Source organism: Colius striatus, chromosome 11 (genome assembly GCF_028858725.1).
Source record: "Colius striatus isolate bColStr4 chromosome 11, bColStr4.1.hap1, whole genome shotgun sequence".
Taxonomy (NCBI): Eukaryota; Metazoa; Chordata; class Aves; order Coliiformes; family Coliidae; genus Colius; species Colius striatus.
This window is the reverse complement of record NC_084769.1, coordinates 6,828,861-7,405,576: the sequence shown is the minus strand read 5'-3', so window position 1 is coordinate 7,405,576 and position 576,716 is coordinate 6,828,861. Positions and strand designations below refer to the sequence as shown.

At 41.2% G+C, this 576,716-nt stretch overlaps 3 protein-coding genes across 3 annotated transcripts; all 3 read left to right on the top strand.

The window, feature by feature from the left end:
* The first annotated feature begins 196,221 nt into the window (after positions 1–196,221).
* Positions 196,222–470,098, top strand: THSD7B (thrombospondin type 1 domain containing 7B). The gene is made up of 28 exons (XM_062004863.1): positions 196,222–196,360; positions 253,185–253,977; positions 263,444–263,695; positions 271,013–271,182; positions 282,895–283,050; positions 285,096–285,293; positions 317,507–317,698; positions 321,118–321,352; positions 324,114–324,229; positions 330,650–330,782; positions 331,776–331,879; positions 364,459–364,653; positions 368,785–369,048; positions 386,703–386,881; positions 425,130–425,135; positions 432,836–432,969; positions 433,703–433,856; positions 445,582–445,723; positions 447,063–447,178; positions 448,552–448,669; positions 454,996–455,141; positions 460,049–460,208; positions 461,359–461,532; positions 461,622–461,717; positions 462,784–462,866; positions 464,297–464,489; positions 468,119–468,206; positions 470,017–470,098. Exons 1-28 carry the CDS (start codon positions 196,222–196,224, stop codon positions 470,096–470,098), a joined length of 4,818 nt encoding a protein of 1,605 aa, XP_061860847.1.
* Positions 470,099–494,756: 24,658 nt separating this feature from the next.
* On the top strand, positions 494,757–506,875 carry LOC104551129 (carnosine N-methyltransferase 2). The gene is made up of 8 exons (XM_062005120.1): positions 494,757–495,018; positions 497,292–497,353; positions 498,858–498,996; positions 500,639–500,691; positions 504,097–504,204; positions 504,318–504,448; positions 505,470–505,563; positions 506,520–506,875. Exons 1-8 carry the CDS (start codon positions 494,993–494,995, stop codon positions 506,873–506,875), a joined length of 969 nt encoding a protein of 322 aa, XP_061861104.1. The 5' UTR covers positions 494,757–494,992.
* Positions 506,876–540,858: 33,983 nt separating this feature from the next.
* HNMT (histamine N-methyltransferase) lies at positions 540,859–553,798 on the top strand. Its single transcript, XM_062005036.1, has 6 exons — positions 540,859–540,995; positions 542,267–542,319; positions 545,614–545,721; positions 549,703–549,833; positions 550,414–550,507; positions 553,443–553,798. The coding sequence occupies exons 1-6, from the start codon at positions 540,859–540,861 to the stop codon at positions 553,796–553,798; spliced, it is 879 nt and encodes a 292-aa protein (XP_061861020.1).
* The last annotated feature ends 22,918 nt before the right edge of the window (positions 553,799–576,716 follow it).

Genomic DNA, 576,716 nt, shown 5'->3' with positions numbered 1-576,716 from the left:
CATAGTAATTTTGCATGAAACTAAATGTATATCTATTACATTTATTAAATCTGCCCCAACTTACCATTGGCCTGTCAATAACTATCCAGTACAACTATTGACAGCAGAAAAGAAATTAAATTGATCAACAGGAAACCTCTGTGGTCAGTAAAGCTTAATATTTGATGAAGTTATTGCAATGTTCCTACTGTGATATTTGCTTTCTTGGAAAGCATACTTTATGCTATTTTGATTGAGTTTCTCTTTACCCTCAAAATACCTCTGTGCACTTCATCTTAGGAAAGATTTTGCACAAGACTGATATTTCACACAGATGTCTAGCTTGAATAGTCTGAGATTTCTTTCAGTTGTTAAATGAGGGAAAAGTCTCTGTCTATCACTCATCTTCGAAACAGGAGCAACACATGAGTGAGAGCTTCCCTGTCACCTTCTTGTGTCTCCTTTTGTTTATCTGACACTGTTGTGAGACATTTGGAACCCTCCAGCTCAATATAAAACATTTGCTTGGCAGGTTGGGCCTCCTCTTCCTTTGATGGATACAGCACATGTGAAGCAGGCTTGTTGGACACATCTGATCTTGTCCTGTATTCCTGAGGATCTTAGCTCTTTGCATTTAATAAGTTATACAAATTCTTCTCCCTGTCCTTGAAAAAGAGCAGCTCAGAACTGTGTCTGCTGAAGCATTCCTAGTCTCAAATCAGAGCAAAATAACACACTGCTGCTATTGTCTGAGCATTGCTGTTAAATACTTATAACTTCACATTTCTGCTCATTTTCTCTGTTTTCTGAGTGGTGTTTGCTGGTATTTGAAACCAGTTGTGAAGTGTGCTTTGTGCTGTTCATTTGCCCAAGAATATTCCGTTCCATTTCAGATGCAGCATCAGAAGCAAGCACTTAGATGGTTTCTGTAGTTAACAGAGATTACGTTTTGAATGTTTACACAGTTTCATTATGGGGAAGGATACAGAGAGAAATAAAATAAGGAAGATTATTTGAGGTCAAAAATTTCTAAAAATTCAGTGGTGCATAGATGCACTTGGATGCTTGTTCATGTACAGGCAAAAGTTGAACAGAGCAGCTCAATTTGTTAGAAGTGCCATTTATTTTGACCATTATTTATACAGATGCATACCTGAAACCTGAACTGTTGTTGTTCAGTGCATGGAAAAGTACATATTCCCATTATTTTGGGTATGCAAATCTATAGCTGGCCTCTTGCAAACCACTTTTTTCTATTGTAAAGATTTACATTTTACCTGAGACCATTCTTCAAGCTACATGTAGCAGGACTGTTGTGATCCTAGTTCATGGAGAGCAGCATTTTGAGAGACTGGGGAACATATCGGTAAAGTGCACTAAGAGCTTGTTTGTACATCTGCTAGTTATTGAATTGCTCCATTTGGTCAAGTGATAGACAGGCATGTTTTTATAGTTTGAAGATTCTGGTTTCAAATCATGCTGGCTTGTGGAAAAAAACATTATTTCCCCTAAGAATCTCCAAAAGGACTTTCAACCCTGTTAGCATGGTCCTGCATGGGAAGTGTGCTGTATCACAGAACAACTGCAACAGGACTGAGGTGAGAGCTCACTTACAGGAGTTTGCAGATACTGGGCTGTGGGTATTGAGGTAGAGGGACTGTGTGCAGGTGATGTTTTCTTGTCCCTGAGTGGCCCAAGGCCTATAGCAAGAAGTAACTGCAAGTGGACTGATAGAGTTTTCCACTGCACAGACTGAACTTTCTGTTAAGATGGGATTTGTTTTGATGGTTTGTACATTAGAGATAACAAAATAGTCTTCATTGCTTTTTTTGAAGTACTACAAAAGCTGACAGCCACCAATAGTCTAAAGTAAGTGTATGTAAGTACACATGTATGTGTATAGATAAGTAATAAACCAGGGTAGATAATAGACCATACTGTATGATGTAATTGTATGTGGTGTGTAACTGTCTTACTGTGTATGCATATGTGCAAAAGCCTGCCCTGAACTCTGTAACAATACTGAATTATATTTAAGTCATCATGATAGAGTATGAGAGGAAACCAAATACTTTTATTCACATGGAGTACTGTATGCAATGACCACAAACCTCTAAGACAACTTTGATATTAAACAGATCTGGAATCTACTATCTGTGTACTTACCTGTACTGAGCCAAGACTCTTTGCAGTGTAATGTTCATAGAACATTTACCTTTGAGTAAGTTAGAAAATGCTGAAAATATTAGAATGGAATTAGAATTCTTAATTAATGTAGCAAAACCCTTTTTTTTCCCCCCCTGAAGTCATGTTTAATAACCTATCATCACAATTAAACACAGAACATAATAATTATTTTTCCTTCCTAAACACTTCTAATCTCTTTATGCCAAATCAAGTAAGTTACAGAACATTTTGTATTAATTTTTACCAATCTAATCTAGGGCACAGATAAGGCATATTTGCCTCATTCTGTAAACTATGAAGAGGAAAGATGAGGCTGGGGAGAAAAATGAGCAAATTGAAATTGCAAATGCAGGAAACAGTATTGCAACTAATATTACTTGAGTGAGGAAACAAATTGAAGCTGTGTCACAATTCAGGTTGCAAAATGTAAAAGCACCAAACATAAGTAAAAATAAACCTGTCATTAAATCCATTTGTCCATTTTGACAGTTCTTTTCATTTTTCCCCTCAAAGATTATAGATTTTTTACCTTAATTGGAATTGTGAAGAAGAAAGGTTTAAAGCACCGTTAATATGTCAGGAAAAAATGCAGAAACCATAGAAACTCTACTAATTACATTCTTTTAATAATGCAAGGCTAGCATTTAATTAGGATAAACTAATTCTTCACTGAGATATTTTTCCAGCATATCCATTTACCTTAATATAATGGAACAAATGCAGTGATAACATGGGGGAATAAAGTTTTGTCCCTACATGTTCAATTTGTTTCATTGCTTCAGCTCAACCTGAGCAGTTGGAGTTCTAAAAATGATTGCTAGTTCTTGAATATCCAACTTAAGAACTTTGTGTTTGGCTTTCAGAATTCTGCACATCTGTAGTTTCACCAGAGATCAACGTACATGAAGGTACCAGTTTATCTCACACTTTAAACTGGCTCAGTTTCTGTAGTGCATCACAGAACAACCGGGTTCAGTAGTTGTCCTAGCAAAATGAATAGGAAAAAGTGACAGTAAAATTGCCTTTGATCCATCATTTTAAGGTCAGTATACAAAGTTTCAGAATGCAAAATGCTAGATAATCTTCAAAGTGCAGACCCAATCCTATGGGCCTCTTCATTTTTCATTTACAAAATATTGATGACAAAGGGAACTTCACTCATTATTTTTTGTAGCTTTTGCATTTCCCTGAAGTACTTTGACATCTATTGTGAATAAAATTGTTAATAATGATGGTGGCATGTGATAACGACCTCTGTGTAATCCAGTAATTATTAACAGATAGAAAGCTTTTGGAAAGTTTCTGGATTCATGTGGTTTGCAGTGTTGATAGCTGTCAGGAGGATTAACAGTAGTTTTCTAGGGTTTCAAATGTTTTCAAACTGTTATTTTTTTCACATATAGAAAATACCAAAACTAAGGTGGAAAGACTTATTAAATAAAAAGGATTTTTTTAATATCCTGTATTTGATTCCAATCTTTCTTGTTGAAGTTTTCCTTTTCCTTTATGTTGCAATTTCAAGTAGTTTATCTACATACATAAATAGAAATTAATTCACCAAGACATATTGGGTATGAATGTGCTGAAGCCCCCTTGGGAGACATTGGCTGGGTTCAGAATTTTAGATAGATTGCCACAATTTTAACAGGGTATAATATTTTTTTACATTCATTGCAATAAAGAAGGCAAGAGAATAAACAAGTTGGAAAGCAAAAAGGCAAATAAGATGAAAAAGGAACTTCAGAGAAAAGGTCCTCTGAGCAAGAATTGTGGAAAACACCAATGTTGTTTGTGTGGTTAAATGAAGTATTAGATCAGCTGTGATCTATTGCAGATGCGTGACCTTCTCAGACAAAATTTGTGTCTGCAGAATACAGCACCTTTAGTTCTGCATGGAAAAAGTATTTTATATAGGGTATATGGGTGCACTTGATATTAACCTGTTTTTTTCTAAAGACCTAATGGAAATCATTGTTCTTGGAGAGACAGAGGCAGGAATTACATTTCAGGTTTTTGAACAGAAGGCTATGGGATAGATAATAGCAAATGGAAGTTGGTTACAGAACACAAAGATGCAGAGCAGCCAGAAAATGAAGCTAGAATACATATCTGTAATTTGTCAGGAGCCCAAGGATGAACTGTATTCCCAGAGAAACTAAATATACATGAAATGGAAAACTTCTGTTATTTCCTGCAGAGTGGGATCAGGAAAATTTGAGTGTAGCTGCAACTCAGGTATAGAATCAAACTCCTGCTTTTAGGGATCTATGTAGATCTAGATCATGGCTCTGGCAACTACGGGCTGCTCAGATGTAAATCTCTCAGGACTTTGCTTTGGTGGCATTATACTTGTTTGCAGAGCTAGCACCCATGTTAAATGTTAGCCTTTCTTCTGTATTGGCTTGTTCTGTTTCTAAAAGGAAAACTTCACTCAGCTGTAGGCAAATATACTTGTCTATATACAGTTTGTGTAGAAATGAGGTCCTCAGAGAATAACAGCGATAGAGCAAGTATAGTTGCTGGGGAAATCGTTGAGGAGTTGTGGTGCAAACAGGATGTGATATGAGTCTGGATGTGGGCTGCAAAGGCTTGCTGTGAGCCCGTGGAAGACTCTTACAGATCAAAAGTGCCGAAAAGCAGGTCTCTAGAGAAGTAAAAAGTGCTTTACAAGAGAGTGGCGGAGGACCAGGCAAAAAGTGCCTAACAGAGCAGGGACTTTAGCAGGAGCTGAGAGAGGTCTAAAATCAAGGCTTAGGAAAATGAAGAATGAAGATAATAAAAACCCAGCACTTTTGAATGGACTAGTTAAGCAAACCTCAGGGACTTAGGCATCCTGTTAGTTAGTGTTAATTTATAGTGTACATATAGTGTTTATGGAAATGTATGCAGATGGATTAGCTCTTTGGAATGCTGCTGGTACTTTATCAACAATTCTTTGCTCTATTTTTCTATAAACATTTATATTATCAGCTCTTTTATATTTTATGCCTCACAATGACATTTGGCTTTGCCAAATGTATCTCAGAGGAACTTTATTATTTTTGTATTGTTTGTGGTATGAGCATGAACTTTGACTTCCTGCCTTCCAATTTAGTTTAGTGTCTAGCTTTTTGCTGTCTGGGTCACTCATGTTACAGCTGGAGCTTCCTGTTTTCAACCCCATATCAGCCAACCATATAAACCTGAGGGTCAGCTCGTTCAGAAATGATGCATGATTCCAGTCACTTGTTTGCTGAAATAAATTAGGTTTGCGTAATGAAAGCTGTCAGGTGCTGTATCAATCTTCTGCACTAGTCAAAGTACTTCCTTATTTACAATTCTTGTTTCTTGATGCGCAACTCAGCCACTTCAAAAAACTCACGTTATTTCACTTAGAGGACAACTGAAAACTTCTTTCAGGCAAAACTCCTGATGAAGTTTGTGAGCCTGATACAAAAAATCATCAATAATTAAAGTTTCATTTGGAGGTATTCCTGTGTGTTAAATCTTGAGTGAAATAGTAATAATTTGGGTCTAATTGCATACTCTGTATCTGCAAGTAAGGATGCCCATCTGTGTATCTGTATTATCGCCTCTATCTGAAAGAGGAAGGGAGAATGTGGAGGGACATCCCTGGGTCCACACATTCCTGAAATCTAGGGCTTCCAAGAGAGATTTTATCAGGAAATAGGAAATGCTGTGTCCTGACTTCAAAAAGAAACTCCATAGTTTCGGAAAGAATGGCTCTGGTGGGTTGTTGTGAGCTCCCCAGATCTATTTCTCCAAGAGTGGAAATGTCAGGTCAGATGACATTTAGAGAAAGGGTCCTCACAGTGTGTCATCTGAAGAGTTGTTCACTTTCTGCTTTTCTGGGGTTCTGGAAGGGAAGGCCCTTTGCCTCTGTCAGCTGTGAGTGATAGTTTGCCTCAAAGTAGCTTCTGATGCTATTATTTCTGAAATAACAGCAGCATTACCAACTGCAAGTGTAAGTTTCTCCTTCCTCGCCCATAAGTCAGTCTTCAAAGCATCATGAGATTTGCTTAAATCATGAGAATTTGAAGCTCCCATACTTACGAAGTTCTTTTTACTGGACTTCTTGTTTTTGCGTCTACAGGGTACACCCAAGTCACACTGCAAGCTTTCCTCCAGAAGGGTCACATGCTGGCGCAGAATTACATCATCTGAGGCCTGACCCAAAACACAAGACATATTAGGTGCAATAAAATCCTAAGAGTTAGCAACATTGTAGAGAATGGAGGTCCAATCAAAACTGGCTTGCTCTTCCTTTTCTGATTCAGTACAAATTCAGAATAACTGTTGTTAAATGTGAAGAGTGTTTATTCTGCAGCAAAATAAAGCACATATTTATCTGGTTTGTGTTGCTTGATTAATTAGCTCCCTGGAAGAGGTGATTACTAATTTAAAAAGAAAAAGTATTGGGAACATTTAAGTGTTGCTTTCTTTACGATTAGGGAACCTTTGCAGACCCTTGACAATGTAAAATAGCCCTTAAGTGCGTTGAAATTACGTTATAGTTACAGCATTGTAATAAGAATAGTTTCCACTGAATTTTCTGTCTATTTTGTATTTCTCATCACAGGTAGGGAGCTGTCTATTTTTAGCAAACAGACCAACTGTTTGGCCTGAGCAAAATGTGTCTACCTTCTTCATTTCTGAGATACTCATTACCAATACAAAGTATCTCCTAATCAGTGTCCTCATCTCTCTTGTTTTTAAAAATCACTTTATCTGAAAGATAATAATATGGTGTGAGTTCAGAAAAATTTAGATTGTCAAAGCAAATGAAGCACTGAGAATGTGAGTGGTACTAGTAGAAATAGCTTGAGTCACAGATGATCACACTTCATATTATAAGATTGAGAGCTTTGTTCATCTTTGAGTTGTCCGATATCAGCCTCAAAACTGAGGTTTATATTTTTATAGTCATAACTTTTAATTTCCAACAGCTTTTCTATGAGTTCCTTTTGCTTTTGTGAACTTAGAAGAAATGATAAAGTTGAACTCTATCTTGTAACTTTTAAAAGAGTATATTGTCAGCAGATGTAGAATATTGCCATGTTTCTGCAGGGGAGTTGGACTAGATGATCTCTGGAGGTCCCTTCCAACCCTACCAATCTATGGTTCTATGATTCTATGTTAGAATTCTCCATGAGTGGAAGTGGTGGTGGTTTGTTCTGGAGAGACTCAGATATTATGCTCATCCCTGGAGGCCCTTCCCACCATACCTTAAGCCAGGTACATCGTGTCTGTTACCCAAGGCTCATTCTCTCTCTCTCAATGTGTTCCCTGGAAGAAAGCTTGCACACAATGAATTAATGTGTCAAGCTTTTAATATGCAAACATATACATCCATACACACCCACATACACAAAGACATATGCAGATACACATAAGTATGCACAGTGGTCTTTCTTTGATTTAAAGAAACAGTCAGACAACACAAACATGGAGAAGACAGCACGTTTTCCTTCTTGAGCAAACTCATTTGGGAGGCCTGTGCCAGCAGTTCAGAGTATTCTTACTCTAGTACAGATGAATTAATGTTCTCATTATGAACAATTTCTGAGTTTTCTGAAGCAATGGAATTGTCAACCACAATCTTTACCCTAAAGATGTATAAAATAATTTATATGTCTTTCTAGCAAACTGGGGAACACCATATGATTGAAAACAATGGTCTGGAACTTTATTCATCATTCTATTGGATGTCAAGGTAGGACATGTTTACTACATTCATGACAGTCTGTGTTTCAGAGAAGAGAACATGTGCTGTGATATTTTGAATTGTTAGCATTTCCTGAGGGTCAGCACCTTCAAACTCAATGTACTGCATTGGATGATCTAGTCGGTGGATGACAAAGTAGCCTTTTGGGTCTTATCCTAGAAGAGGGTAACATTAGGATGTATCTATATTTAGTGCACTGAAGGTGCTCTTTTTTAGCTGTGAATTTTGTGTGTCTGTGCTTCAGTGGTGCAGTCTAGAGTGTCTGCATTACCAGTGTGCAGGAAGCAGTTTCACAACCGATGGAAACCAAGGTTAAATTGCACACCAAGCACCATGCAGAGAGCAATACTTACAATGTATGTGCAAGAGGAAAGCCCATCTCCTCTGAGGGAGGAGATCCCCATCAGTTTGCTTTCTGTATTTATGATTTTATTAGTAACAGGAACACCACAGTGGTGATAGGATTGAAGAATTCAGGGACTATTGCTGTCCAGGTTATGGGTAGGTACCAAAGTGTTCCTAGGTCTTTGCCTTTAGACAGCTTTTTAAGGAGAATTTACTAAATGCTTGTCAGATTCAAAGGAGAAGTGTCTGACAGACTTCAGGTGATAAGAGCTAGATTGGCCAAAACATGTCTATTTTTAGTGAGCAGAACTTGGTGAGTCTTTGGTGAGTCATGGGACACATGTAGAAATTGTAACTCTCAGACCTGCATTACTGCCATTTAAGATGTCAAAGAGCAATCAATATGTGACCAGTGTAGCACTCAAATGGTTACCTAGGCTGACATCACTGATGGGCAGATTAGGACTCACTCATCTATTCTGTTGTAACATACATGGGGTTTTTTTCCCAAGGTATTCAGTAGCATTCATACCAGGAATAGTGTTTATTTTAACATTGTAATTGGTTAATGACATAAAGTATACCTTAATTCTCTAGACTGCTGGAGAACTTACGTTGATGGTAAAATAGCATTGCATTCTGCGTCTTCCATTTCTTTCAGTATCATAGTGGTCTCCATGCAAGTTAGGTTTCAGCCTTTACCTAATTAAAGCTCAAATTTATTAACTCAGACAAGATGTTCAAGAAATGGATACCTTCAAGTTTCTAATGCTCCCACTTATTACAGTAAAAATAACACGGACTCTTCAGGAATCCTTAGTAAGCAGTATGAGCTCTCTGACTCTGCTATTAAGTTTCATTTGTGTCTATGGTGATTATTTGAAATAATGAGTTTTGCTTGTAGTTCAGGTAGATCAGGCTTCTCCTGTGTTGGGATTTTGCTTAACAGTGATGCAGCTTCTCTACGTACCAAATGAATAAAACCACGAGCTCCAGTGGCTACAGGAAACATTCTGTGGTTAAATATTTTTATTTGTTTCTGTCTTCAGAGATTGCATATGATAACAAAGATTTTAAAAATCCTTTTCTTTATTTCTCAGATAACCACAAGAAAGAAAAGGGATAGATATTTGAAGGGGATAAGAAATGAACAGAACAGTACTAGGTAGCACCCCGTTGTGGATATTAATTTAATCCCACTTTAAATCCAGCTTTTGGCTACAGAAAGCCTGCTGCTGGCTGAATTTCTACTTAAGACAGATTCTCTACAAACTTCCTCATATTCAGTTCATGTGAGGAGGGAAAACAGCTGGAACTTGTACATTTTACTGACTAGACAAGTCCCGTGTGCTGGAGCTGGGGAGTATCCTGGATTTAATCGGGGCTCAAGATTCTGACTCATGATGTGACCCCAAGCAAATCATTTGACCTGCTTGGTCTTCTGCCAGCTCAGATGGAAAATTAAGTAACAAGCAAAGACTGCAGTGGAAATTTGGTTCTGTAACTCAACTGGATAGTTGAAATGAAATGAGTAAACATGCAGGTGTTTCCCTGCACTTACACTATTGATACCAATGGGAGCCATAGCAGGATTTAAACAAAAGACAGAAACCAGCAAATGTTTGGCCTTTTTTCTGTCCCAGAATAATCTTTCATAAGATGTAGCTTATCACTGGAAATAACCCGTTACAAATATGTTAAAGCAGTTGAAGATGGTGTGATTACTGAAGTGCCCCAACTTTGATAGCCACAATCATTTTTTCTGCTCTTATATTTCTTCTTGGTCCTTGGCTTTGGCATAACTTTTGATAACACCCACTTCCAATTGTCCTGCCTTGAACAGAAGAGTTCTAGAAGTTCATAAATTGCTTTGGAAGATTCTACACAATGGGTAGAAAGGGTTTTCACTGTCAGAATCACAGGGTCCTATTCCTACTTCTACCACTGTGTCACACTAGGCCTGTTTTTATGTTCCCTATATTTAAAAATATTGCAATGAGACTTTCTCTAATATACTGAAATTAGAAGTATTTGGAGATCCTAAGATCAAATACTTAATTAAAAACAAATTCTTTGGAAAAATCACACTTGGAAAAGTGTGATGAAAGCAGTGGATGTGATAATGTTCAGATGGGATTTTTAGTGCCTTCAGGAGAGGAGATCAGAGAAAGACACGGTGCAATTAAAAAGAGAAGGAAATAAAGTACATGGTAGAGCCTGAGGAGGAATTGAAAACAGATAAAAGAAAAGTTTGACGTTATATCCCTTTTCCACCCACGGTCCCAAAGCTCCTTTAAAAACTGACATTCTGGAAAAAATGGATACAGTTCTGGTTACATCACAGGCCACTTGCTCAAGCTGGTTATGATGTCACCACAGCTACCAAATGATTTTAAGTCTCACTACTCACATTGCTTTTATATCTTTTTTCATTATGTTTAACTGTTACATTAAAAACTGTAAACAGCAACTGTAAGTTTGTATGACTTCCACTAAGAATTCAAGTGTGACTTAGTCCTAGTTGTAGTTTTATTGTATGGCTTTATTTTTATTACCATGCCATAGAAAACATGTTCATATTACTGAAATCCATCTGAGACAGATCTTATTACCTGAAAAAGAAGTTTTTGATCTTTATACATCAAAGGTAATCCTTTTCAAGTCTACAATTGGTTTAGGGCCAGGCACGTGAATGCCACTTTTATACTTGTTTTCTAAGAATGGCTGTGACAGAAACCCCCTCTTCCTCAATGCCCTTTAGTTTACAAGATTATTGTTTTTCTCTTTAAAAATGTGTAGCTGTATATTCTATTTTGTTTCCATGGGTGCAAAGCAGAATCCACCATCAATGCCTTAAAGCACTAACTGGGAGTAAGGGAATTTTATTTGCATTGTTATTGAGTCCAGGACATTTTCCCTATTTAGCATTGAAGAATTATTTTCTTGTGTATTTCTCCCAGTTAGTATGTGAGCCTGAAATGATTTTGAGCTTTTTGGCTCTGAACATCTATTGTCTCTGATGGACTTCAGCCTGATGTAAACTACCTACAGTCTAGGCAAGATAAAATCTGAGCCTTGAAGTAAACTCTATCCTACATAAACTCCTGCCTTTGAAATAGAAGAAAAACTTTCATCTGAGCTTCAGAGAGGAGTGTTTGAAAACAGGACTGAGGTCTGAATTTCATGCCTGATCCTGCCTTGCTGATTTGAATTGTCCTATAGTTACACTGAAGTTATTTTGATTAGGGTAGTAAAGGAAACTGTTTCTGATTCAGTCTGATTCATCATGCCCAGACTTCTTTCTCATGACTGATTAAACAAAACACCATTTATTGTGTGTGCCAGTTACTATGGTAACCAGAAACACAGAACATCAATGAAACTGATTAGAAATTGTGATTCTTTATATTCAGAAACAAATCTTTTCTGTGGAGACTTTCTTATAAGTTTGAATTCATGAGTTAGCTTTGGGAAAGCAATCTCTAAATTTGCTCCTATAAATATGTATGGCCATAGGTGAACACTAGCAATTTGTATCTGCAAATTAGCATTTTTAGAAGAAGCAAACAAAGGCAAATCATTTGTTTAAGATGTGGAACTGGGAAGCCTGAGTCCTTTCCCAGGTTCAAACACAAACATCTTGTTTGGCCTTGGACCTTGTCACATAAAGAATTGTTTTTTAAAAGGCCCATACTTTTGGGCACTTCTGTTTTCAGGCATAACAGGAATCTTAAGCCTGGGGTTTTTTTCAGATATTCTGTAAATCTGTGGGTTTAGTTGTTGTCTGTGAAAAACTTTATCTGTTTCCCAATCTAAAAATCATGTCTTAAAGCAAGGCAAAATAGCATAAATACTTTGTTTTCATGTAATAGTCCATTGTGCAGAACATTTTTTCACTTCCTTTTTCTGGATCATTGATGAGATTTTCTTAAAATCAGAAGGAAGCTGTTGTTTTCTTCTATCAGTAAGTTCAAATTACTAGATTTGTTTAGTGCTGTCTTTTTCAAACATGTAGCATATGAATTAATCAGACCATTTTCATTCGTGAATGAAGATTATACATAATAGGTGTCAATTGACACAAAGATTATAGCAGGATGAATCTAACTTCAAAAATTAATCTAGCTTGGCCTGAATTCATTGTTTAGAAAAGAGAAGCAGCTTTGATCTTACCTCATGTAACAGTATTCAGTGAATTTTGCTATTCCTGTAAGTGCATCTCCTTAGGCCTTGGAAGGGTAAATGTACCAAGAAGTTGTCTTTGCATTTACTCTTTTACCTGTGAACGGATATCTTCCTGTTTGTTATCTGTATCTGAAGCGAGATTCTGTTCTTTCTCCCTCTGCTTACATGAATACTTCAGGGACAGGCATTAGCTCCTAATATCTTAGCCCATATAAACTCCTAGTAGACAAATTCAGAGATTTAAACATGCAAGTGGTCTGGCTAGACTGCAATGGAGATAAGTTTAACGTTGCCAAAGTCTGAAACTTCAGTGTGATGGGTTCAATAGAAGGTATCTGAGATGTTTTTCCATTTTTGTTTTCCTCACAAATAGACTCAAAATAAGCTAGCATGAAGAATGGAGTTATGAATCCCCTACAGAATATGATTTGTCCTGGCTATGGGAAGGTCACTGGTAGGGCAGTGTAGGTAGGATTAGAGATACAGACTTGGCTTGATGATTTATTTTTAGTTTGAAACTAATATCACTTTTCTGTTATAGTGCTCAGTTGCAGTCCATGACAGATGAGAAGAATCCACAGCCATTTGAACTGCTTATAATATTTCAGCATTTACCACTGAAACCCTGTAGTTCATTGTGTGTTATTTTAGAGAAATGCTTAAAACAAAGAAAACCCCATAAATAGTTTTTTCTTTCTCTCTTTCTTCTCTCTTTCCCCCTTCTCTCTTTCTCTCTCTCTCTCTCTCTCTCTCTTTTTCTCCTTTGGAAATGCTCCAAGGGATACATTAGGAAATCTGATGCCAAATGCCAACAAAGACTGAACTACTATCAGGATAAGACTTTCAAATATTTTTTGTTAGAACATGAAAAGGGCATACAAAGTAAAGACATTTTTGTTCTCCTGGATTACAGATAAAATGCTGAAGACCCAGTCACCTCGATCAGACATAAAGCTTTTTGAAAGAATTTCCCTTTACTTTAATAATTATGCAACAGCTTTTTATCCAAAGCTTTGTTTAAAATAAAGCTTGAGAGTTTGACACCCAGACATGTTTTTTTCCAATCAAATTATGAGTGTTTAGTATTCCTAAATGCAGGTGCCCATGAACTTTAAAAGGTGCTGAAGGATTGCTTAACACACACATACAGACTCAAGGAAGTTCTTTTTTCCCTCTCCTCTCCTCTCCTCTCCTCTCCTCTCCTCTCCTCTCCTCTCCTCTCCTCTCCTCTCCTCTCCTCTCCTCTCCTCTCCTCTCCTCTCCTCTCCTCTCCTCTCCTCTCCTCTCCTCTCCTCTCCTCTCCTCTCTTCCCTAAAATGTCAGAGATCCTGACAATAGAATTCCAGACACTTGACTGTGTTCAGCACCATAGCTTTGGAAGATACTGCTTCATTATTCCTGTACTCCTGGGAATATTGACTTCAGCAAAAAAACCCTACAAGAGCAAACTTTTATTTGCTATCATTCCATTGCTATTGGTATTTATGATGGAATAAAAGCATTAACAAGTTACACACTATTCTTTATCATTGTCTGTGCAGTTAATCTCTCCCCAAAGATGATGAAAGCTGGAAGGATTGCCAGATAACAGCCCAGCATGTGTTTGACTGTCTAGGAAGTAGTATCTTAAAAAGGACAAATTCCTATATTCCTTTAATAAACATAAACTACAATGTGGTGAATGAGATACTACATGACAGTGCAAAAATATGTAAAGTGTCCAGAGAGATGGGTTCAAGTCTCAGTCATGGAATGGACACTTTTATGGCCTTCTTGGATGTGAATCTACATCATATCCCACACTGTGAAAAGACTAGGTAGAAAAGGTGACATGGGAAAATGACTTAACTTTGGTGTACCAGCAGCAATAATCATACAAGAATGAATTTGGAATGATTTCTTCAGGCACTGCCTAAACTTGTCTCTTTTAGAAAACTGCTTTGCAGACAGGCAGTCTCTCTCCACTATAGTGTACTGAGGACTGAGCTTAGGCTACCATATTCAGTTGCTGGTGTTGGTGGTAATAGACTCAGCTGACTGCACTCACAAGTGTGAGACATTTCTGCCAAAGATACAGGGGAGACATTTATCTTATGAAACAAATTCTGACCATTTCATATAAAAATTTGCCTCTGCCAAAGGGTTCTAAAAAACCCAAAGCTAATCAGTACTGCAAAGCAAGTGGTCTTTAGTAGACAGCAATTAAGGAATTAGGGGATGTCTCTAAAAGGGAAAGTCCTTTGCAATAAAATAGGAGCCATGAAAGTGACAAAGTGATTATATGGCTTCTTTAGTGTGCAAAGGAAATGCTAGTCAAACTGGCTCCAAGACCCAGCAGGTGGGTTCTGTACCTGAATGGTCCCTGCAACATGTGGCTGCACCTCAGAACAAAAGCAACCTAAACAGGTTTGGATGGGCGCACAGACAGTCTGAGCCACGAGATAAAGTCTTGAAAGAAAAAGACAAGACTTGAATTCAGTTTGAAGAAGGAAAAGGTTTTGGACTAGGATGGAAAAAAGGAAAACTGAGAATTGCCAAAACTATAAATAAAAGATTTGTCTTTTGAAAGAAACCACTTCTCAAGTTTCTATGGACCTACTGATTAGTACATGAGAATTAACTAACAGAAACACAACCTTTTATGTTATTAAAACTAAGGCATTTTTTGTTAGCCTGATGTTCCAATGTCCTGTGCTTTGGGGACAGTTACAAGATGTTAAGTCCATCAGTGACAGAGGGGAGAGAACTTTCTAGGAGTGGGACAGGAAGCAGGATGTGATGGACCGTGAAACTACATTCTTCTTGTTATAAATAATCTCATCTAATCTATTTCAGCCTTTTCTGGTCACTTTAATTCTGGCCATTTTGTTGAGATTAATTTAGTTTTCCTCTTGTTTACAGTATTCTAGCTAAGACAGAGAATAGTATCATCTTGAAGATCTGATCTGCTTGCTGTTGGATGTTGGAATTAGGGATGAACAAGAACCCTACTATGTCATAAACTATAATGAATGATTGGTTTATATGCTCTGCTTTTGCTTGCCTCATTTGATTCCCTATATATCTGCTTCTCTATTTCACAGCTCTCTATTCTTTTCCAATTAGTTTTTGTTTCTCCACTTTTTTGCCACTCCTGTTATGGAGGTGATTTCGTACAGTGGACAGCCGTCCACCAAGAGCTAGTTTCACCCTCCAATTTACTTCTCATTTGCCCAGTTGTAGTGACTTTCAATCACTAGTGACCTGGATCTGTTTCTTACCTTTGACCTGAGCTCAGTGCCTTTTTCTGTAATGGACTCTGATTAGCAGCTGACAGGGGCAGGGAGGAGAAACTACAAATCCTTCTATTGTGAAATAAGAGTCTGACCTTCCATTGACTGAAGTCAGTGATTCCCAGAGAATCAGGATTGGGTCCAAAGTCTTGAAAGAAGCTTAAGCTATTTAAATTTTTGTGTGAAGCAATAGAAATGTCATTCTTGGCTCTCTGAATTATAGCTTTCACAAGGCCAAAGCTGCTGTTTATTTTCTCTTGCCATACTATATTGGTTATGGATTCATCATGTTTGAGACTCTAAAATACAGAGTCAAACAATACCACTTACAATGATCCAGAGTCGTCACAGCCTTCCTTCTTTAGCTATGGGCAGCTACATCATCCTAACATGCATACATCATCCTAACAATATTTACCCAAAGCCATGAAAACGGCTGGAATTGTGCTTTGCCTCTTCTATACAAAGTACACTTTTTAATAGGCATAGGTCAAAAGCAAATTGACTTTTTAGAGAGAAACAGGCTGCTTCTCAAAAACTATTAGGGATTCTGTCATCTGGCATATCCCTATCCTGTTGACCTTATTTACAGATTTCATGAAAAATACAGCATCATAACATTGATGTATAGGCCCTCTAGCATTCAATTTCTTTAAAAGAGGCCTCCATATGAAATAAGGATGCTGGTCATGAATCCATGCATGCTGTGGCAATACTAATGAGACTAAGCACTGTGGAATATATTGCACACAAAGGCTTTTAAAAAATGTAGTCATACACTTTGGAAATAAAGCAATTTGGCATCTTACCGTGGCTACAAATGAGGTAGTGTTATTGGAGGGGGAGTCAGGTAATAAAAGTGACAGCTGTGGACTGTTATTGACAGCTTTTTTTTGTAATTGCAGACTGGGACTGCATTTATCCACATTGTCCAAGCTCTGGTCTTCTTTGGGAGTAAAACACAACCATAGGATGGTAACATTTCATTCAGTCTGCTGGAACAGGCAATTAAAACATCTTTTTTAATTCTTTTTATGCTTTTTATTATTGTAATCATACTCACAACCACAATTCATAGAATACAGAATAGTAGGGGTTGGAAGGGAGCTTTAGAGATCATCTAGTCCAACCCCCCTGCAGAAGCAGGTTCACCTAGATCAGGTCACACAGGAACGTTTCCAGGTGGGTTCTGAAGACCTCCAAGGAAGGAGCCTCCACACCCTCCCTGGGCAGCCTGTGCCAGGGCTTCCTCACCTCAACAGTGAAATAGTTTTTCCTTATGTTTAAATGGAACTTTTTGTATTCCAGCTTCATCCCATTACCCCTTATCCTGTCAGTGGATGCAACAGAAAAAAAAGTGATGCCCCAGCCTCCTGACACCCACCATTTAGATATTTGTAAATGTCAATGAGATCTCCCCTCAGTCTCCTCTTCTCCAGACTAAACAGCCCCAGTTCCCACAGTCTTTCCTCATAAGGAAGATGCTCCAGTCCCCTGATCATCTTGCAAAACTGAAGAGATCAGGATTCCTTAAAGATTCAGAGTGAACACTGAGCTTAGAAATGTGAATAATAAAGTGTTATTTTGCCTACAACTATAAATGGCAATTGCTCTTTTGAACCTGTGACAGAGAATAGATTTACTTGAAACAAACAGGCTTGGGATTCCTGAGCCTGTTGATGATAAGGGATGGTAAACTGAGAACCTGTAGTCCAAGAGATCAGCCAAACAATAGACAAGCATCTACTGATGTTTTGGCAAAACTAGGGAAGCCAAGGGAGTGTCTCCAGTTAAAGGAGTCTGCCAGGCTTTTAATTTCTCCATTAGTTTTTAGTGTACCCATCTTCTCTCTTATTTAAACAAACTTAGCCAGAGAGCCTGGAAAGGCTGGAAATATTGATTCTACTAATATTTCCTGTAATTTCAGTGAATTCTGTATTTGTCTGAATGCTCTAATACTATTTGTGATCACAATACACATCACAATACAATGGCAGTCATTGTAAAATGGTAATATTTGTGAACATGAATATAAGCTCATCTTCACCGTGTATGTATGTCCTTAACAAAATGACAGAACAATATTAGAGGCATTATCTGTTTATCTTTCAGAGGATCCCAAAGGATTCTGAGGATTCTCTTTTAACTTGAAACATAGGTACATTTAAACTCAAATTGGTATCAGCCTGTAAAAGCTATGCTATATCTTGCAGAGAAAACAATTTATTGGTATGACACAGTCCATCAAAATTCATCGTTCAGATGTACAAGGGACTGCATATACAAATACATCCCAAAGTGCTTTCTAATTAAAAAAGACCCCCCAAAAGTATCCCAAAACCAAACCTCAAAAAAATCCCACCCAACCATATTCCTGTGATACAAAATTGTCTTTTGCCTGTGAGGATGAAGTTGTCAGGAACAGAGATCTTCAGACTGAAACAAGTGTGCTCATTTAGCTTTCATAACCTCGATGAGCAGCGCATTTGGTATCTGGTGTATAGAAATTTATAGCAAGTGTTGCATACACTTTTAGCCCGTATTTTTTGGTATGATCAATAGATAGGAATTGAATATTAGTAGCTTAGAGTCAGCAATTGAGTTTAATAGACAACTTATGAAATTAGATACAACCTTGTAGGCCTTTAAAACAATGTTAAAAATCAATTTCATGTTTGGCAAACAGTCAGCATAGCTCTGTCAATACAGAGTGACACACTGAGGTTATACAGCAGCAAATGCTGCTCACGGGTGGTCATGTAATTCAAAAATAACACCATTAAAATCAGTGCGGTGACTAACTTTACAACAGTGTGCAATGGGGCAGGTTGTGACTTTTATGGAAAGAGTCCTTTTCCACTGGAGTTGAACAGTTGAGGGGTCAGATGTAGACTGCTGACATGAATGGAGTTTAGATTTTCACTGACTAGTAGAGGCTTACCATTTTTGCTCACAAAAATATCTAACCAGCATATCTGGATATCAAGAAATATATTGATACATTGAATTGGTTTGTAAATAATCATCCTTCTAATAAATGATAAAAATTATGTTTTATATGACATTGCTTAATGAAAATGTGACACCTGCTGATATGTAATGGTTGGTGTAATTCAAGCAGGTAAAATTAACTTCTTTTCCAATCATGAAAGTTCATTTCTGCTGGTAATAATGTATGTGCTTTGCTATACACATCAATAGAGTCAGCCTCTCTAGGTGGTTATGTGTGTACATAGTTAAAATGGGTGTTATTTTCCTGAAACAAGTAAACTTTGGATAGGACTGTCAGCCATTCTTGTGTGAGCAGAAAAGAAAGCAAAGGCCCCCACGTCACAGGAGACATACATTACAGAACTTAATTGTGAATACCTGGGGGTTTTTTTATGATTTTTTTTCAGTGAATTTCTACATCTGATGAAAGTTTTGGGGCTTGAAAATTTCCAGCTCTTTATTGTCATCTGGAGGAGTTTCAACAATTAATGGATGGAAACTTCAAGGCTGTAACTGCCTTGTGTCCTTTTATTTTATTAAAATAAATCAAACTTATGGGTAGATAATTACAGCACATCATAGGAAATTATGGTTTTGGGAGCTAATCTGTCTTAATCACTTGTAACAGAAGGCACTTTGTTGAGAGGATTGAGCAGGACTTCAAAAAAAAATTGATTTCACCTTCAGCTGTGTAAAGGGGAAATCCAAGTAAGTTGCACATGTTTTTGGTTTAATTTTCTCCCAAGTCTGAAAAGTTATTGCTGCTATTGGAGCACATTTTATTTTGTTTTATTTTGCTTTATGTCAAGGAACAGCAAAGGCCTGAGACCACTTGAGAGAAGGTGAGCCTGGTGCTGAGAATCACCCCTGTGGCGGCAGTGCCTTTGCTGAGCCCAGCACAGTCCTACAGTGCCTGACCATGGTGTCAGAGCCAGGAGCTGGTAACAGGGTCCATCAACAGTCACAGACAGGCAATAAACCAGTTCCAGGGTCCATCCAGGGAGCCCAGTCAGGGATGAATGGAGTCCGGGCCAGGGCCAGGACTAGAGACAAGGCTATAGCATGGGCCCAAAGTCCAACCAGCCCAACTAGAGCTAAAGACAGTACTTAAGAAACAACTGAAGCACACATGCAGCCAACAAGCTGCCTGCCTTGTAGGTCCAAGGTCCAGCCAAGAGGCAAGCCTGGAGGCAAACATACCTACAAAGTAATTCAGGCAGGGATTGAAAGCCTGGAGTTAAAAAAATGTCCTGGGCCCAGGGGCAGGGGAGTGAGTCCCAGGTGAAGTAGATCAGGGCCATTAAGGCCTATTAGTGCCCACAGATACCTGGCATTTTAGAAAAGGTGGTCCTTTTCACTGAAGAGCTTTGACTATAAGAGAATTAAAAAACCAAATTGGACACCTCAGTTTCTCAATATGTGTTAGTAAGGCTGGTTATCTTTGTCTTTGCAAAGGGAAAATTAAGTAATCATGTAGCTATTATTTGTTTTTTAATAGAAGGAATCCCAATGTAACAGGGGAGTTGAAAGAGCAGCTGGGAAGATTGTAACAGTGTTGTAAAATTTTGTACCTTCAATAGGTGATCTCTACCAAAGCTCTGAAAATAGCAGGCAGAATTGGAAGCTGCTCTATAGTATGTATGTTATTGGGGTATTGAATGCATTCACCTAGACTGTTTGCCTAAAGGGCAGTGGGGAGAAGAAACAGGGAAAAAAAAACCAACCCAAACAAATTATTGCTGAGAAAGGCCTTATCTGGAGCTCACACTTGAGAGCTATCAAGGGACAATAGTTGGGAGCCATTGGCTGTGAGAACTTTGTCTTAATCTCCTGCTAAGTTTACAGTACTGGTTTTATCTAGGAAGGGCAAACCCTAAGAATACAGAAGAATAACTCCCTTGTGACTCTGGGTACTTAAATGGGAATCTTTCTCAAAGGTGAAGTTAATGTTTGTTGGGAGAGACATTCTGAAGTGCAATGTTTGAAAAAAGCCTGCTCATCCTAAGGGCTTGTGGGGTGAGCATTTACAAAGATAATCCAGAAATATTTCCAGCTTTGATCCTACAGTTAAATAATGAATGTTTTAACTTTTTGGGAGCTGTTTTGTCAATGTATGTGCTTGGCAGTCTGTCATTGACTCCAAGCTGTGACTAAACAGGCTGTTAACTACTGACCTAATGTCTATATCCTTAACTTCTGTTAAACTGAATGTGTCCAACTGAGTAATATTATCGATTGTAAATATCAGTTTTGTATTTATTCTAGTTTAGTATCATTAAAATGATTTGCTTTAGCACAAATTATGAGATTGCAAGGGTCTTGTGCCTCCTAGATCCATTTCCAAATAAATCCTTCTATATAAACTTATTTCTCTTCTTGGGTGTTGTGTTCCAAATTTAATGGCATAATGCATCCTTCAACATTCACTTTCTGGTTTTTTATATTGCATAGATTGGAAGGGAGATGAAATTCACTGCAGCTTTTGATACTAAACACTAAGCAACTGTTCATGGGACCTGATTAAACCTAATTTATAAACTACTATGTGACAAATTTTGCAAAGCTGCAAAATTAAGTGAAACAAATTCAACTGTTTAGTTGGTAATTATTTACCATATAATTTCCCTACTGCTTTGTGGTACTACATTGCAATTGGGTGATCAATGAGTGCCAGGAGCACTCATGTTATATCCATGGCCTACAAGCAAGCTGTTTTCAAGTGAAATGAGCAAAACTGCACAGGAAATACTGAAGGTACCAATGCCACAGGTGGATTATGCAGTCATTGTGCAGCCTGGCTACATGCTTATTTCTCTCTATAAATTCAGAAAGATAAAGCTACTATGTCATCGATCAGACGTGCTAAGAATGCCATAGAATACATGGCATGGATAGATCAGTTCAAAAGACAAACAGACCATAGTACTGAATCATGCTGTTTATATTCCCGGAGAATTTGGCCTTTTAACTCATTAGGAGAAGGAGTTCTTGTTTCCAAAGTTATTCACTGAGAACCAAACAAGCAGAGAGTTTCTTTCTCACAGAAGAGGTATAGGAGTTAGGAGCCTCTTGCATAGGTTTCACATGCCTAGTAGAGAATTCCCCTCTGCCTGGCTCTAGTACATGAGAAGCACTGATATCCCTGCTCTCCTCCTAAGGAGAGGTGGATGAGGGTAGCAAAAGGTATTGCAGCTTTGTAATTGTACAGCCATTGCACAGGAGAGGATAAAAGTGGAATTTCTCATTCAGCATCCCGCTGGTTGTTGGATTCAGTCTTCACCCATTTATCACTGATTTCAGCAGTTCTTACTGTGGAAATGTGGCAAGTATGGTGATAAAACATCTATGGACTTTGCCCAGCATTTCCCCTGAATTAAAACTCGGGAACAGATTCATCTGCAAACTCCTAGAAGGAAAGACAAAGATGGTTAATGTGCCAGCCAAATGAATTGTTGCATGAGAGGTTATACTTGGAGTTTTGCTATTAAACTTCCACTGGAGTAGGACCAGGAGCCTTTTTAAGAGGTCTGCCACTTTGTAGGAGGCCAATGAAATACTTCTCCTGGCTGAAGACTGACTGAATATTTGGAATAAAGGAAATGGTAGCTTAGAAAGAGAGTTTCCATGGCTTTCAAACTATACATCAGTGAGTCTCTTGCGGCTCCTTCTCATTATTTACTTAACTTGTATTTTCAAATGCCTCTCAATTTCTGGCATTGAAATATGAGTCGGGGCATGACAACAGAAAGTGAAAAGGCACATTCCACAGTTTTGGGGTACATTATTCCATGAATATCTTTGTCGTTGCACATGACCAATTGACCTTTGAATCTGTGTCAGAAATAACTCCGCATCTTGATGAATGACACTGACCTTAGTAACAACAACAAAAAGAGAGTAAAAAATGCAGTCCCTTTTCTCTATAATCACCATGGACTGCTGGCTGTCAGGCTCAGACTTTCCTAATTGTTCTTCTCACTTACAAGCCAGACAGCATTACAATGGTTTTTACTTACTGGCTAGTACAAGAGCTCCTGTGAGGATGGGTAGTGCTAGTGCAGCAGTGAGAACTTCATGGTATTAACAGAGAGGGAAAGGAACTTGAGAGCTGATTTTAAATATATGGCAGGGACTTTGCAGGCAGGAGTGTTATAGTCTGTTGTGGTAAACTGAGATTCATTTTTTCCCCCCAATTTTATTTCTCCTAAAAAGAGGCTTTCAAATACACTGCAGTGATACACTGTGTTTACACCAAGCAGCATTCACAGATGAAGATATTTTTGCCTCCTGATAACACACAATACATGTTTTACCATTGTGTGTGTATCCATTAAGAAACAGACCTGGATTAGATTCTTGTGGACAGATTATGGAATGCTTCCTTTGTATTCATGACTGAAACAGAATAATAGGATTTACCTAATTCAGAGATCAGTTCAGGAAAAGAACAGACAAGCCAGGAATGGAAATGGGAACTTCTTGTATCAATCCAAGTAGGGGAAAAAAAAATAGAACTAGCCCCAGCTTCTAGAATACTTCTGTGGTATGATACAAACTGGTGATTATCATGAAAAAAAATCTGTGCAGCCATTCAGTTGAAAATACTGCCATTTTAAAGTGTTGATATAAAAAAGAGGTAGGTTATAATACAATATGTGGGGTTAATGAGAGCAAGTGCCATGTTTATTTGATACGTCTTTTATCTCTCTAAGTTTAGGAAGCACAGAATACTCATGGTACACAACTTAGTAAACTTGTCTAAAGAAGTAAGCTTAATGTGGTGAGCCTGGTGCTTTAACAAAGGCCATTGTGAATCTATCCCAATCGGATATTCTTCCAAATCTCATGCCCATTTAAGCATCAATCACCTCTGACATTTCTATCAGCCTCATATTAGGTTTGCACTTACTAAACTTTCAGAAATCATGAGCAAATTAATCCAGGCATTAATCAGATTGCAGAGGGAATAACTTCAAAAAGGGAGAAAAGGGATCAGTGTAATTTATGAGAATAGATTTTCAAAGAAATTGCTTCCTTTAGTTAATAACTTGTTCTCTTGTGACTCCATACTTGATATTACACTGGAAGCAGTTGTTTTTCTGACTAGATCAATTAGTTAATGTTTACACAGCACTTTGAAGATGTAAAGCCCTATGTAAATGCAGAATTGTTGTTATTATTGCTAGATCAGTTAATCTACCAGGCTCATAGTCTCTGTAAAATGTGTTTAACAACTGTCCAGTTGCCTTTAGCTGTCCTGATTGTTTCTTTTTCATCTTTTTAGAGGACTTTCAGCTGAATTGGTGGATTTTCAGTTGGAGGGCTTTTCTTTTATAATACTGAATAGTCACTTCATTGTACTGAAAAGACCCAGGAGGGAGACAGGCTACAGTTATTATGACTTATTATGACTTATTATTGCCTCATTTAATGGGTTTAAAAGCCCACTGGACCTGGAATCAATAAGATCAGAAATAGAGTAAATTAGTTATATTTACTCTGTCTGTCTTTCTCCCCCTTGTATGACTGAATTACTCTCTCTTAACTCAGGGATAAAGGTATATCTCAATGAATTTCAAACCTAGGTGAATTTTGAAATGATAAGGGTTTAACTGAATTGAAAGAAACAGTATTTTCAAAGGGGCTTGTTTTGAGATTCACAGCAGGCACCATTGCATTGTATGCTGAACTCAAGATAGATATGGAAACGCACAATGGGTGAGTAGTTAAGCTTCAGTTGAATTTAGGGCCTTGAAATACTCAAAGCTGGTGGGAGTTTGGCTGTTTGCAAGGAAGCTCTAAAATACTAATCCAGTTGTTCCAAACAAAGAGATGGAGTGGCTGAAATGCAATGCATATTTTTCTCTCAGAGTTTTTAATTTAAGCTTAGAAATATTTCAGCCTAATGCTGAGCTTTTATATGGCAACATACTCTGGATATCACATCCTTAGTGTTCTTTCAGAGCAAAATGAAAGCTAAGCAAAAACATGGGCAATTGAGAGCAGGGACGTTGCAGACATAGACACCTAAGAAATTGTGATTAATACCACTCACCAGTTTTATAATGCTTTTGTCTAGTGGCACTGGCCTGGAACAAACAATAACAGACCAACCATAATGTAACATCCCCTGAGAGCCATTTGGATCATGCTGGAGCTGGAAAGCCGACAGCATGAGCTAGTGAAAAGTGTTCTAATTACTTCTTAGGATGCACTCTAAAATCTGGCAAAGGAATCCGTAGTGAGAACCACAAATGGTGCAGCAGTGCCACCACCTGAAAGAAAGGAAGACTCTAAGTGTGGGGGAGAAAGCAGTGAGGAAAACGGAAACAAATGAAATCACAGTAAAAGTCTGATTGTAAAATCATTCCTAATGAGGCCAACCTTTGGTCTTTCTTCCAGAAATCAATTTGTTTTCATCTCTAGCACTATATTCAAGATGTACTGGGTAGGATATGCTTATGAAACCTGAGCAGTAGAGAATGGAAACTATAACAGGAAAGAGTTCTCTCCTTGCATGTGGAGTCAGAAGGTGTAATGTAGGATCGTCTTTTCCCTGAGCTCCTCCTGGAGACTGATATTGCTTTTGCATGCCTCCCACTTTCCTGTTGGTCTTTGCACAGGAGGATTCCAGAAGTACTGGATAAAGAAAGGAGGTAAGAAAAGATCTGCAGCCTTTTTGCTTTCCGTATCTTCGCATCAACCTCACATTTGATGACTGCACAAGATAGTTAGAAATGTGCTCACCAAGCAAATATGTTTGCTAAGGATAGCACCCGAGCAACATTGCCTTTAATTTCCTATCTATTAAAAGAGACACTGTTTTTGTGTCAAGTCCCACAGCCTGTGGCATACCTGATAGGTCATCCTCACAACCTTACCTACACCAGGGCCAAATAATTCAAAGAAAAAGAATTGCTGATGGCAGCTTCTCTTTCTCCTGTAGATTAGGGTCTGTTATCACTTTATGTGAAATTAAATGTCCAAAGCTGGAGCATTTCTATAGGAAACTCCAATACTTACTGAGGAATATTGAATACCACGATTATGGCAAGATAAACAACATAGAAAGAGGTGTCTACACAAATTTGTCACTTTTAAGTTCTAAAGGATTTAAGATTGTTGTCCTTGGGTGATTTGAAAGGCCCATATATTGTCACTCCCCAAAACAAAGTACAACTGAGATTTTTAACCAGGAGTCATTGTAAATATTTCCTGTGTGTGAAGTGGTTTTTCCTTCAGGATTTCAGGCTCAGTTGCCACTGTTAATCCTCTGCAATGCTGAGGTATGTGAGCTAGAATCATGCATTTTTAACAATCAAGCTCTGTTTTCATTAGGAGCATTATATTCAATTTAATGTCAGTTATGTGGATTCAAATTATTGATAATGCTTTGTTAGTTATACAGCATTCAGGCAAGCTGACTCAAGCACAAAGAGCTATCATATTATGAAAAGCAACTTGCTGAAGATCAGCTAGTCACAGTCAGTGCTGTCTTAGTTATGTCAGGTTTCCACTGTCTTTTAAAAACAGTTTTCTAACAAACACTGTTCTTAAAAAATAAAGAAAGTAAAAAGTTTCTCAATTGGGAAGTAAGTTGCTAAAATGTTTCTGTCTGTTTATTGGCAGCATGAATGATGAAAAAGCCAAACAGGTGCACAACACAGAGCTAAAATCTGACAGCCTGCAAAAACAAACTTGAACCCCCCTACTCTTTTCTGCTGAGGTGAGGCTAAGAGTGACCCTTCCTGTTTGTTTTTTCCCAAACAAGGAGGAAGCACTGAGCTTTATTTTCCTATATCTTGTTTAGCCACCTTGATTAGAGTCTATATTCAAGTTCCTTAATGGACAGCATATTATATAGGTTGTTTGAGGTTAAGTAACAATGGGTAGCATGGCTAGCACAGTTTCCCATGTCTCTAAATATAAACACAATAAGAATCCTGTTAAGACAATGAAGCAAGATAGAAACAGGCTTGCTGCTTAAGAACGTGGGTTCTTTTTCGTGTTTTCTGGCCATTATGTAAACTGACATTCTGGTTTTCCCATTTGAGAGCAAACCTCTGCCTTATCATCGTCACAGCAGATGTGCCCAGAGAATGTTTACCAATAAGGAAAAGAGACATTGCCGTTGTCTGAGTTGTTATTTCCTACAACAAAGAATAGGGGAGTTGGGATGAAGGAGGAAGACGGAAGGGAGCTGCTGGTGTTGAAACCCTACAACGACAATGTAAGCAGAGACCCTGATGTGTGGTTAAGAGCAGAGCTGTTGCATAACTACTAACTTCATTCAGAAGTGTGGGTGTATGGAAGAAGTGTATATATGCATCCATACCCACAAGCACAATGTTGCAGTAGCCTTTGATGAAAACTATACAAGCTTCCCCCCAACCCTCCCCCCTCCAACGATAGTTACACCAGATCAAACCCTCCCACACAAATTTGTGAAACCTATGTGAACTGGGTTTCAAACTGAGTTTCAAACACATCTACATCAGCTTCATTTTATTCTAGTGCAGGACATTTAGGCCAAGATCAGTTTAACTATTGGTAACCTCCTGTATCAGTAAGGCCAGTAAGTATTTTCTACAGGTGAAAAATTTAGTTCCACTAGAAAACCAAATTTCTCTGCAAAACCAGAGAATGGCTGCTTTGGAGAAAAAAAACCCCAATCTAATTAAAATATAAACAAAGGGAGGATTAAAAAGCTTCTAGGCAGGAAGAATGTTTGTGAGGTAACAGCAAGATTCTAACTGCTAAATATCAATGAATATATCTGAATTGAATAAGACAAGAAAGTTAGAAGATTCAGCTCAACTCTGGGTGTGAACTTCTGTTCTTGCTCACATACAAGATCTTCTTCCCAAAGTAAGTGCTATAAAGCAATTTCTGAGAGTCATGAAGTATTCAGGCTTGGGTTTTTAGGTTGCATCTTTTGAAAGTGTGAACCCCATGTCTAACCAGACCTGACTTTGAGCCCTCACGGCCCTTTTGGGCAAAATCCAAATGATAATGTTCCCTAATTAGGTGTTAGGAGAAGGCTTTAGCAGATACTTGAGGAAGATCTTGGAGCATTGTGAGTTAAAAAGTGTGAAGAGCTGGGAAGTGGTTTTGCAAGTGGCACAGGCTTCATGCTGTTTGTTTGTCAGAGAATCAAAAGGTTCTTTAATTTTTTTTGCAGTAAGAAGGATAGGAACAGAGTTCAGAAAGAGAAATATCAGTTGGAGGTAAAAAGTGAAATGCTGACCCTGTTAACAAGCAAATACAGAGTCTCAGGACTTGAACTCATTCTGATTTCTCCAAGCTAGGAATGTTAAAACCCCAGTAGTGTCTACATTGGAGTGAAAATGCATCAAATTCTGTATTCACTAAAAACAGCTTTATTCTCGCTGCTGTAGCTGATGAAGAGATGCTCAGTTGCAGAGTGGTACAGGTAGAACCCAGAGCAGAATTTGTGTTCTTCAGGCTCTTTGAAAAGGTTCAGGCTCCAAGACAAAGTGTCAACATCTGTGAGTGAAGGTTTTGGCAGCTGTGTTCCAGGCAGTCATTTAACTTGTGTCAATATAACTTCACCCTCTGTATTCATCCCTTTGTGACAGTTTGGAGATGCCATAGATATGGAAAGCAAGGGCACAAGGTTAGTTCTTCACTGGAGCTGACACACATAATATCTTTCGACCTCCTGGGATTTGCTGGAGTGGTTCATTAGTGTAGTGGAACTTATTCAAAGCTATAAGCTTTTCCTTCCAGGTATTTATTTCTCTAATTGTGCTTTTTTCCCCCACCCTTCCTTTTATCAGAAGTACTTATTTCTAGAGAGCTATAGGATTAATAAGCCTGGAATTTTAATAGATGTCTTTGTGTAATTGTTATGGCACATTTTATATGCACTGCAACATCATACTCCTGTAGAGAAGAAAATCTATATTTCTCCATCATACTTTAAAGACTACCTCCCTGGAGTAATCTCCATTCTCTACTAGTTTATTCTAAATAAAATTGATTTTTTTTTTTCTGGGAGATTAAAACCTGCCTTGAAGATTGTGAATGGTTTTGTTACGTGTAGGCCTTTATTAATAGACTCCCTGCAGCTTAATTCTGTTTATATAAGTTGAAAACAATAAAAGGAGATGACAGTTTTGTCAGTTGTGTTTGCTTAAAAAAAAAGGCTAAAATAAAAGGAAACACAGACACCTCCCCCGATGAAGCAAACGACACTGCTGTAAACAAACTTCAAGATCTGACTCATTACTCAGGCTAGAGTGGGCTGTTGGGTTTATCTATGAAATGTTAAATCACGCAGAAAGTGAGCCACAGGACTCAGCGTGTGCTTTGTTAACCAGGAGATGATTGTTTATCACGACCAACAATAACTGACATCTGAGTCTGTTCACAGAGATATATCCTACCGAGCTCTTTTGCAGTGAACATAGCAGGTTTCACTGCGGTGTAGCAGACATCAGACAAGCGCAGGGATGCGCTGTGAGTGGCTTGTGGGCAGTAGCTTCCTGTGTAGAGAGACTGAAACTGGTGTGTTTAATTTGAAAACAAAAAAAAAAAAAGAGAAAGAAGTGTATAATAACTTGCATTTTTCTTTACTACAGCTTGTCTTGTGGAGATGTCTGCCTTTGAAAGTGAAGGTAAACGTTGCGCTAACGGTTAACAAATACGGTATTTAAATAGTAGATAGCAGTGCAAATTTACAGTTCCTAGTCGATTGTCTTCGAAGTAGAGACAGAGGAGCTGAGATCTAGGTGTTAATGCGGAAACATTTAATTCTAAAAGTCGTTATCTTCACGGAACTGACAAATCGCTTTGCAGGTGATCAGAGAAACTTCTCAAGACTCTGTTACTCAGTCACCTTTTTAACCTACCTTACTTTAGGAACAGAACGAACCGTGGCCTTCTCCTATGGCAAAGCCTCATAGTTTTTATCCTTACAAAAGCAGGATGAAACCTTGAAGAAAGAGAGATATGACTTGAGTTTGCTTAAATTTCCCTCAGTGTGGGGCAGGCAAAACACAGCTGATTTCTGCCACCCCCCCAAATTTGTCTCTTAATGTTCTGACATGATGCTTGCATTCATGTGAGATACCCTTCAGTTTTACTCTAGACTTACTCTGTACTTTTGCTCTTCTATGAATCAGTTAAAAAGTTTGAATTGGTACTTAAATTGCTTTTAGCAAACTATTTATCTCAGCTTGGATAAGAATCATGAGAACAATGGTTTTCTACATTAAACACAATGAAATCATCTTGTTTTGTCCATTCACTTCTTCAGCAGGCAAAAGTCTGTACATGTGCTCAGTGTTAAGCACGTGTGTTTTCCTACTGATTTGAGTTTACATTGGTCTTAAATTTCATCAAACAATGCCCTGAAACACATGATGGTCTTTAAATTGTTGTAAAGCAGAAGTAATTTCAGAGCCATCAACACATGGTACACCTTTAAATAGCCCAAATAATGACACTAGCACCTTGTGACTTAAGGTGACAAACACCTTGGAGGGTTCAACCCAAAACTGACATCTGGAAAGCTTCTGGAAAGCTTCCATTTAAACTTCTGTGGCCCTGCCCTTTGCCCCTCAGTATTTTTGAATTGAGAGATTTTGCTTTATGAATATAATTTCCAAGGTGTCATCAGTTTATTTGTTAAAGGGTTTGTCATAAATTTCACTGTGGCATGTTTGAATAGATTTTCTTTATTAAAAAACCAGGAAAGCAGTCCCTGAGTCATGGAGGCAGTATAGCATTTAGAATAGACAGGACCATGTTCCAAATGGGTGTATCAGGAGTGGATAACTTTGTTCAGTCCTTCTCACAGAAATTACCTGGATGAGTTCCTGTGTGACCTACTCTAGCTGGTCCTGCTCTGGCAGGGGGAGTGGACTGGATGATCTTTTGAGGTCCCTTTCAGCCCTTGAGATTCTGTGATTCTGTGAAAGCTGTTATTGATTGGCCAGAAGAATGGTGGGGCACCTTGTGGCTGTTAACCAGGTAAAGGAATCCAAAGCAGAGCTACAAGGTGTATGAAGCAAGAGAAAGGAAATAAGCTAAAGAGCAACATTTTAGAGCGACTTTGAGGTCCCTGTGCTGGGAGCAAAAGGAAGAAGTGAGCTGTCCTATCTTCCCTAAGTCAGGACTTAAGAAGTTTTGAACTTCAGTTATCTTTTGTGCTTTCAGCTTGATGTAGGAATTATCTTCAAAGCATTTATCAAAAGATTTCTATCTGGATAAAAAAACAAACCCATCAACTTAAAAGAAATACTAAATACAACTGAAGGCAGTGGAAATCTACTAACTGCTGAGCAGAAAGTTATCCTTTTATCTATAAATAGATTAATGATTCTGATACAACCACATCACAGTGTGAGTGGAGGAAGAGCTCCGGAAGAATTGATATCTGAGAGAGGGGAAAAAAGACACAACTATTCTTACACTCAGGAATGATATTTAATGTTGTCTGTTCTTTTAAAGCATATTTATATAAGATGAGATTTTTGTTGAGTTCATCACAACCCAAGAAACATATTGTTGGTAATATATGTTCTTTCCATTTAATTTGTCACTCTCTGGAAGTATATTGAACTAACAATGAATGGAGACTCCAAGCCCACAAACAGAAATAATTAGAGTCAGAAAAAACTTAGCTTCCAATCTATATTTTGCAGAACTTGTTCAGTTCCTTGGAGTGTTCTGGTCCAGCTGGTATGTACAATGCCATGGATACCCTTCCAGTGACACTGGTGCTCATTATAGGCAGCCCGATTAATTAGTGTGAGAAAGAGGAGAAAGTTGATGCTGCAGCCTTATGCTTTAGGAAAAGACAAAAGGAGATGAACAGTTGGAGACTTGTTCTCATGATAACTGTAGTCTGATGTAGTCTGATCACTGTAATTTAAGATGTACACATTAGGTTAGAATAAAAGATAGAGTCAACTCATACTGCCCTTCCAGTTTGAGTTATCACCAACACTTAGTATATTTCATGAAACGCTGAACTGAGTTTTGAGTTATACTCCTGCTGCATACTATTTCTTCAGCTGTTAAACAGAACTGAATCCACCTGATGATTTTCTAAGGAAATATCTTGTTTAATTAGAATTATCAGGAATTAATACAATAGTAGTGGACATTTTCAGTAGAAACAAGGATGTAATGGAAGAACAAGGTCACATTTAAAAAGTCAAACCCAAACAATATATCCAATATTTTCTGTGAAAACAAACTGATTCTTCTTGTATATTGAACTATATTAAATATAACATCAATGGAATTAGAGACTGAAGTAAAATGGATTGCAATAGGAGAAAAAAAATCCAAATATTTTAAAGCAAGAATAATCTTTAGGTAAAAATCAATGGCAAGATCCTTAAAGATATTATGCAACTTACTTCTGGCATATTTTTCTGAACTATAATCAATGCTGTTTGAACCTGGGCTGTTCCTTAGAAAAGGAAACCACTGTCAACTTTAGTCAGCTCTGAACTGCTTCATTAGTTTAAATAATACTGTTCCAAAACTCATTCAACAGCAAAATCTCAGTTTTACAATTTCAAGTCTAATTCATCTGCCATTTACCATGTTTCTTGATCACCTCATACTGTCCTTGTGCTATGTAGCATTTGCCTGTGCAGCACTATTTGAGGACTATTTCAAGGCTGTTGCTGAAGTTCATACACTGATCATAGAATTTGGAAAGAAATGGGACTGAATGTGGCAAAAGAGGTTAATTATCACTGCTAACAAATCTTATATACACGTGAGCACGGTGACATGGGACACTGAAGGCCTTTTGGAAATGCTAAACTCCTCCAATTTCTGTCAGCATCAGTCTGCAGGAAACAATCAGCAGTATGTGTGTGTATGTATATATAAGCAAAAATCATAATCAATTTTTTAGAGGTGGCTTGATCCCTAAGATTATTGCCAGGGAACTTTTCTAGCTGCTGAGACAAGGCTGAGAGTGCTTTGAGTGAAAGTGCATATATGCTTCTTAAGTTTTGATGAAAGGGGAGTTAGGTCATTTTGTTATCTGATGAAACATGTTTTGAGAAGATACCTCTATGAGACAACCAAATAACAAAAAATACTTGCTATGTCCTGTTCTTAGTATAAGCTGGGTAAAATGCAATGCAAATTACTGGTGGATAAACTTCATCTTTACAGACCCTTGCAAAGCTACAGAGTAATAATCACTGTTCTTGCTCCATTGTCATTACATTGTTTTTAGTCTTCTAGTGCTGTTTGTACACTGAGGTATCACATTGTCAGAGGCATCATAATTGTCAAATAAATCCTTCAGGCAAATGGTTGATGGAGTGCTGCCATCTCTTGGTTATGCAAATTATATGTTGCAAAGTATCACTTGGATGGAAATGCCCTCCCTAAATAGCTTTCCTTGTTTGTTATGTGAAGAGTGATATTCAGCTCTAATATTCAACATATTTACAGACATTTTCCATTTACTATGTCCAGCAAGGTTATTGGTGATACCTGATAGACATTGAGTTTGTCTTTCCTGTTAAAAATGGAGAGGTTGGCTGCTTTTCAGCAAGTGGTTTGAAGTGGCTGAAGCATTAAAATGTTTAGGGACCTAAGCGTGTGGACCTGTGTTCTGTAGCTAGCAGTGTCAAGGACAGACTGTGCATGTGTAGGCAATAAATCTGGTGTTGTCATTGCATGTAGCATGCCATGGGCTATGTGCTAAGCTAAGGACACCAGCCTCAGGACTTGTCAGGCTGTGCCTAGACTTAAGTTTAGGTTTAGTTTGCTAAGTTGTAACAGCATTATCTAACAAGTAGCTAGTTTTTGCTTAGCTTTGTACAATGTGTGCTAATGTTTATTGTTATATGTGTTTCTGTAACCAAAAGCTAGTAATGATAAATAGTTCTTAGAGTACAATGAATTATCTATGTCCCTATAAAAAACCACAGTGTGGAAAAGTACAGGCAGATGATGGCAGCCTTGGAAGTGTGGGCGCAGGATAGTACCAGAGGCCCCAGGGCTTTGGTCAGTGACTGGCCATGAGATGAAAGTAACTTAACCCCCACTTGAAATGTTATAGTACCTTTTCCACAATGCTGAAAATAATGAGGATTTGATCAGAATCTCAGGCACATTTGTCCCTGGCACTCAACCCACTCATGGTATTTTAACATACAGCTGCTCACTCACTGGCACCTGTTGGCTACTCCAAGCCTCACTCAACCCTGTAAAGCTGTGACACTCTTCTTCACAGTATATTTATCATGCAGATTTCCTTGTGAGAGCAGTATGATAGATAAACATCACTCTATCTGATGATTAAATGATACATGTTGAGCTTTAACAGCCTCAATCCAAAGGAGGAAAACTAGGCATCCCCTTCAATGCCAATTCCTTTTACTTGTGTAATTCTCCTCCTCATTAGTATCTTCTAGAGTACAACTTCATTTTGTGTATTTATCTGTGCATAAACCTGCAGAAAAATGCCATTTATGTGCAGTACTTTTTATTCAGTTTATGATATGTATCTTTAAGTACTCAAGTTAGATATTTCCTGGTCTGTACACCCTCATCTCAGGCCATAGATAACTTGGGTAGATTTTCACTAATCCTGTGGTAGTTTACAGATATTCTGCTTGATAGTCTGTTTTCTTGCCTGCATATCAGCCATTCCATTGTTTCAGTTGTATTCAGATACAATGATTAGATCTCCTATCTTTTAGCCCTCCATAGACTCTCAGTGGCAGCCTAAAAATTGTTCCTGTCTCAGCTCCATCTACTACAGCTTTTCTGGTGTCATATCCAAGGCTCTTGGTGTTGATCTCCCTTGGTTCTAGTTCTGTAAAGGCATGAAGCATCAATTTGATTACAGTGGCTACGTGCAAATAGGCTGTGTTTACATGAACACTTGTTACTTCTAGGTTATAAACATGACTGTCATTCTGTTTTAGAAATGAGTAGTTGAAAACATACCACCAATGCTCTGTTCAGGGAATATGGTGTCTCTAATTAGCAGAGTAAGAAAATGACATGTCTGCTGTATCCTAGGGACAAGATACTTGTATGAGCCTGAGTAAGAAAGAAAAGTACCTTCATAATTTTACTTTTCCCTGTTCATCTTTCTTCACTTGGTTGTTTATAGAAGGTGTCAACAATGGTAGGAGATGAAATAATTAGACAAGACTTTAAAAAATCTCGTGCTCTATGGCAACTGCTGCTGCAGTTTACAAAATACCCTGATGTTCTGCATACTCTACTGTTCTTTCAGTATTCTCAAATCTCCCACAGTACCTAAATAGTCTCACTAATTGTTTCATTCACTTTCAGGTGAAAAGATCCTGACCAAATTCCTTATTAAGAACGTGAGAAAGAGTTAAAGACCGCAAAACTCTTCCAATTTTCTTGGGTTTTTGTGAGTAAGGATCAAGCATGCAGGGAGGAAATGAAACATTTTTATGAGACTTAACATTCAAAATGAGTAAATGGCAGTGTTAGAGCACTGACTAGGCCAGAGAAGCATTTTGGAAGTAGGATAGCTGTGTCTGCGTTATGTTAGTGTTTTGAGACGCCAGCTAAAACAATAGAACAGAAATGAGATTCTGTTCCTCAAGTGAAGATGGATAATTCAGCATGACTGAACTAGAAAGGTTGTTGTAAATCAAGGAGCAAAATTTTGTTTCATGACCTCTTTGGTATTTGCTGAAGTTCATATGATGTGTGCCAATTTTGATGGCTGTCTTATGATGCCTGTAGAATAACAACGCAATTACCTGCCATCCTCATTACGTGACCTCTCGGAACTGGTTTTCCCCAGTCACACCCTGCCAAGTGAGCTGTAGTTTCATGTCTGCTCTAGTGTCTTAGCTGCAGTGAATGAGTTTGTGAATAACTTAATAGTTATTTCTTCTCATGGTCTCTACCTTTACAGTTGAATAGCTCTTGTGCTTCCTTTACTCACACAGGGACATATCATGTGGTCTGGAAAAATGCCTCACTTTAAAAAAAATATTGACTTGTTTAATCAGGGGTCATAATAAATGATTCTTGTTTTCATTTCTCTCACACCAAAATGCTTAGCTTTTGATTCTTCACTTTGCTGGTCATGAAGTGTCTTTTCAGTTAGAAGCACTTAGAGAACTCCATGTATGGGTAGTTAACTGCTATTATGATTGGGATGACAAAAAAACCTCCTTGGATACGACAGCAACAATGTGCACATGCAGAGTATTGTTGGTGACTAAGGATATGCTGCCTTCTTGAAGACGGGACGTTTTGGAGGGTTACAGTGAGAGAGTGAATGAGCCAACTCACCTTCAAGAAGGTAGTCATGAGCTGCAGAGGCTGCAGTTACTGGGAAATGGCTATTTCATTTTTTGTATTTGTGCTAGTAATGGACCCTGTCAGTACACATTCACACACGTAACTCTAAGTGCAACTGTCTTTGATCGATTACACCGCAAGGAGGCTGCTTGTAATTCTTTCTTTGTTCCAGTTTATATACTAGAGCATTTCTTGGTCACCTTATTATTCTGATTCTTGAGTGAATATTTAATAGCCAATCACATATATTTTATAAATTATTATCTTCCCAGTCTCTTATGTTAAATTTAACCAAGATTTATACTTTCTTCAAATAAGGGATGATAATTTTTCTTCTAGATATTTGACCTTGTTTACAATAGCAAGCCCTTCTCTGCTGTAAAACTGGCATGTTTTCAATCACTTCTTTCTTTACTGATCTAGACACTAGCCACAAGTTTTACAAGCTTCTGCTTTATTTCCCACTCCTCTTAGATGCTCATACACAAATGTATTTCAAACGATTGGCAATGAACTATCTATATTATTCTGATCCATATGTCGGTGAAATTATATCAGCAATATTTACTGCACCGAAAAGCTTTAACAGCATCCAGCAGAACATCAGCTTGCCTGGTAATAATTCCCCAACAGAAATAGATTGCTTTTTTCATAGAGTAAGAAAAAAAGGTTAATATTGATTGGAAAAATTCATACACAGCCTTTTTTTTTTTTTAGCATATTCAATAAAAGCAAAGAAGTGTGTGTGGGGGTCAGTTTTAAGAGAATGTGTAAATAATATGACTGAAGCTGATTTGTAAGCTTTTTCTAGCATGTAGGAACATTTGAATCCCAACATCTTTTGATTTCATATTTTTGTGTTGCAGAGAGATTGTTGTGTTACAAGTTTGAAGTATTTTATGACACAATCAACTCATCGAGCTGTTCCAGAGAAACAAACTCTAGCATAAAATTAAAGCACTGTAGAGAGAGTTACATTTCTGCTGTATGTGTGCAACACTTTCAGGTTCAGGAAAGAAACTGGAATTCATCCTGTTTTTACACTATATATCTTAATGGATAGTATCATTTGCAAAGCAGTATGCTGTAGTTATACTATCACTGCTCTTGGCAAGTTTGCTCTTATAAACCATCAGAAATTCAGGAAGAAAAGTGCTTCCAATCACAATCTTATTCTGACACTGGTAGTGAAACTATTTACTGGTTCATTTTTTTGTACACAGGTGAATAAAGATTTCATATTAGTACACATCTATCACCTTGATTCTTTGGTTGTGGGTCACATAGCCTAAAACATGAGATGAGAGCACTGGTGGTAGGCATTTAGAAAGGAAGGCTGCTATCTCCTACCCTTTTCAACAACAGTTACAGAGAGCAAATAACAGCAATTGGGAACCAAACTCTGAAATCCTCTTTTTAATCTGCTGTGGAATATAAGTGCAGTTTGCATGAGACAGGAGAAAAGAAATATCTGAGCTAAAGGGTAAAATAGAACACAAAGTCAACGAGGTTTATTAATAACAACAATTAAAACAATCTTAGCCATTTAAATACATACATATCATCTGTTCCTGGTCCAGTGAAAACACTTTTTATAGCAAAACTTATTTCCAGGCAGAGCACAGAACTTTGCCCATGAGAAAATGTGTAAGAATATGTTTAGAGTGAGTCTTAAAGCAGATGAGATATTTATAACAGAATGACTGGATTTGTGGAACAATCTTTTGCTGAACTGAAAATCCTGCCTTGGCATGGTATTGTGTTTTTTCCTTATGTAACTTACACCGTGAGGAGGAGTTCTACAATGAGGGCTGCAACACCCTACTTTTATTTTAAAAAGCCTCTTACAACTCTTTGTGCATGAAGAATAATTCAGGCAGAATGAGTACACAAGTCCTAATGCAACTTAACACCCACTTGAAATATTAAAGCTCCTTTTCTATGATGCTGAAATTAATGAGAATTTAATCAGAATCTCCTGATAATATAGAGCACAACTGTAAAGCTACAAATGAGAGGTATTCACAAACATGTTCTGCAGAGAGAATCTGCTGGATACTTTGAATATATCCATTTTTTTTTCTATACTAATGAGCAGTTCACCAGGTAACTGTGCTCCTAAAAGCAGAAGTGTTTTGAAGAGCAAGGAAAATATGTCTTCACAATGAAGTGTCTCATTTGAGGAGCTTTCAGAACAAAGTTGTCAAGAAATCCTAAGTGTTACACATTTAAAGTATAATTTAACTAAAACCCAATTGCTCCCGTGTAGGTCACTCAGAGACAATAGCAGAGTGACTAGTAGACCTTTCAAGTGAAGAGTGAATAGCAACTGGTCAGGAGGAATTTCTGTATTTGCAGACAGCAGTGATATTCATTTCACTCTATCAAATGATTCAAAAGTTAAAATATAAAAACTAAAAAGGTGAAACATTGTCAAGAAAAAAAATCATTAATTTGACTGCAGGTAGTTTGTTGCCTGAAGGTCTTTAAGAGTCTAGATAGAGGACACTGTCTCACAGAGGATATGTGTTCTCTTGGGGGTAGAACTTCAGGATTTCAATTCAAGCTGCAAAGCTAATGATGTAGTTCACCTTTCTTGAGGTGAATAGACTGTACAGGGCTTTTAGACTATAATTACACAAAGTAGGAACTGTATGTAAAGATATAAGGCCTTTGGATAAAGTGATTCAAAACACTGTAAACAAGTAGATGACAAACCTAATTAGGCCACTTTGTAATGATAAGTCTCTATATTTCCTACTGCTTTATGGTTCACTGTTTGGGAGACAAAAATGGCTGTTACCAACATGTGATCCAGAACCTCTTAAGCTATAGTCTGCTGTGTGGCCCATTGCTGGTCCATGAAACGTATCAGTGTCACACACTGAGAGCACCAAATTAACACTAGACTCTGCTAAAGCTGACTTCCCAAAAATACTACACAGAGTACACAGAGACATCCAGATGATTACAGCTTGTCATGACATCAGTCTGTAACTTCCACCTTTGTCCAAGCATGGTAACAGTGTGTGTCCTACCTGATTCCCTAGAAACACGGCTCAATTTGTACTCCTTGTTCAGAATATAGGAGCAGAGGCTGACATTTAATGAGTATATATAGTGTAAAAAGGAAAACACAGGACTGCAGTCTTGGTTTGGAGAGAGTGGGAGGAGGAAGTCAGGAAAAATGGTCTCAGAATCCTGACCTGGGAAAACTGAGGTTGTGCCCTATGTGACATGTCACACCATATACCCCATGCACAATGAGCCTCTTGTTTCTGAGAAGGAGCAAATATAGGGCAGATGTGGAATGATCTGCTGTTTTGTAATTTCTTTATTATTTGTAAGCTTAGTTCTTCATGAACCAAATCTATTTTAACTGGAAAGTTAAATGAGGGCAAATTAAAGTACAGAAAAATCCAAACAGCTTTCATGCTTACTCTGACTTTTAGGTGGATTTTTTCAGCACATTTTAAATCTGCCATAATACATTATGACGTAGCACTTTTCTAATGGCTCACTGATGGATAATCTCTTTCTACTGATGATTTACCTCACTGCAAGCTGTACCAGTGCTTGTGTGACAATGTAAGGCAAAAGTAATTCAAATCTCTTTCAGAAGGTGGAATTAAGAAAATCCATGCATATCCCTACAACTCAGACCTTGAGAACTATTAATTGCCTAAAGTATAAGCTTAGCAACAGGGCAGAACACTTAATCTTCTAACAGATCTAAACCTTATTTACCATTCAGCTACAACCTCTTTATTAAAAAAAAATCTCCCACAAGCAGAGGTTTTAATCTTCCAGTTCTAAACCACTAACCAGATTCCCATTTAGACTAAATCTGATCTAATAACCTAATTGTTAAACAGCTGATGATTTGTGTCTAACTCTGTGTGGTAGTTGCTTGTGGCAGAGCTTGTACCATTTGCATCCAGGTTTGTGATGCTGTGTATGAGTGACCTGTGCAGGAGTCTCCTCTATGTGATAGCTATATTGCTCTTCACATCATTTTTGTGAGATGTTTCTTAAACTACAGCAGCACTGTGCAGGGCACACTTTCTCTCCTGCTTCACATAGACATAACTGAGTAAAGTGCCTCCTCATACCATTAGTCTCCTTTGCAAACTGGCTTATCCTTCCCACTTTGGATGTCAAGATTTCTTTGCCTTTTTAATACTGTTGTTACCAGGACCTGGGATGGTTTTCTGTACCAAAATATGTTATAAGCCTATTCTTATGAAACATCTCTGCACTGAGATCTGTAGAGTACACCAGCCTTTTGCAGAGGTTGCAAGATAATTGTATAACACTGGAGCTCCTCAAGCCTCCTCAAGTCCTCTTAAAGATGCTCAGGTGATCTTCCATGTAATTGTGTTGGAGAACGTCCCTAGAATTCTCAGTCTGAAGGAAAATAAGAGCTTTTTACCAAACATAGAAAGCAAGATATGTTGGCCTCATGCCTATTCACAGTTTGCTGATATTCACTGCTGGCTTTGCCTACATCTGTGCTGTCAGCCAGGGTTCTGCCAGCAGCCAGAGCTGTGACTGTGCTGCTTTTTCCATCACTCCCAGTGTTTGCATACACACAGGTGGCAGCTCAAGCAGAAATTCAGTCATTGCTACGAAGGAGAATTCATTGGTTCCAGGTGACTCAACTCCTGTTCCTGCCACCTGAGTGGGTTTGAGCACGGACAAGGACAAGCCTACACCATCGCACTGGCTCCTGCCACTGTCCCAGGTGTGGCTTTTCTGCGCTGCGACTGGTTTTGCTCATTCAATACTTGGTGACAAATTACTAATAGTCCCCTGTGCTTTTGAGGGATATTGAAAAGTAAACAGGAGCAGGTGAGACCACTCCAGTAACTTCTGATAGCAGCACTTTGATTTCTTCTCTGAGCTCTGATAGTTGCAGTTGGCTTGAGACTGATAGCAGCCGTCTTCTTCTAAAAAAAAGTGTGAGATGTTTTCTATCTTGCTGTAATAACTAAAGGAAGCCATTCTTTTTTTCATAGTGTGTAGAAACCGAATGCAATTATTACTTCCTTCCTCGTACCGACCAGGCAGCCTGGAAACGATCCCCTGAGAAATCACACGCAGGTACAAGACATCGGCTGAACATAGTGGAGCCGCAGACACGTGTCACTCACAGGGACACGGGGCTGCAGCCTCCCATAGAAACGATGCAGGCACTTGGGGAGCGAGCAGCCTCGCTGCGGGTCAGGTAGTTACTTCAAAGCGGATGGAAACTGACGATAAGAGATGTTATCCTTTCTGTGATATTTCCCCCCTCCTGAGCTGTGTTTGAACGCACATAAGGAGAGGTAGCTCTGACGTGAGGCTCGGCGCGCCTGCCTCGCTCACTAGCGGTTTTGCCGTCTGATTTCTGGTTCCCCCAGCTGCCGCTGCTCCCAGACAGCCCTGAGCCGGGCCGGCGCTGCAGGCTCCCGGGGCGGGCCGGCTCTCCGCTGCCCGACGGGCTCTGCCTGGAGGAGCGGCGGAGGCGCGACCACCCGGCCGCCGCCAGGGGGCAGCCTGCGCCCCGCACTGAGCCGCGGGCTGGCTCGGCTCAGCTCAACTCGCTCGGCTCGGCTCGGCTCGGCTCGGCTCAGCTCAGCTCAGCTCTCGCGGCTCGGCTCGGCTGGGCTGGTTTAATTTCGGCTCGTTTCAGCCCGGCTCGGCTCGCTCGGCGCGACGTTTCCTTTGGTGTATTTCCTCTCCGTGGTGGCTGTGGCCCAGAGGGAGAGAGAGGGCGGCGCGGGGCTGCTGGGCTGACAGTATTCCCCGCCCCGGGCTGCGTTTGGAAGGAGTTGCTGTAATTGGTTCCACATTCACAGCCTGTACAGTCCGTGTGGCTCCGGGCTGGGCCGGTACGTGGGCAGAAGTTGTTGTGGCACCGGCTCTAGTGGCTGAGGTAGGGGCAAACTGGGGAGGCAAAATGAATAACGTGGTGATGCTCATCCCCAAATCTGTCCCTGTTTGTGTGGTTCGCTGAGCCTGGCCTGCGGGGTGAGCTGTGCCCAGGGCCAGGCAGGCGTGACTGAGGTGAGTCTTCACTGCCTGGAGAATCTGGCCACTGTATCCAACCCCCCAAACTCCTTTTTGTTTTAGAAAAGAGGCCAACCTCCAGCCACCCTGGAAACAAAAAGCTCCATCAGAAATGGTTCCATGAAAGTACTTGCTTCAAACCTTTGAATCTGCCCATGTGTTTGCAGACAAAACTGCAATCAGTGCACGTCATGGCATGGGAACAGGTGTCATTAACTGCCAGTGAGCTGCTCTGGGTCTCACATCATGAAAGATGCGAGTCTTTAATCCTGCTCTTCTTCTCAGAAAGGCAGAGAATTGTGGGTAGGGCTCTGTTGTGCTCTCTGCAGTAACAGCACCTCTGCGAACAACCAGCTTCGTCTCTAGTGCATACAGGTGAAGAGATGAACACTGCTACTCAAAGGCTGTGCTAGAAAATTAGGTGTAATGCTAAAGCTGAAAGGAAAATGGTTAAAGAAAAACTAGCCACTCTCTAGTGTTTGCCATTGCACATTTGGGTGTAATGCCAGGTGTATTCACCCTAGATAATATAGAAATGGCAAACCCCCATGAAAGTCTCTAAAACCACTTATATTTGTTGATACTCTTTTGCCTTTGAACTGTTATCTGAACTGTTATCCTATGTCTGTGTGACTATAGTTTATATATCTAAGGGAGAATTTCACTAAGCAGAGGAAGGTAAAGAAGATCTTTTCAGCGGGGACAAAAATCTGTTCTAAGAAAAAATTACTGTGTTGTAGCAGGGAGAGCACCTATTTACATTTTGGTGTTTTTAGCATTTCTTGTTCTGGCCAGCACCAGAGAAAAAAAACTTGGTTTTTCAACTATATTCTCCCCTCTCTTTGCAGCCAGCGAGATGCCATTGGCACCTGTGGTGTCTGAAGGATGCTGGTGCAGGTCAGAATCAATGCAGGTGCCACTGCTGCAGCTCGTGATGTAGCACAGAATGGAGAGAGAAGAGGTAAATCTGTGCTGCATGAAAACAGCAGCTGATCAAAACACATCCATCTGTGAATTGTTTTAGGAGGAAACTAATCATGTGGTAAGTTTACTGAAAACAGCAAAGGGAAGTTGGTTTCTTTACCATTCAGGAAGATTCCAAAGGTTGATGTTCTATGAAAATGCTTTTTGGTACCCCTTAAGTGTGTTTTGTCAGATCTTTACTGTATTGAGTTAGACTTTGTAGAGGATGCAGCTTTAAAAGTAGCTAGTAAAAGTGCATACATTCATGGTTTCTTTAATTAGAAGACTAAAATAAAACCCTATGAAGTATTCAAAGATACAATATTCAATGGGGATAGAGATGCCTATCCCTTAATATCTTTTGTGAAAACTTTGATCCAGCCTGGGATTAGGAGCAGACCAGTAATATCTGAGGATTAACATAAAGGCTGTGGCTTAACATGAATGAAGAGTAGTGCCAATGTGCTGGTCTCTCAAGATTTTAGTCGTAAATGTTTTTTAGGCTAGGGGGTCCAGGAAAGGGATATACTTTAATTATCTTTCCCTATTTGAGATTCAACCTAGAACTTAAATCCTAGGAATTAATTTGGGTGTAAAATCCTTTAACATTTGTTGTTAGGGTTTCCTAAGTATCTATAATTTATTAGTAGCTGTTTAGATTATAATACCCCATACATTTTCCAGGACATCTCAAAAGCTACATTTCCCAATAGTGTAAATTATTTTCTGTTCCGAGCACAGGTAAAACATTTTTTTCCCTGTTGCCTGTGATTAGCTTCTATACACAGCTACAATAACTAGCAGTCTGTAAGTAAAGTTTGCAATTGATACTTGTGTTGCAAATTCTTTTGGGGCTTGGAAGTGTTGTGTGGAGTTTAAATATTGGCTTAGCCGTAAGATGTTCAATAAGTAAGAAGATGAATTAAAAGAATTTCTGTATAATTCAGTAGCCCCATCAGTATAGGGTGCTGCTAGGATGAACAGCAATTTCTTGTGTTCATGAGACTTGGCAAAGAAACTACATTTCTGACATTCTACAAGCCAACCCAGAAGCCAGATGGAAAGGCAGGGGGGAGGTCGGTAAAGTCCTAGATGACAAAGCTGTCTTGTCACAACCATGCTTACAATGCTTCCTAAAAATGAAAGACTGGATGTGGCTAAATAGCAGCACAGGGTATACAGTCTCAAGCTGGGCTTCTCCTACGTGCTCACTTGCAGCCACAGCAGTTAGTTAGGTAGAAGTCAAAGTAGTTACTAGAAGTCAAAATAGTGCTTAGAGCTGAACTCATGGAAGGAAGGTCCAGATAGCACCTGAATATATTCACTGTAATCACAGAATATAGCTACAACACAAAATTGCATGATTAATCTGGGATAGGCATACCTGTATAAACTGCAGCACTAGCAGATCTTTTTATTTACAGAACAATGAAGAGGTTCTCTCTCACAGACTGGAGGGCAAGGATTTATTTTAGTGATCTGCTCCCTCTCAGTGTTTTTGGCTATTTCTGATTGGTTTTTCCGGATCCAGTGTGAAGATTTTTTTCCAGTTCTCCCAGGGATTATTCTATTTTCTGTAGAAGGGAATTGAGATTTACCAGATACTTGGTTGCTGAGTTTAGATGGAAGACACAGGCAGCTATAGCTCATCTGTGTGAAGGAGTTTTCTTCAGAAGTCTTTGAAAAGGAGCTACCCTGGACAAGGAGTTCCTATCTGTACAAGGTGGGATAATGATGTGTTTCTCTCAGCACCTCTGGCAAATATCACTCTGCATGGGAAAAAAATTGTATAGGTGTTGAGAAATTTGTTTTAGAACTTTGTGCCAGTGGGAGGAATATTCTGAAAAGCAAGTTTCACGAGGAGTGGATGCAGCATACCTTGAGTAACACTGTGCCTCATCCCTGTGTGTTTACAGGCATGTGGCTGGTCAGTCACTATCTCACCTCCTCAGGAGGAGCAAACCTTGCCTGTCACTTAGAGTAAGTCACCCACTGTAGCTCTGTTACACCTACTGTAAGGGCTTGGTAACAACCAGTTACACTTTTGGGGTAAGTTCTCTCTGACAGTGTCAGGTTAGCAATGCCCATGTCTGTATAGTCAGCCTGGCTGACTGGTACTGTGCAGCTTGTGAGCAAATGGGAGTGTAGGACTTGCAGTACTTCCTCTCCATGGCTTTCTTCCCTTCCATCTCTCATATTCCCATTGTTATTGTTGGTCTCTCCAATAGGCTAAGGAAGCAAATATGCAGGCTCCCTCTTGGTGTGCTGCTGAATCAGGTTGTGTATGGATGCTGGGATTTGGGAAGCTGGGAGGTATACACAAGCTAAGTTCTTTCCCAGTCTCTTTGGGTGAGTAGCTGACATGTCCTTAGGCAAGAGAATTTGGAGCTGAAAATAAACAAAATGTGAAGAGCTGCCATATGGTTGGCACTTGTGTGATTCTGGCTTCTTAGTGTCTCTCTGATCCTTTGGACCTAAGTATTTCCTTTGTAGCCATAACATAGGTTTGGGCTGTGATGAACAGAGAGGTCAAGAAGCCTCTGCTTTTGCTTGCATGTAGTGCTAGAGTTGGCATCATACACTCAGTCTCTTTGGAAGAGTCATATTGCTAAGTTTAAATTCAGAAACCATACCCACTTGTGAATCCTTTTTCCTCTCAGTGGAACTGACAAAAACAGCTAAGGACCAACTGAAGTAAAGTTTAATTTGACAAAAATAGGGAAAATATCTATTATTTATTCATTAGCTTAAATGGTGAATTTAGCACAGTGCTAAAAGTGTGAATGATGGAAATAACTCAGTGATTCCCATTTAGAGCCATAAAGTCTTGATGTAGGAAGAAAGACTAGTTTGATGTGACACTGATTGAGACAGGTAATTTCAACCAGTTGGTGTTTATTATCTAAAATGCCATTAAAGTAATCAGTTTTGAAAGTACTGCACACTTAAATTTGCGAATGGATGGCTTGAATATAGTGCTATGGATCTGAAGTGAAACCTTCCTTTAGTGGATTCAAATCCATTGCACAGTGTTTGAAGACTCCAAAAAAAAAATATTCAGCATTTTGGCAGACATAATGGGAGTTCTTTTAGGCTTAGAGGGAAGTGTTAATAATACAGCTGAATGAATGCTTTTACCATTCCATAATTTATATAGAAATCCTGCAATCATCCTGTGTCTTCTGCCTGTATCTTTCATTTGCTAAATAAGAAACATAAGGATAATTCTGAAGACCTTTTCCATTTCTTTTAAGATGTTTTGTCATAAGATGATGCAATGGTTTGGGTTGAAAGGGACCTTTAAAGGTTGTGTAGTCCAACCCTCCTGCAATGAGCAGGGACAATTTGTGCATGGCAAATTATTGTATGTAATTAATTGACTGTAAATATGGGATCTTAATGTCTAAAAAAGGCAATTGAAATAGAAAGGTTAATTGAAAAAAAAATCCTTTTTAAAAAATGTGAGTGATTTCAGAGTGTGAGTTGTTTCAAATGTGAGTATCAGTGGAGCTGATTCAATAATGGGGTGATTTTGGATATCCTGGGTTTGCAGAGTATTACTGGTATTCCATCATTCTCCTCATGCTTTGTTAAGCGCTGCAGACTTGGTAAGACACAGCCTCACTGTAAGTCTAGAGATTCATTTTTAGACCTCCCTATAAGCTCTTTCATTAAAAATACTGTTTTCAGTATTTAAAATGGCTCTTTTCTTGATCCTTGCAGCCCATATCAGACAAACCTTCACTGACAAGTTTTATTAAAAGCAGGCTTCCTGTTTTTTAGAACTGTGCAACTGAAGAGACATGTTCTTGTGTGCATGATTTTGAGATTCACTAATTACCTCAGTAAGCTGGAAAACAAGGCCTGGGAATATTGGTAATAATGTGTGGCAAACATCCATGGATGTTGCACAATGATTTTATAATGGAGGGAGACATATAAATGAAGTAGAAAACAAACACACAAAGAATTACCTTCTGGGATTTCTTGAAAGAAAAGGCAATGATAGGCAACAGAGGGTGTTTCAGCCTGTTAATGAGCAGATGTAGCTGGCAACCTTCCAAAACTTGCTCTTAAATTAAATCATTATATAAGTAAAGCTTAATTTCTGATCCGCCTTCGGTGGGCTGGTAGTGGAATATGCACAAAAGCAAGCAATCCATGCTGCACCATTTATTAAGCTTCTTTAATGGTTATTTATGTGTATGTCAGAAATGTGTGGTGCCAGTGGAAAGAGACTACATGAACAGCTGTAAAAGGCAAAGCAGTATTGTAGAAGTTGTGTTACTTGTTCCTGCTCATTACCTTCAGACATGTATATTGTTTGGATGCCCACTCTTGAGGACTTGCTGTAAGAAATTGCAAGTGACATTTTTTGGCAATGCCTTGACATTATTTTCTTCATATGAATTTTAAAAGGGTTCCTGATTTTGTCACAAATACTTACCAGTAGTATTGGTGTTTCCTCACAGAATCAGTCAAAGATTTCATTATTTAAGTTCAAATTGTGCTGTATTTTGTTTCATTTGTTTTTATAGCTGGAGAGTTCAGAAGATCCAAGTATTGTGAACATACTTGTCCAAATCTTCATCTTTTTATTTGATCCAAAATGCTTCATGTGAAGGGAGCCCATGGCCTTTTGAAAAGAATAAAAAAACCACAACAAACCACTTCAACAGTCAAATCAAACACCATCTGAGTTTGATGTTATGATTCTTTGCAAATCAAGATGCCTGTATATAGCAATTTACTGTTTTATGTCCCTCTGCAATTAGCTATGTTGATATAACTTAAAAACTATTACATATTTGAGACTGCACTTCTGGTTTGATTTCCTACTTTTACATCTTACAAGGACTAGTGTTTGGTGGCTCATCTAGAGCACAGACTGTGTGAGAAGATATTATTTACTCTTGTTAAAATGTGTACCTCCTGGAGGCAGATTCTCTGAAGTGAGGAAGGTAACAACTTTACTCAGAGGTGACTCCTCAGAATGCCTGCAGTAATGGGAAGCAATCCCAGGAGATGCAGATGATGTCTAAGCGAAACTGTCCTGCTGTTTTTCTGCAGCTGGCTCCTGAATAATATTGTTGCATTGGTTTGTTGGTGTTTAAATGGTTTTCCCCCTACGATTTATTAACTTATCTTTTATCATCTAGTAGAAAGAATAGTTTTCCCAGGTTTGGAATAATATTTTGTCTTTATAGAGAAAGCTCCACCCAAAGACCTTTGAACTTCATCAACATTAAACACTGACTCCTCAGCTCACCACTTGGGGAAAGATGTAAGGCAGGTGATGCAAAAGATCACAGAATCTTAAGGGCTGGAAGGGACCTCGAAAGATCAACCAGCACAACCCCACCTGCCAGAGCAGGACCACCTAGAATAGGTCACACAGGAACTCATCCAGGTGGGTTTGGAATGTGTCCAGAGAAGGAGACTCCACAACCCATCTGGGCAGCTCCCTCCAGTGCTCCCTCACACTGAAGAAATTCCTCCTTGTATTTCTTAGGAACCTCTTTTGTTCCAGCTTGTACCCATTGTCCCTTGTCCTATCATTGGACATCAAAAAGATGATGCATTCAGATTTTCAGAGGTTTCAGTGTTGAAGCAGCTGACATGAGATAGACTATAGCAAGCCTGGAGCTCTTAGGGGAGCTTGCCAGGAATGCCAGTTCATCAGTAATGTGAAAAAACAGATACAGGGTGCTTCAAGTTCAGTGTAAAAATTGAAGTGTATATTTACTTGATTGGCTGAAAATGTGGTTGTATGTGGATTGCACAAAGTCACATAAGGACTCTACTACGCAGCTGGCAACAAAACCCTGCTTGGTGTTTTTTTCACTCATGAAACTTACTTACAAAGCCAAGCTCAGCCTTTTAGAATAGGATCTTGATGGGGAGCTATGGTTCTTCAAGGAAATATGTGCAAAAATATTTTAATGTCAGTATGTTTCTCAACTGTCCCTGTGTCTGGTGATAGACATACTTAACAAAGTTCTCAGTGACTTTTAATCCTTAAAACTGTTATAGAAGGGTTTAAAGATTTTCCTTGTATGATTTTTTTTGCTGAAGAAAGGCTGTTTGTAAAATTGCATTGTAGAGGGCCACCAGTTTACAGGAGCTTTCATTCCTTTGTGACCAAAAGCAATTGTAAAACATAGGATATGTGGATGGTCATTAGAAAAATACTCTGTGACACCAAAAAGGAAGTAGTGAGGTGCTTTGCCTACTGCTCATTCATGTGCAAGACGGAAGACAGAGAAATTAAGAAGGTGTGAGATCATATTAATCAGAAAAATATCAATATGCTTAACAAACATCAGAAGAAACAGCATGTTCTCAAGAGCACACTGTGTTTTATACATAGCAGTAATACTTAAATGTTAGTGTTCCTAAATCCCAGTCAGGCTGAGCTTCAGAAAAATGGGATAGGTCAGAAATACCAAATACTCTGAAAACAAATTACTAGTTTTGGCTTCTGATTCCTAAAGAGTGTTTGGAGACCTATGGCTTAGAAAAGCCATTTTCAGAAGCACCTTAAGCTTTTAACAAGTAACAAGAGACACTCACTCTCTCACATAGTGAATCACCAAGGCTTGGCAGTCAGCAGAGCCCCCATACAAGTCCACACGTTAAATGTGCCACGTGCATTAAATGTACTTAGCATCATCAATAAACAATCTCTTGGTTATCTGCACATGGACAGGAGAGAGAGGACAAAGTTCTTATTTCATGTTCCCTATAGGTGATTACAACAAAGCAAAGGCATATTTGTATTTTCAAGCAAGGGGCACAGGATTGTGATAATTCTGAATCATAGATGAATCAGAGTTTTGATCTTGTATTCATACGTGGTGTTAAGGTCTAAAATTCATGTGGTTTTGTCCTGATTAAAGGTCTGTACCACATGCGTACAAGCACACAAGCCTATGTGGGTGACTTACTTTACTCCACCACTGTGGTTGCAATTACAGGATCTTACACCTACATATTGCTTTCCAGCAGTGAAGAAATGCCCAAATGTGAATAAAACTGCTTCTATGCAAGGGCATTACTCTCACACTGAGTTCATTCTACACTGATATAGATCAGTATATGAAATGCACAGGCATGTTCACTGATAGGAGAGTGAGAGGAAATTTCCCACTATGTTTGCATCTAAAATGGATGAATTCTTTGTCAGTCTGTTTTCATCCACAAAATACTCTGACATAAAGGCTAGATGGTTTGTGCATAGCAGCACAAATGCTATTATCGTGTTGGCTGAGGTAAAGGGCAGAAGTTTGGGTCATAGGGATGCAGAAGAGAAGGGAAAACAAAATCTCTTACTGCAAAAACTAAAGCTTAAATAAATTTAAATGAAAAAAGCTAGTACTGTCCAAGAGTGGAAGGGCTCTCACAAAATCTGAGAAGGAACATTGAACTTGCTACTAAAGAGCAGAATAGGGGAAAAAAATGTGATGGGAGAGAGAATAAATTGGTGCAAAAGAGGAAACCACTCTGGAGAAAAACCTAAGTAAAGCAGAAGGGAAACATGAAAAGCAAATCAGATTCCTTTGTTTCACACTTAGCCTCAGTGTGGACTGCAGCATCAGTGTCAGCTTGAAGTTAAAAAACCCCCACAACCTTGAGACACACGGGTCAGAAATCACCTGAGCACAACTTCAACCCTCTTGCTGACACGTGTCATTGGTTTTATCTGCACTGCTACAGCCTCTTCTTTTCTGGCTGTTCAGGACCTTTTATGGTCCGTACCAAAGAGATAATTTTTCCATTTTTCCTCCTCACACTTCTCTTGCCACCCCTTTTTACTAGCTCTGACAATTCCTTTGCATCTACTCATATCTACTGTGCTGCTCATGATCTCCCTGTGAAGATTCCAATATGTGATCCTTGTCTCTACGTTTCCTTTCCCTTTACTCTTTCGGGGTCTTGTGTTTCTTTAGCTCCTCTTTTCCACTAACTACATTTATAGTGTTCAGTCTTCTTCTTCACACTGTCCATATACCAGACCTAATGGACCTTTCCTTCAGTCCCTTGTTTTTTTGGTGACTCTTGACAAAGCACTTGACCTGCATTTACTTCAGATTTCCCAACTGCAACATGGTGATAATATTGTTGACTTCCTTTGTAAAAAGTTTTGCAATCTACCAGTGAAAGTTCTGCATAAATGGTGAATATTCTAGCTCTTTAAATCAATAACTACTAAGAATAAGGTGAACTATGGATATTTCTTTCAGAGCTTTAATATAAGATCCTGTTTGGTCTTCCTCTGTCCAGCTGAGACAAAGTACGTGTGTGCTGGGTATCAAGTGCAGTCTGCAGCCTAACCTCTAGCTCCATTTTATTGATCATACACAGCCTGTACATAATTTCAAGGTTGTGCCACTGCCTTGAAATGTCTTGAGGAGGGATTGTAAATGGCATTTGTGGCTCCCTTCCTGCCTTGGGTATAGGTATAGATGAGAGAGGAAGGGCTGCTGCCGGAACTTTGATCACTGGTCTGATGAATATGCAGAAGTGCATTGTTAAGTGCCTGGTATACTTTTTTTATACTTGCTAACTAAAACATATGGTCTTTCTTGAAATTTTCCCTCAAGAATCATTTATCTCTATGTTGAGAATAAGCAGAGGCAATTTTCCCCAGAAGGTGAAGTTCAAAGCTCCTATTTCTGAAAACAGAGACTTAGAAAGAAAATGCTGCATCAGTTTTGACTCTTAAGCTTTTCCAGATCTCTTTTCATTTACCTTTTTGTGAAGCTAACACAACATGTAAGAACAGAGCTGGCATACACTTTTCCTTCATTTAAAGTGAAGATTGTGTAGAAATGATTTGAGAGAACGTTTTTGTTTTACATGAATTATGAGTTGTAAGCTTTACTTAGTGGAGACATTTACCTTGTTAAGCTGTTATTGCCAATTTCCCCGTAGTTTAATGTGTAGGAGAATAAGATGATGTTTTATCATATATTGAAGTACAAGATATTCTGAAAAATGTGTGAAATACTTGTGTGAAAACCTGTGTTTTCATTAAAAATGACACAGATTTTCCAAACCTGTTCATGCTAAGTGTTACACACCTATTTCATATTGAGTGTAACTAGGCAATCTCTCAAGGTGATTTCCAGAACTGGAGTCTAGTGTTTATAATACGATCATAAATGTTCTATCAATCAGTCATATGTCAGGTAATACAATGATATGTATTTTTATCTTTGTTTTTTGCTTGCTTGGATTAATTTTCTTAATTTAATGGTGACCTTCTTACAAGAAACCATTGTGTTCAAAGCTTTTAGGGATCTTTGGTAGAACTGTTCATCTACAATCCCAGTGTTTCCCTTTATTTCAATCACTTATTCCCACATTGTGTAACAAGCCTGTTGGTAAGAGTGATCTAGAGCTTAAGATTACACTGAAAGTTGTACTCCCTGGAACATCTCACTATCCTGAAATGGTTTCATTTCAATAGATGTTATTTCATTTCTTCTTCAGTGCAATTTTTTTTCTCCCCTTTCCACAGTATTCTGATGTATAAAACTTAAAAGGTCTGCAGACACTAAGAGATGAAAAGTTGAGTGATTCATCTTGGCACTCATCCAGTCTGTGGACTGAACAATAGATTTTGTAACTGTCACTGCTGAGCAGAGTTCCTCGTCTGCTCCTGACGCGATAACACTCAACTGCACTACAAGCTTCCAGTCCTCTATGAGGGAAGCTGACTGCTATCTCTGACTGTGGGTATGTTGTTCATAGCATCATAGAATAGCTTCTAAAGCTGTTTCTATGTTAGGAAACAAAGAATTAAAAACTGATTGAGTTTTATAGAATCATAGAATGGTAGGGGTTGGAAGGGACCCTAAGAGATCATCTAGTCCAACCCCCCTGCAGAAGCAGGGTCACCTAGATCAGGTCATATAGGAGCATGTCCAGGTGGGTCTTGAAGGAGACCCCACAACCCCTCTGGGCAGCCTGTGCCAGGGCTCCCTCACCTCAACAGTGAAACAGTTTTTTCTTATATGACTTTATGACTTCTATTTGCTGTTTCTATTTCCAGTGTAACCTTTATACAACCAGAAAAATATTGCCAGACATTCTCAGTTAGTGCAGAGGGTGTTTATGAAGAGGTAAGCTTGGATGTCTGCTAGCTTAGCCCTTTGCAGGCCTGATCTGCATGGCTCACTCCTTGTTAAGGCTGAGAGGATGTTTAGGCTGCCTTCTGCTGAAGCATTCCTGAGTTTGACAGTGAAGTAAGCATCAGGCTATGTGGATGATGGGCAGTTGTGATTTGGTAAGAGGGCTCAAATCTACATGACAAGGCAGATAGTGTCAAAATGACTATGCTTTCTTATGATAGTTACTAGGTTGTTGAATCCTGTCTCCAATTTACTATTCTCTGAGGTAGCCTCTCTCTGCCATGTCTCTTGAGGAGTAAACATACAGGTTTCACTCTGTAGATGGGCAATCTGTCTGAATCTCAGACCTTGCAGTTCTCTGAGAACAACAGCAGCACAATTTGTTTAGAGCACAGTGTTCACTTAAATGAAAGCATCTTTACAACAAGTGATGACATGTATTGCTTGCTTTAGGCTTTTCCTTTAGTCAAACCATTCCCTGAACCTGAGGAAGGGATCGCTTCTTTGGAAGCTCTCCTGGAATTTCTCCTCTGTCCACAAACTGACCTACATCCTCTCTTCCTATGAGGTGTCCCCCTTAATTTGCTGGTCCTTAATTTCATAATCCCGTCTTTGATAAATCAAGTTGTGGTAGTGCAAATGGGATCCTTGATCGTGACTTACTTGCCTGTCATCTTCTGGGTGTGCTGGAGATTATCTCTGTTGCATTCTGCTTTACTCTTCCTACTACTACAACATAGTCACACAGGGGATTGTAATAATTTACCAGAGTTGGCTACTCACTACTAAATAGCAATTTTGGGAACTAATTGTCCTAATTGTTCCTCATGTACAACAGAATGGTCTGAGGTAGCTTTGTGGCCAGGTGCAATCGCTATCGGTGGTTAGTGTCAATAATTGATCAGCTGAGGTTGTTTGCTAATGCATGTAAGTAGTGTTTTAGTCATTACAATTATTTAAAGCATCGCTTACTTCTGCAAACAAACAGTTCACTTCATTGACGGTAGAGGGGCACATACCAAGATGAGGGAATTTTCTAACTTTTTATATTGAATTACTTCTTAGGAAAAGGAGAAAACTTACACTGAAGTGGAGATAAGAAAAATCATTGTCTGAACTGATACCACGTTAAGTCTAAGGATGGTAACTGCACAGGCAGAGGTCTCCAGATTAATTTCTTGTATATCCAGCCGAGTTAATCTAAGAATAGCATTCTTTTGGATCAGTGCGTTGTTGATATTAGAAAATCACTGGCAAAGAAAAGAATTGTTTTTGTTAGTAGCAGGACTGAGCAGAGAAGTACCTGAGCAGAAGAGATAGAAATGTCTGTTTGCACTCGATAAGCAGGAAATCACTTTATTTGAAACATTTTTTTCCATGCAATAAGTCACTATTGTCTTTTTAAGGTACTCCTTGGATGTGTGGGATCCAGTCCTACTGTGCTAGGTGCTGTCCAAATATAAAGAAGAGTAAAGGCAATCCTCAAATAGTTGAAAATCTAAGTGAGAAACAAACATAAAGATAAAGCAAATAGATGAAGGGAAGATGTAGGGAGTAGAAAGGGCTGAGTGAATGAGTCTCAGCCTTGCGACTAGTACCTTCAAGAAAGGTAGAGATCATGTCGGTGTGGAGCTTTGTGAAACATTTTGATAAAGCTGTTATCAAGGAATGGAATCAAAATAGTTCCTGTTAAGGAAAACATTATCTGTGCAGCCTATTAAAATTCTTTCATTACTTGAAGAGAGGAAATGTTGTGGCTGCAACAGTAAATACAGTTTATGTGGATAAAGCCACTCTAAAAAAAATGATCTCAGCATAGGAAGAAAGTTCTCTTGGGGATTAGGGAGCTCTAAGAAGGTAAGAAATGAGGGCTGGAGAAAAAGATTAATAGTTGAGCAATGTAAGGACATATACTGGAACTTGTGAAAGTTATCTAGAAAGGGAATAAATAATGCTTTAAAAAATTGTTGTTGAGGTGAAATTACGTGGGGCTTTTAGCTCAGAGGAGATACAAAGATTACAGAAGGATCAAACAGTGATCGAGCATTCAGTAATAAATGACAGGTGAGCTTCAGGGTTGACAACTGATGGTAACTGATTCTGAAGGGACAATTGGAACTAATCATACTACCTGATAGATTTTAAATTAGCTGTAACAACTCCAAGAAAAATACTTGGTCATTGCAGTGAACAGCATAGAGAAGGCTGCAGTTCGGTGCAGTCTAGAAAGAAATTGAGATGTTAGGTTGTATTAAGACAAAACGAGTATCATTACAGGAATTGATAGTACACCTTTGTCTGTATTAAAGTGTTCAATCTCAGTCATTCCATCTCAAAAGGCATATGAAATAACGGAAAAGGTCCTAAAGAGAGCAACTAAACTGATGAAAAAAATACAAAAACAGCTCCTGGAGAAGTAAACATGAGGATATTTAAAACAGTACTAAGGAGAAACTAATATGGGATGACATAATAGATGAATGATTGTGAGGTGAGTCTTCCCATTTTGTCTGTCATAAAATGAAGTGAGAAAGATGCTTCAGTTAACTTTACTTAAATGCAGTTAAAAGGCAGCAGACTCAAAATCGTGGCTGAAGCAAACTGAACGCTCTGCTGAACTAATCAACTGGGGTATTTCTTAACATTTTGCTGAGAGAAAGATTCTTAGATAAGATTTCCAGACTTGGCTGCTTCCCAAGCTTTTCAGAGCTCCTGCCACCCCAAGGTGCAACTGGTCACCCAAGAGCCACTCCAGAATTGATTTCTGATCCTGTTTTTCAGGAGCAGACTTACAATTGTTGCCTAGCTGCCAACAGACTGACTGAGCCCCGAGTATTCTTCTGCATGCAACACTCTTTGTACTGGTGATCAAACAGAATGCGATACTGTCCAGCTTTTTGGCATTCTATACCCAAAGAATCCAAACTACCACTCATTTCTACCTTTCTACTTCCATGTCCTTAGATGTTGTCTCATGGATCCCGTCATGAACACTTTAGCAGATTAATTACGTTTCATCATTCAAAGCACTCTACCTACCTTTGTTATCAGTGCCCTCTGTTAATGCTTTATCTGGACAAGCTCTGGTCTAAGTTCTCTCCATAATATCCTTTGGATATTTTATGACTTTTAAAATGGGCAGATAGATGACAATGAAATGATTAGAATGTCTGGAGTCTCTCATTCACTCCCTCAAATGTGTCATTGCTTCAGTTGCACAACTGCAGTAATTAATTTCCTTTTTTAGGTCTGTGTACCATTGTTTAGCATTGATATTTTTGTAATTTCTTTCTTGTATTTTCATAGAATCATAGAATGATTTCAGCTGGAAGAGACCTTTAAGATCATCAAGTCCAGCCTTTGTCCCAGCCCTATCAACCACTAGACCATTTCCTTAAGTGCAGCATCCACCCATCTCTTAAACATCTCCAGGTGTGGTGACTCCAGCACCTCCCTGGGCAGCCCCTTCCAATGCCTCACAACTCTTTCAGGAAAGAAATTCCTCTTCAGATCCAGCCTGAACCTCACCTGGCACAACTTCTTCATGGGCAGAAGCATGGAGGTTTAAAAAATAACATTGAGAAGACAAGGGCAAAAGATTGGAAGGTACTCTGAGAGATCCCTCAGCCCACTCAAGATGGGATTAATTATGTCAAGTCATGCCTGACAAATGTTTGTCTTAATTTGTCCTTAAATACTCCTGTCTGCAATGTAAACATATTAGCAGAGTGGTTAGTAAGAGTAACTTCTTGCAAAACTTCTCTGTGATTTGAATACTGGAAGGGGCTGCCCAAATGGGTTGTGGAGTCTTCTTCCCTGGAGACATTCCAAACCCACCTGGATGAGTTCCTGTGTGACCTACTCTAGGTGGTCCTGCTCTGGCAGGAAGGCTGGACTGGATGAGCTTTCGAGGTCCCTTCCAGCCCTTGAGATTCTGTGATTCTGTTATGTCTTCTTGAGTCTTGGCTAAGTCAAACTCAGTTCTGTCAACTTTTCCTCACAGAACGTGTTTTCACACCTTTGATCACTCTTGCTGCTCTCAGCTGTCCATCTAACTCTGATCTTCCTTAGTATTTGGTGTATTTATGCTCCACCCTCAGGCTGTAGCCTCTTGAAGGCTGTGTCCTGTGTGTGACATCTTCATTGCACGCCCTAGTAGAAAGGTAATGTAATTAGAATAAATACTGACTCGTGTTCTGTTTGTAATCCTTTAGCCCTCACATCTCCTTTCCAATTAATTGTTGTGTAATTAGGTGTTCCCCGTGTCATATTTGTGCAACTGATGATTTCTGCATCAATACAGTATATTGCACTTGTCTTCACTGAATTGTATCTTATTTGTATCTTCCATTTGTTTAGATAAATTTTGAATTTTAGTGCTGTCCTCCACAGTCCTCGTGCATCCTTCCAGCTTGATATTATCTGCAGATTTAATTACTGTGTGTTTTATTCCATCATTCAAGTAGTTAATAAAAATGCTGAATAGCACTGAGCTCGGCTTAGGCTCTTACAGGAGCTTTACTCAATGCATTGTTTCCTTTTGGCAGCAAACCAACTGTTCTGAGTTTTTTGTAGTAGTTGTACGATGACTTCATCGAGATTTTAGCACCTGAGTTCATTTTCTTCAGTGTCAGAAGAGATTGTGTAAAAAGCTTTGGTGAGGTTAATATAAAACTAATCCTGAGCTCAGAAGCCTGTTAGACCTTTTAGGAAGCCTCTTGTTGTATAGATGTTTATCCTTTTCAGTTGATTTCATAATTATAAAGAAGTTCAGGTTGAAATAGCCTGGGATTTCTTCGTACAGCCTTTTAGAGACTGGCACGATGACTGACCTTTGCACTTGTTAGACACTTGCCTGCCACTCTGATTTCAAAGGTAAATCACTTTGGATCTCGGAATTTGGATCTGGGAATTTGGACCTAGGTTTGAACCAAACCAGCACAAAACATTTCTGTTACTTGTTTTATTTCCTCTCTTTCTACTTATTACTGATGTAGTTAGCAAGCATTTTCATGTTACCGTTTTCTTGTATATCTACAGTTGTACTTTGGCTTTTGTATTTTGCTTCTATGTTCCTGCAACTTCATCAAGATATTAAATAGGATGCAACTGGCTTTTATTTCAAAGCCAAGCCATTTTTCATCTTTAATAAGATGACTTAACAGTCACTGCTAGGCAGTGATTTCTAAGCAGGCTGTTCACAGCTTTCTGCATTGTATGTCTGCACATTTTCCAGTCTATATACACTGGATACTGACTCTGTTAAAAAATGGCTGTATAAGCTCTTCTCCTGCTGTGTGACTCCTACACATTCCTTCTCATTCATGCTTAAAGAAATAAACTCAGCTGTTAGAGAGGTAATTTCTGTTGCTTATATTTTTTTTGTTTGTTTCAGATTGTCTGTTTCTTTCTTTTTCTGATGTAGCAAAGAGTTGGTGATAACTAGAGACAAAAGAGCTTTTCTGTATACTCGTTATAAAATACAAGTGTATTTTGTTTCAGCAGCAGTGATTAGACATGAGCTGTCAGCGTATTCCAGTGTTCCACAGTTAACTATGCATTAAAAAATATTACATAGAAATAATAGCTTCTATTCTACAGAACAGAGCTGCTTTACAGTCCCTACCTAATGTACTGTGGAACGTAGCCCCAACCTGGGGAAGGTAACAGTCAGCACAGAGCACACCAGCTGAGTCTGGGAAAATGTCTGCAAAAGCTCACAGAAGAATGAAAAGGGAAGGGGAAATATTCCTACAGCCAAAGATACAACAAACATTTCTGTTAATAAGCTAGCTGGGGATGTGAGAGGCATTCTTTCTTGTCTATGAGTTAGATGGGTGAAGGTTCAGTGGCTGCATTCTGGCCCACAAGCGTAATCTCACATAAGGCAGTCAATGACAGCCAAAGAAAGTATCTGCTCTCTGTAACACAAGTGTAAACTTCTTTTAATAGTCCTCTCTATTGACATTTAACCAGCCTGTCTGAAGCACAGAAATGGTGTGACTTAAAAATCAACTCTTAATGAAGTTCCTTCAGTAATGTGGACTCTTTCAAAGACCTGATTAAGCCAAATTGTGAATCTTTCAGATGAGGCCGTTTATTTGTTTGTGTTCAATTTCTGTTGCACTTTGACAATAATACTCATAAGCAATACTGGCTGATTTTTCTTTATGATCATTTGCATAAGATGAGAAAAATAGTATTGCTCAGTGATCTGTGCATCAGCATCATCTGTGCATCTAATCATCATTAGCCATGGAGCTTACGTTCTGAGTTGTAATACCAAGAAAGGAATGAGAAAATATAGCTGAGCAGTGATTAGCGAATCTGAGAGACGGGGTCTGATTGGGAAATCCCTGCCCATAGAATGATTAAACTCATTCTCCTCCAGGGCAGAAGTTGCTTGCGTTAGTGATATTGATGTCTGTGTGCTATAACTTGGACCAAGGCCATCCTTTCTCTACTGAAAGGTCAGTGAAGAGCCATTAAATAGCAGCACCTTTCAGCTTTGTGTCAGAAGTAGTTTGCCAGGCACAAGGCAGCACTTCACAAAGTTTTAAATTCATCCTGTTACATCAAGAGCAATGTAATAAGCTCTGGTAGTCACACAGGACACGAACTATCCACTTGAACAACACTTAATGTATGCTTTGTCATCCCTCAAACTCCACAGTCTTGTATAGTGCTATTACACTTAAGGAAGAATATGCACCTGGTGAATCGCTTCTACTAAATCTGATTTACTTGCAGCAAAGCCTAAAACAAACAGCCCAACACATTCACTGTAGTAAGATATACAGCTTCCTTTGCTGTTCTACACATGGGATAATGACAATGAAAATAACAGCAAAGAGTAGCGAAACACCTTGAGGAAAATGACTTGTTGTAATAGTGCCTGACCTCTGCCTGTGGTCCATCCTTTACACATAGTCTGTACAATACCAAAACCAGTACATATTATTAAAAGACAAAAATCAATTCTAGAGCTACTGAATGATAGACAGGGTGTATATTTTTCAGATCTATTCTCCTGCCTCCTACCACCTCTCTTTTACTACCAAAAAAAGGGCAAAAGGAAACATTTATTTGTTTAAAAAATGTGTATTGTGCGTTTCTCTTCTGATAAGAAAAAGGAGCATTGGTGTGCTATTATTTATTACTGTGCATTGTTTGCTAAGGCTGTGTTTTCTATCACGGGATTCAAATTGCTTCTCATGCCATCAGCATTTCCCTTTTTCACATTTCTTTCAAGGCAAGATAGAAAATGCATTTCTCTGCTGTAGCGACAGTGATCTGGGAAAACTTTATTTAGGGTGAAAGGGAAAATAATGGAGTCGGAACAAGTATCTACACTAAAAATCCATTTAGAACATTGGAAACCAATGTATTCACAAGACAGCATTGTATCTGCTTTAAATTAAGCTCGGGAAGATGTAGAAGCATAGTGTGTAATGACCACTAACCTGCCCATTTGCATTGTAGATTAAAAAATCCAAAGACATGGTAACGAGGAGTTGAAATGAAAGACAGTGTATTTATGGAAGGCAGTATATTTATTCTGCAGAAAAGCAGTGTGAAGGCACTACCACTCTTGTAACAGTAAAACTTGGAGTGCATTTGAAAATAAAGAAATGCATTTCCATTCAGGTTTATTGCACAGGAGACTACATAAATAAAAACCCAAATACTGCTTTCTTAATTCACACACACGGTTATTTAATGGCAGTAGGACTTCCAACGTGAGTAAAACCAGCGGAGTCTGGCCCATAAAAATGACTCTTGTTTGCAGTCTGCCTATTTTCTAAAGGTTAGCACTAAGATTTCATTTACTGTCTTCTGTGGCAGGAGATTTAAGGAGATGCTGGCTTCCACCCTCCACCATCTCATTCCCCTTCCATTATACCTCTTCAGCTGTACCAACACAAGTGTTACTGGGGCCATCTGGCTAACCAAATGTGAAAGAAAAATATAGCAAGTATTCTGTGCTTATTCCACAGTAACAATGCAGAAGAGAAGTGAAGATCTGGGGAGTTTAACAAGTGTACCTCATCCAGAGATAAATAAAAGCACAATAGATACAGAAGCATCTGGTTTTGAGTACCAGACCTCTAGTCCAGTAAATTTTTTAGTGATAGAGTAGCCAAAAAGAAAGGACTATTAAAGCTGATTATCTAGTTAAAAAACAAGATTAAACTGCACATATTCCATCATCTGAATTTTAGAGTTTGTTTGCATAACTATAACAAGCTTCAGCTATGACAGCAACTCACAGGTTAAGGTCAGACAGCTTAAAGTTTTGAGTTTTCCCATTTCTCCTGGTAGTTGGAAAGATAAGGAATGATCAACAATGCAACAGGAAAGAAGGAACATAAATTGTGGTGCAATTAGCTTCTTTTTCCTTTCTTTGAATACACGTGCTAATGGATAGCATTTAAACTGCTTGAGTCATAGACGAGTACAAGGCTGCTCTGTTCTGAAATCATTTAACTACATGCTTAACTTTAAAGATGTGAACACTTTAAAAGCTGAAAATGCTGAGACCACTTACACTTAATCTTTAGGATATGCTGGATCAGGGCTGGAGTACTGAGCCTTTACAGGAATGAGTGCAACTTCATCTCCTGATTTTCCTTTCATGTAAAATTCTGTCAACAGTATATCCTTCTTGGGCCCTGCAAGAAGAAGGGTATCTGGGTGCTTCATTGTTACTGCAGCAAATGGGCTGTAAAGGAAATGTTCTAATTAGTCTTTGAATGATAAGGTTAGGTGTAGCTAGTCAGATGGAATCGTAAGCTGGTGTGGAGAGATACTTTTATTCAACTGGACACCGTGCTGGAAAGACAACAGGGCCCTTCTGCATGTTTTCATAGTTTCCTTGTATTTCTATGTCTTCTGTGACTTGGAAGTTACTCTTTTGCTGCTTGATATCAAGGGGAGAATCCTTATTTTTCTTTGTTTTGTTGCCTTACTTGTCATTTTTGACCTGAGAAAGTGGGAAAGAAGGCTGATATTCCAGAAAGCACAATTAGCTTTAGTCTTTTCCTTGAGGATTTCAGGTGCAATGTATGTATTCTGCTTCAGGTGGTCCTTTATGCAGTTGATAAATATTATTTTTGCCCCCATCTTTAAATGTGATACACTTCATGGACATGTCTTGGTGACCAGAGAGACTTTTATGTGAGCCCTGAATAAATTAGTGCTGATACTTACAACAATACAGACATGCTGACATGACTGTGTGTTGCCTGTAGGCAACACCACTGAGGTACTGTCTTGCTCTGAGATCTCTAAGATGGTGTTAAAGCTGACAGTGTTGAGGTGGCTTTCAAATAGAGAAGAAAGAAGCAATGAATATATAAAAAACTGAGTCCCTGTGCAAGAGAAAATTACCAATGGAGTTTGGATGTCCAAAGTCCTCGATGTGTGAAATTTCTGAGGCCATTAGAAAGGAAAACACACTGCAGGAAGTCAAGAAAGGATGAAAATAGGGAAGCTTGAGCTGAAGTTCTGGAACTTGATTCTTCCAGGTTGGTTTGGATGTTTGTTTTACAAGGAATTGCATTGTGGCATGAAATCATTTTGAGGCTCAAGTCTGTTCTAGCAGCTCTTCAAATTAAAGACCTTCTTGAAACCAAAGTGAAAACGTACTCTTATCTATCATATTGGCTCTAGACTGGGTTAATTCTCCCCAGAAGACTTCTACAAGCACATGAAACTTCTTAAGCAACAGTCTGGCAAAGGATCTAGCCTTTACTGGCAGCCGTAAGCTTACAGTGTAGTTGAGGAACTCAGACTCACATCTCACTGAGAAACTGCCAAGACATCAAATAAACTGTCAAGGAAAGCATAGCTGCTTTACAGGAGAGCTGCCTTTTGGTACAATAGCACTGCAGGAATTCCTGTGCTGCTGTTTCACCTTATCTATTAACATGCTCACTTGGGTGTTATCTACGCCTTGACAGTTCTCCAACAAAGCTGTGGGCAACCAGTGTTAGTGGAGAGTGACATTAAGAGTGATCTGATCTGATCTAATCTGCCTGAGAAACAGAGTTGGCTGAAATGCAATGCTAATGTAGAATAACACTGAGAGTGATCTGATTTATTGTCACAGACCTACCATGAGGGCTGGCTTAATGGCAAAAAGGGCCCATCTGCAACTGATGCTGCCGAACGCGGCGGAGTTGTGCTAAACCTTAGGAATGGCTGGTGTGTTGTTGCTTTCTCTGTGCACATGACGGGTGTGTGACTACTCTGTTAGCATTTATCATGTAAATATGCTTTTAGGGACCTTATAAAGCTGCCTGCATTGTTGCATCTGTAGACTAACTGCTCCTTAATATTGTTGGTGGCTTAGTTAAAAGGGCTGTCTAAAAAGCATGTCATTAACTTGATGGACTACAATAGCTCCAAAGGTTTATCATACCAGTGCAGGTGTTGAACTTGAGTATGGGAGTATTTCTAGTGGCAAGAAGAGAAGAATAGGAGGTTGGAAATGTCACAGAGTCTCTCACTGGTGTATTTTGAGTCTCTGTTAACCTCACTTCTCACCCTCTCACAGTTGTATTTGAAGAGAAACGTAAGTGTCAGCAAAAGCTTTTAGAATCTTGGGTTTTAGGTGCCTCAGAAAAGCAAAGTATTTTACAAGCATTCAAAATCAAATGTCTCAATTCAGGAAATAACAGTTATTAATTCTTTCAATCAAACTACTCAAAGCTTTTCCTTTTTTGTGTAAACTGGCAGTCTGCAGTCTAAGTAAAAAAAAACCCCACAAAACCCCATCAAACCAGTTTTTTATGATGAATTATGGGAGCACTGCTAATCTTGCCACAAAAAATTGCACTTTTGCAAAAGAAAAATGGCAGCTAAGTTGTCCCAGTAAAGAGATACCAGCTACCTCCATTAAAAAAAAAACCCAAAACCAAACTCAAATGAAAAAAAAAAAGCTTAAGTTTGGAATAAAATCTTGGAGTTTATGGACTCACAGCATCTTCACAGAATCACAGACTGGTAGAGGTTGGGAGGGACCTCCAGAGATCATCCAGCCCAAGTCCTTGCTAAAGCAGATTCCCCTTGATCAGGGAAATGTGTCCAGGCAGGTTGGGAAATGCCCAGAGAAGGAGACTCCACACTCTCCCCGGGCAGCCTGTGCCAGGGCTCCCTCAACCTCACAGCAAAGAAGTTTTTCCTCATGTTCCAGTTCAACTTCCTGTACTCCAGCTTGTGCCCATTACCCTTTGTCAACTGCTTTTCTTTAGCTGGACAAAGGAAAAATAGTTCTTCTAAACACATCTTAGGAAAATATAGTTTGGAAGTGTCCTTTGAGGGCCATCTGATGCAACCTCCTCCTCCAAGCTGGACTAACGTCAGGTTTGCTCAGGATTTTGTTTTGTTTCGTGCTGAAAATCCTCAAGGAGTCCAATCTCATCTCTTTTTTTTTCTTTTTAAAGAAAAGCAAACATGTTTTAGAGGGATCTGAGTGATACCTGTTGAGTCATGTGTTTAAAAGCTTAGATCGGTGAGCAACTGTTGATTGAAGGAAACGAGAAAACAAAGATGGCCTTTCTCTCCAGGAGGGAGGTGTAAGATGTCTCTATACATCTGTAAATATTTCCTGCTGTCTTTTAGTACCTAAATAGTAAAAAAAGGATATTTTTAAACAGCTTTCCCCTCTCTTATGTTTCATTTCCAAGCTAAATTTTAAATGACAGTACAGTTTCATGAGTGCTATATGTAAAATATTCGAAGTTAGGATAAAGAATGGAAAAACAGATTTTATTGTAATGCTGCTAAGGATGTTAATACAGTGAATAAAGTACCTTTAATATTTTAAGAATGGCATCCCTAAAGTCTCTTACATGATGTTCCTTCTCATTCTGACTTTCTTTAGCTGGAAAAGGGAAAAATAGTTCTTCTAAACATGTGTGCTTTTCCCTCATCAATTATGTATGTAACTTTTCAGGATACAATGAAATATAGTTATATTAATTATCTATATATAAATTAAATACTTAGTTTTATAGTAAATATAAAGTAGGAATCTCTGAACAGAGTTAATTTGTATACTTTTGGAATATTTTCTTTTAAGTGGACCTTTACTTCCTTAGAATAATTACTGGCTATGATTATAAAACAATGCTCCCAAGAGGCCCATATGTGCTTAGAATTGTTTATTCCAAACAGAAGGGTTGTATTTCCAAAGCTTGGCTTATGCATATGGGTTCATCATGAAATTATTGATCCAATCATTTCAAATAAGGAATGAGAAATTTGTAAATTGTTCACAAATCATTCTAACAAGAAGCAATTACCTTAATCAATTAAATCATTCATCGAGAACTGTGTGCCCAGTTCAATGCTCACTGAATTCTTACAGTGTCAGGGCAATGAAAGAAAAGGGTATATGAAATAGGCACAGGTCACATTGCTGCAGCGTGAACTCTCCCTCACTGATGAGGGTGAGGGAGCCCTGGCACAGGCTGCCCAGAGGGGTTGTGGAATCTCCTTCCTTGGAGGTCTTCAAGACCCTCCTGGACATGTTCCTATGTGACCTGATCTAGGTGACTCTGCTTCTGCAGGAGGGTTGGACTAGATGATCTCTAAAGGTCCCTTCCAACCCTACCATTCTATGATTCTGTGATGATTCTGTGGTTTCCCCAAATTGCAATGTGTGCAGATGTCATTTGATGGACTGATGGACTTCAGTCATAACGAAAGTCATCTGAGAGTAGAGGCTGGAGGTCACTTGAAAGCCATAAAACAAAAAGTGCCTTAAAATAATTTAATATGAGGAGTAGTAAATATGTGTAGTATGTTATTTTAAAGGGTCTTTGAAGCAGGGAACATTTTAATGAACTATGGAGGCAAATCAATAACTTTTTAAGTAGAAGGAAAGGACAGAGATGAATGAGGGGGGAAAAGAAAGAAATGGAACCGAAGAAACAAAATAGATCAGGTATGAGTAAAATTATTCTGCCATACTGTGAGAGGGAAGAGAGAAAAACTCACAAGTGCCACTTCTTTCAGTGTCTTGAAAAAAGGCACCATTCTTTGCTAGGAAATGCAGGCCATTATCAGGCACTGATATTTCAAACATAACACGGGGAAAAAAAAGTCATAAAGTAAACTCAGACTCTGTTTTCTCTCCCCTCTTCACCTGATAAGTGCAAGGACAAAACCTTCAGACTACTAAAAGATGCATTTATCAATTTACTTATTCACTATGTTAGCTAGCAAAAGTCAATGTACAAGTTATATTTGGTAATTTATTTCACTGTGATGCACGCAGCAATCTGTTTTCTGCCATGGAATATTTAATGTTACATGAATCTCTACTCCCCTCAGAAACTAAGCAAGAGGGATATTAATTATTTCATATTGACTGTGATGCATATGATTTCAGATTACTGAAATGGGCAGTTGAAATATATGTCCCTTTTTACATCCACTCTCTCTACTCATAGGACATTGATCAAACAATTATGAAAACACAGGGGACCCAGATGTAAGCAAGTCATCACCAGGTTTTGTCCACTGCAAGTGATCTTTCACTCTAGCTGCCCACAAAAGAGCTTTTCTCTTTAGTGAAGTATCTCAGTCCAAAGCTGAAAACTTTCATTGTGTACTGTGAAGTCTCCTGGAATTTGTACATTAGCTGTTCACTGCTTCACTTTCCCCGTAAACTACCTCTTTGTATTGAACCCCCTGGTTTGAGGCAGGACTGATCCAGCTTCTGGGTGAGACACTGATGGAGGGACACTTTGGACAAAAGTATCTTAGTTTCCAAGACAAAATGTTTTGCTTTGTTTTGTTTTTATTCCAGGAAATAGTGACTTTTCCCCAGAAAGCAAACAGTACTCATCATTAAAACAAAACAGAGTTGTCATTTTTTGTTCACTTGCTTAAATTGGGACTTTGTGTTCACCATCCTCTCCACCACGTTGCTGGACTATGGCTGAGGTGTGCTGTTTTGCAGAGCTGTGGTCTGTGGTAATCCATTTTTTTGAGCAGTTTTTGTCACAGTCTCTGTGGATTTGCACCAGAGTGAAGGAGATGAGTTTAACTCCTACTGTTGGTTTATACGTTGCTGCTGCAGACGTAGCGTTTCACACAGCAGCGTGACAGAATGCAAGCAACACAGCATATGCATAAGGGGATTACAAATACTTTGAGTTTTCCAAGGATTTTCATTTCAGCTTTATTTATGCTGCAGAGTTTTGTTTCCAAATAATTTCTGCTTGCTGTGTTTAAATTAAAGATGGGGAAGGGGAATGAAGTTTTCATCTGCAGTTCCCTAAATGTTAATTGTGCTGCAGAAGTAGAGATGAGAGAGGGACTTTGTCTTCCCTTGTGAGACCTGTAAAATGTACAGACAACAAATGATTTTAGCAACCAGGTAGTTTAGCTTAAATTTTGGTCTACATAAATAAGCACCAATAAATGTTTTGACTTTAAATACCTTGATTGTTTAGCATGCAGAATTTTAGACATGTCAGCTTTGGTTGTTTGATTTATACCTTTGACCTATCTCTAATTGTTTTAACCTTATCATTTGCATAAATCCAATCTCTGCTGTCAGACTTGTAAGACAACAGAAATCCCCTTATGCATTGTGATTCACTAAAGAAATTAGAGGTGTGATACTGGGTGGGCTTTTTTTCATTTGACCCTTTACAACTTCTAATTTTAAATTACTCTGGTGACTTTTTCTGCTCTGAAAGTAAAAGATGTAGAGAACTGATTACTGCTGAGTTCTGTCTTGTGTTGTGGAAGCTGCTTTTGCCTCCTCCTGACAAAGGGGATTGATGCCTGCCTGCAACATCTATGCTGCCCCTGAGCTGCCCAGACCAGTGGGGAGGTTTGGACTGTGGCTCTCAGGAAATTCAGGTTGGAGGCACTGGTTTGCTTCATTATATCAACTATCAACTTGTAAACTTGGGTTTGAATCCGGATTTAAAATCTAGATGCTGATTCATCATGCCAAAAGGAATTTAGGGTTTTTTTTTTTTTTAGCTCTGGAGTTTTGGTTCAATCCTATTTTTGGGAGGTTCTTCTCCTCCTCTACCCTGGTGAGGCCTCATCTGGAGTCCTGTGTCCAGTTCTGGGCTCCAGCTTAAGAGGGACAGGGAGCTGCTGGAGAGAGGCCAGCACAGGGCCACCAAGATGATCAGGGGACTGGAGCATCTTCCTTATGAGGAAAGGCTGTGGGAATTGGGACTGTTTAGTCTGGAGAAGAGGAGATTGAGGGGAGATCTTTTTAACATTTATAAATATCTAAAGGGTGGGTGTCAGGAGGTTGGGACATCCCTTTTTTCTGCTGTATCTAGTGACAGGACAAGGGGTAATGGGATAAAGCTGGAACACAAAAAGTTCCATTTAAACATAAGGAAAAACTATTTGACTGTGAGGTGAGGGAGCCCTGGCACAGGCTGCCCAGAGGGGTTGTGGAGTCTCCTTCCTTGGAGGTCTTCAAGACCCGCCTGGACATGTTCCTATGCAACCTGACCTGGGTGAACCTGCTTCTGCAGGGGGATTGAACTGGATGATCTCTAAAGGTCCCTTCCAACCCTACCATTCTGTGATTATGTGATTTTAAGCGGTGAGCATGCTGCCAGACTGCTAATGACACTTAGCACTGTATACATGGGGAGATCTCTCTGAGGGGTTAATGATCCTTTCTGGCTTTTCTCAGCTCCCTGGAGCCAAAGGGAATGTCTTTCCCATGCAGCTGGTGAGAACACAGGATATGTTTTGTGGGAGATGGCAGTTTTCAACTTCCACCATTTCCTTCTGCAGAAGTGTCTGTTTTGTAAAGGAGCAGCACATTTCACTCCCTGTGCAGTGAATGAATGAGCAACTCAGCTGAGCAGGATAAAGCCATAAGTAGCTTGCAGAGCTGGGAGAAAGACTGCCTTGCCACAGATCGTGCTAGTGCTGGGGGCACATGCTGGCATGATAGCTGGTATAAACAGTGGGACCTTACCCCTTGGACACATGAAACCATTCTCCAGGGACAGAAAAGTGTCCAGCAGAAATGCTGGCCTTATCAGCCACAGTTTCATACATAAACCTGAAAAGTTTATTTAGTTGGAATTGGCCTGATGCTTCGCCTCTGTGTAAGAGGGTGGTTAGTACTTCCTTACCTCACAAAACTGGTGACTTCATATGTTAAAAGACTAGGAGCTGTTCTGATGTTGCAATAATGAAGGCCATTACTATCTATTAGCTTGGATGGATTAAAAGGTTAAAACACTTTCTGGTGAAAATTAATTATCCTGAGAATTCAGTTAGAAGTGTTCTTTGATGTCTGGCATTTGCATGCCTGTGATGAGGAATAGGTCACCTGCTATGTGCATAAACTCTCAAGGCTTCCAAGAAGAGGAGTAGCAAAGTTCCCTGTTAATCTACTTCTCCTGCTTAAGGATGAGCTGCTTACTGCTGAGGAAGTCACAGCTCACTGATAGGATTATCTGCAGGTTGACTAATAGTGGGCAGGAATTAGAAGTGTCTTTGTGGCTTTGATTAGTGATATTCTCTCTATCCTCCTTAGCTGGATCCAGAACTCTCTGTCTTCTTTCATTCTGCTATTGTGGTAATGCTGGGGTTAAAACTGGTAGTAGAAGGTGGAAATTCAATGTATTTAGTAGTAATGTGACCAATAAGGCATTTATCAGTCTGGCCATGGCCTACATGGCTCTTCCTTATCCTGAAGTTTGCTTACCTATTGACACTGACAGCACTGCTCACCTGGACCCAAGTACTTTTCTGGGTCAGTGCCAGAGAGCTTATCATTTTCTACACCTAGTGCTTTGCATATTTGTCCTTGTCCTTCCCCTATCTTACTCTGCCTTTGTGTTTGTATTTTAAGGGGCAGTGTGACACGCTGCTGGCAGAGTGGCTAGCACAATTTGGGAGTGACCCAAGACCTAGTAGCATCTTTTTGCACACACATTCCTTTAGGGAGAGAAAAAAAGGGACTGGATTATGAAGTCTGTAAAAATAAAAGCTTTGAAAATGAGTTCAGGGAGATATGGTTAAGAAATTACTTGCAGTGAAGATTCATAGCCTTCAGGGTAGTAAATGTTACCAGTCTGTAGCTACTGCCTTCATGATAAAGATGCTGTATGCCCATGAAGTAGCAAGACCCTTCTCTTCACAGCTCCTGACAGTCATGTGCCACACTTCTTTGCTTTCAGGGTAGCCTCCAAGATGTTAAAAATCTCCAGTGCAGACTTCTGCTATCTGCTCACTTTCTCTGTAGCTTCTGCTAGCTTCAGCATGAGAGCTAGTCATAGTGACAGTTCTCAATCTCTCCACAATATAACACCATGGCTAATAGTTTTTCTCTACCTAGTTTTTAATTGTTCAGAAAAGCCTGAATCTTTAATGTTGTATCTGCTCCATGGTCAGGCCTTGTATGGAAGATGATGTCTTAATTTAGTTGGGGAAGAGAATCAGACATCTGTCATATCTTTAAATATTTAACTCTGGAAAATTACTTGCTATATCAGCTCAGCAACTATTGCATTTGGTGCCACTTCATGTCCTTTCAGACCCTGTCCAAGATGTCATCAGAGTTCACTTCACTATCCTATGCAGCCCACTATGTGATTCAAATGATGCACTTAAAAGTAAATAGAAAGATAGAGTCATTTAGATTGGGAAAAGATGTTTAAGATCATTGAGTCCAACTGTCAATCATCAAGTCCACTCATAAATGGATAGATTAGTCTTTTCAGTTTTGAGCAGCAGGATGGACTCAGCAATGGGACTCTGCATTCTCTTACCAGATATAGAAGAGCTGTGTGAATTTTAGCAGTCTTCTATGCCTGAAATGATTTATTTGTAATTCTTTGCTAATGTCTATGCTAGTAGACATATTTAGAGATTAAAAAAGCCCTAGATGAAGAGTGAATCATTGTGCATTATTTAGGTTAGACTGCTTTTCAAGTCTGAGACTAAGCAGAGTGAGCAACATGTTAATTTTACTCTTACTGGTCTGTTTTCATGGACTTATGCACATAAATCTCGAAAAACTCCACAGTTCAAATTGATTGATACAAAGTCAAACACAGCTTCATCATCAAATTTGGTCAAAGGATGTCTTAATGAACTCTCTGCTTTCTTTAGACTTTGGGATATGATGTCTTTCCTGATTGTCTACTTTACTTCTTAGCCCCCTTTCAGACAATCTGAATTGAAAGTTTGAGTGTCATACCTGTTTTGTAAACCTGAGATGTCAAGTGGTTACTCCAGGTAACCTGTGAAGAGTCAAAATCAGCGTTGAGGTAATTCTTGTAATGGCAGAGGGCTTGCAACTGTGTTTAAACTTAGCCTCTTATTGCTGAAGAAATTGTTGATTCCACATAGGGCAATGAAGTGCTCAACATTGCTTCTCTCTGGAAAGAGCCTTTCAAAGAAAAGAGAAGCAGAGAGCCCAGTCATCTCTGTATTTGCAGCACTTTGCACACATCTGCTTTGGACCTTTGTGTAAATGAGATAGCCATTTCACATCATTGAAACCATATGTATAGAGCAGTTTAAAATATGGGATACCTCTCTGACCAGTCATGCCAGAACAATGTGCAAACAGCAAAGAGGAAGGTGATTATGCAAAGCAAGAGCTACCTGCTCAAATGAGCAAGTCACGGACATTTTCCTTTCATGACACTTAGGAGGACTGTCAAGCTTCTGTGAGCAATTTGGATCTGCCAGTGATATGTTTATAGCAATAGCTAAATACAAAACTTCTTTCCACCATCAAATATAGTCCATAATTAACTAATTATCTCCATTCTCTCCATTATCTTCCACTGTACAGGAAACCTGACTGCGAGTGAGGATTTTATTAACTGACCTGGTGATCAAGCCTTGAAGATACAACTTTGAAAAACTTACTGAAGTGCACAGCATCAGAATAAAAACTGTAATTACCTGTGACTCATAACTCAGCTCTTACCACCATCTCCCTTTGGTTAAGGGCTCTGGCTTCTTTGATCTAACTATTTTATTTCTAGTTCCAATCTTTATAGATGTAACATAACCATGTACAGTGCTCCTGTGATGAGCTGTGGCTTGTAAATTGGATATCTTTGAAGCAATGTTGCTCAGCATCTCTACTTACTGTAGAACTAATGAAAAGAGTTTATGCCTAAATTCATCTCTAGTGTAATTTCAGTAAAGAGAATGGAGCCAGGCATGCATATACTGCTGAGTGGTTTTTTCATTCTCTCCATTATTCAAGTCTATGAGGCCACTGCAGAAGAGGGAATTAAAAGAGGCTGACGAGGAAACAAGAAGAAATGGACTTCTGGTGACTTTGTAACTCCACCTGTGCTATGATGGAGCAGTGCCAGTGGGTCAAAAAAAAGAGAGAGCACATTATATTACGAGGATTCTGGCTTTTATCTGAAGAATATCTCTTAACTATAAAGATCATGAAGAGCTTTACACTCGTGGAAGTGTGAATAACACTGTTAAGTCTTTTCAGTCAGAGAGGTGAAAAGGCAGTCATTGGACTGGGAAAGGGTAATTGACTGATGGCTTCTGTGACCCTGTGACTCAGAGAGAGAAGGACCTTGTCAGTCAGATAAAAAATTACTGCTTAGGAACATGCACAGAAGTGTAGTCATATAGCTCCAATTATTAGTTAGGTCTATGTGTTCTAACCCTTCTTGCAGTGCTTCAGAAGTGCAGGAAGAGACAAAGCTATCAGCAGTTTGAAGGCATTTATGCCTTTAATCAGAAACATCCTGGCTGTTAGTGTCCTTCCTTTAAAAGCAGACTAAGAGAGCAGCAAGAGGGAAAGGTGGTGAAACCTGAGGGAGCCTCTGGGAACTCTGCTTCCTGCAGTGCTGATAGCAGGGGCACCTTCACATGGAGGCTATGGTCTGTGGCTGGAGGAGAAGGCTGAAGGTCACTGCTCCAAATTTTGCTTTTACACTGAAATGTAAAGGGAATTGCTCAGGCTTACAGTGGTTGAGAGTAGATTTTGTCACTGTCTTCCATTTGTGGCCCTCCCTATCATAAAATGAAAGCTTTGCAGTCCAGCAGAGTTTGAGTGACCTTTGTGTCTCAAGGTCAGGCAGTTTTTTTTGTCTGAACTTCTAAGGCTTTCCCTGCTGCTAATCTTAGGTATAAAAGTAGAAATTGTTCCTTACATGTAAATGCACCAGCCTCAAATCGAAGTCTGAATTTGACTTCTGGAAGACATCAGGAGAGATTGTGTCTGAATAGACGGCTCTGAATAGACGGGCTTGTGGATTTTGCCCAGGGAAGGTGGTCTCAGAAGAATCCTGTGGAGATCTGTTGTTGTCATCAAGTGAACTTAAAAGAAAGAAAACAATTTGCTGTGTTTTTGGACAAAACTAACACATTTCAGTTTTGCTCCTTGAAGGTTGTTCAGAAGGGGGCATGTACTGTTTCAACTGACTAGAAATTTCCCAATGTGTTTTATCACTTTCTGATTCAACATTTAAGTCTTTGGAAAAGTGGCTTAAAGCATCGAGGTACCACTGGGGTTTTTTTTTTCCCATTTGAAAAGGAATTTCATTTCTTTAAAGTGTCAGCAGGTATTTAGACTACAGGCTTTCCATAAGGAGACGCAGCCTTTGTTGGATTTGATTTATCTGTGGGATGTTCCTTCATTTGTCATTGGCAAGAAAAAAAAGTTGTCAATCTGAAGGGAGGCTGTAATGGTGTGAGGGAAAACAAGCTCTCCTGGTAAAAGGCTTGCAGCTGGACAGCTCAGCAGAAGAACAAGCAGTTGTGGCTAGAGAAAGGCAGAGCTGGGCTACAATACAGTTAAATCAATTTAGGACAAATTGAATCTGAATTCTTTCTGATTATTCAGCTTCAACTACCAATGACTGTGAGTGAGTGTAGATGTAGAAACATGCCCATCTCTGCCCTGGAAGGGAGCATTTACTGTGGCATGGATAAGTGTAGAAAGTGAAACAGTGCCTTTTTTCCTTGCTCTGAGATAGATTTTCATGGTTGTTTCCAGAGATCAGACAAAGAAAGGCTCTGATCTGTGACTGAGCACATCAAGCCAGCTGGCTTCTCTTTTGATTGATCTTTGATATTTACAAATGCAGTATCATTTACAACTGATACTGCAGATGGATGTTACAAACTCTATCCTCTGAGTTTTCTGTCCATATCTGAATACTAGCACTGTATAATGTGGAAGGCATTAACTTAGATAAACAGATTTCTAGTGAAGCAAAAATAAAAAGTTAAGATATAACCAAATAGCTTTCCAGCACTTGTCTTAGTCTCATACTTAGCAGCTCATCATTTCTTGACCTTGTATAGAGTTTGTAGGAGACAGTTCCTGTGGTGCAAATAGGTCAAGACTCAGTCTGGCATCACTGTTATTGATTTTTATAGGCTTGAGATCCCGAGGAGCTGCTGTGTATAGAGACAATACCTTGTGCTGTTCAGTGCATAAAAGATATGTAATTTTTTTCCTGAAGCAAAGCTGAATAAAGACTGTTTATTTTTCACACTCCTTAAATGAGGGACACGGCGATTGGCTGTAGCTTTGAGGTGTCCGTATCTCGTTGAAACAAATGACGGGAAAAGAGTTGTATAATTCATTCACTGATGTGAGCTAAGTTCATATAACACTGTCTCAATGACTGACTGATACTGCTGTTTAGTAGATGTGACATTTAAAAGTTTAATCATGATCCTGCATGATTCACTGGCTCGTTCTTGCGGAATAAGAAATGGGGCATTTGGCGTGCTTTCAGGCACGCTGCTATCAGCTGCAAAGTACTCAGTAATGACTCTAAATGCCTGTATCAACCTTTTCATCTATTGATCTCAAAATGTTTTACTGACTTAAGTAAGAATCATCACCCTTCCCATTTAAAATAAAGGAAAAGAAGAAAGAAGAAAAGAAAGCTATAGGAATGAAGAACTTTACCCAAGCCCTTTGGACAAATGAGACTTACCCAAGCCCTTCACACAACTGAGCCTTACCCAAATCCTTTACACAATCAGACTGCTTCTTCATGTATACAGCAGGACACCTGTGTCCAGCATTTCTGTACATTAGGAGAGCCTTCCAGCATCTGAGCTTTGAGCCTCATGTCTGGTTTCAGTGAGACTTTCATCACTTTCAAAACACCCATTCTGCCTTGACAGCGTTGTAGGTAGTTGCGAGGATGAAGACGTTGTGTGAGATGTATCTCTTTTTCCCTGTTTTCAGGGGTTTTTGTTTGCTTGAGCAGTAAATCACAAGCAAAAAAAGAAAGAAAAAGTAAATTACACGATGATATTGAATTTGGGCTTATTACAGATATCAAACAAAAATACTGAACCGGTGGAGAACAGTTTTAAAGTAGTGAAATGTCACTGGTATTGTGCACATGACTTAAATTACTTTTCCCAAAGAAGGAGAAACGTGGAAATGTGTTCAAATGTTTTCTCTGTCTTCAATGAGCTGACATAAATTTGAATTCACCGTTTCAACTTGGCTTTTTTTACCCATTTATTAATAAGATGCTGCTATATTGGATAACTGAAAATACGCTCACATGCTTTTAACTTAGGTTTACCTGAGACATGGGGACTATTATACATGGGCAAAAGCATGGAGCCTTTAGAATGCCTGCAGAAAGGGATTTCTTTTGCTGAATTATTTGGGAGATCCTGAAAGTTTTGTTGTATATGCTTCAGACTCAATTTCATCTTCTTTTTTAAGGATAAGGCAAAAGAAAAAAACCCTACATACATGGAATAATAAATACAAATACATAAAAGCAAGCCCTATTTTACTCCAGGGAGGAATACTGAGTGAAGACCCTTTGGATCCTGACTTGTTATTCCTCTCTGGAGTGAAATAGGACTTGCTTTTATGTCCTCTTCATATGTCAGCAGTGTTTTGGGGAGTTGAGGAGGAAATACCTTCCTTGCAGGTATGATCTAACCTTTTAAGGAAGTTCAGTGCTGGGGGCTGGGTAACTCTTGGCAGCCAGTACCTTGTACATTTGATGTGGTGGTTAGTGCCAAATTTTGAGTTTACCAGCACAAAACAGCTGATCTCTGGCCTCCTTTCTTCCTGGTGCCTCTGCCTGTTGTTATTACACAGTCTTCATGGTCTCTTTCTACCCCTGTTCTCTTAGGAATCATCAGTTGTACCCACCCTTGCTTTGGGGCTGGATACACAATATCAACATGTATGTTTTCAGCCTGTGGCCTTGGGTGCCAGCCTTAGTACTGTGGTGGGCGTCTTCTAGCTTTGTGAAAAGCACATGAGATCAGCAAGTGGTGAACAGCTCATGCCTCTGATGGAAAACAGCTTTGGGGTTGAGGGTAAAGACTGAGACAATGAAGGGGTGTCAGCATTAAGCATGATGTTGTATTTCTGCAGTTTGGTCTTGAACTTAACCTGTCCCAAGTAGTTATTTTCTGCCCTTATATGGTGAGTACTCTTCCTTTCTGGTGCAGAACTGTGATGTTCACCTAATGGCATTTTTGTTGTGCAGGTTTAGTGGGAGAATACCAAGAAGCAGAAGGACAGGAGACAAAAAAATCATGGTACTGAGAGGCTCCAAACCTGTTTTTAGCATTTGCCATTCACAATCTGTGCTGGTTGTCATTGTATGTGATTATCTATCATGGTCACAGTATGTCACACAAAGTAAGGAAATATTTTATACAGATGAGGAACTAAGAGGAAATGTAGATATCAGAGCCTGCAGTTGAACTAGGAGTTCAACAAGGTTCAGGGAAGAAGAGCCTTTATTCAGTGCTATCTAAAAAGACTTTCCTCCCTGCTTTTACTCACGGCTTTCAGTTCTTTCTAGCTGGATGTTTAACCTGCTTTTCATTTTCTGTATCATTTGCCCTTCTACTATTTTGCAGAAATCAAAAGCTTTGCTAGTAATGGTAGCCCATGAACCTTATCAAAGAGTACCTCTGCAGTGTAGACTGTTTGTCAAGTAGCTGACTCTTTGGAAGAGTGAAAGGTACTTGCTTGAGGTATTGTCAAGCAAGAAGAGTGGAAAAAGATAGTTTACCATTCAGGAGAATTTACCCACTGGGCTCTTGTAAACTAGCATAATAAAACCATATGTAAGGAATGCTTAATCTCATTTATTATGCAGAGATTAAAAGTGGCTTTAGCTTGCAAGTCAGAGAAATGATGGATGAAAACTTCATTTATGCATTTGCTCAGTCAACTCAATTAAGATACAAGTCTGGGTAGAATTTAGTATGCTAATTTCAGAGTAGAGCTAATCCATTGCACTGGTGAATCTAACAAAGCAGGTTTCCTTAGTAGACCCTGCAATGTTTCTTAATGAAAACAGTGTTTTAAACTCCAGTCTGTACAGAACTGATTATCTGAGAAGGATGAATGTTTGCTCATGTTTTCCCTTCTGGACCCAGCAAAATTCCCATGTGCCTAACATTTCATTTCTCTGAGCTCTGTTAACTTGTTCAGCACTCATATTCTAATGCAAGTTACATTCAGGAAAGTTTTTTGTACCCTTTAATACCAAAGTTCCCATCTGCACTTCCTTTTTGCACGCTGTTACCTTGTCTGCTTCTTTCTTGTGTGAAAAGGTGCAATTTCTGGCAACCACTGTGATCTATTGCTTCTGTTATTGGTATAGAGGAGGTTAAACACCACTGGTGCCCCTCCAGCTAGTCAAATCCATGTTATAATCCTGAGTTACACAGCTGTAGCTGTTGAGGGCCTTTCTCCTGCTTCTCTCTGAAGTCCCTTGAGCAGCATTTTGTGACCCTCTGTACTCAACCTCAGCAACACTTCAATACTTCTTGAAATAAGAGGAGGGGAAGAGGTGGTACCCTCAATGCAGAGGTCCATCCAGGCAGCTGGCCAGGACCAGCCAGAGAGATGTCTCCAAGCACTCCTTATTTTACTTGGTGTGGTAGGAGGTTGTCAGAGCTGTTCAGTGCTAGGGAGGGCAACCTAAAGCCTTTGGTACTTCCCCAGTATTTTTCATTTTGTCTTAACCCAGCAGTTCGTGCCTGTTTTATCCTTTGTGTTGATTCAATGGGTGGCACAGACCTCTGCAAGTGAGGAGGTTTCAACCAAGGCATACCAGTTAGCTAAGGAATTGGAAAAGCCCACCTGGCCAGCAGAGCATGAGTCAGGTTAGATGTTCACTCAAAATATATTGTCTCTCATGTGCTTTCTTACCTTATCTCATGTTTTATAGTAATGCTTAATATTTGTTTAGATCAGAGAGAATTCTACTGGTGCAGCCTTTTTGTATAGTGTTAAGGTGATAAACAGGATAAACAAACATGAATCTTCATCTCTTTGCTACTGGGCTGGTCCTGATCCCACTAAAAGCTGGTGCTTCCTTAGAGAGTGTGTCTTTTATTCCAGAAATAAGTCTGTGACAATAAGAATGATAAAAGAAAATATTTCCTTAGACATAGAACACGTGAGTAGATGGAGTGCAGATACAGACACAGCTGGAGAGTGCTGCTGTTGTACCTGGTGCATGGATTGCTCTGAGGTGTGCCTGGGTGTTGACTTAGGTTTAACACAGTCAGTTTCTCCAGGAAGAATATTTTCAAGAGTAAACATGTTGAGATACCCCTTTCCTGTGTCTGATAGAAATCAGCTTGGATTGGATTTTAGGAGATGGCTTCTTTTTCCAATACTTCTATTTTTCATTTCAGACATTGTAGCTTCTGCTGTCCTATGCATCTTCGAGGGACAGATGGAGCAAAAGCCATCAATTTCATATGTTCAGAGATATAATGTATTAAGGAAACTCTGACATGTATACTAGAAATACTGTATACCTGTAGGAAATACAGCCTTGTATTCCTACATAACCTATTTACTTGAAGTTATTGGCACCAAGAATTTCCATACTTCTGTACCAACCCAGCAACCTGCTATAAAGCTTCTGTGGTCAGCCATTCCCTGCTTTGCACCTTATTTATGCATTGCACAGTTGATGTCAAATCAGACCTGGCACTTTGTTTATGCTGCACTTATTTTGCACAGATATGAATGACTGACAGGACTGCAATGCAGAAAGGAACGAGCATGTGTGTGCTCTTCTGGATTTTTTTAAAGCAATGTAAAACTGCACATTCAAGTCTCAAGGTACAGAAATTACTAGAAAAAAATAGTTGGATTTAAGAAAAATTAGTGATGCCACTTGAAGCTGAACTAATGTCACTTGGATTTGCTGATGAAGTGTTACTGGGGCAGATGGTTTCTGAATGGATGGATAATACAACAGAAATGTAAGACTACTCTGAGCTGAGTGTAGGTGAAGTACATTCTTTGAAAGTATGATGAAAATGTGAAAAGAAGGGAAAAATTATTAGACTGAAAATGTAGCAGCCAAAAAAACCTTGGCTATTTTGTCTCTTTACTGCCAAAACTACAGTATATCACTCTCCAATGTTTTTTTCTTCACATTAGTCTGGATTAATTTGTAAAATAGTTACAGATGAATTTAGTAGAAGTATTTTCTTTGTTTGTTTGTTTGAATCAGAGTATTCTGTCCCATGATATCCTATAGGATTCATTCAGGGAGAGCTCATGACATATATGAATAGCCTTTTGAATGAGGACCACATTTATTACCCAATTATAATGCTGAAGTGTAAAGACTAAATAACATACATTCATGATAAATGTTGAAATGTAGCTTTTTCCTACCAAACCCTTGATACCCTTGATACTGGGAAGATAGTGAAAATGGTGCTGCAAGTTAACTCACGTTTCTGTACTCTTCCACCACTGTGGATGAATTCCTGGTTGTAACAGAAGAAAGCTGCCTTTTTATCAATTCTTTCCTGGTCCCACTGAAAACAGAGAAGAAAGCTGCTTTTGGGCCACCAAGATGATCAGGGGACTGGAGCATCTTTCTTATGAGGAAAGGCTGCAGGAACTGGGGCTGTTTGGAGAAGATTGAGGAGGGACTTCATTAACACTTACAAGTATTTAAAAGGTGGACATCAAAAGGCTGGGATGGCACTTTTATTTGTTGTCCCAAGGACAAGGGGAAATGGACAAAAGCTGGAACACAAACAGTTCCACTTAAACATAAGGAAAAACTACTTTAAGGGTGAGGATACCTGGGCACAGGCTGCCCAGGGAGGATGTGGAGTTTCCTCTGGGGATTTCAAACCCCACCTGGACATGTTACTGTGCCCCCTGATCGAGGTGAACCTGCTTTAGTGGGGGTTTGGACTAGATGATCTCTAAAGGTCCCTTCCAACCCCTACCATTCTGTGATTTTTGTTCACCAGGAGACCTTGGGTGAAGAAGGGATGAGCCAAGATGCAAAAGAAAGCCTCTCTCTTCTGTCAGGTCATGGGCTGAGGACAGTATAAATCAGGGGACTGGAAGAAGTGATGTAGTACCAATTCAAAGTGGAGCTCGGTCAGAAATATATGTTTGTATTGTATTACATGGACACATGTTTAAATAACCCAGATGCAGAACACGCTCTCTCCCAGGTGCTTCTCCAGACAGGTAGGGATGTAGGGACAATGAATGCATGTGCTGCTGAGCTGCGGCTGTGCTGAAGCTTCAGAGCCTCAGACTCACGATGTGTTCTCAGGACATTTCTACATCACTTCATCAGCATATGATGGGCAACTGAAACTGATCTGGATCTCAGCATTTAAAGTCTGGAACCTTATGGATGTGACAAAGCAAGGTTTAGGGCTAGGATCAGGCAGAGCAACAGCAGGATGAGGGAAAAAGAAGCGAGATGCATGAGCCCTACCTGTTCTGTAGCACTGTCAGTGCAGAGCTAGTTCATTCAGCAGAGGTCTCAGCTGTACTACATGCAAGGTTTGGAGATGTGGAAAAAAAGAAAAAAGAAAATAGAACACAAATGAAGTGTTAAAGAGAGACAGATCATGGAGCAGTTGGAAGCCATTGGTTAACAATGGGGAGCTGGAGCTGTTGACAGCAGTTGAGAAGAAAATATTCTTTGATCTTATTCATATTTACAAATCTTATTCCTATTTACAGATATCTAAAGGGTGGGTGTCAGGAGGCTGGAGCAGCACTTTTTTCAATGGTATCTAGCAACAAGACAAGGGGTGATGGCATGAAGTTGGAACACAAAAAGTTCCATTTAAACATAGGAAAAAACTCTCACTGTTGAGGTGAGGGAGCCCTGGCACAGGCTGCCCAGGGAGGATGTGGAGGCTCCTTCCTTGGAGATCTTCAAGACCCACCTGGACACATTTCTATGTGACCTGATCTAGGTGGACCTACTTCTGCAGGGAGGTTGGACTAGATGATCTCTAAAGGTCCCTTCCAACCCCTGCCATTCTATGGTTCTATGATTCTATGATTAATTTAACTTTTAACTGTGAACTGGTTTAGTCAAATGGCTGTTTCAAAGCTGATAAATCCACTGGGAGTTGACAGTGGTACATACCACATCCTTCCATTCTATAGGTAAACACTCGACATCCCTGAAATGGGGTCTGCTAGTTTTAAAGCCTGAAAGAGACAGCAAGCATTTGCTTACAGGCTGATTACCTCAGTCAAGTTCAAATGTAGAGCCTGGGTTGTGAAAATAATGGCATTCTATTTTTTTTTCTGGAGTATCATCAAAATCGATGACTTTTCATGCATACAGAGTTGATAGACAAGTCCCAGACAGCACTGGACATAACCTTATTGATTTCCTTGATAATCAAAAAAGAAAAAAAAATCACAGGGGAAAATGAGAGACAAGATGAAGTACAGACCTCTGACTGGCTGATCTCTCGGTTTTACCCGTGCTTACAACTTGTGTGTACATGGAAAAACTCCCATGTACCTGTGCTTTCACAAATGTTGCTTCCCTGAAGCAAAAAGAGAAGCAGTAATAATGGGGGTGAAGCTTCAGAAGTCACTTGGGTTTTGTCAGTAATTTAGGCAGTCAGCTTCAGCCTCCCTTAGGTGAATTGGCATTTTTAGGACAGAGCTTAATTGCTCAGAGATTCATAGAATGGTAGGGGTTGGAAAGGACCTTTAGAGATCACCTAGTCCAACCCCCTTGCAGAAGCAGGGTCACCTAGATCAGGTTGCATAGGAACATGTCCAGGAGGGTCTTGAAGACCTCCAAGGAAGGAGCCTCCACACCCTCCCTGGGCAGCCTGTGCCAGGGCTCCATCACCTCACTGTGAAACAAAATTCCTAGTTATTTTCCTCCCAAATTTGGTTTTATTAACCCAGAAAATGTGAAAGGAACATCCAGATGAATTCTCCTTTACTAGTCTTTCCAGGTTAGTGTGGTACTGTAATCATGGACAAACGGGATACTTCTCTTGGGCATCCAGCCCTGCCATTACACATACAGGTAAGCAAAGGCATCCAAGATGGAAAAAGGCCTTTCTAGTAAGATCTGGCTTCACAGAGATGTTTATTGTCATTTTCTGTGGATTTTGAATTATGTCAGTCTATTCTCTGTGGTTATCGTATCCAATAATGAAAGTAATAAGTCACTGTAAATAACTCTGCATTCCTGGACCATTCCAGGTGAAATAAACACGAGAAAAATGTTAAATAATGTTAATGTTTACTGTGAGGTTTCCAGCTGCCTCTTCCAGCTTGACATTGCTTTTAGATGGGAAACTATAGAACTAGAAGCTAGTGTGTAATAAGAAAGCTTTAAAGGGAGGAGAAGGCAGGGGAGAGAAAACTTCCTGGAGATGTTTTTTCAGTCTAAGGGTAAGGCAGCTCTGTGTTTGCTCACATCAGCCACCTAAAGTGACTGTTACCTTCCTGCAAATGCTGGGAACACACAATTTCATTCTCAGCTGCAGGAATTTCAGTCAGATGCGATTTCCATCCAATCTCCAAGTGGTTCAAGAGAAAAGGAAATGGCAGCAATAATCTTTGCAATGAAAGCACTTCTGTGAACAGAGGTGTTTTCTGGGGTGTGTTTCATAGAATGGTAAGGGTTGGAAGGAAGGGACCTCTAGAGATCATCCAGTCCAGCCCCACTTTCTGAGGTTCCTGGAGCACTGGGACTGTCAGGCTGATGGTTCATGTGCTATGGAAAGGAGGCTGAGAAGGTGGCTAAAGCAGGAGCCTGGATGGATGTCACCTCCAAATGGAGAAGTGTGGATGTTGCAACATGGAGGTAATGCAGTTCAAATGGTAGTTTCATTGTCAAAAATTGCAAGCATGACCTTAGAGTTCTTACAGTACTCCAGACTTCAGCAATGGGGTGCAGGTTAGTTGAAACTGGACCCACTATAGGCTCACTGGGAATTTAATGTTCTAGGGGTGACTGGGGCAATGGGACAAGAAGGACACAATCTGTTTTCACTCTTGGCAAGGAGGATTTGTTCCTGCTTGGTTGGTTCAAGATCTAGGAAGGACTCAAAGCATGTGGTGTCTTACTTTTGCATTGAAGGAATCAGAAACCCTAAAGCCCATCACCAGTAACTGAAATTAGTGTGCTGGTTCCCCCAGAACCACAGATAAAACAAGAACTTTCTGATGAGTTTGATAGTGAGGTGCATTTTGATCTTTTCATTCTTGCTTCAGCTGAAATATGGAGGGCTGTCCTGAGACCATCCTGGGGGTTCCTATGCAGATAACTTGAGTTCTTGTCATAGTTTTCAATACAAGAATATTGAAAGTGATGGAGATTTCTCAGATTAAGTACTCTCTGTTGTGCCTTAAGGTAGTCTTAGCCACTACAGGAAAGATTGATAACGTACAGAATCTCCTCCCAAGAGAGACAGTTTAGACTCTAAGACATAACTGAAGACTTTTCTGGGAAAACTTGTGAAGAAATACTCTGCAGTGTAACACATTTATCACTATCTAAATGTTATGTAATTTGGGTTCCCTATGATTGTACTTCAGTTATAACTTTGCCAGCACAGTTTTCAGTGCTCCTTTCATTGCTTGTCTATTTGTAAGTTCTGTAATTGGAAAGCAGGGCCAACAATGAGAAAATAACTGTTATCAACAATGAGAAAATAACTGTTATATGGGTGCTTTTAGTAGCTTTATATTGAAATGAGAAGTTATCCATTAGAGACTCTGCCAGGACCCTTCCCCCTTCAAAAAAACCCCTGCTCATAGAGTTTGATGGAGGAGAGATGCAGACCTAAATGGTAAAATCCACACTCAAATATTTCTTGCATTGCCTGCTGGAGTGCTGAGAAGAGAATAAAGACCTGGGATGGGCTGAATTTTCTGTGTAGATGCCAAGTAATGCTGAGAGAGAGAGAGAGAGACAGTGGCATACCAGCTGCTGTCAGGGTGGATGGTGTAGGTGAGAAAGGAGGGAGAGACAGACAGTGCAGGGCAGAGAGGGGCTCTGCCTGCCATTTACATCTCATGATGAATATGCTTAATTTGTTCCTATTTTACGGTCTGTGTGAAGACAAGTAAACAGCTTTAAACTCAGCTTTTTCTCATACACTTAAGAAATACCTGTTAAAATCTTTTTATGATCAAAGAGTTTGCCTGAGTGAAAAACCACTGAGAGCTCTGGGTGAGAGGCAGATTGAGGTCAAACTGTGGCTGCACCAGGAAGAGGCAAAGGCAGAGGCTTTTCCAGTGACCGCTGAGGGCTCCTGAGAGAAGGAGCATTGCTGCTCTGGAGAGGGGCATGTGCATCCAGGTGCATGTGCAGGAAACAGCAACATAGAAATATGGGAAGGCAGCAGTGAGAGATGGTAATACCAGTCTGAAAAGGAACTGATGTCCTAGTATGAGCCTGAATAGACACAGATGCCAGGTACTCAGAAGCGACACACAAGGAGAGGCAGATATGAGCAGGTACAGAGCTGTGGCTTACTGCTCTGGATAAAAGAAAGGCAATGAACAGATTTAACAGGAAATGTTAAATGTAAAAGTGTCCATGAGGCAGTGTGGCATGCACTTATGGGGAGGGAAGTGGGGTCTTGGAGAGATAACTGGGCTGTGGAGATTGGCTGTGAAGATTGGATGGGGCTGGATGCAAATGTTGGTGATGGAGAAAGAAACTTAGGAAGCAGCTGTAGACCATGTAGTTGTATTTGGAGGTAAGAGGAAAAAGAGATTAGCATTGGTCTGCAAAGAAATAAAGGACAGTTTATAGAAGGAAGCTAGTTTCTCCTTCCTCTCCATCTCTCTGCATGAACACAGCTGGAAGGAGTGCCTGGGGAGAAGAAGAAAAGGGGGAAGTGATGGCGGTCCCAATAGTGGAAAGATAAAACCAAACAACAAAGAGACCGTTCTGTGGGACCGCCACAGTTGCCTTGGTGGGAGATACAGAAAGAGGGAGACTGCAATTAAGTTTGTAAGAAGGTGCACAAGGGGAAAAAGAGGATGAATTCCTGTGGGGCAAGGACAAAAGTGAACACACAATGCGTCTGCACTTGAATAGATGAAAACCACTCCCAGGACAAACTTCTGCATCCTGTTAACTGTCTGATGGCACTTATTTTTGTGGCAATAATAATAAATGTCTTCTCTGTTCCCCTATATTCCTGTGATTTCTATTGTGGAGCCACAATGCACGTGAAAAGTCTGTTATAAGTGACCAATTTGAGGACAATAGAAACCGGTTTCTTAGTAAGAGTGCGCTTGAACTGCAAGTTGAACAAAATGCTGTGGAAGCTGTAACATAGTCTGTGGAGAGAGGAGCAGGCTGATAGGGGATGGAGCACTGCTGAGCAACCTCTGCAGTGTGGGAAAGGGCATTCAGGCAGTTGCATGTGGCTCTCCCCAGCCATCTAGCTTCACTCATGCCTCACACTTCTTAGTTCCTACAAGCATAATTATTTTTGAATACATTTTTAAGCTAATGGAAAGGTTTTTAAAAGTCTGTTGGGATTCACAGACTTTAAATAGAGGTTTTGAAGAATGTAATTGGCTTTGCCTTCATTCAGACACCAAAGCTCAATTTTCAGTGCAGGAGACCATTAAAAACAGCAAAGAAAAATGGCCTAAGTGCATATAGTTGTAATACATGCTGCATTTGTAGCATCCCCAACAGGATACAAAAACAATATAGCTCGGGCACTTTGCTAGCATGAAAGAGCATCATTCCTTTGGTATTAGTTTATAGCACATGGAGTCATCTCTCACTTGCAGGAAAAGTCACTGAAATAATTTATGTCACTATTAAACAGCTTCACTGCTGATCCATTGCAGCCTCAGCACATTAACTATATTTACCATCTAAGATACAGAAAGGAATCTGTCCTGTCTGACGAGGAAGCAATAAAGTTTTAGTGAAATGGGTGTAAATCAAAGTTTAAGTTTGCCTAGTAAAAATACATAAAGCTGTGTTTCACATCATGTTTTATGCATAGCAGTAGTCTGCATGTATGAATAAAACCTCAATTTGTTGATAAATACTATTCCCATATTGTTGATTGGTTTGATCTGTAAATTAAACACTGTGTCTGTGTGATGGCCAGCTGAAGAAAAATGCATTTTTGGCCCATAATGTCTCCTTTGTTTTTGCAAAAAGAAGTGTGCTGGATGGTAGAAAAGGGAGAAGAAGCAGCCTAAAAAATGTAAAACATTCCCTTCTGGAATCTTCATGGTTTCAAGTGCACACTTTGCTGTATGTACCTGCTTTTCCACTTTTCCTTTTGGAGCTCGTGGTTTTGCATCAAGCCTTCACTTTATTAAAGTCTTGCAGAGTGTCTGTAGATGTGACAGACTGGCCACAGGATGGGGTTTATTGCCCTGGAAGATGATTTGGCTGCCAAGAACCTTTGTACGTGTAAGGTGATGACACTTTACACGGTAACAGGGAAAACCACTGCATGCTTCTTTTGTCCTTGCTTGGTTCTCTTGAGAGTCTCACTCACTGATTGCCTTCACTAAGACATTGACAGGAATACTGTCTTAAAAGCTGGTGGATGGTTGTTGCTGTTACACAACAGCCCAGGTTTTGAATGTAGCTCCTTCCTGTAATGGTGAAGATCAGCAGGATTTTGTGGGGAGTGTTCTTGGTTGCTGGGTGTGCTCCAGTGTGGAGAGATGGTATTTTGAAGATGAATTGTCAGGCTGATGAGAGTGGAGTGCTGAGCAAGTCCACAGAGCTCGAAGGAGGTGGTGTAGGGAAGGCAGCAGTAACAAGTGTTTATCTAAGGTCTCTCAGCAGCTCCTTTGTACTGTATTTGCCAATCTGGACCATGCAATCTGATGTCTTCTGGTCCCCTCAGGCATTACCATCACTGTTTTAAATGTTGTGATGTGCTGAATGTTCTTCCTTCCCATAGACAGAAAAGGAAGGGTCAATGAGTTTCTAGTGACTAGAGACAAAGCCCTGTTGCAATCAAAGGGCTTTTGTGTGAGCTGTTGAAGAGGGAAGATGTTTTGCTTATGTGCTGGCCCTCACATATCAAGGTTAGAAATTGGGAGGGGGCAGGGAGAAATAGGATGTTTAGTTTGGAACACACATGTTATTTTGGTGTCATCTGAGTGTGGCTTGTCTGTTTCACAACTTGTCTAATCTTCCTAAGACCACTAACTGCTGTAATAAAACCACTCACAAATCTTGCCTTGCCTTTGAAGTTGTGAAGGTAACTGTGTTTTTCCAGAAGAATTCCAATCATATCATTGGCATTCAGGAGCTGTCAGTCCCTCACTACCTCCTGAGACAGCTCCATGCCCTCACAGGCCCATGCTGCTGCATTCCTGCTTGGTTTCCAGTGTGGCTTTGGACTGTGTGCTGCACAGGCTACAATACCAAGTAAGCTGGCCTCATCTGGCAGGCAGAACATCACTCTGTGGACTTAATGGTCTTATGTGGTTCACAGAATGAGGTCAGATGATAATCTGAGCCTGCTGTTACATTTTTCCTTCTCCTTCTTATCATCATTATTATTACCATCATCCTTATTATTAACAGAACCATAGCTTATGCATCTCTCCAGCAGAAATAACCCTCAAGGTCTGTTGTACCTAGGCACAAATAGATATTACAAACAAACAAGCTTGTTCTGTTAGTTTAAAACAGACTTTCGTGGTTAATCCTTTTTCTTTATATCTTGAAGGCTTAAAAAATTTCTCAGAGCTACATCAGTAAAAGGGATGGGAGCTCAGCTGTGCGAGTCAGCTATCAGCTATCCATGCAAAAGGATGCTTCAGAGTACATCAGTTTCTGCAGCAACTTTCATATGGACAAAGATACCATGCCCAGCAGGCTATCTCAATGTGCCCAATAGCCTATTTTAACAAACACATCTTTAGGCTTCCAGAAGTAAAGTAAGGTCATTGCTTGGATGAGTAATCTGCCACTTGGAAAGAGATGCAGTGCGATAGGTCTACTGCTCTCCAAACAGTGTGCAGAAAAAATAATAGTAAAACTAAAAGATAACATAGAAGCAATAAAAATAGCAAGTATCTCTTCCTAAGCACATCAATCCTGGCATCATCAGCCCAGCCACGAGTTAGATGGTGAGGGGGAAAACAGAGACAAAATGTGTCTCATTCTAGCACTGAAGATTACATGCCATCAAAAAGATAAAATTACCCAGATCACCTAAAAGTTGGTGTTGTGTATATGCAGCACATTGAGAATCTAACCCAATTTATCATCTTTGCAAGAGAACAAATACTTGGTACATTTTGTGTTTTAAACAGCACTCGGGGTGCATGAAAATAAATAAATAAGGTAACCTTAGAGTCTAAGCCCGGGAGTGAAAATCTGAGCAGGCTTCAGCCTTCATCATCAGCTTAGCTCTTTGGGTGTGACAGGCAATTTTCCTTTTTAATTTTCTTCAGCAGTAAGGAAGCTAATGGTACATCTTAAAAGATATGACCTTATCCTTGTAAACTACCTCAAGCTTGGCAGAAAATAGGATGGCCTCACTTTCTGTGAAAGGCCGGCTCGAAGGGAAAAATTCCCTTCTTGCATCAACGGACTGAGGGAGGGGAGGGAAGATTTCATCCTTGTACACAATTTTTATTCTGCTCCAGATTTGATCCTTACAATAGTTTTTAGTGGTAGCATTTTACAATTATGGATGCTCCATAGAGGTAGATATGACTCTGTTTGGTCAGAATAAATATGGTGAAGGGCCAAATTTCTCAATAGTGTACCTGAGTGCAAACTTTTCTTCCTCCTCACAGTCCTCTTGAAGGCAGTAGAGTGGTCTACATCTGTGAAGTTATGGACTTGCTGGGCTTTAAGGTGGCAAGGGTTTTGATGAAATAGAAAGTATAAATTGCAGACAGAGCTATTTCAGTGAGTAATCTGTCAAAATATCATCACTATTGTGAACTAGTTGTAACCGTGGCAAAACGGTGAATTCTTCTGTATGTGTTTCTGTAGGGTTGCTGATCCCAATACGCCCCCACTTAACTTGGAAATGATACATACAACTGTATTCACTTTATACACATGCAGACACACACCTCCATGTCATGTAACTGTGTCTTTTAGGAGAGCCAGACCTTTCCCTACTATCTTTGGCAGTAGTTACTTCATTAACTGACCATTTCATCTGCTATCAGCAAAATAAATGTTTAAACATCATTAAATTCCTCTTGTAAGATGTCACACAGAAACGCTATCAGACCCCAAGTCACAGGGCTGTGGTGATGGGGTGAATCTCTTTTCCTTTCACTGTTCAGCTCTGTTTTACTCCTTTGAATTTGTTTGTAGGTTTCTGTTACAAATGCAACGTTGCATGTTGTCATAATTCGTGGAGCTGATGAACTCTGAGGCCCTGATCTGTTCAAAGAGTAATTTGCAAATCTTTTTAACTGATTTCCAATCTCAGGGCCAAATGCTGTGATGCTGTGCAAATCTATGTGTAGATGGCAAGAGGGATAAGGTAGAGCAGGAGGCAGAGCCCTGCCCTTCTGTCACGAGCCAGACTCCAGATCCCCGATGAGAAGCAGACGTGGTTGAAACCTTCTGCCAAATGACTTTTCCAAATTCCCATAACTCTGTGGATCAGCAGAAAACTAAACCTGAACATCTCAAATGCCAAAATAATGATCTAATCACTGGACCATGTGTCCTCTATTTAACTTGGCTTTAGAATTTGCACTCTGCTGATGTGAATAGGACAGCTCACACATCCAACTACTGTTATTACAGGTGTCTAAAGACTTGAGCACACATTGCTGCATCAGGTTTAAACTCATTTCCCATTTCAAAGGTTTCCTTTGTGATCAAAGGGGCTAGAGACTTTATAAATGAAAGGAGAGATTTTAGGACAAAATATATAGCCACCATAGAAAAGAAAGGGCTGGGAAGGAGGAGGAGGATTGGAAATCAACCCAAAGCAGGATTTTTTCTTTTCTGTTCTGACTTGGCAAGACTAAGGCTTTTTTGGGAAGAGGAATATCTTTCTATTCTCTAGGTGTGATTAATCAGGAAGATTTTGAAACTCAACTGCAGCTGAAAAGTAACTGAGAGAACTTTCAGTGGCTCTGAAGAATGCTTTTCTTTTCAGAAGAGAAGCCTGCACCATACAAGCCATATTACAATTTCCTTGTACTATACTGTCATGCCATCATTACTTGCAGCTACAGAACCAAAGGCCAACATTTCACATTCTGGCAAAATGACTATGTGTGTTTACATGAACTAGACCACTCACACACAGCTTAGCCCTTGTTAAATTTGATTATAATAATTCCATCATAATAAAATACAGTTTTTGCAGGAACTTAAATGAAGCTTCACTAAAAAGATGTTCAAACAGTGTAAAGCTGGTGTGGGCAATTTGAATTGTTGGAACAAATGGTGAGGACATAGACAAAGTCAAGCCCTTGCTATGGTTTTTGAGCTTGGAGTCACCCTTAGTGTCGTTTATGCATTTTATCCCATTATTCCCTACTGTCAAAGGCAGAGTGGATGCATGAATTGGGGGCCAGATCTCAGGACATTGTTCTCCAGCCTGAATTCCCTTACTTCTGGGTTACAGAGCAAGTTCTCTGTTTGGCCCTGAGTGTCTGGGGAACAGTGACTCAGCTCAGGAGCAGGGATGCAGGATGGCCACATATGGGAGCTGCAGGCCTGCCTGTGCCATGCCAGGGACCATCCCCTCCAATTCTTGGGAGTATCATCAATCAGGGCAAAAGCTGGCAGTAGCCATCTTCTCCTTCTCTAACCCTGCCACTGAGAAGCTGGCCTCATGGTTATGGTACTGCATATCAAGAGGGATTTGCCTCAGTTTCTCCTAGGTAGGATTGGTCTTGGCCATAGATGGCTACCCTCCATCCCACTGGCCTATGAGTGCCAGCATTTGAGCTGAGTTTGGAGCCTCCTCCCCTGTGCTGTTAGGGGAAGAGCTACTGGTTTGTTATCCATTTTCTTGCATACTTTGTAGGCTTACATCTTCTGAAATGTGCTGCATTTCCTTCATCCAAGGGCAGAGTCCAGTTTGAGTGGAGTGGCTTTATGTGTCTGACTCTTTCCAGGTTGTGTGCTGTCAACCTCCTGGACAGCTATCACCATTACTCCAGAGTTAAGGTGGCCCTCTGGAAACCCGTGGCCCAGAGCTTGGTATTTCCAGAGCTCTCAGAGACCTTGGCAACTATTTTTCATGATTAGTATCAAGATGATCTGTAAAGATACCAGACACAGCGCAAGAGAAGATTCAGAGTCTGTCAGAAGACATCAGGGTGTTTGTTTATTTGCTTTAATGGTTGCAATGGATGTTCTGGGTCATTAGTCACAATTCAGGAAGACTGAAGCTAAGGTCACTTAGCCCAGCTGGAGAGAGCAGCTCAAGCTGCTTGCCACCACATGTGTCTGGTACAGATGCAGATGTTCTTTTGGGTGACTTAAACTAATGTTTATTCTGTCTTCTTTGAAGCTTTATAGTTTTAAGTGTCTGAAGTGAGTGTTCTGGTGCAGAAATTCTGGTCCTTGAAATTTATGGCATCTGAGGGTCATGGTTTAAAGCATGACTCTGTATTAGCTTCAGAAACACAAATAAGAGATCTCCTGGAGATAGTATTTTATGAGGAAAATGATAATTGACTGGACCTATCAACACTCCCTTGCTCTCCAACTGCTAACTCTGACTATTTACTCATCACATGGCATGTTGAAGCTACTTTCTGACTTGAGTGATGCATTGATAGGGATATCCCAGTGGCTTTGAAGTCTAGGAGAGTGTTGATTTATAAAGGCTGTGCTGCTTGCCTTTAAAAAGGGAGGAACTCTGTTACAACAACAGGAGCTCTCAGAAGGTAGGGTCAGTCGTTGCCATTCATTCCCTAGAGTCCCATTATTTGTGCTTTTGTCTGATAACTTAGTCCAAATGTTTTCAGATGTTTTACATCCCAGGAAATTCCTCCTATTTTGGGAACAAATGTAAGTTGAGATTAATTTCTGGGCTCATATTTCCAATGCTCCAAGTATGAGAATCCCCCACCCTGGCTTATCTTATGCAAGTGATTGGTGAAAAATTGGAGTATCCAAGTACTATTGTGAAGAGTGCTGCATAATGCTTCTGAGAGTAATCCTTAGTATAATCCTTAAACTTAGCACATCCTGGCAAGTTTCCTTGAATAAATGTACTTTGCAGTTAGGTCCAGCAAAAAGAATACATTCCATGAGTTAAGCAGAAGAGCTAATATCCATTTTGAAATCAGTTCTTGCCTATGTGATTCTAGGCTTGCATGACTGTGATTGCCTCTACATCTAGGATTAAAAAACCCACCATTTTCTCTTTCAAGTCCCTGAGAAGCTCTAATGACACTTCTGAAAATTCAGTGCTTTTTCTCCCCCCTCTTCTTTCTCCATTTTCTGCCACCTTTTTGCACATCTGTCTTTAGGGACTTGTCAGAACTCAGGACCAGAACTCAAGAGGTACAAATGGGAAAGTGTGGCACAATATCAAGGAATCTCTTTAGGACTTTGTAGATAATTAGCTACAATGCTTCACAGGTGATTCTGTGTAGGAGTATGGGTTGGTGCTTGTCGTTTGTGATCTGTGAACAAGAATATTTATCGTGAATGCATCAATTAGTCGGAAAAAAAGTTGCAAAAAGGCTTGATCTTCCTTTGCAATACTAGTTCAAAGCTTCTAGTTCTTCCACAATCCATCCTTAGAATAGAAAAAGCTGGTAAAAGATGTTTTTTCTGTTAGTGATAGGTAGAACTGAGGTATCACTTTCCTTTTCCTACAGTTTTGGGATAGAACTTAAGTGATTTCTTCATGTGTTTCTGAATTTCACACGATCTCACATGGTTTTAACCATCTGCATTCCATTCCACCCATGTAAAAACTCCTTTTTGAAATACAAAATCAGAAGAAGGTCCTACAAGGTAGAGGTTACAGAGCCTTTTTGAAGGGAAGGGGGAAAGATGCTGTTAGCATGGGGCAGGAAGACAGTTTGCCTTGGCACTGTCAGCACCCGAGCTCTCTGAATATTGCTTTTTGCAAGGGAAGTTTATCAAACAAACACCACAACACACATCTGATGGTGTAGCAGCTGAACAAACAGACAAGGGTATAATTTATCCCTTTCCCTGTTTTTCAGTGTCTATTTAATGCATTAGCTAACATGAAGCTTACTGTGTAGTGTCAGTTGTGATAGAAGCTGCTTTGTGTGTTGTTTTTAGCCCCAGTTTAACTGAGAACAAAGGAAGAGAGGGCAAGAGGTAGAAGAGCTGGCACAAGAGGGAAATGGATGGAGTGAGAAAGGACAGACACACCCCAGACTCAAGAGCTGTCTTTGATTAGCAAGAAGTCCTTAATACTCTTGTCTGGACTTGCAATTACCTGTGCCTTTGTTACTGCAGCATCCTTTTCTCTGACCTTGACAACTGTAGCCTTGCCAAAGGCTAACTTTTTCCCCACCACCTTGGTTGCAGTGCCTCCCAATAGCTCACCTCTTGCTGAGAAGTGACAGATCATCTCACAACACCAGTCTGGCTCTTTTGCATTTACAAACAAAATGTCTTCTCTCGACTTGCTTTCACAGTCTGAAGAGATGTCTTAGAAGTGTCTTTGTTGCTGTCCCTCACATTGCTCCTTGAGATTCGTCCTGTCTGAAACACACGTGAGGCTCCTGGAGTGCAGACCATTAGCTATCATCCCAACAGAGCCTGTCTCCTTGTATTCCTTTTTCTGACATCCTCTGTGCTACCTCATCTTTGATTTTGGGGCCAAAGCCATCTTTTTGCTGTTTGTTTGTAAAAGGTTTAGCAGAATGTGGTCAAGGACAAGGGCTTTTACACACCGTGCTAATAGGAACGGTAAGAATACATGAAAAAGATATATTGAAGGACAGCTTTTCCTTGTCTTTTAGTCGTGTATTTCTTGATATATATGATACCAATAACTCCCACTTTCCCCTCCCAGTTAGATGATGACCTCCAGGGTCATCAACACTGAATGCTTTTTGGTTTCATGTGGCAGAAGGGGCCGCTGAACCCAGCTATTACTGCCACTATTTCCATGTGAGTGCTTCTGCAATAACTGTGGTTGAGAATCACACGGTAGGAGACTGTAGAGAGCTGGAAAACTGCTGCCTGTAAGGAAAATTAGAAGAAAAATTTTCCCCTTAAAATGAATTTATCTGATTCCTTTCTTACTCAGATGTACAGATCGAGGCTGAACTGCACAGAGTAGTTTCGTATTGTTTCTGTTCAGGAGGATGATGGAAGGATTCTGATTGAATAAATGATGTGTGTGAGGCATGGCTGATGACCAGCAATCATTGATTTGCCCAGCTCTAGTTTTCAAACACTGCAATTGTTTTCCTATTTTGCAGCCACTACCTCTGAAACTCTGTCATGTGTAAGTACTCTGAATAGTTTATATTGCCATGCTTTTTTTTTTCCCCCAGGTTTCTTCCTCTTTTCTTTCCTCAGCATTTTAATGGCCTGGGCTTTGAATTGTTTTAGCACTCTAAAAAAGATTGACTGAGCAAATAATGTTGCTCTTTCCTTGATTGCCTTGTTGTCACTTAAATACTATTCCAATGTAATGGGTAAGTTATTACTTCTGAGATGGATTTGCTGCTACATATTTTTTCTGTCTTTGAGAAGAAGGAAGTTATCTCAGGAAAAAAAAATGTATTTCTTAGGAAGGAAGAAGGTATTGTGCATTTGAAGCCCATGAGAATAGTTGATTTTCAGCTCAGGGTAATACATCCTTTAATTAACTAAAGAAGAGACTTTCAAAGGCAAAAGTACAAGTTAGGTTTGTGGTATTGTGGTTTCTCTTCTTGCAGTTGTATGATCTTGCAGCTTTTTGATCAGAGATACAATAAACAAATGGTCTTAAATCTATATTGCTCTAATTATCCATAGAATAAGGCTTCCAGAGCACCCAAACAGAATGAGAGCAAGCCATCAATCCCGTTCTCATCAGTGGTGTCTGACCATACTCACTTTGCCTAAGTATTTGAAAACAGCCTAGTTACTCTGACTTTACTGTGATGAGTTTACCACAATGAACTGGGACAGAATGCAGGTCTCTGTTAGCTGTATGAATAATTGCATCTTTGTCACATCCAGAAAGTCAGCTTGATGTATAGATAAAGGTAACTGCTTCTTGATGAGTTTAAGTTATAGCGCTTGAAAAGATTTATGGATCTGCTTGAGACAGCAGAAAATCTATGTTTGGAACAATGTATTTTTAGAACTGATACATGCAGGTAATAGGCCTGATTTTTATATCTAAGGAATACCCCAAACTAATGTAATGAATAGGAAATGTGGATGGTCAGCATGTGTGAGAGCTAATGCACAGTGAGGGCAGTGAGTGGTTTTCCTTTTATAAGAGAAGAAATCAAGAAACAGATATAAAGAGATAAAATATAGAGAAAGAAAAAACCCCACCCCCCAGTTCTCCTCTGCTTTTCAGAAAATAAGGCTTCTGCATCTTTTTTTACCATTTATAGCTATTCTAAGTGTGAAGAACCAGCGATGAAGATGAAAATTCCCATTCTAAGATGTCATATTCAAGAGAAAAGGAGCTGCTTGTTTTCAAGTTGAAGAGGCAGACGTTAAGTGATGGTTTGAAAACAGCTGAGGCTCATTCTAGAAAAATCAGCTTGCTGAACTTAAGGAAAAGAGTAACAGAGGTGCTGATTTCTACTTCTCTTCAAGAAGTGCTGTGATACTGCCTTTGGTGGGGTTTGACTAGTCTGCTGTCGAAAACAGAGAATAATATGCATCACTAAAAACAAAATCAAAACCCAAAAATGCTTTCTGCTTGTATTGCAGTGCCCTGCAGCAGAAACAGAGTGAAATCAAAGGCAGCTGTAGAGAAGCTTTCACAGAATAAGGCAATGGTAAAAAGGTGCATCAATAGGAAAATACCTCCTGCCCAGGTAAAAACAACCTAGATCAACTGTAGTCTCTCCAAATCAATATCCAGGATCATAAGGGATATAAAACTTTAAGTGAGTTAGCCTAAGGAAATAGCAGGAGCTATGAGAGTATATTTGAGGAGCAGGTGACTAAGAAGATGAGCTGTGAGCATGGTGCAGTGCTTGTCTGATGAGGAAAGGGTGGTTAGGTGGGAAAAGGGAACTGCCCACAGTCACATGAGGAAGGCTTGAGGGGATGTAAGTACTGGTTCTGTGAGCTCTGCTCCACGATTTACATCCCTTTGGGCAGCTTTTGGGACACTTTCAATCCCAGATAGCTCTCTGAGAAAGGCTTGCTAGTCCTAAAGCCCTTTGAGTCTTCCAGCCTAGAGAATCAGCTCTGGAGCCTTGGACAGGACACTCAACAGATGCAGGAGAAAAGGGAGGAGCTTCTTTGCAGTCAGATTGTAAACCCCATTGTGCTTTTCACAGGGGAAATATGAGACCATCTGGAGACAGACTAGGAATCTTCCTAGCAGTGAATTGGTGCCCTGTTTAGGACCCAGGTGCTAGAAGGTTGTTCAAATGGGCCACAAAGTTCTTCCTTTCCAAAGCACCTTGCAAGTATCCTGTAAAACCCTGTTTGAAGACTGACTGGAAAACACAATTTAATTTGCCATATGGAATGCAATAGTGTATTATTGGGATAGGGTAATCACAGAATCTCAAGGGCTGGAAGGGACCTTTGAAGACCATCCAGTCCAACCCCCCTGCCAGAGCAGGACCACCTAGAGTAGGGCACACAGGAACTCATCCAGGTGGGTTTGATTGTCTCCAGAGAAGGAGACTCCACAGCCCATCTGGGCAGCCCCTTCCAGTGCTCCCTCACATTGAAGAAGTTTTTCCTTGTGTTTCTTTGGAACTTCTTATGTTCCAGCTTGTACTCGTTACCCCTTGTGCTATCATTGGCCATCACTGAGAACAGCCTGGCTAAGGGAGAGGTGAAGACCATTTCTGTGGTACATGAATGTAGAAGAACATAAAGATAAGATTATTTTAAAGGGGAAATGAGTGGATAAAAGATGTATTGCTATAGCTTCTTAATATAAAAACTATTGTGTACTGCCTGCTGGCAAGGACTTTATTTTGTCTATCTAAGCTGATTTTTTTTGCTTTGCAAATTTGCAGTGGAGGCAACTTCTTTCAATACAGCAAAGAACTACTGGGTTTTGCACGAGTCTTTCTGTTTCTTGCTTGATTTTGAAAAGCCAGTGAAAACAAAGCAGTCATTATAATTTATAGCTAACAGTATATAGAAAAGCCCATTTGTTGTTACACCACAAAGTTAACTGGTAATTGTCAGCCACACTTTTTCCTCCAAAATACGAGCCTGTCTGTCTAACCACAGTGTGGCACTAATGGTATAAATGCAGCAGAACACAGATGGAAATTAAACAGCAGCTGGGTAATCATCTTCATAAATGTAATATTAAAAATATCACAATCTTCTAATTTTTATTCTGCTGGTATAAGGCAGAGCTGCATAACAAATAACTATCATAACTTTTCTGACAGAAGTGCAGCTTGTGACCAGTTTAAATCAAATGACTCTTTTGCCCTCCTGTTCTCACTAGGGCTTTACTTGTACCAGTATTAACAATCTGTTATACACCAGATTAGGGTCATTAACCACTCATTAGCTCCTAAGAGGCGAAGGCCACCTCTTGTTTGTTGAATATTGATTAGGTGGCAACAGAGCATACCAGTCTGAAGCCACCAAGGAAGACGCTCAAGTTCTGAAGCGTTACCCTCAGTGTTTTGTAATGCTGTGGATTCGATCTGCTGTGGCTACTGCCATGTTCATTTTTACTGCTTGCTTTCTTTGTCTTTCCTCTCGTGCACAGGACCAGGCACCAAAGAGTCCTGACCAAATAATAAACAAAAATAATGCTGTCATCCTCAGCCTCTTGTGGGATGGAGAAGTAGTCTGACAACTTAACTTGGCTTTGCTATCCTTCATGGGCAAGCCTTCTTCCTTTCCTTCTTCTGATGCATTGCAAGTGTAATGTGTCTTGTCCTGCTGCCAATACCACCACAATAGATTATAGTGCTTCTCTGAACAGAAATAGTGATGAGTCATTTTTGTCTCTACTGAAATTAATTAATACATTTTTTCCCCAGTTTGCACCAAAATTAAGTAACTTGACTGATTTAAGAGCCAAACTTGCAGTTAGTAAATAACTAGACCCCTTCTTAACACAGTTTCTTGAGACTAGTAACATGATGGTAAATACCGTTGCAGATGACCTTGAGGTAATAACTTTTAAAGCTGTTAATAGGATTTGTGCTCTGGTAGTAATGGGTATCTAAAAATTAAACAAGCAAAACATTGTTTCAGTATTAAAAAACCTCATATGTTGTCTTAATATGTGCTGTAATCCAAGCCTGACTGTGCATAATAAACTTGTAATTTCATTGATTCACTGATGGTGAGATAACAAACACCTGCAAATGGCAAATGGATTGTGTGATGGAACTGCTTCAGCACTGCAAATTTTCTGTAGCCTCAGAATGTCCTTATCCTTCTCCCTCTTCCTGGTATATTGCTTGGAGTTTACCTGCCTTGTTCAGTGTCCCCAGCACACCGTAAAGCAAACCACTTTGATTTTACAGATGATTCCACTGGTTCAGGCACTGCTTTACCTTTACTTGTTAGCCCTCACATCCTATCCTATACATTATGCAAACACACTGACCTGTGAGCAGGTACAGTGGATAAAGTGATCCTTGGACTGATGATCACACAGGAACCACATCAGTTGATTATGTTACTATTCTTGTGTGTTTCTCCAGATAATTTTCTCCAGTAAATCTTCCTGTGTTGACAATAAGAATGTCCAAGGGGTTGACATTTTGTGGCATGGTACACGTAACATCATGGCATGAGAAAGGCATAGTGTTTAATGAAAGTGTGATGTGGATCTAAAGATATAAGGGGAATGTTACAGTGAAAAGAAATGAAAGTGTTTAGGATTGTGAAATTCATGGCAAAGGGAGGGCAAACTGCTCTTCAACTCATTGCACCCCCACAAAAGTTACAGGGACAAAAGATCTCATTTCTCAGGGCATGCTCCTCTATTATTGAAGTCAATGACTGAAAAAAACATTTCCATACTGTTTGGATAAGTGAAGGTTGAGGGCTTTAAAAAGCTGTTAATATCAGCTTGTCCGTTAGTTGTTTTGGAAAATGAAACAAGCTCTTCCCATCTTTAATGGCTAGAGGTATCACCTCATCTCTCCCTTGCTGCTTAGGGAGTCCAGGGTTGTCTTTACCTTTCTGAAATGTATCCCTACAGAAAAAAGGAACATGTATTTCATTTTGTTCTCCATTATGCACTCCAGAAAATGCAACTTCATCTATATACCAGCCTGTGATGAGGCAGCAGTCAGGGGATGCTCATCTAATAATCTCCTTGTGTCCAATTCAAAATCTTGCCATGTTTTCCTGAGGCAGGACTGCCATCATTTCTCCATCCAATCAATGCTAAACTGCCTCCCTTAGCTCAGTGTAGGCTTCATAGAAAGTAAATATCAGGTTCATGCAAAATAAGGTTTGCTTTACTGAGCATTAAGGTCTGCCCTTCTGCTGCAGACTCTTATTTTCATTCAGAGGAAGTCTGTGTATGAGGCTCATAATGTTTTGGAAATATCTGTGCCATGATATGGGTTGTTTTTTTTTAAAGAGCAATATGATGGGAATTAAGGCATTTGCTGTTAAAGAAGTGTGTCTTGTTTCAATTTCTCATCACTCCCAGAGAGTCTGGATGGAAATTGTAGTGCTTTAATATAGACAGAGCTCTGAGGTAGATTGCAGCAGTGCCCAGATGCTACAGACTTCTTAAATGGCGCATGGATATCTAGGATTACAATCTTGTCTTGAACATCAGACAGGTGGTGATCATGAGAGCTTTATTTCCAGCATCAGAGATAGAAATACCAGCTGTATTCATCCAGAGGCAGGGGACTGTCGCTTCTGCAGTGCTCTTTTGGCCTGTGTAGCAGATCACTCACCTTCTAGCTCAGTTGTGGGACCAGCTGAGTCCTTCATGTGTTTAAGCAGCACTTTCTTCTTAGGTAGGTGCAAGAGCCAACTGAGACTCTGAACCAAGCACTGTTTCTGTGTTTTTAACACAAATGAGGGCTTTGTTAGCTGGGAAGTGTAATTTGTATATACATTTGAGTCCCTAAGGATGTGGGGAGTAAAAAATGTGCCCTAATGCATATAAAAACAGACAAATGCCAAGGATCATCCCCAGGGCACGATGGCCATCTGATGGGAGTGCAATGAGGCACAGCTGAGACACGTCCCTGGGTGCAGTAAGAGCTGTCTCTCAGGAGCTGATTATGGGAGCATTCATCTGGCTGCTGGGTGCCCTAGACCCAAGACAGAGTCTGCTAATGGCCAAAAAGCAGCAGTTTCTCTTTTTTTGTGTACTGCCTTGGATGACCTCTTATGGTTTTAGAGACCTTTTCTTGGGCTGGCAAAAAGTGAGATTACTCTGAGCTCTCCCCTGCTACTGCTCTGTGCAGAGTCTGCTGCCAGTTGGGGCATGCACACACAAATACTATCTATAAATACACCTAGATGCAGAATTTAAACCTTTAAGTGTATATACAAGCTGTGCATACCCTGCATATGAAGAAGTGAAGTACCGTAGTGTACAGATGTGAGAGTTTTGTGGGAGGGAGGTGAACATTTCAAATTAAGACAATGTTGTTAGTGACCTGCAACTCAACATTTCCATACTGTCTTCAAATGGTAGACTTCAATCTCTTTTGTGTTTATTTCCAACATCAACCTGACAGTTTTCAGTCTAAGCTGTTTTTTAATTCCCTAACCAAAATTGGATACCACTAAAAATAGAGTTTATAATAGAAGTTATAGCTTTTAACTATGAGGCCTTCAGGATGACTCCATTATGTTGCAGTTCTGTTAATTAAAATGAAGGGAGGGGGGGAAATACATAATTGGATTCTGCTAATAAAGCATGAAATGAACAGCCTTACCTTAAAAGACACTTGCCCGTCTCTTTTTCCTTATTGCATGAGAAATTGTCTTTATCTTCCCCAAAATACAGTGAAATTGAGTGAAGGATCTTTTTTTTTTTTTTCCTTTTCTTTTTTTATACAAAGGAAACTTCCAAGTCTTTCTATTCCCTGTCATTCTGGCATCCTCTAATTTGTCACATAATTATGTTTAGGCATTTTTGGACGGTGGGTGGGAACACAGCGTAGCCTAGTTGAATAGGTGCTTCATGTTGAATTCAGATTGCTGAGTGCTACAGACTGAATCACTGGAGCTGCTGGATTCATAGTTACTTTTTAATATTCTTTTTTCTGTGTGCTTTCAGGAGAACTTGTACTGAAAAATGCTTTCACTTCACACCTTAAACCTAGAGGGTTCCTCAAATAGCCTGTGATGTCGTAAATCTGTGGTACAATTTGTAGAGTCTTAGTAGTTATCATAATGCAGAAGCAAAGCTTTTATATCAATATGACTCTAGCAGGAGAGAAAATTGAATCTTTCTCCGTGTTTTCTGAATTAAAATTTAAAACATGCAACAGCAGAATAGATCTAGAAGCTGTAGGTAATGCTGAACTCGATTCTTCAAGCATGATATTGTGCCCACAGCATTACTTTTTATTGCGTGGTTGTACTACATAGAGCTCCATTCTTCACATACAATCCATGCATATGTATTTTTTACACAGTTCCACCAAACAGAATTGGAGGTCTTATGAAATGGATTGGAATGACCTCAGGTGCTCACAGGGCTGGAGTCTAACAAAAGCAGAGCTCTGGACAATGACAATTGCATTAACTACCATTTAAACCATTAACTTTTGCTAATGTTTAAAAGGATTTGATACTGTCGTGAGCATTGCTCATAATAGTTTATTTTTAATAGAAAAATAACACAGTTGTCGGGTTTAACTGAAGAGAAAGTTTATGCAGAAGTCAGTTTGTCTATACTCCTTCCAGGAAAGAGAACTCAAAGGTGAGAGCAGAGGACTGGGTTCAGATGGGCAGGGTTGCCTGCCACTGAGTCACCCATGGGACATCTACCACTGACAGCAGCCAGCACAGCTCTGAAATGGGTTATAAAATCCTTGAAATTGAAGCAGAGGCAAGATGTTAAATATGTTAACTACTGTCACTTGCATGGCTCAGAGAAACACCACTGGTGGAATAAAAAGTAATACTCTGAGTAAACCAAAATGACAGAACATGCATTGCAAAGTGCTGCTCAAGCATATAAAGTGCAATCCAGTCACTAACTCCAATGAAATATTCTGCTAACTGTTCCGGGCACCAGCCTCGCACCACAGCAGTGTCTGCACAGAAGAGCTCTGGGTAGGAACTGGGAAAAGTTCTGATAACTCATCCAAAGAAGTTGTTAGAGATAGTAAGGTGAAATTTTTGGGAGTATAGCTGATCAATCAATCTGAAGCTGCTGCTAAAAGGAAACAAAAATCTATTTATTGGTAAGAGTTTCCATAGATGAAGTGATGTTTTCCCAGAGTTGAAATGCATCGGGTTTTTGATAGCCATTATTAGATGAAATACTGTTGGGAGGCTCCTGTTCTGAGCTGATCTTGTCTCATTTTGCTAGAATTAAAGGGTGATTTGTGAGGTTGCTGTGGTGGGAGAAACACTAGTAATTTTTTGTTGCAGGGCTTAAGATTTTATTGGGTGTTGTGCAAGGGAAAATGAAAAATCTCAATGTACATTCTCATGTCTCTGTTTTAAAAGTAAGTGTAATGATATACTTGGAGCTTGAACTGGGCATTCCCTCTGCTGTTCAGACAGTAAAGAAAAGCAAGCTTTTTGATCATGTTCTGATTGTGAAGTATTTAAAAAGAGAGAGAATTGCTTGGATAAAGATTTTAATCTCAAATATTAATGGATGTTTATATATTTGTCTGCTCAAACTGAAATTGGATGTATAAAAAAAGGAAACCCTTACTTGTGTGCTCCTTCACTGACAGTGACAAGGATTGTATTGCAGTGTGCCGCTCCTGCTGCAAGCTACATGCTGTTGTGATGGTGCCACGTATCACATTCCTGCTCTTCAAACTGTTCTTTACCCTGCTTTCAGAAACCATAATGTGCTGTGTATCTACGTGTCTGCAATCGGCCAGTCTGAATCTAGGGTCTTCCTCCCAGTTGTGAGGGTAAGACTGCTCCTGGTCTCCCCTTCCATTCCTGGTCCTGCACCTTGCACAGTCTCTAGTGCATGCCAGGATTTTCCATGGCAGGGGTCAATGTGCTTCAAGAACAGACTGTTAAATTGGCTCAGCAAAAGCTCTGCTGAGTACTTGCAGTGGAGTATCAGGAGGAAGGAAACATGGTATGGGGATGGAGGAAGGTTGCCAGGGGAAGATCTTCCCTTCTTGAAACCAGCCTTGTGATGTGAATGGGCACAGCTGTGACTGCAGGTCTTGATCATGCTTACCTTGGTCACTGCTTCTTCCTGAGCTTACTCTCCCTTGGAGTTCATGCTCTATATTAGCAGGACTGAAGCCACTGTGTGTTTCAGACTGTCAAGCCCATGGCTCGTGTTGCCCCCAAATATTGGTTCTTCGAGGAAGGAGCCTTCAATCCAAGCTCTTCTCTGCAGGTAAAGAGCTTTAAGTGGAGTTTGAGTCTCTTGAGAGTTTTAAATGGGATGTGCCAGATACTGAGAGGAGAAGCAGATCTAAAGTCTCGTGCTGGCTCCTCTGGACAAGTCTCTAATTCAGTTACTAATCACACACATTAAATATTTTATGCTACAGACTCTACAAATAACTTGGCTTGATATGTCTGATCTCAGCTTTTGTGTTTCACATAGTATTTTAGCCATGCTGTGAGCTGCTTGAGTATTTCTCCTCGTCTCTGCAAGGTGCTGCTGCAGATGGCAAGTTTGCCTGCTCTGGCTGCTATCACACATTTGACTATAGGGCATATATACCTTAAACCCGTGGTTTTTATATCCATAGAACATTTCCATTCGAGTTTACATTTAAATTCTTAGCTACTATATCAGACAGTGCTAACTGGGTGTTTCTACAGTAGTCTTCACAGTGTTTTTCTTTATGGAGTGAGACTCTCCAAGCACACCTCTGGGATAAAGATAAGATTTGGAATTGGGAGCTGTATCATTTAAGAGAAATTCAAACTCTTCAAAAAGAAATAAACAGCAGGAATGATTTGATTTTCAAATCACGTTAGAGGGGAAAAGTTTATACAACAAGAGCAGAAACAAATCAGTTTGTATGTTTGATTTTTTTTTGGCCAGGCATCAGATTCAGGGTATCGAATGGATTATTATTGGTTCTTATCTAAGTTTAGAAAGAGCTGTGAATATAGGAGTACAACAGAGAGATTTCAGTGTTTATTGGTTTACTGGTTTATTGATGCTTCACTTGCCTGTCTTTGCAAGTGGCACCATTCATGAAAACTTGGCTAATCTCCAAAGGCAGTCTAGATTTGTTCCATTTATTGCTCTTCTGAGTTTGCCTTTTGGCAAAAAGTGTCAGATTGGGAGCCATTTGCATATCAAGGCTCACAGGTCTGCTTTGAAAAGCAGCCAGGTCTTGGAAGTGATGAAGCCTCTCACTATAAATAAAGGCAACAATAATTGAATGTATTAATTCTAATTATTATTTTTGGGGGGTAAGAGCTGTCCTTAATTTTGCCATAACTTCATGTAACTCAATGAAGATTACCATTGCATGCAGTGGTCTGACTTTCACTATGGGGAAGTACGAGGAAATACTGCAGAAAGGAGGTATTTTAGACTTAAAGTTACAACCAAGTTTAGGTTTGTTATGCAGGTAAGAAAACAGGCAGTGCAAGACAGGGAAGGTCAGGTGAAGTTGTTTCATCTCTTCTAGAGGGTTCTGAAGCTGCCACATAAATGATGGTTTATGTTGGTCAGTGAAGTGGGGTTTGCTACACAGTCTATTAACCACCAGTTAGGCAAGAAAATATCTTCAATGTCTCTGTTTCTTGGCCAAATAGGTTCTAGGAGTGAACCGTGCAGCTGAGCAAGGACAGCTTTGGGTTTGATGCATTCAGATGATGACTGTTGGCTGTTTGGGCTTGTGAGCAGGCTGCAAGCAACTTGGTGGCCTGGCAAGGATTAGTTAAGGATGGCTTTTACTTTTCTAAATAGTCAAATAGGAATAGCTCTTCTGAAGGAGCTTCAGCCTGAGCAAGGGGAGGGAAAGTGCTCTGGAAGGAATGATGAAGTGGTGTTGATGAGCAGAAAAAGCAAGAGCTGGCAAATAATGGGGGTGGCAAATAATGGGGGTTAAAAAGGTGCAATCAAATTCTTTTGAAGACACTTGGGATGGAGAGCAGGAGGGGATGGGGTTGCTCTGAGTATAAGGATGCAGAGGCCTAGGGACTTACTGGTATGGCTTGGTGGGGAGTGCCCAGACTCCCCTTTGCGACCAGGCACAGGCTACTTGCCTGAGGACAAATGTTTCCCTTTTGCAGACCGAGAGGTAGAAGAATTGACTGATGGCATTGCTGGGGGAGCTGCTCTGTGGTCACTGATAAGCATCTTTGCTGGCTACATGTTGAAAACAAAATAGTGCTGCCTCTTTCCATTTTAGAAAGGAGCAACTGAATTTATGCGTGTCCAGCACCTCCTTCTGTGCCCAGGTCCTTGTTGGTGTGTCACAGGAGAGGTGGAATCGTGGTAATGGAAAACAGTGGCACTGCTATATCAAGTCAGGCACTTAAAAATCACTAGTCACTCTTCACAACTTGCCAATTATTGATGAGCAGAGAACTCATCAGTTCAGAAGAGCAAGGAAAATAAAAGCCTTAGCTTGCTGGACTTATTTAATATTTATCCAGACCCATGCAATGCTTCACCCTCTGCAAATCAATTCCCTTTCTTTCTCGTGTGGTGCATTTTTGATGGACACCTCCAAATACAGAGGTGTTCTTTTAAGGGAAGAAAGGAAAATGAGTGTTGTCAGCACGGAGATCAGTGGTAAGGTGTGCATATTAGTGTATTGCACTGTGTGTTCTCTTAACAAACGGCCCATCAATTAGCTTTTTCCTTTTCACTTTATAGCAGAGTTTAGGTTTTTATAAGCTGACCAGGTTCTTTCTGTTCCCCAAATCCTCCTATTGTGCTGTAATTGCTTTGTTACAATTTCCATGAACATATATATTTATAAGGTTCTCAATATGAAGTCCAAAGAAAGACTATGCAGTTCTGTACTCTATAGATCACCTCTCATATGCTTTTGAATCAGATCTTGATATTACTCTGTATTATGAGGATTATATTTGATTTTCTTAAGGTCACATTGTTATTAATTTTTGAGATTGGTGCTGTACTGAATCTTATTCACATGTAGGTCTGAGGTGTGATTAAACAGGCACTGAATAGGAGTGGCTTGCATTCCTATCCCTAAAATGGCTTATAATGTTTATAACCTCTTAGCTGGTACATACACCGTGTTTCACAGGCAAATGTGTCATATTCCACTTTCTGCTCTGACAGTGAGCTTCTTTAGTCTTTGTGAGGCATTTAAATGTATTCTAGATTTTCTATCAGTCTAAAAGCTACTGTTCCTTTCAGTTAATATCTCCTTTTTTTTTGTTGCCTCAGAATTTTTCCCCAGTCTATGACAATATTGATTGTGTCACTCACACTTTATAGCCAATGATTTTTAGTTACGTTGGTAGGACTTACATACTAATTGCAGTTGTCTCCTGGATCAGCTTTTCAAATGTGGCACAGATACAATGAAGGAAACACCAATAGAAGAATTCAGCAATGGAAATTGCCTGGACAGACTTGAAAAGGTGAAACCTAAAGTCTCGAAGTCTGGAAGGCAAATAAAACGCTGTGAATTCTCAGTCCTTGTGGTGTGAAGGACAGCCTGGCTTGTGACTCGGGTGTGTTGCCTATTGTTATTGCAATAATACTGTGGGAAATAATATTGCAAGTGACTTTCCTCTAGAATTGAAAGCAGGAAAGATGTCTGAGTGCAAATAGATATGGCTCCTGTTAGTCGCTGGTGTGCACAGAGGTCAAGGGAATTTGCTTTGTACAAGATACGGTTCATGAAGCCTCGCTATTTCCTGCTTTGTGTAGTTTGTCTTACTTGGCATCTTCCTCTGAGATTAAGGGATGGTGCCAAGTAGCTAAAGCCAAAATATCAACTGTGTATTTTGGAAAGCTGAAACATTCTACTGAAAGACTTAAATAATTTTAATAGTAGCTGAGTTTTTTCAATCAGGACTATAAGAAACCCAAGTCTTTAATAGGGAGTTGGTGTAGAACAGCGTCAACAAGGCATAAAATCGTAAATCAGATGAAATATGGAGCTAAATCTTCTCTCTCGAACCTATTTGAATGATCTGAGTGCTGGGTACAGAAAGTTTGCACTATTTTCCTAAGACTCCAAAGATGGCAAGTGTTCTTGTAAACCTTCTATTTTTCCAGCAAAGAAAAAAGTGGTGCAGTTTCACTTCAGTGTCCCTTTAGTGGCAATGATGAATCCTCTGGCACTCTTAACTAAACGTTTAATGTCGAGTTTACCTTTCACCCTTAACTCGTCTAGACATTAACTGATCTATAAAATTCATTTGAGGATTCATTGCCAATTATAAGACTCTTGTTCTGAATTGTGACTTTTTTTTAAATATGAAAATGTTTTAATCATTACAAGTCCTTCACATCAGACAAATGTTAGATTAACGATCGACCGCCGGTTTATCGGCTTCGTTCAGTTTTGCATTTAACGACTTGGTGGAACAGAAAGATAATAGCCAAATTCTGCCGTTGATGACACCAATGAAAACCCTGACTAATTGTTGCAGTGAATGGCACCAATCTGTATTTTCACACATCATTGAACAAAATACAGTCCAGAGTGCAGAGAGAAAGGTAACATGCAGAGAAAGCTGTGAAGGGTAGAAGTGCCATAAAACGGAGAGCAACTGGGCTTAGTTAAAAAGTCTTGGAGTTGTGCCTTGCTGCAGGTAAGGCCGCTTCTTCCCCTCACTGTTGTCCTATTCCTCCACCAATTCACCCTTTCCCCTACTCAAGTGCCTATTTCCCCTTTCCTTCTACACTCATTTGAGCCATCAGGTCACATCGTTTCTCCTTCACTCCTGCCTGCAGCCTGAGGATCTTTTTCTCACATCCTCTTCACAACTGACCCTCCCTGCTCCCGTCCTTGATTCTCAAAAACCTTCTCCTTCCCAAAACCATTTCCCAGGCTAATGTTCTGGCAGAAGAGTATCAGAAGGTGGAGAGAGTGTTCCCACCATGCCTGCTCTGCCAGTGGGGAGCAGATGCTGGGGAGGGACTGCAGGAAGGAGAGTTTTTCACCCTAACACTCACATCTCTCTGCCTTTGGCATTGCTGCAGTTGCTGCCTCCTTTGAGGCAATACTGGGAGACGTGGAGACGTTCTGATTGCCACAGGATCCTTATTTTTGCCTTGTGGCTATTTGCCCTCTTCATTTCTTGCTTTTTACACCTTTCCTATGAATATCTGATTTTTCACCAAGTCTAAATACTTTGCTGTCCCTCCTACCCCTTGATGGGAAACGTGTGATTTTGTTGGGGACGGGCTAATTTCCAGTGCTTAAGGGGCACTTCAATAGAAGCAGGTTGGTACCAATCCTCTGGCAGAAAGCAGGGAGAGCATGGAAGAGCAAAAGATCAAATCCTCACCTCCAGTTAGAATGAGAGGCAAACATGGAAGACTTTTGTTCTGCTTTTCAGTTAAGATTTGCTGACATGTTTTATGGACTTGGAGGCAGACGTCATGGTAAGATTAAAAAGGGAAAAAAAAGCGAATTGCCCAGATGTCTGGAGTCAGAGGAAAGCTGCTATTTGTGGACCCTTGATAGGACAGGGAGGTTTAATGAACCGCTGCCTGACTGGCAGTGAAGTCCCAGTATCTGTTACTGCCCGACCTCCGGCTCAGTCGGGTGTTAGCCCATTACATTAGCTTTCATATGCATAACCATCCCCATCCTTGTAGCTCTAATATTATTTGAAAGGAACTGAAGTGAAAATACTGTCAAGACCCCTCTTTACCTTGAGGAAGGAGTAGGGAGAAATGATGTGAGAAGCTGTATTTGCAATGAATCACTCCCAGAAAATAGCTTATTGCAGAGAGATCTATGAAAGCGAACTGGGGATGAAGAGCACACGTATGAGACCATCAGATCTATTAACTGAGGTTGTCCAAGAACCGAGGTATCGCTAACAATCAACAAGAGAAGCTTTTGCACTTACTGCTGGAAAAAAATGTCAGTGTCCCCTGGGGAATTCTAACTGCCCTTTGATAATAACTGCTAAACCCCAGTGTCTTCAGGATTTGCAGGTGCTGTGCCAATCTAACTCGTGTTTTTTCCTCACCTGTAGTGTGGGTTTCAGTTTGTATTTTTTATTAACATTTCAGTAACTGTGCTGCTGCAAAAACCACCTTCAACCAGCAGACATCAGTTACATAGTCTTTCAATGCATCATTCATACAGATTATTAAACATAAACCGTTTTTACTCTCAACCTGAAACGTTCTGAATAACACATTTTTAAATGCTTTTATATTTGCTGGAAGATGAGTCCACAAAGGTAATGTAGATGTTTCTTTATGATGGTTTATCGTAGCGTTTTGAGGAGTATTTTGAAGAGGGGTATCACTGTGAGAAGGCTTTGAAAAGAAGGGGAAAAAAGGGAAAGCAAGCATTTAACCTCTATTTGTAGCTGTTGATGGCAGTGACTTGGCAATGTTAAGCAAGAAAAATAAAAGGGCTGCAGTGTTCTGTGATAGTTCTCTGATAGTTCTGTGTATTTTATTGTCAAGTGCTTTGATGTTGAAAACTCCCATTGCGATTTTTTTTTTCCAGAATGGAACACTTTATTTGTTTATTATCCAAACTGCTTTGAAAATATTTCATTGTTTCCACTTTTGAAGTTTATGTAGTATAATAACAATGTTTAGGGGGAAAAAAAGCGAAACACATCTCATAGGGGCCAGAGACACTTCTGAGAGTGAATATTTGCAATATGAACAATGTATTTTTCTTTAAAATGAGGAAGAAGAAACAGTCATCCTTGGGTGTTACTGTGAAAGGGCAATTTTCTGTTGGGCAACTAAAATACTGGTTGTGCACCCATGTATCAGCGAAATAGATTCTACAGCTGCTTTTCAGCCGTTGCGTTCTCAGGCTATGCTAATACCATGAGTTTCTGGAGCTTACCCTGCAATGCTGTAGATTTACCTGAGCTACAGTTACACTGCATACTTCTTGATATTACTGGGCATAAGGTCACTGTCAGTAGGTCCTGAAAGTCTAATGTTTTAGGTGTTTTAAGTATGTTAGGGTGTTTTAAGTTAAGGTGTTTTAAGTATGTTAAGACATATATGAAACTATTAAAACCATGTATTTTTTCAGTCTGTGTGGAGATTTGTACAGCTTTCTCTCACACTAGGAGACTGAAGCTAGTTTGAATATGACCACTGTGTGCTGCAGTCAGGTAGTGTCTCCAGTATAACTGCCTGTCATGAAAAAAGGGTTGTATTTTCTCACCTTGTTATTTGATGTATGTCAGAGCTGGCGATGCAGCTGAACACCTCTTGTGCTGGGAGAAGTCAGAGCTGGTTTTGTTGGGTTTTTGGCTCCAGATGAAAGTGTTTTAAGTCTTTCTAGAAGGAAATAACAGTTTTCTAGATGCTTCTCTTACACTGGAATATCTTGGAGCTCCCCAAAGTCAGAAGTGTTGTCCTGGCTTTATACTAGTGTTCTTGTTCTGTTGTAGCTGTGTGGGTTTTGAGCGGCCATAAATACAGAAGAACATTTTATCCCCCAAGATGTGCTTTTCTTTGTCTGCAGAAGTTTCTCTCTTTCAGAGATGAGTACATTACCCTGCCTAAATAACATGTCTTTGAGATTGACTGTGAGAGTATACCGAGGCATGCACTAAAGACACTATAAATAGTGAATCATCTGTCGCAGACAAACCAGCTTCTATAGTGGAATCAGTTGGATAGGTGCCATTTATCCTTATCATTTTTCTACTAAGAGTTTTACATTAGGGGAAAAAGACACGAAGAAACATTTTCTACCTGCTTGCCCGTCATCCTTGAACCAAGATTTATAAAGGAACTGATCTTTGTGTCTTTAACATTTATTGGTATTAACAACTTAGGAGAGGAACAAATAGGCTCCCCATTTTTGCAAGGTATTGAAGAGGGCAGGAATGATTTCTTTTTAACCTTTTTTTCTTTCTTCTTGGAAGTCACCAGGTCACAGATGAAATAATATTTGAGAGGAATATCAAGAAAGCCAGAAAAGCTGTTGCTTTTCCTATTGAGCTATTTAGCATGCTGTACTAATGAGTTCCAGGGAAAGAAGCCAGGTGAATGAGAACACATTATTTACGCTAGATTTGCAACACTAGTTGTGTAACAGCTACACCAGCTTAGGAAGCACCCAGCTGCCTCCCCTCCCCTCAGCTGGTGAATTCCCACCTGTGCTGAGGTTGGTTCTGCAACTGTTTGAGGCAGCAGCATAAATTAGAGCAATGAAATTATCTGGGTGAAGTAGGTTTTAGCCTGGGTAATTTTATTGCTCTGTGCTGTGGCACCAGAGAGTGGTGGCATCATTGGGAAGTGGCAGATTGAAGTACAAATGGGAACAAACAGTAGAGAGCAGGACGGGAGAGTAGCATCTTCTTAGATTAATTTTGGCATAGTCTTGGTATGTCCAGACCTGGCATAAATAATTAGTAGCACATTAGCTAACTGTGTAACTTGGCTTTAATTGCCCCATCTGGTTTCCTATTTTATTGGTCCATGTAACTCAGAGTGAAAAAAATTAGCAATTCGGCTCCAAACTGCCTAATTGTTCCCCATACCATTACTTCCGTATTTGAGTTAGCTTTAGCAGCCTGATGGGGAAAGTGGTAGGAAAACCTGGGTGAGAAAGATTCAAAACCAGCAACAGGAGGTGAGGAACCTCAGAAAAATAAGGTACTGAGAAAGCTGAATATCAAAAGGAGTCGAGGCTCATTGTCTTGCAGGAAGAAGACAAGAAAAAAACCAAAATGTGAGATGCAATAAAAACCCAATGATGATAAAAGTAAAACAAAACAGTTTTCTGACTTAAGATCAGTCATTTTATTGATTTTTAAAATAAAAGCTCTATTTTATTATGTGTGCCTGAATATACCAGACAAAACCTAAAAACACAAATGCTCCTATAGCCTCAGGCAGCCCCCAGCCCCCTGGCCAATAACTCTTGTCTGGCTCACGCTGAAAGTGCGAGTGTGTGTGTATCCTGTTTGCAAGGTCGTTTGTCAATGAAATCCCAGAGAACTGCATGAAAAGGCTCAAGAATAAGCTCTTTTGGCTTTACACTGGACAAATCACTGAACTTTTGTTAAAAATCCAAACAATTGCAAAGAATGAGGGAGAAAGTTAAAGAAGATCCAGTCCAAAGGCACAGGATTACTACTCTGTGTGTCTAGAAGCTGCTGCTTAAGTTTTGTTCTGCAGTAGTTAAATGCTAAGCTACCTCTGCTGCTCAGATTTCTCTGAGAGAGGAAATCCAGGCATACAAGCTCTTTTCAAACAAAGCCGTGCCAAAGATCATGAAAGAACAGTAAAGACAGGTGGCTCTCTTTGGGGGTGGCTAGAAAAAAATGAACTCCTTATCATGGTCATTTCTTTATATCTGTGAATTGTATCATTCCCTTGCCTTCAGTGCAATTACACCAACTCAGGCCTGCTGAGCATTTTGACCAGTGAGTCCAGCTCTGGACTGATGAATCTTCTGATGATGAATTCGAGAGCTGTGATTCAATAATTCATGTTCTCTTTGACGCCGAAACGCCTGTAGCACATCTAGAGATGCAGGGTACTTGATCCTGCCAAACAGCACTCACTTTTGTTGAGGAAGAAGCTGATACAATTGCAGAAGGTGAGATGGGTTAAGTCTGCAACGATTGATCACTTGAGCCCTCTTAGGGAGGTGAGAAAGGTTTCTGCAGGCGCTGCTCAACTGCTGCCGCTCCGCCCAGGATATGAGAATCACTGTCTGAGCGTGGCTGAAGTATTTGTAAACTGACATGAATGCAGTCATGGTTTGTCCTTAAACCAGTTATTGACTGAGAAAGGTGGAGTTACTGGACATCTGTGCTGATTTGGAGCAACTTTTGACCAGTGATGTGGAGACTTAGGGCTGGGAAAGAATTTGGCCTGTAGTCACTTGTTGCTTGAGAGACACAGAGTTAATCCCACCAACTGTTCTGGTGCCATAGGACTGGCTCCTGTTTCCCAGCCAAATTTTTGTAGCAGTAATTCTCTGTGAGAGTTGAATAAATACGTAAAAAATGGTTAGAGACAGTGAAACAAACTCCTTTCTGTGTTTTGAAGAGAAAGAACATTCAATACAATCCGTCCGTCTGCAGTTATTCTGCTGTCCACCGGGGTTCTGGAGGTCATAAATTGAAAACTCCTGCATTTGGTCACACACTGTAGTCTTTTAGTAGCCTTTTCAGCTTGTTTCTGGAGTTCATATACCTTGTGCTTGTACATGAGTCTTAAATTGGTGTTGAATCATAGAATCATAGAATAGGAATGGCAGAAAACCCAAGCACCTCAGTATTTCACTCTGGACTAAAATCTACCTTCAGACATTTCCTAAAAACGCCATTTGAAAGTCAGCCATGTGTTGAATGAAAACTGGATATATTCTAAGTGAGGAGAATAATCTATGGATTGGGTTTATCAGAAATTTACATCTAGTTAGTACAAAACCAGGTCTTTATTGGTGGTTTGGTTTATATAAAAACAACAAACCCCCCCCCCCAATAAAATTAAAAAGGTTTTGCAAAGATTGGAGAATTTTTCTTACTTTTGAATGGTCCTTGCACCAAGAACTTAATAGGACATTTCTCAAATGTGTGCAGATGAGCAAAATAATGCTAGACTCTTGAGTAGACTTAGGACATGACACTGGGTGACTGAGATTATTACTTGAAACCAGCTTTTTTTCCCTGTGAAATACTGAGGGCAATAGCCTAGGACTCCAGTGAGAGTTTGTTGTGTTCAATTGTCCTCCCTGCCACTAATGATCTGTGCTCTGAGTTGAAAAAAGGGACTAGAATATGGCAATGATAGAAAATCCTACATGAAATTCTTATCAAAACAGAGATTTCACGCTTAAAAAGTAAAAGCCTTACTCAAACTGAAGTTCTCACTTCAAATGGAGAAAGAGTACAAGTCTTTCAGTGGATTTCTGTTAGAACTGACATTTGACCAAATGGGCTCTGGACATAGCTAAAAGTAATCAGGCATTGCTTTCTGGCACCTCACAGCTACTCAGTCACTCTCTGCCACAGAGAGATGGGCGAGAGAATGGGAAAAGTACAAAAACTGGTGGGTTGAGATAAGAACAGTTTAATAACAGAAATAATACTAACAATAGTATTCATATTAATAGTGATGATCAGTTGCCCTGGTTTAATCTGCTATGAAAAGGAAAATCACAAGAAGAGAGGGAAATAAAACCCAAGAAAAACAAGTGATGCAAATGAAACAGATTGTTCACCACCGACCAACCGATGCCCAGCCTGTTCCTGAGCAGTGGCCCCCCAGAGAGCGTTCCCCTTCGTTTCTATGCTGAGCATAATGTCATATGGTCTGGAGTATCTCATTGCCCATTTTGGGTCAGCTGTCATGGCTGTGTCCTGTCCCAGCTTCTTGTGCCCCTCAGCCTCCTCCCTGATGGGCCATCGTGAGAACTGAAAAGTCCTTGACTCTGTGTAAACACTGCTCAGCAACAACTGAAGCATCAGTGTGTTAGCAACGTTATTCTCATCCTAAATCCGAAACACAGCAGTATACGAGCTGCTAGGAAGAAAATTAACTCTATCCCAGCCAAAACCAGGACAAACAGGATAGTAAAAAAGAATCATGGATGAAAGGGGAAAAAAGACTCTCTCCATTTCACAAGATAGTAGTATTTGCAGGTGTGACTATAGTATCCTTGAGTAAGAAGAATGGAAACATTTCCTAGATGGTACCTTAGACCTAAATTAAACGATGCTTTACTCAGGGCATGAGTAAATGAAACACTTTTTTCCATAACCGTGGGCCATTTTGCTTGGCAAACTGCCCTGTTTTTCAAATGGTGAAATACCTGATAAAACTATTCTCTAGTCTGGTGATGCTTCAATAAAATTAACCCATTACTCAGATCAGAACAGGCTGTCAGTCTCCTGTGCGGTGATGTGACTGGCATTACCAGTGTGATTGCTGTCAGCCTTCACACTTCTTTTGCTTCCACCATTCTGTGTTGCAAAAGAAAGTTAGCAATTGCAGAGGGTTTTTTTTAATGCTAGTGCAAAGCTAATATCTCACAAGGATGCTTTTCCTGATATTTCTTTTGCTTATCTGTAGCAAAACGTCCTGCTGTGGAGGAGAGCAACTGCTAGCTGTGTTTCTGCAACATGGATGAATGTGTCAGTCAAGATAATGACTATTCCAACACAATCTGGTCTCTTTGCCTCACTGTCCCCTTATTCTTTGACCTGCTATCATACCCACACCTGGAAAATTTAGGTCAGCCAGGCTCCATTCGGGCAAAACAAATTGAGCAGCAGGTTTCAGTAACTACCCCCATGCTATTAGCAGGGAACAGGGCTCCATTTCTCGCTGTGTGAGGAAGGTTCTCAAACTTCCCTGCCTCATGAGTCATCATCACGGAGGAAACCAGCATGAAAGGTTGCATGGCTCCCACACCCACACACCTCCAGCCTGTCTTGTACAGACTCTGTTACTGAAGAGACTGCATTAAAGGGCTAAACCTTCCCTCAGAGGATCAATTAGCAACCTTAAAATAGAACGAAGGAAGATAGAAGCCCCTGCAGAGCCCTTCTGCTAGTAGTGCTCCTTCTGAGAGAAAAATCCAGGAGTAAGCAAGTGCCTGACAGATGATGGAGAGCTTTCTGTCCTGGTTGCCCTTTTAACACTTACTTCACTGTAATTACTGGAGTGGTACTGGTTGCAGCAATCCAATTGGAGTTGCAGCAGCGCTTCTGTTAACAATTTCTAGTTCCAAGGCTTTTCAACTCAGCTGCAAATACTTGCTAACACGTGTGGTTTGGTACACAAGGCCTTAAGGCACAAAGTTCAGAATGATTTTCTATGCAATGGTTCTAAATCTCTGTATTTCACGACTGCACAACAAAAATGCAAGTTTTGCTCATCTAATACAGTGATTCCATGACTTTGAGTGAAAAGTGCAGAGATAAAATCCAATCTAACCAATGGGTCTGTCAGAAATACCTTATTATCCCTACCAATCAATTGGTAACATCTTGGAATTGGAAATGCTAGTGTTTTGATAATTAAAAGTCATACTGAATACTGAAACCTTTGTAATAAGTATCAAAGGCAGAAGGTTTAGAGTACCCCTGAAAATGTCCAACTCAGAATTCCTCACTTAGGAATTTGTCTGCACAGCTGAATCTGGGTCGTCATTAGATAACATTGCCCAATGTGTCTTTAAAACTTCCTAATATGTTATTTTTACTTTCTTATTCATATTGTTGCCCTCCTACAACTGCCTGTAATCTTAAGTATCTCAAAGGTGTTAAATGTGTTTTTCAACACACTTTGCTCTCAGTAATTTGACACAAAGGACCCGATGCTACGGTTTCATGAAGTACCTTTGACTTTATCACATTTTGTGGTATAACTTTTTGTGGAAGAGAGAAATGATGAAAATGTCTCAGCCAAAAAAAAGGAGTTGGAGTAAGTTGCAGATTTGTGTATGTTAAGCTGCCCTTATACAGCTTTGATTTGTGTGACCAGCACTTACTCAGCAGTTCAGTGTAACTCTTATTGACCTTGGCAGCTGTCACATCGCTTGCTGGATTTTATGTCGCTGGAGGTGTCAGTGTTCAGGGGGAAAGATGTGCAGAATATGCGTGGTTTTATTTGCAGGCGGGAATGAGGTAGAACCCAAACTACATTTCCAACAGCATTATTTCACAGATGACAGTCACAGGAGACCTGTGACCAACTTTAACCTTTTAATAGTATGCATAAATTAAGGCTACGAGAGAATACTGAGCTGCCAATTATAGAAGCTGTAGTTCTAGGGTCTTTGATTAGCATATCTTTCCCTACCTGCCTCATGACAAAAATGAAAACCAAAGGCTTTATGAAACATTTTCCGAGAACAGAAACTCCTAGACTGAGTCTCCATTGACAAAATGTTTCAATAATTGGGCAGATCTTATATTCAAATAAATATAACTTGCAAAGTAGCTTCCATTAGCTACTAAATACTCAATCAGATGAGGGAGCAGATCATAGATGAACATTCCTGTTTCCTTTGTTCCCTTAACAAATACCTCATACTCTTTTTTGGTGTACCACTCCTCACGCAGAATGCAAAGAACTAAGTCTGAGATTGACCTTCCCCAAGGCAGTCAGGTTCAGCTTGAATCTTTATCTGCATAATGGTTCTGCAATAAACAGATGTGGCTTAACAATATTTGTAACATAATATATAATGGTTTCTGAATGTCTTGGATGTCCTCTCGAGAGTCCCAGGGTGAGTTCGATTTTGAGTGCTGTTGTAGCTCGAGGCTTTCATTGGGAAGATGTTTCTAGGTGGTATGTAAGATCCTCAGTGTCTACAGCCTGCTCTGAACTTTGAGTGCTGGAAAAGCACTCCCAGGTCCCTCTGTGCCTGGCAGCTTTCCAGCCACTCCTCCCCAAGCCTGTAGCGCTGCTGGGAGTTGTTGTGGCCCAAGTGCAGGACCCGGCACTTGACCTTATTGAAACTCATGGCCTTGGCCCAGGCATCCAGCCTATCTGTGAACCATTATACTCACCTCCATTTTTGTGTCAGTTTTATCTGTGAGATGCATCACATACTTCCTTTCTGCTATTAGAGCACACCATTTGCAGACGAGGCTCTGTGTCAGAGCGCTTAGTTTATAAGTGAAGGTTAGTACATGAATGAACTGCTTGAGATCTGTGTCACCATACAGCTGAAACCTTGTGCTTATCCTGACTGTCTTTGGCATTAGTTTTGAGGTCTGGGGTGAGGATGAGCCACTGCAATAAACAAGTACAGAGTACCAAAGGGTTAAACTCCTTCACAGAACTCTACAGTACTGCAACCTATGTTCCTTACTGTGCTGAAATGATTTTTTGCTGACAATATTTTTCATTCTGTTGATCAATCTGACCTGCCAGTTCCCTTAACCCACTCGTGGGCATGAAATATGCCCAAGCAATGGCTTGTAGACGTTGCCTGCAGAAGTTGCCCACGGAAATGCCCTCAGAGTCAGCCGCTGGAACATCGTGGTAGCTCCTGCAGTAAGTCTTGGTGACAGAATGGTGAAATCCATCTGTAACACTTTTGTTTTGACCTTGTATTGATTACCTCTTTGCTTTTTTAAGGTTTTAGCAAATAACAATACTAATCCAGGTAAACCAAGTCACAACTGAAGGTCAGAGATGTGCCTCCAGCCACTTCCTCATGGCAGCTGAAAAGGTGCCAGAAAGATCACTGATGGTTGTAGCATATGTTTATTAGGGATACTATTCTCTAAATACTGGTTTTCATCACTGCAGTTGATTGTCCATGATCTCCCAAAAGGTGTAGGAATGCAACAATTCATTTCAATATGGACAAATGTAAAAGCTGCAGAGTGATTTCAGTCTGTGTTACACCAGGCCATTTTTGGACCCAGTATTTTGGTAGTGTTTTTTAAGCAAGTATAGAATAAAAAGCCAAATAGCACGAAGACACCAAAGTTGACACCTCCAGCTATGTATGTGTAGCAGCATGTGAACCACTGATTTCTATTAGATGGATAAAGCTTAATAGTTCCACCCTACATTACAGTTTTGGTAGTTTTAATGGCAAATATTTAGCTGGTTTTAGAGGCTGTGCTGTGAGGAGTACCTAAACCCTGTCCCCGCAATCCCAAACATTTCTGTCTGTCACAAAAGTGAGAGAATTGGAGACTGACACAGGGTTTTTGCACTGTTACATTGGAACTCAATTTTCATTGACCTCTGGCAGAAAAGTCTCTTTTACTACAGCCTGGTCTTTTACTTCCTGGAGAGTTGGAAATCAGAGTTAATGAGTGTGTATTGAGGTGAGAACCCCTGGTGCCCTTTTCTTGGAAGCATGCTACCCTTTCTCCTTAATTTCACAGATTGGCTATTAGAAGAAGCTCACCAGAACTACAGAAATGAAGAGAAAAGCAGTTCTCTCCCTTGCTGCTTCTGGGTGATACATTTTCAATCTAGTCCTAGTTTTGAGACGGGGTTTTTGCTTAGTTTTTGTTTGTTTGTTCAATCACAAAAAAGAACATTAAATCTCATTCCCTAAAACCAAAATATACAAGCTTGTAGAAGTTTTAGGCTGTTAGAGCTGGCTGAACTCATGGAGTTTGGTTGCCTAGTTTTAGTTACCATGTTTAAACATTATGGTTTGGGACTCTTTTCTGCCCTTCTACCATATGAACGGTGCCACTTCTGCCCTCTCCGAACTCCAGTTTGGATTCCTTGGATAATCAAGGCCATGAAAAACAGAGTGGGAAACACTTTAAACCTTACAAGATTCGCTGTGCCTTACTCTGAGACAAGAACTTTTCCATTTAATATCGTACATTGCTTTATGTTGAAGGTGTACACCAGACACTCCATCAGCAACGTCCACTACAGCTGCTGAGTCAACAAAGTGTAGAAGCAGAGGGCGGCTGTGTCATACTAAATAGTTTTCTCTGCGGATCTTTTCCTTCCTGAGTCTCTTTGTACCCCTGATCTTATCGATTTTATTGGCTCTGCTAATTTAGCAGTCCTTTGGGCTGATGATCATAATTATAACACACAGCACAGCTTGAGTAAACAGGTCCATTTTTGGCTGTCCAATGGCAAATAAACATACTTTTGGCAAGCAGTGCTTCTTGAATGCCTTTCACTGGTTCCTACAAACCCTGAAGAGCTATTGCATTGTTATGCAGAAAAAGGGAGTTATTCTGTATCAAGTTCAGCTCTGTATATTTTTGCACACAGCTCTAAAATGATAAGACCAGGTTCCTTTGAAGCAGATGGACACTGACAGCATTCAAGATCATTTTTATTGGGCCTACTTAACTACCATCTTTTTATCGTTACTAATGAGGTAAATATTTATGCTTGATTTTTCTTTGACAGCTGTCTCAGAGTAGCTGTGCCATACAGTTGTCAGAGTATATTTTAAATTAAGAGGTTTGCTTTAAAGTTCAGTGGTAAAATACAACTGCAGTGCAAAAAGTTGCATCTATTATAGGCAGTAATTGGAAATAATTATCAAATTCTGTGCTAGAAAATTGTGATGAAAGAATACTTAGATGAATGACAAATGAGCTGTTCAAAGTTCAGGTGGTGTCAAAGGTAAGGCTGTGCAGGCAAGGTTAATTCTCTTCCTTTCTGCATGTGCACTGCAAGTATTAATGGATTAATCAGGTATTTCCCTTGCTCCTTGAAAGTTTTCTGCTGCAGTCTGTGGGCAAACCCCACACTCCTCATTATTTTATGCCTACTCTTGAAGGAATAAACCCCCATATCATTAATTTCATCTGAGGTTACAGTGTGTTCTGGTGCAGGCACACAGATTCTTTTCACATCTCAATATGAGACCAGAAGCCTGACAATAGCCAAAGCCCCTATTTCCATCCCTATATATTCCTATCCCAGTCAATTTATCTAGAAGGTAGAATAAATAATTCTGCTTTGCAAAAGAAATGTTGTGACTTCAAGGGATTTGTGTGTTCCCTCTCTGGTATGACCTTGCAGCCTCCTGCCCTGGAGCAGTTTGCTGGCAGTGGCTGAGATGCAGCTCTTGCTCCTGGGCAGCTGATCTGTGACCGCCCAGGAGAGGGTGATGGCCAGCAGCTGCTGACTGCTCTGGCAGGTGGCTAAAGTTTTGATGATAAAGCCCATCTTGGGTCCAGGAATTGCCTAAATTACCCTTTAAATCCATTTAAAAATAACATGCAGTCAGTTCTGAAGTAGGACAGGCACTTGAAGGCAAGTACTGGAGAGGAATTTAGTGGACCAAGAAATGTTTTAAGGATGAAGTGAGGAGGAGGGATCAGTGTTGGGAAACAATTGATGTGATCAGTTTTGGCAGCATATTTTCCTGTCAGTTTTATTCATGTAGTTCTTTGGGTAAAATAGATTTAGTGGGAGTTCTGGGCATATCATGATTCATCTGGCTAGAGCACTTAAACATGTCTCAGCAATTTGTTTTTACTTTAAACAGTATTTAAACTCAATCTTTCAAGTAGGTACACACATTCTTTGTGTATTATTTAATCCTATGCAGGATCCTTCCAGTTTATTTCTAGTTATGATGCTAAAATCGGTTTGCTGCCAGAACACCAAGTACTGCTTGATCTAATGTGGCTTTGTTGGATGAAGATTATGCTGTAAGGTAGGTCTACTATGGTGGAAAGCCTTTCTTTCCTGTAGATAAATATTTAGTATCTGAACTCACTTGTAAAGTTCACTTCACATGAGAGATGCTTCAGAGAAAAATGTTATCGCCCCCAGTGTGACTTTCCATGCAAGTAAAGGGCTGAAGTAGAAACTCTCTCTAAGAAAATGAATAGCAATTAATTCTCAGCCTTTCTAATGTTTTTTCTGAGTTGTGATCCTAAGACAAGCTTCAAGCTGGGAAAGTGCATTTCTGGCCAATCCTGCTCTTGTTTTACTGGGATGCAACTGGTGAGTTGTTGCCACTGCCGAAGCCTGCAGTTAGTTCAGAGTGATTTTCAGTCTCCTTGCCCTTCACCTGATTTGTGGATTGTCATGGTACAGTCTGAAAGGGAACAAACTGATTAACTATAAGGAATTTTTGGGCCACAGTATGCTCTATATTTTCCAGTTAACCTTTTATTAAGTACAAATCTATGTTTGGGATAGTAGATCTTGATTAATTATTAGCTTTTATCAATCACTATAGTTATAGGAAGTCTGAGGTATAATCCCTTTTTTTGGCCAACTGGCCTGTCTTTGTGAGCTAATGCTTTGCAGAAGAAGAAGAATCTGCACAATCATGACATATATGGGAGACAAAAGAAGAAGTTTTTCAAGAATGTCCTGCTGTGGCATTATCTCCTCCTCTCTCTTCCACTGCAGCAGACAGCAGCTGAATTTGCACTCTGTCAGAGAGCTGAGAAGTCAGGCTCTTTCATATGACCCATTACCATTTCCAGAACTGTCTGAAGGGCAGAAGGTGATTTCTTTTATTTCTCCTTTTACCTAGATGAGAGGATGGAATAGCACAGGTTCAGTTGGTTTTTGTGGGGTTTCCCAGGCAGCCAGGTACACTGTCTGTTTTTAGCTCTACCTTCTGTTTGCGTGCCTACATGTTTCAAATGATCAGTGCATGCCCAAGTTAGGAGTAGCAGAGAAACGAGCTGATATAAATGAGGTTTCCTCTCCCCTTTCTTTCCTTCCTGGTAATATCTAAATGTAAAGGATCATCTTTGTTTTTATGGGACAGGATGTGCATGATTCTTCTGCAGGATTATTTATGAAGTGAATGCCAACAGGAGATTTAGCTCTCTGAGGATCAGTGTTCAGGTCTGAGCACAGTAATAATATCACTGTCAAAAAGTGGAGGGTTTTTTTTCCCTTCAGCCTACAAATTTCTAATAGTGTATGTTTTCTACTACTTAAATTTTTGTATGCATATAACTCAACCAACACACTATGCAATCTTCTTCAGCATTAGGTCCTTAAATGCTTGGCAATCCAACTTTCAACTCTGGAGAATGTGTGTGCATTGAAACATTTTCAAAGAAAGAAGGAGGATTTGTGACTATTACAGGCTTCTGTGTTTAATGTGTAGCAGCTATTACTCATTGCAGTGAAGTCCTCAGATGCTGTTGAATACAGTTCAGGAAGAGTTCTCAGAATTTTTCGTATTCAGACTAATAAATGTATGGCATGTACCACTTGAGTGGATGGTCACTCTTCACCTGCCAGGTCTCTTGCAACTGAAAACCTGTGCAACCACTGCTCACAAAGCAGATAATAGAGTCACGTGAACTTCAAAGGTACCACTCACATAAGGAAATGGGATTTAGTGCAAGGTTATAAACATCCTATAATTAGACCATTAATTGTGTCATCCTTTTGGCACAGAAGTTAAAATTGCCTCTTCCTATGAGTATACATTACTTCACAGTTTCATTTCAACAATTGTTTAGCTTCAAACTGAGATTGTTTGCCATAATCGATGCTGGCGATGTAGAAATAGGGCCAATCTAAGAAGCCATAGGTTGTGCATGTTGGTTAATTGCCAGATGTCTTTTGCTTCCTTATTGCAAAGAAATATATTTTACAGGTATTAAAGTTGCATGCTTCCACTGGCTAACAGATTTACTGCATGCCAAATGGATATTAGATCTATTTCCTATTAAATGAAGAAGAATGAATCTTGAGTGTACAGAGGGACTAGTGAGCAGCACTGCTTATTTTTAGATTATACTTCTGAAGCTAAACACTATCTTTAAGTCCAAGAGCGAGGTGCCATTTCTTTCATTACATTTTTACACTTGATTTCTTTTGGCAGGTTAAGACAGCGACTTTACATGAAATGGATGATTGGATGGGAGATTGTGAATCTTGGTTTCCAGGTTATTTCATTTCTAATAAATCATTTATAGAAAAAATGGTCTTCTGAGGCTGTCTCATTAGTCCTCGTTTTTTCAGTCTTTTCTTGATTTGCTTTTAAAAAGACTCTGTGTTAAATAACCACCATATTTCTATTTGAATTCATAGGTGCAACTAACCCCTCAGAACGACTGAATGACCACTCTTTGATCACTGCCATGGTTGAGAATTTAGCTTTCACTGTGGACATAACACTGAAATGAAATGGTTGTTTCTAAGCCTGGAGGTGGGTTCCTGCTCCATATTAAGGTCCCTTTCTTTCACCCCAGGTGCTTGGGGAGTTTGTCACTGGGTATGCAGAGACCCAAGCCTGCGTACTGGTTGCTGCAGTCAGTCCTACAGTGATCCCAGGCTGTGAAATGTTCTCTGGTGCTTGTCAGATCTGGAAATAATTTACTGTGCTGGGGGTTAAAATGCCTTCTCGCTGCCACCGTGGTTGTGAGCACAAATGAAACTTTAAAACTACCTTTGTTCTGCTTTGCTCAGTAAAGGCAGTGAACTTCCAGCTACCTCTGGACCTAACCCAGTGGGCTTACCATTTATAGACCTATGTAGGGGGTTTTCTTCCATTCCTTTTGCTGCTAGGAATCAAATATTTAATCATTTACAAGGATTCTTTTCAGATTTCGAGATGGGTGAGAAGACATCAATCAAATTATAGGCACTTGCTGGCAAATCATATGGACTTGATCTGCCTGCTAAGAGGAGCATGAGTGAATTTAGAGTAACATTTAATGACCCAGGAAAAAAAGATCTCTTTTCTTGTCTTCTGCAAATGAAGCTCTGCTACTGTCTGGGGATTAAGTTCAACTGAATAGCTTGTGAGTTTCTCTTCCCATTCCCTTTCTCCTCACTGTGTTTTCTCTTGAGAATGACAGAATAAAATCTGCACCTGAGTCTCATGTTTTCTCTAAAACTTCAATCCATTTAAGCCAGTCTGCCCTTTTTTAGGAATTAGGGAAGCACTGACTTTCCTCTGATGTATTTTCATTTGGGCTCATATAATTCTAAATGCAAAACTAAAAATGAAATAATTAATTAGACACTCTTGTATCATATCTGGAAATAATGTGAAGTGGAAAAGAAGTTGGTGGCTTGCTGTGATTCATCTATTTCAAAGTACAACAGTGTTGCATCTCCTTTGCCATTGCTATGCTCCCTTGCCATAGTTAAAGCGAGTCAGACCTCCAGCAGTCTGTAGCTGGTTACAGGGTTTCAAAGATGACCAACAGGAGACATAGAATGGGGGAGGCTGCTATAAAACTGGTCTGGCAGTTGGGAGTGTTTGAAGGCATAAACAGAAGCTTGGAGATCCCTGTAACTGCCGGCAACCTGAAGAGTTAGAAAGGAAAAGTAATTATCAAGGAAGAAACAGATTTTATTAACTGAATCGATACCTCAAACCAGATAAAGTTGGTTTAGAAGGATTTCTGAAGATTGGGCATAGGTCTAAGGGAGGCATGGAGGCATGCAGTCATCTACAGGAAAGGTCTGACATGGTACAGAAAGCCAATACCTCTCCACAGCAGCTGAGAACAATCCACTTCATCAGTTTTCCTTTGGTGACTTTTATGGGACAATTATTTTATTCTAGGTATGAAATTCCTCATCAGTTGCTTCTGAGATTTTATTCTACAGTGAAGTTTCTCTTGTTCACATTTGAGTGAAGGGTAATACTGACCCTGTTCTCTCTCTATTGATAGATGAAACTTTTGACAGCTTTGGCTTGAGCATAAAAGGCAGGTTCTAGGCATTCCTCTCTTAAAGTGCTGGGAACTGCTGAGAACTCACCTAGAGACATGGTGTTAGAGCTCTGCTCTCTGTTTCCATGCCCTGGAAGTGCATGAGGATTTAAATGCATTTCTCTACCTTGTGTAATGCAGACTGGCACAGTAGCATTGACTAACCTCTTCAGCTGCTTTGCCCAATGCACACAGCCATACTTTGATCTGGTGAGTCTTTGGTCAGGAATAACCATAACATGTGTGTTGCAAAAGCCATTTGGCTACAGAACCACAGGTTACCAATCAGCGAGGTCTGTTAGCTCATCTGCTCAGGAAAGGTAAATGCAGAAGTACAACACAAAAGATGAGTAAATACATAATTTCCTTGCTTCTTTACATCCAATGAAAACATTTCTGGATTTAATCTTGCATTAAATGTCGTTTAAATCATCTTTCAGTTGTGTAGATTTTCCAATGGGCTTTAGAAGGCTATAGAGAGACTGCAGAAAGCAAGTGTTTTGTCCTTCAGTCTGATGAAGAAAGGCTTGTGCTGCATAAGTGGGAGAGGGAGTGGAACTCTCCCAGGGCTGATCACAAAGAAAAGAAGTTGCTAGTGTATGGTATGGCTTACTTGCCTGTTTTGCAAAATAAAACCTTAACTGAGGTAGCATCTTCCTGCAAGACAAGTCTGTGAAATCCTTACACCTTGCACTGAGTGTTTCAGTTATCAGCTACAGCTAAGCCTTACATGAAACTAGTGTGTTAGGACTCTTCTGCTACCCCCACTTACTTGATCCAGTGTTTTTATAATAAGCATCAACAGTTGCTACCTTGAGGCATGGTGACCTCCTAGAGTGGAGATGTAGTTCAAGGAAATGGATGACTCTGAATACACCACAATCTTTTGTTGGTTTCTTTTTTAATAATGGACCAAGGAACCAGGCAAAGGAAAACCTCCATCAATTTGGATCTTTGAGAGAAGTATAAATCTTCTTCACTTGAGGTAGTATCTACTTGTATTTCCTGCTTCTTAACACAACATAAGAGATGTTGTGGTGATGAGATCAGCGGTCTGTCGAGGATTCTGTCTTTGCTGGTAGCAATGGAGACACACAAGAGCCCTGCCCTCCTGTGTGCCCATTCCTCTCCTAATTATGAGGAATGATGAATTAGGAATGTTAGAGCATAATTTTTAACTGAAAGTAGATGATTCTAAAATAAAATATGACTTACTCTAATTAATATTAATTTTTGCAATGTCATCCATTTCCTCTCCCGATTAAATAAAATCTGTTCACATGAGAATTGTAAATGTTAAGGTTTTGGGATGACCTATGCAAAAGTGACAAGTTTCTTTGGCTCTTAATATTCACAGTTGGTGATCACTCACAGTCACTTGTCTTAAGTATAGCTTTATATGAGCTGTCATCAACAAGGGCTTTGTATTCTGAAAGGTATCATATTGTAAGCAGTCTTTCAGCTGAAAGCTATCACCTATCATATAGGTGTGAGATGCAAGTCCTGTTGACTGTCAAGATGCTGCTGCAGAGCTTATAAACCTACCCTAAACTAGGAGAAACCCGAGTTGTAGGTAGTTTTATGTTATTTTTAGTTGGCACAGGTTCAACTAGTGAATTACCATTAGTCATCATTGGCTCACTGATGAATTCATGTCCTTTTAAATTATTTTGGAATGTGTGCCTACAGGGTGTAACAGGCTCCTTGAAGTAATGTAAATGAATAAATCAGCACGAGGTATCCACAAAACTATCCCACCAGGGAGTGTAAATGGTTTAGTAAGGAGACACTTATTTAATATTAAATATTTGTCCTAAGCTTATTACACCTTCTGTACAACGAGCTCTTCAGCTGCTGCTAAAAATGCTTATTTTTACGTGTGGCAGACAAGGCACATGTATCTGTGTGAGAGCTGAGGGGTGTGTAGAGAAGAGCTTGAGAGCTCTGTGAATTAAAAATGAAGGAATAGGAAACAAAGAGAGATATTTTAATCATAGTTGCTGCTAGGGGTTTTTTTTGTGGTGAGGTGGTTTTTTTTGTGTTATTTCTTTAAATCTGTGGTTGGGAGAAAAATGACATGATGACAGTTAATTATAACTAATCCTGCAGCACTTCAACACAGACCAATATAAAGTTACAAGTTCCACTAGCAGTTAATATCCTTAGAAAGCAATGACACTTTGCCTAAAATGGCTGTGTTGTTTCTTGGCATCTGAAAAGATCATCACGTTGCTTAGTAAATACATCTGATGTGGTGCAGAAAACCAAGGCTACAGTGAAAGAAGGGTTATTTCAGCATATGCGTGTACAAAGTGTCTTTTAAAATATTTTTCTTAAAAAAAACCTCACAAATGGAAATGTCACTCAAATGTGAAATTTAGGAGTTAGTAACACCATGGTTCAAGTAAACTGTTTCATCTTCTTCTATACATATCCAGAGTAGAAAATAAATCACTGCAGAGAAGAGGAAGAAATAACTAGATGAGGATTTCAGAGGGAGGAAAGCTTTTTTAAAGTTAGTAACTGTTGCCTTAATCAGCTAGTGATATGAAAGCATGCTACAGCACTTGATTGTTGCCTTTAGAATGGTTTGGGTCTGTTACTCCCCATCCTGCTGATGCTTCTTGGTGTGCTGCACGGGATGGCATTATTAAAGTGGGAGACTGTGTCAATGACTTGCTTCACAGATTACCTGGTTTGTGAAGTGACACTGATCTGAAGCCTTAACAGGAAAAAGGTGGTGGAGAAGAGAGGAGCAGATAACTGAGCTAATTCCTAAATGTCGTTAGGAGGCTGCAAATACAAGTGCATGGGATGTAACTCATTTCTCTGACAGGATAGCTGGGGTAGGAAAGTGATGTGCATAGTAAACAAGCCTTCAGGAGAAAGGGACCTAAGCACCTGGCTTGACTGGAACCATCAGGCAAATTCACTGTCACTCTTAAATACAGAAGAAGAAAAAAGCAGAGGATGATTGAAAAATGTTGAAATCTTCTTCAAAAAAAACCCCACCAAAGCAGAGTCAAACCTGTTTTGTGGCTATTGTTGAACATCAGTTTAGCTCTTTTCTACATGCATCGCACTCACACAGACACGAGTGATGTTTGAATTGAGTCCTTGCTATCGGAAACTGGTTAAATTTAATATGTTACTTTATATTAAAAAATGCAGAAAGTGCAATTTTAGGAAGTTATAAAAAGCTTGGTAAGGTGATGGAAAATTATGTATAATGCATTTATTGTGTTTGTGTCTCCAGAGAGATAGGACGTATATGCAGGCATTCCTAAATGAATGGCAAAGGTACACAAGGTGCATACAAATTCCAAAGTGTGCTGTGATGTTTAGACACTAAACAGGGAGCCCTGGAGAAGGAGAGAGACCTGGTATGAAGAGAAAGCTCTTAGCTGAGTTGACTATCCCTCTCATCTTTGGTTCTTTAAGCAAAAAGTGATGACTGCTTTATAGTGCAAGGGAAATCAGAGAAATCTTCTGAAAAACATGGCTGAATATTAAGCTGTTGACTGGATTTCTGTGCATTCTTTCATCTTATTTCTGTTCTGGAATCTTAAATTCTTCCTTTGTGTATCTTGCCATCTATAGTGAGAACAATCTCCTATTTCGTGTTGACAGGGAAGTTAATAACAGTACAATTAAATACTAAATTGCAGCAAGGTACTCTGTAGAATTGTTAAGGCAGATTTTTTTCTGGTGCTAGAAATATGTTGTGTACTGGCTTTGTAGAATATTCATGAGATAAAGAGAGACAAATCCAGCAGAGTATGGTGGTAAGTGAAAGCTGTTCATTATGAGCGTGGCTAACTCAAACCAGATTTCCACAAACAGCTGCTGACATCCAAAAACTTTTTACCACACTGATGTGCTTGGAAGTACCCTTAATCTCTTGTGTGGAAGCTCAGAAGTATGGGATGGGATTCAGCCTCCTGGAGGCAAAGTCCTTCTTGGAGATCTCTTGTGATGGTGCATATCTGCAGAGCCCCAAGATGTGACTAAGGATGATAGGCAATAACCAAGCAGCATGTTAAAAACAGCAAGTCAATTTAACATCAGCATCAAAATGCCATTATTGATTGTGTTGAGCAAATCCCTTCCTTTGTATTCAACACTTAATTAAAGCAGAGGAACAGAAGCACTAAAAAAAGAGGGAAAAAAAACCCCGAAGTGAAACTGAAATGCTAAGAAAATATCTTGAATTTTAGTTTTCTGCTCCACAGTCATCAACAGATTTCAAATCTAATAATTAGTCACTAGCATGAGCCTTCTTTATGTCTTATTATCCCTTTTGCTGCTAAATAAGCAAAAATCTTAACACTTGACAGGTACCCCAGCTGCTAAATTATTGCCAGTTACTATTTGCAGGGAAGCCCTTCTTCATGTAGATACTGGCTGCTCTTTCTGTAAAGCAAGACTCCAATCAGGAAAGGTTAATAGCTTGTGAAGTGCCTCCATTGAAGCTTTTCTTGCCCTGCCATGGCTGAATAGGTGAATACGTAGCAGATGCATTGCTTCATGCTGCACCCTACTCATGTTTTTCTTTAACTGGCCTGCTGGGGTACTTAAAAAGGACTTTCTCTTACACACTGATAAAACCATTGTGTTTCCTTGAACATTAACAAGGGCATCACATTTTTAAACTCCAGTGGCTTTAGCCAAGAAGATAATTGGTCTTTTGCAGTAGTTTCGCTCTGTGCTATAATTCGTAGTGATTACTTACGTGATAAGTATTCCTCCTTCTTCAGCCCATCGTTGGCATCAAAAGCTCTGATCCTGCATTCTCAAAAATAACACTTCAGGTGATCTTGAAAATTGAACAGGACAATTCCAGAGCTGGTGACAATGAAAAAAAACCCCTTAGAAAGACAGAGTCCATAGGAGGCAGGTAGTGTTTTCTGATCAGTACCAGTGCTGATATAGCGGTCTTAGCAGGTATGCAAACAGAGGATATGTCCCAAATGGGTCTGGAGTGTGAATAGTTAACACTTTCCTTTGGTGGAAGGAATGTGGAACATCAGTTCTTATGTCTAATGATAATGTATTATAATTATTTTCTAACAACTAGTGATGATCTAAACAAATCCACTCTTCCCAACTGCATCTGGAGTGTGAAAAATGTGACTGTTCAAAGGTTTTTCTCCTTTTGTAGAAGTTAATTTGCAATTGGAAAGGTTTTCAATCTGGAAAACAGAAAGGGGCATGGTTGTTGTTTGTCAGATGTTGGCTAGGTACAGCAAACAGGCTTCAGTGCTCCTCAGACCCTTGGGATGCTAACAGGTCTGCAAAAGCTGGCCAAGACCAGTCATCCATGGAGGAAATTTCCTACTTTCAATCCCATTGTCAGACAAGCTCTTTGATTGCTCTAGGTGGGGTTTTTTTTTTTTTCTCCTGTGTCATATGCAACATCTGTAATCTCTGTGGTATGGTGAACAGGAGGGATGAGGGAGAGAGTCCCCACAAGGTGGTGAGGGAGCCACTGGATGATGCAATGGGGGTAAATCCCCACTGACATTAAGGTCTGACTTGCAATTTACACCCTCTGCTACCTGTGCCTTGAACTGCAGTGTATAATAAAGGGAAGCCATGTCCCCCTTGGCAACTACTTGCCACCATTTGTGGGACACAAAGAGCAAAACTTGGGCAGAGAAGAGTAGGAAGAGACGATGTCAAATCCTGGTTTAGCAGTTGTTTCAGGTTTGTGCAGGGCTGCACACCGGGATTTGAGATGTCATACTGGCTTGTGGGTGGTGAGTTTGTACCTAACATCAGGACTGGTTGTGACTCTTCACAGAGGTATAGTCTAACTAGAATGTTAGTGAAGATAAATATCCTGCCTGTCTGCATTTCTTCTGTTACTAAAGAAGTCACAGCCTAAGGATGTTCACAACAGGACTGCCACCAATTATGCTGGTGTCTTGATAACTCCATAATTACAGATAAATTATGTTTGGTCCTTAACAGGACTAGTACTAAACTGAACTCATGTTTAATCTCTGTTAAATCAGCCACAAGGAAATGACACCATGAGAAGCGTGAATGAATGATATTCTTCCCCTTGCTCCCCATCCCCTGTTTCTAATTACACATGATGGCACTTGCAGTGTCCCTTGTGAATGCACAAAATTGGTGCAGCAGGGGAAACGCAAGCATCCATATGCTGCAGTCTGTTCATTAGCATTGATTTCTCAAGCACTGCCCCTAAGAATGAGAGGATCATTTCTCTTTTCAGGTTCTCATGGTCCCAGCTTGTAAGCTGATCCCAGCTTCTCAACCTCAGTGTAAGTTCTGGAACAAGGAGAGATTCAAGAAACTCCTCTTTTCCACAGAGCATGGAAGCCCAACCAACTACTCCCACTTTGTGCCTGTCCAGTATGTACCACTCATCAAAATCTGTGCCTTTCATTGGCAAGTCCATTGTAGAAGTTCATTGTCTGCTTGGCTTTCTGCTGCTTTGCTATGCTGCCACTGACTTCCATATGAAAACTGATACCACTACAGTAAAAGTGCCATACTTGCTCTATGGAAAAAGCTCTCATTTATTTGCAGTTATAGTATCTTGGTAAGATGTCTGTCTTCCTTTTTTTATCCTCCTGGGTTGTATTAGTGTGGTGGTACAGCGTAAAAACATCACTACCACCACACTTACAAAGTCTTCACTGTAACAAAAAAAACATAGAATCACACAGAACCTCAAGGGTTGGAAGGGACCTTGGAAGCTGACCAACTCATCTAACAGGCTTTGATTGGATTTCTCCAGTCCCTTCTATTAACTTTGGAGGCAGGGATAAATACTGAGCATTGGTGAAAAGCATTCAGATTCTCTGAAAGTTCAATATTCACTATTATTACAAAAATTACACCCAGGATACTTTTCTTGATTTGTTTTGTTTGGTATCTTCCTCTTTTTAAAAAATGGCCATGTAAAGAAAGAACAAAATTCCAGGCCAGCTAGCCTGAGTAACAAATCACAGCTTGTGCATATTAATGGTAAAGAGTGAGAGCACAAATCATAGGTGAGCCCTAATTTTGATAGCTCATCTGCATCACTCTAGTAACTGCTTTTGGATAACATAAAAATTGATAGAGAATTATGAAAGACTTCCTAAGAAATACAGAAGCTATCAATAGGGGCATTTTGTAACACCTCTTGCTCACTTTCCATCAATGCTGTAGTGGGATGTTTGGGTCTCGTACCGTTTTGCTCTCAATTTTTGCTCCCTAAGAAACAGACAATAAAGTTGGCAATGTATTTTTATGCAAGCTATTTGTTTTTAAGCTTGGCATTCTATGATTTGAAACTGTTCTCTATTCCTTTATAAGCTTTATTCCAGATGCTGTGCAGGCAGGTTGGTTCACATCCCCAAGGTACCGAGTACAGAAAAAGACAGCTTCTTTGCCCATCTTGCCGAAGACAGACCTGCCTCTAGTCTGTGGCTTTCTGCCCAGCTCTGCTGGAACTGGCTGTTGCATCTCAAGGCTTGCCAAAATTTTGCACAATAACAAGCTCCAATCTACATAACACCTGGCCTGTACAAACCAGGTCATTATGAACTTGATCCAAGCTGTCATTCAAGTGGCTTTGTTATTCCCCTCTTAGGCTGCGCCAGTCATCCATAAGCAAGAACCAGCTTAATGCTCCCAGTACTCACAGTACTCGGGTACCAGTACTGTACAGTATAAAGAGCAGAAACAAGATGAAACAACAAGTGATCTCAACTAAAAATCCCCATCCTAACAGGTTACTCTGAGTTCCAAGCTCCTTCATGCTCTGCATTTGTGCTTTTGTTTTCCTGTGGCTGCTTCTAGCTCTCTTACTACAGCTTTTCTATTGGAATTGAGAAAAGGAGGTTTGTATCATAGATTTCCTACATTTTCACTCCATATGAATTTCCTAGTCATCTTTCAGGTACATATGTCCCTTCATAAAGATTTTGAGGAAAATTGAAGTCTCAAGGAAGGGAATCAAAGCCAAAATGTGTGTGCTGAAGGGAGCTGGCACTCAACTGGCTGTAAGGTGGTGAGGACTCTTTCATCACCCTCCTGTACTGCCTCTTCTTTTCATCAGTGCTACTCTTGGTGGGGGGTGAGGAGGGCTCCTGTACCCAGGCATTAGATTAGCTGCATTAATGCAGATGCTACGTTGGCAAATTAGTTAAGACTTGCAGCGATGTCATTTCTCAGCTTCTTCAACTCCAGGTTAACAGTGGGGTACAAAATGCAGCTACACTCGGCAGACAACACCGGGGCTGTAGGAAGGCAAACGGTGTAACTGCATGTAGTCCAGGGCCAGTCAGGAAAAGACAGAAGTGTCGCTTGTGAAAAACTCCTGACATTTCAAGAGGTGTTTTCCATTCTGTATCAGACAAAAATGAGACCTTTTCACATTTTTCAATGGAAAAGAGTGTCAGGCAACGGAGAAGCGGAGCTGGGGCAGGTGCAGCCTCGGTGGGTGCCCTCTGCCTCTCGCTGTCAGGCATTTGGGGTAGGGCTTTCTCATTTGGAAAGCATCCCAAAGAAAAACACTTCTTAAAAGAAAATGTCTTCGAGGATGTGTTTCCATTTGACAAATACAACTTTTCTCACAAAACTTAGTTTGGAACATTCCTGACCAGCTGCACTGCAATCACTGGTGGGCTTTCCTTCCCCAGCGTACTTCCAGCAGTTCATGTGAGCAATCAGCAGGACCGAGCCTGGAGGCAGGAAACTCACATTTCAATCTCTGATCTGGATTTCATACCTTATGGTAAGTATCATCACATCTCTGCCTTCATTCCTGCTGTCTCTTGCCTTTTTAAGTCATAAGCTGTCTGAGGCAGAAACGGTTTTACAGAACCCAGCTCACTGAAGTTCTGGTTTCATTTGGGGTCTGTAAATACTGTGCACAATCCTTGCATTAAGATATACCAGCATTTAGGACAAGCATTTTAAGGAAAAATGAGAAACATGAGTGGCAGAATGGTGTCTGTTAAGACGTGATATACATTGTTCTTGCTGAATGGAAAATGTCCAGTGAGCTCATCTTCGGAGCCTGAATAGGTTATCCCCGGGGTACCGTGTTAGCGCAAAGGTCATGTGTTAGTCTTAAAGGGCCCGATTGTCACTTGTTTATAGCAGCTTCATGTCAGTGGAGTTATTCTCAGTAGTCGTAATTAGCTTCACACTCCACATAGCGTGAGAATGAGCCTTCTTTAACAATGCAGAAATAAGAACTGTGTGGAAAGCTGCAATAAATATTGGAGTAATTTCAGTGTGCACACATTATTTTTTCCCCAGTAACACCTAAACTTACTGAGTGGGTATTAACAAAAAAATGTTGTTTGTGCTGAATAATGCCTATTTGAATTTTTAAACAGCGCAGAGAAAAAGAACTGAGATCATTCACTTGTGTTTAAAAAGTGATGGATTCAGCATCCACCCTTCCTCCTCTCCCGGCAATCAATACATATTCCCTCCTTAATCGAGGACTTGAGCCAGTTTGGTGATCTCTTGCACTAATTAAATCCCTGAAAATATGACTTGGATGACTTTGAAAGTCAATGGGACTAATGTTCCTCGGGCAAAGCTTTCAGAGAGTGCGTTGGTGGTTACCTGCCGTTGTGAGGGAAGGACTGGAAGTGTCCTCGGTGCTGAGCGCCCAACGGAGTCACAGCACGGAAACACACGGGCTCGGGAACTTGGCGTGGGCTAAATTTACAGTTAAAACTCAAAAAGTTATTGGCTTATCTTGCAGAGCTTCTGCGTATTGAATAACACACGCGGAAAACTCGGTTTTTACTTCTCTTCGAAGTCCAAGACAGAACTTCCCGCGGCTTTTTCCACTCCCGTGAGCTCTGTAGCTGCCGGCGCCTTTGGCCCAGCTGCCCTGGGTCTGACGGTGAAGCCAGGGCAGTCGGGACCGGGGCACCCCCCCGGGTCCAGCCGAACCCCCGACCCGCGCCCGCGGTGCGAGGCGGCCCGGCCCGGCCTTCCCCTCACACGGCCGCCGGCCATGCAGCCGCCCGGCAGAGGGCGCCCTGTGGCGGCGGTTCCCGCACCGCACCGGAGCGGAGCCCAGCCGAGCCGTGCCGAGCCGAGCCGTGCCGTGCCGTGCGCACGGCCGCCGCCGAGCCTTCATCTTCGCTCCGCCCGCCCGCCCGCGCCGCGCAGCTGAGGGGGCGAGCGCGCCCCTCCCGCGGGAGCGGCCGGCGCGGCGCCGCCCCGCCCGGGCTCGCCCGCGGCACCGGCACCGCAGAGCTCCCCGCCGCAGCGCACCGCGCCGGAATCCATGTCGCACCCCGGGCCGCGACGAGCTGCGGCCGCCCCGGCGGAGCGGGTGGGTCCGGGGCGCGTGGTTGTGTGCGTGCGGGGAGGGCGGGTGGACGGACCCGCCGGGTCGCGCCGCGCGGCAGAAGTTGCCGTGGTTTCTGGGACCGCACCGGCAGAAATCGCTCGGTTCGCCGGGGATCCCGGCGCCTTGGAAGCGGCTGGGCTCGGGCAGCGCGGCCGGGCGGGAGGCGGCGGCTCCCGGGGTCCGCTCTGGGAGCACCGTCAGCTCCCGGAGCGGGTGAAGTTGCGATGGCTGTGAGGCGCTCGGGGCAGCGCGCAGCTGAGCTGTCGTTTGCCTGGGCTCGGCAGGGGAACTGCCCTCAACTCCGCTCTGCTGAAGAGCTTTTACAAGTCAGCGCAGCTGCTGCCGGCTGAGCCGCCTCTGCTGGGGTCTGCGCTTTGTGGCACGCAGGGTGGCTTGTGAAAGCTTTTCCTTTTCACCCACCCACCCTCAGTCACGGTGTTGAAATTGCGTTTTGAGTTGTCTTCATCCCTCCATTGATTCTTCAGTCGATGATTTTTAAGTAAGGCACTCTAATACGCTTCTTCCTTATAACCATTCCTTACTTTGAACGTTCATTGTTAATTTGTCATGCTGGTCCTTTTATTTACTTTCTGCCTTATTCATCCAAGGTCAAACGGTATAGAGTTTGGACTTTATTTGTGAGAAGATATGAATGAGGACTAGCTATAGACATGTTCCTTACCTCCTCCTCCCTCCCTCCCACTCGTGTGCCTGCCCGAGCGTTTCTGGTGAAAGCTTTTAAAAGAACAGATGAGGGTCATAAAAGTACTTGCTGACCGCTGCCTCCAGCTCTTTTGTATAATTGGAATGGATTGTTTAATTCCTCTAATGAAAACAAAAAAGTCAGCTTAAAGAGTTGATTCCGAGAGAAAGTTGTTTTTGAAGGAAGCATTGTAGGGGATGTCTTTATTGTGTGTGCAGATGAGTGGGGCAATGTACCTGTTAGAACTCGGTGGCACTGAAAGTACAGGAGAGGGGACATGGTGACAGAGAGCTGCTGTGCCTAGTGTCACGCAGGTGTCTTGCAGGGCTCTTCAACTTGCATCATAAAATCTTCCAACTTTAAGGGAACTGATTGAAAAAGTGGTGAACTCTTTTGTTTCTGGAAAGGTTTCAGGGGATTTTAAGTAAGGTCACGTCAAAGATGAATGAGATGGCATTGAAGTAACATGCTGGAGTACAGGGCTGCTTCTCGAAGCAGAAGATAGGTATGGATACGTCAAGGTGTGCGCTGCGTGTGCGCGTGTTGGCTCGGCGGCTTCGTGGGGATGTGACCAACTCAGAGTCATCTTGCAGGAGTAAGCTCTTGGTGTTAAGTGCTAAATTTTCCTAAGGATGGAGGCAGAGGAATTCTGTGCCTGCCTGTACCTTAGGTGTTTGCTGAGCTGGCTTTAGAGCGTTGTGGAAATGACTGCTGTAACTGACGCGAGCAGCAACAAGAGGAGGATGATCCTGCCGTAAGTCGTGACAGTTCTTGCTACTTTCTTTGTTGGGACTGGATAAAGTTTCATTGTTGATTATTACAAAAGGTATTTAGATGCTTTTCTTGCAAAAGCCTTTTCTGTAAAAGCAAGGAAGAGCAGGAGGTTGTACATTCTGCTTTTCTTATGCCTCGGTTCTGTGAGGGGAAGCTCTGTCTGCTCATTTTCATACAGAGAAACAGATTTCAGATTGCAGCATTTAAAAGCATGCAGAATCAGAAATACACACCACTCATTAGGAAGCTTCTGCTTTGCCATGATGGTGTTTCGGAGATCCAGTTTCACTCTGGTAATGGAAGAGCTGTTGAGCTCCATCTGTATGCATTAGGGTAGGTGGTTGATTTGTACCTTGGGGCCATATTATCTGCCATTTCATTACTTCTGGATCAGTAATGATATTCAGAAACCCTGTATTTGTAGTGACTGCTTTCTAGGGACATCTCTTCACTAGAAAGCCTTACTGATAAGGATCGCACGGGTGCGTGTTTGCTGACGCGCTGCTCTGGCAGGAGGCACTCAGGCTACTGGCTTCAGCTGTCTTTGATGGCACAAAAGTTGTGGGGTTTGCGAGTAAGAAGTGAGGATTCCCACGAGTCTCCCTGCACTTCAGTATAATTTTTCTTCTTTCCCCCCTAACCAGTATTCAGTCTCTTGCACCTTGCCCTCAGACAGAGGAGCAGAGCTCTCTTACCTGTTTCAGACACTTAATCCTTGTGTATCTGGGCACAGCAGCAACTATCCCAGCAGTGGTAACAGAGGAGAGCACGTGAGGAGCCTGAGCTGGAGTGGGTGAAAGATGCCAGATGCTGCAGGTACCCTGTGCCAAGCTTGCTGCTGAATAACAGCACAAGGTAGCGATGTGAGAGTGACTTTGGGGAGCGGCAAAACTAGGTGGTGGTTGCACTTTGGGAGCTTTTGATTTCTTGTTGCTGTTGGTAATGGGCAGGGGGGTGATGGTGGATGATATGCTGTGATGTGAATGATCCTATCCAAGTGTCCAAGGCAACTAAGCTCGCCTGGCTGTGCAAGATGTAGGCAAAGAGTGGGAGAAGAAAACACACACACAAAATATAAAAGCCCTGAGCTGACAGTGCTACACCGACAGCATGAATACCTGTGTCTGTTCTGCTTCCCTGCCCTGCAATGCTGCTTGCACCCACTTACCTTAACCGAAAGGGATTATGAAAGCTAAGCAACAGGGATGCTGTTGCAGATTAAAGAGGTGATGGAAATGCCTCCAGGCTGTTGTTCAGGGAGGTAAGTTCTCCATTCTCTGTCACAGGTAAATGCTGTGCTTTAATGGTGTGTGCTGTGCTGAGACTTGATTGTATGGGTGGGCTGGATGGGGGAAAGTGGAAAGCTGTCTGCTCAAGCTGCCTGATGTGGAGGTGGTTCTGGGAACTTTTTGGCATTTGGTAGGTGAGGGAAATTGTCCTGCTGGGTTGCCTCGAGGTGTGTTCAAAAAGTACGTGTCTAGGTTGTCAATAGTTAGGAACTTTCTTGGATTGCGGGGGTTTATGTTCCAGTGTAGTGAGACAAAAGCATTGTTTTCACACAGTGTAGCTGCTTTGTTGTTTATTAACACAGCAGAAGATGAACATTTGTCTTGTCCTGGCCACAGTTCACAGGCTCCCATGTCACCAGTGTGGCTGAGGAAAAGGAATGCTGCTGGGACTGCCTAGGGGCGAGTGTTTGCGTGATTTGCCTGTAAACCAGAGAAGTTCGGAAGCTATGGATGGGCTGTCTTACCTCATTATAATTGAGCTTCATGGTGTGATGAGATCCATTTTTTCCTGGCCAAAAATCACTATGCTGTTGTGGTATGTTACTCTGTGTTCTGGGTCCTCCCATGCCTTGAGGTTTTACCCGTGGGTCCCTCCGACTCTTTGCCTGAGCTTTGAGATAGCATTCCAAATATTGGTAAAGCTACCTTTTGTGTCATTTGCCCCAAGATCATGGGATGGTGTGTTGTGATTTGGAGGTGTGACTGCCAGGCGAGGCCAGGATGGTGCCACCAGATGCTGAACTCCATGCATCCTACTACAGCCAAAGCTGCTTCCAGGTTGGTAATGAAGTATGTAGAGTGACAGGAGAAACAGATAAAGACCACAGGCAAAATAAAGTAGTGCTTGTTTGAAAAAAACCCAAGCCCAATCTCAGATGTTTGTGCCAGAGGATAAAAGAGTTTGTTTAAAACCAGAAACAGGAAGGCAAGTTTCTCTGCCTGTTCTGTGAGTCTGCAGAGGTCCAGCCTCTGAGTCAGTGATGAATGGTCCTACCTTATTTCTATGTCCAAACACAAGGGCTCGTTGTCTGCAGTCTTCTGTTGAACATGATGAACCAAAAAAATAGCGTGCTTCGGTCTAGCAAGCTTACCATAAACATGCTGGTAATGCTATTTCGGCTTTGAATACCTCCTTATTGAGTCATCCTTAGGGATTCCTTTGTACTTCTGCTGTGTTTAGTTTGAACACTTGAGTATTAAGGACATGCTGCATCATTTTTGTTGGGAATGCTTTTAGTTGCGCTTCCTTTCTGGTATGATTTTTCTTTGTTAAGCTTTTATTCTGACTGAAACTAAATCTTCTGCTGATTTTTTTTTTAGTTTTGGAAAAGCTTTTTGGTTGGTTGCTTCTCTCTCTCTTTTCTGTTGAGTCTCCTCAACAGAGCTAATGCTCATATTTTGTGTCTCAAAATAAGCTACGTACTTCAAAAGGGAGTTGTGGGCTTTTGTTTTCCACCTGCACTCACATAGCAGGCAGCTATTTTGAGAAATGTATGAAATAGGTGAGGAAAGAGCCATTTTAAGGACCATGAAAGTGAAGAAAAAAATGTATTCATGATATAGTAAATCCTACCTCAGCTGTCTTAATTTCATCTGGTGAATTGTGCCTCCCTGTACTTGTCTACCCGTTACAGTACCCCGTTGCTTAGGGTTGGAAACTAGCCCTCTAATGGGGCTGCTGAGTGGAGCCAGAATGTATGTGTGTGATGTCTGATATCCTTGCCTGTGCTGGGCAGGTGATAACACAGATGGAATGACATGGAAGAGAATCTGCTGTGCGATATCGGCAGCGGCTCCGATGTCTCATCATGATGTCTCGTGCCGGTTGGTCAAGGCAGAGTGTGTAAACTCAGTTACAGCACAGTAAAGTATGAAAAGCTTTTTCAGCTGAGGTGATGTGACCTGAAAGGGTAGTATGAACGAGGAGAGAGGGAAAAGAAATGACTTTATAGGTAAAATGAACATTTAAAACTACTTAAAAACTATTGGAAAGTGTAGAAATAGTCACCTTCTTGACTCAGCTGCTGAAATAGCAAATGTAAGTGTTCTGCAGAAAAGGGATATTCTAGCAGTGAACAGTGGGTATTTTTGAATAGATTGGAGGTAGTCTAAACTTCTGGTCCCAGCCTTGCCTAGAGTGAGGGGAGACTCCTTGTCTGTCTTCAGATTAACAGGGATGGACAGAAGGATGCTATGTGCTATTTGCCTCTTTCAGACTGGCATTGCCTTCCAAAAGAAAGATCAAATGAGACAGTCTCTTCAGTTGTTAGGTATCATTGTGGCCCTTTCAGATCCATCTCCCACAACAGCTTGTAATTGATATTGGTGTTGTTTCAGCACGTGGTGAAAACAGCTTGGGTTTCTGTCTGCTGTGTCTTCAAAAGGAGATCGTGTCTTGCCATAGCAGATTGGAGGATATTGAGGGGTGAAGGGAGTGTAGCATCTCCCTTATGATGAAAGGCTGAGGGAGCTGGGGCTCTTTAGTTTGGAGGAGACTGAGGGGTGATCTCGTTAATGTTTACAAATACAGAAAGGGTGGGTGTCAGGAGGATGGAGCCAGGCTGTTCTCAGTGATGGCCAATGATAGGACAAGGGGCAATGGGTACAAGCTGGAACACATGAGGTTCCAAAGAAATACAAGGAAAAACTTCTTCAGTGTGAGAGTGAGGAGCACTGGAAGGAGCTGCCCAGATGGGTTGTGGAGTCTCTTTCTCTGGAGACATTCAGAACCCACCTGGATGAGTTCCTGTGTGACCTCCACTAGGTGGTCCTGCTCTGGCAGGGGAGTTGGACTGGATGGTCTTTCAAGGTCCCTTCCAGCCCCTGAGATTCTGTGATGCTGTGGTATGTAAGTATATATTAAAATTAATTTTTTGTACATGTATGACAGGTCAGTTTTATTTTGCCTTTAGACAGTTGTTGCTACCATTTCTTAGGCACTCGGGCTCACTGAATTGCTGGGTTTTCATTGCAGAATTGATGTCAGGAGACATTATGGGGATACTGACTCTTGGATATTAATCTATGACTTCTGAGATACTTAGAAAACTATGGGCTGCAAATATTTGAGATTCTGTAATTGATTTCAGATATCTGTAGTAAACATGACATACAGCATTAGTAAAAGTGAAAGCAGCAGACTCTGGGATTGTAACTATCTCAAGCAACAGTGTTCATGTGGCATCAGTATTTAGTGTGTGATATTCACTGATGAAAGAAAACTTAGATGGTGGGAGGCTTAACAGACAGAGCAAACTTTTGCTTTTACAAAACCATCCCAACAGAAACACACAGTAGGATTTCTTCTTAGTTTTCTTTTTTTCCCCCCCCCTCTCTTCTGTGTCTTATTTTGCTATTTAAAAGTTCATCTGTACCCCATCTTCTGAAGTGTTTTGAAACAGTCAGGAAAATAACCTGTCCTGTATAGGAATATGTAGTGAATTAAATTACAGTTGTTAAAACAGAGAATACATCCACAGCAAAAAAACCCACAATGGATGGAAGAGCAACCTGAAGATGTAGCAGGATAAAGGTGAGTGCAATTCAGCCATTAATGAATGGGATTAGCACTTGTGTTTATGAGCAAGGGAGGCTTTCCACTGGGATGGAGTCTGTTTTGTGGCTGCCTTTTTTTATCTCTGGTGGCTTGAAACAGAGCTCTCTTGCAGAGCCTTTCTAAAGCTCAGCACAGGTGATTTGTATTCTCTCAGAGAGTAATTTGTCAGGAGATGAACAGCAGTATGCTCTGTGTTTGCTGGAATAGCAAAGACAAGTCCAGTTAAAGACTTATTTTTGGGGGTAAAGTAATCTTTAAACTTTCCATCAAAAAAGAGTCATAAATACCTCTGCTTGGTCTAGATTTTTTCCATCTCAAAGTACTTGAGGCAGGTTCAGGTGCTGTACAAAACAGTGGCCTGGAGCTTCCAGCTGGGGAGAACAGAGTTTGGTTCATGGAGAGTGCATTGCTACTGAAAAGTCAGCATTGCAGAAGAAGTGAAGGGATTTGGGAACCTGCTGAATTTGTCTAAACATTGCTGGAGTTCATGAGAGCAGTTTTAAGTAAAACTTTGAATCCAAATGAAAATTGAAACAAAATAAGCAAAAGGTTAAATTTCCCCCAAACAAAGCAGTCATTTTTCTGGGATAAAACTTGTCTGCCTCTAAGTGAAAGCTTCAGTGTTGCTTTCTAGCAGAAACAAAAAGAAAATAAGCATTCAGGTCTAGTTCAGTTCTTTTTCTTCTTTTTGGGAAGGGAGCTGTGGGGTGTGTGTGGTTTTTTTTTCTTAAGATTTTTTTCCATTTAACAGAGAAACCCATTAATCTCCATGTCCAACTCCGAGAGCACTGAGAATTGCTGTCTTCCTGTTACTTCTGCTTTGATGCTGACCTGGGAATGATTCTCTCTCCTCCAGTATCAGGTCTAAATTAGGTATTAAAGACATACATTAGCTAGAGTAGCTTTCAAGTTATTTTCTGAGGCTTTTGGTAACCCTTCTCAGTTCTAGATGATGTTGTGGTTTGTTTTGTGCATCTCTGGAGTCTGAGACTGGAGTTTGGTAAGGGATGTGTGAATGTCAACCAAGAGATGGTGGCACTTCGGAATGGAAATGTGATATGATGGGAATGAGTTGTGGTGAGCCCAAGTGAGAACGAGGCAAACAAGCGAGCTGGTGTCGAGAAACAGATTTGGACTGCAAATGTGTTTGGAAAGCAAATGAATCGAAGCTTCTGAATGACAAGGAGAGAAGAAAAGACATGAAAGAGAGACATGATGCAGCTTCGATTTTAGTGAGCTGCAACAAAAAGAGGATGTTTTGTGTCACTCTGACCATGACAGAAATAGGAACTAGAAAGGAGAGGAGAAATGGTAATGAACGAGTCAGATGGAGACAGAGCCATGGAGAAACGTCAAGATTTGTTTTTTCCCTTAAAATACAAAAAACCCTACTTTCCCCCCTTTGAAAGCCAGTCTATATTGTGTGTCCTCCCCCCACCCCCTTACTTTATATATTTAGGCACATCAATGATAATATTTCATGTCAAATTTGTTTGATGTATCTTCTTATATCATGTCTAATTCTGGCAGGAAGTGTAACACTAATTACATTTACTGTCAAGCTGATTGCCTCTTCCCTGCACAGTGCTTGCTGAGCCCAGCTTGCTCTCTGTTTAAATAGTTGTGTCTTTTCCTCTGACTATTTGGAAGAGTCTCGGCTGTGGAATACCCATTCTCTGGGTCTAGAGAAATATTAGCTTGTCAGTCTTTCAGATTACCTGTAATGACTTTCATATCAGGAAAGGTTTAATGCAGAAAGATATCGATGGGCTAGAATGATGAGATTTAATCTTTTACTTGAGAGGGGGAGGATGTATTTGGGGTTTTTTTGGGTGTGTGTGCAAAGTGTTTGAAAAGAAAATGCAAGATGCCTTCATGGGGTATCAGCTGTGAAAATTACATGCTTTCTTCATTTTCTAGGTATCAGTCTCTGTGTTTGGCAGTTTAAAAATACAAATTAAGTGAAGACAACAAATTATATTAGTTTCATCCTGGGATGCTCCTTCTGGACGTTCCTGGAAGAGACAACAGGGAAGCTGAGTAAATAGCTTTGTGGAGAAGAAAGGAGGGCAGGAAGGGTGAGTGGGGAGTGGTGTTAACAGGAATAAAGAAAATGGAACTTAGCACTGTGGCTTCACTGAAAATAATCATAGCAATAGTCATCCTCCTGCAGGGGATGATGAGGGGGAATGTGGTATGGGGTGCAAAACTTTCTGCAGCTATGAAAGTGTTTTCAAAGTGATTTGTCAAAATTCCTCTGGAAGGCAGAACATCTAAACTGAAGTGATTTGGAAGGGCAGGCAGAATTTGGGAAGCATTTGGTCCTGCAGAGGAGCACAATTGGAGATGAAGACTTTGGGAATGACTTTTCCAAAGTTGACTCCAAATTCAGGTTAGGATTAATACGTCTGCCTTTTGCAAGACACAAATAGTTACTGTTTTGTGCTATACTTGAAAGGAAAAGTCTGAATAACACTACTGGGACTGAGAGCTCTAAAGGTCAGAAAATTTGAATAGCAGCATTAATTGCTCCCTTTAAAGGATATAAAGGATCAGAGTCTTTAAGGCCTTGCCTAAGGATGAGAGCAATAGTAATGTAAGTCATGATATTCCAGACTCAGAAAGGGGCAGAGGGTGGGTTTTTTCCTTCTTAGTCCAAAAAAAGATCAACATACTAGTAACTTGGGTATTAACTGTCTGAAGTTTTGCAGCGGTACTTCAATCCTGTGCTGTGTTTAATGCTTTCTGTTCCATTGTACAGGATCAAGCTTCAAAAAATAGTAACAGCAGGATTAGGTCTTGCAGTGCATACTGGATTGCCTTGGTCCATTCAGTGCAGAGAGCTATTTCTTTTGACTTTTAAAAACTTATGTCAAGTCTCTGCTAGATCCTTACCACAGCCTTTCAGTAAATGATGCTACACTAGGTTTTCCATCTTGGTCATCTTCAGGTTGGCATCTTTGTGTCTGCAGGTTATCCTCCATTATCTTAGGCAATGTTTCAATGTTACTGACTCCTATTAAAAAGATATGGTGGCTTAGAATACGTGAATTCTCCCCATGTAAGCTCCTGCTGTGTTGCTGAGCTCTTATCGTTAGTTCAGGCTGTATTGGAAAAATGTAAATATTGAGGGAGTCAGTGATATATGGTAGAACTCACCATTGAAATGTTTTTTCATCATGGCAATAGTTTTAAAGAAACTTCCACAGCTGCCTGTAAAACCCTGTATGATGATAATGAGGCTATTTCTGCTTTCTTCCTCTCACTGTTCAGAAGATTATTCGCATGCTTATTCATGCAAGCAAAGGTTTTGGAAATCAGAAGTTTCCCAGTGTTGCAGAAACAAATGAAAAGCTTTGTTGTGTCTACAGTTGGGTTTGCAAAAGGATCCTCATTGTAAAAGCACTTGATGCTAAATATTTTTCTTGGGCTTTCCTCACTCCCGAGATGCTTTCAGCAGTCTTTGCCTCCCTTGTTATAGCCTTTAGAAAACATCCTTTTGTCTCTAGGGAATGAGGAGAGCTGTGAGGGAAGTGTCATAATTTGCAAACAAGAATGTTTAAAAAATATTTACATGGGTTTAACTTCATAGCCACAGGTGGTAGATTGTTTTTTCTCCTCTTGATTTCAGATGTTCTCGTTGATTATCTTTTTCAGTTAAAAAGCAAAAGTATTTGCCTGCTGACTGCTGCTTAGGCTGAGTAACAAGGAGCTTGCCTTTGCTGGCATAGTTTTTAGAGCTTGTAAGCAAATCCTGTTCAACTGTGTAATGATGTGTTTGGATTAAGCTTCCTCCCTATTGCACATTGTACAGGAAAATGTATTTTCTGTGAGTCTGCTAGATAGTTGTATAGGATACATTTTGTTTGCTTTTGAAACAGCCAGAAGTCTCCTAGGCAATTCTATTAAATTCCAGATAATTCAATGGAGGGAAGGGAGGGGTGCATGCCTCCTCTCCTTTCCCTGCCAGGTGCTTTCTCCTTAGCCTGCACTCAGGTGAAACGCATATGAAGCTGATGGATGTAGCTAGAAAACTTCTGTTGCTGACAAACTTGGATGATGTGTGGTAAGTAAAATATGGGGTTGCATCCAAAAGATGGTTAAAAACTTGTTTCCAAAGAAAAAATACTTAAAACTCTAGCAATATACCCTTAGACTACATAAGTGATTTGATTTTTTGCATTTTTGTCTGTTAGGAGTTTGAGTTTCTGTAAAGATGGTGTGGGCTTGTTTGTTGGATCAAATAACAATGAGAAACTTGAAATAGGAGGAACATTAATACTTTAAATACTCGAGACGTTTCATCAAAGCAAACATATTAAGAGAAACTTAGATGATTTTTGGCAGAGTCAAGACTTACATGCTCAGGATGGACAGAGAAGACCCCCATTAGGCAGGTGTTCCAAGATTTGGTTTTCCCACTGTAGGCTGAATTTTTGTACTAACAATACCTGCAGTTACATGTTACAGAAAATATTTGCATCTTCTGTAGATTCAAATCCTCAAAAAGAAAAAGAAGATTGAAATACCCTTATCCTGGGAATGTATTTAAACTTCCTCTGTAGGTTACTACTATGTGTGCTTGTTATCTGGGGATGCTGCTGGCAGAGCTAACAAATCTCTGAGCTGATGTTTATCAAGGTTTTAAAAGGAGTATCAAAGTGTGAGTGTCAAATTCTGTTTGAAACCTGAATACCTTTTTTGATGCAAACTTACCTTAAAAAAAAATACAGTAAGTAATGTCTGACCTTATAATTAAAACTTCACTAGTTTTTTAGGTGTTAGTTTTGTCAAGATACTTTTGCAGTGTAATGCTCTTGGTGGCAGAGCTTTTTGTATTCTCCTCGACGGATAAATGATTAATGGTCTCAACACTGCCTTCTGGATCACCTTGTAAGAGGTCTCCTTCATCAATCTGGCAAGGGGATTGTATGGCAGTTTGCACCCTAATTACAGTCCCCAGCTGGGGATGTGCTGCTTAACAGATTACTTGTAGCAGAAGTACACTTGGTGCAGAGGGAGATGACCGTGGAGTTGTTTGACACTCGGGTGCAAAAATTAGATTTCCTTCCTAGAAGAAAGATCCACTTCATATAAACAGTGCAATGGATAAAAATGTTTAGCTGGAATTAACTCTGTAACTTAAAGGTTTAATAATAACAGCAGCTCTGTGTTCCCCTGTTTTCATCTTTTCCCTACCCTTCTCTTGCAGTCGTTTAGATGAGGGCAGTATTGCAAGGCAGAAATTTTATTACCAATAGAAACATTAAGGTATTCCACAGGGCAAAACAAAAGTGATTCAAAAGGTGCTTTTACAAGTAATAAGTTTTAGCATTGAACAGTTTACCCAGAAGACAACAGATTATTTCTAGTGGCCTGTCATTATTGTTGGCTTGCTTTCTGGCTCATTTGTGGTGTAATGCTGCTACTCAATTAAGATGTATTTCGGTATAAGCTATGGACGACAACTGCCCTGCTTCCACCAAACCTATTGCTATGCATACATGTGTGTGCCTGTTGCTCAGTCTGACAAACATGAGCGTGTTGCTGAGGAACAGCTTATTTAAGGACTAAGGCATGGAGGAAAACTTGCACAGCATCCAGTCAAACACAAAGTGCCTGTTCTGGTGTTTGACAAGGGGAGGATTTAGCACTTTGGAAGGATGTAATTGTTAAATCATTTTGCATATACCTATCAGTGTGGTAGTAGTCAATTTTGTCTAATCAAGTGACATCATGGATATCTTGTCAATCTGGGAAAAGAAATCTGATTTGTTTTTTTAATGATTGATAAGCATTTATTTTTATTAAAAAGGCTGAGGATTGTCTGGGCACTGATAGCTTCCCATTGACGTGTACTTGAAGGATAAAGGCAGTGAAAAGGAGTGCTGATGTACTGAGGCTACAGGTAGAAAATTTGTACTATTTGTGCTTCTGTCCTGAAGAAATGGAATTGAAGGATTAGTATTTGTGTTTAGGGCAGTAGAAACCCGTTGCTGTGAAGGTGTGGCTGTCTATGTTTGACTTTGTCTAAGCTGAAAGAGGGAAAAATAAGTCTTATTACTCAATAAAAAAGTAATCAAATAGCCCTGACCTGTATTTGAGTGCTGTGGAGTGGCAGCAAGTCTTGTGAGTCTCATCTGTGAACTCGACTGTCTGGATATGAATGGGAGGTGATAGCAGGAATTTATCACTGTCTTGTCCTAGGTTTGGAGGAAAATAGCTCAAGTTTTTACTACTAGAGATGGTCAATTTCTGGTTGGCTATGGTGTGTATACTCTTTCAGGGCTTCCTTCCCCATGAGAAACCGAGGAATTGTCTCTGGAGTGGTATTACCTGGAAACCACATGCACTGTATGGTGAAAACATCTCTGACAGACCTTTGAAAGGTTTGATTTCTTTGACCCAAGTTTACAATAAGCTGAAACTTGAGGCTTTTCTGTGCTGTGGTTCCCTTTTGCTCCTTTAGCTCCCATGAGAAGGAAGCAGTTCTTCCATACCCCGTTCTCTCAGCTGAAAACGAAAGGTTGGTTCTTCAACTTCTCTCTGTTGTCTTGTTAAAAAGCAGATACAATGTTTCCTTCATATCAGTCTTTCGGATGGGATAGCAACATGGTTTGGTGTTCTTGTGAGTATTCATCACTCTTCTGTTTGCAGAAGCAATTGGAAGCAAATGACCCGGGTCGTTGTTATTACTCATATTTTGTGTGTTTTCCAGTTCCGTGGCTACAGCTCCATACTTGAGCTGCACCTGACATGTCATGAAACTCCACATCTCGGGCTGTAGTCATGCATATTAATTACAAAGTGAAGCACTGCCTTTCACTGAGCTTGGTTTTCCTTTGGCGGCTCTCTCAGGTTTTGTTCCAGCACAAATGCATCGTAAGTACTCAAGAGGAAAACATTTTCTCCTAAATTATTTTAGCAAATGGAGCCCCTTTTTTACTCAGGCTGAAGACTTTGTCTTGGCTGCAAGCCTGAGAGATTTAAACATTTGCTGTTGCTTTTATTGTTCAGACCTGTGCAGCATATTTTAAGTGAGTGAGCAGTCTGTCAACTTATTAGAAATCATTACTTTGCCACAGAGTTATTGAAGGGATGTGAAAACAGGTGTTTGTCAGATTTTACCTTCTGGACTGAATATTTGTGATGTTTCAGGAACTTTTATCTGCAGGCAACCGTTGTGCTTTGTATAGGAGAAGGCTTGATTCAGATTATCTGAGCAATCAGGGAGCAGAGATGCGGTTCTGTGATTCATAATTGAAATTTAGCCTTTAGATTAACTTCATTAGTATGCTGTTGAACAAGGACAGGGCATTAATAAATGAAAAAAAATCCTTCTGGGTTTAAGCACCGAGTGCCACAATAGGTCTTTGCAGTGCATTATGAATTCTCTGGTTTTGCTGTGACAGCACTATTTTTGATTTGACCGTGCTCTTTTTGTCTTTCTTGGTCAGAATTGTACAAATGTACAGGGAGAAATAGAGACAGGGTTTATCTAATGTGAAGTTAATCCTACATTTCTTGTAGTAAAGCCACGTTTCTGAGGACATTCTGAGATCAAGAAAAGAAACCCTAGGAAACAGACTTCAGCTTTCCCACTGAGTTATGATTTAGAGTACTGAATGAAGCCTTACTTGCGTTCTTAAACTTTTAAACTTTCTGGGAAAGTAGAAATAATCTCCAGTAATTAGATAGTAGGCTTGTAAAAGTCTGTAAAATATGTACCTGCTTCTCCTACTGACATGAAAAAGACTCATTTCTGGCTTCCATATTCAGATTACCTCCTAAATTCTTGATTTTTTATTTTCATTGCTTTGTTTTTGTCTTTTTGTCTTGGGTTTGCTGTCAGGGGTAAATGCAGTGTCAATGTTGGAAAGTTTGGAAAAGTGACGAGAAAAGCAGAAAGGATTTGATACAAACCTAGAGTTGTGTGTTATACTCTTGGAGTGTTTGTGAAGAATATAGATTGTGATCTCCTGACATATGTGAATGGGATACATGTTCCACTTTTCCATAGGGTCTGGAGTTGGAGGGATGACTTAAAAATGCTGAAATTGATGACTGCTTGTATGAGGCAGTATAAGATACATGGAACTTATTAACTTCCATTGTCTCTTCCTATGGAAGACCAGTCCTAACCAGCAGAAGTAATAGGCATCTCCAAACATCTTAGTTCCCACAAAAACCTGTTAGGAAAGCTTAGACAGCTGGACTGCTTGAGGCAAAACCTCAACATTTTGCCACTGCTGGTTTCTAGCTTACTGCAGCCACTTCATGGAAGTAGTGAAATATTGAACCTCTAGAAGGATCCAGGCATAAAAATAGAAAGAAATAATGTTTAACCCAGAGTATTGTATTCAGCTTTAAATAAGGAAGCCTAATCTGTAAGAGCTTGCATTTTTCTAAGAGAAAACCATGCACAGAGAAAGAAGAAAGAGGAATGGAAGTAAATTAGGCAACTGTGGAGTTCAGATAACATTTAACTATATAGTCCAGTAGTACAAAAATGCTATGATAGATGCCGTGAGAGCAAGCACAGTTTCTGAAGATACTTGAATAAGGGATGATGATGGCTTTGGTTCACTTAATGAAGTGGGATTTCCATAGAAAAATAGTATGAGAGAAGTACAAAAAACTCTAAAGAGACTGGGATTAAAAAAAAAAATGAAGGTCATGTTTGCTTTTCAAGAGGCTGCTGTTGATGCTTTATTTCAGCAAGATGCTGGATACATGTAGTAAATTCCCTGGGGATGGATGCTCAAGAGTCAAATGCGCTCTCCAATATTTTCTTCTGCATAATAAAGAGCCTTCTTGGTTATCCACATTTTGCTGTTCATCCTGATCCTTACTTTGGGAACAATCTCCCAGCTTTGGCAGCTCCAGCTGGGGAGTAGGTTAAGCATGCCCTGGAAAACTCATATCTGCCCTTGGGCATTTACTGCCAGGTCACAGCTGCCCGCACTCAATACATTTGCCACACTGAAAGAGAAAAGAACATTTCTCTCCAAGATAAAGCTTAATTCAAAACCTTAATTAAGGGCAAAATGCAAGCAGTCATTTATGTGCAGAACTCAAAATAATAAAATCACTGATGGAGAAAAGAGGGGAAAAAAACCCTTCACTTGTACACTTGCAAAGGTTAAACTGGAAGGGTTTGTCTACGTGATGTTCTTGGCGTGGTGATGCTGAAGTGTTTCCTCTTGTATTCTTGATGCTACCCATAGTGCTGACTGGAGAATTTTTCAAAGTATGGTGGTGTTTATGGCCAGTCTCTCTTCTGAAATCTGACAAAAGATGAAGATAAATGTAACCTTTTAGCCATAATTGAGTTCATTTTTCTTATCCAGGGGTTAGTGAGACTAGTCATCTTAATTAAAATAGACTCTGCTTTATTTCTTCAGAGATCAAAATGTATGTAATTTCTTATATTTATTTTTCTACCTAATTACTTCTTGGCTCCTATGTCTCTTTGGTGACCAGGATACTAGATATAAGTAGTTAAAATATGTGTTGCTCATTATTGGTCCTTGATTGAGACTATGACACGATGACAGTTACCTGACTCAGTGTGACTGGCCTCGATCATATAACCTCTAAGAATATTATAATACATAGATATTCTAATGAAAGATTACAGTAATGAAGTTTAGTTTCTGTAAGACAATTGTATATGAAATACAGCTACAGTGGAAAACTGTCACTGACGGTTCTCTGGTACCTTCTCAGTCTCTGTGCCCTTTCCCTCCTTACCTCCTCTTTTCACAACTGCAGCCAAAATGGAGATGCAAAACAGGGAAATGATGAAACCCACCCAAGTGAGGTTTTGTGTTGATGTTAATGGAATAAAAAAGATAATGGTCTTGTATTTAGCTTTAAATAAATTTCCCACTGTATAGAAGCACTGTCAGATACCTCCCTGTTCTCTAGAAACATAGAGTGGTAGGGGTTGGAGGGGACCTTTAGAGATCATCTAGTCCAACCCTCCAACATAACATGGAGTCTGAAAATCAATGTACTTTCAAATGTTTGAGCAAAAACGAGAAAGCTTGAGTAGAATCTGCTTCCAGTCTTTAGTGTTATTTTATTGATATTCTGGATTTTGATATTATTTTTTTGTTGAGTGATTCACAGAGTCACAGCCTGAGCTTTTACAATAGCTACTCACTTGTAGAAAGTATCTGGTGGGCTGTTTCTATTGAAACAGAGCTTAATCTTTGGCTTCACTGGTCTTCTCTTTTAGTCAGAGCTGTCACTTGCTTCAGGTCAGTTCAGGCACACTATAAATCAGTACCTTCTTACTTGTCAATCAGTGATTGATTGAATTTTGTAGAACTTGAAGGCAGGCTTTTTTAGTTCAAGAGTAAGTTAATGTGGCCTAAAAGGACTGAACACTTAGCTGGGAGCCTGAGTTCTAGAGCCAAGACTGGGATTATTGGTTTGCAGCGTGAGCTTGGGCAAATCATTTCACATTTACACCACAGAAATACTTGTGCTTAAGTCTTTCTCCGTTTTTTTCCTTTTTCTTTTTTGTATTCCTCTGTTAAACCTGAGTTCTTGAAGGACCTGATATCTGACACCGTGTTCAGAGTTGTTTAGCTCCCCTAGTATCTGCTCCCCCTAGTACTTAGAGATGGAAAGCAATGCACCTTGGTGTGTCTCAGGTGGAGATAGATGAGATAATGGAGGATTTAAAACAAATCAAATGAAAATATGTTTGCAAAGGCCTTCAACACCTCTGCAGAATTATTGCAGATACGACCAAATGGACCTTTAAGGTGTCTTCAAAAGTTTAACAGGTTATTGACTTTCTTTTGAAGGTATGGAAAGCCTTCATCCCATGCCATATCCTGTCTACACCACAGCCCCTAGATTAGAAACACTCAAATCCATTGCAGTACTGAATAGTGGGTAACAAGTGCATCACGATGTGACTGATCCCTGTATGTTAGTATTCAGAAGCACTTGGGAGTGACTAACTACTCTGATGTGCAGTTTTGATTTTTGTGCCTCCTACTCTTGAAGAGTTGCTCTCTCACACATTGTATTCCTGTGAAGAGAAGACCTATGTGTGTACACTTATGCCTCTCTGGGTTTCAAAGTTAGCTTACGTATGTCTCACGTAACCTTTCAATAACCTCACTGAATGACAAAGCAGTGCTAGTGTGAAGATGCAAAACATTTCAGCTTATTAATAGAAAAAGAAAAATCTCTTTAAAAACATCTACTTTTTAAAATGGAATAAAGCTCAGACCTTTACAATTGTTCCATAATTAAGTATGCTTTATAAGTAGTATCAAACTGAATCTGTTTTCCTCAGGCAGATGAAACTACAAGGATAAATGATAGCAAATAAAAGGAAAGTAGGAATGGACTTTTATCCTCTTTTCTTCCCCTCTTGCTGTCCGTGGGTCTTCAGCTGTGGTATTGTGCTTACTTTGAAATTGCCCTAGTTAGGTTGGTCTGAAGTTATTGTTGCTGTGAGGGAAATGTTTCTACATTAGGAATGTGATTCATCTGACTAGCCTTGAAAGGTTTTTTTTCAGTAGCAGTTCCATTTTCACAAATGCAGCCAACATCATAATGTGGGCAAGTAAGGAAATCAAAGAAATACATTTTCGGACAGTGTGCTGTGTTTTTTTTGCTTATCGGAATGACTGTGAAATTCTGTTCTCTTGAAACAGCAAGGAAATGTTTCTGTTTTTCTGATTAGAAAAGCAAGCAAAATATTCTGTCTGATCTGTGCAACATACTTGGAGCAATTCCAGTGTGGTGAGGGATGCACTGGGTAGTGAACAGATTAGGATCCTGCAAGGGAAAGTGCCCTCGGTGTGTGGCGTTCAACAGTGTCTGTAACTTACTCTCATGTCTCAGTATTCTGGGTTTGCCTAAATGTCATTGTTAGTGTTCTCCATTGGATTTGCTTCCAGTGTCACGAGTGACTGACTTGATGAATTGGTGCTCTCTGAAGGAGCTTTGCTCTTTGAACTGAACTGTCATGGCACACGCAGCCGCATCCTCAGCTCTTGTAGATGGGCATAAGCGGCAACTGTGGCAAGCTGAAGATTATTCCAAAAAGGTTGTTTCCCTGCATCTTTAGCTTGTCTATATATGCCTGCATATATGCCAACATTTCCTGGTAATTATTCCATGAAAACTTAAATGTCTGAAGAAACTAAAACAAATGAGTTGTGATAAGATTATATATTGCTGTATTTGCATATTCTATTTAATAGATACAACTTGTTACCGTGTTTAGTTTAATTTGTCATCATTTTCCCTGCTTTTCTATTGTTCTGAATGGAAACAATTAAGGTCTGATCCTGTAAATTCTTACTCTTCTACAGAAATTTATAATGGCATCCTGGGGTGGATTAGAAGGGCTGTGGGCAGTAGGTTGAGAGAGGTTCTTCTCCCTCTCTACTCTGCCCTCATGAGACAACATCTGGAATATTGTGTCCAGTGCTGGGCCCCTCAGTTCAAGGACAGGGTGCTGCTGGAGAGAGTTCAGCACAAGGCCATAAAGATGAAGGGAGTGGAGCATCTCCCTTATGATGAAAGGCTGAGGGAGCTGGGGCTCTTTAGCTTGAAGGAGACTGAGGGGTGATCTCATGAATGTTTACAATATGTAAAGGGTGGGTGTCAGGAGGATGGAGCCAAGCTGTTCTCAGTGATGGCCAATGATAGGACAAGGGGCAATGGGTACAAGCTGGAACATAAGAGGTTCCAAAGAAACACAAGGGGAAACTTCTTCAGTGTGAGAGTGAGGGAGCACTGGAAGGGGCTGCCCAGATGGGTTGTGGAGTCTCCTTCTCTGGAGACATTGAAAACCCACCTGGATGAGTTCCTGTGTGACCTACTCTAGGTGGTCCTGCTCTGGCAGAGGGGTTGTATTTAGTTGGATGGTCTTTCAAGGTCCTTTCCAGCCCTTGAGATTCTGTGACTCTCTGATATCTGTATTGGAGCTGGTTGGCTGACTCAAATGTGTCTCTACTGATGTTTTCACTCTTCCTTCTCCTTTCTGATTGCTTCTTGGTACAATGTAGAGTTTGACCACTGCAGTGGTGGAGTGGCAGCAGCTGTAGTGATGAGAATGAACTGAAGTCAGCACTTGTAAAGCAGAGAGTTAATAATATATTTATAAGGATACTATATATAGGTACTTTGATATCAATATATACTATTAAATAATGTATAATGTATTTACAGGAAAGAAATTTCAGCTCTGCAGAAGCAATTGCACGTACAATTACTTGGCAACGAGACTTGCACACTACATTGTATGTATAGTTAGTCCATTTAAAACCAAGTGGAAAATTGCTGTAAATGTCCAGAATGGACTAAATGCTATGGATTCTTAACAGCTCTTGAAGCAGGTTATAAAATTGTTTAGAGGAACCTTTTGAGGTAATAAACAGAATTTAAAAGCCCACATGAATTTGAAATTGAGAATTGGAGCATCTTCTGTGGGAGATTTGTCGACGTGGGAGAAGCAATGTTTTAGTGAGCTACCTCTAGAATAGTTCCCTTGGGGAGCTCAGGATTATTGGAAAGCTCTCCACCAAGTGTTGAGAATATTTGTTCAGCCTTGCCTTCCTTAATAGAAGCAGCAATGGTTGTCTCGATAGGACTTTGGCGATTAAATAATGTTCTTTGATTATATAGGGGAAAATGAGACCTACTCAGCAGTATAGAAGATTGGTCTTCAAATCCACTAAGGCAGGTGGTCACAGGCAGAAGCCAGAAATCCCTGTGTAAATGTTAGTACTTATTAAAATCAATGTTTTTCTTCCTGTAGTTTCAGCATGTTAAGAGGAGAAAGGGGAAGAAAAGGTTAATCAAATACCAGTATAAACAGTATGTTGGCTTATAAGGCAATCAAACCTTACTTCTATTCAAAGCCATTAAGCTATAATTATAAGTAGGTTTTCCAGTTCCTATGTGTAGACAAAACCAAAGCAAACCAAAGAAACGTAACCAACCAACCAAACCCAAACTCCTCCAGCCCAAAGGCAAACCCCAAAACAAAATAAAGCAAAACAATATGAAAACAAACCAACCAAACACTGCTTTGTTTATGAAACAGCAACAGAGATCAGATAAACTGACCGCTTTTGGGAAGTCACGTCCCATGTCCCATCACCCTGTGCCCACTGAGGGCAATAGGGTTAATGTGTTTGCATTTGCTCTAGCACTCATTATTTCACTTGATGAGCTTTAAGCTGTTTGTTTTTACAGATAATTATTTCAAGATTGTTCTTGCTTGAAATAATTTAGTAAGTAGCAAGAGAAAAAAGGAAAACGCAGATCACGCAGCCAAAAAGAGCCGTTGAGCGTAAGGCAGTTGGAGCTCAGCATGGACACTGGTTTCTTTGGTTGCCACTGTGCTGGAGACTTGCAGGAGATACATATGGGGACATATCCGTCTCTTGGGACTTTGGAGGGAAGCTGCTGCTGCTGGGGTTTCTTCTGGCCACAAAATGCTGCTATCATACCTACCTGCAAGGGTTCATGCTGAGAAGAAACAACCACAAGAGCTGTTGGCAAGGGCTTGGGGCTACCTTCAGGTGCTTCTTAATTAAATCCCTTATTACTCTGTCACAACTCCATCCCAATAACCTCCAACAGGGCTTCTTACCTCAAAACAACCTGAGATTCAGTGAGGGTAATACATTGCTCAGTGATGATGATGGATTCACTAACGTTATTTGACATATCTTTCATGTTAAAATTAATGTCGTCTTTGATGTTGTGAAGGTTGAATTCAGAGAGATAATTGATCCTTGAGCTGAAAAGATGTCTTCAAAGTTCTTGGCAGTTACTGGTAGTTCAGGTTGCAGTTGTGTTCCTGGCTGTCATTCTAGTTGCATACTGGCCTCTCAGTGTGGTGGGGAAAGTACCAAAAACTGGAAATGTCCCATGAACATGTGGAAACAGCAAGAACTGAGGGGTTTGAGAGTTTTATGCCTTTAAAGTAAAAGACCTAAGATTTGTTAAAGTTGCAAGTCTGTATATTCTTTTTTCATTTAGACATGTATTAATTATTTAAATGTATGTGGGAAAAATAGATAACTTATTTGCAGTTAGTCCTAGATCAGATTGATTTTTTCCAGTACTGTAGGATCACTGTTTTAGAATTAAAAAATACCTCCAAAAACATTTTAAACTTTATTTTACAGAAGAGAGTGAAAGTTCAGGTCCTTATCCTTGAAAATGTGTTTCAGGGTGGTGGAGCAGTCCTGGAATGGCTCCTGCATCCTTTAAACATAGAATTGCTTCAGTGAGAAGAGACCTTTAAGATCATCAAGTCCAGCCTTTGCCCCAGCCCTGTCAACTACTAGATCATTTCCCTAAGTGCAGCATTCACCTGTCTCTGAAACCCCTCCAGGGATGGTGACTCCAGCATCTCCCTGGGCCGCCCCTTCCAATACCTGACAACCTTTTCAGCAAAGAAATTCCTCCTCAGATCCAGCCTGAACCTCCCCTGGTGCAACTTGAGGCTATTTCCTCTTGTTCTGTTGCTCTTGTGGGTGCAGATATCACGGATTCCCGACTGTTCCTGTTAATTGCATAATCAAATGTTTTGGAAGTTGCCCAAAAGCACAGAATTCTGACACTAACAGCTTCAATCTGTGACGTGAAAGCTTTATATGGTGGAGACTACCATCTTGATGATGGAATTTGTTGCTAGTACTGGGCACGTAAAAATGCAGGTAGAAAGTGACTGTGGTGAAATTCAGTGTTACATTGATTATTACAGCTAATTGCAAATCGAGCAGAATGGAACTCTTGAAACTATAGCTGAGTAATTCTTGAGAATCCAGGTACAACAGAGAGCTCTGATCCAAGGTCTCAGGCTCTGGGCTGTTGCTTCCATTTCCCTGCATCTGAAAGTGGAACTTTATTAGAAATCTCTTGATTTGTGTAGGCATAATGATGTATTAGGGAGGTTCTTCTCCCCCTCTACTCTGCCCTGGTGAGGCCTCATCTGGAGTCCTGTGTCCAGTTCTGGGCTCCTCAGCTCAAGAGGGACAGAGAACTTCTGGAGAGAGTCCAGCACAGGGCGACCAAGAGGATCAGGGGACTGGAGCATCTTCCTTATGAGGAAAAGCTGCGGGAACTGGGGCTGTTTAGTCTGGAGGAGACTGAGGGGAGATCTAATTAACATTTATAAATATCTAAATGGTGGGTGTCAGGAGGCTGGGACATCCCTTTTTTCTATAGTAGCTAGCAACCGGGCAAGGGGTAATGGGATGAAGCTGGAACACAAAAAGTTCCACTTAAATATAAGAAAAAACTATTTCACTGTGAGGTGAGGGAGCCCTGGCACAGGCTGCCCAGAGGGGTTGTGGAGTCTCCTTCCTTGGAGGTCTTCAAGACCCACCTGGACATGTTCCTAGGTGACCCTGCTTCTGCAGGGGGGTTGGACTAGATGATCTCTAAGGTCCCTTCCAACCCCTACCATTCTGTGATTCTATGAAATTGTGCTTGTGTGTTTGTGCAGTCATTTCTCCCCTCCTCCCCTTTGGTGGTTACATCTTTACTCTGAAGATTTGACTTGCAAAAAGGCAGAGATGCGTTTTCTAGAACACTGTAGTTGGTGGACACTGTCATTGAAATCGATAGGAATCTCAAATTGGTTATTAGTAACCATCATACAAACCAAGTTTGTATGAAGATTTGGTTATTAAATAAGTATTTAAAGGGTTTTAAATGATACCTTTCACTATGAAAATGCTACAACAGATAAAGACACATCTTTTAACATTTTGTTTCCAAATTATTCCAAATCTTCCTGAATAGATGAGTCTGTTTTCCTTACTACTTGATTAAGGCCAGAAACATTATTATTTTAATCAATTTCTTGAATAGATTAATAAGACTGCAATGTGCAGTGGTCACTGACAAGGCATTAATTCATTGTAATATTGTTACCAAGAAACTTCTAGTAACTTTAAATAAATCTTTCTGATATGTTCACGTATAGGTACAATGGGAAAAGTTGCTTTCAAAGTCAAGGAAAGTGCCAAAGAATGCTATTTGTCCCTAATTAAATATTGAGGACTTTTGCATTAAATATTTAATTGGCCAGCTGTACTGAAAGTGAGTAGAAAGAAAAGATAAAACTCTGCATTTGCACTTAAAGACAATTTCTGGGGCAGTTAAGTGACCTGTTGCTAAATGAGTTGGAAGGAAGTGGCTTAAATAAAATCCTTTAGTGTGTTCCCACCACTGCTGCTCATGAGAAGTGGCCCTTGTTAATCGTGTGGCTACACCAAGGGTCTTCTGAGCCAGTTTATATAGAAGTACACTTAAGACTTGATCTAGGACTGTATAGAAAAGTGCACTAGGACTTGATCTTGCACTTGTGACCCAGCCTAGGTGAACCTGCTTCTGCAGGGAGGTTGGACTAGATGATCTCTGAAGGTCCCTTCCAACCCCTACCATTCTATGACTTATTTCTGACTTTTGGCTTTCTGAAAGAGAGAGTCCAAGAAGTTTTGGAAGGCTGTAAGGCACGAAGGGGAAATCAGGAAATGCTCCTTCTGTTGGACGAGAAGTTGGTGTCAAAATTGGCGTTAAAACAATGCAAATTGAAATGATTCAGGTTGCTACAATTTGTGTCGATTTTACAGACTACTTTGAAGCAGACAGTTACAAAGAAAATGCAAAGATACTCTTTCAAAATGCATGAAATAGTCTTGTATGTTGAGGAGGCTGTGTAAAGACAAAAGGGTAGTAGCAGGCGACCCTCACGCTCATGTTCACAGGATGAGTGGTTTGGAAAGAGCTTGAACCTGGCCTTTTTAGTTGTCTGTCTTGAACACCATGTATATTTACTTTAGAAAAGAGTAGCTGCAGTATAAAGGATTTGAAGGCAGAGCTTTAGACGTGGAAATATTGGAGTGCTCTGTGAAATTGTCACGGGTTCATAAGGCCTCAGAAGAAGAAAAATGTACCTGCAGTATGAGGCAGTGTTGCATTATTAGTTAGTCCAACACCCTACTGTATGGGGTTATATTATCAAGCTTAAATTCTATGTCTCAGTAATAGATACCTGTCCCTACCATTGAGACAAAAATTTCATGATGAACCTTAGCAGTTGTTTCTGAGATGCTTTGAGCAATGTCTGTGCTGTGAACTCTGTGTGCAATGTGTTATTCCAGTCGCCGTGAGAGGTGGTGTAATGGCTTTGTTCCATTCACTCATCCTGTCTTTTTTATCCCCTCTCTCTCCTCTCTCCAAAAAGAAATGATGAGAAGAAGGGAAAGATAAGCCTCACATCTCAAGACGAATGATAATTTGGCATCAGGTGACCTGGGAACACGTTTTATCCAAAATTATTTTAGCCTGAAAATTAAGAGAGAGTATAAACCATGAATGGGAGGAGTCCTGCAGCAGCACCTCAATCTGAGGGATTATGTACCTGCAATCTCTGTCTCTGTTATCGTATCCAAGGGACTTTTACTCTCTGATATGTAACTTGAGTCCATGGATTTTTATGGGTGTTTTTTTTGTTGTCAACAGTGTATTAAAGCTGGGTCCTACAAGACGTGCTTGTGTTAATCACGTTGAGGTTTAAAGAGTGGAAAGCATGTTGATCAAAGAAAGCTGAGATTTTTTGCTTTCTTCTATAGCATGAGGCATCATGCATGTTCCTGGGTCATCTGGGTGTTTGACCTAACAGATGCTGGTGTCCCATGATCTATTCTTCTGTTTTGCTACAGTACTGACTACTGTCTTTTACTCTAGACCTGGCTTGTCACTGAGTGTTTGGAGTTGATGGTAGTATATGAGGAGACACAGAGTAGATGCTTGTAGATTAAACTTCTGTCACACCTTTCTGTGGCTGTGTGGGGCTGAACTCGATGCAGGGAGTTCTTTTATGTTCCTCGAATATATGAGCTGTGGGTTTTTTTCCAAGGGGAGCTATTGTTTATTACTGTTGTAATAAAATTAAATTGTTAATGAAATAATAAGGAATAAGTGATATTAATGAAATATAAAGGGAATTCCTGCTTTCATTGGCATGTCATAAAGCTGCACATTCTAATAGGTGTAAAAAAGTGTAAAAAAATATCAAGACTCACTAAAAATGGGCATTATGCTGTGCAAGTGTGCTAGCATACTACAAATTCAGCCAGTACACCGCATCCTGACATTTAATAGTTTTATTATTCTGTTTGTTGGTAGTTTCTGAGCAAAGAGTGTCAATGAGAACTACATAAAATGCTGCTTCCTAAAGACCAGTGAGTTTAAGTGCACTTCACATCTTGGATTTGCACACCCTTTATTTTCCCCCTGGACATTAGATATTTCCTTTTCCTGAAAATCATCAGTGTGTGTCTATGTCATAATTGTTTTTACATTTGAAAATATCTAAGTTATGGCACATATAATGAGCAAGGCTATATGGAATGCATAGCACAGACCTAAGAGTAATCACTGAAGGCTGTTGTATGCAGGATAGAAAAGGAAATGCATCAAATAAGACATTGAATTGAAACTTGTTATGCTTGGTGCTCATATGGGAAACTGAAGTCCACTAAGTGGTCCTAGGTGGACCTGCTTCTACAGGTGGGTTGGACTAGATGATCTCTAAAGGTGTCTTCCAACCCCAACCATTCTATGATTCTCTGAAGTGTGAAAGATTACCCAATATTCATCTTTATCTTCATAATGCTATGTTGAGATATCTGTCTCTCTGTGAGGATAATTTATATCACAGAGTAAGTAGCAGTTCTTCTTCTGACTTTACAACAGATGGCCTGTGTATCCTTCCTACAGCTTTCTGAATTGCATTTAGACATCCATAGGGACACATTCCATCGTTTGAATGTCTAAAACTTTTTCCAACATCTTTATGCAAAATATTTTATCAGAAAACTGATTGCAACTGAGACAGCTTAATTAAATATTCTTGGGCTTGACTGAAGTTTTTCAATAATCTTTTTTCATTTTCACAGTGGAATTAATGGTAATTCACCAGCAAGTCTATAGCTGATAGGGTAGGGGGGGAGTTACTTAGGATGGGGGATGCCTGTGTTCAAACCTTCTTGGCTTCATTCAGATCTGGGACTTGGATTAACATTCTGGCATTCAGTTGAGTATTTTGAATATGGAGCTGCAATGAGATATATTCTCTCATGTTTTTTGAAGTAAAATATATGTGAGAGAGATAACCTTCATAATCAGACAGAACATTAAAAAGTTGTAGGATGAAATAAACTACTTCAGTTTTAATGACAGTCATGGATGAACCTTGCACCTCCCAAGTGCGTAAGACTATTCATAAGTGGGAACTCTGCTTTAATTTGGCTTTAAATGTGGTCCACCAGGAAGCCTTATAAGCAACTTTATTATTCAATGGAAGCAGGCTATTACTTATCTAATTGCTTAGATTTTCATTAATAATGCAAAATTCCTTGCTTTTTCCTTCTTCCAGGTGATTAACTGAAGGTTTTTTGTAGCACTCTCTGCTTTGAGAGAGGTGCAAATGAACAGTCCAATAGATCTTTATCTCTCCTTAAAAAAACCCAGAATGGAAGTGATTAACCTTTAATGCAATGCTGCCATGACTGTTACCATCTTAGATGGTAGCCATGCTGAGAGAGTGCTGAACTGTTGGTGAGAAGGTTAATGACTGGTCCTTGGGAGAGGGAAGAAATTGATCTCCTGTGATTTAAATATAGATCTGAGACTGCTTGAATTTCATTGCATTTAACTTTTGGTCTAAAACTGCAGCAAAACTTAGGTGACAGAACCTGCACTGAAGTTATTAAATCTAGATAAACAGGCAACTTGGAGTTACAGAGGTGTAATTTAGGTAGGATACTGGTAATTTTGGTAAGAAAACCATTAACAGCAAAGACTGAGTAGTTGATGTAGTTACCAGAAACTGGAGATGGGGTGAGATGGTGATGATGGCCTCATTGCTTCAAATATGCTGGCTGATACTTAAATTTTAGGTAAAAGAGCATTCCTGGATTGTGCACTGCTGTGATGGGTTTTATAGGAGAGCAGCAGTTTAAGTGGTTGCATTGTTAATGGCCATGGTGGGATCTTACTCTGTGAATTACCTTTCTCTCTCTGAGTTAGTGCCATTATCTTAACAAAGCATGAAAGCTGCTAATTGCTAAAACTAATAGCATACATTTGTATGTAACTATCAAAGAAATGTTGCATATAAACCATGTGTGATATGTGGTGGCCTTAATTGGTTTTTATTGGCTTATCTTAAACGATAGTCCGTGCTTAATGTAATCACAGGGATCCTTTTATCTGAGTAGCCACAGGGCTGGGATCCATGAGCAGAATATCTGGGTAAAGGCACCATTCAGAACATTGCTGCTCTGCAGCTGTCAACATAAAATACAGAATTCTCAAATGTAATATTTTTAGAATGTATTTATGTACAGTTTTTTCTATGCTAGTTTTTATATTCTGTGCAAATGACAGGGTAAAAGTCGAATGGGTGAACATTTCCTTAGGCTGAAGATGCTTAGCAGGGCAGTCGATGACGATGTTAGAACAAAGCAAACAAATCCATACTTAGTGCTTTAACTTTTTAATGCAATTTAAAATATTTAAAGAGGGGAAAAAAATGCTGTGTGATTGTGTAATCAATGCAACTGATAGAAAGATTATAAGAAATAATATTTGATTGAAAACACAACTTTTTTTTTCAGTCTTGATGATTAATCATTCAGTGCATTGTTGTTTTTCCACAACCAGGTGTTCATTGCTTTGTGCAGCCAGCTTTGAATTAAAGGGCCAGTGGATTAGACATAATGCTAAGATATTGTTGTATTTTGCTAAATACAATGTTAAATTTCCTCTGGCACAGGCTGCCCAGAGGGGTTGTGGAATCTCCTTCCTTGGAGGTCTTCAAGACCTGCCAGGACGTGTTCCTATGCGACCTGATCTAGGTGACCCTGCTTCTGCAGGGGGGTTGGACTAGATGATCTCTAAAGGCCCTTCCAGCCCCTGCCATTCTATGATTCTATGAAACCCTGGGATATATATTAAATACAGAAAGTTGCACTTCAGTGTGATTTTTTTTCCAAGTTGAAATAGCATGTGGGTTCCAAAGTGAGCTACGATTTTAAAACAACAGTTGTAACTTCTGTGGGTTTTGTCATTCATCTATAAGAGAGGAAAACTTAACAGCAGGTCTTTGAGAGACAAAATGAACAGCTTGGAAGTTAAATAAAATGAAGCTTATACTTAAGCACTGGCGTTTGTAAAACAATTTCTGAAGTTTGGAGCCAGCAACTCCTGCAATAGAATGCCTCACAGGATGGCTTCATGAATGAAATCTGGAGAGCTTTAGTGCTGTGTACTTTTCTGTCCCGGTGCTTTGGCTCAGTGGAGTGTCCTCGAACTCACTGGAGTGTTTTTGTGCCTCCTCCGCCCTCTCACGTGGCAGTCAGCATTCAGAAGCTGCCCTACAGAAGGACTGCAAGGTCCATTCTAACGAGGGTTCGTTAACTTACTTCCTTGCCCTGCTGTTTTTCCTGGCATGGGTGCAAATGTGACGGCTGGATTGCTTGGAAGAAGGTTGCCTGTCACCTTGCTTCTGTGCTGGACCATTTCCAGCCTAGTTTGCAGCCAAATAACCTTCCTTTCCAAGTAGGGTGACAGCAGCTTCTATCTTACTGCTGCAGAAACGTACCTGTGTTTTTATAAAACAAAATGTAAGTAAGATGCTGTCTGGATTTGTTTCTCAAATGACTTTAATACTCTGGGAAGCTCACTGGAGAATTAGATGTTTATGCATGGATGAGGGGAAGTTTAATGAAGAGGAAAACTACAGTCTTTACTCATTTTAGCCGTTCTGCTGTTCTTCAGATCCACAGAGAAGTCTCAATATTAACAGTGTGCACGCATTCTTATTCTTAAAGTGCACCTTTCGGCACTTTAGCATAGAAATTAGAGACAAATACCACCCCCCCCCACCCCCTCCCCAAACCAAATCCAGAGGCAAGCTTTGAAAAATGATAATGGGAAACAACCCCTGGAGAGCTGTGTGGTTTAGCCTTTACAGAGCAACCTTTTTGAAGAATGGGGGACTCCAGGGCTACAGTGCTGTAAAGTGAGCTGCTGCTTCAATTTTAATTGTTTGGGTGTTGAGAAATGGGGACAAATTTGACCAGGAAGAAGGGATTTTGCTGGGCACAATCTTAAAAAAGAAGGAAAAGGAAAAAAGTGCCCAGTGTTAGCTGCTGAGGGCAAACTTAAAATGCTGTTTGCCTTTATCCCTGTCATCTCCCTGTAGGCACATATTTTGCTTCGCTGACCACGTGTGAGAAGAGGCCACGTGAAGTAACGTATTCTGTAGCATTTATATTCATAATTTATGCCTGCAGCCTTGAAATAATCTCATTTGTCTTCCACTGTTACAGGAACAACTTTTGCCAGCGATGAAGAACGCTGGGAGCGATGAGGGATTCTGTTGTTTCAGCTTTTCATTTGTCTTCTGTAAAGAGTGGTTTTAAATAAAAAGATAAATGGAGGAGTGTTGTGTGATATGATTGCTGGTACGTAACCAACCTGATTTTGAGGAGGCTCGCAGGACTCCAGCTTGTCTGTTCAATAGATAACCAGCTTTATTGGGCAGATAATACATTTCTCTTGGGCACAGGAAAAGAACGTGTCAAACACCTTCTCTTGTCTTTCTGGGCGATGGATAGTGTCGCTGGCAGCAGGAGGCAGAGACCTGGATCTTTGCTACTGTCTTATGGGGAAGCACATCAAGGATGAAGGGAGGTGGTGGATCCCTGTTCGTTCCCCTGCAGCAGCGTTTATCTGCCCCAAGCAAAATGCAAATAGAGAGAAGCCAGGGCTCTGATCTCTCTTGCAGCTGGGAATCCTTCTTAAAGTGAGCTCAGATCTGACAGGAAAGATTTCCTGAATGAACCTTTCCCAGGAGGAAGCTGCTGCCCTGCACGTCGGGAGTGATGAGCATGTCAGAGGTGTCCTGGGGACAGCACTGGTTTATCTGTACTCAAGCACAGAAACAACGGCACAAACTTTCAACTAAGCCGACTCTTAAACCATTAGCAGTCAGGTGGCAGCAGCAGAGCACTCAGCATGGATTAATTTTCCCCTCTTTCCGATAGTTTTGTGATTGTGCCCTGCACCTGCAGTTTTTCTAGGTTAAGCCAGCAGGTTATAGACCACACTGCAACATGGTGAATCGAGAGTTTGTAGAGAAAAAGCCATTGAAAAACTTGATTTTGAAAGAAATTTGTGGAAGATTTTGACACCTACAAACATGGGCTACAAAGATGTTTGTGTTAGGCATTTTGTGCAGCTTCTCACTGTATTTACACTGGAGTAAATCTGAGGGTGTGCTGGTGATTTAGGATTTGTTTGGTGTAAATTAGATTAAAAGTCACCCGTGGGGCCTAATTAAGCAGTGGTATAAACAGTGTAGCAAGTTAAATGCTAGCAGTAGATTTTGCAGGTAACAGGTATGAATGGATGCAAATACACCCAAGTTTTAATTGATGTGGAAATTTTAATTGCACTTGTCGCATGCTCTGTTTGTGGCTGCCTGGAGCCCAGGACTGTGTCTGCCTTCCCATCAGTGCTGTGCAGCAGCTCCTGAAGCCACACTGCTGTCCTGTGTTTTGGTTTTTTTCTGGTTGCTTCCACTTACTCCTCTGCCCTTGATCCAAAAGTATATATAAATGCAGAGCTCTGGTTACTCTAAGCAAGGGAAGTAGAATTTAAGGCAATTTTCCTAAAGACTTTTCCGTCCTAGTGACAAAACACTATACAGACAGGCTTCAGTCTCCTAGTTGCACCAAATGCAATTACTTTCCAACTGATTAAGTATCTTACCTGCAGAATAGGTTATTAAATTTGCAATGTACTGTCTCCTGTCTTGTTCCTGATAGCTAAAGGTAGCTGTGGAAAGTTTTAATACATTGTCCTTTCTGTTTCCCTGATAGATGTTCCTGCAAAAATGGCTAAGGTGATGAGATCAGCATCAGCCACGTTTCATATGCAGAGGCAGTGCTGCAAATGCAAGATGAACCCTTGGCAAAGCATCTCATTAACTTGCCACATACTTAGTGGAGGGCATACAGACCTGGCAAGCATGTCAGTACTGTGCTTAGCAAGTGGTACTTTCCTTCGTTAAAGCACTAGCAAGGTGTGTGTGTATCTAGCTTGGCTAGTTTTATATTCTGTTAAATATTAAAGGTTGTTTCTTTTAACTGAAGGCTCCATGGAAGTAATGGGGAGCTTGCATGTTATTTTCTGTTTGACTGAATCCTGAATTTGGTGCTAAAAGCAACAGATAAATTAATATTAAGAACTCCAACTCTTTCCATCAAGGAAATTTGATAACAAAACCCTGAATATCTTCTCCTTGTTATATCTATATCTGTTTGGCTTTTAATGATTAAAAAAAAGAGTATTTTTGAAGACTGTTGATGTAAAAAATCACGAACTTTTACGAGTATTTTTATTTACTATCACCATTTGATTACTAAAAAGTGCTTCAATTAGAGGATGTCACCTTGTGGTTACCAATATATTGGGGAGTTTGCACCTAATGGGATTGAGCCTGTTGTTGAAGACAACAGCAAAACCTTTCCAGAATGCAGCAATTTTTGTAGTCGGGGCAGGTGACAGTTGCTTTGATTGCTGGTTTATTAAGAATTGAGGTCTCCCCTCCAAAAAGCAGGGGAGAAGATTGTTTGGGGTGGTTTGATTTAGTGAACTGAGTTTTATTTCCTGCCTCACAGTAATGCCCAAGAATCCATAGGAGCATGTAGTGTCTCTGAATCCTTTCCCCAAGAGATGCTCTGTCATTTTTATTGCACTTCTGCGCCGGCAAACGTGGCAGAGGTTTGTGGGGCACTGAGTTGCTTTTCACTTGCCATGAGAAGAGTAGTGCACTGGAGGAGCCTTGGAACAGCTGATGATGCTGAACCTTTGTCTCTTGGCTCAGCCTCTGCTGCCAACTGCATCTCCCATGGTGTGGGATGTGTGTGTATTGTGGAAGGTGATAGGTGTGCTGCAGCTCCCACGGGTGCTTTTGGTAGTGAGCTGAGTGTGATGAGAGCAGGCATGCTTGGGGAGGGTGAATAACCCATTCCTCCAGAGGCATGTGCTCCTATGATGTGGAAGTCCTGCTCCTGGGTTGGTGATGCCCATCAGTAGTGATGGTCTGGGAAAGCCAGAACATCCAGCCCCAGTGCTGGAGACCAGAACTAGAGCAAGCCATGCTTCTGCTTCTTACACTTGAGTTGAAATTGAAAATAACAGCAAAACCAACTACCTAAAATCAAGCAAAAGCCTTAAAATTAACTTCTGCAAGTCTATGTGGTTTTAAGACATTTGCTCCAATTACCTGTTTTGGAGATCCTTATGGCTGATCCATTTTCTTTGTTTGGATTAAGAGAATAGTGGAAGTGAATCCTTGCCATATAAGATATGTAAGTTCAAATGTAGGCCATATTTAAAGGGGTTTATAATGAACTTGGTTAAAAATGTCTTCTGATTTCCTCTGGTGTACTGAAGTGCATATTTTAAAAGCTTCTGATTTAAAGCCCAGCTTATCTAAGCTTCTGCCTTGAAAATTAAAGGATATTTTTTCAATATGAATTTGGGTTAGCTCCAAAAGTGAGATTGTACTTTGTGTCTTTAGAAGGTGCAGATACCAAAAATGTGTCCTTCCATATCTCCTCAGTCTTGCAAAAGTCTCTGTAGGCCAGAAGTCCTCTCCCTTAACTCCCAAGTAACACACTGGTGCAACGTTACTACATGCTATAGACCCTCTCTCTATCTCAAGACATTGGGAGATTTCAGATGAAGTTTCCTAGGCAGTCATTACTCTGAGAAACTTGTCACTGTCTCCTCTTTGAAATGTTTTTTAAGATGCAGTTTAACCTAAAGGGAATGGGTGAATTCCTATAGCTGGAATCTGTCAGTACTCCTTTCTGCTGAGTATAGGTGTTGTATACAGACATTGTTAACCAGTTGTTAGGCATTTGTGAAGGGTGATGGAGCAGACCATCACCACTGCCTCAGCTGATTTCTCCCTGTACGCTTCTGTAATGCTGCCCCTGCTCTAAAATAAGGGTGTCTGTATTAAATATCAAGGAATACTGAGTGTGCTATGATAACTCTGTTGAAACAGAGACCTGCAAAACTTGGAACAGAGTTCATTGTGTAGAAGTTTGTGTATGTGTGGAGGTTTTCTCTGTCAGGGTTTGTAGGGACTGTCAGTGCCTTAATGTGATGATGTTTGGAGCTATAAGCCCAGGTCCCTGTGGGAGGTCAGCTGAACAGCAAGCAATTAATTGTGTGGTATTGCACAATATCTTGTGGGAACTTAAATTTATCAAGTGAAAAGCTTTAAGGCCAATGGCTTTGGAAGATTGCTCTAGCTGTACACTTACCCCATTTCCTTTTGGTGATTTTTCATACTGTTCAAAATGAGCTTAGAGCTCGTGATGTCTTACTGAAAAATTGTTCACAATTAATTTCTGGGTATCAAACACTGCAGAAGGAGTATGGTGGTTAGTACTGAAATAGTGAAACAATTGGGTGCCTTGTACCTTGTCTAGAAATAATTGACTCATTAATCTTAACTATATCAACCCCATCACAGGAGGGTCAAACGTAGTTTAATTTTAGTAGGTGGGAACGTGTCAGTTTACACTCCAGTTCTGACAGTTATTCTTCTTCCTGGAAAATGTGCTAATATTTTAACAAAGAAATTAGGAATAAAGAGTAGGAGATACTGAATAAGCTATTATACATACACTGAGGCAGAAAAGCAGCTGTGTGACAGAATGTAAGCCTTTACGAATGGGATTTTGAGAAATAATAAATAAGAGCCATCACATGACAACAAAAAAAGAGAAAATGATGTGTCTCTTCTTTTAATTTGCTTTTCCCCTCTTCTTATGGTTTTAAGTCAATCAGTTTATTCTCCTGTTGGAAATGATTCCTCACCCCTGTGCTTAGCAGTCTCTAGTCCTTGAGTCAGATGCTTAATGCTGTCTTAGCACAAAATAGTTTTTAACTCTGAATTTGCTTTTTTCCCTACCAAATCTGCATATTATAGAATGGCACTTTTTGTGATGGGATTGTTTTGATGCTGTATTACACTTCAAATAATGTGTTTCCTCATTTCTAACCACTGGTAAATAATGGACAGAAATGAGAGTCAAGAGGTGAGTGTTAAATAGCCCTTGCTAACCAGATGGTCATCAAAAATCGTTCAGCTTATGTTTTACAGACAGACAAACACAGCTATCTATCCTTCTGCTTCTTCTCTTTTGACATGAGCTCTCTGAAGCCGTTGAGCAGTGTCTCAGCATGGGTAGCAAGTATGAGAAGGCCAGAGGATGGGTGGTTCCTTGTGTAGGCCATGCACTGAAACGCCTGAGCATGGTGGATTTTGGAGTTTGTTGCCTGCAGGCTGCTGCTTTCAAACCCACATAAAATAATTGTCTTTGCTGAAGGGCAAGTTTTGGACTGTGGTCTGAGTAAGAGGGGAGAAAAGTATATCTTTCCTCTAGGCCATCCTCCTTCTCCATCCTGGAGGGAGATGCTGCATGTGGTTGGGCTGAGTAATTGATTGCTGCAGAGCCACGTAATACCTGCTAAGTCAAAGATAACATACTCCTAAATCTGTAGCATGGCCACCAGTGGTATGTTATCCCCAGCTCTTGAAAAAACTGTCAGTGAGCCTGTCAGGCTGAATTTCAGACATTACAGATACTTCCCTGCATTCCTGCAAAAGCAAATGCTATTTTAAGAGCACTAAATGAGTTAGCTGCTGCAGGTGGAGTCTCCTCAAAAGGTGTTTCCCAAGCTCTGCTATGCAAATGGCTCCTGTCCATGATTCTGTAAGCAGCTGGTTCTTGAGTCTGTATTAAACATAGTTGAGGTGGGGTATTTTCTTGTTTTGTTGTTCTTTTTCTTTTCATTTAGAAAGTTTGGAGAAAGTCCATGGAAGGAAGTGATGAGTGGTAGAGCCATAGTTCAGAGACTGCCAAAAATAAGAGAGCACAGAGGTACTAAGTTCTTATTATCAGTTCATATATAGTATGTGGCAGGATTGTCATGAAAGGGCCCAGAATGGCAAAAGGAAAAGGCTTAAACGTTTTTATACCATTTCAGATTCTCAGTGACACTGCAGAGGCTGTCAGTGCTTTTGCAGATGTGAGAAATACAGGTCAGGTAATGCCAAGAGCCCTTGTTAATGATAGTGGAGATACTCCTACCCTTAAGCAAACTAGTCATGAAAAGGCTGGGAAAGCTTTGTGCTTGTTTTATACTGTTGTGCTCATTTCCTTGAGACAGCTCTGTTTGGTTGTACTGTAGCTAAACAGGGGATTGTCTGTAAAAAAAAATGCATCTGATCTCTAGGTTGTGTAGCCAGAACAGTTGCATCTAGCAGTAAGCCACAGTTTTTGAAAGGAGCTTAAGGATTTTGCAGAGAAATATAAGTTTGGACGTGTCATTGGTAGTCACCATTATTTTTAGTCCAATGAACCTATGAAAAAGGGGTCAAAATAAGATTAAAAAAAAGGCCAACAACTTCAGAATCAGATTCTGTTTAGTAATGTTACATTGCAAAGAGATGCTAGAGGGGCAGGGGTTATCAGCTGCTGGTGTTTTGCTCAACAGAATACTGGAAGATGAATGCTTACGGTGTCTGATACAGGTGTTGCAGTCACTGGGGATTACAGATGTATAAAGAGACAGGGCAAAACAACGAGAAAATCGATATGATTTGGGGTTCCAGAAGTTGCTGCCACTTTATGGAAATGATGCTGTATATCTCTCAGGAGAAAGAGGTAACTTCAAGGTCACAGGAGATTGTTGCAGCATGCTGTGGTGTAATAGGTGATAACACATGTGAGTTGCAATAGCGCAGGTGATGGCTCTTGATGTTTCATAAGCTCTCCACGACTCCAATAGCTTGAAATGAAAGATGTTAAGGTTTCAGGGCATAGCACAACCTAGACAAATGAATTTGTTTCCCAGCAATATTTGGAGTGGACTTACATCCATCCCAGGAGCAGCCTGATTCACCTTAAGGACTAACTGATTACTGTTGGCAGACTTAGGTCATAGTTTGGCTGTTTCCATTCACATGGTCTGTATTATTTAGTTACAGAAAGGAGGACATGGTGAGGATGCTCGAGGACAGGTTAAGGACACTCTGCCCATCAGGGCTTTCTCAGACAGAACGTCTGAGAAGTGTCACAGAGATTGGACACGGAATAAATCAGGACCTCTGCACGAATGTGAAGCAGTGAATTATCACTGAAAGCTTCTGAATCTTGCTTCAGATTTGTTTTGTGGTGCCTTGCTCTCAGTGCAGAAAATACATTGCCAGAAATGCTGATATCAAGTGAATCATCTGTGTTGTTACATAGGAAATAATGTTTTTGAGTAGATAAAACAAGCTATGTGCCGTGAGTCTAGTAAAACATATGTATGTTGAAGATGATACATGATTGCTGTTAAACTTTATAAATCTTTTATAGTGTGCTAAATGGGCTAAAGCCAGCTAGGCTGGAAGGTGTATGCAAATTTAGAATGAAATTGAGAAGGCTATAAGGGAAAGCAGAGATACCTATATTTATGAGAGTACATGAGAAGATGCTCCTTGTATTACATTTGCATTCGTGTAATCCAGGTCTGAGAACCGGGGAGAGGAGGAGTTACTAATCAGCACTGCTGTCTTGGCAGCAGGCTCAGGTGAGGACTAAGAGAGCTTTTCTTTGAGAGAAGAGAGGCAGTGGAGATAAAAGCCAAAACTGTTCTGAGCAGCTCTGCCCTCAGGAAGGAGCGTTAGCTGCCCAGCCTCTGACATTACCTGATGTCCTGGTCTCTGGGTCAGGAGTGGGGCATGACAGGACAGTGGTAGGAAGGAGTTGTTTTGATAGTGTAACACCACAGGGCAGAAGTGCTGCTGAATTCATCTCCACTACTGGTAGCTTGGAGATGCTCTGAAAGGAATCGACAGCTAAGGACAAGCTAAAATGTTACCTCAATCTTTTTCCTTTGTGATGTGTTTCCAGTTTGACCCTTAGACACATAACCTTTGCTAGTGTCCACCTGACATGCCTTTTCCAGCCTCAGACTGCAGACGGGCTGACGATGGGTGATCCTGAAGCACAGGATGTCTGCACTGCTTGGGTAGCAGGAGGGCTGCTTCTTCACAGAGAATTGTGTCTCACACCGTGGTTATGGGCTCTCATATGTTGGACCATCTCTTCAATCAAGTTTTGGGGGATGGACTAGACTGAAGGTTGCCTGTTCCCACTGACATGAGCCAGCACCCTTTCGACAACTGGTTGAGGTGTCTGGTAGAAAGATGGCAATGACTTGGCCATCCATGTCAAGAGCAGCCATGTGAAGAGTTCCTTCTTTTTCCTATGCATGTCACAGATTGAACAAACCAAAGTGGTCATAGGCTTTGAGAGGTGAGGAGGTGCCCATCAGCAAAAAGGTGGCTTCTTGCAAGATTTAGTGTAGTTCCCAGCAGATGCAGTTGAATTGTGAGATTTTGCGTCCCCAGAGGAACACAATCTGCAGTGAGAGAAGGCAGATAAAGTGCAGTGTGCTCTGGCATATTGCCTGTAAGCATGTGGTTGATGGTTGTTTGTAAGATGGGAACTCATCTAGGACTGTCAGTACTGGCATTTAACTGGGTAGGAACCTTAATCCAATGTAAATTGTTATGAGGCTTTCAGTTCCCACAAATTAAGGCTTCAGCAGTAAGTTTCTTTCAAAAGACAGGAAGATTTCCTAGCACTACGATCTGTGATGTATTATTTGTCTACCCTTATGATTCAATTTTCTGTGTGCAGTTTAACTGCTGTGAGGAGAAAGAAAAAGTGATTTTGTGAGGCTACCCAGGAGAGCTGCTGCAGAGCAACTTGTATGCATGAGCACTCCGGGAGTTCTACTCAGGGCTGGCAGCAAGAAAACCCGGGGTTCACTCAGACATGGAGCTCCTGGTCTGGGTTGGTAGCAGGATTGGTGTGGCCCTGTTAGTGAGGTGGCTCTAGAAGAGCCAGGTGACAGCATGGGGTGCTCCAGCATGCTGTTACAACAGGCTTCTGGGACAGGGTGCTGGCTGCTGCCTCCCTGCAGTATCCCAAGTTATTTGTTTATTTCTGTGTTGTACTTCAGCAGCACCAACAGACAAAGAAGTGGATGTTGCTTCAAACCATCCATGCTCTTACGGCTCTGTGGGGCTCTGTACCCTTGAGCCTAATGCTTAAGAGTTCCCATTATAATGGTCCCTTGTTTTGATTTGGTACTGGCTACTTTAATGCAAAAGCATCTGATGATTTCCCCAACTGTACTGTTTAAAACAGTAAGATGCATTGAGGTGCTTTTAATTTTCTGTTGAGTTTCTGAGCATCCTTTAGGATGCATTCAAGATGATGTTTGCAGATTTTATGTTGCAACCATGAAAGGCAGAGAGAGATAAAGGAGATTCTCAGATAATAGCATGATGTATAGATCTTGTCCTTAAGGAACAGAAACAAAGTAGTTGTAGACTATAAGAGGAATATTTATGGAGGCATTTTTTTTCCCCCATTATAGCAAGGATGCTGATTTTTTAGTTGGAGATCTTGTACCATACCAGTTGCAGACAATCAATTTAATATCAAATGATCTACAATGTGTTGTCAAATTATATATGCTAATTGATGATGAGTTTGTGTATAATGGATTGTTAAATTTTATTGTTAGCCTGGCTTGTGAGTGCCCCTGTTCAGACTGGTGCAAGCCCAAACCAAATTTCATAGAGGGGTAGATGTCTCAAAGACAATCGTATTTCTGTCTAGGTAATGAAGGCTGGTAGCTGTCTAGAGGAATGAAATGGATGAGAAGGCTGCAGCATGTGTGAGGATGATCCTGTCTGTTGCAGATACCCGTGTGCAGGGTGTGGGGCCAGCTGCAGGAAGGGCTGCCTATTGCTTGGTTGGTGGTTGGAGTTGAAGCTGGAGGTGCTGCAGGACTCCTATGAAAGGACAAGGAGAGTAAAGGGTATGAGAGGGGACTGGAAGTGGTGTTGAGATGCTGAGACAGCTGAGGTTCTCTTGGAGTGAAGAGAGGTGAACATCTAGGGAGCATCCATAAAAGTCCAGATTTCAATACATCCATGGGGGCACCTTCTTAATTAGGTAAAACCATGAAGGAAATAAAAAATTGCCTTTCTTTTTCTCTGATGGGATTTTATTTGAATTAATTGCTTTTAAAATGAGACCATAACTTTTAGCAAGGAGGATGGGTAATTACTATTTAGCTTTCATTTTGGTAATTTTCATAATACCATGTTTTACATTAGAAACCCAACTTCAGATGTATGGAAGTGCACTTTTCTGTTCAAGGCATGGAAACAATGAGGGGTTTTGCTAAGCAACTGAGTGAGTGGCTTGATTTAAGAAGTGAGCATATGTGAAGACAAGGTGCTTCATGTACTGCTGTTTTCTCTAGTAGGTGAGACTTGATTCATATGTGAACATGGGAATCTGCTGTGATTCAGAGCAGAGACTAAAAATGTAACACATCTTTATAGTATGGGTTATAGTTCATTTCCTACAAGGTGACTGCATGCAGTTCTAGGATAGACCTGAAATTTACTATCTCAAGTGGTTTTTATGTGCCTGCTCATTGTTCTTCACAACTACAGTTCTTGGGAAAACTTTTTGTTTCCTTGAGAGTCTTAAATTATTTCAGAATTGGAAGAAAATTGCAATTATAGATTTAGAGGTTTTGTGCTGGATTTTGGGTTTTTTTTCTTTGAAGTGGATTAAATTGCTAACAAATTTCATTTGATTTCAGTGACGTTAGAATCAGATCCAATATTGTCATGCTTCATACCAAATAAGGTAAATTCCTTTGATACACAGCATTTTTTCTAGTGCTTCTTGTAGTCTTTCAAAGAAAAACTTAGGGAGAGGTTTTAGTTCATACCGATTTTCTATTTTTTTAAAGAAATTGATGTTTTCATTGTGATAAATTCACATATTCTATGCTAAATAAGAAGGGTATACACAAGATTGATGTAGACATAATTTTTTGTATCATTTTTCTCCATTAACATTACCTCTTCTTCTAGTACAGTCTTTTTGAACTGGATCCTTTCAGAACTGAGTTGCTTTACAGAAGCTTAAGCCTTTGCACAAGCTGGGCTTTTAAAACATTTTTAATCTATCTTAGTATTTTTCATATCCTATAGCAATTCATAATAGCTTTTATTAATATACTTACAATGACTTTCTAAATCCCCAAATAACACTTGACATGTCAGGATTATAAATAAGCATAACCTTTTTTTTTTGTCTGAGCATGTCTGGAAATCACAACAAGCCTGATGGACACTTATTTTTCCCAGGCTGCTGTTTTAACCTTCCTAAGGCAATCAGAAGAGAACTTGCAATAGTATATGTAATGTGAATAATTTTGGATACATTTCTTTTTCCTTTCTCTGAGATGCCAGTAAAACAGGCAGGCTTCTAGTGATTCTCATCACCTGCTTTCTGCAATCCCAGCCCATTTACTGTGTCCTGTGAGGGGCACCTGAAATCACTGCTCACATTTGAGAGCATTTCTAAAAGTGTTACAGTGATAATTTTTTCTAAAAAACTCTCTTTTCTTTACAGAATTTTTTCAGCAGAGTTTCTTACAGCTGTGTTGGAATGGAAAGATAGAGAAGGGATGGGTTCACTGCTTGAATACCTTTTAGTTTATTACTTGTATACCTTTTAGTTATTTAGATTTAAATATATAGCTTTCAGTGATGATTAACTCTAAAAAAAATCATATAAATAGAAAAATGTATTTTTTTCTGAACTCTCAACACTTTCAAAGCAAAGTTATGTGCATATTTAAAGTACATGTAATAGCTTAAAGTAGAAGACCTGGGAGTGCTGATTGATAATAAACTAACCATGAGCCAGCAATGTGCCCTCGTGGCCAAGAAGGCCAATGGCATCCTGGGATGCATCAAGGAGAGTGTGGCCAGCAGGTCGAGGGAGGTTCTTCTCCCCCTCTACTCTGCCCTGGTGAGGCATCATCTGGAGTATTGTGTCCAGTTCTGGGCTCCCCAGCTCAAGAACTTCTGGAGAGAGGCCAGCACAGGGCCACCAAGATGATCAGGGGACTGAAACATCTTTCATATGAGGAAAGGCTGCGGGAACTGGGGCTGTTTAGTCTGGAGAAGAGGAGACTGAGGGGAGATCTCATTAATATTTACAAATATCTAAATGGTGGGTGTCAGGAGGTTGAGACGTCCCTTTTTTCAATGGTATATAGCAACTGGACAAGGGGTAATGGGGTAAAGCTCAAACACAAAATGTTCCACCTAAACATAAGCAAAAACTATTTTACTGTGAGGTGAGGGAGCCCTGGCACAGGCTGCCCAGAGGGGTTGTGGAGGCTCCTTCCTTGGAGGTCTTCAAGACCTGCCTGGACATGTTCCTGTGTGACCTGATCTAGATTGAGCTGCTTCTGCAGGGGGATTGGACTAGATGATCTCTAAAGGTTCCTTCCAAACCCTACCATTCTATGATTCTATGAAATTATAGCTTGGATGCAGATGTTTTCAGGAGGGTTCTTCGGCTTCCTGTTTAATGCAGCAAAGAAGATCGGCTATGCATAATGACCTACATCAAAGGTGCCAGGATTTATCAGAGAGAATGAAATGGTAAAAGTTTGCAGGAAAACAGGTACCTATTCATTTGTTCAGAAATTACTTAAACAGTAGTAAACAGATTTTGAAAGGATTTTGAATTTGCAGAAGCTCCTCTGTGTTGAAATGGAAACACGTTAAGCAGCTTTTGGTGGGTTTGTTTGGAGAGATGTTAAGGTATCGGCTTAGAAAAGTATATATGTACAAAAGCAGTGCAGTGCTGTAGTGTAACTTCATTCCTAATGAACCTCGAAGAATAATCTGTTTATTTTTAGCTCTGGAAGCAACTCCTGATTCTTCTCTGATGAGAAATGGTATGTGAGAGGGGAAAAAAAAAAAGCTGTCAGCTCACTGGAGGAGAAAAAAGGGAAAGGTGATAGTTTTGACTTATTTTCCTCTATAGGTTGTTTTGCATTAATAAGCAATGATATGGAATACAACAAATATGTGAAGTGAGGCAAATGAACAGTGTTCTTCAGTGTCTATATACAATCTTGAGTGTGTAAAGCATCCAGTGAAATACCACAAAAATGGAAGCCTTTCTTCCATATGCAATCACCAGTACGAAACATGGAATCACCAGTAATCACATGAGAACACCAATAATGTTAAGAGTTGTATTGTGGAATCTTACTAGAGTGCTAAGAAATAGAAAAACCCCACCTGTGCAGAAAACTGTTGAGTGGATTCACTGGAGCTGGTGCATTTAGCTGGCACATGCATACCTGAGAGACCTTGTGAGGTTCCTCCTCAAATGACACACGTTGTAGAGGGTCGGAGTCTTGCTGCCTTTAGTCTGAAGATACTGGAGTGCTGCCACTGCCATATTTTGGGGACTTGGTGATTCCCTGCTCCCACTTTTCCTGGTGTGAGAGTGGACTCTGCTTTCTTAAGGTTTGATGGCTCTTCTGTTGCCTTTTTATTTTGTGTGGCTTTTTCTTTTCTGCTAGCCTGAGGTACCACTTCAACAATTTCTAATTACTTGTCCACTTGTTGTTTAACCAGGTTCTGTTCCTCATTTGCATGTGACTCCATATTACTTAGGCTCTCTGTGGTGAGCTTCATGGATAGGTATTTTCTTTAAATAATTGTGTCTCCTTGTGACAAGTCCCTGCTCATAGTTCATCTCGTATTCACCCTTGTGACTGCGCAGTAATTTGGGTCTCGTAGGTGTTCTCAATGCACCGCTTTGCAGAGGGAATTGTTTAGAAAAGTTGCTGGCTGAATGCAGTGCTGCTTTGATTACCTGGAAGACAAACTGGCATTAGAATAAGACTATTTTGCTCAGCCTAGTTCTGAGTTTTGTTAGAGATACAATCATTTCTCAGGGTCATCATTCATCTATCTGATAGTAATTGGCATAACCCAGAAATAGAGCAGGAGAAAAACTCCTTTTTTTCTTTCTTTCCTTGGTGTAGGATAGTCGATCAGTGTCTGTATAGCATTCCCTCATGGTTTAAATGTGCTTTCCCACTTGAAATACCAGGTATTGATCTTGCTAGTAAGAAAGAGAAGCGCTTTTGAATTGGCCATCAGTTCCTCCCTCGCTGAGGATGTGCTATCATCTCTTCACTCTTGGGAGATGTGCCATCTGTCACTTATTCCCATGGGGTCCAGGGACTCTCGAGTGTTGAAAGTGGCAGCCACGTCAGTTAGTGCTGACAACATAGATCTGAGTCTGGAGAGTCCTCATGGCTTTGAGATGACCTTCTCCCAAGGTGGGCTTGGCAAAGGAGTCTGCAGCTTTTCCTACGTGGCCTAGTGGAGTTACGAATCTGCCTTTTGCACTCGAACCAACGGCTCCCTCATCTGAGGATAGGTTATGCACTGCTATTTCAATACAGATTTTCATCTGCTGAAGGTGTTTTCACATCTCAATGACCTTCACAGTGAACTCTCCCTCTTATGTCTACGTGTGCCATCTATGCCCATGGAAGCATCAGGACCAGCCAGGTCAGTCGTGTGTATTCTGGACCCACAGCCTTGGCAATATCTTACATCACTAAAAAAACTGTTAAAGTAATAGTCTAAACTAATTTTTAAAGTTCTTCCCAGATAAATTCCCTAAGCTTAAGTGTATACATAGCTTATAATAATGTCTCTGTGTATTTTATATGAGATGATGCATGGCTGTATCTTCCTGCTAAATGCTGCGTATTGTGTGACTTGTACTTTTTTCTTATTGATTATTCTAAAATACAAATTTGCAATTGATTCTCAAGCCTTGGATGCTGCTGCAAACCTCTGCTAGGGAGAGATTCCTATAGATGTTATTCACTGCTACTTTCAGCCTATGGAAATATACTAAACCACTATTTTTAGATGTTTTATGTGGCAGTCAAGCTTTTTGCCTGTACTTTTATTTCTTGCAATTTGTAAGAGTTTTAGATTAAAATAAAGAGAAAATTAGGTACAACATAGTCAATTTACCCTTAGCTTTCACAGTTCCTTATTACAATTGCTAATTTATCAGTGAGTAGGCACCTTTCTTTTGTAATGGATATTGAGGATAATTTTAAATGCAACTTTTAAGCTTAGCCAATTTACATAGCACTTTGGGAGATTAGTTGTTCCTTTATAAAGAACTATGTGTGTTTCAGGGGTGTTCCTAGAGCCATCTTGTGTGGTCTTTTGAATGTTTGTCATAATAATTGATTTATTTACCCCTAAGTAAATGTTGCAAATTGCTTGAAAGTCTTTGGTTAGAGCAGGATTTCTCAAATTACAATTCCTGTTTCTCAGAATGGATTGGAGTCCAGAAAAAATGATCTGGGGTCTATTTTCTGCTATAAACTGTTTCCATGCTTCTGGATTTTGAGTTCTTTGTTTTGTTGAGTGGTTTTTTTTTGGGAGTGTATTTTGTTAATGTCTTTTGTTGTTGTTGTCTCCCCCATCAGATGATGTGAGAAACAGGAGCTGTATTGTCCTGTGTCTTATCCTTGCATCTACTGCTGTATTTTTGCTTCCTTGTTTTTTTAAGGCATTAGCATCACCAACATGAGAACAGAAAACGTGAGAGCTACTAAACAGGATTACAGTTAAATGATGATTTAATTGAGCTTTAACACACAATGAGGAGATTGTCTTATTTTGCTGAACTGCAGTTTATGGAGGTCCTTGGCAAGAGAATGCCAAGTTGCTTTTGGCATTCATTAACACTAAGCCCAAATCACTGCTGATTTTGTCTAGCGGGAAACATAAAAATAGGGGAAAAGCAGAGCCTGGGATTTCAAGTGTATTTATATTTGCAAATGTGCATTTTTCTGTAAATCAGGGGAAATTCTTCCCATAGGACAAGAAATACTTTTTGTCCTTTCTCTTGGAGATGGAATGATCCTGCAAAACAATCGCTGGCACGACAAAATCCCTACCTTGAAAGTAGGACATGAGATATTTTTCCGCTTTCTACAGATCAATCTTTTTGTATAACTCAAAGCAATTGCAGTCCTTTAAAAAAAAAAAGACTCATGTACAGAAGAAAAATTACATAGTAAATGGAGTTCTAACTTTTACAGTAACCCAATTTCCTGCTAGTTTTACCACATAAGGAAAAAAAATAATATAAGCAAAATAAAGACCAAGCTCTTGTGCTGCCTCTGCCAAAGATTGTTTAGTAGACCAATTTTTAAAGAAATGCCCAAGGCTTGCAATATATTTACTTCTGCCATTTAATTTATAATTTTCTTTTAGGTTTGGTTGTATAACCAGATATATTGGATTATTGCTACTATCAGGTCCTGTATCTAGTTCAGATTCCCATTATTCGGAAGGAAGAAAATGCTAGAGAAGGGTGAAATAGTTCAAATAATGTGGGATACAAGCCTGGGAACGGAGGCAGGTTTTAATATTGAAAGTATTTATAGTAGCAGTCCCAAATAGATTCAGTGAGCAAGAATATGTCTGACTTGGGAAGCTATCAGTGGAGGTTTTATTTAGTTTAAAATAAGTCATTTCACTGAGTTCTTCTGAAGGTTGACTCAATTTTTATTTAAACTCTGAAAGACGTGGAAAATGAAGGCTCAAGTCTGGTAAACATCCATCTGTATATGCTTTTGTGAAAGCTTTTATAAGTTAGTTGACTTACTAGTTCACCTAATTTGAAAAAGTGAAGGACGTGGAGGGAAAAATAGGCAGTAAAATACATTAACCTATAAAAGTCTGACAAGTTTAGCTTGACCAGAAAGAAAAATATGTTTCTCTAAGTCTGTTTTTCAAACATAAACTTTTAGCATATTATTAACCATCACAAACTACAGTGGACACAATGCAAGTCTGGTATGGGCAATTGGAATTGAGAACTTGGAGCAGCCTCCTTGTTGACTTGTCTTTTTAAATTGCTTCTGTTAGCCCAGGCTTGACATCCCATAAGTTGTTCTCAGTTCTTTCCCTGAAACAGTCTTTCATATTCCTTGCTTGCAGCTTACAGTTGGGCCCAGTATGACTGTACATATATATGTATATATTTCCTCTGTTATTAATAATGAGATGCAGCTTTAAAACAAAAGTAGCCAGCAAACGTCACTGATTTGGTAGCATTTGTTGTATAGACTCTGTCTAATCTTTCTTTAACCAGATGGAAAACAGTCCATAGTGCATTTAGCAAATCTGAAGTTATTTAACCTAAGACAGTTGTAGAAAAATCTGGGTTTTTTAATGGTACACATAACTGTTAAGAGTCAAGTAAACACCACTCTCTGTAATTTCAGTTGTTGGATATTTACAGATACTTTCTGCTTGTTTCAGAGAGGAGGATGAGTAAGGCTTTAAGAGAGGGTTGAAAGCAAATGTGATGAGTAGATAAAAGCACGAGAAGTCAAAGACAGATTTAAATTGCTTTTTAATATAGACTTCAGTGATACAGTAAAAATAGACATAATCATGAAACCTCACTATCTTAATACATTCCTGCAAGGCAACTTTAATTCTAGTATTTTTTAAGTGCTGATTATTTGCAACTCTAAAATTGTTATAGTGTCCTATTTTGGATATAATGTATCGTGTCTGTTGTGTTTTATCTTTAAGCTTTTCCAGGAAACAAAAGAAGGAGGGAACCAGAGAACAATACAAGAAGAAATGTGGGCGGCATGAAATTGACCTCAGGGATTAAAAAAATAGGAGAGATGCAAGGGAACAAATGGCTAGTTAGGAGAAGGAATGAAATATTGTAGGGTGAGAAAAGAGGTAAGAAACCAAGCTGAGAAGAAGTGGTAAATAGAATAAAATTATATATGTTTTAGGTGAAATAAACTGGTTTAGTATGGGGAAAAAATAGAGGCAGAAGATGGAAAAGATTTGAGGATTAAGGAAAGGGTAACTAGGAGTCGATGTGCACAAAGAGATGGCACACCTGAATAAAGAAAAGAGAATTGTATTGAAATGGGGGAAAGCTGCTTGGTTGTAGGACTTGCAAGAGGTGAACCGCAACTTGAGATCTGATGTCAGTTGGCGTGAGTTTAGTAGATTAGACTTTCTGATGGGAAGTGGAAGCAGAATAAAAGAAGTTGTGGAACAATGTGGAATATCTTGTATGGTTCATAGCTGTCTGATCCTACTTTGAGCAGAAGGTTGGACTAGATAACTCCTGAGGGTAGGGACCTGCCAAGCTGGATTATCCTATGAATGAGGAATGAGCAGACCTGGTGGCTGTACTTGTAGAAAAGAGCAGTCCGAGCAGTCCTCAGTGCAATGCAAATAATTGTGTGATGGGAAAGGATGTGTCTCAAAGGAAGCTGATCCTAAGAGAAACTGAACCATAAATGTGGAGTTGCAGGACTGTGCAGCCATGTAAATTCACTGTGGCTCACTGACCACATTACAGAAGCAGAGTGTAGGAAGGAAGTATATCTTTCTTCTCCTCTCGTGCATGTTGTTTTCTTCACTATATCTGGTTTTGAAGTCGAGTTGAAAATGTCTGTTTCACTAAGATTGTTGAGATAAGGCTGTAAAACTGGTGAGAACATTACAGTCATAGGGCAAAATACGTCCTGTCCTAGAATCCGTGGTCGGTGAGAATAAATAAGGGGTTTAGGAGGGAGCCAAAGGAAACTGGGTGACAGTGGTGTTGATCAAAGTTGGAACATCAATGGAAGATGTGTAGAAAGAAAGAAGAATGTAGTTGTTTTCAGTTCTCAGAAGAGAAGAAATATAAGAAATAGAGGAAGAACTTGTAAATCTCAGAGTGGAGGGAGAGAAGCTAATTTCCAGCACTATTTGGTCCGCAGCAGTGAGAGGGCAAGCTTGCTCTGCAGGAGGCAATACAGAGCCACATTGCAGTCACTGTGACAACCAGTGGTGAAGCAGGAGATGAAGGGACTGTAGGTGGCTCTGGGTTTTTAGTGATGGAATAGGTGTTCCTAAGGCAACAGGAGAGATAGAGAGAATAGGTGGGAGTTAAGGGGAAAGACTCTGCAGAAGAGGCGCAGTAGGAAATGGAGAAGCAGAATTTGGGCACCAGTGAGAAGGAGATGATCGCTTCACTGTACATCGATAACGTTGATAACATTGATGCCAGTGTTCTGTGGGGCAGGGACAGAAAACCTAGGCTGATATTATCTGCAGTATAGGAGAACTTAGGAAACTTTGGTTTTCACAGAATGGTAGAGATTGGGATGGACCTTTAGAGATCAACCAGCCCAACCCCCTGCTAAAGCAGTTTCCCATAGATCAGGTCACACAGGAACCCCAGGTGGGTTTGGAAACCTCCAGAGAAGGAGACTCCACACCCTCCCAACCTCCCTTTTTTGTGAAAGTGCTTCACCCAGGTCTGATGTGGGTGTGAATTTCATTGCCTGCATTACTTCAGTGGTAGTTTTGGCCCGTTTTCTACATTCAGATGTTTAATTTGTTAATTCAGATGTACCACTGCTGAATGCAAGAGTAGAAACTGTTCCTTTTGTTAGAACTGGCAAAGAGAACATGCTTTTGGGAAGATGTATCTGTTCAGTGTGAGAAGGGTTGTTAATCAGGGACCCACCAGGAAAACTTGTTCTGGGTCCTTGTGGGCTGCATGACAAGAGAAACCAGAGAACACTTGAAGTTACCTGTAGTGCACTGAAGTTCTGAAATCTGGAATTAGCTGATAATTTTCATAGGTCACACTCTCTCCCACAAACCAAACTCATCTGCTCTCCTGGGGGTAGGCAGAACAACTGGGCTGACTTCTCATTATCTCTTCCTGTGGCGTATCCTTATTGAATTACTGCCGGGTAGAGGCAGCAGATGCTCATCAAGCCACTGCAGGACTCCTCTGTTAATTGAACTGTAATGGGGATGACAGCAGGGAAGGTCAGGATGATGGGACTAGTGATGTAACGTGAACTCTGGTAAGAACAACCTGCATGGGCAATTGACCTTGCTTAAATAGTATTATACTGAGGGCCTTTATTGGTTGACATCGTTATGATTACTTTTTTGTATCAATACTGCAATAGTGTCAGGGACCCCTGTGTGTATCATATTATATCGTGTTCAGGGCAAATATATTACCCTAAAGAGATTAGACTTTCCAGTGTGGTAAGATACAATGAGTGACTATAACCAGCGAGAGCGGAAAAGAAATGGGAATGAAAAAGGTAACAGTGACAAAATGTTTACATAGCTATGCAGCTTTACTCCACTGATTGCTCCAACTGCTTTAACAGTGGCATCAATGTTTCTAACTGCCCTTATGGCAATTTGCTATGTTTGTTGTTGTCGTGCAGCATTAATCTTGGAGTGAAAGCAAATCCACTTCTAAACAAATGTGCAGATGTTATTAAAGGTTTTTGATATGCAAAAGACGTTCCTACACCTGGTTCTGCTGCTTTTGCAGAGTGCCCAGGAATCCTACCTTTCAGACTTGCATCCTAATGCCAGGCTGAGCTGCAGCGTGTGTGCCTGGTGTTTCTTCACTTCAGAGGAAGTGATGGGACGTGCTGATGTGAGCTCTCAGCTGCTGTGTGCGTGTCTTCTGCGGAGACATGATTTTACCTGCTGCAGGAGGGAAATGAGGTCTGTGAAGCTTTCCCTGGAGACCCTGGCAATGTGGCAGGAGGATGTTTGGTATAAGCAGTAGCTTGCACACTTCTGAAAATCAATTCCACCTAAAACCAAACGGGTACTTTTGAGTAGAAGCCATGTGTCGTTACACTGAGTTACTCTTGGTATGATGGGATATTTCTGTATGGCAATTAGCAAAGGCTGGATTCAGAGAACAGCATGTCAATGTTGGCATCTGTACGTGTGTATTCAGAAGCAGTTGTTAGAAGTCCTTTATCCCAGTCTCACTTCTTTTTTCCCCCCTAACTGTGTTCAGCCTTCACTGTGTTGTCTTTAGTTTTTTTCCTTTAATTTGTTAAGTAGTGTTTTTCCTTAACCCTTTGATTACACTGCCTGTCTGGGCCAACTGGCATGAACGACTGGCACAACTGTTGCACAGTGAATTTCTGCTGCAAGTGAATGAATCAATTGTAAGACATCACAACGTGTATTTGATTAATGTATTTGGACAAATATAGCTATAATTATTTAGAGCATGTATTCTTACACAAGACCTGACATATTATTTATCCTGTAGAAATGATGAAGCTTTTGTTGTAGGAGACTTCATGACAAGACTTCACTAGTGATGTTTGATAGGCAGTAAAGAACTACAGTGTCAGTGTTTGATTAACTGTGTTCCTCTGTGGAGCCTGTGTGGTTTTGGAGTGGTAAAGTATTTGCATTGTGTTGTGCTCCATAATTTCTCCTTTCCTAACAGTTTGTGCTGTGGTGCACTGGAAAAATAAACAGCTGATGACAGAGGATGCATTGGAATAAATGTTTATTTCAGCACTTTGGAAATGAGTTTTTTGAAATGGAATTTATCTTATGGATGTGTGTATGTCTCTTCATATTAGCTCATGTGGATATAGACTAGAGCGAGGTAGTGCAAATGACAAAGCCACTACATACAAATAGAGGAGTGAATATTGTGGAATAGAAATTATTCCTAATGTGTTACAGCAGAAGGAAAAGAGGAGTGAATATTGTGGAATAGAAATTATTCCTAATGTGTTACAGCAGAAGGAAAACTTTATACATTCAAGAAGTATGGAAGTTGACTTCTGCATGTCTGTGTGTACAAGAGCAGGGTTACTTTAACGATAGTCTCCAATATTTAGAGGTTCAAAACTGAACCCCATCTATTCTCTCTCCTTTGAACTGAATAACAAGTTAAAACTGTGGCCTTTCCCTGCTGACAAAGAAGAGTGTGGCCAGCAGGTCAAGAGAGCTTCTTCTCCCCCTCTACTCTGCCCTGGTGAGGCCTCATCTGGAGTCCTGTGTCCAGTTCTGGGTTTCCCAGCTCAAGAGGGACAGGGAACTGCTGGAGAGAGCCCAGCACAGGGCCACCAAGATGATCAGAGGACTGGAGCATCTTCCTTATGAGGAAAGGCTGTGGGAACTGGGGCTGTTTAGTCTGGAGAAGAGGAGACTGAGGGAGGATCTCCTTAATTACAAATATGTAAAGGGTGGGTGTCAGGAGGTTGGGGCATTCCTTTTTTCTATTGTAGCTAGTAACAGGACAAGGGGTGATGGGATGAAGCTGGAACACAAAAAGTTCCATTTAAACATAAGAAAAAAGTATGTCACTGTGAGGTGAGGGAGCCCTGGCACAGGCTGCCCAGAGGGGTTGTGGAGGCTCCTTCCTTGGAGGTCTTCAAGACCCACCTGGACATGTTCCTATGTGACCTGATCTAGGTAAACCTGCTTCTTCAGGGGGGTTGGACTAGATGATCTCTAAAAGTCCCTTCCAACCCTTACCATTCTGTGATCTTGTGATTCTGTGATCTACAGGAATTATTTGGTGGTGTTCATGCTCTCAGTTGCTCTGGTTGTTCCATAGAAGTGCAGAATATAACAGTTTAGGTCAAAGACATTTTTCAGATATGCTAGTGCTGTGTTAAGGAAGCAGATGGCCCTTCTCCTGCTAAGCAGGGCCTAAGTCTTTGCTGAACTTGTGTGCTTGATGGCAGTTGATCATTTTATTTTGACCTTGTGTTTAAGATTGGTAAACTCTCTGTGGTGGCCACATCCAGTAAGGAGGATAAAAACCTGACCTACAGCTCACAATGCTGTATTAATGTCAAATAATATGAAGTAATACCAGAATGCAGAAGAAAATCTCTGCAGTCAAGCAATTTAATTTCTGTGAACTGAAAGCACTTTAATGGGAATGCCAGGAAAATCTGCTGTTGTTCCTGCAGCAGAGGTTATGAGGTGGTTCTTTCTTTTTTTGAAACTCTGCTGCCCCGTAATTGGTGACTTTGAAGCTTTCTGTTGTTTTCAGCATGAATGGTCATGCTGCTAAAGTGAGGAGTTTGCTTGCTGCTGAGTCTGATTTCCAGGTTTGCCTCTTAAAGGAAAATAATTTCAAATACTAGTTTTCAGCTGGTATTATACTACTGAACGTGCATTATACGCAAAGTTTTGCCAGTGAAGTGAGAGTAATCCTCTTTGAACAACAAGTTGCAATAGTGTTTACTGAAATGGTGTTGGAAGCAGTGCCAACTCTCTTTCCCTTTGTCTACTTAATTGCAATTTAACAGTAATCCAAGATCTATGCAACTGTGACAGCAATTCTTAGATATAGCTGAGTGTGAAAGGACCTTTAGTTCATCCAGTGCCAAAGACAGAAGCTACAGCAGAGCACTATATTGATAATAGACCCAAACTTTTCTCTATGCATTGAAAAACAAACAAAAAGAAAGTTCTTTTTTACCCTCAAAGCTGTAAAGTTTTGTTGTTATGAAAAGGATGTGCATGAAGACATCACTGAGCTGATTCTGGGCTATGTTCTGCTGTGCTGACTACCAAGGCTGCGATGAGGAGACATCCACGTGCAAGTATATATAGGTTATATACATTACCTAAATAAAAACAACCCACAAACTTCTATAGGTTCAGGATGTGACTCCATAAGTTTGTAAGAGGGCTGTCAGATACAAAGATCTCCTGACTCAGGAGGTGTGGAAGCCACAACTTGTCAGAGGCTGGGAAGGTATAGTGAGAAGTATGATTTGTGCATGCGTTTTCATACTGCAACCTGGGCATTTGCCATCAGTCTTCTGTCAGAGACAGGGACTTTGCAGATGTTTGGTTTGAGTTACTGCAGCCTCTCTTGTATTTAATTAAATATATGAAAGTGCACGAGCAGTGTGAAAAGGTTACTTAAGAGTTATTGGATGCTTTCTGTGTTCTGCTTCTCAGAAAAAAATCAATGCCTGAGTTCACAAGAGAAACCTATTGACAGTCTTGAGCATTTTGATCTTAATTGCTCTGTACTTGTTCCTGCTGTGAGAAGGAGTACAATAATAGCTTGAAGAACATTTGTGAAGGTAAATTAGCCTACTTTGAATGCTAAGATACAACAATGAGAACACCAAAAGGTCCATGGCTGTTAAAGACTGTTGAGAAGTCCAAGGCTAGGATAACACTTGGGCACTTGGATACCGGGTCACACTGAATGATTTTTGTAGAAGGAAATACAGGGTGGTGTTGGCTGTTGAGCATCGTTCATTCTGCTCTCAATAGATGTGGGGGCTGTAGGTGATTGTGTGATCATGCAGCTGAGAAGTGGCAGGATGATGCCTTTCCCAGCCTCTTGAATCCTTGACTTTGAAATCTCCCTGCTCTTTTGGCAGAGTGTAAGCCACATGTGTTTTTGAACAAATGAAGCAAGTTTTGCTACAACTACATTTAACCGATTTTTCTGAACTGGGCTTCGCATAAAGTCTGAAATCACGTATTCTTTTTATTATTGCAAGTCAAATGTGTTCCCACAGAGTCCATTGGAGGTACTTAGAGTGAAGGAGATGTAACAGCAGCATCGTTTCACAGAACAGTTCTGCTCTATCACTGTTTTAATTAAAGTCATTCTACTGACGGAGTGTCTATTCTCTGGTGTTTTCTTTAATGTAGTCATAATGCATCAGTTTGAGCTCCCGTGCTGGAACATCTTTCATTATAATCCACTTAGCTAAGTTTAATTATAAACTTCTAAATTCAAACCTGCTTTTGTTGTATTTTCAGGACGTACAAAAACCGAAGCAGGTTTCATGGTTTTTACCCTGCACAAATCAACGTAAGTTTAAAAATAAGGCAATTAATTGGCAGTACGGTTATCTCATATTCTTGCTTTTAATCCCCAGGACCTTCCACAGCTTTGGGACAGGAAGCAGCTGTGATTGCTTCCCTATTCAAAGATGAAAAAACAGATTCTTACAATTTGATTACAGAGGTCACCAAAATACCTAAACTTTCATGTATAAGACTGTGACTAGCGACTGAGCTTTCCAGCAGATGAGTGTTGAGGAAGGTTATTTAGTGTTTACACATGAAAATGGATGAGGGTGAATTAATGTCAGCTTTATTGGTCTGGAGGTCATGCAGGCTTACTCTCAGCCAAAGCCAGTTGATTTAGTCTGTCTGCTGGTTGTCACGAGGTGTCTTTTGTATGCAGATGTGCTAACACCAGATGTTCTTTCAGGCATTATTTAGCCTTATAGTCACTGTGGAAAATCACCAAATAATTGTGGGGCTTAATGTTTTGCTTCCTCATGAGTGATCACGTAAGACAAAAATATTGTCAGGCAATTGTCAAGCTGATGTATAAATTTAGCTCATTCACACTGTGTGTTTTTATCCAGGATTTTCTAAAATACTCCTGGAAGAAGAGGAAATATTCTCAATTAAGGTTTGGAGATGAAGAGGTAGAGGTATAGAAAATCAAGCTGCTGTTCTCATATATGCAAAGTCACTCCACTGGAATCAAGGGGAGTGCTTGCAGAATCAGTTATTAGTGTTGGAGCGTGACCTTAGGTGACTTTTTGCACCAGAGGTTTTTGACAGAGCTGGAAGTGAAGTGACTTTAAGGTGCCTCTGCTTTAACCAGAATACTATCTCTCTCCAAATGTGTAAGTGGGAGAATGTATAGTGTTTGTTTTCCATGTGGAAGCAAAAGCGATGTAGTGTAATTCTGTCATTAACTAAGAAATTGAGCAGTATGCACCTACATCTGTGTCATGGGCACAAAGGCACTTATATTTGAAGATCTGTTCCTGATTTGATATATGTGACTGTGCAAACACTTTTGTTCTGTTAAACTCAATACCTGTAGCACTAGCATTAATGTATTGGGTTTTATTTTCCCCGGGGATGGTCTGCAGTTGCATGTTTGTGGTGATCAGCTTTTGCTGCTCCAGGCCAGGCATTCTGCTGCTGCAGGATAGAACAGAATTAGATTTTTGCATAACAGATTTTTGAGAAGGCAAGGGGCAGATTTTACTGGTATCTGAGGCTAAAGACTATGCTATAAACATCCAGATTATCTTTGAATATTGCGAGCAATGGGTTTGTGCTGTGTGTAGTAGGCAAACAGTTGCATAATTACTGCTTACATTTGTGTGAAGAAAATTTATTCATGATTAATGATGCTTATCTTTGTGCTAGACACCTGCCAAATGATTTATAGCCACGCATATGATTTGCAATTGCTGCTTTTTTTTTAGTTGGTATTTAAAGTGTTTGGGATTATTCTAATTGCATCATGTATTTTAAATGGAGACTGCTACCCAGGTGTCCTTGTCAGCATTCCTGTCTTGTACAAAAAAAAGTAGGTCAGATTCACCCGTGATGGGAAAGGTCACAACTCCTGGTGAACTCAGTGGGAATTTAACTGATGTATGACAAGGCTGAAATCGTGTCTTAGGTTTGGATCAGTTTAAGCTGATCTTTTTCTAAGTTCAGTTAACAAATACTGTATAAAGCCACACTGGAGCAGAGCCAGAGTGCACCAGAGAAAATGGGGCAAAATGACTAAACAAACCTCTTCTCCAGTGGAAAATGCAGAAAGAGCAACTGTCCCATTCTCTACCAGTACAGTATGTCTAGAGTCAGGAGTCAAAATTGGACCACCAAACTTTTGTCTTTCAATGTTGAGTGCTTTTGAGGACTAACGTGGCTGGGACTAGCCCAGTGCCTGTCACTTGGAAACATCTGTCTCTGTGTGCTCAGCAGTGACTGTGGAATGGGAAAAGTTTCTCAGGGGCGTTTTCCTCTCCTTAGCAGAGAGGGATTAGGTGGAGATTTGGTTGATGGATATTTCATTGAGGTTGCAAGTGAAATGAAATTTTGAACACCTCAGAAATAAGATATTTATTTCTCAACTGTATGCATACTTATTTATTTATAACATTTTGACACTGTACTTGAAAGCTATTTTTTTTTCAGCAGAAGTGTAGGTTTTTAAATTAAATCTACTATTCCAAACTAGTTTTATTCAATGCTGTCATTAAGAGAATCAGCAGTGGATTAGATAATGTAAATGCAGTGTTATGATCGTTGGAAAACTTGCACGTGGCTTTTTCAAGACTGCCTGTATATTCCCAGGTATTGCAGCTGTTGTATGATATCCTTGTTTTTCTGAAGAAGATTCCATAAAAACGAAATTAAAAGGATGCTTATGACTGATCCATCACATATAGTAAAACAACACCTCATTACTTAATTTCATCAGACTATTAATTGCCTAGGCCTCTATTATAAAGGATACTGAATAAGTGCAGATAATCAGTTTTGGAAAAGCAGGATATTTTTCAGAGTAAGCCACATATCTTGAACATATTTAAGCAACCACATGAATTTAATCATGACTAGTCAGGGTGAAGTCAGTTTTAAAAATGTAAATGCCATTTTTTCCCCCCCCCTTCATTTTTTTTTGCTGCAATTGCCAGTTTACAGCTAGCCATGCTGATACATTTGGGAGCTGAGATATACTGTAACTAAATTTGATGTGAAGTGTTGGTGGCCTTCCTAATGTAATTTATTCATGTTTCTGTAGATAGCATATGTTGCCTGTGCAATAATTTTTTATCGTATCAGGACAGAACAGCTACCGTTCCAAATGGTGTTATACAAACCTAGATATACAGACAAATTTTGTTCATTGTGCTTTGCTGTGGTGTAAGTCAGTGGACTCTGTAGAGCTCTGCTGGGGTAACTGAGATTAGAATCAGTCTCATGGTGTCTAATTTATTTCTATTTTTTTTTCTGACTTAATGTAATCTCTGTTCTTGCTCTGTGGGGAGCAGCAGCCAGTTATCTTTGTAGTCCTGCCCAAAGAGTGAACATATGTGAAACCTCTTCTTTTGGGCAGGAGGCTGCTGCTCCCAGGGATTTACTGCTGTTTACTGACCGTTGGATGCTGAGATGAAGGCAGTGTATTGAGAAAGCAGCTGATGAGGGCTACTGGTGCTTCATTACAAATTTCTATATCTTTATCAGCTCTTATCTGAGATGTTCTTGTATTTGCCCATTTCATGTCCCCTCTTTAGGACGTGTTGTTTTTACGGCATTCTCCTGGACCTGGAGAGCTGCCCTATATTTCAGATGAGTGTTGCTTGTGCAGGGCTGGGCATCCTGGCTCCCCTCCAGTACTTAAATCTAAGCATCTGCATGATTTCTTTCCTTGTTTTGCATTTTGGATGTGAGCTGTGTTGGAGCCACTGTCCCTAATTCATCCCCTTTCCCTTGACAGAAAGTCAGTGACTCCGTTTTCTGACTGCCATAGACGGGAACTGCAATGCTGAAGACACTGGGCGAGTTGCTCCTCCTCAGCTCTTCTGTGTGAGGTGAGCAGCCATCTAGATGGACAAAAAAACCCCTTAATTGCAGGATGTTTTGAGGGTCCTTCATTCCTCCACCCTGAGGACTTCCCTGCTGCATCTCATTTCTGAAGGACACTCAAGGTTTCTGAGTTTCACTTGTGCTTCCCATAAGGCCACTTGTGGTCTGTGTTATATTGTCCAGGTGTTGGGACTCAGCAGGTTGCATCCTGAGTTAAATGTGAATTTTGAATGAAATTTACACAGAAGACATGAGCAAAGCTAGAACATAAGAGATTCCAAAGAAATTCCAGTGTGAGGGTGAAGGAGCACTGGCAGGGGCTGCCCAGATGGGTTGTGGAGTCTCCATCTCTGGGGACATTCCAAACCCACCTGGATGAGTTCCTGTGTGACCTGCTCTAGGTGCTCCTGCTCTGGCAGGGAGGGTTGAACTGGATGAGCTTTTGAGGTCCCTTCCAACCCTCTGTGATTCTGTGAAAGCAATAAATCTGGTCCCTTGCCTACATTACTATAGTTGGTCAGCTTGGTGTTTTTTCAGGTCTTACCTGAAGGGCTGTTCATCTGCAACGCAAGAACGAGCTAAACCAGATAACAGAGAGCACATTGTATCTTCCATCGTAGTTAGTCGATATCTGATTAAATATAATTGCATGAATTTATCAGGATAGAAACTGTTTCAAATGGAACTGAAAAGTTTCACTGTATATTGAATATATACTATTTTCAGGTTTATCTTCAAGCTCTCATCAGGAACGATGCTGTGTATTATGTACTATGACAATGTTGCTTTTCATAAGGTTAGGATTGTAATAGAATTTTCTGGACTAAACTTCTAAGAACTGATAATTTGAATGAAAACCACCAAGATTATTCCAATAAGGACAAATCTTGAAGACGGGTGTTATCTCTCTCCTTTCACTAATATGGATGTGGCATTTTTACCTGTAATAGTAGTATTAATCACTAATAAGTAGAACTATGCTGGTAATTTAAAGATGGTATAAATACAAAAGCTATTACATAAGAAAAAAAATTAATATGTAAATGTACATCAGAAATGAGGTCATGTTTGATGTGACATGCACCATGAACATTTTTGGAGACTTCAGAATTGTTCCTACTTGAATGTGGATGAATCCACCATATCTTGAAACTCATCTATGGTCTGCCTAAATAAGTGACTGGTTGGTCATCTTCTGGGATGAGAGAAACAGATATTTGAATTACTGAAATCAGATTTGATTTCATTGTATTTTTTTCATCTCTCTTGTTTTGTAACTTTTCCATACCATATTAAAAACATGGATGTTTCCTAAAGCAGGCATTTAGAAGATGGGCTTCCACTTTGTATGAGAAACCCAGAGAGATGTTCTTCCTGGCTTCCAATACAGTGGTCCTTTCCAACCCCTACCATTCTGTGATTCTATGATTATTGTACTGAGTTGTATGGGGCAAAACTACTCCAGCAACAGGACTTGATACATTCTTGTCTTAATCACAACATGGCTCCTGTATTGTCTGAAGTGTTGAGAGCTTAATTAAAACCTCATAGTACTCTTTGGAGTAATTGGTTGCTGATCTGTAGCTCAGAGATCAGGAACTTGAATACTAATTCTCAGATTCCAAAGAAATGCCTGAGTAATGTCAATTTTCCCTTTTAGGCTGGGTCATCATGTACTGATAAGCAGCCTCTGCTTCCAGGCTTTTTTTCTCTGCTGCGTTTCTCATGTTACTTTTGTGTGTCTCATGTTCACACATGGTGTGGAGCTAAAAGAATTCCAGGTCTGGTGTTTCAGATGGCAGGGATCTTAAGTGTAGGACATGGAGTCTGTATTCAGAGCTGAATTTTGCACTTGGAATGTATTCTCAGATTTGATTTAGTCTGCCTACATAATGAAAATATTCATGCTAAAGAGAAATTATATAGGGAGAAGAAGGGACACATCACACACTGTTAGCAGGTCCCTTGCCATTTATTTGCACTGGCTGTTTTCTTCTTAAGAACCTGCTAAAAGCATTTGTGATGTCTGGCTTTGTAGGATGGGACTGCAGGTCCTCTGGGAGCTGTCTCTCTCCTCTCTTCCCCTCTCCTTTTTTTTTTTTTCCCCCCTCATATCTTTATCTCCAAGTGAAGCCTCCTTAACAGACTTTTCCTCCACAAATGCAGCACACACGAACTATGAAATGCACAGTGGCCACCAGGTTTACCTTTAGGCTGAACCTATTGCCTTTGGTGTTTTAAGTCTTTCAGCAAGCTTTTTCTTCCTCTTTTTTTTGTTGTTGTTCATTCTAGGACCAAAGAAGACAGGAGACTGAATTATCTGAATTATGCTTCTGCAACAGAACTGGGTTTCTCCTCACTGGGCATGGCAGAGCCTGGGGAAGTCTTTCCTTTTGTTTGGTTTCTTAATGTTACAAACAGCTGATTTGGAAGGCAGGAGAGATCATCAGTTTGTCTGGAAAACAGGTAGGAAAAAAATATGTATGTTTGTCTACTAGATAATTCCTGTATTTTAGGATGGAGTGATTGCCCTTTCTCCATTCTATTTTAGCTCAGTAATAAATTGAACCAGCCTGCTAATATTTGTGTGTGTGTAACTGAAAACTGGAGAGGTTTAATCACTGTTTTCCATTAGTAATCTTCCTATCTTGTTCAGTTATGCACTAGAGTGACTCAAGAGTATAATTCTAGTCTCCTTAATGCTTTTAATCCAAGAGTAAAATTTTTGCTGGATCCTGATATCATCAGCCTGATGTTGCTTCCTTTGAAATATTTAATCATTTTCTTTTCACATTTGAATGAGAGAGGCACACCAGCATCTTGCAGGATGAGATGAGCCAAAAGTCCTTACTCTTGGTTGATCATCTCATTGGTATGTTTAGTGAGTTATTTCTGTCAGTCAGATTGGATACATGAAGCATTTGAATGTTCAAAATGGGGTGTTCACAACGTTGGGAAACTTCTGTGAAGACACTTTGATAGCACCGTTATTCTTGAAGACAGGGAGGAGGTAGATAGGAGATGGTATGGTACAGATGTATAAAACTAGACTTGTTTTGTAGCACAACACAACAACAAAGAGTGTTCATTGAAGTGGAAAACATTGGCAAATTTGGGAAACATTTACTGAAAGTACTTAATAAAAAATACTCAACTGAACCAGAGGTTTTGTTGCCCAGAACCCCTTTGAGGTTTGTCCTTTTATAATTGAGCAACAAAGTGATTAAATTTGATGGAAAAATAATTTCCCTCCTTTCTTTTGGAGAGATTCTTTGCTGGTTTGGTTACTTGTTTTTTAATCATAGTTCTGTAGAAGGTAAGAGGTTGAATTAGCTGAATAATGAAACAGTCATTCTGAGAGGGCTGGAATTCTTCTGGTAGGATCAACACAAGCTTCTCACCCTGACTGCTGGGATGGGAGACTGAAAGCTGGTGAAGTGCTGGTTAAGTACAATCCGATACTGTATTTCTAAAAGACCTTTAAAATAATATCTTGCATGTAAAATGAAGAGGAACTGAACAACAACGTAAACTAACTTTCTCCAATCTGCTGTTCTTTGTGTGATTTTCTTTGAACAAGCTTTGAAAGGTAGAGTTGTTTTCTTAAGACAAATTAGACCCTTCAGTGCCGTGTTATCTTCTCTGCAGTTGTGCAGTATATTGTACTGTCAGTCTTTAGGGATGTGCATTGGAAGTCATAAAACTGTAATTTGACTTGATGATTCCAGCTGACAATAAAGAAGTATCAATGCTTCAAAGATATCTGAGCCAAATGTAGGTAGAATTAAGAAAAGATGGGGGACAAGTTTGCTTGGAGGTTTGGACTACCATGCTCTGAAAGCCCCGTGATGAGCTCATGGTAAAGGTCTTACAAACATGAAAGAAAATTCAGTTCTTGTGACTCCCACGCTGAATTTGAAATCTCTGAGCTCTTAAGAGTAATTCTTAAAGACCTTAAATTCTAGCAACATTTTGATGCACTTTTTCTCCTTTGTAGTGACGAGACAGAGAACAATTGAGCGAAATGTTTTCCAAATGAAAATAACTTGTGAGCTTGAGCCAAATTCCTTGTTCTGTTTGAAAAAACCCAAAGATTTTGTTTTCCCCTCCAGTTAAATATTTCTATATTTGTAAAGAATTTATTTTCTCATCAGAGTATTTTGCTGCAAATTAGATAAAAATGTTATCTAAACCCCAAATGTTTGGTTCTGTGTTGAACTGAATAGTATGTTCAACCCAAAACACTTTGTTCTGCAAAGAAAAAAAGTAATGTTTGTGAAGCCCTGACTTTGCAGCAGTAGCGAAGCAGCAGCGTTTTTAAGTCCTGCATCTCGGATGTCTGCAGTCGTTCTAAGAAGTAACACAATGGGCTGAGATTTGTCTCAGTAGCTTGCATGGATACTTGGGAAAAATCTTGGTTTAGGGGAGCTAGGTGTATTTTGCAGTGTCAGGGCATATGTAATAAAGTAATGGCTTTCTTTCGATACTTGTGTGCTGCGTGAGTTGCAGATTTCCTTTCTGAGGTGACTGGAAGGATGTATATGAAAGTAAAACTTATAGTGACCTTGAAAATGGTTACAAAAGCATGTAAATGGCAGTCTGCTGTCATAGTGGCATATCTGACTTGCTTTTGTATGCATTTTTTAACTTCACCTGAAACAGTTTTTCAGATACAATTAATAACAAAAGTGGATCTTTCTTTCAAAACATTACAGGGAAATGTTTTGGGGAAGGGGGATGTTAACTTCAATGGAGCAGGTGGATCTGGAGAGGTAGAAGGGTTAACATAACCCGTCCCATCAGGATATTGATAATTAACTAACTTTGGGAATATAGATCATGGAGATCTTGACCTTGTGGTTTGTATAATAAAGAAGAAAATAAAACTCATTCAGTAGTTTGAGGACTCCCATGCCAAAAATTAAAAGTAAAGCACAGCACAGTGAAACTAAAATGAAGCAGCTTTTACTGTCAGAACTGAGCAGATCCATTCTGATAGACAGAAAACCTGGAGCTGTTGCTTTTTTTTAATAATGAAACAATGTAATAAGGAGTGATCTGTTTTGTTTTGAAGTCTTGAATTATCACTTGCAAGCATGGCAAGTTACTTACCCACTGCAGAGAAATTAAATTTCTTTTTGAAATGTCATGTTTTACAACTAAATAAGATTATGCTGCTGAAAGTTCTGACTTTAAGACAATGAATTTGTATGTACAAAAGTAAATTTTCCTAGCACATACAAGTCCAGAGATGCACCCTTAATATGGAGAGGGAAAACACCCAAAACAACACAACAAAATCTTATCACTGCTGTAGTTTATAAAGCAGTGGGTTTTCGTTTTGTTTTTCAGCTAAATCCTTGGCTTTATCTAATGAAGGCTCATACATTTTCATGCTGGGCTTGGTAGTCTTGGTATAGGTGAAAGCAATTGTATTGAAATCACTGCATGTACAAAAAACCCAGGCTCTATATTTCTAAAATGTGAGAACTTGACAGCATGAGGTAGATTATACATGCTCTTCCCTCAGCTATTCAAAGGGCTATCACTTACATTTTGCTTCTTGGTGGCCTGTCTTAAAACCATTTATTTTTAGCTTTAGGTTTCTAGAGATGATATATTAATGCCTGAATCTCTGTACACTCTACCTTTTGGCTTCAAGATATTTCTTGTCAGATACTTATTTTGTGACCAGCAGCCTAAACATGAAAGCAATAATTATATAAACTAAATTACTCAGCAACCTCAAACAGCTGAACTTGCTGACTGACACAGCAGTTTTAGTGATAAAATCTTGAGAAAATGTAATTGAATCAAAAGCCTTGTAAATTAATATTGTTTAAGGCCAAAGACAATTAGCAATTTGCATATTTCAGCATGTTGATTTAGTTCAACTCCTCTTGAAGGGTCCTAAAAGCGTCTGGAATTTCTGTAATGCAAAGATGTCTGTGTTTTAGTGATGACCATTCAGGCTTTTAAAACTGTATGTAGAATATTGATTATATACATGAATCCACAGCATGGAATCATAGAATGGTAGGAGTTGGTTTATTTTTTGGCAAAACTCCAAAATTTATTTCTAAAGTCTAAATGAAATCTAAAATATGTACCACGTAGGAAATGTTTCAGGTGCTTTACAGAAGGGCTGACAATTAAGATTACAAAATGCTGAAAGCAGGGATGGCTGCAGTTGCTCCCTGGGCAGTTTGCAGGCTCACCATCGCTGCTGATGTCTTCAGCTCCTCCATAGCACACCTCAGTAACCATGCATATGCTATATCCACATAAATACTGATATGAAAGTAAGGGAAGACATAACCTATAAACGGTGGCTAAAGCAGGGATGTAGCTTTTTCTTAAGAAGGGAAGTTTTTTTAAAAATGAGGGTTTTTTTAGATGTAATTGTTCTAATTTTTTATGAAGAATGTTCTCTAAATGTGGTACAATGCTGTTTAACATGGAAATAATATTGTGTGTGCTGTGGAAGGGAGGAGAAGGACTATTAGAGACCCAAATGTGGTGTCCCGGTGTAATTCTTTCCAAAGAAAGGAACCAAGATGCGGATTTAGCCCAGCAGGGACATGCTCTTCCATTCATAACAAGGAATACTGGAACTGAGACATCAGACAGGGAAATGGTTTTGTAATACAGCCGGTTGCAGTAGAGAGATTTTTACCTTAGGAAGAAACCATTAATCTTCTGGTGTTTGTGAGCTTCTGGGAGCTTGATGTGGTGAGCCGTAAGTTTCTTACCCCAGGTGAACACAAAAAAACCTTTAATTCAGAGTTATTGCCCATATTTGAAAGTCATTCTTAAAGTAGGGATAGCCAATGGGTTTTGATCATTAGTCTTCCTTCAGAAACAATCCATAATGGAAAGGGTACGAAATGAGCTTTTCAGAGAGCAACTTCTAACATGGAGGAACAAACCTTTGAATTACTCGTGAAGGTGGGTGAGCCAGTTACGGCTAAGATGAGAAAGATCTTTTGTTCTCTATTCTCACATAATACTGCCATAGAATGGCCTTTCTCAAGATTTGAATTTCAGGAAGGCCAAAGTGCAGGTTTGGAAGTGCCTTTGACCTTATGTCTTAAAAGGCAAACCTTTACCTATGTACACCAAATGTTAAAAGGAATCCAGATCTTCAAAGCACAGTAGAGCTAAAACTCACTGAAAAGAGGTTAAAAGATAGCTCTGCTACAAGTGATATTTCCCCAAGAGTTCTACCAGATGAAGAACAATAATTCATGCCACATTAAGTGCTTTTGTTCAGTTAGATAGGTAAACAACTTGTGAATGAAGTGCAAGTGTCTGTTCTGATCTTTGTATGGCCCGTGAAAGTTTTATGATATCTCTTGAACTTTCTGATTCTTCAGAACTTCTCTTTTTGTGACAAATATTCCAATTCTAGCTTATTCTTACGCTGTCTTGGTGGTTGGAGTTTTAAATATTTGAACTCTAAACTGGAAATTTAGCCTTGATTTAATCAAACTTTCAATGAATCTGAGTTTCTTCTCTATGCTAAGGGTTTAGGACTGCAGGGGTTCTCTTGGGTTGTAGATTGCAAACTTGTCAGATCGATAGCAGCAGTTAATAAACAATATTATAAAAGCATATTAAGTTTCATTCTAAAACTATAAAGACTGCTGCCATAAACTTGATAATTGAAAAGTTGTTCTAGAATCATAACCCCTTTTATGTTCACCTTCATTGGTAATCACTTTATACCTTTGCACTCGAACCAGACTATTTAAGTAACCCTTCTTCTGGTACTCGCTCCCAATGTATTTGCAATTTAAGGGCACCAAACTATTCTAGACCTCTGTTGGTAAACATGTATCCTCTATGAACTGGTTTATCAATGAAATCTTTTCTAAACATTACTCCTCAGAATTATATCAAATCTCAGACGAGATTTTGCCCACTGATGTTTTACAATTTGTTTGAAACTGCCTGGCTTAAAATATCTCAGAATTATGTAGGTGGTGCTCCTTTTGAATATTTTGTAATAAACAGTTTAATTTGAACTAGTTTAGCTGTTTCACATCTGTTGGTCTCTTTTCATTAAATAACTATTAAAAAAAGTGATTCAAACATGAATAATAGTACTTTAGAATTCATTCTAAATTGCTCTAAAATAATTTTCTACAAAGAATATCTAATAGGACAACATGAATTATACTTTAATTTCTGCAAAACTCAACCTCCCAATAATAATTGAAACTTTGTAAAGAAAGTTTATTTTGCAAAGCTTCATTACCAGCAAAAAATCATGTTCCAGCTGATATCAGTCACTGGTGATTAAGAATATCTAAAGGTAGCCTCAAAACTAGTCTTGCATTTCCTTAGACAGGAGTGCAGCTGTTTCAGATTGCTCAATATTTGTTTTTCTCTCTTCATCATTCCTTAGTTTTTCCTATCCACATTATCATCTTTCTGTTCCACATACCTCTAAATTGTATTGCATATGATTCTGCCACTTCAGCTCACCCTTATCATTCCAGTTCTCCTATGGTGCCCTCATGTGTTAGTGTTTCCTCAACAGCTGAATCCAACTTGTCTTGGAGTTGTGGAGATGCATGTTGTGGAGATGCATGTGTTGCCTAACTTTCTAACCCTTTGCAGTGGTTTTACAAATAAGATTAGGTGGATGAGACACTTCCATGTTGGTGGAGACCTTGTGTCCTCAAGGCAGTAAATATTGGTGAGTTTGTCAGAGGACAAGACAAACGTACATGATTTCTCAGTCTCTGTTCTGAAGAACCTTTCCTATGGTGGAAGCTCATCTTCTAGCTTGGTCAATCCTCCAAATGCTTGAAGTCTGTTGCTGTCTAGGATAAATGTTCTACAGCAGCTCATTGCATACCCACATGGGTCTTGTCCACCATAGCTTCTGGATTTACCTTAACCCATAAGGTTAAAAAGCTCAGTGTATGGGACATGAGTAAAGAACGATCCCTCTTGGCACAGACAAAAGCAGAGTCAGAGTCATCAAACCTGTTCCTTGAAGAGTTTGGGGAGCACAGTCAGAGATGCAGAAATGCTTTTAATGGTACCTTTTTTCTTGCTTGGGAAACCTAGTGCATTCTCATTAGCCCTGGAACTCAAAGACACCAGCGAAACCTTCTCACTGACACAGCTTAAGGAACAACTCGCCGGCTTCTGTATTTCCTAGAAGAAATGCACTACAGCAAGCAATACAGAAGCATAAATTCTTGGTCAAATTAAAAAGGCAAGCCAAGAAGGAATTGAAATGCCACTGAAATGTATGTTAAAATGAACACTTTATGTGCTTGGAGATAACGTGAGCAGTACTAGTTCCTCGGTGGAGATGAGCACTGTGCAGGAGCGTGGCTACAGACTGCTGGCAGCGCTTGCTGAGTTCAGATGTAAGCTTTTACAGCATGTGCCTAGTAATTCTGTTATTATTGGGCTTGGAAAACTGTTTCAATAGTTCTTTTACACAAAGGCTACATGCTTTAACAAATATCTTGGTCTAACCGACATCAGATGTTCAGTAGGTGGTGGTTTAAACTAGATTACACAGGAGATTCACACTAATCTTTTAATGTCCCTCTTCCCTTCCTGAGAATAATAGTTTTTGAGAATAAGGTGCTTTTTCCCTGGTTTTTGTTGGTATTGGGAAAAGTATAACTTAGGCGTCTTATCCTTTTCTTTCCTCAATAGTTACTATGGGAACAGAGCTGTGGGTCACAGGGGAAAATCTGCAAAAGTGGTTTCTTTTAAATTGTTCATTTAAAAAAAGAAGAAGAAAAGATAGCTTATTATTGGAATTGTGGTACTTTTCATTCAACTTGGTAGGATTGTATTGTTGTACATATTTCACTCACAAAAGAAGCACAGTGAGTGGCAAGAAAAACAGATGGGGATGTTTTTGTACTTCTTCCTTGGGGTTAATATTTTTTTTTTAATTGAATGCAGCTGTTGGAAAGATTTCTGTTGTTAGGTATAGGTGGAGCATTAAAAATGGATGATCACATTTTCAGCCTGTTTTAGAGGTGTGTAGATTTAATTATTCTGCTGCCCTTGTTCAGAACCCTGCAGGGTTTGGTTTTTTTTTAAATAATTATATTTTAAGTTAGTTAGAGTTTCATTTCACCACTTAATTGAACGATTTCGGTGTGTAGTGGTAATCACTTTCTCATTTAGCTCTTGTGTGGAGCACAGTTATTATGCGTGAAAATACACCAAATTGTATTAGGAATCCCTAAGATGCATATTATTGTTCTCAGGATGCAGATAATGCCACTGACTCTTCCAGGGCTGTGAGTTTTGGGTAGTCTGCCCACAGATACTCCTATTTCCCTAGGTATTTTTTTTCTCTGTTATATGTAAGAAAAGGCCTGTGTTCATCAACTTACTCATTTCTTGTTTTAATATTAAACATTCTTTCTTCTTTTAAACAAATCTAAATGGTAAAAGCCGGGGGAAAAAAAAAGGTGAAGTTAGAAGGGATGGGGGATATTTCATGGTAACTCAGATTATTGACATCGTGTTCATATGGTTTCTTTTAATCTCCCTCAGAGTGGATAGATATGGTGAAATGCCCACTTAACGTGGTAGTTTTGAGTATATGAGCTTCGGTTTGCATAGGGAATTCCTGCTGAGATCAGGAGTGTGGTGTGCAAATCCAGAGGCAGTATCTGGTCCTTGCTGTTGATGATGCTTCCTGATGTCTACCACTTTGTAGACTTCTGCTGTCCCTTCTTCCTGAGACCTTTTGCAGTTTATGGTTAAACGTATCTCTGTGTCATACTTGCGTATAAAAGTGCTCTAGGATTATAGAGCTAAATTTGGAAAAGCATGTTAAAACCTCATTATAGCTGTTCTGAATGTATCGGTTCTTCAGCGTTGGGGGATGAGTTTGTAGATAGTTGCTAAAGTATATCCAGCTTTTGTGTGGCATGTCCTGAAAGGCTAGCCATGAAAAATCACTTTTCAAATGAGAACTTAATAAAAACTTTCCTGCCTTGAACTAAGCCCGACTCCCCGTGCGATTAGTGGTTTCATTTCTTTCTCAGCAGTTGGGTAATGATTATGGCTCCAGATGCTGCAGGAGTGATAAAGAGGGTGATTAATTTCACTTGAAAGGGCATATGTTCAAAGAAGAGCCGGCCCAACGCCTCGAACGCGATGCCCACGTCGCTGCCGTGCCGCGGCTTGCACTCCTTGGTACCCAGCTGTTCCTGGGGAAAGTACCAGTAAATCTACAGGATTTATCTTCAGCCAATGTATTTGCAGCTTGTTTTTACCCACTCATTGATGTATGTTCCTTCTCCCCTCTCAATACGTTTCACAGAATCTGGTTTTAAAAGCTCTTTGTGTCTCTTTATAAAGCAAGGCTGTCAAACTTTCAGCAAAAGGCTTTGAGAAGGGGCTGATGCCAGCAATGCAAGTAACTGCAGACAGGTTCAGAGTTATGCTTATACCCTGTACAGAGGTAATGAGAGGATTTGTATTCCCTGGCATAGTCAACAGCAACTTTAAAAGTGTTCCTACTCTTTATTTGCAATAATAGTTCACACCATATGACTTGCTGAAAAATCCTGACATTTAAAGTATTGCATTTTCAATATACTTAAAAAATTAAGTGTGTAAGGTGGGCACTTCAGTAACTCTTTATTAGGATTTTATTGACCTATTGAATAGGTCAACAGAAATATTGAAACATGGCTGGTGGTGCCAGCCACATGATTAAATACAGGGCGAAGGGACTTCTGGTGTTTATTGTGTTACCACCTGAACTTTTTCGCTGATTGGTGTCCTCAGGGGTTTATTCCATCACCCCTGAGATCCAAAGACCTTCAAATATCAATAGTTTAAAATATCCACCTATGTGTGAGGCATGTTTTACTTCTCCACAGTATGACATTTATAACCATAAATTTCACGGGTTTGAAGCTGCTGAAGACAAAAATAAATTCAGTTCCTTGTGACATCTTTAAGATCTTTTGACACATTAGTTAAATTGATTTAAATCACCTAGTTCCTTTTAAGCAAAATAAGCACTTTTCTTCCAGCTATTGAAAATCTTCACAGTGCAGACGCTGGATATAGAGAAATTATTTCTATACATTCAATAAATTCTGATGTGTGTTAGCTGCATAGCTTTGAAGCAGCTGCCAGGATGGAACACAGAGTTGGGTGTTTTTACAGACAGGAATTAAAAGGAGGCTGTAATGATAAAACACCAGGAACTATGCAGAAGTTCTTTTATTGAATTCGATAAACATAAGGTAGTGCTCGTGTGAAGTTTTTACTGTCATTCCTTTAATATTCTTGGCTGTGTTAATAAAATAATGCTGTATTCAAGCAGAAGTAAAAAATGAATTTCAGCAAGTTTGCAGTTCTGTGTGTTAGATGTTACTGTATGACTAGAACAGGGGACTTAGCAGAGCTTTCAATACTTTTCAGTTAAACTAATTCACTGCATCTGTTTTTCAACTGGCATGAAATACTCCATAACCCAAGTACGGTTGTATCTTGATTTAAACCATTGTTAGTGTAAAAATTTGTGATTCTACAGGTGTTTATTCCCCAGTTTAGCTTTGTTCACTGTCAGTGGTGAGCTCCTAATTTTGTGTCTGTGCTTAACAACTACCTGACGTGAATTCATTTTCAAGTTGTAGAGATCTGATAAATGAGGCTTTATCCAGACTTTTAACTCTTATTGATCATACTGTTCTCTTAAGGAAATCTCAGTCTCCTGTCTTCTGCATTCCTGTGCAAAGTGCCAAGAAAATCTTACTTTCAAAATTGCTTCCAAATGTGAAAAAACGTTAAAAAACCCTAAATATATCCTTCTGTGCCTGGCACTGAGATGGAAGTTACACCATGTGTCTGAGTGTTAAATATGTTGCTTATATGTGTCTTTGTGTCAGTGTGTTTATACCTGATTTTTTGCATGTATTTATGTGGCAGCTATGTCGAGCTGTGTTGTCACGTAGCCAAGGACACCGGTGCGGTGGTAGAAACAGAAACACACCTGCAACAGTCTTTTGAAAAGACTGGAGAAGGATCAAATGAGAGACAGGGAAGTCCAAGTAAATGATGACAGTAATGTTGCTGTGCCCCGAGGGTCTTGCAAAGTACAGTACTTAAAACCCAATTTTTGCTTTGTAGATAAGTGAGCATGTCTCAGTTAAGTCAATATACGTGTGCAGTAGATGATAAAGCTTGGTATTACACACCTTCTCTGAGATTTTTCATACTTACTACTTTAAAGGTAACATCATATTTATGCTCAGAACACTCTAAAGTACTTTTATGCTTTTTGTTACAAGCTTTCAAACATGTTACTTGGTTTAGTAATGGGAGCTGAGGCAGCACCAAATTGTCACTCTCATGCTGACTATTGACAGCTAATTGACTACTGACCTTTGCTAGGACTGTCTCTAAAAAGCAGGGAGTGACACCAGGGGCTAACAAATAAAAGAAACTGAAAAGCAGGTGGGAAAATGTATTTATATGCAGTTACATTTTAATATTGAAGGCTGAACACAGGGGAGAAACAAACAAAAATCCCTGTTTTGCCTATATTTAAAAATTTTAATGTACTCTGATGTTAAAGAAAACAAAAAGTTGTACTTATTCATCATCTTCACTGTGATTTACTTGTCCTTGATTGATTTTTTTTTTTTTTTAAATGGATGAGACAGCTTTCAAAGCTCTCAAAGTGATTTAATTATTACAGCACACGGGGCCCCAAATCAGATTTAAGGTATTTTGATACAGTTAGTAGAATGAACCGGTGAACGGATGCAGAGGATGGAAAGTTACTGCTACTCAAATCTACTAGATGATTCTGCAGGTGGAAGATTCCCCTTAGACCTTAACTGAAAGGTCAAGAGCTAACCTTAGTACGAGCTGTTTAATACAATGTAATTGGAATAAATCTATTTTAACTATTTGTCTGTGTGTTGTAGTGCATCAGGAGCTAAAGAGATGGGAAACTCACAGTGTTCTGAATATATGACCAGATAAAGCTATGCAGCATTCAGTAAAGCAATTACATAAAAAGCATTACAGTCAACTTCAATTCCACTATTAGCAGTAATAATCAATCATTTTCAATCCAGGGGATGGTCTAATCGCTTTTTGTTGCTGCTTTGAAAGGTTACATTACTCAGTTACCTTGCAACTGAGCAACCTTTTCATGTTTGCTTCACGTAGAATTTTATAAATGTTTGTTCTTGTAGTCTCAGTATTTTGGTGTTGGCTGTTTTGAGAGAGTTTAAAAATTTCTCTAACCTTTTCTCATCCCAATATAGCTTTTTGCAGTTCTTAACCATTCTTGGAGCAGCAGACCTAATTGTCACGAGCAACAGATGATTTTTCTTTTTTAATCTGCTTGTCTCTGTAAAATCTCCTTTTAGCTCCTTGTGCTGGTGTTGCCACTTTGCTTTGGGGAATAATCATCTGACATTAGCAATCTCGTTCAGCTTCACCCAGTGCTTGTTCCTGTGCACTTCAAGGACTTTTCTTCCTTTGGCACACTTCAGCCTGTGAGTCTGTTCTCCAGTTTAATCCCTGTGAGAGACAGTGGTTTCTCTTTTCTCTCCTCTGCTTGGTTCTTGGCTGTATGGGCAACACACAGCAGTCTTACAGAACACTGCTGGTGGATATTAATTGATACTAGCTAGGTAATCCTATTTAATTCCTTCCTTAATTAGGTAGTTTAGAAAATGGTTAAGGACAGTTGTGTTATCACATTAGGCTAGGACTGGCATGTTGATACTTTAATGAAAAGACAGGCACATAAGAAAATAGGAAAAACATCCTTTCCCTTTCCCTTTCCCTTTCCCTTTCCCTTTCCCTTTCCCTTTCCCTTTCCCTTTCCCTTTCCCTTTCCCTTTCCCTTTCCCTTTCCCTTTCCCTTTCCCTTTCCCTTTCCCTTTCCCTTTCCCTTTCCCTTTCCCTTTCCCTTTCCCTTTCCCTTCCCCTTCCCCTTCCCCTTCCCCTTCCCCTTCCCCTTCCCCTTCCCCTTCCCCTTCCCCTTCCCCTTCCCCTTCCCCTTCCCCTTCCCCTTTCCCTTTCCCTTTCCCTTCCCCTTCCCCTTCCCCTTCCCCTTCCCCTTCCCCTTTTCCTTTCCCCTTTTCCTTTCCACTTTGCCTCTCAGACACCACGTGTATGGGGTGGTTGACTGGTAAAGTGACAGACAAGTTTACTTTTCCTAAGAAACTAAGTTTTATAATGTTTTTTAAAAATTATTACTATTTTTTCCTCAGAAGCCTGGATACTTAGTGAAAGATCCCTTGTTTTAAGGACTTCTGGAACTAGTTGTAGCCACTCCTTTTTACTTGTGGGCAGTGCCATTTAGCCAATATTAATTGCAGTGCAAAATATTGATTTCTGAACAAAAGGAGATCTCCTTTACTTAGGAACTTAACTTATAGCTTGTTGAATTACCACATCCTGGATGATGCCCATAAGTTTGCTTCCTCCATTGACTAGTAAAATTAGCATATTTTGCATGAATGAGAACTAAAAGGGCCGTAGTATGTTGGGTGTTTTTTTTTTCCCCCCCACCATGTAAATATCAATTTAAGCATCTGGGAAATTTTAACTTAAGAATAAATTACCAGAGATTTGTTTCCTTTTATATCTCTGATGGTACTGACAAAGCTGTCTGTTAATGCATTGCTGATGGAGATGTATGATTTATTTAAAAAATCATACCAATTGTTTCATGGCTGGCGTGAATATACATTTTAGTGCCAGTAACTGTCCTGATATCCTATAGACACATGTACCTATAATGGTCTCTTTGTCTTCAGGTAGTTATTACACATTGAAGGTGCATACATCTGAATGAATTTCTGTTGTGGGGGTTTTTTTTGGTTGTTTTATTTTTGCTCTTTATCAACGTAAATCTATTCAGTCTGACTTGTGTTGTCTTTATGCACTGACAGCTGCACGGAGGTGGCATAGGATGTTACATGAAACTGCTGATTGTTAATGTCATGCATTATTCTAGGCTTGCTGTTTTTAAACTAGGTTGGTAAATGCCATATGTAAAATTTCATAACTCTCTCATAAAACCCTTTTAGTTTCTCTCTGGAGACTCTATTGATAAACTTTCCCTTAAGTGTATGTACAAATTAAACGTGAGAACCTGCGGCTAAAAGAAATTGCTCCAAGGCAATGATTCACAAGGATGAAAAATCAATAAGAGTTTCATTAAGGAAGGAAAGAAAGTTTAGATAGGCTCTTTGCTTTGTTTTCCTATGGAAAGTAGAAGGAAAAATCATTGATCATTTTATTCTGCTTTATTCGTAGAAATAGGTTGTAATGTTGATGTCGGTGTTTTGAAGCATGAATGTGGCTGGGTGGAAGGATCTGATGTCTGTGATCTCTTTGAGTGTATCCCCTCTGTATCTTTCCAAATTCTCCACCTTCAGCTCTTCCTTTTTATTTGTGTGAGCAGCACCTGCTGTAAGTGGAATTATCCTCTGGAGAAGTTGCCTTGGCTGATAACTCGGAACTTGTTTGAGTGAGTGTGTTTATACAGGAGGTTACAGCATGGACTTGGAGAATGAGAAATGGACTCAAATTGTGCCAGGGAATGTTTAGATTAGACATTGGGAGGAACTTTTTACCAAGAGGGTTGTTAATCATTGGAATAGGCTACCCAGGGAGGTGGTGGCATCACCATCCCTGGAGGTATTCAAAAGACGTGTAGATGAGGTGCTAAGGGATATGGGTTAGTTTAGTGATGGGCCTGGCAGTGTGAGGTTAGTGGTCTTAAAGGTCTTTTCCAACTGTAATGATTCTGTGATTCCATGAACTGCTGCTGAAGGGAGCTGTGTCCTCCCCTGGGCAGAGCTTTTCACCCATGGCCTCAGTCCTCAGTGGGTGAGACTGGGTGGCTGTGCGGGACCAGTTGATTCAGATAGCCAGTGTGATGGGAAGTATATGTTTTTCTTTATATTTTTAAGGCTTTTCTGTTGAATCATCTATCTGAGAAGTGACCTGCCCTGCAGCTGATGTGACGAGGATGAGCCATGGGACGGCAGGAAGGGTGGGTAGGGGAGTGGGGGTGAGATGAGCTCACTCATAGGTGAGCACACATGTAAACACTGACACAGACACCTGCTTGGTCTCAGCGTAGGAGCTGCTCTCTGCCGGGAACGTTGTTTGGGGAAGCTGGACTTCTATAGCATCTATAGCAACCATATTTCCCTGTCATAACTCTCAAGTTGGGTTGCTGACATAATTTGATGCTGACACACGTTAGCCGTCTTCCAGTGACGCTCGGCAGTTTTACATCTGTTTGTTTTCATTAAATACCACTTTTCAGATGAAAAGTTTCAGCGGTGATCTGATTAAAACACGCTTAGGATTGCAAACCTGGCAGAGGTTCTTTCAGCCAAGAGCAAATTTACTTCTTCAAGCTTGTTTAAAAAACCAGGAGTGCTGGCAGGATTGACTAGTAAATATGAGCTGTACATCTTGTTCAGTGGGTTTTTTTGGATGCCTTGCGTTAACCGAAAAAAGTGAAATGCACGTGACTGAGGGCTCTGACAGGGTTGTGGTGATGGATTAAAATCAGATGAGTGAAACTGCTGCCACCCCTGACCATCTGCCCCACTCTTTGCTGTGCATCCCAGAACAGCAATATTTTTGCTGTTCATGAATCAGCTTTTATAAAACAGGTTTTAGTCTGGAATATTAAAGCTGAACCAGGGCTGGTTTCTCCTGAATGGTTTTGGGGGAGCTTTCAGACCACCCCAGCTGTCTAAAAAAGGCATGAGATTTTATTTATACTTCTGAGGCTGACTTAGGTAATGTACTCAGTTCTACCCTGGCAGGGAGTTTTGACTAGATGACCTTTCAAGGTCTCTTCCAACCCTTAACATTCTGTGACTCTTACTCTGCTGCTCTGCAGCATTAGTGGCTGTTGTGCTCCTGGGTTTGGGCTGACGATGTCGCCAGCCCTGAGTGTCCCTGTGCCATGCTTCCCTGAACACCGTGTCCATCCTGAGAGTCAGCACAAATGCTGCTCTCAGACCAAACTTTCTTCTCTGTGTATTTAAAACTGGAGTCTTGTTTACCCCTCCACTCCCACAGAAGCGCTTGCTACTCGTTTGTAAATATTTTAAGAGCAAGCTACTATGTTTTACTTAAATACTTGTATACATATACAGTGATTGCCTAACTTCCCTACAGAGCATCCAGACAGTAATCTGGGGAAATCTTTTGCTTGCTTTTAGAGCAAAATTGGATTAAAGTTGATCAGCTGAAGTGAATGTGGTGTACCACAGACCTGCGCCGAGGTGTGCTAAATGCAATAAACGGTAATAAACAAGTGTTGGGGGCTGAAAGTCCCACACCTCTGGGCACTGTGGGCTGCCAGGTGACCCCTTCACCTTTCCCAGCTTTTGAACAGTGGAGAGTGAACAGATTGAATCAGATCTTGTTTCAGTATCATCTGTTTCCACAGCTGAACCTCCCATATGATCAAACCGTATAAATTATTTAAGATGCAGAAGCTGTGTAACCGGAATCTCCAGTAAAGTTTAAAGCTCCATCTGTTCTGCCAACCTCAAGGACTGTGCATTTCACAGCATTGCCTGTGTTGCTGGATGACATCATAAGAGTCAGGAACATTCAAATATGCCCCAAACTGTTGCTTCATATTTGCTTTGCAGTAGTGAAGACCTCACTGGGTCAGCTCTGTATGCCTGAGATGCTCTTGGCCCAACTTCACTCATAGTCAGTTCGTGCTGCCAGGTGTGCCTTTGGCACCAGGGTTAGAATCCTGTGACAAAAGCTGGACTGGATTGAATACAGCACTGAGAGAAAACATATGTGATCTGAGAGGTTCTTGTGCAGTAGGAGAAGACAAAATAAATAGGGAGAAGAAAGAAACACGAACTTTTGGGTTCCTGTTGTACATACTCCATCTTGTTTAAATCAAGTTTTCAATTTAAAACCTTCTGGCTAAATGGTATTTTAGTGATTCTGTTCAGAAATGAGGGCAAGAACATTTTTTTAATGAGAAAACAAAATGAAAGTATTGCATGTGCAGGTGATAAGGAGAATAAGGCCGGAGTTTTGGAAGTTGAAACTCTTTTTCCACGTTTTGATGCCTCTTCCTTTCAAAGAGCAGCAGCTGAGTTTCTGAAAAGCTCTCTGACAGACAATTTTGCTTGTGACATAATTAAATATTGACTCTGTTATCTGATTTCTCCTCAAACCCAAGCAAGATGTTTTCTACCTGCTGTATTCTACACATATAGAGGGAAAAGTGTGGCTTCAGGTTTAAGGAGTTGCTCCAGATATCACAGGTACTTGGAATACAATTGTGAAAGAAAGATGAAGTTTAGTCTCATGGATGAAGACTGCAAACTTTTAAAGCTTAATTTTTCACAGCTTCATTTTCTGCTGTTTACTTTATTCTAACTCCCATTTTGGAGTCCTTTTCTTAAGGCTGGCTGATTTCCTTTCAGTTAGAAACCAGGCAGGTCGAGAGATAAAATATCTGCTGTGTGGTTCTTGTATCATTTTCCTAAACATGATAATTATGTTCTGGCCTTGCATTCTTCTGATACAAAAACAAAACCCCAGGTACTGTGTTCCTGCTTTTTTTCCAGGAGCAATATATAAAGCCTGAATAAGGGCAGTGGTGACAGCTGGCTGGTACCACCAGTGTTACAGGTTGTTAGAGATTGCGTTAATGGGCTCTGTTCTGGAGAGATTTATAGCTCACAGCTTTTGGAGAGGAGAAGAACAAGTGAGGCTAAATAAAGTAGGGTTCTCTTTTTTGTGTGTGTGATTTGAGAAGATTTTTAGACAGATTTTATTTGGCAAACCTGCCTGGCCTCATCAAAAACTTTGTGTGTGTGTGTGTGTGATAACTCAAAAGTGTAATAATTTTGGCCAGCATACTGTCATGTATTAGGGCTCAGCATTTTACAAGTATTCAAGATGGATCAGACTGAGTCTATGTGGTTTTGGTACTGAACTCAAGTGAGTATTTGTGGATGGGCAGCAGCACAGACTTTCTATTGCCTGCAGAGTCGCTGTTTGGTGAGCAGGGAGTAGACACCATCGCTGTCCCTGAGCCCTGGGCTTGGGCTGTCCATGGTTTGGGCTGTGGTGGTAGTCCAGGGGCTGTGCAGCAGTTTTAGGAGGTGTGCATTTCCCCTGCCCCCACCAAAGAGCAGCTGAGCCATTCAGCCACAATCAAAGACTTATCCCAGAGAGAAGAAAGAAATTAAATCTGTTTTTATGCATCTTGACTTTATGGGATTTTTCTGTTCTATGCCATGACTGTGGTTTTCTGAGCTGAAAGCTGAAAATGTAACAGAACATAAAAGCTCATAAATTTAACATAAGGCAGGAAGACCATGGAATGAATAAATACATTTACCTTCCAGGAAATCTCTTTTGCCAGTGGCCTTGTCTCTGTTCATATTGGACTCCACTGTCTCAAGTATACAAACTCTTCTGTAGATCTTGTTTCTGGAAAGAAATTGTTTCCAAATAACTTTAGTGGCTCCTTCGAAGGGTGTCACTAACTACTGAGGGCAGGTGGCCATCCTAATTTTTCCTAATTTTGTTGAAACCACCTCATTTTTTGGTGCTTTTAAAGAAAGTAAAAGAGTGAGGTTTTCTAAGATCTGCGATCTCTTTTCTAACTTTTGCCTCTGCACTGCTATCCCAAGCCCTGTTTCCTACCTGCTCTTGCCTGGATCTACTTCCCCTTCCCTATGGAGCTTTGCATTAGTTCAAATCATAGAATGGGGTAGGAGTTGGAAGGGAGCTTTAGAGATCATCTAGTCCAACCCCCTGCCAAAGCAGGTTCACCTAGATCAGGTAGACCAGGAACATGTCCAGGTAGGTCTTGAAGACCTCCAAGGAAGGAGACTCCACACCCTCTCTGGGCAGCCTGTGCCAGGGCTCCCTCACCTCACAGTAAAATAGTTTTTCCTTATGTTTAAATGGAACTTTTTGTGTTCCAGCTTCATCCCATTACCCCTTGTCCTGTTGCTAGATACCATCGAAAAAAGGGATGCCCCAACCTCCTACACCCACCATTTATATACTTGTAAATATTAGTGAGATCCTCCCTCAGCCTCCTCTTCTCCAGACTAAACAGCCCCAGTTCCTGCAGCCTTTCCTTGTAAGGAAGATGCTCCAGTCCCCTGATCATCTTGGTGGCCCTGTGCTGGACTCTCCAGCAGCTGTCTGAAATATGGAGGTTAGTGGTTGTGTAGGACCTATTGCACTGAGGGCTATGATAGTGTGGGAAGAAGGATGTTTGTCAGCACATTACCATGCTCAGGATCATTGATAAAAAGGAATATAATTGTCACTCTTCTTTTACAGTACTTTCCTTAGATTGGATTTTTTTTTCCAGTCTCTCTACATTTTTAGCTTTGGCAGCAAATACTGGTTATGGGAAGCAGTCAGAGGAGAGGTAAACTCTGGTGTGTGGTAAATAGTTTACCTAAGCTTAGTGGAATTGCAAAAAAACCCCAGAATTTGCAGCAGGAAAATAATGAAATCCAATACAACAAACTGTGAGATGCTAACTGCTGCTGTTGTAGCAAGTGTCCTCCTGCTCCTGTTTTCTGAGTTATTGCTAGTGCCTGTCTGCTTTCAGGGATAAACAGCTGGATGCACAAACAGAGACAATAGAGAGTATCTGTGGTTTAATAGTTTCATCAGGCCTCTGTTTAATTTAGTAATGAACTTCTTATTAAAACTCATTAGCTGCCCAAAACCACAGTGTCCTTTTTTTCCTAGTTTTAGTCTCGTCAGGCTTGCTTAAAGCTGACATGACATTATTTTTCTCAAGCAAAGATGTTTGACACCCTCTAAAATCACGAGAGATCCTTCTCCCTGGTCCGTTTGTGAACCCATATGGTAGTAATTTCCTTCATGTGGCTGAATTAATGATAAAATGTTGGGAGAGTAAAATTTTGTGGACCATATGAAGTTTCTCAGTGTTTTGGGAAAGCTATGACACCTGCTTGCTGCAGCAAGAAGCTACTCAAATAATTTTATATTAATCAAATCAGCATCAAAGCACTTCATTGATTTATTAATGGCATGTAATTAACCAGCAATCAGCGAACTGTGCATTCCAGAGCAGTATCAGCACTGCACCAGATGAGCTTAGTATAAATTACAAGGCACTTAGTGTAAATGTATAAACACCTTTCTAGATCTAATCCCTAGAAGTTTCTTATTGTCATCCCCCCCCCACCCCCAAAGGCATCCCCACCACTTGCACAAGAAGTTGTACCCCCATGTCCCCAGCCATGCGGGGTCCCCTGCTGTGGGAGATGTGGGTGCTGTGCCTGTGTGCACCCATCTGCCCCGTGAGGTCTGCCTCCCTGGAGTGAGATCCTCACCACTGCACTCTTCCCACTACTGTAAGAAGAAAATCATGTTTTTGTAATACTTCTCAAGCTGATTTCTTTCTGTGTTTCAAAAATGTCTGTGTAGTTCTCTGGCTGCTGTTTAATCTGGCCAATGGCTCACGGTCATCATCTTTAGCACGGACCAGTTTTGGGCAGGCACCACTCTAGAGAGTTTTGAGTGCTTCCACTACCATACAAAACTCTGATGAAACTGTATCTTGGAGTGGTTCTCGGAACTGCTTTTTCTGGAGATGATATTTAAATCCCAGCCGTGGGATTACCTTGGTGTAACAGACTTTCTTACTCATAACTTAATGTACCAAGCAGCGTGATGGCTGTGCATCTCCCCACTTACCTCCACTCACCTCACAGCTGCATCCATTTCTGTTACTTACTGAGTGACCTTTCTGGTTAAAAGAGGATACAGAAATAGATGAGAAAATACTTGCAATTTTCACTTTCTTATACTTCACCTTAAAAGAGAATGTGCTATTTTCATTTTAACAAAGTATTAGTATTAATTCGTGGCCATAGCTGGTTTCCTCTGAGTAAACAAACTGTTTGTCTGCAGTAATTTTAGAGTAATGGATCACACAGATCATTTATTTTGGTATTGTTCAGTTCAGTTGTCGTAATCTCACAGGCTATATCTCTAATTCAGTTTCAAGCTGAAAGACACCTATCCATTATTCTGGATATCAGTTTGTATTGAGGAAACAGATCTTTTCTTTGCAGGTTATGGATCTGTTGGCAGTTTAGAATTTTATTCCTTTTATCCTCCATGTTCAAGACGCAGCAGGCTTCTGTGTTCGGAGTTGTTGGTGATGGGAGGAACATATGGGACCTAAAACTCTCAGAGGATTTTGCCAGTGCTGCACATTGTGCATTGACCAGACTGTGTGACACATTGCCACGTCAGGAATGAGGGTAGAGAAAAGATGCTTTAAGAAAGCGTTTGGTGTATGGTTGTCAGGGGCTTCCCATTGGGAAGGGTGTGTGTACCAGTACAGGCTGGGGATTGACTCGCTGGAGAGCAGCTCTGCAGAGAGGGACCTGGGAGTCCTGATTGAGCCAGCAATGTGCCCTTGTGGCCAAGAAGGCCAATGACATCCTGGGATGCATCAAGAAGAGTGTGGCCAGCAGGTCGAGCGAGGTTCTGCTCCCTGTCTACTCTGCCCTGGTGAGACATCATCTGGAGTCCTGTGTCCAGTTCTGGGCTCCTCAGCTCAAGAGGGACAGGGAAGAGCTGGAGAGAGTCCAGCACAGGGCCACCAAGATAATCAGGGGACTGGAGCATCTTCCTTATGAGGAAAGGCTGTGAGAACTAGGGCTGTTTAGTCTGGAGAAGAGGAGACTGAGGGGAGACCTCATTAATACTTACAAGTATTTGAAAGGTATATGTCAAAAGGATGGGGTGTCACTTTTTTCTTAAGCGTGCAGTGACAGGATAAGGGGTGATGGACATAGGCTGGAAAACAAAAACTTCCACTTAGGGATGAACTATTTTACTGTAAGAGTGAGGGAGCCCTGACACAGGCTGCCCAGGGAGGGTGTGGAGGCTCCTCTGGAGGTTTTCAAAACCCACCTGGACTTGTTCCTGTGTGACCTGATGTAGGCAGACCTGCTTTGGCAGAGGGGTTGGACTGGATGATCTTTGGAGATCCTTTCTAACCTCTACCATTCTGTGGTTCTATGATGAAGAAACCAGGTACTTGTGAGAAGCACTTTACATCTGTGCATGTATCGGCTACATGAATGTCCTTCAGGTGCACAGCACAACTAAAGTGTCCATGTCAGGTCAAAGAATGCATCATTCAATGTCTAATAGGAATGGGATAAGATTATCTAATAAAGACTTCAGTGGGACTCATGTGACAGTTAATCATATTGTTGGTGTAATTCCTTTAGCTCCCAGTAGTCTTGAAACATCATATTATTACTCTTAGCATTCATGCTAACCAGCTTTCACATCTTTTTCTTTATATTTTGTAATAAATTCCAGAGGCTGATCTGTGTTCATTTTTATGATTTTTTTAATAATTTCATATTTTGAGTTTGGATTTCTGTGATCTTCTTTAACAAGCTTGTGCTTCTCTCAGGCTTTTTCCTAACTACTTTGAGGTGATCATTTATATCTCTTGTAAAAAGTTTTCTCCTATTTGATTTGGGCTCGAAACTGTTTCCACAATATAGACGTATCAGCCTTTTCAAGAACAGAGTAAAAATATTTCAAATTGACAGGTACTTCAGTCATTTAATTATAGTTCTGGAGTTAAGTCAGAGCTACTCATAATGCATAGGCTACTGCTATGTTGTAGTTTCCTTTTATTCTTTCTGATGCAAATAGCAGTAGCTGGTGCTCTCCCAGTAAACGCCCAGCCCAAAATAAATGGAAGAGATATCTGAAATATTGACTCCAATTACTGGGTTTTGAAAGCAATATTTTACAGACAGTTAACTATGACTACCAGTAATTTTTTTGAAGTGTTATGTTATTTTGACTGCATGCCTAATGATGTTTTAATAGGTGTCAACTCCTATGGAAATACAGGAATTAAAGGCGAGGGTGGATTTTTCAACAGCACAAAGGATAATTGGGTGTCTGACTCATATCAAAAGTTAATGCAAGCTGAGTGCCAAGCCCTATTCATGCCTCCAAATATCTCCTTCAGAAAGATACCTAGTTAGTGCTCCCACTATAAGACTCAATGAGTGGTGTGTGTATATTTAATAATAATTTCTATTTTGTGTATTTTTAGAGTTTTTTTTCAAAGTGACATGTACAAGAGTAGGCTGAAGTGACACTTCTGTGTGTGTGCAGTAACGTGTGTCTCTCGTGGGTGTTGGTTGGGGGTGATGGATACAATAAGTACTGGCTGGGTGCTTCTGAAATTGTCATTGGGCATGTCAGCTTGAAGAGATACTCTCGGTAGGCTCCTCTTGGCTAACTGCAGTCTTTTCATAGAAGGCTTAACATATTGATAGCCAGGTGTCTTAAAACTGATCAGCTGCAAAGTCAGTGTTTGCATATGTCTTTTTTTGAAGAGTGTTATCTAAACGTTTTTTTTAAGTAGTATTTTTATGAGTATTTAGCCAAAGGAATTCTCTGCTGACAGCAAAAGGAAAAGCTAGACATCAAGCCTTAGACATAAAGCTATTATAGATGGCATTGCTTGTTATGATACAGACTATTTTTTGGAGTTCATGGGTTTTTTTTTCTGATGCCTATCGGGGTTTACTGTGTTATGCTTTGTTCTCCTTCAGTAATCAAGATCAGCACCCAAGCTGGAATCTCATTTCACCACGCAGTTAAATATTTTTTTCCTCTCTTAAGCTGTATAACCACTTCTGTTTGTAGAAGCTCTGGCTCTGATCCAACCTTTTGAGTCAGCAGGAACTTCCACTGATTTTGTGTGAGGTCTGCAGAAAAAAAATGATGAACAGCACAAATCCAGACACAACTTCTAACGCATGATGTCCCAACGGACAGGTTGATTGCTGGAAAACATTAATCAGATAAATGCTTCTTAGTAGTTTCTTTGGTGTAAGGCCAGAAGACAATGTGTGTGAGAATAAATGTATGTTTCTTCCTGACCTTCTGCAAACCTTGATCTCTCCTTTCTACAAATAAGAGTGAGAACGGAGGAGCAGTGAGCAATCCCACAGTCTCACTGAGGCTGTCCTTGTCCCCAGCACTCGCCGTGCTGGCTGCTTGGGGAAATTGTGTAAGAAAAGGGCAAGTGCAGAAACTTTCTTGCTTCCCTTCCTCCTTCTCACAGCCTGAAGCTTTAGGAAGCTCTGGAGATGGTGCCTGCACCTTAAGGGTAATAAGCTTAACAGCCCTGATGGACTTTTCCCCATGAGTCTGTCTGAATTACTTTTTGAAATGATTTTACTTCTGACATCCAGGCATCCTAGAAGAACAAGACCCAAAACTTACTTCTTTGTGAACCTGCTGTGCTGTCTGCTGGAAACACATTTGTTTAGCAAGTAACTATATCATTGAATTATGCTGTATATTTTTGTGAAGTTTAAAGTTTGCTGCCTGTCAGTTACTGGTATAAGAAGTGGTGACTATTCCTGTTTTCCATTCTTCTTGCTGATTTTCACATTACATACATTTTATATATGCACATTAATAGTTTTGGGGTTTTTGAAAAGTTCTTTTCAGTTTGGGTCAGTCTTTGAAATCTCCCTTTTGAAAGGAAGTCTTCATAATCCTTGTTCCCCTTCTCTGGACTTTCCCTACATGTACAATCCTTTTCTGAGGTGGGGATAAGGACTACATGCATTCTTCCAAATGGGAGTACGCTATCCCACGTACCATAACCTGCCCAGGGATGCTTTGAGCAACAGTATTTCTTGATAGCCTGGTGTATCTCTCATCAGAACTCAATGTTCTGTGTTTTCATGTCACTTTTCAAGTGACTCAAAGATCTCTTTCTGAAATGTTACAAGTTATGGAGCATGTTACTAGTTGAATATAGTTAAGGTGGTGTCTTCTATGGTTAAAGGATTTAGATGGCTGCTGGGTGCAAACTTGAGCCAGGGAATTTGGTAATGCCCTGCTTCATGTAGTCAATAGCTACATTTTTATCTATGGGTTTTCTGATTCCACCAAAGACACTATTTTTAAAGTGGAGCTCTTTTTCCTTTCTTTTAATAGAACCTCTGTTGACTCCTCCCCATTATAGATATGCATGTCTTCTTATTCCATTGATTTTTTTTACAGCTTCTACCAGTTTAAATATTTGATTTAGTTCTGTCTTTGCAGTGAATGAAAGCTCAAAGCAGAAGATTGTACATGTAGGTAATGAGTTTCCTCAAACCTCACTTCCTCAAATTATGACATAAGGAGGGAGGAAGAAAAGGGAGAGGAGCAGGTTAGGTGAATGTGTGTCTACTTTGGGAGGACACAAGCCTGTAACACTCCTTATTCCCATACAGTACAGTCTAACAAACCTGCAGGGAGCTGCCACTGCACATCTTTCACTTCTGCTATGTCCACTGCTATTAAATATATTATTTTCTGATTTTGAAAGAAAATGGTACTGTCTGCTAACAGCTCTGCTTACCATTTAACAAAAATAACTCCGGGTTTTCCTGTACTTTTGTTAATGTCTGCTGAAGTTAACCTAGTTTTGCTATTTCTATAAGGACTATTTGGAAGGTTTCTTGCCAAAAACCTGAAGCGTTCAGTGACACTGACTGTGTGACCTAGAGATTATTTTCCTCACATTTGTGTAATTGGAGTTATAATCAAAAGCAGCAAAACCAGCTCTGAAACTTGTTTTAATAAGTCTTTAACAGTGTTGCTCCAAATGCTCTGCAATTTTCAGAGCCAGGCAAGCAGCTCTGGCTTGGTAGAAACTTGGCTGCAAGACTTGGAGCTGGGAAATGAAACGGGGAATCATCTCCCTGGGGAAGTGGTGAATGTGCTGGAAATGCTGCCCAAAGCCCAGGGAAAGGTGATTATTTAATAGACTCCTTAAGGTCTTGGTTACAGACCAGGGGACCTGATGTGTGTGTCTAATTTCTGACATCTACAGGGATGTCTTCTCTTTATTATAATTAGAAGTTTTAGGGATTTTACTGCTAAGAAAATACAAAAGAAGAAACTGTCAGGGTGCTGTAAGCCTTGCAAAGCTTTGAAGACCTTGATAGTGGCATGCATGGGCAAGTGTGTAGTCCAGGTCAATTATACCTGTCTCAGTTTCTGTACTAGTGATAAGAAGGGTTGAAAGGGTAGCTGAGGCTATCGTGTCCACTTTTCTAAGAAGTTTATTTGAGAGATGTATTTTTTCCCCTTCCTCCTTTTGACCACATAAATCTTGCTCTAATTAACTTTCCAATTGTAAGCAAATTGATGGTGTACTGTTTTTGTGGCTATGTGCTACTAAAAAGAGAAGTAATAAAAATCTGTGGAATATTCTCTGCTAGTGAAGTGCTCAGGCAAAATGGTGACCTGAAATTTCAGACTTGTTTCGACACTCAAACCTCAAGCTGGCATCCTGCAGGATTGTTCAGTTAGTTTGAATTCCTTAATATTAAGTGAAACTACTTAATATTGATTGTATTACTATTTACTACTTAATGTAACTTGCAACACTGGAACTTTCATTTCACCATTCTCTTCTTTGAGGAATTTGTCACTGTTTTTCTTACCTCTCTCTCTCTGGTTCTGTCTCTTAGAATGTGTACTCTGCTGCTTAGTGCTGGGTTACATGTTTAAGAGGTGAAAAGAAAGCTCTTAATAACAACTCCACTGTGGACCTTTTCTCAAGCTTGCTGTGTAATGCCCATCTGTTGACCAGACTGATGGAATGAATGATGAGAGATACCCTCTGAGATGTGTAAAGCTATTGAATAATAACTTTTTCCTATTTCCCTTTATTGTAATAACAAAAACCAGATCATTAAAACTGCTTTATAAGTGTGAATGAGCTAGAAAATATTATGACAATGAAAGTTACTAAAGATACAGAAATGAAATTTTAAGATGAGATTTATCTTCTTACTCTAATTTGTACTCCTGCTGTACTGTAAATGTAATAACCATCAAAATGAAAAATGCAACAGATTGATAATACCATTGAGTTTTAATTAAACCACTGAATTGAAAAGGGCCCAGATGGATAACTGGAAAATGTAGTTATAAGCCTGGTATGAAAAATGCTGGATTGCTAGTGATACGTCTTATAAATAAATGCCATGCCAAAAATAACTTCATTTTTAGAACATCTTCCTAAAATTAATCATTAAAGTTTCTAAACCAGATGGTTTCTAGATTTTATTTAATTTGGCTGCCAAACAGTTATTACCCTAGATCAGGAATGGTAGTTTTAAAAAACTCCCTGAGAGTCTCGTCCAGTACTGCGATGTCCCAGGAAACAGAGAGGTAGCACCAAGGCACGTGGGAGCTCAGGTGTGTGAAGTCATGGCTTAGCCTATTTACATATGGAAATTGCATTAATTTGGCACAGAATGCTTAACATACACAAAGCGATTCGATGTGGGATAACGTTAAGCACTACTGAAGTAAAACAGCATCTTTTACTGTTGAGCCTTTTCAAATGATACTTTAAGTGGAGACTCGTAATCGAAAGGTACCTACACACTGAGACCTTCCTGGCTTCCTTTCTTGTCAGATTATTCCTGTTTTGTAGCTATCTAAAAGTCAAAAAGCGCTAGACAAATTAAATTAACTCTGATCAAATCCTATAATTAGCATAGAAAGTTGCACAAATCAATATCTTGTTACCTTCAAAGCTTGTTATCTGTACCTTTCTCACGAATTAATTCTAGAAACTTTATGCTAAATGATGTAAAAATTGATCTAAAGCTTGAAAAAAAAAATTGGTGATCAATAATTTTCTTCTAGTCAGAGAGAAATTCATTAGATTCTGTAGGTATTACATTGCCAGATATTCCTACCGAGTGCTGTTCTAATCACTACATTATTCTTGACTGAGAACACATTAGCTGTAAAAATTCCTGAAATGAGAAACAGAACGTTGTAAAGATTTTCTCTGGGTGTTGTCAATAATGAGTTGTGCAGGAAAGTGGAACACACTCTTCTTGCTGGTGAAGATGTGTTTATGTCTGGTATTGCTTTACACTTAAGCGTGGGTAACTGTGGTCTTAAAAAAAAATAGTTGTGTAAAGAAATGATCGCCTGATAAGTTTGGAGAAACATATTGTTTCCCCCCCCCCCCCACCAGAATGATTAAACTTGCCTTTTCTGTGCCTAAATGTAGTTCTTGTTATAAAAAATTTGGGCAAGCATATTGTTCAGGGAAGTGTTTCACAAAGTAACTTGTATTTCCTTGCCTTCTACTGTGCTGATCACTGGTGTAATTTTAGCAGAGTGTTAGTGATGGTTGCAGAGATACGTCTTTGGGCTGAGTCATCTGTTTCAACTATTACATCCCCAATGCTTTGGCAATCTGATTTTTAAATTATTTAGTTTTATTTCTTGACACTGTGGCTATGACTGTTTGCTCTTCTATAGAGCTGTCTAGAGCTGGGCTATCATTCCTTTGCTGGTCAGCAGAGGTGCGCTGTGATCTGAATTAGGTGTTCTTTAGGAAACCCTCTGGCTGAATACAGTCCTGATAAGCATGTACCATGTGTGTACTCCAAAGAAGACCCTCCCTTTGTATCAGTTACCATTTTCTTGTCCTGTTCTGCTGCCTGACAGGTATTTCTCCTGTCACACATTCTGCCCTCTATGCCTCTTTTTCCCTGTCCTTTTTCATATTACTCGTCAACTCTTCGATCATATTTTGGCTTCTGTATGGAACTCACCCAGAGTGAAAAATAAGCTTTGTTGATATTCATATAAGTCACCTCCCTACTCCTTCAGCTTATTTTGATGATTCAGGAGAGCCTACGCATAATGTAAATTGAATAGCAAATATGACTTGCTATTGACAAGACACAGAAAACACGATCTCAGGAAAAAGTGAAAAGCATCTGTTTTATGCTGAATAATAAATAATTGAAACTGACGGACTGACTTGTCAGAAAATATTGGTTAATAAATTTTGACTGATGTGTAGCACTAGACTGTAATAAGGAAAATCTCTTCTCTGTGTGTTGGATGTCACAGAATACACACATAAAATAACCATTTAAAGCACATATATTAAAAATCTGTGCTCACACGTGTGTGCTGCTTAACTGTACATGTTATGTACAGTTATGTTACATGTTACTGTACCCTTAGTGCAGTTCATATATTCCTCATGGAGAATAATATACTGTGGTGTAATGAAAACTTTCTCTTTTCCTGAATCTCATCTGATTTTATTTAAAGGAGAGTAGCAATGTGAGCTGAAGTATTCCCGATTCTTTGAGCAAATCTGATTGAAGTTAAATGAAGCCCAGATAAGACTTGTTATCTCTGTGTCAAATTTGGAGCAGTCACACTTAAAAATTGTTGCAAGAAGTGGGCTTCTTTTTTCATATCAGGGTTTCTAATGGATTTGCATCAGCAGAAATCAAGAGGCAAAATTTAGATTCTGTACTACATGGACTCAATCTTATAAAGTAAAACATTGCCATCTGTTAGCAGGTTTATATTCTGAGCTTCCCTGGCCAGGCAGAGCGAGATGCCCAGTGTGTGCCAAAACTGTTGCCTTGAGGAAGCCTTCACTAGCGTTTTCCTAAAGTGTCTTTTATAACCCAAAGCATTTTACTATATAAGAATTGAAAGTTGTGCATTTATGTATTTCAGAATATTTGTGTTACCTTTATTCCATAAAACAAACTAAAATTTATGCTTAAGGTGCAGCAACTTGAAGAATATTTTATTGAAATGGTAGTTTTGTAGCAGCCTAGTCTCACAAATTGGTTTTTCAAAGAGGCTTACCAGTTTTTTTGTGCAGCTGTGTGAGTAGAATGCAGGCTGTAAAAGCCAGTCTGTGAGCATTTAACTCTGACACATCTCAATAGCCCTATCTGCAGATGAAATGGTTTCTAAGGGTAGGTCTGAGGTGCCAGCCATAGTCTGCTTTGTATCATTCCTTTTGTAACTTTAAATTTATCGTGTTTCCAGTTTCCCAATGGCTAAAGTGCTAAAATATTGATATCACACATGCAGCATACACAAATGGCAAATCAATTATTAGACTGAAACTTTACAGACTCCTCATTTGAAACTAAAGACTGTGGTGAATAAGTAATAAGTAAATAAGTAATAAGTAAATAAGTTATAAGTGAATAAGTAAGGCTACAGTTTTATGTTAACCTGAGCCAAAAGTTTGACAAGACATATTAAAAGACCACCCACAGTCCATTTACCCTGTAATTCAAATAGTGTTATGTAAAGTATTTTCAAATTCTGACTCTCTTACTGTGACTTTACTGTTGGATTCAATGATCTTAAAGGTATTTTCCAGCCTAAATGATTCTATGATTCTGTGTTTGCCCATCCCAGTGCAGGTTCACCCATGCATCATTGCATCCTGGCCCTTGTTAGTTTATGCAAACATGGCTTTGAAGTACACTTTTAGGGGATGAAGGTCGTTAAGGGTTTGGCAATCTAAACACTGTTTACTGATTTACTGCCATCAGTGTTTTATGTTCATATCTTACAGTGAAAACATTTTCTCATGTGTATTGTGTGGGCCTTTCTTAGTGTGGGAGCGCATCACTCCTGCCTTGCTGAGGATAGGTGCCAGGGAGTTTTTGTGTCTGTTTGACCCCCTGTGGTGCCATGTGCTTTGTGAGATTAATGTGATACCCAGTTTCTAGGACTGGTTGGGTTTTTGGCTATTTGGGAGGAGTGAGGGTGGGAGGACCTTTGTGTATGTACCCACCTCTGATACAAGCACACCTCTGTGTTCTCAGGGGCAGCTGGGTCGAGGTGCCCATTTCTCCCGTGCCTTTGCACATGCTGCATGTCGCCTCTGTTCCTGGAGGAACTCAAATAACCCTGTCTGTGAAACTTGACTGATAACTCCTGAGTGATACTGATGTGGAAATACTACTCACTTCTTTTCACATCTTTAATACTTTTACTGAATCTCTCAGTAAACCTGAATCTACTCACGCTACGTTCATTCAGCTGGCGGAATAATTTGGAGTTAATGGATAGTAAAACTTGGCCTTGAGTCTTTGACTTTCAGAAGAATAGTGTGTACTTCTGCGTAGCAGTGAGGTGTTTTAATACAAACATTGTTGTGTTACAAGCCCTTGTAAAATTGCTTTATCATGAGTGTGAGAAAGCGATGGAAATGGCCACAGCGGGATGCTGCCTGCTGGTGTGCAGTTTCTTTTGATATAACCTGTACTTCAGTGATTTTGCAAGAATTTCGTAATGAAAGCAGATGCTATCATTTCTGTCTCTGTTCCCATGACATTTAAACCCAGGAAATAAAGGCAGGAATTTAGTCCTTCGTACTTCAGAGATGTCGAACCGCCGTCGAACCACTGCCTGAAGTGCATGAATTGCCTTTAGAAGGAGTAAAAGAGCTGTGAACCACAGAGCTTCATATTTTACCAATTTACTTGTGATCTTCCAAAGCTATTGCTGTTTGTTAACTCATTTAAAAAGCAGATTCCCTCTCAGAAATTTTCTTGACAACCCACCTAGTCAAAGATAAAATCAAATACAAAATAACTGTAGGGTGAAGTACAGGGAACTTTCATATAGGGTAAAATTTACTGATAAAAGAGGTGGTGGACTTAATAGAAAGACCTGGATGAAAAGCAACATGTAGTGTGTGATATATTTGAGGGAAAGAGGTTTAAAAAAAAGCTTGTAAAATAAAGAGGACTTTCTCTACATTGTGAGGAGCAGCTGGGCTTCGCACGCTCCAGAGCCCCTCATCACCTTACTCAGAGTTTTACATCAAGGGAATAGCTTTTTGAAGAGATGCAGCTCCATAATGGAGATGTCCTAAGGCCAGTCCCCCATTCTGAGATGCACTTATCCCACAGTGAAGATCTTGTTCCAGCTGTGGAACTGAAGGTGCACCCTTCCCAAACATCACCAGGTCTACATGCTGCTGCTGTGGAGTGAGGAGTTGTAGGACCAGGGCATTCCTGAAACAACAGGTTATTCTCATTTGTGCTGTAGCAGCTGCTTTAAGCTGTTGCAAACTCTTGCTGTATCAGAGGCTCATACAAGTATGGTGCAGATATGTGCTTACATATCTGGACACAATAGGTGGAATATAGAAGATCCTGGAGATTCTATCCTTTATGGAAAGAGAAGCTTTGAACACAGATGTGTATTTTTAGTTTAGGCAAAATAATTGCAAAAGTGTCTTTTTACAGGACAGAGCAGTATCATGAGAGAAAATGATTTGTATTTTGTGCAAAGCTTTGATCAAAGTGTGATGTGGCAAAGTATTTGTGAGCTCATTTGCTCTGTAGCAAACTTCTATAAACAGTGACCCATCTGTTTGGAATTGCTGCTTTGCTTGCACGTTTATAAATTCAGTGTTTTGCATAATGCACTTTGTAAAGGAATTGCACCTGACTGGTTTGGGTTTTTTTTCTCCTCTGCACTGTAATGCTTCATGGAGTGTAATAAATGACATTTGGTTACTTTTTGCTGAACATTCAGGTTTGGGGAAAGAAAGCAACCATATCTAATGAAAGAAACTGATTGTGCTCCAGCTCGAAGCCAATGATGGAAGTGCCTAACTGCTTAAAGGGAAGCAATGTCAAGCCATGGTATTAGTATGGAAAAGCCATAATTATGTTTGTTGAAGACTGAAGTCTTTGTTTTCTCACTGAATTTACTAAATCCATACAGAGAATCTTACTCTTCTGTCCTCTTCCTTTCTTCCTTTTGATTCCTTCCCATCAGCAGCATTGTGGTTTTCCTCTGTTTAGTTCCTAAACTATTGTAGTCCATCTCTCTTCTCCTTATCTACAGCCTAGATGTCCTTTAGCCCTGTTTTTATGGGCCCCCTTTTTTGCACTGTAGCAGTTTGATTTTCAAAGTATTCAAGGAGTCACACACAGCAGATGATCTCTTACTCATTTTCGTTTTGTCTTACAGTCACTACAATAATGAGAGCTTTAGAAAGTGCCTCACCAGCAAGATAAGCCATCAAGTCCAAAGATGTAAACAGATCATCATTTTACCCACTGTCAGCTTTGCCCACTCTACCAACTTGCTATTTTACACCCGACTTTGGAAATCGTTTCGTTGATTGATATACCAATAAAAAGACATTTAATAGCAACCAAGATAAAAAGCTTTTCCTAACCCTCTTCGTCATGTAATAACGATCCTCACAACATTCAAGACCTTCTTAAATGATGAAAGTGTAATGCATAAAAATGCTGTCTGACAAAACTCTCAACACTTGGAAAATTGCTTCCAGAATGAGAGGACCAATTAGAAAAAAGAAAAGTTCCTGTTTTCTCTTGTGACACCTGTCATTGCAAGAGAATTTGAATTGAAGGAGGAGGAAAATGAACATAAAAGAGCTGATCACTCCTTGGAGATGGAGTTATTTCCTGCTGCACGATGTTAGTTTAATTACTTTTAGGTTTTTGGTTAAAAGGGACTTTGGTGGTCATTTCTTGCATTTAGAAAAGTTTGAACAGCAATCAAAATGAGGTCATCACTAAAGATTTTATGTTATCTTGATTTTATTGTAACTATAAACTTAGATGAATAATTGTAAATTTACAACCATTACGTTACCATAAATGCTTTTAAGGAACTTCTTTTTCCAGTTAGAGGACTGGGGTACGTTGTGAATTCAGTGTCTGAGTTTATTGTTTTAGGAATTGAATCCCCCATAGCCAAAGGAAAAGTTTTTCCTTTAGGAATTTATTCCTTTGGTAGGGAAAGGAGAAGCCCTTGGACCTCTGTTCTTTACCTAAGTGGGAGAGGAGAAGACCTGTGCTTTTGTTGACTTCCACACAAGCCAGTAAGAAACTTTGAGAGTGTTATTGTGTACATAGAAACCACTCAGGGGAAACCAGGGATATGCATTGTTGGTAATGGGAAAGGGGAAACATTCAGGCTGGAAAGCACCGTATGTACTTTAGCTAAGAGAAGTGAGCATGGAAATGAAAGATGTTGATGGCTGATGCTTGTGTTGAGACAGGCAGGGAGGTCTTTGGTTTTAGCTGCAGCCATGGCTGTACAGGACCCTTTTCCATGGGTCATCAGTTAAAATGAAGTATTTGTTACTCTTTACTTCATGGTGAGGAGCAGAAAATGAGCTGGGAGTTGCTGTGTGTGTCTTATGAACACATTATAGAGTGTGCAAAAACATTGAATGTAGGGCTTAAGAGATTATACGTATGTGGGAGAAAAGAATCAATTTAAGCTGTCGAGTCAAGGATTTTGCTATTCTGGTGCACCCAGTTGATTTGTAATATTTTTTGCAAGATTGAGAGTAATATTTACAAACACTTGAATTTTAGTGTGTTTTTTTTTTTCTTTTTGAGGGGCAAAGGTGGGACTGAGCATGGCACAGCCAGGGTAGGACTATGGATGAAATCTGTGCTATTTAATTAGAAGCTTAATATTTGGTGTGGATGGATAGTGGAGAGATTAAAGAGGCAAAAAACACATTTAAAACCCAGATTCAAGGTGATCTGATAGTTGTGTTTCTGCTGAGAATAGTATTCACAGTGGAAGGCGTGTGTCTGCTTTTGCTTTTCCTTTCTAACCTGCTTTACCATCTTGTACTAAATTAAGTCTTTTCCCATCTATCCCCATGAACCTTTCCAGTTTTCAGCATTCTGTGGTTCAATAGACAATTTCAATATCTACTCACGGATAGCTGCAGGCTCTAAAATGTTTCAGGTAATTAATGGGATATGCCTCCTTAAAAGCAAGGATTTATATCCTTAATGCCTACAAAATATTTTTTGTAAGTCTGTCCTAAATTATGAGTGACTTAAAGGTACAGATTCCTGCAGAAGCAGATGGAGAAGTAAAAGCTATTTAGAAAGACCAGCTTTAACCTTGCTATGTCTGTATTGGTGAAAGGATCTTCTCTGGGGAGAAGATCCATTTGTGGGCATGACATAAATGCTTCCAGTTTACTGCTGGAGAAACCTGTTGCTGTCCAGTAATGAGAGAGGGCTCATCTCTTTAGGGTCCTTCATGGCCAGTTGGTGTGAGTGAGTACTCACACGATCTTCTTAGGAGGAGTGTTTTGCTCTTAGAGGAAATCACAACTATTATGGATTTCTCTTTAGGTCCTGATACCTGCCCAATAAAAATGAGTTACATGTGATTCCTTTTCCGTATGTATCTGCTCTCTCATGTAAGACAGTTCACAGAAAAGACACAGAAATGGGTATTAGTGTGATGCAAATGCCTGGATATCCATGTAGGACATTTGAACATAATATTTTGCCTTTTGAAAACACTAGTTCATTTTGGCTGCCACACTAGCTGCTAATACAAGGTCATCAAGTGATTTCCATTTCATAGGGAACATGTTATATGCCCAAATGTGGGCTTGAAAAAAACTCTTCCCTTTGAACTTATATTTGAGAAATTGAGTATCAAACCAGGAGGAAAACGCCTGAGGTGTTGATGTTTAATTGGCATTGAGTTATACCGCTGGCATAGAACTTTCTGTTCTTTTTTTAATCCTAAAAATGTAGAACAAATGTATCTAAGCATTGCAGTGACTTTCACAGGCATTGACTCAGGCTGTATAGTATTCCTTTTTGGGATCAAACAGTATTCATGTTTGGTACTGGAACCAATCATTTAAGCGAAGGACAAAAAGTACCTTACCTGCCATTAAGATATCTGCATCCAGAATCACCTGATGCAGGATGTCTGAGGTGAGTGTGTATCCTCTTCCTAGATCTGTTCATATATATATGTATATATGTTGCTGACTTTTGCTGCAGTTCATAATTAAGTCTTGTAATTAACAGTGCTTGTTTCAGACACTATTGCAAACACACGGGCTTCTTGGGCTTTACTAGCTGTATGCAAATAAATTGATGGGCAATGCTGATTTGTTAGTGGAAGTCTTTGCTTCGTGGCTGGTTGTTTCAGACAAGCAGAAGTATTTGAAGTTAACAGCTATGCTGTATATTGCAAACTACAGTAAACTGCTGTTCTGTGAAACTAAGGTCTTGGGTGTATCCAGTGGAACTAGAGAGCTCTTAGAGTTAAGTGACCTTGATCTTAAATGTCTCTAATATTCTTTTTAAAGAAGATAAGTAGAAATCAGCAAATATATAATTTAAAAAGAAGGGGTTTCCCATCATTCTCTACTCACCCATGCTATCCCTAGAGGAGCCACCAAAGTGAACAGGTCAAACTTGGACTCTAGAAGGATACTGAGCACTGCTGAATGGGTAAAAGAGCAGGGAAAAGTCTGTAAATTAGCACTGGAAAGGGGAAATTGTTGCTGTTTCACTTCTTAAGTTGTCACTGGAAAACAGGATTAGAAGAGGAAGGATTTCTCTAAGCCTCAGGAGAAAAGCTGTCACAGTGGAATATTGACACAAGAAGAAATGCATGTATTCTGTACTATTAAGTTTACTTTAGGAAAATAGTTCACTGCCAGTCACGGCTTACTGTTATGATATTTCTCTTAAGTAATTCATAGGAGCGATCAGGGGAGGCTGATTTATATTGAAGTCAGCCTATTTCCACTCTGCCTCTCCTGTGATTCTCCTCCTTGGTTCCTACGTGGCAGCTGATGGCAGGGAAGGTGTCTAGCCTCTGAGCACGCACTACCCTTACCTGCTGTCCTGAACCCCTGGTGTAAAGTCTTCCCTGGTGTAAATATCCCAGCAGAAGAGTTTCTGTGCTTGGTGTAGATGTCTGGAGAAAGAAGCTATTCACTTCAAATAATGCTGCATGGTGTTTTCCTGATCTACCTTTTCTTCCTCTACAGACAGTTTTCATAGGTCTGTGTTTGTTTAAGAACATATAAGGTACCTTCTTTAGAACTAGTTCTCTTTAATAGTTTCTCTCCCGGTTTTGTATGGCATGTCAGATACTGGGGTCTTAGTCAATGGAACTACAAAATGCTTCAATAGATGAGAAGATGTGTAAGGAATATTGGAACTTCGTCTATATTGTTTGGAAACAGCCGTCTAAACAACCATCCAATATAGATTGACTTGCTAAAGATTTATTTCTCAAAATTCATCGTTTTTAGAGCACTATAATATTATCTTGGTTAAACACAAGATGTTAAATCGAAAGGCACTCTTAAAGGGGAGCAAATGGGACTAAAACTGTGGCAGTGATGAGATGTTCTCACTGTGATTACTCGGGTTCTCAGGGGAAACTGTCGGGAAACTCTGAAATGGGAAATAAATCACATTCTGGCACCCATCAGTGTGCGATGTATTACTTTTCTTAAGCAGGTCTTGGGGTAAAGAGCATACTAAAACCTGAAAAGGTCTTGTCTGGGCAGAGAAGGAAAAGGAGCACCTTTAGGATGACAATAGAGAGAATGACAGAACAGGAGAGAGAATAATTTGTTTTACCAGCTCTGAGCCTCAGATATTCTAAAAATGTATAAAAGAACAGGATAAGATGTATGTTCATAGAATCCACTCATAGAGACTCCTTATTGTTTTTACCCTCCAATCTTCATGTTAATACCTTTGGGTGAAAGAACAAATAATTATTTGTGTTGTGGAGAAATGGCTTTTAGACTCTATGTAATAGGAAGTGTCACAGCACTGTGAAAGAGAAAGAATTAGAGGTGTTGTGTTAACAGGGTTGGAAAGCAGAGGCAATAGCCCAGAGAGCTATTTTGAAAGTGGGTGATTTCATCCAGAAGAAGAGGCTGTATAATCCTTTCCCCAAAGAGGGGAATGCTAGAGGAGCTAGAAGGAGTTTGAAGATCAGCTCGTTCTGCAACTTCTAACACTTGCTGATTGTTATAACTCAGGTATCCACAAAAATCTATTGAAAAATTCATGCAGTTTGTTTTGATTTTGTATTTTGGAATAATTGCTGTAGACTAGCAGGCTCTCATTTGGTTATCAGCTGTCATCCGTTTCACCAATAAAAATTAATTCATATTGTTCCCTTGGGATTTTAATTGCATTAAGAACTGATTGGCCCTAATAAACTTCTACAGTCTGTGATAATTATAATCAAATAAGATATCTGTATAAAAGCATAAAATCATTTGCTGAAGCAAATACATTCTTCATCGTTAATTAGTGAGCTATCAAAGGCGCTGCAGATGGCAGTCGGTTTGTGCTTTTCAGACAGAAGCCTGACCATCACAGGGTCGACTATGTGTACTGAGTTTATTTTTCAGTTCTTGCATCAGTGCATACATCTGAATATGTCTTCATATACATATCCTGTCTGTCACCTTCTCAGTTTCTTTTCATATGTGAAAATATAATCAGTAAAGCTGTTTGGGTGTTTTAATAAGACTGTAACACTGTGGAGTACTTCACAAAACAAATAAATGGCTATGGCTGCAGTCCTTGAATGATAAAATACTGAGCAGTGGTTTATATCCAATTGTGTGGAAGGGCAGTGGAAGGTTCACATAAGCGATGCTTGTAAAAACCACTGGCTTTTTGGAGGAGTTTTCTGAAGAGTTGACCTACAAAGTGTTAACAAGGACAGGTGGGCTCATCCTTCAAACTCTTGTGAGATTTTGCCATTAAAACTGTTGCAAGCATAGCTTAATTTACAAAGAATGCCAACCAGAAGTAAAGATCAGGAGCATCGTTACCACCAAATTATCTTAATCTAATGCTAGACGACTCTCTGGTGGTATCAAGACAGAATGTGACATTTTTGTGTTACCATACGTTCCCCTCTAGTTACATGGGCATCACAGCTGTCTTTGAGTCGCAGGAAGACTTTGATTCCTAAATCCTATAAAGTGGATTTAGGTCCCAGTTTCCCTTTTATTGATTAAAAAGTTAAATGTAATTGCTTACGCAGTGTTTCTTCCTATTTTACGTGTTTTATCAGTGAAATACAGGCCCACATCTTTGACTTCAAACAGTTACATTTACATAATCAGCACATTTACCACTCTCCCTCACAGTTTACTTATTAGTTGAGCTTGCCTGCCTGCCATGTGATCTGACCACAGCGGCTAACCACTCTTTAGAGATAATTTACAGTATTATTGTAATATGGATTAGGCATCAGTTGGAAGCGAGTCTGAGTCAATACTGAGTTCTTTCCTGTGACATCTTAAAAGAAATTAACAGGCTGATATCCATTTGGAAATTCAAAGGTATTGTTGAAAATGTTTCTTGGCAAACTTGAGGTTCATCAATGAAACTTGACAATTGTCTTGGCATCCAAAATGTAGGAGAGACTTAAATGAGGATCAGAGTGGGAATGTGGACTCAGTCTGCTCACCTGGAATTGATGCTAATGCAACAGAGTCCAGAATTCATCCTTCTGCTTTCTTCTTTGGAAGATGATGCCATGAGTACTTCTGCCAAGAGACTGCAGGTCTTGACACTTCTCCTGAGTGGGGAACATGTGGATGTAGTAGAGTAAGATGTTTGGGCTTGTAAAAGTGGTTTTCTCCTTGAGCTAGCAAACTCATACATAGAAGTAGACTGGAAGAAGTTAATGAAATCTCGTGTCTGCCCAACCAGTTTGTTTGTCTAGGGCTCGAATTTCCTGAAGAGAGGAAATATGAAGGATTTTACAGGAAGTGGCAGCTGCTCTTCTTCCTCCCTGGGGCAAAGGATGTGAATTGTGATCAGTAATCCCCCTTATCTTTTGTCAGTGTGATTGACACCTGGTGTCTTGTTCTACCATTCCAGCTGTTGGGTACTGCAATCCTTGTGGGTCAGATAACAACATATGCTTTTGTTATTGCTGTGCACCATTTACGTGTATACTTGATGCCGAGTCAATGTTTTAATGTAGCTTATATAAGAAGTTTCATTATGTGCATTATTCATGAATGATTTAGGAGGTTTTTTTAAGGTGGCCATAAAAAGCTATTCTCAAGCCTCACTGAACTTTCCATGAGGAAAATCTGTTTGTCGTAAATTATGAATGTGAAAGCCCTATGGACTTCTTATGGGTGGGCTTATTCACATATGAAACTTGAGAAGGCCTTTAGTACAGCCTTAAGCTAAGGAGCAGTTTATAAAATGCTCTGATTAGTTGGTGTTTGAAACAAGAAAATTACAATCAGCTTCTATGATAACTTCATCCTGCATAGTGTTCTTCAGCTATTACAGGTGAAATGAAGTTAATGATGTAAAAAGACAAAGGTCTGTTGCAGTACCTGCGATTCTGAACTTTGCAGTCGAAGAACCATAGTGAACTTCTTTTTCCAAGGCATTGCAGCATGTAGTAAATGTGAAGAATCTTTGGAAGAAGGCTGATGCAAAACATCTTTATTTCTATATTCCCGAGACTAAGCTATTTGAGTATGTTGCATTACAGCAGACACTTTACTGGTGTTCTGGCAGAGTACTCAGCTATAGAAAAAGGAATGTCCCAAGCTCTTGACAGCCACCCTTTAGATATTTATAAATGTTAATGAGGTCTCCCCTGAAATCTCCTCTTCTGCAGACTAAACAGCCCCAGTTCCCACAGCCTTTCCTCGTATGAAAGATGTTCCAGTCCCCTGATCATCTTGGTGGCCCTGCACTGGACTCTCTCCAGCAGTTCCCTGTACCTCTTGAGCTGAGGAGCCCAGAACTGGACACAGGACTCCAGATGAGGCCTCATCAGGGCAGAGTAGAGAGGGAGAAGAACCTCCCTTGACCTGCTGCCCACACTCTTGATGCATCCCAGGATGCCATTGGCCTTCTTGGCCACGAGGGCACATTGCTGGCTCACATTTAGCTTATTATCAAGCAGGACTCCCAGGTCTCTCTCTGCAGAGCTGCTCTTCAGCAGTTCGACCCCCTGTTACTTTTGCCTTAATGCTCCATGTCCTCCGTGGTTGGTGATTCCATCCAGATGTTGGTTGTGGGATGTCAGCACTTGCAGTCTTTTCCCAGGAAGGATATGATATTCGTGTTGATAGCTTCTTCTTCCTCACTGTAGGATCCAATGACATCACATTCATTTCCTAACAGGTTTACAGGTTTTCTGTAGTGTTAGGACTAGGGGTAATGGACAAAAGTTGGAACACAAAAAGTTCCACTTAAGGAAAAACTTCTTTATTGTAAGAGTGATGGAGCCCTGGCACAGACTGTCCAGGGAGGGTATGGAGGCTCCTTCTCTGGAGATTTTCAGGACCTGCCTGGACACATTCTTGTGTGACCTGATCTAGACTGACCTGCTTGGGCAGGGGGTTGGACTGGATGATCTTTAGAGATTCCTTCCAACCCCTACCATGCTATGGTTCGGTGATAACTTGAAGATATATTTTGTAGATGTTTGACTTTGTGATATTTATTGTTTACTCCTGCTAGTTGTTGATAATGTATCATCTTGAGTTACACTTTTTTTTCAACAGTCATGTTTGCAAGTTAGATTTTGTACATCTCCAGATGTACTAACTGAACATGAGTGAGTTAGCAGTAGTAGTGGGGTCTCCAGTGCCAGCTTGCACCCCATTATGTGTCTACCTTAGTTTTCTACCTCATCCTTTGCACGCGAGTGCTGAACAGGCCAACTATGGTATTAGTCTGCTAGGTGGGTGATTCACAAATACAGAGAAACTGATTGGGACAGTGGTCATCAGGAGCCTTGGCCACACAGAGTGGACTTTATCAACTGGAAGGTGGAGTTTAAGGTCCTGAGGCTTGGTGTGAAGCATCTTTCTTAGTCTGGTGGAAACTGATTGCATGTGGAAATGAATAGACTATCACGTTGACGTGGTGTGCGATCACACATCCATCATTATCAGGGGAGAATTCTGTGGGCAGCAACTATTGTAACCAGACAAATTTAGATAAATGGAAGTGTCAGCTGAGTAATCATTGATAGTGTGTATTTGCATGTGTAGAATTAATGTAGGATAGTATTTAGTTGCTTAGTTTGCCTGTCAAGATTGTTTTATTGATTTACTTTACAATACCTGTGAGAAGGGAAAGATGGTACGATGAAATGCATTGGGAAGAGTAGTGGGACAATAAACTTTAATTTGTCTAACTGATGCAGCTGGTTAGGACCTCCAAGTAGAAGAGTATATGACAAACCTGCCAACATTACTTTCTTAGTGACCATGCCTAGAGATGTAGGAAATATGTAACTCTCTTTTATTCTTAAGGGAGTAAAGTATAAAAAGTTTAAATTCAACATGTGTCCCAAGAACAGTAAATGTTCTGTAAAGAAATCTTTGGTTTTTTCTTTGTTTTACAAACACCTGAAGGTTATGCACATTATGAGCCATATACATGTGATCTGTTTATGCTTTCTGGAACCCACTTTCTATTTCTCCAGTAATATAAAGATTTCATGCAAAGTAAAAATCTTTCTCCATCATCTGAGAGAGAATGAGAGTCATTTAAGGCCAATTCTCAAAGATGAGGAATATGTTGAAATTCTAAACTTCAGATAGGACAGACTGTAAAAGTCTTTAACATGTAATTAATATGGATTACATTTTCTTAGCTCCCTTTTCTTCATTGATTTTTGCCATTCAACCAGTCATTTCTGTTTGTGTATGTAAAATATATGGCATACTGTTAAAAGCATCTCAAATCAAATTGGCTTTATTTACTTCAGAATATTCTGACTAATGTTTATGATGGGAATCATAAGAAAGAAGTAGACATTTCTAATAGAAGACTATTTCCAAGTAGCTTGATTGAATTACAGAATGCCCAGTGGAATTAAAACTCAATTAAGAGCAGTTATTTCAGTATCTTTAGTGGAAGAACTGATTTTTCTCATTCCAAAGAACTACCAGTCTGATTTATCTACAGCTGGGTGTTATCCATCAGTTGAGGGTGTAGACAGATTTATTAATGCTGTGGTTTGTGGATGCATTTGTGAGCTTTGCTGTGAGCTTTGTGATTCTTTAAACCTGCCTGGGGAGAAGACCGAGAAGTGGATTTCCTTCTGGAAGAGCCCACTCCATTTCTCAATAAAGCTCTTTTTGTAGCAGTTTATTGTTTTCTTATAGTGATACTGAATCTCCATGTACTGGTTAATGAACCAGCTGGGACATGCTAATGAGCTGGTTTGTATGGAAACAGCTTACTCATATAAAAGCAGCAAAACTAAAAGCCCTTTGAAGTCTCAGGTTCAGGAGTATTAGCTAAGTGTTTTTATTGCCTTGTCCCCTGAAATCACTCTTTGTTCTGCCTATCTAGAGGAGGGTTGGAGTAATTAGATGAGCAGATTTCAGTGTTTTGTCCATTGCCTCTCATCATTTAGTTTTCAAAAGTATCCACAGCCTCCTTCATGACCTCCAAGACATTGGAAGTGTCTCCTCTGAGAAGGATTAGGAGCTGACTCCAGTATTTTATAACTCATTATGTGGCAATCATGACACTTCATGCATGCTTCTGTTGCATTGGATACAGACAACTTGAAAACATAGTTTTATTCCAAAATATGAGCAAAATGGGAGTAATTTGCATGTAAATTACATGGAACATCTTTCATATGAGGAGAGGCTGAGGGAACTGAGGCTGTTTAGTCTGGAGAAGAGGAGACTGAGGGGAGATCTTATTAATATTTATAAATATCTAAAGGGTGGGTGTCAGGAGATTGGGACATCCCTTTTTTCTATAGTAGCTAGCAACAGGACAAGGGGTGATGGGATAAAGCTGGAGCACAAAAAGTTCCACTTAAATATAAGAAAAAACTATTTCATTGTTGAGATGATGGAGCCCTGGCACAGGCTGCCCAGAGGGGTTGTGGAAGCTGCTTCCTTGGAGGTCTTCAAGACCCACCTGGATGTGTTCCTATGTGACCTGATCTAGGTGACCCTGCTTCTGTAGGGGGGTTGGACTAGATGATCTCTAAAGGTCCCTTCCAACCCCTACCATTCTATGATTCTATGATTCTATGAAATAGCTCATAGCATGTGTGTATATATATATATTTGACAGCAAAGTTATGCACATTCACACATCTATTCTTTTATTAAATGATTTATGATTTTCCTTTATCAGAAGTGCCTTAAAATATGAAGCAAAAAGGGGTGTTTTCCTTGCTTATCTTTTCTCCCATACAGACATTCTGGAGCTTGAGCATGCAGAAAGGTTACTTTGATAGTGTCTCCTTTCAGTAACACCTCATCAGGACTTGGGCCTCATCTGCTCCTTTGATGAAACACTTAGGGCAGCAGCATCTTCTGTCAATATCTAGGAAGTTGGGGGATTTCAGGTGTTATCATGATGAACCCAAATGTGACCTGAATTGAACTAAAAGCAGCATAAGGCAGGAAAGGCTTTTTATCTTCTTGAATTGTGTTTCAAGTTGTGCTCATTGATTGAAGCATATTTAAATTAATAAGCACTGCATTTTCTTGACGATGCTGGTAGAGATAATGTGGAGATTTCCCATTATACTGCCCTGGTTTTTGATTATTTCCCAGTTACAGTGAGGACAACGAATGAACATCAACAAGAATATTTTAAAACATTAGTTTTGCCACGTTGGTGACACAGTGGAACAAAGATGGTTACCAGTGCTGCTGTTTAATTTAAAACTCTGTAAAAATTTTTACTTGACCCCTTTATATCAAGATGAACTTGAGGCAGGCTTAGTTTATGCAGGTTTGCCAGGCAGTCGTGACAGTAGGTGTTAGATTTATTTTGCTGGCTAAATCATGTTTTTATATATTCACTAGAACCATTCAATGGTACAAAAGAGAACTTTCCCTTTGAATTTTCATGAAAATATCTTTATTTGTAGTGTAAAACATTAGAACAACTAGGTACTCTTGTGTAAATTAGTAGCACTGTATATAAATATCTCTGCAATTGAAAGCAGCAGAAGTACCAGATGTGTAATTACATTAGCACAGATATTGTACAGAAAGCTGCTTCTGTGAAACAGAAACAAGCTTAATGTGAAAATCTTTGCTTTTGAAAGCGTGCATGCTACGCACATCATTAACCTGTTAATTAAATCTATTAAAGACTGCGTTTTCTGAGGCCTTGTTAAATGATTACTTATGTATAAGAGCATTTGTTACTAAAAATCTGCAGGCTAACATTGTAAAAGCAGATGCTTACATTTGGGTGTAAAATATATGTACAGCATATGGACACCTGTAGCTGGTATCTTTCCATGATGCAAATCCTTTACTTAAAAAAAAATTATTTTAGGTCAACATTGACCAGGTTTTCAAGTTCAAAATCGTTCATCTCTGCTCATCAAACAACTCCATCAGGCTACCTGAATGCTCCCTGTGCCACATCTGGCCTGGGTTTGGCTGGGATGGGGTTAACTGCAAAATCGTAGAATTGTTTTGGTTGGAAAAGACTTTAAGATCATTGAGTCCAACCACTAATCTCACACTGCCAAACTCACCACTAAACCATGTCCATCAGCACCTCATCTATGTGTCTTTTAAATATCTCCAGGGATGGTGACCCCACCACCTCCCTGGGCAGCCTGTGACAGTGTCTAACAACCCTCTCTGCGAAGAAGTCTTTCCCAGTATCTAATCTGGACCTCCCCTGGTGCAACTTGAGGCCATTTTCTCTTGTCCTATCACTTGTTATTTGGTACAAGAGATTGACCTCCAACTCACTACAGCCTCCTGTCAGGTAGTTGTAGAGAGTAATCATGTCTCCCCCCTCAGCCTCCTCCAGACTAAACACTGCCAGTTCCTGCAGCCACTCCTCATCAGACTTGTTCTTCAGATACTTCACCAACTCTATGGCCCATCTCTGGACACACTCCAGCACCTGAATACGGTATTTGAGGTGCAGCCTCACCAGTGCTGGGTACAGGGGACAATCACTGCCCTGGTCCTGCTGGTCCACACTATTTCAAATACAAGCCAGGCTGCCTTCTTGCCCACCTGAGCACACTGCTAGCTCATGTTGTCCATCAACACTCTGAGTTCCTTTTCTGCCACACGTGAGGGATGTGGCCAGGCTGTTCCATACCATGCTGCTGTCATGCTCAGTGTATATCGAGAGCACGGGAACTGTGGCTGTTCTGGGACTGTGCGTCGGGCTCTGGGCAGTGGGAAGTTAACACCGGGCATCACTCACTTTGTGTGTTCCTTTATTGTTGTTATGGCTATTCATTCTCTCCTTGTGATCAATGAAATTGTGTTTATCTCTTTATCTTTTTCTCTTTTTCTCCCAATTCTTCTCCTATCCCACCTAGGGAGGAAGTAGTGAGTGAGTGACTGCGTGTTCCTTGTTGCCGTGGTTTTCAAAAGAAACGTGGGTTTATCCTAGCAAAGCATAAATATTGGATAAATCAGGATAAATATTCTCATCTCAAAGGACATGGTTTTATCCCGTGTACTGAGGCTTGTGAAAATGTATGTAAGGGTGCATGTCTGTCAGGATGTCAGTGATGGCTGTTCAGAAATATGTAACCACTATAAATTCAGAGTAATGTGAGCAAAACATCTGCCAGAAAGGTAGTGAAGAGCTACCAGTCTTGTAAGGCTGACCACTGAATAATTTGAGGACGTGATTTGACGTTTGAACAATTCCATCTTGAAATTATTGGTATTGGGATTAGATTTTAATTTTCTTTATTTCAGCAGTGGAGATTTGGAAAAGAAAAAAAACCCCACCAAAATCCTGCTCTTTTTCCTACAGGTGCTTGTTCCCCCTCCTGAGACTGTGGGTTAGCACTTGGCCCACTGCAGGACTTGCCACGCTTGGGCTTGTGTTAATATACTGACACAGATTTATGGCTAAGACTACAGTACTCTCTGCTGTGTTTATCCTTAGAGCGTTACTGGCTTTGGCTCCAAGGAATCTAACTCAGCTGCAAAAGGGAAAAACTAAATTAAAAAAGAAAATTAGTAGGAAATTGTTCTTTATGTTGTAATGCTTTATTGCCCTGGTTTTAGGTTTTGTTGCTCTCATTTGAGAAGTGGGTTTTTGGAGAAGCACTGCAATGGAGGGGCTGTTTCTCTTGATGGGGTGTAGTTGAATGCCATGTCCTACTCTTCAGCAACTGAATATATTATTGTGCTAGTTAAAACCAAACCAAAATAAAGTTCAAAGCCATCATGAGATAGTAAAATCCCTTCATAAGATCCCTGGATCTGTCTGGCCTCTTGCACAGATCTTATTCTGACAATATTTTGCTTTCACTCACCTGCATGTGTAGTAATTTAGAATGATGCCTGGCAAAATCTTGCCTCCAGATGGGAGGGTGATATTTCTTTTTTCACACACCTATCTAGATATGCTCCGTGTACTTATGTTTTGGAATTCTTGTCACAAGATTCCCAAGGTTTTTTCTTCTTAACACCTGCAGGTCTGAAGGTGGTTATGTTACCATGTTCTCAAGTGTTTCAGTTGTTCTGGACCTTGCAATCAAGAAGCTGAATTTATGGTGCAATGGGAAATTCTTTCAGTTTAGAAATTGATGTCTTTGTCCTCACCTTCCTTTTACATAGCTTTTCCCTCTCTCCAAATTGTGGGGTTTTTTCTTTGTTTTTATTTGCTGTATGCTTGTCATTCTTCCCTGAAGTGTAAACCACTTGCATCTTAAAGCCCTTCATCCTGATTTACACTATGTGGAAACTTAAGCTCTGTGACCCTCTTAGATTGATTAGAGGCTGCTCAGTGCTCAGCCATTCCTCCTGTCAGCAGCCTGTGCTCACAGTGTCTGTGAGATGAGCAGATTGATTTACTGCTGGAGAACACTTACCATTCCAAACTTTGGCATAGCTGCTTATATTGCTTATTCCTGCACAGCTCTTTCCAGGTATTGCATAGAATTATGCTTTCCCAAAATACTTTTCCTCTAGAATTTGGAAGAGTTAAGAAGATGGTCTAAAGCAAGTGGAAATGTAATTATAAGTAATTAAAAGTGGATAATTAGATATGGCGAAAAAAAAGGTAAAGCCAAGTAAAAGCAGTTTGTGTACAATAATTTATGTCCAGTGTTTATAAAATTGATTGTGCACCTGTTTAAAAATAGTCCTTTATACATGAATTAATTATGCTATCTGTTGCTAGGGAATTGTTGTCATCGTTGTTCTCCGTCGATGCAGAAATACTAATTAGTAGCAGCCTGGGCTCTGTGGGAAATCCTGCCCATTGTATAGCTCTTCTAAAGTGCTTATTAAGGATAATGACTGTCTGGCCCATACAGTTGAGGGATATTTCTGTGTAAGTACATGACATCTATGTTTTACCAGCTGCCTTTTCTGTTCCAAGAGTTTTGGGCAGCCCCACTTATGCTCTGGAGGAAAGGAAGTACCCATGGAAAAGGGACTGCCCCAGCCTGTAACACATTTGTATCTGTGTACACATCAGCTCTGCAGGAAGCTGTGAGAGTTAGTGCAATTCCACCAGTTAACCCCAGTCAGACTGGGTAGTACTTCAGTGTGCAGTTCTGGATTTTGACTCCTTTACCATGGTATGTTGCTCGCTGTAGTACCTGAAAAAGTGTGCTGGCTTCTGTGCTGTGGTGGGTTATGTAATATGTAAGTCAGGAATAGCGTGAGGCTGAGCAAAAAAGGTGTAGTTCTCCCTTAAAGTGATGTCTGGAGAGGGATGCACATGTTTCTGTGATGATGTGCATGTGAGGTAAGTTCTCATACTTCAGAAAGGTTTTGCAGGTGTGCAGATTGCTGTATTATTTCACAGCTTTTTCTGTGAAGCCCTTTTTTTTTGAGAAAGAAAAATTCCATTTTTTTAAGTTCTGAAAAACAGAAGGTTGCTGTTATTTCAATGAACTGATATAATTTAAGCCTTGTGAAAGAGTAAGGAAATGAGAGATCACAGTTGTCACAATCTGGGAGAAGGGATGACTGTCTTCGATGTTTACCAGGTAGCGAGTTGTTGCAGAACTAATACAACAATTCTCTTTGTGTCTTGAGGCTTGAACATGAAGCAGACGTTAAACTGCTGCCAGTCTTTCCACACAGCTGTCCCATTGAGATCCTGTCTCAGAGCTGTGAACCTTTTATAGAGTCATGGAACAATTTGAGTTGGAAGGGACCTTCAAGATCACCCAGTTCCAGCTCCCCTACCACGGACAAGCACACCTTCCCCTTAAGCAGGTTGCTCAAAGCCCCATCTAACCTATCCTTGAACACTTCCAGGATGGGGCATCCACACTTCTCTGAACAGCCCATTCCAGTGTAGTCACAGGGAAGAACTTCTTCCTGATACCTAATCTAAATCTGCCCTCTTTCAGTTTAAAGCCATTACTCCTTTTCCTTTCACTAAATGCTCCTGTAGAAAGTCCCTCTCCAGCTTTCTCACTGGCCTCTATAATACTGGAAAGCTGTCTCACCCTGACTCCATAGTAGAGATGCTCCAGCCCTCTAATCGTCTTTGACCGTGAATTTCCCTGTATGGTTACTTTAGGAGACCATTAGTGCTGGTATTGACATTGTTTGGTAAGGTTTGTTGCACAGATGTGGATGAAGCGGTCTCTTCCAGAGCTGAGTGATCACCTCTGCAGTGATCCTACCTGTTGGTGGAGTATTAGCCAGAAAGTGGACCTGGAGTGAAACCTGGCCTTTGCATTGTGGAAAAATGACTTGGAGTGACTGCCTGTGTGAAGGGTGTTGAGGGGAAGCCAATGTATGGAAAGCAGAAAAAAACCTTGTGCAAAGCTTGCTTGGAGTTAAGCCAACAGTCTACAGTATAAAACTGAAGTGGGCCTTGGGAATCATCCAATTCCTACAGGCAAATATGAAATGATCTCATTCACAAGATAGTTCAAGCTCCTTTCTGCTTCCCTGCAAATGTCGGAATAGAACTCCTTGTCTTCCTTCTTGGATATGTTTGAAGGGATCTGAGCTTTCCTATGGGCTGGAGAGAAGATGCAAACGTAACTGGAGAGGAGGCTGGGGTGAGAAGGAGGTGGAGGTGGCCATCCAGCAACACCTGTGTGTTTCCTCTGTTTCCCCACTGGTAAGGTTGGGTTGCAGGAGGTGCTGCATAAGCAGTGTTGTATTGATTTCAGGTGATAACAGTTCCTGTTGGGCAACACAAGCCCCAAAGTCAAGGTGGAGTGACTGAAGAAACATTTTTCAGCTGCTTTTTCTATTAAGGTTACATTTGCAAACACCTTATAAAGGCTATTATCTTTTAAAAGGAATTGGTTTTCATAGGTGTTTGGAATTTTAAAAAGGTCAGTGTTTGATTATAATCATCTATAATCCAGTACTGAGATGTTTTTAATCTAATATGCAGTAAACCACTCATAGTTATAATCTACTGATAACATTTATTTATACTGTTTTGTTTCTATAGGATAAATAATTTTATATACATTATGGCCTCATCTTCTAACATCAGCTGCTATCAAGGCAGAAATCTGTTCTCATGAACCCTCAAAATATCTTGGATGGGTATTTCAGAAATGTTTTGGAATGTGTGAGTTGGAGACTGGTTTTGACTTTGTTTGTTTGTTTTTGTTTTTTTTAACTGAGAGTCAGAAGAAAAGAATATTTTGCCCTGGGCTGTCTCTGAGCTGTGGGCACATGATTGAGTAGCACAGTTAATGCAGTTTACATTACTGCTTAATATTGAGAAGTCCTGCCTTCAAGTGCCAAGGGCTTAGTAAATCACTGAATTTTCATAAACAGCAGTGTTCATTACATTTTGCTGCAGAATGTCGTTCTTGCTCAAGTGTGTCTTGAGTGTTACTGCATGTGGATAATAAGGAAAAAACCCTGAAATGTGAAATTGGAACAAACCACTGCGTGGCTGTAAGTCACTAAATGTCACTTGTACTCAGATCTGAAATGAGATGGATAACTAAGCTGCTGACTTACTCATTTGTGGAGGTCATGAAAGTTTAAAAAAGTGCTGCAGATAGTTAAAATTAATCCTGAGAACCTGAGGAATTTTATATACCCCGTGTGACATACTACAAATAATACAATAGTCTTTTAGTTTGTATAGCATCTTTCATCCAGGTTGTAGTTGCAAGTGTTTTAATGAACTGTTGTTAATAATAAAGAGCAAAATAATTAAGACAGTTAAATACAGGCAAGGAGGAAAAGCTGTATTTTGACTGAGATCTGGCAGTAAGTGTAGGGCAGGCATACAAAAGGGTTATTCCAGAAAGCAAGGGAGTGGACGTTTATGCTATCTATAGCTGTACTAATATTACTTTGTAATATTAAATACCTAAATGTGTCAGATCTGGTATCATAGGCTGTGTACAGAGCTGGTTCCAGAGGTTTTCATCTGTTTAGTCTGCGAGAAAATATGTGACTGGACTGAGTACACTGACACAGAGAGAACATGTTATGCAAATAACATCAGCGTAGTAAGATCTTTGTCAGAATCATTAGAAATATTTTTCTTGGCATGATATTGAAAGTCTTTGCATCATGCCAAAACCAAACACAGTGGTAGTTTGGTCTTTAAAAGTTTAGTTCATAATTAAATAAATATGCATCCGAGTCTAATAAAAATACATAATTCTCATTGCAAACCCTGATTAAATTATTTACAAGACTAAATTAATTTATGTAACTATAGTAAAATAACCAATTGTGAGAAAAACAATTCAGTGGAACTTATTTTCTGCCACTTATTTTCTGCCACTGTTCATAATAGTTAAGATTAATTGGTTTTCATTTGTTCAGGAATGAAGCTCCTGTGTTGTCTGAGTCTGTTGTTGCCTCTTCTCGGAAATGGCAGAAGGTGTTAGAGCTTTCCATTTCATATAAACATGCTCTGGGGGAAGGATGCTTAGAGTGACATCCAAAGTGGTTATATGACATTTGAAGCAGAAATAGTCAATGAAAGCAGACACTGCAGTGATCTTCTGGAGTTATGATCGTGTCTGGTGGAGCTCTTCCTCAGACAGGCATTAATAAAGTCGTACGTCTCTCTTTACAATGTTTGAGGATCTTTGTCAAAGAATCAGAAGCTTCTGTTTAAAAACAAATTGTTAAAATCTAGAACAAGTGATCCTAAGCTTGAGCCTTAAACTAAAAGACAAAGTGAAAAAGAGAAAATAGAAGGACTATTCCAGTGATTGTTCTTTAAATTTTCCAGTGTTTCTTCATTGTTTTATGTATCAGGTGTGACTTGGAGAATATATATTACCTGTTTGAAAGAAACTACTAACACAATACTCTATTTAACTGATTGCTGATCTTGTCCTAAGCTTGCCAATTAGTATGTAGCTACAGGGACAGAATAATTGTGGAAGATGCTTATTGTTGAATGAATTCTCAGATGATGAAATAGTTGCAATTAAGCTAAATGTCACATTAAACTGACCATAATTATTATAACAATCATTATTAAGCAATAACATACTTATTAAGCAGCTCTTATTTGGATTCCTATTCTAGGTTTGATGTTTAGTGGTGTTTCATTTTGTCTGTTAAATGTAATTATTGTCTGAGTAGCTTGCTTCCCTTATGCTTATGTGACCTGTGTGTCAAAGAGCAGATGTCACTGTAGCCTTTCAGACATAATTATTGTGCAGTTGTAGGTAGGTCTTGCAGACAGGAGGAGCAAATCAGTACACAATACATCAAATAAACTACAATTACAGTGTTATTGCACGCCTTTAATGGGATTAGAGAAGCTGTACATGATGATAGTGCAGTAATCTTTCTGGCTGATAAAAGATGGCAAACAGAACAATGCACAGTTTTTCTTTATTAGGTTGCCTTGATTTATTAATCCCTTTCATGTCATTATTAAGTGTAGTGTTATCGATGGCTTGTAAGAGACAGTAGTGTCTTTGTTTACAGTTTTTTATAAACTGTCTCTTAACATTTTTGTACCAGTCAGGCAAGTTGTTCTCGACTTCTCAGTTTTGAAAATAGTGATTTAATTTAATATCATAGAGTCATAGAATGGTAGGGGTTGGAAGGGACCTTTAAAGATCATCTTGTCCAACCCCCCTGCAGAAGCAGGTCCACCTAGATCAGATGACACAAGGAACGTGTCCAAGTGGGTTTGAAAACTTCCAGAGAAGAAGCCTCCACACCCTCCCTGGGCAGCCTGTGCCAGGGCTCCCTCACCTCAACAGTGAAATAGTTTTTCTCCTCTTCTCCAGCTGCTGCTGGACTCTCTCCAGCAGTTCCCTGTCCTTCTTGAGTTGGGGAGCCTAGATGAGGCCTCACCAGGGCAGAGTAGAGGGGGAGCAGAACCTCCCTTGACCTGCTGGCCACACTCTTCTTGATGCATCCCAGGATGCCATTGGCCTTCTTGGCCACGAGGGCACGTTGCTGGCTCACGGTTAGTTTGATGTCCACCAGCACTCCCAGGTCTCTGCAGAGCTGCTCTCCAGCAGGTCAATCCCCAGCCTGTACTGGTGCATGGGGTTGTTCCTTCCCAGATGCAGGACTCTGCACTTGTCCTTGTTGAACCTCATGAGGTTCCTCTCTGCCCAACTCTCAAGCTGGTCGAGATCCCGCTGAATGGCAGCACAGCCTCTGGGGAATCAGCCAGTGCTCCCAGTTTGATGTCATTGGTGAACTTGCTGAGGGTACACTGTCCCTCATCCAGGTTGTTGATGAAGATGTTGAACAAGACTGGCCCCAGAACCGATCCCTGTGGAACTCCACTGGCCACAGGCCTCCATCTCAATTCTGTGCCATTGATCACCCCTCTCTGGGCTCTGTCATTCAGCCAGCTCTCGATCCACCTCACTGTCCACTCATCAAAGCCACACTGCCTGAGCTTTCTGATGAGGATATTATGGGAGACAATGTCAAAAGCCTTGCTGAAGTCAGGGTAGATGACATCCACTGCTCTCCCCTCATCCAGCCAGCCGGTTATGCTCTCATAGAAGGCATCAGGTTAGTCAAGCAGGATCCATATTGACTCCCCCTGACAACCCTCTTTTCCTTCACATGTTTGTTAACATCATTGAGGATGAGTTCTTCCATCACCTTTCCAGGGATGGAGGTGAGACTCTGGTTTCGTTGACTAATGGATTTATTTGTGCTGTGGCATGTTGCTCGGGCCTTTGGTGAGTAAGATCCTGAAAACTTCCAAGGATGTGATTCTGCTGTCCTTTGAGGCAGACTGTTTCAAGGGTTATCCTCATAGGAGTGCAGTTTTTCCTTATACCCAGCTTGGATTTCTCATGTTTCAACATATGTCCACAGTCTCTCCTCTGTGTCTCTCCATCTGATTAGGTTATGAGATTGATAATAGCTATCCTTTATCTTCATATTGTTGTCTTTTCTATAGACTGATCACTATGAAAGGTATTTCATTTTGTTCAGTCTTCTGCTTTAATTGCCAGCAGCCTCCTTTTCTATATTGGGAGTTGTAAAGCATCTTTCTGAAGTTCAGGCTTTTGATGCCTAAATTCCAGTGGTCTTTTAATAAAATGTAGTTAATATTATTATTCACATTATGCTGAGATGTTTATTTTAGTTGACTCAGATTTATTTCAAGGAAAGTGTAAATTTTACATGACTCTGGTAAAAATAATTAAATTCTAATTACAAAGCAGACTGTTGACTAGGAAGTATTTATATCCTTCCCCACTTCTAAGCTACTTAATAAGATGTTTAACTAAGCAATGAAACAATGTGGATAAGTTTACTGCTGAGTCCTGAAGAGATCATCAGGAAGTGAAAAAAAAATCTATAGTAATGGGATTTACATCTAATTTTTAACCTTAATTTTCATGCTTCTTTTTTTGGTGTGCCAAGAGCAAGCTGTGTTTTTAGGATGTTTACCAGAGAATAACCACAAATTGTGATGTGTCTAACAATAGTTTAAGTACTTAGGAGTCCTCACTTTTATTTTTTGATAATTTTTCATTTTAAATTCACATCTGACATTAAATAATGGCTGCTTCTTGCTTCTGGCTTCTGCTTCATCTCTCTCTATGCTGCTCATGCAGGGATTGGTAAATCTGCAGCTATTACGTACGGTAGTTTACAATCAACACCCAGGACTGTGTGAAAGGTACTGACAAGTTCTGTGCAATACTGAAAGAGCAATAATGGCTTTGGTGAGTGTAATGTGGCCAGTCTTCTGCCACAACTGCTTCGTGTCATTCCATGAGGGGTGTGAATGCTGTTTTTAAGGCTATTTGCTGTCCTAAGAAATAAGTAGTAAATCCCTAATTGGTGTAATGTATTTCAAAGTCCTGTAGGTGAATAAAACACTCTTATGCTCGTTGCTGAAATGGAACAATGTTATTCTTGAGTTTTTACTGTAATAACAAACTGATGAAGCCCAAACTTTTCCTGCACTGGAACTTCAACTTCTCAAAAAATTAAACTGCTTTTGCTAAACTGCTTCAGAGAAATAGGTGCTGAAATCAGCTCATTATACAGTTGTGTTGGGATGCTAGTTACTTTTCTCTTTTAATAAAAAGCCAACTAGTACTTGAGGTGTGAATTTTGGCTATTATTTTTAGTAAGATGACAGCATATACATAATCCCATGTCTGTTTTTGATTCTTGGTGTATATATAAGAATATTCTTTTAAATCAAGGTGACAGATGAACATTTGAATTGTCAATAGACTTCTTCATTTAACTAAACTTTGAAAGTATATTTACAGGCTCATTGTTTTGAATGTTCAGTTTATAAGCACACTGGATTCTGTTGAAGGCCTGGTTTTAGTGTAGTACAGATGTCTTGCACAGTTTAGTTTAATGCTGCCCTTCCCCATTCAAGATATATGTCGTGGCTGAGTCCTTATCTTGAACTAGTACCTTCTTATGTGAAACAGAGGCATAAAAGGGACAAAGATTTTTCACCTAACCTGAGGGATTCAACAAAAGCTGGAGCTGTCTAAACCCTGATGACTCTGAGAGCACCTTTTGCTAGCTGGACCGTGGGAGAAGGTGACAGACTGAGAGTAGCGTTGCAGTCTTGGCCTGGAGGGTGACCGAGAAGTGCCCATAGAAAGGGACACAGCAAGAGCACAGGTTATGTTGGAGGAGAAGCTCAGCTGTATCAATTCCTATTTACTTTTTCTCCTTTACGAACAATGAAAAAAGGACAGGAATTTTTGTTTAGTTATTTTTTATTACACAATGTCAAGCCACTGGCTCTGGAGGATTAACTCTGTGAAGAAAGAGCAATGAGTGTGCCAACAAAACCACCATCAACTGGATGAAATACCTGATATTATAACTGCAGCCATTATGAGGCTGTTTCTTGGTTTTTTTATGTGCATGTTAGGTTTTATAGTGTAGGCATGTAACTAATTCCAGTAGCTTTAAAATCAATTTAAAAAAAAAAGTTGACTGGAGTAGCATTTTTTAATATAAATTAGCCTATTTATTCTAAGTTCATTTTCTACCTTGAAAACATACAAAAGATGGGGTAGTTGCAGTGCATTTTGCAGTGAGAGTTATATATGCAATGTTCTTACCGAGTGAAATGGCTCTGTTATGAGGTATTGGAAATTTTAAACTTGGAAATGAGATGAGACCCTCTTGAGACACGATCATCAAAATCCCTTTCAGCGTTAAGATTTGCCCCAGTGCTTTCCTGTACCTTTTGTTTTCGATTCGTAAGCAATTTTGTACTTTATAGCCCGCAGATTATTTTTTGGAGGGTTGGTTGAGTTTTCTGGAGTGATACTGTCACAGAAAAATCTTTCTATTTAGCCTTGTCTGATTAAATTTCCTTGCAATCCTCAAATAAGATTCATACGATTACTATGTATGTTCATGTGCTCCAGAACTAAAACTGACATTGCTGTGTTTAATTTTTACTTGATTTCTCTTCCTGAATGACTGACTTTACCACTTCTTATAGTGCCATGTGCTGCAAGTGGAAATTACTTGCTTGATGTACATCCCAGGGTAATTCAGAAGTCGATGCACATGGAGGTGCCTTGCAGAGCAGGACAGTGTGGGACCTATCCTGCAGTGCAAACATTATGATATCAAGTCAGTTTCTTCATTTCAAACTCCTGTTAAGAGCATGTTCTTCCTTTCACAGTATTCCTCCTCACCATTTTATCACTGCGAATGATGATTCAGCGGCTTCCCAGTGCAGTTTATTCCATTGACTAATTGCTCTATTAAGACTGTTTTCCTCTTATCTAACTTGACTTTCTTTTCCTATTAGATTATAGTTCCTTTATGATCATTTTTACATTCGTTTGCACAAATGAAATTAAATATTCATATTTCCTCGGGCTTTGAGATGCGTTTTACTGCTACAGAAATGTGCCTGGCCTGCCTTTAATTGGAGATGTTGTGGGGCATTTTTTTTTTCCCCTGCAAGTTTCTCTGAGTGCTTTAGTGATGGGAGTACACTGGGAGGAGAAATGATTTGTAGTCTTTAGGAACCATTTAACCAATTTTAGAGTCCAGCCAGTAGTTACTTGCTTATTAATACATGACAGGGTATGGTTTGAATGCTACTGGGCATCAGGACAGATCCATGAGAGGCATATTACGTGGCATTTCTCAACACCCTGTCTTTTGCAGGTCATTGGGGCCGGTGCGTTGGTGAGTGCGGCCTGGGGGGCATTCGGAGCCGTGCCATCTGGTGCATGCACGTGGAGGGCTGGACGACGTACCACGCCAACTGCGACCAGAAGGACAAACCTGAAAGCCAGAGGAGGTGCTTTAAAGTCTGTGATTGGCACCTTGAGCTGTTCGAGTGGGAGGTTTCAGGATGGGACAGGTGTGGGCTTGTCCCCTTTGCTGGCAGTGAAGTGGGAGCGGGGCCTTGCGTCACTGCGCAGCACGGGTTGCAGCGCCGGAGCGTCCGCTGCCTCCAGAAGCTGAACAGAACTGTTGTTGCCAACGAGATCTGTGAGCATTTCAGGCCGCAGCCGCCCGTGGAACAAGCTTGCCTGGTGCCCTGTCCGCGGGACTGCGTGGTGTCTGAGTTCTCTGCCTGGTCTGAGTGCGGCACGGGCTGTGCCAAGAGCTTGCAGCACCGGACGCGGACGGTCATTGCTCCGCCTCTCTACGGGGGTGCCCCGTGCCCCAATCTGACTGAATCCAGAGCCTGTGTTGCTCCTGCCTGTCCTCTCGGGGAGGAACAGCACAGCTACAGCCTCCGAGTAGGGCCCTGGGCTGAATGCCGGCTGCCCCATCCTAAAGACATCAACCTGGTGAGGACTATGCTGGATTTGGGCTCGGACTCTGGAGAGCGAAGCACGTCTGGGTTTCAAGGCTACAAACACCACCACCGTCCCACAGAGGTGGAGATCGGTTACCAGACCAGGCAGGTCAGGTGTATAAGGAGCGATGGGAAAAACACAGCACTGAGGTAAGACTGCTTCCTCTCTTCTTTCATCCCCAGTGGATTTGTTTGATGGAGCACTTGGTCTACATGGCAGCACCACGGCGAATAAGCTCCCATTCTCGAGCTTTAAATGCAAATTTTTATGTGTTTTCTTTATGGTCTTTTTTTGATTTAATTCCCTTCTTGTAAAGCTAGCATATGCTGAATATTTTGCATTCTTTTACGATTTGTGACTGTTTAATTCATGTTATGTTTTTAATAATTCTCTTACGGGGTTTTGTTGTTGTTGTTGTTTGGAGGAAACATCAAGGGAATGGAATTATATATCAGTTTGTACTGCTGCTGGGCCATGGCTGTGGGAGAGGGAGGTTTCATTCTCAGTCATGTACTGCATATATTTGGTAGAAGAGACTAAAATTGCACCAGCTTAAGCTCCTTCATTCTTACAAATCAATACTGAATAAAATAAGTGAAAAGTTTGGCCTTATGAATAAACTAGAAGGTATTTCTTGCAAGGACAAATCAGTGAGCAAACCTGTGATTGTTCTGGTTACTGAGGAACCTTTCCATCTTTTGGATGCTGATACAAGATAGGTCCCTTGCATATGTCTCTGGTGATGGTTGATTTCTGTCCTCATGTGTTGTATCTAAAAATTTCTCTTTGTTAGTTCTTTGCTGTAGTTCACAAAGGTTACAGTAATGTGCAGCAAATAATGAAAAGATGTGTTCTCTCCATTTCTTGCATTTAAATGTTAAGCTATCTTAGCTCTGCCATTTGACTTCAGCTTGGATTTGGACAGGTGCCAGGAGCTATAGGTGACTGAGAAATGGATTGAGTTCTGAGAAAGTCAAGATTTCTGGAGAACTTCTCGTGTTCTGTTTTTCAGGGATATTAAAAGTTCTTGAAAAATCCTGTTCCTGAATTTTGAAGAAATCAATCTGTTTCTCAGTAATCTATAGCTCCTGGCGCCTGCACAAACTCATATTGCAGAGAGAAGGAGTTATTTTATGTCCAATTCTCTACCTGTGTTAATGTCTGCAGCGGTTTGGCACACATACTGAGGTGAAAATATACATTCTAACCTTTCTCTTACCCCCTCCTTGTACACCTGTAAGGTTTTTTTTTTATTGGTTAGAAAAAAAGTCAAGCTTTATGAACTGTTCCAGCAGTTCTTAACATCTTGACTTTATTACTTGTCTCTAAATATATGCTGATTCTAAATATACAGATTTTATGCTCATGTAGCTGCTTGACTTTAATGGAGTCACTTGTGATTTATGCCACCGTGCGACCAGCAGCGGGTTTATGTCTGCTAACACTTGTTAGCTGTTCTTCTGCCTCTTGTATCTCATTCCTTATCAGAGGATCTGAGAAAGGGAATCCTGACTTTGTCAAAATGTCACTTGCTCTGCCCTCTCACTGCTGTATTTGATGTAAGAATGGGGAATGCAAGATGCTGTTTCTAAAAATGTTTTCTCTCTGTGCTGCTGTGAGAGTTATAAGTTGAATTTATGAATGACGGTGCAGAGCGCCCTGAGTGCTTTAGTTTTAGTGACTTTACCCCTGATCAAGCTGTCTTCTTCCTTGCTTCTTTCTGGGTTTTTTTTTTTCTCCTGATCTAGCCCCTTTTTTGAGAGTGTACAGCTTCATGAGCTGCCTCCTGGCAGGCTTTCTCCACTGAGGCCGTGTCTGATTTGCTGCAGAGGGCTGAGCCTTGACACATCCTTTACTCTTACTTCAAGCACAAGAGGAAAGTCCATTGATTGCATAGATGACAAAAGGTTACATCATGTTACGGTGTCCAGATAGTCAGGCACTTTTCCTTTCTCATTTTGGACCTAAAATCCAAACCTAAAAATCCAGCCTAAAACCCAATCGGTGTTTCATTCTAGGGCCAGAGTGTCAGTGTTATCAAATGCCCTTGACAACACCTCTCTTTAAGCATCCCCTGCTAATGCCCTCCTCGTTTTGTTGTGCAGCAGCATATCTGCCCCCATCCTTCTGAAGAATGGATGCCATCTTGCATATGTCGCTTTACAAGAGCGATGATATTTCGGCTACTGATAAAGAAGAGTAAATGTATTTGCATAACCCTGTAGCAGGATTTGGCAGGCAGCCAAGCATCTGCTGTAAAACTGGGAAGAAGGACTTTATTCATGCTCTCTCATTTTCCTGGATGAGGTTTCCTATATCAACTTAACATCGTTGAGTAAGTACCAATGAGAGATACAAATTAAATGTCTGGAAAACTGAGGCAAGAGAGATCAGTATCTTTCGGACATGCTTTAATGCTGGCCTCTGAGCTGCTGTTCTAAGTAGGACTTTGCCACCACCTCCCATACCCCTCACTGCAGCCTGGTAACAAAATCACAGAATCACACAATGGTAGGGATTGGAAGAGACCCCTAGAGGAAGACCATCTAGTCCAACCTCCCTGCCAAAGCAGGTCCACTTAGATCAGGGGACACGGGAACGTGTCCAGGTGGGTTTTGAAAACCTCCAGAGAAGGAGCCTCCACACCCTCTCTGGGCAGCCTGTGCCAGGGCTCCCTCACCCTCACAGTAAAGAAGTTTTTCTGTAAGTGGAACTTTCTGTTTTCCAACTTATGTCCATTACCCCTTGTCCTGTCACTGGACACTACAGAAAAATTGATGCCTCATCCTCTTGACATACACCTTTCAAACACTTTGTTAATAAGATTCTCTGTCAGTCTCCTACAGGCTGAACAACCCCAGTTCCCGCAGCTTTTTCTCACAAGGAAGATGTTCCAGTCCCCTGATCTCCTTGGTGGCCCTGTGCTGGACTCTCTCCCTTTCCCTCTTGAGCTGAGGAGCCCAGAACTGGACACAGGACTTCAGATGAGACCTCACCAGGGCAGAGGAGAGGGGTAGCAGAACCTTCCTCAACCTGCTAGACATTCTCTTCTTAATACATCCTAGGCTGCCATTGGCCTTCTTGGCCACGAGGGCACATTGCTGACTCATGTTTAGTTTATTATCAACCAACACTCCCAGGTCTCTCTCTGCAGAGCTGCTCTCCAGTAGGTCACCCCCAGCCTGTACTGGTGCATGGGGTTGTTCCTTCCCAGATGCAGGACTCTGCACTTGTCCTTGTTGAACCTTATGAGGTTCCTCTCTGCCCAACTCTCAAGCTGGCTTTGATCCCGCTGAATGGCAGCACAGCCTCTGGGGAATCAGCCAGTGCTCCCAGTTTAGTGTCATCAGTGAACTTGCTGAGGGTTACTGTCCTCTTGTCCAGGTCATTGATGAAGATGTTGAATAAGACTAGCCCCAGAATCGATCCCTGTTGTCAGCTAACCACCCTGTTTACTTGAAGGCCAAATGAGGCAGGAACCATATCATCATCTGGCCTCCTAATTTTTAATGCAGTGGCAAAGATGATTAATTTGTTATCAAAATTGTTTAATTTACTGGTGTCTAATCTGAGCAGCAGCCATTGTGCACATTGATGCAGAGGGTACGAGCTATGCTTCTCGTCATGAAAGAAGAGTCTTGTGTCGAAATTGAGATTTTGGTGGTCTTGGTGCAAGATAGTTTTTAAAGACTAAGAGATTGGATTCATTCACTTCTTGCAGAAGCCTAGTTACTGTCAGGAAATCTTGGTGTCTTCACTAACAAGTTTTTGGTTGATGGGAATTGTAAATGGGGCCTCCCTTCTCCTGTGAAATAGATGGCAACAGTCAGAAATGTGCCTGATACCCATTCTCAGTTTTTCACTGATGCTCAAGTTATGCCACTGAAGCCTTCTAAAAGGATCCTTTGGTTTTATAGTGACTCCTTAGGTGGGACCTGAAGAATCCTTTACCTTACTAGGAAAGTATAGAACCTCCGAGTGGCTGGACTTGATGATCTTAAAGATATCTTCCAACCAATATCATTCAATGGAAATATTTCTTTCAGTTAAAGGATTGGTCCTACAGAGATCAAAGTTTCCATACCAGCCTTAAAGGTGCAAGCAGAAATCCTGGCAATTTTATAGGTAAAAACTGTAACCAGAAATTGCTTGGAGGAGCACAAACACATGGAAGATTGGACATGCTGTATCAGGAAGGCAGAGCTGGGGAATGTTTTCGATGAAACATTTTTCAGTTTGGAGGTTCTACATCTGTAAAATGAAAGGAAAAAGGAGAAAAAGAGGAGAGGAAGGGACAGACCTTTTTAAAAACACTTGAACTCAACTGAAGAGCAGAACATCAATAGACCTTGAGACAGGTTCATTTCTGCTCAGAAACAGTGTTGGTGTAAAAGCTTTATATGTGTGAAAATAAAAGGAATAACATCAAAAGAGAATTATTTTATGGGACTAGTTTGCAGCTTTTAAAGATTGTTTTTAAAAGCTGGAATTTTGTTTTTCATACTATTTTTGATAGAATTGGGATTTAACTCAATCTCAGAAGTTTAAGTTTTGTGTTAAATCTCTTATCCAGTAGCAAATTCCAACATAAGCACTTCCATGCATTAAGAAAAAATCCCCAGATCTCTGAAAAAGTTGCAAGACATGAATGTATTAGCACTTCTACTCTTTTTGCTCTTGTCACAGCTGTAAAAATCTACTGAATAGTGAGACAAAGGCAATTGTGTTCCCTTTTTTCTGTGTAAGTTATTTAGGTTACACACTAATCTGTAATTTAGTAAAATGAGTGCTCACAGCTAGACATTGAAATCTTAAACAAATTTAACTTGATTTTCTAAGCTGATGCGTGTGCTCACTAAGCTTACTGAGAAGTTAAAGTCAGGAGTAAACAGTTTTAGGGTTTCTTCATTATTATTGTTTGGATTAGGAGTCTTTTTAGGTGCATATTTCTTAAACTCTACAATCTAGGTGTAAGATGACAACAGTGATATAATAGAGTTGGATTTGAGTTTCTGTTTACTTTGCTTTTGTAAGTGAAAATTTAGGTCAAAGTCAGTCGAGGGATAACCCATCTGTCAAAGCTGAGGTAGAGCAGCATTCAGCTCTTTTGTTTGCCTCTGTAATTTGAATTTCCATTATCCATTTCCTAGTGGATTGTGCTTAACCACTGTGCTGTTGTACATTTTTAGGAAAAAAATATTTGCAGTTTCTAGTGTTGACATTCTTCTATTCTCTGGATGAATACAAAATTTTGTCTGGAGGTGGAAGTGCTGTGCTGTAATATGCTATTTGATGGTTATGATTCTGACCTGGGAGAAAGGATATGTGTTCACAATTCTCCCAGAAGATGTAGGAATCAAGGCTTGGTGCTCAGGCTTGAAAGACAAATCCCTGAGCTACTGGATGAGGAGATTTTATCTTCTGGTGTTCTTTTAAAAAGTTTGGTCTCTCATTTCCTTTGCTTTTATTAAAAGCACATGAAACAAAGGAACAGTGACCAGTTTTTTTCATTCCAGCAAGTTACATTTTAGAAATACTGTCCAATAATACTTGAACTTTTTTTCTACTGCTTTCAAATAGTGCTGAAAGCCAGCTGCTTCTGTAGCCCTGAGATTTCCGTGTCTGCCTGCATAGTGCAAGTGTAGGTCAGCATTTGTTTTAGACATCTTAGACACCAAAGTCTTGTGTTTGTTTCCATTGTAGATCTCCAAGCTTCCTTTCCTTTTGGTCAGTTGTATGGCAGACAAATACTCCAAATACTCTCTGTCTTCCTTACCACCCTGCTGTGAAAAGGGCTGGTGTTTCTCCTGCCAAAGCAGCCTCTGCTGCACAGATTGAATATGTGGTATCACTGATATCCTGAATAGCCCTGGCAGCCCTTGAGGACCCTAAAATACATTAGGAGGCCTTGAAGGTGTGCCCATTAACATTGATTGCCAGTTTCCTAAGGAATGGAAAGTGTTTGGATGCTGTTAGAAACATGGCAAGACTGTCTCCATTTTTAGACCCTAATATTGTTAGCCAAGTGCAAAGAAGAGTTAGTGTTTATTCCAGCAGCCTCTGAGATTGAGTCATTGAGTATAGAATAGGAGATGGCATTAGAAACAAACAAAATTAAAGTGTTGTTATCAGTGTAGCATAGCTCACTTTGGATTTTCTTGAATTGTACTATGTGGATTTGAGCATGTGTTCCTGACCAGCCTTAGCACTTCACAGGAACCATCCTGGCTGCTGGAGAGGTGCCCTGTCCTGTTGCTACCTTCTGTACCAGCAGCATGGTCCTGGTGATAGCCTCCTAATGTGTCAGAAATTATTGTGGAGACGAGTCTTTCAGTATAAAAGGTTAGACAATAATCACCCGTCTTATCCTCTAATGTAAGGAAACACATCCAACTTTCATTTTAAATGCGTTGATGCAGTTGAGGAAGGAAAGCAGAGATCATTTCTGTGCTGTGCCCAACCTGATCTAACTATGCACTGCTCCTGGACGATCTTGCTTCTTTTTCTTGCTAAGAGACATATTTTCACTTACTTCCTTGCAGTGGATAACTCTGTGACTGTAAGGCATGTAACACAGATACACTGAACTGTTGGAAAATCTACAGTTTCTTTGTGAGTTACTTTTTGTCCAGAACAGAGAGATGATGTGGTTCAGCTCGGTGCTGCACAATTACTGTATCTTGTAGGGGAGAGTGTGGCTGGAGATGGAGAAGAGCAGTGCTCCTCTCTTTGCAGCAGCCTGCAGTTGCACAGTCATGGGGGACATGGAGTAAAGAGTGATACACAAGGCAGCTTTTCCTCCTTTTCTTCTTTTTCTACTCATAGCTGCAGGACTATGCAAGTGTAAAAGAGGCTTGAGTAGGTTTCCTTTGTTAGTGTTTTTTTTAATGTAGACTTTATTGCCCTTCACTGCCCAAGAGAGTAAGAGAGCACTCTGCTGCTTGGGCAAGTTAGGCTTTGTGCTGCTGCTGTCTGCTAACTGATGGCTCCATCTTACACCACAGGTAACATCAGGGATGTTGTGAAGCAACTCCTGTAGTTTTACAGCATCAACCCAGTTGTGTAACAGGTCAATCACCTAACTACCCTGCTACAGCACACTTCCCAGATTGACTCACCTGCTACATGAATACGTGGGCAGTTAGTTTAAAATCAGGGCTTATATAATATCTCCTGTCCCCAAGACATCCTTCCTCTCCCTGCAAGTTCCAGTACAGCCACAGCAGCACAAATACACGTCTGGTTTGCAGCCTCAGATCAGTGAGTGTCTCACATGTCTGGGCTTTATCTATATTAGATTGTCCTAAATACATCTGTGACATAAAAGACTCTGTCTGAATTTCATGCAAAAGCATGGTTTTACATTTGTCTTTGTGTTGCTCAGTGTCACAATTAATTTGACTTTAAGGCTCTGAATGAGTAGGTACAAGTTAATTAGATTTGCTTCTGTTAGGCAGTTGCATGTAATTCTCTCTTGAAAACATCTACTCAAGCAGAAGGATGGAAATTGCCAGCTCCACGGTCTTGTTCACCTTAAGGTCAACAAAGTTATCTCTTTAGCCTTTTGTAGTGGGAGAAGTGAGGGATTTTCAGGGAAAGAAACAATTATTCATCCTTTGCATGCTTCAAAGGCTTTTGCAAATAGTAAGGATGATTGCTGGGCAGAGGTGTCTTTTGTGGCCAGAGTGTCAGCATAGGTTTGACTCCATTAGGAAAAGCATTGTAGGTATTGTCTCGTTAAGAATTGAGACCAGCAATGTTCTTTGTAAAGAAGACCCCAAAGAAGATTTTTAAAGACTTTGATTGGTTTGGTATTTTGGTAAAGCACAGGCCAGACTTAAATCTCCTTTGCAGTGACACAACCCCAAGAATGGATTTGGGGTTTTGTACTGGTATCTGAATGCTTGTTAAAAATGTGAGATGAGTTGTCCTCTATGCTGTGGTCTTGGGCAAAACTCTAGTTTACCATCAGTTAGGACAGTGATTCTTAGCTGCTAATATTTAGCCTACTCAAACCCAGCAATTCTTGTTTCTTGTTGGCTTTGTGCTGCAGGTGGCTCAGCTGATAACTGTTGAAAAAGTACAAGAATGGAAATACATTTAACCATTCATGCACCTCTACCTAGCTCAATGTTCCAAACATGACCCTAAATTCTTAGGTTAGTAAGTACAGATCTAATGATTGTTACTTTTCAGTCCTTGGTTCAGTAGTCTTGATGTTCTGTACCAGATACAGCTTTGCAGTTAGTTGCATTTGATGTGGAATAGGGGAATGAGACATCTTTTTGTGTTGTAAGCAAGAATAATTTTATTTTGAGGGGACAATAGCATAGACTCTTTCTTCTTTATTTGTTAAAATAAGCCTCAGTAAATTCATCCCTGCAGCACCTGTTGGATTAATGAGTTTTACTCTGAAACTTAGACAAAGAGTTGTTACTTTCTTTTAGTTTGAAGTATAAATTTAAGCCACTTCGTGTTATATTTTGCTGGTAGTTGAGGGTCTAGGCAAACTTGATCAGGTATCAGTGGGGAGTATTCCTATTGACCTTGTGAAAACAGGACCAATGTCTAGACTGGAGGAGAAGCGAGTGGACATTCTTGATGTTCACTGCATGAGACTGCCCTGCAAGCTTGAAGTGATAGCCTCAGCCTATTTTCTGTAGAGAAAGTTAGGTTAAACTATGCCATAGACTGTGCAATCCCAAGGATGGTAATGGCCAGTTCCCTGGCAGCAGCTCTGGGTTTCACACCTTTTAAGTGGACATGTATTCACTCCTTACTGTTGACAAAAGCTTGCCAGTGAGCAACTGGAGGACGAAGAGCATTAGAGAGAATTCACAGAGTTCCTGGAGACTGATTTGAATCGTCAGATGCCTAACACTAGGCAGAAATTCTTGACCCTTTTTGCCTGCTTGGCAGGGTTCCTCCCTCCAGCCATCATGGGATGACATAGAAGCAGAGGAACAAGGAGATTTCTCTCCTCCCAGGAGTATGTGCTATATTGCCTTAGTTTTCTGTATTGGGAAAAGCTGTTCTAAGCTTAGGGCTGTATTTTATTCTGGGACTCTGTACCTTGATATCAAACATGGACAATTGTCAGCTCTTAAAGTTTGATTTTCCACTGTATTGGGCCTTGTGTGGTCTCCTGATGATGTTACACAATGAATGAGGGCCATGTCCTAAAGTCAGCAGGGGTAATTGAGTCCCAAAATGCAGCCAAAGTTGCAGCATTCCCAAAGCCTCTGGTGGTTTGTCAGGTTTGGAAACCCTCTGACCTTGTTTGACAGCATTTGTTTGATAACTGCTTCTCAGAACCAACACCTTTCTTATTAGTGTGTGGCTAATTATTTTGTAGAAGAGCAAAGCTGCTCAGCAGGATGTGCTGGCGCCTGCACCCAGAACTCCCTGGAAATGTGTTGTGTGCACTGTGTTACAGCTGCTCTTTCATTATATCAGTGTTGATGCAGGTCTTCTGATTTACCCCAAATGGCTGCAGATTTCTTCCTAATCTGAGGCCTGGTTTAGGGTGTAATTGTAGGGTGGGAGAGGGGGGGAGAAAAAGAAATTTATTAAGCAAGAGACCTCCTCAGCTGTTTCACTGTGCTCTTATCACAGCCTCTGCCTGCAAGATCCTGTCCCTTTGACCTTCAAGGCCTGTGTCATCCCTAAAGACTGTGAAACATCGGAGTGGTCTGCGTGGAGCCCTTGCTCACGGAGCTGTGCCTGGGGAGAGCTCGCCCCGGGCTTTCGGAGCCGGCGCCGCAGCGTGCGGAGCGTGGCTGTGGGCGCCGGCAAGCTGTGCCCGGAGCTGGAAGAGAGGGAAGCGTGCGGCGTGGGAGGGAAAGAGCTGCTGCAGCCTTGCCCCAGGTATGAGCCAGTGCTTCTTGCCCAGGTTTCTGAAGTAAAGAAGCTCTTCTTCGATGGCTGCTGTGTGCAAAGCAAATTGTCTTTGATCAGTGCTTGTGCGCAGAGGGGGTCACGTGTCAGACTTTTTCTCCATGCCTGAAAAATCATTGATTAATCATTGTTAACTCGGATTAGTGACATTATTTGTTAGTAATATTCTTCTAATTGTTGCTCTTATTGCTATTACAGTAATTGGAGTCTCCTTGGAGGTCTTCAAGACCTGCCTGGACACATTCCTATGTGACCTGATCTAGGTGGGACCTGCTTCTGCAGGGGGCTTAGACTGGATGATCTCTAAAGGTCCCTTCCAATCCCTGCCATTCTATGATTCTACGATTCTATAAATCACACCTATATATAGAAATAAATTTAAATTACACTCATCACAGTTTATGTTTTTGTGTTTTAAAAATTAAGAGCAGATACTCCTGTTGGAGTTTGGCTGTTTGGGAGAATCTCCTCAGCTGCACAGAGCCTGGGCAAGTCTTCATGGCTGTGCTTTTATTGGCTTGGAAGCCGTGATTTTTACATCAGATTTAACGATCCACTTTCATCTCCCCATAAAAAAAAATCCCAGTCCTTCTTGAGGAAAATAGGAACTGATCAGAGGTAATAGCTTGGACTTAGTTTTCCTCTGGATACATCTCCAGATTGGAAACTTTACAGCCCCTGAGTGCTTGCTTAGTTTCTGGCAATCTTTGTTCCAGCAGAAGGTGAGGATGTTGCCTTTCTCATCTGCAAATCCACGCCGTTATGCTTCTCCAGGCTAGCATAGGGGGTTGCCAGTTTGCTTTGCAAAGAAAATAAAATACTGCTTAATTTTTCATGTGACATGTTCTGAGATTGACTGTAAAATGCTTCAAGATTGATAACATTTTAGATGCATGCAGGCAAATCTCCCCATCTGTGAATGAGTGTGTTTAATAGGAGGTCTATTCAGTGCTCAAGTCATGAGTTTCTGGGGCTTTGCCAGGTGCTGCCAAAACCTTTGAAAGAGCCTTTGCAAGATACATTTCTTAGGAAGGCGTAACCTGTAAAAGTGTCTCTGTATCGTTGGGTTCATTCAAAATCAAATGCTGATAGTTTTTGTGCACCCTGCCAGCAGAAGAGAGGGAGTAGATAAAAAACCCCTAAATTCTGTTGCTTGATTACATCCCAGGAAAAGGCTCATACAGAGTGATTTTTACTCCTGCCCAAATGCACATCAAATTCAATGCCAATAGATTAACACATTGTCTTGCTGATTTTGTATGGGAGCGTGGGTGCAAGTGACACCTGATTGGTGGTTAATCAGGGAGTGAACAGACATGGCTGTCCCTACTTTCTCACTTCTCCTTTTTGACATTGTGCTGTATGGAAGTGCAAACAATTGCAGGGGATTGTTGTAGAGCCAGGAGAACCCAAAAGGTGAAAACTTGCATAACACTGATAATTTTCTGGAAGTCCTGGTCTTGCTACAGAAGGAAATCTGTTGTTCTTTTGGTATATTGCTGCTGTTCCCAGGTTTTCACGAGCATGAAAAAAACCTGCCCCATCCCTCTACACCTTCTTTACTTCAGACAGCATGTCCAGAAAAGTATCTGCGTGAGCTAGGATAAACTGTCTAATGAGCTAGCCTGGAAAAATAACATTAGGCTTACAGGTTAATAGAGCCACTTAGCTAAAAATACTGTTTAAAAAAATCTCTGGTATGTAGTTAACTGTTACTTCTAGGAATGTAATGTCTCAAAATGCAGGTGATAGGCTGCTGTGTTGAGGAGAATTTTACAGTAGTGCCTGGTTAGTAGACTTTGATTTAGTAACCATTTAATACTGCAGAAATGAGAAGGAAGGAAAACCTGCAGTGTTGCAGTATGTGCTGTGGCTCTACTGGATGTGAAGCTCTGAGGGTTGGAATTTGTTATTGAGGAATAGAAGTCAAATGTTTTTAAGTGTGTCATTTAAGTGTCAGCAGCTGGTAAAGGATGTTATTGGTCCATGTGTACCGTCTGCAACCCGCTGCTGTTGGTCTTTGGAAGTTGGTGACCGAGATAGTGGAAGTACTTCAGAGTGGAGAACAGTAGTTTTCAGCCACAGAGAGTTAGTAGTTTTAGTCCCTGTGAAGTAATATAAGAACTCTTTGATGCTCTTATTGTCCTTATTTGAGCACATTCTCTTTGCATTCTAATACCTAGACAGATTATGATTTGGTTTTTTCCCCATAAATATATGCCACCTCATCTGTGGCTTTGCTGAGGCTTACCAAACAGTTATCTTCTCTTTCTTCCCTTTACAAGAAGATGATGAATTTAAGGAGATTCAGTAGCAGAAATAAAAGATGCGCTCTGTCATTTGTCTGGTCTCAACACAAAAACCATTCCTTCTTTCATTCTGGCTTGTGTTTGCCTAAGCAGATTAGTCTTAAACTCTTTTAAACTGAGAGTGCTATTTATTTTCCAAGTTCCTGGAAATCTGCTCTTTGCTGTTTTTTATTGGTTTTTAAGACAAGTAGCCTTTCCTTTAGCTTATATTCTTTGGACAAGAGTTTTCCAAGGCATTCTGCAGGCACAGCAAAGAAAACAGGAGAGGACATAGTGCAGAAGGAGAGCAAGTCTCTGGGCAGGAGAAGGAAGGGGATTCTCTAGAGGCTGTTTTTTAATGCAGGAACAGAGAGTACCCCATGACTGAATGAAGGTACATATTGTTGACTACATCCTCCTCAGCAGGGAATGATGAGTGAAGTTATATTCCCACCTCCTAAAAGTATCTGGAGGAGAAAAAAAATATGCCTTCAGCTTCAAAAATGCTCTGCTAAGTGTTGCCTCTATGTCTATGGCAAGGCTACAAGTTAGAGATGCCATGACAGGTACGTGGCGATTTGTGTAAATCTGCTGTTAAATGGGAAGGCCTTTTAATTTCATGGCTGAAGTTTACAATAACTTCTTTAATCAATAGTTTAAATGCAAGAAAATAAAACACTTTAACTGCATGTAGGACTCCCGAGCTTTGTGCTTTGTTTTATTTTTGGTTATTTGTTCTGAAGGGATTAGATTAAGTGCTTAAAGAAACGTAAATACATAGGAGGTGATTCTACTTTCTTTTATTGTGATATAAATTTGGGATAGCTCAATTAAAGTGAATGGATATACACAGGTATAAAACTTGTGTAAGCACTAAGAACATAAGTCCTGTAGACTAAAGAGACCAAGAGTTTACTATAAATCGGAAAGGTATTGAGCACTTGTTTGTTGCATAACTGTCACTGAGTCATCAGTTTTAAAGCAACGTATTATATCACTTTTATCCTTGATGTGTAGCTTTCATGTTCACTGGGAATAGATAGATTTTCCAGAATTATGATTATGTCTTTAAATCTTTCATTTTGGTTGTGGTTGCTATGTTACAAGACAGGGATTTAGAAAAAAACTCCTCTTTGCTTTGTTGGAGATTCAAAGCTTTTTAGAAGTTAAATGATGTAAACTGGAAGAATTTTAAGACCTGCTTTTTTTTTTCAAAAGGCTCGAGGTTGCTGCTGAGATACAGGTGTGATGGTATCACTTTGTATTTGAGGCCCATTATGTGCTCCAATTAAAGATAAGGCATTGGTGTGAAGAAGGAAAGACTTGAAAGGAAATGCAGTAAGCAGTGCTAGTAGGCTGCTAGAGTTTGCTTTGGGAGTGCTAGCAACGCTACTCCCAGTCCCTTGATCTTTACCACTCATGAAGTGGTGACCTCCATTCAACTGGGCAGCTTTGTTACCTGCCCTTGGGTCAGGAACAATCTGTGGTGAAGCTTTGGCTCTCCAGCTTCACAGTGGACACTTCTCCTGCAGCTGAGGCTGGGTGTCAAGTGCAAGAACATGCTTTGCCTTAATCAGGCCTGCTCTTCTGCTTCCTCAGCTGATTGTTGAGCAATCAGAGCACCGCTTAAGATGTGAAAAGCTGTTCAGATTGATGAGCCAGGTTCTCTCCTAGGTACACACTTGATTGTTTCTAAGCTAGCAGTTTTTGCTTGTTCATTTTCTTGAGCAGACTGATGTAACTATGCCATGGATTCTGGAGGTCCCTATCAGAGATGTTATCTAGCTAGTCCTCTCTAACCATTGGTGATGGGGCCTGTCAGTCTTTGAAGTAGCTAGACTTCCTGTTACTCAAGCAGTAAATGGCAAAAACTGGAACAAGCCTATTGGGAAGCCAAAAGGAAAAGCTGAGTTTTTTTAGCTATAGTAAGAGGTCCATAGATAAACATGAGTCACAGCTAGGACTGCAACTATATTGAGTTTGCATCAGTCTAACTAGATGTTGGTAGGAGTTAAATCCATTGACATTTGAAATTGTCATCACCAACAGGTTTTGGCATAAAGGACACTGACCAGCTTTGATCCAAGGGCATAAAGTCCCTTCCACCTCATGAGTTACCACACTCTTCACCCTCAGGGGCTGATAAATGGGGTGTCTGAAAGGGATTGTTCCCTTGCACTGCTCTAATAACAGGATGACCGTAGTGGCATTGGTGGCTGTGGTCATCTTTATTCAATTGGACAAATTGTAGGCATGTGGTAAATCCATGGTGGATTTTGCTAATAATTTGGAAGTACTGGCTAGAAGTTGCCAAAGATACAAAACCCTCAGGTATTTGCCAGCCAGTAACCTCAGATTTTATTCCTACTGACTATTAACAAGCCTATGGTTAAATGTAAGTAGAGATGATGCAGTTAGTTCCTCTTTGTTAAGTAATATTAATTCTCATTGTCTTTAGTGTAGTCCCTAGATAGGCAAACTAATACCAAGTATCAGCCACACTGCTTAAAACCCTCCAAAGAGTCTGGCACAAAGCTGTGTGAGGTCACTGCAGCTGTTTGGAAAGGTCTTGCATTAGATTTCCCTCTCAGTGGGACAGCAATCCCTTGGATGTGTTTCTGCTTGTCAATGGCCATAAAAATGTGTACTTTTTACACAAGTAATATTCAGGGGTCCAGCTGAGTAAAAAGCGAGATGAGCTGATGGGGCTGAAGCTTTAAGCTGCTCACAGCAGAGCGGGTGCTGGCTGCAGCACCCAGTACCAGTTCATGAAAGGCTGCTCTGTGGTGTAGAACAGTATCCAGTTACTCTGTGAAAATAACTGAAGGATTTTTTTGTGTGTTTTGTTTAGATTCAGAGGCCGATGAAATCTAATTATCTCAGAGCTCAGATTCAGATATTTTGCATAATTTTAATCACTGATGGGCTTATTTTCATAGTTGTAAACTCCCACAGCTCATGCTGAACAGTAGAAGCAGATGCTCACACCTCTGGAAGTGAATCTTTTAGGATCTGAAAATCACAGATGACTACCTAATAATCAATTTTTCCAGAGTCAATTGTTGTTTTAAGAGATACTTACATAACACAACTATTTCTTTGGCTGTGGAAAGATGTGTGTGTTCTGTATTTAAGCTTCTAGTGTTGAAAGTATAGACCTGAATGTCAGTGTCCTGAAGTGGTGTGGAAGAGGAATCCTCTTCTCCTGGTGTTGGCTGTTCTTTATATGTTGTTAGAGATCAAGTATTTCATGCTTATCACAGAATCTCAAGGGCTGGAAGGGACTTCGAAAGATCATCCAGTGCAACCCCCCTGCCAGAGCAGGAGCACCTAGAGTAGGTCACGCAGGAACTCATCCAGGCGGGTTTGGAATGTCTCCAGAGAAGGAGACTCCACAGCCCATCTGGGCAGCCCCTGCCAGTGCTCCCTCACCTGAACAGTGAAGAAATTCTTCCTTGTGTTTCTTTGGAACCTCTTATGTTTCAGCTTATACCCATTTCCCCTTGTCCTGTCACTGGACATCACTGAGAAGAGCTTGGCTAATACGAAAAACATATTATTTATTTTCTTTGTTGGTAGTAAAGTCTGTATATGTATCCAAATTTGCACATGCTGCTGTGTATTATTTGAGAGCATGACAGCTCATCTGAAAATTACCTGTAAATTAAAAGTAATTGGCAGTATTCACAAGTGTTTTCCATGAGCAGGTTGCAAAATTCAGAAGTGTTTTGTGGCTAAAAATCATTCTTAGGCTTGTATTTCCAACATAAGAAAGGAAGAGAACACTAAAGTATGCTCAAGCAAACTACTGCATTTCTTTTTCCTGTAATTTTGAATTGCATATTTCCTTGCCATAGCTGTAATCAGGAGCAGAATTCCAATGTGGAAGGTTTTTTCTGCAGGGACACCCCATTGCATTTGAGTTGACAATGATCAGTCAGGGAGTTAACAAACACACAGTTTTAACAACCTTGGATCTGCTAGTAAGAGGATAGAGCGTTTGCCTTGAGGGCAAAAGGAAGAAATTATTTTATATAGTGTTTATTACACAAACCCCAAAGATTGTATGGAAAAAGTAAACTATGAAATTTAGAGGTGCAAAGGGATAAAGCAGCAGAAGCATGAACAGATTGGGTATAAAAACAATATTGCCCAAGATTTGCATTCAGGAAGCTGAGAAAGACTTTGGGCTCTTATTTACTCAGCTGATACTGTGACCTGTGAATCAAAATGAATTATGCCTCTGTGTTAGAAACATGCTCTACATTTTCAGACGTGATGGGGAAGTAACATTTGCTTTCCACTGATACACGATATTGCTTTAGTGTAGCATACACCTATAGCTTTAGTAAGTTCTTCCTGACATTTAAACTGGTACATACCAATGACAGTTGTCTGCACAGCATCCACATATCTGTGCCCAAGAACGTTATCCTTCCTTGAAAGCTGTTAACACTCTTGAAGCGTGAACAGAAGCTAGAATGAAAGTGTTTTAACCTAGAGCTTGCTGTGTACCACAGCTTCTGGAAACTGAAACAAGAACTAAGTTACTTTAGCAATCCCTTGAAGAAATTGGTAGTACCCTAGGTGTTTATAAAGCTGTCACCTGTAGAAAAGCTACCCAGTGTTTGAGGCTTTGCTCTTTGAGGCATTCAGCTCTTGGCAGAGCGGGGAGGGGATGTTTAGTGATTTGAGCCACATGTTTGAAAACGAGTTTTTGCACTTAATTGAACCTCTTAATCTTTGTTCCTTCTTTGCCCCCCTGCTCAAAGGTGTTGTCAGGATGATTTAGGGTTTCAGAATACTTTGGGGATTAGTGCTATGTGAAAAATTTTACACAAGTACTCTAGACAAATAGCAAATACTTAACCTTTGTTGGACAGGAAAGTGCTGGTATAGAGATTAAACCAATTGTATTTTGTCATCTAATAAAGTACCACTCTCTCACTCGTTGCCATTCCAAACCTCTTGTTTTACCTGCTGTCTATTATTTCCAAAGGTTTGCCTGGAGGACTTCTGAATGGAAAGCTTGCCAAGTGTCTCTCCTCCTTGACCAGCAGGACCCTCGCCACCACAAGCACACAGGCCTTTGTGGAGGTGGCATACAAACCCGGGAGGTCTACTGTGTCCAGATCACCCTGGAACTTGGCATGCACCAACTGAAGGAAGGTACATGTGTAGGGTCACTCTGAAATGTCTGGCCCAAGTAGATCTGAATAAGTGAAACGTGGGGAAGAAAGCAGGTAACACTCAATCCTTAGTAAGCTTCAGCTAGCTGATGTCCTCACTGTATGTGTGCTTACACATGGAGGTGTTACAAGCAGGTGGGCTTGGTCCTCGGGGTCCTGAGAACCTGTCCAGAGACACAACTTGCCATGGGGAATTGCTTCCAGTTCTGTAGGTTACATGTGTGGGAGGATTTCAAAGGATGAAAGAGCTAAATCTTGTTTGGAGTTGAGTTTTCTTCCTCTCTCGTATATCAGGTAGCCCATCCCCTTGGTAGCTGAATACATTTATCTGTGGTTTTAGTCCTGATTTAAAGTATAAAAAAAGCTGTCACACTCCATTCCGGATATGACTTTAGCCTCTGCTTCAGATTGATACACAATCTTTCTTGTGATTTGAAGGGGAAAGCAAAAATAGTATTGTCACAACTTCTGAGCAGAAGGACAGCTTTTGGACTCTGGAAGTGAATTATGTTTCTTTTAGAAGAATAATGAGTAGATACAGATGCATGATGAATAATTCATCTTAGCTGATTTATTTACTCTATGTAGTGCTCTTGCTGAATATGTTTTCGAGCAGAGATGTAAGATAAGAACACAATATCATATCTTAGATTTATTTACTTACAAAGGCAAAGCAGATATTTCCTGGCTGCCCAGTGTGTCCTAGTATCCCACACAGACTCTAAGATCATAGAAAACCAGATATGTTTCAATCTCTACTCAGTCCATGCGTAGTTCATGCTTCACCTGTCTCAATTGTCTAGTACTACCTTGCTCTTCCAACTCAAACTCCACTCTTATCTGCACAAGTGTGCAGAATGACTTTCCAAGTAAGAAGAATTCTGTTATTGAAAGGTGAGTAACATTTCTTGACTAACTTTCATCCTTCTGACTGCTTCTGTGGTCCATGCAACCCCTGTATGGCAAGGTGATGAGCAGAAAGTTTTAATGACTTAATTCACACTTCTTCGTTCTTTTGCAGTACTGTGAATTACTCAAGAAGATTAGAAGAGTGCATCTGAAACCCTTACACCAACATAATTTGTAATGGAATTGCTGCTATGTGTCCAGAGTGTTTTATCCTGTAGGTTTTTCCCTTGTTCAAAGTTCAGTGGAAATTTAAAGCCCTTCCCTGAACAAGAAGAAAACACTGTGTTACCTCTGCCTTGTTTTTACAGTTCTAACCTTTTCATTTTAAAAAGAATAAGATTCTTACAGACAACTGAAAAAAAACCCCCAAACATACAGAGCAGTTGTACAAGGTATAAATTATTACTGCCATTTCCAGACACCAGTGCAGATCTATTGTAGTCCTTAAAAAGTGAGAACTTCATCTACTGTTAACGTAGTCGCATGCCAATAGAAAGAGGGGAAGCCTTCCCTATTATCCCTCTCTATCCAGTATATTCTGTGTGTGCCATTTACTAGCTGCTCACTTTTTGTTCTTTGTATAAATAAGGCATGACATCTTTGCTAGCCTCTTTTCTGGCAATGTTAATGGATGGAGTACTTTTATTCATCACTAGGGCATCTCAGGTTTTATTGTACCATTTTTTTCAGCGATGGGAAGAAGATGAGAAGGTTAATCCTTCCATGTATAAGCAAATATAGAGTCTAATTGCTACCATCAAAAGTACAGTAATTTTTCTTAGTTCACCTCTTGAGTGTCCTTAAAGGAATCATTCAGGAATCAAACAAGCGAGTCTAATAGCATATTACCATCCATCACAGTTGTTATTCTTCTGGTTACTTCCAATGAGAATTTGGACCCAGGCCCAATGACATATGTGTAAAAAGATTTGTCCCGTGGTCTCTCTGGCAACATTCGTGGTTAAAATATGTTGAATCCTAGTTGGAGACAGGTACCATCTGTGATGTATTTATACATATTGCTCAAATCTGTTTTATCCCCCAAGATCCTCCCCAAGATCTCTCTCCTGTTTGTCATTTGCTTAGTCTTCCCATCTATTTCTTCTTTTAGTAAAATGTGTGTGTTTAGAAAGGGAGCCCCTGTTTTCTGGAGTCTCTATATTAGATATCAATTATTTGGAAGGTTACGTCTGCTTAAATCATTCTATATTTTGATTATAAAGTTCCAACTTGAAAAGTCTAGAAAAGGAAAACTTTCCCCGAGGTGTGACTTTCAAAACTGCATTGATAAGATTTCATGTCTTTCTCCCCCAAGAGGTTACCTAACTAAGAAATCCCTGTCTTGATTCGAGTGAAGTTATATATATATTTAGGCCCTAGGGAGGAAGTCCATACTTTTAACCCTAGGTGATGAGTATTTGGAGGCAGAAGGTCTTCCAGTCTTTGAAGTGGTTTGTAATGTTCTTGAATTCTGAGACTTTTAGATCTAGATGAAACTGGCAGGGAATACTTACTAAGTGTGTAAAGTACTCTGTCATTCAGATACCTGTGTATGTAGGTAAGTCAATGTATAGCAACTAAGTTAAGAGACTGCACTGTTTTCAACGTTAGTTATTCTGTCCAAGGAATCTACACCTCTGTTCAGTAGGGAGGCTTCTGTTAATTTAGACTGAACTTTAGCATAATTAGCTTTAAACAGATCCTCGTGGTTTTTTTTCTTTAATTATCTCATTGAATTTTAGCACATTTAAATTTATAATGCTTAATTTTCGCAGAGAGGTAGTCATCTAATACTTCAAGTTTATCATTATTCTTTTGATACCCAGAGATTGAAGCAGCAAATCTACATGTTTGAAATGATGTTACTTTCAAGGAGGAGACAAATTTTGCACAAAAAGTAGAATAAGCAAGTGATCTGCCTGTGGTACAGCTCCAGTCTGCCCTTTCTGCCTCTTCCTGGACATCCCGTGTCTGGAACCAACTGTAGATGCAGTGGTGGTTACCCTTCTTGGTACCTCTTTTTTAATGGAAATCTATTCATTCCTATGGAAGCTCTGTTAAATTAAGCAGAAATGCAGATCTTCAGCTTATTTTCAGCACCAGACACTGCTAACATGGGACCATGTGTATTTTCCTCTCTTTTTTAAGTTTGCTTTTCTGGATTGAGATAAGACTTTTGTGAGTGCTGATTTTATAAAATATTATCTGGAATGTGTTTTCTCACATCAATTTTTTTCCCACTATGAATTTTAATCAGTCTGGCCAAACATCACTAACTAACAATCCCCCGAGTACCAGCAAAAAAGTGTGGAAGAAGGTTATGCAATCATCAACCTATGAAATCTCTCTCGTTATTTGTCAATAAGTTTCATAATATGGGAATTAAAATTCCTCTTAGAGTCTGGGGATGGTATCTGTGTTTATGTTCAAACAGTTGATAAACATATGAGCTTCCTGCATTTTATTCTTCCTCCTCAGGAATTTTATATGTTGTCTCCTGAAGGCCAGGGAGTATCCTTTTGTTTTCTAATTAAATTTTACCTTTTGGATTTATCTGGAGACTCTGACTCTCTATTAGTAGTCTGGGGGATGGCTTCCCTTTTAAAGTTCTCTGGAAGCATCCTCTTCTCTGAGCTAATTACCTACTGTCCCTGGTGACTGGGATTGCTATTCTCTCCATATTTTCTATAGCTTTCCAACTAAGGATGTGCTTGCCTTGTCATTCTTCTGTAAAATTTGTGCATTACATGTCCTGACATTTTTTCTTTTTCACTTGTGTGAATGAGATCCAATTTACCTCTCACTTCCTGAATTTTCTTACAATGTTTTTTGGAACCTGTCTGCTTAAGTTTTAATTATAGGACTGAAAAGACCTTTGTGAAATGCTGTTCTTCTTTGAGTCTTCTTTATTGTTACCCAACATAGTAAACTTGTCTAATAAAATGTATCTTTTATTACCGTCTCACCAGCAAATCATCACAGTTTCGTATCTTCTTAATCTTTGTTATTGTACATCTGAAAATCCACATTAAATTCTCACACCTTTGCAGAGTCCTAAAGTTTTGTTGGTGTTTTTTTTACTTTATGAATGCCTCCATTGTATTTGTCTCTTTATATTTGTTTTTATTTGATCTTGGATTTCACTGTTATGTGAGTTCTCTGAAGTAGTTGTGCCTCTCTTATTCGTAGATGACTTTTGGTGTTACACTCCAAAACTGTTTCTTAGAGAAGTCTTTATTACTTCAATACCCCTCTTTCCTTTGAGACATATTCGACCCTCACCTGTTAGTAGATGGAATTTCTTGATTTACTTACTCCAGTGTAGTTCACCAACCTATACCTATGCTTTCTTTTTAGGATGCAATTCCCCCTGGTTCACCTTACATCAGATTTTTAAATAAACACAGTCGCCAGCAGCAGCAGCAAAAGCTCCTTCAGTCTGTTTGCAACTCAAGACTTTGTAAATTTGGACTAGATGATCTCTAAAGGTCCCTTGCAACCCTACCATTCTAAATACTCAAGTACCTTTTCAGATCTAATGGTGACTGTCTGCTCCATCTCTGTGTGTACACCCTTATGTATTTTTGTTTTACAAGCCGCTTCAACCACAGAATCCTCACGTGGTCTGAAAGTGAGTATTCTCCTGCACTTTCGTCTCAGTCCTTCTTGTACGAGTCTCAAAATGATAATTTGATGGCCTTTTGCTTTCTTGTTTTCCAAAAAATACTGAGCTTTTCTCTCCATTTCTGATAGACAGAAATAATCTAATCCTTTCTTATCTGATGAGCGGACTTTTGAGACTATTCTTAGTTCCCATATGGGAGATGTTTTATCACTGTGTTTTATTTTCCAGAAATTGGTGCCTCTTTGGGGTTGCACAGAGATGAATTTAAGGACTCCTTTTGTTCATATCTTGTATTATATTTATTCTCATCCCCTTCTTTCTGCCCTTTTGTCATTTTTAGCTCTGAAATATGCGGTTTTGCCTTCTTTGCTCTGTATGCTCTGTTTTCTAATGAGTGCACCACATTTTTTCCCTGCAAGTTCTTTGTTCTGCTCTGAATCACAATCTCCCAACGTGTGTCTTCTGGGGGATTAGTGTTTCAATTTGGTAAGTGTGGCATCTGTTCAATAAGCTATGGAAATGCTTTCAGGATGAGAGAAATACCAGTGAAGAGTGTTATTTGAACATGCCATCATCGTTCCCTTGGGTGCTAGCTGTCCTGGGAGCCACTAGGTCCCACACTTTAGAGACAGTAAGTTGATTGTGCATGTGACTATCATTTATGGCTGTTACCATCTTGCATATTGAATGGAAAAAAGGCTGCCTAGGTGGAGGTATGCTGCCTGTGGAAGTTGGCGTGAAATATCATAGAATGATAGAATGGTAGGGGTTGGAAGGGACCTTTAGAGATCATCTAGGCCATATGCACTGTTGGAGTGAATATGAACCCCATGTGGAGTACAAGCCTTATATGAAATGCACATGGTTTCTTGAGTGATTTTTTTTGTTGTTGTTTTTGTTTCTTTTTGTATTTCCAAATTTATGCTGCTGAAGCTGCAGGAGCGAGAAGATCAATTTCCTCTGTGGAAATTAGAGTTTAGGGACTTTGATGTTTAAATCTTGTTGTCCTTGTCTGGTTTATGAAATTGAAAATGAGTAAGCTGCAATATATTAGTTACGAGAAAACTTGACTAGGACTGTAGAGGAGAGAGAACTGATGGCCAGCAGCGGGATGAGAAAAGCTTTGTTCGTCTGATTCATGCTACAGCAACAGGAGCATCCAGCCTGGGGCTTAGTTGACCTGAATCACAGAAATCATGCTCTCAGGTGGAAGAAACCTCCCCTAAGCATCCCTCTCATGCCAAACTAGTTATTTATCATTGGGATGACCGAACTGGCTTGAAAGTGTGAAATACATTCAGGCAAGTCTTCATCAGATTTATATTGCTGAGATGCCGAGTTATTGATCTGTAAGCTCACCAAATGCTGAGCAGAATTTATGAGTTACAACTCACATAATGGAAAAATAAATATGTAACAGCTGGCTTCTTTGGGGGAAGCCCTTTAGAAGCAAGAGGGAAATGGTTTTTACTCAGATCATTGTGGTGCTTGACAGTGGTGTTTAAATGAGTATTTCAAAAACTTAAGTTTGCATTCATTAGGGAAAAACCCCCACATTTTCCCTACTGTCTTTTAAAGGTGTAATATTTTCAGTTCTTTCACGTCTAGAAACTAATTAAAGTAAAATGAAGGGAATAAGGTATAAAAAGACTTTGACTGTGAAAGAAGTGTGCCTTCTGAAGGGTGCCTTACAAAGAACATGCCTTTTTTTTATGTCAACAAGCTTTTTGATACGAGCATGAAATATTTATCTCTTTATAAATACTTTTATTTATATAACTGGCTTTGGTATGCAGCAAATAATATGCTACTCAGTCCGTTCATATGAGATACTAGGTTTTAGATCAGGGTTTTATCTTTGAAGGCTAAGATTTTAATTGCAGTTGTACTTTTGTCATAATTTCCTGCCACTGGAAATGAATTAGTTTTATTCAAAACAGTGACAGTTTGTTCTGAGTAATTTTGTCTTGTCATTATGAGGACGGGGAGCTGCATTGTGTTCAAAAAATAATGTTGAGTCAGATAAAAGGTTTGTACGTGTGAGGCTTATACCACAAACTGGGATGCTGTGGAGAGATATTGAAGCCAGGAGTGACTGGTCTGGTCCTGGAACAGAAGCATTTGAGGTAATTTAAGCGCATGAACTTGGGCCAGATCTGCATGAAGCAGCCTGGCTGCTTTTAAAATCCAAGTTGGCACGGCCACACCATGAGGGGACTAGCTTTGTGTGTCACCAGCTTAGCTCTGGGCCACCTGTACCACGTCCCAGTGCCATAGACACATCCATCCTGGTGCTTTTCTCCTCCAGTGAGATGACACTCACAGGACAGACTTTTCTTCCTTCCTAATGAATGAACTCTAAACGTAGCAATGAGCAAAGTTCAGTCTCTGATGAAGCTTTCACAAAATATATCCCAACCTTTGGATTTTCTTCCCTATTTTTAATATGACTTCTCTCACTCTCACTGGTGAGGTAACCTCCAGCATCTGGTGGCCTTTTCCAGACAACAAGGTTCAAACATCCTGGAGAATCCCCTCTTCCTTTCCTGTCTTTGCCTTCACTGGTATCTCCTGTTGCCTCCACTGTTTTTCCTGGGCACTTTTCATGACTTCTTCCTTCTGATCTACTCAGTCATGGGACTGCTGGTGGGAAGCACTATCCTCACCCTGAATTTTTCCCAGATCTATGATTTCAGTTGATGTCTACAAGTTCTGCTGTAGCAAAACAACACAATATCCCAGTTGGGATCAGGATCAGGGGATGTGGGCACAGGGAAGCTGTGATGTGCTGATAGTCTGTGTCACTTTAACAAAATTTTCAAGATCTTTATTGTCCTGAAATACATTAAACCGTTGTTGCTTTTGGCAATCCACTATTAACCCTCTTTCATGCTGTGATTAGCCTTCTATTCATACTTTGTTTCTTGTCTATTAAATAGATTTTAATTGAAAATAAGACTTCAACTTTGTTCCCTGTGGCTTCAAAACTAATTGATTCTTCTTAAAAGCATAAAGGAAGCCTTTCCATCAGGCATGGGGTGCATTAGGCTTTTTTAATGGAGGGGTACACTGGAGTAGGGTTGGCTCAATTTCCAGGCCAGTTACGTAGCATTCACCACCTCTCCTTTGTCTAATCTTTTGCTTTTTCAATAAAACCAGATCTTGCATGCTGGAAAAATTACTTACAAATGCTATGCTGGGTTTATCCTTACTGCATTTTGCACATGTAGATGTTTTGATAACACAACTTACTCCTTTGTGTTTTTCTCAAGTAATTTCCCTTTGTATTGATCCAAGTGTCTTCGGTTTGTAAGTCCAGGCAAAGGCAATAAGAGCTTTCAAAAATGTGTATCATCCCTTTCCTGTACCCTATCATTAATTTGGCTTAGTTTTGCCTAAAGATACAGTAAACTTCTGGATTTGTTGCCTCGAGAATTGAATATTAGCTAGAATATGACTGCACTGGTATGTTGAGACAGTCCTGATATTCTTTGCCTGTGTTCCTGATATGTTAATGATCTTTAAAAATGTCTCATTTAGGTGTTAATACCAGAGGTACTTGGATTATTTTTCATTGTACAAAAGCGATGTGAAGTTAAGGTCGAAGAAGAAAAAGTACTGTTTGACTCCTGAGGAGTCAAACCCCTAAATTTCAAAGGAAACACTGCAGCCAAAATGCCATCCTATACATTTCTGCCTCTGCCTGGTCATCATTGCTTTTTGAGATAGTGTTGATATGTATGCCTGCAAGTATGTGTCCATATGACTATATTCACAGAGAATTTATTTATTGACTTAAAATTACTTTATGGAAATAATCATATCAGAGTTGATTTCCTCTTCCACTCTTCCTCCAAATCACTACCCTAGTAAAAATATATAGGGAAACAAGATACTTTAGAACCCAATTTATTATCTCCTGCTGGTAGCAATAACCTGAAAATAACAGCAAATAGTAAAATTCAAACTTGAGGCAGACACTGGTGCTGGGAACAGCTGTAGTCGTGGTTATAAAGGATAGATTCAATATAACAGCTACAGAAATGTGCAATGTTTCAGAGGCTTCCAGATTAGTGCTTGATTGCTTTTCGAAGTTTGTTCTATACATTGGGAAGAACACAGGATTTTAAAAGGTACGAACAAGTGTAATAAATGAGCTGCTTGAATCAGAAATATTGCCTTCTCCTCCCACTCTTCCCTAGCTTCTGCCTTTCTCCTTGCCCCCCTAAAAGTGGCTAATATTTTTTCAAGGAAAATTATTACACAAAACCCACTTTTTCTATATTATTGTAGGAAAAATGCAGTTACAGAGTCAACTACTGAGCAAAATCAGAAGGCTGGCTGGTACATAAAGATAGTCCTAGCAGTTGTGTTAATTTATCGTGGGTATAATGTGAGGTTTTTCCTGAACGGGGCAGCCCCAGACAAGCTGTTTGTGCCTTTTTGGAGGCAGCACTATGTGAGAATTTTGGCATTTAAAAGATTCATAGAAGAAAAAAAACCTACCACCTTACAGTTCATTAAGAAAAAAGAAAGATATTTGTTAGAGTATGAAAGAATAGCAGTAGAAAAATCACATCAGGCTTTTAAATCAAACTGATGGAAATCAGAGTGATCAGTCAAATGGCTGAAGAAGGGATGAAACTCTTTGATAGAGGACACCCCACTGGTCCATCCAGTCACTCTGGCTATCATGCTGGAAATTATGCCTCTTTATGCCTGGTTATGGAAGAGGATGGTATTGTATATGCATCTGCTGATGCAGCTCACTTCTTTTTGTTCTTGTCGTATTCTTGAAGACTTGCTGGAGGATTGTGGTCAGTGCAGAGTATAATCCAGCACAGACAGAGTATATTTGCATATTTGATTAGAATAGTCTGTGTATTTTCTGATTTCCATCAGAAAAGAGCTCTGAGTAGTAGAATTAAATAGGTCATCAGCTGGAGAGAGGAAGAGGAGCAGCAAGGTGATTGACAGAGAGAGGAAGGCACAGATTTCCTTCAGAACAGGCAAGAGTCTTCCGATAGGCTGGGATGGCTGTTAAGTTCAGCCTACCAACAGAAACCTGCCCCTTTAACTTTTTGTAAGCCTTTTTTTCTTCTTTTTCTTTTTTCCAAAATCAAGATACCCTCAGCACCACTAGTTGTATCTTCTTAGTTTTCAGGGCAGGAGAACCAACCTGCTTGATCTAATGGCTTATACATTTAAGTAGTTAAGTTGCAGTATAGAACCAGCGTAGAAATCAGTGAGGAGTAAAGAGCCATTGCTAACAATAGTGCCTGGAGTTAGACTGGACTGGGCTTCATTCCTTGGGTTGACCATCTGCACTCAATTCTGTTTCATTTCTTCAAGTGAACTCTCAAAAGATGATACAGTTTTGCATAGCTTGATGCTGAAAGGCAGGTTAAGTCATGCATGAGACTTCTTGGTAAAATAAATACTCTTCTCCTTATAACTCTAATATTTATCTCATTCTGTCTGTCACTTCACTTTCAAGGTCTCTAGGAAAGGTCTGTTTACGTTAGCATTCAGGTGAAATGGATTTATGCCACCTTGTAATCTCTACATGAACATGTCAAAGGCCTTACGGTGTCTCAGAAGTCATTCAGAAAATGGTCTTTTGTGCTAACATATTATCTTTCAGCTTAGAATTAAATCACATCTGTTGTTTAATCCTGTTATTCTGATGAGCTGGAATCATAAGCACAGATATTGGTCTTAAGTCTCAGCTTCAGGATGTGCAAATCAAAATTTATTGGGATTTTGAGCACTGAAGCCTTGTGGTTGAAAAAAAAAAGGTTGTGTTTTGCTTCAAATGATTCATTTCAAAGAAAATGGTAAAATATCAGTAAAAGAAAAATTACTCACATATAGGGTGTATTTTTGTAAATTCTTTTCAAGTCAATTCCACGCATGGAAGTGAAGAAAAATAGATATTAAAAATAAAAATGAGGATAAAGCAAACTCAGTAGCTATAAAAATTAATGAAGTCTTGGTAATACCATGGCAGAGTAAACTCAAACAAGCCTTTGCCTTTTGAAAGACTGCTTTGATATTGATTTATCTAAAGAGACAGCCAAATTCAGCCCCTAATGTAATTAAAATGCAATATCATATAATGACTCAGAAGATAGATTTAAGAGTCCCTTTCTTTTTCTTCCTCCTTCTGCCCTGAATAAAAAGGTGAAAGAAGTTAATTGAAACTAGAAATCTCTCATGATAAATGAAAATACAAAGAGTATTGGCTTCCCAAATTTATTGTCAGTATCAACTAAACTGGTACTTGGCAGAGTTTAGGGTTGGCTCATCTCTTAGATGAAGAGGCTTGGAGACCTTATGTCTGCCTTGAGTACAGGCAACTCAAGTAAATATCTCTCCTTCCAGGCAGGAAAGATGCCTTCTGCACATGCCTGTGTAAAAGAAACCGAGAGCTCTGCTCAATTTTATTGAAAGTAGGTGAAGAAAATTCCAAAGTCTGGGCTCTACATCTGTAATCCAGAGGCAACAGGGCCCTGAGGGGCTGCATATGGGGTGATTCCCCTGTGCTCAGGCTGTTTTCACCTTCTACTGCCTGGATCTCAGTTGCAGCGTGAGCTTTCTTAGCGGTGGAACAGGCTGCCCAGAGGGGTTGTGGAGGCTCCTTCCTTGGAGGTCTTCAAGACCCGCCTGGACATGTTCCTGTGTGACCTGATCTGGGTGAACCTGCTTCTGCAAGGAGGTTGGACTAGATGATCTGTAAAGGTCGCTTTCAATCCCTACCATTCTATGGTTCTATGATTCTTTCTGGATTTCCTTATAGACCTTTCTCTTCAGTACAGTGCAAAGAGATCTCCTTGGCTATAATGTGGGGGGATTAGATTCCAGTTAGTTGCTCCAGCATGTAGAAAAATCAACATTGACTTTAGTTTTAGAGCATCTATTTGCCATTAAGCGTAGCCTTAAGTGGCGTGCTGAATATGGATGATTTAGATAAAACTTTTAAGTACCTTCCTGAACACAGGATTAACTTTTTGCTCTGGGAGATAAGACCCTAAAGAAGCACTGGATTTTGGTGCATCCTCGAAAACTAAGTCCAGTGCTAAGTTGCGCAGCTCTCAGTATTGGTCGGGGAAAGTTACAACCCTGATTTTCTTTTTTCCTGTTTGTTTTCACTCTTAGTTACGAGACCAGTCGATGGGAAGCTGTGCCTGGGTCCTGCTCCCTCCACCTCCCAGCTGTGTAACCTGCCCTGTCCTTCTGAGTGCATGGTCTCTGCCTGGTCAGTGTGGGGTCCCTGCCTTCACGAGAACTGCCAGGACCGCCGCGGAGGAAGAGGTGATGGCTGCTCTTACATATTGCTTTTGCAGCATAGGGGGAATCTAAAGTGGGAAGTGGAATACTGTGATAAGATTGCAAAAGCAGTGGTGTCAATTTCTACATTGGGAACTCACTGTATTTGAAAAAAAATGAATCAAACATAGGATGAAGCCCTTAGATGTGCCTACAGGAATGGGATCTAACCTTTAAAATCTTATTGCAGTTATTCTTGAGATTAGAAAAACAAAAAGACAAGATTTTCAGCTTGATTTCAGATCTTTTTATCCTGCACTAAACTTGTAGAAATGGAGAATTTCTTGGGATAGCAGCTGCAGACCTCCATAGTGCCAGGCTGTCACTCTCTGATCACTGCTGGGAGTCCAGACACACACCGGCATCCAAAGGGCTATGGCTGGGTGAGGTGGGAAGACGTCAGGACTGAGGTTTAAAGATTGGAATACATGAGGACTGAGGTTTAACCCACAGCTCAGCCATCTTGGAGTTGTGCTGGCATGAGAGATTGTTCTCATTGTTTGCTTTAAATTCCTGGAGGAGTACACTAGTATAATTTAGCCCCACTGGATCTTGACTGATTAGCGTTACACATATGTTGCTGCAACACTGAGATTCACCGCAGAGCCAAAAGGCTCTAAGTTGAAAAGATGACTGTTGGAGTTCGTGTCAGGGAGTGAATGCTATTGTTTGGAAATTACCCTTTTCTGAAAACAGTATAAGTTTTTGAAGTGATTTGAGCTGGTCAGAAATTTTCATATTAAAAAAGAAATAGTAAAAGCCACCAAGGTTAAATATAAAGATTTGCAAAGCCATTTTGCTTTAAAATGGTTTTGAATGATTTCTTTTCGATGGTTTGAGAATGGCAGAAGTTTGGTCTGTTATAGAATCATAGACTAGTAGGGGTTGGAAGAGGCTTTTAGAGATCATCCAGTCCAACCCCCCTGCAGAAGCAGGTTCACCTAGATCAGGTCGCGTAGGAACATGTGCAGGCAGGTCTTGAAGACCTCCAAGGAAGGAGACTCCTCACTCTCCCTGGGCAGCCTGTGCCAGGGCTCCCTCACCTCATAGTGAAATAGTTTTTCCTTATGTTTAAACGGAACTTTTTTTGTTCGAGCTTCATTCCATCACCCCTTGTTCTGTTGCTAGATACAGTAGAAAAAAGGGGATGCCCCAACCTCCTGACACCCACCATTTGTATACTTGTAAATATTCTCTAGAATGTTTTCTTTCCTTTTTCTTCCTCGTGGCCGAGCGTTTCCACGTGCCCTTCACTAACGCCGTGTCTTTGCCCCTTGTCCGAGACTGTTGCAGTAAAGACCAGCATGTATTTTTTTTTCCTGCCTTTCTTAGAGTTCTGTGTCATTTACATAACAAAGCCTGCTGAAAGATGCTTGTGCATTAGGTCTGCATTTTTATATAGCGACATGACTTTTGGTTTCGTTCAGAAGGAGGTAGATTATGTAATCAGTTCTTTCATTATTTCCGTAACCTTTTTCTTCCACTTTACATTTGAATCTTGCAATTTAATAGGATGTCATTTGAAAGAGGTCTGATATGCATTATGTATCAGAAATCCTTACACCTTCATAAAGCAGAATACTAATTTCTTTGTACACTGCTCAGCTTTATCTCAAAACAAGTCGTCTCATTAAGGGATTCCCAAGTAGAATATAGATGTTCTTCACATCTTCAGCTGCTTAACCATTCCTCCCTTTTTATCTTAATGTTGTCATTACATTAGTATATGCAGCAGCAACAAATTCCTGTATTTGGACATACATATTTCTGTCTAATATGATAAAAAGGAAAAAGAAATGTGAAAAATAGAGGTTGTTGGCATTTTTCACACACTACTAAGCTTTGCATGCCCGGGCTGTGAGCACATCCAGACAAGTGCCACCCCAATCAATTCAGTTTGTAAGTGTTGTGCTCTTGTTTGTCTTTGTATCTCCCAAGTTCCAGATATCTGATACAGTCCTTTTGCTATTAGATTATTGATATAAAGATTTTTCACAGTTGCCCAGTTAATTCAGTTTCTCTTTTTACAGGCTTTAGAATGAGACAAAGGCAAGTGGTCGTAGATCCTGTAGGCACCCTGGCAGGCTGTCCACATTTAATCGAATCTCTTCCTTGTGAAGACCCAGCGTGCTACGAGTGGATCGTTTCGGAAGGAGTATGTGTGACTGACCATGGAAAATGTGGCCCTGGGAAGCGTGTACTCAAAGCTGTATGCAAGAACAAGAAGGGTGAGTAATGGTGTCATCTGAAAAGCTCGTGATTTTTTTTTGTTCCTCCTTTTAAAATGATATTCTGCTTCAGAGCAATTGTGATCATTTACAATAGCTCATAACTGAATTTTTGTGAGACTTCCAGATTTTTGAGTTGACTGTCATGCTCACCAGTGCCTGGTGCTGATATGATGCGGGATTTCACTTGGAACCTTCTATTTTATCCTAAAGGAGATGGCTCACCAGTACAGGTTGTGTTGTCACTGCTGGCTTTTACCATGATAAAAGTGGGATACCAACAGCCTGATTCTGCCTGGAATCCTTTTTTTTTTTTTGCACATCTTGTACTAAAGCAAGACTGTCACTGAGGCCAGCAGCACTATGGGCCTTCACAAAATTAATCTGGCCTCTAGCGTTCCTTCTGTCCTCATTTTCTGGCGTGCAGGCTGAATTCTTATCACGATAACTCTCTTACAGTCATGAGAGGAGCTGCTGGGTTGAGCTGCCAAAATCAGTATCAGATTTAGATATAAATAAAATGAGCATACTGAGTAATACCTTACTTGTCAACAGTTTGAGACCTGCAGCGTGTTCGGTTTACACGTCGTTAATAATGAATAAGTACATTTTTATGTGACGTTTACAAACAACTAGCAAGAGCTTATTTCTTGGGCATGGTTTGAACCTCAGCCAAAAGTTTCATTTCTTGATAAGGTCAGTGTTGTCAGATCTTTAGATTCAATTACATAGAGCACGAATTTGCAGTCCTTAGTCACAGTGAGACTACGCCGTCGTCTCAAACGTGGCCAAATGTGTGGAACTTTAGAGCCTGATGTTGTATCTGAAATGGAGAATTCTTCTATTTACATGATGCTCAAATCGATCACAGGAAACAATTTTAAGCTGATGACAAGAGGAGTTAATTGGCAGGTGGGTAAATACAGTGTGTCATTTACAAGGTATTAGAATCTAACAAAACAAAATACTTTGTCTGAAGAGCACAAATCCTCCTGAAGCACATTAAAAATATGTGTGGTTTCCTTGTAAGTTTGTGAAAATGGGGCAAAAGCCCCAAAACTTTGACTGTTCTAAACCAACATAGCTAGAATACACTGGAGAGCATAGAGCTGTCTCTGGATTTGGTCTGAGTGGTCACTTCTGATGTAGGTCTGGTCCAGCAGTGATGTGTGCAGATGGAGTCTCGTATTGCTAAGGAGCACCATGTACTTCACACTGTTAAATCTGTGCCAACATCCATTTTTATGCTCCAACTTGCAACTCAGAAGGACAGCATCTAACATGGCAGATGTTCATTGATCTCTGATCAAACCATTCTCTGTGACTATGATCCTTAAGAAGCCATGCCTTTGAAGTATCTCTTCTTCACTTAATTGTTCAACAAGGTGTTGGAAGTCTCTCAGTACTCTTTTCTACTTCAGTTAATCTGTACATGTTCTAGTTACCAAGAAAAAAGCCAGCTGGGACAGTCTTGCTGCTCCACCACCCAGAGGCAAACATTATCACTAGACATCATCATTGCCCAGTGTGAATCGAGAACGTTTCACAAGGAAGTATATTGATCAGTAGGCAGATGAGAAGCACTGGTTAATTCTAGTTTTAAACTATTCTGATTTTTTGATCCAATAGAAGGGGACTGGTGAAGTCCTGAAAGTCAAAGTTGAAAAAAAAAAAGTCAATTCATTCCTTCTTCTGTCAATCAAGTAATATTAGTTGTCTTGTTTATAACCTTTCTTGCTGCTGTCATGTTCTCTTAACTAGATTCTCATTGCAGTAAGTGATCTATTTGCTTGGATAAAAGCTAAGAGACAGAGTTGCATAGAGTATTTTGCTTGGAATAGTTGGTCAGTTGGCAGTGGGAAGCCAGTGGGGAGTCACGTGAAACTGTGAGATGTGTCAGTGACAGGTAAAATAGCATAAGGCCTGTACTAATGCATAGCATGGCACAGTTCAAAGTTCTGTGCAGGTAACTGCTCTGCTGAAAGCATTCAGGGGAGCTGCATTATGTGCTGATATATTAATTTACTTAAGCATCTTCTGTAGAATTCAGCTCCATATCCTAAAATCCAGCCTTTTATCCAGTCATTCTGTCACCTGTGCCTGGCATTGTTGCTCACTATTCCCACTTAATGCCTAAAGGGAATAAAAGCTCTCATTTTCTTGTACCCTGTTAAATGACAAAATCCAATATATCATCATCTTAACAACAGTTTATTTGGGCCTGGAGTATGTTGATTAGGGTACACTGGGTATTCTGTGTATCCCTGCCTGCAAGATGTCTTCATTTTCATATATATGCCAGACTTTTTGGCATGATGCTCTTCTCTTCTTGCTGCAGTGTGTTAATTCACTTCTCTTTAGAAGTAGCTTATCTGACAGTCACAGAATCACAGAATCTCCATCCTGTCTGTGTCAGCCATACTGCAGAAGAGCTTGACATCACAGCTTCTTCCTCTTGCCCATCTTCTCCTCTCGTTCCATCAACGGTGTGGCTGAACCCGTGTCCTTCCCTAGCCCATGCTCTGCTGAGTAATGCTGGGCTGTCACATACTGCTCTCCACAGCTCTGAGGCCTGAGGACTTTTCATGAGGAGACTTGTTTTTTCCCTTGCCAAAAATGACCTTTAATTACATTGACTGCAGCAGAAGGGAACTGGCTGTGGTTTTCAGTCTGCTCTCCCATGACAGAGGACTTCACTGTGGGATTCTGTTGGTGTAAACTTCCCTCCAGCAAGGTGAAGCTTGGAGGCACATCTTTATCTCTGCTGACAGATAGTGAACATAATGAGGCATTAGTCCTTCTCTTCATCTCAGTGTCTTTCTCCCATGCCACATCTCTTTCATGCTCGTGGTGCCAGCCCTTGCCATGAGAGAGGGTGAGGAGAAACCTGTGTGGGAGTTGATAAGTGGCTAACCCACCTCTTTCTCTACCTGAAACCTCACCTTTAGAGCCCCTTGTGTCCTTTCCATTTAAAAAAAACCATTCATGCTGGTGAGAAGATTTTGGGGTACTGCCCCAGGTAACAAACTGCTGCTGGCCTGAGCTGCAGGATCCTGAACTCAGGATCAAGTCCCACGTGGGTCTAACTCTGGTTTGTGGGATTTCTCTGAAGACTTGTCTGTCACAACAATATCTCTTTGTAAGGGCTTGTGTGAATTTCAGTGTAGCACTCTTACTTCCTCTTGGTCTAGAGGTATAGAAATGACTTTTGTTCCTTAAATAGGTTAATGTAAGGCTCCATAATGAAGGAGCTTCCACAGAGCACGTATTAGGTACAGCATTTTTTCATGCAGTAGCTGGAGTGTGTAATTTGTGATTTACAGCAGTTAGCATAGATGAGGAGGGACCAGATGACCATAATCATTCCATTGCTTTGTCATTGTTAGATATCTGTCTACTCCTACCTAGTAGTGTCTCTAATGTCTCAGTAAGTTATAGAAATGCATGTAGTGCTTGCAAGAAATCCTTAGTATCTGGTCCATATCCCTTGAGTGTTCCTCTTCTGTAACATCAGGAGACAGTAGTGTAATAACTCAAATGAAGTGAAATAATGTGTAGAAATGCAATGCATAGAGTGGAAAAAGAACTATATTGACTGCTTCTTCCAAACAAACTTTTTCAGCAAGTTATTTAGCTAGTGAAGAACAATGGATGCTACTGGGGAAGTCTGTGAAGCCAAAATAATAGCACAGTGAAATGGCTGATGGTCCTAAAAATTGGATTGTGTAAAAGTACCGTTGAGTACATGGATCTATAATTCAGATGAAAGAATTTCTTTGAAAACTTTTCTTTTAAGGTTCACTGACCACCCAAGAATTATTGATGACTTTTTCTCAGAGTTGTTGTAGGTTGTTCAACAAGAAATTGAATAACCTCCTGTTTGTAATGTATTCTTTATCAGATAGCTGTGAGTATTTGACATTTGCATTCTGGGAGTCTTGATTAGAACCAACAAATATTACCGTGCATTGAGCAGATGAGAACAACTCCCTGAAAACTGTCCAGTTCCCTTGCTCTTCTTAAATGTTGCTGCTCAGTAGATTCAAAACCATGGACAGGGTCAAAGCTTTCTCATTTTAAAATTCAATTTTACAGTAGCCAAAAGGTATTGTGTTTAATTTTCTGAAGACAAAAGATGACTAAAATCATCCTTTATGTGCTTTGCTTCTTATGTCTTTGTGATAGGTACGAGCACTTGGAGTCTGGTGAGACAAAGGCAATTCAATGTTTGTAGTTCTGTGCAGAAAATTGCAGATAGCATTTGACAGCAGGACTTGGGTCAGGGTCAGCAGGTAAAAGTTCAGTCCAAAGAGTAGTTGATGTGTCTTCATAGGGAGTTTCCCAGTCTTTTGATCTTGATGCTAAGAAACACAACAGGATTTAATGTATAAATGTTGTTGGGTTCAGTCGGATGGAGGAATTTGGGAACCCTTTTAATTATTTTCCACATCTGTTTTAGCAGGTATTAATAACTGGAAAATAGATTGAAACTAGACAAATGTTGAACCAAACTACTGTTTTTAGAAATGCACTTTCTAGTCATGCAGCTTGTGAACAGAGCAGTTATTGTGGTGAGGAGTACAACTTGAGCACACACATAAAAGGAACAACAACAATAAACTCGTGAAATAACAAGTATGACTCATAAAAGTAACAATTCATTTCTTTCCAAGCATTTTGTAACTGTTTCTGACAATACTGTAGACTCAATCTCACCTATTAGCAATGCTCTTGAATAGGTTGTGAAATGTTATTCAGAATCATACCCGCCAGTCGTCAATCTGTTTTGTTGTAATTCCCATGTCATCATTTATTAATTTGCTTCTGCTTATTCTGATTCCTACCAGAAGAACTATTAGTAACACAGACAAATTCTCTGTGTTAGTGAGTAGCGTAGTGTCTAAATAATACAAGAAATTAAATAATTATATCCAAAGACTTCTTTGTTTTGATTAGAAATTATTAGGTCGGACTCAAGGTTTAATGCAAAGGTTGTGTGATTTTTCTGGATTCAGGCTGTTTTTCTCTACTCCTAGTTAACAAATCTAATCACAGCTCAAAAGCTGCTGAGTATTTGCCTTTCTGTACCGTCAGCTTGGGTATCAGAGTTCCTTTGTTTTAGGGGAGTTAAATTGTGGGGTTGTCTTCCTCTTTGAGGATAGAAGTTTGAAGAGTAATGAATAATTTCAGAATCACAGAATGGTAGGGATTGGAAGAGACCTTTAGAGACTATCTAGTCCAACCCTTCTGCTAAAGCAGGATCACCTAGATCTGGTCACAAATAATGACTGAAAATCTCTCAGTTCCTTATTCATGCCCAGTTCATGCAATGATGGGTAGATGCAGGTGCTGAACCTGGAGGAACAGAGTCCAGACGTGTCCAGAACATTGCTGTCTCTTCTGCTGTAGCGCGCAAGTGACTGTTTTAAGGACTTGTCACAAAGCCACCTGCTTCAGCAGCTTCTGCCTCACCTAGGTGCTCCCGGGCACTTTGAAGGTTTCTGGGTACCCTTCCTAGCCATATCTGAGAAATCCTGTGTGGCCTGATCTAGGTGAACCTGCTTCTGCAGGGGGGTTGGACTAGATGATCTCTAAAGGTCCCTTCCAACCCCTACCATTCTGTGATTCTATGATCCTGTCTGGCAGGTCCCAGGACTCCTGGCTGTAAGGACCACCCTGCTACAGACAATCTACCAAGAAATAAAACATACTGCAGTCCTACTGTCATAGTTGTTACAGTGGCAAGATGTTTTCTGTAACCTTCTCAGTGGAACAAAGTGCTGCCTTCAAGCTGAAAAAGTTGCCCAGGGAGCAGCATCCATTGCCTAAGCCCGGGCTCATGGAGCCTCTGTGCTGCTGGCCACGGGACTGCATGGAGGGTAGACAGGAACCAGAATTGTTGTGGAGTAAACAAATCAATCATTCTCTTTTCAGTGTTATGCCAGATGACTAAAGCTATGCTTTTCATTTTTTTTTCTTTTTTTCCTGGTACCAGCATTAAAACATCACACCCTCTCCATCCAAAAAAACCCAACAAAAAAACCCAACTCAAAAGTCCTGGGGTGTCTTTGCAGGGGATGGTGAATAGAAAAATAAACCACAAAATAAGAGTGTTCACCAAACTTTTAGGCCTGTTGCTTCTTCTGCTTTCGAGCAGGAAACCTTTGTATTACCACCACTGCTGCTGCTGTTCCAGCAGTATTGGTAAGAGTCATTTCAGCACAACTGTTTTGTTTTGTTTTTCTGTGTTCTAGATATTCAGTATGTAAAGTGTGATGAGAAGAGGGTTTTTGGTTTTAAGTGTTAATAAGTTCACTGGAAAAGCACACGTTTGGATTGAAATACATCTATTCCCAAATTGCTGTTTTATCTGGCAGTTTTATTTGCAGAACTGAAAACCAATACTTCAGAATCAAAATGTTTTCTTTCAGTATTCTTTAGATTAAATGATTAATGTTAGCTTTTTTTTGGAAATAAATTAAGCCAAACTTTAAATCTAAAAAATCAAAACATTTTAAGAGATGTTGATATAAAAGCAAAATACTCCTTTTAGATTAAACAAGTGTTTTGCCTCATCTTGAAGTTACTTTTCTTCAGTCTACTTAAAACAGTTAGAGAGCTTTTCCTTCCTCTCCCTCTTCTTCTTTCCTTTTTGGTTCAGTGCCCAAACAGTAATCCATTATTCACACAGTTCTATTGACAGAGCAGACACTGAAATCCTGTTGGAATTCAGGCAAAGATAAAGGGGAGTAAGGTAATCAAAGCAGTGTTATTTTAAGATCCAATATTGTGTTCTGCCAGAGCCTGACAGTGAAACTCTGCACTTATAGAAGCTGAAGACTCTTTGGAGATAGAATATTAATAATAGTGTCTCATTTACCTGTCTGTGCTACCAGTTCAATCATGGTGTGTCCTGTTGTCTCTAAGAAGGGTTGTCCAAAGAGGCAGCTCGGAATGTGGACTCTTCTCAGTGCACAGCATCATGAGAGGCAGGAGCATGTCCAAGCTCCACTTGTACTTGAGTCCTTCAGAAGGAAGGGGCTGCAAGTAGAGATGATGTCTGGGTTTATTTGTATTTAAATCACTGCAAAGCCAAGTTCTTACCTGGGGATAGTTCTTGATTTTTTTGGTCTCGTAATGGATCAATGATATAGAATGAATTTGCAGAATCTGTTTCTTAGAGAAAAGATTTACTGTGTTCAATTTATTGAAAGTAAGTTGTTAAATAAGTTCTTTCTGACATAACCTAAATAAGATCTTAAATCTCCATTGATTCATCATGTCCAGTGACACACCACCATGTCCAATGGTACATCTAGGTTGTGCTTCCCCTGTAAGAGCAGCACAAGCTTCGATTGTGGTCGTTATTTTAGAAACTGAAACTTTTAGGAACTGGAAGAAGCACTTTTTTGTTTCTTTAAAATTGAAAACCTGTTTTCAAGTTAATGTGGAAATGCACTGGTCTTTAATCTGATCAGAATACATGGAGTTAATGAAAATCACTTTTTCTTCAGTGCTGTTTTTTTCCCAGATCTGCCTGAGCGTACTCGTGAGAGCTTTGACTTCCTGCAAAGGGCAGGAGGAGAGTGAGCTCCCAGTGAGTGGAAGAACGATCTATAGCTGGAAGTTAAATACCTCGGTCAAAGGATTAGGAGCTGTTTTGTCTCAGGTTCTTAAATCATTGAGGTTCAAAAAGACAGACTTACATTACTGCTTTGGCCGAATTTGTATGCTTGTCAGCATCAGCAGGACAGGGCTCAAAATGGGAGTTTTGCCCAAGGAGGTGGCAATTAATAACGTGAAAGTGAAACCAACCGAAAGCGAAACCAGCGAAAGTGAAGCCGACAAAAGCCAAGCCAAGGAGAAATGTGAAGCCAAGCTGCCGGCAGCAGTCGGCCGGGGTGGCCGAATGAGCAGCCCAAAGTGGTGTCCATCCATGCGATGGCCCAGGAGGACAAAGACCATGGCAGATGCTTGAGAAGCCCGAGGTACTCCTCCCTGGCCGAGCACTCCAGGGTGGTCAAATTCTGGTGAGGCAGGAACAAGGTCTAAAAGACCTGAGTATGGTTAGAAGATGTGATGTAACCTCTGGGGAAAACAGGCTGAGAAAAAGACAAAAATTTCCCAAACAAAACAATTTGGAAGAAGAAGAAGGAAAGGGAAAATGAGCAGGTGAAATGTAAAAAAGAAAAGAAAAAGATAAGGAAGAAGAAAATGAAGAAGAAGAAGATGAAGGAGAAAGAGTAGAAAAAGAAGTGAAAAAATAAACACTAAAAAAAAGAAAAATACACAAAAAAAGCAAAGCTAACAAAAGCAAGGCAAAGCAAAGGAAGGCAAAACAGAAATGTGAAGCCAAGCTGCCGGCAGCAGTTGGCCAGTAAAGCTTGGTTGGGGTTGCCGAGTGAGTAGCCCAAAGTGGTGTCCATCCATGCGATGGCCCAGGACAGGAGGACTATGTTTTTCCTGACTCTTAGAAACACAAATCCTAGAAGGCAATGTGCCTTCTAGCAGTTAGATAGGATCCATGCTTTTCATTTTGCAGCTGGGGGTAAGGAGCATATTGCAGTGTAGTAGCAAGGCTGACGAGCATTATGAGCATTTCAGGAATCCTAAAGAGTGGTGTGTGGTTTGTTCCATAGAGTTGAGACACTTCTTTTTTGTTAGTCATAAAGATTGATGTGCTTTTTGAGCAGGCTGGCTGTTTATGAGCCAAGTGGAGTGGATGTAGTTACCTCCATCAAGCCTTACCTCACAGCAGCTGGTACCATGCCCGATATTTGATGTCTCCTACTGGAAACATTTAAAAAGACAAAATGCAGATTATGACCTGCTCTAGGACTGGTACACTGACAATTTGAGGACAGGCACCATCCTCAGTTCAAGTGAATTTACTGTCTTTGCATTATCTACTGAAACTAATATCTGCAAAAGAAACAAAAGATTAGCTTTAGGTTAATTTTAGAGTAAAGCGTGGAAAAGTAAGAGCTTTCTTTGCTTAGCCCCACTTTAACAGTTTTACTTCATTCAAGATCACAGCAAGTATATGGCCTGCAAACAAAGGAAGATGGAAACTCAGAAGTCTATCAGCAATTCCTGTAGTAGTTACATTTGTGTAAATATCTGCCTTAGAGTCAAGCATATTGTGCTGAACACAGGCTAAAATATCTGTTGCTGGAAAGCTGGAAAGTTGTGGGTTTGAATCCAGAGGATAACCTCAAACATACTTTGATTAATTTTCTTTCTTTTTGAATGCAAATGTCCTGCATGATTTCCAGCTGAACTGTGGCTGTGCTTTTTCAAATGCTGGTGGTGTGATTTGTGTCAGTCATCCAGAAGGCAGCTATAATCGGTATCCAGTGGTGATGTTAGCTCTGTGTTGTTGGCAGTCAGAGGTACCAGTGGGGTTGATTAGGAATATTGCCAGCTTTCATCCTCCCTATGCTTGTCAATGTAAGGTATTACAGCTACCTGTGAAAATACTTTTTTCTGTGCCAGCTGAGCTAAGTGTGAGCCTGTGCCCTCAAATGAATTTATATGCAAAACCACAATCCATTCCAGTATCCAGTGCTCCTTTTTGCTACCTAATGTCTGTAAATGATGTTTTTCAAGACTTCAGAGCAGTGTAAAAATGGTGAGGGCAAAGGCCATTTCTTCCCTATGGCTGTTTTGGCAGAGAGGAGATGGATTTTCAAAGAGCCGTCTCCCATTTGCACTAGTGAGAGGGAGCAGAAGGTGCTGACTTTTGTTAAAAATTAACCTGAGCTCCAAACACGTGTAGGTATGGAATGAAGGTTCCAGGTAGCCCTTTCAGAAATGAGAATGATAACATTAAGAAAAAATATAAACATCATTTATTAGGGCAAGATCTGTATTGCCCTTTATATTTTAAATGTTACGGAGTAAGTTTGACACAAGTTGATCTGAGTTTGTGATAAAGGTTACCTAAAGAGCATGATGTGTGTGTGTGACCTGTAGGTCTGTTAAACTGGTGCAAGAAATTTGAAGAAACTATATAGAAGGATTAGCTTTTGTATATTCTAAAAGTGGTTAAAGGATTCTGCTGTCTTTCTACTAATCAGGAAGTGTTTAATGGACATAGATACTTTCCTTACTCCTTGTACATGATTTGGCAGTCATAGAATGGTAGGGGTTGGAAGGGACCTCTAGAAAGCATCCAGTCCAACCCCCCTACTAAAGCAGGTTCCTCTTGGTCAGGTCACACAGTAATATTTGTGTGGAGTCTCACAGCACTAGGCACACGATCTTCAGGAGTATAAGAAGTAAGAATGGTTTACAAATTCTTTCAACCCTTCTCATCCCAAGCAGAGTCTCTAAGTCATTGTATGCTTTAGTCCCATCCTTGTTTTGATACATATAAGGGGGCTCCCTGACCTAGTGGCTATTCATAGCATTCACATCACTGATTATTTCACCTAATTTTGATATGGTGCTTTCAGAGCCTCTTTGCACACTTGTGACCTTAAAACTTCCTCAGGCTTTAGTTTCCTATGGGTATTATCCCTTTGAGATACCGGAATTCAAAGGTTTTTGCATCCTTAAGCCATTTTTATTTAACCAGGTATTACAGCATATGTGTATGATAGCATTCATATAATTTTGCTGAAGGATCTTGTAGCTAAATTGCAAGAAAGCCCAGCATGAGTTGTAGCCATTCATTTAAGCAGCCCTTCTGAACTCATCATCATGAAGAGGCAGCTGACAGTTTGTAAAGATGTTCACAGAATACTTGAAAAAGAATGGGTAAAGTTTGATGTTCTGCATACTTGTAGCATTTGTCCTCTTCTGGGCACTGGTGTTTGACCAGCCTATGTCCAGCCAGCCAACATGGCAAACTTTGTGATGGCAATGGTTTGTGACTTTCTCCAACACTCAGCTGTTAGTTCAAGTAGACATCTGACTCTTTAAGGGACTAAGCTCTGTCAGATTTTGTTTGCATGAATAAATGGTTTCAAAATGTTCTGGTATTCAACAGATGGGTAAACAGCACAATGGGTATATCCCCATTTCCTTAGGACACCAGGCTAAAGCAAGCCAAAAAGCAGCTTTTAGTGCATTTGCTATTTTTCAAATACTTAATAGACATTAAATTGCCAAATTCTCAGTTCAAAATTATTTTAGCCAAAGCTTTTTTCTTTTTAAAGTATGAAGACTTTAAATTAAACAGAAGATCATTAGGGTAAAAAGAAATAACTGGCTGTATTTTATTGTATTCTGCATGTGAGGTTTAGTGGGCTGGAATCCAGCTCAGAGGCTATAACTCACAAAAGAAAGAACTGTTTCAAAAATAAGATGATTAAGTTCTGTAAGAGGTAGTACTCAGGAATTTACTTTCAGCAGATAATATTAAAAGAAATAAAGTAAACCTGCTCCTGCAGGCAGGAGACTTGGTAGTGAGTACCTGTAACAACTGGCGATGTGTGGGGCTAGAGGCTTCCCTCCATCTCAGCCTGAGGGAGGGTTTGGGGTGGGGAGATAAAGGATGTGAAGAGGTCAGGGTAGAAGAAAAGGCTGGGAGCAGCTTGCAGCCATGAGGTCTTCTGTGCTCGCTGTTCCTCAGAGGAGGTGAAGGAGCTGCAAATGGAGCCTGGTTGTGTGCCATACTGTGGGGGTCAGAAGAACACTTTTCCTGAGGTTTATGTAAGAGAATGATTTGAGTCTAACTTCAATAGACAACTTCTCACATTGATCTCTGACTACAGCCTTTTGGTGGAGGAAAAGAGAAGAGGTTTGTTATTTTTTGTGTGTAATTTAATCCTTTCCTGCTGGGTGGCCCTACAGAAGGCTTTTTCTGTAGCTGAAATTCCTTCGGTGCTGCACGTTGCGTGCTGGACAGGAACGATTGTGAGAGCCACCTTTATACAGTAGTTCTGAAGGCTGTTGAGTGGAAATTGAAGATAAGCATTGCACTTTCTTTGGGTTTCTTTTTATCAAGTTGTTTATGAAGTAGAGCTGATTGAAAACAATTCAGTCACTTAAATTCTGAGTTTAATGGGTGCTGGAGGGGAAGGCTTTCCCCCCTTAAAATAAGAAGTTTTGACAAACTTTTAATTAAGAATTCAGGACCTGGAAATTTTGGACTAGCTCTGCACTATTGAGATTGGCTCTAGGGCATGTTGGTCTGTCAGGTTTTTGAAGTAAATCTTCCTCTTAATTCTAATTAAGTATTGTAATGCCAGTACTCTTCATTAAGCAGCAATTTGTGATTAGTCAGGTGGTCGTAATGGAAAGAGAAGAATGTGTGATGCAACAGTAGAGAAATTGCAGAGCAGGGAAACCAGTCACAGGATGCGGCTCCTAAATGCTCTTTATCATCCTCCTGTTGGCAGATTTCCCACTGAATTCAGTGCTCTCTGTGGGATGGGATTCAATCCTCACACTAGTCTTGGCTTGTGTGGAAATGTGAGTTCAAGTGAACCTGGATTACAGGACGTGAGCTCTGAAGCTGTGACAGGACGTAGTCCTACTAACAGCCATAAAAAGGGAAAACTTCAAATTCCCCCTCAAACTTTGAAGCCAAACTATTATTTTAAGTGCAAGTTGCATTATTGCATTTGTTTATCTGTGAATTGAATCTCTTATTTAATAAATGGTAGCTTTTGTGAAGCGCTGGAGTGCATGTGAATTAGCAAGATGAGGAAGATCAGCTCTTTGAGGAGATGGAGAACAATTTAAAACTCCACTGTTCAGTGTTTTCCTTTCTGCCTGTATGAAGCACGTCTGTAATTGTCTCAAATTAGGTACTGTCTCTGTTTAGAAGAGTTAAATAAATAACAGGATAAGGTATTTTCTAGTACCTCTTAAAAATAAACAGCCTGTTCAGTCTTTATCTTTAGGCAGTTTGCAAATGTCAGAGCCAAGTTTTTGAAGAGAACTTACATAAGGGATGGAGTTTCGTTAGAAACTAATCATCCTGTATCATTGAGATGCATCTTCCAACTTTGAAGCCTGGTCTTCCCATACTGTATGATTTCACTGTATCGTTTTACTATGGTTCTTAAAACAGATACACTATTTAAAAATTCCTAGGGAGATGTGAGAATTGGACTGCAAGATGAGTTTGTTTGGTTCCTTTCTGGCAACTCTCGTCTATTTTGCTGTTAGTTGCCTGATAGTATTTACAGAATCTTATGGATTGGAAGGGACCTTGAAAGATTATCCAGTCCAACCCCCTTACCAGAGCAGGACCACCTAGAGTAGGTCACACAGGAACTCATCCAGGTGTGTTTGGAATGTCTCCAGAGAAGGAGACTCCACAACTCATCTGAGCAGCCTGTTCCAGTGCTCCCTTACTCTCACACTTAAGTTTTTCCTTATATTACTTTGGAATCTCTTATGTTCCAGCTTGTACCTGTTGCCCCTTGTCCTATCATTGGACATCACTGAGAATAGCCAAACTCTCACATTGACTCAGTAGTTTCCAAGCCCAGAAAGAGAAAAAAGGAAAGAGTCAACACATCCACGTAGGCTGAGTCAGCAGCAATGGAAGCAGAAATAACACTGTTTTTTCCTTTCAAATCACTGAGGAGGGAAAAACAATCACACAAAGTTTGTTCCTGGCTTGGTCCTGTGCCTAGTGCTGTCTGTAAGGGATTCAGGCAGTATGTCTGGTGGGAGATGGATGTAGTTTGAAAGGTGACATTTCTGGAAGAAGTGAGAATATTTATTGGCCCGTAGCAAGTGAGCAGGGAGTTCTCTGGGACTGATGATCTCAGTGTGCTTTGCTGGAGGCACAAAACCCCTTCTAGGTCCACCTGCACTCCCTTTCCACATCTCCTAGAGCACTGAACCTGACCTGATTTGATGATTGTTTCCATTCATTATTGGCAAATGTGCATGAGATATAAAATACAAAATAACAAGTCTTTATTTTGTGGTGAAAATGCAATGACCTATCAGAACAAGTAACTTAGACCTTTGGGCAGTTCTCTAGAAGTCTCCACCCGCACTTGAAGCAGGAGAGAGATCTGGCTTCCCATTGTACATTGTAGAAACCATGATGGTCCTGCAAGTTCAAATTCCGTATTTTGTTACCAGATACGAAGTTCCCATTAAATTGAATGATTCAGGGATGTCCCCCTCGGTTTCAGCAGATTTCTCAAGTTTAATGCAAAGTCAGAGCTGTTTTGTTGTGTGCTTAGTGCTTTGTCAAAGGAGACTAGAGCCAAGAGGGTGTTTAGTTCTTTTTTGTGATGTTTACAAATAAAGCTGACTGATTTGGTAACTCTTGGAAATTCTCTGACTCTGTAAATATAGCAGAGTGGTCCCTGGGTGTGCATAGATCTAAAGATAGCAGTTTCTTGCCTATCAATAAGCATCTTAAGGCCTTTACTTTTAGTGCTATATACGACTTAAATCCCAGGAAAATAATTCCACTACTGCTGTTCATTTATATCATAGGAGCCTGCATTAATTCAGACTGGGCTAGGTTTTCCAATACATAGTTTATTTAGGTCTTCAAAATGTCTGTGGTACTGCGTGTGCTTGACAGAGCATATTCTTGTTTGTTAATATTAGATGGCGACCTGTTTTCCCAAGATGCTTTTAAATAAATGAATGCTTTCAAATAAAGCTGTGATTTAAAAAGCCACTATTTTTTTTTCCACTCCCAGTTGTAACTATAGCATCCCATAATCTTAGCCCTGTTTTCTCTTCTCTACAGCCACCTATTTTACATAGTTCTGGAAAGGTCTCCAATTCTTTTTTTGTTTTGATTTGTGAAAAGAATGCTTGTTTTGATTTTGCTTCTAAATATCTAGCCCAACTTTTCCCCCAAACCCAGGCAGCAAAAACTTAGAAAGAGCCTTAAATTCCATTAAGAAAATCCTTTACATGAAGGGTGAAGCACAGAGCTCATATTCTCTGACAGTTCACAAAACTTACAAATCACAATACATGAGAATGCTGTGTAAGTGAGGGTGAACCAAATGGTGTACAATACTTGGAAATGAATGAGTCATGTGAATGAACATTGGCATGTACATCCCCAACCCCATATTAAGATTAAAGTGACTTGTCTGCTCTACAATTGCATAATTGCTTCTGTGACTGATTTGGTGCTGCTCTGTAATAAGCTGTGAATACTGTATGCTGACCTGGTTAATGGGATGTTTACTAAATGAATATATTTGTAGAGTTTAATAGGAGGACGTTTGGAAATATTAGCTGGATGAGGAAGAATGGCTCAGGAGAGTCATTTTTCAGCAAGTGTTGGGGTTGTCCAGAGGAAGACAGACTGCCCTGCCCAGCTGTTGGTGTTGGGGAGTTTGGTGGGTGAGATTGCATAGGGCCAGGTCCCGCTCCCTCACTACTGCACAGAGGTCTGTATCTTGAACATTGGCATGGAGCATCCCTGCCCTCACTTCTGGGTGAACAGGACACATGAGTGAATGCCTTGGGCTTAGGTTACCCAGCCTCTGCACCCCACTGAGGACACTGCCCGTGCAGGGATCCGTGCTGGGGGGAACAGCCTCCATCCTGCACTCCTGACAGCTTCATTTTTAAACAGATTTTTCTTGAATTTAGCTGTTTTAAGTACTATAGACTAAGATAATTATTTCATGAAGTAATATTATCTGCAAATTAACCTTGGATCTTTGCATAGGTTCAGAAGGAGAGAGATAAGGAATTTTATCTCAAATTGCAGACTTACTGGGTTTAACGTAAAGGCCATGGCAAGTAATACATTTAAACTGCATTTAAGTAGTAAAGACCAGAATATCAAAGTCTAAGTGCAATAAACATTAATTTATTCAGAAAGATTTTCTATTTTCTTCCTAGTTTATATGTTCTTTTCACACACTGTCATCTAATGAGGTTATATTCTGATTAAAGCAGAAGAATAAAAAAAGTGAAATGTTTTACTTCAGTGGATAAAAATGTAGCTTTTAAAAGACATCAGCTTACCCTGTGTAGTCTGAGCTTTCTGTAGAATTTTCTCTTCGTTCATCATGGCTGCTAGACTAACGGATTTTGGGGGAAAAGCTTCCCCCTTACATAGAGCTTCAATTGAAATCCATATTTTCATTTTCAGCGACAACTAATACGTTTCCTGTAATCCCTTTCAAATATTCACTGGCAGTATTCCCAGACATATATTTTGAAGGTTAAATGGTTTAGGATTTATGTACTGTACTATGTAGGTTGGTGTGAATAAGCTAATAAGTCTGTACGGCCCCTTCATTGCCAGAGACCAGTTTGTGTCTCAGAAACGCTATAACTGTGGTGGCACAGAGTTGTGGCTGGTTAATGCACTGTAGTTCTAACGAGCCCAGAGTGAGGTGATGGGCTGGAAAACTGCTTTTGCTGGTTGCAGACCTCACTTGGGTATTGTTAGGTAGGGCTGCTTCACATAGCATAGATGCACCTTTCTGGCAGCTGAAGGATTTGACTCTCTGTCCAGAAACATCTTTTTTTTTGCAGGCTGCAATTGACTTGAGTAAAGACCAATAATTAAAATAATATTCCATGAGGTTTGCATTTTTGTGTGGAAGTTCGATTACAGTTGGATCTGCCTTTTCCTCGCCTTTGAGAACCATTTCTTGCTTCATGGCTAATGAAGGGGAACCAGGACTGTGATCAGTATTTGTGGTATCACTCTGAGCACCTGCACTTTTTTCTATCTTTCTTGCACTGTGGAGTTTTTAAGGTTTTTAATTCTAAGCTAATTAATGGCTAACTGTGAAACTTGATATGAAGTCTGGAAAGACTGTTTTTAAAACTGTTTCTTAGGAGGGTCCTGTGCGACTTGCATGGATTTGCTACTTATTGTCCTCGATTGGACAAAAGTAGGAAGCTGAGTTTCTTCAGTCTTCAGTACTTTGATGTCCTTTGGTCATGATGTGCTGTTAGTCTGGGCTTTCCCTGTGTTGGCAATAACCATCCTCAGGTTGCCAACTCTTGCCACAGAATGCATAGAAAAGAAAACAATGACTTCTGCCCTACTGCTTTTCTTCTTTTCATTCTCCAGTCTCTACTACAGGTTGCAGTAACTGCTGGAGATAGCATGTATTTAAGTCCAGCATGAATGCCCTGGAGTTAGCTCTAGTCTGCACTTTTGCATCTTGCCAGGTTGGAGACTGCTCCCAGCTGTGCCACAATATTTTCATACAGCTGCTCATGAAGTTCACAGACTAGTTTCTGTCTAAATCAGCCCTGCATTATTTTGTTCCACAGTTCTCTTGTCTCTTGACTCCTTCAAGACTTTTCCAAAATAATAATTTAATCTTTGAACTCTTGGTGGTTTGGTTTTGTTGCAAACTTTGCCTGTTTCCTGCCAGTGACAGTGGCTGGAGGCAGTCCAATCTAATTAGTAAGTATTTTGGAGACTCTGCTTTGGCAGCCTTGTTAAATGTGTGCAGTGAAAGCAGAATTAGTATAGGCCCTCATTTTTTCTTTTTTTTTCTCATTAGGGCATCTCTACAATCTGTAATCTTATTTAATTAGAAATTAGCCATTCTTATTAACACAGGAGATACCCTTTGGTCCAAATCCTGACATGGGATAAATGTGTTTAGTTTGCACTAAAGAGAAAGAAAATGCATCCACGTACTTCAGGGTGGGAATTTGCCCTTTTGTGTCCATTGCAGTTCTCCTGGAGGAGAATTTCATTTTCCACTAAAGGCAATAAATTTTCACTGCTCAGATAAGTGACTACAGAAGTTCATCATCAGGATTTGAAGAAATAAGCCTCCTAAGAAGATGGATGATGACAAGGGGAGTAGGAGTTGTTATCCAATCGTTTGTGGTCCAGAACATTAAGATGTATGGATAAGACCCCAAAGGTGTGTAAAAGTTCCTTTTTGCAGCAGTTGGTTGGTACTTGATAACTTATCCTGTGCAGTCAGACAGTATTACACGCCCTCTGAAAATTCATTTTGTTTGCATCTCTTTGTATACACAGCACATAAGTGGTAATATCATCTATATTACTGGGATGTCTTCTGCACATCACTGAAATGTAGCCCCACGACTACTGAATACAGAGGCTGACTTCTCCAGTGCTCACATTAACTCCCTTCTCTCTCTCCTCCATCCCACTCCAGATGTCAAGATTCTCTGCCTTGCCTCTTTTTCTGTGGTAGTGCTCTGCTTCGAGCCTTCCCCAGAGACTTTTCTCTCTGACTGCTTTTCTCTGGCTCCTTGCTTTACAGCGGTTTCCTTCTAGTTCTTCCTCTGTCTCTAGGCTTCAAAACCATGTAGCAGCCATGGGGTACAGTGTCAGCTGGTGAAAAACTAGATTTAAACATTCATGGTTATAGGAGTGCTTGTTAGCATACATGTATTAATTCAACACTTCCTGCTGGTTTTCAATATGTCGGGAGGTTATGTTGCCAGTGAGGTGACTTTAAAGTCTGTACAGGAATACATTTCAACTAACAGCTTGAGAGCAGGTAAAAATCTTGTTCTGTTTACTCAGTTTCAAAGAAAAACCCTTCCCTCACTTTTTAACGAGTGAGGATTCCTCTCTAAACCAAACGTGGTCGAGATGAGAATTCTGAAGGATTTTGTTGACTTCTCACTCAGCAGCTGGGATAGCTGATCTTGAAACTCCACCTTAACATAGGACACATCATCGTAGTTTACTGTGGTAAACTGCTTCCTGCTTTGCTGCTTGCTGCTGGGAAGTCATGCAAAGATGAAGTTTGTCTTGTCTTGTCTGGGCTTGCTGTGGCACAGAATAGCTCAGTAGCTTGATATCATGCACTGAGTTCTGCTAAACCCTGGGAAATCCTTTAGGACAGAAACTGCATCACGTCTATGTGCTGGAGTTAAAATACAGTCCTCACGTCTTTCCCCAGCCTGGTCTGGTGTCTTGTGGTCACAAAACTTAATTGGCTCAATGTATTTCTTTCTTGCAGCTGGCTCAGAATGTTGTATCTGATTGCTGCTGACTCGCAGGAAGAGGATTTTTACTGTAGTTCACTTGGCAAGGGTTTAGATATGAGAGCCTCAAGCTTGGTCCTCAGTGGTGGCCTGTAAGCCTGCACAGGGACACGTGTAGTGAGAACAGAGTAACTCTCTGGAAGGATCACGATGTTGGTGCACCTCAAAGGAGTGACAGTGGTCCTGGCTATTGGGTTTTCCAAACTTCCCTGATGCAATCATACCGGGAGCTGTGGAAATGGCATAGCTTGTCTTCAGGAGGACAGGACTGCTGGACCCAACAGGTTTAGGAGCTCTGTTTTGACCATTTCCAGAAGCATATCAAGTGTTCATGTGTTCTGCAATCTGGCCATGGTGGGGAGGTCTGATCCTACAGATTTAGGAGCCATCAAACGTAATGTGGCCATGTTTCCAGGGAAGAAAAAGGCAATCCTTCAGAGTCCCAGACATGTAATTACAGCAGTAATAAAAACTATCATTTTTGATGCCTCGGTGCCAAATGTAAAGGCTGTTAAATTATTTCAGTTAACATTTTCAGAGTAGTCTGTCCTGCTGCTCTTTTCCTATTTGTGCCTTATCTCCAATTGAACAATTACCAGAAATGTGATGAGGACATCGTATGCAGAAAGTCATCCCCTTGTCTTTCTCCCCAATGACTCTGAGGTGTGTGTGAGCGGCCGTTATCTCAGCTGCTAATCAGTAGCGCTGGAGCTAATGTGGGAAGTGACCTTTGTGAAGAGAAGGGAGGTTGTGCCAATATTGCACTTGCAATTTGAGTCAACTTTGGCTCTTTATCGTGTATTTGATTTCATGAGCTGATCCCTTACTGGCTTGTGTTACCATATTGCTTAGTACGACATCAACCAAGTTAAGAACTGCCTCAAATTTTTCTCATATCTTAATTGTGATGTTTTTGTTGGCCAGCTGTTATTAGTGATATTCAGTGACCCCTGATCTTCATCGTCTCGCTTCCTTCTCTGCTTTCACTTGTTTGTGCTTCATTTAGTTTGAAGCTATCCTGCATACCTGTATGCTTCCCAGTTTGGTGAAGCCAATAGGATTTGTTACCACTGGAATTAGACCCAGTTTAAAGCAGCCTATGGGTAAGCAAAGGTCATTCTCTAGCACTTCTCTATAGTGCTTAGGAGTCTGATGTATGGGGCACTCGATCATTTAGCATCTATCTATAAGCCTTTAACACCTAAACAAACACTAATATTACCTACTTTTTTTTTCTTTGCTGGATATATAAAATCCAGTTCTGCTACATTCATCCCCAAACTTAAAAAAATCATATGCTTTTGCTTAACCAGCCCTTTTAATGAAATGGGTTTTGAATTGGAATGTTAAGTATGCATGAAGACAGTAAGATACCATTTGCAGTGTTAGGATTTCAATAATGTATGGAATTAGCAGAGCTTTATTATGTTTCTGTGCCTGTATGCCCTCCGTGGAGTAAAAGTTGCAATAAATATAAGTTCAAAGGTAACATTTTATTGCTGTGCAGGAGAGGAGAAAAAAAATAAATTAGAGTAATGTAATCATGCTCATATATGTTATGAATTTTGAACAGTGTCTATTAGAAAGTTTGTCAAAATGTGCTTGGCTTTGAAAGTACAGATTAACACTGAAGGTTTTAATATTGTTCTTCCTTATGTGTGTATTCCTGGAGAATGTAAGTATAAAATATTTCCTGCCGAAAGCAGTTGTCATAAAAGGACACTTTTCCTATTTTAATAGCTGAATAATCAGAACAGAAATATTTTCTAAGTTGTGGAGAGGTTATTGCTTTTTTTCACGGGAAGAAATTTAGTGGTAGAAAAGCAGATTTTATCCAGATACTCTCCAGTGTTTCTGTTTCAGTTCTTATATTTGAAAAGCGTGTCTAAATGCCTTTTGACAGCTTTGACACTTGAGGGTGTTTAAAAAGAGAGTGGGAGGGTGTTCACTTGATTTCATTTACCGATTCTGTGTTTTCCTTTAATCTAGTAGCAATGTTAAAACAGTGGGTCTCCAACAGGAGCTGTAAGACCTGTTAGGAAATGACTGGTTGGTATCTGTCTGGGCCCTTTAGGGTTCATACATCTTTTTTTCCCCCCACTTTGGAGCAAATAAGGAATAGGTCAGTGTGGGAGGGCAGCTGCTGGTGCGGGTGCCTCTGAACTTGGCAAATAACACTTGTCTGAACTGCCAGCTCAGCACATGGCCCCAGCTTCAGTATCTCTGAGAAAGCCCCAGCTTGATGAAATTTTGACATCAAAGATAATTCTTTCTCCCTCATTTTCTTCACTTACAGTCACTTTAGTGTGTCCTCTGTCATCTCCCTCTAGACTTTCTGAGCACAGGACAAAATGTGAGGGCACTACCAAAGGGTGGGCAATTCCCTTTCTTAGAAGCCTTTTTAGTCAGGTTTTAGCTCCACCAATGAATCTGGGAAAAATCAGCAGCTGTAGGTGCATATGCACCCTGTTTAGTTTTCAAGCGAGAGAGCGTGTCTAAGAGACTTGTTTAATGACAACAGTCCGCTTGGGTTGTGCCAGAGGCTGCCTGTGGCCAGGCTCATCCCTGTGTTTGAACTGTGAAGGGTCACAGCAGTGGGGGTCAGCGTAACCCACTGAGGTGAGGCCTCTTGGGGACATGCTTTTTATATGTGTCCTTGTAGCCAAGAAGGCCAGTGGCATCATGGGGTACATCAAAAAGAGTGTGTCCAGCAGGTTGAGGGAGGTTCTCCTCCATGTCAGGAGTACTGTGTCCAGTTCTGGGGTCCCTGGTACAGAGTCCAGGAGAGGGCTACCAAGGTGATGGAGGGGCTAAAACATCTGTCTTATGAGAAAAGACTGAGAGATCTGTGGCTGTTAAGCCTGGAGAAGACTGAGCAGCAACCTCATCAAGACTTACAAATACCTAATGGGCAGGTGTTGAGAGGACAGGGACAGTGTTTTTTGTGTAGAGCCCGGTGACAGGACAAGGGGTAATGGGCACAAGCTGGAATGCAGGAAGTTCCACTGGAACATGAGGAGAAACTTTTTTCCTGTGAGGGTGAGTATGCCCTGGCACAGATTGACCAGAGATTGTGAAGTCCTCTTTGGAGGTTTCCAAACCTGCCTGGACACATTTCTGTGTGACCTGATCAAGGTGAACCTGCTTTAGCACATCTGTTGTTTATCACCTCTTAATTGAACTACCCAAATATAAAGTCTGGCACCACTTACTGGGAGACATTTCCTTTTGGAAACCCTTTTTGGAAGCAATGTTTTGTTTTTTTCCCAGTAAAAAGTACAGTGACAGATGCCAGCTTTTAGGTATTTTTTGGTTTTGAGACTATTTGGACTGTGAATAATAGGGGAAAACAATGACAGATTTTCTCCCTCTGCCCCCTACCCCCTACTTTTTTTTCTTATCCCAAAGGACAGCTGTCACCCTTAAATCTGTGTAAACTTTCCGGGGACAGAAAATAAGGGGAAACTTTTCTAAATAAACCTTCCATGGTTTAGGCCATAATAGGCAATCCCTGCTTTAAAATTCTTCTGTTGATGCACTGTAGATGAGTTGCAAGCAGGATAAGGCTGCGGTTACAAGATAATTAGTGAACCATTTCCAGAGGGTGGAGCAGTTTAGAGACCAAATGCACTTTAAATGGCACTAGAGGAATGATGCACTACTGACTGAAGATGTAGGCATCGTTATTAATGATGTAATTAAAGATCCACCTCATGGGCAAAGTGAAAGCACACAGAAAATATTGTTAATACCATGTTTCTTACATTTGATTTATCCCCGTTTTAAGTACTAAATGATCTATGCAAAATACAGTGGAAATTAAATGCTCTTTCTAAAATTCACAACTTTATTATGTAAAAATGGTTCAAGCATGGGTCAAGGTCCATTAGCCAGAAGCTCAACCCATCTGAAAAACCTCTTATGTAGTTCAGATGCAGAGTGTTAATACTTGGCAAAACTGAGGTGTAGACTAAGAGGTTTCACTCAAAACCCAAAGATCATGGTTTTCAATTCGCTTTTGTCAGGAAGACATTTCATTCATTCAGACCCTTGACTGATGATCATCTGTGTTACTGGGTGAATTTTTTCTTTATTGTAGTCTTTTAAGAACCATCAAATTGGACATCTTAACACCACTCTAAATAATTCACAAAAACTCAGAACTGAGACAGAATTGGAAAAGGAACTGCGGCTCTTAGTAGTCATAATAAAAATTAAAATAGCCTGGTACTGGTTCAGAATTTGTAGGACCTATTTCCTGGTAGGCTGTGGAAGCTTGTGAGTTGCTTTATGGGATTAGGCCAGACTCTGCATCTGAACTAGACCACATTTGTGTATTAACTGCTTCAAAATGAGCACTTAGTTTAAAGTAGTTGGCATAAATCTCATTTTAATTTACTGTTTTCATTTTCTTTTTGCATTGATCCTCTTTTTGTAGAGATTCAATTGTAGACTTGGAGAAAGATGTTTTTCAAAGAGTCCAGATGGTATTTGCAATTATTTATTATCATTTGCATTCACTGTATCTGAAAACAAGACTTTTGCCAACTTAGATAGACCTCATCTGCTGCACTATTGTTTATAATTTTTCAGTGTCTTATGTTAATAGGAGCTCACTCTTGGGGCAATTTCTGGGGCTACAAGAGAAAAAGAGCCTGTTATTCCTCAATATATGGCAAATTGCTAACTTATTTTGGGAATATTGCTTGGATAACAGTCAGTCATAGCTTTTTGATGGCTATAAGCCAACCAGCAATGTACGTCATTCTTAAGAGCACCAAAATGAGAACAAAAAGCCATGATAATCAAACCAGTAGGTATAAAAGCACCACACTTTCCCATATGTGTACATGCAACTTTTCTGTATAGGGTTGCTTACTGTGTGAGAGCATAATCACTGTAGTTTGCCCTTTGTAATATGTCCCTTATAATTTTTTTTTGGATCTTTGAGAGCAAAGATGGCACCTTAAGGCTGCAAAAATGGAACAGTTAGAAATTTATGGCTGTGGTGCAGTGGGAATAAAATGCCACCTTCTTTATTCTAAATTAAAATGCTTGAGTTCCTCCACTAAAACTGTTCTGCTCCATTGCACAGATTTGTAAGTTGAAGTGGACACTATACACCACTGGAATAAACAAGTGTACTCATAATTGCTTTTTTTCTTGAAGTTTTGGGAAGATAAGTGTATTTTATAGTATTTTAATACATTTATTTGTGTCATTGCTTTCTACAATATTTCCTGTTGATTAGCAGTTGGAACAAAGCAGTACAGAGAAGAAAATAGAGGGACACCTGTTTCAATTATACCACAAGACCAATTTCAACAATAAATCTTAATTGCAATCAGTCTTGATCAACCCACCTGTGTAGATTCCACTCATTTAGAATGAGGAGGGATAATGGAGAAAGGAAGAAAAAAGTGTAAAGATTGAGAGGGGAAAAATGCTAGAACACTAATATGGATTATGTTTTGTTCTTACACTTTATGTTTTCAGATTGCTGCACTGTGTTAATTATTAGGAACAGCAGCCTGAAATTCTCTGCGTTTCTCTGGGAATACAGTGAACCCATGTTTACTTTCAACTGCCACGTGAGCAATTTCTCTTAATTCAGGGGAGGTTGTGCAAACAGCTGCAAGGTGGAATTAATTCTGCTTTTAAGCCCAAGCCCAGCAGGTGAATGTGTAGCAAATTCCTCTAAATGACTGCTTGTCTTTGTGTGTGAGATAGGAAATGCATCAGAGCCAATCTCTTTGTGTAGGTTACCTCATGCAGCTGTATTATTTTTTTTAACCTTGGGACTGGTAGGTGCTGTGTAATACTCCATAATACACCATGGGATGTTCTCTGTAGGCTTGGCAGCTGCTTGCTAAGGTGCCTCCTTCTATGCTTGCTTTCTTGGAGCTTCCTTAGAGTCAAAAATCAAGTTTCTTACGTGCAAGAGGGAAACCAGTTGTGGGTAAACACTTCAGATTGCAGAATAGAGTGTATAGGAAAGAAAAACAATTACCAGGGGTTTTTTTCCATACTCTTTACCATCTTCATCTTATAACTTCTTTAATGATCACTTAAACCTAGCTAAGGGACAGGATTGCAACCAGGGATGTAGGGATTTGGGCAGACTTCTGATTTTATGATGACTTCGTAATATATGTCCAGACATACTGTTTATTTTTCACATTTATTCTCATTCCCTCTGTCTGTTTCAATACTTTTTCATCTTACTTTCCTTTTTCCTTATTCTCCTGGGTTGTTGTTATTTTTTTCTTCATTGTGCTTTATGTGGTTAAAAATGTTTCTCCTTAATCTAATGCATTTTTTCTCATAGTTCTATTTTAGTTAACTCTTTTGACTCAAACTCCACAGTGACTGTTTCTCCTGAGAATGATCCTGGTTGTATCTGTGTTTACTTCCTCTTTTTCAATTGTGAATGACTTGTTCTTCTTCACTGCCTCATCTATTTTTTTGTGATAGATCTCCACCTCCATCGCTTTCGTTGCTATTGCATTCCTCTGCTATGGAGCTCTGATAATAGTGATGGACCATTGCAATTAAATTTATTCCATACGCCACTGCTTTCCCTGACAAACTGACATTGCTCTTCTCCAATGTTCTTACCTGTTGACTGGCATTAAGAAAAGTCAACCAAGAGGTAGGGATTTCAGTGAAGTGTGACATTGCTCTCCCGGAGACAACAGAACGTGGCAAGCCCAGGATGCTTTAAGATAGCTCTAAAGCTTGTCATGCAACATGAGAGGGAACAAAGAAACCCATGATGTTGTGATGAGAGAAACAGATTCAAAATAGTTATAAGAAATGTATCCTATTGCTGTGGTTTGATTGTTATTGCTTTTAAATGTAATGTTCTCGTTAGGTGATGAGTTGCCTAGGCCAAGATACTGTCAGCACGCAGCTTTTTCTGAGCACAATAGCCCTTAGCAAACTGGCATACAGTCAATAGGAATTCTTCTGAATTTACTGCTGTCTGTTGACATCTTATTCTGTTACAGGCAAGTATTTAATCAAAGTTTATTGTCATTCTTTTCTGAGATTTAAATGGGACATAAAATTTTACGATACTTATAGTATTTGAGATGACAGCTTCATTATTTCCACTGAATAAGTTGAAATACTACAAGGAGAAATATTGATGTCGCACCGGTAATTGTCATTAAATATGCAGCATGTTTGCAGCACTCATTTGTGCAAGAAATTAATTTTCTGGACTTCTAGGTAGCAATGCAGAACAGTCTGAAATGCACTTCCTACATCTTGAGCCTTTGCCTTGCTGTGGAGATCGCTCAAGGTTCTACACGTGTGTGTGCAAACCTGAAACCTTCAAAGTAATTTTGCAGATTTTCCTCTTTAAAAATGAACACGGTGCAGTGGTGAATGTCAAGAGGAAGATACTTAGTTTGTTATTGATTTGATCTTTCGATTCCTGCTGCCTGGTGGGATTTGTGATTTTGCTGCTTCGGTTGTATCTTGTCCAATGGACATTCCCCCTGAGCTAGGAGGGACATCTGTGGCAGGAGTAATTAAACTGTGTCACAGGAGATGGGTACTCAGGTCACTGGGAAGAATGAGATGAATGCAGTAGAGCTGCACAGGCACAATGTAAAATAGACAGAATGAAACATGCATCTCCCTTCTGATGAAAGGCTGAGGGAGCTGGGGCTCTCTCTTTAGCTTGGAGGAGACTGAGAGTGATTATTAATGTTTACGAATACATGAAGGGTAGGTGTCAGGAGGATGGAGCCAGACTGTTCTCAGTGATGTCCAATGATAGGACAAGGGGCAATGGGTACAAGGTGCAACATACAAGATTCCAAAGAAATACAAGGAAAAACTTCTTCAATGTGAGGGTGAGGGAGTACTGGAAGGGGCTGCCCAGATGGGTTATGGAATCTTCTTCTGTGGAGACATTCAAACCCATCTGGATGAATTCCTGTGTGACCTCCTCTGTAAGGGGGTTGGACTAGATTATCTTTCAAGGTCCCTTCCAGCTCTTGAGATTCTGTGATTCAGTGCCTCACTGTGGAGTATGTTATTCAGGATCAAGGGAGTGTCTTCTCCTTCTAAAATGGAAAATTAGTAAAAAATTTAAGTTGCTGGAAAAAACAATCTCTTTAGATCAAGGGAGTCATTCCTTTTTCTTCCCCCCTTATCAGGAAGAAATTAATTTGATTTTAAGTGAATCAGAAATTCCACTCAGAATTGTACTTCTCCATGTAGCTTCTTTTTTGCCTTTTAAGAGAATTCAAATCAGTATCTGCTACATTAGATCATGGTCAGCTTTATTAGCAAATATATTTACAAAAATGCCATGCTTGTCTTCTCTTTGGAAGAAAATGGATTAAATCTTTCCTATATTGAAAATATTATCTGGTGAATGTATCTTGGGTATTTAGCTTTAATCACTATACTGTTCAAGTACAAGGCAATCAGTTTAAAAAATGTCATTAGAGTTGATCAGGATGCTTGCAATAAAACATTTTGAATACAAAACTGTAGCATTTTTCTTAACTAAAACTTTTTAGGAAAGCAAGCATTCATCAAGGCTCAGAAAGAAATCTGTGCTTACAACATGAAATAAAGAGCGTGTGAGAGGGAACACTGGAGCTCTTGGGATGCTGGAGATGCTGGTTCAATTCTTATACCCAATGTAGATCAGAAGTTGGATCTTGTGTGTTGTGCCTCACAGCTGATGGCACCTAGTTATGCTCTTGCCTCCCCCTCACCTAAAAATGTGTTTTTGAAAGATTTGGATTTTGTCCTAATACACAGCATAAAAATCTGAAAGCTTTGAAACATCAATGCTTTCATAATATGGAAATATAATTTCTTAGTAAGGAATAGGTAAAAAAGAGGAATGTTTTCAAGGTGCTGTGTTGATTAGCATGAAGCAATTAATAGCTATAGCTCATTAGAAAGTGTAGGTGTAAGTTGTGTTTTACAGATAGCGTTTTCCATGTGCAGTTGTATTAGCAGATTTGTTTATGGTTACCCTAAGGATAGAAGGCATTTCCCAAAGTTCACTCCAGTCTGAGGTCCACTTAGTTTTCATTGAGTGAAGCTGTTCAATTCACTAGTCACCATCCTGATCAAGTCTCCAGTTGCATCTCTGTAACAGCTTTGGATTTTTACTGTTCAGTATTACAGAAGAAAAATTACTCTTCAGAGTAAATTAATTCCTGAAGATTGCTTCTGGGCACTTGGACATTGTCAAAGGGGAGATAAAAGAAGAAATGAGCAAGTCAGTCATATCTGAAGGAAGGCAGAAAAGATGGTGGTAACCTCTGGAGTAGGCTGAATAACTAGAGGACCCCACAAAACCTTGAACGTTTAAATGGTCCTGCTGGCTACACAATTTCTGATATAGGCTGGGATGCCATTGGTGGTCTTGGCCACCTGGGCACACTGCTGGCTCATGTTCAGTTGCTATCAATTAACACCTCCAGGTCCTTTTCTGCCAGATAGCTTTCCAGCCACACAATCCCAAGCCTGTATTGTTACTTGGGATTGTTGTGGCCCAAGTGCAGCACCAAGCACTGACTGATCACCAGGCACATTGTTGAACCTCATACAGTTGGCCTTGGCCTTTTGATCCAGCCTGTCCAGGTCTGAAGAGCCTTCTTGACCTCCAGCAGATCAAGACTCCTGCCCAACTTGGCGTCTCCAACAAATTTACTGAGGGTGCACACGATCCCCTCATCCAGATCATTGATAAAGATGTTAAACTGAACAGACCCCAGCACTGAGCCCTGGGGATCACCACTGATGACTGGCTGCCAACTGGATTTGACTCCATTCACTATGACTGTCTGGGCCTGGCCATCCATCCAGTTTTTCCCCCCAGTGCAGAGTAGGTCCATCCAAGCCATGGGCAGCCAGTTTCTCCAGGAGGATGCTCTGTGAAATGGTGTTAAAGGCTTTGCTGAAGTCCAGGTAGACGATATCCACAGCCTTTCCCTCATCCATTGTGGATCATCTTGTCATAGAACAAGATCAGGTTAGTCAAGCAGGACCTGCCTTTCATAAAGCCACGATAACTGGGCCTGATTACCTGGTTGTCCTGTATATGCTGTTTCCATAGTGTCACTCAAGATGACCTACTCCATAACCTTCCCTGGGACCGAGGTCAGGCTGACAGGCCTGTAGTTCCCTGGGTCCTACTTTCAGCTGTTTTTGTGGATGGGCATCACATTTACCAGCCTCCAATCCAGTGGAACCTCACCAATTAGCCAGGACTGCTGATAAATGGTGCAAAGTGGCTTGGTAAGAACTTCTGCCAGCTCCTTGAATACAATACTCTCAGCTGTATCCTATCTGGACTCATAGACTTGTGTGTGTAAGTATTACAGAAAGATCTAGAAAAGTCTTTAAGAATATCTGAGGAGAATTACATCTTGAAGGTGCTGGGTGGACAATTTGGAAGCTCTGGAGAATTTAATATTCCCTGTAGCTCGGTGACAATGCATAAAGCACACTTCAGATGTATCCTGTGCTACTATTTTTCATGGAAAATCAAAGATTATTATCTCTCTTTGTAGTATATGGTAGTTTTCTGAGAATTCTCTGCCAACCGGCTGGTACAGAAGAACATTCCCCTTCTGCAGTAATACAAGCCAGTAATTAAAGCTGAACACAGAAAATAGAGCTATAAAGTAAATCAAAGTGAGTGTTGAATTGTACCTTCATGCACTGGGTGGTAAACTCTTTATAACAAACCTTTAAGCATCCTTTCTTTGCTGAGGAACCGTGAATTGCAGCCTCTGTTTGCAGTGTTACCGTTGCTGTTACCCACTGTAAATCCAGCGTGAAAAGAAATCACAGAGGGAAGAAGTCAAAAGAGCATTTTGCTCCTTTGCCTCCCTTTCCTATAGGGTGGTCACTCCAAAGTCTGTAGCACCTGGGCTTATGGGTGGAGGAAGCCACCCCAAAGGAGACTCAAGTGATTTTTAGACTGTGTTCTATGTGGAGTGGCCTGCATTTTGTAGTCAAAGTAACTCAGTGGGAAGGATCTCCTGGATTACAAGAAGGTAGGCTTTCTCTTATGCCTACATCTATAGCACCATGTGATAGGTGGAAGATATGAGTAACTCCAGAATTTGGTGATCTCATGGCACTCACTGTAAAGTCTGTAAAATGAATATACCACCTCGCATGGATGGAGAGGCAGGGGACACGCTGGCAGGGCCAGTGTCCCATCTCATCCCTTCTTGTTTGAAGCCTGTTGCTGACTGACTGCATGCTTCCCTATAAGTAGCAGTGTTTGGAGTGAAGAACAAATCTCTTACTCTACTTCACCAAAGTATATAATCCTTTGCAGCTGTGCTGTTCACTCCTAAAGTCACACCTGCCCAGGATGCCCTCGTGTTACCTACTGCTGTACAGACAAGCTGTGAAATGTTAGCAGGGATTTTGATGCTAAGGTGACTCAGGAAGACAGCTGGAGTAAGGCTTACGGGTTTATTCGGTGTTTTTACATTAGTTTTCTCTAAAGGTAGTTCTCAACATTATGTGAGCATCCAAAGCAGCAGTGGTGGTAATGAGCTAGTTGAAGTGAGTGATGGATTAAGCTTGGTTTACAGGGAGTTAAACACAGTATGAAAGGGTGGGGGTTATAAGGAGGATGTTGGTCTCCACTTCCTTATTGAGTAGACTTCAAATAGTAGTGCAGAGACTGGGCATATCGAGCCATTCCTGATGAGCATAGGTGCGTTGCAAGGGAAAGGGAAGATGAAAAGAAAGCATTTGAGAAAGGTATCTTGCAGTCTGATTGCCTGCTAGATTCCCCGTTACTTCTCATAATATGCTTGAGAAGTTTTATTTGTGCCTCGAGGGCGATGAGCCTGTCTTCATTTAGGGATGCAACTGCAGATAATACCACCGTGCTATTGACAGCTTTATGCACTCTTGCTAGCAGCCTGCCTCTCTTATTTACTCACTTGTATATGTGTTGCCTGGCCAAAGCAGCACAGCTTTCTACCCTCCCAGTTATAATTGCATCTAGGGCTGCCGTGTTATGGAACCTGTTCCTCTAGTGTGAGGTGAAAGAGCCAGTTGTTGCCACTATAAATTTTAGTTCTTTTTTTCCCCTGTGTATAATTGAATCTGCATAGTCATTAGGTTGTTTTTTTTTCCCTATATTCATAATTAAAAAAACCTTGAAGGAGAGCTTTGGAACTCTTACAAGGGCAAAAGAGGAGATAACATTCAGTGTGAGCTTGTTTTTGATGAACAGGTAGCTCTGAGGTTCTGGAACTTCTGGATCTGTAGCTGAAAAGTCATGAGGGTCTAGGAACACAGAACAACAGAACAGTGTAACAAAGTCAGTCACGTGTGTTCATTGGTTAAGTTATATTGGTAGGACAATAGGTGTATTTCTAACATAGCTAAACATAACAAAACATAACTAAGAGTTATGTTTTATGCATTTTTATGAGTTATGATGTCTTTGTAAATTCTGTATAAAGACTAACATTACTGGATGTTTCCTTTCTCATTTCTCTCAGGAATATAAAGCTTTTTAAAAGCAATAGTCCCACGACTCCACATGACATCCCTCATGGGCTTTGTTTTGCTGCTCATTCTGCCAGCAGTTCTTTTGGTCAGGAGGTTTTTCCCCATCAGTCCCCAATGTCCTACCTTCTTGTTAAAAGGGATATTGGAAAGGTGCTTCTCATCAGGACGTGTACTTTGGTCCAGGTCGCTTGCTTCATCTTTAGCAGAAAGTATTTCTCCCTCGAGTGGGAGTGGTTCAACAGTTCCATAGTTCTCATAGGATCTCATGGTTTTTGGGTGAGAAGCTGAGTCAGAAAGAATAATGATTCATTCCAGTGAGTTGCAGAAGGACCAGAACATCTATCAGACACTTTGCTGGCCTACAGACAAAGAACACTGCCTTCTGTGGAGACCTGAACAATTTTCATTGTGGAAAATGGGTTCTGTAGGTGGAGACTGATGAAAAATATAGGGCAATTATCATGAATTCTGTGGATACAACTTTCTAGTGATTGAGTTATCTTTTTCTTTGAGCCTGCTTGATAAAGTGGACTGCAGCCAAGACGTCACACACAAATCTTGGAACCTGTTTTTTTCTTTTTTGCTTTTCTGGAGAAATAATGAAGTTATTTTTTTTCAAGTATTACACCTGCAAGCCTGCAACCTAACCAGGTGCTCTTTTGTAGTATGTTCCTCCACGGACAGGAAGATGTTTGACCTGAAGTTTGTCTGTTTGATGCAGACCATCGATATTGAACCAAGCTGAGCCTTCCTCCAAGTCTAACTGTCTGTCTTTCTTCCAGGTGAGGAAGTACCACATCGCCTCTGCTCAGACCTGCCTCGTCCTGACGTTGTGGCTTGTCAAATCCCTTGTGCAACAGACTGTGTCATCAGTGAGTGGTCCCCATGGTCTCCGTGTTCCCACACCTGCTCCAGTAAAAATGGTGAGGGCAGTCAAAGCAGAAGTAGATCTATCTTGGCCCTTCCAGCTGAGGGTGAGTGGTAAACGTTTTTGGATTAATTGCTGTTTGTTCATTTAATGAATTGACTTGCATTCCTCAGCCAAACTGTGTTTAGATCAGAGCTAAACCAAATACTGTAGCAGTGAGGAATAATCCTTGTCTGTACTTCATGCCTAAAGTGACTAAAAGATCTTTATGGGCTTGAGGCTTGAGTTAATGCATGTGTCACTTAGAGAAATTCTGTCACTGTTCAAAATTGTTTACCTCAGCCCATGAATTATTGTCTATTGAGGGCCAGTCTGGGTGGGAATTTACTTCAGGAGAGCTGCATCCTATACTAATGAAATTGCTGCATGACACAAACTCATCATGCGGGCGTCTTTATATAGCAACATATTAGTACTGATTTAGAAAAGAACAGTGAGCTGTGAAAAATGAGGAAACAGAAAAGGACCTGTTTGTTTTGTTAATGCAGACCTAGAATGTATTGACCTTCTTGTTTTTCTGTTGTAGTAAGTAAATAGCTCTTGATATATGTAATTTCCTCTGGATCTTAATAGATGTGTCGTGTATCTGGATTTTTACGTATCAACATCAGTGGTGCAATTATTTACACAAACTATTTTGTATCAGAAGTGTAGTCTTCTATTTACTGTTAGACATAAGATAATTCATTTGTATGTTGGTTTATCACACAGGATTTGAGAGGTGTCACATCAAGTGCATAAAAATTCATAAATCATGAACAGATGTAACAGAGTAAAGGCTTGTCGACACAACAAAAATATCTACTACTGTCAGCACTATGTGCAGCTAATGCAGCACTAAACCACTTTTAGATTCAAATCTAGTCTAGGACAAGCTCTGTTAAGTGCTGTTTTCTAAATTATCACTAAAGCCATGCAGTGTTTCTGGGGCAAGGTAAAGATCCTGCCAACCCTTACTCATGGGAATGGTTCACATAAACATCCTTATGTGCACTTGCAAAGAGAATTGGGACTCTTCAGGATGAAAACTGCTATGTAATTTTTGATTGTATGATAATAACTTCTCCTAAAAAAGTCTAGAGAGTAATTAAAATGAAAAATTTTCCATGGAAGTAATGAAATGCAAATAACAGATAAACGTGGAATTACGCAAGTCAAGTGTTGAAGAAGTGAATTCTGGAAGTACATAAACTCAGTAATCTCAACCTGAAACACCCTAAACTAAAAATGATGTGCTTTGAACTGAAGGCTTAAAGTTTCTCAGGAAGGAATAATTAAGTACTGAAATCAAACGCCTCAACTATTTCTGTACATCTTTAGCAATGACTATAATGGTTTGCTGTGCAGAGTCACACATCTGCATACAAGTAAGTAGTGATTTGAATTTGTGGAGAGTGGAAGTGGAATGACTACCATTATCACTGCAATGCTAAGGCAAGGTTAGGTTACCTGCTTTCTCTGACTCTTTCATACCCAGCTCACAGCTCAGCCACCAACTTCTACAGATCTCTGGTACCTTTGCAAGTGACATTTGGTTTGTTGTTTATCAACCAAGGCAATATGTTAGCCGTGGCTCTGCTGTCAGAGGACTTTGTGGATCCAGTCTCACACTGACTTCAGTTGGGTTGTTTTCCCAAAAAAACCCTGGGATTGTTTTTTCCAAGCTGTTCACCAGCTTCCAAAATGCAATAACCAGGAGGCTGCTGGTTTAAATCAGGTTTTAAAAGACACTTGTTTACACAGCAAACTTCTGAAACTTGCCTCAGCAGGTTTAAAATGGATTAGAGGAACTAGTGAACATCAGATCCATAAAGAGTCTGTAAATGGCTACTATAATGAGTTAGCAGTAGCGTGCTGTCCTGTTTTCTTTGTACAGAAGTTGTCAATGAACTGCAGAAAGTGGCCAGGCTGTTGTGCTTTTTATAAACCACATCTTCTGCAGACAGACAGACAGATTGGATGGGCAAAGTGTTATTTCTTACTATCTTAAGTTGCAACTGCCTCATTATTCCTCTCCCTTGTTTAAAAGAGTTTCATTACCATGGATATGCTTGGAAAAAAGCATTAATTTTTCTCTTGGAATCTCAAACTTTGAGTTAGATCTTTTAGTTTTATCTTTTTCCCAATGGACCAGGCATTTTGCCATTTGCTCGCTTTTTTTCTTCTCAGCGTTTTTTTCCTGCCGTGTCAAAACCTTCAATAAATAAGTTACCTGGGGCATTTTGTACTCCATCACCCTGCTAAACATTTCTGAGACTGAACACTATGTGGAACAATCTGTTTTCATGAAAAGATGATTGGTAATGTGACGTGATTATCCAAATCAATGTGCTAAGAAATCTCTCTCGCTCTCTTTCCTTGGTGCTAATTATTGTGGCCATTTGGGGTCATATGTGGTTTGAGAAGATTCAGTCCTGCAGGGTGCTGGGCATCCATTTGAGGATCAATATACCTTCATCTCCTGTTGACTTTAGTAGGGCATAAAGGTGCTCTGAACCTTGTGGCACCTGGTCCCAGTGCCTCCATTCTTCTTTCCAAAGCTGTTTGACTACAACAGAAGTTGCCGAATTCTTCCTCCTGGAAGAGAGTTATTTTGATTTTTGTTATTTTGACTTCTTTCTTCCTAAAATTATTTTGATTTTCGTCATTTTGACTTCTTTCTTCCTAAAATGGCAATGCTTACTGTTAATTTTCACAGCATTACCCCTTAGCTTTTGAACTGTGAACATCTGCTGCTTTTATGGGATAAATTCAGGCTGCTGGCTAGAGTGTTAAAGCTTCTGGGGAGGCTGTTCAAACTCCCATACTTTGTGGATTTATTAGCAGTAGCTTAGCAAAATCTTTGGACACAGATTTGAAGGATGCTGCCTCAGAAAAGTTAAGGCTTTGTATTCATAACCAGCCTTTCAAGTTCCCCCCCTCCCTTCATTTGCAGATGTGGGTATCATTTGGTACATTCTTCCATCGGTATAGTTCAGCATCCTCTACAGCTCAGCTCTTGAAGGCAACATGTGTATAGACTCTAAATATTAAAAAGAGATATTCCTCTCTGGGAAATTAGTAAAGAGAATTAACATAAAAATAATACTTAATTTGTCTTTAAAGCTAGTTGCATGTTTGCTGAGTGATACTGGCATTTAAATGGAATTAGCTTGGCTACGTGTAGGAGTATCAGTAAGGTAACTCAGAAATATACTTTGCCTATTTCTGTTTCCATTATGTGTTGGAATACAATTTTATGCAAGGCTAGTTTAATGGGGAGACAATATTTTAGAAGGTTGTTATTGCAGCCATAAAGGTCAACAGCTTAATTTAGGCTCCATTTATTTATTTATTTATTTTTAATTGGGGGGAAGAAACAAAGGAGATAGTAAGCAAACCTACTATTTTCATTTATATTTCCACATCCTCCTTTTGCCACATGCCAGAAGATAAATATGGTGATATTCTCTTGACTCTTTCCAGGTGGAAAAGCCTGTCCCCCTGACCGAGCCCTGCGGGAACATCGTGCCTGTAATGATCACCCATGTGTGCATTTCTTCTGGGAAACTTCTCCCTGGAGCTCTTGCTCTAAAGATGTGCTGGTAACTGCCCTCAATGCAACCATTAATTGGAGTGGAGAAGCCACTTGTGGAGTGGGCATACAGACAAGGAAAGTCTTCTGCATGAAGAGCAGTTCTGGGCAGGTCACACCTAAAAGGTATTTAAAGAAAGGTTATTAGTGATTAGGAAATGGCCTCAAGTTGTGCCAGGGAATGTTTAGGTTGGATAGTAGGAAAACCTTTTTCACTGAGAGGGTTGTTAGACACTGGCACAGGCTGCCCAGGAAAGTGGTGAAGTCACCATCCTTGGAGATGTGTAAAAGCTGTTTAGCTGAGGTGCTGAAGGACAGTATGAGGTGAGACATTGGATTCAATGAACTTAGAGGTCTTTTCCAAATGTAGCTATTCTCTGATTCTATGATTTGTAGTTACAATACTTAACGTGAAAAAAGGCATTTTCAGCCAGTGTATGGAATCTGCAGAGTGAAAATAACTTCAAGACTAATTCTCCACCTACTACTCCATCACTACTTTGAAGGGGATACTAACATGTAACATAAATAGGTAGTCTGGTTTTATCTTTCTGTGTAAATCCAAGCAAAATGCCTATTTTTAGTGGTGTGGATTTTGTGCTTTAGCTGATATTCTAATTTACAACTTTCTGCAAATATTTTTTCCTGAAGGACAATTAAGTACATTTCAATGTAATGTTCACCAGCACATTATTAACAGTGCTACAATAAAACAGAAAAAGTAAACAGAGTTGACATTCTATTTACACCACAGTAAGGCAGAACCATATGTGTGATCTGTATCATTCAGTTGGTTTATATAGCTTCTATAATGTGATACCATCATGACAAAATGATGTATGCTGCAGTACCAATATTCTGAATTTTGTTTTACTTTACTAAATGAGAAAAATAAGTAGCACAGATGTTTTGCCTAATACAAGCAAAAATAAGACATTGCTAATTATTTTTGCTCTGTTAATGAGTCTGGAGACTTACAACCGAGTTTCATTTCTTATTGTAGCTCTCAAAACAATCCTGTTCGTATAAGCAGACTGTGTTGATTTCGGTGAAGTTAATTAAAATTCTGGAGGTTAATGAGATTAATTAAATAAAAGGAAAGAAGTCTAGTATTCCTTTATATGTAGAATCCATTGATATGCTGTAACTTTACCTAATAAAACATATTGTTTATAGAGCTGTTTAGCGTCTAAAATAGTTGTTTGCCCTCTCCACATTTGAGATGGTGTAAGGGGAAATGGAATTGAGGCAGGTAAGTAAATACTTAAGTGCAGCACGTGAAGGGAAAACAGAGTTTCAGTGGTGGAAATATCCCACTGAAGCAGATTTGTGTACTGGAGACTTAAGGGTTCCTCTCTCCTTGGCTTCAGTGTGGTAGCTTCAGTGCTGCAGCGTTCCTAGTGTGATGGAAGGGGCTGGATCGAAAAGGCCTGCAGAGTCCTTAAAAGAGTGCCTTACTGGAATGATTTCTTTCACTGCTGCTCTGTGTGTTGTTCTTACGGTGATAACAGTGTTAAACATAAAAACCTCAGACCTCTACAAGCCTTTAGGAAGCTGTTTCTAAGTGAAGGAATAAAGTCAGATTTCAGTGTTACCTTGTTAGTGCCCAGGAGAGTCTGGACTGGTGTGATGCTGGGGTGGAGGGCAGCCCTCCATGCTGCGGACATTGGCTGTGGCTGTCTTATATTTTATGTTGGAGTTGATGATAACTGACTCAAAGTAGTGTTGGGTTTGGAACTGCTGTGTTGGAAGCCTACCATTAATACAGCTTGATAAATGGGATACATAATGCAAATAATTAACTTCTGTGTGTCGGCATACCTTATTTTTGTGTGTGCTGCATTCTTTTTGTGAGTTCATGAAGAAAAATTACACCCTATCAAAGGAAGGTGCAAGGCAGAGAAAGCCAACTGAAACTAATCTTTTTACAGAAAAATATTTCATTGTCTTCTGTTTTGTAACAGAAATCTGCCCTCTAGGATAATCGTGCTTTGTAGGGAGACATGTTTCTTTGTGTTTATTTTCTTTTAAATTATACCTCTGAGGATCTTATTACTATCTCGGTAACAGAATCGTGACTTTAAGGTTTATTTTGTTTCCTGGTAGGGTTTAATGGCATATTCCTTTCAAATGGGATCATTTTGGGTTGTATACATCACTAAGTATTTTTGAGTGATCTTTCTAGTAGAAATTAATAAAACAAAATTAAAATAATAATAATTCCCTTTCTATCCCCTCATTTGCAATGCCAAGATCTGCCTGATCTCAGAAAAATTACCTCTTTCCACCCTTTGAGTTTTTATACATTGACTGTCTGTGTCTGAAAGTTTTATTAGTATACACGACACATTTTTAATTTATGAGCTAAAAATGAGTTTTAAAAAGTCATAGAGCTCTTCTCGCTGTACTTTTACTGTACAACTTTTAAAATAACAATTGAGGCCTGAATCAAAGATCATGTAAAACTATGTTTTGTGTTTCCCAGGGTTTGAAAGCAGAGGAATATTAAATCAGTCTTTACACACAGTTGCGTGTGGTTTGAAGGCTGTTGCATGTTGTGTTAAACCAGGACTGGTTTCTAAACTGGTTGCTTCAGTGAGCTTTGTATTTTAGGCATTGTAGACAGAATCACATTTAGCCTGTAGACATTAAACCAAGCTGCATGTTTCTTAAATCATTATTAATTTTTAAAAATCTTGGAAGTGTTCTAAATTCAGCAAGGTCACATGAGTGTGAAGGTGAAGAACAACAAGGCTCGTTGTGACTGTGACTGATATCTTTAGTATGGCAGTTTGTTCACAGCCCTGTCAGAGTCTTCGGAGTAAAACATTTCCCTGTAGTTTCATTTTGGTTTTGCTGAATTTTATCTTTGTGTTTGGATTGATAGATGTCCAGAGTCCATCAGACCTGAGGCTGTGCAGCCATGTCTCCTCCTGTGCAAGAAGGACTGCATTGTTACACCTTTCAGTGAGTGGACTCACTGCCCGACAGTTTGTCAGCCTGGTAAGCCTTTAAGAAGAGGCCAAAATTTGGAGAAAAATGAAGATAATTGGCATGGAAAGTGTGGTTGTAGTTCACATCAGTCTATTTTATCTGAATGAGTTTTGAACTTGAAGTATTGTTGACAGGAGTGTTATTTGTTGACAGGGGGAGGGTGGGATCCTCGTGAGTGGATTTGGAGATATAAGTTCTGTTTACTTGGAATAAATTCCTTTTGGATTGTGGAGTCTCCTTCTCTGGGGACATTCCAAACCCACCTGGATGAGTTTGTGTGACCTACTCTAGGCAGCCCTGCTCTGGCAGGGGAGTTGGACTGGATTATCCTTCAAGGTCCCTTCCAGCCCTTGAGATTCTGTGATTCTGTGTGGTTCTACCTTTAATGTCAGAAGTCCAAGGTCCTAATGTTGTATGGCTGTACAGAGAGTTGCTACATCATATGAAATGTATTTCTCGTGACCAACCTAGATGTCTGTACACTGTTGTGCAAATGACTCCTGTGCTTTGTGGTTTTTCAAGGACTCTACGTGTCTTTGATCTAGTTGGTTAGCTTTTGGCCACCAAGTGTTTAGCAAAGTTTCTTTCTAATGATCTAGTGTTGGCATTTGTGACAAATTTGTGTGTTTCATTAATTGTTCAGATAAAAGCTTTCTCAGTTATCAGGATATTTAATTATTGTTGGTGGCTTCCTTGCCCTTCAAAGATTCTCAGTGGATGCTCTAGCATAGTCCTTGCTAGATTTTACAGGAAAATGAGTTGCTTTCTAAAACAGTGAATCCTGTTTTAATTAGCAATTTATTTTTAGACTTTAAATGAGCTGCCTATGAAGAAGTAGAATAAATTACCTGGTAAATTACTTTGTTTATTAAATAATAGTCTACAATTAAAATGAGAAGAAATTAATTATTTAACCTCCTTGGCAGTGTTATCATTTTAATATAATTCTAAATTAAAACTTCTTAGATGGGGGAGTTTGCTTTTCACCAAATCTGTTATTGATATGTCTGTATGGCAAGGTGATGCTTTTTTTTTCCCTTCATTTGCATTGCACAATTAAAACCTCAGCATGATAATGAAATTTCAAACCCGCCATACGTATGTGAGTTGTTAGGGCTTTGAGTTGTTTTATAGAAAAGTTGTATTTAATGAAAACAATATACAGATGGTGAATTACTAAGCAGATAAGCAGGAGCAGGTATTGCCTGGCAGATTTAAAATTAAATGAGTCCTGGTGTAAGATCAGAGCTTAGACAAACATGCAATCACTAAATCAGCTTTACGCAGAACTTTACCAGTTAAGCCGTTTGTAGTTTATCTGAAAAAACACGTCCAGCTTTACTACCTAACAATAAAAAGAGCTGACATTTTCCCTACATTTAAATGTCATCAGAAAACCGTCTGTCTTCTGGCAAAGGATTCTCTCCAACCTTGGAAGTGTAGACAGCGGCGAACTTGGGGCAACAACAGATGGACGGGCAACATAATTCACAAAAGAAGTGTAATTGAATCCAAACACCTGTTGGTGAGGCTGGAACAGGGAGGTTGTTGCAAGTTATTGATTCTCTGCCATTTCAGACACTTTAAGGTGACAACTGTCTACTGCAGTCTTCTTTAATATATCTATTTTAATGGATCTTTGATGAGCAATTGAAGCAAAAATCAAATAATCAATATGGAGGTTTCAGAATATGAAGTGATTTGAATAAGCAGCATGTAGATTTGCCTCTGTCACCTGTTTTCCTGGTGGTGAAGATATCTTGGGGAAGTAACTGGAGAAGATAATAAACTGAACATGAGCCAGCAATGTGCCCTTATGGCCAAGAAGGCCAATGGCATCCCGGGATGCATCAAGAAGAGTGTGGCCAGCAGGTCGAGGGAGGTTCTGCTCCCCCTCTACTCTGCCCTGGTGAGGCCTCATCTGGAGTCCTGTGTCCAGTTCTGGGCTCCTCAGCTCAAGAGGGACAGGGAACTGCTGGAGAGAGTCCAGCACAGGGCCACCAAGATGATCAGGGGAATGGAACATCTTTCATACGAGGAAAGACTGTGGGAACTGGGACTGTTTAGTCTAGAAAAGAGGAGACTGATTTGAAATGAGATGGAGTACAAGTGTATGGGGTATGGGTGTGTCACACTAAGAAATTCCAGTGACCTGTATGTTGTGTTAGACAGCATCTGTCAAGGATCTGCCACTTCCAGTTCTCATAAACAAAGCACTCAGAGTTGGTCAAAGTTAGTTACCTCTTCAAAAGCTCTGATCTGCATAAAGATACTGCAGACAGCTCTAATTTTTGTGACTAAAAATCTCAGAGCATGTCTATTATTTATGTACTCAGATTTGTGTGTTGACCAGACTGCCTTTCCATCTAGTCAGGAGCAAAGAGTATGGAGCTGAATGTTTCCTGCAAAACCTAGACCAAATATAGCCTACTTCACAGTACTGAACAAGGACTTTGTCCCTCACCTGAGAAAGGTGATGTAACTTGTTGAGCCCTGGGCTGGGTACTAGAGAAATCCTGAGGGGGTCAAATAGAGAGAAAAGAAAGATACAAGAACAAGGGAGGAGGGAGATGAGTGGATTGAAGCTCAGTCATATGGCTCTGTGTATAAGGAGAGAGAAAGCTGGTGGGTCAGCGAGGTGGGAGTTAAAGCTGAGGGAGGTAAGACACTTACAATGTTCTTAAACAGCATTCTCTGAGCTGCCAAGTCAAGGACATAGAAGCTACAATGGCCTGGAGATCCCGAGGCTTCATTTTTTTCAGGAGGGCAAGCAGTCATAGCCATACTTGAAGTCAGCTGAAGTTTGGCTTTAAAAGGACAGTGCTACACAATGTTAATACTTTGGCAAATCAGGCTACAGCAATTTAAAGTGAGATATAAGAATTATGTTCATTAACATTTGTAGGGAATGCCGTAGAAAAGCCAATGAGGAAATTCAATTTTGAAAATGGGGTTTGAGTAATGTGCAATAAATGTTGAGGATAATTTAGTTCCTTGAGGTGGAGAAAATTACTGTGGGAAGCTCATTTAGATTTGGTACTGATTAATAGGAAGGAAATGGCTAAGATTCTAATGGTGGTAGATAATTTGAATGAAAATCATCAGAAAGTGATAGAGTTCACGATTCTTAGGAGAAGGGAAGGATGGCAATAACAGCAAGACATCTGGAAACAAAAGGACACAGGCTTCAACAAATTGAGATAATTGGTACCTACACCTCTTGGGAATGTGTTCTATGCAGACAGGACTGTAGAAGACCTGAAAGCTACCAAGAAGGATGCTTTAAAGGGCTGCAGCCCTACTGGACTCTACTTTCTATCCTGAAACTGTTAAAATAGCAAGCCAGTAGCACAGGGGAATAAGACTTGTGTAGATCTGGGTATTACTTGCATGTTCAGGCGTCAAACCATGTAGAGAAAACATCAAACACAGGTAGAGAAGCCCTTTTAAAATCTTTTCTCATCATCAGTGTCATTCAGAACCTTGTGTCATTTTTGACTGTCAAATTGTTTCACAGAAATTAGGAACAAGAAATGGAGAACACAAATTAAGCTATAGGAGGATATTAGATAACAAGAATGACACAAATGGATTAAAAAGGGGAAACTGAATGAAATGTATGTCTATTACTTTCTGAGAAAGGAAGGAAACACAACATGGGCAATGTACAATTGCTACCGTTGTTTCCTGTCTGCAGCCAGGAGAGGAATGGAATAAAGAATAAGTATTTCCATAAATTAGATGTTCCTGTGTCAGCAAGGCAGTGTGAGTAGAGAAAGAGGTAAGAGAGTAATGCCACAGCATCTAATGACATCTACAGGGTGAGGAGCTAACTAAAACTCAGTAATACCGACCCAATCCAACCAACACCCACCCCACTTCCCCCCAAAAAAATAAGGTCAAGGAAATTGTAGATTACTCATCCTAACCCTGTTGTGTAGAAAACCACAAGAACAAGTTACTACTCAAGATACAAACATTTCAAGGATCAGATTCTTGTAAACTGGCCAGTGTGGATTCACTGAGAACGAGTCGTGCCCAATAAATTTAATCCTTGACAGTGTAGCTGCTCTAATTAAGGGGAGTGGTAGATTTTTGACACATTAAACTTTTATCAGGATGCTGAGGAACAGTGACTTGAAATAAATCACTGTTAAATGAGCACTCAGCTGCTTGAAAAATCTCACAGTGGATACTCTCATTGAGCAGAGTCTGTCTCCTTTGCTGCTTGCCATCAGGTATCAATACATATTAATAAGAACCCATCAGCCTTCTGTCGAGGCTGAAGAGTCCCAGATTTCCTGATCCCTTCTTGTGTATCAGATGCTTCAGTCCCTAAATAACCTTTGTTGACTGTTGTTGACTGTTGTTGACTGTTCACTAGGCTCATTGCAGGGTCCCAATGTCCTCCTTCTACTGGGGAGCTTAGAACTAGACATGGCACCCAGTTGTCTCACCAGTACTGAGCAGAGAAAAAGGATCACCTCCCTTGACATGCTCTTCCTAATGCAGCCCAGGATACTGTGACCCCTTCTTGTAGCAAGGGCATATCACTGCCTCATGGTCAACTTATCTGTCAGGACTCCCACATCCTTCTCTACAAAGCTGCTTTCAGTCAATGGGCTGATAGATGTCCACGGTTCATGATCAAACATGGGGCAAGGAGAGTCCTACAGAATACTCTTTTTGTCCCAATTCTATGTGATATTTGTCTGAATTGCCAGTCTGCTTGAGTAATAAAATTAATGGATGGTGCAGAACTGAAAGAGGTAGCAAACACAATAGACAAACTATTAAATGGTATTGAAATAATTGGGGAATTTCTCAAAAAGTGACTTGGGAAGGAAAAAATAAACAAAGACTGAATGGGAAGAAAAACTGTCTCAAGCACCTCTGGAGACACAACGGACTGCAAAATGAATGAAAGTCAGCAATTTGAAATGCTAAAACTCATATTGGACTTGTTAAATTCATGGGCATGTTTTATGTAAAACGCCAAGGGTGGTACTGTGCTGAGCACTGGTGAGGCTGCATGTGGGATTTCTTGGGCACAGTGTTGTAGGACAGTGAGCAACGAGACGTAATTGAATAGGACCTGTGAAGAACTGGGTCAGCATAGTTTAGAGAGGGAAAGACTTGGGCTGGATACAAGCCCTTGCAGTTTCTTAAAGGTTATGCATCAGACGATAGGGATAAACACTTTCACCTCTAGTGGACAGAAGACAAACAAGGTTTGGCTTACTTTACAGGAGCAGTGAGTTGGGTTAGATTTAAGATAAGGCTCTCTGAGGCTTTTCAAGTGCAGAATCAGACATCTAAAATGAGACATTAGGAAGCTGTAGAGCTGTCTCAACTAGTAGGTGACAAAGAAGCAGGAGGAGGATCACCCTGGATGCACTTATCCTGCCTCAGGGTAGCAACTGGGGTGAGCAGCCTCCTGCTATATCCAAAGTCCCTTTGGAGTGATCTCACAGTGAGAGCACACGTGCAAGTGGAGGCATGTAGAATGTGGCATTTTTAGAGCCAACCATTTTTACTGGATCTGTACTTATACTTTTTGTTCGTGATGTCACTTTTTCTAAGTTTTCCCTCTACTCTAGTGCACTATGTTCTTGCTACTTATTGAGCTGAAAAGTAATGTTTCTAAGTGAGCTAATTTACACACTGCTTTCCTCTCTTGCATAGATTTGGTGAAGTCCACTATTAAAGTATGTTTGCCTGGTCTGGAATCCTTTATGGAGTTCTGCTGAGGTCGCTTTTCATTTGTCTAGTACCTCCTTTTGAAGCTTGAATACAGTACCTGAAGAAGTACTAATGTCATATACAGCGGTCAAAGTAGCTCTCAGTTTATACATAGCACTTACATAGCCAAGAGCTGTGTTTGTTTTAGCTCTAGAGTTATATAGGTACATCCTATTCTTGTCTTTCATGCTGCATTCTGTACTGTAGATTTTGTGAACCGTTTTTAGATGGATTGATCTTGCATTGACTCAGGTTAAATAGAGAGTTAGCCTCTGTAGGTAGCAGCCTGAGGCCACCAGAATGTGTTTTCAGAAACAAAACCTTCCGTTATGACAGTTTGATTTTTTGGTATTTATTCTTTTCTCCTGTTCAGGTGTTAAAGAATTTACTCACATTGACTTTTTTCCCTCATTTGTTGTTCTGTTAAATAGACATTTTTTGGTACACCTCTTGGCCTGCTGATCTATCAACCATCCAGGTGCTGTTGTGCTGAATTACTCCTCATTTTAAAGCCCGGTGATAGTGGTTTTTCATCCAGCCTCCCATTCCTTCCCTTCTTTGGGTAGTGCCAGCATGCTTATCATTTCAAAATATAAATGAAACGCAAAGTTTTTAACCAAGCCAGCTAGGTCACTAACTCAGAGTGCCAGCTGTGTCTGGAAGGTAATGTTTTCTTTGTTTTCACAGGCAATGCCACTGCAGCTAAGCAGTCCCGATACAGGATTATTGTTCAGCATGCTGCCAATGGGGGACAGGCATGCCCAGACACCTTATATGAGGAAAGAGAATGTGAAGATGTTCCCATCTGTCCAGTTTATAGGTAAAAAGCGTTAGCTTGGAATCAGTCTCTTGCTAGTGGATGTCCACTTCTCCAGAGCTTACTCTTGTGTGCTCGTCCTTCAGTTTGCACCAGAAAATAATGTAATACTGGAAAAAGTAGTTACAAACACACAGTGTACCTGGAAAAATGTGTAAAAGTAGAGTTTAAGTTGGATATTTCAGTAGGTATGACATCATCAGAATGAGCACCAATAGACACAGCTCCTACAAATGGTAACCTCAGGGTTCAATGTGTTTAAGGAAGCTATTATTGGGAGCTTCCCACTCATTGTAGCTACAAATCAATGTAAGCTATTTTGGGACCACAAGCACTCAACTGCCTTAATCACAATTGTATCTTTATTGCAGAAACCACTCCGTTGGAGAATGTACACTTTAAAAAATTCTGATTAGACAAATAGTACAATAGGGCAATTGCTCACTACTCTCCATTACAATTCTGTGACCCATCTGTAGTATAATATTAGTAAATAGAGAAGCATTACATCTTTGTGTAGAATTCTCCAGCCCACACGTCCTGTAGGACCTGGTCTCAGAGCAGTGGAGGGAGCTGGAGCTGCTGCCAAAGCAGGAGTCAACTGCTGTCAGCACTGCCTGGCTCCCTACCACCTCATGCTGAGGAAAGAGCTTTCTTGTGTTCTTGACTGGTACACATCCAAGCACAGAAAGCAGATTGGGAGCAGCATCAGTTATAGGGAAACAGGCTTGCAGGAGGAGAGCCTGCTTTCAAAGCCCACTGAAGATGTTTCCTGTGTATTTTATGTAACTTTGAACCATGTCTTACAGAAATGAGAAAGGAAAATGTTGGATGATGATGTGGTTTTCAAAGTGAACCTTGCATCTGAATTTCAGTTCACACTGCTTATTTCAGGAGCCTCCACAGTGTATCATCCCTTGTAACTGAAGTTTTAGCCTGGATATGTTCATGATATTCAATCTTAACTACTTCACTGTTACCCCTTTCCTCTTGTAGGTGGAAGACCCACCGCTGGAGTCACTGTGTGCTGGTGCCAGACTGGGTGAGACAAGGTGTGCTGGGACATAATGAGGCGTGTGGACAAGGTTTGCAGTCAAGGGGTAAGCTTCCTCCATGCAACCACCAATGTGTTGGAGTGTGGCATTTGGGTAGGGTCTTTACTCTTCTACAGTTGCTAATTTGGAAACCAAGTGACTGAAGCACCTTTAAGTGTTTTGGGAAGTGAACCTGTTCTACAGTTTTGCTACTGTGCTGGACACTGAAGTACCAGTGTTATGATAGTATGTTTGGAGTATAGGAGGGGATTTATGCTTGATATTCAAGTATCTTTACAGTAACTTGCTCTTCTGACTAAACATGAAGACTTGGGCCTCTGTGAAGTAATCCTTTCTTGGTGCTAAAAATGGAAAGGATAATTTCTTCATGAGTTTAAATTTCACTATTAATTTGCCTGAGGCCTGATTTTCGTTAAGACTTGGAGAAGTTCAGAGTTGGTAAAGGCTTTGGGCTCCTGCCCTTGGTGTGATTAAGCACTTTGAAAATACGGTGATCCTCTTGTCTGAACACAAGTGTGGAGAAGGAATTCCCTGTTCAGAGTATGAGATCAGAGTCTGTAGTGGTTCCTGCAGATGGCTGAAGGTTTGTCTGTGATCAGTCTCCTGGGAAATCTCATGAAACCTTTAACACAAGTTTATTTTTATTGAAAAAAAAAAGACTATACAGGTATGCTAACTGCAGAAACTTGACATCATTTACTCCTTCACAAAGGTAGAAACCATTATTTAAAGATTAAGTGGATTTCTTACATAATCTGGAAACAAAAGAAAAGAAAGAAAAGCCCTGACAGTGTGTGGGTTGTTTCTGAATGAAGAAATATGTTTTAAACTTAAGCTCAAAGGAGTAAATATCTTTGTGTAGGTTTTGACCACAAGACTTTCCAGCAGGTTTTTGGAAAGAGCTCTGTAAATTGAGATGTCTTAACATGTATTCCTCCATTTGTGTGCAAAGGGGTGGTAATCTTTATGCTCCAGTAGGTGCATGAACTTTGTATTAATCTTACTCTGATGAAGTTTGAAGGATAATAGAAGTGTATCATGATCATTTTCACTCTTGTGGAGAGTCCTCCAACAATTACATAGGCTATGTGCTGTTTTGAGGTAATCATGGCAAAGGAATCTGATCACCTGATGGGTTTAGGCAAAATTTGGTTCAGTGTCACCTTCACTTTTTGTAATTATCTGTGCTTTTTGTAGCAGCTTTGGTGTTCATAATTACACATAGTAATATCTACACAAGATATTTCCTACGAACGAGGGGAGTGATCTCTGTGGAGAAGGCAGCTGGAACCAAGCTGCTAACTCTGACTGTATTCCTTCTGAAAAACAACCTGCTGGATTTTCAGTGATTCTGTATCCTATCTATAGAAGTGTTTAGTATGACAAACTTTTATAAAGTCGCTGTATTGTCAGGGAGTAGCCATTTAGCCAAGGGTTTGCTTTCATGCCTTGCAGGATCTCTTCAGCTCCTAGATCACAACACTAGATGGCTTCTGATCCTTTCTTTCTTCACCACAAAGTGGAACTTTGGGGATATTTTTTAAATAACATGTGAAGTGAGGCTGAGGATTTGGGCTTGTTTAGCTTGGAGAAGTGTCTAATGGGAGTGGGGTTCACAGAAGAGATTAGAGAGACACTTTTCTCAGAGGTGCACAGTGAAATAACAGTCATAGGCTGTAGTGAGGGAAATTCCCAGATTGCCCAGTGAGACTGCAGATTCCTTGGAGATAGTAAAAACTCATCTGAATGAAGTCTTGAGCAGCCTTTTCTAACTTTGAGGTCAATCCTGCTTATAACAGGCATCAGATCTTCAGAGGTCCCCTATGTTCTAAATTATATTGTGTGATTCGGTGAATCTGTGGATCTTTTCAGTATCTTTTCAGAGATAGTCTGTGCTATCAATGGAAGAATGCCAGTTGTTATAGATAGATGCTTTCCTGCAATATTCAGGCATTGAGGTAAGCACTTATTCTCCAAAGAGTATTTGGAGACTACTCTTTTAAATGAATTTGCCCAATTTCTTCTTTAACACATAACAGCATTTATCCTTTTGCCACTGAAGATAATCAGTCTTGCTGTTCCTTAGAGCATCCTTTTCTTGGTATTTCTTTTTCTTTTGCTGTTCGTATCCTGACTACCATGTAAAGAAGAAGATTTCAGTTTCCAGAAGCTGTCATGTCTGGCCAATTATTTAAGCACGTTGAGTTCACATAAATAATTTCTAAAGAAAAAACCCTTGTGCTTATGTGTACCTATTTAGAACGACAACTGTGCTGAGGGAAAATGAAATCTGAAATGACGTTTCATTCTTTCTCTAGGCTAGATTCTGAGAGAGATACTTGCAGATCTTATTCCATGAGTGTTTTTACTGAAATTGCACGTAAAGTTACTATGTAACGTGCAGAAGATACCAGAATTTGTCTGTGGATTCTAAGCAGAGTAGCCAAAGACATGACAGCTGTCTGATGCTGCAGTGTTCATGGCTTTATCTTGGAATGATATTACATTAATTACAATAGCTTTTCATTTTGTGTGTCAGCTCCACTGGACTAACTTATTCAGAAAACAATCATGCAGAGAGAAGTAACATTTAGAACTAGGGAATATGGTTGTTATTTAAACTCCGCTAAGATAGGATTTGCAAAAAGCCCCTGAGATGGTGTGCTTGAGAGGAAAACAGGGTGGGAATGCTACTGCTGCTTGACTGTGACATAGACAACATTTCTAACAGTAAATGAAGAGCTTTACAAGCTTTTCTATTGCTATATAGCTGTCATTTTCCTCGACAAGTGACTAATTTACTAGAAGATGTCAAGACTGTGAGAAAATTGCTTCTGCTTCAGATGCCCTTCAGTGACTTTACTGTTCTCTGATGTTTGTGATGGAGGATCCTTCAGAAATGACCTCTCCCTTCAGCACTGACATGAGCAGCCACCTTAGACATTTACATTTTTGGGGAAAAAATGTGTTGCTCATTACAAGGGATTGTTAAGGTTTAATTAGCGGATGAAAAGCCTGTTTTAAGCAAGTGTCTTTAAAGGCTGCTTCAGAAGCCATTGATAAAGTAAATAGACGTGTATTAAAGACCAGACTGATGTAATGAGACTCTGCCTTAAAAAAGCAGTCTTGGAAATACACTGACAAGATGGTTATGAAAACAGTAGTTACTTTCCAAAAGCGAGGAGAAGCTGCAGCAATAGAACATGACATGTCTTCTTTCTCCTGCTCCTGCCACTTCTTAACTGTGATTCATCTGTGGGGTTTGAACATATCTCCCCCCATTAATGAGACAGTAAGTCCATCTCAGAGCTGTAGCTCCCCATGGCAAGAATACAGAAATGCTGTGACAAGAAACAGCAAATATAGAATAATTCAGTGATTTATGTACAGGAAAGCAACAACAAACCCACCAACGTGGTAACAGGGAACTGCTTCTCCGCTTTGGAAAAGTGCACGCTCCCCAGCTCACCTGAGGTCACGGGGTGGATCAATACTGGTACACTCTGCTATCAGACTGCATATGATCTATTTCTTTCCTTCTTTAACTGTGTTGTAAATTCACACCACGTGGACTTTGCTAAGATGGCTGGTGTTAAATATAATCCGTTTCAGTTGAGAAGTTGATGTATGAATTGACAGTGAAGTGCCGGCAGCACCGGACTCCAGCAATTTAAGATTCCAGTCTCCTTCATTGCAGGTTTCTGGCTCCTGCTCTGGAGCTTCCTGATAGCTATAGGGATATAAGACCAGTTTTAGACAGATGCAGATCAAAAAATTACAAGAACAAAAATTGTAGCAATATACAGTCTAATTTTCTGATTGAGTCTAAAATGCAGTGATGGCTCCAATAAAATCTTACATAGGCAGACCTTTGATTACCAACATAATTTGTTATGAATTAGTGGCCAAGGTAACATATGTTCAGTACTAAGTAAGATGAAAGGATTAATTTTAGTATTGCCTGTTAACATTACATCTACAAAAATATTTAAACTAGATGTCCTTTAGCTGTATTATCTCATGTAATACCAACCTGTAACACAGTAATAGACACACACATTAGTGTTGTTTCTGCTGAGATTATTTTATGGTAACCTGTTTATAATGAGATGTGCCATCAAAAAAGCATCAGTGTTACCCTTTTGGTTTTTTCTTCCTCAACCCAAGAGTTCTTATTCCCTGTGTTGTAGGTAGTTAATATAGCTGCTGATTAGCTAAATTAACAGATGCATTCATTGCAATTTAGGCTACAGAATGCTTTTGCACAGAATTAGGAATTTCAGGAGATACTTATTACAATCCTGGTATAATTTAAAGGCTAGAGGCAATGTGATAACCTGAAGTTTACAATGAATACATTTGTGATAGTAAACGTGGCAAAGACACGGGCTGCTTCTGTTAGATGGTGATATTTCACGAGCAGTGCTTTGCGGTGCTGTCCTGAGTATAAATCTGTCCAGCTGATAGCAACTTACCTGTCATCAGTAGCTCCCTCCAATATTAACTTTGCCTGGTAGGACGATGGCACCTTGAGCTTTCTACTGAGTGATGCTGTGGGTTCATTAGGTTTGTCAGTGTTTTTTCTGATGATACTAGTCTAGGCTAACGGGCAGTTGCAGGGCCACGAATAGGAGCAAAGTGAGCTGGACTGAGTGGTCTCAGCCAGCATCACAGTCTGGAAGACACCTGCCTGGCAGCTCACGGCGTTGGTAGCAAATAGTTGAGGGAAAAATAATTACCAGTGTAAGGACAGGAGCTGAGCCTTGTTTGTGATATGTTTGAAAGGAAAGTTTGTGAGGCAAAATCCATCTAGAACGGGGATTGAGGTTTTGGGGGGTTGCCTTTCCAGGACAGAGAGCCTCAGTCTGTTATCAACCAGGGCTTTGCCATCACTTCACTGATGTAGCTGCTCCATGTCATATTGCAAATTCATAAAGTCCGTATTATCTGTGTTGTTGTTTTCTTGTCACTGATATTGCAATTTTTAACTTATAAACACATGGAGAGTAATAAGATGATAAGAAACAACCATACCAGAATTGGTTTACTATTATTTGCTCTTGCTAATCTGATTTCTTTCCTTGATGAGGCAGTGGGCTGGAGGTTAGGCTATAAAGTAAATGGAAAGCAGCACAGGTAATATCCTCTTCACTTTAGGAGGACATTGAGTCTAGTCCCATGTCACAGTTTCCCATGTGCAATAAGAAAGTATAACCTAGAGAAATGGAGGATGAAGTGGTTGTGTAGCTTACTGAAAAAGAATCATAGAATGGTAGGAGTTGGAAGGGACCTTTAGAGATCATCTAGTCCAACTCTTCTGCCAAAGCAGGTCCACCTAGATCTGGTTGCATAGGAACATGTCCAGGCGGGTCTTGAAGACCTCCAAGGAAGGAGCCTCCACACCCTCCCTGGGCAGCCTGTGCCAGGGCTCCCTCACCCTCACAGTAAAATAGTTTTTCCTTATCTTTAAATGTTTTTGTGTTCCAGCTTCATCCCATTACCCCTTGTCCTGTTGCTAGGTACATTCAAAGCTCTGCTATCAGTTACGTGCTGTCAGCCAGGAAGAATGTTTCAGATGGCTTCCCATAGGGCACATGTGCTCTTGACTGTCTTCAGTGTTTTCACTAACTGTGTATATAATGAAGTAGAGAGTACATCCGTAACACATCTGGGTAACTGCAAATTGTGAGTACTTTGAAAGGCAGGCCAAAAATACACATTGGGTAAATTCAAGCATGGTCTGAGATCGGAAAAGTGAGATTTGCATTGAAAGCAAAAATGTACAGCACTCACACTGTGTAGGTAGATGGGCAGTGGTACTGTAGAGGTAAGTTTGGAATTAGGAGTTATTGACTATGTGTGAGCAGCCCATTTTAATATCATGTATTTCTTACATTTTCATTCTGATCTCCAATTGCCTGACATTTGTGCTTCTGATTCCTAAACCAGAATATTTTTAACAAGAGATCCTCCCTTTGATTTTTGTTCCATAACACTTTCTGCCACTGTAAATAATGGAAAACAATTAAAGTCAAATAAAAACATCAAAATTTGAGTGATTCCAATGCCTGGTTTGTCAATAGATTCGGAGTAGGTTGGAAACCTTTCTTCAAAACACTCAAATTAACAGAAATAAATTAGATAATTAAGAGTCTTAAGCTCTGGTGAATATCAGTGAATGAATTAAAATCTCTTGAAGTTAATGAAACTTCACCTTTGATTTTACTTTTAAAACTTATCTTCATTCTTGGCAAGCTATGGGTATCTGTTCACGGAGGTTGGGGAGATTTATCACTGCAGTATAGGTGTTTTCTTACATGAGTCTGGCTTATTTGTATCTAATTCTTATCAGTTTAGCTATAGGCTTTGATCTTTAAATTATTTCCCAAAGACTGGGTTTAATTGTGGACTTGATAGTAGATGAGCTTCATGCAAAAATGTGAGACTGTTTCAGAAAGGGGAAGAAATGCAGAAATTAAGGAGGAGGAGACAAAAATCCAATACTAATGTCATGTATGCATGTATGCATTCTCAGCCTTTCCTGCTCTCACAAAATGAGGAAGATATCCTCTTCCAGACAGATTTTTTTTTTTAGTGGGATTTATTTCAGTTTTGGAGCATTAGAATTGACTGGGAGCAGGAGGAGAGGCGAAGGGACAGATGAGGCTATGTGAGATGTGATGGATCAATCTCTCTCAGCATTTTGTGGCTGCCTTTGAGATTCCTGCAGTTTAATTTATGAGAAAGTAAATAACCTGCTTTTATAGAAGATATCCAGGGCCAATTTCTTGAAACCTGGTGGCACAGCAGAGTTGTCTATGTAAATATGTGCATGGGTATACTGGAGTCTGCAGCTGATTACTGGTTTGGGGAATGAAAATTTGTCCTCATGTTATATTCCATCCCACTGATCTCCAGGTAATATGTTCCTGTAGATCAATTTTTCTTTCCGTGGGTCTTAGTTGATAGGACAAGGGGAAGAAAGATTGATACTCATTTTCCAGTGACAGGTTGTTCACATAAGAGTGATGGTGGACTACCCTCCTTTTTTCATGGGAGATGTCAGCAGGCATCACAAGACACTGAAAACAGTGCTACCATATTTCAGTCTGAGTCTGGCTCGGCTTCCACCTCGGGTGTAGCTGCTGTAAGAGTATTTCATAGGTGGTAGGAGAATTGGCGTGACATTACTTTATAGACGTTAACTAATGGCAAGAGAGACTCCACTCATTTCTGTCACTGTAGCCTTATGCCAGCAACATAAAAATTGAAGAGACTGTTAGAGAATTTGTCCTGACAGCAATCTACAGTGCAACGTTTTATCCAAAGGCAACCCAGTAATCTGTAGACCTTCCATAAAATAAAGGTGATGAAGACTACATCAGATAAATTACATATATTTAATTTCCTTCAAAAACAGAACAGTATATTCCACTTTGTGGAAGGAAATAAAGCAGGCTCTCTGGCTTAATATATACTGTCCCTATCTGATAAACAGAACAAATATCAGCATCTTAGTACCACACACAGCATTTGTTTTCCCAAGTAGAAAAGTGTTTTGAAGCCAGAGGCATGAACACTGAAAATGTATACTACAAGCATGTACCAATATAGGGATTGTTAAAGATCAAAATAATGAGAAGTAAAGCAGAGGAACATCAAAGCTTTCCAAGCTATGTATTTCTGCCTTGATTAGGAGGAAGGAGGGAAAAGGGGGGGAAAGAAGGTTTTAGATCAATAGGAAATGGCCTGGTCACCTCAAAGTCAAAGACAGCATTATCCAAATGTGTACAATTTACAGGAGATGCTAGAGCATCTCAGTCATAAAAGTCCCAAGTGATCTGACAGTACTCATACCGTATTTAACAGGTACAGAAAGAGAGTCGAGATCATCTTATCTGAAGGAAACTCCTTTTTAAATGTAAGGGTAGATAGATTTTCATTTTGTCTTTCATCTCCCTGATTAAGTTCAACTCTCTTTGGTCCTCCTAAGATTTCTTTCATCTAGTGTGTAGTCTGTATGATCTAAGCAACTATCGTTGGTGAAAGTCATTTTTGGGGTCCTTTTTTTAAATGATGGATTGTCATTAAACAGTAGAACAGATGAAAGAGGTCCAAGGAGAACCAAACTGTGCTGAGACTTACTCAGGAGGATGAAAGACGTAATGAGAGTCATAATGAAGAGCAATTTCTCACTGAAACTGAAGACAGACCCTTCCAATTAGGACATGTTTTTTTAACACCAGCTTCCAGTGATTTAAAATCTGAGTTATGAACAGTTGATTCAGACATTATGTACATATCTTGAGAACTTTTTATTGCATGAACAGTAGCCCTGGGTGGTCATGGTTTGTGCAAAGGATGTTATAAACTACAACAGAAATCTTCTCTACGGCCATGAGTGAGTTGTAAGTAGACTGATCACACAGCCTCGTGTGCTCCTCATCAGAAACATGGGAGCATTTCATCCTAGAACTCTTTGTTTCATTGACTTAGAACCTACAACACGAGGGGTTGTAATCCTTAATATTTTATATGAGCCCATGTAACTGTCACTGGAACTAGCCGTAAAAATACCTGATTTTGTACATGTTCTTCCTACTCTCCTGGCACATGTCTGAGTCTGGCATACCTCACTTCCATGGGTTAACCCTGCAGGGAGGAAACTATTTTAGTTTCTCAATGATTTTCGATTTAATTGAATCATCCTTTGTTCTTGAGACATTTGAGTCCTGTTTGGTCTCCTTTCTTGTTTGCTATTTCATGTAACACTTTCAAGTCCCTCTTGTTCATGTCTCCATGTTGCAGGCAGTCCCATTCAGTGCCGATTTGGTTCTACTTTTGCTGTTATAAAATTTTAATTTCCTCCTTGTCACGGTTGTGCTGTTTACAAATCCAAAGATAATTCATACCAAAGCTGCTGTGGTTCATAGGGAAGTTGTTAAAAATTCATCAGAGCTGAGCAGGATAAGGTCCAGGTTCTCTGGAAAATGGCCTTAAGGAGAACTTTTCTTCAAATAGACACTTTAAACAGGAAACCTTGAAGCATGACTAAAAATAAGCAAGCTTATTAAAAAGCTTTTATGCTGTTAGTTGTTGAGAAAACACTGGAGATTTTATTCTCCCAGTCTTTACCAGAAAAATCTCTTCCTTGTCCATAGTGATCTTAGTCAAGTGGAATATCAAATTGTGAGGAATTCTGAAGTCATTAACTGGAGAGATAAAGACAGACATTTATTCTTACCATAGGATGCTACCAAAGGAGCTTAGCTTGAGGTTTTTTAACAAGCTGAAAAAGTGGATGACTGGGGGTTGAAATGCTGATCCTGCTTAAATCAATGAAATATTAGAGGGCTACAGGACTACAACAGTTGTTTAGGCTATCCTTGCTGCCCCCCACCCCAAAAGTCCAAAATGATATCCAAAAACTCCAACAAGCGAACAGTCTCAGCCATTAGTGAAAAGAAAAAGAGCGATGTTGAAAAGAGTGCAGAGTTTGATTTATAGCAGGTATTGTTCATTGTCAGACTGCTAAGGTTTGGGCTGCCTGGGGAGTTTCCTTCAGAGGAGCTTTGGCAAAAGTTGTGGTTTGCTTTTTCTCTTCTTCTGTGTCAGAAAGCACCTCTGCTTGGAAATTATTGAGTGAGGTTTCTTTGAATAGTGAAGCACTAATACTCAACGTGAATATTAGCATCCTAAATGGCAGAACTCATCAGTGTGGCTTACTATAAGTCTTCTGATTTGTTCTGATTTGTTGAATGTGACATGCCACAAAGGTGCAAAAAGGAATCCTGATGTCATGTTCGTTAAATCTGAATTTGTGTATTCACGTTTCTCTAATAGCTTTGTGTCTGCAGAAGATGTTTTAGACATGAGTTTTCAATTTCAAAATAAATGAATAACCTTGGCTCAAGCTGTCTTTCAAAATTCACAGCATCTTTCCTTCAAACTGGTGTGCTAGAGTGACAGTAGCCTAACTGGAGGTGAAGAGGATACTTATGAAGCACTCGCACTTGTGACAATGCATCAGGTGATTGTGAAATGGTCAATATTACATTTGCTTTCCATGTCCAGTGGTGCTCTTATCTGTTGGCACCATTTCTAAATATGTCCAGAAATATTTGAAATACTGAGCAATATGTTTAGCACTTTCTTAACCAGACTGAAAGATTGCAGCAGTAATGCTTCCAAGCATTTTTGCTGTTGGAAACACCCCTTCTCCCCTTTCGTTAGCAGCGTTGTAATTGATTTGCTTCTCAAAAGGCTCAGGAGAAGACTCTGTCTTCTTTATATTAGAATAAATCAAGAGAAACTTCATCCAAAAAATTGGAATTCCACTGGAATAAAATTACTACACAAGAAAAAGCCATCTCTATACTTTGATGGCAATAGATAGTAATGAAAAAAATGTCACCTTCTAACAAAGATTTTTCTAGTCAATTTTTTTCCTGGCAGCCGCCGGTTTTGCCCGGTGTGTGCATCATTTGTTAAAGGATTGCTGATATTGGCTTTGTGAAATAAGGGAAGTTTGGAATAATATATTCTGATATTTGACAGAGTTTTCCTGACGTAGGGTATTTTGTAATGTCAAATTTGGATCTTGGATGTGAAGCCTTGTAGCAAATGTTACTTTTTAATGCTTTTCTGGTCAATTCCGGTCATTACTATTTTTCCTTCTTGACAGTTCACTGAAGTTTCAGTCTTGCAACCATATATTTGTTTTCTTTGATATGTGCCCCAAGGTGATTGAAATTTCTTCAAGTTATCTCTTTTCTACTGTCTTTCGAATATTAACTTTCTGTATCTTTGTTTTCACCCTGGTCTTTGTGTAGGCAAAGGAAGTGTCTGCACTAGAGGTACACAGTACGAGAGAATCTAACTGATCTATTAAAATGTAATAGGCTTGTCGAAGGCCATCTACTTCAGCATTCCTTTAATTCGGGGTGAAGCAGATCATCACGTCCTCGGGGGATGTGTGGCATGAGACAGCAGCACTCCTAGCCACTGCTATGTGAGAGGAGCGTGTGGGCTTCCACAGCTTCTGCCCTTGCTGACCACGAGCCTTCACTGCTGTCTCATTTCATTCCTTATGCTCTGGCAGGGCATCTTAATAATAGGTACTTGAGAAAATCAAGTGGAAATTAGTCTGCAGAACTGATCAGTTACATCCATCCTGAACTCTTGAGAGAGTTTGAGGGATTTAGCTCTTCCGTTGTATTTTAACCCCCGGAGCATGTGATATGGTCATGGCACACATCATTTGGAGCACATGGGGGAATTTGTGGAGCAAATCAGATGCACAGTGTTTGTGAGAAGTTGCTTTACCCAGCAGGTGCTTTTTCATTACCTCTTGGAAGTGATTGGTTAGTGAAGCATGTAAAAACTGCTTGTCTGCAAGGTGGATGGTTTTGTGCAGGTAGCGTTGCTGGTGAAGTTGCATGTGAGCAAACCTTCAAACAAACAGGGAATACATTTGTGCTTTGAAATAAATATCTTCAGTGCCTAGTTTCATGGAGTATAAATTTTCATGTAATCTAAGCACATCTGCTTATAATAATTAACTTCTGTGGTGTGTGAAAGGAAAAGCTTCATCAGCTCTATGGTATGGGGAGATGGATTGCTTTCTATCTCTTCATCATAGTGATTAATTGTAGCGTTTATAAGAAGAAGGCTGCTTTTTGTTCACTTTTGTTTTTAGATCATGTATCTTGCCTTTTTTTTTTAAAGCTTATTTAAATGTAAATACTCTGCAAATCCGGTATGAAAGCATAAACTTTCTAATTTTATGTGCTTTGATGAGAAATAGGACAAAGGATGTCTCTGCTTAAATTGTCTTATCTGAAGACTTTGAAAGATGCCTGTCTTTCCTGGGGAGATTAATTTCACAGGTAAATGTAAATATCAAAAGTAAGCATGAAAGACATTTAGAAGGATTATGGAGTTTCATTTGACCCTAAAAGCTGGTATTTCCAAGGGGCAAACTTTACAATAATGAAACATATTAGCAATTTGCAAGTGGTTTTGCAGGTATTAAATATTTACTATGAGTGAAATAATCATCTGGTATGTTTTGAGGTGTTAAATACATTTAATTCTTGGGCTTTAGTCCAGTAAAATTTGAGAATGTGCTTTGTGGAATGTAAGCTTTCAGATTTGCAGTAGAAGAAATAATGTGGATATGAGAGCAGTTACCGATTAGTGTTATAACCTGTCAAATGGGTTTATCAGGGGAGCCTAATGATCACAGATTCATAGAATCCTTTTGGTTGGAAAAGACCTTTAAGATCAACAAATCCAACCACTAATGTCACACCACTAAGCCCATCACTAAGCCATGTCCCTCAGCACCTCAGTTACACCTCTTGTCCATATCTCCAGGGATGGGGACTGCGCCACCTCCCTGAGCAGCACACTGCTGGCTCACGTTCAGCTACTGTTGATTAACATCCTCAGGTCCTTTTTCCCCAGGCAGCTTTCCAGCCACTCTGCTCCAAGGCTGTAGCATTGCCTTGGGGTTCTTGTGGCCCAAGTGCAGGACCTGACGCTTGGCCTTGTTAAACCACATGCTGTTGGTCCGTGACTCCACCCTGACCAGGTCCCTCTGAAGAGCCTTTCTGTCCTCAAGCAGATTTAAGCTCCCACCCAGCTTTGTATCATCAGCAAATTTACTGAGGGCATACTTGGTCCCCTCGTCCAGGTTATTGCTAAGGATATTAAACAAACTGGCTCCAACACTGAGCCTTGAGGCAGTTGTATTTTCTCCTAGTGCAGTCATCTTCTTCCTTGAAAACAAGTTAATATGTGTTGTGTAAATGGAGGTCAGCCACAGGTTTTGATTTGTGTTGAGTGTGCACAGTAAGAATGGTGTAAGCAGAAGAAATTATGTGTGGAGAGCAATTACTGAGCAAAAGTATGAAACTTGGGTAAAGTTGCATAAGGTGTGTAAAGAATTTAGCATCTTATTTGAATATATTTCTGGGTTGCTCAAATCATATTGATTAAATGATAAACAAAGTCCCTTCTTGAGATCTCACAGTGACTGGCATATATTCCCTGATTGAATTGTACTGCAAACAGAATGCTGTAAGGGAAAATGTCTTTACCAGTTACAGTTACTTCTTTTTTTTTTTTAAAGAGTTTCTTATTAAAAATTCCATCCCAGGATTTTCTCAGAAGATAAACTAAACTCAACAAAGAAGTTAATGCAAAAATAAGGTATTGCAGTGGCATCAATGAACAGATACAATAAGCAAATAAGCAATTTGCAGATAGAGAGTCAACATTGCATGAAATGTTTATAAAGGTAATATTTAAGATCTCATAAAATCAAATTGTATTCAGATGCAATAACAAAAGTCAGTAATAAAAAAGTGGTGAATCAGGTCTGGAGATAATCATAAGCAAAAGGCTCCATTCCATTTCAGAGGGGTTTTTTTAGTGGTAAGCATACTCTATCTTTTTATGACAACTCTACCCAATCTTTGCTCACTCAGTTACTCATAGTTAGGGTGTGCATGTACAAATCAAACTGCTAAAGGCATGTGCTTTTTGATGCAAAATAATTTAATTACTTGGAAAGTCATTTGGATGTCATTTAGGATCCACAGTGCTGAGCATTTTTAGGATATTTGTCCTCAAGGTAACAAAGTATTCGAAAATGAGGCATCTGTTCTATGTTTTCTTTCCCAGAGTCCACCAATCTCTTTTTTTGTTCTGTTATCTGTGGTAGTTACTATCTGCTGGACAATAATTTGTCCCAATATTTTTATGCAAATCAAAAATAAGCTGATGAGCCTGTATTTCTATACCCCTGACCTTAAATAAAACAATAAAAGGAAATAGAGCTGCTCTGAGGATAGGCAGAGTGTTTGCAGCTAAGTTGCACTTCCACCACGAGGTCTCAAAGATGCTTGTTTCTGAGACATCAAGGTCAATTTCTGTAAGTTTGCTAGACCTAGGATTTATTAGGACAGACGATTTCAAAATATCTGGCTTATCCTTGACAGGACCAAGAGACCTGAGGTCTTGCCTTCTTTTAACTGCTCATTGTAACTCTCCCGGGGCTGCCGCTGATCTCTTCAGTGAAGGGTGTTGCAAACTTGGGGCAGCTTTTGGGGAGGTAGGAGTGTGCAAAGTGGGGGTTTTTTTAACACATTTGCAGAGGAACCTTTGTTACCTTTAATGCCCATTGCTAATTCTGATTTTTGCATGCTTCTGCTGCAATCTTTTGCTAATCCTCAGGAACTTGACCTAGTTTCCACCTTGTTATTTGTTCAAGGGCAGTGAATTACTTTTGACTGAGTTGAGCTGATCTCTCATACTCTGGCTTATCCATACATGGTTGTGACCATTCCCTAGTAGAGGAGATCTTACTTGGTGTTTGTCTTTTTTCTGAACTGCACCTTTCTTCAGTTTTCTTTTTCTGTACCAACCCGGCCTTCCAGGAATCCGAACAGTTATTACCTGTGTAATTTAATGGTCATTCTCTTTCGGCCTTCCCTGCCTTATGGTGTTTTCCATTGGTTCTTCCTCATGGTTTATGGTCTGGCTGAGCAAAGTAAATTGTGTCCCCATCCCAACAGACCAAATTCACAGTCTATAAGTTGGCTATACTTTCTGAGCTGTTCTGCATTCCTGTAGCACCAGATGAAATAGTGTGGATGGAATCCTGCTTGCTCGTGAGCTCACCTTGTTTGAGGTCCTTTTCCCATCATAGCACACATATTCCTTTCCCTTTTTATGATCAGCTAGTCATTCAGTAGATCAGTCATTCTCTATGGACTAGCCTAGAGACAGAAAAGATATATAATTGGTAGATAAAATACAACATGTCACCATTATTTGCATATCCTTCCAGAACAGCTGTACCTTTTTATGTTACCATTCCAGTCATGTGAATTTTGAGTTTCACTCAAAAATACATATTAATGTGATAACTTTGTAAACATTTTCAGTGTGTTTTTTAAGGCTTTATTGATTAAATTTAGCTTTATTGTGAAACCTCAGTTATCTTAGCTGCAGTGTAATGCAAAGATGATGGAGCAGCCATCACAGCTCAAGAGATGGTCATGGGTGCATCATTGGGCACTGGCTCTGGTAGTGCCGAGACAAGGTACATTAGGCAACCTTCTTGTGTGAGAGAAAAATCAGGTCCCATTTCTTTATTTCCTTATGTAAGTTGCTCTGAAAGAGTAGTTTAATATTGGTAGCAGGTGGTTGTTGTTTGCTATTTATTTAGTGTTTTTGTAGGTGTAGCAGATTCTGTGTTGATGAAGGATGATTTGATTTTGGAAAGTGATTACATATAACATGTTTGTTTGTGGTTGTTACTGAAAAGTCTGACTAATCATAATGGAAGGGATATTAAACTTAATTTTAAACCTATGTGATAGAAAGGTAGATAAGCATTTGAAACATTCAAGAGTTAAGCATTTCCTCATTTCACAATCTTTGCTCATTCTTTTTGCCGGGACAGGACTATCAATCTTCTGTCTTTAAGTTAAATGTAACCTATGTCCCTACCTGCAGTGTACATTTATTTTTTTCTAGAATAATTTTGTATAGCAGTGTGAAGTTGGCTTCTGTTATATTGGACAACGTAGAATATGAGAACCTGTGCAGAGCATCATATGAATCTCGGGGTTTTTTTGCGTGCTTACTGTGCTGGAAAACCTTGTAGTCTTGTCAAGACTTCTCATTCATTGATAGCAGACACATCAGTATTGACAGCTTGTAGTTTTTTTCTTTTTATTAGAAAAGACTTGCTGCATTTATTATGTTAAGTAGAGAAAAAAAGAAAAGACTATTTTCTGTGTTTATGGTTTTTTTTATGGATACACAACTCTCATTATATCCAGGAGATAATTTGTTGGTTTAGAGTGGGTTTTTTAAGCTTCACTGTACTTTACAAGTGTTCCAGGTTGGATGCAGCTTTGAGCGACCTGGTCTGCTGGAAAGTGTCCCTGCCTATTGCAGGGGTGTTGGAGCTGGATGACCTTTAAGGTCCCTTCTAACACTAACCACTCTGAGTGTATGATTTTTGTAGTTATACGAGTACTTGGGACAGAGGTTTAATAGTTAAAAATAGCCATTTTGTGCATTCCTTTATTATTTTTGATAGCTAGATAACACCTTGTTCTTTTTACCTTGGCGTAATCAGTCACTTTACCAACTATTTTCCAATACATTTTTCTTTCCCTTCTGACAAATTCCAGTTTTGTGTACATTGTTAATCATACACCTTCACTATGTGGTACTTAAGTTAGTAATATTCAAACTGTTAGTGTTGATCCTACGTGGAAGGCTCTGGGCATGTCTTTGGTTCACACGTGTATATACTTTATGAGATAAACAAATAAGTAGTTCCAGCCTTGTAGTCTGTGTGCTACATAATGACCTAGCCATAATTTTTTAATCGACTGTCAACATGTATTAAATCAGAGCATCTATTTGAAACAGTAGTATTTCATAAGCTGCATTTGACAGTTCATTATCTTATCTGTGAGAACTCCTTTCTTCCTTTATCTTGCCTCGAAAACAATATCCCTGCAATTGAACTTTTGGTAAAAGTCAAGGTCACAGCTTTGGAATAAAGTTATAAATGGGAATTGCCTGTCTGCACATTGAAAATATGAGTAAATCAAAAGTACTGATACAGTCATCTAAATCTACAGTATGTTCTCTTGCATTTTATTGAAACTAAAGGATAAGAAGTTGTATTGACTTTTAAAAACTGGTTTTACTGAATCTTCCTTGAGAAAATCTCATAATAAACCTATATAGATTCAACCCTACAGTTAAAAAATAAAACAAACGAGAGAAATGGCAGTAAATGATAACATATATATGTGTATGTAAATCTACAAGGAATGGCTTTTGTGTATGTATTTAGGTAGAGGTGTGATGTCAATGTAAAATAATCAAATCATCTTCAAGTTTTCTGAAAGATAGCACAGAGTCACAGAATCATTTAGCTTGGAAAAGACCTTTTAAAACCATCGAGTCTAACTAACCCAGCACCCCCACGTCCACCACTAAACCATATCATAGAATCATAGAATGATAGGGATTCCCTAAGCACCTCATGTACAGTACCTCCAGGGATGATGACTCCACCACCTCCCTAAGCAGCCTGTTCCAGTGCTTGACAGGGCCTTTTAGTGAAGAAATGTTTTATAATACTCTATCTAAACCTCCTTTGTCAAAACTTGAGGCCATTACCCATTGTCCTCTGACTTGTTACATGAGAGAAGAGACCAACCCCTACCTTGCCACAACCTCCTATCAGGTAGTTGTAGAGAGTCATCCTGTCTCCCCTCAGTTTTCTCCTCTACAGACTAAACACCCCCAATTCCCTCAGCTGCTCCCTATCAGACTTGTTCTCCAGACCCTTCCCCAGCTTCATTGCCTGTCTCTGGACACACTCCAGCACCTCCACGTCCTCCTTGAAGTGAGGGGCCTAGAACTGAACACAGGAGTCGAGGTGCAGCCTTATCAGGGCGAGGACAGAGGGACAATCACTGCCCTGATCCTGCTGGCCACACTATTTCTGACACAAGCCAGGATGCCATTGGCCTCCTTGGCTACCTGGGCACACTGCTGGCTCATGTTCAGCTGCTGTCATTTAATACCTCCGAGTCCTCTTCCTCCGGGCAGCTTTCCAGCCACTCTGCCCCAAGCCTGTAGCATTACATGGAGTTGTTGTGGCTCAAGGGCCTGATGCTTAGCCTTGTTAAACCTCATAGGATCAGCCTCAACTCATCAATCCAGCCTGTTCAGGTCCCTCTGAAGAGCTTTCCTGACCTCATGCAGATCTACACTCCCACCCAACTCAGTGCCATCTGCAAACTAATTGACGATGCACTCGATCTTCTCATCCAGATAATTGATAATGATGTTAAACAAAACAGGCCTCAGCACTGAGCCCTGGGGAACACCACAGATAACTGGATGTCAGGTGGGTTTAGCTCCATTCACCACCACTCTTTGTGACTTGTCATCTACCCAGCTGTTTACCCATCAAAGAATACACCTTGTGTTTTCTATGAGGTCCATTCCTTGGAGATGACTGGGGATAAAAGGAGAATATATTTCATCCCTCCCTAACTTTATAATTTTCTTATGGAACAAATGTCAGGAAATGTCTTAAAGTGGAAGTCTGATGCCAATTTGGTTTTATTCAATGAAAGGAGTCTGGAAAATATGTTCTTCATTACCTACAGTTTGTATATTAAAAGCAATGAGAGAAACTGATGTTCTTGTATGTCCTATTACTAATATGTAAAAAAAAATCTTTAGGATATATGAGTTGTTAGAAGTTTTATTAAGTGTTGACAAAAGATACTGTCTTTGTAACCTCTTAATATTTCCAGTAACTTAAGGTTCTGATCGTAATTTGACATTATGCAGTTCAAGAATATAGTTAATTTTTTCATACTTCTGAAGCAAAGTTTTTACTTGACTTTTGACATGCCTTGAGAAAGAATTCAATGTTTCCTAACATTTATATTCCAAACTTTAAAGTTTATTTCTAATGACAATTATTAAGGCCATTCCTACTGGAGGAATCTCCTGGAGGAGATTCAGTTTTGAGAAAATTTGTGCATGGATGGTTATGGTCTGTGCTTACATTTTGGTTTTGTATAGAACATCTACCTGTGAAAATGGGCATTCCTTTTTAAACTTTGATGAACAATTATGTGACATGCAGAATATTCAGAGAATAACTTTGGTGTGGTGATATGCCTGATTGACTCAAAGCAATTCAACACTCCCTCCTCCCAAAAAAGCTCCAAAACTTAACACATATATGCTACTTGTGCCTAGAATAAATAAAACTTTCTGCACTATTCCTTAGTGGGTGTAAAAAAGGGTGAGGATTATCATGGTGTTCAGACTGTTGTTTGAAGAAGAGCCAGCAGTGTTGAATCCCTTTCCTGTGAACTGCAGGTGACCTGCCATCAGTAGAAGTGTGTAAAGCTGTGGGCTGTATAGTAGAGGTGGAGAAAAACTGCCATACAGGGCTGGCATTGCCTTCAGGGGAATTTTCTTACGTTTTCCTCCTCCTTTACATCTTTTGGCCTTGTGAATGGATCGTGGAGTGGGAGGGATGAGAGCAGGCTGCTGTCCTGCCGCTACCAGAGGAATCTCTGGCTGCACGGTGGGCTTGTGGGAACGGTGAGCTCGTCACAACATTGTCTGCAGGAACTGTGGATAGGATCCAAGTTTTATGCCTTAGTTCCTGACAAGAGTTCTGCTCACTTGTTATCTGATAAGATTGGTACATTCAGCAACCAAAATACTTTGTGGAATATTTCAACTACAGGACACATTACTTCTTATTGAAGTCTTTAATAGGGATAACTGATATTGCACTTGGCTGCTGTGTATAGATTTTTCTTTCTCCATTGCTAAAAACTGCTATCCTGTTTTTCAGAGATAAAATAGAAAATAAAATTCACACTTGACCTTCATCCCTTTAGTGCAATTCTGTTCAAGGACTGCTTTTCCCGAGGAATTTTCCCAGTCTATTCTGAAGAGCGTTCTGAGCTGTTCCAGCACAGACTTCCCAGCTTCTTTCCTGATTCTGCCCTTGCCTTTCCCCTTGTGGTGATGCACCCCTGGGAGACAGCCTGTTCTTTGGGTCCAGTCATGGATACCTCTCAGTTTGGCTGAACTGGTTTTGACGCTAGATCACACAGCTTTTCTGATATTGCACGAGTTAGGAGCCCTACGGCCTGGTCCTCACCTGGGGGAAGAGGTGTGCTTGGAGTCACCTGAGGGGCTCCTGGGCTTACCCAGCCCTTGCAGTGTTCTCTCAGGCTCTGATTCCCATTCCATTTCTTTATTCTTTTTCTCTGTTTCATCTTTTTCACTGTTAGGTCTTCCATTGTCATTTTGAACCGTGGGCAAAATTCTTTGCAAACAGTGGCTCCTGTGCAATTCCTTCTTACCTGACTTGTTATCTTTTTTTAATACACGTCAATGGGATCTGATGGTGTTGGGTGAAGAGGTAGTAAAATAAAAATCAAAGTTGCCTCCAAGGATTCTTTTCTTCCTTGTTTGTTGACTCAAAATTTCCAGCGTAATTGCTTTCTCCTTTGTTCCTCATTGATAGTGATCTTATAGGATCTGAACAGAAGGGATTGTTTTCATTGCTTCTAGTATTTTGTTACTAAACTGTTCATTAATTTACAGTGAAGGACTGACATGTTACACCCTCCTCTCCCCTCACCCCATTATTTCCCATTAGTGTTGTCTTGATCTACTGAAGAGTAGTGTTACCTTCAAGTGGGGTTTTGTTGGAAAATAAGCCCTTAAATTGTAGGGAGGTTTGTTTGTTTGTTCTGAAATGAATGTTACATTATGTTAAGTGAAAAAGGTGGATGAAATCTCCTTATTTAATAATGTAATGCCAGAACGTCGTGACATCAAGTTTAGTAGCTAGACCAATATTTAAACTGTTGAGGAATGTTATTGCTCTACTAAATCTCGTCACTTCTCACATCTCTCTGCAAGACCTACTTTTGCCTCAGGCTGTAAATGGAAGATGAGATTTTAGTATAAGTCTCCTGGATTAGGTGCACACAAACCACATTGGTTGACATTGGCTTTGATATATATGAGCAAAAGTTTATATAGTCATTTTTGCTGTGTTTCCATTTAAAAAGTTAATTAACTGATAAGATATAACCCTGGAGCGTGGGTCTTCAAATAGGACAAGACAAAGGTGTAAAGAAAAATTGAGACAAAGGTCTGACGCGATGAATGACCTAGAAAAGGCAAAATACCAATGCAATATTTTAGAGGATCTCTCAGTTCTGCATAGCCATGCAATCTTAATTTATTTGGCCATGCCATGTCAGACTTATACAAACAAATTACCATGAGTTCATGGTTTGCTGTATTTGTATTTTTATTCTAGGAGCAGCAAGAGTTAGTTTCCCAAGTAGAGCGTATGTGTATGGAAAATCCCCTTTCCTTTGGGCTTCTGATGAATTAAAAAAGCTTCTGTTTACTGTTCCTTTGAAATACACACTTAAAATTCCAAATATCAGTTCTCTCTTTTGAAAAGGAAATGTGATGTGAATCTTGATAGCTTTGCAAAGTATTGAGTCAAAGTTTGTTTCCTAAAGAACTTATTCTAAAATGAACACAGCAATTACCAGTGTGGGAAATTTTGGAAGTCCCCCTGATGATGTTTTCTTGATTTTAAGGGTAATGGTAGTGCTAGGCATAATTAGCCATAGTCTTTGTTCACTCCTCAGGGAAGAAAGAACCAGATGCAACCTCAGGAGTCTCTGATGTGCTTCTTAATTGTGCCCTTCATGGCTGGCGTGGACGTGCCTCTCCAGAAGTGAGCATAGGTCGTGACGTTGTGCATGGACAGTGAGGACTTCAGAGGTGTGAAGGATGTTTCTGCTTTTATAAGAGGAAGCTGACTATATGTGCTTGTGACTCAACCACTTTCTCATCAGCCAGGAGAGGCATGCTAAGGTTATGCAGAAGTTAGTGGTGTGTCTACTACTGTGGTACCGGCAGAATACACATGACCACTTCTCCCAGAGATGCCATCCGGTTACTGTCTCTTTACATTTTCATGGGCTCTTGTTTTGCTGATTTCTTTTTAAAAGGATATTTTTTAAGAAATCAGAAAGAATAAACATAAAAAAATAAACAGTATAAAATTTTACTCCAAGTTACTTCCCAAAGATGACCTTCCCCTGCTTTAAGTGCACTTTGCTTTAAGCGTGATGTTGTCTGATCTTGCAATGACAGTCATCAGAAACCTTCTGAATCACGAAAGAGTTACACACAGACCAATTTTGTGGGAGAAGCGTCTCTGAGATCCAGCAAAAATGAACAAAACTTCAAAGGTATAAGGATATAAGATGAGAATCCAACTGGTGATTTATTGTAGCAAGGATGAAAATGATTTGTGCTGGAAAGACTGTAATGTAAGAAAATTGAGTGTAGTGTCCCAGTCAACTCTACCCAGGGTTAGCTAGAATGAAGCGTATGAAGAATAGCTAAAAATACTAGTGAAGCAAGGTGGAAAGTATTTCTAGGCCTGATGCAATTTACTTGTTGCTGTATTAATTTGATTTTATTGCATTTGATTCATTTTTTGGTTACACAAACCATAAATTATATGATCTGAACCAATGGTAAAGAAATCACAATGGAGAACTTCTTGTGTCCAAATGTTATATCTGTTATACATGAATGATTCTATAGTGATCAGTTAGTATTTGCATTGTGTAATTGCTTTAGAAGCAAATACTTGCAAACAAATGTTTCATTCAGAGATATTAAAATGAAAGCGTAATAGGATCTGTTATTTTCTTCTTGAAATAAATGTGAGTTTTCCCATTGTTTCATCAGGAATACAATCTGCTTTATAATCCTCACTCAATCATATCAGTTTAGTGCAAATTTAAGAAAAGTCACATCAGCTAAATAAGAAATATTTGTCTCTTTTTTTTTGTCTGCCTGTAAGGAAGGAAGATCATCATAAGCAAAACATAACATAATGTAAGATATCTCCTTTTGCATCTTCTCTGATCTTCCACCGTGTTTTTAAAGACTACAAGGGGAAAGAAAATAGTCCCTTTAGATCTGTTAGCTTCAAAAGAAGCATAAAAAGGAATGTACTAGCAGTGAGAATGGGCTGAACAACAAACATGAGGAAAGATGAGTGTAATTATTTTTATTATTCTTAAGAGGCAAACCTATTGGAACTCCTTCACTCACACAAAAAACCATTCATTTAACATGACCCAAGGGAAATACTTTTTCTTAGGGGAACTGGAGTATTTTATATGCACTACACAGAAATATGTCCTTCAGTCTCTTGTACTGTTCATCTCTTCTGGAGAGTTTGGTTGTGGGGGTGTTTTTTTGTTTGGTATTTTTATTTCTGCTGAAGAAAAGATGCCCTGAATTAGGGTTTCTGTAAAAGACTTTTCCCTTGCACACTAGGAATGTTTAGGAAGAAGTATAAAAAGCCTTTTTTAATGTATCATTTAAACGATATGTATACATCTATGGAACTCCCACACATTAGAGTGTGACGTTGCTCTTGCTGGGATTCCAATCTGGTTTCCCATCAGGGCAAATCTCCTGAAAGGCCCTAAACATTTGATTTCTCAAGGTTGTGTGCAGTAAGTTTTTCACAATCTCTTTTTGCCTTTCTCACCTTTAATCAAAATACAGCGTCTTTACTGTACTAGGACTGTGCTGACCCTTCCATGTCAAATACAGTATCTTTATTTTGTCTCATGAGGTAGACAGTGTTGGATGATGGCTGAAAGAGACTTAATTTAGATAACATGAATTATTTGAGTATGCATTTTTATTAGCTTCAGTCAAAATAGATTTAGGGGTTTTATCAGTTTTAGGCTGGAGATGAGTAGCCAGACTTCAGACCTCAAAGCATTTAGTATTCTTATCTGTCCTTAACTGTAGAAAAGTGATAGTTGAAGTGGAAAGTTTTATGGAGGACCATATCTACAAAACCCATCGGTAGTTTAGAAAAAATTTAACAGCAGTTTCTATGAGTGGAATATAGAAAGGGATGTGGGGGGTTCCAAATTTCCATGTCACTCCTTTCTGAATTGCAGCTTTGGACTTTGATGAAGACATATGATGTAAAGTGCCATGGTGGTCAGAATTCTGGAAAAGCATGGTTAATTAAAACTACAATTAAATAGATGAGACCACATTCTGGTCTGATTTTGCACCAGTCAAAATCTGCACGTCTTCACTTAGATGCAACAGTATAAGCAGCATTATGTGGGCAGTACTGTCAAGGAGGAAGTGATAATTTCAGGCAAACTTGTTTATTCTACCTTAAATGTATAGATTAAATAAGAATTTTGGAGATAATGTGATGACTTTCCCCCAACAGACCACGACTCCCTTTTGTGATGAGGAGGTCTTTGTGATGGCAGGTTAATTTGTGCTGTCATACTTGGAGCATGCCTGGTAGGACAGGATTTATGTATTGACAACAGAGAGGAGAATGAGTAGGTGAGAGCAGGAGGCATCAGGAAGAGTTGAAGTGTATGCCCACAGTGGTTCAGTTACCGGTCCCAACCCTGACTAGCCAAGGGCAACAAGGAGTTTGAATGCCAAAAGGAGAACCAGAGCTGGGGAGCGGGAAGCTGAGGATGATGGGCATCAAGATTAAAATCTTCAGGTGTTATCTTGGACCATAATGTGTGAAATATAATGTTGGGAGAGTTGTAAATGCGTTGGAGTGTTATTACTATGTTCTGGATTTAGTATCTGTGCTTCATTGTACAGGGATAGATGGAGTGAAATGGCCGAGTGCCTGCCTTCCAGAGCAAGGTTTGGTATTTTCCCAAACCCAACATCATGCAGTGTTTCCTAATGTACAGCTGTTCACAAGGTGATGCAAGTGAGTGATTTTATCAAACCCAGTACCAAAAAGAACTTTCAGGCTCAAATGCACTTTTGGCTGGACAGGTTTACAGGGCTGTCTTCTGAGACCTCCCTGAGGTTGGGTTTACCACGAGTTTGGCTGTAATGTTGAGCTTCTCTACTGCTGTTGTGAAAGATGACCAAAAACTGGACCTGACTGGACTAAAACAGGCTGCATTAGATTGTAAGTTCATCCAGCTCTTTACTAAAAGCACTAGCCAGTGAATATATGACTTGAGGCAGAGCTTTTAAAAGAAAGTCAGTGTCTTCTTAGTTTGCTAAGTGATTTTCCAAGATGAGTACCTAGAAACACTGTAGACATTGTGTTTGTTTTTCATTTTCTCTCCTGTTATTTGGTACGTTTGATTCTTTTTATTTAATGTGTTCTCAATGTGTGTGTATATAACAGGATGTCTTAGTTTTATTTTCAAGTTGTGCAATAAATAATTCATCTTACATATAACTTGATGATAGGTGCTACAAATAAATTGAACTCGAGTAATTTTAGTAATTGCAGGCCACAGAAAGAGGGAAGAAAGGAAGCACATTTTTGTGTTTTGTTATGTTCTCTGGAAGGAGCAGAAGCGTAATTTCTATCATTAATCATCTAATGCACTTCCATTGATTTTCTTTTTAATAGAAAATGAAAGTAAAAGCAATTCAAAACCTATAATAATGTTAGGGGGAGAAAAAAGGGAAAAATTGCAAGAGATTCCTTCGACTGATTGCATAATGTAGAGGCACTCAGATTGCAGTTATTCTCTAGCCAAAGTAAATTTGAAACATTAAAAAATCATATTATTTTCTCTTTCTTGCCAGGCAGAGTGTGAACCACTTGGAAGAGAAAACACTTGTATTAAAATGAAAATGGTGCTAGACATTAATGTATGAATCCCGTGTTCTGCATTCAGCATGTGGGTGGGAGAGGGAATGGGCTTTATGGCAATCTATTTCTCTCATACTTTTCCTGAAAAAGTGTGCAGTCTTGGCTCACAGATGAGGAAGAGTTAAAACATGGAGTTGCACAACTTGGAAAAATTGACATGTGCAGCTCAATTCTTTCAGTGATTTAAATCCTATATTCCCAAGCAAATAATCAATAACGTCATCCATAAATATCAAAGTTGTACTCTAAGAAATTACTTCTAAATGGAACAGAGGTGAGTACAGTTTAAGGCATTAAATGACAGGAGTCAGCCTGCACTGATTTTACTCATTTTAACATATAACCCTGGATATATTCAATCCCTTTCACACAAACTGCTCTGTTTTTGTGCTGTGGTGTTGGCTGAAAGGTGCCAAGCCATGAAGAGTGAATGGTGTGTGAGGAGTGTGTGCTTCTGGTATGCAAACCTTGTGTACCAGACCTCCTTCTGCCTTTTCATCTGGTGAGTGCTGCTGATGTGTAGCCACAGGGAAGCTCTGTGACTGGGTCACATCTAGGCACACCTGGATGGCTGCCCTCGTAAAGCCACGGCTGTGGGCTCTCCTCCTGAGGATCCTGCACCTAGATTAATCTGTCCTTTTCCCCTGTCCCCTTCCTTGCTCCTCTGCTCTTGTTCTTCTCGTTTTGGGATGCAAGCTCCTTGCTGCTCTTGGCCAGTCAGGGACCAGCAGCTGAGCCACTGGGGACATTTATAGGCCCTTTAACAATGCATGTCATATTGTGGGAAGGCTGTAAAAAGAAACCAACCCTAAAAGCAGCTAAAACATGAACCTTTGTCTTGAGAACCTTCTTCACAGTTTTGCATGCTGGTTTTTCTTGCTGGTTTTTCTTCCCTGTTACTTCTGACCCAAACTTCTCCCCTTTCCCCTGTTACAATCTCTTCTCCACACTAATGCTCTGTTCCCACCTTTCCTACCGAATTCATCTCTGACCTCTTTCCATGCAAATATTTTTGGTTGCTTTTCTTTATCTTTTCAGTTGATATTTACCATCTTTATTGCTTCCCAACTTCATCTCAGGCTCCTCTTGTTTGTTTATGGTGCATGTTGGTTGGGGTCTGTGTTTACTCAGCACTCTGTTTGCTCGGTGGCATTTGTTAGCCCTTTAGCACTATTGTCAATATCATTAATAATTACAAAATGGGAAACTAGTCATCTCAGAGCCAGTTTCCCTGCTGCATAACTAGTTGTTCCTGCTCTTCCTCAGTTATTTTTACTAGATTTGTGTCTGTGATGTCCTTTGTGGCATCTTTTTTTCTTTTCCTTGGACTTTACTTTTAATGTTTATCTTATAGTTTGCTTCAGAAAGTCCAAACTTTGGACACATTTCATTGCAGGGAGTGCTGCTGCATCCAAGGTGAGGTCATCATGGGGAACTTAAGCATATACTTCTGTCTTTGTAGAATCAGAGCCTTAGACTTAAACCCAAGATTTAGCAAAACCTTATCTTACATCTTCTGCTATGTCATCTTATGATCTCTTTTTATAATTAGGGGTTACTGTTAACATACCAAGACTGATAGAAATGTTCCACCCTGGGATTTTGGAGAAACTTATTGTAAGTACGAAGGAGCATCAAGATACAAAATAAATGAGGTCATCATGAGTTATGAGACTGTGCTATAGTCAGCAAGTCTGAATCCTTAAAGTGATTTTCTTCTGTTTTTCTAAGTTATTATCCCTGAACTGCTTTTTCACTTATCATTAGTGATACGTGTAACAAACGTTATCTCGTTACATTGAAGGATAATGAGAACGATTTTGCAACACGAAATGAGAGTTTTTCTGAACAATGAGAGGTAAACAACTAGATTAAAGTAATTCTGTTGACTTTACATGCTGGCTTTGATTTTTTCATACGTTCTTGAAATTTGAAGCTAGGGAAGTTTATTACATTATCGTGCCTACATCTCTTGTCTAGCCTCATAGGTCATCCTGTTGTTTAAGCCCAGCATTTGATTTACACTACTGCATAGCATTAGTTTTAGTGTTTGGCTTCAATGTACTTTCCTGGAATTATCAGTCTTTGTTTTCACATGTTCTAATGACATCTAATTCCAGAGTTTTGAAGCCACTAATTTAGGTTTCCCAAATTGAAATGCCACGGTACAATAGAATTCTACTATTGCAGTTGATATTTTCACCCTTCATCTTTTTACCCTTTGGAAACTGTTTAAATGCAATTTTGAAGGAGAATTGATTATAACTTCAGTAAATTAATATGATTACTAAGACTGTCTGTAGTTGGAATTGTACTTAAGAGGAACTATATTTGTGTTATCTTTCCTTATTGGATGCAGTGTTATACCTATAATATTTCTTTCTCAATACACTGTTTTTGTTAGAACCATCTGTAGTGCTGTTAAGTTATGCATGTGCCTATGGAGAGCACTGGAGTTCCCCCACTTTTTTGCTGACATGCTGCTTGGTGCTGATGTAATATCATCTAAGGATGCATTCTGTGCCTCTGCAATTTGACAACGTACAAATGTTTCATTTCACCATGCAAAAGTTTATAGGAGTGTCTACTATTTACTTTTAATTTAAGATAAATGTAATTAAAGAATATGGCTTCCATATGCTTCTCTTTGCCATGTGCTAAGATAATGACATACAAACATACTCTTGGGGGTACAAATACAAAACCAGAAGCCAGAGACTGACATACTCAATGTCCCGCTAGCAGTCCTTGTTCAGTATTCCAACAGCTACCTGTAGCAGCAGAAGGGGAAATTTCCTCCCCAAGCTGTACTTTTCACACTTGACTTGAGCCTTGAAGCAAGATGATTGCATCTGCAGGCATTTCCATTGCTCACATTAATCCCTAACTTTCCTTGGCACCTTAAAAAGTGTATCCACACTGTTAGACAATAGCAGCCCTGCCCTGAAAAAAGATATTTTCCTTTAGCATTTTAAACCCTTGCAGTTTAATTCATGATGTTGTTTGTAGCCTTATTAGAGAAGATTTGTGTATGTGTGTCTGCCAGGCATTGTTTTATATGAGCAGAACTGCATTAAATAGCCATCCTGCAGCTTGATGGTGTTGACCAGTGGTAATAAGAAAGAATAGTGGGAGTTCAAAAGGAAATCCTACATTTCCCCTCTTTGTGGCAATCAATATTATAATTCAGAACCCTTTATCTGGCAGCGTCCTGTTACTAGTTGTTTCCATTCATATGTTTGTGTCCATTTTAAATGCTGCAGAGACGGTAGAGATCACACATTATGTCTAGGAGGGATTTGTCATTACTATGTGATTTGCTTCCCAGTGCACAGGGCTGCAAATGGACTGCATTGCCCTCCGGTGGTATCCCACCTAAAAAACCCAATGAGATGTTGACATGGCAGAAATGGCCTTGTGGTATGGATTTATTTAAAACTCTTGTGATGAAACTGAGGATTAAGAGCAAATATTTTTGTGCAGCATAAACATGACCCAAACCAATCAGTAGCTGGAAACCACTGAGGAGATATAATTTTACTAACTATCCTGAAGGTTCGCTGAGAATAAATTTGTGTCCTTCTGTTTCCAGAAGAGCCTGTATTTGAAAACATTTTTCTCTTTAAAGTTAAAGCTAACTTAAATGGGAAATAAACTTACAGCAGGCAGAAATGAGATGGCTGCTTCCTGAACGAGCCACTGGAGTAGATCCCTCAGCTCTGCTGCTTCCTGTCCTGCCCATCTCAATCCATTAGAATACCCTAATGGGCTTTTGGTTTATTATTTCATTTATTTTAGCAGTTCATGCTAGTCACCTCAAGCACAGCTGTAAGCATGGAGCAGAAATCCTGCCATTTCTTATGACTGGCATGCTATAAAGATCTGGCCTATTAAGCTCAAGCTTCTGAAGATAATTCAGCTCAAACTGACGAAGTCATGCATTGACATCATCTTGACTGATGCAGACCCTTTAGTGGAAATGAATTACCTCCTAATATGACTGAAATGCATGGTACTGCCTAGGCCAGTCTGAGGAGGAGGGGGTTTAGGTGTGTAAGGGTACCAGGTGGTGTTCACTGGCATTTTATTTGGTGCATGTAAAGCAAGAAGTGCCTGCTCTCCCACTGAAGCAATGCAGCTGCCAGCTGTGTCACCAAAGAGGTACTTGGCTGGGCTCAGCAGCTTAGCAGTAACACTCCTGGCATTGATAAGTGCAAAAGTCCAGGAGAGACAGAAGCAAATGGAATGTTTGCTCTTTAGGTAGCATTTTAGGCATTAAGAAAATGCTTTTTGGATTCCTTGCATTTTGATTACAAGCTTCTCTCCATTCTGACACCGAGGCTCTGTTGCTCTGTCAGGAATAACTAGATTGAGTTACCAGGATCTGCACTTATAAAAATTCCTAAAGTAGGGAAAATCAGCAATTCCCTGTTTTCTACCACCTGCCTTTCCCTAATCACCTCATAGGAGATCCTCCTCTGCTCCTTTAGGTCTGATGTCTCTTACTAGACTATCCACTATATTTTCTTTTCAGCTCCTCTTGTCTCCATGCTTATACATGTATAATCTACTATATTATTGGTTGTTTAACTTTCCTCTACCCACGTTTACTGTTGCCACTAATTTCTTTAAGCTGCATGATCTCTGTCAAATATTTGCCCTGATCTCATATATCCTTACATATCCATCACTTGTAGCATCTAAATGGGCTCAATGAACTCAATGAATTCTTTGTATGCTTAAAATTATGGACATTTGTGCAGAAGACTGGGCCATTAGATAATAACTCATTGCAGCATGCAATGTGTGGTTTAACATCAATATTTAGAAGTTCTATCACTTGTGTTGTCATTAATAAATGTCAAGGATGAATTGTGGTCTTCTGTCAGATAGCAGTAAACATTGCAACATGCTGGTTTATTATGCAGTGGCAAATATTGCTTCCTGGGGCTGGCAGTGCAGGATATTGTTGACTTCCCTGCAACTGTGAGCAGTTGTAGTGATACTGAGATGTTTTGCACACACTTGGCCATATTTCACGTGGACATACTTGTGTCACCAAACCTTTGGTGTCCTTGCTGAAGGTAATGAGACTACACAGACCTTGGACATCAGAGTCTATTACTTGTTTAACCTTCCTGGAGAGGACAATTACCTCAGTTTCCCATATAGAGAGGTGACCTCTGTCCTCACGCACTTGTAATTGAGAAGGGGAATGTCTTGGAGTTCCTGACTGCCAGAGTTGAGAGATAGGAAGGGTCACGAGGACTGAAAGCGAAAGGCAAGGATCAGCAGTTTAGAGGCAGTTATTAATATGCTGATTTACTGTCACTTGAGTCTAAAGAGACTTCAGACAATTGCTTGCCTTTTACACACTCTTCAAAATGCTGATTTTTTCCTTAGAAATCTACATTTTAATAAGGTGAGTTTTATTTCCAGGTAGTTTCCGACACATCTCTTGCTCCATAAAGTACTGTACTTAAAAAGCCAAAATTCCTGTGTATACCCCAGTAAATCCTTTGGCTGTAAGAAAACAAAAGAGTTGTTTTTCCCTTTTTCTTGGTGCATTCCTAGTTGCATTAAATGCAGGCAGCAAGGAAAAATACATGCAGCTTGAATTATTTAGAAAACTCCATAAAATAATATCACAAGTGAGTAAAGTTAAATAATAAAATCCAGATTAAATCATTTCATCTTCTGTAGTTTTATGACACAATGTGTGGTCTTGCTTGGGATCAGAGAGCCTGACGTGACTAAACTCTTGGGGTCAGATTCAATTCCTAACCGTCCCTGACTTTATTACTTTAATCAAGTCACGACCCATCTTTGCTTTGGTTAACCTACAAAGTAGGATATAAATAGCCTATAGTCGTGGAGATTTCATGAGAATTAATTATTATTAATGAAATGAAAGACTCCATGATGTGCAGGCTATTTTTCTTTATTACCATTACTTATTATTAATTCACTGAAACTTCAACAGGTTTTATTATAGGCTTTCTGTGACTCAGATTTATACATTAATACTTTTGTCCTCCATTATGGCTATACACTGCCATTATCCACCCTGAAAGGTTAATCATTACAGTCCAAAAAGGGACAGAGGTGTTGAAGGAAAAGGGCATTGACATAAAGTAAAATGGGGGATAGGGTGAAATCAATGCATCTAAGTCCTGAGCTGTGCTGTTGCAAACGCCTTTTGACTCTTGCCTGGCCCCAAATTCAGAGACTTCATCCCTGGCCTGACTCTGTGCCTGTTGTTTCCTTAATGTCATGGCTCAGTCTTAGATACCTTGCAGAGTTTTGGGCAGGGGGTCAGAGCAATGCATCACATTTGACTATGAGCTGTAGCCTTGGTGGTGCTGTGGCTCCACCTCTTGCCAGTGTTGGAGGCACTTCAGGTTGGATGGACCTCAGCAGAGTGACACTGTCCTTGCCTGAGACCTACAAAGCAGTTGGATTTTATGTTTTTTTCAGTTAATGGATCCATTCAGTAGTGATCTTACTGCAAGCTGTCATTCTTCATAAAGTAGGCTTCTAGTGAAGCGTGTAGCAGCTGCAGACCCTTTCTACCATGGTCACTGATTGAATGCTCGTGTCCTAAACATCTCTGTTTATGCAAGAGATTCAAAGGTTCAGATGACCAGGAAGTGGGAGAGCACAAGGGGTAACACAATGTTTAGGGAAGTCAGTTTGAAGGTGGCAGACCTGATGTTTGCACCTTGCTACAAGAAGCACTTAGCTGTAGCATCTCAAAGCACAGGTCAGCACTCAGTATGGGAAAGCTGCTCAGACAGTTGTTCCCTTCATCTGAAATATGGAAAAGATGGCAGTTTTGGAGAGGAAACCTTTCTTTTCTATTTTTTACAATGTATTTTCTCCCTTTGAAATAGTTTCAATTCCATGGGTAGTGTGTGCATCACAGCCTGAGAATCATGGCCTCGACCAAATATGCTTTATGGCATAGAGCTGCAGTATCCTATCTGTTCTTGTTTGGTTGTACAATGTATCATTGGTTAAACTGTTGTCCCAACCTTTAAAATGACTGCCTCCTTAAGAATATTGAAATTTATATCATCATTTAGATAACACACCGCTCAAGTAAGGATGTGTCTTTATGGTTTTGTGAAGCTTCTGGCACGTCTTTGAGTGACGCGTGAATAATGACCTAAAAATAAATCATCTTTATCCTATTAACCCAGGAGAGGGAATCTCACATAGAACACAAGCACTGCATGGAGTATAATGCAATATACATAACCATATAAAGGTTTCTTGTGCCTTTGCTTTTCAGCTGTGACGTGCTTGTCGGAGTACAACGACTCTGCCAGTGTCGGTGACTGCATGCGGTGGGCTGGGGCCATGCCGTCCCTTGTACAGGACTGTCTTGTTCCCTGCAAAGATGACTGCACATTTACTCCCTGGTCTAAATTTACAGCATGCTCACTTGACTGTGGATCAACTAGAAGTAGGAGACGATCCCTCACAGGTATAGTCATTTATAATATTTGATCCAATGGTGGTACTTGTGAATAGTGCTTCTCTGATGGTGTCACACTGATGTTGGGGGTTTGGGAAAATCCAGACAGAAGAGTGACTGTCCATTGTTTTTCAACCTGATATTGATCATTGCCTGCTTTATGCACACACATTTAGATATGAAGAAAAACTTAGCGATAGGAAGCCAGTTTTTAGGCATAAGGCAAATAAAACAGTGCCTGTGCATTGTGCAAATTGTCTGACCTATTCATCTGGGAAGCTGCAGCAACTATGTATGCAAGAACAAAAATCAGTGTGACTTTCTCTTTAAGACTGTTGAAATCTGGATGAAGTTTAAAAGTGGGAGTTTTGATCTCAGCAGTATGTAGTAGTTCAACAAGGCAAATTAATACTATGAAGAAGGAAGAAACTGTATCATTAAAATGGTTTTATTTGCTTTTTGATATTTATTCATTAAATACTCTGGTTCAAACCATTTCATGGAGCTGTCTCCCATACTTGCTGTCATGGTTTGCTAGTATATTTGAATGCTGACCAAATGAAAAGCTCTGTAACACTAATAGCTTGGGACTGTTTTGTTAAGAGTTCCCTTCCCCCCACATGCATAGCTCAATCTAATCAAAATGAATTATACTGTTTTAGAAGGTTTACAAGAAATTTACTGTTATTGTTAGCCTGAGCACTCACATCTTTTCATATTTCTGTGTTGTGTTTGAGAGCTATGGTGTAGCTGGCTTGAGTTTGCTCTTGTGATAAAGGTGAAACTTCAAAGACTTCTACTGTGGGGCATAATGCTAACATTGCTGTTAAAATATCTGCTGTGATAATGGCTGGGAACTTAATGACAGCAACGTGTGGTGGCTCCTTTCTTCTAGACTCACTTGTACCTGGCTACATGGTATCTTGTTACTCAGTTAGTGACTGTCTGGAATCATCCAAGTTTTTAATAACTAACAATTACAGTGTACAGACATAATGGCTTCAAGATGCCACTTGTCAGTGTGGCTCATTAAAGGGTAAAGATCTCTCTTTTACATAAAAATCATTATTATACAATGCTCTATTGTTTCTGCCAAAGAGCGTGTTTAAAAATGTTCTCTCTATGCCTGTATTTTTATATACAGTAATGGAAATCTTCCAACCTTATCAGAATAATAGGAGCCTGATCTTAAAGAAAATATATAAGAATTAAATTAATGCTTACTTCCAGCTAGTTTTAAATCTGAATTCTCTTTGTGAACATATGTGCAAGTTACAAAACAATATGGTCCTACCTATCTCCTTCCTTATTCTATTCTTCATCAGACATAGATCCATTCAAGTTAGTGAACCACAAATGGTTTCTGATATTCAGGTTTTGATGACTTATCTCCTCACCCACACTCAATGTGTGACCAAACATCATCTAGCTCTTCCCATGAGACCTTGTTGACTTCCCTTCTTCCTGGCTGGGAAGGACCTTCTGGTCTCAAAGCCATCCTGAAAATCAAGTGGTAATGAATGTGCTGTGGGTGTCCCAGGTCAGGGACAGCACAATACTACAGAGAGCAAGGACTGAATCAGCCATTGCGTTTGGTTTTACCACAGTTCAAAAGGAGATGCTGATGAGATTAGTGCTTGAGCTGTCTTTGCATAAAATGTCATGAAAATTGAAGCTGACCAAAAGTCTTGCAAAAATCTCATCCATGTGAATCCAGATCAAAGATTTAGAAGTATTGTTTGAGAAGTCCTTCATGCTGCTAAGGCTCCTTTATCTGTATTTCACCTTTCTGGAAGTGGGAATGAATTGTGCCTCCTTGCTCAACACTGCGTGTGTCTGTGTTCAAGTTGACTTCATCGTAAGAGTTCATTAACAATGTCATTTAGTGGGAATCTGCTAATTGTTTGCTAAGCATTTGCTTGCCTCCCACTCAGCTTTTAATAGTATTATTCATTTCACTTTGTAAGTAATCACAGACTCTACATATAAAATTAGTCATCACTTAAGAAGCAAAAGACTTATTATGGAATCTATCAAAATTCAAAGTCATTATAATGAAAACACAGTTTTTAGGTAAGTCTTCAGTTAATATAGTCAGTTAATTCACAGTGCCCTGGATACAATGCATTTTCTGTAGAAAGAGTATTTTTAATGTACAGTGTGTACTGACAGATAATATTTAATGCATCTACTGTCTGCTGGTGTTCAGCAATGTAACATAAAAAAGAAAATACCATTTAATTGAGGCATTTATGTCCATGACAATTTTGGCACAAGTATTTTTTAATATAGATTTCTAAAGCAGTCTGTGAGGAGCATAAAAATATCCCCATCACCAATTTTAAAACTACATCTTTGTGAATAAAATGTCTCTTTTGCCCTCAAAATGAGTCTTTCATAGTGACTTCAGTAGAGGGAGGATCCTCACAAAGCAGATGGCAGGGCAAGTTGGAAAAAAAGTGTTGTATAAGTGTGAGGTTATTATCATCCTTACCTGTGGCTGATGTGCTTCCTGTAATAATGGCAAAGCATGGGCAAGTCCCCAATTCCCCTGTTTACTAATTCAGTGCAGAACATACAGCTGTACGTATACACTCAGTTTGTGCCTTCTGTCAGCTCATCAAACACAAAATGCTGCAAATGCCACTAGAGAGCTCCCAATGTATTTAAAGCCTTTCAAAAGAGTTTCCTGTAAGCATGTGGAGTTGTACCTCTTACACCTTGCCTGAATTTGCTCATAAATATATATATATATGAATATATATATATATAAAGTTATCACTATGTGGTTTCTTTGTGCTTGTTATCCCTTTGTGCTCACAAACTCTTCATCCCTCAGAACTCTGAAAATACAATTTTGAAAGCACTGGGGCTTGAGGACAGTATTACTAAGGGTCTACAATTCTCTTTTCCCTTCTCTTTGGAGGTACTTGTTTGTATGCAAACTGGTATTGATGACAGGCACCTTGTGCTCCTGCTGACATACAGTGAAATGATTCTTGGTTCCAGACTAGAAAGAGAGTAGTTGTGTTACATAAGGTTTTTTGTTGTTGTTTTTCGTATCATATTTGTGTACGAAACCCAAGACAAAACATTTCATTTGCAATCAATGCTTTAAAACTTTTTGCAGAAGTATTTTTATCCCATCCAAGGTCCTCAAGAAATATTTTGAGGAGGGGATACAGATGTGGTTTGTTAGTGAAGATGAATTCTTCCCTTCTGTGCAGATGTCAAATGCAACGATGTTCCTGAGCTCAGCCAGCAGAAAGATTGCTCCACAACATGTTGCCTAACCCATGCCAAGAAAAGCATTGATTTTGTTTTTAGAGGCTGTATACAGAACTTTGTTCCCTGGAGCAGCTGTGGGGATTCAAGGAGCATGAATTCTCTTTATGTTATCTCTTCTTGTACTGGGGACCTCTTCTTATGCCTAGAAGTCCTCCAGGAACAGGGCATGGAGAGAGCAGTTGCAGAGAGCTGCACCATGGGTTTATTGAATGTTTCTGCATACTGAAGCTACCGAAAGATCTATAGAGAGCCTTCTTTTAAAACTTGTTGAAGAAATAGTGCAAAGGAAAACATAAAATCAAATAGAACCATTGAAATGCTTTCCAGCCCTAATAATTTTCTGAGGATTATCTTTTCTGTTTTCTTCAAAGTATGGTTTGTGTGCAGAGTGCATCTTTAACTAATTTGTAAAGTAGCCTCAAAGAAGAACTTGTGGCTAACGTAGAGTCCTCTGGAAGTTGTCTTGGCAACCATTGATTGCAAGTAAATAGAGACAAAACAATCAATTTATTTTCATCAGATAATTAGAAGAAGATGATACTATATAAAATTACAAAGCATTTTCTGGGCAGACCATTGCTAGAGTAAGTCTTTGCGTTTTGCTCCTTGCCCTACCCATCAAAACAGTATTTCCAAGTTCTCTGGTTGCCCCTGGAGATAAATACATTGTCCTTGCACTCCAGAGCACTGGCAGCAGCAGCTAATAGATGCTAGAGAAACATTTCTGGATATTAACATTCAGATTATCTTGGTTCTAATGTGTTGAATTCATGCAAGTATAAATAATGTGACATGTTGTTATCAAAAGTAACAGATGTTAAGCTAACGAACACATTTCTGTGGTTGGAACAGGGCGAAGCAGAAAGCGAGACAAATGCCAGAATACAGAAGTTTATCCTCAAGTCGAAACAGAGCTGTGCCCTTGTGAGGTGTTTACCTCCCAGCCCCACGGGAACTGGTCTGACTGCATCCTCGGAGGAGGCTCATCCGGGGCGCCGCCAGGAGCGTGGGCTCACAGTGAGGCCGAGGAGTGCGGTGCGGGCGTGCGGCTGCGCGCCATCACCTGCCACGACAGCACCGGCAGGCTTGTGGAGCCAGCTCGCTGCAGCAGCTCAGGTAAGGAGGCTGTAGAAAGCACACAACATGGGAAAGGCCTCTGATGCTGAGTGCAGTTATCCGCCCCGTACTCGGCGCTGGTGAGGCCGCACCTCGAGTGCTGTGTTCAGTTCTGGGCCCTTCGCTACTAGAGGGACACTGAGGGGCTGGAGCAACAAAGCTGGAGAAGGATCTAGAGAACAAGTCTGATGGGGAGTGGCTGAAGGAGCTGGTGTTACTTAGCCTGGAGAAGAGGACATTGAGAGGAGCCGTGATCACTCTCTGCAGCTTCCTGAAAGGGTGTTGCAGTAAGGTGAGGGTCTGTTTCTTCTCTCCAGTAATGAATGATAGGATACGAGGAAATGGGCTCAAGTTGTGCCAGAGGAGGTTTAGGTTGGACATCAGCAAGAACATTTTCAATGAGAGTGTTATTAAGCATTGTACCAGGCTGTCCAGTGAGGTGGTAGAGTTCCCATTCTTGGAGATATTTAAAAGACACACAGCTGAGATGCTGAGGGACATGGTTTAGTGGTGGGCTTGGCAGTGTGAGGTTAGGGGTTGGTCTTGGTGATCTTCAACATCTTTTCCAACCAAAATAACTCCACGAGTCTATGATTTTGGAGACTGTCGTAGGTGTGTACTTGTTTACTTGCTGGAGTAGCTTTCACAAGGTTGCTGTGAATGTTAAACACTCTTTGAATATCTTCTTATTACCCTTAATACTTACATCAGTAAGATTTTCCTCAGTAAAGCAGTCTACTGGCATTGCAGCAATGGAAATGAAGGAGGAGAGGGCTAAAGCTGGCTTCACTGTCAGAATACCAGAGGCATTTCTCTTGTTTGTCTGAAAATCCTGTAGAAGTATAAGCTTAGGAGAAGGTATATTTCAGTCAGTGTTTTGTTTGAAGATATCTCCTATTTCAGCTGTTAATTGTTCAGAAATTTTTATTCCTTTTCACTAAATTGGGAGATTTGTACAGTTGGTTTCAACAAAGGAATGAGGAATTTTCTTGAGATAATCATATTTAATTACAACCCCTCTGTGATGTCACCTGCTGTTGCACATGCCAAGTACACATCACTTCAGCAGCCAGTGGTCTCCTGGCAATTTTGTGCCAGTCTCAAGCTCAAACTGATACACAGAATATATTCCAATGTCACTTTTTGCTGAAGCTCTGGCCTGTGATTCTGTTCACTTGTATTTTACATGTAGCCTATGTCAGACAGAAAGAGGACAGTTACTCCATTTGGATGTTTTCTCTTAGGTTTTTTTGCAATTCATTGCAGTCATTACACTAAATTGATTTACAGACAAAGGCCTTATCTTAGGGGCAAATTCTGTATCTTTCCTGCCCCTAAGACACTAATGCTTTTGACTTTCAGTCAAAAAAGTTGAGCCTCCACACAATGTGATGTAATAGATTTAAAGACTGCTAGTGAGCTATATGATGGGAGAAGGAGAAATGATGTCTCAGGAGGAGATTAAGTAATACAATGGGAAGCATTAATGTTCCTGAGTATATAAAGGAGCAGAGAAAGAAGTAGGGCTGCACTGTGGAGGGTCTTCAGGATGAGGATCAGCAACCTGAGCTGCATGTAATAGAAGGAAAAACCCCACCCTAAAGAAATGATTCAGTCCTAGAGTGAATTCCTCTTGCAGCTGTTGATGGCTTTTCCAGCTGGCTGCACGGATTCATAAAGCAGCTTTCCGAGGTTTGTGTTTCAACAATGTGCTTTTGTACCAATTGATTATGCCTTTGTGGGCCATGAAGGAGGAATGCTATACCTTTCCCCCACAACGCTACCTTTTCTCCTGCGAAAAGGGAGCTGCTGGGTTTTGAAAGGTGGGCTTGCCTTGTACTGTGATTTGCTCTTTTGTGAAATGCTGGATTTTTATCAGTATTAAAAAGAGGAGGTTGTCTATGCGTGGGGCCCTTCTGAATAACCATGAAGGCTGTTTTGTGTCAGTGATATTTATGTGGTGTTTTTAATGGTCCAGCTTCTTTTAGGGAGGTAGTAGGGAGTGGTAGCTCAAGGGGGATTATTGTTGACTTTCTTGTTGTAGGCTTTTTGTCTCAGTAGAAGTGATTGCAACGTGACCTTGGCACAGGATCCATGGCAGAGGCTGCAGGAGTGGTCAGCAGTGCCCTATCCTTTGCCCTTCCTTCTGCACTTGATTTACTGAGTGCTCTGAATACCCTTAGGTGTGGAAATCAGAGATAAAGGAGAGGTGTTTCCACCTTCTGGATACCCTGCTTTTGTTCTCATAAAGGCAAATTATTCATCTCCAGACAGACCCTGTTTAGGATATATAATCTAGCTCTCCCAAAACAGAGAAACTCGTTTCATAAAGGCAGTCAGGGTGATCTCATTGTAATAAGCAAGCCACCATCACTGTGGTCTGGGGAGGGGTGCAGTAAGATTTGGAGCCTTGCAAAACCAGAGCATCTTTTGGACACCTCATGGACCCATAGCAGCCATCCCCTGAAACCTTTGGTGAGCTGAATCCTGTGCCTTCACCTGCCTGAGGTCTGTCCTTCCTACTAATTGCAACTAAGTGTCAGTCATCTGCTCCTGCAAGGTCAATGAGGAAACCTTGTTGCCTTAGTCTCCAGGGTACATGGCTATTTTGATGCCTTTGGGTGTAGAGTGCCCAGAAGTAGGCAGAAAGCTTCGCAGGCTCCATTTCCATCACCTGGGCATGCCTCCCAACCAGAGCAGTTAAGTGAAGATAAGCCTGATATTTATGGACTCTAGTACTGGAAGCTTTCAAAATGCACTTCTGAACACATTATTGAATTAGTGATTGAAATAAATCATTATCCAATTAATAATTAGCAGAATGCTATTCAACCCTAATAGAGAAGAGCAAATTACAGAAGCATGCAGAATTGCTCAGCATGAGAAATTATTCATGACAGGTGTTTTTTTTAAGCAGTTCAGTTTGTCTTGTTCACAATTAATATCTGGTGACCTTTGAACATGGGCTAGCTGACCATACCTAAGTCTCATTAAGCCATCGCTTTCTATATTGAATGACAGTTGCTGTGATATTCGAGGCATTGTTCTAGCTTTATGAGCTGTGGGAGTGTGTTCCTCCTTCTTTCAAAGGTCTTCTTTGTTTCCTGCTCTTTTTGTTTTGCAGGACAGTGCTCTTTCTTTCCCTCTAACCAGCACAAAAGTGAGAAGCTGTAAGACTTAGACCTCAGTTCTTTGCCAGGGCCTTTAGAAGGACTTCTACAAAGTGCAGAAAGACAAATGTAAGGATGCAAACTTTGGAAGTAGATTTAAGTTTGTCTCAGACTTGCTAATGCTGTGAGTACAAGACAATTAAAATGGTATAGAACAGAACAGGTCAGTTTGTAGCTTTTCTAGAGAGCGAACTTTGGGCACTTGACTTCTCACAGCAATTATTTTCACTTTCCCTGACTGAAGCCTGGTTGTTGAACTTACCACTTCAGTAAGGTTTAGTTCACTTGTGTCAATGTGACTTATTATGTGAATGTATCATAGTTATCAAGTGAACATACTGTGAGGTTGAGTCTAATGTAGAAATTAATCACCGCTCAGAGGGGTTCAGGGGCTGAGGCCCTGATCTTCCACTGGGTTTTGTGAGCAATTCTGTGTTTGCAGCTTTAAGGGGAAGGTAGCTAACCAAAGAAGCATTTAGTGTGTTCATCTGTGTGTGTCAGCAGTTTAGTCTCCAACTCTCCTATTCTCTTCAAATGTACTAACCCTTTAAGCATACTTTCTCGAGAGGAAATAGATGGGTTTTTTGGCCATTGATGTGGTTACTGCAAGCAGAGTATCCCAAGGTTAAAAAACCAGTGATGACAAAACCATTCCAGCTTTGACTTAATGGAAATGCAGGATTTCCAAGCAGACCAGCCTACTTGGTCTTACAGGGTTTTTCTGCTGTGGCTTCTGTCAGGACCCAAGTCCTTGGCTAGAGGGGCCAGCCTCACTGAGCACAGCTTGTGTGAATACTTTGGGTCAGCTGTGGTGGGTACACAGGTTGCACCTTGACTAATTTACCTACCTTCACTGGAGTAGCTCATGAACATTAGATATAACAAGCTGCTTAAAAATACAAATCCCCAACTCTTCTGAATTTGATTCCTTTCTATACCAGACCTTTTCTCTGATATCCAGAAAGAACACCCTAGCTTTTTTCCATGACTGGCTTTTGTGATTTACTTCAGTGCTGTCATTGTTTTCCTTGATCACCCATTCAATAAGCTCAAGAAATGAGTGACCTGCACTTTCCAAACTGAGCAAATTCTTTTATCCTGGGTTCAGTTCACTGTTCTTTTCCTTCCTTTAATTTGGAAGTGCACATATTAAATCATGGATAGAGGTAACTGTCTCTAACTACCTTACAAAAATGTAATTGATAACGTGCCTCAATTTGTCTTCCCATCAGCAGATTGGTTTATCTTGTGTTCAGCTCACTGTTAGTCCAGAGAGTCTCTGTTCTCTGGCAGGTGTTTGGAGCATCCTCTTTGGACATGAAATTGTCCTCTTAATTGCCATTCATCTGCTTCTCAATCTGTCATCTGAGTTCCATGTACTATTTTTGAATTTCCACCTCCTTTGTTTTGAGTTATTTCATGTGGTTCCTTTGCCTGTCCTTTTTGTGTGCTGTGCCAACAGGGTTTTTGTAATCTTAGAGGAACACAGGGTGCCTCATCTGTTCCAAATCAAAGGCTAGAAATTTCTGTGCTCTTGCACAGAGATTCTGCTTTTGATCTGACGGGCAGTTTATGGAAAGCAGGAATTTAGGAAGAGCGCTTATACTATTCAAATTCTGCTGTTCTTGCAACAACAGGAACCTGGAGGAAAGACACAACAGACCAATAGATCTTGGCTTTAAATCACAGAGTGGTTAGCTTCAACCTACGGTCACCTTAAAAAGCTTTAATTATCTCTGCATTCATGAAGGCCACAGCAGGGATGCTGATACACCTCCTTATTCACAACAATGCAGTGTTTTCTTGTAGAAGGTTTAGTTGTGGGTGGACAAATCAAAGAGGACTGGAGTTGCTCTGAGGCTTCCCCAGCATTGGCTGATGCAGGGATAGCACTCAGGTCTTGCCAGTCAGGTTGATAGAACAGGGTTAATGAGAGTACTGTTTGCAAGATCACTCCCTGAAAATATCAACTTTGATCTCAAACAGGTGGGATTAACACACAGATGCACCAGGAGGGGTTAAAAATTTTGGTGATGTGAAAACTTGTCATTTTCTGGTTGCTGGAGAGATGTTCCCTGCTCCAAGGCACATCAGGGCAGTGTATGCCAGTGGTGACAGCGCTGCTTCTGTCCTCATCAGCAGTGCCCCAGTGCTGAGAGATTTAGGACAGTATGCAAAGGTCAGTTTCAACTCTTACAGCTGAGAACCAGGTAGTAACAAAGTCTCATGAAGTTTGATTTTCTGAAAGGTCAGCTCAGAGCACTGCTGTATTTTTACCAGGGGTGTTCCTCTGGGGTTTACACTCCCTTACATGAAAATCCTGGCCACTAGACTGATAGACATTGCATGACCTACCTGAGAGTTAGTACAAGAACCTGATTTGAAACCCTGCCATGAGTGAATCCCTGTGTTGTCATATAAGGAGTAAATGAGCTATTTTCAGGTACCTTTTAATCACTAGATTTTCATAATTGTTCTGCAAAATGATATTTCTATAGCTCAAAAAGCTATAAGCAGAGCTTAATAGGTTAAAGAAATGTGAGCCAAATCTATCCTGGACTGACAGCAAACTTAGCTTTCTTACAAGGTAACAGTTTTGGAAGAAAAACCAACAGAAAAGCCTATGAATAAATATCTGTTTATTCTTGAAATTGTACCTGTTCTGGCAATTACTGTGCTAGAAGAATGGAATTGTTGCAGAAATCCCTGACGTTGCATTGGAAATCTTCAGAGAAAGAAACTTTCCAGACCAGAAGTTTCATCTGTGTTTTTGAAAATATTCCCTAGTATTCTTCTCCCCCTCTACTCTGCCCTGGTGAGGCCTCATCTGGAGTACTCTGTCCAGTTGTGGGCTCCTCAGCTCAAGAGGGACGGGGAAAAGAGTCCAGTGCAGGGCCACCAAGATGATCAGGGGACCGGAGCATCTTTCATATGAGGAAAGGCTGCGGGAACTGGGGCTGTTTAGTCTGGAGAAGAGGAGATTGAGGGGAGATCTTATTAACATTTACAAATATCTAAAGGGTGAGTGTCAGGAGGTTGGGACATCCCTTTTTTCTATAGTAGATAGTAACAGGACAATGGGTGATGGGATGAATCTGGAACACAAAAAGTTCCACTTAAACATAAGAAAAGTCTATTTCACCATGAGGATTAGGGAGCCCTGGCACAGGCTGCCCAGAGGGGTTGTGGAGGTTCCTTCCTTGGAGGTTTTCAAGACCCACCTGGACATGTTCCTATGTGACCTGATGTAGGTGAACCTGCTTCTGCAGGGGGGTTGGACTAGATGATCTCTAAAGGTCCCTTCCAACCCCTCCCATTCTGATTCAATTTAATTCTTAGTCTAAATGAAATTCTATATTGAAGTTTCATTTTTTTTAGCATAAGCCAGTAATTCCAAAATCCACCTAGTTTTAGATTTAAGTGGATTCTGTATTTATCTATCCTACAAGCATCTTATGGATAAAGCCTCCTTTCTCAAGGCCAGAAAACAGACAACCTTGCCTAGGCTGTCCTCTTCCCAGCTCCGGACTTTTGGGCTGCCTCCTCCTCCTTATAAGTCTGGAAACAGTAGGTGGTCTTGGCACCATTAGTTAATGATAACATGTAAGACCCTGTTTTCAGACTACCTTACCCTTCTTTTGGCATTTGGATTTAATTAAACATTACAACACTCCTGTTTCTCTCTGTGGTTTCCCTTATGTGTCTCCGTGGTATATCTCTCTGTGGCCTTTTTATTACAGGAAGAAAAGACTGTATTACTTACCAGGACAAAGCTTTTCAAAGACTGCTTGAAGAAAAAGTTTCATCTAAAAATTCACCATGTTTTCTGCCCATCCCTTCTCCTGGCATGAGAATTAAATCTGGTTTTGGATCGTGGGTGGCTGAAAGCTTTTGCCCACTGCAGACGGGGCTGTCCTACTATCGTGTCCTCACTTTGTGTCTCTTTAAACCCACTGTCGCCTTTTACTGGTTTTCTGCTATCTCAAAGCTAAATAGCTGCTAAATTTAGCCCCGAAATCCTGGCTGGCTTCTCCTCTGGACCTCTCTCCGACATTTCTGCACATCTCCTTTGGGTGTGCAGTGACACTCTTAATTACAGCTGTGTCTGCCAGGGAAGCTGTAAGCACAGAAACAGAGCCTGTAAAGGACCTGTCCTCCATTTCTTGTTTGACTTACAGGATTTTTGCATACTGCTCTCGTAACAGTATTCAGAGAACATTGATTTACTCCCTATCTTTTATTTTCCTTTTGTTTTTTTTGCAAATTCACTTCACCTTAAGAAAATGTGCCCACAGTTATTCTTTCCTGGATGTTAAAAGACTTATGAAATGAAATTGGATCACAAGACAGCTGCTCAGACATTACTGTTCTCTATATTTTTCTGGCAACAGAATCAAAGGTAAACGGCCATCAAAAAAGTTATTTCTGAATGGGTCAAACTGGCTATCAAAGACGTTTAGCTAAAGCAAGATATGACTTCCCCTGAGGCATTAGTACGTAGCAATACACTTTCTTCTAGATCTTTATCTTCTTACAGAAAGCAAACATGCATCTTATGAGGACATATTTAAAGGATTAGCTGTTTGAGCAGCATCCTCTGTAGGTGCTGCATTTAGTTCCTAGTGATGTATGTTGTTACTCCTTGGCTCTAAATATAATTCTTTATAGCATGTCTTTCTCCCCATATTTCTTTTATGCTTTTTGCTGTGTTCCATAAACGACCTCTTTGAGGAGGCATCAGTACCAGACTGTGTGAAGGAATGATTTTTAACTGACCTCAAACAGGCTTTGTTGTTTTTGACAATAACCATCAGCCTTCAGTTGCCAGACTACCTCTTCCCACCTTTGCTCACATCTGTGCCTTTTGTTTCTATTGTTAGGCTCAGTCAGTTTTCTCTCTGTTTTTTTTTTTGACAGGTTGATTAAAGCTCTTCCATGGGAATTGGGAATGTTTCTAGTGTAGAAATAGTAACTCAGTCTAGAAATAGTCTATCAGAGGTTTAGGAGAGCTTTGATAGCAAGTTAATGCACTGGGCCATCCACTGGCCTGATTTCTGTGGTAGACTACAGTAAGAGGATCTCTTTGAAATGGGGCCTTAATAACACATTTGTCACAAAGACAGCCTGTTATGGAGCAAGGCTCTAATAAAACGTTACCATACAAAGATAGATTTAGGATTAACATTTCCCTCTCCCTGTGTGACACTCCATTTAATACATTATATTGGAAGTATGAAGAAATACAGTTTTAGCCTAAGCTTTTTCATGAATTATGTACTCTGATGTTAAGACCTCGATGCTTTTCCTGCTCATGGAGAACTTCATGATCCCTTGGAGACACGTGTAGCTGTAGTGGGAAGTGACATGTACTGATAGTTCACAAGATTCCTTTCTTGTCTTACGTGGGCTTTTTTCAATGTTTTTTAACCTGATTGCCGTCTTCACAGCTCTCATGAGCAGGACTTTCAGGCAAAGAAATGGATGACAAATCATTTTTAAGTGGAAAGACATAATTTCATATCTTTCCCACTGGTGGGGGGAGCCCTGTGGCAACTGGACATAGTAGGTGTTTTAGTGGATTTCAGTGAGGTAAAAGGTTTCACGCCTCACATATTCTGAAGGTCTTCAGAAGTAACATCATGTGTTTCTGCTTCTATGGAGGAAGAGTCCTAAAGAAATAAGAATTCCAGGTTTTGCACGTAGGCAGATGTCTGAATAAAATGAGCTGACTGCCTGAGCAGCTGTGAGTTTGCTGGAGCACTGCATAACACCAGTAAAGTTAGCATGACAAGTGGAGATAGGCACGTAGTAGATGTCTGTTAAGGTGCCTGCTCTAGTCTGTTTGATCAAAGAGTTTGGGAGACCAGCTCAGAAACATAGCAACAGCTGAATTTAGAAGATTTGAAGAAATGAGCCTGAATTACAAAATGTGGGTAAAATTAAACTTCATCTCAATCTGCTGTAAGGATTATTGTAACGATATGGATGAGCAACTGAGAATTCATCCTACCTTAGTCTGTTCCTGCTTTATAGGTATACTTGAAATCTCTCTGTCCTCCAAGGTTTGCAAATGAGAGTGGTGTAAATGAAATTACTGAGAGCCTCATTTACAACATTTCTAATGTCTCTCACTGCAGACAGAGATCCCCTCTGAAATTTTGGATCTCATTTGTGTTTGGTAACACAAAGGAGTGACCATTACAAATTGTAGTATTTAACAAGATTGCATCACTTTCTGCATCTGTCTGAATTCATTGAAGTCCTCCAGCAGAGGAGATTGAACTATGCAACCAGAGTGCTCAAGGTCACCCTGCAAAATTGAAACAAAAGTGTATCAGGAATTCTGTACCTCAGAACGCTGTGCTGAGGTCTGCTAACGTCACCAGAATGTCCTATTTCCCTGTCAAAGCATTCCATCACCTAAATGAGTCGTGCTGCTCTCCCCATGCCAAAGCTGTGGAAAACCAGGACTTTCTTAAAAATCCTATTTCCATCAGATGTTTTTTATAGTACAGCTTTATTCAAGAAGGTCAGATGCCTTTGTATCCCTGCCCCTGTAACAAGGTGACCTCTGATAGCAGGAGTGAAACTGCTTATCCGAGTGGACTGGACCTCATGGCAGGTACTTGGCATTTGGAAAAGCGCTCACAAATCTTCCTCGTGCTGGTCGTGGTTAGTGGCATATTTAAAACAGCACCAGTAAAATTAAAGCCCCTAGTTAGGTTAAGTGTCAATAAGACGGGAAGGATTTGAGGCAGTGTATTGATTTGAGTGCATTGATCTGCGAGGTCACTGTGTCACTTGCCTCCCGTGGCGGCGGGGAGGGAGGCTGTGGAGGTCACTGCGGGCTCAGAAGCTTCTCCCTGCCTTTTCAATGGCTGCGTGACCTGCTCTTGAACAGAGGCCCTTACATTTACCTCTTGAGTTGTTAAGTTAAAGTACTGGGAATGTACACTTAACACACGGTACTTTCTGGTTATCAGGATCGAGAGAAACACGTCAGCGTCTCCCGTTCCATAATACAGAACCTGTTGCGTTGCTGTTGTCTGAACGAGGCCCGTCTGTGCTGTGGGGTGGCAGCTGAAATGAGGGGGCTTGTTGTGGGACAGTGCCTAACGTCTCTTTAGAAACTGCCAGAAAGATGCTCTCTTCAGAGGGCCACAAGCTCTGAAACTGAGTTTCTCAGTGTGCTCCAGCAGACCCTGAAACCATTGGCTTTCAGGCCATACATGATTTATGGGTGAGAGCACATGTGTTTGGTTTCAGTTTTCTCCCAGTGATGGACCCTTGGCTCTGGAAGATGCTTCCAGCCTGATCCAAATTGCCCAAGCCTATATTGATGTCTGCAATGCACATCTATTTTCAGAACTACTGTGCAACTGGGCCTCTGAGAGAAGTCAGATCTGGGAGGAAAGAGGGGAATTTGACGGTCTGAGGACAATTTAATTTTGTCTTCGTGAGATACTGCTGAAATGTGTTCAGCCTTTAAAAATAAGCCTTGTTTTGTTCTATAAATCCCTTCATAATGACAAAAAAGTAAACACAAGCCAGATTTGTTTTAAAACATTGCTTTTACTATGAATTGGGTAGCCTGAAGGATATATGTGCTAAGCAATTCATAATCAAATACAGTGGGATGAATTTCTTTCCTGATGGACAGAGGATTACAACATTGCTAAAGAAAAGAAATAAACTACTTAGTTTTGTTTGGGCAAAGCAGATGATTCTCCTAGTGGCAGGGTGATGAGCAACGTATGTAGAAAACCACAGCTGAGCTATTATCTGAACTGCATTTGATGGCAGGGGATGTTTTTTTCATCTGAGTAAGAACTTGCTTAAGACACTAAATCTCCCAAGGAGCCAAGCAAGCCCCTCACTATGGGGGAGCAACCCCATGAGGAAGAGGAATCCTTTGCACAGCTGGTTTTGGAGCCCAGACAGATTTGTACAGTGGACTTCTGCCTGTCTGCTTTGCAAGTTCCCTGCAAGATGAATGTACACTGGGAAGTCCTGTTTATTTGCACTATTTATTTGCACTCAGCAGATGAGTCTCTCTTCTCCGGAAGAGTTCTCAGCTTGTTCTGCAATCTGTTACAAGGAATGTGCTAATTAGTGGGCATTTCCTTATTTAGTGAAAAGATTAAATATATCAGCTGTTACGGTTTGTATGTAACTCAAAGTGTAAGCTTGCGAGTTCTTTAAGGAGCAAAACTGTAATGCCAAATCAAAAGAAATTAGGGATCGTAATGCAAAGTCAGCATGAACCCAACTGCCTCATCAGGATTTATAGAGACTGTGAAACTGAGCAATAAAACCAACCTTTGGATGAATTTCAATAACAATAACATTGAGTTAAACTTACCAGCGTTTTTTACAAGTCCTCTCTGGTCTTTTTAGAATCTGAAATCAGTTTGCTGTGAGCTAACGAGAGCATGTGCCTCTGTTGAGAGGAGCAAGTGGGAATAAATTAGCTAAAGGTCCATTATTTGAGCTTTGCAAAATATTTGATGTGAAAGTTATTTTTGCTGGATTTTTTGGTGGCACATTTACTGAGTGTATGCATTAGATTACCTCCTAAATTTCCCAGCTAGCCATCTAACGATGCATAAAATCTCTCAAATCCTTGTGTATTTAAAATTAAACATTTATTCCATGGCAATGTTGCATCCTTTTCAGATGCAACTGAATTTGTTACCAACTTTTAAGACTTATTCTGCTGAGTTTCCTTCAGTTAATAGTGTTCTCTCCTGAAGCAGGATTTAAATGTTTGGATCTGGGTTGCTTAGGGCAAGGTGTATTGTCTTTGCAGTGTGTTTCCACTTGTAGTTCAGAAGCTTCTGGGAGCCTTTGGTCATGCTATGTGGCCTGTGGCCAGTGGCTGCCTTCACCACTGCACACTGGGGAAGCCCCAACCTTTGAGCTATGATCAGCTGGTGGAGTTAGGCTCTTGACTGCAATCCATGTTCGATGCTGAGTTTTAAACCGAGTTAAAACATAAGATTGGCTTTTGTAGGACATGCAGACCTTCAGCTGGGCAGAATCTGGCCCACCGTGTGCCATAGACCACCAAGCCTCTCTTATAAAGTCTTTAACTGTTAGACTTCTAGCACAGTGTGGATTTACTGGTGTTATTCTATGTATTTCACAGTCAGTACCCAAATGAATGTAAATATTAATTGCAAAATGAATCAATTTTCTTTTTCTCTACCTTTGGGCTGTGTAATTAGAAACGTTTCTTCTGTGCCACTGTCCACTCTACTGCTCCCTTGTTTGTTTGAAGGGTGATCGCTTTTATCCTGTAGACTCCAGGGGAAATTAGTGGTGTTATTACCAGTGGCAGTTGCGGTGATGCAAAGAATTGTCCCTCTCATAGTAATGACCTTGAGTTTTATGAAGCACCTCAAGGTTTACTAACAAGGGTAGAACTGCTAGGAGTTTGTTAATTGAAATGATGAAATATGTTAGAGGGGATACAAATGAGTTTAAAGCCAATTCAATTAGAAGTGCATCTGTTTCCAAAGCTGCTGGAGAAGTGTTTATTTTCAAATGACTCTTAAGTCAGCCTCTTGGAATCCTGTTGGCGCTGTTGTTTAACTCTGTGTGCAGACCTCACACCCTCAGCAAATTTATCATTTGGAAGTGCAACAATCAGGTTGATGCCAATGTCTTATGTTAGCTTGTAAAGCTACTAATTGTCTACTTCTCCCACCACAATCCATTTACAAACACAGAAGGGGAAAAAGGATCCTGCAGCCCCTCCCTGACTGTGCCTGGTGTGATGTGTACAGTGTCTTGTGTGAGCTGGAAAGAAACTGGGCTACTGCAAAACTTCCCCCTGGTGATGCATTGAATCCATGGCCTCTTTGTGCTTCTGTGCTGCAGACACTCACCAGCCCACCATCCAGCTGACTCCTGTTGCCTCAGCTCTTTTGGGTTGTGCAGCAAAAATGAGAGAGTAACAACTCTTACACCATGTATTTGAGCCTTAACCTCCAACACCCACCAGACCATTGTCCTCACTTTGTTCATTTACCCGCTATTGCTTTGTCTCTTGGACTGCACAGAAGAAATGAGACAAGTAATGGTTGCTACATCGTGAGTTTTGGCCTTCCCAGTACATCCTGTAGAATCTGTGGGTGCTTTGTTTATTATAGACACCTTAGGGAAGAGACTCCATTTGTGGCTTGTAGAGCAACAAGCACATTGTTCTTAATGAATAAATAATAGTAAAATGAGCTGTGCAGCCTAGGTAAGTGCATTTGTTCATCCCATTACACCAGCAGCGTCTCAGTAGTAAAACAATAGCACTTAAACATAGAAAAGGCTTATTTGATCATCCAGCTCAATTTTTCCTGCCAATTCAGGACTATTCCCAGTAGTATGTTTCAAAGTGCCTACTTAAATATCCCATGCACTGGTGTTTCTGTCTCTACATTCTGCAACTCCTGTCTGTGCAGCTACAGCTCTATGGTGCTCAGGAGCCTGCTTCTGGTTCAGATAGGACAGAGGCTCTCATCTGTTGCTTCTAAATTAAATGAGCTTTGTTTTAACAGTTTGAGATGTGAGTGTTTGAGATTTTGAGGAATAAAAAATGAAGAGGTTAAAGGAAGCTTTGGGAAATAGTGTAAGAGCACATGGAAAGCAGACTGAGCAAGGCTGGGGAAAAGAGGACTTTTTTTTTCCACAGAAGGTCTTGGAAGCAAGAAATTTATGCTGTTTCCTTTATTCTTATTCTCTTCTGATAAAAAGCTGGAACACAAAAAGTTCCATTTAAACATAAGAAAAAACTATTTCACTGTTCAGGTGAGGGAGCCCTGGCACAGGCTGCTCAAGGAGAGTGTGGAGGCTCCTTCTTTGGAGGTCTTCAAGACCTACCTGGACACATTCCGATGTGACCTGATCTAGGTGGACATACTTTGGCAGGGGGGTTGGACTAGATGATCTCTAAAGGTCCCTTCCAACTCCCACAATTCTGTGGGTACCCAATGCTGAAGTCTTTTCAGCCCTCTAACAATGACAAGCCATTGCTTGGTTCCTACAGTGAAAACCAAACATCCCATTCTCACAGGCACTGGGTGATCCGAGTACAACGTTACTTACTAGATTCTCCTAAAAAGATAGCCATAAAGACATTCTCTGTCTGAGCAGAGAGGATGTATCAGGTAAAGATTTTCAGAGGAAAATTTTTGTTGAAAGAAGTCTTTGATCCAAGGGTATCTCGATAGAGGATTAACGTCAAGTGATTGATAGAGGAAATAATGGCAGCCCGCGAGAAGAGCTTGAAATAAAGTTATGTTTCCATTTCGATTCTGTAGCATTGCTCAGTGTGGGGAATTGGCTTCCTCTGGGCAGTATGGTAATTTAATGCTCTATTAGCTGACCATTATTTGTTTATACTTAATGTAATTTAGAAATATGGGTGAGGAAACTCAAAAAGTAATGAGCAGGCCTCTTAGCAACAGGAAATTCAGTGGTTTACTGAGGTATCCGAACAGCACTTCCCGGGGATGGAATACAAGAGATTCCTTTAGGTTTGTTTATTATAGCTTTTCCATCCTCTTCCTTACATTTAGCTTTTTTGTGTTACATTCCCTTTTTTCTCTCATATTTCTTTTTATTATAGGGGTAGGTCCTGAACTGCCAAAAGGCTTAGCCCATTTTGCCTGCACTGATAAGTTGATAACCCCTCTGTCTAATCCTGCTTTGAAACGAGGCTCTCTCTTTGTTTCTGTAGAGAGTTAATTACCTAAGCTGTCACACAGCCCAAGGAAAAATTATATTTCATACAGTGGTGGAACAGAACTCTTTGGAGAACTGCCTAAGAAATGCTTCTCATAAATCTATCATGAGAAAATTTCTTTTACTTATCATAATGTATTATGAATTGCTTTGAGTGGCAACCTAAGCAGGTGGAATAGAATATTAGTGGGATATTTGGGAGTTTCATTTTGGGGGAGTAAAACCCCACAAGACTGTTTTGGAAATATTTGTGTGTGTGTGCATGGATGATATCTCACCTCGATGAGAATACAATGCATCTCAGACGTGAAAACACCACTGTAATGGATTGGGTCAGGAATAATTAAGATACTGAATTACAGTGGCTTTGGAGCTGCACATGAAAAGGAAAAGCAACACACGGAGAGAAGAATTGATCAGAGGATTGGAACATTTCTCCTGTGAGGAAAGGCTGTGAGACCTGGGGCTGTTCAGCCTAGAGAAGAGACGATTAAGGGGTGATCTCATTAACACTTAGAAGTATTTAGAAGGCGTGTCTCAAGAGGATGGGGCAACATTTCTTTCTGTCGTCTTCAGTGACAGGTGAAGGGGTAATGGACAAAAGCTGGGACACAAAAAGTTTCGCTTAAACTTAAGGAAGAACTTTCTTCTGTAAGGGTGAGGGAGCCCTGGCACAGGCTGTGCAGGGAGGGTGTGGAGGCTTCTTCTCAGCAGGTTTCCAAAGCCCACCTGGACACATTCCTGTGTGACCTGATCTAGGTGGACGTGCTTTAGCAGGAGGCTGGACTGCATGAACTCTAAAGGTCCCTTCCAACCCCCACCATTCTATGATTCTGTGAAGAGCTAGCAAAGAAAACCAGAGCATACCATATGGGGACAGGTCTACAGCTTTAGGGAAGAGTTACAGCGTGAGTTACTGGGGAAATGATTGCAGCTGTCAGGCTACAGGGTGGCCACTGTAAAGGAAGAGGGAACAGTACTGTCATAAAGGAAAAAGGGAGAAGAAATAGAGCAGTATTGAACTGAGGGAGGGAACTACTATTGTTTCTCGCATTTTTAAGGTACTGTTTATAGAAACATCATCAATATTTCTTGTACTTCTAGAAGGAAGATACTTTTCAGTGGGGATTGCCTAAATAAATCTGAAGCCTTTCTTGATATTGACTTCAGTGTGAAGACCAGGAGGGAGCCAGCACATTGCTGCTGTGGGTCAATACTCGGGATATAACGTGGTCCTGATTTGGAGTTAGCAGCAGTTCCAGGTGTGGCAGAGCTGGTAAATCCAGCTCTGGGCCAGAATACTCTCTGTGCCTCAGCCTTGGTATTTCCCAGCTGTTTGGGGCTGTTGTTTGGGGGTTTTAGAGGGCAAACCCCTCTGGTTTGAGTTTTTCTGGGTTTTGTTGTTTGGACTTTTTCCCGCTTTGCTGCAGTGTCACCTTGATAGAATGGGGAGACTCTTCATAAAAGAGTAATTGAATGAGCTAATTTGGTATTCTGTAGGTAAGGAATAGAGAGAGAGGGTTAGAGCAATGAAAACCAAACAGAAAAAGCATAAAAATGAGAAACATCAGAAATACGATAGGGATGAAATCCAGTGATTTCCGTGACCGTCATTGCCAGAGCTGTCAGAGGGTCAAAGCCACCTGAATAAAGGCTGATCTTAGCTGCCACCGACTTTCATGGTCTAACGTGAAATCTCTTTTTTCTTTAAATTAAAATAGTACATACAGAGATGACAAGCAGACAATAGAAACTCAAGGAGAACGAATGCAGCACAGTAAGCAGGAAGATGCGGGAGCTATTCCACACTGCCAACTTGAGTGGTGCCAGTAATTCCTCCTAGCTTTCCAGCCACCCACAGTCCCTCCCTTTACACAAAGGGCTCCACAGCCAGTGCTAGGCTCTGCAAAGTCTCTCTTCCGATTTGCCAGCTCGTAAACCACCTGCAGGCTTGTGTTTGTGTGGAGAAAGCTTATTTTTGCCCAAGAAGTCCTGTTGGGTTTTAATTGAGCGAGGTGTTGTTCATTGTCAGATGTCTAAGAGGTGATGATCTTGGGAGGACTTTTATGTTGAGCCAAGTTAAGATGAAAGCAAAGCTTTAAAATACCATTTATGAAACCCAGAATAGGCAAAATAGTTGGAAAGATGTGTAAAGAGAAATACCAGAAAGTAGTGGGAGTCAGGTTTCATCTGCTTCCCCCAGGAACGAATCTCACAGTGCTCCAGCTGACAGGTTGCAGGCAGGTCCCTCACGTGTCTTGTGGGAACTGCCAAGAGCACAGCTCTGACTCCTCCACTGTCCTCTAGTTCTGTCTGCTGGGAAGAGAGCCTCTGTCTGCCTGCCTGTGCGCGCTCTGGAGATGGTAGCATAATAGTCAAGGAGCACAAAACGTACACTTAGTTCTCCAGAATTTATTGTGGCCACAATCTCATAGGGAAGGTAATCAGAACCTGCTGGTGACCACCAGCTGCACGCAGACACTTCTGCCAGTGTGTGTCCTTTACATCAGTCACTTTTTATCATGAACTTCGTGGAACTAAACCAAGTAGAAATTAGTTTTAGTCCCTGCTGTTCTTTGCATATAACATCACAGTCTCACTTTGGGAAGGCACTGTCAGTCTGCCAAATGTCTTCTCTTTAAAAAGTTCTCATTTGGTGTTGATTACACAGGTTGCATTGAGTCACCAGAGGATGGGAGTTCATTGTTTGCCGTGGTTAAAACCTTTCTTCCATTTTTGGTTTAGGTTACATTGAAGAACCTTGCACAGTCCCTTGCCCATTTGATTGCAAATTAAGCGACTGGTCCAGTTGGTCCCCTTGCAGCTCTTCTTGTGGACCAGGGGTGAAAGTCCGATCCAAGTGGCTTAAGGAGAAGCCTTACAATGGAGGTCGTCCCTGCCCAAAGCTGGATCTTAAGAATCAGGTGAGCAGTGGCAAATAGCCAACAGAAATCTCTCTGTGCTTCCTATATTCTTAATTGTGATCAAAAGGTACTGTGATGGTGAAGAACTAAAAATAGGAGTTATCTCTGGGACCACACTTTCTGTCAGATGTTCTAGGAAATCCATGAACTTCTTGAGGACTGAGGGGCAGATGCTCATGTAACAACAGTAGAATATGACCTGAAATACCATAGTTTTCACATAAAGTATTTTTTATCTCCCAAAGCATAGGAAGCCCTGGACAAATAATCCCACCTGGATAGTGTATAAGCATCAGAGTGCTCACATGTTGTAGATTTGTAGTGAAACAGTTCAGTTCTCTCTGAGACTGTGGTTACTGCAAAAACAATTCGTTAAATATATATAGCTATTTTTAGCAAGATTGCCCTTCAACACAACACAACCTCCCTTGAACATTAATCTCTGTATATTCAATATTGAAGTATCCCAGCAGAGGAAAGTAATCTCTAAATTGCTACTCTTTTTAAAAGAGATCAGGATCTATTTAAGTGCTGTTTAATGCTGTACGCGTTTCTGTAAAGCTAATAGTGATTTCCTACGTCTGCTGATTAATTCTCAACACTAATTAACACTGATGAAGTGCTATTAGGTTTTGCCTGTCTTTTATTTCAGATTCAACCATGAAAATTAATAGATCAGAAACAGTCATGCTGAAGGGCTTCGTATGTATGTTATGAATAGATATATATATATAAAATATACTGTGTAGTATGTGTAGAAGGTCTGCAATAGCATTCATACAAAGATTTATTTGTGTAGTAGCAGCCAGAGCTGGTGAATCCAGTTGTTTTTCTGTGCAGCTGCTGCTGCAGCAGACGTGTCCTGGGAAGGAGCATCACTTCCAACACCTGATTCTGACCTTGCCTCATTTTCTTCACAGTTTATTTTGATTTTTCGTATGAGAAACTTGGTAAATACTTTTTTTTCCCCTTCTCCTTATTACTGTTTGAAATTCATAGGCAGTAGCCTAACAGAAGCAGCAGGGACTATGAAAATGTAAAACTGCAATAAAGTGTATGTTGTCCATACCTCAGTGCTTTTCTTAATAGATCAGACAGATCACCAAAGAGGCAAAATGAAATCCCACGGTAAGTCGTACGGTAACAATAAGCTGCTTTGTAATGAAAAGATACTGGGGTTTGTTACTCATAGACACAGCAGACTACTTCCATTAAAAGTAAACTTATTGCTATAAAGTGTTACCTATTCCCACACACATTAGAATTGCTAATTTCAAAAGCCTTTCAGAAGATACTAAACGGGAGAAATTGTTTAAACTTGGCAATGACGTCTTTATCGGTGCAGGGTGCTTGGAGAGTGCCACGGCTGGTGTTGATGTAAATGTGATTGGTGCTTTTGATCTAAAACCTATTGAATTCATTAGAGGGCTTCCTATTGCAGACTTTACTAGGGACACCTTAGAATTGCATTCAGGTCTGGGTATTTTAGGTGTGGCAGGGTGTGTGTGTGTTTGTTTCGGAGTTTGGTTTGGTTTTCTTTGTTTTAGGGTTAAGGGTTTTTTTGGATGGAGGTAGAAGTTATTTCTAGCTGGTTTAGCACACAGATGAATTACCTTCCTCCAGTTTAAATGTATAGGATTGGAACAGCTCCTCTATGTTTTGGAGCTTTTAGGATATGAAGAAGTCGTGCTAATAAAGAAATGTATGGGTGTATATGTGTACATATATACACTGAGATATGTGCACATACAAAGATACTTTGTGCCTCCCCAAATGCTTCTCAGTCCTTTGCACAATTCAGCAGGAGTTTTGCTCTGCACCCACTGGACTTTGACATCCAGCACTGATTTAGAAACACGGATGTCCTTAGGCACGTTGCAGCATGGACAAGATGCTTACCCAGATGGTAAACTAAATTAGCTGATTGCACTGCTGTTTAGGTAAGCTGGACACATATCATTAATCCACTGCAAGACAGATTGTCTTCTGTTTCCTCCACTCTGCAAAGTGTTTAAATCCTAGAGCAAAGCTCTGTGGATTTATTATATATAAAAATGTGACACCCTAATTATTTTTATGAGATCTGGGTTAAATACCTGCAGTAAAATACTTGCTTTTGTTTGATATCAGGCATGGGAAAGCTAAATCACCTTGCTGCTCAGATTTACTCTATCTCTCACTGGCTACTGTGTTATATTGTGGTTTATGCAGTTGGTAAAGATGTTAGATAACTTAGAACCAATAATAAACTCCTCCAGGTGCCAGTAGATTTCCCTTATTATTTTCTCCAGTATTTTTAGATGTTTTTAAAAAATTATTCCTTCTGTGCTTGGGTCTTGTTCTTGCTTAACAAATTACTTTGGAAATCCCTCTATTTTCCAGTGTGTTTTTGTGAAAGCCCCCAGTCAGTTTGTATCTTTTTCTCATTAAGCCAAACAATCCTTTCTCCCTCTTCTGAAGGGTGTTTTCTAGACTTATTGGCAGACCCCTGTATATCTTTTGTGTATGTCTTTTGTGTTCAATACCTTTCAGATATTTGAATTAAGTACAGAGGGTGTTACTTGAAGCACTATTCCAGCAATTCTCCCTTGCCATTTCCCACCATGTCCGGTGCTCTGCTGGTTACAGACACTTTAACAAAGTTTTAGACACAGGGGCAATTTGCATGATCAAAACAGTTTATTTGATGGATATAAATAAGTATTTGAATCACATAACCTATTCATAAAAGACTGTCCTCCTAGAATGAGTTCAGTCATGTTAGTGCAGGTGTGTATTTAGGACAGAACTTTTTAGCAGAAGCTTAATTTTGTTCAGGGATAATGACACATCCTGTTACTGCGTGATATTCTATGGGGTTTATGCTCTTAGTTCCACGAGGTTTTTGGCTCTCCTGGAATATCTTGAAGCCAGTCCTTCAGATGTCCTCATCTCCTGACTGCCAATGGAGCCTCTCAAACAGCTCCTTGTGCAGTAGATGCGAGAAGTAAACTCAGAGTTAGGAGAATTTGTTCACAGAGTCACACAAAATCACTTAGAATTGAGACGTTTACTACAAATTTCTTTTTCAATGACTCCATTTTCCAGTGAAATGCCAGGAATCTGGGATGCTATGTGAGTTTGATTTAGGCTCTTCTCAGTGATGTCCAATGATAGGACAAGGGGCAACAGGTACAAGCTGGAACATTTCCAAAGAAACACAAGGAAAAACTTCTTCCCTGTTCAGGTGAGGGAGCACTGGAAGGGGCTGCTCAGATGGGTTGTGGAGTCTCCTTCTCTAGAGGCGTTCCACTCTTAGATATTTCTTCTTCTCATTAGAGTCAATGAACAATGAGCTCTTCCAGATTTTGATTCCAGGTTTTGTTATTTTCTGAGACAAGTGACAGACAGTTTATATGGGCTGTGTATGCACTTGGTATTCTGATGTAATCAGTCAGTTTGGTATAGTCACTTCAGCCTTAGATTTCCTCTGTGGTGCTGCCCTGTGAAACTGAAAGACAAAATATTTGGGGGAAGAGATGGCAGGGTTTTAATGCAGATCTGTATAATATGTTGAACTACTTTTGCCTTGTAAGTGCTTGAAAACTGTTGAAGAGTTGGCTAACCACATTTTGCTCTATCCCTTAAAGAAAACAAGCACTGCATGTCGAAGCAGTGCAGCTCTTATCCAAGGATATGATTGCTTCTGAACAGCCGATTGGATTATGGGGTCAGCTGGCAGATGTTGTTGGCTGTGCAGTGCATGTTAAAAGAGGTGTAGCATTTACATTTTCTCTATTTCTGCTCTTATTTGAATGCACTTACACAGCATGCAGTTGCTAAGCTATTTAATATGTTGTTCTACATGATGAAAGGTTAAATATGAGTTATGGGGGGTTTATTGCTTGAATATTCTTTTATAGGTTTTTAGGATTACTACAAGAAAATGCATCTTATTTTAAAGACTCATGAATTCCAAGGATTATCTTTTTATTGATTGCTCTAATATATATTCTTGTCAAGATTTTCCTTCTTTCTCCTTCCTCCCCCTCTCTCTCTTACTCAGTCCTGCTAAAGGGCATATATCATAGCAAGTAGTTTATTCCCTTTATATATACAGTTTGTATTTAAGCAAACATTTTTACAGCGTTGGAAGCATTTGTAAAGGCAGGCATAGCAGGAAAAAAAATGTAATGCCTTCAAAATTTAAACTTACAGCTTTCCTTAAAATGAATATGTTATTCTTAATGACATTTTTCACTCTAGAATGCGAGAAATACAGACACCTTGTACGATACAATTGCAAGAAGTTCTCCTGAAATTGCATAGAGAAGTTTAACAAAAGGAAAAAGGAGGGCAGTGGTGCATTTATAGATCAGATGTCTTGGAAGCAGGTGTGAAGATGTATGGTTTTCTGGTAACCTTTTCATAGAAAATGGCTGGTTTAGTCCTACTTGCATTTCAGAGGAAAAGAAAAATTATCAACCAAAAATGTGTCAAATTTATTTTAGGAAGAGAAAAATCTTGCAAAATCATAGGCTTTAAAACCTCACCATTAGAACGTACAAGATTGGATGGGCTTGGAGGTTGCTATTAGGTGTAGAAGTCACTGTCTTTAGCGAGGCAAAGTTGGGCTTGGGCAGGAGGTGCCAGCAGGGGCAGTGTGTAATCTTTCCCCTTTTCTAACCTGTCATGTTAGGAGAGGTTTGTTCAGGAAAAGCCTTTTGTTAAGATGTTTCCTGGGCTTTTCACAGTTTAATCCCTAAAAGAACTCACAAAGAAAACCAACATAGAAATATATAGACTGAAGTTTGACTTACTTTTCCCCAGTAGCCATTTCTATTTTTGTCTCACTTATGGCAAGATAATTTTCCATGTTCCAAAACTGCCTTTGGACTGTGTCAGAGGAGCTCTGCTGCCTAAGGAGGTGCAACATAGCATGGCTTATCACAGGGCAATGTAATGAAACAAGGGCTACTTTTTTGTATGTAGGTAACTATTCTCAGAGCAATAATTTTGTATACCGAATAAGCAGCAAAAAACATTGCTATATTTCACCTGTTTTCTTTCCTTCAAGTTATATTCGTGTCCTTACTTACTGCAAAAAGTACTTGCAACTTCTCATTTACTTTTGTCCCCTATCTGACTGTGCATTTTTAAAATAGTGTTTGTTCTCTTCATATTGACTATGTCTGACCATAAAAGAGTTGATTTTCATGCTTTGTTTTGGTGTAGTACTTGGTTTTACTCCTTTGCATAAATATATCTTTTATACATACACATCTGTGTGTCTTATGAGGTGTTTTGAAAACCATTGGGCTCCTGCTTTAGAAGTTAAGTTTGACTTTCATTGCTATGTGTAAGTTAGCTCACATCCAATCCCTGGATGTTGAGCTATATATATTTAACCCTTACCTTTCAGTATCAGAAATTGGTCTTCAAGAATATCATAAAAAGCATATTAGCTCCTGCTTCAGTCACTTCTTTTATAATATAGACTTCTAATTGTCTGAAAAGTTGCTGAAATTTTTTTGAGGCACTCAAAATCTCCTCCTGTCATGGATTTCAGCTGCCAGGATTTTATTTCTGAGCCTAGTCCTGTGCGGCTGTATCAGTAGCACTGACTGTGTAAGATCCCTTTCTGTGGCACACTCATTTACTTCATGTACAACTTCACTTCTGGAAAGCAAAATCTTATCTTTAATCTTGGTTTTACCTTCAGAAGGTCTGATCTCCTCCCATTCTGCTTTAAAGGAAGGAATTACAGCATAGAACACATTTATCCTCTGATTCTAGTGTGGTTTTACAGTATCCTAAAAATGACAAGGGTTTTTTTTCCCCCCATTACAACAATGTGGGAGAATTTTCAGTATCAAAAAAATAGTGAGGAACTTCTAGATTCCTTACACTTTTCTTACTGTGACTGTAAGTTTGGATACTAAACAATAATTTAGTTCATTACATGAGAAAAAGTAGCAAGCCCCATTTGTGTAGCCTGAGTGCTGTCTCATCTTCCTGAAGCGAGTGGCTGCAGAATCTACCGTGTGAGTGGTTATTGCTTCGCTTCCCAAGGAAAGTGCAGCCATTTCCCAGGTTGTCCTTCAGGATAATAACCCTGTATCATCTACTTTAATTCCCAGCATATATTAGTTTTGCATTCAGCTTCAAGAGCTGTCCACACTTGATTTTCATTTCTCCCGCAGATTTGCTGTTGAATAGTCTCGTATAAACGTGGTTTTGCAATTGCCACTCATGAAAAGCTTTAGACTTGCAAAAATTGAGGAGTTTAACAAATTCCTCAAAAGCATTTTTCCCTTGACTCTTTTCTATATAGCTCCTTTAAACTTCTCCTTAATAATAATGCATCTTGGCGTATGGTGGGATGGTATTTTCTGTAATCGTTAAGAGTACATTTGCACTTTTTGAAATTCAAGATCTTACAGTGCCAGTCTCCTTCCTAGAATTACTCTGGATCCACAAAAATTAGCAGCCTTGTGCTAATGGACTGAGCTACATTTTTCTGCCTACCACAGACCCTACCAAGTTCTTCATGAAATATGTATCAAGGTAGGATTTCTTGCTGTAAAAATAAAGTTATGTGTTTTCATCTCTGGAACCAAAACCTTATCCATAATTATTTCTGATTAAAATACATTTCCTGCATCTCCTGTTGAAAAAAAAAGAGACTTGTTGTTTAATATGATAGCATACTGCAACCTATAGTGAAAGACAGGAGCTATACCAAAAGTGCTTTGTTCTGCTTATTTCTTTGCAGAGGAGATGGAATTAAATGGAAAATAAGCCATAGAAAGATGGCCCAGTGGAGGAAGTATTAGCATTTCACCTAAGGAACTGAAGTTAAATTGGTTTGGGCAATATTTTTTAGGGAAAGAAGTTTGCTTTGTGCCGAATCTCTCGTGGACAATATGTCATGTTGGTGGGCCAGCATATGCTGTGTGTCATAAATCAGCGTGACAGCATCTAACACTGAGACTGAACTTACTCTTGCTTGTCTTTGTCTTAGGAGCAGGAGAACACAAAGGATTGATGCCTTGGTCACTCCTTGGCAGGAGATTTAATCTTGGGGTTTTTTTCCCCCTCCTCTCATTTTAGAAAGTATTTTATATATTTTCTGCAGAGTTTTGCAGTGTAATTTGTTTTCAATTTTAGGAAACAAATTAAGGAAGGAGAAATACTGCTTAACAGTTAGAATAAGGATGTAGCTTCTGTTCTAATTGGAACAAACCCAAGAGTATTCAGAATAAAAAGTCTTGGTGCATCTTCACCTTTTCATATGGTAGAAGGTGTGAAAACCAACTATTTGGCATGATGCATTTTATCACATGTGACCCAGTCTTCAGAAAGAGTGGATTACACAGAAATATCCCTTTTCTTTTGGCAAGTTAAATAAAGATTTTGACCATTTTCCTTCTCTTTCTTATAGTTTCTTTCTGTACAAAATTTGACCTGAAAGAAGGCTGGGGTGAGTTGGATTGGGTTGGGTTGCTAATGCATTGGCATGATTTAGCCTCTACTGTTGTCAGAAAGCGGTATGAAGCTCTTTTAGCAGGAGTCTGTAAGGGTGGATGTTGCAGTAGTCTGCCCCAGTTGTGATGTGGGGAAAATTGCACCAGAGAAATGAGTTTGTTCTGTGGGACGGGGTATCACGGGTTCTTTGGTCAGGCAGGTATCTAAGTCTGGATGTGTCTCAGTCATACCTCGCTACTAAGATCTTCTGTGTTGGCTCTACTAGGTATGCAGGTCTTGCTTGGTGATTAATGAAGATCTTAGTCACTTCTGGCATTTCTCCAGTGGACAGTAGTGTCTTTAAGAAGGACTGAGTTTTTCCATCAATATATAGCAGAGTCTGTGTGTCCTCAGTTTAAAGTTGACCTCACCCAAGCGGTTAGCTTTGTTCTGAGAAGAGTAGAGGCTGTAAAAGATGATCTGACTCACCTGCATGCTATGAACATATCCTGAGCATTCAGATCAGAAAATTCCTACTTTCTGACTTTCCTTTGTGAATAAGAGACTAATTGGAAATGAACTCGCTGTAGAATCACAGAGAGAGGATATGAAGATGGTATGTGAATTCACCTGTCAGAGCTAGCAAGACCCAGGAATGTACAGGCACCTCTTGCAATATGGTCCTTAAAATAACCTTGATCTTGCCTTTAAAAAATATTTAATATTGCTGTGTTGTTCCATCTACAGCAGTTACCATTGATTAATACTTAACAAGTGTTAATATGTTTTCTGGTGTAGCTATTTCTTGTGGCCGTTTCCTAGAAATTATCCCTATGTCATCTGTCTGGTTTGCTTTGTTTTATGTGCTGTAGCTGATGGATGGATTCAGGAATGGATTTTATTTTCTTTTTATGTTGTTTAATTGATTTCCTCCTTCAAGACAGCAGAATAAAAGTACAAATGACCTTCTGTATTCCTCTTGATCTCTCCTCACGTGACTGGAAGGATTGTGCTGGACTTGCCATCAGCTAAACGTGTGCATTTGAACTGCAAGTTGAATAAATGAATTTTGCATCTTTTTCAAGTGACAGCATCAGGATCATCAGCATTACCAGACTGCTAGTTGGAATATAAACCACTCTTGGATTTCAAGGCCCAATTACAGCTTTCTGAGCGGCTGTCAAATCCAACTCCCATGTCAGGGAGGTCTGTTGTTTGTAAAAGGCTGTTTCCCTCAAGTTGAAATTCATTCTAGTCACATGCAAGTGGGTTTGGGGGAAAGACAGGAGAAATTAAAGCTGTCTCTACTGTACAGTTGTCTGGGGCTCTCCTTAAGTCCCTGCTTAAGCAGAGACCCTAAGAAAAGAGTTGCAAATATGAGTTTGCACTAATTTAGCTAATCCTTCCTCATTGCCTATAGATCATGACGCATCTTTATGTTATAAATAAGTCTGTTGCAAGCTACAGCCACCAATAAAAAAACTAAAGCTGAGCAGATATTTTTGTGTGAATGAAATGCCAAAGGATAGATTCTCTTTCCCTGATAAGATGTATCTTCTGTCCTGTCTAATTTTATTCACTGCTTCTCACTTGAGGAGTGTATAAATCAGCGGCCCTGTGTAGTCCATTGTGATATATTGCTTAATTAAAAGTTATGAGGGCTTTTAATCCATTTAATTTATATTATTTTTGAGTCAGCTGTTTCCCATATTGTAACTTAACCAAGGAACTCACATCATTTTATGGAGGGAGCATTTTGGGAGCCCTCGTGTTCGCCGACAGATGTGGCACACGATGGTGTCTCAGGTGTTCCAGATTGGCTTCAGAGTTCAAACTCAGAACCAAAGATAATTAAACATGAATGTGTGATTACAAAATTATAATTAACTATATATTAATTTAATAGATTTAATTTTCATTATCTATTATATAATTAATTATTAGTTTACCCAGCGTCAGTTGTAGTTTGATGGCAGAGTTTGTGTGTTTGGTAGATTTAGAGATTAATTTTAAAAGGGGCTTGAACCATTTGTGGTTTCACAATAAACAGATGTTAGCTACACTTTAATAATTTAAAAAGCAGGCTTAAAATGGTAATTTATGTTTTAATGCAGATTTAATTTGGCTCTAGTGTTAAACCACATGCTGTTGTCAAAAGAACAGGACAACCAGTTTTAATGTTTTGTTTCAGTTTGGTCTTTGGGTGATTATTTTTTTAGCTGGAAGGTTCCTGTTGTGTTTTTTTTTCCTTGATTATAACTAGCATGCATTATTAAACCAGATTTGTCTCCTATGAGTTACTACAGAAGAATAAAGGTAGAATGCAAACTTCATGTTTTGGAGAGATGGCAGAGGCAGCTATCTTGAGAATTCCTACAAAATTAGGACAATTTTTTACTCAACAGTTGTGAGTTATGTGTTTCGGAGCACTCGTCTGGTTTGAACTTTGGTAGGTTTATCTTCTTTCTCAAGTATCATCTTTATTTATCTTTATTATTTATCATTCAAATATTATCTTTATTATTTGAAAACATCTGCCAATCCACTCACAGAGCTTTGCTCAGCTCTGGCATTACAGATTTCAGGTAAAAGGATTTGGGATCAGCTTGGATTTCATTGATGGTAAGGGGTTTTTACAATGGGCTTCAGCGAGAATAAGGATTTCGTATACCTGTGAGTCAGATGCCCTCTGTTGGTTTGTTCAGCTTTGCTGTGATTTCCATTGTGTTTCTTGTGACTTCTTGTGGGATGGATGTGAAGAGCCTTCCCTGAGTCCCACCTGCCAGTCCTGTGTTGAAATATGTGGGGTCCTTGTAGTAACCCACCTGTGCTCGATGCAAGGTGTAACCGCTGCGGAACGCTGAGCAGCTCAGAGCTTCGTGTTGGGTTTGAATTTCCTAAATAACTTGATATACAATTACAGTGCTGTCACTGAACAGTCTTAATTGCTTTTGAAACAAGAATTTGTTCCTAGATTTTTTTTCCCTTTTCTATAATATTTTCCTATCATTAATAAAAGTCATGAAATTCATTTTTGCTTAAAGCAAATGGTTTGTTACAAAATCATGTTAGAAAATGTCCCGTGCCACATTAAATAAAATTGTAGATGTTTTTCAGATAGAAAGATTTTATCCAGGCTCTTCTGCAGGTGTTTGAGAACTGGGCAGTTATTGTTAATTAGTGGGAACATTGGCAATTAGAACTACTAAACCAAATAATATGTCAGCTCTGCTTGTCAGTCTGCACTCAACATTTCATTCCAACTTATGTGAAGTTTAGGTGTCCTTTGTGCTCTTATGAGTTAGTTTTAAACTGTGACTTTGAGTTTTAAATTAGGGCTTTACTAAATGAAGAGTTACTTTCTTGAGTGAAATAAAGAGGTTCGTGAACTTTCTAATTAACTAGCTGGCATAAAGGTATTTTCTTTCTTGTTTTGAAGAGCCTGAGTAAAAAGAGTATCGTTGAAAAATGGTAATGTTTAGCAGTCTCTTCTAAGCAAGACTTTTAAAAGTAAGGAAGACCTAGTTGTATGCTACTTTTATGATGTCTTATTGTATATTTATTTAACTGGTGAAAATAACTAACATACATTTTTTCATGCTATATGCAGTGTCCTATTTGAAACACAGAGTTTAGTTTTTTCATTCAGTCTTCCTCGATCTGTGCTTTCAGGCAAAGCAACTGCAGTGCCCAGACTTTCCTGAGGCAGGTTTTGGTTTGAGTGGGAATGCTTAGTGGTCACTAAGGCCAGCATATGGCCCTTTATGAGTGTGCAGATTTTCAGTTTCTTAAATCCAGTCTGTTGCTTTAATTTAGATTTAGTGTACTCTCAAGTGACCATCTGGAACATATATTTGTATACATAAATCACTCTTCTGACAGCTAAGTGGTACTATCTTTGCTGCTATTTATCCAGTTATTAAGGAATCACTCCTTTGTAACTAGGGATCTGAACCTGGATCAGAACTTGTACATGCTCTCCTCTTTGAGAAGGTAAATCCTAGCTTTAAATCAAAATTGTAAATCTAAGTTTTGATGTGAATCTATATCCTATGTCAAGCCTGGGGATATTAGTTTTTGTTAACATATAATGCACGTTTTTGACAAAACTACAGTAGAGCAAGCCAGCCCTTCAAATTCTGTCCTGGTTTAGCATGTAGTTAGAGTCTGAGTCACAGAATGGGAACATGTTGCTTTTTAGTAAGGCTCAAATCTTGTTAAGGCTTGCTACAGGCCAGAGGATTTCACTCCTCTGGCTAGTCACAGAAAGAGCTGCAAGACATCGCTCCCACCAGGCTGCCCGTTTGCAGCCTGACATTTCTAAATGCATGGCCATCGATGGGGGTTTTTTCACATTGCTTTTCCCCAGCCAGTAGCTGGTTGTAAAGTGGGGTAGTAAATAAACAGATTTATATTTGTTGGAATGCAAACATCAGTGAGTACTTCAGCATCTAGAGTAGCAGTAGATATTCATTAGAAAATCCATTGGAGAAATCAATTATACTTTGAGTTTGTCTTGTTAAGAGAATGGAAGCTCTAGGTCCATGTAAACCAGATATTACTTGAGTGATCAGCAGGTGGGCAAACAAAATAGGCTTATAGTCTCACAGGTGAGTAAAATAATAAGAAAAGATTAATTTTCTGTGTGTTCCCAGAACAACCATTGACAAAACAAGTGGGTTTTTTTGAGAACAAGATCTGGACTGTTGTATCTTAGAGTGCACAGTACATACACAACTCATCAGTCCTGAGAAAGAAAAGGGATGATTAAACATTTGCATATAAAAGAGGTTTTCCTTAATATTCATTTCAGGTCAGTGTTTGATAAATGACCCTCAGATTTTTCATCAGCATCCCCATGTCTTCATTCTTGCATAATAAGTATCCTCTCAGGAGTTGTATGCAAACAGCAGCATTTTTAGCTTAGTTACTTATCACGTAGGAAATTTTAAGTGCAGGTTGTATGTGGGTCATATCTGCACACTAACCTCAGAAATTAATCCCAGGTAGAGGAAGAATAAATATTTTATTTAACTTCACTTTCTTGTTTTCACCCTGTCATAAAAGTGTAGCATACCCTGGTACCTGAGAGCTTAGCGAGGGAAGGCAGATGATTTCTTAAGTCCTTTGGATTACAATAAATGTTTACTTTTTTGGGGAGTGAAACATCCATTTTAGAGTTCTTTCAGTCGATGTGCTATAGCTTTTAAAAACTAACAACAAAAAGAATAATTTCTAACAGGTCCCACCGCCTGTTAGAGTGCAGAGTCCTCGCAACGCTGATTTGATACACCCGTTTTCTACACACTGTCATGAAAATTCATTTGTAATCAAATCAAAAGAACAATCAGTGCCTGACAGGTATTCCTTTTTGTGATGGTGCTAAGTATAAAACTGAAGGTGTGACTCTTTTCATTCAATTCCTAAAGGTAATAAGGGAGTTACTTCCATCTTCGTGTCCAGCTGTGCAGAACGGCATCGGACAGCAATTCTTCTCGCAGCACTCCAAAAGGCTACACTCAAAACTCAGCTGTGAGAAGTTTGGGTACTGATCCAGACTCTACATGGCTTATTTCTTCTTCCCCCCTGTAATTCACAGTAAATGGTCTGTGCCTGAACGGGCGATGGGTACTTTGTGAGTGCTGGGAGGTGTGCTCCAGCTGCTCGGCGCTGCCCGGCGGCTGTGCCGCCCGCCCAGGGGGAGTTTATGGCAGCTCTTGGCTGCTGGAGCGTGCCCATAAATCCGTGGCATATTGTCTGACAGCAGATGCAAACACCAGTTTTATGTCCTGTCATCCAGCTAGTGTTTTTCTAACTGCTGTGTTATTCTAACCAAATGTCTCTGGCCTAACTCTCATCATTTAATTAAATAAAGGCAAATTCCAATTAACTTTTCAGACACGTGGAATTGGCTCTGCTTTGTTAGAAAGCAATATTAATTTACACAATATTTCCCTGTTTCTATCTATTCAGTGAAGGTGAGACCTTCGATCCAAGTCATATGTGCAGCCCTACAAAGTGGCCTCCCTATAGAGCAGTCAGTCGTTTCATATACCAGAAGTTCACGTATTTTTGCTGGATTGTCATCTAATTTGCAGGCTGGGTAACAGATGAAGTTTGACTCTAAAAACAAAAAGATAATTTTTTTGGCTGGGACTGATGTTTATCAATGGAGTTAATAATGAAAGGAACAATCAGTCTCCACATGCTTCCTTGAAATGTGTCCAATAGCATTTGCAACTATTGGAGCATCTTTTAAATGGTGAAATAAGGAACATTTGTTTCTTTAAAAAGGTTTTATGGGTTGCAAATAGGGGAAAATACAAAAGTTTGGAGCACGTCTCAAAGTCACATGAATATAAAATGCTCTCTGAATTGTATTGTAAGCATCTAAGACTTCCCAGGAATGAATTACAGCAGAACCAAGCGAGGCCAGAATAACCTGAGATTACATCATTCTGTTTAAAGTAAGGTAAAAGTGCTGTCAGAGGCCTATGCTTTATTTTTCCTCCATTTAAATTGTAACTCCAGTTACAACACTCCATTAATTTTTTTGTGGAAAATAACTTATTTTTAGTTCATTTTAATTATGTTCTATAACTTGCATTGTGGAAAAAGTTAGACTTTGCTTAGGAAAGACTTCCACTTTTCACTTTTCCCATTTAAAGCTATTGCTGGCATTCATTGTTACGATTGCTGTGTACAAGGGTAACGAAATCATGAAAAGTAACCTATCTTTCCTAATTTGGCAGGATGTAAATTATTCTGTTAAATAGTAGGCTTTTTACTATTTCCATTAAATTCAACTGATTAAAACTCCTAATGGCTTATATGGAAACCAACCTGGGCCACTTTTGTGATGCTCCCACTTGGCTCCCCATGCCAGCCTTGCTTGGTTCCTAAACTGAAGCTGTCAGCACTGGGAAAAAAAGAAGCATTTTTTCATCTAGAGGCAGTTACTAAGACCACATTTGTTGGTGTTTTGTTTGGTTTTTATATTATGTTTGACAAGGATCTGTAAAAAACCAAGTATTTATCTTAATAGCTTTACGTTAGTCATTGCTGAAGTCAGTGCATCTTTGGTATCTCAGAACCACCTAATCCCAGTCAACAACTGCTAAAGACAAAACCGAAATCATTACCTGCTTCTAGTCAAAGATCAGTTTCTCAGTGGTCTGGAATTTAATTTGCATTTAATTTGAGGTTTCATGGAGGTAATTGTCTGTTTGGTTCACTCCTCTAATTGAAGGTTTGCAAGAACATCAGTGTGCGATCACCCGCGGGAGAGGGGAGGTGCAGCAGGTACCACGCTGCCTTATTCCAGGTTCATACTTGAAATGCTCAGGGTGTTTTCACAGGTCTGATTTCTCTGTTACAGTCACAGAAATTGCAGGCAACTCTATTGGCCAGCTGAAAACATTATTAAACTCTGCCTTGGCATTAAGCAGATGATCTGCATTGTTCCAGTGAAAAGGCAGGCTCATGCTTTCCTATTTAAAAACCTTGTCATACCCCAGCTGAGTGGATGGGTATTTTTTTCTGTCTTGTCTTTCCTGAAGTTTCCATTAGTACTAAAAGCTCTGCTCTCTGTTGTTTTCTTGCCCTGCAGACTTTATAGGGAGAAAGCATCTCTATTCTCTAATGATAAGAGAGTCATCCCTTGCAGCTTTCTGTTTCCAGACATATCAAACCCTTTTAGCCTCTCCTTGCATCATTCTTGCAATCACCCTGATATTTCTCTTCTGCATTTATTTCTGTTTGAATTTAGACAACTAAGTGTCCAGATATGTACACACTACATCAGAGGGGGTCTTAGCAGGGCTTTGCAAAGCACTGATAATTGCATCCTATCTTGTAGGGAAATTCTAACATAATACCTTTCTGGTTTGCATTCTCTTCTGGGTTTTTTTGCAGCCATATCACACAGTGTTTCATCTTCTGTTTGTCCCTTGTAGTTTCCCAAGGCTGATTATTTTTTTTTTGCAGGGGGGATGACTCCAAATACGTGATCTGCACTCTGTACAGCAGAACTGCAGCCTCTCACTGGTGCTCCAGACCAGGGGCCATGCTGCTCTTGCTCCAAACTGTGCCACTTGTCTTTCATAAAGATGTCATTTAGCTTTTTCTCTTCAGTAAAATTTTAACAAGACTGTAGCTATTTGTGTGCCACTACAATTGATGAGATATTAACCAAGACTGGCTCTAAGACCAGTCCCTCTGCAGTGGAGCTAATAACTTCCCTGCAGCCCGACTCTCCCCAGTTAATGTTGATGTTCCTGTCCTATCTCTAGCAGTTTCAGGACAATTTAAAGGTTGTGTACTAATCCCCTATCTTCTTCAATTTAACTGATAACTTCACAGGTGACACAACGTTAAAGCTTTATTAAAATCAGGCAGCTGAGATTGATTTCACTTCCTTTCTCTAGAAAGGGAGTTTTCCTCTCTAAGAAAGATGCCAGAGTAGTGTGCCTTACCTGCATTCAACCCATATGGTATCTCCTCCAAAATTCTCTTAGCTTCTCTATCTTTGATTATTCTTTCCTTAAAAATTGGCCTAAAGCTTTACTGCTGCTGAGCTTAGAAGGAAGGGCTTTTAGATGCTTTGATCTCTCCCCCCCCCCCCCCCCCTCTTTAAATATAGCCATGACATTTATTATTTCTGATCACACAGTATTGTTTGTGTCTTGCTTGATTTATTTCAACTTCCTACCCCACTTGCAATTTCGGTTCTTTCACCAGTCTGGGTGGAAATTACTTAGCTCCTCATTTTTGGACATTTTATTTCTTGAGATATGTCTTCCTCTCAACCGTGATAGTTTCTGAGTGGTTATCATCATTGACTTCAATGAGAATTGAAGTACGTAGTCGTGTAACTTGGAGTTACCTACAGTCTTTTATCTGTACTCCGTCCTGCCTGCGTAGTAGCTCCACTTCTTTATAGATTATCTCTTTATGCAGCCAATGAATCTTCTGTCTCTTGTTTTATTCTCTCCTGAGGCAGCTCCCTTGGCTGGGCTTTGAGAGCTGCCCCTCACTGCCTTCCCCTGCTCTCTTCATTGGCCGTTCCTGAGCTCTAATGTGGGGCTTCTCTTTGGTGCTTTCTTCATCTCCATGTGAACTCCATTATCCACACAAGACTCGGTCTGTCTACTGGTCTCCTCAACAGGTGAGGACCAGTCACACTGCCTTTGAGGTTTTTCTTCTTATTTGAGAGATGGATCCCTTATAAGTATTGGCATCTCTGGCTGAAAACCTTTAGTCTCCTTCCTCAGGCAGAACTTTCAACCCTTTTGAAGCCAAGAGCTGTGACTGAAAATGCCAGCCTGCCTTTTCTAAGGGTTCTGCGAACGTCGGGGAATAATTCAGAATAGGCATATAATCACATACTCCACATTTATTTTTATAACCATCTCTTCTATTCCTCCTGCATATCAAAAAGAAATCTAGAATAGCATCACCTTCTTATTTCAATGGCTGAATTAACCTGTCAGTGGCTGCTTTTGGGAATATCTTGTTCTAACGTTATCATTAGCAGCATTTGTTCTCCAATAAATGAGAAGCCTTGTTTAAAAATAGCTCTCTAATAACACTGCTTTTATATTAAAATCCAACTCTGGAGGTCTGTGGCATGTTGCCTGCCAGCATTGTCACGATGGAACCATCATAGTGTTACTGTCTGGTCCCTAGGTAATTTCAGCCTGCTTTTGATACATTTCTTCAATAATTTAATTCACTGAATCTCTTACCTCTCCATGACTTCAGGTAAGTCCCTCTTGATTTATATGTCTGTAAGAAGAAACGTGAGCTAACTAAGTGTCATCTTTATTCAAAGCCTTACAGAGCTGTGTTGCTTTTCAGCAGGTAATGCAAATGTTTGTATTTATTTCCCGATTCATGAATTGTCATTTGCTGGGAAGAGTTCAGATTTTTTCATCCTCAGCAGCTGAGGATGTCCTCCTCATCTGGCAGTTTGGTATCACCCTTTGGCCAAGGATTTGGTCATGCATTCACATACGCTCAGTGTTCAACCTTGCCACTCTTTAGCCCTAAATTAAACCCAAGGTTAAGAGTTAAACTGCAAGTATCATCATGGGAAATGCAGAGACGTTAGCAGTTGGTGTTTAGCGAGTGAGATTTTTCATCTTGTAGTTAAATAGAATCTGAGAATGTTTGCTCACATGAAAAAGAAATAAGGATGCATAATGCTAGCCAGGAGGTCATTGAGAAAATTAAATAAGAAAAAAAAATTCTTAGAGGTACCATGGAAAAAATGAACTTTACAAGTTAATGGCCTGAATGCTATTACTGAATACAGTTTACAGCAAGCAAATATCAATATATACAGATATAGAATAGCTTAGAAAAGTTTGAAGAACAACTTTCAGCCATTAGTTTGTCCTTTTTGTTCTCTGAAAATGTTCACCTTTGGGGTTGCTAGTTGTGAGTTCAAAGATAATAAAGACAAAGACTCACACAAATAGTTTTCAAAAAGGTCTTGATTTATAAATAGTGCAAATGTAGGAAAAAACCCTCTTTTTTCCTGTTGTAAAATACCAGTGTCATTTTTTTGCCACTTAGCCCCCAGGCTGCTGAATGTTGAAAGGTCAGGTTTGACAGATTTGTTTGGGAGTATGTGGCCACAGAATAGTACAAAATGGACAATGTCAGTGGAAGTGTCTCTGTTCTGTCTCAGCTATCTGTCTGTCTCAAATAGACTTAAATGGCAAATTATCTGCAGCTGCAATGGTGGTCCCGTCTGTGTATTCATTTCACCTCTTCTTTGTCTTCTACCTCTCATTCTGGTTAGACAGCTCAGTCCTTTGGTATGGTGCTGGATAAGGACACTTGAACACTAAATTTTTGCTACACCCAGCCAGGGCTTCACTGCTAAATAGGAGTGACATTCCTGAAGTGAATGCACCAGATCAGGTAACAAGTTTGAAACAGGAGAGACCATGATTATGAAGGTGCTTTCTAAACTATAGATGTGCTGCCTAAGAGTTAGACTTTCTATATTCCTCACCTGAAAAGTGTTTCATAGGGCAGGTTTCTTCTTTAAGCAGCGGGTAAAAGCCAATTTCAGAGGAATATGTGCATCTTTTGCAAGAGAGAGCCTATCTATTGTAATGCTCCTTATACCAAATATGAGAGAAACATTAAACTACTTTGCAAAGCTAAACCCTGATAAAATGCATTCACATCCTTAGCTAAACAACAGATGAGAAAATTTGATCAGATCAGACTGGTTTAGATAAAAATCTAATGAGCATGCAGACTGAGTAATGACTGCCAGATTGGGTTCATTGTTTGTGTGGTGTTTTGGGCTGAAAAGAGGCCATTTATATGATATGTGACAATGACAGCTTTATTAAAAGAAACGTTCTTTTGGTCCCAGTACAAACACCACAAGTATCCAAATCCCCTGAACAACTGCATTCTCTTTTTAATTTGCAATTCCTTTTATTCTTTGTGACTCTCCTAAATTAGTGCAACGTTCGTCTGCTTGTCACGTAAAATACACTTCTGTTTTTCCTGTGCATACCAACAGCCCAGACACTTCAGTGTAACACAGAAGGGGATAATAGGCAAAATTATCCTTAAGCAATTGCAGTTGTAACTATTTCATGTCTTATTGCAGTATGTAAATTTGATTCTTTGCTGGGTCCCATGGACATATCTTCATTTTGACTACTGGAAGGCACAGTGGGATAAATGGATTAAACTAAGAGAACTAGCTCTTAGCACTGTTTCTTATCAGTTTTATGGTAATGCCTTCACTGATGTAGTCGCTGTATATACACATAAGACAGATTTCTTTCCCAAAACGGGTTGCCTATCAGTATTGAACCAAATACATTAAAAAAATAAATCACAAAGCAATGGGAAAGGATCAAAGAGCAATGAAAAGGTTGGTGGTGCTGAGATTGTTTGGTCATGTAGGTTAGCAGTAGACATCATGGGATGGTGATGCTGTTTTTGCAATGTTATCTGTGAAAGAACGAGTCCAGTGAATAGCAGCCAGTATCACCAAGAGTAGTGAAACCTAGGTGTCGTGTCTGACTGGTTTTAGGAGGGAGAAGCGAGATGTAGAGCAGGAGCAGATCTTGAGAAAGCACTGAAAGTTGGGAAAGGGAATGATATTTCCTATTAATTCCAGTTAAGTATTCCAGGAGGGCGGCATAAAGAAAGGTATAACAGAAGTTCAGACATGAGTGCTCCTCGCTGGTGTCATTGACGGAGCGCAGTGGGGACAACTGAAGTGAGAGTGAGATGGGCTAAAATAATGTGTTGGCTGGAGAGGAACACTTCAGATATGACAGCATAAGTGTTAGATGAAAATGGAAGTAGAAGCCATGGGGGAGATAAAATTAGCTGCAGACAAGAGAGGAAGAAAGAAAAGCAGGCGGGCTGAGGGATAGCTCTCCTGTGCCCTATAAAAAGAAGGATAAGTGGAGGGAGCAAACTTATGAAAGGCATAGCAAAGATACAGCTAACTCCTGTTCTCTAGATAGTTTTCCCTCAGTGCAATATACATATAAAATAGTGTGTAACATATTTGGATTAGAGACCAACTCTTTTGTTCCTTGTTTGAACACCGGGCTTTTAACAGTGTACAAACACAAATCACCAGTGATGCACTCTGACAAGAGCACCACATCTAGATGGTAAGTTATATACATGCTCTTGCCTGTCTGACCAGCCTCTGTCTGCTGCTGATGTTCTCACACTGGAGTGTGCTTCAGCAAGCAGGGATGCGTGGCGTCTGCCTTTGCAGATGGAAGTACCCGTGCAGGGAAGATTTGCAGCTAGGAAGAGGAAGGAGGGAAGAAGTTCAGCAGCAGCATCAGGTGGGAAATTTTGCTACTGGTACTTAGCTGGTAACTTCAGAAAGTTTGGCCCAACCTGGCACAGCCCCGTGTCACATCCATATGCTCTCCCTTTCAGTATTGCACCTTCTAAGGCTCAACGAAGCTTTTCATCTTAGAGTGGTTAGGGGGTTTCCAGAATTTTTTATTAAGGGTTTTCTTGCCGGGTTATTCATTGGTATGGAGTGTGGAGAGAAGGGAAGACATGAGACTGATGGGCAAGCTGCAGACACAGGTGAGAGACCGTTCCCAGTGGCAGCAGTTGGCAGGGGCTTTCCCTGTGCCTGAGGGAGTGGGGACCTGCAGCTTGGGCACAGAGGATCAAGATGGTGTAACATGAAGGTCAGGCAGAAGAGGCTCTGCAGGGAGCCAGAATCGGGATTCCCTAGTGCATAGAGGAACGGATGTTGCTTTCCTCCAGCTGCCCCAAGCCAGCCACCTCTAAAATGCAGTCATTCCCCCACCACCACCCTTGCCTGCTGAAACTCTCACTGGGTGCTGTCAGGTCTCTGTGCTCTCTCTTGGATCCAACACTGCTTCTGGATCAAATTCAATTTTGCAGCCTGTAGAATTAGGGCAAAAGAACTCTTTCAATTTTGCCTACATTACTGAGCAGCCCTGGGCTGGCTGAGAAGGCAGATGGGGATTTAATTTGCCACTTGCACCTCTGTAAGCTGGAGAAGAGGTTTTGTGGGGGTCAGCTAATGCAGGCGAGCAGTTGCCAGTGGTGGGTAAATCCCTTGAAGAACAGGGATGTGTCAGGTTATACTTCGGATTTCTCTCTGTGGGATGATACTGCTCAAGGAAATTAAGCCTAAGAGATAATTTGGCAACAGCCTTATTTTAAATACTGATTAATGACTATTGCTCTAGTGCAGCTCCTGCTCTACTCGTGTGATGTTTTAATATGGCAAAGGAATTATGATTAGTGCTTTTAGGTTTTTAATGTTCAGATAGTTAAAATGCCCTGTAATAATCGTGCCTTTTAATATTCAGCATAACTATTACAGAGATATAATTGTGCTTTGGTGTTGAAAAGAAGAAACTGGGATCCCAACATGATCGTGAAAGCCTTTTTGTGGTAGCTTAAATCAAATCTTTAAATTTCAAAGTCCTGAGCAGCGAGTTTTAAGGACTTTAATTAAAAAAGAGGTCTTCCATAAATAAATCAAAGCCAAAAGACTAAAAATTGTTAAAGGAGTCACTGCAGTAAAAAGTATAGTGGGATATGTACCAAAAAGCCCAAGTAAAAGTGTCAAAATTGGAAAACCAACTCAGATTCAGGAAGCCTGCAAGCCAAGGTATGCCCCTGCAGCACACAGAGTACCTCCAACATTCACAATCATTGTTTGCATGGCATTAACATGTTTTAGCTTCTGATTCTGCAACATCTCACACTATTGGAAGTCGGTAGTGATTTTTCTAATCAAATTACAAAAATCTCAGTTGAAATGAGAGCGGGATCCATCCCTGCAAATTTACCAGAAGTAAGAAATGGTTGCATGTGTTTCCCCTCTCCTGCCTCGGAGGTGGTATCCAGCATGCGGTAGTTAGTTTTCATCTTCACCAGTTTGTAATTGTGCTGCTTTCTGCTCTCACTATCAGGGAAAAAAATATTCCATTGTGATTTAGTAAACTGTGTTAAGAGTCAAAAGCATGCGGACTCAAACCTTCCCTTGGAGAGGAGAATCCCCCCAGTGCCTGTGCAGGACCTACCGTAGGGCACAGGAAAGCATCTCTGCCTTTGGAGGTGCAGAATGTGCTGTGAGGGGGTTGGCAAATTACCCAAGAGAATTTTTTTGGTGTACAATCACATCTTGCAAGAATTACAGCTCTGCCACACAGCCCCACAAGCTCTGCTTCTCCTCAGCTACCTCAGCCCGTTGAACTTGTCCTCACCTCTGCCTCTGACCAGTGTGAACCCCTGTTGTAGCTGTGAATGTGCCGTGGAGTTATGCTACTTCCCAAATTGGCCTCAGCCACCCACGTGCTCACCTCTTCCCCCTACACCTTGGGCAATGTCCTACACTGCCTCTATGCATGGACAAAACTTCCCTCTCTGGTTCCTAAAACATTCCTTTACCTTCTCTCAAATGCCCTTTTAAGGTGAGATCCCTGCCTAACATTAATCTGACAATTTACAAGACTCCTGGTTTTGGTAAGCTCTTCTCATGAATCTCATCCATATGTTCCTTCCTTGCCTCTACCTGCTCAGCAAGGACTGTTGTGATCTTCCCATTCTTCCAGTTCTGGAAAAGTGTCAATAATTATTTATTTCAATGTCATTTTTACTGATGATCTAGCTGATCTTGTCCATGTGTTGATGTTCCATCAGTCATATGAGCCCTTGGCCCTAGTATATGGGTTCTTCTTCAGCTATCAGTTCCTCTTTCTGTCCCCCTTCCTCCATTGTTTACTGTAAAGCTAAATATGGATGACTGATGACTCTCATCAGCCCCCTGGCTTGGCATTTCCCATTTTTTCAGGATGAACTCCAGGATGTTACATCTAGTTAAACGAGTGAAACACAAGCTAAGCACCAAATTTACCACTGGCAGAGTTCTGGCTGGTTATTCCTGTAGGAAGACACCAAGGAGAGGATAGAAAGGGCAGACTAATATTGTTTATACAGGGAGGTAATTACCTGTAGTGAGGCTGTTTAGCAGCTCCTGACTGTCCTTGATGTGTTGCTCAGGTAAGAATGAGATGGAGGAAAGGGAGATAGCTACATCCCCTGTGATTTTCTGTGTGCATCTTTCAATGTGGACAGAAGTAGTCATTTCACTGAACTCATCACTGACAGCAGTAATGTATATATAGAACTAGCTGACATGTGGGACTAGAGCACTACACATGACAAGGGAAGAAGAAATGGGAATGGCTTCACTTCTAGGGCTGGATGAGTTGGAGGTTAAAGGAGAATTGATAAAAAAGAGACTGTGGAGATATTCCCATTAATCTTTAAGGTTGGGAGGCTGATATCCATCCATAGTCAATGGAAGGAGGTGAATGCCTATAACGTGTCTTAATTAGAAGCCTAAATTAGAGGGTTTTAATACCACCTGTTTTGTTATGATCTATGATCTTATTAACATGTTTTTAAAATGAAAGAAAGTGTCAAGAAGAATAAAGGGGAGGTGGAGAGCCTTAACATCTGGTTCTTTTCTGTTAATTTTACTCATAAATTTGTGTGTTGTTTCTATTCCTGTTTCATTATTTTTAGTCAATGAGATTGCAGCTTAGCATTAGACTGATTTTGGAAATAAATTTGATTGCATTCTCCTTCTCTTGCAGAAGTGGCTTAGTCTGTGTAATGCAATTTCTTGCATTAATGCATGAAACTTTTTATGTGTGTTTATTACTTGGTTACAACATGGTGAGTTCTTCTGCAAAGATGTGTCCTCAAGTGTGGATTACTAGGTTAAAGGGTTTGGCTGTGTTTGTGATCAAAAACTCCTTTTTAGAGCCATTTAACTACTGGGTTGTTTTTTTTTTTTTTTAACAAGCATAATGTTGTCTTTATTGGCCAAATGTTTTAACTTTAATAAGAGCAGCTGCACTTTCTTCTATTTTTGTGTTACAGAACCTCTCCTGTTTTTGACAGGGAGATACACATGGCAGAAAAATTTGCACACCCAAACACAGCTCTCAGTTACTGGCAACTTGCAAAACTTTGCAAATGTAGTAAGTGTTTGAATATGTCTGACTTCATTTTTCATAGAAGAGCTGTAGGAATGAGACAAAACCTCACACGGGCGTCCAAATATAGTTCAACCATTTTCTTCTGTGTTAAAATATGTCAGAGTGATGTCTGGGAAATCAGTGTCTTCCATTAGTGCAATGCTAAATCTCAGACAGGTGCCTTGCCAGTGGTTGACCTCAATATAATTGTACTGGATTTGCAGCAATCAGTTGTCCTCTTGTGTGTCTCTCCCAAACTATCATCACTTTCCTTAACTTCTACAGTGAAATCCTGTCAAACTCCTAAATGCTTTTCCTTTTTTTTCCCCCCTCTATCTATCTCTCAGGGCTAAACTTTTAGCTGACATTCTGATAGATTTTATAAGAAAGTGCCTGGTGAGCACATTTTTGACAGCAGTTCTTGTGCCTGACCAATTAGCAGAGCTTAAGGTAGGTGTCTCTTGGAGGGCTGCACAGACAGAAGTCCACTCAAGATGATAAGTTAGCAGTTATAAAACAAATGATGTCTCACACATGTTGGTAATTACTGGCTCCTCCGTAACTCCATGTGCCCACAGTGAAAATCAGGATGAAAGTGCTTTTTAGCCCCTGTAAGGTTTGGAGTAGCTCCCTTTTCTTCTGCCTCTGAAGTTACAGCACTGGGAGCATATTAATGACATGCTGGACGTGACTGTCTGGAGAGGCTTTGCCATGCTGCAACTCTTAGCTCTCCTGGAGGGCGCATCCCTGACTGTGTGCATGCTGCTGTTCACAGCACAGGGTGAGAAAGGGCTTTTGTAAACCACCTACATCCAGTGTCACAGCGTGTTGAGTTTGTGTGGAGTTGTTTCTGGTACCAGGGAAGGGACTGTAATGGTGGCTCCTGTAAGAAGGTGCTCAAAACTTTTCCCGGCTCTGAGTCAGACTCACCTCTGGGGCTGAGCCAATTGGGTGCCTACTTGAGCACTTTTTTAAGAAGCAGCAGCTGAAAGAGGAGGGTTATTCTTTCTGGGAAATGGTAGAAGGAATTGGAGGAGAGAGAAGCGACCATGCAGACCCCGAGGTCAGTGAGGGAAGAGAGGAGAAGTTGTGCTGGAGCAGAGGCTCCCCTGCATCCTGTGGGAAGCACTGACCCATGGAGGGTCGTGGTGGAGCTGCGATCTGCTGGCAGCTCCTGAAGGACTCCACACCAGGCGTGGTGACTGTGCCTGTGGTGACACCAGAGGCGGCTGTGAATCTGTGGGGAGGTGACATTGCAGCAGAAGGGGCATGGAGTTCTGCTGCAGTGGAGGAGACCCAAGCTGAAGGAGTTTATGAGGAGCTGCAGCCCTTGGGAAGGACTCATGCCAGAGAGGTTTGTTAAGGACTGTATCCTGTGGGAGGCACTCCACGTTGGAGTAGGGAAAGAATGTGAGGAGTACTCCTCTGAGGAGAAAGACGTGGCAAAGATCATCTATGAGGGACTGACCACATCTCCCCATTCCCTACCCCCCTGTGCTGCTGAGAGTGGAGGAAGTAGAGGTATCAGGAGCAGGGAGCTGAGCCAGGGAAGAAGGAGTATGGAGCTGGGGGAAGGAGATCTTAAAGTGCTGGTTATATTTTCCTCATCATCCTGCTCTGTTTTTCCTTTCTGTCTGTTGTATTTCTTCTTCTAAGTAGTAGATGAAACTGTTCTTGTTTTCTTCCCTAAGTCGAATAGTTGAGTCTGCTTTGCTCAGAACCATAATTGGCAATGAGCTCTCCCTGTCTTGGTGCACAAGACCTGTGGTTATTTTTCTCCTCCCATCTCACTGGGGCCTCCAGTGTCCCATGAGAGGTGAGGGTGTGTGTCGGGGGGGGGGGTGAGCAAGCAGCTGCATGGGGCTTCATTGTTGGCTGAGCTTAAACCACAGCACACAATGATGGACACTTAAGCTGCTCAAATGGGAGCTGGAGTAGTCACGATTGCCCACCCAACTGAAAGCTACATTTATTAAAACTTGAGGCTGAAACATTTTAGTCCTCAAAGGATATCTTAAAACTCATTATGGATGAACACTGAGGTGTAAGTTGGAGTGATTCTTTCAACCTCTGTAATTCTTGTACTTTCTGGAAATTGTACTGGCACTTGAAACATCAAATGAGCCAAGAGATTTTTCTGCTCTGATTTCAGAGGTGTTTTAGGCTGAATATTAAGGAGAAAAGAGCTACAGTGGAATAATATCTCAGGTACCCTGATGAAAGCCCTATAAATAACTGCTTGAAAAAGAGACTTTGTCATACTGAAACTAACACTGTATTGAACTAGTTGGGAAGTTATATGGACATTATTCAGGGATGTTTTATCTCTAGTATTTGTGATTGTAAGCTATAAGTTTACAATTATTTGTGATTGTAAGCTGCATTTGTTAGGTGTTGCTATTGGGCAAATGAACAGCTGTTATACATTCCTCTAAGAAAGGACAGTCACCTGGGATTCAGCACATGGCTGAACAAAAAAAAAGAAGAGAGAAAATTAAGTTTCACTGTGCAAGTGGGGCAAAAGATGAAAAAGGGAAAAAAAAAAGCACATTATGGAGATGGCTGAATTGAACCAAATAATCTAAAGACCAAAGATCACCTGTTGAACCAAATGAATAAATCAGGAAGACCCTTGATCCCCAGGGATCTCAAGCTGAATTGGCAATCGAGCTCTCCCAGTCCTTGGCTGATGATGTGAATTGATACCTGACAGCTCTGCTACTGCTGTGCCGGAGGCTGGGATCTCCCTCAGCTCATCCTAGCAGTCTCCATCATTGCCTTGCATTGTCCTGAGACAGCCATAATTTCCCAGCCTTGCCTTATGGTGTCTGCTCAAATAGATTATCTCCAGCTGAAATGAAGGCCAACTCTTTGACCTGCTTCTACTGCAGAAACTTCCAGGCCCTACATAGACAATGCTGTATGTTTTGCATACAGATTTAACATGAATAAAATACCCATCAGCCAGCTGACCTTCCTGATGTGGACAGGAATGTGAGAGCCCAGGCAGAGTCACAGTGTTTGGGGCACAAAGGTGTCCGCAGAGTCAAGTCCCATTGACACTTAAATCCCCACCACATCTGTATAATTATATAAGTATAATTAAAATTGCTGATGTGCCTTGGCACTTGCATTTTGATTTCCCTTTGTTCTCAATATACATATTAACTAATCCTAACCTCTATAGAGAAATGTACTGCAGCCTAGGGAGAGTTACATCAGGCAGTAGAGGATAGTCCTTGGATTTCTTCTGACTTCCAGGAAACCTTGGATATTTCCTTGCCTCCAGGTTTCTGAAATCCAATGCTGTGATGATTGTCAGACCAAGGGATTCTGTAAAACCAGCCCATATACATCAAACACTGATTGCAATAAATGCTTTTGGGTTACTCTCCCAAGTGGTGCATTGAAGGAGGAATGTGTGAAGGAAAGAATGAGAAAATGAGTGTGTTTTTAGAAAGAGCAAAAACACAGGGAGGCCCTGGCTGGTTTTCAGGCTCTATCATATAATCAGAAACATTCAGAACTGGGAAGTGTTGGAGAGAGATAAGGGACATGTACTTGGGGTAGTTTTGCTGCGGGTGATAATCTGCAGGAAACTGAGAGAAGCCAACCTGTCTAATCTTCCTAGATTTATCTCAGAGAAGAGAAAAAGCAGTTATGCAATATTGAGATACACAATTCCAGTTTGTGGGAGGATGCAGATAAAAGCAACGTGGAGCATCCTAGGAGCCAGTGCAGCCCAATTAAGAGAAAATCCTGAACTTAATCCTGTAAGACTCAGCTCAGTGGTCCTTTGCTAAGGCAAAGAAGAGTTCAGTATAAACGAGTTAAAACGTGCTGATATAAAGCTGAATTGTGTAATAAACACAGATAGAGAGCTTGCTGTCCCCTTTAAGGCATGGAAAGAACACAGTGAACAGTCCAAAAAGCCAGGGGAGAACAAGCAATGTGATGTTTGAATGCTGTGTTCCCATCTTCGATCAAAGTCTCGATAAACCCACGTGTGCTGATGTTAAAGACTTCCAGGGCTTGTGTGGGGCAGGGCCACACAGCCCCTGTCTGCTGCCCAGGCTGTTTCTGAATGGGACCTTGTGCTGTATTTAATGCCAGCCATATCATCTAGCTGCTAGGAGAGTGGTAAGAGCCAAATACTGGCTTGAAAAGGCGTTTGGTGGTAAGCAGTGTCTGCAGGGGTTCATAACAGTTCCTGAACACATCAAGGGCATAAATATCAAAGAAAGACGGCAGTTACACAGCATGGGGCCCAGGGGTGTAGCAAGGGTAATGGGGTGGAATTAAAAGAGCAGAGATAGAGGCTGACTATGAGGAAAAATCTTCCTAGATAATCAAGCCATACAACAATGCCCTTTTCAGAGGGAAAGAGCTATTGAAATGAGAGCAAGCTAATTCTTCCTTCAAGAGTCTCTCAAGTTCATTAGGTGCTGCCAGAGGCCCGGGTGGGGGTTATTGTGGTGTGCAATTCTGCTGATGGAGTGAGGCTGTGGAGAAGAGCAATGACTGCATGGATTCTGTACAGCGTGGATGGCAATGGGCCCAGGATTTCTTTAAGGTTGGACAAGTGCTTACATCTCTGCTGATGAGACAGCCTGATGGAGAACACAGCCTCACTGGAGACATGAGCACCCTCCCCCTGCTTCTGCTGTTCTGCTTTATTTTGAGGGACGAACAACTTTGTGTGCCAGGACAGACTGGTGGTGACCTCCTGGAGAGCAGCTCCAGGAGAGAGACCTGAGAGGCCAATGGCATCCTGGGGTGCATCAAGGAGAGTGTGGGCGACTGATCAAGGGATGTTCTCCTTCCCCTCTACTCTGCCCTGGTGAGGCCTCATCTGGAGTCCTGTGTCCAGTTCTGGGCTCCTCAGCTCAAGAGGGACAGGGAACTGCTGGAGAGAAACCAGTGCAGGGCCACCGAGAAGATCAGGGGACTGGAGCATCTTCCTTATGAGGAAAGGCTGCAGGAACTGGGGCTGTTCAGCCTGGAGAAGACTCAGGAGGTACCTCATCAACACTTATAAGTACCTAAAGGGTGGATATCAGGAGGATGGGGTGACACTTTTTTTCTGTAGTGTCCAGTGACAGGACAAGGGGTAATGGACATAAGCTGGAACACAAAAAGTTCCACTTAAACACAAGGAAAACTTTGCTGTGAGGGAGCCCTGGTCCAGGCTGCCCAGGGAGGGTGTGGAGGCTCCTCTGGAGGTTTCCAAACCCACCTGGATCCATTCCTGTGTGACCTGATTGAGGGGAACCTGCTTTAGCAGGGGTTGGTCTGGGTGATATCTAGAGATCCCTTCCAACCCCTACCATTCTATGATTCTATTCTTGTGTCTGCACTTTGCAACAGGGCATCCTGCAGAGGTGCCTGGCACTCACTGGCATCTCTGCAGTGCAAAGCAATGTCATCTGAGGAGGCTTAATGGAGTCACATCAGTGAAGTCCTCTGCTTCTCAGTGACAGCGGTTTGGTGCCAGGTGCAGTGGTTTTGTGCTGCGTGGGTTCAACTACACGACATTCTAACCTAATTTTCTTTAAGGCTCTTGTAATTCTTCCCCAAAGAAAGGAGTATTTTACCCACTGTGACATCTTACCTCATCCTCAGGAGATCTTAAAAGCGCCGCCATTAAAATAATGGTGTTTTCTCTACCCCGGTGTAAGTTACTGGCATTTTCTTTACCCCAGTCCTCCCCACTGGTGGAGGAGGGAGTGAAAAAAACTCGAAGACTGCAATTTTTGGAAAGCATCCAAACTTTCTTTTCTAGTAGTCAGGCAGAATTGAGACATGTTTCTTTCAGGTTGACTGTGTGAACGTCGTGGTTCCTCATGCTCTTTTGTATATGCCAGTGGGTCTGAGAGGCTGCTGCTTTTGTGCCCGATATAGAGGTCTGCAACAACAGTGCTGGGTGACTCCAGTGACTTTCCAGACCAGAGAGATGGAATTTATGAGTGTTTGAGTCAGGTAGACTCAAGTACCAGCAGTAGGGACTTCTCTGATGTCTTCTGCATGTTGTATAAAACCATGCTGCTCCTGTCCAGTGTGCAATAAGGCTATTTCCTTAGTTGCTTTGTTTTCAGTCTTTGGTGTTCAGGTGCAAGCCATATTAATTCCTCTGGATGAGTGAAGAAGAGAAAGCACCTTTTTTGTGTGTGTGGGAGACCTCAATTTGAAGATATTCATGAAGAGCTAGCAATACTCTGCAGCCTCTTGCTCACATTCTTCATGTTTAATAAGAGCACGTCTGCCCTCTGTCCAACACACAAGGAAGCCAGGCAGGAACACAGAGGCATAAATTTCATAGTTCAGGTTGTTTGTTTTGAATATCCTGAGTTTTGTTGACCATCATGGCAATAAACCTGGTTTGGTTTTATTGGTCATTAGAAAGTCAGGCATTGTCCTTGAGAAGCATCGTTCACAGTATTTAAAGAGGAAACACATTCCCTCAGGCTTCTGTTTTCCTCCAAATTGGTCTTTTGGTTTTATTAAGAAAAATGTTTCCATGTCTAAATACACACAAGCACAAATACCAGTTGTTGATGGGTGGGTTTTTTTTCATCTCCATGGTGCACAAGAGGGAATTTGTTTGGCACTTTTCCTCTCTGATAATTTTTGTTGATATAATAGAAAGTAACAGAAGGCAGCTGGATTATTCCATTAGAGCATCTGAAAAAAAAACCCAAACCTAAACCCAACCCAAACTATTACTTATTCCAAATGCAGTGGATTTTTCAGTGATGTCTGCCCAGGGTGTATTTCTCTATACCCATCTGAAACAACGTGCTGAATGTTGGTCCTTCCCAGTCTAGCCCTGTCAACATCTGGCAGTTAACAATGTGATTTGCAAACTGTCTGATGTCTATATCATAAACACTGAGAGGAATTTAATGCCATCCTTAAGTATTTTTCAATGCAACTTTGAGTGAGCAATTACTTTCCTTGCTGTCTAATGCTCATCTCCAAGTTATTTATCAGTCTGATTGAAAAGGCAATGAAATGTGGATTGTTTCCTAATTCAGCATACGTGGGCAAGGAGGATTTGTAGGCTTACAGTCTGTTGGCTCAGCAGGCCAAAAGCGACTGTATAAATGTATATGTCTGGACCCTACACACTGGTGTGCAGCTGCACTGTGGGAGAGGTTGTGGTACAAAGCTGATGGAGCTTGACTAATGCCTGCATCACTTGCTGAAAGCAAAGGTTTCCAGAAGTGACTTTGTAAAATAAGCTGAATATAACCGTGGCAGTGTTGTCTATTGTTCTATGTAGAGCAAACAATGGCATTGATACCAACATTAAACTGTCTAGGTATTGATAGATGTAAAAGCATCAGCCTTTTAAACAGTAACAAGTATTCTGTCTATTGCATGTGTCTCATAATCAGACGCCTGTACAGGACTCACCAAACCAGAAAGAAAGAGATGAAGTAGAGCCCAGCAGGGCTTCACCTGTTCCCTGGAGGAAAGGAACTTTGGCAGTGCCTCTCCACACCCTAGTGTTCTGTCTCAGCTGTATTTTGCTTTCTGCTGTACTTTGTCAAGTGTTTGTAAAACAGTGAGCCTCTTCCTGTATGTATGTTCCTTTGTCTTTTCATTGCCTTTACCCCTTTCTATATCACTGCCAGTATTCCTTGTTATCACATTGCTCCTCTTTGTCTTGTTTTCACTGAAATGCATTTCTGTATAGTGAATATTTGCCCTTCTTTGCTCACATACAATTGCAGTTGTTGTGTCTGCTTGCTTTCTGTTTCACTTTCCTGGCAATCAACTCACATTTATTCTTAGTGATGTCCATGCATACATACATATACTTACCCATGTGCCAGGTACCACACGCTGGCCTGCAGGAGGGACAGGGTTGCATTGCTAAGTGAGGACTATTAGTAATAAAAACCAGGAGGAGCAGTTGGCTGGGGAACAAACCAAAGACCTGGAAGCCTCTATCCAGAGGCAAAAGAGTACAACTTGCATTTCCAAGTATGCCATCTATTTTACCCACACCACAGTTACAGCTGAGAAATGACACAAGCAGTTCATGAACAGATTCAGCCAAGAGAGTGTTTGCTTTATTTAGGTAACTGGGGTTTTTGTTTTCCTCTTCCATCCTGCATGACCTACCTAAAAAGTGTATTCCCTCTGCTCAATTCCATCTCCTCTCTTGGCTACAATTTAGTAGCTAGAGCTGGTGCAGTAAATAAAATACTGTCATCTTTGTGGGATCGACATTTATGGGATGACACATGGACAGGCTGAACTCCAATGCACTTCTGATCTATAATGTAGAACTAATTTTTTTTGGCCAACCTCTCAAAGTAGCTGTAAAATCCATGCAGGCATTCCTTCAACTTTCGCCTTCAATTTGGATTTTAAGTCTGTAGTATGGGTTAATAAATGTGGTGCTCACTTAATGAATAATACATGGCTTAGAAGTCTCCTCAGAGATCCTAAGACCAGTTTTATATCATGATGATGATGATCTGTTTTGACCTCTTGTATGACATAAGCCACTTGACTGCAGTCAAATCCCTGCCTACCTGTGAAGCTGCAGCAGGTTTGTAGAAAGACACCCCACCTTGGCACACACTTCTGCTGGAGGAGGATTTACCTTGGATAAGCTGATCCAGTGATTCATTTCCTTCACACTCAAAAAGTTCCTCTTTTTCCATAACTTGAATATGAATTTGCCCAACTACAGCTCTCAGCCTTGGGAATGTGTATCTGTACCTGCTGGCTTAAAAAGAGCTCTTCTAAGAGAAATGCTCCCAAAATTGTCAAGTTTCCCATTCCCCACCTCTCGCCTGAACTAAAGAGGTAGGTTTCATTATTTTGTTACTTTCAGACCTTGAATAATTTTTCTGAGTTTCCTTTAGCTGCTCTGTCATTATCAATGTTACTTCTACAATGAGGAGCTAGGACTGTAGGCACTGTTATAACTGTGCTGTTAATATTTAATGGCAATTCCACCACCCTATTCCTGCATGAGATACAGGAGAGTCCCTAGTTTCCAAAATACAGTCTGGCACTCTGTGATTTATTCAAGGCAACAGTGAATTAAGCAGCACAAAGCTGTAGATAGACAGTTTCAAGCTGCTGGAAGATGTCTTTCAAACTCTCTCTGGTGTCTTTCTGCAACTGTGCATCTGGTATGACAAAGCAGAGTTATTTCTTTTTGTGACTCAGTATTGCTATTTTATCTGACAATGATACCGTGCTTTGTTGACAGACCTGACGTTGTGTATAGATTGTCACTAATTACACTGATGCTTTAAATGTTTACTTGTAAAGCAATAATGCAAACGCTACTGCACACCTCAGCAGTTGGATTCTGGTCTTACTAATCTTACTGTCATCCTTTGGTTGATTCAAATCTCTATGCATCAAGTTGGGTGCCCATGTCTGGACGTGCTTCCTGAGCTGAGTCCATGCCATGGCTGGAGTGGTATTTCAGTGTTTTACAAACTCTTTTTACTATATTACTGAATCACATTCTCTTTATGGTTCTCTACTATTTCTAGATCCAAGGCAGCAGTACCCTTAGGGGGTCAGTTGTCTCTCATCCCGTGCTCACACTGTTGGCTGGTCCATCTCTCATTGCTATGGTTCTGTGCAGCTCTTTCAACCTGTGTTGTTCAAACCCTTTCTCCAATTCATAAAGCCCATTTGGAATTCTCTCCCTGTTCTCCAGTTGCCTCACTGTCCTTCTCACCTTGGCAGTATCCACAGCATCGGTAGGAATCATTGTCAATCCATCAGCCTCAACTTAATGAAAACAAGGAATATGACAGGATGTAGAACATAAAGCTCTGCAGAGTCATGTGTGAGGTTTCCTGCCCGTTTTACACTGTTAAATATTCAGAGTAGGATTTTCCAACATTTTACTCACCATGTATTAAATTCATGCAGGCCCTATTTGCTTAGCCTGAGAGTTAGTGTGAAAGGCTTACTAAAGCCAACATAATACCTGCCATTTCATCCCTATCCGCAGCATCTGTTATCCCCTTACCGAAGAACATCAGAATGATTTCACATGGGTTGTACTTGACAGGCCCATGCTGCCTGCTACTCATCTTGTTATTTTTCTGCTGCTTATAGATAATGTCTGCAGGAAAAATATGTTTCCCCCTTTCCTCCTCCAACTCTCTCACGTTGCATCTTCTGAAAGATACTGGGCAATCTTGCCTCCATCAATCCTAAATAACCCCCTTGACTCAGGAGTTCTTAGGTGTCTCTTCAAGTTTGCCCTACTTTTGGCCAAACTCACTGAGCCAGTGCCCATCATTAAAAGTTTGACTCACCTTTCTTTCCCTTCACCCCATTGGTGTTCTTTCATTTGCTACCATTCTTTCTATTGTAAATTGTCTGGTTTTAGTGGTGGACATTCTCTGTGTGGTTGCTGCAGTGGGTAACAGTGTTTGCCATCTCTATTTCTTTGACTCTTCGGTTCCTTTCAGATCTGCTACTCAGCTTGAGGTTCTTTGTCTCTGCCTTTTAATTTTCTTCTCTTTCTAATCTGCTGTGGGCTAGCTGAGTGAATACTTTCTTTTGGACTGTTTGCATGACTTTTAAGTTATTGTGCTCTCTAACTTATACCACATGCTATTTGTTTTGTTGCATTATTTAATTCTCTAAAAGGTTTCAGGTGGTGGTTTGTGTGTACAACACACTGCAAAGCACAGCTGTGTGGCATACTCTCCAGATGCATTTACTTTCTACTTTCTCCTTTTACTTACTGTTTTGGGAAACAGCCTTTTTCACTCCATTATTTCCAGAATCGTGGATGCATGAAGGTGGTGCTCCAGGGAATGGCAAAGGTGTGAGAAGTGCTGAATCACTCATGCCCTGACATACCCTTCCTGAATGCTGCAGTGGTACTGATTAGGACTTGGTGCATTGGTGGTGGTTATTATGGGAATAATAACCAGGGGGTGCATTACCTCCTGGTACATGAACAAATAAGGGATTCTATTTTCTAGTAGGGTTTTGATAGTCAGACACTCATAAACTCCTTAAAAGCAAAGTACAAAGAAAACATCACTATGCTGTACATACTGATGTTTGCAAAGCGTGGACATGTGTGTATGTAGCATTATGTAGTTGTTACTGGTCAGATTCCTACCAGAAATGTCTATTTGGTTTTTATATTGCTGCTCATTAACCGGAAGAAAAAACACATATATGGGCACTATTGATGTACATTTTAAATAAATAGGTACTGCAGCAAAAATTCACCAAGGTCAATACTATTTTTTGTCCTAAATTTTAGTGATGTACCTATAAATGTTCAGATATTCCTTGCCTGATGCAGCGTGACCCAAACAACAGAAGTCAGCAGAAGACTTTTCATTGATTCTAGGTGGATTTGTACAGGTCTGTGTAAAGCATTTAACCTCACAATACAAGCCAGTGAGAGAAATGTAAGAATCTGAAAATATATATTCCCTGCTCTGAAAGAATGGAATGATAAGAAAGATACTCAAAACTACAGAGACACCAGCTACCCCGCAAGTAGTGGCTTGCAAGCACTTCACTCTTCTCTTTTGGCTCAGGGGATAGTAACATGTGCTCTGATGTTTGAAGTGGGTTGGGTAGAATTTGACTTCTGGCTCAAGGGAGCCTTTAGTTTATTAAATATGGATGTTCTTACTGGGGAGCAGTTGCAGGTAGAAGCACGGTTTCTCTCTGCAGCACATCACTTGTCTTGAACTTTGGGAGGCATTTGGGAAAGAAAACTCTTCTGTACCTAAATATTTTCTGTCTGGATCCGCCTATGAGAAACATCAATGAAAATCTGACAGATCATAACAACTGCAGGATTTCTAAATGTGTGGCAGTGTGATTGTAGCTGCCTTCAGATCTGTGAATTCAGCTGCCTTGTCACAAGGCTGGCCTCTCAGCAGCACTGCTAGGAGGTCTGCACTACCTGTAATTATACTGAGAAAATTGCTCAAGTTAATGCGGCGTCGGAGCGCGGGACTAACATCTGCCTGGCTTGGCAGTAAGGCAGGTGTCACAAATATGCCATGCAACAGGATGTCAAATATCCTGGCTCCTGAAGTAACTTGCTCTTCTAACAAAAATTTTCAAGTTGCTAATCAGGCTGTGGGTGATCTTTCTTAGCTCTGAAGCTGTGGGATCTATCACTCACCCATCAGTGTCTGTCTGATTCTCCCTATGAGCCTCCATTTCTGTCCAAATGCTACTGAAGAGGAATCAGACCTGCTGCTGAGTGGGCTGGGGGCAGGGTGACAGTCTCATCCTAACCAAACAATCAGATTATGAGCTGGTTTGCATTTCTGTTCCTCCTTTTGCAGGAATCTAACACTGGGCTGCTTCTTGCAGTGACTGAGGGAAGCCCTGGGAGCAGGTTGCTGTGCCCTGTGTTTCCAGCCTTTGGTGTAGTCTCATGGAAGTGTGTTTCAGAAAACATAACTTTCAAATCCCTGACACTTCCCTCTCTCTTCTATTTCTTGTCTATAGGACTATCAATCAAATAGTTCCTGTTGGCTGAGGGCTTTAACTCTCATGTGGAAAGATCACACTATGTAAGGACAAACGTGTGACTGCTCAGCCACACTAATTCATTCTTGCTTAAGACATGGAAATAAACTAATGGAATCTCAATTTGAAGTTTTTAGACCTTGAAATGATTTAAAATCTCTTAAAAGAAAGACTAGGGCTGAAACTTTGTCTCCAAGGCATCATTTTAAACTTAGCTGTAAGCTCTGATGGTCTTTTCTTTAAATTACCTATTGTATAGATGCCTCCAAAGAAAGTGTTTCTTTGGGGCCGTTTACGTTTAGTACTGCCATTTATTTCATTTCATGTGACAGATGCCTTGGCTGCTGGATCTAGTAATCACTCATATCCCACAGGGGCAGGTTTTCCTGTGTGACCTACTCTAGGTGGTCCTGCTCTGGCAGGGGGGTTGGACTAAATGAGCTTTTGAGGTCCTTTCCAGCCTCTTGAGATTCTGTGATTCTATGGAAAGCCTGTGGTGTGGTTTGGTTTGGAAGCACAGCCTGGCAGGGCTGAGGGCTGTGTTGGTGGCTACTCACTCAGGACCCCCACAGACCCTAGGCCTGGCTAGCTCCTAGCACACATCTCTGTGGGTTTCATATGATGTTTCAGGCAGCTGAGAGGATCAGGAGCACCAGACTGCCTGGGCTGTTAGCAAAAGCTGGTGTTGATGTTTGTGCTCTTTCTTTGGGACAGCCTGTGGGCTGCAGGACTAGGGTTGGCAACAGGACTTGGGGTAATGGGCATAAGCTGGAACACAAAAAGTTCCACTTAAGTATGAGGAAGAACTTCTTTCCTTCTGAGGTGAGGGAGCCCTGGCCTAGGCTGCCCAGGGAAGATGTGGAGGCTCCATCTCTGGAGGTTTCCAAACCCACCTGGACGCGTTGCAATGTGACCTGATCTAGGTGGACCTGCTTTGGCAGGGGATTGGACTAGATGATCTCTAGAGATCCCTTCCAACCCTACCATTCTATGATTCTCTGATTCTGTGATTTGATGCAGATTTCAGTAGTGCAGCTCCTGCTCAGCAGTGGACCCCTGGAGATCTCACTGTCAAGTGCCCCCACGCAGCCCTCCTCATCTGTACGATGTGCCTGTGCTCTATGCCCATGTTACTGATTTTTTATCATTTAATTACAATTTTTTGGGTAATGAAATCTACATGGAGTTATTGATGGTGTGTTCCTGGAGATCAGGTCCCACCTGACAAAGGCCAGCTGGCCGTGTGCCCCCTGGCAGGCCTCCTGCATGTCATCTGCAGGCTTCACTGAAGACAGGGCCACCCAATTAAGACTTAAACACCTGAAAGCCTTTCATATCTGTTGTGATTGATATTCCATAATTGTGGGGTTTCTCACCAAATCTCAGGTTAAGCCTCATAGGTTTTTTCTTTATTTTTTATTATCCTAAGGCTTTGGTTGTGAGACACAAATGTGGAATCCAGAAGGTTGCTGGTTGAAGCTGAGCGAACTTGACTTTATTCGTCAGCATAGTCGTGCTTCTCCTTCACTCTCAAATAAATGCCTGATTTATGCTTGAGGGATTTTTTTTTTTTGAAAGACAGGGAAATGGAAGAATTGAATGCAACCTTACATTGTGGCAGTTTTATTTTAAGCAGATTTTCTGCTTTTTTTTCACAATATTATAATACAGCAGCTAAACTAATGAATATATAATTTTCTTTCCTTTCTGCTTGTCATGCCCTGCTAACATGGACATCTACAAAGGCTCAGGTTGGTGTTGTAATCTGTCTTCATCTTACTTTATTGTCTCATTTAATCAAAAGGAGCTTCGATGTTGTTCTTCATCAGTCAGCTTTTTTTCCCCCCCTTCCTCTCTTTAAAACTGGATCCAACGTTATTACTGCCTAAGAGATTCATCCAGCGAGGTGCCACATTTGTTTGTTACCCCTGAAACTATGCTTCAGCTGCAGCAAAGTGTGCTGTTTCAAAAACATGGGACATTGATTTATTTATATCTACTTAAATTTGCTATGCTTGCCTAGCTTTGTGACAGGGAGACAGCAGAAGCTACAGCACCTACAGCTTCTGGAATCAGCAAAAAGGCACCAAAACTCTCACTAACGAGTTTCTGCCTTGTGTTAGACCCAAGTATTTGACAACTTAGTAAAATGGCATTTGTTTATATCTTGTCTAGTTTTAATATTGTCTTGATAGGGAAATAATATAAGTAAAAGATAATGGCCAGTTCCTGTGCCTCTGGAACTGGCCATTTGTGGTTGTATTCACATATCCCCCTTTCACACTTTAACGTCTCCATTGTTTTGTGTAAGTCAGAGCTTAAATTGTCTTGCCTGTTTCAGGTAGAAATAAGCACCTGACATCTGTGTGGTATCTGCAGGGTTCTACTCCATGCTGTGTGCTGCTCCTCAAAGGCTGTAGTGAGAGTAAAACCTTGAGTGAATCCAGGGAGGCAGGATCAAGTCTGGGAGCTGCACATTCTCCCTTATTCTCTGAGATTGAATGATGCCAACTTCTTACTTTAATCTCCAGGAAGGAGCAGTCATGCTTTACCATATTACAACTTGATATTTTGAATGCCTACACCAATCTTACAGAAACTAAAACCACTTACCACTAGTAAATATGAATTAATAAACCTTCCTGAGCAACGTGTTGGTTCTGTGAGTGTGAGCCGTAATGACGGGGGTTCGATAGAGCTCACTTCAATTAACTTTTTAAACAAGACGTTTTCCACTCATTGCACTTCAGAATTTCCAATGTAGTGGTGTCTGTCTTTGCATACTTAATCATCCATTAGAAGAAAATAAGGGATTTACTGGGAGCATTTTGTAAAGTCCAGCAGAAGACTCGATAGAGTCAAAGCATCTAAAGGCCACGGTGAGGGAAGTTGGAGCATCCAGATGTCTTCACAACAAGAATACTGTCCTGCTTTCCTAATTTCTTCACATTTCCTTTTCCTCATTTTACAGCCAGAGTTTTGCAGTGCTGCTTTTTCCAGCGGCTTCATCCTGAAATGTCTTTATCTGAACTTTTAAGCTGAGATGTCATCCAGTTAGTACAAGAAATGGGATATTTTTCCAATTCAGTCCCCCATGCCCTGAGGGCTCCTTTGCCAACCCTTAATAAATCGCTCAATTCTTCAGCCTCAGTTTTCTGTTGTGTAAATTAGGATTAAAGTTGAGTGGTGGTTTTAAGAGTTGAACTATAAATAGATAATCAAGAGCTGGGGAAATTTCAGAGAATCAATAATTGTTTTTACCCTTCCTACTCAGTGAAAATCACTTTTTGGCAGTGTTTTCAAAGGCTGTCCCATAGAGTAATAGTGAAGGGTCTGTTTCTGTAGGGGCTTCCATGCTGCCCATGGGGCAGAGTCTGGGAACTGGTACCTCTTTCTGCTACAGTAATTATTGCCTTGACTCTTAATTCATATTTTTATACTTATTGATCCCATCCTTTTGCCAGCTACAAAGTTTTAGGCGGGTCTAGGTTTTGCTATAAACTTGGTTCAACACCAGTGGAGGTTTTTTCATAACCTTAGCAGGACTCTAATTGATTTCCTTTTTTTCTATACTGCAAAGGAGGTAAAAAGCACTAACTCCTTAGATTTGGGTGTAAATGCAAATGGAAAGTGAAAGTGCTGAATTTGCTTCATGAGTATTTGTGGAGGCATCTGCTAGAGGCATAAAAAATTCCAACTTTTGTGCTGTAAGTCATTCCTTGAGCAATATTCTTTTTAATTTCAGTGGCTATTTGCAGCATCCAAATACCTAAAGACAAGTATTCATCAATGAAACAGCTGCTTTGCAAAATCCAAAGTGCTTGGAAATTAATTGTTCAATCAGTTTTAATACCGGTGAGCGGTTATCATATTTCTGGCAATTGTGATCAATATATAAACCAGCATGAAAGAAAATCAATTTTATTTTAAAGACAACTATTTAATGTTGAAATTTTAATGAGGTCTTTTCTGTGATGTAGTGTTTGTTAATGTGCAAGTGCTTGTCCTTCAGATATACAGTTAATTTGGTAAAGCTTTTAAATGCATGCTTAGATCTGCCAAATCAAACCTGCCTTTGAGTCATTAAGGAAGTAAGTACTCCATTTAGAACTCAGTTTTAAAGAGTGAAATAAAAGAAACTCATTATTAGAAATTATCTGTTTTGGTTTAAATGGAATGTGAAGGCAATATTAGAGCATTATAAAAATTACTCAGTTAATGTATGGACGCCTTACAACCAAAAAAGAGATTTAAGTGAACTAGGTAAAGTCAACATAGGAGTCAAATTCACAGGTAATTGTAATGGATAGGCATCTTTGGAGCTGTATCTCCCACCCTGCTCTGGATCTTTTCATGTCATGCTGGTTGCAAGAGAACTGCTGGCTGTGGTTCACGTTTTACAAAGTGGGGGCTGTAAGCTGGAAGAGAAGGAGAGGGCCCCTTTTGCACAGTGACATCCCACTGCTGCCTCCTCTTGCAGCCTGGATATGCAGGGAACATGAAAGTAGGTATGAAAGAAGTGTTAAAAGGGAGCATATTGCTGACTAGTCTCAGTAGGAGTGGTTTTAGTGTCTGCATTTGAATTTCCTTACCAGGAAGCGTCCTTGCAAACCAGAGCACATCTGCACTCTTTCCTATACGAGATACTTTAGTGTTATTCGTCGTGGTCTCTATGGTTTAAAAGTAGGTTGTTATTTTTTGGTTCTGTCTGTTTCAATGTATTAGGTCGAATGTAACCTTGGTGTAAGGGCAGCAATGTGAAATGAACTTTCGTTAGCAATGAATTTAGCCCATTTTTATTAGAAATGAATAGCACAGACATTGTCCTCAGGGTCTCAGGCAACTGCTACAGTGATCAGTTTGGTTGTTCTAATATAATAAGCAGATATTGACTCTAGTTGAGGTGAACACCAAGATTTACTGTCTTGAAAGCTAAAATATCGACTGAGGGAAAACCAGAGTCAATATTTACCTTGAGGGACAATAAATCTTGATGCTCACTGAAATATGAAGTCACTATGATTTTCAGAAGTGTTGAACCTCGTTCTGGTTTACTCTGCAGGTGGTCACTAGAAAAGCTACCTGAAGTACAGAGATGACTTTCTTTTAATGAATCACATCAGCTGAGCAAGTGCACTTGTTTCTCTATGTCCTTTGCAAGGTCAATGTTATTCTTGACCCACATTTAAGTAAAGAATTTACAGATCATTATAAACAGCACCAAAGCTATGTGGCAGTTAGATATCTGGACTTTTGATTGAAATACAGGTATCAGATATTAAAAGAGAAAAGAAACAAATTAATGTGTATGTATCTTGTTGAAGTAACTGGCAATATCAACATACTTTAGCAAGGACTCAGGATTTGAATTGGAGTGAATGGGAACTGTCTTCATTAGGGCAAGCCTATGGCAGTCTGAGTCTTCAAAAGTAGCTTTTATTTTTATTCCCTTTAATTTATCCAGAACTCTGCCCATCAACTTGATTTTTGAGGATTCAGATGTTAATGTATTCCAGGTTGATTGTGGCTATGAAGGATGATGTGGTGATCCAACAAAAAGCCAGTGGCAGAACTGCCATTGACATGGTAGGACATGATTTCACCCTTTGGTTCATTGAGTATGTGAATATTGATAAAAACATGAGGAAATCAGTTAATTTCCTAAAATGATAGAAGCATTTTGGTTGTGTTTATTTCTTGAAAGGATTAAAAGTGAGGCAATAAGGGATGGGAACATGCTGGTCCCCTGGACATTGCTGCCTGCAGCTCTCAGGATCTTTCTTCCCCCTGAGCAGTGCAGAACGAACCCCTGTGCCTATCACATGGGCTTCATTCTGTTTCTCTACTTCAAGAGATGGATTGTGGTAGCACAGCACCATATATATGTTGGGTGGCTCAGTCTGATGGTTTTTGTAAATGTACTGTGTTTGCATAGGTTTGGGGGAGAGTGAGCATTAAGCAGATTGTGTTCAAAGGAACCCTTTTCTTTGTGCTTGGGAAGAGAAGTGGCATAGCTACAAGAGACATGCATCAACAGCAGAGGTAGCAGATGGCAAGTATGACGTGGTCCAGGATACTGAGATTGTGTCTAATTTGAAGCTTGGGTGCACTGTGTTGCAGCCAGGGATCCATCGGAGCACATCCCAACCCCCTCCAGGCTTAGGCACTTTGGGTCCCTGGGTTGAGTGAGGACAGCACATCGTGTCCCAGCCTCTGTGTAGGGTCAGGACAGGGTGCCCCCATGGACCCAGGAGGTGAGAAAGGATCTCAGGTTCTCCTGATTGGTGGTTTTGAAAGAAAAGCAAAGGGTTGCCAAAATCCTTTGAAAATCAAAATCAAGAACATCATCTGTTTGACCTCCTGGAGTACCACAGTTTTACCAAAAGATAGGAAGGAAAGGCTTTAAGTTTTACTGGGTTATTTTTCAAGCATAAAAAAAATGTGGGTGAAAACAAACAATGGCAAGCCAGAAGAGAGGCTAGAGGAAATTGTCCAGGGGAGGGAAAGGACATGTGACACATCACTGTGCTTCTCAAATGCAAAGATAGAGCCACAAATTATATTCACAGCTTCCAAAACGCATACCCACAGAGTTTCACCTGTGGAAATCTTGCATCTCTTTGAGACTCCAGTCTAATAGTATAACAAAGTCAACTGAAATATGTTATAACTCGCTCTGAAGAAAGCTATCCCTCCTAATGAAGGTGGTTACTTACACCCTCCCAGTGTCTCTGAGCCAGTGCCTCAGATGGCATTGCACTGAGCAGGGCAGAGGAGAGTTTGTGCATAGGCAGGACATGCAGTGGTGTCAGCAGAATAACTTAGGAACATGGGTGATTTGTAACAACTCGATTTCAGGTTTTTGGTGGTGAGTGTAACCCAGGAACCCTGACCGAACTGGAGGCACCAGACAGGCCAGCAGCAGCTGAAGGTGCTGCAGGGATGATGCAGCTGGTGCAGTGTGCCCTCTCCTGGGGCACACACGGGGATGTCTGTTGGGAGAGCAGAGCTGATGGGGCTTCACACAGAATCACGCCAGCTTGACAGGATGAGGCAGCAGGAATACAAATGCTCTAGTAATGGCTTTATTATTGCTTCTCTGCCTGCTCTTGAGAGAGCTCATTTGAAGTAGCACTTCACGTCACGTGTATTTGTGTCACTGCATATGGGATCAGTGTTTTGTCCTCACGTGTTTCTCTGGGTAGATTTTAGTTCACGTGGCATCCCATCCTTGCCCAAACCCTCCTTGTTTTCTTACACAGATATCACAGCAGGTGAATGCCACAGGAGGTTTTCACTGCCAAAATGCAGTTGTGGTAAATTCCTGGTGTTAGGCCTCTACTGCTCTGCACGGGTAAGCTTGGCTGGTTCAGAGGGGTCTGAGATTTAACAGGTTTTAGTGCAGAGTGGTGAGAGGTCAGTGAGATGACCTGGGATTTCCAAGCTGTCGGTCTTGTCTGGCTGAGGAGCAGAGGCTGCTTGCTGTGAGTGACGGGGTGAGTGTGAGAGGCTGTCAGTGCTCCCGGCGTGACCTGTGGGATTCACAGCAATATCCTCTAACTCTGAGGAAGGATTATCAATTAGAGCAAGGAGAAGAATCTGGAATCCCTAAAACCACTCTTGGTGCTGTGCCCCTCCAGCTGCCCAGCCATGTGTGTGGAGGGGCATGGGCAACACCTTCTGGCCGCTCCCAAACTTATCTTTCTCTCCCAAAAGTCCAAAGAGCAGGAACAGGCACCCACCCTACTCTTAATTAACTTAATCATGGATAAGTTTTACCTCCCTTAGCACTGCCCAGCGAGACATCTGCACCCCAGCCTGCAGGTTCCGTGCCTGCCTGGCAGCCGGTTCTTGGGAAGTTTGGTGCTTTCCTCTCTTGGTTTTGCCTCCCCTCTGCAATGAGGGAAACTCTGGTCACACCTAAAGCACATATTTCCCTCTTCAACCAATTGTCTCCTGCAGACAACACAGACAGAGTGTATTTTTTTTCCTCCCCACGGAGCAAGGAAACTAATAAATACTGTCTATCTCTACATCTGTCTCCTGGCTGTCTTTGGGGAGTGTGAAGGCTCTGCAGTGCCTAAAAGAGAGACTGTCATTCTCCTTGGTGTGTGCAGGGAAGTGGCTGCAGGAGTCAGTAACTCTCAAGGTGACAGGATGGCCAGGGCAGGACAGTGCTCAGTGCCAGGCTCAGTGGTGTTGAGCATGAGTGCTTTCTCTCTTGCCTCTTGTGTACACCAGTTAGTGAGCATGGCTGCACAACAGACCCATGGTTAGCATTTTATGTTCCTGAGAAGTTCTGTTTAGCAAGTTCCCTTGTTTCCATTTGGTATGAAGGTGATTTTCTTATGGGCACTAGTTTTGCTGTCAGACAGCTATCTCGATCTCCTCATCCCTCCACCTCCAAAATACTGCAAATAAGGTTTCTTTATTATTGTGACCACAATCTGTATAGTCATAACCTGCTATTTTAAAATGAAGCTATAAATTATTAAAGCTGTGGCTTTAATCTTCTCCTTTTTTTGAGGGGAAGTGGATTTACAGTTATTTTAATGGTGAAAACTGAATGACTCCACAGCAGCAAGGCCAAGGAAATTTTGGTGTATGGATGATGAAATTTTAGGTGCACTGTATTTCTCCAGAGCAGTGCATTGAGCTATGTACAAGGCAACAGAGAACACTGTGTCTTCAAATCAGCTTGCACAAACTGGATTCAAAAGAAATAACTTTTATTCATTATTGTCATAGAACTATTGATGCATTCGTTTAAGCCTAAAAATCTGCTCAAGAACTGTGTCTCAGTGTGCTGCTTCTAACACCCTGAATATCCAGCACCTTTTAAAAATGGTATCAAGCTTTGGACTGTACTTTTCTTTCTACCTAGATACCATAGTTCAGGTGAATTCACAGTCATGTCTGCTTAGGCTGTGTGCTAGAGACTTTTTTCCCCTTGCAGGGTAAAAAGCATTTACAGGTTTTGTGTCTAAAAATGAACTTTGTAGGACACATGAAATTTCAGTCTTTTGTGGTAAATGACTGACAAAGATACAAGAGAAACAGAGGTAAATGGGTGCTGGTTTTATGTTTGTACCTTCTAAACACAAAAGGATGCAGTACATATGGTCCTGGTGAATGGCACGGGGTAGATTTTAGCAAGAGGAGTCAGAGCAAAATGTAATGGAGTTCCTCTTCTGCCTGCAGGAAATAGCTGTTATTTATCCTGTTTCCTAAGATGCTGCATGCATACCACTGTTTATTATATACTTAAAAATTCCTTGGCAAGTCAACAATGAATAAATGAACTTAAAGCTGTTACAACACCCCTAGCATAAGGAATGTATAAGCCAGGATATTTTTCAGTGTAGTCTTCCCTGGCTTTGGCTGAGGCTTTTCTGCAGAGATGCTAACCTGGATAGTTCAAATGAACAGTTTTGATTCTTTCTCCTGGCAGGTGCACGAGGCAGTCCCATGCTTCAGCGAGTGCAATCAGTATTCTTGGGTAGTAGAACCGTGGTCTCCGTGCAAAATCAACAGCGAACAAAATTCCCTGCACTGTGGAGAAGGAATACAAACGAGGAAGGTCAGGTGCGTGAAGGCAAAAGCACAGGTACTCCAGATTAAAAAGAGCTGATAGGTACTTGCATAAAGCTGCGATATCTGGCCATCTGACAGCGAGGCCGTTGCTGAGTCTGGTGTATTTCAAATGAAACAAAACGTGTTTGTGTACAACACTTTACAGGAAAAGCATCTCAGAGATGCAGCCTCCTATTACCATCAAGACGTCTTTCAGGAGGAAGGCGTGATGTTTGAATTAGAATTCTTCAACCTAAATGCCATATATACATAAAACCCCCTGAGGTGCAAAGCCTCTGTATTCTGATTTGCTAACATTTTCCCCAAGTAATGACACTGCACACGCTGCCGTGCATTCATCATTAGTGAATGCTCATTCCCTGCGAACGGGGAAATGCTGTTTGCAATTGTTCAGATGTTACTAGCAGGAGCACAAAGGTTTGTTCTTGCTGGTTGTCATTTTCTGTTTGCTTATCTGTCCACCGATCAAAGTTAAAATCCCTCTGTATGAAGTTGGAAATGTTTATTTCATGTAGTTATTGAAACCTCTGAGTAGCCAAAGCATGTCGTGAGTGTAGCTGCCTTTGATATGCTTTGACATGATTAATTCTACTTTTTAACCAGCCATGCTGCATGTAGCTACTGTGTTACGTGTGGTGTCCTTTATGGGGTCGAGCAGACCTGTTGATTTCCATCCTGTAGTGTGCTGATGATCCTCTAATGAAAATGTCTCTTTTCTGTGTAGGTGTGTGAGTACTGCTGAAGACCAAGGAGGAGAGACTGTGCCCAATACACTATGTAACCAAGCTGAAATCCCAGATACAGTACAGAAGTGTAGCTTGTACTGTCCCAGTGAGTGTGCAGTGTCTGACTGGGGACAATGGAGCCGGTGTCCACAGGTAGGATCTCCTCCTTATGTCTCTGTGACAACAGTCTTCACGTGTCTGTCTTCTCTGTCCTTCAACCATTTCATTAGGTTGTTATTTCTGGAGAGAAATCAGGTTTAATGGATCCTGCCAGCATGGTCAAGTCCAGAGATGTTTGTATTTCTTCTGAGCTGTAGAAGGTTACTCAGTAAAACACATGGTTCTTACTATGGTATTAATAACATCCTTTGTCTTGGTCTACAGGAGAAGACCCACACAAGGAGAGCAGATGAAGGGATCAGTGCTCTAGCTGCAGTAAGGGCTGTCTGCGTTAGGAAACATTTGCAGGGGAGAGCTCTGTGAAGGATGCACAACCTGCATAACAACCTGTGGGTAAACCACAGTGTTGGCACTCCTCTGGACAGGTCTTAGGAATGACAGTTCTCCCTTCCCAACAGACATTATTTCTGTCTAGCATCTCCTCCTCTTCCAAACCTTCAGGGAAGATTTGAGGCAAGGGCAACAGAAAGATATGGCAGCAAGATGCCTGAACAATTTGTCATGTCACAAAATACTCAAAACTTTGTGAATGATGCAGGGACCGAAGCCACTGCCAAGTGCTCTGTGTTTCCCTAAGTGTGCAAGATGGAAAGAAGCTGCAAATTCTGTCTTGTGAAAACTCTCTGGCCTCAGAGCATCTAATTTCAAACCTGCTCGGTGTTGAAATAGGTGCCAGGTTTAATCTCAGGGGTCTTTCTTAATAGGCATGCTTGATGTATTTAAATGACAAACATATATTCATTGCCCTTGTGTTAACAGGGCCATTATCAGAAGTCTGAGTGGTTATTGGGCAGGTATTTATACTACTGCTGACATAGGTGATTTCCTTCCATAATATTTTGTGTAGTGTATCAATATACTCGGTAAGAATGTGTCAAATAAAATCTTGTGTTTCATTTCCTGCATTCAGCTCCTCCTGAGCAGCATAGCTTTGATGAAGTATAACACCCCTGCAACTGATGCAAGCTCTTGGATACCTCTCAAAGGCCTGCTGTGATTGGACTGTTTCTTTGCCATTGACTTTTTTTTTTCCCCCAGAAATAGATTTTCTTCATTTTAGCATGCAGTAAACTAATGCAGAGATCCTCGAGGCCATTGGGTGTTTTTCAGGTGACTTGGTGACAGCCAGTTGGTCACAAATGACTGCTTTAAGCTTTAAGCATCCTAACATCCTTAAGACACTCCGGGTTTTTGCCTGAAGACTCCATTTTGGCAATGATGAAGCCTCTGTAAGCCCACAGAAGCAGAAAAGAGATGCCCAGAGCTCATGGGCTATACTCCATCAGACAGTATAGCTCTTGGCAGCTGGAGGGCTGAGTGCCACAGTCCCTGTGTCTCCTTGTACATCCTTTTGCCATAGTAGTTGTTAATTCAGAAATGTAAGGGCATCTGTATGCCAATGCAATTAACTGCACAATATGTTTTCACAAGCTGTTCTACAACACTTTGTTGTGAAACTGAGATGACTGTGCACTGATGAGAGCATGTGTTTAAATAGTTCTGTCCAGACACGAGGCACTAAACAGCTTCAAGTCTTATGGTCAGATAAAACCCTCCCTTTGACAAGTTTACAGCAGTGCTGTCTCCCTTTTATAGCTACTATGGCTGTTTGTGTTTGGTTTTGAGAGAGCGTAGTCCCTCCTAGCTGCACGTGCTTCATACCTCCAAGGCAGGTCTTGGGCTTACTGCGAGTGCAGAATGGCTGTACTGTGACAGTGGTGCATCTTCAGGATGTGTGATGGGGCAGGGATTGAGAGAAATGTAATGGCCAGGAGTGGGGCATTGCCAGCACCAGGGTAATTAATGCAGCTCTCCACCTCCTGAGTCACCACTAGGAAAGGTCGTCACTGAAAATGGCCACAAGCTGGTGGACATGAGCAATGGAATGTTCCATTTTGTCTGGAAGGGAAGAGCTAGATGTGGTTAGGTGAATAGCTCCTCTGGTTGCAAGTGAGAACTTGGCTCTGGACCTTGCTTGGAGATTCTACACATAGGCACTCAAATATAGAAGTCTGCATCTGGAACTGAATCACATGTCAAGTCTTTTGGTCAGACCTGTTGTGCCTCCAGCCTTGCGTCAAATGTCTTCCCATGGAGCTCAAAAAACATGTCAGTAAGTTTGCTTCTGTGTGGAACCTCTTGCTCATTAGGGCTGTCTGTCTAATTGTATTTGAGAGAATTTTGCTCAATGGCTGGTATATTTGTGCATGGTTTCTCATTCATGCCAGAGTGGAATTAAATGCCTGTCTTCCAGGGATATGTAAAATGCTTCTTGAATATTCACCGAAAGTGCATTTTTTAAGGATGGGTCCTTTCTCTTCCCCAGGTAATCAAAAAAATTTCAAGGATCTCATGATATTGTAATTAAAAAACAAAACTGTACATCGTGGCTGCTCTTTTCCAAGCACATCCACATTTCATATCAAAATAGTTCTCACTCTTTTATTCGTAACACTCTTGTGAGGCAGCTGCCAAAGAGCACTCCGGGAAGTGTTTCTGTGTCTCTGGTTGCGTTTGGCTTGCCGGAGATAAAGAGGATTTATGAAACTTGACAAAATTTAGTTTGTAAGAAATGAACCATCACCATTTCAGCCTCATCTATGCCTGAATAGCTCTTTGATTTGGGATATTTACCTAAGATTTTGGTCAGGTGAGAGTTCTTTTCCAGTTGCTTTGATGTTCCGCTTGTATTTTGCAGCGTTGATAATAAATTCGTCCTGATAGCAGAATAACTAACTCTTATCGGCTGAATATAAAAAGGCCTTTTAGATTATCCAGTGTACCTTTTGTCAATATGTCATTGTACTCTGGATACTTTCTGGGGTATTACTCAGTTTTATCTTGTAGCAATACTTTTCCCATGTGGATTTTCCAATTTCGGGTTAGTAAATGATCTTGAATCATGTTGAAATCAATGAGTCATAAAGGTGGCGACTGCTTTGTCGGTAGGAAGTATTTCCCTCAATATTCTTTTGGCTAAAACATTGTATTTGTTCAACTCTTTTTGACTGCATTTCCCTTTTGCTTTTAAATGTCTGTGTTCCTGGGGTGGTCTCTTGTAATTCCAGATGCTTCCGTCGTTCTTTTATGTGTATTTTCCAACTGAATCACAGTTTTTGCCTCTTGATTACTGTGCTGTTTAACACTGTTACACAAAGCTGAAGTTTAATATTTCCTCTAATGGCACTTTGCTGTAACCCAGAAATGTAGTTTTCTGAAATGTAATACCTCCAGGTTACTTTTGAGTTTTTATCTCTTTACTGGATACAAGAAACTCCTAATTACTGATGTAAAGCTTTTCTATTATTCTCACATTCAAATGGTTTTCCTTCTGATTTAAGACTATTTGTTGGATCATAAAGTTTTCTTCTTTGTCTCTAAGTAACATCCAACTTAAACATCAAGGCTTTAAAGCCATTTCAAATAACAGTTTGAGGCTTGCTAGTTAGAAAAGAAAATCATAAGCAAATTAGACTGACTTGCATTTAGCTTCAGAGATTTCATATTCGTTCCAGGTACAATAACGTGTTCAGTCAGACATCATCACTTGATTGCTCAAAGACCCAGCTAAACAATCTGGAAGCCGAAATCCCATCATCTCTATTACATATTCAGTGATGGAATAACATGCACTACCTGCGGTGTCTCAACTTTGTATTCATCTGACTTGGATATGTAATTAATTGACTTCAATTGAATTCATCAAAGCAGCCTTAAAAAAGAGTTAATGTGTGAGTTGTGCTACAAGTCCCTGAAATAATGACCTCAGATTTATTTTGTTGGTTCTCTGTCATGTGGATAACTGTTGTAGCCCCCAGAGCAGATCCGAGTGGCCTTGTTGTTTGCCTCAGCTGTTGGCATTTCTAGCAGCTAATTCCAAGAGGTCTGAAATTAGTTAATTATAGGAGGTTACATGTGTGGTGAGTGGGAACAGCTGTCTGTGTTTCAGTGAGCATTTTCCTCATGAATCAATAGCCATGCACAATACTCAGGACTTGGAACAACTGAGTTATTATTCTCGTGACTCTGTTGTGGGGAGGGGTTTAATAGAGCAACAACTGATCATATTAAAAGTGGCACCAGGCAATACAGCCAGCTCTCAGGTTTTGCATCATAGATGCAAATCAGAGGTATTATGGTTTGGAAATGCCAGCTGAGAGAAAAATTATGGACTCTTGTAGAGTCCTAGAGCTCACCATGTGCATCACTGAAGTCTTCATCGTGACTAGTACCTTTTATATGTAGGTTTGGCAGAGGTCCTTGCAGTATGGAGGCTGGATTGAAGAATGAAACCTGCACACAGTTGTATTTCTACAAGAGGTAATTTATTGTGGTGGGTTGACCCTTGGAGTATGCCAGGTGCCCACCAAAGCTGCTCTATCATTCTTCCTCCTTAGCTGGGCAGGAGACAGAAGATATAACGAAAGGCTCACAGGTCGAAATAGGCAGGGAGGGATCACTCAGCAATTACCATCATGGGCAAAACAGACTTGACTTGGGGAAATGAGTTTATTATCAAAGTCAGAATAGGACAATGATAAATAAAACCAAATCTTAGAACACCTTCCACCACTCCTATCTTCTTTCCAGGCTCAACTTCACTCCCAATTTCCTACTTCCTCCAGCAGGAATAGGATTTGTGGTCAGTTCATCACATATTGTCCCTGCTGCTCCTTCCTCTTCATGGGGTGGACACACCTTTCCCCTGCTCCGGCATGAGGTCGCTTCCACTGGAGACAGCCCTCCACAAACTTGAACATGAATCATTCCCACAGGCTGCAGTTCTTCATAAGCTGCTCCAGTGTAGTTCTCTTCCACAGGGTGCAGTCCTTCAAGAACAGACTGCTCCAGTCGTGGCAGCAAACAGCAAACCTCCAGCCTGGGCTCCTCTCTCCACAGTTTCACAGGTCATGCCAGGAGCCTGCTCCAGCATGGTCTTCCCACAGGGTCACAGCTCCTTTGGGCATCACCCTGATACAGCGTGGGGTCCCCTGGGGCTGCAGGTGGGTCTCTGCTCCCCTGTGGCCTCCACGGCTGCAGGGCCCATCCTGCCTCACCATGGGCTGCACCACGGGCTGCAGCGTAACCTTTGCTCCAGGCCTGGAGCACCTCCTCCCTTTCCTCCTCCTCCACTGCCCTGGGTGTCTGCACAGCTCTCGCTCTCACTATTCCCTCTCCTCTCTCTGCAGTTGCTGTTGTGCAGGTTTTCCCCTTCTTATCTCTGCTCTCCCAGAGGCGCTGCCACCGTCACCAATGGGCTCGGCCTCGCCCAGCAGCAGCAGGTCCGTCTGGGAGCCGGTTGGTGGTGGCTCTGTCAGACACGGGGCAGCTTCTGGCAGCTTCTCACAGAAGCCACCCCTGTAGCCCTGCCACTACCAAAACCTTACCAAGAAAACCCAATACATTTATTGAGGTCAAGCATGAGAATTATGCTGGTCTGAGGCTTTTTGAAAGAACACATACTTCCTATGTACAGCTGTGACTGGATTTTTTTCTGTATGGCTTTATCAAGAAGGTGTTAGCTGCTGTACTTTTTAGAGTCATTGTTTTATTTTTATTTGCCTTTATTAACAGTCATTTTTAACAAGTAATGGTTATATCTGTAGGCAGATAAGGTTTCAGAGCCTCAATGCAAGAAGAAAATGTATGCAAATGCATTTTCATTTCAAAAGACTGCTCATGTTATTGTAAATGGCTTGTTAAATTGTTACAAAACATCCACATCCGCATGAACAATATAACAGTTCATTGCGCTGTTAAAAATAGTCAAATCCTGTTGCTGCCAGTGCATTTACCTTAATTTGAGGTTGTATGTTTCCTTATGAATAGCCAGTTAAATATAATGTGGCCAGCTATTTATAGTGCAGCGTGCATTATACAAGCTCCTTGATAAATTAAACAGCTCAAAGGGCTCTCTAATGGGTTACAACCTTGGTGCTCTACAATTATGATGCATATGAAAACCTGGATCAATGGACAGCTTTTAAAATCCGACACAAAGAAGGTCTAATAGTGTCTATTAGTGTGTGATATGTTAACAGGTCTTACTCTGGGACTTGGCATTCATAATCTCACAGATTTATTTTAGTTGATATCCTTCTCTCCCAGAACAAACTTTCTGTGCTTCGCCTGTCGTGTTATTGTCTGGAGCAAATGCTGGGTACATGCTTTGTGTATGCTTGTGTCCCTCACTTTTTATGTTAGATGGAAATAGTGACAAGTGGTCATGGTGGGAAAATGTGGTTGGCTAAAGGAAATATTAAAGAAATGCAGTAGTTAGTAGTGCAAAGAATTCCTCCAGAGAACCAAGGTGATGTTTTTTTATCGTATCTAAATAGCCCTTTGGGAAAAAACTCTTGATTCATTCCTACCTTAGCATTTTGTGTACCTCTCATTGCTTCAGAGTATGTTGTTTCTGTAGTGGTTTATGTAACGTGGCCTATAGATCCCTGGCTCTAGCTCAACTTTTTCACACTTCATGGAAAATGATAATGGAAATGGTGAGATTTGGTACAAGAAAGTAGGCTGGTTTGGTATGGTTACATATATAAACTTACTGGGTGTTTGTGTGATGTCCTGCTGCTATAGGCTATTAATGTGTGACTTGAGTTAGGTTCCTGTTATTATTTCCATTCAGAAATTAATTCCATTCCTATCACCTTTTCCAAAGGAAGCACGTGCCTGAATTACACTCCATTGCTTATGATCATCAGGAAGGAATTTAGACTAAATCTAACAAACACTGCCTGCAAAATTAAACGCCAAACTGAATTGGCACCTAACCTTGAAGGCACACAGAAGGTCAGAGGCCTGGAGAGCTCTACCTCTGTGCATTACAGCTACCTCTGTTTCTTAAGACTTGTTTGCTCTCTTATATTTATAGCCAGTTGTCACTCATGTTTATCGTCCTTCTTTCATCCATAAATCTTTAATCTATTTCTGGTCTGGAGTGATGTCAGAAGTGGGTTTCAGTTGTCCAGAATAGAGACAGAAATTGGACACAGGTTTTTCGTCTGGCTAAGCAGGCACCAAACTCTGATGGGTCTCCAGACTGCAGCAAGAATTGTTCTTCCTGGTAGCACCAGCCCTCTGGCAGAGCAGAGCCTGAATTTTCTGGAAAGCTCAGGTGAAAGTGCTGAGTCTCCACAGTTGCTGTTACCGCAGTTTGCTGGAGACGTCCCTGGAGACAAGACCCAAGCAAGAGGCTGAATTTCATCCCACCTTCTTTTTCCTCTTTCCTCTGCATGAAGTTTCTGCAGAGTTGCTCAATCTGGACTCTGTCATGGATCAGTAAGCTCTGTGCTTCAGCACCTGCACAGGGTTCTGCACTGTGCCCAGTTCAAGCATCACCTGGCCTTAACATGGCCTAAATCCATCTTAATCAATCACTTTGGCTTTCAATTTCTGCATAAGGAGATTTACTGTTACACTTAGTTCTACCCCGTTGTTACACACCAAATTCTCCAGCTATGGAAACTAATTGTGGGATTTATGACCACAGACATAAACATAAGTAGAGTAATCATAAAGAGATGATCTCAAAAACATAAGTCAAAGCTCAACTCCCACTACTGAAGGCTTCCATTATGTACCTGCCCCTTTTCCTCTTTCCTTGTACTTCCATTGTAGAAGTGTTGGCTAATGCTGAGCACAAGCAGGTTGTGATTACGTTACTGGAGGTGATGGCTGACTTAATGTAAAAATAGTTTTAAAAAAGATTAATCTATGATCAGTGAAAGTAGTAGCTATTAATAGAACAGTAGGAAGTAAAATAACGTGTCTGAAAGCGTAGCATCCACTCAGTGGGAAGAGAGGAACTGTAAATGAAGATAATCAGTAAAAGATTGCTGAATCACAATGGGTTTTATTTATTCAAAACCCCCCAGAATTGTAGATTCATATATGCTTGTGATAAGAAACTTGGATTCCTCATGGCACAGAGCAGATAGAGCAGATCATAGAATCACAGAATGGTAGTGTTGGAAGGGACCTTTAGAGATCATCTAGTCCAACCCCCCTGCAGAAGCAGGGTCACCTAGATCAGGTCACACAGGAACATGTCCAGGCAGGTCTTGAAGACCTCCAAGGAAGGAGCCTCCACACCCCCTCTGGGCAGCCTGTGCCAGGGCTCCCTCACCTCAACAGTGAAATAGTTCTTTCCTTATATTTAAACCAATCTTTTTGTGTTCCAGCTTCATCCCATTACCCCTTGTCCTGTTGCTAGATACCATTGAAAAAAGTGCTGCCCCAACCTCCTGACACCCACCATTTAGATATTTGTAAATATTAATGAGATTCCCCCCTCAGTCTCCACTTCTCCAGACCAAGCAGCCCCAGTTCCCACAGCCTTTCCTCATAAGGAAGATAAGATCAAGTCCATGTATCTGAATGGCACTTTCACTATTTCATATGAAAGAATATTTGAATGGTCAAGTTGCTTTAATAATTGTCTTCATTTGTGAGAATATTCAGATTCAACCTGTTCCATAATGTTGTCCAAATCTCAATTAACTCTGTGATCATTTCTAATTTTAGTTACTCCAGCAGTATTTCTTTTCTTTTGTTGCCTTTTCTATAGTATTACTGACTACTCCTACCTCCATAAAATGTAATTTGCCATCGATGGTGATTGTTTTTTCTCTCTTTTTCTTTTTAAGATCCAAATTCAGAGCTAAATACACACCACTGGTAGTGATGGAAGTGGTAGCAGCCACTGTTGCTTGTTAATACCCTCAGCATGTCCCCACTGGAAACAATCCCTCTTCTTTAACTTTCACCCTTCACATCCCCTAATGACTTTGAGTCAGCCAAGCCATTCCTCAACCTTTGCCACGTTGTAAATATTTACTTTTTCCAGCCTGGGGTTTTGAAGGGGTCCTGCAGGAACTGTACACCCAAGCACATTGAGATTCCAAGGTAGCTGGACACTCAGCTCCTTCTTACTCCTTTGAAAATCCCAGCTTTCATCTTTCTCTTTGCAAGTCATTCCCTCCTGCAGCTTATTCAGTTCCATATATATTTGGCTCAATTTTTTCCATAGTTAACTTGAAAGAGTGAGGCCAGAAAATCAATTATAAAACTAAATTGACTTCTCAATTGACGTAAAGAGAAATTCAACAAATAATATTACAGGATATTAGTTACAGTTTGCCGACTTTGAATTTTTGCATGTTTCCCGTGTACTCAGCTTGATTAAATGAACACTTTTTACACACAGATTCTTTATTATTCAAAACTGGTAAAAGTGGGGAGCTTATCACATCAGCTCTGGCTTCTGAACAACACGGCTCATCGGCACAGTGAGAACACTGGCTACAGAGCTGCACTAAACCAGTTGTTTATTCACATCCTGGCAAGCACCGCATAGATTTTGACCTGTTAGACTGGTCTGCTACCCACCAGGAGGACATCTGAGAGGGAAAATGGTCCTGCTAGCCAGGAAATCTGGGTGGCTGTGCAGCAGTGTGTGCAACGCTGAGCTGTGTCAGTGCCCTGTAATTGAGCACAACGGGGTGCGTGCTAGATGGGGGGGAAAAAGCTATTTTATTAAAAGAAGTTACTTATCTACAAATGATGCATATTTACTAGCAGCAGGTTCTTATTTTGAAGGGAGAAAAAGCAGGTATTTGTGAAATGGCACAGACTTCACTCCTTTCACAGCATTCATTGATTTTTTTTGGTCCCTTTGGTAACATAACGCAGAGAAACGTTAATTAGCAGCAGCTACTGAGATACTTTCTTTGATTTTTTTTAATTTGTTTTGGTTTATTGGCAAATCATTTAAGTTATTAGTGTTAGTTGTGAGGATGCACAATCAGATTAGTTGTGGAAAAGACAATCAACTATTGGGAAACACTTAGCAGAGGTTTAATTTTCAGATAATTAAGAACAATTGGGTATTTTAGACGACCATGGATACTTGAATAAGATTTCCATTTAAAATGATTTGACAAGGTGTGTGTCAGCAATAAGAACATAATAGAATTTCCTTCACATTGTTTAAGCATAAAGATAATAGGCCCTGACAATATATTTTAAGACTGTGCCAGACTTTTTTTCCTATTTGTGCTGATGTTTATTCTGCTTAGTTGTGCTCTCATCTGTGCAACTAATCCCGGTTACTGCAGTGCGAGATCTAGATTTATGCTGCAATGCCATGACACTTCTCTTTAACATTCACAATACAGGAATGATCCATACTTTCACCTGTGCAGGCACTTTATTGCATGGTAATAAGCCTGTGATTTTAACCTGATATTTATTTATTTATTTAGTTGCAATTAAAGTACTGGATAGAAAAACCATGGTTTAAATCCCCAAGCATTTATGAAAATGTATTTCTAAATGCACTGGGTTTATTTTTGGTTTTCTTTGCTGTTTCTTCAGTCCTAAAGAGAGGCTGTGAGGAGTTAAATAGGTTGTCTTGTACAGTAAATGTCTGTGAATACCATTAATAGGGATTTATTTCTATTAAGTTTGCTGCAATCACTTCCACAAGCCCGTTCCTGCTGTACTGGGTTTCAAGAAAGAGTTTCAGTGGGTCAGAGCCCCTGCCCTTGGGACTGCTTTTCTGTCCTAGCCTTGCAGCAAAAATGGCTATTGAGTATTCCCATAGTCACCCTGGTTTCACAATAAGCTTATATATAGGTTTTTGTAATTTCATTTAATGACACACGAAGCAGCAGTCCTTCGTGCTCTTTACTTTGGCCTTACCCAGAGTCACAGTCATTTAATCTTTGGCACCATGACTTTCTCCTGAAATAGTTCCCCTTGGCAGGAGACATGGATGTGACAGCCAGGGTTGGGGCCCTGGCAGTGGCACCACATTCCCCATAGCTTGGCTTAAAGCTTATGCTACAGTCCTGAATTGAATTAACTGAGGGAAACACTTCAGAGGTGTGCAGGGAGAACTAGGTGACACTGCTGTCTTGCACTACAGGGGAGGAGTAAGCTGGAGACTGCAGGAGGGAATTTGTAGGGATGAGCAAATGCTTTCCTCTGGGTAAAGGGGATGTTTCTTGCAAGGCTGAAAGCACTTAGTTACTAGTGTGAAGTCTTAGCAAAATAGAAAGGAAAACCAATCTGTGCCTTAGTGCGAAGAGAGTGAGGATGGAGGCTGCTAAAAACAATCAGGTTTTGTGCCTGTGATATACAAAAACAAATGAAAACCAGCCTCAGGTGGTTCATATTCTCATGAGTATGTAAACAATCAAATCCTGGTTTATAGGCAGCCAGACATCACATACTTTGAAAAGTCACCCCATCTTCTTGTCAGCATCGTCACTGATAAGCAATTCCTTCCTAAACATGAAAGCTTTGCTGTAACGTCAGTTATTAGTTAAAAACACAGTAATTATGCCAGAAATCCTTTCCCATTATGTAATACTATGGCATTTTACTTCAAGTCTTTGAAAGAGATGGAAAGCTGAGCACATCAAAATGATGTGGTCTTTATCCTGTTGTCCCCAAGGATGCTTACAAAAAATGATGGAAATAAATAGTATTGGGCTACCTAAAACAGCCAAATCAGGGTGGACAAATGATGACTTTTATTAATATTGCCTGCTTACCTTTTAACCACATTTATTTTTCCTTCATGTGCTTTAAACTGTCTTGTCAACAGTCAGTCAGTCAGAGGCAATCAGTGTCTGTGTGACTTACTGAGGTCCCTTGTACTGTCCATCCCTTTTGGATATAGGTGTGTGATCCGAATATTATGCAAACCCGAACTCGACAAGTGCTAAGGTCTTCTGTCAACACCAAGCCCTGTCCTGAAGATTCACAAATGAAGCCATGTATCCTTAACCAAAATTGCTTCCAGTATCAGTACAACCTAACAGGTAAGTACAACTTTCCAATATACCCTTAGCAAGAAGTAACACCAATTGCAACATATATTGCTTTTACAGTACCTTTGCATGAGAGATTCTGCTCCTTACAGGCTTTCTCCAGCTGTGTTTTAGTTATGTTTGCTTGTGGTGCTCATTAAAGCCTTGGCATTAAGAGAGTTGAGTGTAGACATCACTGGTCTCACTAAAGTTAATAACATGCTTACATTTGGTTTTTTGTCCACAGATGAGAGACAAATGCAGAGTTTTAGATTTAAGTTGTCATTGCAGGTACACTTCAAATAAAACAGATTAAATGGGTTCCATTCTTTTTAGGGAGGTATCAGCAGAACTAATTCCAAAATTCCAGTTGAGAGGGTACCAATAATACTAACAAAAGTCTGGTTGGAAGAGAAATATGGGTGGACATAGGATATACATTATTTAGGACCTTAGAAGCAATTAAATCTGTTGCAAACAAACTAACAAAAAAGAAAAGGAAAAATTCCTTTTGTTTTGACCTGCTCAGATAAATAAGAAAGGCAGAGAGAGGAGAGATCTAAGAAGAGTTTGTCGGCTGGTGGGAAGGGAGAGCAAAGCAGGATAAAATATCTGAATAGAAACTCAGCCAGTTTGAAATAAAAGCCCTAGAAACACACAGGCAGCAGGATGATGCCTTTTTTATCATCACATTTCAGAAGCGCACAGCGTTTACGTGTTCATGTTTATCAGAGGTGGAAGACACAAAGTAATTGGTTTTCTTCTCATATGCATCCCGTTTGCTGGTGGTGTATGGAAATTTTAGTTGTGTTATACTTTCCTCTTTGTTTATTTTAAATGGTGTTTTAAGGCTTATTTCAGTTTAGTTGTACTCTGACCATCATAATTTCAGACAAGTAATAAGATATGGATTTTTTTCTCCAGGGGATACTGTTTTTATTTCATGAGCATTAGAGCTTAGTTTTAAATAATGAAAAGCTTTGCCTTGAGACAACAAAATAGGTGAAACCAGAGTTACCCATCAGAAACTTCCCCAGCTGCTTTATCAAAGTGAAATTTTTACTTCAGACAATAGAGTCTTGTAAATGTGCCAACTGGGTTGAACTGATACGCTTTATCAGTGTCGAACAGTTTTCTGTGTGCTCTGACGTGCCAGTTCTGCTCTGGGGATATCTGAGTGCAAAGTGAGTGTTTTCTCCTCCAACACTCACTCAGTTTTAACAGCAACTCTCTTTCATGTGGGTCATTCATGGGTTTGGGATGCCCTGATGGGGGGGAGTGTTGTGCCAAGGGAAGCGAAAAAGATGTGAAACCAGAATGAAGGCAGTGACCTGCAGCTTTGTGTCCGCAGGCTGGAGCGGGTGCCAGCTGGGTGCCAACGCTGCCTGCGGGCAGGGGGAGCGGCGGCGGCTCCTGAGCTGCCGGCGCAGTGACGGGGCCACAGTCAGCACGCAGCTCTGCCAGCAGGTGAGCATGGCACAGCGTGGGCACACAGTGGGGACATGGCTGGGGCTACCATGTGTTTCCAAAAGCCCACTGCCTTCTGATTCACACCAAGACACTGTCCATAGAATCATAAAATCACAGAATCATTTTGGTTGGAAAGACCTTTAAGACCATCAAGTCCAGCCACTCAGCTCACACTGCCAAGCCCATCACTAACCCATGTCCCTCAGGATCTCAGCTGTATGGCTTTTAAATAGCTCCAGGGATGAGGACTCCACCTCTCCTTCTGCAACCTGTGCCTGTGCCTAACAACCCCCTCAGCAGAAAAGTTCTTGCTAATCTCCAATCTGAACTCCCCCTGGAGCAAATTGAGTGCATTTCCTCTTGTCCTATCATTTCTTACTTCGGAGAAGAGACTGACCCCCCACCAATACAGTGTCCTTTCACGTAATTGTAGAGACTGAACACGGCTCCCCTCAGTCTTCTCTTCCCCAGACTAAATAACCTCAGTTCCCTCAGCTGCTCCTTATCACACTTGTGCTCCAGACCCTTCACCAGTTTTATTCTCTGTCTCTGGACATACTCCAGCACCTCAGTGTCCCTTTTGTAGTGAGAGGCCCAGAACTGAGCACAGCACTTCAGATGCAGCTTTACCAGTGCCAAGTACAGGGGGACAATCACTGCCCTGGTCCTGTTGATGCAAACCAGGCTGCCATTGACCTTCTTGCCCACCTGGGCACACTGCTGGCTCATGTTCAGCTGCTGTTGATCAACACTCCCAGGTCCTTTTCCCCCAGGCAGCTTTCCAGCCACACGTCCCCTGGCCTATGGTATTGCATGGGCTTGTGGCCCAAGTGCAGGACGCAGTACTTGGCCTTGTTAAACATCATATAACTGGCCTCAGGCCTAGATAGGTCACTCTGAAGAGTTTTCCTGCCCCTCAAACCTATCTATGCACTTACAGATCGTAGAAAAGTTGTGTTCTAGTGCTGGAAGTGCAGCAGTTGGGTGCTTTGGGAACTAAAGCATCCCTGGGATGTTAGTGGATGGTATCACTCCTTGAATCAAAAGCATGAGGCATGGCTGCCAACCCTGCTACCAACTCTACAGTATCCCAGTGGCTCCAAGAAAGCTGGTGACCAGGGAGGTTGTGCCCTGATGGAAGTTAAGGATTATCCATCCAGAAGAAGACCTAACCACTGGGGGACTGTTAGATGTCAAGTGCTTCAACACTGAAACCACTTTCACTTACGACACCCTTTGGGAAAGCTCCCCGTAAGCGGCGGTGCTGGTGTCCCATCAGAGACCCTGTTATTTTTTATTCCCTGGTATGGTGCCCAATGATGGAAGGGGGTCCTGGGAGGCTGACACCTGGTTTTCTTGTCCTAATACAGCTCGGCCTGGAGAAGCCCGTGCAGATGAGCAGCCAGTGCGTGGTGGACTGCGCGGTGGACTGCCGGCTGTCGGCGTGGTCAGCCTGGTCGCAATGCTCCCAAACGTGTGGCACCGGCGGTGAGTCCCCTCCTGCCCCCTTCCCCCTACCCTCCTACCTCAGTAGCACAGCACAGATGAGAACCACAGCCTCAGGTGGGCTCTCGCAGCCCCTGAGCAGGGGCACAGGCCACAGGGGTCATCCCAAGACACCCTGAGCTCTTCTGAGGGGATTTTGGACACTTACAAGGTCCTGAGATGTGGTTGTGTTTTGAACAAAGCAAGCTGTTTTCAAAGTACTCTAATGTGAAAAAATGCAATTTAGGAAACCAGGTGGACAGATGCCTGGAGGATTATGTTATTAATTAATTCAAACTCTCAAAATTCAGTCACAGGGAACATTAACTCCAGAGACAGGGAGAGCACAAAAAGCCAGGGAAGAGATGGGGAGACTTACAGGAATCATAAAACATTGGTAGTACAAATATTGATAATATTGGTAAATTCAAGTCCTCTAGTGAAGTTGATTTTAGTAACATAATTACACCCCGTTGAAGAAGAAGCACTAAGAGTAGTTCTCATCATTTAGTATATGCTTGTTTCTCCATCTTATATCCATGATTCTCTTAATGCCTGGATGACTCCAGCGACTTTGTCAAGGTTTTTTATAGCCAGTTATGCTCACCAGCATACAAAAATTGAAAGGATTAGGAACTTTTTAAACTTGTATGGTTTAAAAAGCCCTTTGAGTATTGACATGAGGAAATAAGTTGAAGGTTTTATTCAAAATAAGCTTGTGGCATTATTTCCCAGGTTTCTGATGTGTGTTAGATGTATGGCTAATGGTCTTTAAGATTCAAGAGCCATGATGTATATTTGAATCAAATTCACTTAAGGTCAGAAAGAAAAAAGCTCTTAACTTCCATAAAGTGATTCCTTCAGATGGATTTCAGAGATCAAAGCATGTTACAGAAAAAGCTTAATGTTTGGATTAGTGGTGTTCTTTCTTTGCCGAGCTTTTAGCCCTTTTGTGAAGTAGTGCTTTCTTTAAAGGAATGAATAATTCATGGGCAATGTTTTAACAACAACATGCTAGGAATACTATTCACTCCAAATTTTACTTTTTCTTAAGAATCCATTTTGGAGTGTTAATGCTTATGTTGCTGAATGGACCTGAATTATTTTTTTGAGTGTTCAATCACTTACTAAAATAAACAGAGCTGCATGTACAGAAGCAGGATGTAGCTTCTTTATGGCTTTTAGCATGCTAAAAGAGCAACTCACCCTATATAATCCCTGAAGGGTTTTTTTCATCCCAAGCTCTTACATTGCAGAGTTTGCACAGGGATGTGCTCGAGTAAAGGTACATCTTGTATTCTGTCTCTGATCCTGAAATGCTTATGGAAGTCATAAAGACTGGCTAAAGAGCTAATGGTTGCCAATGCATGCAAGGAGTGGACAGTTACTTCATGTCCTAAATCAGAGCTGTGCTTCTGCAGAGGAAAACTGGAAACAGTAACCCTTTCAGTGACTGTCCTGTGGCTGTAGCTGAGCTCAGCTCAGTCTCTGGGTCATTTTATGGTCCTCAAAGATCATAACTCCATTACACTGCTAGCTACAGATCTGGCTTGGGCCATAGACGTGTAGAGTTTAAGAGCTGGGAATACTCTTCTGTGAACCTGTGTCAGCTACACAACTGGGAAAGCTGTCTTAAAAAATGAAGCCAAGTTTTGCTTAGTGCTTCTCTCACTTGAATAGCTCTGCAGGGACCCAAGAGTTTTCTGAATCTTACCCGAAAGCAAGAGCATCAATAAAACAATAGAACTTTGCATCCAAGTTATCCTAGTGTGTGGTCTTTTTACTGCAGCTCCAGTCCTTATCTGAGTTTTGCTGCAGCAACCATCAAGCATGGAGCTACACTGATATCAGACATCCACGTTGGAAGGACTTTGGCACCAGTCCTTCAGCTGTGACCTTTGTGTGGTTCCAACAACAGAAATGCTGTCATTTCAGCTTCTTCACCAAGTTCCAGTTGGTTGTAAATACTACTTGGTCATAGCATTATGAGAGAAGATATTCATTATATACTCATCTACAGGTGGTGCTTCATGGATGAATACAGTGAAGCTTTCCTCCTGAAGGTTCATAGATTGCAATACCTTTGAAATCATCATGACTTTCTCATAGACATTTGTGAGAGTAGGATAAAGCCTCAAATTAGACAGGGAAAACCAAAGGATGACAATAAACGAGCTGTGGGAGTTGGCTATAGTAAGTACTGATTCGGCTCCCCTTTGCCAGATAAGTAATTGCCCACTATTTGATAAAGCTGAAGTGTAGGACTTAAATGAACAGTTCTCAGAAATAATTCACAGCAGATCTGTGGCACACACCATTACTGGCTTCCCTCACGATAATATTCTGCTCTTCTGGCTCTTCTTGGAGAGTGTGTGAAGGGCTGCTGTAATACCATCAACGACTTCAAAGACAAATAGAACTTAAATATCACTTAGATGAAAATTTGGCATTGCTGGATTTATGCTTTCAGGTGTTTCTGAACTCAACCATTGTTGCTAATGTTTTTATTCTGTCCATCTCTTCCAGTAACTGGGTTTGCTATGATATATTTCAATGGATGGTACCTTTCTCTTGCTCAGGTTTTATTTAATGGGACAATGCATTTAAACATGAAGTGGTGCTGCTGTGTATGTGGCACTGACAGCTAGTATGGTTCTGGTACACAGCAGCCAAAGGGGAATATATTGATTTTTATAAATGATGATGAGTAAAGTAGATCTCTCTTTGCTGGCTGTGCTGAGCCTACGGAGATGTGTAACTGATATTTGCCAGTTGCAGCTGCAGTCCTGGGCAGCATCTGTTCAGGATGCTTTAGGCTGACATTGGGTTATATATTGGGGATCTTCATATCAGTTGCTGTACTGCTATGGAAAGATGTATAATTCTGCATTAATTCTCCTGCAACCTGAGTCAATGTGACTGGAAAGGTGTTTGGTAGGGATGATCCCCAGAAAATTGTATTTCCTTCTTTAAGGCAAATGAATACACAAGGGTGCTGAATTTTTCTACATAAACATTTTCCAGTACCATATGATTTCTCCCAAGTTGTCAAACAGGAGGGACAAACAGTATCAACCCACCTAAACCATTGCTTTAACACTTACAAAGCTGACTTCATCAGATAAATGATGGGATTTACCTGAATTACATAGAGTTGAACGTATTGCTAAGCCTTGCTCAGTCTTCAGAGCCCAGAAGGGACTGTGGTGGGTTGTGGAGCTATCACACACCCCAACACCAGCCTGACCCGAAGAGAAGTGAGGGGGAAAAGGACATACATGACTGAAAAATTTGGTGGTTACATTTTTCACTGCTTCATCACCAATTTGGGAAAATATTTTTGGGTTTCCTTTCTGAAGAAGAATCTTTAGTGGTTTTTTTCTCACCTGCTACTTGAACTCTGCAAGCTGCAGTCTGATAGTGCTGGGAGATATTGCTGGAAGAGGGGCTGCCAAAACCTCTCCCTGAGCTGAGGGTGCCCCAGTGCCTACTGGAGGGACTGGCAGAGGGAAGGATATGAAAAGCTCCATTAATCACCAATCCCATTTCCTTGAGTCTTGCTCTAACTTGACCTCCAGGGCTGTGTTTAAGTGACTTAATCCCCACTCTACTCTTGCGGTTGCCCGATAGGGCTGTGTTTTATATGCTCTGCTCATGCTCCTCAAACAGATAACAACGTGTCAGTAATTCTGACTGGGATAAACTCTAGAAAGAATTTTAATCATCTTGGTTTCAACAGTGACAATGCATCACTTTGTGGGGATAAAATGCAAGGAATTTGGGGGGAGTAAAACATACTGATTTGAAAATGAAATCTTGTGTTTCTGAGGTGAAATTTTGGCTGTGGATGCAGAATTTTAAGTGATCAGCTTCTTTTTTTTTCCCCTTTCAAAACTAATGGCAAATTTGAGGATGTGAAGAAATGCTTGTTTTCAGTTTTCAGCACCCTTTCTGTCTTAATTTTTTGTATCACTTAACACTTCAGAGCAGAGGAATCAGAGATGTGGACAATTCATCGGGAAATGAAAGAGAAATTCACTGGGAAATCAAGGAAACAACTAGGATTGCTTTGAGTCTTCCAGAGTTGACATTGGAAGCAAATGAATTTCAGGTGCAGGGAGATTCTATTCTCCATAGCCAACAAAAGATAAGCTGTTTAAAAAGCAAAAATGGGGAGTTTTTCTGCTACTTGGGAGGTAACTGAGCACCTAGGTAATGTTTGTAGAGTGAGGGGAAGAAAAAAATCAAAGCTTTAAGAAACTCGCTGCAGTGATTGTGCAAAGAAAGTTTTCAACAAAATATCTTTCTTCAATGACTTACTCATGGTATAAAAAGAAAGTAGTAAAGTAAAAGAGTGAAGCACCAGCTGACCAGAATGTAATGAGCTGAAATGGTTTGGATAACCAATGGTAAGAAAATAAAACGTAAATAAATGAAGAATGGTTAATTTCTCTTAAAAGGAAAAATGATGTTTTCTATTCGATGATCTTCCTGTTTGCATTTTGCTAGAAAGACTTTAAATGGAGTGTATGAGAGGAAATTATGTCTTTATTTAAAATAGCTTGATGAATGCTTGAGGCTTTCAGGTCCCTCCTCATGACATCAGATCTTTAACCTTAAGAGGCCTCCTTTTCTGTAGCTGCCCTTTTGTGAGCTCATGCCTAGTGGGGCCACGGATCTCCCCAGCCTGGGTGAGTCACCTGCCCAGGGCATCCCAAAAACCCCCCAGCACCAGCTTCCCACTGTTTCCAAAGGAGCCTTTTCTGCTGCTTACCACTCCTCAGCATTCAGAATTAAGGAGAATCCGGTAACTTTGGGCTATTTCTGGAGAGGAAGAAACAGCTAATTTTGGCCTGCTGGGCGGGGAGGGCTGCTGGGGGTGTTGTGGGCTGAGGGGTTTCTCTTCCCTTGCTCTGGCCCCCGTGAACCACAGGAGTTTCTTACCTTTCCTTTCCTCTCAGCTGGTAGGATATATTTTCCACCTCCTAATGTATCTGATTCTGTGATGGCTGAATGCACAGTCATGTGGATAAGAGCTTTTATCATCACTTCTGTTACAAACTCCCCAGGTCCAGGGGATTAGAATTGGAAAAGGAAGAAATCTTAGAATTGGTTTAAATGGATTTAAAAATGGAATTCAATAGGTCAGAGCAAGGGAATAGCAGCACAAAGGTAAGAGAGCCTGCAAAGGTATCTGTCAGTAGATTTTTTTTTCAGATGTGTCTGCTTTTAATTTTTATTTGCTAAAATGTTTTTGGAAACCCTGCTCCACAGACAGTAATTAGAGGTGTACCTTAAACCCAACTGCAGTACTGTAATTAAACAGTGCATACATAAGGAGCTGGGGGAAGGACCTGGCTGGATCTGGCAGCGTTCCTGTGTCACAAGGATATTTGCTCCCCCCTAGACTGCCCTCTACTCAAAACTGCAGCTGCCATCCGAATGGGACAGCTCCACCACAACATGTTATCTCTTTCCTTTTTAGTGAGTTGGCAATTACCTCTTGCCTCTCTCATTACATGTGTGTGTCCTTATTACACAGACCTTTTATTTATTTTTAACTGCCTCTCAAACCCGCAGCTATTGAAAGCCAAGGCAGAAATGTTATCCCCAGCAAAATCTTCTCCATCCCGTTCCACAAGGGCTTTTTTTTCCCCCTCTCCCACTTTTTTAATTGGATTTTAATTGAAGCATTTTGAGTGAAAACATTCCTGGGCTTAAATGGACAGCAAAGGAGACGGAAATGGAATTGCTGTAACTTTAATGAATATATTCAGTTTTATTATTTCAAAAGTAGTAACATAATTGCTTTTCCCATTCAGTGGCTGAAGAAGTTTTCACCAATAATAAATAGCATTATAATGGAAATGACAGAACTGGTTATGGACAGTAATAGCCACTAGAGTGTTTGCAGTTTTCAAATTAGATGCTCATAATTGCTCATAAAAAGAAAATTTCATTTGTTAAAAAATCTCTAGAAACATACTGAATGTGTATTGTTAGAAATGGCACTGCCACAGGAGTTATTTCTGTGTCGTGTTTAATAATCAGGATTTAGTCGAGTATTTAAATGTGTTGCATAAACAAATAATGTATTTGGAAAACATACAAAACTGTGTTTAAAAACTGTATTTGGAAATATCAGTGACTCCATCGCTTAGCCTTAGCCGTTGCATCACGTTATCTGAATAGTCTCCCCAATTAATTGGTTCTTTGACAGATTTTTAGTGGTGGGAAGTGACCTAGGAATGCTGATAAATCAGAACCCCTGCCTGGCTTACTTCCTTCTGGATCTCCTTCACCGTGTCCTGTCTTCTCCCCTCGCCTAGGCCAGATGGTGCGCGAGCGCTCGGTGGTGCTGCAGGCGGCGGGCGAGGGCAGACCCTGCCCCGAGCAGCTCACCCAGCACAGGAGCTGCCCGGTGAAGCCCTGCTACAGCTGGCTGCTGGGCCCGTGGTCTCCCTGCACAGTCCAGGTACGGCTTCCTCCAGCTCTCCCCGAGGGCTCCTCATGGATGGGCTCAGTGACAAAAACCGTCATTACGTGGCGGAATTGATTGAGGGCGCTGCCGACAGTGTCTGTGTGGCTGCTGAAGGTGCTGGTAAGATCTGTAAGAAAGCAGAGGAGGTTCAGGAGCAGTAAACCTCTGCACCTCATCTTCCAGCCATCAGCAGTGATTTATAGCAATACGGGTTCAAGTACCTTCAGCTTGTGGAGGTGTTAAAGGAGATTTACAGAGTGAATGTGCTTGAGTGAGCATAGTCATAATGCCCTATAATTACATAAAATAACTCTAACAAGTAAATAGGTACACTGGCTGTCAAGAGAGCTTAGCTTTTTTATCTTCCTTCCTCCCCTTTCTTTTCCTTTTCCAAGCAGGTCCTTGCCCACAAGGTCTCTGTTACCATAGTGTGAGTTACTGTATGAAATGCTGGTTCCTGCTTCCTCCTTAGCCTGGCTGTCTTTTTAATGATCTAGAAATGCCTTGTGTTGTGCTTGTACTTATACTTGGCACTGGAAGCATCATTTTTCAGGCTTGAATTGACTGGTTTTCCCCCCTCTGTCATTTGTTCTTCTCTCATTTGTTGGATCACATTTCTAATATTAAAACTTATCAGTCAGTAGCCCAGTTTAAGCAGAGGTGAACCTTTCACAATGAGTTTTCTGAGGCAGAGTGAAGTCCACTCGAACTGCTTAAAGCCATCTGTGCTGAGGAGGTGGTGGGAGAAGAGTGAATGAGGCAGAAGAGAGCCTGGTCTAGTCCCAGGGAACAGGACCTTTGTACAGATCTGTGACTGCTTCTCCACATTGTACCATGTAGATGAAAGTCAATAATGCACGTAAGGACACATCCCACGTGTTTTCTGCTCTGCTCTCTACCACGCTGCAAATGCCTTGAATACCTATGTGGTTTCTAAATGTGGTAGGTAGACGGACGTGTAGTGAATACTGCATGTGGCAGAATAGATACCCAGAGTTTACCCAGGTTCTCATAAATAGAGTGTGAAATCTGGGGCTTGACCAGATCAGAGAAACAGAAACACGTTTATATTTTACATAATGAGCAACAACTTGTTGCAACTGGGGATGTGAATATGGTCCTGTATGTGCTGCACTAGGTATTTATGTATAACATAAATGCAACAAAGTAATGACATCAGCTGATATTTTGTCCAGCTAAGCTAAGCAAATTCTGTTAAACATTAGGGAAGAGACCTTCAGCCATAGGAGCTAACACAGCTGATAAAAGAATTAGTAGGGAAGCTGAATTAATGCCCTGGCATACTCCAGATAAATAACACATTGTGCAGATTAAAAAGTGTGCACATCCAGAACTCAGCTAAATTTCAAGCTCAGAGCAAGTAATCACAGCCTTTCCTAACCCAGATATCATCCCACACTTTCAGTGAGATAGAGCCTGCTTCTCTCCTTAAATTACTGTGATGCAGTTTCTCTACCCATCGCTTTGTTTTGGAGAGGAGCCATTTCATTCGTGTTCACTTCTCTTTAATGAGGTGCTTAGAATTAAATGTAGTTCATAAATACAGGGTGATTTATTCCTGTGCTTTACTGGAAAAGAAGCTTAAGCTTACTTTCTAAAGAAAGCTTTCAGAAGTCCTGTTTTCAAGGATGCATTGTGAAATAAGGTCAATGCATCCTATGCATATTGTGAAAGTCTCTTCCTGTAATAATATAAACAGGGCAGTTAATTATAAGGCTAAAATATTTATTTTCCCTGTACTGTGAGATAACTGAGACTGCATTTCTTAATTGTAGAAGGACCATTTTATGCTAAATTGACTTCATGTGAGTAATTAGAGGTATCTGCATGTTTAGGAATAGAGACCACTGAGTGTTCTGTATTGCTGACTTTCACAGTGTGGAAGTCAGTGCATTGCTCTCCAGGTAATGAGACATATCACAGGCACACCTCTGATGGGCATGGGGCACTTCTGCTGCATTCAGAAGGGTGCAGAACTTGGGAAATGGTCAATACATCTAATCTTAAAGGGTTACAATACATTAATCATTTCCCTACTGGAGTTGAAGTGGCTTTACCCTGATTAGCTTGAAGGAAAAAATATTAGTAACGGCTGACACTGTTAATAATTGTTCCATTAAAGGAATATAAGTGAAGTAGCTAGACATTATCAAGCACTGGCTGCCTAACCTTCGTAAGAAAAGAAGAACTCTTCCTTTCTAACATGTTTTTGAAGCCCTCCCTTAAACGTGGTCATGCAACACTTCCTCATTAAAGAAAACTTTTACCTGATTAAATGCTCATCAACCTGTGAAAGCACTGCCCAATCAACTCTTGCTCTAAAATAATTGTGAATGCACATGAACCCCGTTAAAAGCTGAAAGAGGAAAACTTTTCTTAAAGGCATATCTGGGCAAAGCATCTCATTAGACTGTTGTCTCTCATCTTATTAGCGTGTTATATGTGGGAAGTATTGGTGGGTGCTGTGAGAGGAGGGTTGTGCAGGTGTTGCCTTGTGTTGGCATGTTGCTGGATTCGAAAGACACTCAACTGTCAAGACACAGTACCGTGTTTTCCTGGTGGAAACCTGCTCCTTCTTTTACCTGTGGTCAGTTGGGGTGAGGGGTTGAGAGGTGGAGGCTCCCTGTGAGTGCTCGTGGAGGGATCATAGAATCATAGAATGGTAGGGGTTAGAAGGGATCTTTAGAGATCATCTAGTCCAACCCCCCTGCAGAAGCAGGTTCACCTAGATCAGGTCGCACAGGAATGCGTCTAGACAGGTCTTGAAGACCTCCAAGGAAGGAGCCTCCACACCCTCCCTGGGCAGCCTGAGCCAGGGCTCCATCATCCTTACAGTAAAATAATTTTTCCTTAAGTTTAAGTAGAACTTTTTGTGTTCCAGCTTATGTCCATTACCCCTTGTCCTGTTGCTGGACACTACAGAAAAAAGTGTCACCCCATCCTCCTGACATCCACCCTTTAGATACTTATAAATGTTGATGTGGTCCCTCCTGAATCTTCTCCAGGCTGAACAGCCCCAATTCCCGCAGCCTTTCTTCATAAGGCAGATGCTCCAGTCCCTTGATGATCTTGGTAGCCCTCCATTGGACTCTCTCCTGCAGTTCCTTGTCCCTCTTGAGCTGGGGAGCCCAGAACTGGACACAATACTCACCATGATGAGGCCTCACCAGGGCAGAGTGGTGGGGGAGGTTAATGTCCCTCAAGCAGCTGCCCACACTCTTCTTTATGCACCCCAGGATGCCATTGGCCTTCTTGGCCACGAGGGCACATTGCTGGCTCATGTTTACATATTGTTTGTAGAAGAATAAGTATCTTTTTTCAGACTTCTTTTTGTCCTCACCAGTCATGTAGTCACTCCTTGAGCTGGCAGTACCCTGCAGTTTGATTAGCACCTCTTTCCCCTAAGAATTTTCTCCACGTCGTCTTCTGTTCCCACCCGCCATTTTTAGGAGTTCTAACCCAATTGACAGCTGCATGAGTTATTCACACACCATTAATTTCAGCCCACAACAGAGGTTTCAGCAGTGAAACAGTAATTTAGAACAGTGAGTTACATATGACTAAAGTGAAACACGGTGTTAAAAACTTGAAATCCGGCCACATATTGTAAATCTGCACTAAGAATTCTCTATAAGATGCTTTTGATTAGCATCTGCTCTAAATCCAGCTAGTTATGCTCTTATTTCCATTTCACTGCAACAGAAGTCTGCAACAGAAGGGGTGGAGAGAATGAAAGAGCTGCCAGGTGTGTGCAGGAGAGTCATTCTTGAGATCCCTGCTAGCAAACCTGCTGCTGAATGAATGCACTCTGTAGGAGCCATTCTGTTCTGCAGATGAAGTCCATTATTTTAAAAGAATCCTCTGCCAAGCGATCCAAAGGAGCGCTTCCCTTGCTTATGTAAAAACAATGTTTCGTCCTTCTTCTGGAGTTGTGTTTACTGAGTCTTGTAAAGTGCATTTCTGCGGAGGCTTCAGGTGCATCACACAAGCTGAGGGCATGTGCCTCAGTTGGCACCGCAGCTCTGGCTTTCAGGCAAGAGTGAAACAATTGCAGCCTCTAGAAAGAGCCTTGGTGCTTTAGTTCTTACAGCATCCTCAGCACTTGAGCACTGCTTTAGCCAAACAATATTGATTTCTGGTCAAGGAATTCTTCTCCAGCCAGTGGGTTGGTGTGTGGCTAAGTGTGTCAGAACTGGGACACCGAGTGTGGAGCGGCTCAGATGGAGCCTCCTATTGCTTATTGAAATGGGGTTAGGCACTAATGGGTGATGGCTGAATGAGTAGAGCATGTGGCACGGACTGGTGATCTTTGTCTCCTCCAGAACCCGTAGTTCCCTTGAATAAATGACACAAACAGCCTAGAGTGCAGTAACCCTTGCAGCCTAATGAAGTGCACCAGAGGATTTTTTATGTTTCAGGATTTAAGCCATGTAAGTGCTGCTACTGGGCTGTCAAAGGAGGGGAGTGGAAATGTCTATTCCTTATGGGCAGGCTCTGCTTCTGGCCTCTTCAGAGATGCCAAAAATTTCAGTGTTCGTGTAAGTGGGCGCTAATTAAGAATCAGTCGTTTCACTAGCTCTAATAGAGCATGAAGGAACAACTGCAAAGACAGTATTCATCTTTTATGATGCCCACCTTTCTCCAGCTTTGGTTAGGATGCAATTTTCTGTGTGGCTCTGCCCCTGCCTCTGAGCTTCTGTAGAGATGTGTACAGGGGAGATCTCCATCAGTCTTCCCATAACTATAACTTCCCATACTATTGCAGTCCAAAGACCGTATTTGTACCTTTGAAATCTTTTCAGTTGGAGTCAACTGTGTTTCTTCTGTTTACTTGCTGATGTCAGTGATGTGTGCTTCCATTCCCTTCTATCATTTCATAGGGTGGACAGTGTGGAGATGGATTGCAAGTCCGCAACCTCACGTGTGTAGTGCACGATGCATCTGTTTCTGCCACATCCAAACCAGTAGAAAATGCATTATGTGGTGAGCTGCCATTGAAAGAGAGTGTGCTGCAGTTGCCGTGCTCTGTGCCTTGCCCAGGTAAAGTCTCTGGGAAGTCATGGTGCATTTCTGCCTGTGATAGCTATCTGAGATGCAGATGCTTCCATAGCTCTGGGTACTCTCAGCTGGTGTAGAAAGAATTTGTACTTCAGCAAATGAGGTAAATGCTTGGTTTACTGTTCCTATATCATTAGAAAAAGACTTCTTTTCATAGAATCATAAAATGGTGGGGTTTGGAAGGGACCTTTAGAGATCACCTAGTCCAACCCACATGCCAAAGCAGGTCCACCTAGATCAGGTCACGCAGGAACACGTCCAGGTGGGTTTTTAAGACCTCCAAGGAAGGAGCCTCCACACTCTCCATGGGCAGCCTGTGCCAGGGCTCCCTCACCTCAACAGTAGAATATTTTTTTCTTATGTTTAAATGGAACTCTTTGTGTTCCAGCTTCATCCCATCACCCCTTGTCCTCTTGCGAGCTACAATAGGAAAAAGTGCTGCCCCAGCCTCCTGACACCCACTGTTTATATACTTATAAACATTAATGAGATCCCCCCTCAGTCTCCTCCAGACTAAAGAACCCCAGTTCCCGCAGCCTTTCCACATATGAAAGATGTTTCAGTCCCCTGATCATCTTGGTGGCCCTGTGCTGGCCTCTCTCCAGAAGTTCTCTGTCCCTCTTGAGCTGGGAAGCCCAGAACTGGACACAGGACTCCAGATGAGGCCTCACCAGGGCAGAGTAGAGGGGGAGAAGAACCTCCCTGGACCTGCTGCCCACACTCTTCTTGATGCATCCCAGGATGCCATTGGCCTTCTTGGCCATGAGAGCACATTGCTGGCTCATGGTTAGTTTATTGTCAACCAGCACTCCCAGGTCTGTCTCTGCAGAGCTGCTCTCCAGCAGGTCAATCCCCAGCCTGTACTGGTGCAGGGGGTTGTTCCTCCCCAGATGCAGGACTCTGCACTTGTCCTTGTTGAACCTCAGGAGGTTTTTCTTTGCCCAAGTTTTGCCCTTCTTTTGTTTTTTGAGGAAAATGAGATTCTCCCCAAAGCAGAAAATCTGAAGATTCCATACCACTGGGTGATAAGCTGGGGATCTTTCATAAGTAAGGTGGTCATACGCTTCGGTTGTCCTCGTGCTTTAAGGAGGGTTCCTTTTGAAAACCTGTGATTTATTCTTCCCACACACAGGTGACTGCCACCTGACAGAGTGGTCAGAGTGGAGCTCCTGTGAGCTTACCTGCATCAATGGCAGGAGCTTTGAGACAGCAGGTCGCCAGTCCCGATCCCGGGCCTTTATCCTCGAGTCTCCTGGGAACCAGGAGAGCTGCTCCGGGCAAGAGGTGGAGACGCGGCCTTGCGCAGGTAGCGTGGCCACAATCCTGCTTCCTCCCTTTCAACAGTTCGTTCTGGTTTTGCTGCAAGGTGAAGACTAACTGGTATGGATATTGCAGGAGGGAAGTGTTATAGCTACGTGTGGAAAACCAGCCTTTGGCAGGACAACGTACGCACGGTGTGGTGTCAGCGCTCAGATGGAATAAATGTCACAGGTACATCCAAACATTGCCGTACACAGCTATGAATGACCAGGTTTTTCTTCTTCTGCACTTGTTGCTGAGAGGGCAGTTGGACAGCCTTCCTAACTCCTCCAGAATTTCAGTTCAGATTTGTGTGTGGGGAAGACAGATGGGAGCTCACCAGCCTTGCTGCCAGGTTAACATCACACGTGTCATCACATGAGAGTATTTGGGCGAGTTACCCCTACTATTGGGTTGATTGTAGGAAGAAATGAGTGTACATGTACTAAATGAGCTTCCTGGGCTGGCTTGCACAGCTTGGTGCAACCTTCCTGTGACTGTGGAGAACAGAAGAGAACATCACACGTGTGATAGACAGCCCAGCTTCTGTACCTCTTCTGTAACAACACACAGGAATCTCAGATAGCTCAAACTGTGAGATTCCTGCTGTTGCCATGACCTACAAATTCTGCCTGTGCAGGATGGAAAGGGAAATTCATGGCCAGCACTTTGAAGCTCCGAGAGACTGGCAAAGGAGGTAGGGCTTGCACATCCGTAGGGTGCAACATGCAAAGGGTAAATGAGGAGAGAGTAGAAATGAAAACGCAGATGTTCTTATGTAGTTCTATTTATAATGACTAGTGAAGATAACAACAAAAGTTTTATGTGCAGAGGCTGCCAAGTAGTTAAGAAGTCATTAACGTGTTTTTATTCCTATTGAAGCACAGACTTCCCCAAGTGAAGACGGGCAAAGGCGTTATGTGGATTATGTCTTCTTTTGTAGATAAGACATTAATGAGGACATAGAAGATCTGCATCTAATTCCCGAGTCTGTCCCCAACTTCCAATGTGGCCTGTGGCAAATTGTTTAAATGTGTATATCTCTGTTCTCTATTAACAAGATGGGTATGATTATAATTCCCTGCCTTGTTAAGGCAAATTAATTAATGCAATGCCTACAGATATTATGCTAATGTGCTCAATAGACTAGTGTTTAACTATATAAAACAAGTAAGCAAGCACTTCTTACATTATGGTCATCCAAGGCAGAAACATTTGCAAACATGGCCTTGAAGGCACTCAGCACTTTCTTTCACAGGAGGGTGTGCTCTTTGGACGAAACCTGCAGAAGTTCGGCACTGCAGCCCGGCGTGCAGAAAACCCTTCTCCTACTGCACACAGGTAATTGCTCACCGCAGAATATGGCTGGGAAATTAACGCTGCAAAATCTATTCAATTAGCTTCTCTGTGTGTCAAATGCATTCCAGGACCTAGAAAACAGTTTAGTGTGTCCATGGTACCACCTCGAGGAAGTTATGGGAATTTCAGCCTTGAAGGGGCGCTAGAAACCTGCACTAGTGAGTGAGGAAGTATTTCTGTGGTGTTACAAGTCTGGGTTTGTGCTTTGAAGGGGTTTTGGAACCTCTTGATTTAATTTTCACTGAAGGCTATTGTGTGGTCCTGTAGAAAATGGACTGTTTAAAACTTTTGTAAAAGAAGAGATAAAAGAGTATGTCCTCTCCTGCTCCCCCACGATGCAGAAAGCCCCCATGAGTGCAGGGAAGCTGTGGCAGCGTGGTCCCACTGTCCCCATACTGCCTTCTAATTCAAAACCTGGAAGTGCCCTCTTTTTGCTGAAATGTTGAGCAACTGCATTGTTTGCTGAACTGGTGAAGCCACTGCCACTTCTTTGCCTCTCAGAAAATACAAGCCCAGAGGTTACGAATGTCTCTTCCTGCAGTACCAAACCCCAGAGTAAGAGCTTTCCAAAACGTCTTAACCCGTGTCAGTACTGTGAGAGAACATAAACCCCAGAACTTTCACAGTAGCCAGGAGTAGCTGAGGTTTATATTTTGAAAATAGCCTTCATAACCCTCAGCTTCAGGTGAGGAAATACTGTTGGAAACCAGGCAATTGAGTGTGGTCATGAGTGCTCAGAGCCTACAGGAACCAAAAAAAGTGATGGGAAAGGATGAATGTATTAGCTGTAAAAATGCTTGAGACTTTGTCCAAAAAAGAGCTCAGGATTGTGTCTGTCAACAAGTGGGAGAGACGTTGTGGCAACACAACTGATGTCAAGAGTTAAATTCTTACCAGAGAGACTGTAAATCAGTTGACTGTTTGGCTCGTTACCAAGGGTATTGAACACTTATGCAGGCATTGTGATTATAAGCTAATTGACAAAGAAAAGCCATCTAAAAAAAAAGCTGTTTTAAAGTAAAAATCCAGACAATGGAGTATTTGTTCAGCAAGCCACAGATTTCTAAGAAACTGCTTAGACTGATCCAGGGCAGTGGATATTTGGCCATGGGAAGAAATTGTTATTGACAAGTGTTTGGATCAAGCCACAGATGCCTGTTATTAAGCCTGTTAGGATGAAAATGCTCTTATGTTGGGCTTCTGTGTAAATGACTGACTCTTTTTCAATCAATTCCTCAAATATATTTTGGCTTTCGGAACCAAAATGGATTTGGAGGCTTGTTGGGTTTGGTGGTGGTGAAGTTGCACATGCAGGACATACCTTGCAGTTTCTTCCTAGGTTGTCTACAGTTTGCACTGTTCTGTGAGAAGACACCATTTGATTTAATACTGAATTCCCTTTTATCACCTAGAGAGGAGTCTGCGGTTGTGAGCGAGGATATACAGAAATAATGAGATCAAATGGTTTCCTGGATTACTGCATGAAGGTACCAGGTTTAGAAGATAAGAAAGCTGATGTTAAGACTGTTGCTGGAAAAAATAAACCTGTCAACTCAAAAATGCATGACATTTTCAAAGGATGGTCTATTCAACCTTTTAATCCAGGTGAAAAACTTAAATATGAACGGAATAAAATGTCTTTACAACGTTTCTGTAGAAGAAAGGTACAAGCTTTGTAGATCACAACATCAGAGATTGTGTCTGGGAGCTGCTGAGCAGCCTCCCACTTTCTGACTTGCATGCCATCTTTCATTCCTTTGTGCCTATACAGAATAATCACAATCTCTTATGTTGAAAGGTAGCAAAGACAGAGTGAAGCAATAATGTTTTGCAAAAGTATGCTCATGTGTGATTTGAGGTGATGCTTGGAACTGTTATCTGATGATGTTTCTACAAGTAATATGTTTGGACCAGCAAAGATATTAATCACTAGCATTCCAGGAGATTCACAGCAGAGAGTACTTGAGATTTCATTAAAAAAACCCACCACCTTGATTGTTTCTTGCCACATTTCAAAAGTGTATGAAGGAAACAGGGTAAAAAAAAGTGTGGAGTTGATAGAGTTTTTTACTGTTAAGATGTTAAATGCCCCACAGAAAGCTGCGGTGACCAAGCAGCGCATCCCAAGTGCGTTATTGACTTCCACACCATAAAACGCTTCCCAGTTGGTCCCCAGACTGGTCCCCAGGGCTGGTGCTGCAGCTGTAATAGCTGATTGCCATTTTCACTGTTATTTTGCAAGATTAACTTGTTCAAAGTAAATTTCTAAAATACAAGTAAGACTTGAAAATGCAAGTCAATGGTGTCAGATGATTCAAGTTTTACCAAAACTCCTTTACCAAAACCTTAGTCCCCCCTATTAAAATACTCAAATACTAAAAATACTGTCTATTTTTTTACTGTCAGTAAAAATACTCAAGTACTGTCAGTAGTCTTCCCCTTCTTCTGTTACCTGCTGTTGTGTTTGTTTCCTGTTAGTTTGTAATGAACACGAGACTTTAGAAAACACGTAGCGAAAGGTTCTGCTCCAGCTTTCAAGGAGCCATGATTCTGTTTGATGTATGTGATCACACTTTGAATGTTACATTTACATATTTGATTTGCATACAGTAGTTAACCTTTGCATTGACAGTCTCTGAGCTCACAGAGCTCAGTCCAAAGCCTTTTAAAGTTGCCTGGTTTTTGATCAAATCCATCATATGGAAGCCCACACAGTTCACCAGCAGTTTGAGTCACAGGTTTGGGGTTAATTGCCTCTTTGGCACTATCCATGGCCCTCTGTAGGCTGTCTTTCTTAGGTGTCATCCCTTCAGCTGTCACCTTTATGGAGCCAGAAAAAGGGAGGGAGGTGTAGGTGGATGCTGCAATCCTGTCTTTTTAAATCAGCGTTCGAAGGTGTCTGGTGGGCTTGACCTCAGTGAGCCTTGTTCTACCCCAGGGACTACAAGACAGGAACAGGGATTAAGGAGCTTTTACAGAGCAGGATGTTATTTAATTTTAGGGCACAAACGTTACAGAAACAATATATGGGACAGGAATAAACTTGCTCCATGTGTGCTAAGTGTATCACCAACCCCATGGCATCCTGCAGGTAACTCTTCAGACCATATGTGCCCTTCAGACCCCAGCTCAAGGCTAGTGCTTGTCAAATCACTCCCCTTTGTCTAACCTCTTGGCAAAATATGTAATTATTCCCCCTGTACAGGCTTTGAGACTTACTAGTCTGGGAGTTTGCAATAGTTACTGCTAGCTGAGCCAGGAAACTGCTGTTACCTACCAGTTATGCCCTGGATAGCAGCTCTGTGGTGAATGCTCCCTGTATGGATGGCATTTACTGCCCTTCAGTACCACAGTCCTTGACACATCTGTCCCTCTAAGTACTTGTGTCTGTCAGTAAAATGACACCTGCCTTTCTCCAGTTAATTTGTGGTCTCCCTTCCCATTTACACTTTGGAACACAAATTTTATTATGATTTAGTGAGGCTGATGCTTTTGTTCTTTGAAATGCTCCCCAGAAGTGCACAGAACTCACTTCATATCAGGCTGTGTTTTAATGTTCTTTACCACTCTCTGGGAGGCCAGAGTTTGGATACAGAAAGTTTTTTCAAGTTGAGAGGCAATTTAAATAGCATTGCTTAAATTGTGGGATGGCGTGGTCCAAGGCCTTTATGTTGGGGATGAAGAGCCTAGCTGCCTTCATAACAGATATGATGGGATGCCTTTTTGTAGCTATGACAGTCCCTTTGCAGGACTGCTAAATGTTTCTTGGCCATCTCCAGTTGAGAGGGTGACAAATTTCATACCCAGACTTCAGTAAAGGAAACCCTCAAACCAGAACAACTCAGACCTGACAAACAGAGCTCCTCTAGCATGGGAGATAGGCTGGAAGTGTTACCAGGAGAAGAAAACAAAACCTGTGAGAGATATTCAGCCTTTCCACAAAGCCTGGAAGAAGGAAAATGAAAAAGAGAAAGGGAGAAAGAGTGGGATCTGCTTAAATATGTTGCCCTTTGAAAAAAAACTCATCATTCGGACCTAAAATGTAAAACAGGCTCAGTGACTGTCCATGAAGTAACTCCCTGCTTGCATGGCTGAGTTTGAAATGGCCTCAGTCAGACCGTGTCTGTGGGCACAGTGCAGGTTCCTACTCCTGCCTCTGGTATGTATTATCAGCTCTGTTGATGTGAACCGGCTCGGATTACTGCTGCAGGGAAAAAGTACCATCGCTTCTCCCCACAAGAAAAGCTGTACAGCCAGAACGGAGCGAGAAACAGGAGTATTGATTGTTATTAATGCAAAGCTTGTCATTAAGAACCTGTGCAAATAATGTTGTGAGACTTTTCCTGTCAGAAGGAAATGTTTCAACACACTTCAGCTCACGTGTGCATGGAGGAATTCCCGTAAGAGTTGTGGAGTGGGTCCCATGTCGATTGAATCCAAACAGTCCTTCTAAGAGCCTTACCTCGTCTTAAAGCCAGCTACGTCACCTGGGGCCCAACCAGCAAGCTCTTGTACAACATTATCCCTTTTACTATTGACAAAGCATGTTCTTGTTTTTATTCTAAGCCGAATTTATTCCCATTTGATGCCCAAGTGTTTTTCAGCTCTTAAGTAGCTTGTTTGCTTGTGCTCGCTGACCCCCAAGTATTTATGGAGAACAATCCCATCCCTTCTCAGCCCTCTTTTCTTTAGGCTAAACATATCAGGTGTTACCTGCATTTCTATCTGGGTCAGCTCATCATTGAACTGCCTTTGCCTGAGGAGCCACTGGGGCTCTTGAGCCAATGTACTGCAATTATCTCGTGCCCCTGCTCCTTTCCAGGGGCAGGAGCCTGGCCAGGTTGTATTTCTTGTGCTGCTCCATAAGCCCAGGCTGCCTGTAATGAACTGCAACAGCTCAGCCAGTGGAGAGGTTATGAAAGAATGCTGCTTTGGAACACTGAGATGAAGAGTTCATTTTCAGTTTTCATTGAGGAAAATCTATGCTCCATGCCACAGTTAAGATACTGTCTTCAAAACGATTGATTTTCAGGGGAATCTTTTTGTTTCTATCAAAAATATGGGGTTTATAAACGATTTCCAGACAGTCCTTGCTGTATTTCCCATCAGAGATGCTGCTAATTTTTCTTGTGTGCTTTCTTTTTGCTTCCTCTCTTAAGAATGTGTGCCTTTTAGGATAAAGTTGTTTATTCTCCCCTTTTCTCCCTCTGTTCTTTTTCCTCATCTTCCAACAGATGGTAAACTGAAGATGTGGGTTTATGGAGTATCAGCTGGTGGGTTCTTCATCATAGTTTTCATGATTTTTACATCCTACATGATGTGGTGAGTGTGACGTGTGTTTTGGCCTTAAATAAAAGCAAAGTAGCTTTTAAAATGATCCAAAATGTATCACAACGTTCTATGTTGCAGAGATTTTAATCCTCCAGGCTTTAGGAAAGGATGGAGCTTGGATGGATAAACTACCGTCCTTTGGCCCTTACCTCAGAGTAATTGAAAACTCTCCAAATTGTAAATGGTGGCGGGTATAATTGTGCAGAAGTATGGTGGCCACGCAGGGGAAGGATTTTGGTTATCAACTGGCCCTTGTATTTATTCAGACTTCTGCTGGAATCAGAAAGGGCTTTTTATTGTATTCTTTAAGGAAAAAAAAGGATACAGTAGAACTGAAAAAGGCAAGGAGGCTGATTGGATCGAGGAGCTGGTTTCTGCTCAAGGAAAGACTAAATAGAGGCATTCAGTTGGAAAATGATGTTTGACGTGGGAATACAATAGAGATCTATGAAATCATGAGTGGAGTAGAAAAGGACACTAGGGAATTTTTGTTTCCCACAATAAAAGAAGTAAGAGGCATCTGATGAGATGATTGTTTAAAATAAACAAAAGGTTTTCTTTTTCACACAGTGCATTATTACCTTGTGAGCTCCCTGCTGCCAGGGACTGGGCATGCCAGGAAGATCAATGGCTTCAAAGATGGCATCACAGCTCACGGGAGATTGGGTCTCTTGGTGTTAATTGTGATTTTCTGGATGTACACTCCAGCTCAGGAAATCCCTAAATAGGTTTTTGTAGTGAACACATCAGGTGGAAACATGTCCTGTGATTACAGCTGCTGTTACCAGACATTGGTAGGGATAGGGTACTGGAATGTACTGGGGCCCTGGCCCACACCAGTGCCTCACTGGGTTTTACTGGTAGGGAAGCAAAGCCCTCCTCCACAGCAGCAGTCACTTCAGGCAGGGGAGGTAGATCTGGCTTGACAGAGCTGGGGGTGTGCCCTCTGGTTTGAATATTTGGAAAGGTGCTGCCGTTTATGTGTCTTGGAGGATACGAAATGAGCAGTGGCCAGTGTCTGTGTGTCCTGCAATGCCCGCAGCTGTCCCTGAGGACCACACAGCTGGCCTGGACTTTACAAACCTCAACAGGCTACTTGTCCTAACCCCTGGACAGGCAACCAGAGAGTTACAACTGTGGCCTGACAGCATCATTGCCTGCTTTCATCCAGAATCACTTTGCTCGCTCTCACTCTCTTAGTCTTTCTCTCAGTCTCTGTCTTCAATTAAAAGCTTCAATAGCAGCGTTTGGATGCTGCCTAGGAGGTGGAGCATCCTTATTTTCCAAACCATGCAGTTGCCATTGCTTTGTGTCTTCACAGTGGAGCATACAGAGGGTTTCTTTAAGTAACATTACATAGTTCTCCATCACTCAAAGGCTGGTGAGGAAGTGTATTTCTCAGTAGTAACTACTGTTGCTTCAATACCATGCCAAATCAAAACTGAGAATATCCCACTCCCAGATAGTCCATGTTTCAGTTTTTCTTTGAGGTGTTCTTTGCTTTGTCAGCCGTGAGAAGACACGGGAAACAAAGATGCTTTATTTCCTCTCCAGATGAAGAGCACAGTTGGCTGCCTGGTTTTGGCAGACTGTGTGCCCACACCACACGGGTAACGGCACCCAAGCCCATGGGGTTTTCCTCACAAGTAGTCTCTGTACTGCAGGGTCACCTGGTTGCAAAGTGAAATAGCTAGGGTGGGAAGCTGGGAGGGGTTTTTTTTGTTGAAGTTTAGGTTTTGATGATGTTTCTGAGCTTATTACAGCTGCTGATTTTGTCTCCTGAAATGGTTTTTTCTTGCAGCAAAAAAAAGCAGCAGCATCAAAGCACCCCTCCACAGCAGAAGCCTCTAACCTTGGCCTACGATGGAGACATTGACATGTAACGTGAAAAAGGAATCCAAAAGTAGACATCGACTGCCTTAACTGCTTTCTTATTTGGAACTCTCTGACTTCTCAGTTTTTTGAGGAATCTCCTGATGTGTAAGGTACCAGGCAGAAGAGAAATATTGCAAGCTGAATATTTTGCCACCTCTTTATTAGAAACGACAAGGAGTCAAAGACTTGGGTCTTGTGAAACTTTTCTGAAGAGGCCAGAAAATACATCTCTTCCTGTTGAGCAATGGGAATTAAAAGAACACCACCAAGAATGAACCAGAAAATCTACAGACATCAAATGGGATTAGTGAAAAAAAAATAAAAGGCATGACAATCCTGAGGAAAATGTGACATTTACTGTAAATGACAAGTTTGACACAGCATCATTATGCACTATATTAGTGCAGGGTTCTTTATTCTTCACATATTTCAACAATGAGTTTTCTAGTGTTTACATTTCGTTCAAAGACTTGAAGACTAGATCATGTATTTTGAGCAACGTGAGGAAGAATGAGTCCAAGTGTCTGAAGTTACCGGGTTTTTTTAAACCTTTCTTCCTTCTTATCCTGTTTTCTAGTCCGGAATATGATTTCACTTCATTTCCACCTACAGGACAGGATAAGGATCGTTATGAAAAGGTGGTTTCTTAACCAAGAATATTTTTTAAAGAGTTGAGTAGGGACGTGTTTTGATGAATGGCTAGAGGGTTTGATTGTTTAAAAAAAAGTATTTTAAATTCAATTAAACCATGTAGATACATTACGGCCAGTTTCAATTGTTCTTCATTTTAATTAATGCAAACTCTGCTTTTTGTATTTAAATTTTCGTATCTGGAATCTTTATAAATTCTTTTTTTGAATTTAATTAACCTGACCTCATTTAATAGACATCAAACACAAAATGCAGTTTGTAGAGGGTCTTGCTTTTTTAAGTGTTTCAGAACCACTGAGAAGTTAACGTATTGTAAACATCTGGGAACAGTCCAAGAGGGGTAAGTGTTTATAATAGTGTGTGTCACAAGTAAGAAAGTGCCATCTTGTGGTATTGACTTGTATTTATAAGCAAATAAAATGCTAAAAGAGAGTGAGAAAATTGCTTCTGGTATGTTGAATTAAATGTGTGTAAACAACATTTGTTATTAGTCTTTTACTGTGTCAGAGATTGGACTCGGATTTCAAACGATTCTGGCATGTTCTGTGCCGTAGTGATTAGTGAGAGGAATACTGTAGGCAAGTACAAGGCCAGAGAATAATTGCAGATTTGGAGAATGCTTGGTCTTATTTTCTGCTCAGTGCTGCTGCTTATTCCAATAATTAGAAAGAAGAGAAGGAAAAAAGGATTGTTACTAGCTTGGTACCTGTGCCAGGACCTATGTCCTACTCGACCTGCAGTTACTTCTGAGCAGATCATCACAAGAGATGGGTATAACTAGGGCTGAAGGTGATACTTGTTCTGTTGCTATTCGTGGCTTTGTAAAGCCATTTGAATAGTATCATCTCATTGAAAAAATGATGTTGTAGAAATGGCGTAGGTAGGCCTTTCCCCAGGTCAGGATCCCACCCATCCAGCATTCCTCCCACAGCATTGAATTGAGATGACATTGTGTCATCAAAACAGGGTCAGGAATGTGCTTTCCTCTCATGGCATTAAAAACAAGACTGATGGAATTGTGAGGGAAAACTGTCTCACCTATTTCTGGCTCTGAATATGTTCTTCTGGCCGTACTGTCTGCCTTAGAGCCATGGTGGAAAAGCAGGATCTGATGTTCCCAAGAACATCCAGGGCCTAAATCTTTTTATAACAGTTCCCTGTACTATCCCTTTAAGTAATATGTATGGAGTTACAAGGGGAAGAATAATCTAGCACTATTAGGATGAATACTGCCAGATCTTAATGTATTTTGTCTGTGGTATGTGATGTGAGGAGAACAGTACTCTGCATGATGAAGGAATAAACTCAAATAAGCAAGCTGTTCAAAAAGGCATTGGAGTGGCAAAGTTGGTGTAATGATAACAAAAAAAATAACAGCTGCAACCTGTGGTCATTGCCCTCAACATCAGGGTAAATTACAATCCAAACTGTGATGTCCAGTGCCGAAGGCACGGGCTGTCTGGTGAGCTGCCTGGGAGAGGCACAGAGCTCCAAGTACATCACTGTGTTTATACTGAGCAGATAGTTCTGGAGCTCTGCTGCAATTTGGTGGCCTTCGTGCAGTCTGTGTCCTCATTCATGCTCTAGCACCTTCTGGCCAAAGCCCCACAGGGGCCACGGTTCACGGTGGTGCGTGGGGCCAACGGGCACCTTTCTGCAGAGCTGTTGCTAATCAGTAAAGATCTTTAGGGAATGAATGCACCTGTATGACTTTGTAAGATAAAAATAAAGCAGAGGGGAAGGCTCCTGAGGCTGCTGTTAGAGGCAAGTGCTGCTGGCTGTGCGCTTCTCTGCTGGCATGCACGTGAACCCTGCACCCACTCACGGTCCAGCATGGGCAGGCAGTGACACAGACACCGATCACAGTGTCATCGCATGTATTTAGTCATTTGGAACTGAATTCAGCTGTGGAGTGGCACCAAGAAGCTGGTGGCCCTGCAGGGCCCATGGGGCTGAGAACACAATATAATGCAAAAAAAAAGAGAACTGGTTTTTCAGACAGAGCAAGATGATTGCTGTTTGTAAGAGCCCCGGGAATCCTGCTGGGAGCGATGCCCAGCCTCCTGTGGGAGCACTGAAAGTCCGCTCCTGCCTTTCAGAATCCAAACTGGATCATGGTGTGGAAGAGAGATTACTCTCAATTCTTGCTTGTTTGGGGTTTCTAAACTTTATGCTGAAGTAGCTGGTGCTGACCCCTGAGAAAGATCTTAGTGCCATTCAGGAAGGTAATTCCTATATCCCCAGCTAGGGCATCCCGTTAAGACACAAATGTGATTATGAGTTAAAGCATTTGAGGGTGAAGAGTTTGAATGTTCTAGCAATCTGTCTTGGTAGTTAGTAACCAGATAATGAAAGACCCTGCATTTTATCATCTTTTATTTTAACACTATTGATTTCAAAGTCTGCTGCCAGGTGTCTACTACTCCAATATTGCAGCTGTAAAAGTAAAATAGTTTGAGATCTGTCTTCTGTGGCATTTTTCTCTCCTCCATTCAGACTCTAACACACAACAGTAAAACCAAACAGCAGCAACTGAAGTAAGACAGCAGAGAAGACCAATTACCAAGAAGCACTGAAGTGTTGCATACCTACATCATTCCTGCAGTCATTTCAGTCCTGCTCAAAAAACGGGATATTTGCATGCACAGGTACCATGTCTGAGCATATCACTGTGCCTATACACGATGAACAGCTGGGCTTCTGTATGAGGTAGGGAAAATCAAACTACTTTTTTCCTGCAGAAATATCTTGAAGTCTTGGGGAGCTTTCACTGCAGAAGGGCTGGAGTGTCACTGAACACTTGAACTTCAGATGCTACAGTCAAGAGCAAAGACTGTAATTTTTTCTTTGCTCTGGAAGCAGAGAAGTGTAAAAAAATCCTACAAGACCACGTAGCTAAAGGCTTGTAAATTAGCTTGTGCTTGTATTCATATGTGTCAAAGAAGAGCCTAATTGCATGGTTTTCTTTGCTTAAGTGCACTTACATTCATGGGCATATTCATTGGGAAATGAAGAAAACATTATCTTGGGGGAAAAAAAGAAGTTGGCTGAGCATTCTATTTGGGATTAGTCCTGATAAGTGTGGAGTTTTTGTTAGAGGTCAGGCCATTTGCTGCTGGTTTCTTTGGGGTTTTTTTTCTAAGTATGCAGCTTACTTTGCATTTAGGAAGGGAAGGAGAAGTGTAGTTTAAATATCATTTTGGGGCATGTTTTCAATTGGGAGGTAAGTTATGCAGAAAAGAAATGATCTAAGTCGGGACTGTGTGAAAGATGGATCAGTATACCTGATGTATTAACGTGCCTCGGGACAGATTACGCTTCTGTCTGGTTTAAAATGTGATTTAAATGAATTAACTTCCACATCTTACAGCTGTGACACGCGCCTGTCCCGGACAGGAGCTTGATTTATGTTATCTTTATGGAGATGTATCTGCGCACAGAGGATTACGTGCCATCAATATGTATGTGGTACTTGAGTCCTCGAGCCATGACCTGACAGGTGACTCGGTTACTGCCATTTAACTGCTGACATGACTTGTGCCACTGGCCACACTGGGAAGCTGCTGTGACAGGCTCAGGGCAGAGTGACTGGAAAGCTGTCTGGGGTAAAAGGAGCTGGGGTTGTTAATCAACAGCAGCTGAACATGAGCCAGCAGTGTACTCAGGTGGCCAAGAAGGCCAATGGCATCCTGGCTTGTGTCAGAAATAGGGTGACCAGCAGCAGCAGGGCAGTGATTATCCCCCTGTACTCAGCACTGGTGAGGCCACACCTTGAGTACTGTGTTCAGTCCTTCTGCAAGAGGGCTACTGAGGGGCTGGAACATGGCCAGAGATAGGCAACAAAGCTGAGGAAGAGTCTGCAGAATGTCTGATGAGGAGCAGCTGAGGGAGCTGGAGATGTGTAGTCTGGAGAAGAGGAGGCTGACAGCAGACATGATCACTCTCTACAACTACCTGAAAAGAAGATGTACTGAGGTGGAGGTCGGTCTCTCTCTCCAGTAATGAATGATTGGACAAGAGGATATGAGCCCAAGTTGCTCCAGGGGAGTTTTAGATTTGTGATTATGAAGAATTTTCTCACTGAGAGGGTTGTTAAACACTGGTGTAGGCTGGGTGGTGGAGGTGGTGGAGTCCCCATCCCTGGAGATATTTAAAGGATGCATAGATGAGGTGCCAAGGGACTTGATTTAGTGGTGGGCTTGGCAGCGTGAGGTTAGTGGTTGGCCTGGATGCATCTTGAAGGTGACCCCTCAGGATAACTAGGACTGAAAAAGGAGAGTAAAAAAAGCAAAGGAGGAATTCACTTGAACTGCTCTTAAATAAATGGAATTGCATGCAGTCATTTCTTGTTCATACCTAGCAGAGAGAAATGAGAGCCTGGCTATGGAGTCTGATAGCACAGGACCCCACTGTCCCTTGAAAGGGGTATCATTTGGCCACACTTTGTGATTTGGTTACATTTACGTTTGGAGAGGAACGATTAGATTTGAATGAATGGTTATTATGGTAATCATGGCTACAGGATGCTTTCTGCATGGATCTTTAATGTATACCTTTCTATCTTCCAATCTAACAGTTTATTCTTGGTTTTAAATGTAAACATGTGGTGAAACGATCCCATGTGAAATGTCTGAGGAAAGAACCCAGAAACCCTGTATTTGCACTGGTTGGTAATTATGCTGATTTAGTGTGATTATATGCTTTGTTACAATGGCATATAGAATGGACTCTAGGCAGAGACACGGGTTAAAGCAATTTGTGGGATTTATCCCGTCTGTAAGGAGATGTTTTGATGGAATGAAAAATCAGATTCAATTTCCTCTGATAAGGAAGAATGTTAATTTTCTCCTCTGCTTTATGAAAGTTCACCTGCATGTTATGAATATTGTGGTTGTTAGATGCCAATATGACATTTGGTATAAAACCCCTTCAAAGGTAATAACAGTGAGGAATCTTTCAACAGTGCGTGGATGAAGTGGAGCACCAAGCATTCATTTTGCAGATGAGGAAGGCGGCAGTTGTGTTTTGTTTTGGATGCAATCTGGCTCCTACCCCATGTGAGCAGGCTTGGAGTAGCTTTCCTGCAGAAGTGTCTGAGCAGATGAATGCAACCCAGAAATGACATTTCCAGGCTGCTGCCCTTGCCTCATAATCGTGACATTGAGCAGCAGGATTAGGCCAAGGAACGATGTGACGTTTCGTGCATCGCAACTGCCATTTGGTAACTGGCTTCTCAAACTCTGGGTTAGCAGAGTTAACGTCCTGCCCGTGTCACTCCTCTGATGCTGTTGTTGCACCAGGAAAAAATGTATTTGGAGTTGGCAAAGAGGGATGTGTCTGATCCAAAGTCAGTAAATTATGCCTGTTGACTTCACTTAGAGGTGATCAGATGGTTTGTAGGTTATTACCTCTTGCCTCCTTCAAGTTTTCCACCTCCAGTGCTCTCAGTGAGTATGAATTCATCGATGCTGAAACGACCTCATGTGTCAAATGAAGTGATTCAATTACACAATTTGGGTTTGCCTTCTACATTGCTAGACAATTTTGTTCAGTGACTGGATTAGAACAGAGCATCCCAGCAATTCATGACTCAGGTGAGTGAAAGGTGCAAGCGTACCATGAGAAGTGTGGTCTGTGGCTGCTCTTCTGCAGCAGGAGGGCTAAGCCTCTTGGCTTTGTGTGCATTGGGTAGACAAAGTGTGTCCAAATTCATGTAAGTGGAGTAGTTGTGTTCTACCTGAGGGTGCAAATCTAGGACTGTTTTAGCAATGGGGTGCAACAGAGATTTAATCTGTCATCTTCTGTGCTTTAAGAAAATACAATGTGAGAAGTCTATGACAGTCAACATCAGCTTTTTTCCTATTTGTAGTGGGTATTTTCTTTGTTCTTCCAACGTACACTATGTAGAACTTGTGGAAGTTGTAGCCTAGCTGATGGACCTGTGCAATGTTTGCTTTGAGAGGTGTAACCACATTTGCCAAAACCCAGATATCGTGTCTGAGCCATCCCTCGCAGTGATAGACATGCTGAGAGGCTGCCAGGAAAAGTCACAGCAGAGACAAGTCATAGCAGAGCAACTTACTTTTGTTTTCTCTGATGACCACAACACTGCTTTTTTAACTGGGCAGAACACTTCATCTTCCAGTGCCTGACAATCCTGGAGTGGGAAAAATGGGGCTTTATATCAGTCCCAGTCCTAGCTCTGGTTTGTGTTGTAATGGGCTGTGCATGATGGGCTCAGCAGAGTGGCATGAAAACATGCATCTACCCCATGACTGAGAGCTGCACTCTGTGGTGGCAGCTACAACATTCAGGTAGGTTTCTCCTTGCTGGCAAGCACTAGAGGATTGGTACCTCTTCTCCAGTAGAGTCTGATGGAAAATGTCGCTTCATAGACTGAATGCAGTCAGCTGATGGAGCCTGTTGAAGACTGAATTGAGATGAAAAGCTGTAATGCAGATGTGTCACATCACGGCTGCATTGTCACTCTCTTCCTTTGTATGATATGGCTGATCCACAGCAATTATTTTTAAATGCAGTCTCTGTTACTGCAGAGAGGTAAGTTGAAATATGTACTATTTTATTAGCTCCGTGCCAAGTGAGATGTCACTCCATTGGTCATTAAAGCCACCATCCTCTTCTGAAGAAACAGAGTGCATTTACATAAGCTGTTCTCCAGTAATTCTGTGTTTTCTACAGAAGTAGGGGCTGGCATAATTTCCCAATCTCATCAAGCTTTGACCACAAAATTCTGTGCTGATGAGCCTGTGGGACCAAAGGCAAATGTAAGGCAAAGAAGTACAAATCTGTTCATTACACTCAGTGGGCTGCAGAAAGGCCAAAAGGATCAAACTCCCAGTCCTGTGTCACTCCTGTACATGCAACATCTTTGACCAAAAAAACCCCTCCACAGTTTTACAAAGTTGTGCAATATTTATGTATTGGCAGAACATGATTTAGAAATCTAAATTTAGAAATTTGGAATGATTTAGGACAAGGGGTGATGGCCACAAGCTGGAAGTTCCACTTAAATACAAGTCAAAACTTCCTTGGTGCTGAGGTAAGGGAGCCCTAGCACGGGCTGCCCAGGGAGGGTGTGGAGGCTCCTTCCCTGAAGATTTCCAAACCCACCTGGTCATGTTTCTGTGCACCTTGATTGAGAGGAACCTGCTTTAGAAGGGGATTGGGCTGGATGAGCTCTAGAGGTCCCTTCCAACCCATACCATTCTGTGATTCTGTAAATGAAGAGCTGCTGTCTGAGCTGAGTCTGCTGAATCCCCTCTGCAGTTCCCTTTTACAGCAATCATAGGGCTGGCCAAACTGGCAACCTTGCTCACAAATCAGGAGGGATGGCACTCCCATATAATGAAGATGGCGAGTATTTTTACACAGAAAGCTAGTGCTTTTACTCTTCATCATCTTATTTCCATCACCATGACAGTCGGGAAAGTACAACTCTTAAAAAGCAGAAAGCTGCCTCTCACTTAATCAGGATGTTGGAGGGATGAGGGGGCCTTAGGGAAAGCTGGTGAAACTTGGAATGACATGGGGAGTGTTGCAGCCCAGAGCATGGGGGATGCGGTGCTGGCTGAAGGACCAGCTCCCTCTTGGGTCTCAGCCACAGCTCACAGGACTTACTTGAATCTTGTTTGTTCTGGTGTCCTACAGAGAAGAGTGTGTTAATTTATCAGGGCTGTAGAAATGCAAAATACACACACAGAGACCCATGCCAGCATCAAAGCCCCCCCATTTAGTCACTAATTTGTCCTTAAACTTCTGCTGTTCAAGGCATGAGCCGCTTTTTAACGATGGAAACAGTGTGGCTTTATTTCACTGGCACGAGTGTGTGTGACTGTGTGAGCACTGCTGCCAGGACTGTGTTAAAACCTAATGTCAACAGAAATCAGTTAACTCTTTGGAGATGGAGCCCACTGGCTTTACAGGGGCTGGCAGCCCATGGCCACAGGCTGGGGACAGCAGCAGCACTGGGCAGGCCAGGGCTGGAAGCTTGGGGAAAGAAACGTCCCTGTTAAGATGCTGTCGGGGCCTGGAGCTGCTGCTTGGTGCAGTGAAGCACGCTCTGTGTTTCCTATTTTGTTTAATTTTAGGCAATTTGTCTGGCCTCTTCTGCTGCCTGCCTTTTTTGCTATTAATTACTTTTGATTTTCTTTTGCTTCCTTATCAGCTTCACTTACTTCTCCCTGTAAAACTTCAGATCAGTTTTCTGAAGCAAAAGAGTGAAGTGAAGCTTCTTTCTCCCTTTACTGACACTGAAACAATGAATATGGATCAGAATTTTCATTTCCTCTTTTTTACCACATCCATTTGCTTGATGGAACAAGCTTGCCAGCCTAGTTTTACTTTGATAAACCTAATAAGGAAAAAGCACTTTCCACCTCCATATTATTTTATGCCTTGTTTGTGACTTCAGCATCCCCTATATAGGTTTAAAGACAATTTATTCTTTATTGGCCTTGAGTCATTTCGGGAGAGCACTTGTGTTTTTCCCAACATAAAAATGTCCTCCTATAACATGATGAATATTAAATAGGTGCTTGAATGGGAATGAAATGGCACACTCTGAGCTGACAGCTCCATTTATTGCAGAGTGGCTGGGAGAGAAGGGGAACCATCAGCGTTGTCCAGACATGGGTGTAAGGCCCTGCTGCCGAATTACTTCATCAAATGACCGATTTCACGAATGGATCTAGACACTGGTGTGAAATCTCTTCTTCCCAGAGTATGTCCTGCTGTCCTAAGGAAAAGCTGCCCAACTGAAAGCAGGCATTGGCTGTAAAAATATGGAGCTGGGTTCTGCTCCTCTTCTGCTGCCTGAGTGGTGCTGACCCAGGGTGGCCCTTCCAGCAGGCATAAGGTGAAAACTCTGGGTGGATTTGTGAGGTTGATGCATTGCTCTGGGTGAGACTGATAGCTTTGCTGGTTTGGTATAACTAGGGAACAGGGATCAAGCCCTCACTGTGTCAGCAGCTCCCCAAATAGCTCATCTTCTCCGTATGAGTGTGGCAAGAGCTGAGCATCAGCAGAGATGCTCCACATAGCCCAGGGACCCCTGAGGCTGAGGCACAGCAATGCCAGCGCCTGCTGGCCCTGACTGGGGTGGATGAGCAGAGGAGGGTTTGGTGGGCTCCTCGCACAACTGTGCTGGATGCCTCAGCCCCTCTCCTTGGCAGCCTGTGCAAAGTTGGGCTGCAAGCATGGATGGGAGGTGGGGAGATGCTGCTGTCTGAGCCCAAGATCATCATCTGTGAACTCTCCCCTTTGGAAGAGAGCTCAGCTGTTATGTTGCATTAGTACCCCTATAAATTACCCCTTCCAGAAAAAAAAGAGGTTGACAGGGACTTTTTTCTCTTATTACCAAGACAACAAGCTAGCACTCTCATATAAAGGAGAATTAGGGGAAGGTGAAATCATTCCCTTTCTCATTTCTGTACTTGGAAGACAGTCCTGGAAGTGTTACCTTCCCTAACCTGTAATGTTTTACCTTCCCTAGCCTGTAATGTGTTCAATCCCTTTTCTTGCCCGGAGCTGTCACTGAAATGTGAACTTTCCCATTCCTTGTGGGTAAGTTCAACTGCTCTCTGTGTGGAGGCTGAAGCAGACAAACCCAGCCCACACACAAGGCAGCACTTCATTTGAGTGCTGACCAGAGCCCAGCATTCATACTCATGAGGTCTCCCAACAACTTACTTCCCCCCCTCCCTAAAATAGGTGACATTTTTAATGCTTAAAAGAATGATTTTTGCCTTCAGAGTCAAGATGGAGCAAATAAATTCATCTAGATACTCAGCAGCATTAGCATGGACTAAAAACAAGGCGCTACCCTGTAATGATGGTGCAGAACTGCTGTCCTTGGGACAGTGCAGGTATCAGTGTACCTTCTCCCACCTGTGTCACATCAGGCTGTCTGACAGCCTCAGTGAGGCCCATGCCAGGACCTGGGCACCAAAGCACTGATGCTTTTTCTGTATGAGCACTGCTGGCACAGCATCAGCCTTGAGCCGTGGCACAGACTGCTGCGCACAGGCAGATATCACCAGTGGGGCTTCAGGTGGCAGGTTTCTTTGGTTCTTTATCCTCCAACACTTTGCTAGTCAATAATTCCAGTGTGGATACTTTACATGTGTATCTGTGTGTCAGTTTTTAAGTTTTTGCAGGATCTGAAGGGAAATGCAACTTGGTTTTTGGCTGTTTGCTCCCTCATTCAGCTCATGGATGGATTTTGCTGCTCACGTCCCAGACACACTAACTCATTCTGGTAGCTCTCCCTTCCCTTGATTATACTTTTCCCAAAGTCAGAAGCAGGGCCAGTCCAAGTGATGATACAAGTTGTGAAATGGCTAAAGATGATGGTGCCATTTCATGGGAGACACAGTTATCTGTGTCTGTCATTGCAGTCAGCAGTGAAGGCGATGGGATGCTTTGTGCAGTGCAGCCTGGACTTAATATTCTTTTCTCTTGAGATACCTCTCTGACCAGTGGAGTGCATGAATTCATACTCCATTTGCTTCTGTTCCACTTGGGGGCTGATGGAAAGGTGGCTGTGCTAATAGGGTGCAGTACAGGTGCCCTTACTGAGTCAAACAATCTCATGTTATGATAACAGCTTTTCCATGTGAGAAGTATTTCTTTTTAAGGAATAGAATTACTGTATCAGCACAATCTACAAACCCAAGGGGGACGACCAGCTTAATTATTGCTTGCTTGAGCAAAAATGGATGTGTAATGGCACAGAACAAATAGCATAAATAAGCCTGAGATTATCTCATAGTATCACAGAATGGTAGGAGTTGGAAGGGACCTTTAGAGATCATATAGTCCAACCCCCCTGCTTAAAACAGGTCCACTTAATTTCAACTACCACATTCTGTCTTGAAATAAAAACAGCTCCGCTTCAGTTCATGGAAGTGGAAGAATTGGCAGTGTTCTTGCTGTTCCATGTTAGCAAAGAGTTAAACTCTTTAAAAGTATTAAGCAGTAACAGGTTTGGTAGAGGTAATGTATGAGGATCTAGACAAATGTCAGCCAAAGCTCTGTGTATTCAGTGTTTTAAAAACATACTCCAGTAAACCTGATGTGGCTGCAGCAAAGCAAATGAAGATTCATGGTGATTCCCTGCATCAGCCAGGACTGCAGAAAAGAGGTGGGGAAATATCCACACTCAATAGAAACACATCCTATTCCAATTTGTCAAGTCTGTTACAAGTGATGTTGCAGTCAGGAGCAGCTTTACTTTGCCTGGAGCCCAGGCTGGGCTTCCTGCAGTGCCTGTGTGCCTGGGCTTGTTTTCATGCCATGATGAATGGCTTGGTTTTGAAAAAGAATTGGCTTCCCAGGTCTTCCAGAAACCTTTGAAGAAGCTGAGCCCTGGCACCACGATGTGTCTCATGGCATGGCCATAGGACATCGCTTCTCAGGGTGAAAATCACTGCTGGGGGGTGGGGTGGGTGGGTGAGAGCTGCTCCTGGGGCTCGCACGCACAGATGGGATTACAGCGTGGGAAGTGATGGGGGCTCACGTGAGGTCACCCTGGGCATCTGTGGAGAAGCCTTTATCTCTTCAGGAGATGTATTTAGAGCAGCAAAAAGGGGCATCCTCAGGAGCGTGAGGCAAAGTTAGCCCTGGTATGAAGTCACTAGAAAGATGGCAGAGCTCAGTGTCTGTGTCACTTTTGATGCTGTTGTTAACACTCTTTCCAAGATACTTTGGTTCTCTCAGACTTGATACTTCGCAAGACCAGCTGCTGCTGGTGGGTGCTGGTTCCTTTATACTGGCACCATTGTGAAGACGAGATCCACCCTCCCAACTTGAGATTTGTTTCTTCTCCAGACTCTGACTTTGGAGTGCAAATGAAGACATGACAAAGCCTAAAATGCAGCATTATTTCCATTCAAGTCTGTGTAGCTTATGAGGAAGCTAAAGGACAGAAGTAAAACAGCTCCCTCTTCTTATTTTTCCACCCGTAAGCGCTTGTAGAGGTGTTTTGCAACCTTGCTGTGATGGCAATAAGCCTTTATCTGAACAAATTGATCCTGAGATACCAGGGTTTGTACCTTGTTTGCTGCCGCTTTGCCTGCTGTTTCTATCCTGGCTCTGAGCAGGTACAAATAATGAATTAACTGCTGGATAAGCCTCTTGCTCCCCTGAGCAATTATTCGGGCTTCTGCCATAGCAGACTCAATTTGTCCTGCAATAAGTACAATTTTCTGAGAAGTTAGTTCTGGTTCAGGCACCAATCATCACCCGCATCTGCGAGGCGTGGGTATGTTTTGGGGGCCAGCCAGTTGTAAATCAAGCTGTCAGACTGGCACGTGAAATAAACACATCTTCCAAGTGCCAAGGTCCTTCTGGGGATGCAAATACACTCCCAGCTGCCTGTGACATGGAGTCAATTAATGGAGAAAGGAAGGGCGTCAGATACACGATGATCTTGTGCACTTGGGTGGTGTGTTAGCAACCTCTGCTTTGCTGTCTCTGGAAGATCATCACTAATGATTTAACATGAATCTAAATCTCATACTTGTAAAATTTGTTTGCAGAAGAGGCTGCAGGCTAGGAAAGGAGGTGCTGGTTAGAAAGGTTATTTCATACATCTGCTAATTGATTCTGGGCCAGAAGAGTCATTAGGTAGTAAGAAAGAAAATTGTGTCAAATGGAGTGTTGGAGCAGCAGCTGGCATGCAGCAGGCAGGCAGCTCTACATCTTACACACACATCTCCACCAGCTGAAAGAGCAAATTCTGCTGGCTGACACTTCTCACAGTGAGACCTCAGTCTGGAGATGATGACCTGCTCAAGGTTTTATTAGCTTTAGGGCACTCAAACACAGTGTAAAACAGAACAGAGTCGGCCAGAAGTTTTTATTTTGCACTTCTGTTTATGTACTGTATTGTCCATGTTCCTGTTGCAAAGAAAGGAGTAGGATGAAATTTCCAAATCCTGATAGTTGGAGGGAGGGTGGTAAGGGAGAGCCCTGGGGTTCTGCAGAGCAGCTGGAAAAAGGCTTTGAGAATCAGAGAGTCATTGAAGTAATGCCAAGCATTGTTGCAAGACAGAAAGTAATGAGATATGCCAAAGGACTTTAAGGTTGCATATGAAGAAAATGGTGTCGTGGTGAGCTGCTGCTGGTTGCTTTTGCGACTGGGCAATACCTGGAATAACAGCAGGATGTGCTTTGTATGTCTCTCCCCTTCCTGCTTGCTCTCCCACTTCATACTGCTGATGAGCTGAATCTGACCATTTCCTTTCTTAGAAGCACGGGCAGCCACCTCCTCTCCCAAGACCAACTGCAGGGACCCCTCACTATGCACAGCATAAGCTGCTCTCTCTAAAACCTCTCTCTGCCCTTCCAGCCTTGCTTCTTTCCCAGCATCTCTCCCCATTGATGTCTGCATCACTCCCTGCTCACTTCCAGCTGGTGACACTGGACAATTTGTGCAAGTCACTTGCTTAACTTTTTTCCCCCTTAGTTCCATCTGTTGTTACCATGAGCAGTATGAAAACCTCACCCCAGCTTGTCTGCAGGGTGTTGGATTCACACAACACTGACAGGACCTGTGTGCACAGCCCAGGGATGCCAGTGGTCCTCCCAGGCATGTGCCAGGAGCCCTGGGCCTGGGTGAAGAGCAGCTGGGGATGGATGTGAGTGACATTTTGCCACCTATCTGACATCAGCTACCTCAAGTGTCCATCAGACTTCCTCTGCACATCAGAGATGGAGCGTGTCCTGACCGGTAACAGCCTTTTAGGAGAAGAGAGGAGAAAATAGCTGTTTCCTATCTTCCCTCAGAGATCCTGAGTGCACAGCAGAGGGAAGAGCTTTTCAGAGGCTCCTCCAGTGACAGGAAGCCACAGTAGATAAAATAACCCCTCCATTTTCCTGCCCTGGACTGGGTGAAAAACTTGTCAAATTGCCTTTTTGCTGGGTCTAGTGAGGTTTATGAGACTTTCTGCACCTGCTCCATCAGGACAACCACCATTTCTTTATTTGCATAACACTTTGCTGAGTCAAATTTGCCTGCTGTGTTAAAACAAATGATCTCTGTAACCGATGCTAACTATCTGCATAATTGGCGTTAATCAGCTGTGAAACCTCTGCACAGCTCCAGTGTCTTGGGTGCAGATTCCCCATAGGTAAATGAATACATAAACTTTCCCTGTGCCACACCATTGTCCGAAATGCAAAGGCCACTGTTGAGAGGCTGGCAGTGAGATTTTATGGTCCTGTGCTCGGTCTTTAAATAGATGCAGAATCACAATGTTGCATCCTGTGTACTCATTTTCAATATATGATTGAGCATTTACTGGTACCAAAAGAGGATCATTAGATAGCATGCCAGCTGCAGATGAACACTACATTGACGATGGCTTGTGGCACGGGAGATGTGTGCATTTTATTAACGTTGACTTTTCCAATCCACGGCATCATAAAGGACTTGGACGTTTGCTATTACAGTTGCAGACCTACCTTAACTTGACTAAAAGCAATCACAGTGTGGGAAATTAGGTATGAACTGAAAAATAATTAAAGGCCTGGTGACAACTTGATAACGCCGTGTAATTAAAATGTTGGTAACAAATCCTGACTTTTAATTTTCTCACTGTAACTGATCCTAATAATCGAGATCAAAACCATCTTCACTGCTGTAGGGAAGCTTGCTCATGTCTGTATTTTTTTAAGGAGGGGGAGGAAAAAGAGATGAAAGTCATATCTCTGGGTTATGTCTGCTACCATGCTGCAGACGGGAATGTGCCAGAGCTGACCAGCAGCTTCCCTCCAACGCTCTTTGAAACAGATTAAGCTGCAGGAGGTACCTTCAACAGGGCCTGCAGTGTTTTTGTATTTAGCATACACTCCTTAGGCAATACTGAGTGGAAGTGATCAGGAGTATTAATTTTAAAGCAGATGACAACTATGTGTTGGCAAACATGAGATCTGCGGTGTGGACCCGGGCTGTACAAATATGGGCCCAATGGCATAAGCCATGGAGCACAGCTCAGCTCAGAGTGAAGAGCTGTCTGGGTTACACTGAAGCTGATTCATCTGCTTTTCTTTCCTGGGATTTTTGAACCAGTTGTAGTCTTAGAATCATTTTGGTTGGAAAAGACCTTGAAGATTGGAAAGACCTTTAAGATTGTTTGGTGCTGGTCCTCTCGTGACTCCTCACGCCTACCTGCCTGAAGCAGTGGGCCACCACCCAGTTCAGCATCTGGAGCCTTTTGGGGTAAGTAGTTAAAATCTGGTTGGGGTGAAAAGAAATGAGATTTCATGACCACAGTAGAGAGCAATGATAGGAGTAGAGAGCCAGTCATCACCTGTCATCACCTCAGTGGCCAGGAAGGACTTATGTTACTGTGGCTGTAAAGATGACTTAAATGGTATCTTTGTCTGAGAAGATGCAGGTAGTTGGGCCTGACTTTGAGGGCTACTGGGGTTGCTCCTGCACCTCTCTATTGGCTGAGGTCACCCCAGGAGGATGGCATGGGAGGCTGCAGGGGCAGCTCTATCTGTGCTGCATTCCAGGGAGTCGAGCTCGGCTGGACCTGGTGACAGAGAGTGAGGAAGCCCTGGCACAGGCTGCCCAGGGAGGATGTGGAGGCTCCTTCTCTAGAGGTTTCCAAACCCATCTGGACACATTCCTGTGTGACCTGATGTAGGGGAACCTGTTTGAGTAAGTGGTTGGGCTGGATGATCTCTAGAGGTCCCTTCCAATCCCCACTGCTCTGTGGTTCTGTGATTCTGTGACCTGTCCAGGGTGCAGAACTCATTGAGGAGCCCAGCAGAAGTTATTCATCACTAAGGGTGCAAAGAGCTCTTAGGAGAGCCTTTTGGTTTTGGGTATATTCAGGTAAAAATAAACCACTGAGGTGTTACAATGGCACACAGCTTACAAATTGGAAATCTTCCATCATTTTGCAAGGTGATAGAAGGTTGTCTGTGCTTGCTGTTTGCAGGAAAATAATCCCATTTTCCCCTTGAATGTCCTGTAAATCTATCCACATGCACATATACAATTTTAACATACAAACTAGTCATGACCATACATTCTTTGTCAAACAAAACCATATTATAGCAATATTTTGACGTAATTTCAAAGCCACATTTAAATAGCATTGTTGGAGGCTATGAGCTGCTCCAAAGAGCTGCAAAGCTGAGGCTCTCCCTTGCTGCCCTTTCTCCATTGGCACAGCTTGTTTTGGAGGCAACACAGAAAAGACTTTGTGTGAGCAGTGCCTCTCCATAGCAGCACCTCTTCCCCTGCATGCATATCATGTCGTTGCATTCATCTGTATGTGTTTATTGATTGGCTTTATTGAACTGAATTTGTCAGTGAGCACAGTGTTGCTATCTCATACAAAAGCAGGCAGAGCTTAATGCACATGAGCAGCGTTTTGGCTCTGGTTGCACATGTGGGACTAGAAGCAAGTGCCTTATCTGCTCTGTTATCTCATCCACTTCTGATCCCCTGTTGATTATTTGAATATTCTTCACCTCCCATTGGACCCCTCATTGGAAACTCTTTGAATCAGGTATTGGCTTTGCTATTCAGTCTTAATTTGGGATTCCAGCAAAAAGCAAACTGTAAATAATAAACAGGAGTAGAAGGCATTTCTGTAGGTCTGGGACACTAGAGAATGCTTGGGGAGAGACTACACACCTGAACCCTGGCTGCCTTCACAGAATCACAGAATCTTAACAGCTGGAAGGGACCTCGAAAGATCATCCAGTCCAACCCCCCTGTCAGAGCAGGACCACCTAGTGTAGGTCACACAGGAACTCATCCAGGTGGGTTTGAATGTCTCCAGTGAAGGAGACTCCACAACCCATTTAGGCAGCCCCTTCCAGTGCTCCTTCACCCTCACACTGAAGAAGTTTTTCCTTGTGTTTCTTTGGAACCTCTTGTATTCTAGCTTGTAAGCTCCTAGCTTGTAGCTTGTTCTAGCCTTCCCAAGGGCTAAGAGATCTTGAGATGAAATAAAACACCAATGCCTTGCAAAGCACATACTCTGCTCTGAGGGACTGATAATCTCAGTGAGCAAAAGGAAGAGCTGTTGTAAAAAGTCATTGCTGAGATCTTGCAATAGACCAGCAGTTCCCCTACTGCATGGCATCCATCTTCAGCAAACTCAGGCCCACATTTAATGAGTTAATTAAATGAAATTTAATACATTTAATTTGCTGTAATTTAAGCCATCTCTCCTAAGAGCTGCTGCTGGAGCAGATGGGCTGGAGGATGCACAGCTTCAGCAAGGGTGCAACCAAGGCCATGCCTGCCTCAGGGTGAGGGTGTGCCAGCAGCTGGTGTCACAGCCTCATGGTAGGGCAGGGCCCTGCAAAGGACAAGAGGAAATGGGCTCAAATTGCACCAGGGGAGGTTTTGGTTGGACAATAGGAAGAGCTTTCTCACCAAGAGAGTTAATCAAACATTGGAAAGGGCAGCCCAGAGAGGTGGTAGAGTCACCATCCCTTGGGATATTCAAAAGACACATAGATGAGGTGCTGTGGGATGATTGGCTTGGCAGTGTGAGGTTAGTGGTTAGACTTGATAATCTTAGAGGTCTTTTCCAGCTGTAATGACTCTATGATTCTGTCCTATGAAATGCTCCCTGCCCCATTTTGGGGATCTTTGCACGTGCTGGGGTAGCTTGGCCTCTGGAGGACCAGCAGCAATTTGAGGGGATGCATCCTGCACGTCATCTGTTCCGGCTTTGTAGCTTTTGCCATGGCACAAATCCAGGGGAGGATGAAGGTGGATTTTCCAGGCAAGAGTTTCCATGGGGTTTGGCTCTGTTGCCTCTGTAAGAGCTGAGCAGAACAGCGGCAGATTGTAAAGGGACTCAGGGCCCTGTAACTCTATCAGTTGTGATCAATTTTTCAGCCGAGTTAGTAATACACCAGAGAGCGTGTCAACGTGCTTTATGGAGGTCTGCAAGTGCCTACCATGGCTAATCCATAAAGCTCAAATGGTTTCCTGGAAAACAGACATTTTGTTGTCACCATGAGGAGACTACAAAGCAGCAGGGGAAGAAAAATAGAAGAAAAACAGAGGAAGGCTGCAGAGAGCAGGTAGGAACGGCCACTGCTGCCATCCCAGTGCAGCCCTTCCACCCTCTCACTCAGCAAAAGCCATGGCATGCACTTCTGTTTGTTTTTAATGAAATCTAACAGTCCATTTCCAGCAATTCTTGGAGATGTAATTAAAAACGCAAAGCAGCCTATTGTCCCCCCACCCCAGTCCTTTAAACAAGGATTGCTACAAACTGTTGGCACTAGGTCTGTGCTCTAAGCATATTCCCTACAAAAGGCATGTCATCACTTAAATACTTGAATGGTTCCCCCAGTTTTCTGAATTTACCATTATAATGTAAGATTATTTTGCTTTAAGGGTGTTTACCAAAGCATTTTTACTGACTCTCCATGTGAGCTGGTTATTCTGCCTGAGATACCCTGACACTCCACTCCTCCCTTCCAACCAATGAAAGCTTTTAAATGAGCCCAGTTTTGGGCTTCTTTCGAAGCATGTGTGTTTCGAGCCCTAGGCTGCATTTTGGGTACCCCACCATATTACAGAAGCTGGAATTTTATCACTGGAAACAGTGATATGTTTCCATAGGGTTGATAACAGCACCAACTATCCTGACACTGATGATAAAAACGGTAAGAGTGAGTGCTCACTGCAGAAGCCCAAGGTGAATGGAGGTCAGAGATGAAAATTAATGTCTAGTAGGAACCCTCCTCACTCCCTACCCCTCATAGCAGTACTAACGCATTGCATAGCTTCCCATAGTCCTTATGTGCTGATTGTGTACATCTGTGGACTCCTTCTGCCTTAGACACCAGGGCTGAGGCTGCTTACACCTCTGCCAAACCAATCTGCCTGATTTTCTCTCTCTCATTCATACGAGAAAAGTGGATTTCAAAGGAGGAGGAAAAAATAAAATGCCCAGAGATTTGACTATTGAGCCTGAAGAAAATCTCCTGGCCTTTTTTTTTGCCCACAGTAACTGTTCCAAAGTATGGCCATTTTCAAAGATTACCACGTTGCTTTTTCCCCCACTGTGTTCAATATAAAGCACTTTTCCTTTCCATAGCCTGTACAAGAAGACTAATCCTCAAACTGAAAGCCAAATCCTTCACTTTTCCTTCTGCTGAGTCTCGATGCAAAGAATAACATTCCACAAGTGGTAATCACAGTGTAGCTGTTGCCTAAAGCCTGGTTGGGACAGGATGAAGAGTCAGGGAGCGATAAGTTTCCAAACGACCTCTGTCAGCTCTGAAAAAGAAAAAGCAAAGACAACATCAGCCCGTGTTAGAGGGAAAGGGCAGCTCAAACACAACTAAACCGGGAGCTGAGACTGAAAGAGCAGAAGAATGTCCTTTTATCCCCATCTAGTGGCTTTAGGTAAAGTAGGTCTGTAGTCTCTCATTTGTATGTTTACTCATCTCTCTGGTAATGGGATGTGCTGAATGTTAGGCAAGCCCGTTGTTAAACTTGCATCATAAGTGCTGGGCTGAGTCAAAGCTGCTTCTTTTGATGCATTCCTTCTATCCATTTTTAAAATAAATGTTCCTCAGTAAGTTTTCAGGTTTTCAAAGAGGTTTTCCCCATCTGTGCTCACTTGTGGCAGCAGAGAGCTGCTGTGCTCCAGTGGGATGTGGAGAAGGACCAAGAGGCATATTAGCTGCCTGATATGAATACCAGGGTTTGAGTGATGGCAGAACTTACCTTGAATGGGAACATTGCAAACATTGACCCAACTTTCAAAGAAACATTAATTTAGCCAAGGATATTCTTTTTAAGAGCAGGACAAACCAGATCAGCTAAAACTTCTGTGAAAGGTGAACATCCCCCAGGACTTGTACCTGGTCTCCCACTGTTTGCTGGCCTTGGTTATCCAGAAAAGAGTGACTCTTCCTCTATTTTATTAAAAGAACCACTCCAGTTTTGTAGGAGATTTTTGCCTGTCAGAGTGGCTTCTCCTGGAGTGCTTTGGCTGCTCCTTGTGCTCAGCTCTTCCTTTCACATGCTGTGGTGCCTTGCCCTGAGAAGAGGTGAGTAAACCGACCTTCAGTCCTGACCCTTTATTCCAGGTGCAATGGGAATGCAATCAGTAGCATTAATGAGTCAATGCAACTTTTGTGTTATTGGCTCTGTGATCTCTTGATGGCCTTAATCAGAGCTCAGCCCCTGTGAATCTCTGGGTCTGCCAGCAGTTTGCATCACTTTGCAGCATGCTGTGGTTAATGCAAACTGCCCAGCTGTAACTCCTGCCCCTGCAGACCGACTTGCTCTCGGTTACAGACTGGTTGGTGAGCCCCACTGAAACACAGGAGCATTGCTTTAGCACACCAGCACCACTGAGAAACCTTAACATAGAGCAAAGCTCCCGCTGTGCTGAGCTCCCCTGGATGTACCTCCCCCTCAGCCATCCCAGCCCTGTGAGGCTCCCTTTTCACAGCCTTGCTTCTTACCAAAAACTCCTGTTCCCTTAGTTCACCCCTGAGAACCAGAAAAGCTTCTCAGGGATGGGTCTCCACAGCCTTGTTGTTTGCACTGCTGACTGAGCCAGGGACAAAGCCTCTTTTGCTGGCAAGTCTCTGCATTCTGGATAGTGGGGCTTGCAAATGCTCAGAGCTCAGGGCCTGTGGGCTGTGTTTAATCCTGCTGACACCATGCTCCAGCACACGCTGTCGACAGCAGCACAGATACAGCCAGGGAAAGTTTGATACTGAGCATATTTTCCTGGCTGAAGATCCATGAGCGCTGGAGGGGTAAAAGGCACCTTTGGTCTTTGGTCTCAGGGAGACTTTTTGTTTTTAACACTGTATGGTCTGTAGAGCAAAAACTGGTCTTTACCTTCAATCAAAGAGCCTTTTCTTGAATGCATTACTGTTGGACTCTCCCTCTGCCCTTGCCTTAACTCTGCAATTACACCTAACATGAGATATGACCTCTAGTCAAATAGTTTGAAAAGGGTGGTTTTAAAAGGTCTGGAAGAACTGTACCAGCAGCCAGGCTTTAATAAAGAGGCAGGAAGGACTGTATTGAAAGAAAAATAAATTGATCTCCAGACCTAGATGCTTTGCTTTTTGGGGAAGATGAAATGAAACTTGGCTGGAGAGGCTGGGCCCAGCAGCACTGAGTGTTTTTCTCCCTGGGGAAGGATAGGTTCTACTTCCCCAATGTCATCTTTTTCAGTCTTTATCAGAAGCCATGTTATTTTTCCTAAAGGACATAAATCCATATAAAAGCAAATACTGCTGCTTGAACTCCAAGATCAGCTGCTGCCCAGGGACTGTTAAATATTTAATAGGATTAATGGAAACCAAAAATTCTTCCTTTAATGAGAAATCTTATCTTTAACTATCAGGAAAATGGGTGCTACAAAATTGCTGGTTGTCTTCCTCTCTACCAGCATATGCCTAATGCAGAATAACATGTTTGGACCAAATAGGAGAGTAGAGAAGCTGCTGATTAAACCTTAGAAGATTTGTCTAGGGTACTGAAAACATCTGACTGATGCTGCAGAGGAAAAGAGCTCAGCTCACAAGGAAATCAGAGTTACATTACATGGGCCTTTCTAGGTGGAGCTTAGAGGGTCTCAAAGAATAAACTAGTTAATGCCATGAGGAACCCTATAAAAATGCCAAGAACCTTCCTGACACTCACCAACCTAAACCTTGATCACTGTTTAGAAGATAAATGAATGGAAAGATGATTTCCAAATGCCCAGACCTTCCTGCTCTGACGGTCTGGGGCTCATGGAGCATCAAGGATGCTCAGTGCTGTGGGTGATACCAGCCTCGGGCAGGTTCCCCTCTTGGAAAACTGAATGACCTATTTCTGTAGGATTGGCCCCAAACTGACCTCTACAGCTGCAGTGCGTGGAGGAAAAAAACACTGTTGCTTTGTTTAATTCCACTGCAACCCAGCTTTAGCTTTAGCCATCATCTCACTGATCAAAACAAAAAAACCCCAGCTTTTTCAGTTGGCACAAAAACCACAGTTCAGAGCAGATTTAGTCCTGAGCTTGCCAGAACAACCAAAAGCCCAGCGTGGGGAGGGTACATCCCCCAAAGCCAGTGGGCCGCCGGTTCCAACCCACAATGTGTGGTTGTTCCCAGTGCCAGGGGAACAAAGGCTGTTGTTGTAGGCTGATGCCAGCTCAGCAGTGGCACGTGCCCATGGGGAAGGACACAGCAGGCCCCACGGGGAGGGCTCTCAGCCCCCTGAGATGTACAAGGCGCTTACCAAGGGCTGTGCAGCTCCTGGGTGCTGGAGGTTTCTCCACAGCTCCTGTTGCTCCGTGGAGGTACAGCTTTCTGCTAGGACCTGCTGGCTGTCCATCCATGGTGGTGAGAGGATGGGGTGCAGAGGTGGAGGGGCAGAGTGGGTGGTGTGGCTCAGCTGGGAGGAGGGAGAGGTGTGTGGGAGGACATGAGGAAGCTGCAGCTGCGAGTGCAGGACCTGGCAGAGAAGCAGCATCACTCACCAGCACATGGCTGGGGCTGGGGTCTGCCATCTCAGGAGGAAATATATAGAGATGCAACTGTCTGATGTTAAATCAGCCTGAGTGGTCAAACAGAAGCAGGAACCAAATCTGTGTTTAAAGCTAGAGAAGAGCTTCAGGTCTTTCCTCACCTTTGATGGGAACATTCTGGTTGAGAGCAGTGCTGTGGCTGTTTCTAGCATCACCTGCTGCTGCAGACTTGCCTTGGGGTGCAGATGGCTTAAATTCATTTGGAAGCCAATTCTAGTATAAACCAAGGCAAGTCACTTGATGGTGAAATGTCCCCACCCGAGAGGGGGATCCCTGGCCTTTGGAAACAATGTGGGGCAGGTGGTGTTTTGAGGGAGGACTCTTAGCAAGGGATGAGGTTTTGTTTGTCATCTGCTAAATCTGTTCTGCCCGTTGCCTCTAGAAAAAGGGAGTGGAGATTTCAGTCAAAAGAAGCCTCAGTCTCAAGGCTGAATCCAGGTACCTGGAGCACCCAGGATTTTCTGTATTTATAAGAGCGACCACTGCATTTGTGTTGTGCCATCCCATCCTGGGTGACCTCCAGCCACCTCTGACTTGACCATCTCTCCTTCCAAAAATGTTGCCTTGTTTTCTAGTCCCCATGGCTCAGCAAGCAGAGTGTGAGCAGCCTGGGCTCACTGCCTCTGCCCCAGCTGCCTCTCTCCTCACAATGTCAGGGATAGGGGCAGCGATACCAGGCTGCCTGTGGGACTGCGGTGTCTGCTGGCAGGGGATGCTTTTATGCCCCATTTCCCCCAAAAGAAAGGGCTACCAAGGTGATTAGAGGCCTGGAACATCTGTTTCACAAAGAAAGGCTGAGCGACCTGAGGCTGTTTAGCTGGGAGAAGACTGAAAGGGGACCTTATAAATCTTTATAAATCCCTAAAGGGAGAGTGTTGAGAGAATGGGGCCAGACTTTTTTCTGTAGTGCTCAGTGACAGGACAAGGAGTAACAGGCACGAGCTGGAACAAAGGAAGTTCCATTTAGAACACGAGGAGAAACATCTTTGCTGTTGAGGTGAGGGAGCCCTGGCACAGGCTGCCCAGGGAGGGTGTGGAGGCTCCTTCTCTGGAGGCTTCCAAACCTGCCTGGACACACTCCTGTATCCCCAGATTGAGGGAAACCTGTGTTAGCCAACCCTCACCGTTCTGTGAGTCAGACAAGTTCAAATGATTTGTTCAGGTCTCCGGGCAGCCAGCAAGTCTCTCTTGCCTCCAGGGAAAGCGGGGATACACCAGTGAATCCCTCGGTCCATTCATCAGGCAGTGGCACAGCAAGGAAGCAGGAAAGCTTCCAGTCTGGGCAGGAGAGACAGGATTCAAAGCAGGTTACAAAGCAGAAACAGCCCCTGGGTTTGCCTGGCAACAGCTACCACCTCTTCACCCCTTCCACTCAGGTTTCAAAGCTTCGGAAGCCTCAATCTGTGCCTTTATGTTTTTATGCCCTTGAAGCAGCGCCGCTCTGTGAGATGAGGACAGCCCCGCGGACGTCAGGCCTCGCGCATCGCCCGCCTTGGCCCCTCGCTCCTTCCCCCCGGGGGCTCGGGTTTCCCCTTCCCACTCCAGTGACGCTGCCTGTCCCAACAGGTGCCGGCGGGGTTACTGTGGCCTGGCAGCCGGGCGGGCGGCTGCCGCGGAGCGGGGCGGCCAGCGGACATGCTGCTGTAGCGGCCAGGCACCTCGCTAGCCCCCGGCACAGCACCTGCCCCGGCCATGGACCTGGCCCCGGAGATGAAGAGGTACGTGGATTTTGGAAGGGGGCACGTTTCCCCAGTGGAGCCAGGCCCCGCTGCCCTCTGCCTCTGGATGTGTGTGTAATGTGGGAGCAGCAGCAGATGAGCCTGTGTTCTGGGAGGGACGGGGGCTGAGCTTGCTTTTGTGAGGCTCCTTAGCAGCCTAAGCTTCTGTGTAAGGAATTTATGGGTGATGAAAACAGCCTTGTGATTTGTGTTGCTAGAAACATCTTGAATTGAATGGCTTTTTTGACTGCATCGCTCAACGTGACACTGAATTCCCTCTGTGCCTTGCACTTGCAGTCCGTACTGCAACCTGCTCAGTTCATGGAGGGAAAGAGGTTTAACCTTGATGACGGCAAGCTCTGACTTGGCTGGGAGCTGTGGCAGGACCAGCTGCCCACGAGCATCCTGCTCCCTGGCATCCACTGCTTCGCTTCTGCTGTTGGGCATTAGGGTCCTGGGATGGGCAGCACCAGCCCAGAGTTTTGCACTCTATTTTCAGATCTGGGCTAGATCTCACACCAGATTTTAAAGCAAGTCTGTTTGTTTGTTTGCAATAATTAAGCCTCTTTCACTTTCCCAGCATCAAGTGTTAATCAGTTTTAGAAACCCTGCCTGGGGAAAAATAGCAAAAGTCTTGGTGGAAGAAGTATCTTGGCATCCTCCGTCTTGGTGAATACTTGTGTCACAGTCTGTCCAGGTCACCTGGCAGGTGTCCTGGGATGGCTGGAAACACTTGACCGGTCAGAAATGGAGTTTGTCTCCCAAGACCCTGGGAGCTGTTCCTTTCTGTGCAGGGGAAGCCATGCTACCCCTTGGCATTTTAGTGAGAGATTTATTCTGAAAACCATCTTGCTCGGTTCAGCCAGCTGAGAGGACAAAATAGTCCTCTGTTTTGACAGGCAGAGATGGACGAGGTCAGAGGGTTGAGTAGAAATTGGAGGGACTGGCCTGCAGCCAAGCTGGAGCTTATGGAGGTGGGCTGAGCTCAGGCTTGTGTCTGCTGAACTTCAGTGAGGTGTTTTCTGGGGAGAAATGAGGTCAAGGTGGTGGAACTGAGATGTTTGATGTACCTTGTGGGAGCCAGGTACGTTACGTTGGCAGTGAACTCAGATGGAATTGAGCGGTCTTGCAGGACTCTGGCAGCACTCCAACGTCTCTGAACCTTCTGGGACATCTTAACCTTTTCTTGCCTTCATCAGCCAAGGCAGTGTGTTATTTGAACATGTGGCCACTTCCTTGCTACCTGCTAAGACAGTCATTACACGTTTGTATCTCAAAGCCTCACTGTAAGACTCCCTTCCTTCTTTTCCCACCTTCTAGCTTGTTTCTTATTCAGCTAGGAATTTTTTCCCTAGCACAGCGTACATGGGGGCTACTTGCTGTTGTTGCAGACTGCTTGTCATGAAGCATTTTTTGACAGCAGAGCTTTGGGAGCAGCAATGTGTGTAAAGCCAGGTTGTGCAGGATTATCACCCCTAAGTCTTGCTGTGCATCTCAATAGTGGAACGTCAGCCTCACCCCAACACTTCATTTGCAGAAGTGAGGTCCTTGATCCAGTTTCAGCGCTTTCTTTTTCTAGTGGCACCTCAGCCCTGTTTTATAGATGAGGCAGGTTGTCAAAGGAAAATGAAGATGTGACTTAATTGCTGGAAGTCCTCACAAAAAAAACCCCACCCTAAATCAAGTATGAAAACATGTGACTAAACCAAAATGCTTATGGTCAATTGACTTCTTTGACTTTTAGCCTTGAGTCCTCTACCTTCTACAAGTTACTCAATGAAATATTTGCAGCCAGGAAAGTGTGAAGTTAAAAAAAAACCAATAAAAAGCAAAGCAAAAAGGTCCCTGAAACACTGAGTCAAGCAGATCTTTTAGTACCTCAGATGCTGAAGCTCTCTATAGACTTACCTTAATTTCACTGCTGTTTCTTCTACTCCATTCATGGTTAGAAGATTCACAGTGTTAATACTAGTTAGTCTAAAGACTTCCATTATATTGCCTGGTTAATGATTATTCAGAGGCAGGAGAATCTTCCCCAACACCCCTCAGACACTGGTGCAGGTGGCCAGCTCGTTGCTGACACTTGTGTTTGATCAGCTAACAGAGAGGGTTTGCCTTCCTTCAGCCTAGTAAAAGAGAACAAATAGCATGGATTATCAGGCGAGGAAAAGTTGTCCTGGAGCATCTTCCTTTTGCTCTGCATTTTCAATGCAGCTTCAAAAAAAAAGCGTGCAGGTTCTTCAAATAACTGAAGTGCTATACTTTCCTTGCAGGAATAGGTTCCCCAGCATGAACTTTGAAGCAGAGATTCTGACAGCTCCACACGATAATTCAGGTATTTGGGAGAAAAAAACCCCACAAAGCTTGATGAGTAAAATGCCCACTCAACTTGCTATCACTACCAACATGGCTTAATTCATAGAATTAGAGATTGGTAGGGGTTGGAAGGGACCTTTAGAGATCATCTAGTCTAAGATTGTTTGAAAGAAAAATCAAAACAACAAGCCCAAAACCAAACCAGGACAGTAAACTGCATTCCAGGTGATTTCAGGTTTGTTAGGGCACAGTTCAAAGTGTTGAGAATGGATATTTGTAGCTTTACCTCCCCTAGGGCTGGACATAGGGTCTCCATCCACACCTGCCAGAAACACAGATGTCAATGACATGTGGCTTTGGAAACAGCACAGGCATTCAATCTAAGCTTGTGCAGTCCTGTATGAGACATTCATAGCTTTATTACTGGTGACAACTAAAAGCAGATGATAAATAAGCAGCTCTTCAAAAGGCAAAATGAGGATGAAGATGTTCTGCTGAGTCCTGTCCTCCATCCTCATTTCATTGAGGAGGAAAAGTGGGGGTTTTTTCCCTATTAAAAGCTACTTTACCAATGCTGATATCGCACCTTGAGGCTGCCACCACAATTGCCCTCCTGCTGCAGCCCTCTCTCTGAGATGGACCCCAGAGCCAGTACTCAGCTGCTTGGCATCCTCTTCAGAGCCTCAAGTCTTAGTCTCATCGTTGCTACTCAGACTCAAGCAGCTGGCCAAAGCTCATGTCCTGGCAGCAGTGCTGTTATTGGGATGTGACATCAGGAAAGCAAGCTTTTGCAGCAGTTGCCTGCAACACCTGGAATAGCCCTGGGTGTTGTTTCAGAGCTAGAAATCTGGGTCTCAGCCACCCACATTTGAGCATGAGCCTGTTCAGATGAAATGCTTTTACCATCAGTTGCCTTCCTGGCCATGAGCTGCAGTTCCCAGCAGGGCATCCACACTCTGTGACGGTGGATTGTGATCCCATGCCAGCAAGAGTCAGAAATGAAGTACACAGGGCTGACTACTTTTGCTTTAGTTGCAGTTGGCAGGGTTTGTGTTGCATCACCCCTAACAAGCGTGGCAAGAGCTGATGATTTCAGTTACACTGTCCAGCAGCTGCATGAGCAGCAGCCCCTCCAGGTGTGGACCTGCTCTGTGATTCCTTTCACCTTCTTGCCTTGAATCCTCCAGAGAAACACTGATTAGCTCCCTTTCTGCAAACCAAATGCCCCATAACTGGCTAAACATTTTGGAGTCGTTTTCCCCAGGCTGACTTGTAGTAGCAAGGCACTTAACAAATATGCTGATGTCAAAGGGCATCTAAGAATAATTTTCAAACCCTGAGCATGAACAGGTTGGAAAGTGTTCTCATGAGCCCTGCATGGATGGCTCCTGAGCCATGCATCCTCCGTGCCATCTTCCCACACCTCTGCCTTCTATTGGGTTAGGTTTCTTCCACCAGGTAAGTGCTTTGATCCTTCATTTGCCTTGAAACCACTAACACATGGTTTGTGTTTCTTTCTCAAGAGCTGTATGTGATCCCTCCCATGAGAAGTCTCACAGCTGAGGAGTATGTAGAGGCCTTTAAATCCTTTTTGGATCATTCGACAGAGCACCAGTGCATGGACCAATTCAACAGGGAAGAAATGCCCAGCATCATGGCTGGGTAAGGAGTGCTCCCACCAAGGTGGGAAAACCATCTGTTATCCTGGGAGGGCAACCTGCATGCAAGGGTCAGCAAACATTGAAGGATTTTCTGGGGCAGGAGTGAACTTTTAAAGTGTTTCAGTTTTAAGCCCCCTAATAGCAGTTTTGAGGATATTCTGTTTATTGACTCCAGAATATGTGCTGTTTCAATTAATACACTGTGCTGCCTCTCAGCTCACGTTAAGGAAAGAATCAAGACCTCATTTCCATGTCCATCTCTTTTCATTAGCTGATTATCCAAGGATTAAAGGCTGGGGTGCTTTGTTTGTTTGTTTCAAAAGAAAGCTCTCTTGTGCTCTCACCCTGCTTTTGGGACTTCATCCTTCAGCCTCAACAAAACCACATCTCTAATTCTCTTCTAGTGACTAATTGTTGGTTTTCTCAATCTCCTAAGACTTCCTTATTTCCATCCTAAGTCGATTTGCATTGCTTAAGCATCAAATGATAATCAGTTTTGTGAAGTATTGATGTAATGCATTAAGCCTGGATGACTGCAGATAGTTTTAGAACAGCTTAGTTCCAAACCATGAGAAATCTCTTTCAAGTCTGGGTAATATTTGAATGCTACAGAAACTGTGTTCTCCATTGAGAAAAAAAATCTAGGCAGGCAATTTTTTATTCTCCAGATCAGATGTAGATAAAGAAATAAGAAACAAAATAAGAATTAAAAATGATACTTAATGTTACTTAAAAAATTGGTACTTGGAATTTTAAATGATGCAAAATACTGTGCCTTCCTATGATGCTGATTGTGGGTCTGACACAGGGTTTTGACCCTTATCATGGCTAAGGCTCCAGCATTTACTACTCATTCCCCTCTTCTTGAATCATTGCTATGGTGATTCCTGAGACTGTGTACAGGAAACTCAGGTCCTCCTGCACAGTTCATGCCTGAGAGCAGAATAAGGCCATAAAGCATGTCAGAGCAGCCAGGCAGCTCATGTCTGGGCTCCTCATTCTCAAGCCAGGCTGTTAGTAAACGTTCTGCTAGGAACCACATCATGGGGGAATGGAGGGGTGGGGGGTCTGGCTTTTCAAAAAGTGATTTTAGTGAGATAAAAATGATGTAAGGTTCTGATCTTCCATCCCAGTTTCAAACCAAGATTCATGCTGGAAAGAGAGGATTGCCAGTCACCTGAACAGCCTGATTTTTTACATTTTTCTGGGTATTTATATGCAATATTGGAAAGCCAAACTTGTCTCCTGAGGGTGTAGAGGTTTCACCCCAGCTCACCTTGTCCCTGCATCCCATCCAGCCAGGCACAGCCCCACTGCCCCCAAAGGGAACCCTTTGCCTTGGGGTTCCCCCAGGCCTTTTTGCATGGTGCCAGACACAGCTTGAAGAAGAGTCTCTGGCAAAGGATGAGAAACACTATATCCTGAAGCCTACTGTACTTTGAAATATGAGCTGGCTAATACGGGGCTGACTCCCACCAGGCAACTGGTTATGGCTGGGCTCCAAAGGGATGCTCAGATTTCTATCCCAATTCATGAGGCAAAACATGAACATTTCTGGGCCAATGTGGTATCCAAGGTACTAGAATTAAAACTTGAAGTCCTGAGACATGGTGTGGGTAAGTAACATGTACTTATCGTTTCAGTCTCGGCAATGGAAAATCGACTATCAATGTTCTGGGCATTGGAAGTGGCACAGGTAAGGGGCTTTGGGGCACTGCTGATGTTGGGGAGGGGATGGGGGGTCCCCATGGGTAGCAGAAAGTGATATTGAAATCCTGAGCAACGGGCATAAACTGGGGTGTTAATAAGAATGTTTCTCATTGAAGCCAAGAATGGCAAATGGGGAGTGGAGCTGGGTCCAGAGTGATGCTCCCTCCCTTCTTTCCTTCCCCATTTCCCTTCTGAAGTTCTGCTTCTCACATCTGTCCAAGAAATGACATGAGTGCAATGGTTTTTAGCTTAGTCTCTGCCTCTTCATGTGTCTCACCTGATGTCTCAAAGCAAGGAGTCTTGCTCTAGGTTAGGTGTAAGAGCACCTTCAAACCTCATCAGACAGACACATCCAAGAGGCTGGTTCAACTCAAAGTCCTGTCTTGGACTATCCCACCTGAAGGGATCTCTCTTTTTGCTTTGAGTTAGGGATCCTAGAAGTCAAAGCTGGGCAACATTCTGCTCCAGGTGGTACAAAACCAGTTGGCCACAACAATTAACATGGGACTATATCAGCTGTTTCAAGAGATGTTTCTTTGTTCCTACCATGCTTTTATCCAGTGACAAGTAGAGTTTAACTGCAAATGATACCTACCTCCAGAGAGACACCCATCTTTTGGAAAAACAGCTTTAAATCTCTTCTAAATGCATTTGTGTTTTGGAAAAAAACAAAGCAGACAGAGGGAAAAAAAAGTGGTGAAGCAGCCAACTTTGCTCCTCAAGAAAATGGGAGAAGATAAAAAGTAGTGGCAGTTCCATTTGTCAGAGTTTGCCTTTGCTTTAAGAAGGATTTTCAGCTGAATTTTAAGTGTTAATACTTTCAAATGAAAGTATTTGTCTCACTTTTTGGGGTTTTTTTTCCCTTTTTTGACTTGTTAGCCGGCAAGATAAAAAAAATAGCATTGAATTGTTTTCCCCAGTTGGGAATATGTTGGAGCATAAGAGAAAGCAATCAGGAGGAAAGTGTTCAGTTCTCAATTACACTCTGTTTTCATTGAGTAACATAAAACCAAAATCCTGACTTTGAGGAGACACAAGGGAAAAATGAACTTTTGGCACTGTCCTCATTTTTTCTTATTTCCTCTTCAGAAGATGTTTTAATGGAAAAGTAAAAACTCTAAAGTTGCCTGAGTTTCCTGGGTGGCTGCCCCTTTCATTGATGGGACAGGGGTCCAGGCTCACGCTCCCTCAGTTTGCCCACAGCTCCAGGAGCTGAACTTCTGTGGCAGGGCAGGGGAGTGAGTGAGTGTGGCATCGAGCAAAAGGTTATATCTGATCCCTGACCTTTCCAGCCTTGGACTCTGATTTCACAGAGCCCCCAGAATTAGTTTAGTTGATGAAAATATTAATGGGGATTAGTGACCAACTCCAGAGCCTAAAAGACTGTTGGCAGGTCCAGATTGCATTTTCTCATTCCCCCTGTGTTTTCCCATGGCCAGTTTAACTCCTTGGGCAGTAAGGTCCCAGCCAGTGCCAGCACAGACTGCTCTTTGCAGGGGGATTTCACCCCTGTTCCAACCTTGCTGTGGTTACTGCTGAAGGGTTGTGGCTAGCAGTGTGAGTTGGAACACAGAAATTCCTGCTCTCAAGCACTGTATTTTGCTGCTCTTTTTTGTGTTTCACTGTTTTTGCAGACACTCTAGTTGAGGATATTTCCTGCTCTTGCAAAGAGTGGATTAGGGCATTTTACAGAAATGGAGTGGAAAAAAAAGCCCAAACAGCTTTTAAAGTATCTATTGTAGTGAAGTGAGGGTCAGTCTCTTCTCCCAAGTAACAAGCGACAGGATAAGAGGAAATGGCCTCAAGTTGTGCCAGGGAAGGTTTAGATTGGAGACTAGGAAGAACTTTTTCACTGAGAGGGTTCTTAGACACTGGCACAGGCTGCTCAGGGAGATGGTGGAGTCCTCATCCCTGGAGATACTGAAAAGATGCATAGGTGAGCTGCTGAGGGTCATATCTTAGTGACAGGCTCGGCAGTGTGAGGTTAGTGGTTGGACTTGATGAGCTTAAACATCTTTTCCAACCAAGATGGTTCTATGATTCTATAATTTGCCTTCACATGTGTCTCCAGGGCATGGGACAGCGACGCTCTGCCCTGAGCCTGCAGGGATCTCACGTCAGTGCCTCTAATTGCTGGTGCTCCTCACCCCAGGCACACACTGACTGGCATTTATGACTGTCTACAGTGATTCAGTTGCTTGCTACAGGGATCTTCCTTCCTGCCAACAATATTAGCCTATGCACTCACCTTCAATGGGTGCAGCCGTGGCCTCTTTCCTCGTGCTTTTGGCTGCTGCCACTGCATTCCTCAGGGGTCTTGGATGTTTTTCTCCAATTTCAAAGGACTCATCCTTCCTCAGATGCCCCTGTAGTGCTGGCATGGCTGATATTTCTCTCCTTGAATTCTACTTACTGCAATGCTTGCCAAAGATGACGACTTTTCTCATAGCTGGTGCACCAGCTGAAAGGCTAGGGAGGATGCAGTATCTTGTATCAAGACCTCTGTGTGTGACATTTCAAGGGTAGGATTATTTTTAGGCCTCACCATCATCTACAGACAGAATCCTTGCAGAGGTCCACCCAAGGTGGTCACCTCTGCTGTTTATTTCCACAGTCCCAGATGAACCAGATGGACTTTGTACACTTGGTGGCCTTGCTGGGAGAAAATGAGTGACCTACATCACCTCCAAAGAGGCTGGAAATTTCCTAGGACAGAAGGACAGACCACCACTTGCTTCTCCAGAGATTAAAAAGCAACAGAGGAGCACCAAGAGCTTAATTTTCAGGGCACCTACACACACATATTTGAGCCTCTACTTTATACCCCATGGTAACTTCTAGTTAGTGGATACCCAGAGCTGAGAACATGTGACTGGTCCCTGAAGAGGGAAGATGCAGGGTGTTGTGAGCCAAAGTGTCTTTCCCCTTGCCATGCAGGTCCCTGGATGTCAGAGCTGTGTCACATCGGCAGCAGAGCAGCCCTCAGCTCCCTGGGGCAGTGCCTAAGGCCTGGGTAACCCTGTGCCACACTGGAGTTACACAGCTGTGCCAGTCACTTCCTTGCACCCATTCAAATGTGATGTTTTGTCAAAAGCTGATGCTTGCTGTGGTTTTTAAACATTGATCTTTGATTACTTTGACCTGTTTGTTCCATGACCCAGAGTGTTGCCATTAGCAGGTTCCTGTGATGTTGCTTATCTCTTCCTTGTTCTTAGTCTTATCTGTAGCTATATGACCCCTGGAGCAGAAAGATATCATGGCAAAACTATCTGCAAGGTAGAACCTCACTTCTGCTTGGGGGCATTTCCCACAGCAGAGCTGGCAGCTGCCCCAGCATCCTTCCATCACATTTATATACCTTTCAAAGTAATGCATGTTGTTTATTGAATAGGTGAGCAGGATTTGAAAATGATCAGGATACTGCAGGCTGCACACCCAGGGGTCCTTATTGACAACGAAATCATAGAGCCCAACCCACAGCACGTGGCAGCTTACAAAGGTAAGGCAGTAGCTGCCTGCCTGGGGTATAGCGAGGACTGTCGGTTGGAATGATGAGGGGTTTGTTGTTTCTGGTTGGTGAAATTCATCTTTTTCTTCTACTTTTTGAAACAGAGTTGGTGAATCAAGCTCCAGACCTGCAGAATGTCTCTTTTATTTGGCACCAGCTCACTTCCTCGGAGTATGAACAACAGGTGAAAGAGAAAGGTGCATGTAAGAAATTCGACTTCATCCACATGATCCAGGTAATGCAGTTTTGCTTTAATATAGCAGGACTAGCTCTAACTGCTCCATTTCTACTGTAGCCATCAAATTAGGGGGACCAGAGCAGAGCGCAGCTCTCCCATGAATGGTAACTTCTGCAGAGCTCTACAAACACCAAACCTCATTCCCCACCCATCCTGATATTGGTCTCTGTTTTTTACTGCTTTAACTGCATAGGGTGAATAATAGAATAGGAAAAGTCTCAGACTGTCACCTAGAGGACAAACATTATGCTTTGCTGCTGCAAAAGGCTAGAAGCTTTTTGCTACATGAGAGCAGTTTGGATGGCATTGAATGGATAGGTCGGTGAGGGAACACCTGTGGCATGTTCTGGGCCAGAGATTTCACTGCTGTGTCTCTGACATTGGTGGCCCTGATGCTGAATGTGACAATTATGTTCTGTGAAAATCTGTTATTCTCTCACTTTACTGGCTTTTGTTTCATCTTTCTTTTGTTTCATTTTGCTTTCATTTTATTAGAGCCGATTTCACAGCTGGAAATGATTTCAGGGAGTTGCTGGCTGGGTCAAGGGTTAAGTTACAAGTCTCAAGGACAGCCTTTGAGACGAGCCCTGCTTTGTCCTAGTGCAAATTCCTCACTGTCTGGAAAAGACCTAACCTGCTTGTGGCCCAGACATGGCTGAGAAATGCTCTTGGCGATAAGAACCTGTCACAGAAATCAAAGGACTCCCCTCTGTACATATTTTCCAACCATGAAACTGCACTGGGCTTGAAGGGGAGCAATGAGCAAAGGCTGGTGACTGAGGCTGAGCAGAGGGTCCCTGGGTCTGACCCCAGGCTTCTGGTGCTGGTGAGGAGCTGGTGATGCTCAGTACCATAAGGCATCACTAAACACGTGTGCTGAGCCAGAATAGGCTGGAAGGCAACTGGGAAGTAATTTAAAACAAGAACTAACTCTATAGAGAAAGGGGTTTAAGCCTATGAAGGGCCATTGCACTGTGGAGGAGGAATAATAACCGTGTGTAACTCCTGTCACTTCCAGATGTTGTATCGTGTGGAAGATATTCCCAACACTATCAAGTTTTTCCACAGCTGCCTCAACCACCATGGGAAACTCCTGATCATCATTTTATCAGGTAAGAGGGGCCTTTATTTTTCATTTCTTTGTGTTATTTTGAAGTATAAGAACTGCAAATATTCATCGTGGTTTTTAGTAATGCTTATGAATTCAACAAACACTGTATTTCATAGGGAACAAGTGATCTTAGGCTTAGCTTCACAGACCCCAGCATCTGATGGGACTGCATAGGTGCAGCCCTCATGCTCTTGCTTCCTTGCTTAAGCAGCAGATTAATTGCTCTTTAACTCACACAGACCTCCTGCTGTGAAATTACTGGCTACAGAACAGTGTAGATACTGATTCTTCATGGTGGAATGGGCACTGTACAAGCTGAGCTCTGGGAGGACCTATCTTTAGTGCACTTCCCAATGCAAAGAAGTGACCCAGACAATGCCAAGACCAACAGCATGGCACTTAATTAGAAAAAAAAACCCCTCAAACAAGTGTTTTTCCCAGTGTCCCATTCACAGATCCACACCTTGTGGTGCAGTGGATAAAGCACACTTCCCTACATTTAGCAATAGAACTCCCTTTAGCATTACTGGTAGGCTGTTTCCCTTGCTAGCTGGGACTGCCTTTTCAGTTATGTATTCTCTGATGTATTACTAAAATTGAGTTTCACTGCCATTCACTGCCAAGCAGTGAATGGGTAACGTGCATGTGCAGGCTCAGTGCACTGCCAGATCTGTGTGTACTCCTGCTTTTGGGCAAACCTAGTGCTGGAGACCATCTCCTTGGAGTTTCTTTGAAACAGGAGAGTTTTAGAAGGAGGGCTGAGGGAGATGACAGTTTTTCCTCTCTCCAGGCACAGTCATGTGTAAGTGGACTCAAGTAAGGGGAAAGCTCTTCTACTGCTCCTGGCAGTGTCTGAGCCAGCAACGAAGAAGTGTTTGAGAGTCATTGATGAGTTGTATTAGCTGGTATTTGACTGCCTTGGCTTTGCAAGGGTAACCCTCCCTCCTCCTCTGGCAGAGAGCAGCGGCTGGGCCAGCTTATGGAAGAAGTACAGACACTGCTTGCCTCCCACCGACAGCGGCCACTACATCACCTCCAACGGCATCACGGACGTTCTGCAGAGACTGGGGGTCGAGTACCGCGTGTACGAGTTCCCCTCGGACTGGGATATCACCCAGTGCTTCGTGGAGGGAGACCCAGCTGGAGGCTGCATGATGGATTTCCTGACAGGGACAAAGAACTTCCTGGGCACGGCGCCGGCGGGGCTGAGGCGGCGGCTGCAGGAGGCTCTCTGCCAGCCCGAGTGCAGCAGCAGGAAGGACGGGAGGATCCTCTTCAGCAACAACTTGAGTATGATTGTGGTGGAATCCTAGAGTCTGGACCAACTGCAGAAGGAGGGTTGGGGTGGGCAGAGGGAGGATGTGGTGGCAGAAGGGCATAGCAAGAAGGCAACTTGGAGGTGAGAAGGTAAGAAAAGCTGAGTTCAGCCACAGGTTCCCACTGCCAGGGCCAGCGGACACTGCAACACCAGGGATGGGCTCTTTGTCTCAAGTCAAGAAGGCCAAGACTTCACCTTGCCTATTTAGTCAAGCCTTAGGAAAACATTTTCTGGAAAGTAAAGAGTTCTGTCTCACTAAAAGCCTACAGGGGCTCTTTTTATATAATGGTATGGACTGTGTGCCTTTGGCACTGAGATTCCCACTTTTCTATATAGCCAATATGTTTATATACCTAAAGATGTGTCTACACAACCAGGTGCTGCTTTGCAGCCAGGAGGAGGCTGCAGCCCCAGTGCTGGCTGTGTACAGACCCACTGCTTCCAAGGCAAGACCAACAGGTTGTTCCCTGCTGCTTTGCATCCAAGTAATGTGCCTCACTGCACTCAAACATGAGCTGTAAGTTGCTCTGCATTAGGCTATTACACATGGTTTTATCAGCATCGGTATTCACTGCTCCAAGTGTCTCAGCATCTCACAATACAGACATATCTTTGAAATGTATCAGCCTTTCTCTTTGGATAGTTTTTTGGGTCCCAGGGTGACACTTGCCCTGTGCTCTTTCAGGCAGATATTAATTTTGTTACTTTCTTACTGCTGTTTTTCTCCACCTGAAATAAAAGCAATTTAAAACCAAAAGAGTCACATCTTGTTCTGCATGTGTGAGCTTCTTGAAATGAAGAGTGAAGAGGATTTTTAGGTTTGTTTTTTTAAATGAAAATACAATTTTCTGGAAGCATTAGGAGTTTCTTGTAAGTGAGAAAGATGAGTCTGAGGCTGTGGATGAGCTGGTTGGAGCTGCAGCTAGTGCTTGTGCTGCAGCCACAAGAGGCAGCTGGGCTTGCTCAGAGCAGCATTGCTGCAGCACAGCACCCACGCTACATAAATATAATGTGTGGGGTTGTTACTGTAGATAAGGCTATTTCACAGGGTCCCAAGTTGTTTAGAGGACTAAAGAAGGTGCTGCTGGGGCAGTCAGCTGAAAAGGGAGACCCTGCACAACACACCAGTGGGGTTTGGTGTTGCCTTTAGGGCAATGAGGTTTGTGCAGACCTTGGGCTGGGCACGTGGGGCAAAAGGGCCTGGAGTCTCACCATCGTTGTTACAAATAGCTCTCAGGGCAGGAAGCACCAGCTCAGATGGAAAGCATCTGTAGGCAAAGAACTCACCTCTATAGTGTGGCCAGCAGGAGCAGGGCAGTGATTGTCCCCCTGTACTCAGTGCTGGTGAGGCTGCACCTTGAGTGCTGCGTGCAGTGTTGGGCCCCTCACTACAAGGAGGACACTGAGGGGCTGGAGCACGTCCAGAGATGGGCAACAAAGCTGGGGAAGGGTCTGGAGCACAAGTCTGATGAGGAGCAGCTGAGGGAGCTGGGGGTGTCTAGTCTGGATAAGAGGCTATTGAAAGAACGTGCTCTACAACTACATGAAAGAAGGTTGTGACAATGTGGGGGTCTGTCTCTTCTCCCCAGTAATGAATGATCAGACAAGAGGAAATGGCCTCAACTTGCACAAGAGGTTTAGATTGGAGATCAGGAAAAGCTTGTTCCCTGAGAGGATTGCTAGACAGTGGCACAGGCTGCCTAGGGAGGTGGTGGAGTCACCATCCCTGGAGCTATTTAAAAGCTGAGGTGTTGAGGGATATGATCTAGTGATGGGCTTAGCAGTGTGAGTTTAGTGGCTGGACTTCTTGATGATCTTAAAAGTCTTTTCCATCCAAAAGGATTCTGTGATTCTATAAATTGATTATTCAGTGCTTAAGCTGGAAAGGACTTGCCCATGGCCTCCTGATAGGGCTCAGATATTGCTGCTGTATTGAGGTCTGGTGTTGATAAAAAGGCTTTTCCAGCATCACACAGATTGGCACATTAACTTGCAAAATATTAGATGTCATTGTCACCTGAGGCCCTGCTGCTCCTGCTAAACCTATCCTACTCCACAGCCCATCTATGTGCCCCAATGCTGTTACTGCCAGAGGTAGCAGCACTCCTGTCTGAAAAGGGAATGCCAGCTCACACAGTCATCATGACTCCTCCTTGTGATTTGGTTTTTAGTTGAGCTGGGTTTTTGTAAAGTTTTAGTTTGTTTCATATCTTCTTTTTGAACTACAGCCATTTCTCCTGGAAAGGCTTCCTCTGAAACTATTGTAAGGTAAAAAAGAGAGAAAAGCAATGGAATGGTGTAACATCATCATTCTGACTGGATTGTGACCCCCTGGTCTGTAACTACTAGTGCTGTCAGTCTAAGAAACATCAATCAAAACTGGACAATCTCCTCCAGAGTACCCCATACCTTCGCACAAGCTTTTCCTTGTGATCCATGATATCTTTTCTTCTATAGGTAGCTCCTTTGCTTGTGCTTGCTGACAGTCCTGGGCAGGGAGTGCACGCTGGGCTGTTGAATGGGCTTTCAGTGCTGCTGCCATCAATGTTCTCCTTGCACTATTCATTCCCATGGTTTATTTCCACAGATTAGTGATGTGTCTGTCTCTCCCTGGTAGATTAAAAAGAAAAAACTCAATGCACCAAAAAAACCCACAGGCTTGCTTTCCAAGGTTCAAAAAACCCTTCAACCTATCAGTCTTGCAGAAACTTGGAACAATCCAGATTCCCCCAAATCATCCCCCAGCTCAAAAGGTTTTCACCCCTCCTTGGAGTTTCTTGAGCCCATAGATATGTTTCCAATAAGCAGATACTCAGCAAAACCCATGAGCACAAACATCACCCAGGCCATTGTAAATCAATGTGCAAATGCTCAAAAGAAAAGGAGCACTTCAAAGCAGACTTCTTAGTGACAGCCTGGGGAGATGGAACAGGGCACCCCATCACAAACACGGCTGCTTAATGCTTTATCTGTAATTTCTGATTCCTCAAAAGCAAATCATTTAACAGACTCAGCTTGTACACCTGGAACAAATGCTATCCTAAGTCTGTTCTATTTATTTATGTCTTTATTCTTGGCAGAATGCACTGTTTAATAGTTATTTGTTGTGCATTTTAGAACATGCTCTCATCCCACACAGCATTTCGCTCTGTGCTGTGTGGCCACGAGAGGGCTGCCGCAGACAGCAGATTAATTCTGCCTCCCAAAATGCTTGAGATGCTGGGCTGAAGCAACAGACTCAAGTAGCCAGGTAGGTGAACAGAACTCTGGCTCAGCTCAGCTTGCTTTGCTGGGTCATCACATCCCAGTTCCAGCTGTGGGGGAATCGCGCTTTTCTCTACCTTAGAGTTATATTCTTGATGCTGGGCTCTGGCTTATAAAAGAAGCCACAATTGCACAACACAGATGCCAACAAAGGCTGTGCAAAATTTGCTCTTTGATTGTTTTTTTTTTTCCTCCCCAGCTGAAGTGCTGCAGCACAGCCACCTCTCAGACACAGGTGTGCAGACAGCTAATCCAGTGCTATGGCTGATCAGGGGAGGAAAGCACAAGCAAGGGGATATCATGAGAATCTTTTTGCTTTAGCTTTGAGCTGAATGAACCTCTCTGACCTCAGCCCAGGATGAGTTTGATAGCACTTAGCCATGAGCAGGTCTGTGTCTCCCTGAGGAGCCGTGTTGCTCTGTCAGCACTGCAGCTTGTTCCAGCCCAAAGAGAATGCTTTTGTGAATAACCCTGTAGTAAGCTGCCCTGTGTACTCTGGAGTAGAAGTAATGCCTACAAACCCCACACTGCAATACTTTTAAATGGAGCAGTTGCAGGTTTTATCCTTATTTCAAGTTGATGATATGCTCATTTCAATGGCATGGCATTGCTCTGATTGTCTGTTACAGCCTCCTGAAAAGGAGTTACAGAAAGCAGCTCTTTATAATATAAAGCAAGGACAGTTTGGTTTTTAGTTGGTCTGTATTCACTTTTGAGAGCTGAGTAGTTCCCCTTTGTAGTGAATATTAAGGCTTCTCTGCCCATGAACATTAGCAGGTGAAGGAAAGTAACAAAGGAATTGGAAAACCTAACAGTTTCTTCTGAATAATGCCATGAAATGGAAAGTTTGATAACATACTAGAGCATATTTTGAAAGGATTAAAACTAACCTCAATCAGGGAGCAACACATATCATGCAGAAGCTGAACCCATATTTTCCACTTCAATGTTTGCCCACAGGAATCTGTTGAGGCTCATGTCAGGGCTGTAGCAAATCTTTGGGTACCTTTGGAGCTGCAGCTTGGACATCCAGAGGACATTGTGTGCCTGCACACCATGTTGTTAAAGCTGCTGGTTTTAAAGGAGCAGCTGTAACAAAATGCAGAGAATGTGTTGTTCATCTCTTAATTTCATGTTAAAATGTAAAAAAAAGAGAAAGTTCCCTCAAGATAAATATTTGGAGTACAAGCTACAGCTGGAAAGATCTCAGATCTGAGGGGGGTTCAAGAAAGTGTCAGATGGCTGGATCCCAGTGGGGCTTTTCTTCTCATCTCTGAGAAGGAGCAGGAAAGAGCAGAACAGGACTTTCAACTCCACTAGTTGTTTCCTGATAGTCTGATGACACTTTTGGCTAGACCTGCCAGCCAGTTTGTAGGGAAAACATATGTTTTGTCATACACTGTAATGATGGCACCTCTGGTGAATTTAGAAATGTGATAAAGAAATTTTCAGAGCAGTCTCAAAGTCCCTGTTGCTTTGTTAACATTTTTTTTAACATGCTGTTAATCACTCTGTGTATATCTGTCAACAGCTGATATTATGGATTAAGGAAGATTACAGCTCATTGCTCCAGTGGCTGTTTTCTTTAGGATTTAACTCTATGAGCGCATGGACATTGACTGACTACAGCAAGACCCAGTGTCTTGCTTTTATGAACACTTTGCAATGCTTTCCTCAGAGTGGTTTTACTTTCTAAGGTAGCTCATCCAGAGCAGAACTGTTTTGATTGTATTGTTCCTAGAGAAGGGCTAATATACTTCCAGTTCTGCACAAAAAGTCCACAAGGTCTCAGTTTGCAGGTGTTTTCATGCAGATAAACAGTGGCTTTGGTTTGTTTTGCCTGTGCAGATCTTGTTATTTGGCTAAAGGGGATGATATTTGAGGAAATTCAGATGAAAGTTCTATAGACTTAATACATTCTTCACTGTGGATGTGAGGGAGCACTAGAAGGGGCTGCCCAGATGGGTTGCGGAGTCTCCTTCTCTGGAGACATTCCAAACCCACCTGGATGAGTTCCTGTGTGCCCTACTCTAGGTGGTCCTGCTCTGGCAGAGGGGTTGCACTGGATGATCTTTTAAAGTCCCTTCCAACCCTTAAGATTCTGTGATTAACTCATAGACTCTCTCCATGATTTACTGTCATCAGCTACAGGTTATTCTCCAGTTTTATATATTGTCCATTTTAGGATGCAAAGAAATCCCCATGACTCATATGATCCAACACAAAGCAGAAGTAATTAACACCAGAGAATCAAACAACTCAACCGTGAATAACCTTCAGTCTGAAAATTATTCACCCAAACTTATCCCCTCATGCTGGGGCTTGTTTTTACACATGCTCAAAAATAACATTGACAAAAATATACATTTCAGTTTAGGTGTCCTTCCTGAGCTGATTTAATTCTTCCCACTTGCCTCCAAGGTCTCATCTTTCTCAGCTCCCTTCTCTAGCAGAGCAACCGCCCCGTTCCTCCTCTGTGGCCTTATCTCGAGGCAGCCAAATTAAGGAAAACTTTCCTCCCATGCTCAGGGGAAATGAGGGTCATGGCCAGCCTCCATAGTGACTCAGTCACAATTCCTGCCAAATGTTAATGCAGATTTTTTGCTTCAGAGCCTAAGGTGACACAAAACAAATGATGGGAGCTCGTCTGGGGCTCACCCAGTTCCAAACGGCATCAAACAACGAGCGCTGCTAGAGCCAACCTTCACTGCACTTTGTGGAAGTGATTCCTGAGCCACTGCTTAATGTTTATTAATATCTCTGATGCATTTGAAATTTTAAACTAATGGTCTTAATACACCCTATAGTACAACACCAGGTAAAGGTATTAATGGGAGACTAAACCCTTTGGTTTCTCTTCTGTACGGGCGAGCTGTATTTCAGGTCCCTGTACATGCCAGGAGTAGCTGTCCCCTCTCCAGTGGATACAGTCCCCACATTAATTCTTCTCGTGGGAATTCCAATAAATCTTACAATTCCATCACTCAGAAACAAATTGATTTTGAGCACAATTAGCATTTATACTCATACTGGAGTCTTGTGTATTTGTGTGTCACAGCAGGCCCTGAAAAATTTAAGACTATATGAAATTTCACCCCATCCCAGACAAAAAACACCTTGATCAGAATCATGTCCTGTCTAGAGGGAAGGAAAGTAGGTGATGTAGAAAACAGTCAATCTTCTATAGCTTCTTTCTTTTTCTTCCCTCATCCTTCTTCCTTTTGGCAACTCGTTGGAGAGGTGTTGCACCACCAGCTGCATCCAGGCTTCATACCTCCTCCTTGCCTTTCCTCATTGATTTATCTAATTTCTTTCCACATGTTTTGCAAAGATGGACAACAAATGAATCCATTTCAAATGCCTCTTTGCAGATGCTTTTTATCTTGGTGAAAGATCTCTCTTTTTACAAATTTCTTCTCTACTGTGAGGACCATCTGGCATTTGCAAATGTGATGCTCAGCTTTGCTCTTTGTTTCAGGGCTGCTATGGCCTCAAGCACCTGCTTCACCATAGAGTCACCACGTCCTCAGTGTCATGAGGCAGTAAGAGAAGAGTGAAGAAGGAAACTAACCAGGAGGAGAAACTACCAGCCCCAGTAGTGATGGCCCAGGGGATGAGAGGTGGGCAGCAGGAGCTGGCAGGAGATTCTCTCTAATGTTGCAAGTGCAAGAGATGAAGGAGAAGTTTTTCTATCACATTTCATTCCTCTGGGGAGAAACATCTGAGCTCATCATGGTGACACTGAGTGTATTTCCAGCTGACAGTTAACAGTTGGCAAAGCAGAACTGGTGGTTTGTCTGTTGGCTGTCAGTGTCTGCTTATAACTTTTGTTTTTTCCCCAGCAAGTAGTGTAATTTTATTATCAGATTTCAGTTGTTTGGAAGGCAGAGCACCAACACTGTGGTGCAGGGTGATGCTTTTTGGTGGGCTGGGTTTGGGCAGGGCTTCACCTCTGTGCTGAGTGATCCCTGCCTCCTTTGAAAAGCCACACACCAGGGCTGGGTCTGACTCCTGTTGTGCCACTCTGCTCCTCATCTGCCATCAACAGTCACCTACAGCCCCACTCCAAAACAGCCTGTCATCTTCTGCTTCCAAAAATCACTCTAGAAATTGTATCAGAGAGTACTTGCTGTTAAAAACTTCTCACTAACTATTCAACAGGGAAATATTTAAATCTGAGCATGAAAAGGGGAATTCTTTTTGTTCTAATGAAGGGCCATCCCTGTTCCCAGAAGAGCTGCATTTTGCACAGGGCCCTGCTACGACTTTCCTCAGTCTGGCTGTAATCACTTTGTCTTGCTGGGCCCCAATTCTCCACCTTTAAATTCTTCCTTTCCTTGCAGGCAGGTCATGAGGCTAAATCCATTACTGTAAGTGAGAGGCTTTATTACTGAGGTGATGTGTCATGCCAATACAATAGTAATAATAAATAACTTCTCTAAAAGTGTAAAAAGGTCTGACATCATTAATTGCTTTTCAGGCACTTGCAGTGTGTGTGGACTGGGACTGAATGCAGAACAGACTGAAGGTTTTTCCCTTGCTTACATTTTTGTTCTTGGGAAATGACTTTTCTTTAGCTGACATGTCCTTAAGTACACTGGCCCAGAGAGAAACCTTTCCCCTGTGCAAGACCTTGTCACTTCCATTGGGAGTCAGATGACTCTGCTGGGGTGCAAAGGTAGAGGAAAACTCCTCCAGGAGGCAGGGGAGGTCTTGCTTGGTCCTGTAAGCCTTTCTCTTTGTGTGCTTTCAGAACTACTTCCTATTTTCCTACAATTGTTTCAGCCCTCTTTCATCTGTGGGTTTGGGTCAGCAAAGTGAAAGGTTTCCCAAGAGCCTCCTGCCAGGGTACACAGGCAGAGGAGCCTTTGTGCATGGTTTTCCACAGGCCCTTCTGAAATATCTGCCATAACAGCACACCAGGACTTTGGCATTGAAGCCCTAATGCTGCCCCAAAGCACCTTTGATCTGACCTTGCCTGCTGCCTCTATGTGCTGCAAGTACCATCCCTCTGACCATGAGGCTCTTCTGCCTTCTCTGCTTTCACCCCATAAAGGTGGAAATGTTCCCTCTAGCTAACAAGAACCTCAGGATAAACAGGTAATAGTTAAATGCTGCATGGGAATAAGATCTACAAAAGCAAACCCTGCAGTAGCAGGCATACATCCCCCTTTCTGTGCCAGAGACACAACTTGTCCTCACTGTCCCATGAGCCAGCTTCCTGTTGCTTCTCCTCCCACATCATCACTTCCCTCCAGCCAGGCCAGCAGAGACACTTGCCAGACCTCCAGCTTCTTGAAACCCTTTAAGCACATGGCAGTCTTGTAGTGACACCCTGTGAAGAGAACTCTCTTCCTCAACTGGGATGAAAAAGCCTTCCAATTTTGCCTTTGCAAATTCTAGAACCCAATTGCTCAATAGCAGTCTCCCACAGAACAAGAAAAAGCCCTTTCCCTCGCTGTCAATGATTGCTTCTCATGCCTTTTGTCATGTAATACAGAAAGTATTTGTGTGGGGGGTTTTGGTTGGTTTTTTTCTTATAAAAGAGTAAATGTAAAGACATTTTCTTTATGTCTTTTACTTTCAAGCATTCCAGAGATACATACTGTCAGGATGAAACCAAGCTTGAGAAATTTCAGCTTGAGACATTAGGATCTGGGGAAAGTTCTTAAATATGGAAACCCAAGATTTAGAATGGTAACAATTAGAAGACTTTACACATTTCTCTTCTTATTATCACATAACTTAAAAGACCTATAGAATGCAACCTGCTAAACACCAATTGACAAGCCTGAGTTCTACAAAACTGCTATATTTTCTTCCTAAGATATTTGTCACTTCAGTTAAATCTTACTTGAAAGAGAAGGAAATTACAATGTGTACAAAACCTTAGTTGATGCTGTCATCACAGTACAGGAGAATCATCCTGCTTGAAGTGCTTAGAAAGACAAAAGCCCCAAGTATTCAGCAATGTCATTCATGTAAAAAATGGCAAGACCCAACCCTCAGCAATTTCATAGAACTGGTTGCACTGCTAGCAGAAATACAGAACTGTTATCAATCTTTACTATGGAGTTGGGGACTTTCTTTTCCTTTCCTTTTCAAAACAAATGCAAATGCTCTAAATCTTCCTGGCCCTACATAGAGATGGCGTCAGATGACTTCAGCAGAAGGCAATGCTTTTAGATGCTTACAAGAAATGTTATTTCATGCATCTGTCCTGCAGGCTGTTATTCAGTGATGAATGTGCAAAAGGCCTTCACAATGCCCAAAAAGTAACTGAAGCTCTTTGTTAAAAGCAGAAGTTGGTCTTGGCTACCACAGAGCAGAAAGCATTGCACAAGACTGTAGCCTACCCTGTACCTCCAAGTTGATAAGCTTGTAGATAAGTTCTCTGAGCAAAAAGCAGGTCACATCAGCACATATAATGTGTCCTTTCAGCTTCCAGTACTCATTTTCTGTCCTCTGCTGTGACATCTATCTTCCTTTGATCATTGAGTAAAAGGCAGTTGTTTCATTACAATGGAAATAAAAATAGTTGACACAGGGAGAGTGGTGTTTTGCCTATTCAGAACGACAGTGGAAAGTTGCACTCCCGAGTCAGCTTGAATAGAGTGAACATTATTAAGTGCTGACATGAGAAAGACCTCTCAAAGGAGAGAATGCCTTCACCCAATTAATCCTCCCTAATGAACTTACTCTTCGGAGGTGGGTAGAGCACTTTCAGCGTGAAGTTTGCTTCCTGTGATCATTTGTGCCAATAAAAGCCTTGCAAGGAAACTGGTGAAACCTGATGTGAATGTGCCTGAAGTGAATTTATTTTGATATTTGACTTGTCAGGAAGTAAAAAAAAAAAAAAAGTGGTTTGTACTTTTCAACCTGATCTGCTGCAGTGCTCTCTCTTGATGATTTCTATTCTTTAATAACACCTCAAATGATAATAAGGCTCCTAGGCATCCACTTCCCTTTGAATTTGCAGCTGAGAAAATTCTATGCTTGAAATACTTGGAAATGGAGTTTTATTTGATAACCTGTATTTTTGAGGTGGATAACTACTTTGCTGAACACCTTTCAGTAGTCTGAAAATACTCTTCTGGCTCTGAGAAATTTCGACTGAGGAAAGGAGCCTTTTTCCACCCAAGCTATGTTATAATGATACTTTGCACTTAGGCAGCTTCTTTTATCAAAGCATGTTTCATTCATCAATTCACCAGACCCTCAATTGGTTTTGTCTAATTGTGACTCTCTCTGTGTCACACAAGCTTGCGAGTCCAACCGTGGCAATTTTTTTCCTGCTTTCCCCTGTGCTTTGGAGAGCTCGAGAAAGAACCAGAGAGAAGGGAAAAGTGTGAAAGTTCAAAGAAAGCAGAGAGTGTCAGACTAAAACAAGTCCAATGGGAGCTAAAAAATTCAGAAGAATCACTAAGGAGATTTGTTGAATCATGTATTTATGAGGTGCTGTTGTACTGCAATTAGAACTACCTCTACATAGTCAAAAGTGTGAGACCATCTCCAAATGAGGGCACCCCAAATTAGCTGCCTTGTTCCAACTTGTATTTTAGGAACTCACACTAGAGATCTGTTTTCCAGAGATGCTGCTGAGTAATTTTGCAGTCTCAAAAAGTGATAAATGTGCCTGAAAGCTAGGACTGAAGTTGATAAACTGATTTATTCAGATTTTAAATGTTGACCACTGCACCTCATCCACCGTTATAAAATGATTCAGTAAAGGGATCATGAATGTCAACTACAAGTCCTCTCCATCTCCAATCTAACCAGCAAAATACAAAGGTATTTAATGAGTATAATGCAGTTAATAGGTGCAGGAAATTATTTTCCAGTTGCTCCATATATTTAAGGTCATGATAAAACGACCCACTTTGAAGTTATGTAGCCTCACTTCATACCTCAAAGAAAGAACTGGGGTAAATTCTGAGCACTGCAAGCAACTAATGCTTTTTGGTGCCTGTGGTCAGAAGGAATAGTTTCAAAGTTGTACTTCATCAAATATGGTTGCAGAGGAGCCAGTGTATCCAGATGATGGGCACTGAATGAATATGTCTTTCTGTACTCTGGAAAAGCCTTTCAAAGGGAGACTTCACAGTCTGGTTTTAATTTCATAGCTATAAGATGAACATGTAACTTCTTCAAAGAAATAATTAGGTATTACAGAAGAAAGCACTTCCCTACCAAATAATAACACATTTAATTAAGTGAAAAACTATACCAGCTCTAACAGATTTTAGTGTCACTCATTTGTTTCTAGATTAATGGATATTTTATAGTCCACCCTACTTAATGTATAATAATGCTTTTAAAAATCATTATTTCTGCCTCTGTTGCTACCCTACATGGAACTATTACACCCATTCTTTTCAGTGAATGTCTTCATGTAGTTTCCTTCTAATGAAAATATGTTTCCTTTGCTCATTTTTGCCAGACACTGTGTGTCTACATCTGTTCTGTATTCTGGGGTCAAACCAGCACACATGCATTTTTCTTTGCCTGTTGGTCCTGTTAATGAGCTCAGTTCAAACCTCATCAGTCAGACCTTATCAGGGGTCATTCCTACTGCTGCTGCAATGAATTGCTGGTGGATTCTGTTACCAAAGTCTTTCAAATCAGCTGTTTGGGTTTGGTGTTTTACAACACTACTATCCCTCTTGGTACAGGTGATAGCCCCCAGCTCTGTGTCATCAACCAACTCTACACTTGTCATTTTTGCTGAGACTTTTAATGAAATCACTATCTGTGGCTAGTCCATAGACCTTCCACAGTAATTTCTCTTTGGTCCAACAGTTGCCTTCTGAAAACACCATCTAGCAGCTCCCTTTTCCTCACCCACATGGTCATCTCTGGATGGCTCTGATATTGAAGTAATTATGCTCTGTGTGGCACCTTTTCTAGTCCTTATCTTAAGACAGGAAAGACTAGAACCATGGTGGGAGTTTTTTTATCAATCTAAGTAGACAGATAAATAACCTTCCCAAAGAAGAGCTCATCCAACATGCCTGAGGAACCCATAGTGCTCTTCACTGAAGGTTTCCTCCAGCCTTTGCACCACAGCCAGCCCCATAACCCAGATCAGGCTGTCAGTTCTTGCCTCCCATTTCCTGACAACAGATTTATTATAGATCCTTCCTCCTGGATGTGTGATGTTACACTCTTGCATCTAAAAGCAAAAACACATGTAATTGCTTGATAATCAGCATCAAGTTAACTAGGACAGACTGTGGTCCTGAGCTGGCCATGCAGGTTGTGCAGTGTCTGTGAAACCTGAACCTAAGCAATTGTGAGGTTTAAAAAAGCAAAAGACATTTCTGCTGGCCCCAACCTTCAAGCTTTTGTGTTTCTCTTTGATATGATCTCTCCCCCAGGAGCACGTTGGGATTTTTCCTCAGAGCAGGAGGAGGGAAATGCTGCTGTTGTCTTCCAGAACATGAACAGGTTGGAGAAGACAACTTCCCTGAGTTTGTTTTTAAAGCTTAGACATGCTTTTTGGCTTGTGGCTGAGCTGATGCTTGAGTGATTCCTCTGTTCATAAAAGACACTGATGCATCAGCCAGGACCAGAGCCATCTATTTACCCAGGGAAGTGCTGCAATAGATCAATGTTAAATGCTTACTTGCGCTTCACTGCTCCAAGGCACAGAAACTAATTACTAAAGATAAATTAGCCCTTGTGACAATGGCTGAGAAATACACGTCCCAGGATAGACCACCTTGACCACAAACACACATAATTCTCCCTCTGATTAGGAGCAGCAGAGTGTCACGTGGTGCATCCTTCAGCCAGAACTTGCTCAGAGTGAAGTGCTTGTTGGGTTTGTCTGTGTGCCGAGGAGTCAGCAACCATTTGATGAGCCTCTGACTCTTCCATTTCCCTGTGTGAGTCAGTCAGTTGACTCCTCTATGTCTCTGTTTGACCAGTTGCAGACTAGCAGAAGTAATAAAACACCTTATACAGATACCAGGAGACACAACTGATGGCAAAACCTCCCTGAGGGAGGTGAACTTACATGAACTTTCCCTTTACATGCTGCCTGCTTAAGAATGACACGACTCCCTCCTCTTCTGCATCACCTGTACACCCTGCTGGTAGCAAGTTGAGAGTTTTCTGTATTGTATATGACTGCAAAGAGTTCTAGCAAAAAGCCCTCACTGGTTTTCCTTGTAGCTGTAACCAATGTGTGGTGGATGCAGATGAGAACTCAGCAGCATTGGAATTGCTTTGTAATACCATTACTCCCATTTTACCTCCCCAAAACCTTTGGCATCTCTTTTTCCTCTCTAAGAGTTGACAAATCTGATAGATCTACATCCAGAAAACCTCTACATGCAGAAAACCTCTACCCCACTTTACCTCATTATTCTCTAATTGGCAAAAGTGTCTGTAGCTGAGAGACACAGGATAGACTTCCAGATCCCTGGGGGAGGTGAGTTCCTGAGAGGCCATAGAGTTGCTCTCGATTTTCCTTGCAAAGAAAGGAGGAACAAGCTGCTTCCATTAACTTTTTGCCCCTGAGACCTTACAAAAGAGCTTGCAATCAGCCTGGGCACTGCATTTTCATCAAACTGTGTAAAACCAGCAGAGTACAGGGAGCACCACAGATGTAACTCAAGCCTGTACACTGCATGCATTGTAATGACCTCAGGAGGAGACCTGCAGCACCACAGTAGAACTAACTCGAGTGGGGAAACCTCCTGGAACTACTTTAGGAGTGGTTTCTGGAGAAGATGTGGCCCTGCACATCCACACAGTGCTTAGGACAGCAAACACAGTCTGTCTAGGGGACAACACCAGTGTCTCAGCATCTGCAGCACAGCTCTTCTCTAACCCAGGATAGTTAAACTGCAGACCTCAAATAACTCTGAAATTACTACATTGCTTCCTTGTCTCTATGAAAAGCACATCTGTGAACCAATAGACCTCAGGATTGCACTTGCCTTTTTCACCTGGTGATGGTATTGGACCATAACAGACCCACCTTATGCTGCAGCAGAGCAGTCCCTTGCTTGTCACCTCCACCATCCCACGTTGTGTTTTCAGCTCTTGCAGACATCCACTCCTCTCAGTGCAGACATCCACTCCTCAGTCTTCCTCTATGTTGAAGTTGTCCTCTGTGCTTTGTGGCATCGGCACATTTTTACCACCACACACTTCATTTTCTGCCAAGATCATTAGTGGAAATAATAAGGAGTGTGACTGAACCTCGAGGAAGACAGTATAAAGTGCCAAATGTTTTGACAAGATAATATTTTCTAAATACAAGAATCCAAACCTCTGAGCAGCTGAAACACCACTTCTGGCTGTGGGGCACTCTCCCCACTAACCTCCCCATCAGAAGAGCAAAGCATTGAAGAATTTGGTGGAGGCAGCTGAGCTGATGTCTGACTGTGTGTCCTCTCACCAAGGCTCTTGTGAGACCCACTGTGCTGGATGGGGTGAGCATCTCAGCACCAGGTACAGGGACAACAACTCCCTTTCTCAGCAAATGACAGGGTTAGAAGTGACCTCAAGAGCTCAGCCAGCCCCATTTCCTGCTCAAGGAGGCTTCCCTTGATCAGAGGGCACAACAATGTGTCCAAGTGGGTTTGGAAACCTCCAGAGAAGGAGGCTCCACACCATCCCTGGGCAGCCTGTGCCAGGGCTCCCTCAGGGGAAAGAAGTTTTTCATTTTCATGTGGAACCTCCTCTGTTCAAGCTTGTGCTCATTGCCCCTTGTCCTATCAACTGAACAATCACCCTTCAGATATTTATAAGCATTAATAAGTTCCCCTCTCAGTCTTCTTCAGACTAAACAGCCCCAGATCTCACAGCCTTTCCTCATAAGAAAGACATTCCAGACCCCTAACATTTTTTGTGGCCCCTTGCTGGACTTTCTCCAGCAGTCCCCTCTCTCTCTTGAGCTGAGGAGCCCAGAACTGAATATAACACTACAGATGTGGCCTTACCAGGGAAGATTAGCAGATAAACCTCCTAGACCTTCTGGCCATGGAAAGCAGCTCAATCCTCAGCACCATCATCAAAAAGCAACTTAACTCTGACTTTTAACCCAGTTGGTTTTTATAACACCTCCTCAAGATCTCGTTTGCAGGTCTGAAGATAGAAACCTGTGCTCACCTGGGTGAGGTGGCAATGAAAACGTGTTACACCTGGGTGTTGTTACACCTAGCAAAGCCTCCTGGCCACGCTGATGCTGTGGTAGGTGGCTTTTCCTCATTTTGGTTTCTGGCAGCAGAGGTCAGCATCGCCCTGCTGATGGGCAACCACCCTTCCCTCCTGCAGCCAAGAGCAGCACAGCACAAGGACGGGTTTTTATTAGCCCCTGCTCTTTTATTGTGGTGAAATGGGCAGGAATTGTGTCTTTGAGCTACAGCAGCTCCTTGAGAGGCAAATGATGGAGTCACTAACTGAGCCTGCATGGGAGGCTGCAGAGGAGGCTGTGAGGTGGCCTCACATGTCCTGTGATGTTCAGGGTGTCTGGGGACAGGCTGAGATGTTCTCAGGGTACTGCCATGGGACCTTTGGGACAGCTATGTCCATCTAGAATAGCAACAGCAGAGAGGCTGATGCCCTTGGCACTGACATCCCCAAACACAGGTGGTCAGCAGGGCCTGGGGAACTTGGTCAAGCTGGAGATGTTCCTCCAGTTCAATTTGAATCAGAACTGCATTTTGTTCAACTGATTCACATCTTGTTAAGTGGCTAAAAGATATTATAAGCATGTGGCTGACCCAACTGCCATTGTATACAGATAACTGTAGCTCTTCTAAACAACCTATTGGACAGCCTAGCAAGTTCATTAAATAATCACTTGTTCTTTATTAGTGTACTTTTGACATCCTGTGGGACCAAGAGAGGAAACAGAGATATGAACAGACCCTCAGGGGAACAATTTCAGTCCCTTCACAGTACTTCCCTCATGGGGAGTTAGCCATGGAGGGGAGCTGCCCTTGGACACACACCTCCCTGTTTGGGGCTGAGCTGTTGGGTGGACAAGCCTTGGTCTGAATCATGGGGGAGAGGTGGCAGCAAATCTTCATGGTGCTCCTGCAGCACCTGACTTGTTCGTACTTTGCACATCGAGCCAACATTAGGCAGTTAAGTGACAGAAACTTGTGGTTTGAATGTGTGATTTCTAAAAGAGCTTTGAAACACATGAGCCATTTGGGGCTTTTAACACAGAAGTGTCTTGTTTATGCTCATTATGCTCAGCAATCATTAAAGTTGCATCTGGCCAAGAATGCACAAAGACCCATAACATTTGCAAGATACTGATACACACTGCATATTGTAACTCATTACTTAGACTTTAGACTTTCTGACCTTTTCTTTTTTCCAGATGAAATTCTATCTTCCAAAGTTCTGAGCCATATTCCTCAATAATCTGTGCCTTTAGCACAGGGACAATGCTCTGTGTGTATGTACACCAGGTTGTCCAGCTGTGTCCTGCTTAGTTCTGCCTGCTCTGTAGCTCCAGCCCAAGGCAGATTTCTCCCTTGTAAATGTAACACTACAGAAGTACAAATGTGTTAAAAGCACAGCACTTTTTTTTCAGAGCCATCAGCCTGGCATTAGGCAGCCCATCCACCAGCCAGACCGCCTAATTGCTGCCCCATGCCCCTAATATTTTATCCTGAGCTAGGAAATTCATCCTTCTGATCAGGACTAGTCTTTACCTTGAATCCTTTGGGGGTTTTTACCTACACTGTGAGTCATTCAGACAGAGAATTTTCAATCCATACCTTCTGCACTATGTTAATGTTGTATCACTCTCTCTGCATAACCAAAATAGTACACATCACCAAGCCAGCAGCTGAACAAATCAGAGGCTGAATGGCCCATGGGGACTGTAATTGTCACCTGTGCAAAGCCAAGTGGCTTTTGTGGCTCCAGATGTCTGGGCAGTGCACTCTGGCTGAGTTGCTGGGCAGACTTTGGCCCAGCCTGAGGGAAAATGAAGAACCCAACATCTTCATACCTTCCCATTGCTCTCCAAGAGGTACAAAAAGAGCTAAGTTTGGGCTAAATACCTAACATAACTAAATAATTTGTAGGCTGGATTTAGTACTGACAAGGAAACGCAGGTGTAGTGGTAAACCTGGTGAGCTTGGTCTTCAGCACTAGCCCATAGAATCACTACAGTTGGAAAAGACCAAAAGATCATGGAGTCCAACCACTAAATAGCTATCCAACTGAGGCCCAAGGTGAAATGACCTCAAATATATGTGCAATGTGACAGACTTTGTTGTATTGGTCTAGGCAAGCAGTCTAAGGACATCAGCACTGAAGCCTATTAGATGAACAAACTCTTACTGCCGTTCCCTCAGCACCCCTCAGACATTCCTCGTATCTCACACATTTCTGTTCTTGCTTATATTTTCCACCTCTTGCACTTGAACACAATTTAGCCAGACCTACATTAGACCACAGATGAGGAGTATCCCAGTGGGACAAGGATTGGCACAACTGCTTTGGTCTCAAGACATTTGGATGCAGTGTCACGTCGAGGTGAAGTACCAACTCCTTGCACCCCAGTACTGTAGCTGGAGCAGCCTGGACCTGGGTGCTCACTGGTCCACCCACCTCTTCACCTTAAAGATGTTTTCTACTGAGTTCATAAAAGAAACACAACACAGAATCCCCTGGCTGTGGCAATAGATTCAGTCTCAGTCCATTAGTTTAAATAATCAATAGCTGTTAAGTGCCATGATGCTGTCTCCTACTTTATCTCAAAAGTTGCAGAAGGCCATGTGGAACTATGGGCACTCTCTCCATTAACTGTAGGGAAATTAAACAGTCACTGTTTGGGAGTCTGACAGGTTACTTCTGCCAGTAAACCTGGCACATCCAGCTTAAACAAAATTGAAGGCAGAAGACATTTTTTATCAAGGCTTTTCATGGCATTATCATGTTACTACAAGGGCCAGCAGCTCAGTATGGATTTTGAATGGCACAGCTGCATCTCCCCAGCTGCAGGAGGGTGCACTTCTCTTTGTGGTGCTGATCTCTGACCTGAAACAGAGATGTGCCTCTGTTTTTTAATGATTGCTAAACATGACACTCCTTTCAGAAAATCCTTGAGACCAATTGCAATAAATAGTATGAAGGGAAAAGAAACAATAAAAGAAAGTATAGTACTGGTCACAAATACAATATCCCTTCTTCCCAGCTTTTCTGCCTCGTTCCCATGCTGTAAAATCTCAATCTGGAAAAATGTGGCTCCAAAGTTTTATATTAAGCTCCCTTAAAAGCCACTGTGTATGGTAGGTGCAGCTTTTAAGAGTGCCGGGGAAGTTCTTGATGTCTGTATTTTGGAGGATCCAAGCTAAGGGAATGTTGACTGTTCACAGCCTGCTGAGTCCCTGCAAATCCTGACCACGATGCCATGAAGCAAGGGCAGCTGGAGGCTCGTGGTGAACAAAGGAGAACAAGCTCAGCTACAGACACTGGGAGAGCTTTTGCTTGCCTCTCAGGATCCCCAGCTGCCCAAACCCCTTTGCTGCCCCTTTTCCCCTTCCCTGGGGTTTTTGGCTGGTAGCAGAGTGCCTGTCCCACTGATCCCTCCACTGACTCATTGCTCCACTGCTGCCAGGAGTACTGGTGACCCTGGCATCTCTCAGGCTCCTCTGACAGTACTGAGTTTGGATGGGGAAGCAGCTCCAGCCTGAATGAGAGGTGAAAAACCACTTTATAGGAGACAGTGCCTCAGGGTGCTGACCCAGGAGGTGCTGTAGGGGTTGATGCCAGGAAGGGTTTGGCTGCAGCAAAGGACTCTGCAAGTCAGTCTCTTCTCCCAAGTAATGAGTGATAGGACAAGAGGAACTGGCCTCAAGTTGCACCATGAGAGGTTTAGATTGGAGATTAGGAAGAACTTTTTCGCTGAGAGGGTTGTTAGATGCTGGCACAGGCTGCCCAGGGAGCTAGTGGAGTCTCCATCTCTGTAAATATTTACGAGATGCACAGCTGGGGTGCTGAGGGACACGGTTCAGTGACGGGCTTGGCAGTGTGAGGTGAGTGGTGGGACTCAATGACCTTAAAGGTCTTTTCTAATCCAAATGATTCTATAAAACTTCTTGGTGATGGTTCCCAGTGTGAAAAGCAGATCCATGGGAGAGGGCTGGGGACTGCAGTGCAGTGATGTGACACCCACAGCTGAGACCCTGTCCCCATCCTGATATTGTGTCTGCAGTCCCCTCTTGCTGAAAACGTGGCTGCCTCTGGCTCTTCCCCAGCTCAGCCTAGGGGTCCCAGCACTGGCAAAGCCATGCCCTGTTGCTGCCCAAACCATGGAATGCCTCCATCTCCAAGGCAGGGCAGCCCAACATCAACAACCTAGACCAGGGCCATAGACCGTCTGGGCACAGTGGAAGGTTATAAAATGCCTCAGTCGAGGGAGGAAGAGCAGGAAAGCAGAGCAGAGCACTGGCTACCCAAACCCCTGTTTACAATGTAATGACTCACAAAATCAGACATGAATATTTCAAGCATGAAAATTTGCATTGCATTTCTGCATTCTGTAAATGTTCCCGAATTTTTGAGTGAATTCTTTTTCAACCTTCATTATAGCATCATTTATTTCTTTTCAGCCGGTACGAGCATCCTCCAAATTAACGGCGCACTCCTATTAACGTTCCGCTTCTGACGTGACAAAATGGAACATTCATCCCAAAATACAACTAGGCCAATGAACTAAAAAATAGGTGATTAACAGAAGCTTGATTCCTGGAATAAATCAAAGATTTGATGTAGAGGTTCTCGTCTCCCCAGCGAGTGTCTTAATCCCTTTGTTGATCTGCAGTGCAATTCTTCCTGCCAAACGTTTTGATTTTTGCACAAAAGCAAAACAAAAGGCAATTAAGTCCCCGTGGAACAAACCCAAATGTTTCACACAATGAAATTCTTGTTTTCTGGCTGGGCTTAAGGTCATTTGCCTTGGGAGGAGTCTGTGGTACTTTGGTCTGCAGCAAGACTGCACTCTAGGGCTTCTGTGTTGCAGCACTGCTGAGAGAAGGATGACTGGGGCTCTGAGGCTATCCCCATCCCAAAATCTTGTATCATCTGTGACTATCCTCATCTCCTAAATCATCAAATCATAGAATCATTATGGTTGGAAAAGATCTTTAGGATTATCAAGTCCAACCACTCACCTCATACAGCCAGGCCCATCACTAAACTAAACCATGTCCCCCAGCACCTCATCTCTGTGTCTTTTGAATATCTCCAGGGATGGTGACTCCACCACCTTCCTGGGCAGCCCCTTCCAATGCTTAATAATCCTCTCAGTGAAAAAGTTCTTCCTAATGTGCAGTCTAAACCTCTCCTGTTGCAACTTGAACCCATTTCCTCATGTCTTATCATTCATCACTAGAGAGAAAAGACTGACCCCCACCTCCTTACAACTTCCCTTCAGGTAGTTGCAGAGTGATCCTGTCTCTTCTCATCCTCCTCTTCTCCAGGCTAAACATCCCCATCAGACCTGTTCTCAGCCACTCCTCATCAGACCTGTTCTCTAGATGCTTCACCAGCTTTATTGCCCATCTCTGGACAAACTCCAACACCTTCATGTCCTTCCTATAGTGAGGGGCCCAGAACTGGACACAGTATTTGAGGTGCAGCCTCACCAGCACCGAGTACAAGGGGACAATCACCTCCTAGATCCTGCTGGTCACAATATTTTTGATACAAGCCAGGATGCCATTGTCCTTCTTGGCCACCTGGGCACACTGCTGGCTCATGTTCAGCCACTGCTGATTAACATTTCCAGGTCCTTTTCCACAAGACAGCTTTCCAGCCCCTCTGCCTCAAGCCCATAGCGCTGCAAACCCAAGCTCGGGATCCCAATCCCAGGTTGTCTCTGACTATCCCTCTCACCAAATACCCCTCTTCTCTGTGTGTAAACAGGATGAGTGTTTGGGGTTTATTTCATATACCTACCAATTATTCAGGGGATTCCCCAAGCCCCAGCTTGCACCTCCAGCCATCATTGGATTTCTAGCCCCCATGGACCTTGGCTTACCTAATAACTTCTCAAAGTGTTCATGTAAACAGCCTTGTTCTTGCAGTTGTTTCCTATTTTCTTTTGGTGCTTTGCTGTTCTCAGATTTGGAGTGTTTTTCAGTCCTCCCAATGATATAAGGATAATTTACTTTGCCTGGAGCTGGCCATTGTAATTTGGAAGTGAGGGGATGATCTCTGATCATTTAGAGAAAACAGGAGTATTTAACACCTATATCCTTAAGATAGGAGCTGGGGAAATATCATCTGTAGGAGTTCTAAGCTATGCAGATGTCTTTCAGTTTTAATACTAGTAACATTTGAAGCCTTACAAATCTCCTCTGACACCTTTGAAACAAGACAGGGGGGACAAAAGGAGGACTGTCCCCACTATACAGAGACATAGACAGAGAAGGTGGCCTCAGGCCATGCTGGGGTGAGGCTGGAAGTCCTCTGAGTTTGGCTCAGCCCTTACCTCATTACCCCTTCTTGGTGTGTGCTTTGGTTTTCACTTCTGAGGAATTTTGAGTTTTGATTCACTGATACCCAGTTTTTGGGGGAATTTGAGAGGTTTTTGGGTGAGAGAGTTATTTAGGGCATTTTATTAGCCCATCACAGTGAGAAGGGGACAGTGGCACCCGTTCTCATGTTCCCTTGTATAAAACACATGTCTAAACTTGTCCCCACTTTCTCTACTGCACCAGCCGTGGACATGGACTCTGGCCCACAGTGCTCAATCTGCTTTGTGCATTCTTGAGCAAAAATTAGCTAAGAGAGAGATAAAGTTTAAATCAGGGGGTTATTGTGAAAGCTGCTTCCCCTATGTCTAGTCAGAAGTGAAGGGACACACAAAAACCGCCCCTCTGTTCCCAAGGGTGGGACATGCCTAGGGGAAAAAGCTGTAGTGGAGTGGAGAAAATGCAGGGGTTTTATGCCTGCTGGGATCAGTCTGACTGACACTGCACCTTCTGCTTGAATGTGTTTATTAACAGATGGGGCTGGACTTGTGGGCACCACCAAAACAACAGTGTCCTTTATGAAGCTCATACTCAGGTGCTGCTGCAGCTGTCATCTGGATGAGGCACTGGCCATAACAGAACGTGGCTGGAACGGGACGTGTGGTTTGTAGGATGAAATAGTGGGGGAAAAAAATCCCCATCTGCCCTGATGACTTCTGCGTGTTTCTGCCTTTTTACTTACCAGTAAACATCATGCAGATGTTTGCTTCAAGGAGGTTCTGCTTCCCCTCTCCTCTGCCCCGGTGAGGCCTCATCTGGAGTCCTGTGTCCAGTTCTGGGCTCCTCAGCTCAAGAGGGACAGGGAACTGCTGGAAAGATTGCAGCTGCAACAGGGAGAGAAGCATCCATAGCAGTGAACTCCTATCACTGAAGTCAGGACCAAATCCTGAAGTCTTTTTCTTGCTCATTATTTTTTCTCCATTAACTCCACCAGGGGCTTGTCAGAGCAGAGACAAAATTAAATCCAGGTAAAACACTGAATACGATCTGCAGAGCACTCTCATCTCAAAGCAGAGATTGCAAAGAGGATTCCTCCTCAATAAAAGCATGAATACACGAATATAGAAAGAAACTCAGAGGCTTATGGCTGTGGGAAGATGAGAGGTGAATAGGGATCAAAGATAGCAAGATGGCAACGTAGCTTTCTAATAAAACCCTGATACCTTTAGAGTAACCAGTCCAGGGTTTATTTAATCAGGAAAATAGCTGGGAGTTTAAATAACTTGCAATATAAAGCTGCACAAAGGAGAGAGTGGGCAGGCTGTTGGATGTGTTGGTATCTTGCAGGAGGATATGATGCTTGAAAGAAGCAGTGACACATGGAAAGTGCCTACAATGGCTGGATTGAGGCGAGAGATAGAAATGGTATGAAAAAGATTATTACAAGCACCAGTTGTAGGCCTGCAGGGCAGAAAGGGAAGGGAGAGCAGGGAGCATTGCAAGAGATAAGGAGGATGAGTGAAAAGGCGAAGGCACCATGATGGGAATGGCAATTACTTGGGCTGTGACAGGGGAAGGAGCTGAAAGGATGCAATCAGTGACAGCAAGTTGCCTCCTTCCAGGTCCACTCTGCTGCAAGCCGACAGTCAGGCTACCTGCAGGCATCCCCTACACCTCCTTGCTCCCACACAGACCCTTCTGAAAAATCCCTCCTCAGGCAAAACTCTTCACATCTGGCTTTGGTGCAAATAAATAGGCCTTCAGCTCAAGGCTTGAGGGAATAACAGTCATTTCTTTGGGAGTGGCTTTGTACAGAGTGGACAAGATCCACAGCACTTGTAGTGAAGTTTTAAGATGGCCTTTCAGCATCATTTCCTAAACTATGAATGTACCCTGCAGGGAGCAGCTTTCCAGTCAAAGCTCCTGTTGCCTCCAAATTAAGTTGTAATTAAGACCAAAAAAATGAAAATGACAGCACTATCCATGAAAAGCTTTTGTACTTTTTCACTTAAGCAAATTTATAGTACCATGTCAAGGGCTTTTGCATGATCCCTGTACCTAGCACTGAGAAGTGCTAGTGAGGAAGCAGTGCTTTCATACTGATATTTCACTGTGAAATTCCACATTTGCAACTCTTTTTGGCAGTAGGTGGTATGGTCAGCTCTGAAATGAATGTATTAGTTTAAACTGTAGCACAAAATGTAACATAAATTAAAGCATGAAAGTCAAGATACAGCGTGGCAATACAAGGTCCTGCCAGGTCACAGACCATCTCGCTTTCCACTGTGAAGAGCAGCATCCAAGAGCCTTGTTGCATGTGACAGTAGTTGGTCATAACTTGTGGCATTAGAAAAAAACCCTGAGATCATCAGTTTTGCAAAAATTTCAGCCTGTTTTTGTGGTCCTCAATGCAGTTTGTTCTCCAGTTGTGAGTTACATGCTGACAACAAAGCTTACTCTGCTGGGAGTCCTTGCTGGAAAGCGAGGGCTTGAGAAGTGGCGAACACACAGTGAGCAGCCCTCTGTGTCCATCCATGCTGCTTGCAGGAGAAATTGATCTTTATTTTCCTTATTTCCCCACCTTTGACCTGTTGTTAGACCTGGGAGAAACAGCAACAGCATGTCTGAGCTTCTTCTCTGTGTCCAAAACTGGGGGGAGGTCTGGGAGCACGTGGTTCCCCTGAGAACGTCTTCTCCTGAGAAAGCTGAACCAGCTTCTGGATCAAATGTATCTTCATGAGTAACCTGTGAGAATGTCACATCATTTTAATGGAGTTGTCATAAGGGACAAAAACTTTGGGATTTGAAGAAAAATAGGCAAATAACAAAAGACAATGGCAAGGGGCTAGTATGGAGGGACTGGGCTTGCTGGGTGCCAAGCCCCACCTTTAGGACACCCTTCTCTATCCCAGGAAGCAGAAGCTCTTGTATATACAGGTTGCCACAGCAATTTACTGCCCTAAGTGGTGCCCAGGCTCTGGGCTGTACAGACACTGAGTGGCAATGCCACCCCTGTGCTGCTCCTTAGATGACTCCACACACTTAGAGATAACAGATTTTGTCAAAAGGATAACTCTTCAGCAGGTCAGGGTCATTTAAATACTGGGGTTTGGCATGAATGATGGCTTACAAACATTTGAAGTGTTCCTAATACATGGTTTTACAGTCATCCTAATGCAAAGATTTTGACTGAGAGTCGTACACAGTTGCTGCCATCGGAGAGGAGTGAGCGTGTCTAAGCCATTTCCAAAGCTTATCGTAAGTTCCCACAGGAAGAGCTATGAATGGCACGAAAATATTACACTTCAATCAGAGAGATTTAAGAGGCATGTGAACCACACTGAGGAGCTGCAAGTGGAATATTTAGTTGTCAAAATGACGCTGGGACGGCAGCTGCTGCTCTCCCTGCATTAACCTGTCAGGGCTGGAGTGACAGCAGACGTCAGCGCCATGTGCTCATGGGGGTGTTGGCTTCCCAAACACGGGCTAGAAGAAAGCTTTTCTAATTTCAGTTGCTTGCTTTTCAAATGCAGCTCATCCAGATCCTCTTCCTTGCAGGAGCTGGTTAGGGGACAGCTAGGGAAGGAGGTAAGGGGAGATGGGTGATGCAGAAGGTGCCGATCGCAAGTGGATGTTGTGTAGTTGTTGGAAAGACAGTGATCTTCTCAGGCAGGAATGTTTGTTTCAGAATAAACAACAGACTACTGTTGTTACAGCTGAAAATTATTAAAAGCATGAGCAGGTATTAAGAGCAGTGTGACTTCTCTATTGCCTCATGTCTTTATCATCAGTGGGACGGAAGCGCCACTAAGTTACTGTGGTACCAGGCGACAATGTCTGGAACAATATGGCCAAGATGGTGTTTTTCGTTTATAGGTAGTTGGGAATTTCTGTCAGCTCTGTCCTTGTATCATGGCACCTTGAAAAGAGAAAAGAGATATTCCCATAGATGGGTAAAATGCTGTTTTATAATCAAAGATTGTTACTTGCTAAAATCACAGAATCTTAAAGGCTGGAAGGGATCATCCAGTCCAACCCCCCTGCCAGAGCAGGACCACCTAGGGTAGGTCACACAGGAACTTGTTCAGATGTTTGAATACCCCCAGAGAAGGAGCCTCCACAGCCCATCTGGGCAGCCCCTTCCAGTGCTCCCTCACCTGAACAGGGAAGAAATTCTTCCTTGTGTTTCTTTGGAACCTCTTATGTTCTCGTCTGTACCCATTGCTCCTTGCACCCATCCTTTATGTATTTATAAATATTAATGAGGTCATCCCTCAGTCTACTCTTCTCCAAGCTGAAAATGTGTAGAAAACCTAAATCAGTAGCAAAACAGGCAAAGGAGAAGACCCATCTCCTCTTCCCTGGCATTTGCTGCTTTCCCATGGCATCAACAACCTGAGCCGTGTCTATTGCCAGATCCTTCTCCAGCACAAGAGCTAGTTTCTTGGCAGAGATGGAAGCCCCAAGGAAAAGCAAGATGCAGTGAGAGGCTGGAGGGCTCCTGCCTGGTCCATCACTGCCTCGTGGCTTTGCAGGAGAAGAGTTGTACGCTGTGGGTGACCTCTTGCAGCATCACTTTCTGCCAGCACTTTCCGGTAAGGAGTACCAGTTGGTGAAAGTTTTCACCACCCTTCACTCCCTCCAAATGTGGGCACAACAATGAAATCCCTTACCAACATTTTTGGAACTTGAATTTCTTTCTGAGATTAATTTAATTAAGAATTTCTCTTTCAAATTACTAATTGCAATACTCTAAAAATTATTTTCTTCAGACTGGGAATAAAGCACTAATTTGTTTCACTAATTACAAGCCAGGACTTGGAGTGCTCCATAATGAGATATTCCACAAACAATCTTTGATTCAATTACTTCAGGGAGGGGGGAAAAGCAAAATTATTTTAACTAAGGCACACATTTGTAAAAATTGAATCTATTCCTCAGATGTACTTGGAAAGATAAAAGGACATGTTTGTTGAATAAATTGTTCTTGGTAGCTAGGTTCAGGTTTGGCCTGTTGCAGTTGCTCAGTGTGTGATGGCAACAAAAAGTGAAAATACAGCCACCAGTTAATTTTTGCTCTTTTTTTTTGTTTCAGTTTGAATTTTCCCCTTCTTTTTTTTGTTTTGTTCTTTTTTGTTATCCTTCAGTGTTTAAAAGGCACTTGGACAATTCCCTTAATTTATGGTCAGCCTGAAGCAGTCAGGGAGTTGGGCTAGATCATTGTAGGATCCTCCAACTGGAATTATTTTTCTCTCCTCTCTCCTCTCCTCTCCTCTCCTCTCCTCTCCTCTCCTCTCCTCTCCTCTCCTCTCCTCTCCTCTCCTCTCCTCTCCTCTCCTCTCCTCAGAGTGAGAACTGCCTGCAGGGGTGAGCAGTAGGAGTGGATGGAGTCTGGCCATGCTGAAATGAGGTGGAGGTGCTTTGCCTCTCTTGCACAAAGAGCTGTGGCAGCCTGAAACGGGAAGGGCTCCATTTTAAGGTGATGCTGGCTGTGCTGGGTTTGAGGTGGATGAAAAAATCCTTACCCAAATTGCATGGGAAATTCATGGGGTGCAGCTGTGGGTGCATCATACTTGCCTGAGGCTACCATACCTGCCAAACACATCCCAAAGCCACAGTGAGGATGGGGCCGTGGACATGGACCCTCACCTAGGATAGAGACAGCAGGGCTGCAGTTCCCCTTGGATACCCCACTTTTTAAGGGCTGCAACTACAGAGCTGCAGGAGAAAGGGGGTGGCTATGACCTTGCAGCTGGCCCCTCTCCCCCTGGAAGGGACGTCTGCACCCGTGGCTGTGTGTGTGTGTGTGTGTGTGTGTGTGTGTGTGTGTGTGTGCAAAGCTATGGAAATTTCCATTTTAATAAAAGCAGCCTTGGAGAGCCATGAGCAATAACCTGTCTGCTCTTTGGCACTGACAGCGCCGTTGTCCTGTAAAATGAGATTGTGCTACCCCAGCGCAGAGATCTTGTTATCAACTCCAGCTTCCATCAGCGTGCTTTATTAGAAGACAGCAGAAATAATTCTTTAGACATTAAGCAATGTCTAGCTTCTGCTTGTATCAGGCTGCCTGAGTGTGATTAAATCAGATCCAGACGCAAGCCCAGTCAACTCCAGGATCTCTAGGCTCAGATACTTGGTCCATCTACAGATGCTTGGAAGTCTGGTGACAGGATAGAAATTAGGTCTTTCCTGCTCAGCTTTTTCCTGCTCCTGCTGCCTATGGAAAATCCAGCTTCCCAGGTCTGAGCCACGTACCTGAGACTCTGAGGTTCTGTTAAGGCAGGGGGGATGTTACACAGGGATCCATCCCCTGCCTGTTCCCAAGCTCAGCTTTGCTCAGCTGTGACTTCAGGCTTCAGTCCCTTCTCCAAAGGGCTGGATCTTTGCCCAAGCGAGGGTCGTTGCAGCCATGTGCATGACTCATGAGCTATTCTGGTGCTCTTATCCCTTCCAAGATAAAACCAGCATTACACAGCTTTATACCTCCCTGTGTAACCAGCAGCCAGTCCCAGTGCCCTGCCTGTAACCATATGTGTTGAGAACTTACATAGCACCTTTCACCTCTGAATGCATCCCTTTATTAACCAGTATCAACTGATGTATCAGTGATTGATTAAAAGCAGCTTCAGTGGATATTTTTGTGCTGCTGTTCCCACTTCTGCCAAGGGACTGATGAGGCTGTTGGAGCTTGTAGATCAGCATGACCTATGGGAAATCCTCACTGCTGCTAGGCATGGCTGGTGGCCGGGCTTTACCCTTCCTCCTTCAAAAAGGGATGGCTCCCAGCATTGCTGGGAGAAGAAATTGTGATGATTCATGATCTCTAAAGGTCCCTTCCAATGCCTACCATGCTATGATTCTATGATTTGGACCAGGATTGTAACATTTAACTCCTTTCTCATCCTTCCCAGAATGTAAGTTTTCAGCCAATCTCCTCACAGATGTACTCCAGAGATGGAAATAATCTGCAGCTGCTGGCTGGTCCCAGCGCTCTCCTGGCGTGAGGGCCAGAGACAACTGCCTGGGTCCTTGCCTGGTTTCTGATTGGACTCTTCTTACTCACAACTTCGTGTTTTAATATTATACCATGTCACTGTTGGCCAATTATCTACAGAGTTGTGAGCTGTCCCCTGAGCTGTCATAAAAGAGAGATGTTTAGTGCACAACAGCTGTTATTTCCCAAATATTGATGCCCTCAAGGCTTGTGGGATCTCCTTTCAGTAACCCAGCCTGCTGCTATCTAGGACAGTGCTGTATATAGGAGGATGTGTGGTAGAAATGCACAGGGAGGTGATTTGTCTGTCCTAAATATTGATGTTAAACAGTGTAAAACCACATTAATGAAGAAAATGGTAGGTCTGCCTGAGGGTGGTGTGACAACCTTCTCTGCAAGATTTCATTTTGCAGAGTGGTGCCAGACCCCATCCTGGCTCCTGCCTTTCTGTGCTGGCTCATAACCTCCAGCTCAGCACAGCCCTGCCCTGGGCACAGGAGCCTCTGCAGCAAATCATATAGACACCCTTGGGAAGTGAAGGTGCCCAGGGGAAGAAAATAAGGTCTAGGCAATGGTGCAGCGTCCTCCTGCAGCATCCTCCGTTTACCCTCTGCCAGCACAGCACTGAGCCCCTGGTGAACTGAAACGGCTGAGGTTTGGCTTAAAGCTCACAAAATGTATCTCTGGGGGAAATTAAAGCAGGAAATTAACAGCAGCATCTTTTATTTTCATAAAGCACTTAAAAGCACCAGATGCATATAGTTTTTATTTTTGGCTCTCTACACTTACACTTTCATATTAAAAGGCAACTGGCACTTGGAAAACTCGGGTTTAGTAGGCTGCAGAGAAAAGAGAAAAGCACAGGCCAGATGCACTGAGCTTATTTTCTTTTGACCAACATGCACAGCTCTGCTGATGCCAACTAATTTGGGTTTTCAGAACTATCAAAGAAAAGCAGGCAAACACCACTGACCTTTGCTGTGGAGCTGTGTTTGAGCAGCAGTGCTCATGGTTGGGTACACAGGTTGACACAGCTGCTGTCATGGAAGGGTTTAATGTCCCAGCCAGGGTGGACACCTCTGCTGCAGACTGAGCACTCACTGGGACATGGCAAACCAAGAGGAGTTGGCTTGGTTCATGGCTGGCTGGCAAAACTACCTGGGGGTTAGTTTTCCTTAAGCAGCTCTTGAAAGTCTTGAGTGACAATTTGAAATGGCAAAACAGTTGTGGGGCTGCTCATGGCTCCTGTGTGGTTTTGGCATCCCTCTTGGCCAAGGGACCAGCAGAAGGTACCAAAACACTGTGGCCTTGCAGCATTCAGCTCACTCCTTGGTGAAGGGCTTGGTACCTCCTTCCCTCTGAGTGGTTTGGAAGTGGAGAGAAAAAAAATGCAGCGAGTGTTGCCTTCCCACATAGTCCTTGTTCTAGCTGAGCAATTTCAACTGTTGATATGAAACCTTTATTTCAGTAAACTTCCAGCTACATATCAAACTATAGCCACTGCTCCTGGAACCGTGCTCTTGGAAGCATGATTATTAATATTACTGGTATTATTTCATATGACTTCTGCAATGTGAACAGTTCACTTCTCCACAAGCACTTCATTCCAAGAATGAACCAAAGCAAGAAGAAAGATTCTTCATTTAACTTCCAAAGTGTCATTTTCCAAGAAACATGAAGGAACAATGAATAATCTGAGGTGCACACAGGGCAAACCCCAGTGTGACAGCAGGTGTGGATCAGCATTTTTCCCTATGCTTGTGTTGCCTGGGCTAAAGCTGCTCCTAACAGGGCTGTGAAGGGTGTGCACAACTAGGAGAATGCTTCCCGTTGCTTAAGCCCTGGAATTTAAAGGATAAGCAGAATCTCAGCTGCTGTCAAGAAAGCAAGCTAAAAAGCAAAGTGATCTGTAATGGTAGGCTTCTATAGGCAAACTAACTGATATTGCACATTGCCCTATGCCACACACTGAGGTAACTATTGCCAGTTTGTCAAGAGTCACATTTCTTATGTACCAGTGGCAGGGCTTTATTTTTCATCCAGACCTGGTAGAACTCCATGCCTAAATGCCCCTGGGGTGCTGCTGGCCGTGCCAGATGTGTCTGCACTAGTTGGGACAACGTGGGTGGACGGGGTTTGAAGAGCCGTATCACTTTGGGAATTCACCCTCTCTTTTCTCAGCAGCAGCACCTCCTCCAGGCTGCCACAACGTGCCCCAGGGGGTGGGTCTGCAGCAGCCTTTGGGAAGGTGTCCCTGTGCAGCAGCCTCACGCCGTCAGAGCCTGCGGTCCCCGGAGCCACCGGTGGGCACCAGCCCCAGCTCCTCCCAGAGGGATGCCAGGAGACATACCTTAATCCTGGGCTAAGAAGCCCAAACATAGCTGCATATAGTTTACAGCTTGCTTTGTTTTCTGTCTGCGTAGGGAAGGTACAGAGGGGTTTAAGGTGAGCTTAAAGCAGGTTTAATTCTGCGAGTGCTGGCTCAAAGCAGGGGTGGATCAAATAACTACACAGAGTCTGTTTTCTGAAACTCCCCAGTCTTTTTAGGGAGGCATGTATAAATTTGGATTATCACTGAAGGGGATGTGAACATTATTGTCCCAAAGTTTCTATCAGCCTGATTCAGAACAAAAATCCCTTTTCCTCCTCCCCTTTACTCATTTTTCAAGTTAACTGGCTGGAATCCTAAAAGCAAAACACATAATGAAATAAATGGGGCAAATTCAAACAGCCAAAAGCATAATGAAATAAATGAGATGAATTCCTTGAACTGCACCTAACACAAAAATGAATCTCAGCTGCTCATTAGAGTCTGCCAAGCAGGGGACATGGGCAAATTAAATCACAGGAAGTAGAAGGAGGCAAAGAAAAAAAAGGTTGATTACCTAAATCTCCTCTTGTTAACTGCAAAATATTTTTTCAAGATTGGAGGTAGTGAAATATGTTAGTGGCAAATGGCAAAGCCTCTTTATGTACTTAAAGAGAAGTTGGGCAGAGCAGAGGAATGGGTAAACAAGGAATATACCACTTTGTTCTCAGGGTGGGTTAGCAGTGAGTAATTCTCACCTGATGTATGTCCAGGTGTTTGCTTCCTTCCTCTGCCAAAATCTGTACTTGGTTTCCCCAGGGTTATTCAGATTTTGCTTGGATGTTACCTTTGGCATCAGCAGCAAAGGAAAGTGGACAAAGCCAAGAGGCTTGTGTTATTGTTGACAGGGGATGGGGAGGAGGAGTGAGGAAACTGCAGATGCTCGATGTGATAGCTGTCCCTAGAAATCATCCTTCAAAAAGGAGTGAGCACCAGAAAGAGAATAAGGTGATTGCTAGGCACTGTGAAGATGTCAGGAAGAAATTGTGCCAAGCCTATCTCTCTGCCAGTGGTGTAACAGTCCTGATGTACAGAGGAAGAGACACTCGTATACAGAGGCTTTAGGGCTGGCATCATGTTGTATGACATTCTCATAAGCCAAAGAGGAAAACGTGGCCATTGGGTTGGTGCAGAACTGGTTGCACAGTCACCAGCAGCTCACTGCCAGAAAGAGAGGCAATGATGAGTACAAACCCGAGCCCTCTACTCTTTTGTGTTTCTGCCCATGATTAAGAGGAGGCAGTGTTACACAAACCATAACAAATAAAGGAGAATTTTGGTTTTAGCCTAAGTCAGGATGTTCTACATTCAGGAACTAGGTAAATGTCAACCTGGCTACATATTCATCTGACAACGAGTACAACATAATGATGGAGGACCAAGGGAGGAATTTAGATGGGACTAGATAAAACTGCTCCTTGTGAGGGAAGCACTCATGAATGATCACCACAGACACTCTCAGATGGTGTGCAGTGGACATTTAAAACGACACAGTAATATTACAATCATGTGTAAAACTTTGACCAATCATATAACAGAATAACAATACACGTGTAAGTGACAGTAACGTTTTTGTGTGTGTGCTACATGGAAGGCATAGTGTGTTTGGTTTGTGGAGTTACCACTGAGCACCCAGGCTTGTGCAAACCTGAAATATGTCAGCAATGTCTCTCCTGGGTGGAGCTGGTGTTGGCGAGTTGCACACCAGGGAACAAACCCGCTTGTCGGACAACAAGATGAGACTGTTGTTGTTTGGAGTGAAGCTGAGAGGGATTTGAGTGTAACAGAGGACAGAACTGTAATTCTAAGTGACAAGAGAAGTGGTCTGGAAAATAAGCATGGTTTGTATTGCGGTGGTCACACTAGTGAGTGAAGGCAAGGGGTGCAGGTTCTCCATGGGGTGAGGGAAGCCATCCCAGCTGTGCTGGGAGCCAGAGGGTATCAGAGAGTGTGAGGATTTTGGCCTTGGCTGCTGCAGAACAACAGGGCTCAGCTGGAGGCGGTCCAAAGGAAACAATAAAAATCGTGAGAGTTGGCTGGGATGTAACCTCTGCAGGAAAGCCAGAGGTGATGGTAAGAGACACTGGAGAGATGTAATCCTTAGGTACAGGACCCACAAGGAGGAAAAGAGTTCCTCTTTCTCTTTGCCAAGACTAGACAAGGCATGATGGACTTACACCGTGGTGTAAGAAGCAATGAACACATCTTTGGGCACTTTTCAAGGTCCAGCCTGACACTTCCCAGTAGCACACTCTGCTTCCCGCACTCCTCACTCTGTGTAAGCCGGGTTTAGCACAACGTTCCTGTAACTCACGTGCCTTTGGTGAATTAACTCCTTAGCCCTTGGGAATGATGCCATTATCTTCAGAGGAACTAGAAAAAGAAAGTGTGCATTTGTGAGGTTTTTATTGTTTTCACCCCACCATCAACACTCCCTTTAAGAACATCAAAAGCTTGAAAAAACCAGATCGAGATATCTGCCAGCATCTCTGGAGATGTGTGTTGCACTTTCTTCTAAACCAGACCCAGTCTTTGGAGCCTCTCCCTGCCTTTAAGAAAGAGGGGAATTTTTCTTTTGTTTAAGAACTGTCTGAAGACCCTTTTACTGGATTTTAATAGAGCCCTGTGTCAGCACAGTTAAAAAATGCTGGCATTTCCTCTGTGCAGATTAAAGATGATAGATTACCCTCTGCTGCTCAAACCTGATTTGCAGTTTCTGTTGCAAAATTGCATAATACTTTTTTAAACTGCAAAGTAGCAAGGCCAAGGTTTTGAAGCAAAGTCCAGGGGTGTGCTGGTTTCCACCTCTCCAGCGTTTGTTATTCATTCACTAGGTCTGAAAGAAGAAATGTGGGGAGCAACCTGCCTTCTCTTGTGCTCTTCCAGTCCCCAGCATGGCATCACCCATGAGGTCCTTGCTCACCAACCATGCCAAATACTACGAGTCTTTCCACTGCTTCCTGGCAAATTCGACGGAGCATCAGTGCATGGAGGAGTTCATGGAGAGGCAGCTGCCAGCCATAATTGACAGGTAACTCAGAGGTGGCCATGGCAAGCTTAGGGACAGCCCAGGCCTGGCCTGGCCATGGCAACAAGCTCAGCTGGGCCTCAGGGGTTGCCTGTGAGGGGGACATTGCTGCTCCCCACTGGCCACCCCACCAGCCTCCTTCAGGCATCCACCCGCTCCAGTGTGGGCTCCTCCATGGGCTGCAAGTGGGTCTCTGCTCCCCCATGGACCTCCATGGGCTGCAGGGGCACAGCTGCCTCACCATGGGCTGCACCACAGGTCACAGGGGAATCTCTCTTCAGTGCCTGGGCACTTCTTCCCCCTCCTTCTTCACTGACCTTGGTGTCTGTGGAGATGTTTTCACATTCAAACTTCCTGTTGCTGCTGCAGTTCTGCAACTGCACAATTGTTCCCCTTCTCCAATACATTATTCAACAGAGTTGTTCCCTCAGTCACTAATTGGCCAGGCCTTGGTCAGCTGTGAGTCCAGCTTAGAATTGACTGGCATCAGTCCCATCAGCTACAGGGGAGGCTTCTGGCAGATCTTTATTTAAAGAAGCCACCCCTGTAGCTCCTTGCAAAAACCTGGCCCAGGCAAAACCAGTACAGTGCTCTTTGGGGCAGAGCCTGGAGATAAGACTGAATAGCTTCCTTGCATACAAATAGAGCTAAACCCTGAATCAACCCTAACATATGAAAAGTGTAATACAAATACTAAGTTCTAACATTACATTTTTTTAACAGTAATATGTTCTGTTAACATTTAGACTCGCTCCAGTATGTGTAAATAACACTCCTGCTTTGCCTGCTGGTGTGTGTTTTGTTGAAGCCCTTGCCTTCTAAGCTAACTTGGGCGGTAGGCATCTAAGGTCAAATCAGAGTTCTGGGGACACCCTTCTCTGGGTCCAAGGTTTTATGGCTCTTCTAAAGCCTTGCTAAGAGATCTCAAAGGTGTTACACTCTCCTCTTTACCTCCTCCTTTTGCAAAATGGTCAAGAGCCGGTGAGTTCTTTGGCCTTTAAAACAAAGACATGGAGAAGGCACATGTCTGCTGCTGCTTCTATGCACTCAGAATAAAAGCAGAACTCCCCTACAAATTGCCAAAATAACTGGCAGTCAGGGATGTCCAAAGAGCAGAGTTGTGAGTCTGATTCCTCCCGCCAGCTCGCAGGCATGTCCGTACATGTGTACATTGCATTTGATTTTGTTCTGCAGATTTTAGTCTTTATGTGATGCTGATGCTTCACAAAATGGATGTAACCCTCTCTGCTAAAATGTATACCTATGTTTTTCAGTATTGGAAATGGGAAATCTACAATCAACATTCTAAGTGTTGGTAGTGGAGCAGGTGTGCCATCAACATCGCTGTTATCATGCTTTTCCCTTTTGAAGAGAGGATTACAAATTGTAGCAGGGAACAGAGTGAGAAATAAGACTTTTCTTGTAAAGTTAGCTCTAGGACCAGATGGCATTAGCTGGTATGTGGTCACACTCTCTGAAAACAGCTTGTGCTTCTCCATTCTGATGTCCTCCATGAGAAACCTCCTTGTACACCATCACCCAAGGGAGACTTGAACTGCCCTGTGGTGCTTCTATGAAAAAAAAGTGCACCAAAATGTCTTAGATTTCTCAGGATGTTACATTTTTACTTGCATGACAATTATTCTGCTCTGTAACTATTTACTGAGGTGGCAATTCCACATCTGCCTCCTGCCTTGTACTCGCTGACCAGAGTCAATGCACAAACTCCTCCTGGAGCTACTGTCTCTCAAAACACAGGAGCTGACCATAGCTCCAGAAGAAATTAGAAGAAATGTCTCTTATCTGAAGTTCACTGGGTGGAAAAACAATACCAATAACATCAAGTGGCTTCTTCTCATGAAACTCTTTCTTAAGTCCCTCTATAATTAAATCTATCTTTTCTAATTCTGCTCTGCCCATCAAATCACCAAACTTAAAGTTTATATGAAGAGCTAATTTACTTTAAATGCTTTAGTTACACCATCTCAAAGTCTAATCTCAGCTTTGCCAATCTCTTCTAATAAGTAAAAATAGTTGTAAATGGTGGACAATCATTATAAAACAGACAGAAGCCATTCCTCTGTCAAGAAAATGTTTTAACAGGAATACTATACTTAGTGGGGTACTTTGCTTCCTAAGCAGGGACATTCCACTTTAGCAGGATGGACTTTCAATCAATAACCTGCAGGCAAAGCTCATTTTGTGATGTAAAAATCCCCAAATCAGCGAAACCTTGCTGCTTGCTGGGTTGTTCCCACCACCAGTCCTTAGAGAGCCGGTTCCCAAATCCCCCCAGCTAACTCTGGCTGGTATTGGAGGGCAGTGATGGAGCTGCTGCCTTGGCCCTATCTGCCCCATACTTTGCAGGGAGGGAACATGGAAAGAAAACCTTTCCTTTCCACTTTTCCACCTCAAGAGGCAGGGAAACCATTTAATGTAGCACCATATCCCATTACACCCACCCAGTCCAGCCTCTGCCTTATTAAATTCACACTCCAGCGCGCGGCACTCTGTACCTTTAAAAACCATAAAAGTCATCAAGGCTGCTATAAAGTAGCAACTGTGCTATAAACTATCCTGTTACGTAAAATGTTTAATTAGAAACTTAATGGTGAACATAGTGGTAGCCTTTAAAAGGTAATTGTGTTGGAGAGTTGAAATAATTCGGATGGCCTAATTGCCAAATTGTTGATAATGCAAGCTGCCACAGATTTGACTGTAAAACGCCTCAGGACACTTGTTTGCATATAAAAGAGCTAACTGAAGTCGATTAGGGCTGTGGATTAAATTATGAATCAAAGGGGTGGGTTTTTTTGGTTAAAACACAATACAAGGGTGGTTTGGCCACAGCAGAGTTGAAGGGAATAGTTAACCTATCCACACAAGGAAATGCAAAGCACGGGGTTGGGTTTTTACCAGGACCTGCCCAGCCTTTACAGAGGCTATTTCATTGTACAGAAAGTTGATGAAGCAGCCAAAAATCAAAATATTACAGTAGTTCATTACAAATTCTGTGTTCAAAATTTTTACCAGCAGCCTGCAGACAACTGGCTTTGCTCTGATTTTTCGACAGAAGTCAGGGTTTGCAGTGATAGCAAAGCTGCAGCTACTTCTGCTGCTTCACAAAGCCAATCTCCCTCCCTCAGAGAATGTGCTTGCACAGATGCCACTTAAATTTTGGTGTTATTAGTTGGTTTAGGAACGACATGTAAGCCTGAAAACATGGAAGACTTCCTTGCTTTTAATGGTAAATTCTCAGGGCACCAATGAGCAGGTGAGACCTGGGCTGAGGTGCCTGGGTTTGATCTGTGGTGATGTGTGCTGGGGTGAGAGCAAGTAAGCCCTTTGTAGTGAAAAGGAAGCACCCAGGAGAAGATCTGGTGTGCTGGGTTGAATTTAATCCCCAATATTTTCCTTTTGTGCTTCAAGTCTTGTATAATGGAGCTAATGCTGAAGCAGTGGGAGCCCATGGGCATTGACAATCACAAGGGAAGGCAAAGGCCATGCAATGGGGCTACAGGCCCTCAGCAAGGGCTTGCCTGGCCATCAGGGTTTGCTGGGTTTTCTTCCCATCATTTTTTTGGTCCTTGCAGTACATAATTTTGCTCATTTGCAGGGCATTTTATAACAGGGATTTGTGTGCAAATGCAAGTTCCAGGACAAAGCTCAGTATTTATCTGTAACACAACCTTTGGATCTGTTATTCACCAGAGTTACCCTCTGCTTCACTATTACTACCTTAAATCTATTCTATTATTTTTTCCACCCAGAGTTTCTTCAAGCACAGTAAGCAGAAGTGTGCCCTGAGAAAGCTAAGCAAGCCAGCGTGAGATTGCTGCTCAGTCAGGAGCATCATCTCTTCGAGCTTCCTATATTGCAAATGGGCAGAGGTGGCCAAGAGCTATGGCAGATCCTTTTAACTTGCAAAATGTTGGATCTATTGCTACTTCCACCAGTAAAATAATTGCAGCTGGTCTGAACAGTGTCCAGAGAGAACTATTCATCACAAAAACTGTAGAGTCAGCTCTGGGATATTCTGTAAACAGAGGTTAGATAAACACAAATGGTATGTGCACTATTCATCATACTTATGGAAAAAGTCACAGGACACTAAAGACAAACAGGCATGAATATTGTTTCTGATTCCAGTGAAAACATATCTTCTTTTCTCCTTCACCCATGTGACCTGGTAACCAATGAGGCACTTGGCTAAAAGTGCTCTTACTGACTCCTAAGAGATCCTGCCAGGTTATGCCTTGCCTTGGGACCATCACAACTGGTACCATCAGAGTAATTTAGGATCTTCCCTGAGAGATTAGACCATGTCTAACCATGAGGTCAAGCCTCGTGTGTGACTGTGTCTGGTTTTCCCTTGGCACTGACAGTGATATTCAGAGAGAAGATAATTGGGACTGATACTGAAATATTTCTCAAATCCTAGAGCTAAACCTTCAGTGGCAACCTGCTAAGAATGCAAAGCAGTTACATGCACCTGCGTGGTACATTTTCTGTACACGAGTGGGAGGCATCAGTCTTCAAAACCAGGGATGGGATAATGGTGGTGATGTCATTTGCCCGAGCTTTGCTTTCATCTTGTCTTTCACATCACCTGCTTCCCTAGGTGAGATGGACCTGCTGATCCTTTCAAAAGTACAAGCCACATATCCAGGGGTCACCATCAACAACGATGTGGTAGAGCCAAGTGCTCATCAGATCTTGAAGTACAAAGGTATTTTTACATTAAATAAATGAAATTTACATTAAGCACACTTAATGCATTTAAAAGAGTTAAACGCTGGATGACCCCACTTTCAGATGCTTTCTTGTTAGAACTGGATCTTCCAAATTAAAAGAGGTCATTATTTCATGCTTTTTTTTTTGCCATCAGTGCTTTTCAACAATGTTGAGTCTCCTGTTAAAATCTCAGTCTCTCACACTGCAAAAAACTCCGTGTGGCAAATGTTTGGGCTGGACAGACTAAATTCCAAGCAAGGTGGGAACTGGTGGATGCTTGTATGGGAATAGAGTAAAATCCCCCCATTTCAGAAAGTTTTTCTCCTTCATCTTGCACTAAATCAAGATCCTTTCTCAACATCAAAGGGAAACTTGTAGTGTCTCATGGTAATTCTTGCATATCCTAAAAATAATTTCTAAACAAGAAATAGCTAAACCTTATACTGATGCCCTAAATTAGTTACTGTCTTTTGAATTAGAAAGCATGGAAAGCAAGATAGACAGGAAAGACTGTGCTCTGTGGCTTAAACCTGTTTTCTTCCCCTAAACAAAAGATCTGAGCAACATTCCCCCAGGAACAACCCCATGCACCAGTATAGGCTGGAGGTGACATGCTGGAGAGCAGCTCTGCAGAGAGAGACCTGGGAGTCCTGGTTCAAAGTAAACTAACCATGAGCCAGCAATGTGCCCTCGTGGACAAGAAAGCCAATGACATCCTGGGATGCATCAAGAAGAGTGTGGCCAGCAGGTCAAGGGAGGTTCTGCTCCCCCTCGACTCTGCCCTGGTGAGGCCTCATCTGGAGTCCTGTGTCCAGTTCTGGGATCCTCAGCTCAAGAGGGACAGGGAGCTGCTGAAGAGAGCCCAGCGCAGGGCCACCAAGATGATCAGGGGACTGGAGCATCTTCCTGATGAGGAAAGGCTGAGAGAACTGGGGCTGTTTAGTCTGGAGAAGAGGAGACTAAGGGAGGATCTCATTAAAACTTACAAGTATTTAAAAGGCAAATCTCAAGAGGATGGAGCAACGCTTTTTTTATGCAGTGTCCAATGACAGGACAAGGGGTGATGGACATAAGGTGGAGCACAAAAAGTTCCACTTAAGGAAAAACTTCTGTTAAGGTGAGGGAGCCCTCGCCCAGGCTGCCCAGGGAGGGTGTGGAAGCTCCTTCTCTGGAGGTTTTCAAACCCACCTGGACACGTTCCTGGGTGACCTGATCCAGATGGGACCTGCTTTAGCAGGGGGTTGGGCTAGGTGATCTTTAGAGGTCCCTTCCAACCCCTACCATTCTGTGATTCTGTATGAATACTCAGGAAGGGAAGACAAGCATTTTCCAAGAGGTGCTTTGCTCAAACTACCCTGCAAAGTGAGCATTAAATATCAATCTACAGTTTGATTACCACTGGATTAACCTACCAGGCTTTACCTTAGCAGGTAATTCTGGTGCTGTTTGGAGGTGACACCAGCCATGCTGTACAGGCTGTAAGCAGTTCAAAGCAGAGCACACCTTCCCAGGGAGTGGCTGCTGAATGGCTGTGGCAGTAATGAATGAACCTTGTCGGCAGCCTGTGCTGCTGGAAATGCTCCAAACTGTAGTAAACACCAGACTGTAAAACGAGACTGTAAATCTCCAACTCTTACTCTTGTTTAAGTCCTTAAAAACAAAGCATTCCCAGTATGAAGCAACTTGTGGAAGTCAAAGGGGGGAAAAAAAAGTGAACAATTCCTTTCTTCCTGCAGTGGGGGAGTTCATTGTCACAAGTACCAAAGGCTCTCAGGAAACACATTATTTTATACCTGTTTCTGTCTTATGTGGACATGATCTTTGAAAAGATGGCTCATGTTAAATCCCACGAGCTTTTACATTGCTTCAGGCTGAGACAGTGATGGCCACTGACCATCTTGCACATAGCACTTCTGTCCTGTCTGGGCCATGGACCATATGCCACATGGGACTAGCTTTGAGCTCAATCTTCCTACTGGTCCCAGCACCTACCACCAATTAACTGGCAGTCCTATACTACTTCAGTGAGTTTCTTTCCAGAAGAAAGTTAAAGAAAATATAAGATGTTGTCCTTATTTTAAGTTTTATGCTAAATTACAAATGAAATATTAATCTGAATTTCTTATTTAGTAATTAATCATGTCCCCAGTAGGTATCATTAATTAAGTTTCTGAGCCCTAAGATTTTTCCAGGGAGAACTGAAAACATTATCTGTGCCTCTGAGGATTCAGTAGTTTTGCTTTCTGCCTAGCCAGATACTTTCTCCTTGGGAAGAAGCCAAGTTAATAGAGAAACTTCATACTGGGACAACGCTCTGATGACAAACCGAGGTTTCTTTTAGGGCGCATCGTACGACAGAGGCTCTCCTCAAAGCCCCATGACCAGGCTGTAGCTTTCCTTCATTCCTGGTCCATGTGCAGGTGAAGTCCCTTGGAATGTCAGTAGGCCCATAATTGAGCTGTGTTGTTATAGCCTGCACAGCACAAGCTCAGTTTTGATGGCACCCATCAAGGGCATACGAGCAGCTTCTGACCCTGACAATTTGGGTCGAACTTGGCAGAAAATTAAGGAGAACTTTTCAAAATGGTAAGGGTGACACATTTTAGGTTATGATTAGAATGACTTCAGATGAATCTTGGAGCAGAAGTTTCCCATGATCAGAAGGAGTTTGCCCTTTCTGAAATTTTGACTTTAAAAGCCAACCCTGGCAAGCAATTCAGTTTTCTTCCTTGTGCCTCCTCGCAGGCTGTCTAGCAATTGAATTGAACCAGATTGCACCAGATTATTTGGGATGGTGATATGAACTGCTGCTGAATGAAGACTGACTTTAAAACAGCAAATTAAATCTGAACTGCAAGTGCCAGGGCCAGTGACTCAGAACTGGAAGCGAGCAGAGCAACAGCAGTGACATCCAAAAGGGGTGGCCCAATTCCAGCCGTAACAGAGAGGAGATAAACACTGATGGTGCATTTCTCTCCTGTCCATCAGGGATATGTCATAATCAGAGCCTAAAAGGAGAAACGCTGTGACTAGGGGTGTAGATGTGCTAGTCTTAGCAAATCATGTTGTTTTGAACATGTGTTCTGTAGCTAAGGCTCAGGCTGCCTTTGGGCCATGTAAGTTTGAAATTTATGTGAACTCCAGCGAAGCACAGGAATCGCATCAGGGCTGCCTTTGTCCTGCAGCAATCCAGGCAAAGGAGCACTGAGATGAGCTCCATATGCCAGCAGATGGACATTAGTATTCCAGCATCCCCTAAATTATGAAACTCTCTCTCAGTTTTGCTCCCATAAAAAGCAAAGAAATGCAGTGACAAGCCAGGCCCTTGGCATAACTTACTTATTTGAACACAGCAGAAGCCAGATGTCAAGAGATGAGTCTTCACTCATAGAGCTCCTTCAGACTCCCACCATCCCTGTGACACATTCCCAAAACAAGCCATATGTATCCTCTGCCCTTTTTGAGCTTTTAATTGCTTCTCTCCAAAATACAAACCCTTTGAACAAATAAATAAAGGGGCTCCAGGATGGATCAATCTCTGGATAACCCTTTGCCATGATCTGGCTTCTGCTCAGCCATGTTGGTCTTGCATGGCACTTAAGGGACCATCAGCTCTTCTGTTAGGCATGAAATGTGCCACATAGCCTCAAAACTGCTCATCCCAGCCAACATCTTTTCAGCTTGAGCCAGTCATGGGGAAGAGTTTCTTTCTCTTTTATCAGGTAAAGACTGGAGAAGTCCAAATGAGGGTGCAAAGGGAAAAGCATCAGACACTCTTAAGACTTCATCCTACAAAGAGCTTTACAGCTTCCTTCTCACACACAGGCTCAATGTTTTAAATATTCCACTGCTGTGTTAAACTGGTACTGAAACTCTCTACCTAAATACGCCTTTCGGAGGTATTAAAGCTCTGAATGGAAATTGGTACCACATTTGCAATTGAGATAACTCTGTCCTGCCTTCTCCCGTATTTCAGAGCGTGTGGCTGAGACATCAAACCTCAAGAATATAAAGTTTACCTGGCATGAGGAGACAGCTTATGAATATGAAAGTCGAATGAATGCAGAAAAGAAGTCTAAAAAATGGGCCTTCATTCACACAATCCAGGTAAAAGTCTCTGCAAAGTAAATGTTGTCAAAGACTTGGCTGTTAAAAGTATGCATGAAGTATATGACCTCATTATCCACTCTAAGGAGAAGAAAGGTGAGTTTATTTCCCTGTAATTTAAAGTACTTAAGCATAAGTGAACTGCGAAAATGAAAGATGAGTTACAGCAAAGCAACTTTGAGCACAGTAGTCCTATTAGCCATGCTGTGGGTGGCAGTCAGCTAAAACCACACTTTAACTAGTGTTTTCAAAGCTCCTTGTCCCTTCCATGAAACTACCTTTTTATTTCCAACGTTGCTGAAGCCATTGCAAGCCATCTTCACTGCTAAGGAAGGCAAATCTCTTATCTCAGGTGAAAGACTGAACATGAACTTGGTCCTGGGAGAGACAAAGCACAGGCAAAGCAGTGCCAGCCCTGACCTTGCAGTGTGAACCCACTGCCCAGTGCTGAGCTAACATGTTGTGCTGCTGCTCTTCTGTCACGATTTGCCTCATTTGGGTTTTTTTTTACCTAGCAGTTCCAGCTATAATATTCATGAGGTCCTTACCATATCTCTGTAAGTATCTTTGCTCTCTCCAGATGCTGTATTACGTGAAAGATATCCCAGCAACTATCCGCTATCTCCACAGCCTCTTGGAAGCAGGGGGGAAGCTCCTCATCATCGTGCTGTCAGGTGAGAGCTGCTCTACCAGCACTGCTCAGTTGTGAAAGAGCCATAAGGATCTCTGGGGTTCCTGCAGGTTCAACACAAGCCAGATAGAAACCAACCCAGATAGAAACCACTGCACATTTTTATTTACGTCTTTCATCACCAGTAGAGGTGAACTGTATGAGTAATAAATAGTGTCCACTCATTTACATCCACTGAGATCTGTGCAGTTCTGTGCTGCAGGCTGTAAAGCCAAAGGCTTTGTGAGCCAGCAAACTTGTGCCATAGGCACAGAATGTCTTCCTCTTGCCCTCTGCCCTCCATCCTGCAGCCTGGCCAGTGATGGATGGCGGCAGAGAGCCCCGCAGCAGGTGAGACTCTTCATCCCACAGCTCTCAGTCACCAGAGCTCCTTCAGCCTCTGCTCTTTTCTGTAAAGGCTCTTCAGGCCAGGCACTGCTGCATCCTGCTCCCAGAGACTTGGGGCATTAAGCAAATAGCTATGACAGGGCTCGGCTGTGCCATACAGCAGGTGTTAGAGCACATACGTTCGTTTTCTTCTCAAACTGCTCATTTCCTTAATATCATCAATTTGGGTGGAAAGCAGTGTTCTTGGGCTGTTTCAGATCTCAAGGACATGCTCTGCAGTTGATCCAGTAGGAAAATGCCTGAGCAGAGTATACAATGACCTTTTAATTCTGTGGGCGAGGTATGCTAAAGATACTGCAATGGTGGGCGTCTAATTGACTCCAGAAAGCCTTTAATTGGCTTCACAAGCTATGGAAATTTTAGCTGTGCAAAGACACATCTAATAGTTTTGTAAGATATATTGTGTTCCTTGTTCAGAGGTTTCAGGTTAATTGTTTATTGAATTTGGCTATCTCTGCAAATGGCCATGTGTTTGATGAAGTTGCTTCTTTGCGTTCATCAAGTGTCCACAGCAAAGTGACACTTCTCTGACCTGAACTTATTTGAATTCTTTTTCTCCAAAATTATTTTGGTTTAAAATGTTTCTTATAGTTCACTATAAGAAATCTGTCTTTTAAATCATCTGGGTTATTGCTCTTGTTCTTTGGCTGAACAAGAATAGATTAAAATATCAGACTACCGCTCATTACCTGTGTATAGTTAATTGAAACCCTTTTCCAGTTGCTTAACCCGTCCCTTTGGATATTCATGAAATGTGAACACAGGGAGAAACAATTGTCTATTCAAAATTAATATGATTAAAAATGTGATTTCCTAAAAAGTATTTGACATCCTTTCTGGGCCAGGCAACTCTGTGTTTTCTGATTAAGCAGGATGGAGCAGAAATTGCTGGAGCCAGAAAGAAAATGGGAGGGAGGAGAACAGCAGAGAGGAAAGGAAGGGGAAAACCTTGGGGGAAAGACAAGTATAGAGCAGGGAAGGGAAAAGTGCTATGAAAATGAGCACTGAAGCAAAAAACAGGTACTGAAAGATAAGCAGAACAAAGCTCATTTCAGGAAATGAAGGTAATATCATTTCCAACACAAACACATTAAGATGTCTTAATTAAAAACCAGCCTGGGAATAGGATTGATAGGAGAGGGCTTGGTCAGTTGGTGAAGGTTGCAATTCCTTCTGCTCCATCCCTGCCGGGAGAACAGGCCAGTTGCAAGAGCTATGTGGTGTTATTTTTAACACATTTAAAAAAATCTGTTTACATCCCCTTGAAAACAAAAGTAGTGCCATATGCTGAGCCTTTGGAGAGCTATTATAATAATGCTGCGTTCAGGTAGGGTATAATTGCTCAGCTCAGAGATGGCACTGAGTCACACAACACTGACACTAGCACATTTTCTGCAATTAGTGCTCTGCTTTCCATTTCCACCAGGTGAAAGAAAATATTGCAGCCCCTCCTCTAAACACCAAACTGTTTATTTGACCATAAATAACTGCCTGCAGATAAAGCATTTGCAAAACCACCGAGCAACTGGTTTCAGTAGTTATGGAGATTTGTAGTTGTGACTCTCAAGAGCTGCTCATTAGGCTCAAAAGTTATTTTCACCCTGTCCAGTCACTCTAGGTGATCCTTTTACAAATGATTTATAGCAGAAATGCTGAATCATAGATCCAAGCTCAGGGAAAATAAAGATGTGAAGACATACCTGGGGAGTTTTCAGCTTACCCAGCTGGTTGTCTTTGTAAAACCATCCCTTGAGAAGAAGTGCATGCACAAGTATAGCCTTGGTGTGAGCTCAGTTTCTGGAGATGATTGCAGTGTTACAGGAGCCTCTTCACCTTTGCACATCCAAACAGTGCACAGGTCTGCTTGGGGTGAGGGACAGCCCAACAGAATGTGAGCAAAGGCTGGAAGGATGGTGCAGCTTCCTCCTAGGCTCTGCCCATCTCAAGCTTTTCTCCATCACACATTCAGCTGCATGGGCAATGTGATCAGGCCTTTGCACCCCATGTGTTTCACAAAGCAAAGAGACAATTTACTGGTAATAAGTGTTTCAATGAAGCTCACATGCAGCTCATCCACAAAGAAATTAGGTGAAGGAATAGGAGATGACTCAGTTTTCCAAACAAGCAGCTGAAATCTAGGGAAGAGTTTAAATCAAGAAGATGGCACTGAATGGCTCATGTTCAGCATGTAGACTATAGAAGGATGTCCCTGTGCATGAAGCAGAGGGGTGCAGCACATTGGGAGTAGAAGTGGGGGAGAATTAAATGTACTGACCTGCTCTGGCCTCAGCAGGGGGGGTCAGTGGAAGGTGCTGGAGACCTGGGGTAGGTAACATGTCCCTCCCCTCCTGCAACCCCCAACCCTGAGGCACAGAAGCAAGGAGGCAGTCATCTCCATCATGTCCTGGGACATGTCTCAACTCTGGAGAGATCATACTTGCAATGAGGACAGCTGCTAAAAACACCAGATGATTTGTTCAAATAGCACTTTTCCTTATTTCTGAGGATTTCTCTGGTGGTTTGTCTCACAGGAACTAGTAGCTGGGAAGTGCTGTGGAAGAAATACGCCTCTTCCGTCCCTTTACAGAATTTCTCCACTTTTATTACCTCTGCTGACATCACAAGGATACTGGATTCAGCTGGGCTGAAGTACCAGCTCCATGAGCTCCAATCCTACATGGACATAACGAGCTGCTTTGTCAAAGGGAACAAGGAAGGGGAGTTGTTGCTGGATTTCCTGACACAGACTTATGACTTTTGTAACACTGCTCCTCCTGAACTAAAGCGTCAGTTCATTGAAGAGTTAAGAAAGCCTGAGTGCAGTGAAATAAGAGATGGGAAGGTGCTTTTTAATAACAACTTGAGTGCAATAGTGGTTGAGTCGTGAGTTAACCTCTTCTTGATTCAAAGCAAATAGTCAGATACAAACTTAACAGTTGAAATATGTTATTCGTACTTAGTTTACTTCAGTAGTAAGACATAATTTTGTGAGCCCATTAAGAAGTCAGTATGTATTGTTATGAGCTTTAATACCTGATTAATTCTGCACTAACATATGACTGTAAGTCACTAAGCAGCTAATTGTGCTTTATCATGTGGATGTTGTATAATCAGATGTAACTGCAGAAACCTGACCATTTCCTAAGAAATAAACAAGAACTGTATGTGGTTTCATTGTCTTCATTTTAAAAGTCTCTACAGACCAAATTAGCAAATTACAACTTCTCAGTGGAACTGGCAAGAGTGGAAGCTCAGAACAACCAGCCATTTGGGTCGCTGCTCAGTGGGGTTTCTTGAGCTTGCTGGGACTTTTAAGATCTCAGACCCTCAGTTAATGTGAAAGTAGCCTTGCATTTTCTGCTTGTGTGATGGTTGCTTGCCCTTGCCTCGGCAGCAGACTCCATTCGATGACACTGCTCTCCTCTCATTGTGTTTTCACTTTATGATGTTGCATCTGCAGACCAATTTGTAGACCAGGTCCACACTGTAACTGCAAGAGTGAAGCAATTGAAGATGGTCAAGGTACAGCAGTGGTAATGACTGTCCTGGAGAGCTGGATTTCAGTGATGAGTCCTGATCCAAAGCCTTTGTTAGGAATCAGCTGCTGCTGTCACATAAGGCTTTCTGGTATTTTTAGTTGAACACACAAACCTCTTGGTCACAGTCTTTCATTAGTCTGGCAGTGAGGAACATGTGGAAGATGTAAAAATAAACTCTGACAGGTTTTGGTGGGATTTATTTCCTTTTCAAGGGGCTCACATCAGGTATATCTGTTCAATATATAGTATAGAATGCTCAGCAGAAAGGTGCCTCATGTCCTGGGTCTCTTTTCCATGTAGGGTCGTCTCCACTTCGGTAGTTGATGGCATTTGCTTTGCTAAATGATTTTACAGTCTTAAGAGGTGTTCTGTTCTCTACAAGGCACATTGCGTAGGGGAACACAATACAGTCACTTGAATGACTTTAATAGTCTGACTACTCGGTTCATTCAGTGAGCCAGGTGTGATTTCTAACATTGAAATGATTTGATTCAGTGTTGAAATGGTTTACCTTAGGTAATGCTTTAGCTGCAAGAAATTATGTTTCATTTTAGCATATACATTTATGATATAATATAGATTATTAAAGATTTGAAGTGATTTAGAAGAGAATGTATCGGGTGTTAAGAGCTGTTTATAATCATTTTAGTGTGAATTATTTGAAACAAACACCTCTCCCAGTGATCAAATATTAATTCCAATGTATTTTAGAGTGTTTAGAGATATTTCTCTGCTGTTAAATGGAACAAAATCTATTACCACCTTTACACAGTGCTCTGTACAGATTCCTGCATTAGAAGACCTCAGTATATCTGTAAGCTGCTCCGGTGACATGCCAACGGGGGAAAGAAAGAAAATCTCTCATTAGGACACATCACCTCGTGCATTTCTAATGGGAAACAAATTAAAGTTACAATTATTTTCATAGCTCTCTTGTGCTGTCAGTGACCTCTTCTAAATGGTGTGTGTGAAGGAGGTGGCTGCTGAATATTTGCCACATCAAGACCGTCAGGGCTGACATATCTTTGGGAGCCACAGAAATGCCAGAATCAAAAAAACCCAATGAAAACACAACAACAAACCCCAGCAAGAAGCTGCACATGTATGTCCTGTTGCTTTCTGGTTTAGGAGAGGTAAAAAACACAAGAAAAAATGTATGTAAAACCAGACACAGCAGAGTGCTCCTCTGCCATTGCTTTTGCTTCTGAGGAGAATTTCATTTAAAAACTGGTGGAAAAAATACTACAGTAAGCTCCTTTCTGTATATGCAGCTGCTTCCATCAAAGGGTCAGGGGAAAACTGAATCAGAAGAACATCCTTAAGGGATAAATGATTTTTAATTTTAAATTAAACACATGCATTTCCAAGAAGTACTGTGAGTAGTTTTTAGTAGGGAAGGAGCGTGGGGAAGCACAGTTTTGTGCTCATTTGACCTTAAAAAACCATGGGGGTTTTTGCAAATGTCTCAAACAAGTTTCTAATAGACTGAAGAACCACATTTTCATGTGAGAATCACCCTTAATGATACAGTGAGATACTGCTATTCCAGATCATGTCTCGGGAGTCCAACCTGTCCATGGGCTGGGATTTATATGGCAATTTTGAGTTTACTCATGTCCTTTCTACACTGAACTGTTTTCCTCTGAGAAGGTCTGCCTTATCTCAACCAGCAGGATTTCAGTCCAAAAAGCATATGTCCAGATGAGCCTTGGTCTTTGCAAACCTGCAGGAGGATGTGTGGGCCAAGAAGATGGATCTTTGTTCCTTGCAACCCTAGAAAGCAAATTTATAGTCTTTATACAGAGGTTCACCGAGAGCAGGGGTCTTAAACCAGCATAACACTGATTTACAAAAGCTGAGCATCAGGCTGCTTGGATTAAAAATATATCAGAAACGGTCCTGCAAGTTCTTCACACATAGGTACCCCTCTCTGGCTGAATATGTTTCAGATCTGAGGTGTAAACACTGCAGAAATGCGACTCTGGGTAAATGCAACCCTTAACATTGCACATGTACGCTAACCAGAGATGGTTCTGAACAGTGTCTGGCTTTGAATTGGGAGACATCCTTTTTCCTTTTCATGTCACGGGCACATAAACCTGGAATATGCAGATTATATTATAGGTAGAGGAGAAAAAAGCTGGAGGGAGGAAGAGGAGGAGGAGCTCTCCTTTGAAATAGCAAGCAGAAGCTTGGGCCTGTGTCCCTCTGATAAGTAAGCATGAGCTCATGGCTCTGATGCTGCATCAGGGTGATTGTTCCCCCCAGCGAGTCCCACGGGAGGTTTGCAGTGTGGGGAGGGGAATGGCCCATGTCTGCGGGTGAGGAATGGCTCTGGAGCGGTGCCACACAGGAGGGCTGGAGGTCAGCACGCGCAGGGGAGAGAAAGTCTGACCCTCTCCAAAGGAGCCCGGTCTTCACGTGTCTCTGCATCACACACAGAGAGGCTTCAGGGCTGTTACTTGAAATCATAGGTAGAAATATATTCTGGCTGCTGCTCTGTTAATTACAGCAGCAAATTGAACAAACGCACTTCCAGCTCGGCTGCTGTCGCCACTCCTACATGGGTGTAATTCATGCTCACAGCCCATGATAGCATTTTTTAATGTCATTACACAGCAGGGCAAAGTCTTCATTTTTTAATAAAAATACAAATGTTAAAATGAAATGGATTAATATCTAATTTTACATCTTCATTTACATGATGTGCAAAATTATCTTAAATATTTGTTATGGATGAAATGGCTTTCCAGCAATTTAGGCTTCTTTTTTTTTCCATACTGGGGAATGTTAACATAAATTGTAGCATAAATCATTGCCTTGTAGAGTACCAGAAGGTGCATATAAAAACCCATATCTTTACTGCACATATTTCCCATTAACCATAATCTATTAGTAATTGAAGTTCATTACAAATTCTTGTAGACTTTATTGCTATCATGCTGCATGACATACTGAACCTGGCTTGCATAACAAGAAGTCCTTGCTGGGAAATATCCTATTAACAATGACTGTGCATTTGTCATTGTGATAATAAATCCAAAGCTGCCTGTAGATTATAAATTATTGCGGCGCCATTTCCACTGCTGTAGTTTAAAAGTTTTGTCAGCACTTCCATTTTAAACCCTTGCTTTACAGGCAGTTATAACTTGTCCATAAAAATCTGCAGTGAGCTGAATCTTGTCTTACAAGGTCTCAGTCTGAGACTGTGTTTCTTCCCCCAGTAAGATTCATATTTCATCCACGTGAAAATCTTAGAAGCAGAAACTCTGGTTAGGGTAGATTTTTTTCTTCTGCATTTGCACAGCTTCTAAATGGCAAAACCAGGCCATTTGACAAGTGATCTGTAATCTTGCTAAAGATTTTGGTAGAATGTAAGAATATACCAAGACAAAAAGATGGGAGCTGGGCTGATCTATATGCTGATTTATCACAGAATCTGAGAATGACCTTTAGAGATCAGCACCTGAAAAACCTCAATACTTGTCTCCAGGTGCCACAGACTTTGGGGAAGCATTGGGCAAACCCCACTTCCCTTTGAAGGAGAAACTGAAGAGAAATGATGCTCCCCATACACTTTGCAAAGGTGTTTTGAGGATTAATTACTGATGCTGAAATTCTGGCTTCCACTCGAGTCATCCTTCATCATGTCTTTGCAATTCTTTGAGCTCTACATAGGTTTTAAGTGTTATTAAAAGAAAATTGCCATAGAGTTGAACTTTAAGTGTTAATTATGACTTGAGATATAAATGACATCAGGTCAAATCTTTCACAATTTAACTCTGTAATTGACTTCAGCTCCCTTCACTAGGGGATATCTATCTAGCTGAATGCATCTGTCTGTCATATTTATCAAGTGTCTATAGCAATGCATCCAATTAGCTGGATGTAACCATTATGCCTCAGCTGCTCCTAGATAGTGCAGGATGAAGACTTCACTCCCTGAAATCGATGGGAAAACTTTCTCTCCCAGCAAAGCCAGGTCTCCACATCACCCAGCAATATTTGCTCTGTGTTAAAGTATTGCTTGAGTTTTCACGGGTTGGATAATGGATTTTGCAGTAAATATAATAACTGCTTTTCCACATCATTAGTGTCTTCTACTTCAAAATGCTGCAGGTGGCTTTAAAATCTTGGTATTCAGAAGCACTTTCCTTGCCACTGAGGTGCAGCAATCTTCCGGGTGAAATCCAGCACAGCCATTTATGACAGAATGTGGAGGAGGCTGATGGGGTGGCAGTGCTAAGACAGAAGGTACTCAGGCCAGTACCAAGTCAGGGCATGGAGACTAACATGTCTCCTCCAGCCAAAATTGCCATCAGCTCACTGCTTTCTATCTTCTTTGGCAGCAGACATTGGGCTGAGACATAGGGTTGGCTCAGGAAGAAGCCTGGTGCCCATCACCACCCCGGCACAACCAGTAGCTCAACTATCAATGGGCTTGACGTTAGCTTTTGTGCTGCAGCTCTATCTGCTTGCAGTGTTCTGGTGCCCCTTCCTGCAAGTGACAATGGGGAGCTCTCCTATATGTCACAAAGTCAGCCTTCATTAGGTCATCCTTCCCAACATTCCCAACACCTCAGATTCAAATCTTCGCCATTTCCTTGCACATCAAGGGTCACTTCACCATCAGCCTTCGCCATCCAGTAGAGTTCATCTGAAAAGCAGCGGCTGATCTGATGGGTGTAAAGGAAAGGAAATTACCTTCCTTTTTTGCTTTAATGGGATATTCCTCTCTCCACTCCGAGATAGATATGAATGGTACCTAACAGAGACATGAATGTGTGGGTACAAGTGTGATTCAAGATAGTGCTTTTTGTTCAAGAGTGGTGAGCTGCTCTAAATAAGCACTGGGAAAAATTATTACAGCACATTGCAGGTTTCTTACTCAGTTTACCGTGTATTCTGTCTGTACTATCGAGTCTCTAAGCCAAAACAGCAATGACTACAGAAATAACCAAATTAACAACTCTTTGAAATCCCCAAACCTAAACCATACTGTACTTTTCCACTTTGAAATCCCTCAGCCTAAATCATGTCATAGTTTCCAACTCAAATCAAATAAAAGCACCTAATGTCTTTGAGCTTCTTTATAAACACATGTTGATATTTTTAGGACCGTGGTTTTGCAGAGGTGGCAATGAGGTACCATTTACTTGGGGAGGCTATTTGTCAGCAGATACAATTTCTTTGTTTTCTTAAAGAAAATGGAATTACATTATTTGGAGGCTGTTCAAGGATCTGGTGTGTTACAGCGGATCCTGGCGGAGATGAATTAGTGGCCAGAGTATAGGTGATCTTGCCAAAAATGAATAGCAATGCAATTTATCATATGCTTCTGTAATTTATCTCACGACCATGTATTAGATTAGATAAAGACAGAAAGACATGTGAATTGGGTGGACTGGACTAATACTGAAAACTTACACCTGCTTTTATTGGGGCTGACAGGAAGATTTCTGTTGCCTGCGTTGCAATCAGAATTTGGCTTCACATTCTTAATTTGCTTTGAAGTATGATCTTGTCCGGCAACGAGAAAAGAGCTAACTCAACATTAAAGAGTTTGTTCAGCGTGTCTGCTATTTCTTGTTCAATACAAATTTGTTCCATCAGAAAGTTCAGATTCAATCAATTAAAATATACATATAAAACCCACTTAGAAGCTTGAAAATAACAGTACTAAGCAGCTGTGAGACCGCTGCAAACGCTCATTACATGCTACACCATTTTCAAGGTAACAAACCAATAGTATATTTTGTCCCCTTCCAAGAAAACCCATACTTCAAAATCCACTTTTTCTACCAAATCGGTCTGTCTGTAAGACAAACAGTCTGCAGCTCAGAGTGTTTACCTACACACAGCAAAAAGATGTGCTACACTGCCTTCAAATTCCGTAATATCACCAGCTACCTTCCTTAGGCTCGTTGCGAGCCAGTGATTGATATCTGTTCTTTTGCATTGCTTTCCTCTCATATCTCTTTGTCCTGCTGCTATAATCGATCACAGATTTTTCCATCAGGCTTCATGTCAGATCAGGATAGTGAACATGACTTGCTTAGAACAAACTGCTTCAAAGCACATCGAGGCAAGCTCAGGAGTCTAACCACTCTAAAAATGATTGTTTTGGGCACATCCACGAACACACTGCAACAGCAGGGAGTCACTAATATGCTTTTATGATAAGGGTTTGGGAATACTCCTCTCTACGAAGCCTGTTGCAATTTGCCACTGTGGGGCTGATATTTTAAGAGTGGAGCAATGCACAGCTCATCACTTTCCTGATTCAGGAAGAAATTAGTGTTTGGAAGCCAATGGATGTATCTGGTGGGATTTGCAGAGATATTCTGGCCGGGGTTCAAGTTGCAGTCACACTTAGCTTTTGTATTTGGTGCTTTATGTGTGCTATGGAGAACTGAAAGGAATAAAAGCCCAACAAACTTCTCTGCTCTGCTAGAAATATATTTTAAAGATTCACAGTGACCAGTCTTCCTAGGAGAACTAAACTATCAATTCCTTACTCTAAAAGCTCTTTGGGGGATTACTGGTTGTTTTTATAGTACCTAGCACAATTGAGTCCTCGTCTTGTTTGGTGGTTCTTAGGGGCATCTGCTGTATAAATAACACATGATATTTTTAATGTGAAGGACAGAGTGTTATGTATGAGAGAGAACTGTAAAGGATTTGATCCAAATTTGGATTAGCAATAGCAGATGAGTTTGCTGACAGCAATTCACTCCCCTGTGGCTGCTGTTGCTCAGATCTATAAGCCCCAAAGAAGGAGGTGGCTCTCCCCATAGCAGCTGAGGGACCTCTGGGACATGTCCTGAAAGAAGAATGGATATTAAACCTTCACATGAGTTCAAGGTTGAGAAGACAACATAGTGGATGAGGAATGTTTAGAGGAGGAATATCCAGTGTCTGTGCAGGAGGTCCCTGAGCTGAAATAGGTAAAAAAAATTGAGAAAACCTGTTATGTGTACTTCCCTATATATGAAATATATAAGATACTCTTCCCTAGGTCTTCATCTGTAACTAAAACTGGAGGAACAAGAAATAAACAATCATGATAGTCCAATCCTTTAGAGCTTCTGTAGCCCAAGTTGAAATGACCATCACTGAAGATACTGTATGGGACATAGTGACACAGAAGTTCTTTTTTATCCATTCTACACACAAAATCTCTTCTTCCTGAATTTCATTCTTTTTTCTAATCATGATTGACATCTAAGCCCAGGGCAAGCAGCAGGCTGTTGAAGGCAGTGCTTGCACAGCCCATGGGAGTGTGAACCCTGACATCCTGCATTTAATCCCAGGGAAGACACGGGCAGTGGTGCGTTCTTGTAACACTTTGAAGCAAATTCTGAGTAAAAAGCTTTTTTTGTTGTACATGTATATATAACAGGCTCTCGAGGGTTTTGCAATGTGTCAGTGGATGTTAAGACTGCCTGAAACTACAGCTTTCTGGAAAGCAAAACCCAAGAAAGCTTGACAGTCAGCAGTCACAGATATTTTCACCAGAAGCTATCACTGGCATTGGGATCTTTCCTGAAACAAGTCAAGTGAACTGCTGCTCAGGCAGGTGTACAGAAGGTAAACCATGACATAAACCCTTGAGCACCTATGGGCTGCTGAAATGCTGCACACCTGGCAGCAGGGAATGGTATGGGAAAGGATAACAAAATAATACTGTCAAAAAACCCCAAACAATTAAAAGGCTGTACCCTGCCAGAGGCAGAAGCTTTGCAGCACAACCTTTGCAGTATTTCTGGTTCCTACAGGTCTGCTCCTGGCTACTCCTCCTCTCACCTTGCAGAGGATTTGAAGCTTTGCCTGAAGACTACACTTGCTCTAAGGCAGAAACTGAGATGAGCTGGAAGGACTGCAGTCAGGGAAATCTGTAGTTTCTTACCTTGCAGGTGAACCTCAGGCCACCTGGCTGAACAGCTGATTTAAACCTTTGGGTAGCTAACCCACATGGCAGGGCAGGACAGGTTCACCCAGACTACTAAGGGAAACCTCATTCTGGCATGATTTATAGAGAGGGTACAACAGCCCTGTAACCAAGCAAGGGACACAGATGCCACGGTTTACTGTTCAAATGGCTTATTGATGTGTAAGGTCATTCATCACACATTGCTTTAGACTCCCAAGCCAATATGTATAAAACCCTGTCTCACAACAATTGCCACCTTTTCAGTTCCCATCTGCCCACAGAAGCTCTTCCAGCATTGCTAATTACATCTCTGCACATTACTCTATTGGCTACAACTCTCCTCAAAGCCATGGCTATATTGATGTGCCCCAAGGGTGTATTGTGTTGACAAACAAAAAAGACACTGGGTCTCCATTTAAGAGCCTATTTCAAAGCCCAGAAATTACAGGCTCGACCTCTGGACAATCACACTTCCATTTGGAAGGCAGAGTTGCTCCAAGACTACCTTACTTGTTTCAGTTTGCTATAATCCAGTTTCTCATGCATATGTGGCTGCATGCCCACATGAGCACTGGATGTAAGGGCTCCATTTCTTTTGCAGTCAAAAAAGAATGATAAAAACTAGACATGTTGAGCAGACAAGAGAGATCAGCTAGAGAGGGGCCCCAAGAGAAGCAGAGCCAGTGCTGCGCCTGGGCTGTGGTGCAGGCAAAGCTGAGATCTTCAGGTCTTCCCAGAAGAAGCCTGGGTGAGGGAAGTGGCACTTCTGGGAATAATTTCCTCTCAAATGTTACAAAAACCATGACAAGCAATTAAAACAACTTTAAAGGTTTTGCCACAGCACACTTCTGCCCTCCCAAGGTTCTCGCTGACCTAGATAGAGGTAGAGGGACACTTCTGGCTGAATGCATAGGCAAAAGTCACTCTGTTTATTAATTGGTGACATGTATTATGGCAGCACTCAGCAGCCCAAACCCTTGGAGGAGCCAAGGGGCTCAGGGTGTAGCTCCCAGCAGCAAGATGCCCTGGAGCTGTGACAGAAGTGCTGAGGGTAGCAAGTACTCAGGGGGAATGCTGAGCAGAGGAATTAAGCCTCAGCATTTTTAGGACCTCAGTATTTATTCTGGTCATCGGCCATCTTTGTGCCCAGGGGATTTATAAAGCTTCTGCTGGAACTGAGGGAGTTGGGCAAAATGGGGTGATCGGTGCTTCTTCCAGAGAGAGCAGGGAGGGAGACTGTGCAGCCTCACCTCTAAGTGTATCTAATTCATATCTGAGAAACCTTTTCCTAGTGCTCTCTGTATGATTTGGAGGAGGTTAGTGAGCCAAATCTTCTCACAGCAATGTCTTCACTGCCGACACGGATTATTTGCATGAAATGCAGTGGTGCTAAGGGAATACATACCAGGGACACACAGCACTGGTCTCACCAGTAGCTACCATGCTAAACAGACTGATTTTAACTCACTTTGTTGGAAAAAAACAGGTAATTCCAGTTTTAGATACAATATCTCAATTGCCTAATGTTTTCCAGTCATGAACCTCATGCTGAGAGCTGTGTCTCTGGAGCTCTAGCTGTGCACGCTCGCTTGCCAGCCGAGAAAATAGATGTGGCGTCCTTGTGAGGATTTGAAGAGAGCTTAAGCTGGAGCTTGTCACTGTCATGGTTTTAATCTTAGTAACAGGTAAATCAACAGGCTAGGAGGGTGCATAGCAAGCAAAGGGGGAGAGGGCTGTGACACCCAGACAATGCCATGTAGTGACGCACAACCAACTCTTTATCCCTCCAAACTTTGCCTCTAAAACTTTGGTGGCAAAACCACCATAAGGCAACCCTAACCTCAGAGCAGCTGGGCGCTACAAGAATATGATGACTTGGCTGTGATTCCTGTAAAAAATAGGGAGTTTCACCCACTGAGTGCCACATCAGTGCCAAAGGCTTTGCAGGCTCACAGCCACGGTGAATTTTAATAATGGAGTTGAAGAAGGCCACGGGTGTGTTAGACTTCCAGAAACCAGCTCAGGATGCCTAGAGAGGAAATTTGGTGAGTGCTCATCTTAAAAAAATCTAATTGTATCAACAGTGTTAACAGAAATGGAGTAGGGAAAAGGAACTTGTGTAAAGCAGGTTTTAATTATGATTCCTTTTGCTTTCCTAAAAGCCATTAAAAAGTCATGATGTGACCAACGACTCAAGCCTATAAAATACTTCTCATTTTGCTTTGATACTCATGTGGTTCCTTGTTAATAGGTGAAATAATAAACAAAGTCAATCTTATCACTTACATCTGACACTATAAAAGTAGTCATTTTTAAAAGGTTACCCAGAACCAGCATGAAGCTTTGATTTCTGTCATTAGCATATTTAAGCCTGGCTTAGGAAAGGTTTCTTTCCCTGAAACACACATTTAGTTAAATGCTGTTTAGTGCCCATAAACATTCTGCTGATCTTCTCAAAATATGTTCTCCTCACAGGCCAGAGCTAACCTGTGCATATGAAATGAGTTCAGTTTAATGTTGTGTTAAAAGAGTTTGGTCTCTGGAGCAGTCGCTCTTCTAAATAACATGTAATCATATGCCTTCTATTTAGGTTTCATTTAACTCGCCCCGTACAAGCAATGAATCCAGTTTAATTAAATGTTCTTTTAAACAGCAAGATGACACTGGTTTGTATTTTAAAAAATCTATACGCCACAGGGCACCCTCAAGACACAGAATCTTAATAAAGAGGATGTGAGATGTACCGCTAATAATATAGAGCAAGTTTGACATTTGCAGGGTAATTTAGTGAACCAAGAGCTTCCTTACAGGCTTCATGCGGGAGCGCAGTGGCTGCACTATCATTTAATAGAAGATGAAGAGCTGTGCTTGTAATAATGCTAATAAACAGCTAATCTGAAAATTAGACTGGCATGTGGCAAAGAGATGTTGTGCATGTATAATAAATGCTGCTCAGCAGCGGGAAGAAGGTTGGCAGCTAACACTGATGTCCTGCAGCAGCGTTAATTGGCAGCCCAGAGTGGCTGGGCAAGGCTGTGTCTCCTGCACCTCAGGAGTCCCAGGCTGCACACTGGGGGTAAGGAGGGGAAAAATGCACATCAGTGCTAAGGAATGATAATGGGGTGTAGAAAACAGTCACTTCAGGTACACCTAACAGAGCTTTAGAAAGCCTCAAGATCCCAACAACTGGGGCAATGGCTTCAAGTTCAACAAATGCTTACAAATGCCCAAGCACTCCCTCTTAGTTTTGTTTTTCTCTGAGAATTTAAATGTGATCAAACCCTGGCCAGTAAGTAATTTAACACTTCTGTTTTCAAGGGCATTTTAAAGTAGAATAATAGAAAATGAGGTAAAAAACAAATGGTAAATGTTAATTCTTCTCCTTTAGAAGAACAGGGACCTTTATAATGAAGTAAGTATTAGGGCAATGAAGAAATAAACACTGAAAGCATCACTCTCATTACTAAAATGAAAGTGCTTGCTAATATATGCAGTGCACCTGGAAATGCCCATTCAAGTAATTACAAGAGGGAAAAACACCGGGGAAACAGGCAAGCATGAAGACAATAGCCATTAGAAACAATATTAAATTAAGCACGCCTTTTGAGATCTACAAACTCACTGATTCAATTGTGCATTACAAACTCTGCCTTGACTTCACTTAGCTGGAGTCCTGGGGAGAACCTGCAAAAGTTGAAAACAGCAACAGCCTCTTGATTTGTACTGAGCTGCAGTGGGGGTTGTTGCTAACTTTGCTAAGTCCTGGGATTTTTTAAACTATTCTTTCTTTCTTTGTTTTCTTTTCAGATTCCAGCTGGCAGAAGGCATCATATTCTCCCAGTCTGAGCAAAACAAGGGCAGAAAAAGGGCACCTCATGCCATGCAGCATTACTCCCCCTTCCCTGGCCTTTCAACCCCTGTCCCTGGGATATTCCCAGACCAAGGACTGCTTGTGGGGCAGAAACTCTGTGCCATGGTTCAGAGCTTGCTCTGCTAAGGCACTCACAGCCATATGGATGGATGTTTGTGTGCCTGTGCAAAGAAAGGGTGGAATTGATATGACCTTACTGGTGACAAAACTGTATCCTCTTACAGAGACATGAGAAATGAGTGAGGACAAGGTTATTAATACGCTTATTGGAGTGCAGGGTTGTTTATAACCATTTTCCTATTGTTGATGAGATTTGCAGGGCTAATGGAAACTCTCCCACATTCTCCTGTTCTCTGAGAGATCTCCTAAAATTGATTGTGGAAGCCAGCAACCACTTCCAATTGATTTTGTGTCTTTAAACATTAAAAACTGTGCACAGCTTCCATAGAGTTCCTCTTTCTTAGCAGATCCCAAGTTGCTGCTGAAACCATGGATAGGCTGTGGGGGTGGGGGCAGGTAAAATTGTCACAAAACACTTTTCTAGCTAAGAATTTCTTGGAACAATACATGCACATAACCTGTGCTCATTCCTCTTCCAGTATCTGGAAGCTAGGTAGCTTTGTTTATTTTTTCAGCTGCATTTAGTGGGAAGAGCTGAATGGGGATCATTCATTTCTGTTTCTATCTGCTCGGGCCCCTCTTTGCTTTTCACTAGGCAATGAGGTGCTTCAGCTTTGTTTGCTCTTAGGGAATCTCCTAATATCCTTCCTCCCCTCATTTCCTCAAGGATTTCCAGTGAGCCAGAAGAAAATAGGGCTTTTGAGAAGTCTTTTGCCCCAGGAAAGCAGAAGGTAAGGGCTCCTTCTCTGTTTTTCAGGTCGTTCTCTCCATAGGAACAATCTGGAGCCAATGGCACAGTGCAGATGGAAACTCCCATTTTAGCTGTTGATGGGCAGTGGGGAAGCAGTGAGCTCCTATGCAGCTGAGACTGCAGGGCTCACACCTGATGCTGATCACAGTGAGAACTCTCCAGAGACATATTTTGGGAACATGTCTATGTAAATGGAGCCTTTTCCAAAAGCCTGGGGAGGTCTGTGAGAGGTAAATTCAGGATGACTCCAACCCTGCCAAACCTAAATAGCAGACCTCTGTGGTCTGAAGCTGTTAGAAGACCAAGAGAAAACTGGTCATGCAGATCCTTTCCCCTCCATAAACCCATTGAGGGCCCTGTAGAACTTTCCCACCCTTTTGCGAGTCACATTTCCATGATCTGTACCTAAAACCTAGAGCACTAATGGCTGGATGATGGACGGTAGGACCAGCCACCTTGAATGCTGGAGTGTCAGCTGCTTTGCTCATATGTTCTGGATACAGATAGAAAAACACTCTGACTGAGGGACAAAGCCTCCTGTTCCTGCAGGGAGCACATTCAAGAGGACAGCTTTTGTGCACCGTTTCAGACTTTGTAATTAAGGCCGGAATAGCCCATAAAGTGACACATAACATATTAAACACCTTCTGCGTCTTAGGAAGAGCAAACTAAGTGTTGCAAATGGAGCCTCGTATGGCCCAGCTGCCTCAGGCCATATGGCTGCTCTGCTCCTCGCTGTGCCTTTCTGAAATGCAGCAGGAGGGCAGAGGGATACCGGGAGGCAGCAGCACATGAGGGTGAAAATGATGCTGGTCAGACAGAGCCCTGCTCAACGTGCTTTCTTAGTGTTTGTGGACTTGGTTTAGGTACTCAATTTGTGATACACAAAGCAGCCAAAATAACTCTATGCAAAATAAACAGCTGAGAGCAGATGAAAATAGAGCTAATAATACAGTCATTAGGAAGGCAGCCAAAGCACAAATTGCAGTGTTGAGTGTGAAAGGAGAAGTCAGACTGCATGTACCCTATGCTGCAGGGGGGACACAAATACGGCCCCAAACAGCAGCTCTCTGCAGCAAAGAGGCAGCAAGAAGCTGTGTGGCCAGACCTGTTGGCTTGGCACTGGACATCATCCCAGGAGGATGTTGCTCCAGCACTGGGCAGGTTGTTCATGGCCCTGCCCGGTGGGCAACAGCTCAGAGAGGTACAGCAGCTGTCAGGGAGCATCTCACACCAGAAATTCATGTCACCTGGGAAGATGGGAGCATGACCCTGCTCTTTCAGATGTGCAGGACACATCTGTGAGAGGGTTAATTTGCTGGCACCAATGTGGGTCATGATTAAGAAAGCTGCAGCTGAATATTTCAGACCAGCAAACTAGCAGTCCAGGGGGCTTAGGGATGGTGATGGAAAACCGTTTCCAAACCTTGGATGGGCATCAGTAACTGCAGCAAAGGGTGTGTGGCTGCTTCGTGCTGCCATGGCAAGGGGACAGACCTGCAAGCAGAGCTTAACCTTGGTGCCCTTTTCAAGGCAGGCACAGTGCCAGAAGTGGTTAACAGTAGCAGAGCAGTTGGGGATATTTTACTGCTGTTTGCTTGACAGACAGTGTTTCTGATCCAAGATCAGACAGTGTATTTCTTTTTACCCTCAGGTGGAAGTTAATGATAATGCAGCTTCTCGACTTGCCATTCATGGCACCTATTTAAAGTTGCTAGAAGAGGCTGTACAACTGCACATCCTTAAAGAGAAAACGTCAAGTGCCTTTTTGTGCCGAGTGCTCTTGAGTTTAGACATACCTCCAACTTGAAATGGGAGGCAAGTCCTTCCAGCGAGTACAAAGAGGGCAATTAAAGATATACTTGTTTATATAATAGCCTTCTGCCCAAGATGATCAAAGCTATTCTCCTTTATAGGAGTGTTTCTGCTATGATAAAAATGCTCTGGAGCAAACGATGTAAGCCCACACTTCAGAAGTATTGACAGCAATGATTTCTCCCCACTCTTCTTGCCATCAGCTTTCTCAGGTGGTTCCTATCTTGTCTCTTACATTCTTAAAAGGAGAAGAAAAAATATATATATCCTGATTTCTTAATCACATCTTCTGGAATGATTGTGATTTCTCTCCATATCTCTCTGTGCCCCCAGGGAAATATAGTCTAGGCCAATTTCTGGCATCACTCTTTCCTAATCCCCCGTGTACACCAAGGCGGAGGCTTTATTTAGTGGTGTGGAGATGTCCACCTCTTCAATGATTTTTGCCTGCTTTGTTCTTTTGTTGCTGGAGGAAGAATGTTAAAGGATTTTTGATTTTTTTTTCTTAAATGACACCATGAACTTAAAAACCTAAACTTTTTGCTGCATAGTTTTTAAAGTGACACCTAAAATCGCAGTAAGAGGAAAGAACATACCCGCCCCCCCCTTGATTTTCTTTGTTCTGTTGAAGTTTTCAGCATTTCAACCTGCATAACAAATTGTCTTATTTAGCTGAGGCACTCAGACAACCTCTGACAGAAGTTTCTTAGCTTCTCACAAAAGTTCAGGCCAGTAAACAATTTTCTCCCTATGGTACTGGTGGGAGATCAAGATGCAGAGACTTCAATCAGATTTTAAAAATCATTGTGATGTCAAAAGCTGAGAGTAAAAACTAAATTGTGGTTTCAGGAGCTCTCATTGTGTGAAAACAAGAAGAGTTAGCAACTAATTTTTCATCTTTCAGTATCTGAATGTCCTCAAACTCCGTCCTGCACTGATGTGCCTGGGTTCCCCCACGTAGTCTGTGCAAGTTGAACCTGCGCTCCCAGCTCTGGCTCAAAGTAGAGACTGAGCTCACACCCAATGGTGGTACAAGCTTAGTTAAACACAGAGAAGCATGTCCAGAAAGGCACAAAGGAGTGATGGGAGTAATTAAAGACTTTGTGAGAATGGTGTCATGTGTCACGGTGTTTGCCCATGCAGGCAGGGCCAGTCTTTGCCAAGGTGGTGAAAGTGGTTCTTCTAAATAGATGTTCCAGATGAGCTGAATCAAGGCAGAAAGAATTCCCTCTTTCCTCTTCATTCCTTGCACAATGCAAAGCAGAAGATACCTATGCCAAATCATTTCACTTCTTCCAGCTTTATTGCCAGCCTTCAGGCTGCCTAATTCTGGACCCGCTGCAATCCAATCTGCTCTTGCTAATACCTCTAATATAATATTTATAACAGCCCAGGTTGAACCAAAGGCTACTTGCACTGACAGATGCCACAAGCTATCTCTTTCCTTTCCATTTTATTGTTTGGTAGCTTCTGGCAAAGAGAGCAAGGATCTGGTAATGAAATGCCCCTTCTCTGCTTTAAACACGCAGGAATATTTTGCTGTGCTGCCTATTATTCACAGGGGAGTAATCGAGTGGTGGCTGGTTGGAAGGGCAAGATGTGTGATTGTGGTGGATAAGACATGCTTCTGATTTAATTATGGAGCTGCAAACATGTATCAGCTTTCACATTTGTAGCTTTGGGGCAAAGCTTTGGCTTTGCATGTGGGCAAACTCAGCTGTGACACTGGACAGAGGGATCTTACTCACTAACAGAGGTGTAAAGTCATTTCTCTGTAACTAATGAGTTCTGCAGGTCTATAAATAGGTGTGGGGCTGTTTTTCAGATAAAGCATCTCTCTGATACTCTGCTACAGCAGAGCACTGGAGAAAATTCTGCAGGGAACAATCTTCTCCTGGCAGACGGTTGGACCAGGAGACCTGCTTGACATTTTCCATGTCTGTTTTTTCTGATTTATACAGCATCCCCCTGTGGAAAAGCAATTTGGAGCAGACATGATCATTCTGTGGTAATCCACTGTACTTGAGAAAGAAAAAAGAGGCCGATATAATATATGTGTATCCCCTACTGTTGGAGTGAACCAGCCCCTTCAACTCTGATTTCTTAGCTAGAACCACGTGGAGGTTACTGTTAGATGGCTGATTAAGCAAATTTCAAATAGTGGTGATTTTGGGGAAGAGGAGAGGATGGTCAGAGGGAAAGAAGAGGGGAGGTGAAGGTGATCAGGCACCCCAGGCTGTGCGCTATGGGAGAGCTAAGCTCAGTCTCCAGTAAAGATCAGTCTGAGGAGGTATTTGGTGTCTTCTGCCCTAGATAGATTCTCTGGCCACTTATCAACTCTCTCTGGGGGAGAAGAAAACATCCTGCTTAGCAAAATCCCTGTTTTCACCCAGTCACAGAATAAGAAAGATAAAGAAATATCAAGTACAACTATTGGAAGGAAAATCACCTTCCTTCAAGCTACATTCAAGTGCCTTGCAGAGAGAGGTCAGGAACCTCCTCCTTCTTGTCCTCATTAGAGAGGTGTGAAAATAGGAGAGCAAAAGGCTTCAAGAGAAATATTGTGCTCAGTCCAACTCAGTTTAATGTTCCTGCCTTTGAGAGAGCTTTGTGTTGCTCCATTATGAGCCATTGATCCCTATGGCAGAGCTACAGGGCACAGCTGCTGCCCAAGGGCAGTATTCTCCAGAAGTAAGGATTGAAATGACCATGTTTATCAGAACATCAAAGGCCAGAAAGACAAATATTTCAGATAAAGGAAATGTCATCAGGCCAAACTTGGAGGATACAAAATTGTACACACCAAAGAGTCTGTGATGGGAAATGGATGGAGACAGATGATTTTGAAATTAACAATTACTTTTAAATCAAACCAACAATTCATTTAAACCCCCACAGCCTAAGCCAAAGAAGACACTGAAGTCAGTAAATACAGAAAAGCTGCGGGAAAAAAAATCCTAAACAACTTTATTTATGTTTACAGCTATACTCTGTCTCCCACCCTGATCTTTCTGTATAAACACAGTGTGGAAAAAAGGCTCTGAGCTTTCCAAGTGCCATGCACAGACAGAGTGCACAAATCTGACTATTTGTTGGGTTTAGTCCCTCTCTTGATATATGTCCATGGCTATAATATAACATCCACTGATAATCTCTGCTTCAAACTATTGCTCTTCTTTTTGCAAAGGAGTTGTGCTTCTCTAAGCAGACAGTTTTCTTCAAGGCAAACATCACCCTCATCTTGTGTAGACATAATCTAAATCCACACGGGAAAAAAAAGTGTTGTGAATGCAAAGCAAGTAGCAATTACCCTGACACTTCCTCATGTCAGCAATGAACTGCAGCTGTATTTGCTGTTGGGCAGGGGAACTGGTTTTGCTGAAGCCATGGGGAGAGGAGGCTACAAATCCCACAGTTTCATTGCCTGGAAAGAATCCCCATGGCACATACATTTGGGTGTGAATCGCTCAAGTCCTCTGCTGGAAAAGAGCACTCAACTTACACTTGCTGCTCTTGGACACAGCTGGCCAGGACAATTTACATTGCCTGGAAACACGGATACGCAGCTTATGTCCAACTGATTTTGCTCTAATGTTGTTTTTACAAAGCCCCAGCCTCAGTAGTCCTCAAGAGGTCTCTCCCACTCCTTTAATTTCTTAATACATGTAAAACCAAACAAAAGAAAAACAGGGCAGAAGGTTCATGCAGTTAAGCTCTAGATTGACTTCATCCAACTTAATGCTTTTTAATCACTCTTCGAACAAAAGATTTAGTCTTCATAATCCTCCTTTTGCTCAATTTGCTGTTCCTTACTTATGAAAACTACTATTTGTTTGGTTTCCCTGATTCCCACACCCCGAGTGAGTTCATAGGAGAAAAAAAAAAACTACTATCACAGGGAAAATTACTTTCAAGAATGAAATAAATTAGGAATTACAGTGCCAGTTTTTCTTTTAGGGCTCTTCATTGGAAAGTGCACTCAAAAACACATGGAGCCCTTTTCACTGGGTAATCATCCAAGCTGCTAACATACCTACCTGAGCTGCTAACCAAAACTTCTCATCTACCTCCAGGAGCCAGAATGCAATTAGATCTGCTGATTTCAAGGCTAATGCAGCCCTTGTTTTGGAAGACTCAGATTTGGTTTAGTGTTTGTGATATTTACAAAGAAATTCCTATCAGAGGCTCTGTGTCTTGGAAGTATCTAGCAGCATTGCACCATTCTTCCAAACATCTAACCTGATCTTTGGCTAAGTATACTATAACTTGACTGTGATAGCAATCACCAAATCCAGTCAGTGCAGTGGGCTGAGCTGCCCCACACACTGTGCCTCTTAAGGGCACCGAGATCTGCTGCTAGAGCCCTTCGTTGCTGTGGAAATCTGGCTTTCACCAGCTCCTTCCTTGCTCCTCCATCAAACAGGGGAGAATAAGTCTGCCCTGACAAACAAGTCTTTCTTTCTTTTCCAAACATTTATCTCTGATTCATTGGGCCTTCAGGTCTGTTTAGGAGAAAGTAATTCAACCTCCGTATTTCAGCTGCAAAGAAATACAGTGATGTGGGCAGCAGTGCGTTAGGCAGGAGAGCCAGACCCACAAATCACTGCTTCACGTCACCCAAATCCTGCTCTACTCTGGCTTTCAACGGCTCTGTTTTGAACCAAATCCTCTAGACCTTTTTGCACAGCCCAGAGCTATCTGTGCTCACACCTTTCCTCATTTCCACAATATCTCTCTCCGATGTGCTGTAGACCTTGTTATGTGAGAACATTGGCAAAACAAAATGATATGCACTTTATCCTTCGTACAGTCTGTAAAGCTAAAAATAGAGCTCATCTGCCATTAGTGCCTCATCTGAAAAATGAATGAAATCAATTAAACATCACTTTTAAGGTATTATAAACGATTACATATTGAAAAGATATTTCTTCTCAAGTTGATCATAAATAAAAGTGCAAATTTTATCTTTCAATTGAGCTTCAATGAAGCTCCCCAAGAAAACTTATTGCTACTGTTCCATAAGGTCAGGCAGATGTGATCAAACCTATGTAACATGCAAGATATATGCAAATTTCTCTTGGCATCATTTTTCCTTGCAAGAAAAAAAGAATATGCCCTTAAACCACATGAAGAAGAAAAGACCATACACCTAGATTCAAACTGTACGTGGATTATTGTGGAAAACTAGAGCACGATTTCCTCTGAATAACAGACACGGAGCCCCAGGCACTTTATATGTTCAAAAATTAAACTTACAACTGGCATACATCTGGCAATGATCCTGTACACTAAATCCATTTGGTTGGCCAGATGGCCTGAGACTTGCAGCTTTTTAATCTCACACAGAAAGCACTTTAGGCTGGAAAAAACAATAAATACAACATAATAAAGCATCATGACAAAAAGCCTATTTTATTGGTTTTGGAGCTACAGGTATGGGGAAACATGGATAAAGTAAGTACTGTTTTCACAACTGATTTCCTAAAATGTGCCATATTCCATGACTACATTCTCTTTTCTTCTGTTTCTTATACCTAACTGATGCTCAGCAAAGGATGAGTGATTCATTAGTTACGAAGCTGGGTGCTGGAGGCAGAAGATGGCACGATCTGCCACGACTCCTCTCTGATGAGGAAGGGCATCAAAGCAAGATCTTAATATCTCTGTTATTCCTGCTCTCTTCAGGACAAATATCTCACATTGTCTTTCTGCATTAAAAACTGAGACAGCTTTAAGAAGTGAATTTTTCTGCTCTCAGTATCTTCAGCCAAGGGCTAGAAAAAAACCCCACGTTGCTTGCTTTGCTCTGAATACACGTTTCTTTTTCTCAAGTACCTTTCTGTATGTCAGTGAAAACCCTTCCTCCCATTGACTTCAGCAAGAGCTGCAGGGTTTTCTTTCCTATATACTACTGATCAATTCCTGCACCTTTATCTGCTTTATTTTTCTTGTGAGCCACATTCCATTAAAATCAGTGTTAAAACTCCCACTGAATTTATGGCTATGTGAACAGTTGTCTACTAAGTCACCACGATATCACCATAACTTTCACCTGCCCCACACCAGCATTAAATGAATGCTGTTGGGAAGCAAGCACATCGCTCTGAGATTGCTTTCAGCCCTTTGGTGTTTTCTGCAGCGAAAGCAGAAGTGTTGCACATCTGTGTGAATGAAGCAGAAATTCAACCTTTCAGCATTATGCCCCTTGCACTAAGACTGCATGTTACTGTCGGCTCACCCCTTGCCACATCCATTTCTTATTCCTTCTTTGGAAAGGCTAATGGAGAATTCACCATGCAACTAATTCACTCAGAATAGTGGAGTTTAGGACAAACTGATGATGACTTCACTGCCTGGCTTGTTTCATCTTTCCAGTGATGCCTCTTTTGCTGGCAACTTCAAAGGCATCTTAGTGGATAAACTGTCTGACCTACTAAAAGAAGTACAAAGAGAATCCCCTTCTCAATTAATTCTTGTGCTCCAAATTCATACTCAGATTTGTTTCTGAGCAGCTTTCATTTCTGTTAATCAGCTATGACAGTTTTAGATCCCTTGAGTTGTTGCATGCCTGCAGATCTCCTCTTGCACTGTACTTTTCCCAATCATTTTAGAAAGCATTGCTACCAAAAAGGCAGAGGCTTGGACCTCAGCTGAACTGAATCAATACCTCCACCAAAGGAAACTCTTTCAAATTCACTGAAGGTAAAGAAAGTAAACATATGGCACTCAAGGCTCCTGTCTCTAAAAGTTACAGAGATAGTATGTATGTATCTTACTGCCTAAAGACTTGGTCCCAATGCCATTTCACACTCTTAATTTCCATAAATGCAGCTAGCTTGAGGGAAAAAAATTGCTCTATATTTTCATACCACAGATCCAACAGTAAATTTGCGCTTCAGGAAAAGCAGCTGAATATAACAAGAGATGATCATGGAGTACAGGGAAAATAAGCATCATCATTGCCATCTTACAGACAAGAAAGCAGAGGCTGGGAGAAGTTTCAACTCTTTCCCCTCAAATCTCTTCAGCTGGACCAAAGGACACAAAGTACATCTGGAAGCAGAAGCCTTTAATTCTGATGCCTAACTACTAATTTATGAGCCTAACTTTACCCAAGAAACCTTGACGGCCCTGGCTTCTGTCTTTAATGCTATTAATATTCCAGAGGGTCTATTGGTGATTTGGTGCCAAATCAATTTTGGCACATTAAAGTGATTTGTCTGAAATCCAGTAAAAGTGCTTTCCTAATAATTCAGCTTTCAGACTCTGCAGTGCTGCTAGGAAGGTAATATGTGACTGCATAGGTGCCCTCAATTTGCTCTAAAAATTTCTGAAAGATTTTACTGGAATTTGAAGCATTTCAACTTTCTTTTAAACCTTTGCAAATCCTTTTAACACTGAGTCATTTTTAGTTCACTTCAAGGTAATTTTTAAATTAAAAACAAAAAAATCTTTAAAGAAAAGATGTTTCTTCTTGAACTTAAAATCTTCCAGTTGTATCTTTCAGGTACTTCTGTATTTGCACCAGCAAAAATGCACATTAGACTGTCAAAACGTACACTAGCAAAATAGCCTTCAACTACTTGGCATTAGTCAAGCAACATGATTGTCTTTCTGCCAGAGCAACAAGGGTGCACAAATAAGCAAGAGCCAACATACAATTTATCAGTGTCTTTTGTGGAATATGTATCAGCTTCTTCCAAACCAGTTCAAAGTTTCACCCTATATGTGCATTCATACAAATGTGGTGACCCACTGCTTTTACATTTGTAAATG

Coding starts and splice junctions, on each gene's coding strand:
- HNMT (XM_062005036.1), top strand. CDS start 540,859: ATGGCATCACCCATGAGGTCCTTGCTCACCAACCATGCCAAATACTAC. Junction 549,834..550,413: donor CCTTCATTCACACAATCCAG/GTAAAAGTCTCT, acceptor TGCTCTCTCCAG/ATGCTGTATTACGTGAAAGA. Junction 550,508..553,442: donor CCTCATCATCGTGCTGTCAG/GTGAGAGCTGCT, acceptor TTTGTCTCACAG/GAACTAGTAGCTGGGAAGTG.
- LOC104551129 (XM_062005120.1), top strand. CDS start 494,993: ATGGACCTGGCCCCGGAGATGAAGAG. Junction 498,997..500,638: donor ATGCCCAGCATCATGGCTGG/GTAAGGAGTGCT, acceptor TTATCGTTTCAG/TCTCGGCAATGGAAAATCGA. Junction 504,205..504,317: donor GCACGTGGCAGCTTACAAAG/GTAAGGCAGTAG, acceptor TTTTTGAAACAG/AGTTGGTGAATCAAGCTCCA.
- THSD7B (XM_062004863.1), top strand. CDS start 196,222: ATGCTTCTGCAACAGAACTGGGTTTCTCCTCACTGGGCATGGCAGAGC. Junction 196,361..253,184: donor TCAGTTTGTCTGGAAAACAG/GTAGGAAAAAAA, acceptor TGTCTTTTGCAG/GTCATTGGGGCCGGTGCGTT. Junction 432,970..433,702: donor ATACAAACGAGGAAGGTCAG/GTGCGTGAAGGC, acceptor TTTTCTGTGTAG/GTGTGTGAGTACTGCTGAAG.